This window comes from Pecten maximus, chromosome 12 (genome assembly GCF_902652985.1).
Source record: "Pecten maximus chromosome 12, xPecMax1.1, whole genome shotgun sequence".
In the NCBI taxonomy this organism is placed as follows: Eukaryota; Metazoa; Mollusca; class Bivalvia; order Pectinida; family Pectinidae; genus Pecten; species Pecten maximus.
In genome coordinates, this window is record NC_047026.1 from 13,021,878 (window position 1) to 13,565,495 (window position 543,618).

Genomic DNA, 543,618 nt, shown 5'->3' on the forward strand with positions numbered 1-543,618 from the left:
ATTTCTGCCTAGGCGATTGGGTGCCTAGATCGTGAGTTCGAGGCCCGGTCAGGGCACGAGTCAAAAAGTTGTCTAGCTTCCTTCGTCATTTGTGTTTCTAAGCTATATATATATATATATAAGGGTCAAAGAAGTAATATGAACAGTATAATCCAGATAACACTCTTTGAACTCTTTGATATACTTTCATGTGCGGGGGAATTCAAAATATCTCTGCCGTTGGTCGCATAGCGTTCTAGTGTTGAACATGATGCAGTCACGCTAGTATCCGCCTTCGGCCCACGTTTGCCGAAGGGTTCATTGTGGTTTCTCCAGTTACTAAAACATTATTCTTATTGTATTTTATTGTATTTCCAGTACTTCTTATATAGATTATGTGATTGTATTTGTAATTTTTTGTGTTTTGATAAAGGGGCGGATTGCCTCGAAAATTTAACAAGCCTTATTGTTTACACTGTTTGAATTACTTCTTTGCCCCATATATATATATATATGATGTAACTTTAGGAATGATTTCATTGATTTTGAACACAGAAGATTTTTTTCATTTTTGAAGATTTTTCAACAGCACATATACATTTACAATTTAATTTTATTCATACATCATGCATACATTCCTTCCATTCTTCATAAATTCAACACATAACATAGAAGTTGGCCCTTTCAGTTTCTGCAGATCAACAAGTTTATAAGTCTGGATTGAAGAAAGTACAAAACTTTATTGTAAATAACTGGCTGATGATACTCAATCGTATAAAATAGTAAAAGTAGTATTGTATATATATGCTAAAGGAAATGACCATATCTATCTTGCAAAATGCCCATGCCCAATAATAATCCCAGCCACGTCAATTGTAGTTTAATGAAAATGCTTACAAATACAAATACATGTACCTTAAGATTGCCCTGTCATAAACTTACTGTGGCTATACTTTATGTTAATGTTTTTTATTGGTCAGCAAGGCTTATTACAAGATAATATTTTTACATGGTATAAAATTACCATAATCAGAAAAGTATATATAATATTGGGTCAATTGGTTTAATTTGAGTCAACGATAACTATATATAGTAAGCCAGAGGTCCTGTGTTTGATCCCTAGCTCTCAGTTATGGTGCTGCAAGTATGGACTCGTGAATAATGAATTGCATTACATTTAAAAACATCTCTATAACTTATGGAAAATCAAGGAAACATTTTAACTTGAGAAGGAGTATATAATGAGCATGCATACAGTGTTTTTCCTGTCTGTATAACTGTGTGCGCAAAAGACTCCATTCCCCATCTGTTTTAGCCTTATTTTCCCCAAAAAGGCATTATAAATACCCAGTTGTGTCCATTGATTAAAACTTCCAAAAAACACAAAAAAAATAAAATGGCAATTTACAGAAAACTACTGATCAGAGAAGAGGACAGTTAATGGTAAAAATTGGTGTGTGTGCCATGATATATACATCTAGAATTTAAACTGCATTATAAAACTTGTAAGCATGATATACCAGGGACGTATAATAAGATGTCCCTGGATATACTAATGAAAGAAGGCCATGTTTTTTAACATAATTTGGTCAATTGAAATTTTCCAAAAACACTGTCACAAAACTTGTTAGTCATGCAGAGGTCCCTATCGTTTGCTACATGTACCTTAATTGTAAAAGCATTGAAATAATTATACATGTAATTTATCATGGGAATATTATCTGCAGCATGGCCGTATATTTACCTGGTAACATATTTAAGATATAACTTATAAAATACACAAACTATATAATTTCAGATGGACGGTTGCTCATTGAATAGTATGTTTTAGGTTAGCTTCTTGTTGTTTCTATCTTTAAATTGCCTATGTCAATAATGTTGGGAAATGATCTTTTACTTGTACACGTGCTAAGCACCTATGCTCATCCAAGGAATAAGGAAATAATAAAATAAAGCAGTAAATTCCACAGTACATTTCTGCTATACTTACCTTTAATTTTGGTACACCTGCTTTCCCAACCGTTATATTTTTTTCTGCGTTGAATCTTTGTTTACATCTTGTATGCAAACGAGGTGTAACATACGCCGCTCACAGACAACGTTTTACAGATGCTAGCGTAGTATTCGCGGGTTTCCCGACACACTTAATATAATTATGTGATTCCAAGATCTTCACTGTGGTGTTTTCGAATGTTGACACATTTGATTATCATCATTAACAGTGAAATACTTGTATTATGATCTGAAAACTTGTAACTCTCACGGCGGAAATGACAATTTTCATTGCACATGCGCGCTTGCAATTCTCACGGTACTTGCAAAGTACACGCTACATGGGGCACTCGCTACAATGTCCGAGTTTTGAATAGTTTAGTATAAGTGGGCCGTTGAGAACATCACAAAACAACACCGTCTCCCGGTTTCAGACTCTTGTATTCAGTATCAGCAACGTGTACAACAGTTACACAGATTGAGGTAAATCCCTCTCAAACAGATCCAGCACAATCCGACATAGCAACACCTAGGCACCTCGAATTCTAAACATACACGTAAACATTTAGATGGTAATTAAGGATGAGTATATGATGACCATAGGTAATATAGACAGAGGACCTATAAAGAACCCCCAGAGTGATCTCCCGAAACCATGGGCCAATAAATCCCAAACAGTGTTAAACGTAGACCAGTAGCCAAGGATCAAGGTAATTAAACGTTATCAGTGAATGACCGGTGCATTACGATGCCTAAAATCTCACGGTCATCATGTACATAATTAAGTCGGGCAATGTAGGGCAAATAGGGCACCCCATCTAATTACTCATGGTCAACATAAACCTGAACTACTAAAACTACTAACACTAACATTTCTAACTAAATACAATAGAATAACGAAATATACTACAATTGATTAATTAAATGAAGTATCGCCAACCAAATACGTCATTATATAAGATATCTTACTTAGATATAGAATATATTTTATATCATATAAGATATCTTATACTGTAGATCTATCTGCAGTACTGCGATATAGATATTTTGCATATCAATGAGTTTTCTTGATAAGATATCTTAATTTTATAAGAGATGTCTTATGTAATATGCAAGACATCTTATATTCTTTTACACATACAACCAGAGACATATATGTCTCTGATACAGCTTATGGATATCTTTCTGTCCGGATCAGAAAATTGAATTGGGTCTGGTGCCGAGATACAAGCTTTCACCGCCATCTGCAATTTCTAAAGCGTCTGCTGCACCTAGGATTGAATGTGACCGCAAGGAGGAAACAGCACGCCACCGGGGACGATACGCTAAAAACTGGACACGTTTGCGAAGGACTCGACTCCATATTTACACAGTAAGATAATTTATTTCAATTTCGGACAAGATGTATTTATTGTCCGAGTCACATCGGAAATAGTCCGAATTCAAAACACTGCTGACAGGACACGAGACAAACGTCATGAAGTTGCAAAGCTTAGAAACCGTTACAAAAAATAATGACAATTAAATTGATTACGTTATGTAACTTTTAGTTTCTTTTTATTGATGCATATATCGCGGAAACATAACTACAGAATTTCATTGGTTGGTGTATTACTTCATAAAACATAAATGTCGTTAATCTTACAGAATTATCTCCCTTTATTATTTTAGGTCTCCCACAACTAATTATTTCACTAATGTTATATCTTATTACCAATTATGGCATTATACCACAATTAATCTACCATAGAAAAATCAAAATTAAAATATTTCAAAATTTTACAAAAAATCTGGTTTTCATATATCACATTGTAGAACTATTCAAGCTGAACCTACAGTTAACTAGGAAGTGCCTTATTTATGACCAGCATTTAAGAAAGATCCAATACAATGTTGTAATTGGAAGGTAAAGCTCCTGCCAATGCTCGCGTTCGAACTAGTGACCCCGAGATCGCTAAGCAGACATCGTACAACTAGATAAAAAGAGTTCTGGCACTCCAGAACTTACTGCTTTATCCACTGTTACAATATTAGTCAAATGAATGAATTGTTATTTTTTCATTTCACTATGATTTATAAGATTCAGAACAAACCCTTACATGTTTTTTTCATCTTTTATTTTTCTAGCAACGCTCTGTAACTTCATAGCATGGCACATCTGTTAAATTATCCTTGTGAAAAGATTAATCTTGAAGGATGAGAATTCAAATTTAAAAAAGAATTATGTTTTTACAGGTAATATAGAACCCTTCCAGATGCAGCTATGAAGTACTACACAGGAAGCTATTTATTTCCTTTTCAATGGGACCAAGTTGCTACTGCATACTGGCAGAAATATTCCTTACACAAAAGGTATATTACACAAATCACATTTTTTTAATATGTATAATTTTCACTTTTTATATGGTGTCCTTGTTGTGTAATTGTGAATTTTTTCTATCCTGATAATGTATTCACATGACGGGTCTTTTTATTAGTCTAGTAAATATTTCAGCATATTTCTCTATTTATTAAAAAAAATCATCAGTTCATAAAAGAAGATATAATGAAAAAATGACTGGGGATGCAACTACATGTATTACCCTTGGACATTGATCCAAAGTGGTGTCAGGGTGTGTATTTGGTGTATTCAGTAGTATACTGGATATACACCGGTGGATCGCGATCACTTTCACTACGATACCAATATCGATCCCAAGGCAATTTTACGATACCTATATTGATCCTGTGTCTTGCTCTTATTGTTTATTTGTTTAATACATAAATGCATAAATGCATTTTCTTCGGAAAGACTTGAATTCAAATTAAATGACAATTGTCGAAAACGAAAGTGTTATCGATTTCCGGGAAACCGGAGCGCTACTCTGAAAGTGAAAGCAGTTAAATGATTGGTTGAGGCCAGCTGCAGTAGGCCAATCAGAAAGCGTTTGACAAATACTCGTTCACAACAAACCAAACATCATGGCGAACAACTGGATAACTATGGTTTCTCTATGTATTGCGATATGTATCGGATCATAGCACTAGTATCATGATACGTATCTGATCGGGGCATCACTGTATTGTCCCAGCCCTACTAACCAGGCTATTGGTGATTTTTTTTTTTTGCCGTTTCTATAGGCTATGATAGGTGGGTCTGGGGAAAATGTCAGGTAGGATAGTAGCAATAATTTGCTGATAAGTTTTGATCTGTTTCGCAAGCCTGGGGGCACGGTGGTCAGTTGTGAGTACGAGTAGTAAGCCCTTGGTAGGTAGTCTAGGTTTAGGTCTTAGAAGGCCGAGGCTCTCTCTGACATGTGCTAGGTGGAAGGCCTGACTAAGTACCGTGGATGGGTATTCCTGATGGTGGTGAGCTTTGACAAGTGGGATCGAATGTCTGAGGAAATCTGATTCAAGTGTGCATAATCTGCGTAGCCTGAGAAATTGGCCACATGGTCCTGCTCGTTTGCAGTGGGATGGGTGATGGGAAGAGTAATGCAGGTAGTTGTGTTTATCAGTGGTGTTGAGGCCTTACTGAATGGAGTATTCCATTGTGAATTTAATGCTGTGATAGAATTCAAAGTTGTTGCAGTGATTGTAGAATGCTTCAAGTTGGGCGAGGGTTCCCGTCCAAATCATATATTGGTGTGGTGCTGTTTTCAGCATTTTATCATATGTTCAAGATCACCCATAAAGATATTGGCAAATGAGAAGGCCACTTTGGTACCCATACTAGTTCCTCCTGTTTGTAAATTTTTTGTTGTTAAACTTAAAGTTGTTACAGTATAAGACGAGTTTTAGTAGTTCTAGTATGCTGATTAGAGAGGGTGTATATAGGTTTATGCATGGTGACATTGGTGAGCGCTTGTACTACAGCTTGGAGACCTTCATGGTTAGGTATATTGGTGTACAATGATGTCACGTCATTGGTGACCATGATGAAGCCCCTAGGTTAGGGGTGAACTTTTTCAATTTTCACACTTTCCTTACTCTCAGTCATTTTTCATAAAAGAAGATATCTTTTACATTTAAAGTTTTGATTGACATAAAAGATACCTCTATTTCTGCTAACATGACCAGCCCTTATGTTTTCATACTCACCCAGAATTTTGTTTGCAAAAGATATTTTACTGTTAATAAGTCAACTATTCTTTCTATATGTCTATAACTGTAATAGCGAAATCTTTAAAGCTAGTTTTATATGGTGTTTTTTTTTCTCTTGAGTTAGTTATTTTTGAAAAGTTACAAAAATTACAAGTTTGTGTGACCTGTTTCTACCACAATAGATGTTTTGAGAATGGATTGACCTGTATATCAAATGAGGTTTAAGGATATTGCCTAAAGTGAAATGCCGCTCATGAATATGCAAAAGTAACAATTCCGGAAATATGTGGGAATTTTACCATTTGTTGCAAATCAGAACAAACAATTTTTGCCAGAATATGAATTGTATAAATTATCGTTTCAGTAAACACATAATTTCGGAGGATGTGCTGTCCCGCCAGATTATTGAAGGGAAACTTTTCACAAAGAGACTGATCAATAAGTCAGTTAACTACGCAGAGAAGGTTGTGAACAGACTGACACGTAACAGAGACAAGAAGACATGGGTTATAGAGGAATCCATTGTGGACCCAGTAACGAAAACTATGATCACCTACACACGAAACATTGGTCACAGGGATTTAGCTGTAAGTATAGCACAGTACAGTCTACCCTCTTTATATCGCCACATTTCGTCCACGACAGTTATGGCGGTATAACGAGGGTGGCGATAGTATCGAATTATGGAAATTACAACCATGGAATGGATAAGGAGTTTTCATTTTCAACGTTAACCAGATAATCTCGCCGTAACAACATTAACACGATTTACAGTATACTGTACATGTACATAATGTAGATTCGTTAGTCAATTATTCTAAGTCACAAATTTCTGGAAATAGTCATTGATCTGCTTTTGCCGCATGCCATCCTTTATTATCTGTCGAAATTTATGCGAAAGTATTCGGCAGTGGCTTTTCCACCTAGACTGATGAAGCCAAACGTTCATACCATACACTATAGGAAAACAAAGTAAGTATAAATCAGCCATGCTATTATTCCAAACCAAACCATAAGTTTCGGTGGATGTGACATGATAAAAACAACATCCTAATATCGATCTACCTCAGCGATAGAAAATCGTAAAAGCGTAGAGCTGTGTCACTTGTACAATTTGCAAGTGAAAACAGGAAATGTCCTATGTCTATAAATAGAACACTAAAGAGTTCCTCGATCACCAAAAACAGAATAAAATTGCGATATCCTTGAGGGAAATATGTAGCAATTTGGGACGTTTGTATTGTAACAAACATGGCGTATGGTGGTATGCGAGGGTGGCGAACTTAAAAGGGAATTATATAGGGGAAATTCGTTCCAGAGCTTTAGGTAGAGGTATGCGAGGCTGTCGGTAGATTCGGGTGGCGACAGTTTGAGGGTAGACTGTAAGATATATTATACATAAAAGATTAGCTTCCAGGATTTAGTCTTGAGGTGAAAAACATTTCTAAAACGCTATTTCCATTTATGTACATAGCTTTTCTGGTTCTCTCCTGTTACTGTACAATAAAACTTAAGTTATGCATTATTTTTAGCCCACCATCATCAGATGGTAGACTATTCAAATCGCCCTGTGTCCATGGTCTGTGTCCGTCAGTTGTCCATCATCCATCCGTAAACAAACCTTGCTATCACTGTTCGTGGAAGGTACTGGAGGAATATTCCTCAAAATTCATGTGTAGGTTCCCGTTGGTCCCTTATTGTGTCATTTGAATTTAGATTTTTGATCAGAAAAACAAAATGGCTGACAGGCAGGCTTCTTTGATTTTGACAATTGAAGTTTGTTATCGCTATTTCTTGAAAAGTACTGGAGGGATGTTCGTCAAACTTCATGTGTAGGTTCCCCTTGATCCCAAATCAATTCAGATTTTTGACCGGAAAAAGAAGATGGCCGTCAGATGCACGTGGCTGTCTTTAATTTTTACATTTGAAATTTGTTAAAGCTATCTCTTGAAAAGTATACTTTGTGGATGTTTCTCAAAACTAAGGTTCCCCTTCGTCTGTAGTTGTGCCAAATCATCTTTAATTGACTGTTAAAAATTCTATGTTTTATTCTTGCGAAGTTTGTTTATTACACCTCGAATGCAAGTTCAAATTATAAAAAAACGAGGGGGGGGAAAAGAACAAAAATTAGCCATATATATAAACAATACACATAATATTTATTTCTCTCGGTACAACTACGACAGGAAATTCAAATCTATATCTTCGGATCACCAAGACATAGTGTATATGATACATTGTGCTAATAAATAGATATATAACTTGGCAACACAAATGACGAAGGAAGAAAACTTTTTGACCAATACACATAATATATATGTATATATATATAAAGGTGGGCACTAGAATCCCTCTGGGATCAGATCTCTTGTCAAAAAAGAAAATGATCTGGAAATTATATTATGTGTTTTTTAGACATTTTTGATAAATTTTCAGAAGAGATTAGCTTTCTTTAAAGAGATTTCATTTGGGTGATTTTTTTTTAAGCATTTTATTCCCAAAATGTACATGTAATCTGGAAGATTATCTCCCCTATTCCATACAGACTACATACACACTTTGAAATACCAAAATCTCAAAGTCTTAAAAATAAAGTGCATATATGTACACAAAGCTGTTCAGATTCAAGAATGTCAAATATCTGTTTATCTCGATTTTACTTTTCAATTCCAATTTAGTGATCTATTGTGTATAATAGCTGGTATATAATGTATTTCACAAATGTTTCATGTTATGCTAAATAAAATTGATTACTTTGTTCTCAGGCCAATTTTTCTAAAAGAGATAAGGGAGGGAGTTAAGTGTATTATATCATTTTATTGGTGAATAAACACATGAGGGCATGTTTTTTTTACCCTACTTTTCAAACCAGTCATTTTCAGAGACATGTACTTCAAAAAGATTCTCAGCCTTTCTCAGCCTTTCTCAGCCCAACAGATGAAGGTATAAATCAGAAGTACTGAACATGAGTGATGTTGCGCAAACAGTTTGCCCAAAACTTGAAACTTCATTCAAAATTTGTCAACAAAAATCTTTTAGGATGATATTGTGGTGTCGACAGCTCAGTCCACTAAAATAACCAAGAATGTTTATACATCTTAACTGTTCAATGATGTTTTCTACATTTTCAGGTGGTTGAAGAAAAATGTGTTTACAAAGCGAACCCAGAGAAAATTGATGAAGTTGTACAGGATAAAAGTGCTTGGATATATTCAGATCAGCTCTTCTTTGGCAAAATCATACAAAATATAGTTTATCAAAACTTCAAACGCCGCGCTGGAAAATCAAGTGGAGAACTTCATAGTGTCTTAACTAAACTGTTTAAAGTGGAACCGATGGACCCTACAAGTAATCCCGGTATCGTGCCATTGCTGAAGGAACATGACATAAAGGGAAAGGCAATTCGTGCAACGAAAAGCGTCGCTCAAAAGACACCTAAACTTTAATACTGCTGTAAATTGATGTGTGGATGATTTGGATAGATATGTTAATGGGACGTGGCTGGTGATGAATATTTGGAAGCTGAAATAGTTTTTAAACTTAAATCATTTTCATTGTTTTTATAAACTTGAGAGATTTATTTGTGTTATTAAAGCCAAAGAGCTAGGCCAAGCAGTGATATTTTCTAAACATGATTGCAGATGAAATTTGTTAAATTGAAGACAAATTATTATCTGAAATTTATCCAAAAAAGATATTTCGGAAGAATTTTTTTTTCAAGAATATTAATTTTTATGATTTATACATCAGAGATCAGAAAAGCTCTGTTTACTTAAAATAAGTAAAATAGGCTGTCTTTCTTTTCTAGAAGACTTCAAAATAATCTGTTCTGTTTTGTTTTAATCTTGTGAAGAGTTTTTGTTTGACTTTTTTACCTAATCAACTTATATAGGGGTTACCTAACTAAATCTTTCAGTTACGATTTGATAGTGCTGTTAATGCTAATGCTAATTGTTGTCATTTTGTTTTTTTACATGAAAGCTGTTCGCTGGTTCAGTGCTAGGTTTGCTGAAAGGTCTTAGGAATAATCCATATTCCATGACCATGTCGTAACAGTGTATGCAACCAATGTGCATGTATCTGATACTGTCCTGTATGGTTCTTGGGTTTGGACTAAATGCTAAGTCCTGTGAAACTTATATGAATATACATGTGTAACCTCATGAAACATTTATTAGATGGGAGTGACATTTTTGCTTATTTTTGAAATTCTTTGTGATGACGTGCATGTGTGAGAGAGAGTGATTTAATAAAAAAAAATGTTAAATCTGTATAGTTGTTAGGATGATTTCTTTAATAGTCTAGGGATTATACAGGAAATAATTTTCTGCATTGTTATATATATGTATTTATATGTCTACCTCACAAAAGGCATGGAACCTTGACAATAAATTCAGGACAATGCAAGTGAAGAAACATAGTTTTAAATGTAATTCATAGCTTTGAATGTAATTCACGTAAGTTTAACTTTCATTTTCCAGTAATGAAGCATTGTCAGTTCGTATGCTGGCTTCAGGGTGTAGATGTGCTACATGTACTCTCAATCTCTAAATGGAAGAGAGACTAAATGTTACATTATGGTTGTTTTTTTGAGAGACCACTTCATATTATTGTCAGTTTGACCGAGGTTCTCATTCTACTGATATGCTTAGTTTGTCACAATGAATGATAATACAGATAAAAAACTTCATTATATTTGAAAATCTTCCTTGTACATCATATACATGTATATCTAATTTCAGGTCTATTAAGTTTGGTTTGTCATATAATGTTACACAACTTCAAAATTCAAGGGTTTGATAAGGTGCAGAGATCATAAGTAAACGCAACCCTGGGAATTTCAAAGATGTGTTCAACAGGGCTTTATTGAGCCAAAGTATATAATTTCATCCAAATAAAATCTTCTAATATATACATATGTACCTACCATATCAAACCTGATTTATGCTAATTTCCATTTATATGGCCATCTGTTTTTTGGGTTTTTTTTTTTTTGCATTCCATATACATGTACATGTATTTATATTCTTTGCAAAAATGCCACCATTATTGCACATTAATGAGATTTTGTGAACAGTTTTGATTTCTGATTTCCCTCAAGTTGTTGACCACCTATGCTTGTTATGTTAAATCTGGTATTGTAGTTCTATATTATATAACTCATTAATGATAGATAACTTATAAGTTTGTCACAAAATGTCATCTTCATTTGAAATGTATCCTTTAAGAGGTTGAGGGCCAACATTAGGACAATCCGGTAAGATTCTAACCCAACATAATCGTTAAGTATCGCGATGCATGAACAGTGTATAGGGAACACATGGTTTTGATAGTGGCTACATTACACATAACAGCTGTCTTCAGCAGATTTTTGGAAACTCAACAAGCCGAACCTGTACATTCCTACACTACTGAAAAATATAAAAGCAAATCTCCAGTTCTTGGGTTTCAGAGTAGTGAAATAGCACACTGCCAATGAAGATTTTTTGTGTTCTATCAAAGGAAAAGAATAAGAATGTGTATATCCTCAGAACCAAAGCCCCTGTTTTAGTGTGAATCAGAGAGAGATTGATTGTGATTGTTTTGATAACTGACCTTATTGTCACTATTAGATTAGTACATGTATGAGATTTGCCCCTAGGGATTGCTTTATGTTATTTGAGTTATGAGTTATGTTTTCTGTAAATAATCTTCAGAGAATTGTATGATTTGTATTAGATTATTACATGAACACTTAGGAATAACAAATTACAGAGGTCGACCCAGGAATTTTCCAAGGATTCGACAACTGTAACTTTAGGATTTGTGGCATGTATTCAACATGTGTATAGTGTCAAAATACATATAAAGCAATGTTACTACTTTAAGTTAAGAAGGAAGATAGGGATGGGGAAACCTCTGCACGCTCCTCCTGGATTTTTCATTGAGCTTACTGCAGTAGGCACCACAGTATTTCTTGCTAGGTACCTGGTAGCCTTTTTTTCCATTTCATTAAGAATCTACGTAGATCATGAATTAGGATTTATCGACCGTTATTGCAGCTTCATTTCACATCCTATGGAAATAATGAACACTTGTTAATGTAAGAAAATTGCCAGGTAATCGACAATGAGAAGAAAACATTGATAGCATTTTACCTATTCAAGTTGTAAACATGTGAGTGTATGATATACTTTATATGTGTGAGAAGATGTTTTAGTGCTTGTAGTTGACTGATGTCATTGTCAAACTTGACTGTTATAAACATGGATTTATAAATAAAAAATATTTACAAAGAAACAATTGTGCAGTTTGTACTCATAAGTCCCCTACCTACACACAATGATAGAGGACCATGATATCTCCGACAAGTTACAGTTTCAGTGTTTTGGGGTGAAGTTCAAGGTCACTGTTACTATTTTTATCGTGGGGCTGGTAGAGGGCATGTATTGCTTTATCAATACTCTGTATGTTTGTTTTGACAGAAAGTATGACATGGTTTCATACAGATATAAAAAATCCTTGCATTTCAACATTTTCATGAGAGAGTCTTAGAATGTCAATGTACATGTTCCAAGTAATGCCATGAAAATCTTAGGATTCAATGTACATGTACCCGGTAATGCCTTGAAAATCTTAGGATTCAATATACATGTTCAAGGTAACGCCTTGAAAATCTTAGGATTCAATGTACATGTTCAAGGTAACGCCTTGAAAATCTTAGAATTCAATGTACATGTACCTGGTAATGCCTTGAAAATCTTAGAATTCAATGTACATATACCTGGTAACGCCTTGAAAATCATAGAATTCAATGTACATGTACCCGGTAATGCCTTGAAAATCTTAGAATTCAGTGTACATGTTCCGGTAATGCCTTGAAAATCTTAGAATTCAATGTACATATACCAGGTAATGCCTTGAAAATCTTAGAATTCAATGTACATGTACCCGGTAATGCCTTGAAAATCTTAGGATTCAGTGTCATGCCGGGAAAGTCTCCAAATCAAGTGTCATTCTTTGAAAAGTCTAAAAAGTTGGCACAGAGGCTTTGAAACTTTCTTGAATTTCTGTCTTAGATTATCATGGTAAAATAAAACTCTTTGACTTTGAGATGCCATGGTAAATTACATTTCTCTACATTCTGCAAGATTTATCATTAAAAAAAAACTGTTGATGTGACTTGTGATCAAGTTTCTAACATGATACAAAACAATCTCGCCTAAAGTCAATCACTCTTGCTGAAAAATCTTGGGAATTTGACAATTCCGTATAAAGTATGAACCCATAGGCTGCTATAAACTTTTTGATTGAATTGGAATATTGTAATGATATCGCTCGTTTGTTGGCTGAGCTGTATCATCATTACTGAACAATAACTAATATTAAGTTCAAACTCAAACTTGCTTGCTTGGACTTCCTTTCAGGGTCAAAAGGTTAAGGTCACTGTCATTGAATAGAAAATTAATTTCTGCATAACTCAAATTTAATTGACCAATCAAGCTCAAATTTAACAAACTGCTTCCTTCTTGGGAGTGTTTGCTTCACAGGTACTTGTGGACATGATTATGGTGTTTTTAATTTAAATGTTACATTTAAATTAAAAACACCATAATCATGTCCACAAGTACCTGTGGTTTGCTTGGGATTTAGACTTTCTTCCCGAGCAGACTCCAGGCAATCTTCCATTTTCAATTCAAAATTTCTAAAATTAAACAAAATATTTCTTGCGTCATAATTCAATTATGTCTGCCTCCGGAGGAAGTTCAAATATAGAACGAATATTCATACCCTGCCTACACTGCTCTGTCAGAAATTGTCCCAGTCGTGCAGAGCTACGTTATCGCAGCTAGTTCAAATACTGTAGTCACATTTGTTGATTTGTCAGTACAAAGGTTAAACTTTTGAAGACAGAAATCCTGCGGCTACCATACGGCCTTTGAATTGATGCCACATGGTGAGCTATATAGGGCGGCCGTAAGGCAGTCGAAAGGAAACCGCAAGGCGTCCACAGGGAAGGGAGAGGCAAATATGGCGTCGGACCATGTGACCAGTCTGACTGGTATACACAACGTAACGCCACCGTAAGGTTACCGTGGAACCGCTCTTCGACTACGGTGTGCCAATTGCTACGACAACCGTAGAAATGATAACTCTATGTTGTAGTTCTATAGCGACCCTGTAGGGCATGCAAAACCCCCGTAAGGTGACCCTGCGCCTGCCGCAAGTTTCTCTCGATTTTAGCTAGAGCTTCTGCCTCTGTATTCCAGCCGTAGAGCATGCTGGAAAAGTTTTGCCAATTTAAACAATATATAAACCGTACTCAACTAGGAGTCACTTGTCTTAAATAAAATTATGCCTGGTAAGACCACGGAATGATAAAAAAAATACTGCATTTGTCTTTTTGTGTTTTATCTGGACTACAATTTCCTTTTCTTATAATACAAATGTACATTGTATTATACCATTACAGCTTGTTCAAGAATGATGCCACTTTCCTCAATTATATTGTAAACAAGTAATCTATATTTTTGATTATGTTTTTATCTGCTGCAGTGCCATAACGATGAATCAGTACAATCTCCTAGGCACACAGTAGTATTTTGTTTTCCCAAGATTACATATGGATACATAAAAAAAAACAATTGTAACCTATAGTTAAGCTGATTAGTAGTATGTCTTGTTCCTCCTTATCAGGAATTCGTTATCGATTTCATTTGTCCAGAGTTTTACAATGTGGTGTTTGGAACCTTGTGATATGGTTTGTGGTGACCTTGCAGAGATAACACCAAGATCGACACGTGTTTCCAGTAGATCTGACATTCTAGATATCGGTCAACAAAAAACATACTAAAGATGTTAAAGAAACCAGACATGGGACTGAAGAGGCAATTGTCACGTAGAGTCTCTGTTATTTCTGGGACCCGCCCTTTCCGGGTACTGGGACGATTTGCGGGCGTGGTCACAGTCGCGGCGATCGGATTTCTATGTGGTCATTTGATATATCACCTTTTCGTCACGCCCAATCACGTGGTTACAGATTCTGGTGAGTTTGTCAAACGAGGCTCCAGTAAACGCGGGTTTCATGACGGAAGGCATGAAGACATATCATTTAAAGGTGTACCGGAAGCGGAAGTGACTTCCTCTACACAAAAGGTGCCACATGTAAAGACTAATGTCCACATGCCACCTCGGGAGAGGGACGGGGTAGAAATAAAAAAGGACATGAGTGTTCAATTTCGTGACTATATTCCCAGAAAGGTGTTTGTGAATTGTGGAGGAACATTTCCTATGACTTTGGACTTATTCCTCAACACATATCCCGACGCCTACAAGTTCGACCTGTACACGTTTTTACCGGACGAGTCATATGCTCTCTTTTATCAGATATACAAGAGACATACTCTATACACACCGACCATAGTCTCTACACAAAACTTGTCCATCGAATCTACCAACAATGGCTTTGCTAGCATGGTCGAGCAAAGGGACACCATGGACACCGTAGATCTGCCCAGCTGGCTTCTTGCAAACCTTCACCAAGATGATTACGTCATACTCAAGCTAGACAGCAAATTCGAAAAGGACATTGTGAAAAGTATTGGTTTAAAAAACGCCATTGAGTGGATTGACAAATTTTACACAACTTCAATTGATAACGCCACCATTGCCGTTTATCGCGATGAACTTGGAAAATTCAACAAAAATGTGTCGATTTGGGATAATGCAGCGCAGACCTATTCCGACTTTGATATCGTCAATTCGCCTGGTATTCCACAGGGTCTAGGCGCCGTGATGTCACAGTGTGTAGAACCTGCGGATTCCGAAAAGTTTGGATTGTTTCTTTTCTCAGAGTATTTCACAAAAACTGTCAATCAAACTCTTAACATGTTGATCATGTACGCTGGTGAACGGAAGGTGGGCGTGTCCTTATTTCTACCACGTGATTTCTATCGCTCAATATCTAGTCGAACATTGCGAGAACTATCCGAGATTGTTACACTTGGACTGTTTATTGGCAACGAAAATCAGGCTCACACGGGAACAAACAGAAGTGAAGACATCTCTGAATTTAATAGATATAGAAATATATATGCTGAAGCTGCTAGCCAAGTTCAACATCATACGGACTCTATTCTTCAACACGTCATGGTTTCAACGACGATAGACCCGGGTATTTGTCAAAAAATTACCCAGTCTCGACACGTGACAGTTTTTAATGAAACCAAACATATTACTCACCATACACAAACTATCTTACATACTGGCATTCTAACGATGGATATGATTGGACGAAATCGTGGAGAAATCCTCGCCGTTGATTTGACGAGAGACAATACAGATATATTGACTCTCTACATGACTAAACGATTTGAACCATGGTTAATTCCAGCTTCTAAATGTCAGTCTTTGACTAATGCGAATTAAAGCTATAGCTGTAGTCTACACAGCGGTATTGTTGGGTACTTGAACCATTGTTGGCACCGTCTCCTAAATGTCAAAACTAAACATTTGTATGTAACTCGGACATTATTCGAGGCACGGAATAACAAGTCCATGAGTTTCCAGTCTGTTTGATGATGCTCGCCGTTAACTAACCAGTTGTTTTAGCGGAAAAGCATTTGACACTTTTTAATTTTAACCTGCATGCCAATTTGAATAGTTGTACTAGTTTAGAATATGTCTACTTTTTATATGCTTTTAATTTTCAATAATATAATAAGCGTGCATTGGTAATTGGAAAATCACTGTACATAAACACATCACGGTTAAAAAAAATAAAAGATTTTCTATTAATTTTACAGATGAATCACTGTACATAAAAATTATAATAAATGAAAAAAAATGTTCATTTTAAATAAGACATTAAATACAAATGTAAAGCATTTTCTTGTTAGTAATCATAAGTTTGCATATCAATTACAGTTAGTTAAAAAAATCCCTCTAATGACAACTTAACATATACTTATAATCACTTTACTTTAAAATACACAAAAGAATATAGTTAACTATTTCATTGAACAGGCTTATGTCGGTATTGATGATCTCACACAATTGTACATAATAAAAATAATATTCAGTCATATGCTTACTGCTAACACTATATCATTAGTAGACTGGCCACCAGCCCTGAAGTTCCCTGCTAAGAATTACTCAGCTTAATTATAAAACTAGATTATCTCCCTCTAGTTTGAAACTAAGAATCAGACGCAGCTAGAGACAAAAATCATAAAGCTCAATCTTATTTATAGTTTTAATATTCTAGAGACAGGGGGCCAACCTACATTAGAGATACATCCCTACTAGCATGGCTCTTCATGTGTGATGTAGTTATATGCATATTACCTGTTTTAAAGTCACTAAGATCATGTAGTATGAATTGCTTGTTTTTACTATAGTTAATATCAAACATACTCATGAATATATTCACGTTTGCACCTCAAATAATTCCATTTGTTAACAGTTTGTTCCTAATCATTACTTTAAACTTTAAACATATTTTATTGCCAAAATAGAGACAAAGGATTAGGCACAAGTTTTGTCAACTTATTGACGCCCTCTCCCATCACACAAATACATTACATGAACAAATTTAGATACTTAGCAGGCATAAACATATATAATATTTAACATAGACACAGGCTCGTAAGAATACACATTATTAAATGCTGGATTTGATGTAGTTTTGCACATGTCGGAACACAAGAGAGTTTAGGTCTACAGAGAGATCTGAATTTCCAAACAGGAGAAGTTTTAAATCCAAAACCAAACATAAGGCATTTAAAGTTTGAAATATATATAATCTTTCCAATTCAAATTGCAATTTGCAGTCAAAGAAAAAGTGAAAGGCATTTTCGCAACGATGTCCACAGGTGCAAAACGGATCATTAATAAGATTTACTTGATACAGATTATATTTGAGAACACTATATTTGTGCCTCAATCTAGTATGTAAAATGTTTAACTTTCTTTCACCATAACTGTAGTAGGTAGGTGGTGATTGTTGTACATTTGAGATTATAGAGGTTTTGAACAAATTCAGGGAAGGCAACGATCATACAGATAGATCCTACAAGTTCCAGCTTCGAATAGTGGAAGGTATAAACCAGAGATTTGTTAGAGAAAGCCCGAAAGGAGGAACTCGATAATCACTGTTATTTCTAAGAGCATATCGGTTATTTTCTGCAAAAGTAGGTGGAAGGAGATCAGTTAAATAGTCCGGAGATAGCTTATTATGCATTTTATATAAAAGTTGGAGGTTTTTACGTTTTCGACGATTTGAAAGAGTATCTAAACCAGTTTCAAAAAGTAGATCCGTGCATACGAAGGAAGGCCTGTTATGATACGGGCAGTTTCTCTTGAGCTTTCTCTAACAATTCAGTTTCAATTTAGTACAACCATCCCATACTTCACACGCATATTCTAAAACTGGCAAAATAAATGATTTATATATTTTTAAAAGACTATTTCAATTTAGCAAAAAATTCAATCTTCTTAGTACATTTATATTCTTCAAAACAGAACCGTATATGGCATTTATATGTAAATCAAAAACAAAAGTGGACCAAGAATGGAACCTTGAGGAACCCCTGCTAAATTCAAACCTAAATGTGAATAAGAATTGTTTAAAAATACTTTTTGGCGCCTGTCAATTAAATAGTTTTCTAGCCAGGTATACACTTCACCACAAATTCAAAAAGATTTTAGCTTTATCATTAAACCTTTATGTAACAAACGAACAAAGGCCTTTGAAATATGACAGAAAACCATACATATAATTATGTTTTCCAGGGAAATACAAATGTTGTGATAAATTTCTACCAGCTGATATACAGTGGAATGGGCATGCATAAAACCAAATTGGTATTTGTAAAGCAATAAGTTTTTGACAAAATAATTACACAAATGTTTGTAAATACACGTTCAAAAACTTTGCCAACAGTAGATAAAATAGAAATCGGTCTATAATTTGAAGGCGAATGCATGACTTTAGCTACTTTCCGAGTGGTTGGGAAAATACCTGTTGCCAATGACATATCAAACATAATTTCAAGTGGAAAACAAAGAGTTTGTGATGTATTTCTTAACATATGGTGACTGATTCCATCCTCACAGAGGCATTATCGAGCTTCAGTATCTGTAATCATTAAAAGAGGTTGTAGTTCTAGCCGCGTTCCAAACGGTGATTGCTAAACAATTACATTTCTTCTGCGTGGTGTCCTCAGCATATTGCCTATATCAGAACGTGTAAGCAGACTGTTGTAATAAAATCTTACGTTATTTTAATGTTTGAACGGAACACTGTATGGAATCATAATACATTCGACAGTCCTGTTGATAAATGTGACGCCAAATAGAAAATGCACTAAAGTAGTTTACTCAGTAATACTATCACGGCCAAATGTAGGGCGTGTCAATTAATCTTGTGCGGTAACGAAGCGCCCGCGGATGGCTACCACTATACATATATATATTTCAAGCAGGTCAGCAATTTGTTATTGAATTATATCGTTTTCCAAATCCCATTAAGACTTAATGTCTTCATTTTCAATGCAGTTTTATGATTCAATTAACTTGAATGCCGATTCTTTTCGTGTTATAATATATGTAATATAAACGAATTAGAGTGTTATGAGAAAATTGCCTCTTAAGAGGTTTGAAAACTGTCCAATCGTTATTTGTGATATCGTTTTAAACCAAATAACTTTAATCAAGAGTATTAAATTATGTAATCTTAGTATTTTCTTTTATTAAAGAAATTATGGTAAGTGATCACATTCATCGGTTTCGGCGGATTGGAAAATATCAATTTTGTCATGATTTAACTGATCACAGTACAGTACTTTCTGAAATTATATAACGATATTTCAATTTTATAGATGCGTTATTTAATAAAAAAAAAAGTCATTATTTATTAATTGTATTAATCCTTAATATTAATTATATAATACATATTTCGTACACATAGTGTAACCTAGATATGAATTGTATATTATTATCTATGTATGTACATTTTGTACATGATTATCTAAAGCCTTACTTCCTTACAAGACACCTACACGTTTCATAGGACAGTATATTAGGTAGTAACGTTGAAAACACATGCAGAAAAATAGTTTGTCTCACCTGTTGACAGGTGAAAAGGTCATGTTGTCTATTAGACGTGTAGTAATTGATTAAACAAGTACGTGCATTGTTTTCTTGACATGACTTTTGGCAGACGTAGTGATGCGTACTTCTGGTAGCCCGGAGCTATTGGTAAAGACTAACTCAGTCCACGATATACAGTCTTTACAGTTAGACCACCATTTATCCAGAGCAGGTGTTTAAACTTTCAAAAACCACCTTCATCATCTTTTCTCCTTTTTCACTTTTTCAGACGTTTGAGAAATAACGACACATGTGATGCTACAACTTCTTCGTGTTTAATTGGAATTGATCACTTCTAGTTTTGCTGATTAACGATATTGTGTGGATTCTCTGGTTTCCTGGATATCATATGATAAATTACTGTGTAATATACTTGACTTATATAGAGTGACATATTATGCTGAGGGAGATGTAAGAGAGAAATTAATCTTAACACTACAGGTACGTCATAATTAACTTATTCGATATTTGATATTTGTGACACTACAAATGTATATGTTAATGAAAATGTAAGGACGACATATAGATTTTGACAGTGACGTCTGAATTAACATAGTCGATATATGCTGATGAAGATGTCACGGAAGATATCTAGATTTTAACAATTACATCAGAATTAACGTAGCCGATATTTGATTTTTGTGATGTTACTGTATGTTGATGAAGATATTAGGAAGACATCTAGATTTTAACAGGTACGTATGAATTAACATGGCCGATATATGTTGATGCAGTTCTTTATGAAGACATCATCTAGATTTAAACAGTTTCTAGATTGATTAGAATAAGCAATGTCGATATTCAATTTTTGTGACACTATATGATGATGAAGATGTTAAGGAAGACAAAGATAGCTACATATTTTTTTTTTTCTGACACTATATGTTGATGAAGATATCAAGCGCATCTAGATTTAAACAGTTACGTCAGAATGAACATAGTCAATATATGATTTTTGTGATATCATTATATGTTGATGAAGATGTTAGGAAGGCATCTAGATTTCAACAGGTACGTCAGAATAAGCTAAGTCGATATTTGTTTTTGTGATGTCACTATATGCTTTCAATTTGATCGGTTTGTCAAATCTGACGAAAGCTTTTACCTGAAAAATGATAGACAGTTCTTGCTCACATTTATTTAAGACATTTTCTTCAGTTATCAACATGAACAAGTCTTCCTCGTGTTAATTATAAATTGATAATGCATTGTAACAATCATACAAGTTTTTTTTTTTGGGGGGGGGGGGGGGGGGGGGGGGGGCTGTTATCCCATCTGATGATAAATTTTATTAATATATTGGTACCACTACACAATATATAAATACGTTTCACGTTTTTGAAAAAATGAACCAATATCCAAAACGTGTCATACTGCTTAGATTAAGTAGTAAGTGAACTTGTCTTTTATATCCCAACATTAGTTTAATATCACAAGGTGTCAAGAGTTGAAGGTCGATAAAGACCATGGGAAAGTTGTATGGTTGGCACTATGATCTCATTGGGGAATATTCTATTTCCTTGTCCGATATAAGTCAGGACTTGTTTCATGTTTGGTTATATGCCTTGTGGTTACACTGCCATTGCCCTAGTTCTCATTTTGTTAATGTGACTTAACCCGGATTTGACCTAGATTTGCATGACGTGTGTCGTCGAGGAACCAAAAGACACTTACGAAATACCTGGTCTTATTCTACATTGTACCTTTTCAGAAGTCTCCATGAAAATAGGTATTTTTTGTTCGTATTTTCACTCGTTTTATCTATTTTTAGTTAAGTTACTCTTAAGTTGCTTTTTTTTTTGCTTTTTTGTTTGTTTTTGATTTTTGTTTTGTTTTTTGTTTTAAATCTAAATCCACTTTCATCTTCCCAAGAGATTAATATTTTCTATACTATTCGCTCTTATCATCACTTTCAATTTCTAAAAACTAAAAGGCTGTATGATACAGTTTTTACTCATTATTCAGTATATATACATGATATTATTATAATTGTTTTACACGTGTATTAGATGGGACGGCAATCATATGATGCCACTTAAATAAAGAGTAAAACACACAAGCTTAACGACATCGAACACAATGAACACTCACAAGTGGACAGTTCAACGACATGTGCCAGAGTGTCTGTTTATGACCAATATCGTCTTTAAAAACTGTTGGTCACTTCCGAGTTGATACGATATATTTCTTCCGAGGAATGGTCGTTATGACAATAAATCTGTCTAAGACTAGATGGAATATGATCGTTATAAATGTATTAGGCGCGTCCTGTTTCCGGGAATGTTCATCACGGGAAATGGCAGACGCAGTTAGTAAATATTCCTAAAACAAACAATCATCAATCATTGTTAAGAGAAATAATATTTTCATTTCAGATCTTACACTGCACTATATACAATGGACGATTGTCTGTTGATTGTTTCCTCGATCCTACTGGTGGTCGGCGTTAATGCTCACTCGTTATTCATGCTCTCCAGTGACCCGGGACAAATACGTCAACAGGTCCGAACCATCTACCACACACACAAACAGGAAATGTCGAGACTTCCAGTACAGACTCAAGGTATATATCTGAGGTGTACCGAATGTCACAAAACGCCAAGGACATCATTAACACATATAGTTCAGCTGTTATTATGGTAATGATGTTGAAACATCTTCAGTATGTCAACTGCATCATTCATGCATGATAAACTATCCTTAGAAGTAAATCCATGTTTATATAATTCAACAAAAGAGAGAATATGTAAGGAAAATGATATCAATGTATAAAAAGAGGGCATAAAATACATTCATACCAGACATCTAGCAAAAGAGTTTCTCTAAGATTTTTTGTTTTTTGTTTATTTATTTTTTTGTTTTTTGTTTTTTTGTGTGTGTTTTTGTGTTTGAGTTTTGTTTGTTTGTTTGTTTTTTGTCATAATTCAACTCGTAAATGAAATACAAACTGTTATAGATGTTCGGCCGTCACACATCCGTCCAAATTTCCACGAGCAGTTCGTGTTACCAAGCCGAGAGAGGATGATCAGGAAACAGACCCGTCTAGCCGATCTGTCGCTTGGAGCCATCAAGCAGATCTGTACCAGGTACAATATGGAACAGATTATACTGAAATTTTCTGGAACAGACTATTTATGAAGCAGACGATATCTGTTGTTTAACGAATGAACGATTCTTAGTGTCGTCGGTTGATATTTGGGAGACATATCATTAAGTTTTTTTCCATTATAAGATAACGTTTATGCTTTTACTAAAATATGGTGATCTCATCTTACATAAGGATATTCTTAAATTTCGTAATATTCGTAAAAAACTTGAGTAATTCTAACTTTTATTAGATTTCTACTTGAATTTATTCATGCGTGTGCGGAAAACTAAATACCATGTCCTGATTTTAGTTCTGGTTACAATGCACATATAGCCACCAGCATTGTCTTGCTCCTCACTCATACATCAGACATATTTCTCTGACGGCTATTCAATTGTATTCATTTTTTCACTAGTACTGGTAGCACAGTTTACGAGTTGCTGGAAAAACCGAGTTGGCAGGAAGCAATCAGAACTGAGTTTGGCCATGACTGTCAGGACCTATCGGCTAATCTCACCTGTAATCCACTAAGTCGGTTCCGCACTATAGATGGCTCGTGTAACAATCCGTTTAACCCTACTTGGGGCATGGCGGCAACACAACAAAAACGCTACCTCCGGCCCGTGTACCATGATGGTAAGTGTGCTAATACAAAAGAAAGCAGAAAATGCAAAAAGACATTTGGGAGCCCGTTTTTTTTTTTTTAAATGATATAGACTCCTTATTTGAACTATGTTTCATAATGTAGTCGTTATGTTTTGCATTGAAAACTAAGATTTCGGGAATGAAAATTCAGAACTCAATTTTGAGCAACCCCTTCCAAATAATATCCCCACAATTTGTCCTCTTTTGAAAAATAAGCTCAGCTTTTGAAGCCCATGGGATTAGATTGAATGGAAGTGGAGATTTTGATGTTTTTGAACTACATGACACGGCGGTCAGTTATACAGTATAATTGACATTTGATACCTATTTGTTTTTGAAAGGTATAAACTCACCACGCCTTATGGGTAGGGATGGACTACCTCTCCCAAGTGCCCGCCTTGTCAGTAACGTTGTCCACAGTTCCGGAGGGTTCGTTCGTCAGGACTGTCATCTATCGGCTATGGTGATGCAATGGGGGCAATTTCTTGACCATGACCTCGTCGGTACGCCTGTCCTCAAAAGTAAGTGTAAAAGCTGGAATAGATCTACATAAAGGAAGGTGGGATCACCAAGAGTTTCCATCTTATGTCGCTGTAGTTTTATTTGCTGATCTCGCTTATAGTCAATATATTTCACCACGTTTTCAATATTTTCATATAATTTCTTTTCGTTAACAGTTGTTAATTGGCCTTACTATTTTGTTTACAGAAGATAATGGATCGTCCTACGAATGTTGCGGTGCTGATTCATCATTGTGAGTGTGTTTCCGTGTACTGATATTACAACATCGCCTTATATGATTACTGGGTAAATGAATTTTTGATAAAGAAAGTTGAATGTTAAGTTTTAAATATTTATTTTGCCAAATCAGGTACTTCGTCTGAATTTAGTATTATGAATATGATTAACGATCATTTACAGTGATGGCTGCTTCCCAGTAGATATTCCTCCCAACGACGACCATTTTGAAGGGACGTGTATGAACATGGTAAGGTCCGCACCAGCAGTTGGACCGGAATGCACTATAGGTAAGTATGGGGTGTCTAGGAACATGGTAACGATTTCGCCAGCAATTCTACATGTAATACAAATAAATTGCACAATAAGTCTTAAAGTAACATTGACACGACAGAACAATATGCATAATAACAATATGTATAATAACAATATGCATAAAGACGAAATATCTTCTTGTTTATCATCACAGGTGTACGAGAACAAATGAACAAAGTGACGTCATATATAGATGCTTCGGCAGTTTACGGCTCTTCTCGGGAGGAAGAGGACTTCCTGAGGATAAAGACAAGAGGTAATGGTACTATTGCAATAAAACAAAACCATTACAACATAGTCAGCTATTTTACGATGACTATGAGAGCTAGGGAAGCAGTTGAACTTCCGTATGCAGTTTTTGTTGATGTGAATTTATGTGTGAAGTTTTAAGGTTATAATATACGTAATCCACGCAACATGAACATCTAAGATTCAGTTAATTAAATTATATTAAAACCTTGGTAACAATGTCGTATACTTGGGAGAACAAAAACGAAATAACCTTGGAAATATAAACCGTCTTCACACTCTTTTCAAAGTAAATGTTAAATGAGATTCAATTGCATGGATTTACTATTTCTCTTTAGATTCAGTCGTTGATTACCAAGAAATGTTTCTCGATTTGACATGAGGAATTATTGGGTTACCATATACAGTTTATGGTGATGTAGGAAACTCTTCCACTTTTGGAACATCTCTTGTCTCCCCTTTTTTGGCGTTCATTTCACATCTTTTTTCGGCATAGCCGTTTAATTTTCTTTTGGCCCCGGATATGACGCGACAGGTGGCGTTACTGGTCAAGATGAAGTATGTGATTGGTCAATGTAGCGGTAACTGCAAAATGCAGATATCCAGTTAAAAACGAAACAAAGCTAAGATTGAATGTAAGCTGAATAAGTAGATTATCTTTTTAAATGACACATTAATAAAATCATATTCCTGATTCAAATGCAGCCTTGTTATTACCAAAAATGATTCAAACTGATAAGATACAATTTTGTTATTCGTGCTAAACCATCAGTTTTACAATATAACCACCAGCATTAAAACTATGCCGTTCATCTTTTTTAAAGATATTTCTTGTTCTTGTTATATCTATTAATATTTCTATTGTTATCATTGTTATTGTTGTTTTTGTTTCTTTGTATTGCCTTTAAGATTCCATATGAATTGACAGTTTGATCGACGTCTTTAATCTTTTTCGACAATTATCCGTTTTTCTGTTTTATCAAGGTCTGTTAAAAGAGGGAGAAAATCGAATGCTGCCACCTAGCGGCAAAGACAACTGTATACAGAGGACTTCAGATGACGTGTGTATGACAGCAGGTAAACTGTCGACCATAAACGTGACGTACAATGACGTGCACAGTATGCTACATATACTAAATCCCCCCCGTTTCGGGCCCCAACTTTCTGAAAATTCCTTCCAAATACTGTCGAGATATGCCGTTGATGTAGCATGCAATGAAAAATCACTCATGGGGCCACGAAACATGTTCGTTTTAGACATGTTATACAGTATAGATAACTTGAGGGGATTGACAATACATCTATTTATATATATATAAATTTTTACGAAAAGAGCAGAGTCCCGCGGGTTTCCGACTAAGACCAAAATTGTCACACTTTCAATGTCATATCAAACATTTTCTTCCAAATGTATAATTGATATTTCTACGGTTACACTTTGTTTTCTAATTTCTGCTGTAGCAATTTAGTAGTCTTTAAGCAGTTTTAAAAAGTATGATCGATTGAAACAAGAAGTCAAACTTCATAATTTACACTATTACCACTCTCTGAGATTTTTATCTTCAAAATTTGAAATTAGGTGTAATCCACCTCTCTATTTGGTAACTTCCGGTCTTATAATAAATTATTTTAGGAAGCTGTTGTATTAAACATTTATCTGTGTTGATTAAATATTTTCTTTGCTGTCTTTACAGGTGATGACCGTCCTAATGTTGTACCTTCGTTAGGAGCCATACACACTTTATTCATGAGGGAACACAATAGGATAGCCGCCATGCTCGGCGTCCTGAATCGTTTCTGGGACGACGAGAGGATTTACCAAGAAACACGCCGAATTATGTCTGCACTGATACAACATATCACATACTTCGAATACTTACCTTTAATTCTAGGTAAGCGGATTATGGAGTACTATGACATTCTACCAAACATTGAATCCTTGGAGGCAAGCGTCTATAATACGTCAACCAATGCCGGAATAGCTAATGTCTTTGCCGTGGCAGCGTTTAGATTTGGTCATTCGCAGATTCCTTCTATTCAAACGTTTATTGGACCAAGAGAATCCTACCGGCGTGACTTTCGGATTGAGAGTACGTATCACAGACCATACTTTGCACAATTCAATAACGGACAAGGTGCAGAGGATGTGTTGAGATGGCTAGTCAAAGACTCACAGCCGGAAACAAACAGGTACCTATTGTTTCTGAAAATGTCTTCGCACTAGATTCATTGTCTGAAAATTCCTAGTTTTGAAAAATACAATATTCATAATAGATTAACGTACGTGTATTCAATCCTATTATCTCGCTAACGTCCCCTTTGTTAAATTTCCTTAACGATATCACATTGACGTTTTATGTCATTTTTATGAATAAGTATATTTTTTAGTTTGGTTATATTTTCATTACCCTAATCTCACTTTGAGAGCTCACATTGCGGTGTTTTCGAAGTGATGAGAGGAACTTTCGGAACACCTGTTCAAACAAGTGTTTAATTGTTAACTTTATCAATTTTTGAAGTTTTGTTCCTATATTTTGAATTGAAATAACGGTTTTTGTTTACATTTGCAGTCAGTAGTGAAATTATCCGTACTATCAATATTTTCATCATTTTACTTGAATGACGTTCATAGATTGTGCAAATCCGATAAACAATTACCTTTGTGACATCGACATCACACTTGAAGTTCAGCGCAATACATGGATTGCTACCTCTATATGACTGGATAACAAACTTATTTTTCTCACAGAGTTTTTGTTCGAGGCGTACGGGATCAGTTATTCCTAAGGAACAACGTCAGCCTCGATCTGGCAGCTATCAATATTCAGAGGAGTCGTGACCATGGCGTGGCGCCATACAATTCGTGGCGAAAGTGGTGTGGCCTGGATAGCGTCCGGCATTTCGGGGTTGGACAGGATGGGCTGGTTCACCATGACCCAGATACAGCCAGACTACTTCAACGGGCTTACCGGTACATATCTACTACATACAGAAAGCATAATTGTTTCTCTGATGGCGGGTTGTTTGTTTGTTTGGTATATCACCCTGTGAACAGCAAGGGTCATTTTGAGGCTGGGTCTCCTTATAGTAGTTGGTGACTACCTCACTGAACAACATACGGGATGCCCATCGGGTACCAATCAAAGTAGTTAGGATTAAGTGTCTTGCCCAAGGACACAACCACGGCAGTACAGACTGGTCCGTTTCTCAGCTTCCCGAGAAAAACAAAAACCGACACAGGTAGTAAGCGTCGAACCACGTACCTCGGATCTTCACCTGAGGTTATGTGGCTGGTCCTCTAACCGACTGAGCTCTTTCTGCTTCTTCTCTGATGGATGTTTTGATAAACAACATTTTCCCGTATAAACGTATAAAACATGAACTATATAATTTGCGTTTCGTTGTATTTGTTGATGATTTCGAAATTTACAATAGGTGATATTTCTTCATACTTAATTTTTTCCAATGGTCCGGAACATACTCTTTTTTAGTGTTAGTTAGAATGAGCTTTTTCAAAACAGTCCATATGTAGTCTGACACAGTTATATGGTGTCTTGTTGTTAAGGCTACATTCCACAATGTTTTTTCCGAGGTAGTTGGTATGTCTTTGGCTATACATCTCCTCACACAGCCTTCAGCACTCTATTGCATTCTTTTACAGTGATCCAGACGACATAGATGTCCTAACAGGGGCCATATCGGAACGTCGCATCAAAGGGGCCAGTGTCGGCCCAACATTTGCCTGCATTATAGGATACCAATTCAAGGAGCTCAAGATGGGGGATAGGTTCTGGTATGAAAGGGCGCATCCCATCACAGGCTTTACAGATAGTAAGTCATATCCAGGACAGTCGATAAAATAGTGTACTACCAAAAAAACATCTTCGATCTTTCATATTTTGACACAGTCATATTTTAGCGCAAAAATTGAATAGATTAGCCATTTGATGGATAACCCCCCATTGTATAAACAATAGGGAAAATCATAATTTAGCCCAATGATTTAAGATAAAAAATAAGAAATAACTTACATTTGTGCACAAAAAACACTGTGTTCACATTATTTCGATTCAGCTGGCTTTTACATTGTCTTTTTTAATTTATGTATATTTATATCTTGATCTAATGTATTTTATGAATGCTCCATTATCATCAAAGAGAAAACATATGAGCAAGTAGTTTGTCAGCACATGAAAGTTAAATTAACGGAAAATGGTGCCAAGTTATGACTTGTCATATGAAAACTACTTTAAATTGACATTGTTTTGTTTTCATTAACAGGACAATTGAGGTCGATTCGAAGAATGCGATTATCAAAGATTCTTTGTGAAAATTTCAACATTACACCATTACAGAAAAATGTATTTCTTCTTCCGGATAGCAGGTAAGATGATGAATGTCGTTTACGATTAATTTCTGTCTGATTGAATACTATCTCAAGGTCGCATTTTGCTACTATAATCCTTAAGAAAAGACACAACCAGCGTATTGTAAACGCTGCAACATATACGGTGACAATAAAGTATGGTAGAAATGAGAATGACATATAATTATGGAATTATTTCAGGGGTAAATCCAAATCCACTCACCCAGTGCCTTGTCACTCACTTCCGGATCTAGACATCCGCGCATGGCAGGACTACAGATACGGAGACTCAAAGTAGACAACTGCTTGTCAAATGTGTCGTCTGATTATGGATTTGAAGTTCCTATTCCGATGAAATCTTGGGCCAGTTGAGACGTGTGCTATATGAAAAATTGATTGGCATGTATCTGCCACGAGGAGGACAAGAGTTGGTTTAAAGTGTTTGGCAGTTGTGTAGACACATTTGGTAATTCTGTATACTGACTTCAGAATCAATACTTCTATATGTACCAACCGAAAGGTTTTTAATGCTTCATATTGACTGATCGATGTAAATCCATAACAAATCTATCGAAATGTTATATTCGAGGAATACTTGACACCATCATTGTCCTTCGTGGCGCAAACTGTTTATTCCGGAACACAACAAGACAAACCTAATTTTCGGAACTAACAGAACATAACGACATGATGGTATTATCCGGAATTAAGGCATTTGGTGGTCAGATGAAAATATATATTTTACATAATATTATATGTAATAGAAATGCCAGCAACAAGGATAGGTAACAGTGATTTCGGCATTGCTGGTATTGGCATTGTCCAGCCTTCGATGTGCAAGGATGTAATTTCTGTTGAGATTGCCGTCGCGACATTGTACTGCAGGCAAAAAAGTTCATTAGCTGGATATAACTGTTAAAAGACATGTTCATAGCTGTGACAAGAACGTTTCTATTTGTGTTCGCCCGCAGCTAGTGACATTGTTTAGCAATGCCTCGTGTAGTGCCAACGCTTTTTAAGATCATTAATACAATAACTCCAGCTACTCAATATATTTTTGATACTAGAGGTGTATAAATTTGGAGCAATATAATCCAGGTTTTATAAATTTAATAATTCTTTCAGCAATGATTCACGTGTGTTTGTTGTCCGAATTATTCTGACTTTTTTTATCGGTATGGTGTAAAATTCCGGCCCTTTAAAACATGCGGAAATAAGTGACCCTTGCCTAGATATCTCTTCAAATGGTTATTGTAGATAAAAATCGTCATTTTCACACTCACGCCACACAGATCCAGGCGAGGGCCGTTCCTTTCCCACACGTTTTTGATTTCTTCGACGACACACTGATATGAAAAATGTCGATAAAACGTCAGAATATTTCGAATTAGTTTGTTAGATATCGGCTCTCATAGTACGAAAATGAGAGAAGGCATGCTACATATTTCACTTACAATCATGTTACATAATGTAGGTTTTATATAACCACAGATTTGACCACTTAGAGCGCAGGAGCCGCGATAGTTTAGTCGGTTAGAGCGCCGGCTACGTAATCTTAGGTGAAGATCCAAGGTGTGCGATTTGATGATCCATGACCTTGTTGGTTTGTTTCTCGGGAAGCTAAACGGGCCGGTCTGTGTTGTCGTGGTTGTGCCCTTTGGTAAGACACTTTACCCTAATCGCTCTGGATGGCATGCGATAGGCCTGTCGTATGTTGTTCAGTATCACCAATTACTTCAAGGATAACCCTCCTCAAAATGATCCTGGCTGTTCATACGGCAATGAACCCAGAAAACAAACTTCTGTTTCTGTACACGTATAACGGTACTTCAGGAATCCCGTGCTGTAGTTGGTCGTTCAGCGAAAATCAACACTGCATAACAAACAAACACATCCATACGTTAAGAAAAGAAACATTCATAAGAGGATGGCGCAAAAGACACACAAGAATTTAGCACTTTTCAATAAAAGTTTAGAGAAAGATACAGTAAGCTAAAAATGCATAAGTCCTGCATCATACAGCTGTTTCGTCCTTCTCAGGCTCGTCAGTGATGCTAATTAGGGCCTAGGGCGGATATAACATCTGGATGGGTAGGGACAATAACCCCATAATTTAGTAAATTTCAGAGTTTCCTATATTGAATTTCAAACGAACGTGAAGCACAGTTGTATATACTGTAAGCGTACTTTATTTGGTGTACTCAAATTTTAGCTCATTTCCTCATTAAAACAGATTAGCGTATTGATGAAACTGATATAGAAACAGTTTATAAAAAGTGCAATAAGCACATCTTGTGCAAAAAGCGCTTAAATAAGCTTGCCGCTGAAATATGTACGTTTGCAGTATCCTGATCCATGCCACTAATATGAATTAAATCGTGAAACGCGGGGTTTATCTCTGACATGTATTTGTCATTACATAATAGATATACATAATGTTCACTGATTAAATGTTTACACCGTTTATATTTCACATAGATATCTTGTATATTTCGCACTATGAACTTCACACGTAAGTTTTCTCTACAACAGTAATAAACACACAATGGTCGCATGCATCTACATACGTTATCGGAAGTCGCGAAAAACGACGTCTCTATCCACTGAACATTGACCCGCCCAGACCTTATCTGAGTGGTATCGCCCTTGTTATAGATAGCGACAGCCATACAGTTAACCTGATCAGGTTACTGTCACCATGTTTATGGACGATTTATGTGCCAGCTTACGATAGGGCAATATATTATACTACAAAATGTCTACCGTTTCCTATAAAGATGAAACATTGTATTTTGGTGTTTTTTCTAAAAACAATGTGTCATTATTGACATAATATTGAAAAACAACAAAAAAGAATCACCGGCTATAATGCGAATGGGGTCTCTTTGTATTCCAGTTTTTTCCTGAAGTAAGCAGCTTTTTTTGGCTACACTGTTTTCATTTCTAATTACAGAACTTTCGACAATAATCCGTGTTATTTTTGTACTTTTGATGGACATCACCGAACAAAGATTACAAATAAAGGAAGTGACGTATACAGTACTCCTCGAGTGATGACCAGTTAGCCAATCGGAACACCTTTCTTGTTTCATAGAAAATGACAGGTAGCTTTGCTCGATTATGATACACCATGTACCAATGTTGCACGCGCAACATACTTAAATTAAACAGCTTTATTATGCTTTTTCGGTAGCCACGTTTCTACTGAACATGGCTATTTCAAGTGTAATATATAACCATAAAAAGCAGACACACCTTATTATAATGATCGATGACCTTTTGAAGCTTGTTTTATTAATGGAAATTCGATATATCAGAAACGTGTTAAAGATTCTGATGACTTGACTTGGAAAGAAAATGTCACTTTGATGTAAATATATTGAATATTTGATTAATTTCACGAGACTAATATTTTGAGGTTATTCCAGTCGGAACTGGTTGACAGGTATCGAACTTTGCGCAATCCTGTCTTATAATACAGTAAACATTTATATACCTATACATTTAAGTCATAGATATTCGCTGAATATATCTATTTTCACGCTGTATTTAATGACGACGCGAACATAGCGAAATTAAATCACTCGCGAGTTATCAACTATACCTGAATTAGCTTTAAATGTTTAGCAGTAAACTTATTCAGGGTAATGTAATCAAGTTTAATGTTTACTAGTTAACAGAATATGGTTAAATGTTTACTGGTAGTTTAATGTTTACTAGTTAACAGAATCAGGTTTCATGTTTACTAGTAGTTAAATGTTTACTAGTTGACAGAATCAGGTTTAAAGTTTGCTGGTAGTTTAATGTTTACTAGTTAACAGAATCAGGTTAAATATTTACTAGTAGTTTCGTGTAACCTCACGTTAGATTGTCTTGATAAATAATAAACATATCATGTTTGTACTGTTTGAATCACATGAAATCGGTTGCCCCCATGTAATTCTGTCGGTGATAACGTATCTTAAATAGGAAATCACGTGATACAAAAACACGTCATACTGATATTACAATCAATCATCCAATATTCTCGGTCAATCTCTCCCAGAGTGCATTGCGACACACTATGATATTTGGTTTTTATGTAAATCTGTCGGTGATAACGTATCTTAAATCGGATTTCACGTGATAAAAAGACACGTCATACTGATATTAGAATCAAACATCAAATATTCTTTGTCAATCTCTCCCAGAGTGCATTGCGACACACTATGATATTTGTTTTTTTACGCTTGCCGATATCAAACCAACATACTTGAATATACATTTGATACCTTGGTTTGGTTTATTTTGTTTACCGTCCTATTAACAGCCATGCAGGGTCTTTAAAAGGACGTGTCAGGTTTTGGAGGTGGGGGAATGCCAGGAGTACCCGGAGAAAAAATCCACCGGCCTACGGTCAGTACCAGGCAACTGCCCCTCGTGGGTTTCGAACTCGCGACCCAGATGGTCTGTTAGTTATAATGTTAGGTTTTTAGTGCATACCGGTTCTTTTTATTGATATATTAGGTTCAATTTTTTAACACTATCAAAACCGTACTTATGTTTAAGTCTATGTATTTCCAATGGACATGGAGCTCTGGCCAAATTTGCGACGGCCGATATGGCCCGGTTAAAACGTTTCATCACAAATACAAAAATGCCAGGCATATTTTCAAATGTGTCTGGCAGAATTCACCAACTACTACTAGAAGACCCTGCCTCAAAATGTCTCTGGCAGTTCACGGGGTAATAAACCCAGCAAACAAACAATCACATTTCATGACGTCATGGCATTGTCACATATTATGACTACACTAGTGACATATATAGAGATTACACAACGAGTGGTTGTCGTATATTGTATTACTATCACTCGAGTTAGGTATTTTCATAAGTTACAAAACACACGAGCTTTAGCGTTTTTAGTAAGTTTGGAAAAATAACTAACGGGAGTGACAGGGATACCATCTACAAGAACCACAAATTTGTTTGACTTGTTTCTACCACAATAGAAAAGCTATTCTGAGGATAATTTGACCTGATTTGTGTCAATGTGTATTCTTTTCATATTATCAGTTGGTGTGTAAGAATATTACCTAAAGTGAAATGCCACTAATTAATATGCAAACTGACAATTTCAGAAATGTGTGGAAATATTAAAAGTTATTACAAATTATAACAAATAATAAGCATCTTTTTTTTTAATTTTCAAAGCAATAAATTGATAGAAATCTGTATATGTATTTTCAAAATGTGACAAAAAACAACTGCGACCTACTTCTTGAACCATTGAACCACGTGATTAGTAATAGTTCCGGTCAAAGGTCACAGTGTACACCAATCAAAACACATATCGAGTTTATTCCACGTGTAGTGTGAACTGAAAGTTATTCAACAGATTACTGATTATTTCATGCCTTGGTAGTTGAATAACATCCACCCATTGTGGTAGAAACAAAAATATTACATGCGAGTATTCACAGAATAACAGGACGATGGCATAATAAAACCCTTTCTACAATAATCGATCATGATATATTAAACAAACAAAAACATCGCATTCGTCGATTATACCTCTAATATAACATGTAATGACATACGATGTGATAGTCATCCAAACAGTTCAAATGATATCGACTTAAAAGTGAAATTCATTCGAAATTGTTTAGTTTCATTCCATGATACACTCTGTATTTTTTTTCATTTCAAATGAGCTGTGCGCTCGATGAACTTATACTATTGCAAACGTGATCAAGTTACAGAGAAGTTTGGTTTATTTTGTTTAACGTCCTATTAACAGCCAGGGTCATTTAAGGACGTGCCAGGTTTATTTTGTTTAACGCCCTATTAACAGCCAGGGTCATTTAAGGACGTGCCAGGTTTTGGAGGTGGAGGAAAGCCGGAGTACCCGGAGAAAAACCACCGGTCTACGGTCAGTACATGGCAACTGCCCCACGTAGGTGTCCAACTCGCAACCCAGAGGTGGAGGGCTGGTGATAAAGTGTCGGGACACCTTAACCACTCGGCCACCGCGGCCCCTTGCAGAGAAGTTAAGATATGCTTTAACACAAACATGTAAAGGCGAATGACGAATCTGATTAGCACTTTAGCAGGAGATCGAAGTAAAGACGTCTGTTTAGCACTTTAGGAGGAGAAATAAACTCGAATCTGTTTAGTACTTTCGGAGGAGAAGTAGAGTTGAATTTGCTTCAACAGGCATATTATCGTACAATATCTTTTAATCTCGTTGCAGGACATGATCAATGGGATATATATTGCCGACATGAATGTTTAAGAGTATATCATATTACAACTATATAGTTCAATACAAACTTAATTTCCCTTTGGAACAATGTCTAGGCAGACATTTCGCTTATCCTATCAGTTATACATGAATAAATACTCGTTTCTTGGACAACATTTACTCAGGAATCGTCTAATAGCATAGTATTCACAAAGCACAATTGGAAGTGGTTTGGCTTAGGAAGTGGCATATGACCGCCAGTTTTGAACAAAAGGTAGTTTACGTGTGGCACGAGACGTTATACCAACACAATAGCTGTTCCACAACTTTACGATACTCGCCATAAAGAAGAATTTCTAAGATATTTCCATGGTGTCTCTTATTTTTTCATGTAACTCCTGATATATAGACTACGATTAAGATATCCATTTTGGACTCATTGTAACGTTTTTTTTAACCACAATTTTTAAGATAAATTTGAAAAATATATTTTGTTGTCATTGCCGTCGTTATTGTTATTGAGCACTGTCTGAACGACTCCCTAGCGGTAATTTGCTGTCCTTTAAAGTTTTATCTTTGAACCAATTGTCTAATCATGTCCAACGCTGTAGTACTGGAGACGTTTCACGACGTCACCAAACACCGCCCAAAGGACCAGGTTTTTGTCCAGGCAGATGGCCTGTGTACTCCGCTCGTCTGTAAATAAGGTCTTCATGAACTCTCCGTTAGGGTTGATGAGAAGCACGCTGTGGTTGTTACAGTCGGCAATGAGAAGATTTCCAACACTGTCGAAGGTCACATCCCATGGGTCAAATGCGGCGTTTACCGCCTGTTGAACTGCTTTCGTATCACTTTTGTATCTGAACATCTCTTCAAACTTTTTGTCCATGACAATAACTTGCTTTTTACTATTCTCGTCATAGCTCTGCCTTTCAACAACAGCCACGTTCTTTGTCAACCGACACTCTGTTATCTTCTGTGGTAAACGGACCAAGGCTTGTCCAGACGTCGGCGTTTTCGTGCTGAGGAGCACTTTCCCCTGTTCGGTGAATCTGGTCACTTTTTGTGACATTCCCACCAAGATTTCGTTCCCTGTAGTAACACACAGACAGATGGGTTTGTTTTTGCAGTGGAATCGCAGATTAGGAGTTCCTTGTATACATTCCATGACAGTGGAATCGGCGTCAGAGCACACCCAAACATTCTTTGTTATGGGTGATATGCTAATATCTGTTATTCTTACGTTGAACTGGATCTCCGTCCGTACCTTGCCTTTCTTGTTAAGGAGTTGTAGGATATCCGAGTATGAAATCCAAACTTCCTCGCTGCCAGTTGGACTTATCCTGTTGCCAATCCTTTCGGTATGGAATTTGCCCATGATGCTGGTTTGGGGTAGGAGGGTGAACTTCACGGGGAGTCTATTGGTTGGCATCGCTCCTGAGGTTGAACTCCCAGAAGCCGATTCCACCATCGGTGATGGAAGCTCCGTTGTAGATCTTGATTGGCTCTCCGACAGGTCATTAGTCGTCAACATCCCTAACGCTTGCTCTAGGTAACAACGGTATTGTGAAGGTGCTTCAAAGATGGCTGTATGTAGTCCAGGGGTGGCGGGTAAGTTCAAAGCTAGGCTACGGAATGCATGCCCGACGTCACAAAGCTCAATAACAGACGCCTCTTGAAGTCGTGTTTTGCATTCGTGTAGCTGTTTAGCGAGTCCTTCCTGGCTGTCTTTCAGACATTTTTTGTAGTCAGTAAGGCGCTGGACGTTTTCAGCTTTCATTTTTTGACACAATGAGGTCGATCTTTTTATCGATTCATCGATTTCGTTCTTTAATTTCACTCCTCGTTCTTGAACTGTTGTCTCCATTTTATCAAAGTAGTCTGAGGTTTCCGCGATTTCCTTGTCAATTGAGTCTTTGTTTTCATTTATATGTGGAAGCTTGATATTTTCAATTTCTTTTATGAATGTGATCATTTCTGATTTCTTTTGCTCAGCTATTTCACTCAATTCGGTCAACTCGTGTCCCCTGTGGCGGGAACCTACACATTTCTTACAGGCGAGTTCGTTGCATTTTTCACAAATGAATTCCACAGCTTTTCCAACATGGTGAATACACGTGCCCTGTCCCTTCTTACGAACAGCTGTCTGCACTGCGGCGGCCATGGCTAACAGTCTGAATTTCCTTTGTTTTTTTTTCCAATTAATTCAGATCGTGTTTTGCATTCTGAAAAAAGAAAGAAAAATAGTTACAAATGTTAATGTATCACAACAAAGAGTCCAAGCAATGATTTTTTTTTTTTTTTGCATTAGAAGTTGGTTAAAATCTTTCCTCAAAATAATCCAAGATGACCGCCATTACAGAAAAGCCAATATTCAAATGGACATATAAAGATATATAAGGGGACTAGAAATACATTCTAGGTGTCATTTCCAACTAGATTTGAGTTGGTTATTAGTTTCACTTCTGAAATGATTTAAGATCAAATTTTTTTTTCAGGATTAAGGTCAATGTGAAATTAGATCAAATTTTGACTCAAATTTTGGCGAAAATTGTGTTTATTGATTACGTAATATTGTTTGTTTCATTTTCAGGTGCTGATCATGATCCAGTCCTTATAATTCTATTAGGATAGGTTGAGTATATTGTAATGCATGGATAAATCTTATTCATCTGGAATTTTCTATTTTTGTTTCAGAAATAAAGGTGTCATGGCATCATCAACCGGTAATCTGAAATTTTCATCAATTCTCTTCCGAGGAAACATAATTTTATGACAACTAAGGAATTTATAAAGTGATTTAAATATTGATAGATTCCAAGATCACCTGGTTGATAACGCTTCTTGTGCGTGTGGTGCACCTAGAGAGGATACTGTGCATTTTTTATTTCAATGTCCCCTTTATGCCAACTTTAGACACCATATTACATCCATTTATAATTTATTAGGTTATGTAAATCTTCATTGTTTATTATACGGTATCCTCAATGCATTTGATCATGTTAACTTATATATTAAATCTTCTAAACGTTTCTCTATGTAACATGATGTTGGTAGCAAACATACTATATATACAGATATACATGTATAATTATTTCTATCTCTAGCAAGTTTTGTTTTTGAATATTGTAACAACATTCTAATATGAATGTGTGAATGAATGTGCGAGTGAATCCTTATTGATTTTTTTTTATTACATTCAAGTAATCGTTTATAGGCCTGCCAGAAAGATGCTGTGCTTTCACTTCACTAAAGATCAATGCTACTTTTATGAATCTTAGCAATGCCATTAGTCTACCTAATAAATTATACGTTATATTTATGTATTGGAAGGACTATGTGGTTGCTTTCACCTTACTCTTGTACAAATACATTTAACTCTCATACTTTACTATTATATTTTAGGATCAAAAGAGGGAGCGTAACATCTTTCTGTCAGGTCTAACCTGAAGTTTTTTTCTGGAAGAAGACTTATATAGGCTTAGCCTGTTGTCTGATTCTTTTAACAATGCTGTATTTGCATGCACAAATATTTGTATGTATTATATATTTATTGTTAATAAAATATTTTGAAATAAAATCAACCGGTAATGCTATTTGCTTACGATGTGGGGAGGAGACAGTATTGAATCAAAAAGGTTATCAGTGTGTTGGACGTAAAGGACTTAGACAATTAATGATTTCAGTCGTAAACTCAACGACCTAAATCCTGAGAACATCATTCCTTGACGACAACAAAAAGAAATTTGTGCACAAGGAATGTCGTAAAATGCACACAAGTCACAGACGATATGAACAAATGTGCAAACGTAAAGATGAATTTGAGTCTGTGTCAGTTAAGAAACTTCGATCTGAAGTCAAACAGTTTTCTTTCCGCACTGACTGTTATCTATGCGGAAAACTTTTTGACCAAGACAAGGTCAAAAGATTTCCCAACAATATTGAATATGAATTTCGTCGTGTAATGGTACTTAACGGGAAAAGAATTATTATGGAAAGATGGACCGAACGACGTGCAAATCAAGTCGACAAGTGGGCTGATTCTGTGGCACATAGACTTGCATGCACTAATGATCTTCCAGCAGAAGAGGCAATTTATCATCGTCGATGCTTCCAATATTTCATGTCACCAAATAATCTCGAAGGACGTCCTTTGGAGGGAGCTCCACTCATTAAGAGCGGGCGATGGAGTGGGTCAGTTGATGCTGCAAAGACAAGCTTTGTTGCTTTGGACAAGAAGCACGAAATCAAGAAATCCTCAAGTAGTGGCGAAGTATATTCCAAAAATCCCTTGAGCGTCAACTTTATGCTCACTACGGGGGCAGAGTATCCATCACATCTTTGAAGCAGCAACTCTAGATGGTAAGAATGTTATACATATGATGGGCCAGATGGGTGCTATCCCACCTAGGGAATAAGGAAATCCCAAGAGGTAATGTATCATTGGAAGACATTCAGAAAATAGGACAGCATAAAATTATATTCTAAAAGGATCCAAAAGCAGTTCTTGTGAATAATAAGTACACCAATGTTTGTAAATTCACTACAGATATTCATAACAGCAAGCTTGATATCATGTTGCAAATTTCGATGCACTTGTCTCGGCCTCGACCTTTATTATCTGGGTATATACAATCACTACATGTAGACAAGATTCTTAAGTGAATACTCTAGCCTCAGTTGTCAATTTAAAAGCAGCGTCCGGTGAGAGAATTGAAAAGGATCAACGACATTCCACTTTCTGAACTCTTCAAATATGAGTTCTTTTCATACCGTCCATCACTCTTTGATGACCATTTGTGTATGCGAACAGGGAACAAAGCTGAAATCATACACCATCTCCTGAAGCTTGCTCCTTTAAGCATCACCCGAGACGTGATTGACATGCGATTGCCGTTTGTTATTGATGGGGGGAGATTGCTCCACAAGTTTCCGTGGCCTAAACATGCCAACTTCGCCGATATATGTGAAATGTATACCCGCCATGTCCATGAAAGATTCGGCCACGCATCGGTGGTATTTGACGGGTACCATCACTCCAGCACCAAGGATGAAGCCCATCGGCGTCGGGAAAAGACACGATATGGCTGCTTTAGTGTCAGTGTCTTCGAGAATGCGTTTAACAATGACCAAAAAAGCTTTCCTTGTTAATGCATCAAATAAGCAGAGCTTCATATACCTCGCTTGCAGAATACCTGGTCAAAGTCAGCATCAGTGTTTAACATGCAGAAGGCGACGCTGACAACAAAATAAGCAAAATTGCATGTCTTAGTGCGGCTACACCTGTACATGGTGACATCAAGGCAGACGGTTTCCATCACTACCTTGAAGAAGACTCTTGATCCTTGATTTGCTGAAGCTTTACTTTTCCTGCACGCATTTAGTGGATGCGATACCACGTCAGGGCCTAATGGAATCGGAAAAGTAATCATCCTAACCAAGTACAGAGCACTACATCGGTCTTCATCCGCTTTCATGTCTCCATCTTCATCAAAAGATGACATCAAAAGAGCAGGAGAAGACGCCATGTTGGAAATATAAGGGACCACAGCAACACCAAACCTTAACGCGGCACGAGTGACAAAGTTTTAGCTAAAAGTGGCAACTTCTCCAGGATTCCTGTATACTGGGAAACTGCCTCCTACCAGCAATGCAACCGCTTATCACAGCCATCGGACATATCATCAGGTACGAGCTTGGCGCGGTAATAGCATCCCTCCTGGGGACTGGGGATGGCAAAAGTCCCCTACGGCTGGTCTTGTACCATTCCGGATGACCAAGCCAGCTGCACCAGAAAGACTAATTTCAATCATAAGGTGTAGCTGCAGTGGGAAATGTAACAAGAAAACATGCACTTGCTGTAAAAATGCATTGTTATGTACACAAGCGTGTGGTCAGTGCCGAGGCATCACATGTTTAAATAGATCACCCTCAGACAGCCAAGACGATGAAGGCGTGGAGGTAGACGGTGATATCACGGGATGTTAGTCAGGATGGGTGCTCGACTCATAAAGAACGCCGATGTTCAAATAGACGTTAATAATATGTATGCTATATCATTTTAATTATAAATAGATACAAGTAAGACAGTTGAAACAGTTTGCAATGACATCACATGTGTTGGTTTCTTTTTCATATCCATTTGATAAAATCTCTGTGATTGCATTTTACGTTATAAAGCATGGATTAAACAAAACTTCCTCTTACATTAATGATATTTAACAGTTAGATATCAAATGAATGGCTGTGAATGACAGTTAATGGCAAATAGTCTTTTCTGGAGACGACAAAGTGTTACAATACTTGAATTTTGACTTATTTCAAAAACTTGCAACTTCCATTACAATTATTTTCTTGACCTCTGATGACTTTGAAAGTATCACCAAACAATTTGTTACCCTATAATTAGCTGGAAATGACACCTTAAATGTATTTCTAAGTCACTTAGTTCCAATACTACGACCGTTTGAAAATTGAACCTTCTGTAATGGTGGCCATCTTGGATTTTGGACGAAAACGAGTGGATTATTTTCTGTGTTCTATTGTACAATCACTTAGCCCATTTCAGTTGAGAAACCTTTGTTAGAAATTTTGTCCAACCTTAGTCATTCATTGCCTGGAATATTATAGAGATATATTCTTCAAATATACTTTATCATTGCACGAAGCTTATACCTTCAGCGTATAGAATATCGACTAAGCGAAACAGACATAGCCATCTATAAAGTATTTATAACTCGGGATCAGTAGAGCAAATTAATAGCCATCATATTGCCTGGGCGCTTTCCTTTATCCATTCGGACCGATTTAACCAGGCTTGCCCACTTTACATCAAACCGGTTCTTTTGACAACTGTTACTATTAAAGCTTGTCATAGATTTTATGAAATCATTAAAACATTGGGATATCCACGAAGCTCCAAATCTTCACTTGAAAAGTTGCTAAATCAGTCTGTTCACATAAAAGAGAGCGCGCTGGTTTACAGGAACATTTAGTCAGTGTTCCCTGATTACGCCGTGTAAGTTTTATGTACACAAATAGTTTCAAGTGGGATGTAATAATATGATATATAATCCGGACCACTTTTATGTAAATCAAACATTAGATAAGTTAACAGATATACATTAATCTATGTGATGAAAATAGTCAGATTTTTTTTTTTTTTTTTTTTGTGACAGTGAAAACGAAAGTACGACATTTAACATTATGGCGCTTTGTCAAAACTCTAAATTTTATATTATCTACTTTCATTATGACAAGTATAATACGCATTACCTATACCGATACATTTGTCCGGAATAACCCCTAGGTCCATAATAAGGCCCATAATATAAGACTTCGAAGGTTCGTATCGTGATTTGAACGTTTAATTTATCGAACCTCGAACCTTCAAAGTCTTATATCATAGGACAGAAAATCCCCAGACGGTCGATCTCGTCCCAACACAGGAATGATAAGACATCGATAGATTAGGCTTGAATTCGAGCATAAATATTCATGTTATAATATATTATGTGTAAATATTCTAGAAAATATTTCATAAAGTGTCCTCTTCCATCTCAAGTCTCATTTACACTAAAACACGATGATTATTACACGCGTGTCATTATTTAGCACAAGTACATGCCGTGTGTATTAATCGATTTCCTGTGCTGGGGGTAATATGGTTATACTGATGACAACTTATCAGGTCGACCACGCTGAATTTTTAATAGAAAACTGTCTGATGAAGAAAGAACAGATAGAATGTGGTCATATAAATGTAGTACTAACGTTTATCTTGTGGTCAAAATAGTAATCAAACTAATGAGTAAAACTTACGTGTAGCATCCGGAGAAACAATATCATTGCACCACTTTCATTCAAAATGATGTCATTGATCTGTCTGGGAGATCGACAAGGTCCAATCGCCTTCTCCAATTAGACCAACAGCTGGAGGTGCGCTGGTGATCTGGTCTCTGCTACATTTGTACGTACGCTGTCGAAATGGATATGTTCCTTCTGTATTTAGATATGACATCACGTGGGAAAAACCCGGTGGATCAATATATTGATTCCGTTTCCTGTACCTGGATAATTTCAGTTTAGTTAATTCGTGGCAAATGTTACATTATTAATTAATACTTGATTGATTAATCAGTAATCTTTTTTCATTTCCATGATTAAGTATACATTTTAATGCATTTTATTTTAGTTCCGTGTATTTTAGATGTTAATGCAAGTAAAACAAGATGTAAATAAAAATCGATTCATTGTCGCTGAAACATATTCCACTAATAATTAACATATCATTACTAAGAGATGCCTACATTGCATAATTAGAATAAATAGAATTCGATACAATTTATTCTTCCATTACAATGACAATACTAAAAATACAGTTGTAATTCTATCAAGTCAATAAGTATATAATTTATTGATTAATCAACAGTACACATTTACATTAACGGTTATCTCTTGGATGTCCATTAATGCTTTGTCATGATTATATCATGACGTCACGGAATGTCATAATGCCCGATACAAAAGTGAAACTACAGCGAGGCAGAAGATCCGTACACGGGCCGTCGTATACGATAATAATGTGTAGATTGTGAAATTCTACATTTAATATGAAGATGGAGTCATTTTGCTTCGGTATAGATTTATTTCGCTTTGGCATGGTTTCATCTTTTTGCTTCAGGAGATGTGTGTAAGAGGCGACTGATGTGGAAATCCCATATGCTACACACAATGAATAATTTTGGCTTGATCTTTTCTCTCAACTTTCATACTTCCTACTTTTTTTATTCTCACTGTCGTATTGGTAAACCTTGTTTTTGGCATTAACCTCAGACCATCCGAACCCCCGTAACCGAAGCGAGGGAGCTTAATGTTTTGTAGCAATCTCTCAATTGAAACAAAGTCTTTAAAAATGTGTTTAATGCTTAATCTGTGTGCCTATCTGTGTGTGTCTAATTATTTATTTATTTATTTATTTATTGTATTTCATTTCCTTTCATTTCATTTTATTCTATTTTATTTTATTTATTGTGTTTGTGTGTAAAATCGAAACTTTCCCAGAGATCGTAGAAAATATGATATTCACTCATAAGTTTCATTATAATTTAAACATAAGAGTCATGGCAGTATACCTCTAGGCTATATGTAACGTTACCGTGAACATTCAGCACACACAATTTCATTCGGTAAGGCATTCTAGTTATTGACAACTACAATATGTTATTTACTATTTTGTTGTCATATTGATCTAAGAGCACCATAAATAATTTTGGATCAATCCTTTTGGCGTGTAAGGTGGAAAAATAAACAAATAAATTGTCTGTTGCATTTTTGTTTGGAAAATATCCGGATTCCGGAAAAAGCACAGGTGCGACTTGGCTTGGCATTTAGTATTTCCTACGCGGCTGTAGCAACGCAAAATGGCGGTTGCGGTTGATCTGTCGAGGAACACCGACAGTGTCGAATTTTCCGGTTCTTCTTCTGAAGATATCAACTATGCCAAGACATTTTGGCAATCTGTACAGTTAGAGCCACCAGCAGAATCCCGTCTCGTATCCAGTGACATAAAGCAACGTCTCAAAGTAGCTCCATCTGGAACTCACGGTAAAATTTCAGTTTGAAAACTATTTTGGCTTCAATAGATACTGACAGTACAGTAGGCCCACTGTACTCTACCTAGTACTCACTACTGTACTGTGCAGGTAGCCGAGATCTATCTTTCTCAAGATGTAATAATGGGTAAATTTATATAGTTGATTAATTAATTGAATACTGATATTTTCCTATATACAGTAGGCCTACTGTATCATATGAGTGTATGCCACGTGTAGATGAATTCAAGTCAAACAACTGTCAAATTAAATGCTATGCCTAATCACTGACAAGGCCTCATTTGTACTTACATAGTAGTATATATACTAATAAGATGCAGACCCCAAGTAATCTGGGAAATATATCTCTCTGTTATAGATTCTTTTTCTTATTACAGGTTTGTCGTATGCACACAATATACCAGAAGAAAAACCAGGTATGGAAATGAGTTTCTAATTGTTAATTATATGCTAATAGTATGATACTGTAATTTAAGTTCCCAAGTATATGCATAGTGAAATATTTGAACTTTTAAGTGTACATGTTTACACAAATTTTCTTAGTAAAGTTTAAATACAGAATTATCAATCATTGTACATAATTGTATTTCAGAATTACACGATTTCTTTGTGAGAGTGAGGACTCTTGAACAGTTGGAACACTTTTCGAGAGTCCAGAAATTTGCAGAGGCAAGAGAAGAAGATCGAACTATGATCGAGAAACGCAGAGCAGAACGGATAAAGGTACAGTATCTACTGAATACACGGTCTCCCTTCATATTTCAAGATAACAATTTGAGTATGCCGATTGCTCAGAAGTGTTGACATCGGTATTAGTTGCTATATTACATTATGTATATAATAGAACGACTGACTGTAAATTTTTTATTATAATTAATTTGTGATGGTATACAGGAAAGATTAATTAACACCAAGACAAAGATTCAAACCTGGAACCTTCAAATTTTCAGATTTGCATTTAACCACTACACACTGTTTTCTAGCCAGAGTTTTCTCTGGCCCTGTCACCATGTCTGGTGTAGGCCGAGTTTTCTCTGGCCCTGTCACCATGTCTGGTTCTCTGGCCCTGTCACCATGTCTGGTGTAGCCCGAGTTTTCTCTGGCCCTGTCACCATGTCTGGTGTAGCCCGAGTTTTCTCTTGCCCTGTCACCATGTCTGGTGTAGCCCGAGTTTTCTCTGGCCCTGTCACCATGTCTGGTGTAGCCCGAGTTTTCTCTGGCCCTGTCACCATGTCTGGTGTAGGCCAGACATGGTGACAGGGCCAGAGAAAACTCGGGCTAACTGTTTTCACGACAAAATTGATCAGTCTTTTACACATCCATCTTAATCCTATGTTCAATAAGTACAGAAGACCAAACAACACCCGTAGGTAGATCTTCAACAGGTTTAATTGTTAATCCTATTTTTGTTGTTTTATTTGCAGAGAGAAAGTATTTCACGAGATTTCATTGGCCGTAAACGAAGGGTACATGAGGCATATGATGGCAAGTCTGAGGAAGCAGACAGTGGTGTGATCGAGGAAGATCCTTCAGACGTGCTACAACAACTAGACACTTTTGAAAAGTCAAAGTTTGGGGAACAGGATCCTGATTCAGACTGATTTGTTTAATTTGTACAAAAACTCCATTAAAGATGTTTAAAGTTCATGATTCGATGAACATCACTTAAGTATGCAAGGATAGATGTGTGAAAAAGATGAGCGAGAAAGAAAAAGATGAAAAATAAAATGTAATATATTAAAATCATGAATCAAATTTAGTTTTTCTTATATTTATGAAGTTGAGTGTATGCATACATTGTATAACCCACAACATACAGGAGATGTCAGGTTAGAAACTAAAACATGTTTCTCCTTATTAGCTTACCACTGATGAAACAAAGAGGGGTTAAAGCTTTCCTCTGTCCATCTTCTATGTACGTACCAACACCAAAGTTTGTCGGCACTAGTGGTTTCATTCCTCAAGGTATTGTGATCAACATTCACAATAATATAGGACCATAATATCTTAATTACACAAGTCAAATGTTTCAGGATTGTTGGGTCAAGGTCACAGTTGTTATTTTTAGAAAATCGTTTGTCAGCGCTATGATGTCTTCATTCCTTGAGATATTTTGATCAACCTTTACACAATTATCAAGTTCAATCATATCTCCAACAAGTTCAGGGTTTTTGTGTACAGGTCACTGTTACTATTTTTAGAAGTTAGAGATTCATGTCATGGTCAAATCACACCAACTCAATAAATCATTACCGTGTAATAGCTAGCAAGGGCTGGTGGGGGACATGGATTGTTTTAGTGGTACTCAGTATATTTGTGATCCTGCGACTAATTTTATTACAAAATATTTTTCTTTTAAGAGATAAACCACATGTTATCTAAAACAGCGACCTTGACCTTTGATCATATTCTAACCAAATAGCCCATTCGTTTTGCAGGACTTTTTCTCACTGGTTTGGGATGGGGCCTTTTTGTCTCATTTTGGGAAGAAAATTGGTGAATTGGGAAAGATTTTTCTGGAGTAAACTTCAGATTGTGGGAATTTGGCTTTAAAATGAAATAGTTTCAATTAGGAATGGGGCCAACTAATGGCCCCAAAAAGCCCGCAGAAAAGGTCGTTTTGATAAAGAAAATATTCAATATCCGAACTAACTTTGAATCCAGTGAGTAACAGGACATATTATCTGGCAATTTTTGAATTATTGGATTCTGGTCAATTTTTGGTTTCGTGCTGCATATTTTCAAACCAGACCAAGTTATCATCAGGCAACATAATATTTGATTTGTGTCAACTTTCCTCCTTATATAAATCATTATCAATTCTTTCTAAACATTTCCTTCATGTTGGAAAGTATGGTTTATGTATTTCATTACACAACTAATTAATTTTGATAAACTTTCAATAACTTGTACAGTATGTACAGTCACCTTCATTAGACAATTGATCAGAACAGCATGTGTACACAAAGGTGTAAAACGTGTACAAGTTGTCTTTAAAACTCGTAAATCAATGTTGATTTTGACCATGCTGTTGTTACAATACTATGCTGTAGTATTGTAATTGGACTGAAATGACTTGATTCTGCTACTCTTTGCCTAATTCCTGGTCAAGATTATTAGAAAAAGAACCTGCACTAGTACATTTACTATGTTGACCTTGGTTTTAAGGGAGGACATGAAAATAAGAGCTCCCTATGAAGGATAACTTGTTGTATGCACTTCAGATACTGGTAACTATGTACTGATATGTTTTCTGAAGACAAAGTGGAAATTAAACAATTTAAAATTCATCTCCAATGTGCATAGTACTGTTCCTTAATGGTTTCCATTAGTAATATTTTCAGCGATTTGACGGTCAAATCAAAATCTGCATTTGAAAACACTTCATTATGATTCCTATATAGCTAGGCCATATACAGTGGCCTTATAATTTTGAGAAAGTTCAAATTAAAATAAATGTCAAATGTGATGAAATAATTGGTAAATATCATTTGTATTAATTTCTCTAATTCCAAAGTTCGGACAGTCAGAGAGAACACACACCAGTAGTCATTTGTCAGACTTGTATTTCTTCAACAACAAACCACAGAAAAACAATCTTATCTTTTTTATTAAGTAACAATTTCTTACATTTATCCTTGCAGAAAAATGCATATATATATATAACAGACAATATCAGTTTTAATGACAAAGACATTATATAAGAAATTTGCTGGTATCAAATAAATTTGCCTTAGTTTCAACTGTCTGATATTTAGTAACTGAGGAAGTCAATACTTGGGTAAACTAAAAAAAAAGAAAAGAAAAGATGATGTACAAGTTTTTCTACAACTGTCTGATATTTAGTAACTGAGGAAGTCAATACTTGGGTAAACTAAAAAAAAAGAAAAGAAAAGATGATGTACAAGTTTTTCTAAAACATCATTTTCTAACAGAATTTGAAACATTTAAATAACAGGATTATGATAATGGATCTGTTGCAATGATGAACGACTTGCTGTAAAGAACTGGTTCAAAAAGGTGAATTATCTCGTTTTTTGTGTGTGTTCCAGCTGATATTTTTTATCTACCAGTTGTGAGCCACAAACAAATGGCACTTTATTCCTTTTTATAGATATATTGTGACTTCAAAAAAATAACGTTAGTTTTTAGTTTTTGAAATACTCATATTAGTACAGCTATGATACAGCTATATTTTTAACCCGATCAATGTGAGAACACATGTAATTATCAATAGGAAAGATTTGAAACTAAAAAGAATTGTTGCCATGCAGCTATCATTTGAAGCACTGTGTAATTCCCAATTCGAAATTGGCACAAGCACAATATGATGCAAACATATCTATACAACACTTTTCACGATGACTTAAAAGACAGACACAGAAAACAAATGGACTTAGCTGTCATCATTGGTATGCCTTGAAAAGTCATATACGGAATCAAATATCAGATAAATTTAAAGAAGTCTGAAGTATCACCAGCTAGAAACTTTTAGGTTTTGTTAAATTAAATTGTTTTCATTTTTTAAACACTTACAGATTCAAACTAACCCAAATCTATCGTGCATGTAACTCTTCATTCTTTTAAAAAATTTCAATCATATACTTCACAAATGCAATGTAGTTTGAAATATTAAAAAAAAAGAGTATATTTAAGAGACTTATATCTTGCTGGTAATGGATGTCTACATAACAATGCAAGACATCCTAAATACTTTAATTAATACACAATGACCAAAGTGATCGCCATTACTGGTAACTCAATTTGAATGGATTTGAATTATTTTGTATTTGTAAAAGAGCATGTACATTGGACTGGAATTATCTTACGATGTGTAAAATGTATAAACATAAACTTGTACCGGGGCCAAACGTTGACCAACAGTATGACCTAAATACAATTTAGGTACTATTTTACGTATCAAGTCTGAAGTTATACAAGAGGAAAATACTAGACTTCAGATCAATGTCACTGATTGTGTTATACAAAATATTAAGAAATGTCTCAATGAAATATGGCTTAGTGGCCATTTGTACTGGTCCAAGAATTGTCTTGCACCATAACATCTATACACATTTATGCCTCATCCACACACACATGATCATGATACGTGAAATGAGTAAAGTGATTATCTTGGGAAGTAATTATCTTCTTTGAAAAGTACCTTTTCAGACCAACTTATTTGTTTGTTTTTTGTTTTTGTTTTTGTGGATAAAAATACCTATGAAATTAATCTACCAACTGCATTGTTCTTTAATAAGCATATTTTATTGTTATTTACTGGTATTAAAATGATAATAAGGCAGTTGGACTCAGATTTCAAAATCCTATGCCAGAAATGATGAAGTCTTAGGAATCATCATCTAAAAAATTATTTAAAATACATGTATATATAATATACCAGTTTGATTTTTAAAAAGCCCTATCATGGGGTAATTAATCTAATAAGAAAAGAAGCATCAGTCTTTAAACATTGAGAAAAACTCCCTCAAGACTCAATTTCTGAGATTCATTTTGGTGTTTGATTGTAGCAATTTGTAGGTCTACAGCATTCAGATAAAAAAGATTTTATTCCAGCAAGACATAAAATGATTTGTTAGAGAAAAGTTGTCTCCCTTCTTGCTTCATCATGCACACTCTCTTTCTTGAACAAACGACACACATCACACTATTCTCACTTCTAGATTTCAACCTAGATCACGTATACTTACAAATACTGTAAATTAAATTATATTTCTAGTGATGAATCAAATGTGTACTGTATATATTCATTTTAAGAATCAAACGTGAATTCAAGTATATGAAACAAATATATAAATGAATGATTCATCAAATTCAATGAAACAAACATTTTTTTAATATTATGTGAATCACTTAATTTTCATATCACTTTTCAAACCCCCTTATTACAAAGCTCTTAAAATGTGAATTTGTGAAAATGTGTAACTTTATAAAATGTTTTCATGCGGTGGTTGCAATTGATTACCACAAAAGCAGTCTGTTGACAAGTGTTACTCTATAAATAAGTCAAAGTTCTTAATAAAAAGGCAACTTTTAAGCTTTTATGGAAAACTAATTACATCCTTGTACTGTATTTCAATTCACGACTGATTTTTAATAATTCATACACAAAGATTTATCTTCGGAAATCTAAATGATGTACAGTAGATGTATTTCATTTAAGTCCATTTAGAAATCACATCAACACACCGGAGTTCCACCAGTCATTACAATAGCCACTGTGGTTATCTGAATGACTTCGGTAGAGACACACATCATTGTCCCTCCAAGCACTTGAAGCAGTTCGAGTTGCTTATCACAATCTAGAACCATCTTCCTTGATTCACCCTAAACACAGCCTGTCACTACCACTAAGTGCCATGTTAAGTAAGGCAAATTCTCACACATCAAATCTACCTGCTACCCTGAAGGTGATGTTAAACCGACTGGATGGAGTCGACATGTGTAGAAGACAAGTCTACAGGTAACATGCTTGTATGTCGGTTTTATTTGTACTTCTGCAATGTAACGGTCAGGAATCCATGTTGTTTACAGATGACACCGACATGTTTGCTTGTACAACTTGGCAGCATCACCACACCTGGAATCTGTGGACCTGTGTGAGATAGGGCTGTATACATATTGGAGGTACACAGCTTCACACAAGTTCTCACTTCTCATCCTTTGGACTTGTAAACCTTTTCCGTCTCGCTGTCACAGATTTTCACAAATCATGGCAGACTGGCTTTTACTTGATTCTTATAAAAAGAGTTTCTTATAAAAACAATATTATGCGCTCATCCCGAGAGATCATTTGCATTAAACATGTCTGGATCGTATTTCTCTGCTATTACTATTCTTCCACCAAAAAATCGTCCATTTAATGCTTGACACGCCTTTTCCACTTCTGAAATACAGAAACAGTAAATTCTTACTATAAGTAAAATTACAGATATAAACTAAGACATAATATTTTGTAATCACAACGCATTAGATCTATTTTGAGATGTCTATAAGAAATAGGGTAATCCCTTACTAACTGTAATAGTTGAATCTATATAATATCCATCACAAATCGCAACAGATATTTTTATTTGGATTTCCCGTCAATTACCACATGTACCAACATTTTACTGAAAATTATGGCAATTATGTCTATGATGAATGCCGTTATTCAACGCTACCTGTAATGTGTTATCCTAATGAACCAAAAAGATCATTGAACTGAAAGCTGAGTGTAAGAGAATTTTGTAAAGGCAGAAGCTCACATTCTGGGTATAAACAATATGAAAACTTTAAACTTAAGTCAAAATACTGTTATTGTTATTTCTTGCATAGTTCGAAATTACTGCAACTGCAAAATATCTTTATGATACTCACCACTTTGATTTGAAAATTCCACAAATATCTTAACAATTATTTCAGCATCCTCTGCTTCACTCTGTTTTTCTTGATAAATAATGACACGATTCACAACACCATATTTCCCACACTCGTCCGTAACTTCATTTTCCAGTTCGTCATCCAAATCTTCTGGTCCAACCATGTTGCGCAAAGCCATAACTCGATACTGTAAAAGAAATTCAAACTTGTTTATAGGTAGGACTAAAAATGAAACGTACGATATCACAAAAACACTGACACACTCTGCCTTATAAGTAAATGGGGGCAATTGAGAGTTATCCATGTTTGTTCTGGCTTTACATACACACGTTTTTTATTATTTAATTTGGCCTTGTTCACACACGCTATTGCTTATTTTGGCCTTACTTACAAACATTATTGCTTATTTTGGTCTTAATTACAAACACACTACTGCTTATTTTGGCATAACTTACACACGCTATTGCTTATTTTGATCTTACTTAACACACTTTGCTTACTTTGGCCTTACTAACACGTTATTGCTTATTTTGGCCTTACACACACTATTGCTTATTTTTGCCTTACAAACACATTATTGCTTATTTTGACCTTACGAAAACATTTTATCGTTTATTTCGGCTTGTTCACACACATATTAGTGCTTATTTTGGCCTTACTAGCACATTTTATTGCTTGTCTTGGTCTTACTAACACATTATTGTTGGCCTTGTTCACACACACACACACACACACACACACACACACACACACATGCTTATTTTGGCCTTTCTAACACGCTATTGCTTGTTGTGGCCTTACTCACATCTGATTTCCGCATCAGTTTCTGCATGACCATATGTCTGGCATTGCTGCCACTGATCTTCATGTTTTCCTGTTGGTCGAGAGTCTGAGCCACATCTTCCTCTGATGGCTTTTTCTTTTTCTCCTCCTCCTTGGCTGCCTGGGCAGGGAACTGACTGAGAGCTCCAGGAGGCAGTGGGATCTGTAATGGTGGGCCAGACATCTGTGGTATTTGGATATTACCACCTCCTGAAAAATCAATGGTCTCATTTCCATTACATATGTAATAAGTTGCTTGATGTGTTAACATAGAGACAAAAACTAAATTTTTTTGTCCAGAAAATTCAAATGAATAATAAATCATTATTTTAATGCAGAAATTCAAAATTTATCACGTATACCGGATAAATTATTGCAAATAACAACTTGGTAATGCATATGGATTTTTTTTAAAAATGACTACAGAAAAAGGTCATAAGACATTGTTATTTTACATGTATTGAGATGAAGAGTTGATTGACTTATTAATGTTATGACTAGACCGTTCAGAGACATACCAGGTACTGGATTGACGATGCCAGGAGGTGGAATTGCAGGAGGAGCTACTCCCATTGGCAGTCCAGACCCGAGACTGCTTGGGTCAACAACACCAGGTTCTGGCACTACCCTCTCTGGTGTCTTTGTACCAAGGCCAGTTGGTGTTGCCACTCCAGGAGGTGCCTGTTAATGGTTTCAAAGTTAAATTAACAGTTGTATAGAGGATCTTGCATGAATATCTTTGTCGCATGGAGTTCAATAAATTCAATATGATGTAATCAAGAGTTTAAGATTCTGTTTATCACTTATCTCAAATTCATAGAATATCACTGCAACTCGTATTAATTTCTATAAAGGACAGGCAAATTTTGATGCATTTTCTGCACAGACATTGTGCGACATCATATTTTAATTGTGTCATCAATTATGCAGAGTTATTTTACAGGTGTGTTTCAATATCTAATACATAGCTGTACTACAAAGTAGAACAGGCAAGTTATGTTATATGGTTTTGGCATAGAACAGATTGTGTTTTGTCGAGTTTATCGCCCAATTAAGGGTCATTTTGAGGTGTGGTCTCCTTGTAGTAGTTGATGACTACCTCACTGAAAAACAGAGAGGCCCATCACATGCCATCTATAGCAGTTAGGGTAAAGTGTCTTGCCTAAGGACACAACCACGACAACACAGATCAGCCTGTTTTTCAGCTTCCTGAGAAACACAAACCGACATGGATTGCGAGCATTGCACCACGCACCTCGTATCTTCACTTAGGATTACATGGCTGGCACTCAAACCAACTGAGCTATCGCAGCCCCTTACACTGTTAACAGACTTACAAAGCAAAGACTTTGCATCATTCATTCAATGTTATATCTCTTTGGTATCACAATATCTCCTGATGACTTTTGTAAATGCTATCTAACATCTGAATCAAAGAAGCAAGGCTATACTTACAAGAACTTGGCTAATTTGTTGTTGAGCATCCATAGCTGTAATTTTGGCTGTCACAGCAGCAGCAGCCACAGCAGCGGCTGTAGGAAGACTGCCTGGTCCTGAGGCCGGCTGAAGGGCGTCCGGAGGGGTGATAGCCTACAAATAAAACCAAAGCTTAAACTCAATTCTTGTAACAATACCAGGTGCCAAATCTTAAACAGGAGTTTTTGGTCAATGTTTTGATAGCTGTCATCCATTCAAGGGGGGAAATTGTTAGAAATATTCAATGAACTTGATTTCTAAAAAGAAAATATTCCAGCTTTACAACAAATTAATTGAAATTGGCTTTAAAAGCAGTGATGTCTTGAAATCTCACCTTCCCTACACGGAGATATTGACCTCCAAGGTCAAACAAGTTCATAGAGGTGACTCCATCCAAGGCTGCCTGAGATGTTTCATATTCTATAAATCCATAGCCCCTGAAACAGTCACATATTCAGATGTTTAATACAAATGTACAGAAAATGAATTGTTAATATACAAATCTCTATAATAACACTCAAGTCAGTCAAAGGTCCAATCTATACACATATTTGAAATTTACTTAGTTTTAGCTTTGCAAGTTCATTTCATGTATGTCATAACTCTTTACCCATTTTAGTGGTTCTCAATTTAAAATAACCTTCCTACAAATGCCTTGAAAGCAATACAAATTGAAAAAAAAAATTGTGGTCTATGATTTCAATGTCAAAATGTCAACTGTATAGTTTTGAAAGTCTTAATATGAATTTTGCTTCCCAACAGCTTTCATAGAAGTTCTGTTCTTAGTTTTATCTCTCAGGAATCATGTAAGTGAAGAACCAACACACGGATGGATGGACTGAAATGAGATATGCCATAAAAAGGCAGAAAGGAAAAAAATTATATAGTACATGTATAGCAGGGTTAAACGCTTCTCAAATTTTGGTTGGCACTCCAAAGGACAAGTTTTTAAAACAGTTATTTGCTAGACCTATGTTTGTGTACTTGAATTCATAAAGTGAAACGCCCACTGCAGGAAAACAGAAATACATGACACTACGGGACTCAGAAACCTCACATAACACTAGAAATATGGTGAGTACCAGGGAAGTCTGACAATTTACATAAAAAGTTCTGTATTTCTAGCCTTTTTTAGAAGAACTTGTAGTTGATTTTGTAATATATTGGTCAAATGACCTTGCGAAAACACAACAGACTGTATCTGTAGGTTCCTATGTAGCACATGCTAGACGAAACACAACATATGTTAAGGTTTTAATGAATAAACAGGCTGACAGCATCAATGAGACTATGGTCACACTGACTGATCCAGTATTTTTATTACAAATACCCTCACAAGTCCAGGCTCCATACTAGGTTGAACCGTAGCAAGTTAATAATTGGTCAGTGAAACAGCAATCTGAAAGTATTTCCTTGGAAATATCTAATATGTTCAACAAGATCCATAGCATTTAAGACAATGATGTGTTTAATGTTTAAAAATAAGAATTTGTTCCCTTCGAGAGACATTCATTCAAACAATAAGAAGCTACCATGAAAACTGGTGACTATTTTAAATATATTTGCTTTAAAATCATGTTTATATTGATTCCATTTACTATCTGAATTGCAATAAAGACACAAAACATTCACAAACATAATGTTTGAATGTACAACCATATTTTTTTTAATTTTGGAAGCCCACCCTACTCTTTCTATACACACTAATCTATAGTCATTGGAAAACGTTAGACGTGTGTTTAGCCATGGATCCTAGCATAAATACTTTATCATATTGAAATGTGGCTGTTAATATACGTAATATTTATTTATATGTGTCAATTCTTTCAGGGATTTCTCTTTCAACAAATCCCTCCCACCAATATGAAAAGCCCCTGTTCTGGTTAAATTTGCCTTTTTTTATTAACTGGACGGTCATTATAATCAATACATATGTATGTAATTTACAGTGTTATTTGCAATGAAAAGTTGGAGACTTCAATTTCTCGGAAAGCCCTATTGCCATAAAGTTGACAACAAGCATTCCCAAAGAATGTCCTAAATCAAAAGCATAAGTATTTCCTACAAACCTACAAAGAAAAAAGAAAAGCATTAAGCAACATGTATGTATAAAATTCTCCATAATAATGTACATGTGGGAAATACATTAATCGTAAACATATGTACAATCATTTTCCTATCTCACCAAGAATGTCATAAATGGTAACATAACAGTTTGGTCAGTTTCCCTCGACAATCAAACACTACAATAAATCTATCATAATACAACAACAACAAAGTCCTTTATCAAACCAAACTTACTTGTGTTTTCCTCCTTTAGGATTGTCTGAGATGATTTTACACGTCACAATTTTGCCAAACGCTTCAAACACACTGAAATCAAACCAAACAAATTTGTTTTATTAATGGCAGGTAAAAATGTACAATCTTTTCTTGGTAACGTTTTAATGTGGAACAAATAGTCAGATATTGCATAAATTGATGGTAATATGGAATAAATAAGATCATAACCTACCTATTTAGTAAACATAAATAACTTGGCAGATATTTATTTAAGGCTAATAAATACATTTTGTTTCTTGTCAAAAAAATGACTGGTAGGCAAGACTTTTTGAATGATGTATAAAAGCATGAATGCAGACCCGAGTCAGCCAGCCAAAACAAAATCTGTTATCTGAAGAAAAAAAAACCCAGGAAACAAGGAAGTAATGCACACAATTATTTTCAGAATTTGATTTAATATCCTGTCCTGCAGTTTCTGGAATAATACCCACCTTTTGATATCAGTCTCTGTGAGGTCGGTATGGATGGATGCTATGTAAATACGGTTATAATTTTTCGCCTCCTCGGCCAGCTGCTCAATAATAGGTTGAGCTTGTGGCATATTACTGGGACGTCCAACCTGAAAAGAGATTTCATGTCAGGACCTTTTGTTTGCGAGATCACCCACTGAAGAAACAGGTCAAAGGAACTTTTATATTGACTTCACTTAGTGCTACATTTACATGTTAATATTCCAGGACAATAACAAACCATTGCTATCATTACTTATGTTAAATTTTCAAAAAAAAAAAAACAAAAAAAAATCATGTGAAAGGAAACCAGTTGAATTCCTGTAATATGGAAATTCTTTTAAAGTCAAACAGAAATTAAGTCCACGTTCCATATTAAATTATCCATTTACGTTCAATCTATTATTTAAAACTGAAATCAAGCCTACAGTTGGACATTTAAGGTAATGTTCAGTAGTATTTAACCTCTTTAGACAAAGTCAACTTGAGTAACATCTAAATTAAACAGGGCACTGAAATTCTTCAGCCCACTTGCTGTACAATCCATCTTATGATTCTTTAAAGTCGATAATAATCAATTTATTGCTTTTATTATAATAACAGCTGAATAAGTTTATCATATTAAAATATCAAAGAATCCCATTGACCTGTTTCTTCTTTACATAAACACAAGTATCAACATATATTGTCATCATAACCAACTTGTCTTCTTCAACCTGGTTTTTAAAACACAACATCCATTTCTTCTGTGGCAACTTTCCATAATAGTCCATTTCCACAGCAAGCGATACCTGTAGTATCCAGCACAAGCCTATATCGCTGCACCTGCTAATTATAGTATAAAAGAGAAATTGAATGCCATCACTATCCTAGAGGGTGATGGCCACACATTTCCAAACAGCAGGGAGGAGAACTGTAGAATTGAATGTTAACACAACCCTACAATCATATTCTTCTCAATACAATTGGAAAAAAAATGTCCATCATTATTGAGCAGGGGCTGTTGGGACTACAGACTTACCTCTTTCACTCCCGGTTTGGACTTGTACAAATAAAACAGGTTTATTTGTGCACGTATTAATACATGTGTGTATTAAAGTAGGGGGAAATGATAAAATAATTCTTACTGTAATAAGAATAGAAATAAGCTGAACTTACTACCTTGATATTCCTCCCTCCTATCATGACCCCATTCATCTGTTCCAGTGCCAGCTGCGCTGCCTCTGGAATCTCATACTCAATGAAGGCAAAGCCCTTGTGTTTGTTGGTGACCGGATCCCAGGAGAGGTTGACGCTCTTGATGGGGCCAAATGGGAGGAATGCCTGCTTTATGGTGTCCTCTTTGATCTCAAAGTTAATACTGCCAACATAGATTCTATCAAAAATGGAAGAATTAGAAAGTGGGTTTAATAAAAGGTATAAATACAAATAACTAAGGTGATATTAGTATCAAACGTTTCATACAGGTAAATCTGAAAAGGAATGAACAAGTCTGAACCAGAGATTTCTGAAAGTAGATATTCTGGGCCTGGTCCTGTTCCAGATGGTATTCCATATTACGATGGAAATTGTTTTCAACAGCAGATCCGGTATCTAAACAAAAATCTCTGTCATATACTTGAAGGCATTTTTTACAGAAATTATTGCTGATCAAACAATACACATATAATATGGCTTAAATTTATTACATTTACATACAATTTGTTTTATCTTGTCCGATAGTGGTTTTCAGCTCAAGATAATATAGTTAAAATGAAAGTTAGATAAATTTTCTTTAAAATGAAACAGAACCAAATTTAACATTCTCTATTCAGATTATTCTTTACAATATTTTCATCAATAAAAGAATTGAAATATTTTTCTAAATTTTTTCGAATATAATTTCTGAAAAGATCATGAAAAAATAAGTCATCTCGTTGTTGGTTTCTTACCTGCACATCAACGCCAAGGCCTGCTGCCGCTGGACCGTGTTCTGGAAATTCTGCATTTGCTTTAAAATGATCAATGAAAATAATGTTATCAAAACTATTCTTATAATAGTAATCTTATGGATTCATTGTGGAAATGCTATCTTTTATGATTGTATACAGTACTTTTAAGAGACTAATTTTCTGACATTTTGAATTCATTCGAATTGAATTAAAGGTATCTGTTGAAAGGATAAATAGGGTTGTTGCTACAAGGATACAGCAATTTCAACAGTGGTTAACACTTAGTAGGACTTAAGATAACCAGAATTTCTGTCAGAGTTATTATGTTATTAAAACAATATTTCAGTTAATATAGTTTACCTGCTGCTGATGGGCTATTGTCTGCTTCACCAGGACGCTTTTTATACTCTGTTCCATCGCATACTTCTTTGCTCGTTGTATCAGTTCATTCTGGGAGGATGATAGCTTGGGTAATGTGAATGGTTTCTGGTCCCTCTTTGCACCCGGCCCCTCCACGATGGGTCCGATCTGGTCTGCCTGGGGCAGCACATCCCCATAAGATTCTGAAATTGTCAATATAGTAAGTAAGCACCTGTGTATTAAAATGGTGTCATAGGAAAGCCTTGAATAAGCGACCAGGAAAGTATTTTACTAAAACTTCCGAAAATATGAGGACTTGTACATGTTGCATATTTAGAGTAACACTACATACATCTATTTCATTTTTATCTTTTTGGTATCAAAATAAAATGCTTTGAAGTAGTTTTCTATGAACAACCCTTGCTGTACGCATTAAAATCAACCAAATTTATTTCATTATTACATTTTGGGTAGTGTGTTATATAAAAAAAAAAAGAAGAAAAATAGTCCATGTTGTGATATTTTCAACATACCAAAACTCAATTTTCTAACAAGAACAATAACCAGTACAAAGCTTTGTGAATTTTTGAAAAACAATTACATAAAACATAGCATTTACTATTCCAACAACACCAGGAGATTAAAGGGACTTTAACACACATACTCTTTCTGCTGTAAACATTTTGTTTCTTCAAAAAGCATGGGAAATATTTTCTTTAAGAAACATTTGTCCTAACATGATTTTAAAACTCTACTGTTTTCAGCCAGTTTACTGTAGTGATTTACCATTTCTGATCCGCAAGCAATTACTGATCAAAATTTTTTGAGGATGCACTCAAACTATCGGCTACCTGAATAAAGTTATAAAGTTTATTGTGCACCACAGTATCCACCAAAACTACCTTTACATCCTTGAAATGAGAGAAAATATGAAGAAATTTCAATTGCATATTGGATATATTTCATACACTTTGTCTTAAAATCCCTTTCAAGATCAACATGTCCTACTACCAAATAATGAAATATCAGTAATAAAACCAGTATCCAGTTTATGGCGACACAAGAGGCATATCAACACAGATGTCATCTATGATAAACAGTTTTGTAACGATGTTTACCGCTAGCATCCCCATGTTTGACTGAGAGCAGGAGCTCATGGCCACAAGCCCTCGACTTATATCAGACATTCGGTCGGCGCATGTACATAAGCTAGGGTACCACAATTTTTGGCTTCATACTTTTTACATGAAAAACACAGAAAGAAACAGAAAGAAAACCATGGATGAGTGACAAGACTGTAACATCATGAAACAGTTGTAATTAATTTGTTATTTTTGACGACTGGATCGGGTTTCTTCTCAGCAAATGATTGTAAACTTACCAAAGCAAGGATACTTATTTTCTCACAGTACAAATTTACTCAAAATACTATAGCATTTAATCATTTAGATCATAATGCACGGGCTAAGTGTCTGATTCTTGAAATACTTGACAGCTGGCTTTATCAATAATTAACTTACATAAGAGGAGGAAAATATTTTCCAAAATAGTAAATTCAGTATTAAAACTAAAAATGTTCCACCCATGATGTACCTTGAGAAAACAAGACAATCAGCATTAGTAAGTTTACTAGGAAAATAACCTGGAAAGTAAATGTTTAATTTAACATCATCTCTCACACCACATCCTATTCCTCCAACCATCTCTTCTACATGGTGCTTCAAGTTTATATCCAAGACCAACTAACAGATTTTTCAAAATTCAAATCAATCAATGAAGAAAATTTACACAAATTTTGGTTTGTTTCTGACTATTTGAGATGTTTTGATTTTTAAAGATTGTATTTCAGGAAGACCTTTTCAATACGTATCAATAGCTTTATAAGGAATGTGTTTGCTTTTCTTCTTTCACTGATTCATAAACATTTTTTTATCATAAATCTAAAGATGATGATTTCAAAGAATTCAGGCTACAATACAGCATACCAATGCCAAACACACCGAGGTCAAACAATGGTTTTACACACAAACTCAGATTTCATGGAATATCAAAGGTGACCTATTTTTCGGAAAAAAAATCCCCAGACATTTATCACTAATATGCCTTCTGGTAGCTCTCCTGTCAGCTCTATGATAAATGTAACCAAGCAAAGCACAAACTTGTCTCTAAAAACTCTAGGTTCAAACAAATGACTTTCAGGAGGAGGAAAGAAATAAGTTGACAATAAATCCATCATCATTAATACTTCCTCTAACATATTACGATCCTATCCATAAGTGTGATTTCTAAAACAATGGTTGCAAAATTTATGCATTAAAGTATAGTTCCAATATTATTAGGAAGTGGCTTAAGTTTCGTTTCTGATGGTTATATGACTTGTCCAATTTAATAATGTATCTTGTGCCACCATGTTTCAGAAATCACATTCGATAAAATTTCTAACCATGTTCACAAAAATTAGCATGCATCTTAGTTTAAAAATTTATGCTGATTTAGTCATTTGATCAGTCACATGGGATTTGATCAACCAATCATAAGTGTCTTCCGAACTTCTGTCTGCCAGTCTTCCTGGAATGGAAATCAGACCATTTTTTGTAATACCAATATACCGTAGCAGTATGAAGGAGGACAGGAAAAAGTGGCAAGATAGGGTTTAATAATCACTATTGGTTATTGGTAAAGATTGTAAACAAAATATTTAGAGAATGAATGTTTCGTTTTCACAATGAAGAATATTCTTCACAATTCAGTTCTGTTGACTAGATTTTGAAAAGGTTTTAAAAAAAATCACAATGATAGACAGGATTTGGTAAAAAAAAAAAAGGCATGCACAGAAAGTAACAAGTAATGCATATGTTGTTTATCAAAACTTTCTTTTCAAGCAAACTTTCATTTTGAAATTTGTAGGAAAACTTAAATTTTCAGTTTTTGAATGTTTGAATGTCCAAATAACTTATTTAAAAGAAAAAAAATGCAAATGATATGAAGATGAATTTGATTTGGAAGATTTCGATCTCGGAGCATGAAAAGTGTGGAGGATGACTCTGCACCAGCTCTGTATTATGGGCCTTTAGTAGACAGTCGCTTGCTTTGTGGTTTGTTGATGACTGAAAATACATAGAGAGGAAAAACACCTTCTGTCATTCTCGGGTTTTGTAGTTTGTACATAAACAACACCACAAAAATCTTACGATAGTACACTTCTGAACCGTATGCTCTAATATGAAGGCAAAATTTACAATCGGGGTTTAAAACTTTTCATTTATAAATTTATATCAAATACACAGAGAGATCCTACATGGTGGACAAATGTATTTTCAATTCCTTTCATTGACCGTAACAGAAAAGAACTCAATTACACTCTACACAATTTTCTGATTGATTACAAATAACCTTGATAATGTTTTTTTTTTAAATCTAAACACTGAAAGTGAACAGGGAAAACTAATTATGCCTTATCATCCAATATCTATGACATTATATCAAACGCGATTCTGATATACGATGCATGTGAATATATCATGATCTAATTTTAAAATCCCAATAATGAGATTTTTTCTGGTAAACTTCCATGCAACATCAACAGGAGCTGCTGGGTTGAAAACCCTGTCAATGAGGTGTGGTCTTGAGTACTGATAAACTAATGATTTATTTCCAACACTGCTGAAAAGATACAAAAGAGGCAGAGAAAATAATAAGTATGTGCTGCATCATATTTTATTTTCATAGCTTTCCAATATTTATAAAATGTACAAAATTGAACATAACACAAGATTATCACATATTCTCCTCAAGTGTAAAGAACAATAATCTGACATGCCTTCAGAAAAATTACCAGGAAATGACAATAATAATGCAATTCTGGTCCAGGACAACTCACATACAACTTTCATTCGCAAGGATAAAGGTACAGTTCTTGTCAAAAAAATAACAATTTTTTAAACTTTGTTACAGTGTTTATACAATTATTCTAAATATAAATCTACAGACTACTAATTTGATATTCACCATCAAACAATTCATGTCTTTCCCACTATTTTATCAATATTTGTCGGATGTACCATTTAAACAAAAACTATTCCATAATCCTGATTTCACTCTGTAATTATAACAAATCCATTCATTCCAATTCTAGTGTTAGTGCCAATGCCGTAGGTCCATAACCATACCAAATATCACAAAAAAAGAGAGCAAACCTTAACAAAAATGTAAAGGATATATCACCAAAAATAAAATCTGACATACCGTTATATATATACATTTAAAATCAATAATTTAATTTAATAACTGGCTTGTGTTTTAAACACTACATACCTCACTTTCTTGAATGTCATGATGTGTCAAATGATAAACAAAAATAACAGTTGTAAACTTTAGAAATTAAATCCCATTCAATGAATGACAGGAAATCAATACCAAATTATGATAAACATAGTTTTCAAAAAAAAATATATCAAAATTTAATTAGATAGCAAAACATGCCATATCTTTTATTTACATTTTTTTTATTCTACTACTGATATCTTTAACCCAGGTCTTGAACTTCTGCAATTTTCTGGGTTTTTTTTTTTTTAAATCTGGGAAACCATCAGAAGTTCCATCTTCAAACAAATCACTACCTTAACAAATTTTTCAGAAATGATGGACCCACCATAATGTTCAATCTTCCAATCACCATCCAGAAACAATCAGCATCTGATGATTACCAAGCAATGTAAAAACATACATTTACGATTAGTTTACACAGCATACAGTAGTCTGGTGTACAAGAACTTTGTACAAAAGCCAGAAAATTCCTGATTTGAATTTGAAAAAAAAATTAAAAAAATAAATAAAAAAATAAAAAATTGAACATTGCAAGAGTGACAAATTTAGATACATCATACCTTAGATATTAACAATTTTGCCTTTAAAAATACTTCTTCAATTCAAGATATTTTTTAATATGTCTAAAAAAGTTGAACAGATTAGCATATAAGATCAAGTATGAAAGGTATATAAAACTGCATGACGTCGTCAAGGCTACTAGATCATTCAATGACGTCATACTACCAATGGTAGCTTGTCCTTTCAATTTGATATGCAGGAGCAAGATCTATTGAAATGTTATTTACAAAATAATATCAAAACAATACCATGGTTCTGACCACCATTGCTGAACATGCAAATCCTGCATCAACATAAACTAGAAAATTGTCCTAAGAACTAATTTTCTTTTTTATGTAGCAGGGAAGAGTCAAATAGTGTAACCTACCTGAACCATCATCCATCTTCATCTTCTTTATTGCAAAATGATCTGACTAGAAAAAGAAAAAGAAAATTAAATACTGCTTACAAAAGACCAGGTTTTACAAATAAAATAGCCTTTCTATTGATAAAATAAACAGCCATGTCTCCCATCTTGTTTTACAACTGTCAAAAAGCAAGCTAGATTTTATCAAAAATGTTTTTACGTTCAAAACTTAGTACTGTTTATAAAAGATATTTCAATTTTCAGGATGACAGCATTTGATATTTACCTCTTGCTTCAGCCCATTTTCTGTTGGCCACGCAGGTGCATCGGGCTAAAAAATATATAATAATTAAATGCAGAAAGACAATCTTAACTGTTGTATCATTTTCATTATGATTTTCAATTATGCCGGACGAAATCTTTTACGAGAGGTAATGGGAGGATGTGGTATCGAAAAAATGCTCAAACGTTGATGAACTGTATATGATAATTAAATGAATAGAATAATTAATCTGTATTTTCACATTACAATTTTCTATTTTGCCAAACAAAATCCTTAATGATCTAGTCATGAGAGGAAATAGCATTTCACTTCAAAAGATTGAAATATTTTGGTGGTGTCATATAGGGTGCAAACATGGACCTTATAATGAGACATCTATGATTCTCACTAACTTTAAAGTGTACTGCCTACTGGAAACTCAAAAATAATTGGGGCGAAATGTCTTGCTAAGACATCCGCTCTTTTTTATTCACATTCTTCATTGACCATTCTTTCACAGTGACACTTCATCATTGCTTTCACGACAGACGGAATTTGTTTAATATATATTCTAAAACGTAGTCCATGTTGTGGCCAATTTATGTATCGAATCATAATAAGGCATCAACGTCCTTGCAACGTTTCTTTACGCGAATTCGAACGAGTCGACCCAAAAAGATACACATCAAAACTCATTAATTGGATGAATGTAACTATGGTTCCCTGTTTATCGGACTAAGCAACACGGGGAATAAATGTGATATTGAAAATCTAGCGAGATAACACTGTTATGTAGCGTTAATATTGGTAAGGTATTATGCTACAGTACAGATAGGAATCAAAATCGATCGTTTGCACCGACCACGCCGGTCGTACGTTAGGCCTACACAATGAAATCCTGTATTTCAAAGTGGTCCATATACACATAAATGTTTTCAGTATCTTTTTCAAATGTTCAGCTTATGAAAAAACGCCATGCATTGCAGTGAATGCGAAATCTATATTGCTTACCGATGAATAATTTGAGTTCTGATTTGCCATGGCGCCCACGTCCATCGACGCCATTTTCCTTCGTGTCACGTGCTCACAAATAATGTCCCTGAAGTATACAGTTGCAATCATTAGTAGAGACTAGTGTTAAGCTATTCCAAGTGCGCGAATTTAATTGCAGTTAAACGTTGATCTGGCCCAAAAGCACATGTTTGAGAATAATAATGGGAAAAGACAAGAAGAGGAAGTCTGAAGGAGGAGATGAAGAGGGTGGCGATAGCAAAGAATCATGGAATTCTAAAATTGAACATTTAAATGCTATTTCAAAACCGCTGGCTCCACGCAAATTAAGCAAACGACTATATAAAGCAATTAAGAAAGGTATACACGGGGACTGCCCATGTGATATATTGTACCACGTTGTTATTTTATGGAAACTTACAGAAAGTGTATGCAAATCTATAACTTTATATCAAATGTTAACGTCTGTATTTAGACGGATATTTGATGTTAAAAGCTTTATGCGACATGCAAATGCGTATAAGAAAGGTATTTTAAGTGATATCAAAGCTGAATCTTGGATCTGGAGATAAACATAAATCAAATGTTTTACTCAATCACAATATTGTAATTTGTAAATATTATATAACCTAATAATTATATAACCCGTATTGACATATTATACTATATATAAAGTACAATGTATACATTCATCTATGTATCAATACGTTATAACAGGTCGGGTCTGTTTCTTCGGCTCAGTTGTTAGTGCCCTGGATAGATGCACAGGGGCATGTCCAGTCTTTACTCCAACAATGTTAGAGGATAACATAGCAAGAAACTTATGACAGGCGCCATGTAACTTTTGTGGTGTCTGAACCAAAAACTAGCCAGAGACCTTTAGCTAGTTAAAGAGACCTTAAGCTAGCTGAAGTACTAAACAAAGTGGCCAGAAATACCTCTATGTATGGCAATATTATTAAATATATAAGACTAGAAATGCCTCTGTGGGTCAAGGGCACTGGACAAGATACTTTTTTTCACAGATTTTGGATTTTAATTCATGTTTTTAACTTTTTACCAGATGCTGATTTCCTGCTCTACATAAAATTGAAAAATTAATAGCACTTTTGAAGTTTCTTAATATTGACATTTATCTTTCAGCTGCAAAGCAAAAACAGCTGAGAAAGGGGGTAAGAGAAGTACAGAAGTTTGTGAGAAAAGGAGAAAAAGGGTAGGTTTTCATTCCTCTGAACATTGATCTGTCAATTTTCCACACTCAATTGGGATTCTGTATCATTATTTAACATCTGAATGGTAAAAAGTGTTTTGATTATATCACCTCTATTCATGAATACTTGAGGAAAATATCATTTATTAAGCTTGGGACTATATTCTGCTACATCGTCGTCAGATACCCATATTGCACTACGCTATACTCCATGCTTATCAAATGTAACATAGCGTAGTGCAATCAATCATGGGCATCTCACGATGTAGCTTCATCTATATTTCAGAAATCTGCTACAGTCTGTTCAAAGTTTATGTTGGCAAATGTATGAAGTATCACAAATGTCTTCAATAGCAATAGACTATATAGTCAGTATCTTATTGATGAATAATATTAGAGATTACAAGTGATTAATATTACATATATATATTATTTTCTTGTGTTAATAGTGTGATTGTTTTGGCTGGGGATGTAAGTCCTGTTGATGTCATCTGTCATATGCCATTGCTATGCGAGGAAGGTGGAATACCATACTGCTACACACCTTCCAAAGATGTAAGTGTGATACCTTGTCCTCTCCATCTCTTCTGACAGATTGACACACACTCAGTGTCGAGAGCTCCCCATCACACATAACTTCTGATAGATTGACACCCTCAGAGTCGAGACCCCATGACACATACCTTCTGACAGATTGACAAACCTCAGAGTCGAGACCTCCCCATTACACATACCTTCTGACAGGTTGACAAACCTCAGAGTTGAGACCTCCCCATTACACATATCTTCTGACAGATTGACACACCCTCAGAGTCGAGACCTCCCCATTACACATATCTTCCTGACAGATTGACACACCCTCAAAGTCGAGACCTCCCCATTACACATATCTTCTGACAGATTGACACACCCTCAGAGTCGAGACCTCCCCATCACACATAACTTCTGACAGATTGACACACCCTCAGAGTCGAGACCTCCCCATTACACTTATCTCCCGACAGATTGACACACCCTCAGAGTCGAGACCTCCCCATTACACTTATCTCCCGACAGATTGACACACCCTCAAAGTCGAGACCCTATTACACTTATCTCCTGACAGATTGACACACCCTCAGAGTCGAGACCCCATTACATATATCTTCTGACAGATTGACACACCCTCAGAGTCGAGACACTATTACACTTATCTCCTGACAGATTGACACACCCTCAGAGTCGGGACCCCATTACACATATCTTCTGACAGATTGACACACCCTCAGAGTTGAGACCTCCCAATTACACTTATCTCCTGACAGATTGACACACCCTCAGAGTCGGGACCTCCCCATTACACATATCTTCTGACAGATTGACACACCCTCAGAGTTGGGACCTCCCCATTACACATATCTTCTGACAGATTGACACACCCTCAGAGTGGAGACCTCCCCATTACACATACCTTCTGACAGATTGACACACCCTCATAGTCGAGACCCCATTACACATATCTTCTGACAGATTGACACACCCTCAGAGTCTGGACCTCCCCATTACACATACCTTCTGACAGATTGACACACCCTCATAGTCGAGACCCCATTACACATATCTTCTGACAGATTGACACACCCTCAGAGTCTGGACCTCCCCATTACACATATCTTCTGACAGATTGACATACCCTCATAGTCGAGACCCCATTACACATATCTTCTGACAGATTGACACACCCTCAGAGTTGAGACCTCCCCATTACACATATCTTCTGACAGATTGACACACCCTCAGAGTCGGGACCTCCCCATTACACATATCTTCTGACAGATTGACACACCCTCATAGTCGAGACCTCCCCATTACATGTACCTTCTGACAGATTGACACACCCTCAGTCGGGACCTCCCCATTACATGTACCTTCTGACAGATTGACACACCCTCAGAGTCGAGACCTCCCCATTACACATACCTTCTGACATATTGACACACCCTCAGAGTAGGGACCTCCCCATTACATGTACCTTCTGTCTGTCTGTCAATCCAAAAGGTTTGACTCCAGTGGTTTTTCTGTCATTGTATTTGGGTTCAAATTTAGCTCCCATTCAGTTGTTTATGAAGTACCCATTGGAGTCATCAGTTGAGTATTGTACATTAACTAGTATGTACAGTGTTTTGGAAGTGTTTGCTTAAGTGAATGATAGTAAACTGAATTGGTCATTGTATTGATGTAAAATGTATGGTTCATGTAATTAAATAATGTATATAAAAGATGATTAATCTATGCTCTCCATTTCTTTATAATTGTATGAGATACAGGTAATGTATTAAAGATATCATTAACCTCGGACAGATGGAACTGGGGGACTAAAGGTTTCATTCTTGTTGATCTTATACATGCATATGTAACACCGAAGATTGTTAGCACTGTAGCAGCTCCGTTCCTTGACAGATTTTGATGCAACGTCACACAATAATAAAGAACCATAATATCTCCCAACAGTTAAAAGTTTCAGGTCACTTACGATTTTTAGCGGGGGCTGGTAGGGGATTTGTTTTGCTGTAGCAGTACCCAGTATCGCTTGTTTTATATTAATCTAAGAATCTTTTAAAGGCCTGAGATGTATACAGTTCGTAATGTTAACTTTCTTGATTTTCTTCACAGGACTTGGGCTCTGCATGTGGCTCCAAAAGGCCAACGTGTATGGTAATGATCAAGCCACACGATGACTATCGGGAACTCTATGATGAATGTTTCGGTGAAGTCAAGGATCTTCCTCTTCCCATCTAATCTGACTGGAATCTCGCGATACAGAATTGTTTGAATAAGGTCTTTGTTATTGTACTTAAAGACCTTCCATTGACATTTAGATAATGTAAAATAAAGACCTAGATCTTCTATCCACTGTTACCATCTAAAAGTTAACAAGTGTTTATATTGCCAACTAAAATTATTCATTAAAATTCCTGACACTTAGGGTTTTCAATATTAAATTAAATATGTAGCTTAGAAAATACGTAGAAAATTTTGTTTCATGTTCTATTTAGCTTTCAGGGCTTTGAACAACCAGGTCCAAAATATGTTGTCATATATTATGCTGTTAACTGTCAGTAAGTCAATAATTTTCTGATATGTTTTGTTTTGTTTAACTGGCATTTATTGTGTATTTTATTGGAAAGACCAATATGTGTTCAGACAGTGAACTTTTAATTGTTTGATGTATACAATGCAGCTTTCATCTTTGTGGAAAACAAGATTTTACAAAACTTCTTGACCTGAAAGTTATGGTGTTGTGCAAAATTTAAACCCAACATAGGATGAAAGTGTAGTGTTAACCAGAGAAAGTACAGTGCCGTACGTATGGGAGAGGAAAGAGTGAATGTGAGTATGAAAGATAACAGAAATGATGGAGAGAAAACTTAATTTCATGAAGAAAAATGTTAATATGAATTTAATACCATATTTTAGATAAAAAGTTGTCATGTAAAAAAAATGTTTTGAGTTTTTTATTTCATATGTGGGAAGTACCCAGGTATATTGACATCTGTACAAATGCCAGCATTATACTATTTGTTTCATTTAAACCTTAAATACCTTCCCCACTAACAGCCAGGTTCATAGTCGGGAGATCCACTTTGACCTTGACCTTTGGACCCAAATGCCCTGGTCTTTTGACCATAACTATGACCTTTGGACACTTGGAAAATTTGACCTTGATATTTGACCCAGTGACCATGACCTCTTAGTTGACTCCATGTATAATTCTGAACAACTTTGCTTCATAAAATCACAGCAATGATCACAAGTTAACACACACAAATTTGACCTCGACTTTGAGGCCTAATGAATATGACATTTGACTGATTTTTTACCTCAGTTTGTATTCTTCTGAACTGAACATTTAGACCAAATTTCATGCAAATCATTCAAGAAATACTAAAGTTATCATCTAGGAACAACATTTGTGGACAGTGATTTCTATAAGGCACCAGCACAGGGCCCTTGGAACTATGCTACTGTATACTCTACTAAAATGTTAATATTAAGACAATGAATGGTTTAGCTAACTGCTGACAAACTTATCATAAACCTGGCCAGGCTGTATTAGAATGTAAGCTTAGCAATGTGTATGATATGTACACTATTTGCTACAACATTCATTAAAATAGCATCTCGAAACAAGAGGTCCAGTGGACCTGCATCTCTCACTTGACATTCATTACTTACTCCCTACATATTGGTACATTTAAAGACGTTGAGTTAGCTCACCTGGTTCGAAGGACCAAGTCGAGTGAGCTTATGCCATATCATAGCATCCGTTGTCTGTCCGTCAACAATTTACTTCTTCATAACCGCTAATCAGAACTTGACCAAATTTGGTCAAAAGTTTTCTTACGGGCTGTGGACTCAAAATTGTACAAATGATGGGACTGACCCCTATTGGCCTGAAGGATGGGGCCAAAAGGTGTCAATTTTGCTGTATTGATTCTTCTTTGAAACTGAGCAATGGATATTGCTCAAATTTACCTGTTAACATAACTATGGGGTGGGGATTCAAAATTGAACAAATGGTGGGGCCGGGCCAAAATGGGTTTATTTGGCTATATTGATATCAATGACTTCTCTAAAACAAAGCAATGGATATTGCTCATATATTTTACTTGCCTGGTAGCATCACTATTGGGTAGGGATTCAAAACTGTACAAATGGTGGAGGCCTGACCAGACCTGGGGGGTAGGGCCAAAATGGGTTTGTTTGGCTACATAAACAACTTCCCTGAAACCAAGCAATGTATAACGCTCATACTTGCCTGATAGCATCACTATTGGGTGGGGATTCAAAATTGTACAAATGGTGGGGCTGACCCTCCAGGGACCTAGGGGGAGGGACCAAAATGGGTTTATTTAGCTATATTGATGCAAACGACTTCTTCTCTGAAACCGAGCAATGGATGTCACTCATATTTGCCTGGTAATATCACTATGGGTTGGGATTCAAAATTGTACAAATTAGATCCTTAACTGAGAAAGTGGTTATAATTTGTAGGGTGTTGTCCAAGTATACCACATGCCAAATATTGTGATTCAATTCCTTTGGTTAATTCGAAGATCTGCAAACATTTTCACTTCCTGATACTTTGAATATGGGTAGAGTTTTACCTTGTCACAATTTTTTTAGGGTGTAATCCTGGGAACATACCAACAAAATGTCATCATTCAATATCTTTTGCATACTGATCTATCAGAGTTACTTCCCCTTGCCAGCAATAGAATGGGTCTTTTCGCTAATAAGAAGTCATTTGAGTGTTTTAACTGTAACCCATAAACCTTGAATATGGGTCAAGTTTATCTCTTCACTAACTTTGTAGGGTGTAATCTTGGGAACCTACTAGCCAAATATGATTCTAGGCTTTTTGGTTTTAACAAATTTGACCCAATACCTTGTATAAAGTCAAGGTCGTTTCTTTTTGCAAACTTTGTTGTGCTCCATCCCAGAAACCTACTAGCCAAATATCATGATTCTAGACCTTTTTGAAAAGATATGAAGCTCTTTCTTTAAAGGAAAACGTTGCCAGACAGTTGGATAAGTTCTGAAGGACGAGTGAGCTAAAACATTCCTTTTTGGACATGGAATTGGAATGCTTTATGTTTAATAGTAAACAATTCATGAATTCCAGATTGATGGATGATCATTTTATTCATTTCATTCACCTTGTAACAAATAATAATTCATTATAATACACAATCTTTTAATAAGTTTAATTTTGCATCAATAAATTATTACGTCAAATGCATTAAGAATACATGCATACTAAACATACCATACATCATCCTTTCCAACTCGTGTACAAATAATTCTCTCATTCACGGCACAAATGTATTACGAAATCAGTGATGGGCTTGAAAAGAAACTATGAATTTATGTACCGTATGTAAACTCCATGAATTAAATGAAATTAAGAAGTCTTTCAATAACATGTAATTTAAATTTGATGAGATTGTTAATTCAAAAGACCTTATTTCGACTGGCAGAATAGCAATAAATTTGTATTTTGATATCGTAATTTTTTCTGTCTATGAACACAAACAAATAATTTTTAGGTAGTACACCAATGACATCGCATGGTGTTTATGGTTTGATGAATGTTACAGTATTTGCCAAGTGTTGCTGTATCATTTTTACAAATAATGTAGTGCAAATGTACCAGGGAAAATACTCATTGCATCCTGATTTTACTGTCGGTTATCAAATGTTAATTTCTGCCATGATCATAAATTGTGCCACCAACTGAACCATGATTTATGTGTACATACTGACCAAACCGTATTTAATTCTCACATAAACTCTATCTGATCCAGCAAAACCAAAGTGAGCGGAGGGTCAAATAATTGTATTTCCTTTATCAATCGTTTAAAGTTTACATTGTTGACATGTGGAATATACAATTACCAATCTGATAAAAATCATATCTTGATCTGCAACCCCATTCCTCAAACTACACCCAGCTATGCCAAGTAACGATATGGCGGGTTTATGGAACGGGAATGCAAATCAAGATATGATTTTAATCAGATTAATATAATTACCTGCAGTATTTTTTCTTATGTGGTTTTAGTGCGACCTTTGACCCTTTAATCTCGACTGATAACCATCAAAATCTAACCATGTGTAGAACATGATAGTATGTTATGGTGTGAATATGAACTATATCTGTAGAGTGATTCACGAGAAAACTTACACACAAGATTGGGTAATGGACAGAACTCACTACTATAACACACTCGCATACAGAGGCACAGACAAAGTGATTACTTTTTACCAATCTTTACAAAGTGCTGGTATAATAATACAGAAAAAACACAGGTAGAAGTTTATACCAGCACCAATCTAATTGAAACCTAGATGGTCATTCTCACTATGTTACATGAACATCAAACAATATTGCATAAGGGGTCACGTTCTGATGACCTTTGAGATATGTGTATTTCACTCTCTGGGCGAATTGTCAATTTGTCGATGTCATCAAAGCAATACACGCATCTGAAGCAAACCATTTCGGCACAGCATGTATATACATGTAGCTATATGCTTTCTGTGACGAAATGACTTGAAACAAATTGACAGATTATGCAAGCTATGCACTATAGTCATGCTAATTCGGACACATAAAATTCACTTCCAATATTCTGGAAGTAGTCATTTGATTGGCTAATCCAAAAGGTCACCCCGACGTGACCACTTATGGGATGTTGTTAGAGGTTCATAGAACGTAGTGAAAATGACCATCTAGATTTTAATTAGATTGTACCAGAACATATCTATATCTAGGTTGATTTTGTGCAGTCCAACTCGACTCTGGCGCCAAAATGTTTCCAAGATGACCAATTGCAATATTTTTTTCTGTTAGAAAGTACAGATCTATGAATAGCCTAATACTATGAATTATATTCATGTTCCATATTTAATAGTTCCCCATCCTTATCTTCATACTTTTATCCAGGGGCCTGTTCGTTTATGCAGACAAACAGGTTTGTCAGTTTTTAAATGTTATATTTCAAACATATATCTTGACAGACCTGCAAAAGTTAATACAGACCTTGGAAGTGACAAGTCTTTGTCAAGACTCGTGTGAAAACAATATAAAATCACCAGGTCCGTCTTAATTTCATAAACGAACTACACCTATCTAACTGGTCCAACCGTTTGGACAGCAAAAACGAAAACGGCCCAGGTGTACAATCTGAATGTTTATCACTGATCTAGCTTGTTATGTATAAACATAAATGGCGTTGACAAGTAAACCCACTGTGAAGTACATAACGGCCAATTTATAATGTTGCTTTTTTAAAAGAACTTTTTTCATGGTTAATAGCTTCTGGCTCTAATATCAAATTTGACAGCAACTAAGCATTACTCCAATCATGGTTTTAAAATGCAAAGAAAAGTTGATAAGAAATTTAATTATAATCTTTACCAGAACCGTTTAGCAATATCATATCACAACAATCGTTTTACACAATTGAAAATCTGCAAAACCATTACAGAATATCACGCTGACACTTCCGCGGCCTGAGAGCTGGATAGGGAGGTGGTGTCGGGGTTGAGATTGATCAGTCTGTTACTGGACTCAGCCAGTTCTACAATAGATACACGGCCATGCTGTTTGATGTGTTTAGCTATTGTCTGTAGTTCCTCTACTGTGATGTAAATAAATTTTCCTCTATCATCGATGACCCCGGTAAGACGTCCCTCAGCCACAAGATCATGAACCCGGTCAATGGCATCCTTGATTAAAATAGTAAGATTGAATCAAATCATGCTGTACATAGAAATCCTTATGGAGTTATCATTCTTATCAATAATGTTTGATTTTACCTAGTGGAAAATTGATTATGGATTTTCCTGTCTAGGAAATTAATGTGATATATGAGGTGTATATCGGGACAACAAGCCAAGTAATATGATTGGTTAATACTTACAATTACAAAGGATCAATTTACATGTTTCAAATACACCTTTCACTTGTCAAAAAAAAACTCACTTGTGTTCTGATTTTGAAGTGTGAAGCCAAATCCTCAAGCATAACCACTTTTGATGTCTGGAAAATTAAAAAGAATGATTAGTTTTATAAGCAATTTTGCTACTTCAAAGTAAATTTTAAAGAAATGAAAAAAAAAAAAAAAAAGTCCCTTTCCATCATATCGAAACTACAGGTAATTTTAAAATTTCATTACATCACCGTAACATTCACCCAACAGATGAAATCAGGTTCTTTTCAAGTTTATAACTCTAATATGATTATATCAATTATAGATTAAAAAGTTTGCTTTTTTCATTTCTTTATCTCCTTCATCAAACAGAATATCTTACCTTGATGTGATCTATGAACTCCTGTAGCAGTGACTGGGACTAAAGTGTGAAGAAGAATGTCATTAGTTGTGTGTAAAATTGTATCTGGAGAGGTTCAGAGGATTAGAGAAACAACAAGAGGCCCATGGGCCTTAACGGTAACCTGAGTTCTGGTATATTTTAGCATATTTGGCCCCTGTGACCTTGAATGAAGGTCAAGGTCATCCATTTGAACAAACTTTAAAGGTGCCCCAACATTTAAGTACAATAAATTTTTAACAATATTTATATACTGTTGTATATTTTTTATACATATTTGGCACTATTATGACCTCTAAAAGTCTAAGCTTATCTATTCATCATTTGACTTTAAAGTGAATTAAAACTTACTTTCCTTCAAAAGAAATTCAATCATGCTCTAAATGCATTTTGTACATAGATTTCAGTCTTATAAGCAATCATTAAAGGACACTGTTATTTTATTTTTTCATTTGTTTCTGTTTATTACTAAAAGATATTTCTATATCATAGGTGCCATTTTATGCATTTTTATAAAAAGTCGGCAGTGTAGCATCTTTTAAAATAATGATAGAAGTCCAAGCAAAGAAATGACTTGATTAAATATACAAGAACATTGAATACTACTTACATTGAGGTCAGCCTCAAGGTCAGCCTCTCCTTCATCTTCAACAATAAAACTCTCCTTCAACTTAAGGTATTCCTCATTCTCTCGTTTTTCTTCTTCTTCCTTCCTTATCTTCTCCTCTTCTTCCTTTTTATATGTGAAAGGTAAGTAAATATATCACATGAGGTCATTACAAAGGTTACATTTTGGGGTTTGTGGAACATTGTTAATATCAAAGCAGTGGAGTACATAATACATAACAGCAAAGGATACCGCATATGTGTGTACATATCAAGTTTATAATATAAGCAGTTTTATAAGAATCAGCTAAGTGATAGTGTATCCTACCACGATTTCTCCAATTAATCAATGACATATTTCACAATAAATGGACTTCATAATTTCAGTATCGCGTTAAAATATGATTACACTAATAACAACTTTTATTGTATACTATTTCTACAGCGGTCAGCATAGTAGTTCACCACTGTGATAATCTGTGAAGCTTTGGTAATACACTATGAGTATGACCATGTGATAAATTATTGATTAACTAAGATTTTCTTAATTAATCAATTGCATTTGTTTTAATTTTCTTTTCCATACATTTTTATCTACTGAGGCAATACATGGTGTTGTATGTACATGTATATAATGTGCTACCTCTCCTACTATAGTAATTATGATGAGTATGCTGCTGTATCTGTTTATGTGATACAGAAAGTTAAATACTTTACGTCATTGCAACCCTCCATAACTTTAAGTTTCTCTTTTTATCTTTGAAATTCTGAGTGTATAAATGATCAATTGCATCTTATAGGAATTCCGTTGTACCCTATATTTAGTAAATAACATTCAGTCTTATAAATGACTGATAATTAATGCTGTTGCTCGTTCACTGAAAGGCTGAAAAGACAAAATAGCGGATGCTAAACCCATTTATAATAAAAAAAATTCTGTTCTCACATTTTTTATTTGTGTTATATTTACATTTATTTTTATTATGAAGGTGCCGTTTTATGCAATTTTGTAACAAGCAGTTTATTCATTAATGATCATTTGGTTGTGGCCTCATGAAAATTCTTAACATTTTTGGGATACCTTTATTTTGTTTTCTGCCTTTTCTCTTTCCTCTTCCTCCTTTCTCTGTTTTTCAAGAAGCTGTTCCCTTTTCTTCTTTTCTTCTCTCTCTTCTTCCATCATCTGCAAATAAAGAGAATGTTGTTCAAAACTGAAATAAATCTAGGGGTTGTCTTTTAACAAGCATTTCGGTGATCAAGCTTAAGTTGTTTACCACCAGTGGCATTCCATTGAAATAACAATACTGCAACATTATATCAGTGCTATGTTTATTGGTTTATTTTGTTTGACGTCCTATTAATGGCCAGGATCATTTAAGGATGCGCCAGGTTCTGGAGGTGGAGGAAAGAGTACCTGGAGAAAAACCACCCAACTAGGGTCAGTACCTGGCAACTGCCCCATGTGTAAAGTAAATTTCCTCACCAGTCTCTGTTCTTTCTTCTCTGCCTTGGCTTGTTGTTTTGCTTCCCACTTCTTGCCCTTTCCAGATGGTCTAACATCTTCAAATTTAAATGTGCCATCTTCTCCCTCTACATCCAAATCAGATGAATCACTCCCAGCATCTGTAATAAAATATGTTCACTTTTCAATACTTTGTGAAGATATAGCATTTGGTGGGCTTGTAACACAGTCAGGGCTCAAAGTGGCGCCTATTTTAGTGGCCATGGCGCCTTAAATTCACCATTGGCATCCAGTTATTGACCTATAAGGTGCCTGCATGGCCACTAAAAAAGTTTTGTAAATTTGCAATTTGGTTAATCTTTCAAAGGTTTCAGTCTATGCTAAAATGACATTCACAATTGAAAAAGTTACAGAGAGATGTTATAATGATCTAAAGAATTAAAAGATCCTATTTAATGTAAGGCAACTTGGCCGGGCGACTAACTTTTCCAATTGGCGCCAAGATTTTATGACTTGGTAGCCAAATAGGCCATCTGGTTAAAATATCCACTTTGAGCCCTGCACAACATATGATATAGAGGATATCTAACAGTGTCTTCAGTAATACCAAATATATTTCACGAGTGGGGCTGATATTTTGATATTTTTCACGAGTGCGCAGCACGAGTGAAAAGTATCAAAATATTAGCCACACGAGTGAAATATATTTGGTATTTCTGAAGACGCTGTTAGATATTCTGTTTATTACATTTTTTATCAACGAAAAACAACCTCGTATGCTAACTAGGCCTACAGTTCCCTAAAAAAAGTAGTTCCCCCTGTCCAGGTGCTGACATATATGTCGGGCTTTCTGATTGGTCAATTATTTTGGTATTTTCTAATCATTAATTTGATTGGTCAAATCAGCAAAAGTGATATTTTTCACTAGTGAAAAATATCACTTTTATAGAATGAATAATTTTTGATATTTCACTGGTAAAAATGTAATAAAAACATGTCTTAACCTATATTTAACACATTTCTAAGTGTTATAAATTACAGACATAAGACTCCAGACTTTCAGCAATCCAAAAATAAGCTTTGAATCCTGATTGAAGGAACATGTTAACTTGATAAGGGGTATATTGAGGAAAGTCATTTATACTTTTCCTAAGAAAAACTTCTAAAATTCTTAAATGTCAAGGGTAAACTGGAATCTCTATTAGACTGAATTAAATCATGAAATAGGAAACTATTTGGGCAGGTAACGTGTGTTGGTTACCAGAGTCATTGTTTCGCTGCTGCATCCTCCCTCGTCTTGGAGCTCGTCGACGCACCCCTCCAGGTGGAACATTTTCACCTCCACGCCGACCAGCAACTGGCCGTTGATCTTGTTGTTCATTTTTTTTGTCTGTAAAATTTAGAATGTTGATCTGTTATCACAATCTACAGATATTATTCATGCTATTGTATTTATCCTCAAATAAACCCCTAAATGCATAAGCTTAGTATGAAAGTTTGGGGAGGGCTTATTTGTGAATCACTTACTATTTTGAAAGTAATGATTTTTGTAAAAAATTAAAAGGGGCTTATTTGTGGAAAATTATGGTGATAAATATTCCTTGAACTATAAAGGTTGTTTCTGTTTGGGATTTAAAGAAATCTTTGAAGTTCTTGTATCAATAACAATTAATGATTAATTATAAAGATACACAAGTTCTTGAGATAATTCTAAGTCAATTACTATAATGATTATCTACATGTCCAAATCATCGATGATTTTGCACCCATCAGGAGAATATCCTTGGTGCGCGATTCACATTTGTCAAAAGTGTCAAATTCTTTCCTGCAAGAACAATAGCTACTATAGAAAGGCCTTGAAGTAGCAGAAAAGTACTATAATCAAAAGTGTCAAATTTTTTTTTGTCGCTCATAAGTTATAGCTATAGCAGAACTGGACTGGGCTAAATGGTGGAGGTGGCTCAGGCCTGTGGGTAGCTCGAATGATTAAAGGGTTCATCTGGAGTTTGAAGGTCCTTGGTGATGTCTAGATTTCTGGTGTCAGGGCCAGAGGAAACTTGTTTAAAACCAGAGGTAAAACAGGTAAAATTGTTCTAGCTACATACACGGTATGTAGGATGAGCTAAATATGCAAAGACAATGCCTGGGTTAAAACCAACAAATAAATCACCAAAACACTAAAGCATTTGATTAGTAAATATATCAAATAGCTAAAAGAATATAATGACTAGTTGGACCATAGGCACATGTATCTGGTAATTAATTTAGCTCTGGTGTTAATTACCAGATACAAGTGCCTATTGTTGGACTTGCATTTTGTTGTTTTCTTTCACAACTTAAACTTCTAATTTTTCGATTTAATTTTTGTATCTGCCATTTATACTTTTAATTTCTATGAAACATTTGATGGAGGGCACCACACCGACTATGGTAAATAGGAATTAGGACTAGTGCGCAGCCACGTGTCTGTTTGTTGGATAACTTAAGTTCTGTTAATTGCGATAATGTATATATCATATTTATATATATGGACGATAGGTGATCTACTTCTGACGGACGGTCGAGCCGGAAAGTAGTGTAACAATACAGTATGAATATATTCGTTCTGCATATTCCGTCACACATATCAAAATAATGAGGCTCAAATAATGACAGTTTACCTTTTTTCCTTGTCTTCAAAAATACGGATATGATGACAAGTGCTACAGCTATAACAGCAACTACAGCAATGTAGGCAGTAAATGGATCCACTGGAGCCATACTTGTCTTTTTGTTGACGTATAATGATTATTGCAACATATGGTTGTTTTTTACCGGAAATCAACAGTGACTCAGTAATTTTCGAATGTAAACGGAATCCGGAAAAATAACCAACCCATAGTTGTGTCCCTTCGTCCACATTGAAATGCAAATAGTCAGCGCTGAGTCAGATAAACCATAAAATAATCTTTGTATGGTATTTTGTTAATTTTCAATGATGATCCCGGTGTTAAAAATAATGTAGCTGTTTCTGAATTAAAAGAATTTAGCATAAGACACCCATTTTAAGATAAAAACTACTGGCGTGATGAGGTAGTTGAAATTTACAACTGAATATATCTTTCCTGGTCCTTTGACAATTTCAGTACGAAATAAAAAAAAAAGTGTAAGAACATGTTTAACGTGTTGATATAATTTAAAACAATATAAAGAGGATATTGAATGGTTTCCCATTGAATATAACATATTTCACGAGCATGCATGACAGAATATCCATATTTTCAGGAGTGCGAGTGCGACCTTGTCCAGTACGAAAGCCTATAAGTGCAAATAAGCAAAAATATAGTTAATTGATACACGTAATAACGCAAAAAAAAAATCACGAAATAACGCAAATCGAAACACGTAATAACGCGGGAAAAAAACACGTAATAACGCGAAAAAATCACGAAATAAACGCAAATCGAAACACGTAATAACGCGAAAAAAACACGCAAAAAATCACGTAATAACGCGAAAAAAAACCCCACGTAATAACGCGAAAAAAAAACACGTAATAACGCGCAAAAAAATTACGAAATAACGCAAATCGACTTTGAAGCACTAAGAAAGAAAAAAGATTTCTTAATTAACCATATCTAACGCTTGTCATTTGTTTGATACATAGCCCATTGACACCCAGAATATTTCAAAATGATTTATGATGATCAACAAGTCTTTTTTTTTCTTTTTTTTTCTTTTGAATTCAGAAAATAACTTAATAGTGCTTTAGTTGTTGAGGTTTTGATATATCAAATATTATCAACTTTTTCGATTATGAATAACATTAAAACAAACTTTCATGTGTGTTTGCTATTGCAAAATAGTCACATGCTGATGTATAGAAAATGATAAACACATGCATAATTATTTGTTATAGACATCCATCGACAGAATGTCTAAATATGTATTATACATGGGTTTATATAGGCTTAGAATACGTTATAATGTTCGCGTTATTACGCGTTTCGATTCGCGTTATTACGTATTGTTTTTCGCGTTATAAGCAGTTTCGATTTTCCTTATTTTGTGATTTTTTTATTAACACTAATAGACTCTCGAAGTCCTGGTCCTAATGTTGGTCTGACGTTCCTTGTAAATCATATCACCATCCAACATGTGAGAACGTTTAGTAACATTGTGGGGACTCCCTATATACCATATCACTGTCCAATCTGTGAGAACGTTTAGTAACATCGTGAGGACTCCCTATATAGCATATCACTGTCCAATCTGTGAGAACGTTTAGTAACATCGTGGGGACTCCCTGTATACCATATCACTGTCCAATCTGTGAGAACGTTTAGTAACATCGCGAGGACTCCCTATATAGCATATCACTGTCCAATCTGTGAGAACGTTTAGTAACATTGTGGGGACTCCCTGTATACCATATCACTGTCCAATCTGTGAGAACGTTTAGTAACATTGTGGGGACTCCCTGTATACCATACCACTGTTCAATCTGTGAGAACGTTTAGTAACATCATGAGGACTCCCTGTATACCATATCACTGTCCAATCTGTGAGAACGTTTAGTAACATTGTGGGGACTCCCTGTATACCATATCACTGTCCAATCTGTGAGAACCTTTTGTAACATCGTGGGGACTCCCTGTATACCATATCACTGTCCAATCTGTGAGAACGTTTAGTAACATTGTGGGGACTTCCTGTATACCATATCACTGTCCAATCTGTGAGAACGTTTAGTAACAATGTGGGGACTCCCTGTATACCATATCACTGTCCAATCTGTGAGAACGTTTAGTAACATTGTGGGGACGCCCTGTATACCATATCACTGTCCAATCTGTGAGAACGTTTAGTAACATTATGGGGACTCCCTATATACCATATCACCATCCAATCTGTGAGAACGTTTAGTAACATTGTGGGGAATCCCTGTATACCATATCACTGTCCAATCTGTGAGAACGTTTAGTAACATCCTGGGGACTCCCTATATACCATATCACTGTCCAATCTGTGATAACGTTTAGTAACATTGTGGGGAATCCCTGTATACCATATCACTGTCCAATCTGTGAGAACGTTTAGTAACATCCTGGGGACTCCCTGTATACCATATCACTGTCCAATCTGTGAGAACGTTTAGTAACATTGTGGGGACTCCCTGTATACCATATCACTGTCCAATCTGTGAGAACGTTTAGTAACATCGTGGGGACTCCCTGTATACCATATCACTGTCCAATCTGTGAGAACGTTTAGTAACATCGTGAGGACTCCCTGTATACCATATCACTGTCCAATCTGTGAGAACGTTTAGTAACATTATGGGGACTCCCTGTATACCATATCACTGTCCAATCTGTGAGAACGTTTAGTAACATCATGGGGACTCCCTATATACCATATCACTGTCCAATCTGTGAGAACGTTTAGTAACATTGTGGGGACTCCCTATATACCATATCACTGTCTAATCTGTGAGAACGTTTAGTAACATCGTGGGGACTCCCTGTATACCATATCACTGTCCAATCTGTGAAAACGTTTAGTAACATCATGGGGACTCCCTGTATACCATATCACTGTCGAATCTGTGAGAACGTTTAGTAACATTGTGGGGAATCCCTGTATACCATATCACTGTCCAATCTGTGAGAACGTTTAGTAACATTATGGGGACTCCCTATATACCATATCACTGTCCAATCTGTGAGAACGTTTAGTAACATTGTGGGGACTCCCTGTATACCATATCACTGTCCAATCTGTGAGAACGTTTAGTAACATTGTGGGGACTCCCTGTATACCATATCACTGTCCAATCTGTGAGAACATTTAGTAACATCGTGAGGACTCCCTGTATACCATATCACTGTCCAATCTGTGAGAACGTTTAGTAACATTATGGGGACTCCCTGTATACCATATCACTGTCCAATCTGTGAGAACGTTTAGTAACATTATTGGGACTCCCTGTATACCATATCACTGTCCAATCTGTGAGAACATTTAGTAACATCGTGGGGACTCCCTGTATACCATATCACTGTCCAATCTGTGAGAACGTTTAGTAACATCGTGGGGACTCCCTGTATACCATATCACTGTCCAATCTGTGAGAACGTTTAGTAACATCGTGGGGACTCCCTGTATACCATATCACTGTCCAATCTGTGAGAACGTTTAGTAACATTGTGGGGAATCCCTGTATACCATATCACTGTCCAATCTGTGAGAACGTTTAGTAATATTGTGGGGACTTCCTGTATACCATATCACTGTCCAATCTGTGAGAACGTTTAGTAACATTGTGGGGACTCCCTGTATGCCATACCACTGTCCAATCTGTGAGAACGTTTAGTAACATTATTGGGACTCCCTGTATACCATATCACTGTCCAATCTGTGAGAACGTTTAGTAACATTGTGGGGACGCCCTGTATACCATATCACTGTCCAATCTGTGAGAACGTTTAGTAACATCGTGGGGACTCCCTGTATACCATATCACTGTCCAATCTGTGAGAACGTTTAGTAACATTGTGGGGAATCCCTGTATACCATATCACTGTCCAATCTGTGAGAACGTTTAGTAATATTGTGGGGACTTCCTGTATACCATATCACTGTCCAATCTGTGAGAACGTTAAGTAACATTGTGGGGACTCCCTGTATACCATACCACTGTCCAATCTGTGAGAACGTTTAGTAACATTGTGGGGACTCCCTGTATACCATATCACTGTCCAATCTGTGAGAACGTTTAGTAACATTGTGGGGACTCCCTGTATACCATACCACTGTCCAATCTGTGAGAACGTTTAGTAACATTGTTGGGACTCCCTGTATACCATACCACTGTCCAATCTGTGAGAACGTTTAGTAACATTGTGGGGACTCCCTGTATACCATATCACTGTCCAATCTGTGAGAACGTTTAGTAACATTGTGGGGACTCCCTGTATACCATATCACTGTCCAATCTGTGAGAATGTTTAGTAACATTGTGGGGACTCCCTGTATACCATATCACTGTCCAATCTGTGAGAACGTTTAGTAATATTGTGGGGACTCCCTGTATACCATATCACTGTCCAATCTGTGAGAACGTTTAGTAACATTGTGGGGACTTCCTGTATACCATACCACTGTCCAATCTGTGAGAACGTTTAGTAACATTGTTGGGATTCCCTGTATACCATATCACTGTCCAATCTGTGAGAACGTTTAGTAACATTGTGGGGAATCCCTGTATACCATATCACTGTCCAATCTGTGAGAACGTTTAGTAACATTGTGGGGAATCCCTGTATACCATATCACTGTCCAATCTGTGAGAACGTTTAGTAACATTGTGGGGACTCCCTGTATACCATATCACTGTCCAATCTGTGAGAAATGTTGAGCAATATTATGGGGGTTCCCTGTTTACCATTTCACTAGCTAATCTTTGAGAACAGTTAAATTTGGGGATACCCTGTATAAATTTAGCAATATCATGGAAATTCCATGTATACGTTAATCAATATTATGGGGATTCTCTGTATAATAAGTGAAATAATGTCATATGCCGTAAGAAACGAAGGCAACTTCATGATAGCAAATTTCAGACTTTCCCCTTATAAATTATGTACATCTATCTTTAAAACTGTCCGATATACATACACATAACAATTTTAGACACCAGACTTGTGGCAATCTTCCTGCCATATATATTATCGATTTCACTCTACAATTGTATATATTTACGTTATTTCAAGCATTGCCTATTAAATTATATTTATCAAGAAAGTGTTAACATATTCTTATCAATCCATTTCATGTTATTTCAATAATTTATATGATAAGCAGTGACATCATTTTTACCTGATTATAAGTTCTTGATTATATCTCGAGTGTAAAGATCGTTATTGGGCGCAGCCTTTCTCTGGAATCTCGAGCATGGTGGTTAGAGGGACCAATATGGCTTTTCGCTATAAAGATTTTTTTACGTTAGAATACTCGAAAAGTAAAAATGCAGGTAAAGTCGACTCCTAGACGTTTTCTGGGTGTCTCTAGATTTCTTAATACTGCTGACTTTTTATCGAATAAATCAAAGGTATTCGACGTTCAGATAGGATTTTTTTAAATTTCTTTTTTATTTTCTTCACTGTATTTTGCTTAATAGCAAATTGTTAATAAGTTAATAGATATCGAGCTTACTTTTTAAAAGCGTCATCCCGATATGAATTATCATACCGTGGTCGGGTTGAAACAATTTATGGAAATAAAAAAAAAGTTTTTGCGTTGATTAGGAATAAACGTCTGGTATGCAACTTGGCATTAAAACAATTTTGAATTAAAGAATATCACAACCAACGAATCCGGTCCTTGTGAAATGTCAAACCCCGAAAAACGTCAATTTCCAGTCCTCGTGACTCCTGTGTTCAAGAACAATGTGCAACAAAGAAAACAAGCAAAATGATAAAATTCAATAATTTATTATAACAATATAAGTTCGGATCGACAGGTTAGGAAGAAACAGTTCGGAAGTAATAAAATAAATAAATAATTTATATCTACATTTATGTGAAACATTCGGGCTGTTTCTGTAGGCTTCTTCACCTCGCGCTCTCATTCTTCCTTTTCTCTTTGTCACATCTTCTTTCACTCATACCCTTTATTGTGTATATATATCACTCAAGTCACAGTAATACACTGTTTTTATCCATTTTCCCTTTCCATCGTTCCCTATTATCTCCCTCATTCGATATTTCATTCTGGGCCTTTCTCTCCTTCGCTCCTATCATTCTCATTCTATCTGTATTTATCATCCACGTTTCTCTCACTATTTTCTCTCCTTCGCTTTTTCTCTTACTTCAATCAGACCTTGTGTTACGGATATTTACATCTTAATGTATCATCTAGTACATGCAAACACAATATAGTATATATATATATATATATATATATACACACACACAATGTATCATACATACAACTTATACATATAGTAGGCATATCTACATTATTCAAACATTAGACTCTGTACTCAAACCTCTACATTACAATATCGATAACAAATGCTTGATATTACGAATATAGGACTATCTTAGGAAAAAACCAAATTATCCAAATAAATAGCATGCTGTGATTCCAGTAATTTCCCAAACGAAACAGACTTAAAAGCAAATTTTGATATAAATCAAGTTTTGTTATATATGTTTGCTCATTTATTGCATAAACCAACGACGGATATCATACTTTGTAAAGCAAATAAAAACAAAAGGTCGGAAACATTTTTGTAATTTTATATCAAAAAGGCAAGAAAATTAAAATATATGATTTGTATTTTGCGGTGTGCAATGAGTTAGAGTCTGATATATCCGCTAAAGGATGAATTAACAAATAAAAAAATATTTGCAATGAACATTAAAAAAGGTGTAGGATAGTCTGTTCACACGCATGTGTACATCACCTTCATATTTCCATAAATTAAGAATAAATACAACGTCAGACAGTATTTACACGACACACAGACATAAATAGCACTTTTAAAAGTTCAAATGGAAATATCATGATCCATAACGTAAAGTGTTGATCCATCATGCGAACTTGTGTAACTTGTGTCCGGTAAAGTTTTACAAATCGCTGATCAATCAGAGAATGGAAATTGTATGAACTGATACTCCAACTCGGCATCAATTTTTCAAAACGGAAGTTCGTTTTTCTAAAACATCAAGCGACTGGACCTCTTCTTCTGCCCTGCGCACCACGACTTGGACTTGGAGCGGAAGTGACGTAGATCATCGGTGTGGTTTCTATCCAGCATAGGCTTGTAGGTCATGGGCTCACAGAGGTCCTACAAATCAAGAGGAAAAACATTAATAAATTTTGCATTATCTTTTTATGTTTTTGTTCTAATAATATGTATGTGTTTTCCAATAGCACTCCCGGTTTATAGATTTTTTTTTTCATTTTTGTCTTTAGAAATTGCAATGTGATATACCACTACTTTATTGAAGCTTTTCATTAGTATTATTTCTATTTTCAAAGGGTTTAGTTCTCCAATTAAAAGACACGTGTGCTGAATTTAACAAATTCTATATTATGAATCTTTATTTTTATCAGATATATAATCAGATATACAAAACAATATTATTATTCATGCGATATGATTTGCACATTATCAAAAGCTTGTCCGACATTTACCTCTTTAGTTTCGTAGAAAGCTTTGTACCCATCATGCAATAGGTAGACTTCCGGGTAGTTGAGAAGTGGGTAGTTGTCGGTGTTCATCTCTCTATCTTTGTTCCTGAGGAATCGGCACCTGTAAAAACAACGGGGCGTTAGAGTCCAGTGATTTTTTGTTTTTGTTGACAGTGCCATAAAAATGGCACATATCGTGTACTCTATTGAAACCTTTTACAATTGAAGAACTACAGTATATTGTTAACCATTTTTGAAATTACAAAAAATGAGACAAGAATTTGCCAAAAAAGATATATAGTACATGAGTTAAGATTGGAAATTCGAAACTAAAAATCAGCTTTGTTTAGACAATGTACTACATCCGGTTAAGAGAGAACACTTCAAATCTCAGATTCGTTTTCATCGTGAAACTGAAATATTTTCTTTTGTTTCATTTTAACTCGGCACTAGACATGAATACTCCATAGGAAACCTGTATTTCCCAGAATTTTGTGTGACTTTTATTTACATGTCTCGAAAGCGAGGTTACTTACATTTTCGGACCTCTCTCGGACGAAAACTCGCAGTGGAAGATGAGAATATCATTGCGGTCACCTCGGGCAGGTTCCCTTCCCTTCAGGACCTCCATCATCTGGTCACGTGTGTATCTGTTCTCGGCATTCTAAAATTGTCAAAAAAAAAGATAGGGATAGACACGTGATCATGACGTCATGATGACGATGTTGTAGCAATTTGTCATTCAGAGTTATCGTTACCAACAAAGGCCATATGAATTAAATTTTCTTATTTTCATCCCTCTTTCGGAACCAGCGGGCAGGCAAAGGTTGTCGCTTTACAAAAGTTTACTGTTTTTATTGCGATCGGATTTCAGGCCTTCGTCACAAACAGTAGATATGTTATTTGCAGGCACAAGACTAAGAGAAGGTAAACACTTAATTGGAGAAATATTTGAGTGTCGAAGAAATTTATTTCTACCGACAGTAAAACGATTTTCGTTTTTTAATACATAGATACAATCTTCGATCCTCTTACCTTGATGTGGCCACCGTCATACTCGTAAGGGTAGCGACAGTCAATCACCCGGTAACTGTTGATGGAGTCGTCGTACTTTCCCGCCAAAACGTCGGCCATCTGAAAATATTTACAGATATTTGAATATAAAGTACAAGTACATGTGTGATATTTTTACAATACCTACCAGAATTAATTTGGAGGGAGTGTATCACGATCGATGCAAGAATGTCTGACTCTCAAATTTATCTGTACAATGATTTAACGCCATCTATAAATTACAGTTTAAGTTTAAGATACCATACTACTAAAACACACAAGTTTGGCGAAAATAAATATTCCAAATTTTAATAATATTTTTGAAGGACACAAGGCCCTTGGAGACATACAATGTATCTTAATCATGTCACTTGCTTTGGTGCATTGCTTTCCGGGGATAAATTACTATGGGAGGGTACTTGATTTATTCCATCATTCCCTTCTTTTTGACAATAAAGTAAGCTCTTTGTGTGATCATAAACGTACGGTTTAAGTGCATTTTTATTGCATATTGTGGAGAACTCTTACCGTTTCCGGTGTGATGCTCTTAAGATCGGAATGCTTGCCAGGGATTGTGGGTAGACAGAAGTTCTGAGTTCCGTTTCCGATCAAGTCATCCTCCTCCACCAATCGCTCAACAGCGGATATGACGTCACATCGTGTAATAGGTTGGGCCTGGAAGAAAACAAAATAATGATGTACATTTTATAACAAATTCTAAAAATATTTTAAAACATATATAAATATTTTAGCTTTTCATTTTGAGATTATTACCTAATAATTAATGGAGTCTCGAACAAAACGCTGATGTGACAGATATTCATAGTTAATATTTGATCACGTGATGTAATTTAAAAAGTGAAGTTAGTATAAAGTTTAAAATTATCGCTGTTTTTCCACTGTCAGACAGGGATGTCATCGCTGTTTTTCCACTGTCAGACAGGGATGTCAACTACCACTACCTTCTAATAATATCCATATATATAACGATACACAATATTAAGATATCCATTAACATCCAGATCTGATTTCGATTTATCTAAATCATTGAAATGACATACCCCAAACGATAATGACTTCATCAGAGATTTCTTTGGCTTGTTCTCGTCACGTGGTTCGTCTAATCTCGGTCGCTTGGAGATGGAGCCGTCGTCAAGGAGACACCTTGACTTTTGGAACAGGGTTCGTCGGATACAGAAGGACTGCGACACCTGGCGGGGGAATCAGACAATAGTTATAGATCATTGAATTATCATTTTAATATCGTCAATGCTCACGTTATGTTCACTCTCATTTGACAAAGAAACAGACGTTTTCGAAATTAGTTTTTATTCGCTGTTTGCACTAAACATTAATGTCTATCGAGACGTCACCGAAAATGTGAATGTATACTCGTATACAATGTTACACCAAATTGTCCCAAAATAACCGAAATATATTATCAACCATGTTTTATGTTCATATGATTCCAAATGATTTAGACCCCCCAACTCAAAAAATGGAAAATGTCGCTATGTACTTACCTCCCTGGTCTTTGGTGTGTGGGTGATGTCTTTAACTGGCTTGTTGTCGGTCTCGGTGACTGCGTCCTATAAAAATCAACAGTAAATAGTTAAATCGTCATTATCATCGCTATCTTCACAATCATCGAAGTCGCTGTCATCGTCAATCGTTATTTCATTTTCATTTTTTCCTGTTTAATTCCGTCTGTGTTCGTATAATTCATCAAATGAAATAAGTTCATGAAAGTTTTTATATGCAATGTTAACTATAAAATGAGTTTAAAATAACATCCTAATGTGTAATTAAGACTTTTTAGCAAGACAAACATAAATGTATTGATTAAGAAACAAAAGTTGGTTTAGAATGATTAGGACCATGATTTGTAGATGTAACAAATTTGTTTCTCTCTTTTCTTTTTTGTTTGTTTGCTTTCATGATTATTAACGTTGTTACTTACAAACTCCATGCCTAGTCCCGAGTCCTCATCTTGTACGGGAGGGGGGTGGATGGCCTTCGCTGGGGGTGTCATGACGTCACACAGATCCATAGGCTCGTCATCGTCAAACTTCAACAGGCCTAGGGGGCTGAACTGATGAGGAAAACAACATTAATAATTAAATAAAGCACAGAAACAGCAAATAGATAGCAGTAGGTGTATGTGATGTATATCATAGTACAGGTAATATAATGTAGTAATGATATCATATTGAACTATTAAACTTTCACTTGATATATTTGTCAAGTATTAATGAATTTTGATATTTTAATAAAAATGGCAGATATAAGTGCTGCTTCATATTAATTTTGAAATAAAAATTTCAATGAATCCGATCGATCTTATCAAACCAACTTACCTCAAAACTCGTCTCTCCATACTCCATCTTGCTCAGTGCAGAAAAATCCATCTTTCTGTGGACAAAAATAAAATAGGTTCATATTGCATTCGATGCAAAAGAGATTTAAGACACAAACAGTTTAACAATGCTTTATGTACAATTGATAATGTACGAATTTTGATATATTTATACCAAAACGCACCTGTTATCAACAGGTGCAGTGGTCATCGGTTGGATGTGTCCGGACTTAATGCACCCAGCGGTCAGTTGAAGTCCTTTATACCCGGCTTTACCCAATATTGTGCCCGTTAGTGACCACATGGTTTTCAATACTGATCATAACCTGTTTCTATGACATGATGTGTAATAGGGTGGACAATGACTTGACCCCAGAGGGTCAACGTGTCCGGAGTTGTCCAAGTAGTTGTATCTACCAGTGTTACACTGGTCAGCGGTGATACTAAAGATCCTAGATTAATGACTGACCAGACATGGACATGACAGGTCAGAGACCAAATTAGGTCACAAAGATATATTTATGGACTTCGAGGAAATTGTTTTACAAGACATTTACAAAGATGACCATCCAATAGGAAACAGTCTGGGAACTGTCTGGCATAATCTTAAATCATGCATATTGATAAGAAATGATGACGAGAAATAAATATTCAATTAAACTAATGAATATTCAAATTATAAATATTAATGATGAATATGTTAATTAGATAAATAAATGAATATTTTCATCAGGAATATTGATACATGCTTGCTCAATAAGTGTTAGAATTACCACCTTCAAACGATATATCCGAACGCTGTAATATTTCTGCATATTATTACTCGCATCAATTTGAAATTTTTACTATTATGAACACTGTCATATACAAAAAAACATGTAGTTATAATTTTTGGCAGATCTGATTGAAAACTAACTTACTTGACTTTCACGATTAAATTGTTACTGAACTAAATGTTCACAATTGCTTCGTATAAAGATAGATTTAAGAAACATTTGTAGATGTCACATTTAAAGACTTATTTTATCAATATTTTCACCAGACAAATTACTAGATTAGATGCCAAGAATCCATAGCTATTTAGATTTGCGAACTACAGTATCTTTTTTAAGATTAATTTTATGTTTATATAAATGCATTATCCGACTTTTTTTTATATATATTTTAAATCTAAATATTTAAAATTTCCAAAATTGTTACAAATTAAGATCATGATAATCTAGAAATTCAAAAAAAAAAAAAAATTAACAAAACAAAAAAATCAGCAGGTACTTAAAAGTAGCTATTGTAACATGCAATCTTAGAACTTGGTGTTTCAGATAAGAAATTGTCATTATATATAGCGCTCACCTTGGTAAAACAATATCTTTGTTTTTCATATGCTGCAGTAGTATAAATTTCCAATGTGTTGACTCTGAGAAAGCTCAATGTAGAATGATAATGTTCTAGCATCCCCACCACCTTATATATACTTAATAAGACAGCCCCAAGAGTATCTCTCCTTAATTTCAATTAAATGTTAAAATCACATTTAATTATTAATTTGACATATCGAGGGTCTACTCCTCTAACCAAACATTTACCTGTGTAATTCTCACCTGGACGGGGTATGTATCACCTCTACCTATTGTTTCCCGAGGAAGATACAAGTGTAGATAGCGGAAAGGCTATTGTTTTAGGCGCTAATTTCGCAGCTCCCTGATATAAGTCTCACGTTACGTGAGAACTGTCGCATGGCCGAACGGGGGGCCTCCCACGGGGTATTTACACTCGTTCTCTACCAATCATTGATAATTTCCCCCAGAGCACCTCGGTGCTATATAATTGATTTAATTAATTGGGATTTATCATTGATTAAATTTAGTAATAACTGATCGCCTATTCGCGTCTATCACAATAGCCATTATACGTGTTTGTTTTACCTACGAGCACATTTATGTTTGAATCATATCACATTAATGTATGTAATAAGTGTAAAAATCACATTATCAATATATAATTTGACACTAATGGTTGCTGGTGTTACCAACAACCGAATATAGATAGAAAAAATCAAATTAGTTTGGGGGACAAGTATAACAGGTACCCAGCAAATATTAGTGTCAAACTAATTAAAGCAGACTTCAATTCGCTTTCCTATAATGATATCTACATGTAAATGAAAGGCCTTTCCTAACTTCTGAAATACATGTACATTGTACATGTAGTATATCGTCATCAATCAAAAAAGGTAAGTCAAAAACTTCAAATAAAAAATAGATGAAAAATATCTAATAAGTCACGAAAAAAATTACCAATACATGGATATGCTTGAATATAAACATGGAATTATTGAATAATACAACGTTTAACGACATAACTTTCATTTTTCATTTCATTTCATTTAATTTCTTTGCATTGAATTGCATTGCATTGTATTGTATTGTATTGTATTGTATTGTATTGTATTGTACAGAGTACAGTGACTGGCTGTCTTATACATGTACATGTACCTCATTTTATCTAAAATGCTAACGATCGGTTTTTATATCTTTCATCTTATATTCATAAGCTTGAAACATCTCTGTTGATAAAAAATGCTCTTACAATGTAGTAATTAACACACAACACTAGTATCTATCTCTTAAGAGTCTTTGTAAGTTATAGCCAGTACAATCGTTTGGTATTTTTGTACGACTTGAAGAGTTACGTCCTGGATTTATTCAAAAACTCACTATTGTGTGCAAGAAGAGGTTACATACAGTATCCTAGAAATCGGGATAATGGAACATTTCTGAACGGTGAATATCTCGAAATTTGTTCATATTATTTTCAAGATGCAATAATCAGAACAACATAGATAAACATAGAAACAAGAGATCGAACAGGGACAATGCAGATTATCTTTGTTAGATACCTTTAGTTATGTCTTAAAAACCAGACGTGGAATGTTGAGGGGACACATCATTAGCCTCATACGACCCTGAGGGAGGAGTATGGGCGTGGGAGGTGGGTGGGTGGGTGGGGGGGGGGGGGTGGGTGGGGGGGGGGGGGGGGGGGGGTAATTTTATAACCATTCCAGAATAATTGATTTTAACTAATATTAATCATTAGTTGACCTTTGCGGGAAACACGCTAAGATTTGTTACTTTTGGAGGAAGCCCAGTATACCCGCAGATAAATCACGTGCTTGGGCAGGTGAAATCAATAACTTTTCACGTGCGATTGTGGAATCGAACCCCTGTCGCCTTCGCGAGAGGTGGGTTGTGCGCTACCAATGCGCCACACGGGGAAACCTAGCTATAGTGGCCTCTTACAATCATGCAGCATAATGTAGGGGGCATAACACGCGTGTATACTAACGACAATAAAGTTCTCAATAAATCTTTGTTTATGTTAGATACTTCATTCTATGTATGTTTTCCCTTTAGCTTCACAATAACCCGATAAGTGTATTAAGCTGTTAATTAGTAATTATGTTGAGTTAGTATTGTTCTACCTCTTTAAAGCCGCCTTAATATTTTGGGGTCAGTAATCGTATGTTGAATATATACTCAAGACTTAGACACCAATGCAGCTCCTTTTATGACCTTTTTAGGGTAAACCTGATATTCTTATCCAAACTCTTTAAATGTTGAATTAAATTTGGAAACGGAATTCCCCATCTCACCATGGACCTGACTTTAGTTATGTGCAAACTAACTATCATCAAATCTAGTCACAGATTTTGTTTTTTTAAGTCATTATAGAAATATGTAGTCATTTAAATTAAATTTAATTCTTTGGATAATTTGTCAATTTCTCTGATTAATTCGTTAACACAAAAATAAAACCTTGTACAAAAATATTGATTCTGGAATTTCTCTTAAATTTCCGATCGATAATGTAAATGAATATGAAACGGAGAAGTAAAAATAGAATGATATTTTTATTCAATTTGTGGTACGAAGCAAACAGGGTTGCTGAAGGCTGTGTGCTATCAAACTTATGAGGTAGATTGACATCTCTCAACCCATGTCAAAACTGAAAAAGGATTTGAGCAAAGATTCGAACAACTATCATTCTCTAGTCTGATATCGACATGGGTAATTCGATTCAAGCCTGCATGTCAACCTGAGCAAGTGGTCCAACGGGTTGGAACCACAAGCCGGAGCCTGCAGTCACTTGTAGATATGTTTCAGATAAAACATGTAAGAGTCACATGTAATGTTTTAATCGGGCCTATGGGGCACTGAACGTTTCGTTAGAGTCATGTGCAATGTTCTATGCACCCCTATGGGGCACAGGCGTCCCGTTTAGCAAGTTTTGAGCGTTTTATGCCCGGGGAACTTGTGCACTACATTGATATAGCAAGATGATTCAGATATTTGATCAGTTACACACCTAAGGATATGATAATCTCTCTTATTTATTTATTTTAACTACATATTTGTATATTTTCAACTTATAAAAGAAAACATGAAACAATGAAGGGGGGGGGGGGGGGGGGGGGAGGGGGGGGGGGGGGGTTAGCTGTTCTTTAGTAAGTATGGGTCCCTAAGCCCCTAAGCGTAAAATGTTTATATATACATGTGCTTATTAATCGTTTCATAGCATTTTGCATCAAGTTGATGTGTTCTTAAAGGCTGTTAATCTTAATATCACAGCGACAATGTACGGATCCCTAACACCTCATCAGGCTGTACAATGGACCATGATCTGCCCGTTCAGGGTCCCCCTGCTTCAATATTCAAACAGTCGGCTTTATCTTATAGATATTTATCAACAAAACCCTACTTAAAACATAAGGACGGGTCATGTGTATGAATGAAATTAAAAAGAAATCGAGATTTTGAAAAAATATTATTCACCAAGAATTTCGGGAAGTGCATGTCTCTCTAAAATGCCTAAAGAAACAAACTGGAAATTCTGAAAATTATTTGATTTAAGCATATTTAATTGTCCAAAATGACAAATGGATGAGAGAGAATTTTTAGAACTTACGATCTCTGCTCCAAAAATATAACATACTTAAACAATTAAAATTACGTCACGTTGAATATATACATAATTAATTTCACTAAGAAAAATAACAGATGTATTCAATATTTGAATATGGTTTAATGAGAAAATAGGCGAGATAAGTGAGGTAGAGAGGGGAAGAGAGAGTGGAAACTCGATACCGATTGTAAACGGTTCACTCCGGTAATAATAGAATGCTTTGTTACATGTCAAAAAAGTTTCGTATGTATAACTGTCACCATTTCACCACTGGAATCACTTGATGACATCGATATAAGTCTTATTTGACTTCTTTGATGTATCGTGGCGTTTTCCCATAGCTGGAATATATCTTTCGCGACTTACAAAATAACTTTTAAATTGAAGTATACATTTAAATACATGTAAGGCATTAAACTGAACTCTGATTTGATATAAAAATAAGATAGTGGTATGTATCAATAGGAGTCTGACAAATTCCTACTCTAAATAAATCTGACTGTAGACCACTACAACGGTGATAATGATAATGGATGCGTGAGTCTATTACATGTGGGTAGCTTTACAGATCTTTCAGGAACGTACCGCAGTACCTAGGTTTGAAGGACTTCTCGCAAGTTCTTAAAAATCAACATTTCATAATGTTTTCAGAATAGATAAGATCTATATTTTTATTCTTATCTTAGTAGAATACCTTCTGATCTCTATTTTAAAATAGGTTTCTATAACTGTTTTTCGAGAAACTGACATAAACGCAACGCTGATGACGGTGCTCAGACGTTGACAAAAAAACAACACCGCAGCATCCTTAGCATACGTCGCATGAAACCTACAGTTTAAGTTTTTGTACTCATGATATAGTTGAATCTCGGCTATAACACAGGAACCTGAGCAGTTGTTACAGTCGAGGTGGATTTGGATTTCAATACTAATACTAATGTATATCGGTAGCACATTTAAGACATTTTCGGGTTGAGGACTAGATTAAAATTTGTTAAAAATGACACCCCTCGGTGCAATTTCATTCTGGTCAAATGAACACCGAGTGGTGTTATTTTTACCAAATTTTAATCTTCACCACACAAAACGCCCCTTTGGTGAGTAATAAGTCTAACAAAGTCTTTAGAGTTATGTCCCTTCCATCATACTCTATCAAAGTTATCTCCCTTTTCCTCTAAAGAGACCCGTTTTCATAGGGGTGGTCAAACAAAAGTTCAAATTATATTGTAGGAAAGGAACTATAATTTTTTTATCGGTTTCATAATTGATGTATCTGACCATACATTAGAATACCTATATTGTCAAATATGTAATTGGATAAAAGAGCATTTTTACAATATATTTTTATAGTAACGGAATTGTTCCTGAATCAATGAATTAAATAAAGAAATCAACAATTATGCATCTTAAAACTTGTTGCACTTCACCACAGATATAAAGAACGTAAACCCTTTAAGATGCTGTATTATGATTCATAGTTTTATCGTCCCTTGAACAGCCAGGGTCATTTTGAGACGCGCCACATTGCAGTATTTGGTGACAACGTTACGACGCGAGGCCTGTCGCAACCCATCCAGAACAATAAAGATAAAGGACAAAACCGCGACAGCACAGAGGATGAGAGTTCGTGAAGGGACCTTGAGAGCACACCAGCGCCCCACGTGATCGGGCACGTGACGCCATACCTTTTCAGGTCCGATGGGGAATCGAACCACTACCGTCTAGTCAAAAGGCAAGTGTGTTACCATTGTGCAAACCGACAACACAATGAAATTAATATGTTTAAATCAAATGTTTTATAGATATGTGCTTAATCTTTCATTCAATTAACCTCTCGACAACAGAATCGTTTAGAAGGTATAATAAGGTTTTAAAACATCTTCCACATCTTTTATAAACTGCAGTTTTATTATACAAAAACAATGCGGATCGGCGAACAAGCTGAAAATTTATATTAAAATTACCTTAGTGGTTAAAGATAAAATATCTGTGAACATCTCATAATAGAACATCTAACGTTATCCTGTATATTGTATTTTAATGTTATATCAAATAAAAACTGCTGTCTGTTGCGAGTATTGCTAAAAAATATGAAAGTCAGCCTCTCTACAAAAGCCATACACAAGTAAAGCCAGGCGGATCAGTATTTTTTTTTATATACATATATATTTTATTTTATTATTTTATTTTTCGTTTTTTTTTTTTTAAATAAATGTTGAGTCAGTAAGCTGCATTTAACCGGAGTCTACAATGGAATATTTGACCTTCATGATAACTAGTATTAAAATATTGTGAAATGTGTCTGAATGAGTTTGTTTTTTAAGAAACAAATTTAATCCAGTAATCCAGTTCTCTTCGTTTGCTTTTCTCATACTGAAATCCCATTGAATGTATCATAGCTTTTAAGTTTTTTTCCAGAATTTTAAAAGTCACATGAAAGAAATAAGAGGTCAAGATCTTGTACCAGAAATTTATCATTAAATATCATTAAACAGTATGTTAGGATAATTTTCAAATGGAAGCAATTTCCACTATCTTTTGCGATGCCCACTATACGTTAATCTCCGCACGCCATACTTCAATCAGATCAATCGGTATCACTTAACTGAAAGGTTGTTACTATTTGGAGATGAAAACCTCTCATTCGAAGAAAATAAGGAATTGTTTACATGTATCCAAAAGTTTATAATTGATTTCTTACATAATATGTTCGTTACTTTCATCACTTTGGAAATTACTACCTCAGTTAACGAATCATTTGATACCTTGTATTCTTTCTTCTCTAAATGGAGAAAATTATAATCATGAAAGATTTGATGTACATGTAGTTTTTTGTTTGTTTGTTTTTTTTTCTCCCTCTTTCTCAGATTTCGTTTATTGCTGTCCATCTCAATAATGTAAATTCCAATTGAAAGAAGTTGACTAGTATAAGCTTTCAAGCTTGTTTCAATATCCTGTTTCTGCTTGTTGTTACAAAAATGTTGACATATACTCTATCAAAAGAAATGAAATAAAGTTTACATCAAATGGAAGCAACTCTAAGTTCATACAGGGGTGATAAGCGAACAATGGATCGAAGTCCTGTGATTTTTCTTTTAATTTCATTAATCTATTTCTGTAAAAAAAACAACTTCAATGACATCGCTACGATCTCAACATATCAGATTGGACACGTTTTTGTCATTTAATTAATCTCTGCTGATATTCAGATATATCAGAGTTAATTCCCTTCCCAGCTGGTATTCTGATCTAGCAGAGTTACGTCCCTTCCCTGATATTCTGATCTATCAGAGTTACTTCCCTTTCCTGATATTCTGATCTATCAGAGTTAATTCCCTTCCCTGATAATCTGATCTACCAGAGTTACGTCCCTTCCCTGATATTCTGATCTATCAGAGTTACTTCCCTTCCCTGTTGATATTCTGATCTACCAGAGTTACGTCCCTTCCCTGTTGATATTCTGATCTATCAGAGTTACGTCCCTTCCCTGATCTTCTGATCTATCAGAGTTACTTCCCTTCCCTATTGATATTCTGATCTATCAGAGTTACTTCCCTTCCCTGTTGATATTCTGATCTATCAGAGTTACTTCCCTTCCCTGATATTCTGATCTATCAGAGTTACTTCCCTTCCCTGATATTCTGATCTATCAGAGTTACTTCCCTTCCCTGATATTCTGATCTATCAGAATTACTTCCCTTCCCTGATATTCTGATCTATCAGAATTACTTCCCTTCCCTGATATTCTGATCTCTCAGAGGTACTTCCCCTCCCTGTTGATATTCTGATCTATCAGAGTTACTTTCCCTTCCCTGTTGATATTCTGATCTATCAGAGTTACGTCCCTTCCCTGATATTCTGATCTATCAGAGTTACGTCCCTCCCCTGATATTCTGATCTTCCAGAGTTACTTCCCTTCCCTGATATTCTGATATACCAGAATTAATTCCCTTCCCTGATATTCTGATCTATCAGAGTTACGTCCCTTCCCTGATATTCTGATCTACAAGAGTTACTTCCCTTCCCTGATATTCTGATATACCAGAGTTAATTCCCTTCCCTGTTGATATTCTGATCTATCAGAGTTACTTCCCTTCCCTGATATTCTGATCTTTCAGAGTCACTTCCCTTCCCTGATATTCTGATATACCAGAGTTAATTCCCTTCCCTGATAGTCTGATCTACCAGAGTTACTTCCCTTCCCTGATATTCTGATCTATCAGAGTTACTTCCCTTCCCTGATATTCTGATCTACCAGAGTTACTTCCCTTCCCTGATATTCTGATCTATCAGAGTTACGTCCCTTCCCTGCTGATATTCTGAGCTATCAGAGTTATTTCCCTTCGCTTCACTCTATGGTGGAGCGACAGCCAATCCAAGTTTTCTCTGGCCCAGACACCATGTCAGACCACAGAGACATAAATATAGAAATGAATCTCGGGCTAAGCGATAGCTTGACAATCGATTGTGGGCCGAGAATGGGATGGAAGTGCGCGATGGGACTTACTGTGCGAGGAAACTGGAATACACAGAGAAACCCCATGTTATCTGACAGGTTACCCCCATACCGTTTCACATCCGATCGAACCCCGACGGTCTAGGTGGAAGGCAAGTGTGTTACCACTGTGGCATGCGATCACCTTGTACTTACAAGATGAAAGCTGGTATTTTATATTGAATATTAAAAAATGTGAAATAAAATCAAATTGAATACTGTTTACAGTTTTGGATGTAGTTAAATTGATCATGTCACTGAGATTTGCTGTGTTTCGTTTTTCTGTCAAGGTCGACGTCGCCAAAGTCATATTGACTTGCGTGTATAAGAATGCACTACATTTATTTCATTTTAATGATTCCGAGGACGGAAATGTAGACTTACATGATTTAATATGAACATATACTACAAAAATATCTAAGTCACTAAATATGATTTTATCTAAATGTCTATTGATTCGATATTATTTTAATCTTTGTATATGGAGCGGACATTGATAAGTTGCAATAATTTGTATCCGATCCTTTTATTCCTTTTAATATTAACGCAATAAAATTGATTTAAATCTACATAAAATGTACCACGATTTACAATACAGCGGCTTACCACTACATGAGTATATGTTAGATATTTCTGAGCACCCTTCAATATTTTCTCGCTAAAATTAAAAATTCCCTTATTTAATTTTTTTTCATATATCGCCTGACCAACAAAAGTTGTCCGCTCATAGACGCACTTTACCAAGCTATAATCACATAACTACATGAGATTCAAGATACCCTACGCAAGATTTTAGGTACCCATCTATTTCAAAATGTTCTATAACTGCTTACTAATGGATATTTTAAAAGCTAATACTTGTTATTCTGTGGAATAAATTTCGCGTCAATCAATTTACAAACTCACAACCCGTTGTCTATGAGTTAGGAGTTACATACGCTCTCATACTAGCAAATAAATTCTTGCACTTACCGCATAAACCTCTGTCCTTCCAATGTAAAGCACTAACTACGAAATGCATGGGTCCTAACCCTGTCAGAAAGGTACGTGTTTCCGACCTAACGCGAGCTTTGGGTATTCCGGTGTGTACACACCTTTGGTTTCGGATAAACAAGCTGTCGGAAATGTGACGAAGTTTATCCAAACACCTCGTCTCCTCCTGTCCCCTCCCGTTTGTCGGTTAAAACTACAAAAGGGGAATAGCCCGGTAGTTACAACACGGACACCGGTGGGCAGCCATTGAAGCCAGTATGTGGCCCCGCCACCTCCAAGCGCTCCCCCTCCACCGGGAGATAATCTGTGAGCGCGTGGGGGATGATTAGTCTGTGATTACAAACACCTCGGGTATAAACACCGTTGAACGGGTGAGAGGAGAGGCGGGGCTTACGAAATCGATCGTCGGTGCCAGGGACGGCAGGTTGTCGGCTTGGACCAGATTGGACAAAAAAGACTGACACAGGGTATTACTGTCGTCACAGGAAATAATGCTTTAAAAATCTGACGTAAAGTACGATTATAATTATTACAGGACATACTGTTCATATTAATAACGTATTCATGGCCATTAAAATCTGCAAATGTCGCGCCAGTCAGACGGGGGATCAGATTCTTAATGTCAACGCGGAATATTATGATGACAGCGATTTAAAGTGCTTTTAGAATAATATTTTGTCAGTACTTTGATTGGGTTCCTCTCGTTTATACAACCTTGCTTTAGATATAACGAAGGATCAAGCGGTGATAGCTTTTACAAAGTTAACTTTTTTTTTTTTTTTTTTTTAAATTTTTAATGCATCTGTTAGAAATGTAAACCCCTTATATCTCTTCAAAAATGGCTTTGAAAAAAATAAATAAAAGGAATCGCATATTTAAACCAGTCAATAATAAGTTATCTAGGAAGTCGGACCTTGGGGTTTATTTTTTATTCTGGGTCAAATGATATCTAAGGGACATAACTCCCATAGAATTATCCCGTTCTGATTTATCAGAGTTACTTCCCCTCGTCTCAATAAAACAAACAACGTTTCAGAAAAAAATATCAATGCAGTTATAAATATTTCTCTTACATGAGAAATCTACCATAAGCCTTATAATGTCATCCTCTTCATATACATGTGTATACCTAGTTGTTAGTAGAGAATTTACAAAATTGATATTAGATAATTAGATTTTTACCGACCCATAGCTGGGTTTCGTTTCACCGATCGACTATATAAAATTAAAACCAAATTCTCCCTACCAAACGTATGGTATCTTCATGGAACATAAGATGGCTTTAATAAAATATTCACAGGAATTCGGAAGAACATTACTATTGATGAGAAAAATTACATTATATAACATCTGCAATGAATATATCTTCAGTGCCGAGAAAAAATATTTTCACTCCCTTGAATATCTCCGGTTTAAATGAAATTAAAAACTCAGCGTAAATAACAAAATAAATTCATAGCATGTGTAACCACTGTTAGTGTTTGTTTTAATCATGCCTGGAAGAATAAGAAACCTGTTTTACCTCATACTAAGTTACACCAAAAACAAATATACCTGTGTATTCAGACCTGATTTAATGAAATGGAAAACTCGCCCAGGGAACGTGTATTATAATTGTACTGTTTTTAAAAATGACTGTTAATAGTTAATAAGATTATTGGGTTCGGTTGGAAAAACAACACAGAAATTATAATCTAAACTCCCAGTCGATGTAGGATGATGGAGAGAAATGCAGCATCAGGACCCAGTATGGCCACTATGTGATGATAGATGAGATCTATTATTTATTCGTGTGTTATAATGATAATAAAACTGCTGAGATTGAAAAATATTATTTATTATTTTATCATTTATTTAAAAATGCGATGAAACAGTGAGGTTTAAAATTACAATTCACGTTGTGTATATCATCATTTACTACCGATATTTGTGAATAGCATTGTCTGGCATACACTTTAAGTGCGTAACATGCATGACCTTTTGTCAAACATAGAGTTTCTAGGTGTTTTCGAAATCTACTTAACTCGATGTTTATCTTTAAGTTGCTATGATACAAATCGTCGTTTGATATAGTTAACAGAATTTCTAAGGATTGATTTTGATTTAAACATATTTTATTTGTCATTTACAATTTGTTACAAAGGGATTGGGCACAAGTTTTCCAACTTATATTAAGCCCTCTCCCGATACAATTTTACATTGAGAAAAAATTCACATGATGGTAGTTTTATTTACATATTTACAATCTAATTTTATAAGAAATAAAGAGAAAGAGAGAGAGAGACAGAAGGGGAGGGAGACGGAGAGAAAGGGGAAGAGAGGGGGAGTTGGAGGGGGGAAGGAAGAGAGAGACAGAAAGAGATTTTATAAGATATTGATACAAATAATCTTATATATATGGGATATACATGTATATCTAAATACTTCAAAAAGACAAATAGTTTTGTGGTAGACCTAAGCGGACTCGGGCAACAATCACTTTGGTACACAATTCGACTTTCCTTTCGTTCAAACTTGTCTAATGTCTATGATAATCCATGCCAGTGGTGTCTTCCTCCTTTTCTTTTCTGGTCCTTCATTTATAACATTTCACACACACCCGAATGTCACCCGAGTCCGCAAAGACAAAAATACAATGTACATTAATTTCCAATTAAGATATTTTTAAAATCTATTTGTATTTTTAATAAATAGTTGGGTTGATTGGCATATAGTTACATTTTCTTGATGAGAAAGTTCATTTTTTCCGAATAGCAGAAGTTGCAGGTCTAGTGGGATGAAATAATTTAGATCACGAAACAGTTGCAAACGCTGAACAGAGTAATTATTACATTCAAAAAAGAAATGATATGCATCTTCAACAGGGTGTCCACATTGGCAGTGTTTAAAATTAATCAAATTTGCATGAAATAAATCGTTGTTAAGAGTACTAGATCTGTTTCTTAATCTTGCATGCATAATGTTATGTTTTCTGTCACCAATTTGATAGTAGAAGGGAACTTTTGTGTCTGTAAAATTTTGAAGAGAATGTTTAAAGGCCGAGTACGTAACACTTTGTCGGATTTCGTTATCTAAATGATTCCATAGTTGGATAGTAGAGGGAAAGAAAGATGAATTAGTAAGATGTAAACGGTAATTTGGTAACGAGTAATTATTGGCATTTCTAAGGTTATATTGAGAATTTTCTGATACTAATGGTGGAAGAAGTGATGTTAGGTAATTTGGAGATAATTTATGTTTAATTTTATAAAAAAGCTGCAATTTTCGCCTAGAGCGTCTAATAGCAAGAGGTTCTAAACCACTTTCAGAATATAATGACTGTATACTAGTGTAAGATGGTAATCCCGTAATCACACGTGCAGCTTCTAGTTGAAGTTTTTCTAGTTTATCTGAGTCACCGAGACTACACCCATCCCATACCTCACAACAATATTCTAATAATGGTATAATATACGAAGTATATATTCTATATAAAGTGTGGCGATTTAATATATATTTAAGCTTACGCAAAACACTTATCTGTTTCGATACCTTTTTACAAATACCATCAATATGACTGGTCCATTTACAATTTCCGTCCAATATAACTCCCAAGTGCCTATGATTTTCTACGAAGTTCACACTAACATTATCAAATTTAATATCAATTTCTAAGGACGCACTGGTTTCAACAAATTTTGTTGAGTTAAGGATGTATATCTTTTAGCTTTTAATTTTAGGTATCAGATGAAAATCCACGTAATAGGTTTTAGAAATATCATTAATGTGACATATCAATTTGAAATAAGATAACAGGATCTTGACATGGATCCATTTAATAATATATTTTATATGTCAAGCCCCTTTGAATTAGATCCTAGTGTCTGTCATACACTTAAATATATTTCTATTAAATAATCTGTCTAATTATTGTGATATTCACAAATCACGCCGTAGCTGTTTCTATATCAGAGTAAGAAAAGTAAAGTCAGTTTAGAGGCCACGAAAACAAGATTACCAGTTATATTATAGAAAAATAGGAGTCAAAAGACTGAGCCTTGTGGTATACCAGCATCAGTAGAGTTAATTTGAGTGAGTTTTTAGTGAAAGTAAATTTCCTATTTTGTCACTGGTGTAGATGAATGCACTGGTTGCATTTATACATACAATGTATTCCACAATAAGACAAAATATGCTAAAAATATAAACTTCAATCTACAGGTGACACTGAAATATAAGAAATACCAGTCCCGGGGAAATATTTAATTAAAATGTAATAAATTCTCAGGCCAACCATCATTTAGCGTGGGAATCGAAGATTCTCACAAAGCAGGTGTTTTTCCTACTAATTCCATGTGTAAATTTGAGGGAGTTTTTAGTGAAAGTAAACGTCCTATTTTGTTACTGGTGATAAGGTGTTACGGATATTGCACGAACATATATCTTTATTAGGGGTCAGTACCGGGTGTCGGATATCGGGGGCCAGGTGAGAGAAACACCTTTCAGGACCCATTAGGGGCTGAGTACTCATGACAACATTGTCAGGTAAACTCGGATATGGGCAGGTATATCTCTCAGTATGACCACTAATTAACACGGATTTTTACCTGTAATCAACCTCTACACCTCTGATGGGGCACTCATGGTGGAAACATATAGGGCAAGTCAACGTTAGTGTTTATCATCGACACTCAATATCATAGCTGTATCAATGGTTGAAATATTTGGTGACAATAACGAACCGATAATTTACTAAAATTTATTTATTTTCTTCTTTCAAACCTTTTAGACTTTCCATTGCGAAAACTCAGAAAAAATTTTTTTATAGACTTCAGTTTGACAAACTTAGTAACTAAGAGTTTTGCTTCCCTGGATTAATTTTCAGCAATGAAAAACATGTAACTTATGCATACATTTCGAGTACAAAAATCAGAGTCCCACTGCGAAAGAAGGATTAAGCTAATTGGCTGAGTTACAATAATGCTAATGAGTTACTCATAACGAGATTATCGAGCACTCTTTGACGTCTTAATCTCCCCACAATCAGTGTCTTCAATATCTACAGAGTTGTCGTTCCTGTCAATTGGTAAAATTTGATTTTCGACCGTTTTTCTGCACTAAATTTGATATAATCTTTCAACATTATTTTCTGTATTTATCTTGGATAAATCTTATATTAAAAGTCTTCAATTTTGAAGAACCTCGTGTGTTTTATAAGCCGCAATTAAATGTTAATTTCTCGTGAATTTATTTATTTTTAATGGGGAGCATTTGGCATGTAATAATGACAGACTTATCCTAAAAAAACAACAACAACAACAAATAAAATAAATTTAAAAAAAAATTAAAAGCACACACAAATAGATTTACCCACAAATTAAAATCTAACTCACCAAGTCTCTAGTCTCTGTTAGTTTCGCACTGTTCGAAAGCAAATCCCAACTGGCCAGTTCTACCAAAAACACGGGACTACCAAACCCAGCCACGTGTTGTTACTGTGTATATACAACCTGTCGGAATATTGACGAAATGGTCCAAACCTTCACCTCTGTCGGATAAACTACAAAGTTTAAACACAGGTGGGCATTCCTTGAAGTCAGTATGTGGCCCCGCCCCCTCCACGCACTCCTCCTCCGTGGAAAGATAATCTGTGAGCGCGTGGGGGGTGATTAGTTTGTGATTACAACACCCCAGGGAGATATACACTGTCGGACAGGTGAGAGATAGGGGCGGGGTTTACGGGATGGCGTCATAGACGGATATTGCGCCAGATTTGATAGAAAGACTTACACAGGGTTGTAAGGACGACACAGGGGATGGTACGATTATATCAAGGGATTATATCCATTTTAATATCATATTTGCATAAGTCAACAGAATATATGGCCATTAGGATTGGCAAGTGTCGCACCAGTAAAACAGGGGATCAAATTCCCAATTTCAACGAAAACTTTCAGATATTTCTTCCATACTATAATTAAGATTGACTCAAATTCAAGAGTTCCATCATTTACCTTCCCTTTGTGTTACCGTTATATATAACGTAGCTTTATCTACATGTTAACCAAAGGAGTTGGGTGCTGTCAGTCACAAACTTTCAAAAATCAGATATTCTTTGATTTTCTATTGATATCTAATATTTAACCAGCCAGAAAACCCTATCTCAAACCAATGTTTAGAATTCAAAAAATGGTAAGGATCAGATAAATCGCTTTCCCGTAAGAACGAGATCAAATTGGAAAAATGAGCTTGATTTAACATAAATTCAATATTTCTAAAAAAAAAATAGAAAAAAAATCAATAAAAAAAATCTTAATTAAACTTAATTCAAAGGGACATAACTCCTATAGCAATGAAAGTGCAAGGAAATACATAAATGGACAGAGGACTGGAAACTCATGCCAAGTCCATGCGTACTAGACAAAATAATGTTTGTTTTATAATAACGGGCATTCAAAGTCAAAAGTTATCAAGCTAACTTTACGGATGACATGAATGAGAATGCCATCAATGGATACATGAGAAGGACACATTCGGTTGAGCTTGTAAAATTTACTCGCAAGGATTTGGCTTTAAAAGAAAGACAACTTCTGTCGAAATCTAATTGGCTTTTGATTAATTAACTATGCATTTCTTACTCATTTTTTCTATTTTTTTTTTTCATTGTTTCGTTTGAATTTATTCTTTATCATTAAGCTATCAGAAATTGACGTTTCCAAATTTGTAGAGGCGAATCGAATATCACACTCTCCAAACAGTTTCACAGTTAATTTTCTTGCATCTGATGGCATTCCGTTGACTTTATTAGAAAACTCATCTCATCATATCAAAAGTTCTGCGGTTAGTGCCGTTTGAGAAATATATAATCAGTGTAAAGAATCAATAAGAAAAACGCGCCTAGAGTTAAACTCGAATCAATATTCGAAACTCAATAAATTTGTAATAATGTGTTGCATCCAATTGCACGAGAAAACTACATGTAATTATAAGTACATCCGGAATAAGTCACGCTCCAGTTTCGTCCGATTTTCCTAATTTAAGGAAATTATTTGACTACTTCTGATTGTAATTCTACATCGGACTCAGACAATTAAGATAACTAAGTGTCGTAAAAAGGTGAGAGAAAAACATACGCTCAATACCAATGTGTTATCTTAGAAAAGTTAGGGTCAGAATACTGATCCTTGGGTTATACCACCATGAGTATGAATTAATTTTAGAGGGTTCACATTGAATATAACTTGCTGACTGCGATCCTTCAAATCCATTGAAAATGTACAGTTTGGTTTGTTTGGTTTGTTTTTGTTTAACGTCCTATTAACAGCCAGGGTCACTTAAGGACGTGTCAGGTTTTGGAGGTGGAGGAAAGCCGGAGTACCCGGAGAAAAACCACCGGCCTACGGTCAGTACCTGGCAACTGCCCCACGTAGGTTTCGAACTCGCAACCTAGTGGTGGAGGGCTAGTGTTAAAGTGTCGGGACACCTTAACCAAGGTACAGGTACAGAAAGAAACACTACTTTATTTATAATGTAAAAAAGAGTATTTCTATTTCCATAGATACATATTCTGTTTAAAATCTACAGTCATCTATCTTCAGGCTCAACAGAAACCTGAGAATTACTTAAATGTAACTATATATATATAATACTGTATCTATGACCCCTTCAGAAACCTAGCGTGGGAAACCAAGATTCTTACAAACCAGATGTTTTCCTACTAATTCCCTATGTAAAGGCAGATCAGGCGTTGGGACGGATATTGCACGTACATATACATTGTATCTTTATTAGGGGTCAGTACCGGGTGTCGGATTTCAGGGGCCAGGTGAGAGAAACACCTTTCAGGACCCATTAGGGGCTGAGTACTCATGACAACATTGTCAGGTAAACTCGGATATAGACAGGTATATCTCTCAGTATGACCACTAATTAACACTGAATTATACCCATAATTAATCTCTGTACATAGGATTATATTCCAAGATCGGTTTGGTCAAGTTCAACTTTTTCATTTTCACTCAGCCACACTTTGTGTGGAACAAGAGGTCACATTTATATTTATAAAATGCAGTGATTCACATATTCTTAAACTTTATCTTTGTACATATATGGTAAATACAGGATCCAAGTTATCCTATTTAACATGTTCAGATTCTTTATTTCCTTGTGTTTTTCAACACATCAGAGAGACATTACAAAACAATACAATGTAATATATTATGACACAATTCACATTTACAAAAGTACATGTCCATTACACTTAATATACACATACATGTATAACATACAATGTACATGTAATATATTATGACACAATTCACATTTACAAAAGTACATGTCCATTACGCTTAATATACACATACATGTATATGTATACGTACACTTTAGTATTACCATATATTATAGAAATGAACATAACGTCATCATGGCAGTACACAATAGTTCATGAACGTTAAAAAAATAGACTGGCATATAGTAAATTAAACAATTAAGTGATGTTATTACGTGGTTTTGTCGCTAAATAAAGGAATTTTCCTAGCTTACTCAATACAGAAACATATTGAACACTTAATAATTGTATCAACTTATAAACACTTGGTCTTCTATAATATTATGGCTTAATGTATGTAATTCGAATATTGTTATAAAAATTACATTTGAGAATAAAATGGTATTCATCCTCAATATCATTACCTTGACATAATGTACATATTCTTTGCTCTCTGCTGATTTCTGTATCTTGCTTGTTCTATATTGAGATTGTGAGAGCTTAATCTAGATCTAGCTATTTGTTTTTTTATACTGGTCATCTATAGGCTTACACAAGTAGAACTGTAAAGAGAATTTATCAATAACATGTTGATATATTTTACCTTTAGAAATATTACTAATATTTGATAGAAGCTCCTCTTGATAAACATCGTAAAATCTTTGTTTAATCACATTAAAAGCTATTTTCTCGCTACATTCAGAATTCCATCAATAATTTATGTTAACACGGATATATGGCCCGATCAGTAAATCACCTGAGTTATACTAATGATAATGAGTTTCTCAGACAAGATTACAGAGTACACCTTGACGTTTTAATCTCCACATCAATTAATATTCATGATACATAACTATCTATCTGAGTTGTCGTTCCTGTCAATCGGCAAAACTTACTTGTTAAACACCTATACTTATGTTTATCTTAAATACACCTAAACTTTAAAGTATTAAAGAACCCGTATTAATTTGAAAGATCAGGCCGAAATCGTAAATAAATCTTAATTAAAACGTTTTGCATGAATATAATTTTTTAGTTTTACCATTTCTCTATATAGATTTAAAAATATAAACAAAATTTAAGAAGTGTTAAAATCTAACTCACCACGTTTGTAAAGATGTCTCTTCAAAATCGAATATCAGAATGATCAGGTTCCACCGAGCACGCGCGACTTCAAAACAAAGTCACGTGTTATTCCGGTGTTTATAGAGATACACGTGAATATACAACCTGTCGAAATTTTGACGAAATTGTCCAAACCCTCCCGTTTGTCGGTCAAATCTACAAAGGGGCACTGGTCCGGTAGATACAACACGGGTACAGGTGGACACAGGTGGGCAGTCATTGAAGCCAGCAGGAGACCCCGCCCCCTCCACGCGCGGGAGATAATCTGTGAGCGCGTGGGGGATGATTAGTTTGTGATTACAAACACCTCAGGTATATACACCGTTAAACAGGTGAGAGAGAGGGGCGGGGCTTACGAAATCGTCCATCGGTGCCAGCGACGACGTGTTGTCGGCGTGGACCGAATTGGACGAAAAGACGCACAGGAAATGATTCTTTTAAATTCTTGCGTAAATAAACTTTCTAATGTAAATGATAAGGGTTTATTAACGAGAGACTTATCCTGGCCCTTAAATCTAGGATAGTCGCGCCTGTCAGATTTGGGATCAGATTCCCAATGTCAACAAGCAATTGTCTTTACTGTGATAATAGTGATTTCAGGCGCTTTAAGCATGAATGTCAATTCTAGGACGAAAATACTATTCTTTATCTAATAGCTTGGTTCCAATCTCTTAGCAGTGATTTATTCTATATGTTACAGCTTATTTGCCCCTCATATTTGTCAAAGTGACTCTCGATTGCTTTACTTTAAAAGGAAACTTTCAGGAAGAATAGTTTTTTTTCTTTTCTTTACCCAATGATATCATCACGGACTTATTATATATATATCGGTGACATCATTAACCAAAATTGCAAAATTTAATGAAGCAATAAATCTGATTGAAACATTTACTAACTTGTCAATCATATGCAAATAACTTAACGCACTATCAAAAAATGAAATAGGTTCAGTTTTCATTGGATATACATATATATATATAAACATCTTTAAAAAAGCTGAACAAGAAATCTCATCGTAATCAGATCGTGTCATACCGTATTGTATGACATTTGCTTCGACATTTTATTTACTTTTCTCGTCTTTCTTTTTATTTCTGTCTTACAATCATGTGTCGTTTGACAAACAATTAACAGTACGTTTTAATAGTCAGAATATAACACATTTACACAAAACAGAAACCTTCAAATGGGAAAAGCTCCATCGAGTCCTTTCTTCGAAATAGCTGTATCAATACTTCGATTGTCAAAACGCCAATAGTCATTGTAGTTTACGATCGATATCAAAATTATAAACAAACAGCTAAGGACAAAAAGAAGTCTACATACGGATTAAAAGGATGAAATTAAACACGAGGAGCTTTATGAGAAAAGTCAAATTCTAGATTACACCCTGTCGCTATTTGGCATAGGCACAAGACGAGCCTGCGCATTCATGGAGTTTGAGAAAGATCAATACAGTAATTTTGTGAGATGAAGGGTGATTTTAACACTCCACTCTTCGGCTTGTGGTAAGTTCATCAGTATTTTCTAACACAGGGATTTGGCATGGTTCCCAGCCCTGTCATACATATACTAATAACGAAAGGGACATAACTCAAGCGAACTCAGTACATCTACTCATAGTAATAAGTATTGTCAATTTAACTGCATCAGTGGAGTCCCGAAAATTTCGATTAAGAATTATAGAATTTTCAAGACATAGAAGAGGGGTTGATGATTTATACACAGTGATTTTTATATTGCGTCTTCCCTTTCCGATTCAGATTTTGTAATAGTGACAGATTTTTATACAAATAACTGAATAAAAAGTATGCGCAGATATCACAGGTACTCCACACAACTTCCCAATCCATTGACTGCCCCTATTTGTACAATGATTTATTTGATTCATACACTGTATAGATAAATACATGGATGGTGAGTGGGAAATTTGTTCCAAGTCCCTGTGGTGTAGATGCACAGTGCAGAGTTTGGTATATTTCACATAAGTCTGAAGAATTTTCAGATCGGTTTAATTCACAAATCTTTGGAACATTTTCGCACAGTTGGGTTGCAGAAACAAATTTATTAAAAAGAAAATTAACAAATGTGGTATAGGACGTGCATATTTACTTTCTAATTGTAATTATCTAGTATAAATATATTCATTTCAAATATTGGACATTAATGCATTTGGATCACGGTTACATCGACGCTTTTCTTCACACCTCGAATGACACAGCATTATGATAAGGAGCAAACATTTAGATGCATGATTCCATGAGGCTACCATAAACAGCACAGAACTCGCGTCTTACTCACATAAGATTATGAGCATCATTTCACACGAGGGGTCTATCGTTAAGATAAACTTTATAGCTTTCATGTCCATATGCATAAAAAATCTGAGAACATTTTAAAATGTATCAATATCATTGTGTGTTGTGATTAGCCTATTGGTGTTTGTTACCGCCAATTTGTTGAGGGTCATAAGAGAAAATATATCAATATAATTCATTGTTGCTACGAGCAAGAAACCGTGATTTGTGAAAACTCTTGAGACCTTTAGTTCTACAGCGTGGGAATCTAAAGTTTTCACAAAGCAGATGTTTTTCTTACTAATTCCCACTGTAAAGTGACAGATATGGTGTTTGTACGGATATTGTAAGTTTATATCAATCTTTATTAGGGTCCAGTGCCGGGTGTCGGATATCAGGGGCCAGGTGAGAGAAACACCTTTCAGGACCCATTAGGGGCTGAGTACTCATGACAACATTGTCAGGTAAACTCGGATATAGACATATATACCTCTCTCTCATTATGACCGCTAATTAACATTGATTTACACCTGTAATTAACCTTTACACCTGTAGTCTGAGTTTTCACGATGAGTTGAGACGATGTCAATATTCTATATCTCTCTTCCCAAGTTGTGACAGTTTTGTTAATTGAGGAATCAGACCGTGGAAACACCTACTGCTGTATATGAACATCTTAGTTTATTATATTTTTAGTTACCTAGCAAGTTACCGATTTTACCGCCTACATGGTTCCGGCCAGTGTATTGTTTCGTTTTTGACCGACTGTCTCCTTATAAAACATTATCATTTTTATATAGGGATGAACTGCGTTCACGTTAATATGAACACAGTACGTTGGATACAGACGGATTCTTTCCAAGATTTAGGGTTGATGACGATGATCAAATACGTTGATAAACAGCTCCTCTATTAGCATCAAGCGTGTAACCTTGTAACTTATTCATTGTTATTTAATCTACGTTAATTTACATCTTTAAAAATATAATTAAAAAGTCATCGAACATCATGTTATATCTATGAACAAATTTGAAAAAAAAACCGAAACACACAAAAAACTTTTTAAAACTTCTAATAATTGAAAATACACGAAAGAAATGCTGTTAAGACCCATATAGCTTGACGGTTATGTTATCTAAAATGAATTTTGTGGCATTTATAGAAGAAAAAATGATAACAAAAGACATCTAGAGAAAGCCTAACATTTTCTCTTTGATTGTAGTAATTATATAGACCAGGGAATTTAAAGTTGTACCGTAATCTGAATGATTTACACCACTATACCTGTAGGTATTACTATACATAGAAGTAATGACTTATATAATATAGAAGATAACGTAACAATTCACTAATTGACTCAGCAATCCATTATGGACTCAAACAGATTTTGACCCAACCCCCTCCTCTCTCCCGCTGTCTCAAAAATCACTTAATTATGCCATCTTGTTAATATATAAACATGTATGTTGTAAAATTATATAGGGCTTAGTATAAGTTGGCTGACTTGTACCCAGTTTTCTTGTATATACAAAGATGAAAAGTAAAATATGTTTAAATCAAACGGAAAAGTCAACTGTAAACAAAAGTTAAATCAAATGATGACGCATATATTTTTGGTGAAATCGTAAATCTAAATTGGAATTTATCATCAAATGTTTATTCTCACATTAATGTTTAACAGTACACAGCCAGCCATAAGTCCCTAGTATCTTTACGGAAAATATTTTGAAATGCAGAAAATCTTATTTAATAGTTGAATATCGTAATTTATGTGTGATAAAAGAAATATTGTTTATGCCTTTTTGAATATCTTGGGAAAATATGTCCCTCCTATGTCTACCCTGGAAGCTCAAGAAGATTGGTAACTTCGTCTACTTCTACCATTTAGCGACCTCCTTCAACATCGCGAAGATTATGCCGTGTATGTGTGTGGCATGGAATGAAAGGAATGGTGTTTAATATTGGTGAGATGCATTAGCTGATTTAAATGAAGAAATAGAGTCTTAAGAATTTGCAATTATCACTGACGAAATAATAAACTTAAAGCAAATTCAAATTTGATTTGTTATGCGCTTACAATATACCAACAAATTCATAAGTATGTTTATTTTTATAGCAGTACGAATGGTCTGGAATGGAGACATATGTAGATATGGATACATAGCCTTACAACTTAATCACCTGAGTTATACTAATGATAATGAGTTACTCAGACAAGATTACAGAGTACACCTTAACGTCTTATGATATCACCGGACAATCAGTGTGTTATATCTGTACAGAGTTATCGGTCCTGTCAAACGACGGCATATAAGACTTTAACGAACTGTGACTGGACGTTTGGGGTTTCGCACAACTGTCGTTTTAAGGCATCAAACACAATACAAACTTCAGTTTAACAAACGTAGACCAACTTTTAAAGAACGCGTAGATCTAGTTGAATATTTACCGCGGCTTTTTTTTCCGTAACAGGATATATAATTTGCATATCAAATTCTTATTTATGTTGAAAATGGCAATGTAGACAATTTAAAATATTTTCAGGGATGCAAGATGTCCATTTGAAAATATTAACACAGAACTGAAATTTAACTCAGACTCACCACGTCTAAATGATCCGCAGTTTCGTTCCTTCCTCTTCAAAATCAAATACCATCTGATCGCAAGCTAACAAACACACGTGACTATCAAATACAGTCACGTGTTATTCTGGTGTTTATAGAGGTACACGTGAATATACAACCTGTCGAGATGTTGACGAAATTGTCCAAACCCTCCCGTTTGTCGGTCAAAATCTACAAAGGGGCACTGGTCCGGTAGATACAACACGGGTACAGGTGGACACAGGTGGGCAGTCATTGAAGCCAGCAGGAGACCCCGCCCCCTCCACGCTCTCCTCTTCCGCGGGGAGATTAATCCGTGAGCGCGTGGGGGATGATTAGTCTGTGATTACAACCATAGGCACTGTGATTACAACACCACAGGTAGATACACACCGCTAAACAGGTGACGGAGAGGGGCGGGGCTAAGGGATTGGTCATCAAATGACGGACGGCAGGTTGACGGCTTGGACGAACAGACTGACAACTTTCTTTTCAACTTTCTTTATTCAGGGTGTTAATGTTAAATGTCGACACAGGATACTGATATATATGCCGACCTGAATATCGGTTATTAATATTATCCTTTATAAAAACATAAATAGTTAAAATCCACAATATATCGTAACTTACGAACGACAAGAGTCGCGACAATATGAATAAGCGAGAATATGAATAAGAACAGAATTCCGGTTAGTTGTACAGCCATTAGAAATGGGTTCAGGCTAGTTTTAGTACTTTAACACATCAAATGCATTTGTAACGAGATTTCAACAAAGTTGGAAGCAATTCCATTATTGCTTAGACCGGACAGTAATTAACAGCAAATTGGTTATGTTATATTTAGGTTGAATCTACGCCAAAATGCAAGAAGTGTCAGATTTTACCTTTCATGAATGTACAAAAAATGTATATAAATCACCAAACTGAGTGTGAAATTATTGATTATAATATGCAAGTAAGTAGGTTTCACTAGTGGCGTTGAATGATTAGTAAATCAAAAACACAAGAGATCCCAGAGGGCTGTTGGTATCCACGATGATAACTTCAACTGTTACAATCTCAGAGACCAATCCCCCTCCAGTCTCAATGTTTAACGTTCACGACTAGGGACTTCAGCTATACCGAGGTGGCCACCAGTCGGCCTTTTTATTTTCCTGGCCAGTATCAATGTTGAATGAGTACAATTAGGTACCAAGGGAACCTTTGAGAAATATCCTTTCAGCACTTCCTAAGATAGCGATAACAATCTTCAAGTATCAAAATCCAAGATGGCCGTCATTCGGCCATGTTGTTTTCCTGATCAGTCTAAAAATTGAAGAGGCAAAATCTAGGGACTAAGGGTAACCAACACATTTGGCTTCAGAAATATGCTGTTAACATTTCTCAAGAAACTTCCAACACCTAAAACACAATAAAGCCGCCAACATGTCAGATGTTTTAATGAATTCAAGTTCAGACCGATAGGAAACTTCACATAATGTTGAGAAATATAATTTCAGTGTTTTTCAGAGAAACAGCCTTAACAAACACTAAGGGTCAATGTCCATGATGACCGCCTGTCAGCATTTTGTTTTGTTTTTGTTTGTTTTTTGTTTGTTTTTTTCGATCAGTCGCAAAACTTAAAGGGCCACAATTAGGGATCAAATGGGAGAAGGAATTTAGAATTTAAGATACATCCGTTCGGTACTTCTCAAGGCAAAGTAATATACACCAGGTACTGTTTAGGAGCGAGCTTCAGACCACGGACAATGGCTGTTGTGAAAGATGTGATGAAGGGGAAATGTACTTACAAATATATATATACATTATGTATATGTCATGTTTTTAGTGGTAGGAAAAAAGATACGTCTGAAGAAATTTTATTTATTGTCAATATGAAGCATCTTTCAGCCTAGTACATTCAGAATATAAGCGTGGGAATGCAACGTTCTTACAAAGCAGATGTTTTTCCTATTAATTCCTAGTGTAAACGGAAGATACTGGGTGTTTGTACGGATATTGTACATATATCTTTATTAGGGGTCTGTACCGGGTGTCGGATATCAGGGGCCAGGTGAGAGAAACACCTTTCAGGACCCATTAGGGGCTGAGTACTCATGACAACATTGTCAGGTAAACTCGGATATATATATAGACAGGTATATCTCTCAGTATGACCACTAATTAACACTGATTCTCGCCTCTAATTAACACTGGTTTACACCTGTAATTAACCTTTACACCTCTGATTGGGGCACTCATTGTGGAAACATACAGGGTCAAGTCAATGTTTGCGTTTATCATCGACGCTCAATAATATCTTTATCGATAGTTGAGACTTTACCAAATTCAATTATGTCCTTCTAGCAAACTTTATAGACTTTCAATTGCGCAAATTCATTTTTAAGCCTCAGAAAAGGTTTATTTATAGACATCAGTTTGACAAACTTACTTGAGTAACTACATAAGAAGAGGGTTTTTTCCCTGGATTACTCGGTAACCTCGGATATAGACAGGTTTATCTCCTACTCTCGGTATGATCACTAATTAACACTAGAAACTTACACCCATAATTAATCTCTAATCTAGTAAGTGGTCATTCGCAAGGGATTGGTTAAGTGAAAATATTTTATTTCCTTTCCCACTTTTGACATTTTTTTGTTAACACATGATCCTCATGGGGAAAGACTTGCGACTAGTAGGCTACCGGAATCATATCTATAACATCAGTACTATTCATATTGAGATTCTACTGCGTTTACGATGGTATGAACGCTATGGGCTATATACGTTTTATGTAGTATATTAGCGTTCATGACGTTATCAAATATATTTGCAATGATTTACGGCCATTTTAAGGAATCTATAGCTACCAGGACCATTATTTTTGTCACATTCCCGTTCTGTCAAAAGGTTTGCACGCACACTGATGCACAGACGATAACAAAATCTAAAGGTTAAGCCCTATCCTATGCTTGAAATTAAAAAATACTGGAAAGTGTTAATTTACTGCAAATTCTTCTTTAAATAATGACCTCTCTCTTTATCTCTCTCTTTATGGAGGTAATGTTAACAAGGCGACGAAAATGACGAGTGCCCGCAGATAAACACTGTTATTAGTAAATATACTTGGTGGAGTTGTATTAAGTTTTCATTGAATTATGATAAAATGAAATTTTCCCTAAATATTTGCAAATGCACATCCCAATCAACAACTGGTATTACGTCATATGAGTCAGATTTTGTTTTCAAACGAACTTAATCGTAAGTGCTATACTTAAAATGTCAAATGTACGACGAAACTCCGCGACTCACCATATATATATTTTTTTTAAATGCGTTTCAGCACGGATAATAAAATTATATAAGTTTGAATAATTTTTGGTGATAATAAGACTGCATTTGAATCAGGAATATAATTTTATTGGTGTGTCATTTTAATAGATACGTTTTGTACATCCACTTATTCAGCTTGCATTCAATCTTAATTTAGTTTCGTCTTAAGACCAATCACATACTTCATCTTGACCAGTAACGCCACCTTCTGCGTCATATCCGGGGCAAAAAAAAAAATTATACGGCTATGCCGAAAAATGCATGTTTCAGGTGAACACATTCAGCTCATTTATGTCACAGATATTGCACAAAATAATCATGGCATGTCCGCCTTCATACAAGCACGATGGACCAACAGGGAGACTCGTCTCTGAGGCCGATTTGAGTGTAGGGACATATCCTCGACGGAACTATGTACTGCGCCTGTACAGCAGCTGTCTATAGAGAATGGACATTGTGGCAGTTTGTATGTTATGATTAAAACACGCATCAAAAATTCATGAAGTTGTTGGAACAATATGAAATGATATTTATTAGTTTCATTTCAAAAGCCGCTATTGCGGTGCCGTTTTACTATTTATTCCCATTTAGTGATATCACTTAGTCGTTTAGTTATCGCTAAATGGGAATACAAAGGGAAACGTAGAAAGTTTCTCTCCTCGCAGTGATTTTATCAATTAGTGTTACATAGATATGATTGTGCATTTTCGTTAATTAATCTATTTTTCATTACTTGTACTGTACGGTACGAAATCCTGACAACTTTCTTTTAGGGGATTTTCACTAAAAATGTGCGTTAAACTAGGAAGTTAATATAGTTATATTTTAAGTCGCCAATTAAATAATATAACTGTTAAAATTACTTAACTTTTTAGACAAAAAGAGATGATTGATTAAGCCATTAGGCCTATACACTATATATGTAGAGTTATATATGCTATAGCATCCTCAAAGGGAAATGAAATGTGAGAGTTATCCCCCCTAGGATGGTATTGAGCATTATGATATAAAAAGATAGGGAACGAGTTCGATCAACAGGAATTCATTTCATGAGGTCCTGCATGTTTAAAAGGATCTCTTACGAGTTCCCAAAAAGTTACCCATAGGATCGTCTGGGCGGTAAAATGGTTAATTCGGGACATCTGGGGACATTGGAGCGATCTGATATTGGGCGAAGAGAAGGTTCTCCCCAAATATATTGGGACATTGAGACTATTGTCTTGTTGAAATAAAAATATGTAACGTTATATGTAAAAATGGGACATTGTATGTTTGTAGTGTAATGTGGGACAATGTTGATATTGGGCCGAAACGTCTGTAATTAATTGTCAACTAACTCGCCACAAAACTGCAACCAATCAAAAACGTTCTCTTATGCGTGTTCGGAAAATTATTTGTTTACATCCGGTATGCCGGTGGACCCAGAACAAGAAAAGTTATGTCAGTTAGATTTTTAACCATATTTACTTCTGTATTTATCTATTCGAATTTTTAAAGTTATACATACATATTTTCATATACAATATATAAAATTCAGGGATGACCTCCTAAAAAACGAAAACTTCCTGAATCATTTCAGGTAGGGAGCAATAAATTCTTACTTGGATGTAAAATCTATATTTTGAAAGCAAGTATTGAAAAGATGAGGTTGCAGATATTTACCTCTCAGCTTCAAAAATATGGCGGCATTTGCCATGAGCAATTAGAATCTGATACAACTCATTTAATTGTCGACGATAAAATGGATGCCGAGAGAATGTGCAGAATACTGAAAATGGACAAACCTCCAGAAAATATTGAAATATTGAAAACAAGTTGGTTAAGTTCATGTTTCAAATCTAAGGATATGGTGCCAACTAAAGGATTTGAATTAGATTTGTCAATTGTTGAAAAGAGGGATGTATTGGAGGAGAGTGACACAAAAATACCCAAAGATAAAGATGCTGCTAATGATCCACCTACTGTAGATGGCGAAGTTAAGCCCGCAAAGGTTGGTGTCATGTTTCGTGCCTATAAGAAGCCAAAGGTTGAATCCGAAGGTCAATTTGATGACCCAGACAGTGACTATATGGCAAGTGATAATGAAGAGGAAGATCAGATAGCTGGAGTGGACAGTGATCATACTTCAGCAAGCACAACTCCACAGACATCTCCATGTAAAACCATACAGGTGAGTACAATGTCTCCACGAAAGCTTACGACTAAAGTTGGTTTACCTTGACCTGGGCGGCCAGAAGATGAATATGTAAAAGGAGAATAAGGGTGATCGCTTGATTGCATTGGCAGGAATTAAAGCCAAACACAGTCCATGAGCTATAGCCCGAATTATTCTGACATTTTATCAACTTTATTTATATCAGTCTGGCATCAGTCAATGCGAGATCAATATTAAATAGGTCAATAAAACATTGGTCTGGTATGAGGTACAGACACCTCACTTCAGTAAGGGGTTTAACTCCTACTAATGAGCAGATGTCTTATAGTTTGCTGTCCCCATACTTGTGGTTCCCCCTTGTGGCTTTCCTCTAGAGAGAATATTCATACTCTGCCTACACTGCTCTCAGGACGACCATCTGTCAGAAATAATCTGTCCTTCGTCCAGAGCTACGTTACCGCAGCTAGCTTTCCTCTAACTTGGACAGGTACAAATGTATCAATGTATTCTTGAGTGGATTATGCATTAATACCCCTGTAAGTTGTGTTCCATTGCATGTGCATGCTTATATATAGGTATACTAGTTATAGCTGACATGATAATTGTTTAATGTGATAGACAACGGACCCAGTAATCCCCTTGAGGAGTGTATGTGGTATTGTGGTACTGTCGAAACTTCATATGTGTGGCGTGTACATAACTATTAAATATACTGTCAATATCACTTGACTGATGGAGCATTCTTAGCTCATAGAGCCCTTGATTATCACGCTGGAGACCCAAGTTGTATTCTTGTTTAGGTCAGTAATGTTTGTGTCTTCTAAGCCAAGAACATCATTTGCAAAATTTTGATGAGTCCCATGAATGCTTAGAGATAAAGTTTGAGTGAGTCCATAGGAAAATCATGAGACCATGACTTATATACCAGGATGTGATAGGGGCTGGGGTAGTTATTTACAACTACCTAGTAGGGAGACTACCAAGCATTACTAAAAAAGGACCAGTATCACAATGGTATCACAATGAAATATTCATCACCAAATATAAATAATTGATTTGTTTACTTTTTTAATGGATGCATTATACTTCAGCTCTAAATTCATTTTGTTATTATTTATGTTTCAGACTTCTAGTTGGGTTTGTGCGCAGTCTTCCAAAAACACTCGTCCGAATTTAAACGAACATATCACAGACAAACTGGAGGTATGACAAACATGTAATTAAAAAAAAAAACCAAAAAACCTGGAAATAAATGATATGAAGTCATCTTAAGCATATATATATATAATTTTTTTTTTGTATAACTGACTTTTTTTTTTAAGTACATCACTTTATTTACCAAGTTGAGGTTTAAATTAAAATTTTCGTTCTTTAATATTTCAGGAAATGGTGAAGACCTATGAGAGCACCAGTGATAAGTGGAGAGCGTACGGCTACCAGAAAGCCATTCAAGCTCTACGCAGATTACCTAAACCGATATCCTCATGGCAGGTAACTACAAACATTTTTATATTTCCAGAATATTTCTGTTGCAACCAGTTTCTGATGTTTTGACCCAGTAATCGGTTTCTTATTAACAATTCAAAACTGAAGTTCAAAGATAGCTAGGACAGGAATAATTTTATGCAGTTATCTCCCTTACACTATACTGACCAACTTGAGAATTCAACAGATTTCAGACTGTTACCATGGTTTCTATGCCCTATTGATCAGTGTTACTGGTTTTAGATTATTGTTTGTTTCATTCACAATGCTCTATGAATAGAAATAAAAAAAAGTGTATATTAATTATGCATGCCACCTAAAAAAACACCACTTTTTACTAATATAATATAGACAAGCAGTCTTGATATAATAGTCCTTCCTTGAAAATTGTCAAGGGTTTAGCAAAAACACAGTTTTTTTTTGGGGGGGGGGGGGGGGGGGGGGGCTTATTGAAATTTCAAATGACCACCTGTTTGACAGTGTAATGATATGAGATTGTTGTAATTAGAATTCATGATAATGTTAAAGAGTAAAGAAATGGGGTGAAAATTTGCAGTGTCCTTCTCAAATAGAGATACATGGGAAATACAGCTGTATTTAATAAGGATTAAGATAAAATACAGGCATATTGTAATTACACACTCATTCAAAAGTTCAATTAATTACAGGAAGCTAAAGACCTCCCTGGGGTCGGAACTCGTCTAGCTGACAAAATCTGGGAAATTGCTGAAAGCGGTGAATTACGAAAACTCAATGAATTTCGATCAAGTGACGAAGTCCGAGTGATGGAGATGTTTGGAAATGTGTGGGGTGCGGGTGCACATACAAGTCGAACCTGGTATCAACAGGTATGCCATTTCACTGTGACGTAATGATGATAAGAAGCTTATTGTAATACAATCCTGTATTCACCCACATGTTTAAATGAATGTACCTTTTAACATCAAATGTTCTATGTATATTATAATATACATGTACACTAGATTCCATACTACATCATTAAATTGTTAGTTTGTATGTGTATCAATACATTTTTCATATTAAAACTTCTGTATTTGAACCCTCAGTTCTGTTGAGTTGAAATAAATTAAATAAAAATTATAGATATATTTAATTTATTTATAAGTCTGAAAACTACTTATCCTGTTTCCTGTTGTTACTAGTCAGAAATGACAATTTGTATCTTTTTTATCAAATTTGCTTTTGAAGTCCAAATGTCAAATGCCAACTGTACCTCAGTGATATGGGCAGATGGCCTCTTGATAATTGTTCGGGTGTTAGCTACAAGACGGAAACCTTGCTGACTCATCAGCATCTAGTTTGCTTTGAATTTTTTTTTTTGGAACCAGAATGCTAAATTTAGTCAAAGGAAAAAGTTGACAGAAATATGCGGTACTGAGAGGCAAATACCAAAAAGGGGAAAAGTATTTTTAATTCATCTAAAGAATGCTTTGCCATAATTATTGAAATATCCTGGTGAGCGATAAAGGCCCCAGATCACACTTCATTTATGAGTCAGGTATGAGAATACCTTGAATGTCATCTTCATTTATGAGTCAGGTATGAGAATACCTTGAATGAGGTTATCTTCATTTATGAGTCAGGTATGAGAATACTTGAATGAGGTCATCTTTCAGGCTGCCAAAGTCAAGTGCAAGGTCACTGTTACTATCAATAGAAAATCGTTGTCATTGCTCTTAGGTCACAGTTACTTTTTTATCCTGCAACTGCCACACACATTAACCAATAACTGCTGATGGGTAAACGTATGCTTTATTCGTAAATATGATTGCTTTATACGTCAATACAAGTCACATGAATTTTTTCCACACTTGACAGGGCTATGTTCAACTTGACCCTGAACTTTGATCTGAATGTGTAAGGTTAACATAATCTAAATAATTTTGTTGATAGTTGTTTTAAACATTTAATAAATTTAATTTTTGTTGCGAATAATTTGTATTTTTGTTATATTTCCATTCATGTTTAAGTGAAATTGAACTCTGATTTACATAAAAAAAAACCTGGAACTAATCATCTTGGCTTTCTGTGTCGAGCACCAAAATATTGTCTATATATATGGCTTATAGCAAGATATTTTGGCGTTAATTGTGTATGCTTGGCATGTGAGGGGTTTTCTATGGATTGTTATGCCTTATTGAAATGTCACAAATACTGCAATTATGAAAGTTTAATGGATATAGCATATTTGATTAGTGAAGAATTTATTTTGTTTTTAAAAATGTCAAATTTGAGACCAGAATTTTGCAGTATATGTAGTAGTTTTTCCCAGCCATAAAATCTGGGTTTCAACATTGTATGTACAACTGAAACAAATACTGGTAAAATTAATCTGTTAAATTTTCAACTTTTGCTCTGCTGCCTGGTGTAAATATATATTGGCGACTATCAAGGCCTATGGACCTATGTTTATCAAGAAAAACTGTTAAGGTCTGTGCTTTTTGATGAAGACAGACTATTAAGCCCTGCAGGCCTCTCGGGTCATGAAGACCAACTTCCAATCCGCATGGGCCTCTTGTTTTATCAAGACAGACTGTTAAGCCCCGTGGGTCTCTTGTTTTACCTAGACAGACTGTTAAGCCCCATGGGCCTCTTGTTTTATCAAGACAGACTGTTAAGCCCCATGGGCCTTTTGTTTTATCAAGACTGACTGTTAAGCCCCATGTGCCTCTTGATTTATAAAGACAGATTGTTAAGCCCCATGGGTCTCTTGATTGATAAAGACACACTGTGAAGCCCCATGTGCCTCTTGTTTTATCAAGACAGACTTTTAAGCCCCATGGGCCTCTTGTTTTATCAAGACAGACTGTTAAGCCAAATGGGCCTCTTGTTTTATCAAGACTGACTGTTAAGCCCCATGGGCTTCTTGTTTTATCAAGACAGACTGTTAGGCCCCATGGGCCTCTTGTTTTATCAAGACAAATTGTTAAGCCCCATGTGCCTCTTGATTTATAAAGACACACTGTTAAACCCATGGACCTCTTGATTGATAAAGACAGTCTGTTAAGCCCATTGGACCTCTTATTTATCAAGACAGACTGTTAAGCCCGACATGAGCCTCTTTTTTATTAGGACGAACTGTTAAGTCCCATGGGCCTCTTGATTTATAAAGACAGGCTCTGATTGTTAAGCCCCACACAGGCCTCTTGATTTATCAAGACAGACTGTTAAGCCCCATGGGCCTCTTTCTTGATAAAGACAGTCTGTTAAGCCCCATGGACCTCTTATTTATCAAGACAGACTGTTAAACCCGACAAGAGCCTCTTTTTTATTAGGTCGACTGTTAAGCACCATGGGCCTCTTGATTTATAAAGACAGACTTTGACTTTTTAATCCCCACATAGGCCTCTTTTTTATTAAGACAGACTGTTATGCCCCATATATGGGCCTCTTGATTTATAAAGACAGACTCTGATTGTTAAGCCCCACATGGGCCTCTAATTTATTAAGACAGTGTGTTAAGCCCCATGGACCTCTTATTTATCAAGACAGACTGTTAAGCTCGACACAAGCCTCTTTTTTATTAGGACAGACTGTTAAGCCCAATGGGCCTCTTGATTTATAAAGACAGACTTTGACTTTTTAATCCCCACATGGGCCTCTTGTTTATTAGGACAGACTGTTAAGCCCCATGGACCACTTGTTTATTAAGACAGACTGTTAAGCCCCCATGGGCCTCTTGTTTATTAAGACAGATGGCTAATTATAAGGCCCAATGGAACACTTGTGTTATGAAGACAGAGCATGTTCTGTTGTTCTGGTGGCTTACATTAGTGATGCTTTAATGAATACAGATGAATACACACTATTTATCAGACAGCAAGTCTATATCAAGTTATAAGCCCATTCTGTTATAGTTTCTTAAGATACCTAACACATGTCATTTCATTGACCTTCAATATGCCAACCCCTATAAGTGTAGCGTAGCATAGTGCAATCAACCATTGGTATCAGGCAATGGACAACCTCTAATTTTATTCAAAGTTAATGCGCCTTGCAATCAGCCTAATAAAAATATTTTCCGTACTTTTTTGTGACTTTCTTAAAGCGACTATTACCTTAGATTTCGCCTTCAGGAAATGGAGAGTTCGGCCTTTAAATGATTAAATATACCCATAATAAAGTGGTACATGAGCCTATGCCGTCAACTTTGCTGTTTTTGTACATATTTTCAGGGTTAAAACAGTGATCACTGCGACTGTATTCTGTTAACATGATGATGCTTGATTTATTACAAAGAAATCACTCATATGGTTTGTCACATAACGAGGTCATTTACTTCTGTTGAAAAGAAAACATGTTTTTTTTCAAAGATAGGACAGAAAGGCCTGAGTGGTGTTCTGATTGGATTATGATTGGTAATATTTGAATTAGATGAAGACCACTCTGTTTACGATTTCTGTCTTTTAGATATCAACCAAGAATTGTTGCAGTCACTTTTAATTTTAGTTATAATGCACCGAAAGTGTAAATTTTGTATTAAACTCTTGGAAAAAATATCATGTTTTATATTTTTTTTCTCCTATTGATTTTTAACATTAAAGTCGCTTTAATGATATTTATACATGTACTGGAAAACAACGTGGTGAAAAACAGAATCCATTGAAAACACCTGCCTTGACAGCTGACAGAGAAGATTGATATGTTTTTCATGTAGAATCATAACATTATGTTATTACAGGGTTTTCGAACTCTTGATGACCTCAGAACCAAGGCCAATCTGACTCACCAACAGAAAATTGGCTTGAAGCACTATGATGACATCCTTGATCGGATGCCATGGGTAGAAGCTGGGGAGATTGAGGCAGTTGTAAGTTTTCAATACTGTCAATGTTTATTGTTTCTACAAGGCCATGCATGATAAAGTTGCAGTTGGTTTTTATGCCTATACGGGGAGGATGCTATTTTTATTCCTTTACCAGTGAAACCAGTGGGACTCTAGATTTCTTTTCCATCCGCCAAGTATGTACGTATGTACGTAGCTCCAAAGATTGTCAGCGCTCTAGTGGCGTCACTCCTTGAGAGATTTTGATCAAACTTCACACAATAATCAAGGACCATAACATCTTTTATTTTTTTTTAGTTTCAATGTTTTTGGTAAAGGTCAAGGTTACTGTTACTATTTTTAGCAGAGGTCGGTAGGGGACATGCATTGATTAGGAAGATGTGATTTGGGAAGGTGGGGTATATACATGAACATATAACCCATGTCTGTCTCAAGATGTCCAGTCTCAATCCTCGACAGTGTTGTCATTCTATGGAATTAATGCTGTAGCAGTATGGTTAACTCTTTTACCAGAAAGATTCAAGGTCAAAGTCACCATTTTAGTTAAATTTATATTATTAATGAGCTTTTTACAAAATCCCATCTTTTCTTCAAACCAGCTTTTTTCATGAGCATGGAAATGAGCTGTCGCTGTGGCTTTTGATCTTTGATCCAATTCAAAATGAGATGTGACCTAACTGCCATCTTGATCCAATTCAAAAACAGATGTGACATAACTGCCATCTTGAAATCTGTGTTTTGAATATACATGTAAATGGGAGGGGGGGTCGGGTGGTGGAGTATATTGTGACCCACAAACTTGGATATAAATCTATATTTCTAATTCCATAAGTGATAACACTTTATGCACCCATCCATGCATGTCTGCATTCGTGCATGATAAGATTAAGTACCAGATAGGAATTCAAGGACTGATTCAATTCACATGCAAACAATAATATCAAACCAATTTCTACACCTGGATATATTTTGGTGATTATAGATGAAGGTTAAAGGTCAAAGGTCACACTTGATGAGGGGTATATATGAACCCCAATCTCATACAGTGTGTCTAGATAGTTATGATTTTAATTAAATTGTATGAACAAATAGCAAGCTTAGCAGTGCTGTGTGTATAATGTCAAAGATCAAGTTCCTTACCTGTATAATTTTTAAAGGAAATCATGTACAATGCTGAATTGGCAATTACCTAGAAAAAGTTTTGTTTTTTTTTTCTCCAAAATTTAATAAGTTTTTGTATATGTATGTTCAGATACTATAATAATATCTCAGTAATGTAAGGATTATTTGATGTGCATGACCAGGTACGTACAGCTGCTGAATCTTTGCTGCCAGGTGTGATAGCACAGGCGTGTGGGTCATACCGCCGGAAGAAGACAACGTGTGGTGACGTGGATGTGCTAGTCACACATCCTGATGGCAAGTCTCATCGTGGAATTTTCGGGAAACTGCTCACTAAACTTCGAGATCAAGGTAAGTGGTTGTGTCCTCACTCTTATGATGCAAGATTCTAATGTCTGATGTCTCCAAATATCTGATGTGAGACATCAGGGTAGAATGCACATGTTTAACATAACTTTGGACCAGTGTGACCTATGGTAAAGATGACCAGGGCTTTTTCTGAGGGCTTTCTGGGACTGTTAATGGGCCCCATTCCCAATTGGAATTATTTCATTTTAAACCTAAATTCCCGAAATTTGCAGTTTACTCCTGAACAAGTCTTTCCCAATTCACCAAATTTCTTCCCAAAATGTGACAAAAAGGACCCTTCCCAAACCAGTGGGAAAAAGCCCTGAGATTCCAGGTATTTGGTTTGATCACTATCAAGATGGGTTTTCAATGCTTAGGAAGATCATGAGCGTTCCTGTGCTGTCCTGGTTGTGTTCTTGAATAAATTGACAAAGTACCTTGCTAAGATTTATCACAAAGATGAATATTGTTTGATGTCCTAGGTATTTAATGCAGGGATATTAAGTTAGATACTCTGCAAGCTGCATTTTGTTCCCCTGCAGGTAGAGTTGTGCCTGCTACCCTCATTGCATGCTTGTAAGAGGTGACTTAATTTAGAAACCTGACCTCTTCTCTCTCATTCACCTTTTTAGCTCACTGGTTACAAGTAACTGTGAGCTAACTCTGCTGTCCTGGTGTCCATGTTGGTATTGGTGTCTCATCCCAACTTTAAAGTTTTAACAATACATTTTACAAGCTTGTAAGCCCATAGGTATACCATCTGCACCATCCAAATTTGGTATATACTTTCATTAGGGGTCTGGGAGTCAATTTTGTAATGTTACATCAAAATAACATTAAATATACTCTAGTGTTTTTTTTTTCTCTTTTAATTTTACCATCTTTTGGACATTTAGTTGTTGTTTTTTTCAAATCACACGTTAAAGTTTCTCATTGTCCATAAGTATGCATCACATAATCATTTTATCTGGTATATGATTGTAATCATTCTAGATATGATAGAATGACATATGAGAGTGAACAATATTTGTATTTTTCTCCCTTGAATTTTCACATATTTTTCATCTAATTCTTGGATATGAAATATGAAGATTTTGAAATTAATTTAGAATTTTACTTAATTACACATAAATATCTACTGTTTTAGTATCAATATATGTCATAATAAGTTAGTGAAATATTAGTATGATAATTTTACAATGGCTGCTGCCTATGAGCATAGCAATCATTGATTGCACTTCTTGATGTCTCCCTTGTTCCTAAATTTGAGTTGATCGTTGGTGTCAGTGAGGAAGCATTTTGTTGTTTCAAAGTGTTGATGCACCAAATCCATTCCAAGTGGTACTAAAGTTTCCTGCATGATTTTCGGCATTGGATCAAGACAAGGTCGATATCTCATGCCAATTTGCCTGCTATATGACATTTCGGTGAGATGTCACTATAAATTGGGCCTTAATTTGGATCCATTAATCTAGACAACACCATAAAATGGACTAATAACTGATCAGCTGTAACCAACAGCTTAAAACCTAAATAATGGTTATATACATTGTACAGTGCATGAACCCTGAGGTTCATCTTCAGTACAGACACTGAAAACCAAACCGTGAACAAACTGGTGTATGTACCATACAGACAAAACAGTGTATGTACGCCGAGGTGTATGTTCAGTACAGACAAAAACAGTGTATGTACCACGAGGTGTATGTTCAGTACAGACAAAACAGTGTATGTACTCCGAGGTGTATGTTCAGTACAGACGAAACAGTGTATGTACCCCAGGTGTATGTGCAGTACAGACAAAACAGTGTATGTACCCCGTGGTGTATGTGCAGTACAGACGAAACAGGGTATGTACCCCGAGGTGTATGTCCAGTACAGACAAAACAGTGTATGTACCCCGAGGTGTATGTTCAGTACTGACAAATCAGTGTTAGTACCCCGAGATGTATGTTCAGTACAGACAAAACAGTGTATGTACCCCGAGGTGTATGTTCAGTACAGACAAAACAGTGTATGTACCCCGAGGTGTATGTTCAGTACAGACAAAACAGTGTATATATCCCGAGGTGTATGTTCAGTACAGACAAAACAGTGTATATATCCCGAGGTGTATGTTCAGTACAGACAACTCAGTGTATGTACCCCGAGGTGTATGTTCAGTACAGACGAAACAGTGTATGTACCCCGAGGTGTATGTTCAGTACAGACAAAACAGTGAATGTACCCCGAGGTGTATGTTCAGTACAGACGAAACAGTGTATGTACCCCGAGGTGTATGTTCAGTACAGACAGTGTATGTACCCCGAGGTGTATGTTCAGTACAGACAAAACAGTGTATGTACCCCGAGGTGTATGTTCAGTACTGACAAGTCAGTGTTAGTACCCCGAGATGTATGTTCAGTACAGACAAAACAGTGTATATACCCCGAGATGTATGTTCAGTACAGACAAAACAGTGAATGTACCCCGAGGTGTATGTTCAGTACAGACGAAACAGTGTATGTACCCCGAGGTGTATGTTCAGTACAGACAAAACAGTGTATGTACCCCGAGGTGTATGTTCAGTACTGACAAATCAGTGTTAGTACCCCGAGATGTATGTTCAGTACAGACAAAACAGTGTATATATCCCTAGGTGTATATTCAGTAAACAATGCTTCAGTCCTTTGTGAATATAATTATTGATTTATTTATAGCGAATCTATTACTGACCTCGAGGTCACACTCCTCAGATGTGAGTGACAAAACATCTCATAACATCTCGCTACATTCCGAACATACTTTTGGTTAACAACTGATGTTTATGTAACCTACTGATGTATTGCATGCCGATATTCCTGATGATCAAAATATGTTGATAAATATGTGGTGTGATCTAGGTCTACTGGAAGCCTGCGAGCCTGTCAATCTCCTCAAACAGTTTATATGAGATGTTGATTTTTTTTTTACTTTGCATGAACATCAAAATCTCTCACTTTTGGCGGGTGATTTTGCTGTAAGAGTTTTGTGTAGGCGTTTTAAATTGATATGTCATGCACTGTAAAAACATAATGTTCTGACGGTACAGATTACTGTGCCTATACTTGTCTGAAATTTGAAACCCTACTTCGTTATATTTTGAGGTCATCAATGGATACGTCACACACTGTCTACTATTACTATCTTATACAGTGAAATCTTGAGTCGATTTCGTGCTGATGTATATGGGCATATATATCTATGTGTGTAGACTAAATACAAGCATTTTTAATTCTTATTTTTTCGCACATAAAACATCACCACATGCATATCCATATGAAATGAAAATACTTACCAATTTGATATCACGTTTCGTCACTCTGCTCTTGGAGTTGGCCCTATATGTAATACACTGTAGCACTGTATTTAAGTTATCCCGACAATTGTTCATTGTACGAGTTCCAGTTTATTTATTGGTCTAAAGCAATTTCCAGCTAAATTGTCAAAATTAAAAACAAACCAAAAATTACAACGGCTTGCAATTTCTATACAATGTTTGAAGTGAACAGCACACCCATAAAATGGTCTAAATACTGTTCCTACCGAAGACATCTTTTTCATCCAGGCATGCATAATGTGACTGGGTGCGCGGTGGAAAACACGTGTTAAATATCTTATACAGGATTCTCATCTCAAATTTGATAGCTACATCATTAAGTATTGACAGAATATGATTTCTGATTGCTCTTGTCATAGAAGGACGAAGCACGTGTACGAAGCAGTTTATTTCTGCCCCTGCGTTATTTCATTAAGATTCTAATACCCTGTGTGTCTTTTGTAAACTCCTTTGAGATTGCAGTTGGTAAACACAGCTGATGGACATTTAGTCCCCGAGGTTTGATATAACCTGCGTAATTCATTTGAATAGAGACACGGTTCAAAATGTATACACGTGCTTTAGATTCGTTTGAAATTCAATATTAGATATTGTAAAATTAATCTAATTATTGTACTATTAAACATCTTCCAATTAATATATTGGCCTTTTTTCCGAGCTGTTTTGCGCTTCTTCAGTTACCTTCTATATGCAAACATTTTATGTCTCATTGATTCATAAAGGACGAATCAGCTCTACTATATACATACATTTATTGTTTTGATTTTGAGACTATGTATCTGATCCTAGTTGAAAATGTTATTGAATGGTGCTAATATCTTGTACAATTGGTGTCTTCGGCAGTATGCTTCAGTGAGGTAGCACTATAAATCGGCAAAAGTTCCGGACAATCATAAGGAGACTTAACACAAACATACCACAGCCTCCCTAAAACAAACATCCATACTCGGCGAGCACGTGCGTGTCTAGCGCACGGGGGGGCCGTCCTTGGGTGACCTTAGCTGTTGATAAGACGTTAAGCAATGATAAACCAAACAGTTTGTATTATGTACAAACCTTTGTTTCTGGACAATGACTTGCGAAAACCCGACTGTGTTTGATGTCAGTGGCCACAATCCACTTCAACGTGATGTTTGATAAAAAAAAATTGCTAATGGAATATCACCAGTTTGTTCCATGTCAACATTTCTAAGAGATATTGAGTGACTTTTGACCTTTGTTTTTCGCCTTCTGTCATTAAAGTTTCGGCATCCCACATCGCAAATTTCCCGCGGACATGATGAACGACCAAAATGTTTTTCGCTTTATTGGTCAGACAGTGTATGACTTCTTATCAACTGTTAAATTAATTGTTGTCGTTAGTTCCATGTCTGTAACATAATACATATATATATGAAATTTTCCATTTTTTCCCCAAAGCGAGACTTTTGACTATATTGTTGGATTTGTATTGGAATTCATTCTAACTTGTATCAAATTATCAGCATGGGAAGACACTTTGATGGTATGTACATGTTGGCCCTAGTTGACCCCCAGGGGCTGGTGGGCGGGGCCAAAAAGGGTCAAATTGACAAAAATTCCAAAAATCTTCTTCTCTACTCTCAGATATGGTAGAATCAAATACTCTACATAGATGGAAGGGTCTTAAGGTGCTCTACCAAAATTGTGAATTTCATGACCCTGGGGTCTCACGTTTGCCCCTGGGGAGGGGGTAAACTTTACTATAGTTTATATAGGGAAATCACATTTTTGACTATTATTTGTTGGATTTGTATTGGAATTCATTCTAACTTGTATCAAATTATCAGCATGGGATGACAGTTTGATGGTATGTACATGTTGGCCCTAGTTGACCCCCAGGGGCTGGTGGGCGGGCCAAAAAGGGTCAAATTGACAAAAATTTCAAAAATCTTCTTCTCTACTCTCAGATATGGTAGAATCAAATAATCTACATAGATGGAAGGATCTTAGGGTGCTTTACCAAAATTGTGAATTTCATGACCCTGGGGTCTCACGTTTGCCCCTGGGGAGGGGGGTAAACTTTACTATAGTTTATATAGGGAAATCACATTTTTGACTATTATTTGTTGAATTTTTATTGGAATTCATTCTAACTTCGTTGACATTATCAGCTTGGGATGACAGTTTGATGGTATGTACATGTTGGCCCTGACTGACCACCAGGGGCTGATGGGAGGGGCCAAAAAGGGTCAAATTAACAGAAATTTTAAAAATCTTCTTCTTACAGCCCATTTAAGGTAGAATTAAATACTCTTCACAGATCGAAGGGTCTTAAGGTGCTTTACCATAATTGTGAATTTCCTAGCCCTGGGGTCTCGTGTTTGCCCCATTGGAGGGGATAAACTTTACTATAGTTATAGGGAAATCACATTTTTGACTATCATTTGTTTTATTTGTTTTTAAATTCATTCTTTCATTCAAATTTACCGAAATATTTCAAAAATCAGGTGACCGTTAAGGCCCATGGGCCTCTTGTTAATTCTTATTTTTTCGCACATAAAACATCACCACATGCATATCCATATGAAATGAAAATACTTACCAATTTGATATCACTTTTCGTCACTCTGCTCTTGGAGTTGGCCCTATATGTAATACACTGTAGCACTGTATTTAAGTTATCCCGACAATTGTTCATTGTACGAGTTCCAGTTTATTTATTGGTCTAAAGCAATTTCCAGCTAAATTGTCAAAATTAAAAACAAACCAAAAATTACAACGGCTTGCAATTTCTAGACAATGTTTGAAGTGAACAGCACACCCATAAAATGGTCTAAATACTGTTCCTACCGAAGACATCTTTTTCATCCAGGCATGCATAATGTGACTGGGTGCGCGGTGGAAAACACGTGTTAAATATCTTATACAGGATTCTCATCTCAAATTTGATAGCTACATCATTAAGTATTGACAGAATATGATTTCTGATTGCTCTTGTCATAGAAGGACGAAGCACGTGTACGAAGCAGTTTATTTCTGCCCCTGCGTTATTTCATTAAGATTCTAATACCCTGTGTGTCTTTTGTAAACTCATTTGAGATTGCAGTTGGTAAACACAGCTGATGGACATTTAGTCCCCGAGGTTTGATATAACCTGCGTAATTCATTTGAATAGAGACACGGTTCAAAATGTATACACGTGCTTTAGATTCGTTTGAAATTCAATATTAGATATTGTAAAATTAATCTAATTATTGTACTATTAAACATCTTCCAATTAATATATTGGCCTTTTTTCCGAGCTGTTTTGCGCTTCTTCAGTTACCTTCTATATGCAAACATTTTATGTCTCATTGATTCATAAAGGACGAATCAGCTCTACTATATACATACATTTATTGTTTTGATTTTGAGACTATGTATCTGATCCTAGTTGAAAATGTTATTGAATGGTGCTAATATCTTGTACAATTGGTGTCTTCGGCAGTATGCTTCAGTGAGGTAGCACTATAAATCGGCAAAAGTTCCGGACAATCATAAGGAGACTTAACACAAACATACCACAGCCTCCCTAAAACAAACATCCATACTCGGCGAGCACGTGCGTGTCTAGCGCACGGGGGGGCCGTCCTTGGGTGACCTTAGCTGTTGATAAGACGTTAAGCAATGATAAACCAAACAGTTTGTATTATGTACAAACCTTTGTTTCTGGACAATGACTTGCGAAAACCCGACTGTGTTTGATGTCAGTGGCCACAATCCACTTCAACGTGATGTTTGATAAAAAAAAATTGCTAATGGAATATCACCAGTTTGTTCCATGTCAACATTTCTAAGAGATATTGAGTGACTTTTGACCTTTGTTTTTCGCCTTCTGTCATTAAAGTTTCGGCATCCCACATCGCAAATTTCCCGCGGACATGATGAACGACCAAAATGTTTTTCGCTTTATTGGTCAGACAGTGTATGACTTCTTATCAACTGTTAAATTAATTGTTGTCGTTAGTTCCATGTCTGTAACATAATACATATATATATGAAATTTTCCATTTTTTCCCCAAAGCGAGACTGTGATGTTACTTGTCTGTCGACGTCAATATTTCACTAATTAGATCAAGTTTTTATTTCATTGGTATGATTTACAAGTTAGTTTATAACCGAATTGGAATGAATTCTTTGATCAATCACAATATTTTCTTTTACTTTCAGAAAGAGTGACTTTTACGATAAATTCAATATTTAGGTGAGCTTTGAGAATAAGTGATCTTACAAAATTGGATATTCTTTAAGTTGTTTTTGGGACAAAATACTTAAGATTTAATGAATTTTGGAGATTGCTTAAAGCTTACTACATTGACAAATCGATACAGGCAAGACATATTATTAAGTCTAATGCTTGTTATGCTACGGAAATGAAATGAAAATGATTTACCAGAAAATCATTGATTTTTTTGAAGGTTGTATTTGTGTTGATTTCGTGGCTACTTTCAATCCATAAATCGTTCATAACACAAAGTAGTAATCTTTTGAAATTACACATGTCATGGACTGTTTGAAATGATTATGTGGATGCGAGCAATCCTCAGAATCCAGCATTCTCAAATTATTAGTCAGAAAACCGCCAAATGTTAGACCCTCAGAAATGCATGACTTTACAGTAACCTGTCCACAAGGACTTTTTGTTGGAGTTTTGGTTCTGCTTCCTTTCTGATTTACATAATCAAAATTTGCCCTCGAATGTGTTTATCAGCGTTGCAAAATTATATAATGTATATGTAAATAAAATCACCTCGCAGTCAGTGTTTTGCGGTGTCGTTTTATCAGCGTTGTAAAATTATACATGTAATACAACCACCTCGCAGTCAGTGTTTTGCGGTGTCGTTACATCAGCGTTGTAAAATGATATATGTAATAAATTCACATTGAACTCAGTGTTTTGTTGTATCCTGCAGTAAGCTTAATAACTCTCGATAATGACAGTGTTTTGTTGTATCCTACAGTAAGCTTAATAACTCTCGATAATGACAGTGTTTTGTTGTATCCTACAGTAAGCTTAATAACTCTCGATAATGACAGTGTTTTGTTGTATCCTACAGTAAGCTTAATAACTCTCGATAATGCCAGTGTTTTGTTGTATCCTACAGTAAGCTTAATAACTCTCGATAATGACAGTTTTTATTGCAGTGCTTCATTTTCATTGCTTGATGACGTCAGTGCAGAACTTTATATCAATGCCAATACAATGAACCAGACATTGATAAGGTTTAAGTTGTAGTAATGTTTTATTGTTAACTTCTATTATGTCTAACACAAAGCTCTTCCATCTGAGTTGTAAAACCGGTCAAATTTTAATTGTAAAGTGGGTTATACCAGTGCCGCTTTTATGTTGATTCTGACCTACATTTGATACACCTATCATCTAAATAACAAACGATTCCGTGTAAACGAGATGCATTTAACAACTACCTTGTAAGTGTATCAAGCACACATAAATAATGACAAGGAATAAAAGCTAAACATTTTTTCCTAAACATTTTTACTTTATCGGGTGCACTGGCGAGTTCCGTTTTGTGGGAAAACCCGTTTCAAACCAGGAAGATATGTGATGATTTCTAAACATTTTTTTCACCTTAGCTATGCCCGAATGCACAAAGTCAAAAATTGTTTATTTTCAAATAAAATAGTTATGAAGTTATAGTTTTGGTATCTTATAAATCTGTATTAATGGAAAGTTTTCATCTTATGTGAATTTTTAATGTTATTATTCTAATCCTTTAATATTTCCCACCTGATTTATATATTGTACACTATACAATATGGTGATAACTCATTTTCATTTTAAAATGTTACTTGACAGATTTTTTGTCTACATGGAAGACATTTTTTATGTGGATTTGCCTACCACGATATTTTTAGCTCTACTGGTTTTACGAAAAGTTACTAGTCACATCATCACTTACAATGGTTCAGCTAATGTAGTAGCACATAGACTTGACCCAAATTCCCTGCCCTCGGTAAATATATATGTAATATGTATCGTGAGATTCCCTGTGCAAATGTGGAACATTTTCGTTTCCAAACAGTCACCCCGAAATGTGTTGATATTATGAATATCTCAAGATATATTAAAATTGAACAGCGCCTTTATTGAGCTTATGTATGTGTGTATGTTGTTACTGTTAAAAATGAATGTTAATTTCTCATCATCAGATTCCAGATATTTACTTCATCGGAAAATATAAAACATGTTTATAATCATACAACCTCGAGGGGATATATGGAACCACTCTGTTTGTCCGTGCGTCTGTCCGGATGAACGGCCAAGGTCGACTAGTGGGATGCAGTGTTTTGTCTGTCAACTTGTGGGGTGCACGGCACAAGTCGATCAGAATTTCAAAATCTGCTTTTATTTCCGTTCATTCCGTCGCTAAAAAGCACATGCGCAGTGAGATTTAATGTTGATTTATGGGTAAAGAACAAAAATACTTTAAAATTCGTCTCCTATAGTCGACGAGTAGGGTATAATATATTTTTTTTCTATTAATACTAACCAGAAGCAGACGACTATGGTTTGACTGTCTGAAGGAAATTTTCTTTGCTTTTGTATTTTATTGTATCAATGGATGAGCGAATTTCCAAATAGCAGTATTCGGGACGACATTACACGTATCAAATTGTTCACGTACTCATCCTTTTATTCTGTTGTAGATAATGTATCGTATACATTTGTTCACGAATACCTGTTTGACAAGTTAAAATCGGATTAATATTGCAACAAATCACATCATCGCATTAGCTTGGTAACTACTGTTACTTACTGAGAATATCATATGAAATGTCAGACCAATCCTTTATTATTTATCCTTTTCAGGTTGCTAGATTACTTACTGACGGACACAATGGTTAGCCAACATTCGTGACTTGATAGATATTGTTTTCCTTTTGTACTGGATCCAAACAATGTCTCATAATTTAACATTGATTAAATTCAATGTTGAATTCATGAAAAGTGTCCTTGAAATAAGCAAGGATAAATGGAGTTGCTGCTACATTAGTTTTGTTTCCTTTCGTGTGTGTGTATATTTTGATGTAGAAGGGTTATTTAAGGGTTACTTTTCCAAAGTAAACCTTCAAACGAAGTAAAATCATTCAGCCTATGACAGCAACTAATAAATTAGAGAAATATCATTAAAACCCATGAACATTATTAAAACCCCTTGTTACGGCGTGTGCGTGTTGATGTTTTAAGAATTTTCACAATTTCATTCTGAAGTGACAGAAGTTATGTGAGGAAGCTCCATGCATATGTTTTTGTTTCCTCTTACCAGGAACTGTACTTCCTCCATTTCCGATCATTCTCAATCGGTCTTTAATAACCTCTTCTTGTATAACGACTTTCATTGACGAGGAACCATCCAGTTCCTTGTTTTTCTTCACATACAGTATAGACATTTCCTTATGCTGTGTTACTCAGTAATTACATCCAGACGATCCTTAAACGCGAAAGGCCGTGACAGAAAATTACCTATCATTTTTCCTTTTGCATGGATTTTCCATATAATTAGTTTCATAACATCAACTATTTCTTAGAAACTTCCTGGTTGATGTATTCGTTGGGAAAACCCCACTTTTTACAGGTATGTAACACATACAATACAATCAGGTCAGGTAAAGATAGCTATCACAAACGATATTCGCTTACCAAAACGTAGAAATACTAATAAATAAAAATAGATAAAATAGGGAATTTACGAAAGATAAATACCCAATCAACAATATAAATTAGAGTTAGATACAGTAGAATAAACATGAATTAAACTGCACTCGGATTCGTCAGTGAGTCTATGGGTCTAGTGCTGATACCGAGGAGGCGACTGAGCAAGCTAAAATAGGTCGAAAGAAAAGTCAAAATCTCCAGGAGAGAGGTGATATAGCGCATAATTCAATAAATTTCAAATTTACTTCAAAAAACCAGCACGTCAACTACAGTGTCGATGTACACTCTTTGAAAGATGCATATTGTTGCCTGGCAACGTAATTGTATAGTTAATATGACAAGAGCAAATTACGTTAACTAAAAAATAGCAAGAGCAAATTTCGTTAAACATACGACGAAAGCTCACAGAAAATACTCCGAAGACGAAATTTTGAGAATGCTAATTACCGATCGACAACATCTTTGTTGAGCATGGTGACCAGATTTTCTAACAAATTATTGCCATAACCATCTGAACAAACTGTGCCCCTCTGTTTTCCGACTTGTTTTTGAAGTTTCCATACGTATCTGATTTCAGAACAGGTGACGGAGTGCTTTTATTGACGGACAACATGTATTGACCATGTAGATCGGGATATACCCTAAATAAATCAATGGCACTACAGACTCTTCAATATCAGTCACTTACCTCGATCTTTACTTATAACGTAACCAACTTCTACAATTTACTACTAAGCTGTATTTATATACAGGAACATCCCTGTATCCCCTACCTAAGGTGTTACTGATTCGCTATCAAGGGATTGTTGGCATTATCATTATTGACGTTAAAGATATTATTTACGTTAAAATACCGATTAATGACGGAGAATTTACCACAAAAGGTTTTAAGAGACGCAGGTTAATGAAGAGCATGAGAACGTTTTTTGATCGACATCATGATATCATTTGGAAATGTTCTATTTCCTTTTGAGATATAAGATGTTGGTTCCCAGTAATTCTACTGTAATCTTTCTAACTCTTAATTGAGATTGTGACTTATCCTGGATTTGACCTAAATATATATGGGGATGATGCAGAAGACGCTTACTCCTTCGAAGACCCTGGTTTTATTGTTTTTCCACTTTTCTGGGGTCTGCATGTTAACCAGGTCACTATACACAGGTTTTGTGTAATATGATATAGCTCGCCAGTCCTTAGATCGATACAACCTAGGTCAAGTGGCGTAACTTATTAATGCCCATTATCTAAGCAATCAGGTTTTTCCAGAAGCGTTAATATGAAATTATAATCTAATTGGTAAAATCATTGAATCATCCGAAGGACCATGGTGAGCTTATGCTTTACCGCGGCGTCCGTGGTCCGTCCGTCCGTCAACAATTGATATCTTCTTCATAACCGCAGATCGGAATTTGACCTTTGGTCAGAAGCTTCCGTACGGGATGGGGATTCAAAATTGTTCAAATGATGGAGCTGACCCCATGGGGGCCTGAGGGGCGGGGCCAAAATTGGTCAATTAGGCAGACTTGATATAAATGACATCTTCTCTGAAACTAAACTATGGATATCGCTCATATTTGACTAGAAGCGTCTCAATGGGGTAGGGATTCAAAATTTTACAAATTTAGGGGCTGACCCTCCAGGGGCCTAAGGGGTGGGGCCAAAAGTGGTCTATTTGACTAAATTGATATAAACGACATCTTCTCTGAAACTAAACAATGGATATCGCTCATATTTGACTGGATATGCCTATCTGATAGGGATTCAAAACGGTAGGGCTGACCCCAAATTTGCATATATAAAGTGAGCAATTTATAAACACTTTTGTAGTGTTGAAACTGTTGAGATTCCCAACCCGTAACCATATACAGCATCGCTGGGTACAATGAGATAACCACAATCCTGTTGTAGAAATTGGCCCTTGGGTCTTTCCTCACCCCGAGGGGACTTAGTTACTTTCAAATTGTAGAAACAATCCTTGAGGTCTTTCCACTCCCCGAGGGAGACTTGACTGCGTTTCTGGGTTTTATCTCTGAAGCAGTTGAAGTCCCTTCCTCATAACTATATATAGCGTTATTAGACATTGACAAAGAAAGCTATTAACAAATTGAGCATGAACATATTTTGACGTTTGGTCAAATCCAACCAGGTGAGCGATACAGGCCCTCTGGGCCTCTTGTATCGAATGTGTAAAGTTTATACGTAAAGACGAACAGGAAGGAAGCCTGAATTAGGTCACCGAAATTGGAGTCATTCTTTTGCTGAAATAGAAGTCTGGCGTCGGTGAATTCTAATTTGTTGTAGGACGACAGGATACGATTTAACAAACAGGACGTGCATTTTCCGTTATAAGTTATATACTTAGTATCCCGTTTTAACAGCTAATCTGGATAATATCCGTCCTGATATATAATTCTGCTAAACGTTTTGAATTTGAAAGGAAATCATACACTCCCCCTCCGTGTAGAATTTCCATACAACTGTTCACCAACAAAGATGGCACACACACACACAGTGATGACTTCATATAGGCATACTGCCTAATTTGGAGTATTTCGTTATCGTAAAATGTCACAGTTTAAAGAAATGGGAAAACTAGAGGCACAATGTGGCCATTACGTCCGTTTAGGAATCTCCAGCTGTATTAAAATTGATGAAGAAAGTATTTGATATTCAATATGTTAATGCCAAAAATATGTAGAAATACACAGAGTGTATAAAGTGCCTTTGAAAGCATTGTACGAAAGACAAAGTAATGGTATAGAATATACACAGTCGAATAATAGATAGAAAAATGCATCGTACTGTTGATGCGAGGGATCAAAATAAGAAAATGCTTAACCCCTTTGTAAAATAAGAATGGGTGTTAGAAGTGTTGAAGACATATTTGGTTCTTGTTACCACTTATAGTAGTATAACAACAAGGTCTTTGCAAAGGAGCAGGATGTTCATGACTTCCAGACGATAAAAGTCGGTTGATCCATCAAAAATTAATTCCAACTACTAAGATACGATCAAAGATCTTACATGTATATAGAGTTCGGTTACTTGGAATTTACTCTGGATATAACTTCGGCTGATTAGTTGGATGGTAATTATCCATGCATAGGGTTCAAGTAATTTCCAGGAAACAACAAGAAATAAATTCTGTGTGGACGTCAGAGTGTAAGATATCTTATCTTAACCAGAATAATCAATCTCCAGACTGAATCATGAGGGATACTTAGATAGCTGTTTACTGCATCGTCTGCACGTGACTGTACCACGATGTTGGTTCGAAGAACAATTGAAAATAAACAAAGACTTACGTTTAACAACAGGAAGTGAAAAATTCGGCATTAATTTAATTTTAAAGACGTTTGTTTGTACTTCATTCTGTTGTATTGAAATTGAGTTTGCATGTTGGTGTTTTCTGTTCTTGTAAAAATCAGGTTTTTAATTTTTACTTTTCGTGAAAATTCTCATAATTACCTGCCATATGACGTTTTTATATGATAACGTTGGAGAAAGGGCGATTGAACATTTATTTTTAATGAAGACTAAGTCAGATTATAAACGGGGATTCAACACAGTAAGTGTCGATTCTATTTATCAATAGGGATGTGCACGAACGTTTGCAAAAGTATGGATATCAGTTTAAACTTAACCTAGTGGTTAGACTAAATGTTTGTATATTTGGTTGTATCGGGGAATTCAAGGCCATACACATGTAAAAATGAAGCGATTTCCGTGAAATATCATACAGTGTAGATTCTAGGCATTTTACGTCCGCTCTACCTAAAAACTTCAGTGTTTTCCCTCTAAATTTGATTCGTCATTAGAGCGAAAAACCATAGTTACACAACACCAGATATATATTTCATCAGTGATTTTCAAAGTGTGAAAGCATAACCCGTTCGAGTCATAGTTGAATGCAGCAGTAACTGGGGAATTTGATGACGTGACCTGTTTTACAACTAACTACGCAGTTAGTTACGTTGTAGCCTCTGTTTTCTTCGGGTGCACATAACCAGGTGAAGCATGTGGAAATATTTTAATATTTGTACAAGTATAATTGTTGCTAATATCCAATCGAATTTTGGCTATTGCTTTTATATTGGAAGTAACACACACACCCCCCTTGATATATATTCGAGTTGGTTCAAGATCCTTCCCTTCTGGTATATTTGATATGTTCAAACTTAGTTGATTAAAAATGAGACACATAAAAACACGTGCCTTTCATTATCACAGTGTTCTTATGTCTGCACCTTTGTTTTTGGAGATATCATCATAATTCAGAAGGGCAACAGCATATAATACATCCACATAAAACACATTAAAATGAGAAATAATCATACACTTCAAGATCTAACCAAGTTTTGTATCACATTATCAGTAGATTTATTTCTTCGATATTACGAAGCGAATAAAACAAAAGGTCAAAAGGCTAAGCTCATTTCATCAGAAGGGGGGAGAGGGGGACGCCGTCCTGTATTGCTATCTATAATCCAGCATTATCAAACATCAGCATTAAATCTTACGATTTAGTACTTGAGAACTAATCTTACCTACATAACTGCATAGATCCATAAATCAAAACTTATAACAGTCAACATGTTTCCCTTTCCTTACCATTTTTTATGTTTCACAATAAAAGAGAAATTACCCTATTGAACCATTGATAATCTTATGCCTTTTCAAAATGATAATCCTGAACAATTTAATAAAAAGACAATCAAAGTTCTCGCTTAATCTCAGGAACTTCGAGTACTTTAATTTATAAGTTGTGTTCACACGGAGCAATTACCGAAGTGAAATCCTTGCGAGCTGTTTTATTTAGTTAAATATGACATGTTCACTACAATAAAGTAGCTGATTCACTTTTATCGAAATGTTGTGTATTCGATCGCTGGCTAAGATGAAGTTCAGAGAACCCACCTTTACGACAAGATTGTCGAACGAAAAAGTTATATGCCTTTCTTACATATTTAACAAAAATATTCCTTTCTTTATCAGTGAGGAAATCCTTCCTTTTACTACGTAGACTGAAAGCTATACAGGGAATTGGTGTATTAGGGAATTCACACTCACATTAAGCTCCGCCTCTTTGACGTCACCGTATATGCTGACTCGCCTCTATATATAGATCCGGGATTTTATCTTACACCTATAGCATTGTTAGCTTACCCATATTAGAATAAGTGAAAATACTCTCTTTAATTGGTATACCAACATTTAAAATATATATTATGAATTAACTTACTTGAAGCCAAATGTTCAATGTTGCTTTCAACAAAGTATATCGTTAATTACCTGTATACAAATCAGTTAACCAGTAACCGTAATCACTGTTCGTTATATGGACCAGTACACCTCGGAGACTATAAAACCAAGCGCACTACATTCTGTCATCATACACAGCGGCGTACACTGTCACAGATACCTCGTGTAGACATAGACGTCTATACTAATACTTATTTAACTAGTAATCTCGTTCAGAAAATACACTCATCATGTGCTCTCCTCCATCACGTTTTCAAAGACGACGTGGCCTGGCGAACATATTTGAAGGAATTGAGGAAACAGTCGTGGAAAGGCTTATAAGTACAGATACCAACAATGAGGAATTAGAGGAAAACGTTTCATCGTCGTCTTCATCATTTGAGAACGTCATCGATCGTCTTACAGACAACGAAATGAACAACGAGACATCCGATAAAATTTATAGAAAATGCCAGCGATCAGTGTCCTATATGGTACTGTACGAAAATGATATTGACTCTAAAACAACAAAACGGCGAAATGGAATGCATAATGTGTTTGAAAATGTTTCACTTCCTGAACGAGCCCAACTTCAAGGTATTCATTCTATGAACGTCACAGCGAATCTCCAACTGGCTGGGTGCTGAGTCTTCCCCTATCTCCACTTGGGTATTATGACAATCAACAAAGAAGATGCAGCGGATCGTACCACTTTCCGGTCAACATTTCGTAGTTCAAGAAAATCCTATTCCAGAAATACTACGGACCAGTGTCGGACTGAATCTCGATAATGCTTATGTGAAATAACGTCAAAAGATACTCCTTTATGACTTTTCGTCGGCGTTCAATTTTGACTTTCAAGTGAATAGGCACGAAACTTAATGCTCATGATGTGAAGATTCCTGTGTTCGCCTTCCCGGGTTATTATTGTGTTAGTGAGATACACGTCAGGATACTCATCCCAAGAAATACTTTGACATTTTAAGTCACAACTAACATTACACAGGTTTCCATATACCTTCATATGATCATTGTGAATTTGAAAACTGTCTTGTGTTTATGTGATATAAATTGGATACTTGCTCAACGGATCTCGGTCTGCAGGGTTATCCGGTATGTGAAAAAATGTGATAGCTTGTGCCTCTGTGACATGTTTGAATGTGTTATATGTGCAATATTAATTTATTTATTCATGTTATAATTATGAATTTGATATTGATTTTGTAAAATAAATCCAGAAATCTGTGAAACATAAGCTATTGTCTTTGTGTTTATTGATACATGTACTCGTAATTTTCTGGCAAACGAGTTTACCTGTAGAAGCCATGTCTTTACCACCCAACGAAACCAACGTAATCTGATGAAAACCGAACAAATATAGTTTTATTTATATTTTATTATTATATTTTCACATTTTCCTCCAAAAAGTGTTAAATGTCTTTCATATTGTGCAGTTTCATTGTCTGCACTGCCGGTAATGTGTTTGTGCTTAAGAGTATTGACAGTACGATATCCGGTGAAATAATTATAGATATTAGGCAACATAATTCGTTGAGGTGAATTGAAGTTATAGTGTTTGGAATTGAGATACAATGCAAAATAAACTCGCAGAAAATCACTGATTTCTTAAGTTTTAAAATTGTTTTATTGTTTATATGCTATATTAGTGACTATAATTTGACGATCATACGGTGCATAAGATGTAGGGTATCTTCGTAATCTTTTATGGGAATTAGGTTAATTATTGTTTGAATATATAGTCCAGGTTCACACTGAATTCACAATATTATCACTTCAATGAGTCTGTGTTTTAAGTCGTACTTAATACCACATTACATTGTCCTGAAAATGCAACGAGGTCAGTGACGTATATCTCATTATCTGTCGACTAAGAAAGCTTTGTGTTTATAGTTATGTGTATCTAGTATCCATTGTAAAAGGAAGTACATGCCATGGACAGGAATTTTGTGACGTCAGCCGACTATTGTCTATCCTTATCTTGTGTAAGTTCTGAGACTTGAATTCGTAAGGATTAGACATGTCAAAGAAGAAAAGATACAATAATACAATGCCTGATTAGCTATGCATAGGAGTTCCTTAATCCTACCGTTATATGGAACCTAGATACAAACACGCAGGCTATATATATATATATCTATGACTGACAATACATAGAGACGCATATTTATGTGTATCTTGTTGCTATAGGGAATGGCCAATACAACGGTCAGTGTTTTAATTTGCAAAGTTTTTGAATATATATATATCAAATATTTATCATTAATTGAGACGTAAATGAATTAAAATTACACGAAATATAAGAAATGAATGAAGGTTTATTTGCATTACGAAGTATATTTTATGCGTGTATCATGTTGGAATTGGAACATTTATTCTGCTGTAAATAGATACGTCGTTTAATACTAGGTGAATTACTTGAGATTTTGTTCGCATATAAAAAAAATGTTGATACATGACTTACGTAAATATGTATTAGTAAATGAATCGAGAGGTTGATACATAAAGATATATCATAATATACATTTCAAAATTATATACATTTTACAATGAATTGCATTGAATTGTCATATGCAATTTAAAATATAACCATAATAATTAATATCGATGACGTATCATCGGGAATTGGTGACAAGGAGACACAAAAATCCATGTCATACGAGGATGCGGATGGGTGACAAGGAGACACCAACAGCCGAGGTTATAATAGGATGGATGGGAAGAAGAAACTAACAGTCAGGGTCATATGAACATAGATGACAAGGTTACACCAACAGCCAGGGTCATATGTGGATACCGATGGGTGGCGAGGAGAGTCCGACACCTATGGTCATATAAGGATGCCAATAATTTTCAATGAGACAAACAGCCAGGGCCATATCATGATGAATGGCAAGGAGACACAACAGTCAGGGTAATATAAAGATGGGTGGCAAGGAGACTCTAACAGCCAGGGTCCGATGAGGACGAGGTCAAGGCGACACTTACAACCAGGGTCATAATATGATAGATAACAAGGTGACACTAACATCCGTAGTCATAATAGGATGCCGATAGGTGGCGAGGAAACACCAATAGTCTGGGTAATATGAGGATGGGTGGATGGATGGCAAGGATACACTAACAGCCATGGTCATCTATTGTGGGTGGCAAGGAGACACTAACAGCCATGGTCATATGAGGATGGATGGCAAGGAGATACTAACAGTCAGAGTCATATGAGGACGGGTATCAGGGAGACACCAACAAGAGTAAGGCAGCACGAAAAGGAAGATCAGACTGGAAAGATAGGATAGATAAACTGAGTCATATGAGGACGGGTGGCAAGGAGACACTAACAGTCAGAGTCATATGAGGACGGGTATCAGGGAGACACCAACAAGAGTAAGGCAGCACGAAAAGGAAGATCAGACTGGAAAGATAGGATAGATAAACTGAGTCATATGAGGACGGGTATCAGGGAGACACCAACAAGAGTAAGGCAGTACGAAAAGGAAGGATAGGATAGATAAACTAGTTGTTTGTTTTACGTTATCGACAACATATTGAGATAGATCTTCGATAACGTTAGTTAACGTCAATTTCAAATCTCTTCATACAATGCGTCATTCAGGTGAGTATCAAGGTCTTTAGACACCTTGTTAGTTGTTACATTGTAATGCGATGACGGTACTGTATTCACACGCTATTTCCTTAGTGCCAAGACTAGCGATCGTGTTAGTGTGAATCCTAGTCAGTGGACGCATTGATGTTTTTCGTTGTAGTGGTATGAAATATTCATAATGATCTTGTTTTATTGGTAGAAGGGTAGAAGTGATACACACACAATCACGCCATTAGTTATCCAGGTACAATATGTGTGTTAATTTGTTCATTGACCTCAGACGTGCTGGCCTCGGACTACAAGCCATTGGCTGAATAAAATAAACTTAAGACAAAAAAGTACAAATTATTGTAACGGGGAAACAAACGCATTTTTCTTCTTTTTTCCCCCCAATCCTATTTCCAAAGCATTTCCCTGCAGTAGTTAATCATATCCCGCCGATAGGTTGATAGATATATGGCTTGAAAAGACGTCATATTTATGATATTAAATTGACAGTTATATGACAATTATTAGTATATGACACATATTGGTATACTAGTATAAAGTATCATTTTCTTTTCAACCGGTTGTATTGCATCGGCTGTAGATCATCCTTATAGATGATATCTAGCAGTATCTTCAGTAATACCAAATATATTTCAACAGTGGGGCTAATATTTGGATATCTTTCACGAGTGGCTAGCACAAGTGAACAACAACACAATGTTTACCGCACGAGTGAAAAACATGTATATTTGGTATTACTGAAGATACGGTTATTTATCCTCTATACATCATGATTCTGTTTATTATATCTTATAACAAAATCTATCGGGACGGCTTTAAAGTTTTCCCTTTGTCGTTTAAAAGCAGTGCTTTGATTGGTAACATCAGAAAAAAAGTGAAACTATCATTTTTGTAGAATGAAAATGTTCGTTAGAACAATGTATATATCACTGGTAAAAAATGTAATAACTATATTTATGTGTATGGTGTACAATGTATAAGCGCTCGTATTTAGTACTCGGTCGGTGTGTTATGGTTATATTTATTGTTTGATTATAGCATTCACATTTATATAATTTTAATCGCGAAGTAAACTAAAATTTACAGAATCGAGTGATAAGTACTGACAAAGAAACCCATTGTTATTTATTTATTTATTCAATCATGTACCAGACACCATGTGTATGCTCCTTCCATGTCATATATTTGTGCGATTATTTTGTAATGTACATTTTGTTAGGTGTTAAGTTCTATAATTTTTTTTAAAAATAACTACTGTCTTTAAACATTTTTCAATATATACATATATTTCACTTGGACTGGAGAAGTATAAGTGTATGGTAACATTCTGGGTTATCTATAGACCGATCCGGATTTTGACATCACTATAAAAAGTGTTGAATTACGTGTGTGTGTAGGCATGGACGGTGTAATAACATGATAGGCTTACACTGTATAATACGTCATTATATGTAAACTATGATAACGTAACTATTAACATGGAGACTGCCTTCATTGTTAGGGCGCCTTTTGTTTCATTGGTCACAGTATAACAATTTACGGAAATAGGTTGTTGTAATATTGAGATAGAAGTAAAAGCTTGTGTCTGGAAATATAGAAACTTACTAAATAGCTGTATATCTTATCCTGTTTGGTTTTCCGTAAACATAAGTTGTTCTCAAGTTTACAGAAACCGATGGTGATATTGTTGCCCCGGAAACAGGGAGTTTTATAACCCAATAGATCTGCATCTCATACATGATTTCATAAAGGTATCCGGCTCAAGTCTAGGTCACAAGGCAATTATATACACTTTTCTGAAAGCTTTTAATGGGGTAATTTAAGTAACATTTCTCAGTATGATTGCTGATGAAACGCAGATAGCAATACTTAAATATTTATAAGGCACAGTGACGTAGTTTTTAGAAAATATTTTAGTTATGAGAAAGACTCCAGAGCCAGTTGACAGCGGTTTTAAATTGAAATTGAAAAATTTAGAAAAAAAAAATCGTTTAACCTTATGAATAGCTAAATTAATATAGAGTACCATTTGATTAGCAAAACTATGTCTGTACGAAATAACGTCTATAGGAATCGTTTCATGATATAAAAAGCTGTTTAAAAATATAATTATCTATTCTTTCGACATCTACAGCAGTGTTGCGTCATTTGACTGCGTTCTTTGTGATATGCACACATGTGTTACATGTCCATTGTTACTGGTATACAGGCTTCTATAGGTTCCTGTGTTACCTCTAGACGCTAACTCTACATCTTCCCTCTACTAACCCATCCCAAATATAAAATATCTGACCTATTCAAATGTTTAACACCTAATCATTGATCCCTTAATGCTAACAGGTATCTGTTGAAGCTTATCTTCATGACACATCTAGGGAATGTCTGTGTGGTTTGAATTATGGATTTGTGACGTCACAACCAGACGGTTATTCAGGTATGACTAACTGCGTGCCTACGTATACTTACGGAGCTGAGGTGTGAATGTTTAGGTCGGTATACGTTCGCTACCGAGGTAGTTATAGAGATATATTATTTATACAGGTGCTTCCAATAAGGCTAGGGACAGATAGGTATATTAGTGGATAATAGCAATAAAAGACTTTGTATCAACAATCGCTTTTAGTAATTGTTGTGTTTGTTTACCTGTATCATATTATTGTTATCAATGCTGTTTGTCAATGTATTAAGTGTTTTGGTTATTTGAGGTTTAACGTCCCTGATACCCGTGTGTTATAGGGAAAGTACCTACGAGGAGAAAATATAGAGAACAACCAGGCTCAGAATAAAAAGAAAGAATGAAAAATATCAATCAAGCAGTTAGATAAATGTCCCACAGTGTGTAGAATGCGAAATCTCTTTATCTTTAAGATTAACCTTACAATTAAACAACTTCTTAAAATTGAACTAAATATTAAACATTGTTTAAATATATGTTAATGATCGCGGTAACGAAAGAACAACTTTGTTTACTTATGAGTACAATAACGTGTAAAATGTTTGACATGGGTTATGTACCTAAGCTGGTGACAGACTTGCCATCCAGCTTGGTTTTACTGTAGGAGATAGACTTGGGGGTGTATTATACATCGGTATGTAGACTAACTCTCATCATTCATTGTTAGTAATATTACTCAAAACAAACTAAACTACCGCCGGCAATGTTTGGGAGCGTAAAAAATGTGTATAAGAAATATGTATTATATTACTGGCCTATGGTTGACCTACTTTTATATAATACGTATGTCACGATTGATAAATGACTGTCTATATCACAAGTAGATATTCTTGTAATGCAGAACAAATGTAATGCAGGGCAAATACCCAATGTATATTTTATGTCCGGCATTAATTACTGTACTAGAAGGCATTGTTTGATTTATGTTTCTGGTAGCGTACGATTTTACCCAGGATGCACATTGCATCTGAATAGGTTTTGGAAGGTAAAACAATTAAGGCATTGTAATTAGTTTTTTCTGTATTGTTCTGATATATTGTAAAGTCAATCGTCGACGGTCTTTTTGTTGTCTGTTTGTTGTCTCGAAAAATAGAAGTTTCACGTTTGCCCCTGGGAAGGGGGTTAACTTTACTTAAGTTTATATAGGAAAATCACATATTTGACTATTATTTGTTTCATTTCTATTGGAATTCATTCTAACTTGGTTAACATTATCAGCATATGGGATGACAGTTTGATGGTATGCACACGTTGGCCCTGACTGACCCCTAGGGGCTTATGGGCGGGGCCAAAAAGGATCAAATTAACTGAAAATTCAGAAATATTCTTCTGAAGACCCAAATAAGATAGAATCAAATACTTTTTATAGGTGGAAGGGTCTTAAGGTGCTTTACCAAAATTGTGAATTTTATGCCCCTGGGGTTACATGTTTGCCCCTTTGGAGGAGGTACCCTTTACTGTTGTTTATATTCATAATAAGGAAATCACATTTTTGACTATCATTTGTGGCATTTCTTTTGGAAGGCAGTTTGCTGGTATGCAATTATTGGCCCCCAAGGGCTGGTCGGCAGGTTCAAAAAGGGTCAAATTTACAGAAATATTTCAACACTCAGGTGACCGTTAAGGCCCATGGGCCTCTTACTTCAATTTTTTTTCCATAGAAAAGTTTACCATGGTACAAAATGATGTGAAAAATTAAAATTATTTTGTACTTTAAATGCGTTACAGAAAGACTAAAAACAATTTAGGAAAAAACAGCTTACATGCACATGTGAATGTATGGTATCAGACAGGAAAAACACAGCTTACATTTACATGTTAATGATTTTAAAGTTTTTTTTACCGCGTTACACTTTTTTTCATTTAATTTGGTGACATCTTTGGTATATAAAGATGTGAAAAATGGTACAAGGAAAAAAACAATTTCAGTTTTTTTTATATATCTTTCTGTACCATCTTTGGTACAAAAAATGTTTAAAGTCGTTATCACAACAAGCCGCAAATTTAGTTAATCATTTCTGATGACACAAACAGAGACAAAACCATTATGGAAGTATTTGGGTGCACCTTGGGGTCCACGAATCCTCTATATATTGTCGTTTTCCATTTTCGAGATACACAACTGAATGATTGCTGTTATTAAAGTAACCTTTATGTCTTGCCGTTTCATATGTTTCTGTACCATGGCTGCTTCCGGCTGCTATTTTCGTACAGCAGGATACAAAAGCGACTCATTTTAACTCTGCTTTCACATCTTTTTGTACCATAATATGGTACAAAAAAAATGTTAAAAAGTGTACCTCAAACAGTTTTTAGCTCACCTGGACCGAAGGTCCGGTGAGCTTATGTCATGGCGCAGCGTCCGTCGTCCGTCCGTCAACATTTGCTTCAAATCGCTACAAGTCAAAAAGTTCTTATTAGATTTTGACCAAATTTGGCCAGAAACATCTTTGGCAGAAGGGTAACAGATTTTGCATAAATGGTGACTCTGACCCCAAAGGGGCCAAAGAGGCGGGGCCCAATAGGGGAATATTCCTTTAAATCGCTACTAGTCATAAAGTTATGAATGGATTTGAACCCAATTTGGTCAGAAACATCCTTGGGGAAAGGGGAACAGATTTTGCATAAATGGTGACTCTAAACCCCCAAGGGGCCAAAGGGGCGGGGCCCAATAGGGGAAATAGAGGTAATTCCTTTAAATCGCTACTAGTCATAAAGTTATGAATGGATTTGAACCCAATTTGGTCAGAAACATCCTTGGGGGAAGAGAAACAGATTTTGCATAAATGGTGACTCTGACCCCAAAGGGGTCAAAGAAGCGGGGCCCAATAGGGGAAATAGAGGTAATTCCTTTAAATCACTACTTGTCATAAAGTTATGAATGGATTTGAACCCAATTTGGTCAGAAACATCCTTTGGGGAAGGGGAACATATTTTGCATAAATGGTGGCTCTGACCCCGGAGGGGCCAAAGGGGCGGGGCCCAATAGGGGAAATAGAGGAAATTTCTTTAAATCGCTACTAGTCATAAAGTTATGAATGAATTTGAACCCAATTTGGTCAGAAACATCCTTGGGGGAAGAAAAACAGATTTTGCATAAATGGTGGCTCTGACCCCAAAGGGGCCAAAAGGGCGGGACCCAATAGGGGCAATAGAGGTAATTCCTTGAAATCGCTACTAGTCATAAAGTTATGAATGGGATTTGAACCCAATTTGGTCAGAAACATCCTTGGGGGAAGGGGAACAGATTTTGCATAAATGGTGACTCTAAACCCCCAAGGGGCCAAAGGAGCGGGGCCCAATAGGGGAAATAGAGGTAGTTCCTTTAAATCGCTACTAGTCATAAAGTTATGAATGGATTTGAACCCAATTTGGTCAGAAACATCCTTGGGGGAAGAGAAACAGATTTTGCATAAATGGTGACTCTGACCCCAAAGGGGCCAAAGAAGCGGGGCCCAATAGGGGAAATAGAGGTAATTCCTTTAAATCACTACTTGTCATAAAGTTATGAATGGATTTGAACCCAATTTGGTCAGAAACATCCTTGGGGGAAGGGGAACAGATTTTGCATAAATGGTGGCTCTGACCCCGGAGGGGCCAAAGGGGCGGGGCCCAATAGGGGAAATAGAGGAAATTCCTTTAAATCGCTACTAGTCATAAAGTTATGAATGGATTTGAACCCAATTTTGTCCGAAACATCCTTGGAGGAAGGAAAACAGATTTTGCATAAATGGTGGCTCTGACCCCAAACGGGCCAGAAGGGCGGGGCCCAATAGGGGGAATAGAGATAATTACTTTAAATCGCTACTTGTCATAAAGTAATGAATGGATTTGAACCCAATTTGGTCAGAAATATCTTTGGGTGAAGGGAAACAGATTTTGCATAAATGGTGGCTCTGACCCCAAAGGGGCCAAAGTAGCGGGGCCAAATAGGGGAAATCGAGGTAATTCCTTTAAATCACTACTTGTCTTAAAGTTATGAATGGATTTGAACCCAATTTGGTCAGAAACATCCTTGGGGGAAGGGGAACAGATTTTGCATAAATGGTGACTCTGACCCCAAAGGGGCGGGGCCCAAATGGGAAACAGAGGTAATTCCTTTAAATCGCTACTAGTCATAAAGTGATTAATGCATGTTCTAAAAATTCCTTGGATAATCTGGACTTCATTAATCTTTAAAGCAGTTCGGATTCCCACACTATAACCATATATAGCAATGTTTGAGATTTGCAAATAAAACAAATTGAATATGAACATTATTTTGACATTTGGTCTAATCCAACCAGGTGAGCGATACAAGCCCATGGGCCTCTTGTTTCATTTCGTTTTACCAGGCTCTTGTTGGCCATCGTACGTCTTAGTGTTTGTAAAATCGGAATAAAAAACATCCCATCTATTAAAGTATAAAGGCTGTTTTGATCTTAATTTATTCAAACTGTTGTACAGCAATCTAGTGAGAGAGAAACTTTTTCTAACATGTAGAATTACTGCAAATGCATTCATTATAAAAATCATTCCAGCTAAGTGTAAAGGCCGCTTTGATCATAAAGATTTATTCAGGTTGAGAAACAGCAATCTAATGAGCGAGACAACTTTTCTAGACAAACTTGCATGCTTTCAGTATATGAATTTATTATGGAGAAGACCGAAGCGTACATGAATAACTTGTTTTGTGATGACGTCATTGGTTTGAGTGGTGTGAAATTTCACCATTTCTAGGGCGTATTTATCTTTCTTTAAAGCGTCACAATTAGGTCAAATTCCTGTTATCAAGGAGATGACTACCTCATTCCTCTTTGTGTATAAGATTAAACTGTCTTGATATGGTATCTAAGGTCATTTGACAGAGATTTGTAAATTACGTTTATATAGAGTCTCTTTTCAAAACTGAAATTCTAGTTATGCTTTAAAATCCCCACCTTACCAGGAATAGAATTTGACCATTTCTAGGACGCATTTATCTTTCTTAAAAACGTCACAATTATCAGAAAAAGGTCACAAAATCGTCACAATTATCAGAACGAGGTCACAAATGCGTCACAATTATCAGAACGTGTTGAAATAAGTTGATATGAGGTCATCGATAACGAGGTTACTTTTAAATACATGTACATACCAAGTACATACAAAGACGAAACTAAGACTTTGTTTAATAACATAACAAAACAAACAACATCAAAATGATCCAGAGTGCCAATATCCCATACAACATTCAAAAATTTCATTATTGCTAGACAATAACTTTCATTTTTCGATTTTTAATATTTTAGTAACTTATATTAATTAGGTCAAATTCCTGTTTGTTAAGGATATAACTACCTCATTCCTCCAGTTAGGCATGCTTGTGTATAAGGTTAAACTGTCTTGATATGGTATTAAGGTCGATTTAAATGACAGAGCTTTGCAAATTACGTTTTCAGAGTCTCTTTTCAAAATATATGTAAATGAAATTCAAGTTATGCTTTAAAATCCCCACCTTTCCTGGAGCAGCCTGTAGTCGCGTGCATTGTGTAAACGAAATAGTGCATGGACATATTTAAGATAGACATATACGTTTTTTATCAAATAATATTTAATTAAAATCGTGTTATTTGCTTTCTTGTGTTTTATTAAGCAATATGATGATATTTTATTTTAAGTGGTTTTTTTTCACCCAGAACAAATTTTACGCATGGATCAATTCACTTTACACCGTGGAATCGCCATTTGCATGCGACCGCATCGGTTTTAGAAATTAATGTGCATCTGGAATTAACAAAGAAACATACTAGCGTGAGCGTTTCAATTTTACTGTTTAGATATTTTACGACAGTTGGCTGTTGTTACATCAGTTGTATTTTTAGACAAAATATCAGGAACGCAGTGCAATTGATCAGGGATATCGAGGTAGGCCTAAACGTTGCTAACGGGAGCTAAACACAGGGACACGTCTTTGTATTCGATGAATTTGTCTGCTTACTTTATCAGCCAAGTGTATGAAAAGCCAGAATAAAGTGAATGGTCCTGTGATACCGTCTTATTATACAAGAGAAGAGAGCATTAATTTTTCACGTTTAGATAAAACATCATTCAAACATTGAATGGCAGTGTTGCGCGAAAATAAGATATATTCATTCGAATGATGTCAAGATTTAGGTGTCAGTTACGTTCCCATAGACTGCAAATCTTTCAAATTAGTTTATATTCTGGCTTTGCCATCCAAATGTACATAGTACGGTATAAGACATAATGCATTCACGAGAAAGTTCACATTTTAAACCTTCCAATCAATGCCATGTTAAACATTCGGTATTAACAGTTTACATAAACCTTTGAATCAACAACATTTCAAACCTTCTGATCATCAATGAATTTAAACTTTATGATCAATACATTTTAAACCTCCTGATCAACAAGCATTTAAATGATCAGTATTTTTTTTTAAACCTTGTGATCATCATACATGTTTAACCTTTTAGATTGATAATTCCAACGTTTGGATCAACAACAATCTAAACCTTCGGCTCATTTACACTTTAATCGAGTTTAATCCTTCGGATCAACAATATTTCAACCCTTCGGATCAACAACATTTTAATCCTTCGGAACAGCAACGCTAAATATATTTGATGTGTTTGATAATGAGATACAGTATCTGACAGAAACACAAATAACATCCAAAGACAAGATAAGAAAGTTTTACCATGCTTTTGATTTTAAGTTGTTTAGTCATTTATTTAATGCATCCGAACTCCATAATATGCATATATATCTGCTGTTTGTGCATGGTATACATTCATTTTATTATTGATATTTCCAATCATTTAGGACGGATTTAATTATCATTATTTCTTTTTTAATCAACACATATCGAAATTCTTTCAAAACCGGTTGTGTTAACTAATATATATATATATATATATATATTAGTTTACGCAGCCAGTTTTTCAAAGAATTTCGATATGTGTTGATTAAAAAAGAAATAATGATAATTAAATCCGAAGAATATGACTTGTGGTAATGAAAAAAGAAATAATGAAAATCATTTTCAATGTGATCACCATTATAATATATATATTATAACGATATAATCACATTTTCCTAAAATAAATTGTTATACAAATTTCTTAAACTATTATGTAAGCATTTTACAATAGATGGCTGTCGTCAAAGAGCTTTGTAATCGTTTTTTTTTTAAATCCATTGAATACCGACATAATGTCGTAGCAATAATTTAATCCGAAAGTAAATTAATCGAGGGTAAACTATAAGCAGGAATTCAGATTGGTAAGGATACTCATGAGAATAAAACCAGGTGCTCCAGAAAGTAAGCGTTTTTTGCTTCATCGATAACACTCTCCAAAGGAATCTAGGTCAACTTTAGGTTAAGTCACAATCTCAAATTAGAGTTCGGATGGTGACAATTAGGATCAACAGGCATCAAACACAGTCACCTTACTTCATATCGCTGAAGGGAAATAGAATATTTCCAGTTGAGATCATGATGTCAACCTTCCCATGATTTTTACCGATCTGCATCTCACGAAACCCTGTGTTGCTGATTTATCCGTCGGTGGTTGACATATGTCACAGAAATAAATATGGCCGAGAATATTGCGTCATAAATCGATACAGACCAACTAGATAGAGTGTGAAGCTTTATGCGTCGGGCAACTGTGACGCTAGGTTCCAGTTTGATGTTATTCCTCTGTCTTATAATCATCATCGTCATCATTATCAAAAAAAATAATTAATTGCTGATGGAAGTCACGCAACTGACGTACTATAGCTAGTTACGTCAGAAATGACAGGTCTGCGTACAACTTACAGAGTCAATGCATACAGATGTAATTCTGCTTACGTATATGAAATAAAGGATGCTGTATTCCATGACTCATATGTATCTGGCAATCCCTGGTTTGATAGCTGATAATAGGGTGTGCTAACTATCGTATAACTCTTTGATGCTGCAGACCGTACAAGAGGAATTGCCTACTGCTCTTTTTTCCGGAATTGTTAGATGCAAGTGATGATTAGCTATGATTCTTTCTGCACAGTCAAACATAATGAACTCTTATCGCAATTAATATCTAATTGTTGAAACTAATTACAGTTAAATCATGCATACGTTGTTATAAGGTAGCGCTGAAATCTTTAATGATGCTAGGATGACGTTATCATATCGAGGGAACATTTGTTGCGGGTCTACGTAATGAACATTTTGTTAAAACCGGGAAGATGGTGTGGTTTTCATGAATTGAAACTTTGCAAGTCGTTTTAGGAACGTTTAGAATCGGAATTAAATTAATAGAAAAAAAGCATAGCTTGCCTTCACTAAGCGAGACTATGGTGTTACTTTTCCGTCGTCAAAAAGTCCAACGTTATCCATACTTAGTATATAATTCGCCCGGTGTCAGTGTAATGTGACCGGGTGGTGTTTCCTGTTGGGTGCCTTCGGAAGTATACTTCTATGAGGAAAACACACACATACTTAAAATAACCTTACCTGTAGATCGGACGTTAAACAATACTAAATCAAATAAACCTTTCATTTACGGAATATCATCTAGAATTGATAGTCCGGTGACTATGGATACTCGTAATCAGGACTTTAAAGTTTTGCGTTTAGCTCAGTCTCTCAAACCGTAGTATGGACATCTCAAAACACCACATAGAGATTACGTGATTTATTACAATTTTACCAGTGAAATATCAAAAATTATTCATTCTATAAAAGTGATATTTTTCACTAGTGAAAAATATCACTTTTGCTGATTTGACCAATCAAATTAATGATTAGAAAATACCAAAATAATTGACCAATCAGAAAGCCCGACATATATGTCAGCACCTGGACAGGGTGGAACTACTTTTTTGTTTACAAATTATCGCTGTAGGCCTAGTTAGCATACGGGGTAGGTTTTTCGTTGATAAAAAATGTAATACACAGAATATCTAACAGTGTCTTCAGTAATACCAAATATATTTCACTCGTGTGGCTAATATTTTGATATTTTTCACTCGTGCGCACTCGTATTAAAATATCAGCCACACGAGTGAAATATATTTGGTATTACTGAAGACACTGTTAGATATCCTCTATTTATTTTCTGCATTTTTAGCACACAAAAAAAATTATATTTTGTGATTGTTTTGTTATTGATTCTCCAATTAAATTAGTTCATTGTCGAATTGGAATAAATTCTATGTTATATAAGCTATATTTTGTTTTACATTTGACGGTTTGGTTAAGTTGAAATTGTATCCCGATTATAAAGATAGTACATTCTAAAGTAACATAGAATTTATTAAGGCGCCAATACTGATGTTTTCTTCAGGATAAGATGGTTAATCAGTGGCGTTTACAAAGACATCTGTGAAAAGCACATTCAAACATAACTTTTAATAGAGCGTATGCTGACGATCTTACTATTAACCTACATCTTACATCATGTCGTCCTTGTAGGACTCGTCAGTGATGCTAGGGACATCATACAGATGTTTCGCCCTTTTATGACTCTTCAGTGATGCTAGGGACATCATACAGCTGTTTCGTCCTTGCTTAAGGAAAAAATCCTGAACGGGGTGGGGGCAAAAGACTCCATAAGTCAATAAATTTCATAATTTACAATGTTCGATTTGCATAATTGAACGCTTCAAACTGAACAAAATATCTTATGAATCTCTCAGTATAGTGTGTTAATTGTGAAAAGGTCAAAGATTATATTCCTTGGGCGACCTTTTTATGTGTAAGCTCCCGCATCATACAGCTGTATAGTCCTTCCAGGACTCGTCAGTGATGCTAGGTACATCATAAACCTGTATCGTCCTTCTAGGACACGTCAGTGATGCTAGGTACATCATAAACCTGTATCGTCCTTCCAGGACTCGTCAGTGAAGCTAGGTACATCATAAACCTGTATCGTCCTTCTAGGACACATCAGTGATGCTAGGTACATCATAAACCTGTATCGTCCTTCTAGGACACGTCAGTGAAGCTAGGTACATCATAAACCTGTATCGTCCTTCTAGGACACATCAGTGATGCTAGGTACATCATAAACCTGTATCGTCCTTCCAGGACACATCAGTGATGCTAGGTACATCATAAACCTGTATCGTCCTTCCAGGACACATCAGTGATGCTAGGTACATCATAAAGCTGTATCGTCCTTCTAGGACACATCAGTGATGCTAGGTACATCATAAACCTGTATCGTCCTTCCAGGACACATCAGTGATGCTAGGTACATCATAAACCTGTATCGTCCTTCCAGGACACATCAGTGATGCTAGGTACATCATAAAGCTGTATCGTCCTTCCAGGACACATCAGTGATGCTAGGTACATCATAAAGCTGTATCGTCCTTCTAGGACACGTCAGTGAAGCTAGGTACATAACATGTGGATATTAAAAATTAATCCAAAATCAAAATTATCAGTCATCACGTAATTCACGTATTTGTCCGAAGATTTCTCCAATTAGCAACGTCTCACAATTTATATGGTGTTGTTTTGATAACCATGTTTTCATCGCTGTGTATCTCGTCTAAGCGTGATTGACTCCCGATGATAAACATTGACAATCGACTTTTATATCTTGATTTCTTTGGCTTGTTATTCTGTGTGAAATCAACATGATTGTGTCCATCAAACAAACGGCTTGAGTCTTGTTAGTTTGGCCGAGATCAAACTGCTACATTCCATATTTATTGATAGCAGTTGAAGTTCGGTACATGTTGATGTACACTCTGAATGTTAGAACTAAAACCGCTGCTTTAATTTAGACAAAGAAAATATTTTTGAAGGATAGCAAATTTGGCAAATGGAATCATTAAATTGATGCTGCTAAAGTTGCTGTGAATGACATGTTGATCGATCATCCTCATCCACATCGAGACAAATGGGAATTCTTGTAACTAGATTATCAACGTACTTTGTGTAGTGTTGATTATTTCTGTAGCGTTGGACAATAACAACTCATTTAGCTTGCTCCAGTGTGATTGTATTGTGGTGCAGGTCTAATTTGAAGCCCAGTCTTACGCATGACCAAGTAGTAAATATAGCTCTTGCCTTATCGGTAATAGTGTTTACGGAACAAATACCATCTGTCTGGGGATCTGTCCATAGGCGGTCCCTATTTGCTACGTTACTCCAAATCATCAAATGCACACTGCTTTCGTCCTCGCAGTCATGACGGTTACAGTGTTGGTAATCTTGTACTATTTAATGTCCTGCAGTGCTATAAACTGTGGTTTGTTTGTGTAACGATCACTAGTAGTTTAAGCAATATTTATTTATATTCAATACAAGTGTACATATACATTGCAAATTGTACATTGTGAGGGATCTAGAAACAAGCTTAAAGCTTATATTAATCCATTTGCCTCTAAGGTTCGGCATATTGGTGATAAGTATGGTCACTAGTACGTAGTCATCTCCTATTCCAATCGTTCATGTACATCCGCACTCGGTAAAACGTATCTATACCATGTTTTTAGGCTATAAATGTTAATTTTTATGGTTTCGAAGAAAGTGGGTGGACTTTTTTTCATATATTATTTCATGAAATAAGATGTTCAGTATAAAATATGGGTAATATGGGCATTATCACTGATAAATTTCCTCAATTGTATTACTATTTTCTTCTATCGAGTACAGTTGTCCTGTATTCTGATAAAACACCATATTTTTACAATATTCCTATTCTATTATATTTCTCGCGTTTATTATACAGTATATGGATTTATATCATGGAATAACTTGGTTTCCTTTCAGGTCATTCTATATCCTCGGAATCATATTCTTTTTGTAATACAGAATGATCTTTAATTAAACTTTATTTATTTTGCAACAATTGCGAAACAAGTTCTGAATCCCTTTTGTTGGACTTGATAGAAGCGCGCGAGAGGTCTTACTGTGGGAGGAGCACCAGGGGAAAACCCACCTGGTCGGGCAGACAACCCCATAGCTTTTCACATCCGATCGAGGAATCGAACCCCGGCTGCCTAGATGGAAGGCAAGTCTGTTACCGCTGTGCCAGCCGACCTACTAAGTTATCTTATCATGTTAGAGTTATAGTATTGTGTTCGTAAGTATTGATTGTTACGTCATTAGTTTGCGTGAAAAAAAATTACTTCGTTTTCACACAAATATGTGACGTTAATTCACAAACAAATGACGTAACAATAAATGTCTTTTCAAAAGAGCAGATATGCGGGATAGGCAGAGGTATGTTTAATTAGGGTCCAGTATCAGATACACGGGTGCCATTTCTGCCTAGTGTCTGTCGGTCCGCAAATTTTGTACCCAGCTGATAACTTAATGAGGATTTATTGACTGGTTTACATGAAATTAGATCAAGATGTTCATTTCACAAAAATACACACTGTGGTCAAAAATCACGGTCTAAGGTCAAGGCCATTAGGTACAAGTGTAAAGTTCATTTTTTGTATATTTTCACCGATGACATGAAGCAAAGTTAGTCCGAATTAAAAATGGACCCAACTGACCAGATGTCAAGGTTATATGGCAGTGGTCAATGTTACTAGTTCAAAGGTCAAGGTCAAAACTTTTATCTTTTACTAATGAGTGTTTTGTTAGGACATGCTGGTGATAAGCTGGTCGGAATTAAACAAGGAGTCAACTGATGTAAGGTCTTAGTCAGAGATCAGGTTCAAATTATGAATCTTCACTGATGATCATTTTATAATGACATTGTGGAGTTAAGTTGGTCAGAGTTAAAGAAGGAATCAGCTGACCTAAGGTCAAGGTTACTGGATCAAAACTCTGTCATTTACGCCCAATTGGTAAGGACAACGTGGACGACCCTGGTTCTTTGTGGGAGGCGGAGGGGGTATTTAAGTTTAAATAACGAACTAAAGTAACAAATGAGCTTCATACCTGGATTTTCATTTTCGTTTTCCCTAAAAATATTGAGGTGGTTGGAAACAGGAGTTACATCATAGTACATGTAAAGTGTTTATTTTGCTTACTTGCATTTTTTTCTAATTCCAAGAATCAAACGTCAACCTCAGCGATATGGGATTCTTTCTGATTATGGGGATATATATTGCCCCATGACCTGACCCTTGAAATTGAATTTGGATTGGTCAGCTTGTATAGATATCATTAACGTCACTCCTAATGATACGTAATCCAGTTTTGGTTAAAGTTCTCTGCATCACTGACGACATCAAGGAGGACAAAATTCTGTATGATGAAGTTCAAAGTCATAGGGTCTACGATATTCACGTGAAAAATGGGTCCAGTTTTCAATAATAATGATAATTTGTTGTCCGAACATTTGAAGATGCTGATGAAACTTGGATGATATTTGCAATGTCTAAAGCCATTGTGCATTACACTGCCATTAGGTCACGGTGAATTTGACCTTCATGTCAAAGGTCAATCAAGGGCTAATGTTTCCAATCATTCTTGCTCAGGTGATATTTTTTTTAACTATAAAAGATGTATACATATATCTTGATGAAAAGTGTTTTATACCTTAATCATCAACTGACAAAGTGCAGTGCTATGTCATTAATTAATTCTAACCTTTACCTGAAGGTCAAAGGTCAAATATTATTACTTTTGTTTGGACCATACTTTCGAAATCGTTTCAGATCGCTTGAAGAAATTTGCTGTATATTTGACTTTATTCTCCAACGTCGAAGTCCATTTTTTCTAATGATCTCCTATTGGCAATAACCTTTTATGAAGCCCCTTATGATATATTCGATGAAAATTGCTGAATATCTTTTCAACCCCAATGGCGAAATGTAGTGCTCTGTCATTGGAGCATTGCCTTCATGACCTCAAGGTATATAAGGTCAATTAAGTGCGAAAAAGTCAATCCTACTAAGGAAAAGTGAATAAACATGTTTTTGTTCGCAAAATCAGTCGCTAGCTTAAAGTTGGTAATTGCATTAAAGCTGTAGCGGTTAAGGAAAGCAGAGAGGAATACGAAATATTGAAACGGTATAGACATGATCGAGAATTAGACAAAGCGTGATGAATTGATGTATCGGTATTGATGAGGAAACACCGAATTCGTATTTTTTCACCTGTACTTCAACTAATTGAAAGCTTAATGACAATCACATCAACTCTTTACGTATGACCTAGTGGAACAAATTAAAATGATTATCTGACATGTGGCGCTCAGCTCCATCATAAAACGTGCTGTAGTTGACATATGTTACATTATAATTTACATACGTGTGCTGCACTGAGTTTAGTGTCTTTTCATAGCTATACTGCAAGATTAAAACTCTATTGTGTTAGCTGTACGTAGCTGTGGGATAGGTACAGTGTATTGGTTGTATACTCAGACAAGATTTATAGTTGTAGAAACCTGCACATGATAAATTATGTAATAAAATAATTGTACTTTCTTTTTTGCCTGATACTAATTGGGGTTTTTTTTCGGGATGATTAAAACCTTGCGTGTATGACAGTACATTTGTAAAATCTGTGTGAAATCGTTTTTCAATCAAAAATTCTACTTTGACGCTGTTACGTAATAAATGTGTATCGTTAGTTACATGTGTTTTGACTAGGCAATGCGTGAGAATGTTTATTCTGCTTGTTTACGCTAGAATTCTTAGTCCTAAAGCCTCTTACATACCTGTGGTAACCCATTAGGGCTCCCACGCGTAGTCCGCTGTAAAACAATGCAACTTGTTTAGAAAATATTTTTTTAAATGTAAACTCAACATTTCATTGTGTGAAAACTTTCCAATGTTTTGCAATGATCTTAAACCAATATTATTTGCAGCCTTTGAAGTAATATCTTAAATTTTGCCTATGTCGGCTATTAATGTTAGAATGTTGTTTACAAACAAAATTATTTTTATTCTCAAGGAACATTTTAGAGATGCCTGGGTTTGGAACCCTGGATTATGACATTTTAATGTATTGGCTATACGTGCATATGAAGACTTCCGGAATATGAGTAATTGTTTTTGACATTAGTGTTAATGAAAGGAGTAACTGTGAATCAGGTCAGGTATCCCACACTGTAATAGTAAGGATATTGATGTTGACGATAACAAGACCTTACAGAATGAAATGGCTTCACTTGTATGGGAAGAGGATGTAATTAGTCCCCCAACGTCAGACAACACGTCGATGGAAGGAGTGACCATGGTGCATCCTATACTTATTGTTAAATTGTTAAGTGTTGAAACTAAGAGGACGACTGACACTTGAAGTAGAAACTTGATACATTAAGGACTGAAGGCATTGTTTATTTCATTTGCATGTATGCAATTGAGATCAGACACCAGTTTGAATATGCTACAGCGCCGACAACCGATACACTGCCTGTCACAAAAAAATGCTTCAAATTGTTCCAACGATAATTAACAACAAAAAATTAAATAAGATAATAGTGTCATAATAATGTTTGTAATAATCCCACTAGAGTGACATATCGTGTCGTCATTTGATTGACAGACGAGTCGATATTCATGGATTGAAAATAGGTATGCACTTTTTGTTTGTGGGTATTTGTTGTATCTGTGCTTCTTCCTTGTTTGTTTTTCAGTTTTTCATTGTTTTTTTCCTCAAATTTTACATCCATTATTGCCGTCATCCTTGCTAGCAACTTGACTTACTCGAGTATTGACGCAGACAGCGTGCAACGATATACTCCAACGACTAAGGACATTTTACTTTTTTTTTAAAGAGATTCTAATAAGTGAAAAATATGTCAATGCGGTATGTAACTTTAGCTTAATAATGTTATTTAACCTATACAAATAAATGTTCATACTTGGTTTTTTTCAACAACTGGATCAGTTATTTTGTTTTCATTATACCTGTTTGTAAAGACACACTGAGTGTGTAACACAGGGAGCATAATCTTATTGTATAATGCAGAATTAATTCATTAAGATTTAAGACCCGTCACTGTTCCGATGTCGCTTGCATGTTATATCACAGCCAGTTACTCCACAACGTGTTGCTCAATGTACTTAGTACACCGAAACATACATATACGTACGTAAAATGGGATCGCCTACTTGGCGCTTACATCGAAAACGTCAACGTGACAAGTTGATAGAGGCGTAGACTGCCCCCCCCCCCCCCCCCCCTGTCTCTCGAATATTATAATTATAAATAAAATTGGAATTAGATTAGATTAGAATTTAGCTTGGCAATTCTTTAAAAAACAACTTAGGGTCCGATGGCCAGTCTAGTAGAGGCGGAGCGCGATCAGATTTATTCGGGATGCTATTAATTATTTTTCAAATTCAAATATAAATTAGAAGTTCAAACTTTTTGAAGGGTGGTACATGTATTAACTTTTTAACTTTAAGTAAAGTATAAAAATATACAACAGCCTGTTCTTCGATTGTAATCACACTTTGTCGGCGTTGTAGCATCTTATAATCCGCCTTCTCCCGTATTTTGTAATTTGAAACACTTTTTATTGCAAATTTTTCCATAAGTACACAATAAATATTCACTGAACAGTTACTATGCTTATTCTGATGTCACTGTTCTGGCCTTTGTTACAAGTCGTCGTACCAGGAAGGGGACCTGTATATGTGTTATTTCTGTGCACTGTTCGTTCATTAATTATTTGCACTTGACGGTCTACTTAACACCTAATTAATGCATCCATTAGGTTCAATTGATCTACCTGTTTTGCTCCACACGCTTACTTGCTTACTCGTGCGACCTGAATCATAGGGTCACGAGACAAGGAGACTTTTGTGCCTTGGTATTGTCATAAATGTCATCTCCTATAGGAGGGTGCGATGTCATCTTCTAAGTCAAGATAGTGGTTGTCTCTAATAATATAAAAAAAATATTCGCGATAATATTCGGACGGCGGTAGTCTGGACTAGCTGTTAGGTTTAGATAAATACAAGTGTGTATGTAAGGATGAGGATGTGAGGATATTCACCCATTTGAATCAAAGCTACATTAAGTATTGCAAGTTACGTTGATCCATAGGGTTTTTAATCCGGTAGCACATATTTGTGTTACGTCAAAAATACACACGATACAGTGACGTCAGATAAAATGACGTAATTTTGGAGCGGCGTTACGAACACTGTTCTTAATATAAATACACCAATGGGAGTTCTGGGAGACTTTCCTTTTTGTTTTGTAAGGTTGTCAATGACAATGTTTAGCAGAGGGAATATTCCCTCAATAACCCCGTTATTTTATGCCGTTTTCCACATTAACCGCGATATTTTATGCCGTTTCCCACAATAACCCCGATATTTTATGCCGTTTTCAACAATAACCCCGATATTTTATGCCGTTTCCCACAATAACCCCGATATTTTGTGCCGTTTCCCACAATAACCCCGATATTTTGTGCCGTTCCCCACAATAACCCCGATGTTTTGTGCCGTTTCCCACAATAACCCCGATATTTTGTGCCGTTTCCCACAATAACCCCTATATTTTGTGCCGTTTTCCACAATAACCCCGATATTTTATGCCGTTTTCCACAATAACCCCGATATTTTGTTCCGTTTTCCACAATAACCCCGATATTTTGTTCCGTTTTCCACAATAACCCCAATATTTTGTTCCGTTTTCCACAATAACCCCAATATTATTTTGCCGTTTCCCACAATAACCAAGATTTTTTGTGCTGTAATAACCCCGATAGTTTGTGCCGCTACGTGGGATTTTTCTTGTGTTCAAACATCTGATCGCACATGCGTATAAATGTATTTACTGTATTTTGACATTCTAATTTTCTCACATACTTCTAAGAGTTACTCCTTGGTTTGCTGAGGATGTGATAATTATCTCACACAGGGTAGGGAAAGACATATGGCACGCGCTTTGATGCTTTTCACGATACGGTCACGTCATCATTTTTTAAGAATGTGAGAAAAATAATCAAACATGGGTGGGTCTGTTCCATGGATAGGGACATCTCAGCTTGGTCTAGAAAAATCACTAGGGGAGGGCAATCATAATACTTATCATCGAGGCTTGTTTGACCCCTTTGGACAGAGGTCAGTGCCCTTAGGGGGTCTTGGCTGAAATATTGCGTAAAACACTACTCCTCATAAATGCAGGAGTGGATTACAACCAAATTTCGCCTGAAACATGATTGTTAGTTTTTACCCATGGGAATAGAGAGGTGTAGTCTCAAAGGGAAATACTTAATTAGCTGTTTCAACCAAATTTGGAATCAGCTCAAGTTTAGCCTTAAATGGTTTTGATTACTATACCGTCAAGTGGTTACCCACCTCTTACCAAGTCAACCACAGCGGGAAACAAATCCTTTGTGGGATTTTAGCAGTTATCATTCTCCCTACTGTAAGTCTTACGTTTGCTGTCAGATGACGTCCTCCGCGGGGGTTATTGCAGAATGAATATATATATGTATAAACTAAAGATATTTTCCTATATGATTTTTATGTGGTGATATGTCTGTCAATCAAAATGATTTACATTAGGTATTAGGTCTTCGGTGCGGCGGGATTCAAACTGTCTGCAATGCCCCTTTTCTCTATCCAGTTGTCCTGAAACATCTCATACATAATGTACATATCCACAAACATCATTCTTTATCTGCGATTTATTTTGAAATTCTGAGATCAAAACAATTGCGACATTACTGTAAAAAATACGTCTGTTACGATGTGTATTTCAACCTTGGACGGCTGTCTGTCTGTCTACTTTCCAATTGCATGATGCTGTCATGTGTACACAAAGTGGTTCTGGCCTTCGCTTAAGTTCAACATCATCCAAAGATGTTATTTTATTTTTCTGTGTTTATCACACATATATAGCAAAGAGCGTTGTAAAATCGAATAATTAAATTCAATATAAGGGCCTTATATTTCGACCCTGCCCCCACCAGCTGCCCGTTAATGATGACGATTAACACGTACGTTTTCTACAAACACAATCGATTTGAGGGATAGCTGTGATGTTAGTAGTACAAACACAGCGCTATATAGATACGTCAGAGATACGCTGTAGATTAGACAGCGTACCATGTAGTAACTGTTGGATTCGTGTTATCATATTTCGTCTTGTGACGTTATTATGTAATAGTCACATTTTCCACTGATATGTCCCCAAACTATTGATCTTTTAAGGCGTAGGGGGCCGAGATAGCTCACTCAGTTACAGCGCCGGCCACGTGACCTCAGGACAAGGTCCGAGATGCGTGGCTCGACGCTCCGTACCCGTTTTGAGTTGTGTTTCTCGGAAGCTGAGAAACGGGCCGGTCTTTGCTGTCATTGTTGTGTCCTTGGGCAAGACACTTTACCCTAACTGCTATGGATGGCATGCGATGGGCCTCCCGTATGTTGTTTATTGAGGTAGTCACTAACTACTACAAGGAGGCCCAGCCTCACTATGACACTTGCTGTTCTCGGGGCGATACACCCAGCAAACAAACAAACTTTAAGGCGTCATGGATCATACTTATCACCGGTATTATCATTTCCACTGTCCTATCGTCAGTCAGTCCGTCCGGCCGTCCGTCATCCGTCCGTCATTCCGTCCATCCTTCCGCACGTTCGCATCGCCATTTCTGGACAATAACCCAAGTTCAAATGGGCTGATCACAGTCAAATTCAACCACTGCTCTCTTATTAGAGTGCCTGCTAGGGATTTTTTTTCGGTCAAAATGTCAAAGGTCATTGTAAGAGCATGATTACACTTTTGAAAAGGTGTCAAGTCTTAAATACCAAGATAAAACACCAAGAGGTTTCGGGCTAGATTTAATTTGATATGTGTAAGTGATTTAGATATGATATGTGTTCTAATCGTGATCTACAAAATACTCAGGACTGGATGTATGGATGTATACTCGGAAACGTAGGTGCGTGGAATTCCTCCTCACTCGTTTAATGGAATCGTAACTTCATTAATGTATTCCAGGTAAAGGCTCCGCTGTAACTGTGAGTGGTATGGGAAGGGTGATGGTATCGTAATATGTCTACAAAGAAGCTGAGTATGGTAAAGGTGTGTCTCTTGTGATGGAGGAAGGGAGGGGGTCTGAGTATGGGAGAGATGGGATTGGTCTGAGAATGGGATATACAGGGATGGGTCTGGGAACGGGGGATATTAGGATGGATGGGGACAGGATATAAAGGGATGGGTCTGGGGACGGGAGAGATAGGGATGGGTCTGGGGACAGGAGAGACAGGGATGGGTCTGGGGACAGGAGAGACAGGGATGGGTCTGGGGTCGGGATAGATAGGGATGGGTCTAGGGACAGGAGAGATAGGGATGGGTCTGGGGACGGGATAGATAGGGATGGGTCTGGGGACGGGATAGATAGGGATGGTCTGGGGACGTGATAGACAGTGATGAGTCTGGGGACGGGATAAATAGGGATGGGTCTGGGGACGGGATAGATAGGGATGGGTCTGGGGACGGGATAGATAGGGATGGGTCTGGGGTCGGGATAGATAGGGATGGGTCTGGGGACGGGATATATAGAGATGGGTCTGGGGTCGGGATAGATAGGGATGGGTCTGGGGACGGGATAGATAGGGATGGGTCTGGGGTCGGGATAGATAGGGATGGGTCTGGGGTCGGGATAGATAGGGATGGGTCTGGGGACGGGATAGATAGGGATGGGTCTGGGGACGGGATAGATAGGGATGGGTCTGGGGACGGGATAGATAGGGATGGGTCTGGGGACGGGATAGATAGGGATGGGTCTGGGGTCGGGATAGATAGGGATGGGTCTGGGGACGGGATAGATAGGGATGGGTCTGGGGATGGAAAGAGATAGGGATGGGTCTGTGGACGGGATAGATAGGGATGGTCTTGGGACGTGATAGACAGGGATGGGTCTGGGGACGGGTAGACAGGGATGGATCTGGGATCGGGATAGATAGGGATGGGCCTGGGGACGGGATAGATAGGGATGGGTCTGAGGATGGGATGGGTCTGGGGACGGGATAGATAGGGATGGGTCTGGGGACGGGATAGATAGGGATGGGTCTGGGGACGGGATATATAGGGATGAGTCTGGGGACGGGATAGATAGGGATGGGTCTGAGGATGGGATGGGTCTGGGAACGGGATATATAGGGATGGGTCTGGGGACGGGATATATAGGGATGGGTCTGGGGACGCGATAGACAGTGATGGGTCTGGGGTCGGGATAGATAGGGATGAGTCTGGGGACGGGATAGATAGGGATGGGTCTGAGGATGGGATGGGTCTGGGAACGGGATTGATAGGGATGGGTCTGGGGACGGGAGATAAAAGATATAACAATTATTGATATCCATGAGAAGAGATTTATGTCGACAACATGATTTCACTTGATGAGATTTCATTTCTTCCTGTGATATGAAATCACATCCTTTTGGTAACCGATGAGATTTAAGGGTAACCGATGAGATTTAAGGGTAACCGATGAGATTTAAGGGTAACCGATGGGATTGAAGGGTAACCGATGAGATTGAAGGGTAACCGATGAGATTTAAGGGTAACCGATGAGATTTAAGGGTAACCGATGAGATTGAAGGGTAACCGATGAGATTTAAGGGTAACCGATGAGATTTAAGTGTAACCGATGAGATTGAAGGGTAACCGATGAGATTTAAGGGTAACCGATGAGATTGAAGGGAAACCGATGAGATTTAAGGGTAACCGATGAGATTTAAGGGTAACCGATGAGATTTAAGGGTAACCGGTGAGATTTAAGGGTAACCGATGAGATTTAAGGGTATTCGCTTATCATGACATTACATCAGCATAAATTATCAGTGATTCGATGGATATACAGAGAACCAAGGATTGATTTGACGACTTTTGACGGCCAGAATGAATATTGTATTGTTAAAGAATAAAAATGCACTTCATCAATCTATAACATGCAGCATGTGGAGTGAATTTATTATGGTTTATAGGCAATAAAATGCATGTTGATATGTATATAACCTGGTAACGCCTTTTTTTTTTATATCATGCAAGTTTTTTTTTTTTTTTTTTCCAGTCTGCATTTTTTTTTTTTTTTTTGCAGAAAGAACTACCATGTAGATGGATTGTTCTGAAATCAAACTTTAAAAAAAAAGAAAGAAAAAAGGTACATCATAGTCTTTCGTTGCGCACGTTTTAAAGTCATCTGCAAGTACTGAGTTTCGTTTTGTTCATTATTTCTACAAATTTTATGTCACCTTTTTACAGACTGAATCTCATTTTGAATCCATTTAGCTACACTGGAGATCAAAATGGCTGCTACCACAGCCACGGATGTCCCGGTCTCTTATTTCTCGTATGATCCACACTGAGGCGTGGGTGATAAAGTTTTACCGGTACGATGATCAAATGTTTATTCTGATGAAACGAGAGGTAGATTGTTTGTCATGATCTGCATATCGAATAGGAACAATCACATGAGTAATGTTACATTATGCATAAAGACATAGACTTTTCGGTTTATTTCGTTCTAAGGTATTTTTCATGATCTTCCTGTGATCTGACCCTCTTGTAGGTTTAAAATACTAAAATATTGCTCAAATTATCGTTATAGTTAGAAGTGATGATCACATAATTCTTGCTTGAAAATACGATTGAGGTGTATTTGCTGTTGTAATATAAATGAATAATTGAACAAACGTGTATATTATTATACTTCTTTATCAAACGCACGATACAACCTATTGACATATCAAGCTCACCTCGTTTCCACTTAACTCAAATGAAGTATTTACTTGTTCTTTTTATTTTATTGTGTTCCCCAGTTTCAAATGCTCTCCAATCGCGTTAATATTTGGTGAAAAAGTAAACTTTATTTAGTTCACAACGATTGCGAAACAAATCATATCACTTTATATTAATCACTCTTGCCCGAATGGAAGCGCGCATGGGTTCTTACTGAGAAAGGAAACCGGAGTACCCTGGGAAAACTCACGTGTTGGCAGTTGAACCCGGTGTACCTTTTCATTTCCGATCAGGGAATCGAACCCTGGCCGCCTGCGTTACCACTGTGCCGCTCGACCACCTAAATATTTAATATGCATGGGTATACGATACCGCGAACGCTTCTACGATTTCAATTACATGTAGTATCAGTTGTATCAGTATTGGTTGTGTCGAGGACATGTGTAACGATAATCCTTTCCCTTGTATTTGTATTGGTCACCACGTATTACCTCCAGTTATAGAGTAATCGTGTAGTACGTCAGTACGACCATGCAAAGCTCTTGTACAAATATACCATGTTAACGTCATGACATCACTGCATCAGGTTTCAATTTGCTGAAAGATGTGGTTTCTAATTAGTCCATCTTTTCGGCTTTACGAACATTAACAAGAATTAGCTGTTGAAAAACAAACCAAGAGATTTAGGGCTTAGTAAGAAATATGGAGTTGATGGAAGTGTTCTTAATTTTGAGTTACTGGAAATGAGGGAAAACGTTTTCTTTTACTGCCTCTGTATAAAAACTGAAAGGTTGTTTTTCTAAGTACTTGCCGAGTAGTCGTGCAGAAAACTTTATTTTGTTGACGTCAATCCTGGCTTCTTATAATCTGCAGCTTATACTGGACTTATTTATCAAATATTCTCTGAAACTGAGGAGAGTGGATTAAGGAAAGCATAGACTGTCTGCCTTGATAATACTGGTGATGTACTAACAGAATTCCAGTTTAATGTTGTTGTATTGATATGAAACATTCATGTTGTTTGTTATGTTAATTTGCCTTCAAATTATACTTTGTTGTTACAAATGTGCAAATATAGTAAAGAATTGAGTATTAGCTTCATTAGCGACTAAGGTGGGGGGGTGGGGGGGGTAGTCTAGGGGACTTAGGAGTCCTGGGGGGGGGGGGGGGGGGGTAGTCTAGGGGACTTAGGAGTCCTCATAACATCTGGCTGTTGATGTTTTGATGCAATTCTAGCAACCTGCTGTAAACTGTTACAAATAAATAAAGCAGCTGGAAGAAAAAAAAAGGTTTAATTAACTAAGAAATAAACAAACTGATGAAGTGTCTTCAAGTCATACTGCAAGTCAAAGTCTCGGCATTCTTGTTATTCAATAAAAACAGCATGATTGGTATGTACTAGACAACAAAGCAAAGTTGTTATTTTGCACTAGAAACAAACATACATGTAGTTGTTATTATGTACTAGAATACAAATCGACAGATGGTAACCATTAACAAACAAAGCAAAATGAAAATAACAAAAAGACAAAAAAACAACAAACAATAACAACAAAGCAAAACAGCAGAGATATTGCACGTTTCATGTGGCATTTTAAAATTTGTTGAGACCAATTTTCAGTTCCTTAACTTTACCTCTGTCTTTTTAGATAATGATATCACTTTAGAAACCTTACAGGGTGCAACAGAAACAGTAATTTGTATCTATTATCAATAACTTGGCTTGGATGACTTTTTATACCTTATCCGTTCGTAAAAAAAATATCTCACAAAAATGTCAATAAAAATGTCATTATCGCAGCATTGAATATAGGTATTACATCCCCAGCTAATCATACTGGATCACTCTCCGAACAAGCTTGTGTGCAGGATATAGTACTGGCTGTTGCCAGTCAAATGTTTATACATATGTTTATTATATAGGTTTTAGTTCCTTTCAAAACTGTTCGTTAGTTAGATACAGTAAACCCAAAATGAATTACCATACGGCTGTTTCGTCCTTGTAGGACTCGTCAATGATGTAAGGAACATAATACAGTTGTTTCGTCCTTCTAGGACTCGTCAATGATGCTATGGGGGAGACCTAAAAACGCGAAAAAGGCCGGAAGAAATGCCAAAATCCTGAAGGGGGTGATTGAAGACACCATAATTCAATAAATTTTATAATTTACAATACATGTATTTGATTTGCATACTTAAGAACTGAACAGGATATCTTATGAAACTCTCAGTACATTGTTATAATGGTAAAAAAGTCAAAGGTTATACTTTTAAGGCGACCTTTATACATGTATATGTAAGCTCCCGCTTATTTTGGTTCCATGTTTATTTGATGACGCTGTTGTTACTTGTTTTCATTTTTGTGTGTTATTTCATGCCTTGTATGAGGACAACAGATAGTATTGTTTTAATGAATTAAAGATTTGTGTTCAAAATGTGATTCATACTGAACTATTATTCATCTTCACAAGTATGGTGTAGGGGAGACAACGCTTTCATTCAAGTTACCTTTCACAGACATTCACAGGAGTTCTTGTAAGAAGTCATATCTTATGTCAAAAAAGAATACAAATTAAACAATTATTGATAATGAACTTTATTCATTTCATTTTAGGGTTTCTCACGGATGACCTCGTAACCTCTGAGGATGACGGTAACCAGAAAAAGTACCTCGGAGTATGTAAACTACCAGGGGAGAATAGACGGGTAAATATTGATAATCGGATATAGGATGCATGTATTTATCCTGCAACTGGCATTCGCATTGTCGGAATACACCTACATCATATATTTATGTTGTAGACCTATTCGGCAGTGACGGAAAACAGTTGTATTTTAGAATCTTGGCACGTGCGTCAATTCGACTGACCTACTTCGAAGTGAAACAACGTTTAAAAGGCGAACAAATTTGGAACGTTGTTACACCGTTTCACTTTAAAATGCTTATTTTCTATGACTGTAGCAGGATAAATAGAATACACGGTCAGTGTGGTAAGATATAAGCTCGCCACTTTGTCTTTCTTTACCCTCGCCAAAATACAGCTAATAATATACTCTGACCATGTATTCTCATTGAACATGATAATCCGGATTGTCGGGGAAATATGGACAGGTCGGAAAATTTGCTGGTTATGTAAGGGAAGAGGGCACATCATCAGCCGATTGGCTGTTTATAGCCATTTTAACTCTTTAAATGGCGAATTCTATATATAGTTAACACAAAAGACGTAAATTTTAACCTTTGATAAGGTTTTCCATTTTGAATCCTGAATGTGTATTGTCAGGTGAACATAGAAATGATGCGTTGGTTAAACTGTTGGTGGCGAATATGTGTGAATTGTAATTCTAGGTGTCGGCGTGTGGACAGATATTACTGTAATGATGTGGATTGCGTGCGTAATTGAGTTTAGTTGTAAATTATGAGGGGGCGAATGGACGGTCATATATGGTAAGATGAAACTGAGGGGGATTAAGATGGCCCCTGTGGTTTCTCGAAATGTTTAAAACCAAGAGATTAAAGTCCGTAGGATGGGTTTAGTAATTTGACGAATATCTGATAGTATATATATCTATTAGTTGATTGAAATAAATGATGTAATCAGTTTTGTAAATTCTGTACACTAGATAATTCTACGACGATATCAAATTCTTGTGAATATTCTGAACGATTTCAACGATTCATAATAATTCAATTGTGAAGGGGCAAGGTTTCTGCAACCAACTTTGAGAACTATAAATGTCTAAGCCTGCCACTCAGAAATCTCAAGGATATGTACGAAAATAATACAGAATACTGGCATAATAACGAAACCTCATTTCTAACTCAAAATCGATAAATTAAGGGTAAAATATACAAAAATACAGATTTACATGAAGACCCTTGAAAAATTACAAGGAGAATAAGACCAAGTGTTCAGAGAGTGTAAGCTTCCTCTGCTTCATCGACGACACCCGTCATACAAATCTAGGTCATGACGACACCCGTCATACAAATCTAGGTCACGACGACACCCGTCATACAAATCTAGGTCACGACGACACCCGTCATACAAATCTAGGTCACGACGACACCCGTCATACAAATCTAGGTCACGACGACACCCGTCACACAAATCTAGGTCACGGCGACACCCGTCATACAAATCTAGGTCAAATCTCGGTTAAGTCATATTCTCAAAAAGAGAACTAAGGTGGCGACAACGGAACCACTAGGCATATCAACAAGCATGGACAATATCTGACTCATATCACACAAGGAAATAGAATATTTCCAAATGAGAGCATGGTGTCGACCACAACACTTTCCCAGGGACTTCATCAACCTGCACCTCTCGAAACTTTGTATTGTTAATTTAATGTTAATTAACAAAAATCGTGATAATAGAAGCAATGTCTTGCATATCGAATCAGCTTTGGTATGTAAACACCGAACGTATGAGAAGCAGGGATGATACTTTATTATATATAAATGGGAAATTAACAATTGGGATAATATATAATTTATCAGTATGGTGTTGTACAATGGGAATATTAAGTGGAAATGTCAACGATTTAAGTTTCATATCATTTTGATAAAATGCTTTGTTCATGAATATTTGCAAGATATCTACATATTCTTATATTCCTTTACATTTCATATGCAATTTAGGAATTTCGTCACTATTTTTTCAGCAAGAAGCTCTGTAACATTGAATTTTAAAAATTCAAGGACTCGTTTAGTTTTGAACTGTTTTTAGCTCGTCTCCTCGAATAAGAGTGAGAGCTTATGTCGTCACTCCGGCGTCGGCGTTGGTTTTTCAAATGTTAAATTGTTGGTGCAAGTGTTGAAAGGCATAGTAATTTATGGTAATATATTTACATTCTGTGTTGCATTTGCCTATATGTCGTTAGTAAACCAAATTGTATTCATCAGAGTGTATACTACAATTTACAGTGATTCGGTCAGAGTAGGGATACAGCCCCAGGTGTTGCTGGTCAAAACAATGGTCCCCAGTTACATTCGGCCAGGAGAGATTTCGAATGCTAGCATTTATCTACGTAAACCACAACAAAAAAAAGCAACGCAAGTTATGAGAGTAAAATTTAAAAATAGAAAATATGAAGTCGACCGACTCGACACAAAATTATTATAAGCTCTATTCCTGATCTATAGGAAGTAATCAAATTGTCACTGTCGTCACACAGGGGCTCGTTGTCGAATTGTCAGAAATGCTACACACGACAACATTTAAAGTCCAGCCTTTAAAAAAAAAAATCTTGCGAAAAATCGGCAGTATCGACATGGTTTCTGGTTGTGTATGCATACTGAATTATAGTTATGTGGTTATTCACTGATGTCAAAGGCCTACCTTACTCCAAAATCGAGCCCCTGTGAAGTTGAACATCGTCTGCTAATTTAGCGACACTGATGTGACCGGTTAGACTGGATTCTGTTTCTAATGAAATATCCTTGAAATCGTTTTCACCTACTGTCAAGACGACGTTCATTTAGAATTTAAGAGATGATATTCCTCTGAAAATAACGTAAATCCAGTCGATAGAAACATAAGTGTTTCCGAGGAATCGAGTCTGTCCTGTGCAGTACCCATTCAACGCCGCATAATCACTTCTAAATGTTAACCGTATATCATGCGCCGAAAAACGGCTTTATTTTTAAACAATCAGAAATTATGCAATTGTGAACAATTTGAAGATATCTACAAACGTTTATAAATATAATATAAAGCCAAATTGTGCAAAAAAAATTTCATGTGATTGCTATTGTTAACGACATGAGGGACTATATTATTCCTTCTGGAAATTTCGGCTGTTCCGGTATTTGAACTTGATGACGTCAGTGATAGGAGAAGCGGCAAATTTAAACGCGTCTTAAGCTACAGTAAATAAAATAAAATTATGAATGTAAATATAAGCATTGAACTGTTACCAAATGGTAGTATACAGTCGATATGAATACAATTTGGGTGACAGATAAATATTTCATGTCGCCCTAACGGGCGACATTCTATTTATCTGTCACCCAAATTGTATTCATATCGACTGTATACTACCATTTGGTAACAGTTCAATGCTTAAATGGTCCCTGTGGGGGTCAAACTATCCCCTGCCGGAGTTAAACTAAAAGATTTTTGAAAAAAAACAACAGATTTTTGAAAATTTTTGGACTGAAGTTTTTGGTGCTAGTGTTAAAAGGTATTAATACATCACTTTATAATTGTACTAGGGTGCTGATAATTGGTAATAGAGTCCCTCTGGAGTTAAACTATGCCCTGCCAGAGTTAAACTAAAAGATTTTTTGGGGGAAAAAACCAGAATTTTCAAATTTTTGGACTTAGAAAATTTCTACGTTAAGTTTTTGGTGCAAGTGTTGAAAGGTATTAATACATCACTTAATAATTGTACTAGGGTGCTGATATTTGGCAATAGAGTCCCTCTCGGGTTAAACTATCCCCTGCCAGAGTTAAACTAAAAGATTTTTTTGGGAAAAAACCAGAATATTCAAATTTTTTGACTTAGTATATTTCTGCGTTAAGTGTTTGGTGCAAGTGTTTAAGAGGTTTTAATACATCACTTTATAATTGTACTAGGGTGCTGATATTTGGCAATATAGTCCCTATGGAGTAAGACAATCCCTTCCTGGAGTAAAACTGAAAAAAAAATTGAATTTTTTCTTTTTAAATCTGTGTTTTTTTGTTTTTGTTTTTAAATCTTTGGACTTTGTGTTAAGTTTATGTTGTGAGTGTTGAAAGCCATAGTAATACATGGTATTAGGTTCCCTGTGGGGGTTAAACTTTCTCTTGCCGGAGTTAAACTGAAAGATTTTTTTTGGGAAAAAAACACATTTTTTAAAATTTTTGTGCAAATGTTGAAAGCTATTAACACATCACTTTATGATTGTACTAGGGTGCTGATATTTGGTAAAAGAGTCCCTATGGAGTTACACTATCCCTTCTTGGGGTGAAACTGAAAATAAAACAATGTCGAAATGATCACAATAGACAATTTATACCAGTCCACATTTTTCAAGGGAGACAACTCTCATTAGGATAATATTTTGTCAAAAAATTAAAGAAATATGTTCAAAAGCAATTACATTTGTATTTAATATATTCATTTAATCTACAACAGCATAGCTTGTCTCCCGAATGTTTGTCAATAAATAATTTATATATATATAAATTGGTATTGTTTTGAAAATTGCATAAATTCACAAAACATAATCTGATCAAGTAAACAATATAAAAATTATTAATGCAATTTGCGAAACCGTTCCAATTAATATATTTTAATTATTTATTGACAAACATTTGCGAGACGAGCTATGCTGTTCTCCAACAGCTCTTGTTTACTTGATAATTTCCAATTAATGATAGATATATATATAACATGAATTATACAAAAAGAAACAGGAATAAGTGTCAAGACACTTATATAAATCTGACACCTATATATATATACATATATTGAAGTTACATAGCAGCATAGATATGATAAAACAAAACATCGTATCATAATGGCAATAGAGTATAATGTGAAAACATCAGTTGGAATTCGATCAAATAATTGAATACATAGTTAATAAAAAGGGAGAGAAAAGTGAATGAGGGATTTGCTGCTTCCATCTGACATCTGACTGTATATGTATATCTAAAAGTGGTATTAATCGAAAATGATAAAAGTACAAAACATATACATGCTAAGTCAGGTTTTGTAAATCATATGGAGTGGAAACTACAGAAAAAAGATCTTACGTAAGAAAGATATACGTCTTTCATTCCTGAAAACTGAAAACTGAGGTTTTTAGGAATGAAAACATATTTTTCCCAAGAACGCGTAGAGATTCAGCATCGCCTGCAGCGTATGCACTACTTTTCTCAAAAATGATTAAAATGACAAGTAGAGTATTTTATAGAAATGATTAAAAAGTGAAAACAATTTATAACAACGGTCTTAATACCGGTATAATCGCCTTCAGACCTAAAGTAACTTTAAAATATTGAGATGGAACACGGGAGAATGTTTTTGGAATACAATAAATTATTTCTTCAATTGATGAAAATTTTGAAGGGCGGTAATAGCCTAATATATATGTATATATATATATAAACTACACAACAGTGTTGTTTTCAGTTGATCATAATAACTCGGCGACGAAACATCTTTGATACAGAATAACTGGATTAACAGGGTACCATTTTGTATTCTTCATAAATATAACACTATTTGTTGGTTCTAGCATCGCCGACTTGATATCATCGTTGTTCCCTATGACGAGTACGCATGCGCATTGGTGTATTTCACTGGATCCGCCCACTTTAACCGTTCATTGCGACATTTAGCAAAGAAAAAAGGCATGTCATTGTCGGAACATTCCCTCAACGCTGGAGTGGTTAGAAATGTAAGCCTGAAAAAAACATCATAGTAAAACTGTCATTTGGTTAGAGAAATTTCTAAGTAAAAAGTATGTTTCTATTGTTGTTTTTAATGGCAATTTATAGAAATGTCTAAATAAAAAGAACGTTTCTATTGTTGATTTAATGACGATTTATAATTGTAATAAATTAGAAACTGTATGTATATAATTGTATATATATATATATCTATTATAATCAAATATACTGTTGATGGACATCGCGTTTGAAGTACGTGTAGACCTTTTGATGTAGATTATGATACAGCTGTTAATGATATTTTTCAGGGATCCGAGAAGGTATTTGAGGGCACACCAGTACCTACACCAACTGAGGCGTCCGTTTTGGAGAAATTAGGTGTACCATATAGACCCCCAGAGGAAAGGGACCACTAAATACATGGCCACTCTTATACCCAGACAACTTTTGACGAAGATATGCCGAGAATAATGGGAAAGAAACCCAAAACATTCTCATATTATAGTATCAAGTTCGTTAATGCTCAAAGTACACTCATATGAAGAAATGAACACTCCGTCAATGCAGATGAACCCAAAAAACAGTGGAGGGAGGGGAGTGTTGTCATGCCGCCATGCTGTCATACCGGTCATTTTGATACCAGTACAAAGTACAAAGTCCAAAGTACAAATGGCCAAAAACTGACTCAGGAACTACTGTAACGGGTACAGTTGACCTCTGTTACACCTACTCCTTCTCGATATAGTGGAATTCGGTCACTTGGAAGCGTTAGAAAACATTAAAGTATTTTATCATACACAGTCGGTTTGTGAAATTTCAAAGAAGAAAATTGTATCACGCCAATATTTACGATCACAAGTATGTCGTTTGGTCATAAAACCTGATCGATAAAAAAAACAAAAACAAAAACCTGATCGATAATTGTTTTAATCAATTCAACAAGTACAGAGGTCAGAGTCCTACCGGGTTACACCATGCTGTCAACAGGTGATGAAAGTCCAACAAAACAATTCAGAACAAGGTCATTGCCACGTTTATACCTGAGGCATTAGGTACGTTTGAGATAAATTGTCTACTAAATCCATTGCCTAATCCACGCGACCAGACAACTTGGTCAAAATGTCGTACACGTCCAGCTAATGATATTTGTTGTAAAGCCTCCATACTCATTTTATTTATTCCTTATCAGCTTCAACTTCGTTTCCACTTATTGTTTTACATTGACGAATCATATTTAGTGTGTTTCATATGCTTATTTATATGTTTACCTGTTCTGTTATTTATATGTTTACCTGCTCTGTTATTTATTCAATCGTATCATTTGTACCATCTTAAATGTTTAAAAAAGAAGCGGTTTTCGTTTCGTCATCATTGTGTATTGAAATTAGGATGAATTTAATTTATTGAATTATGTGTGAAATTTAAATTTATTCAATTAGTTGTTGATTTTTTAAGATTGGATATAAGTAATTCGGTATATACACGTACGTACTATATTGTTTAGTTTTCAGATTAGTTTCATTAATATTTTGAATGAAGTTTTAGATCGTATAGTAACTTACTGTACAGCTTGTTATATTCGCGGGGGGTTATTTTCGGTATATTCGTGGTCATTAAATATAGCGCACAAATAAATACACACCGAATATTATATATGAATTGTAAGCTTGATAAGAGAAATTGTAATTAATATTTCAATTAAAGCCATACCAGGTGAAATGTACTGCTTTTCAAATAAAGTATTGATATGTTCATTCTTTAAACCAAGGTAAATAGCACACGATATATTTATAACGAAAGCTGTTTGTCATGATAACCAAGTATATTAAGCTATGTAGGTTTATATTCATTTTGTTTGGAACGAAGACTTTTAAATTTAAGATATATATGAACAAACACGTTTATTGAGCCCGCGGTCTTTCGGTTTGTTTAAACACTCATTACTCAGCACCATGTACTCGTTGCTAGGTTCACACAGTTCACTGGCTAGTAATGTGTTATCGCTGATGTCCCGTGTTTGTTACAACTTCAATACAGATGTATGGAACATCAAGATTGGAAACAAAACAAATCATCAATTGATTTTATAGTGGTTATAACATTGAAATTAAGATTGGCCAAGGCTGATTTAGGTTGATATTTTACTGTTTAAAAGTCAGAATAATACCATTTCAAGCACTAACTTCTATATATAGAAATTGAATTGATCATAAAAGGGAAACAATATCCAAATTATTCTACAACGTTTTACATTGAGTATAAGATTGAATTGTTTCGAGGAAACGACTGAAATGCATTTTCTAAATGATAACTGTCTATCAATGGAAATGAAAATAATATAGTATTGTTAATGTTTTCTGATGATACGGTGATTATAGCGGAACTCTCAAGGTCTACAAAACACGGTAGATTCTTTTCTGGGGTATACTTCCAAATGGGATTTTAATTGATTACGTTGAGAAGCTAAAGATATATTTTTAGCCCACCATCATCAGATGGTGGGCTATTCAAATCGCCCTGCGTCCGTGGTCCGTGGTCCGTCCGTCCCTCCGTCCGTCCCTCCGTCCGTCCGTAAACAATTCTTGTTATCGCTATTTCTCAGAAAGTACTGAAGGGATCTTTCTCAAATTTCATATGTAGGTTCCCCTTGGTGCCTAGTTATGCATATTGCATTTTGAGACCAATTGGAAAACAACATGGCCGACAGGCAGCCATCTTGGATTTTGACAATTGAAGTTTGTTATCGCTATTTCTCAGAAAGTACTAAAGAGATCTTTCTCAAATTTCATATGAAGTTTCCCCTCGGTGCCTAGTTATGCATATTGCATTTTGAGACCAATCAGAAAACAACATGGCCGACAGGCAGCCATCTTGGATTTTGACAATTGAAGTTTGTTATCGCTATTTCTCAGAAAGTACTGAAGGGATCTTTCTCAAATTTCATATGTAGGTTTCCCTTGGTGCCTAGTTATGCATATTGCATTTTGAGACCAATCGGAAAACAACATGGCCGACAGACAGCCATCTTGGATTTTGACAATTGATGTTTGTTATAGCTATTTCTCAGAAAGGAATGAAGGGATCTTTCTGAAATTTCATACGCAGGTTCCCCGCGGTGCCTAGTTATGCATATTGCATTTTGAGACTAATCAGAAAACAACATGGCCGACAGGCAGCCATCTTAGATTTTGAAAATTGAAGTTTGTTATCGCTATTTTTCAGAAAGGAATGAAGGGATCTTTCTCAAATTTCATACGCAGGTTCCCCTCGGTGCCTAGTTATGCATATTGCATTTTGAGACTAATCAGAAAACAACATGGCCGACAGGCAGCCATCTTAGATTTTGAAAATTGAAGTTTGTTATCGCTATTTTTCAGAAAGGAATGAAGGGATCTTTCTGAAATTTCATACGCAGGTTCCCCTCGGTGCCTAGTTATGCATATTGCATTTTGAGATTAATCAGAAAACAACATGGCCGACAGGCAGCCATCTTAGATTTTGACAATTGAAGTTTGTTATCGCTATTTTTCAGAAATTGATGAAGGGATCTTTCTGAAATTTCATACGCAGGTTCCCCTCGGTGCCTAGTTATGCATATTGCATTTTGAGACTAATCGGAAAACAACATGGCCGACAGGCAGCCATCTTGGATTTTGACAATTGAAGATTGTTTTCGCTATTTTTCAGAAAGTCATTAAGGGATCTTTCTCAAATTTCATATGTACATAATAATGTAGGTTTCCATCGGTGTTTAGTTATGCATATTGCATTTTGAGACCAATCGGAAAACAACATGGCCAACGGGCAGCCATCTTGGATTTTGACAATTGAAGTTTGTTATCGCTATTTCTCAGAAAGTACTGAAGGGATCTTTCTCAAATTTCATATGTAGGTTCCCCTCAGTGCCTAGCTATATATAGTTTTGCATATTGGGACCAATCGGAAAACAACATGGCCGACAGACAGCCATTATTGCTAAATCTTAAATTTTGTATATAGGTTCCCCTTGTTGGAAAAGTACTAGCTATAGAGGGCTGTTTCTGAATTTACACAGATTAGTAAGACTTAAAGGAAGGGAAAAGTAGAGAAAAGATCAATCTGACATGGAACCTATGAAGATCATTCAATGGTGGGCGCCAAGATCCCTCTGGGATCTCTTGTTCGTAATTGTGGGATAATAAAGGATACTGAAAGTTGGACTTTTGATAGATGCCTATTGGTTATTGTAGATAAATCTGACTACCTAGGGGTGTTATTGAGTTGTTGAAGATACATTTCGTTCTTCAAATGTCCGTATTACGAAACATTGCGCAAAACTCTTATCAAAATATTATACAAGGATGGTTGTATATTAAAAATAGTAGAGCTGCTCGCACCAACTAATAGAAAAGCATAATTCTGATGTAGAGAAATATGTATATATATTGCTATGGCAAAAAGAGCAAGTGCTTTAGATAATGTGTAGGTGTATTGTCTACACTACGGAATATCTAGAGTAGGATGATTTATTTTTAAATGGTTATTGTATTAGTAAGGTTTTTGCGTTTGTATATACATTGTACATACACTATGAACCAAGTTATAAGTTATAAGGCTAAACGTAATAAAGAACTTGAATATTTGACTCAAGCCAAATAAATAGACCAATGATTTTACATTGATCTCGTTCATAAGATAGAAGTTACATATTCAACATTTTGATATAATGGGAGACAAAAGGTCGTATTTATTTTAGAAGCCACCCACTGAAACTCATAATCATGGAGTTGACATTTGGATTCATACAGGAAATTAAATATCACGATATACGTATGTAAAGCCAGTGAATATGTATAACTTTAAAAATATACTTGAAATATGTGTTTCATGTTATGAATTCAGATTCCTGACTTCTTTTTTTCATTTTTATGATTGAATTTACTTGACTATATATTTCCCTATAACGTTTATGTATAACTAATATCATAGGTGTCATCAGGATTTTTTCTGTGTTGATAATAAACATTAAGTGTGTAGTCTGTTCTTATAAAGAGAGGATCTTACAATCGTGCCTGATATTCATATTGAATTTATTAATGAGATCAATAATTTGTATGCTACGAAACTTTAGGCGAGTGGTATACATATCAATTCACATATCAACGAGTTTAATAAATTCCATATGACATAGCCACGAGTGTAAGATTCTATTTATCACATTAAATACATTTTATGAGAATGAAAGCAAAAAACTTTCAAGTTTCGTTTCTATATAAGACAGACGAAATAAGGCTCGGATGGTACGTTTCCGTCTACCTAGACAATCATGCGACATCACATATTTATTATGACGTCAAAATGGTGTTAATAAACATACGAAAAATTACATATTGCTAGTTTCTTTTACGTGAAAGTCAAATAATTTGTTGGGGATTTTTTCGTGATTTTGTGTCCCATATTTCATATTGAATTTGAATGCTTTCTCAGATGAAGTATTCATTTACGGAATAAAATGATGAAATAGTTTCCATACAGTTGTGTTTTTATTTGTTCCAAAATGTTGACACGGCCGAGAAAGTGAGAACTATAACCATATACTTAAACTTTACACACATACGTGAATGATAAACTGTGTCAATCAAATCACAACTAACCACTTCGTCCACTAGCCAGTCGACCTTGATACAGACAATACAGGTCAAAAAAGGGGGTTGTTTCCGGTCCGATGGATAATTTGCTCAAATCGGATTTTGAAAACAGGACAATACTAAACTTGCTACTTGAATATTGCAGAAATGTTCATGAAATTTAATGTTGATAACAAAAATCACGTGATCAAAGGTTAAGAGTACTGATGTCGAAACATGTGTTTCTACATTGTTAGATCTTTTGAGCTCAATGTGCTTTAGATCTGAAAAAGTCACTGAATAACAAAGATTAGGTTTAAGTGATGGGATGGTAACCTTACCGTCTTCACATCCTCGTTTTGAATTAAATGTCGTCAGAGGATTATATTTTGCTGAGAATTCGTTAATGCTCAAAGTACACTCATATGAAGAAGTGAACACTCGGTCAATGCAGATGAACCCAAAAACCAGTGGAGGGAGGGGAGTGTTGTCATGCCGCCATGCTGTCATACCTGTCATTTTGATACGAGTACAAAGTACAAAGTCCAAAGTACAAATGGCCAAAAACTGACAGAAATTACTGTAACGGGTACAGTTGACCTCTGATACACCTACTCCTTCTCGATATAGTGGAATTCGGTCACTTGGAGGCTCAATGTGCTTTAGATCTGAAAAAAGTCACTGAATAACAAAGATAAGGTTTAAGTGATAGGATGGTAACCTTGCCGTCTTCACATCCTCGTTTTGAATTAAATGTCGTCAGAGGATTATATTTTGCTGATAATTCTTAATGTCTCATGTAAGTTTACCTTTCATTAATGAAAATGACTTATCAATGAAATCAGAAGAGAAAGTTAATTCCAAATAATCATTCGGTATTATCCTCCGTTAATATGTACACTGTAGTATCTGATAGTAATGTTTACTTTAATAACTTGATAAAACTCTTCATAAACTACACAGTTTCAGCCTGTATGTCTCTACCTACCGCCAGTGCCGTTGCCTATGATTAATGTTTAACATGGCATCGTCTTTATCAAATTACTTCATCTTGCTTAGGTATATAGAGAGTTCGCCCTTGTGAGAAAGACTTTAGGTTCTGTCCCCTGGCCGAGACGTACCGGAGAATGGTAGTTGCTAATCCTACTAAGCGCTCAGTATTTCGGGAGTGGGACGACTGGTTTACCCGTTGTCAGTAAAATGTGGCCATGGGACATTTCCTAAGGGATGTCTTCGGTTCGGCAATGTGCTTCTGTCAGGTAGCACTAAAACGTCGACATCAGTTTCTCGCTAATAGACATTTCCATCAAACTGTCTGATGTGAGAATGAGCTGTGAATGTGTGGTTAATAGGTATCATCTTAAAAACTAATCAATGTCATTACAACCGATTTCTATTCTTAGGATTCTTATATTCTTAGGCTTTATTCAGAGACTGGCTTATATTCAACGATCCAAATTGAGGATGGCTCCTCCAATGTGAATAAGATTTATGTATGGGGTATAAATATATATATACATGTGTATATATATTAGAAACACAGTATAATGCTGCAATATTCATGTTTGTCGTCAATAGAAAATATACAGTTATAGCCTTTTTATAAGGTAGATTCATGGTTTTATTAACCCGAGAAATATTAACCAAGGCGAAGTCCCAGTTCTATAAATAAAACCATGTGTTGACCGAAATCAAAAGCCTGTGATACTTTCATTATATAATGGCTGTTTGATTTTAATAATCATATGCGATGAATGCAAGTAACATGTGTTATTTGCATTTGCATTTGCTGATAGTTAATTATATGTTTTAATCACAACACAATTAAAAGTAAACTAAAGCATTAAAATGCATTCAATCCACTGATTCTGAGATAATTTAATATTCTAACAATCAAAGTTATTGTTTGTCGTGTTTCTGCTTACAAGATATTTGACGCTGTTAGACAATACCAAGGGGAAGATTTTACTAATTAAGCAATTTTTAGAAACACCAAAATACCAGCAATTTTTTACCACTTTTCCTTTCACCGCCGGTGAATATTACCTTTTACCAGGAATCACGTGTCACTATTTAAGCCAATTAGAATGAATGAAAAAATGTTTACAGTAACATTAAATATCAATATGCAAGTTTGAATAAATAATCGTTCTCACAAGCTGGTATGCATTTGTATTATATTAACTCTAGCAAGTCTAGTATGAACTGATCAAACAGCGAGATACGAAATCGTCCGTCAGATCGGTAGGAAATGGATGCGAAATATACAAAAAATGCATGATACAATTTATCTTGCTCTTTAAGTCAATGAAAAAATATATAATTGCTAAACCACCGATTATAGACCAGATATTGAAATCATTTTATAATTATATAAATTATCATAAATGCTTTTTCAAAAATTAAACGCATTCATTGCGTCGTTATTGAATGAATCTGACTGAACAATTTATTGCATAATTTTGCAGTTTGGGGATTAAATCATGCATATGAAGCTAATATCCTATTTTGTATCATTATAATAACTAAAATCAAGTCGAAATGCATTGATAACTTAACAGGATCCTGGTGGAAAAGTCCAACAGTTGCAGTGTTTACATAATATTGTAACGTAGAAACTGGTTCAGCAATATAGGGATGAATGTTCCATAACCTAAAAACGGAGTAATGCTTTCTGAATTTGAGATGCTTTTATTCTCTCGAAACTATCCTAATTTCAATAATATTTCTGTTGACATAATATTCAGCGTTCCAGGTTGAAGAGCAACATACTTTAACAGGTCTTCAGTAATACAGCTCACATTCACAGTTCACTCTCATATCCGACAGTTTACAGAAATGTCTATCACAAGAAGCCAAACTCGCCACAAGCATACTGCAGCCTCCCTTAACGCACACATACCAACTACGCACATGCATTTTACACACAGGGACGAAGGGACGTTATTAAATGACTAAAGCTGTTAATAGGACGTTATACAATACAAAACCAAACTGCTTGCTTAAAAGTGTCGAGTTTTTAACTCGCCTGGTCCGAAGGATCCGTGCCATACAATATTCTCCTTCTTAACCACTGATTAGAATTTCATCTACTTTGACAGATAGCATCGTTTGGTCGTGGGGTTCTTAATCATATTATTACATAATGCGTTAGATTTTCCTTATCTATACACATAAAATGTATTTTGAACTATTGCATGGCTAAAATGACAACACAAAAATTAATCCAGCGTTTTAAGATTTTATCTCTTCTACTTTCTGATCCTATCCTTGCACTATCATCTACCTGAGGCATTGCTGTACAATGATAGAAATACTGCAGTACTTTATCCAGGTTTTTGGATTTCAAATGTGTGTGTATGCTTATATCAGACGACGGGGGTGTTAATGTTCCGGTTATTTCCCAGTCAGAATGCCAGCACGTGCTATCTGTTATACCAAAGGGAGAACTCGGAACTACCCGCCACATGACCTCGAACGTGATAAGCAAAATTCCGTTTTATAACTAGGGAACAATTTTTCAGAACAAAATTGCGTTTTCCATAGTCAGTGGTAAAACTGAGAACCATTCCTCTCATCAGTAAATATAAATGTTTGAAATGTTTTTGTTTTTGAAAATCATAATTACTACTTATAAACTACACCAAAAACACTCATCAACGCCATTCGTGAATGAATGGTTATCCGGCGAACAAAATGCATGTTTCCGATCGCCCTACAGGGGTGATAGAGAAAGACTACCCTAGGGCGTGACAAATAATTCAAGAACAGTTCAAATGAAAGACAATTCTATGAATCTGTGAAAATTGTGTAGTTTGGGGACTTCTGTAAAGAGCCTCCAAAATTTGATTTCAATCATTTTCAATAATTGGTTTCAAAAGAACAATAAGTACAGCTGTATATTCTACTGTCGCGACATTATTCAAATAGTTTGTTTAGTCCTTCTACGACTTGCTAATTATGCTAAGGGATAAAAACGAGATGCAGAAGCCAGCGTATCTTACTTGATAATATTACAGTGTGCTGATATTGCCAATATACATAGTCACCGTGTCAAATATTACTTGTAGACTTGACTGTACAGAATTTGGAGGCAAACCCTTTTAATGTATGAAATTTAACAATTTTCCAATTTAATCAAGTGATCGATAATCATATTTAATGTTTTATCCTAGAACATTCCAACATTTTAACCCTTACAAGAAAGCTACATATAATACTGTAAAAGTGGTAATATTCGCGGTGTGGACATTTTCGCTTATTTCGCTATCAGTAAATCTCCGCGAAAATTTCCACACGCGAATATATTAACACATAAAAATACTAAATATAAAAGATACATGTTAGCGCAAAAAATATCTTGACGGCGCGAAAATATCCACACCGTGAACACTTTGGAAGCTGGCTAAGCGAAAATTTCCACGCGCGAAAATATCCACTTTTACAGTATACTGGAAATGTACATATTTTATCGCTCATCTCTCTTGGAGCATTGCGCTTAATTGTAATTGTGCAAGTTACATTTCTTATGTGCTTTTCCTACAGAAAATATGAGAATGCGCTAATTTGTTATGATTTGAAACTGCGTGAAAATTTGGGTGCACCAAAATTAATACATTTAGAGTACATAATAATCTCGTAAAAACTTTCGTAAGAGATTAAAGAATTTCAAATACGTACATCACCATACGACAATATCTTTCATGCTAGTCTAAAGGTCAACTGTTGAAACAAATCGTGCGATACAGATATTCACCCTGGAATAATGAGGGTCAGATAACTACCATATAAAGGCCCACTGTAACGTGGGGTAAATCAGAGTACACTGTCACTACTGCAGAAAAATGTTATCCCTGGGTGTATTCCTCGCGATCGGCCTGGTTGCCACTGGCAATGCCTTTTTATTTGGAGGTAAGTAGATAATACTAAGGTACGCAATGTATAGAGCATTCTTCTTCTAATCACAGAAGATGTTTAAGAGTAGGGAGGTTATCAAAAAACGGCATGTTCTGAGCTTTAAAACCTTATGGCATTTACGGCAGCATATTTTATTTATCAAGCAAGTAGGTTATTGAGGGTAGCCTATTGAGAAACAAACAACACATTTTGAGTCAGAAACTATTAAGAAACATGTCTATTCTGAGGTAGTTATACATGGACAAAGAACAATGGATTCTTTTGAAACATATTTACATGTTTAGAGATCTGTATAAGAAGGACCGTTGAAAATAAGCACAGAGCTTAGGCTAAATAGTTTAATATATATTAATACGGGTTAATATCAATATTACTATAGCTAGTATCTCCAAATAAGTTAGTGATACACGCATATCATTTGTAAGTATGGACTTCTTGAATTAAGACATTTGTTTATTTCAGCATGGTTTACTAATTACAGTCAGTGTCTTTTTCAGTGTTTTATTAATTCATTGTACTCCCCATGTCTTGGTACCCTTGATTTTATAAAGAGAGATATACTTACATAGACTGGTGGGTAACTGGATGATGTTGTTATATCCTTATCTTTGTGTCCAGTATGTTATGTACCGCCATGTTTGAATCACCAAGGCGGGCGACATAATGTCATCTCACTAACAACTCATTATATTTCTAAACAACTAGAGCCGAAATTCTTTCAGTATATTATCTAGAAGCTTTTAAAATCCCATTATAGCAAATTGGATTTGGTTTGGTTTAACTTATCATTGTTTGACGTCCTATCAACAGCCAAGGTCATTTACATAATGTAAGGACTGCCTCCCGTAAGTGCGATATGCTTGCGTGTGGTAAGTGCATATGTATGTCCTGGAAGGATGCGGTATGTGTATGTTAAGCCTCCTTGTGATAGTCTGAAACTTTTACCGATTTATAGTGCTATCTTACTGAAGCATACTGCCGATGACACACAGCAAGTCACCCGGTCACATTATACTGACAACGGGCAAACGAGCCCCATTCCCAAAATGCTCAGCGCTAAGCAGGAGTAGCAACTACCATTTTTTAAGATTCTGGTATGTCTAGGCCTGGGAACCCAAAGCATTCCTCATAGGAGCGAACGTTCAACTGAAGGCCAAAGTGAGACGTTATGAAGAAGAAAGTTGTTAAGAAAGAAGAGAAAAGATAATATCCCAAATTTAGTCGCCTCTTACAAACCTGCAATGGGAGCAACAGGTTCATTTCTTACACTCTACCTGCAGGGCAGTAGCAAGTTGGATAAGAAACAATACAAATATTATAACATGCGGACAGATTATTACAATGCCTGACTTCAGTCTATCAGCCATCGCCTCATTTATATTTAAAAGTGGTCGGGGGAGGGGGGAGGATTGAAGTATACCGACATTGTATAGTAATTGACATCAACATACATGCATATACTATGCAGTAAGGAAAACACATTCAAAATCGATGGTACTGTTAAGTTGAGTATCTTATATCATATAAAGTGTGAAATTCTGGAGTACAATCGATTACACTCGAGAAAAAAAATCTGTTCTTAGATTACAAAGTATCCGAAGACAATTAGCGAAACAATGTTTCTTTTTTTATTAACGTTATTTATGAAATATCGAAATCAATTAGACGTTCCCGCGGTCTCAATTTTCACACTTTTCTTATTCTCGAATGGAAAGAGAAAATTACACTATAAATATTAGTGTACGTATCCTATTGAAAAATACACGTAATTTACCAACAACGAAAGTTGTGAAAACAATCGTTTGACTTGATTGTTTCTCTATCTGTTTTTAATATAACAACGTATATTTCAGATCCAGAATGGAACAATCTCAGAGGTGAGTATCGTAATTTTGCCTAAATGCTTATCTTTTGTTGAACGTTTGACGTCATGTTAACGTTCAACTTCATTTGAATGTTTGACTGTATGTGAATGTGTTGTTTATGTGAACTTTTGACTTCATATGAACGTTTGACTTCATGTGAATGTTTGACTTCATGTGAATGTTTGACGTCATGTTAACGCCTGTTTTCATGTGAACGTTTGACTTCATGTGGATGTTTGACTTCATGTGAATGTTTGACTTCATGTGAATGTTTGACTTCATGTGAACGTATTTCATGTTAATGGTTAATGTTATGTTAAATGTTAACTTAAGTGAGCATTGTCATGCATTTGTGTTTTGTAGAACTCTTAACTTCCTGTTTAAACATAAGTGTTGTTTTCTGTGAAAATAACAACAAATTATTTTCGATTTAGTTAAAGCTGTGGTTTTCTTACCTTCCTTTGTATCACTTGTTGTACAAAACAAAACTATTATGTCATTATGAATAATTCTCTGTAAAACCCATGACTTTCTTTGCTTCAATCCTTGTCGGTTTCTCTCTCGCATGACAGTGACATGGTCTCCGAATCCATTCGGTACCTATGGGTTTAATGCAATGCCAAGAACGGTTGATGAGGCAAAGGCTCAAGGATTCGTAATGGAATCAGATTGTGGAGGTAAGAACGTCAACATAAATATACTAAGTAAGTCTGGGTACACGTGTACCAGTGTATCTTATTGTGGAGGTAAGAACGTCAACATAAATATAAGTCTGGGTACACGTGTACCAGTTTATCTTATTGTGGAGGTATGGGGATGTACTCTATGAGAACTACTCTTTATCTGTTGGATTACCTGGTCCCATTCAGGTATCTTTTCGTAGTTAACCTTCCGTTTGTATATACTGAACCGTCGTACTGTTTAATTTGAATTACAGGCACTATCTCGATTTTGAACAGTAGTTCTGTTGATCTTGAATTATAGATTTTCTCTCGATTTTGAATTAAGGACATTCTCTGGATTTTTAAATGTACGGCCAGTCTCCCGATTCTGAATTATATATTTCTTTGGAGTTGTAATAACATCCATTATCTCGATTGTGAATTGCAATTGTTCTCTCAATTTCGACTTATTGGTTTCATAACCCTCTTTGTGATTTTCCCCGTCATTATATTCCTGTCTATAGGAGCTGCGGGAATACAAGGAAAGCGATTCGTGAAGGGAAGGGACTACGCCCTAGTCCTTCTTTATGATACGAATGGATACATTGCTGGAATTCAAATAGGAGTAAGTATACTTAATTAAAGTCACGTGACATGTAATGTAGTATAAATATCATTTGAGCTTCAATTAGAATCATTTGACTTTTGATATTTTCCTAAATGATGTTCTTTATGTTTTCAGTTATAGCCAAATGAAATTCATGCATATTTAACTGTCCAGTGTATTTTTTGCTGTCAATGCGCGACATTTGGCAGAAAGAGACATAGTTAGATCTTAGGACGAAGATGTGGAATTCTATGATTCGGTTGTCGGTAGAAATCATTGAAACAATGTTTTAGTGAAGTTTGGCCTGAAATTGTATACAATTCTTTAATAACAATGTATCTGTATAAGAAGACTTTAGGTATGTGTACTTTTTTTTATCGTGTATTATCTTTATCAAACTTTTACCAGACCTTAATTTTTTCTTTCTTTTCTTTTTTATTATTTGTATTCTACATCACCAAATATTAAAATTAAATGTTCACAGACAAATTCATTTATTTTGGAGTAACTTTCGGAGTAATGACCCTTTTATAAAATTCTTATATGAATACCAACTTAAAAAATATACTTACACAATCATGATTTCAGTACACGTCACCCTTTACACATGTATTTAGAAATGACCGATTCTAGACAGTTTCTTACTATGTATATTCAACTGTGACATTTTCGTCTATGGGAAATTTGTACAATCCAATGGATAATGTGGGTTATTGCAGTTGACAATAGCAATTTACAGGTCGTTAGCAATTAGCAGCAGTATTTAATAATGGAATATCGCCTTTCCATGACAGGTACCTAAGAACGACAGCGCTGGCTTCCCTCCTGTTAAACAGATCAACCATCCATTTATCCGTGTGGCTAACATGTACTTCGTTACAGCTTACTTCACTGACCCAGGTAAGCACAGAAATAACGCAATTAAGTTCATACAGACTGTTTAAGTGAAAGGTATGATCTGTTTCGCCACTAACCCAATTCTCGATCGATTTAAAGATGGGAAATCGCTGTCGATGGACAGAGAATTACAGATTACATGCGATGACCTGTTCAACCGGAAGTGAATGATGAGCCAATACCATCCGGAACTCCTCTGTATTTTTCGTCAAATATATGTATTTTTTGGGGGGAAAACCCAATGAGCTCCGAATGTATCCAATACGTACATGACGCGATCCCAAACACTTCATATACCATAGAAATAATGATATACAGTAATGCTCTAAAGTTCTACAACAGCGACGAATACTTAATGTTTTGCAACGCTGAAAATAGTGGTCGCATGAGCAATATAAAATTGGAAAGTAGCGTATTCGATAAAAAAGAAGTTCTTTTAGCACTACATTATCTTGTGTAATACTATCGCTATTCTTACGCTACGTCAACATTTGCATTTATTTGCTAACAGACAGAAATACCAGTGGCAATTGCGTTGGACATTAATTGTCAACCTTAACGATGTAACAAATAAAGGAGTCTCAATGGAAGCGATAAAAATCTTTAATATCCATTCCATGATGCTGCATCTGGATGGGTAATCCATAAACTCAACTCTCGTATTGACATTTCTTTGTCAAAGTAAAGGATATATTATTAGGTTACAACGCAGTCTAAATACTCTTTATAAGTGTCTGTGCTGATTTGTCAGTCAAATCAACACAGCTGAATAGTGAACAGTTGTGAGAAGTGTCTACTGTAATCTGTAAAATCAACACGTTCAGTTGAAGTCGTTTTATTATTATTTCATGATGGTGAGAAAAAACACACGCAGCACGTGTGGATGTGTGAAAGTCGTTCATGAAAATGCATGCCTTGTCCTAAATGTATTTGTATTGTGCTGAAAAAACCCTATGAAAATAAAATAAATATAAAAAAAGTTTGAAGTCGTACGGAATAAGAACGTTGTGACTGATACAAGGTTTACAATATATAATATCACATGAAATGGAGGTGTATAAGCAGGATTTTGTCATTTGTTTTAAAGCCACAATCTGTAGTACCGGAAGGACAGGAGCCAAGTTCGCCGCGGACGGTACTGGGGACTCGCTCTATATCCAGAACGGAACTAACGCTGTAACCGACTCCATCAAAATCCCCATGACTCAGGCGGACGTTGCCGGGACCAGGTGGACCAAGGGACACTGCTTTGTCACCATGGGTATGTTCTTACTTATCTTAACAAATATTGCAGTGAGAGTCTCGAAGTTAAATATATAGATATAAAAAATATATAGTGGATGTGGCATGTGGAATTTGAGTTGAATTAATTTCAAAGACAGAGAATGCAAGTTAAAAGACGTTTCTACTACATTTGATCGACTTACTTTGACCTAGATTTGTATGGCGGGTGTCGTTGTGACCTAGATTTTTATGGCGGGTTGGGTCGACTGACTTTGACTTAGATTTGTATAACGGGTGTCGTGGTGATCTAGATTTGTATGGCGGGTGTCGTTGTTACCTAGATTTGTATGGCGGGTGTCGTTGTGACCTAGATTTTTATGGCGGGTTGGGTCGACTGACTTTGACTTAGATTTGTATAACGGGTGTCGTGGTGACCTAGATTTGTATGCCGGGTGTCGTTGTTACCTAGATTTGTATGGCGGGTGTCGTTGTGACCTAGATTTGTATGGCGGGGGTCGTTGTGACCTAGATTTGTATGGCGGGGTCGTTGTGACCTAGATTTGTATGGTGGGTGTCGTTGTGACCTAGATTTGTATGGCTGATGTCGTTGTTACCTTGAATTGTATGGCGGGTTTGGTCGATGAAGTAGAAGACGCTTACTCTCTCGGAACACCCGATCTTAGTCTCTTTGTGTGTTTTAACAGCATCCATGCAAATATATATCTCCTTTGTTCATTTTTCCCTCTTACCTATTATGTTGGTATTCTTGTTGTTTTTATGTGGTATCATCTAATAATATAACCACTATATCTATATAACAACTATATCTATATAACCACTATATCTATATAACCGCTATATCTATATAATCACTATATCTATATTATCACTATATATATATTATCACTATATATATAACAACTATATCTATATAACAACTATATCTATATAACAACTACATTTATATAACAACTATATTTATATAACCACTATATCTATATAATCACTATATCTATATTATCACTATATATATAATAACTATATCTATATAACCACTATATCTATATAATAACTATATCTATATAACCACTATATCTATATAATAACTATATCTATATAACCGCTATATCTATATAATAACTATATCTATATAACCACTATATCTATATAACCGCTATATCTATATAACAACTATATCTATATAATAACTATATCTATATAACCACTATATCTTTATAATCACTATGTCTATATAACAACTATATCTTTATAATCACTATGTCTATATAACAAATATATCTATATAACCACTATATCTATATAACCACTACAGTATATCTATATAACCACTATATCTATATAACCACTATATCTATATGATCACTATATCTTTATAATCACTATATCTATATAACAACTATATCTTTATAACAACTATATCTTTATAATCACTATGTCTATATAACAAATATATCTATATAACCACTATATCTATATAACCACTATATCTATATAACCACTATATCTATATGATCACTATATCTATATAACCACTATATCTATATGATCACTATATCTATATAATCACTATATCTATATAACCACTATATCTATATAACAACTATATCTATATCACTGTATCTATATAACCACTATATCTATATAACAACTATATCTATATAACCACTATATCTATATAACAACTATATCTATATTATCACTATATATATAATAACTATATCTATATAACCACTATATCTATATAACCACTATATCTATATAACAACTATATCTATATTATCACTATATCTATATAACAACTATATCTATATAACAACTATATCTTTATAACAACTATGTCTGTCTTAGGATTGCATTACTGGTATGACGTATCAACCGACATGTCATGTGACGATTTCTTCCCTGTCTTCCTGTTGTACAATCATGGCAAGCTGAATGCGTTCGGATGGGCTATTGGTACTGCTATGTCGTCACCTCATTTAGAACATCCTACCAGCAGTGTTATTCAGGTAACTCAATCACAACCTCGTTTACTTCCTTGGGCCATATGCCTATCAGATGAACACCGATACTTAACAATTTTATATGTTCAAAAATACAATTAATTATTATATACGATAGATACCAATGACTCCAGTTAAACTTATTAAGTTAAAATAGGGATTACTACCAACTTCCTATTCAAGTCATTTTTGTTGTTGAATAGCTGTTTCTTTGTAAGTATTGCTTTGATATATATGTTATCTTCGTACGTATCGGTTGAATAGATGTCGTCTTTGTAAGTATTGGTTAAGAAATATGGTCCTTCTCAGTATTGGTTGAATATATCTCGTCTTTGTGAGTATCGGTCGAATATATTTATCCTTTTGAGTATCGGCTCAATAAATGTCCTCCTCAAGTACTGAATGAATATAAGTAGTCTTTTTCAGAATTAGTCAAATAGATGTTTTCCTTGGAAATGTCGTCTTTGTGAGTATTGGTTAAATGGATGGTGTCATTGTATTGGTTGAATAGATGTTTTTGTAATTATTAGTTAAAATAAGGTTTTACTCCTCAGCATTGCTTGAATAGATGTTGTCTTTGTGAGCATTGGTTGAATATATTTTGTCTTTGTACACATGCAATGAAATTTCAAGTGAATTTCACGTGAAGGAATTTTACCGGTGTAGGTATTTGTTTAATGATATTTTCCTTCTAATTATTGGTTGAATAAATGTCGTCTTTGTGAAAATCGGTTGAATGGTTTTCGTCTTTGTAAGTATTGGATGGATAGGTATAGTCCTTTTCAGTATCGGTGTAATAGATTTGTCTTGTGAGTATCGTTTGAATAGATGTATGTATCAGTTGAATATTTGTTGGTTTTGTAAGTGTTGGTTGAATAAATGTTTTCATTCTCAGTATCAGTTGAATAGATGTTGTCTTTGTCAATATTGGTCGAATACATGATGTCTTCGTCAGTATTGGTTGAATAAATAGTGTTTTTTATGAGTATTCGCTGCTAAAACACTAATTCATGTTTTCAGAGCTTCATCGATCCCGTGCCTACGTGTTTGGTACAGAAACCACATCTGTCCACCATGCACATCTACATGACAAACGTCCCACTGGCAGATACCTGTTAATCGACTCTGTCACAGGTATTCTAACACACGTGAACACAGGATGACTTGCCACGTGAAATCATGAGGCACATACCATCTGTCACGCATGAGCATCACCAGTATCTCGCGTTCAATATGACGTCACTTTAACATCTTAGTATTCTCTTCATACGACGCGTTATTCTGATTAAAAGGGTGAAAGAATGTGGAGTTGTTGAATGTTTATGTAAATGTAGCGTCAATAAAATTGTAAAACAATTTCAGTTTCCGTATTTTTATATTTCAACGACCTCTAAGATCATCAGACTAATAAGTTTAGTAAAACGATTACTGGAGACAGTATTATTAACTCAAAACTGGGCAAACAGTTTACAGAGATTTATCTAAAAAAATTAACAAAGTTCAAATGCATTGGGAGTTTTACGCCATGTTCTTAGGAAGTTTTGTTTGACCGCAAACATGGCGTTTTATACACAGATTTAGATAAGTTTAATAACAATCACTTAGATGGTTATGATTTCCAGTAAGCTTGGTTGTAAATAAATATAATAAAAAACGTATATAAATCAGATTAACGCGAGGATGCTGTACAAATGTATCTTAACTTTTCATTTTTGTGTCGCCTGCAAAAAGCTGGCGCAATATAGGTATCATGATGTCGGTGTCCATGCAAAATCTCCAGTTCTCTTGGGCCGATATCAAGCTCAGACTTCTTGAGGTTCTCATAAAGATCCTGTTCTGTAATGCTAAATTCCGAGCATTTTTGAGTGATACTGGTCTTGCTTACTCTAAATATTATTTCTTGGTGTTAAACAATTATCTTTTGCTTCGTAATCACCAAAATCACTGCGCAGACGACTCATACATTTCCATGAAATTCTTGTTAAGAGTTGTTTAAAACTCTTATATTTCAATGTGTGTTCATGCAGATCGTGTTGTTTCTGTTTTGATGACTTCTCAGTTCTTGTTGTTCTTTATGTCTCCTCAGTCCATGTTGTCTCTGTTTTGATGTCTCCTCAGTCCATGTTGTCTCTGTTTTGATGGCTGTGCAGTCTGTATTGTCTATTTTAATGTCTCCTCAGTCCATGATTTTTTATGTTTTTATTTCTCCTAACTCCTCAGTCTGCGTTGTCTCTGTTTTGATGTCTCCTCAGTTCGTGTTATCTTTTGTTTTTATAAAGATAACAAAATTATCTATTGTTCTGATAATAACACTTTATTTAATTGTCTGTTAGATTACAGAATATAATTAAGTTCAGTTTTATTACGTAAGTTTTACAATTAAACGATACTAATAGTACAGGTAAAATGATATAAATAAAAAATAAACTTATAAAAGCATCAGCATGGTGATATCAAAGTACTGAATTTAAATGCATGTTGTATGCTTTGAAACTGGAAAATATTATTTCTAAATTCATATAAAACAAATACAGATTGTTGATCATACAAAAGTTAATACGAAAATGCTATTTTTGGATGTACATAGCTAAAATCTATAGATTGAAATGTAACACAGTCACATAAATCGTTAGAAATAAATATATATTTATAGAGATATCAATAATGAGATCTATCACATTTTTTAGCAGTAAAATATCGAAAATTATTCATTCTATAAAAATGATATTTTTCACTAATAAAAAATATCACCTTTACCTGATATTTTTCACTAGTGAAAATATCACTTTTGTCTGATTTGACCAATTAAAAACCTGCTTACAAAAGACTAAGACCTGCCGGTTAGAATGGTTCTGACCGCGATTGACTTTTGTTTTCTGTCGCGGTTAAGATTTCCCATCATTATGCGGAGTAGAATCAGAGAAAACTTGGATTACTGTGAAATTCGACTCGATTTACACAATATGTTATCACAAATCAATAGTTGATTTCTACATACATGTACTTTGTCTGACTATGACAGTCTTCGTGTCTTCTAGTTAGAGTGTTTTTGCTTCAATCTTCTAGGTATATATAAAGTTTTGTCGCATTGTTACGTTGAACACGCCTTTAACGCATTGATCAACTCGAAGCAGCCAGGATTGTAACTGGGGCTACTAAATTAACTAGTCACGAGAGATTGTATTTAGAAACTGGTTGGGACCCTCTTATTGAAAGAAGACGAAAACATAAAATAACACAACTTCATAAGATTGTTCATGGTCAGTGTCCCTCCTATTTAACTAACATACTCCCCGCTCGTCATTCTGACATTCACTCTCACGATACTAGAAACGCAAATAAATTCTGTCAAATAAGATGTCGTACTAAACTCTATAAAGAATCTTTTCTACCTTCCTCTGTTGACTTATGGAACGCTCTTCCGGACGACGTTAAGCATAACCCATCACTTACTAACCTTAAGAAGTCTGTGTATGACAACAATAATCACAGTAATCTTGTTCCATCCTATTACTATTACTGCAAAAGTAGATTTGGCCAAATTCACCACGCTCGGCTGAGGATGAACTGTAGTTCCCTTAATAGCCACTTATTTTTACGTAACTTAGCAGAAAGTCCCATGTGTTCTTGTAACCGTTCTGATGAAACTACTGAACACTTTCTCCTCTTTTGTCCTAACTTCGAACAATTAAGACTACAATGTTTTACTAATCTTCCACCTGGGAATAATTTAAATCTGCTGCTGTATGGAAATCCTGATATGCCAGATCAATATAACTTAAATATTATTGACTCTGTCCAACAATTTATCTGTAAGTCGAAACGATTTTAGGGCAAGATTTATTTACTTTATTTTATTATTATGTAATTATTGCGTTTGTTTAAACAATGTACATTAACTTTGAAACCTATGTTGTTCGATAACACTTGTGACATTTAGACTTAATGAGTCTTGTTTATACTGAAATTAATATAGACTTCAACACTCTTGCATTTTACAGGATATCAGTATACTTTTTGATTGGAATCAACATAAGGTAATTTAGAGATTTCCAATGTATTTAATGCATCCTTATATAGAGCTTATTAGGGTTACCTTTTCATGAATCACATTCCAACCAGATTCAATCAAGTAATGCAGTTCTTCTTGTTATTCTCTTCGTAACCACTTTCTTTCGTTTCCTGATGCACCCCTTCTGCCCTCCCCTCCCTGATTTCTTCTTCTTCTTTTTTGTCTATTATACTATCAAAATATATGTAACAGTGCCGTCCTACTGCCAGATTTATTAATAAGGAGAAGGAGACGAATTGATATAAGTACTTATGTACTTGTTTTCGAATCCTTTTTGTTGATTTTTGTATTATTTTGTCACTGCCATATTGTGAATAAAATACTGTTTAAACTAACGCATTGATTTGGCAAAACAAACAAAAACAAAAAACAAAAACAAGCAAACAAGCAAAAAAAAAAAATTAAAAAAAAAAAATTTTGAGGGTATAAAATTCACGTTTGCCTATCGATAAATAACATGACCATTCTTAATCGTAACTTACATTAGTTTTTGAAGTGACAAGGTTATAGAAAAAGAACCAATAATGGTACACTTCCGATTTCCAAGTTTTAAAGTTTCAAAAATCTAAGTTAAGGAAGTGTTAAAAAATACTAAGATTAAATAGAAAAGATAATGTAGAAAAAGGCAAAGATCTGCCCGCAATCAAAACCCAGATGAATTTAGATGAATAGAATCATTTCAGGTTACAGTATCGAGACCGGTCTAACTTACCGACATTCACCATGGTGTCCAATGATTCTGCTGCTTTATCCAAAATAACTTGTGTTTCTCTCCATTTCTCTGAAACCTGATCCATGCTGAAGAAAAGAAGAACGTATTTGGGGTTATTGAGGAATGCCAGACGCCTGAGCGAGAAGGACTTTTCTGTAACGGAGCGCGGAGTTTGCTTCCCCCTATGAAACCCAGTTGTTTGAGACAAATGTAGGCGTACCGAGAGACGAACGCTGGGAATATGAAATGGATAAATGGTAAACCGATACTTTCTATGTGACTGAGTGAAATAGACTATCTCTGAAGAGAAGGCTTAATGACGTCAGTATGGGCAGTAGAGGTGGTAATAAAACATAAACAAGTGTCAACCACCAGAGTAACCATGATGGACAGTGGTCACTGAAGGTTTTCAGTAAGCATTGAAAAAGAAACTTTTGAGTCGCAAGTTAATTGTAATCCAATTATGTTGTAATTAAATGATTCTATACTTACCTTGTGAATTAAATTTTGTTTATTCTGATGTACTATAGAAACTTGAGTGTAACATAGAATTTCTACATGCAGACACAACTACAGAAAGTGGTTGTGAGGCAGATCTACGATGACGTCACAATACCAAAGAACACGTGACGCGATAATCGCTATGACGTCATAATACAGTATATTTAGGTAGCAGTCGAAACTTGTCGATTGTGACCCGGATGACTGGTTTGAATATACTGTATCTATTAAATCGCTATCATTTTCATCGGAGTACATGTACTGTCGAGGTATTTAGTGAGAAATCATTAAATTAATATTTTTAAGCCAAATGTTATGATATTTCATAACAATTTAAGGCAGACTCCAAATGTCTCTTTTAATTATGTAGGAATCACAGTGACACTTACAGAAAACCGTCCATTTCTTAAAGCATTGAAAACAACATATGCATCCAGCTAGTCCTTTTTGTTTAAAGATTTTTATTTTCTCCAAAAAGTAACCGTCATACTCTAGGTGCTGACGGAGATATCTCTCACGTCTAAAACTGGAGATAGATCGGTGAACTGTGGGAGAATACATTATCAATGCCTTTTCCTCCTATACATATCGCAAATTTACAAAATAGCATATTTGAGTATAAGTAACGTACTTGTAACATTATAACGACAGACAAATGACAACAAAAACAAAAAAATAAAAACAGTGAACAGTCTCACAACGTAATAGATAATATTATTTTCCCTCGTTTCGGAGAACAGCGGGTTATATTTGTCCTGCATACACGGAGTTTACGTTGGCAAATGGCTGTATCGCATAAGGGGTTTTGGCAAATCAGATTGAAGCACGTGGAATTGTCGTTGGAACATGGGACTTAAGTTCGGTAGAAAACTTCACCTAACTGTAAAGTTAGTTAGTTACATGTTTGATCGCCTACATGATTTCGCCCGTTGTTGTTTTGTCTCACCGACTATAGACAGACTCTACCATTTACTATTCAGTATGAGAACACCGCCCGGTACCATTCGGCTAACCTCGACTGATTCCGGTACCCTTCATCGATGTAGGGAGCCGAGTGGTTAAGGTGTCCCGACACTTTATCACTAACCCTCCACCTCTTGGTCGCGATTTCGAAACCTACGTGGGGCAGTTACCAGGGACTGGCCATAGGCCGGTGGTTTTTCTCCTGGTACCACCTCCAAAACCTGGCACGTCCTTAAATATCATTGGTTGTTAATAGAACGTTAAACAAAATAAACCAATCATCGATGTAGACATAGTCCGACAAAAATTTTCGTGGAATGTCAACCTGTTAATTGATGTTTCGGTGCATTGAGTACATAACGCACGTGTACGCGTTGTGGAGTAACTTGGCTGTCAAATGATCTCTACAATGAGATATTCAAATTATTAACAAATTAACATACAAGCGATTTGGGGGCGACCCTCAGCGAACGGCGGAAGGACTTAAAATATGCAATATACAGTGGATATTTTTTTTTATATCTGTGGATATTTTGATATCCATGTCCACATGGGCGGATGTCGCTACATCTCAGGAAATCAGTACTATCATGAGTTCCTGATTGAAGATTGAAGTTTCCATGACTGATGATTGGAAACAATTATTTGATTGAAGTTTCCTTGATTGATGATAGGAAACTTATTGGTTTGAACTTATTGAGATCAGAGGATGTCTGTACCCAGGATCCTCTTGATTGCATTGAACTGTTTTCCTTGATTGATGATAGGAAACATTGCATTGATCTTATTGAGATCAGAGGATGTCTGTACCCAGGATCCTCTCGATGCCTTTATATTGTATTTTGTGGTACGCCAATTGCGGTGTACATTTGCATTATTGTTTAATAATTAATTTTTCTTTGGTTTCATGGTAAATACTCAAATGTGATTGGTCGAAAAATTCTTTTCATTCTTCTATGAAAGAAAAATAAATAATGGCGCGAAAAACGTGACGTCACAATACGGCAATTGACGTTGCGTATTGATTTGAGAAAAAGAATCCCATATAAAATCAGTATCAGTGTTTTAAATTAGAAAATCATTTTCAAAAATTAATTATAAGCGTTGATGTCAATTATTTTTTAGTTTCATCGGGGTATGAAACAAATTTTGTTTGCAAACTTCTGTAAGAATCCGCTACGCGGATTCATGTATATATACAGTTTGCAAACAAAATTTGTTTCATACCCCGATGAAACTAAAAAAAAATGACATCAATGCTTAATTAAACTGTGGCCAAGATCATATGCCTTTGTTGAATGATTTTTTTTAATATTGTTAATGTCATCAGTGGCGTAGGAAGCGGGGGGGGGGGGGGGGGGGGGGGGGGGGGGGGGGGGGGGGGGGGGGGGGGGGGGGGGGGCAGGGGGGGCAATTGCCCCCCCCCCCCCCCCCCCCCCCCCCCCCCCCCCCCCCCCCCACTTTTTTCAGTTGGGGGGGGGGGCAAACATATCTTTTTGCCCCCCCCACTTTTTGACATCCAAAATCTAAAAAAGGGTATAAAACGCGAATTTATATATTCATTTCGATAAATATCTGTATCCGAACCGATAATGTTTTCTTGAAGGCAACGATAAAAACTTTATCTTGTACATCCGGAACATTCCGACTTTTATACTAGTATATCAATCCTCAGACCTGTGTGTCGGTCGTCTGCAATAGCCTGGTAAGTCAATATTTATATCTTAATACGCAATTTTGCTTAACTTCGTCACATAGATTCAATAAGTTGATGATAATTTGTGAAGTTAATTGAGTTCATAATGAGAAAAAGACAGAAACACAACATGAAGAAGAATGCGCGGTTTTAACGTGAATAGAGTGATACTAATTACCGACAGGTACGAGAAAATACAAAAAAAATCGGCTCGCGCCTATGGCGCTAGCTTTATCACTAAATTACTGCCCCCCCCCCCCCCCCCCCCCCCCCTTTCGATTGCAGATCTACAGGGGGGCTTCGCCACCCTGGGACCCGCTGGGCGGCCCCCAGACCTCTCGCAAAAAGGGAAAACAATCGACTCGCGCCTACGGCGCTCGCTTGATCACTTAATTACTGGACCCCCCTTTCGAAAACTCCTGGATCCGCGCCTGATCCCGAATTATTGGAAATGTGCTATATTCATTTTCCGCGGAGGCTTAGACCCCCTTGAACCCCATATCAGGGCGCTGCCCTGGACCCGCTGGGCGGCCCCTCGGACCCCCCAAAAAAAAACGGCTCGCGCCTACGGCGCTCGCATTATTACTAATTACTGCCCCCGCCCTTTCGAAAATCCTGGCCGGGCCTGGTGATTCATGTTTTGCTATATTTAATATATATATTCTGATTTGCGTAAATAACTTATTTTGTACTACATAAATTATCAAAATTATCATGGGATGTTGAAATGATAATTATTGGCTAATTTTGCGGAGATGGCATACGATTTGTTTAGTGCGTAAAATTTAAGGTTAAAAAAAATTGTGCTCCCCCACTTTTTGACGACTTCCTACGCCACTGGTCATTGATCTATGATAATTAGATTTATGTACTATGCATAAATCACATTATCAGAGGCATATGGCATTCAGGTGGTGTGCAATTTGTCCGGGTGTTCAAAGAGTTACCTCCCTTGTGCTGTCCGGAAATGTTTGACTTTTGAGTTGTCTCCCTTGTTGAGAACCTCCCTTGCGGAGATTCTGCAGTTACGATTGGCAATAGGCCTAACAGACAGCAGTCGGGGATTCTAGAGCATCCATATGAATTAATGTTGAAATAATCATGCACCCGGCCGCCACACCCTATTTATTATATTATTATGTACATTGTGTTTTTGTATTGCGCTGTTGTTTGCTGCCGGTTTTCTTTTGTATTTGCAGCATTATGATCGGTCACAGTTCCCTTTATTGGGCAACGGACAAGGGTGTCTGATGTGGAAGTCAATCACCTAGCATAGGACGTTGAAAGGAAATTTTGTGAAATGGAACTTAGGATGAAGAGTGGATATTTTCGAGATTCAGGTCTACATGGGCACATGTCGCTACATCTCAGGAAATCAGTACTATTATTGATGAAGTTTCCATGACTGATGATTGGAAACAATTATTTTATCGAAGTTTCCTTGATTGATGATAGGAAACTTATTGCATTGAACTTATTGAGATCAGAGATGTCTGTACCCAGGATCATCTTGATTGCATTGAACTGTTTTCAAACTTATTGACTGTACATCACAGGATGTCTGTTCCCAGGATCCTCTTGATGCCTTTATATTGTATTTTGTGGTACACCAATTGCGGTGTACATTTGCATTATTGTTTATTAAACTGTGATCAAGATAATCCAATTATGCCTTTGTTGAATTATTTCTTTTAATATTGTTAATGTCATTGATCTTTGATAATTAAGATTACTGAGCCTGGTATCTCGGTCACGCTCAATGTGCCAATATACACAGGTAAAATGGGAGGGAAAAAAAGATGCGGTCGTTGATCAGTATATATTAAATAACATTGGATAGTTAAGGTTAACAAACGTATATATATTTTGAATATCAAAATTTGTAAATCGGAATGTTCTCGGTCGTTAGGGTATCTCGTTGAACGTTGTTTGATATGTCAATAGTTTAGTCGAATAGTCAAGTTCCTAGATGTATGACATTAAATGAAGTAGAATTGAAAAAAAATGCACTGTAAAATATAAAAAATACAAACAAACTGTGTACTGGCATATGTTAAACAACACACAAACAGTACTTTGGTAACGTACCACTTAGCCCACACGACAGATTCGCCAACGCGGACAGTCTTGTACATCATTTAAAACTATTGCATATACACACATGCAATGCACGCATTTCCCTATATGATTAACGACTCGTCTTCAATCATTGTGTTAGTCAAAGGTCAACACGACAGATCATTCTGGACAGACTTTACGGAATCTGCCGAGATGTGACGAGTGCACCAGGTACCTCTAGGTAACTGGACCTAGACGACCCTACTCTACTTAACTTTATGTTATGGAAATGACCGTAGCGGAATCTGCACTGAAACTTGCTTCAGATTTTAACCAAACGCTCTAGGGCATGTGACGTTAGGTACAGTAAAAGGACAAGATGGAATCACCGCTACTAAATACATTTAACATAAAAGCATTTTAAATACACAAAGGAATTGATCGGTGTTGTGAGCTATTTATCATCCCGCCCCTGTATTATTTTCTATAAATGTTATAGTGTCTGATTAAAACTACCAAGTGAGGGGAAATCAGAGCAACGTAAAATGAAATTAATATACATGTTTATATATGATTATAATGAATGAATGAATGATGAATGAATGAATGAATGAATGAATGAATGAATGAATGAATGAAAATATAATAAGATAATTAAATGAAAAAGAATGATAAAACACACAATAAGAATATGACTTTAATATTTTGACATCTATATGTATTGTTTGCAGCAGAAGGTCACAATCAGAAAAAAACAAAAAGTTACCAACATTGTTTTTCTAGTATTTAATTTTCATCCCATCAGGTAAATTCAAGCCAAAGAAAATACGATGACCTTCCATTAGGACTGATACCATGGTAATTTATCAGCAGAATCAGCGAAGGGCATGTTTACTAACAGAATCAACAATCACGAGACGTGTTAACCAACAGAATCAACAATCACGAGACGTAATTACCAACAGAATCAACAATCGAGTGACGTGTTTACTAACAGAATCAACAATCACGAGACGTGTTAACCAACAGAATCAGCAATCGTGGGACATGTTAACCAACGTCTGACGTAATTACCAACAGAATCAACAATCGCGTGACGTAATTACCAACAGAATCAACAATCGTCTGACGTGTTTACCAACAGAATCAACAATCGTGGGACGTAATTACCAACAGAATCAACAATCGTGTGACGTGTTTACCAACAGAATCAACAATCGCGTGACGTGTTTACCAACAGAATCAACAATCGCGTGACGTGTTAACCAACAAAATCAACAATCGTCTGACATGTTAACCAACAGAATCAACAATCGTCTGACGTAATTACCAACAGAATCAACAATCACGAGACGTAATTACAAACAGAATCAACAATCGTGTGACATGTTTACCAACAGAATCAACAATCGTCTGACATGTTAACCAACAGAATCAACAATCGCGTGACGTAATTACCAACAGAATCAACAATCGAGTGACGTGTTAACCAACAGAATCGACAATCGAGTAACGTGTTAACTAACATAATCAACAATCGCGTGACGTAATTACCAACATAATCAACAATCGCGTGACGTAATTACCAACATAATCAACAATCACGAGACGTAATTACAAACAGAATGAACAATCGTGGGACATGTTTAACAACAGAATCAACAATGAATTCAGTTAAAAATTTAAGCACCAAAAATATGGAATAATTTTAACTGGATTAAAAATAAAAGTAAACAATAGCATTTTTTTAAAATCCCTACTAAGCTATGTGTCTATCAGTAAGAAATTCTTTACCGCGAGCCGATAATAATTAATATCAACTATCATGCTGACGTATTCGAGCTAGCGTTGACCTCTCAAGGAAAAGCCCGTGATCACGTGATAGACTGTACATGTATATCCGCATGCGCCGTGATGTGCATTAACCAGATATTAAACTGTGCGAGGCAATTCTGATCTAGCTGGTTATATTGATGGTTGACTAAGGAAATAGTCCTAGAAACATGGAAGCCATCTACTTACTAGTACTGTTTTCTGCTATATCAATGAGCCATGGAATTCTTTTTAAAAGTAAGTACGCCATTAAAAATATGACAACAACAAAAATAACACGTTTTTCCTGATTTAATGAAGTTTGATTAGAATGTGATGTGTATCATGTGTATGATTCTAAAAAGATTGGTTTCTTTTTTCAGGTCCTAATTGGTACACTCTCCAAGGTCAGTGATTTCTCGCCTTGTTTATTCACTTTGTGATATATACCGATAGGTTTCAGTACCGCTTTATAAACACTACTGGGACCGTAATAACTCAATCGGTTATTTTTTTCAAATTCATTTTATTCTCTTTTCACATACTGGCATTATATATAGAGAAAAGCATATTTAAAATATAATATATACAATTATAGTAGGGTTCATAGTTGATACACGGCACTGTTATCAAGGAGGACAGATCATGTTATTGATTAATCTGATAAAAATACACATTTTCATTATTTTTTTAACATTAGTTATATTCATTAGTTCGTTAAACTTAATAATATTTGGTCTTGGTCAATGGTATTTGTCTATATAAGTTAATAATGATATTCATCACCAATTTCTTGACTATTACAATATGCCAGTTTCAACAATAATTTTATGATTAGTAGTGCGAAATTTACAAAAAAAAATGACTCTATCTTTATCAGGTAGAGCGCCGACCACGTAACCTCAGGTGAAGATCCCGGGTGCGTGACTCGACGCTATCTACCCGTGTCGGTTAGTGTTTCTCGAGAAGCTGAGGAACGGACCGATCGATGTGGTCGTGGCGTGTCCTTGGGCAAGACATGTACACAATTTCAATTTCAATTATTTTTATTCCGTATGCAAATAGCATATAGGATCACAATATACATACATATGACAACATTTTACATTTGTGCAAGACGGCGGAGAACACAGCCAATGTAACACAAAGTATTATACATTTCAATAAAGCATGTGTTAATATTTTTTGCCATCACAAAAAGTGTATATCATACAATTACAATATTACAATTGCAATTTTTTAACTACACGAATTTTTAAGACATAAAAAGACAATCACATACTTGAAATTATATTCCTAGACATATTTTCTCTAGAAGGCTCTGATAAAGAAAATATTGTTGTGCAATTACTAATTAATTAACTATTAATCAAATATATAAATACTTATTAACTAAGTAACAGTGACTTCCTTTTGGCCGTTGCCTGAATTAAATATTTTCCAAAGTTTTTACATTGGTACTACAGAACAATTCATTCATTTTGAAAACAGATGGACGGCGATAAAAATATGGTTTTAAATACTTCACCCTTAAATCCAAATACTTTGGACATAACAAGATAAAATGGACTTCATCCTCAACTTCATGATTATCACACAAAGTACAAAGCCTTTGGGGTCTAGGGATACCACTGTACACTTTACCCTTATTGCTCGGGACGCAAAATGACCCTGACTGTTCACGGGATGAAGCAACAACCAAACGATATAAATACTACCAGATTCAATTGGCGTTCATAAAAACTCTATTAACGCCATCGCTATTGCGAACATTTTTCAAATTTTATTTGAATGTTAGTTAGCATAATGTAAATAATGGCACATTTCAACAACATATATTTGTTTCTATCTTATTTGCGAGTATATCATTTTTATACAGTCGATCTCAACATTGAATTGCTTTAAGCTGGAATTGATAGTTAATATATCATGCCTTGGTACACTTCAAAATAACGTGAAACTATCTATAAAGGAAATGGTTGTGGATCTTGATTATAATAGGATACAATTGTTAAAGGACTGTCTCGGTTTTTATGCTATTGTTATATTGACTTTAAAGTACGCATGTTGCCAAAGGCTGTGATATATCAGCTAGAAGAACATTGACCATAAGGAGTCCGATCTCTTCATGTGTAATAGGTAGGAATAATGAAATACAACAATGTACACTACCAGCGCTGGGCCTCGAACTCGGCGACCTCTCGCTCCCCGAGCGGATGTCCATTCTATCACTTGGCTGGAGGGAAATTCCCGCTGGCCTGAGCTAGTAAAGTGACCTTATAGGACTCACACAACTAAATCAGCCAATCAGCTGATGTTTGTCCTGAACCAACGCCTCTAACGAAAATAAGTTCCTGAGGCTTGTAGCTATTTGCTTTAGTAATTAACATATGGAATGGATATACTTCTTACATACGAGAATAAAGAGTAATGTCTACAGACTTTAAAAACAAAAATATACACTTTTACTGAAAATATAATGACGTAGGACTACAAGTGAAAAAAGGCGGGAATTCCCGATGTGGGGGTTCCCCTCGTCCACTGTAAATGTTAGGGTTACTGTCTTTAGAGTACCCGTGTGCTGTTATTTACCATTAAATATATACATTAACATCATTTATCAGGTAGCGAACACTTCAAACTTTAATTTGATATAAATTCTACATCATTTGCACTTCAAACGAGCGAATCAAGAAATGGAGTCAGCAGTAATAAAGTAAAATATCTAGTTGTGTGAGTCCTTACACTATACTCTCTAAGCTCCCTCTTTCACATTTTGGCGCTATGTTGGTCATCTTCACCGCAAGGCTTTCCATAGAGTGTTAGATTGGTTGCAATTCAATCACAGAAAGGAAGTTGATTAAAAATGCTATTCTTTTTAATGAACATACAAGGAAATGGATGGAAATAAAGAACATATTTATTTAAGAAATGCAGATTTTAACGTAAATGAATGTAGATATAACAATTAAACGCTTGTTAGATTGTATTTATTTCTATAAATATTCAATCTGGGTGACAGATAAATATTCCTGACGCCCTAACGCCATTTTAGTCAAGTATTCCCATTGAACCTCTATCTGACCAGAGAAACGAAATGTGGTCTGTGTGTTACTGCAGGGTAATTTCCTTGTAAAAATATATTCATCAACTTTTATACGATCTAAACTTTTAAAAATATCCTTGTAAAAATATATTCATCAACTTTTATACGATCTAAACTTTTATTGTCTCTATTTCATGGACAGTGAGATGGTCCCCAAACCTGATTGGTTCAAACACATTCATTTCAATGCCAAGGACAAGAGCAATGGCGCTATCTCAAGGATACAGCAAGGTGTCGGATTGTGGAGGTAAGGACTCAAATACCGCTACAAGGTGTCGGATTGTGGAGGTAAGGACTCAAATACCGCTACAAGGTGTCGGATTGTGGAGGTAAGGACTCAAATACCGCTACAAGGTGTCGGATTGTGGAGGTAAGGACTCAAATACCGCTACAAGTAGTCGGATTGTGGAGGTAAGGACTCCAATACCGCTACAAGGTGTCGGATTGTGGAAGTAAGGACTCCAATACCGCTACAAGGTGTCGGATTGTGGAGGTAAGGACTCCAATACCGCTACAAGGTGTCGGATTGTGGAGGTAAGGACTCAAATACCGCTACAAGGTGTCGGATTGTGGAGGTAAGGACTCAAATACCGCTACAAGGTGTCGGATTGTGGAGGTAAGGACTCCAATACCGCTACAAGGTGTCGGATTGTGGAGGTAAGGACTCCAATACCGCTACAAGGTGTCGGTTTTTGGAGGTAAGGACTCCAATACCGCTACAAGTAGACGGATTGTGGAGGTAAGGACTCCAATACCGCTACAATGTGTCGGATTGTGGAGGTAAGGACTCCAATACCGCTACAAGGTGTCGGATTGTGGAGGTAAGGACTCCAATACCGCTACAAGGTGTCGGTTTTTGGAGGTAAGGACTCCAATACCGCTACAAGTAGACGGATTGTGGAGGTAAGGACTCCAATACCGCTACAATGTGTCGGATTGTGGAGGTAAGGACTCCAATACCGCTACAAGGTGTCGGATTGTGGAGGTAAGGACTCCAATACCGCTACAAGGTGTCGGTTTTTGGAGGTAAGGACTCCAATACCGCTACAAGTAGACGGATTGTGGAGGTAAGGACTCCAATACCGCTACAAGGTGTCGGTTTTTGGAGGTAAGGACTCCAATACCGCTACAAGGTGTCGGTTTTTGGAGGTAAGGACTCCAATACCGCTACAAGGTGTCGGTTTTTGGAGGTAAGGACTCAAATACCGCTATAACAATGGGTCGGATTGTGGAGGTAATGCTTAAAATACCTCTATCATGATATCTTATTGTGTTGGTACTACTAAAATAATGTCAGGTTGTGGAGGATTGGGCTAAAATACCACCATATTGGTGTAGGATTGTGTAGGTTAGATCTCAGATATCACTATAATATTGTCGGATTGTGGAGGTTAGGGCTCAAATTGTGAAGGTAGGAATTGTAACAGAGGTCAATTTCTCTGCAAGGGATCGAACCCGGGACCTTTGATTTACTAGTTTAATCAATCGAACTAAAGATAATTTCTAGTCGAGCTAGATATTGCGTCTAGTATTTACCAGTGTTACAGAATGAGAAGAGTTTTTCATATATTAAATATATGATTAATGCATTACAACGAAAGTTTATTCGAGCGAGTTTTTAGAAGGAAAACTTATAATTAATTAATACTAATGACACAAAAGAGTCAACGTGCTAAAAAAAATCGTATGAACGAGATAATTATAAAATTCCAGATCCTCTCCTCATTTGACGTTTATTGCTTATCACTATCAACCATTTCATCTCTTGATTGAATTAGTAAATCAGAGATCCCGGGTTCGATCCCTGGCGGAGGAATTAAACTTAATAATGACCTGTTACTGCGTTCGAACGACGTTTTTACTCCACCATCATTACTGAATCATGGTGTTAGCTTCTAAAACAGTTTGTTTTGTCCTTTTACATTGTATACTAGTCTCCTAGTGTAGTATTGTCGTCGTCCCTCGACAAATACTTCTTGTGTGCGTTGGTGGAATCCTAGTCAAATCTGAAGAAATCGTTTACAAGTTCTTCATGATCCACTAATCTCTAAACTGAGGAAACAAAGTACCGATTTATGACAAATGACAATGTTTTGTTTTACCTCAAAGCACCATAGGTAATATGGTGAACCTACTAATTACTTTAAAGCCCTTGCTTGTTATTGCAGATATTCCCGGCATCAACGGTGAGAGATTTGTGAAGGAAGGAGATTATAGCGTTGTCTTACTGTACGATATCAATGGATACATCGCAGGGATACAGATAGGCGTGAGTACCAAACCTCTACTGTATTGGTAAGGATATTTATCTCTTAATCAAGGTTATTTGTTTAACAGATGTTGTATTCGTTTACAGTTCCCTCATAACGACAGTGCCCAGTTTCCCCCTGATAACCAGATCAACCATCCATTTTTACGTGTAGGCGACATGTACCTTCTGACCGCCTACTTCACTGACCCGGGTAAGTATCTTAAAATATCTAAATTAATTATGATTTACTTTAGATCAATACAGCGACAGGCAGAAAACGAACAAAGGATATCAACATGCCAACGAACCGTAAGTCCAACTCTATCAAAAGAAGGCAAGACAGGAAGATATAGATTTGTATAGAGACTCTTTAAAAGGTACAATGGGAATAAGACCAGGTGTTTCGGAATGGTAAACGTCTTCTGCTTCATCCGTGACACCCATTATACAAATATTTATGTCAAGTCCGCTAAACCCAAATCTTCAAATGAAACTAGATTGATGACAGTGGAAACACAAGGAAAAATTTTTTCATGGTATACAATGTATCTAATATTTCATTGCAATTATTGAATCATATTTTTGGATCCAAATTAGTAATGATATATCGATAAAACCAGTTTTAATAAAGGGATTTATAATTGGATAATTCTTTAGATACCAATATGATTTTAATGTGTTTTATAGCTGCCATTTGTACCCGAGGGAGGAGGCTAGGCCAGTTCCTTGTTGAGGGCACCGGTGACGCACTCTATATCCAAAACGGCACCGACCCCGTCGCCAACTCTATGAAAATACCAATGACTGAGACAGAGTTAGAATCAACCAAGTGGACAAAGGGACCCTGCTTCCGAACGATGGGTTTGTTATTTCTGTCTCTCACATACAGTACTTCATCGGATAATCCCTTATATGGTAAACTCGTTCATAATAACTTGTGCCTAATGCTTTGTTCATTGCGGATTGACAATAAATATTATCTGAATCAACTCTTTCAAATGAAAAAAAAAAATTGTTTGCTTTTAATTAATAAGGAATTTTATACCACAGGAAACTGTTAGTATCACTTAATGCTGTCATTTTCGCTGCAGCCAAATTCAACGTCAACAAAAATAAAAGAGTCTCTTTTCTTAGCAATATTACGGCCGCAATCTTAATCTGAAGTTGGTATAATGGGGAAAAGCTAGACTTTGCTAAATGCCACATTTTCTATATTCAGAGAAGACTTTTTTCTTTACATAACACCAGATTTATCAGTATAGTACCATATTGTCCACACGTTCCTACAGCTGTGGAATACTGACACTCCAACAAACAAGCAGTCCACGTGAAATCAAATCACGTTTTCCCTACAAATCAAACTTTGAACAAACGTTGCGCTGTTTTGTTTTATATTTTGATGACATTTAAGTCAAACATGTATTTTTCATGGGATACAGTTTTGAAAATGGCGCTGCATCATATATCATTTTCAAAGAGCTCTAGTGCAAAAACAAGCACAGTGACATACTGTTTTCTTTCCAGAATTGAATCCGCCATCAACTCTTCTTTCAAAATAACTATGGTAGAAGAAAAGTTAAATTTTCAAAAATTTTGACCTCAGACTTTCAAACATCCTTAATACATATCTTAATCTTCCTGTTGGGTTTGATGCAGTCGGAATATATAGGATCATTAATCATTTCTTGAGATTTTATGAAACGAATCTTACAAGTTTTTACTCATGTGAAATGAAAGAAAAATTCAAACTCAACAAAATAATAGAGCCTCTTTTCTTGTTATGTACCAACCTATCTTAATCTGAAGATGATATAATGTTGAAAAATACGAGGCTTTGTTATGTGCCATATTTTCTATACTAAGAGAAGACTTTTTTTTTTCTTTTTACATAACAAAAGGTTAATCAGAATAGTACTATATTTTCCACACTTTCCTACAGCCGTGAAATACAAACTCTACAAAAAAGAACCCAGCAAAGCCCACGTGAAAGCAAATCACGTTTTCCCTACAACACTTAATTGGTTTTTGTTCTTTTAATACATATTTTACCTTTCCTGGTGGGGTTTCTGTTCCTTTAAAACATATTTTACCTTTCCTGGTGGGGTTTCTGCAGTCGGAAGTGTTTTCATTTCACAAGATTTTATGAATTGAGTCCTACAAGTTTTTATTTTTAAAATAAAAACAAAATTTCGAGACGAGTATCATTAGATCTTGTATGAAATGAAAACAAAGGTGAGGGTTCCAGCAATGTCAATTTCCCATAGGGGTCGGCCTTGAAATGTGTTTACACTTAGAAACCACTCACCAATACATTGCTTTGTGCCATCAAAGTTGATCCCCTGGCTATACAATTAATCCAAATTAATCGATAATGTATTTCCTTAATGAACTAATTACGTAGCTTAATTTCTAAACTAACTGTGCAAAGTGCTAATATTTGGATTTTATGTGTGTCGACCCAATTGATTGTTGCATAATAGTGGGAATACCAAACCACCCTGTTACACTCCACTAAACAAATCTTGCAACATTATACCCCTTTAAACCCAATCTCACTGTTTTGACATTACTTTTTACATTTTCTTTATGATAAAAATAGCTTCTATTTCCATGATTTGAAATGTTGTAATATTAAAGCGCTTCTATCCGATTTATAAAATGGCGTTTGATGGAGTCTTTAAATACCTACTACAGCACCGTTCTAATAATGAGGGATAGGAGTGTAGGGTTGTAAAGTTGTCTTAAGGCGAGTCATTAAAACCAAGAAATCTGCTAGAAACGTAAGAAAGAGTCTTCCTTTCGTCTACGTTTCTCCTTTATGGATTATGCAGATTGTAAAGCTAGGACAGTTTGAACAAGAACACAGTTTCTATAGATTATTTCACACTGTTCATCCTCTATTGACACTAGTATTTACACTCCAAACCACGAGAATTTACCAATGGTGTTCCGGGTAAAAGTGAGATAAGACATGCCACGGAAACAGTTTTCAATGTTTGTTACAAGTCAGTTTCCAGTAGATAGACAACATTTCATTCCATATCAAAAGCATTACACGTAACTATCGTTCATTGTTCCTTGCACGTAAACATCACAGTGTTGTCCGAAGCATTTTTTTTGGCGCTCGGCGATGTCATACTTGACGATACACATATCTTTATTCCTAAGTGTTCCGATAAAATGCTCTATAGAATCTCCTACTGCGGCCAGAAGAAGAGGAATATTTGAAGTTCATGAGCATAGCCCTGTCTGATGGTTTCCTTCTGGACATCTTTTTCATTGATGTCATTGATACACTCGTTAGAATAGTAACAGATTGTCTCAATGTTATCCGAGGTCCCATATATAACAGAACACCAGGGCAAGGCGCAAAGGATAGAGCGCTGGCTAACAAAATGAAGGCACCTTAGTGTTCACAACACCTTAGCTCAGAGTGTGAAAGATGAGCCAGATCTTACCAGAAAGGCAAAGTCACTATTTGCCAGACTAGATGCAACTGCGGATAATTTTGATTTTCCAAAGTTAAACTATCTTCGGACAATCTCCTGTGGTACATACCAAATATTACTGGCAGCTGGCTACATCGGTCAGCACCCCAGTGGTGATGGTGACTCTGGATCTATCGGCACTCACGTGACGTTAAACGATGTCAGATCCACTCGAGGCATAAGACAATGAAAAGTACAATGTTGGATCCAGCATGACAACTCCGACATCATTAATCTTAAAAGAAAATATAAGATATTAAAATAAAGATTATCATTGCTAGTGTCCTACTGGACAGAGAACTATTTCATTTCATTTCATTTCAACCAATTTTATTGACAAAGATGATAAAAATCAGTAGGACTGAATAACATGCAAGGCCTATGTAAAATAATTCTCTGCGCCGGTGGCTAGAATAATAGATGGACATTTTGTAGATTTACATTTACTTAATTTTACAATACAACAGTTAAAGGGAGATTACTCATTCACCAATTATTGGTTATTATGAACATATCATATAAACTACATGCCACTCAGACAGAACTATGATGATATATGTTAACGTAGTCAGTATCATATACTATATAGGATACTACATGCCTTTCCAAACCAGTAAGCCTTTGCATCCAAAAGTCAAAAGGTTTGAGACAAACCTCAAGTAATGTAGATTTCGCTACAAACCGTCATCTTCCGGGTAATAGGTATGGTCGACTGGGACAATTAGAACTACGGCGTAGACCAACATTAACATGCCAAATCAGATTTTAGGACGAGGAAACCATAGTTGATTCCAGATTAGGTGGTATAATGTGTTAACCAATATTAATCTATCATGTAACGTTCTTGTCAGAAACTTGATTTAGCAATTGTAAGAACATTTGGTATTTGTGGTATCAGGGAATATGGCGGCCATTTTGAAAGTGGAAATTTCACTTTAGTTGGTTATTATTGTAGATGCCAGTCCCTGTGTACTATTGATACAAAGCATGAACATTTTACTTCAGTTCACTTTTCAATATTTCAATGCAAAACAGTATGCACAAAACTCCTTATTACTGTTTTTGGCCAATGTATTTTAAATTGTTAATATATGTTTTTAGCTCATAAATACGAACGAATTGCAATAGGAAGTTGTATTTTTGACCTTCAGAAACTTATTATAAAAAGAGCATTTTTAATCTCTTATTCCTAATATATTCAAAATTGTAACTTCTTGCTTTGTATATATGATATCTGACATGTTATTCACAACATGTTCGTAGTTAGTTTTCAAAAAAAAAAAAAAAAAATGAGGAATTGATAATATAGCATTTTTGCAAAAGAAACCATATTTTTTTTTCATTTTTGGCACAAAAATGGAGCTATATTCTTGCGTATGTACATGTTTGGACTTAAATGCCTATTTGTAAACCTAGGACTACAGAGGCGACCAATAGCACATACAAACTATCGTATTCGCTTCCTTGGCCATTTTGAAACCCCATCGTTATTTACCAATATATTGAGCCCAAATTTGCAGAGATTCTGAGGGAAAGCTTAGAAAATTAAAGAGATCCTGATCCCTTTTACCCATAATTCAATTAATTTGTATTTTATGGATGTCGAATTATTTGTTTTTAATTTTTTTAAAAAAAGGTTAAGAGATGCATGAATATATTCTCAACAGGTGACCCTTTATAATACAAATTTCAACATTGGATATAGGTTGATGGCAAACCTTGGGGCTTTGAAAAGAAGTTTTTTAATTCATTCCCATCTTCATTCTCTGTTTTTTAATTTTAAGCGGTATATCGTGATTAAATTACACTAATTGAGTTTTACTGACCACGCGCAATATAAATATCTTACTGTAGAAACATATATAACAAAGTACGACGATGTGTCCGGTTTGGTTGAAGAGAAGTTGCAATAATAATAATGAAATGATACTCATAAACCCCTGATTTTCTATGCGTTTTATTAATCATGAAGTTTCTTATTCAAATTAAAATACAAAGACATTTTGAGAATACCCGTATGTTGTAAGGTTTAAATGTATGGAATAGGATTGCAGTAATAGTTTGCTTCTTCTGGAACAAAGTTGTTGTGTGTTTTTTTTTTTTTTACTTTACTGTTGGTCCATGGCCACCTACATGAAAATGACCGAGAGTAATTCTCTTATATATTAGGTGTTTGTTTAAGGTAAACTGATAATTCAAACTAAATAATGATAATTTGGGAGTTTGCCATTGCGACTTCCCTTCCAGATTTGGATATTTCTTTGTACCTGTTTTGAGCTAAAGTTTTCTTTGTACCTGTTTTGAGCTAAAGTTCTCCATACGGGTTCTTGAAGGACGAACATGCTGTATGATACAGTTTTATTAACTTTTTGGCTCCACTGTAGCTAGTTCTTGATTTGTATTGATAATTTGCTGATATTTTTGTCTTTTGTTCAATTCTGTGAACAGAGCAGACTGTTGCTGAAATGTTCCGTACATATGATAGGGCTGTTTTTTGTTTACAGGTGTACATTACTGGTATGACTTAACAACCGACATGTCATGTGACGATTACTTCCCTGTATTCCTGTTGTACAACCGTGGCAGACTGAATGCCTTTGGCTGGGCTATCGGTATGAACATATATACTGAGTCGGGGAAAGTTGAACATCCCAGTAAGGAAACCTACAAGGTAAGCCAGGTCTCTCTATCAAAATAAAATCCTCAAACGAAATAGCAGGAAGGTATTTGTTTGGGAATATATTTATTAAATTTCAAAACTTCAACACTAAATGGATGTATCACTTGGAGATTTTTTGGACGCCTGCATTATATTAATGGCATATTGTAAATGATAAATGGCTGTGACTGCTTTGCAGTTTTCTGGGTGGTCGACAATTCTGCTCTGACATGCTTCGGGCCTTTTCAGGGTAACAATTCTTGTATTAACAAAGTCAATAATTACTTGATGTCATCTCGGAATCAACAAATATCTGAATTAAATATTTCATAACTTAATTTCAGTATTTCATTGACCCAGTCCCAGACTGCCTGTATGAAGGGTCCCAGGTTATGACTCAGCACATCTACATGACGTTACCGCTTCTTAACATACTTTGTTAAAACACATCATGACGTTCACCAGTCACACCAATTTGAGAAAAGTACAGTGTATTCAATGTATGAGGACGTTCTAGTTGGGTATTGTTAGAACTGGTTCATTAAATGGACGAGGAGTTAATTCCTCACTTCGCTCCCAAATCAGTAGGAAAGTTTTCCGGAAAAGGCTCCGACGGTTTAGTTATGCAATCCAGAACACAACACTCCACTGCCGTCTTCTTCATTTACAAGTTTTCTTGACGAAAAATTACTAGGCCTTCATACTGGATCACATTTGGTACATTCTAATGATAAGTTCCTGACAAACCGGACCGTTTAACCAGAACGTCTTGGGATATCGGAACGACCGGTTCATTCCAGCCTATCTAGAATATTCTGCTGTATTGAATACGTTAAAAGAATGTGAAGTAAGCTGGACACGGCTACTGGTAATGCATGTTTTCAGTAATAAACGTATTGAATGATTTGTGTTTTATTTATTTATTTCAAAATAAATTATATTTCTGATATCAGGACCTTATATTAGTTAATTGCAATGGATAGAAAGTAACATTTGCATAAACTTTCCTTACCTTCAGATGTCTGCTTTTATCAATTGTGTCCGCTTTCTTCAGCAACAAAGTATCACTAAACCAAACTAATCTCCCCGGTCGATTGATAGAGTTAAAACTATTTTGTCATTTTCAGTGACGATGATAAAGACCTCAGACTTTTGACCTTTTGACTTAAAACAGTTAACAGTTACGAGCTCCCTAAAACTCGTGTTATTTTGCGGAAATGAAATAGAAAGGATATATCCAAAGGAATCAAACATGAGAAGGAAGCAGTGTGTAAAGTGTGTGCTTGATAAGTCTTGGTTGTTTAGGTTTTCCAGGTCAAATGTTCATTAGAAGATTGGTTTTCGGACTTTAACCATTCTGGCTACAGAAGCAGTGCGTGAAGTTTGAGTTTGACCGGTTCACTTTAACCAGGGTTATCATCTGGAAATAGTGATGCGGACGGACTGACAGACGCAATTTAATATCTCCTTCGGATATTCGATCGGGGATGATAATAAGTGTTGTTATACAAAAGAAACGCTTTTTATGTAAAAGAAATAAAATGATGATGTAAGACGGGTGCTTATTTCTAATCCTTTCTGACGACGGCCAATGGAATTTACTTTACAATGGTACAATTTTTGTACCCCTGTATAGTAAAATCCATCAGCCCTTTCATCCTTAAATTTGAATTTCAATCGAAATTCAAATTCCATTCTTTCTTGTCTTCTCATAGTGTCCCTTTCACCATCGTACTCGTGTGGCATTGGCGGGCACTGACCCATTTTTACGGTGGATGATTTGTGCATTTTCGTCTTAGGCGACAAAAAATAAATATTTTCATTCTCGTCCTTTCGTCTTTTCGCTCCGAAAATACAAAAATTAACAAACCTTAAATTTCGTCTTTTCGCCCTCAAAGGACAAAAATTAGTAAGCTTAATTTTCGTCTTTTCGCCGCGAAAAGTCGAAAAGACGAAATGACACAAATCGGGCACCGTACATTGCAAATGTGAAACTTTTGCTCTGAACCGCTCTGTTTGAATTTTTTTAAAGCCACATACTCCCAAAGAAATGTTTACATTTCGAGCTTTTTACAGTTTTCAGACCTAATATATACCTAATAAATTATCGCGAATCAAAAACTGGAGGAAAATGCGTATTTATGAAAGTATACGGGAAATTCCCAAAAATAATAACTGCGTCCGACAGACCTTTTTCTATGCGAAATAGTCCCATAATACAACGACTGGGTTATCAGTCTATACAAAATGGCGGAACGCCGAATGCTTGAGCCTGCTTCAATACAGACAGATTATGCCTGAAAGAAATGTAAAAGGGACAGGAATCGGCAAATCCCAAGTCTTTCCTTGTGAAAGGAAATGATTCATTGGAACTTAGCGAAAGAAGAAAACGGAATAGACTCGAATCACGATTTTACCGGACGTCTATTGGATTGCTGGTTAGCTTTTGAAAATTTTATCGAAGTTTTTGTTGTATGCATATTGCTAAATTTTAAAATTAAGTATTTAGATGTATGTTTGTTTATTTTGTTCAGTTATTACGCGAATATTCTGTTAATATTTAAATAAAAGCAGTATTAGGCAAAGTTCATGTATACTCGATATGTAAACAATGACAATGGGTGTAGTTTATGTGCAGTGCACGTTGTTATAGCCTCGTTCTCGGCTCTGTGACAAATCTCGCGATAAAAATTAATGCGGCGAGTTATTTTTATACACCGATGTCACTAGGACTCCCCCGGTCAAGCGTCCAGGCCAGTGGTCATTTCAATGTTAGGATAGCATGAATGAGCATACTTGATTGCCATTAATACACTTGTGCATCTAGAAGTTTAAGTTATTTGGGAGTAAGTGGCTTTAAACAAATTGTGATAGCCGTAACTAGAAGGACCATGAACACTACATCAGATGACAGTCAACTTAAGTTCCTACTTACATCTGTACATCTCTTACTTTTTAATAAAAACGTAGCATGCGATGCTATTCGCTCACGAGGGAACATATATATTTTAATTCCTGAATGATGTCGTCAGTCGTATACTCAACTTGAGCGGTGGAGTCAGTCAACAATGTTCGTGAACAACTTTGTCCACGAAATAAAGAGAACGTCGTCAACATCATCGAACTTTTCGATGTCTGTTCAAGGTGCTGTTTTAATGTCAGAAAGAAAAATATCTATTATCATGATGCACATGTGTTAACTGTGTAACCTTTTAGCAACAATGCATTGTTAAATTATAGAACGCCATTTTAGTACAATTGTTAATTTTCCATTTCTAGGCAGTAACATCCCTGCCTACGGTGTTAACATGCAACGTTGAATAGATATTTAAGGTCCTGGTCCCATTATCAAAACTCTCCGTGTCATATATAATTAGTGACGGAGAAATTAATCATACAAGGTTTTGAGAGGAGAAGGTTGGTGTCGACCATGGGGAAGTTTAATGGTCGATATCATGATCTCATTTGGAAATATTCTATTTCCTTGTGTGATATGAAGTAAATATACCTAGTGGTTCCGTTTTATACCATCCTGGTTCTCACTTTGAGAGTGTGGATTATCACTGATTTGACACAGAATGGCGTGTGTCGTGGATGAAACAGAAGACGCTAAATGTTCCGAGACACTTGGTTGATTCCCCTATCTACCTTTACAATGGTCTCCGCAGAAAACTGTATTTTTCCTCATTTGTTTCCCTTATTTTATCGATTTTTAGTTTATTTGTCTGCTTTCGTCATTTATTGATTTTAGCTGGTGTTTTAATAGATGCCCTTTTAGACGCATATGATAATTTACAATGGTGGATCCTATACGATTTCTATAACATACAGTGGTTTCTTTACCTATTCTGCAGATTATATATAGGTTAATATCTTTAACTATGAATATATTTAACCGACTTTTTATAAAATTTACCATCTGTCTGAAACCGAGCAAGATTATACTGTCTCGTCACGTCTTCTGTAATTATAAATTATAATAAAGCTCCAGGTCATCTGATAATTAGATTTATTGCTATTCATAAAAATGTGTCCACGAATAACATTGGTTATTGTACAAGTATGAAGGTATGATTTAATTAAAATTGCTAAACGTTAATGTATCACTAATTTATAAATATGCAGAGTGAAGCATAATAGAAGATAACAGTATATAAGAAAATATATAATTCTTGAAAATATAACACTGTCTAAACAGATATGTCGAAATAAGAACACATTGAATTAAACATACATTTTGATTAACTACACAATGGCCTAGGTGTAACAGTCTACTGTATACAAACCTTCATATAACGTTATATTTTCCGATTCGGATATTCAGCATCGAGAAATACACACTGCAAAACTATATGTGTTAAAACAGGCGCACGCTACCGAGCCTTACAACTTTAAATATGTTGACAGTTAACAAGAACTTTCGCGAAGACCGGAAGCACATATTCGAAATGAGTGATTAAACACAGCGCAGTACTTATGTTTGGCTTGGACTCACCCAGCTAGCCACACGCCAGTTCGACTTTGGGCACTCTTGCTAACTGATATCTGTTGAAATGCGTCTTCTTTTGTTGATTATGTCATGCTACGCTATCGCAGATAGTGACGGATATTTGTACCGGCGGGAGACATGTAAGTAATCTCATTAATTTTATATTCAGATGTGAATATGCTTTAGACGTTTTAAAAGTTTACTATTACTGCTTAGAATACTCTATGCATATTTACATAACTTAATATATTATGTGTGTGAATTCATATAATTCTGGGGGTTTTGGGGGCTTAATCAGCCATGGATTCAATTACGTGCTAATGTAATTAATCAAATTACACATTACAAAGTATCGAATTACCATTAACATGTAATTGAACCCACGACTGATTAATCTGTCAATACAAACAGAAAAAAAATGTAGTTAGAAATATTGGGAAAAATAACAATTGTACAAAAATGGCGTTCTATATTTTAGCAATGTTTTGTAAAGGTTACGCAGTGTAACAATTTATAATACACTTGTGCTTCATGAAAATGATAGATAAAGAGCATCCGAATACAATGTAGTTTATTGCGTAGCGCATATTTGTACAACAGAACAAATACTCTCAATGTAATTAATTGGCTATTGCTTTGACTATGTATTCAGGTAAATTATACATTTTCTCTTGAATATTTACCTGCTATAAATAACACGCCAGTGCAATGAAATGCAATGCATACAGATTTTGTCCAAAGCATACATCAACCTCACTGATTTTTTTGTTTTTTTATTTCAGATCCAGACTGGAACAATCTCAGAGGTTTGCATTTTTGTTCCGTTTTACAATGATGAGGAAACATGTTAATAGAGCATTGATACAATGATTGTACAAAAGGCTCAGTTTACAGTACAAAATATTATTCCAAAACGTGTATATCATAAACGAAATGGAGAGTTTAGATGGAATAATGTTAATTAAGTTAAGAGATACATTTACTTATGCTAACCTTTGCCAGTAAATAAAATATGTAAGTATCTGATGAATTTGTTCAGAAGTAAGTGTTTTATATGCATACTTTATCATATCATTATGTAATAGGGCGTAGGCATGATTTGTAGACATTTACTACACCTTGCCAATGGAAGGGTTGAAGACAGGAGGTTAAGAGCATGTATACGCCATCACAATATTAATTAAGGTTTCTTTTTCTTGTATATTTAATAAGTATCTTTATATTTGTTTTGCAAAATAGGTTAATTTCCATATGGTGTTTAATGGTTCCGTTGAATAAGGATGAATTGTTTAACGTATAGCATTATCTTAAATCCCTTGATTAAACAAGCCTTCTGTATATATCTTACCAAGAAACAGACTAAACCATGTTGTTATTTTCTGTATACTAAAAAGAGGTCCGTGGGCCTTAACGGTCCCCTGAGATTTGAAATATTTCAGTTAATTTAATTCACAATTTTTGGTCCCACAGATCAGTCTAATGGGTATTATCATTAAGCTGTCATTCCATGCTGATAATGTTGACCAAATCTAACAAATAATAGTAAAAAATGTGATATCGAAGGGGCAAACGTGAGACCCCGGGGTCATGAAATTCACAATTTTGGTAACGCACCTTAAGACCCTTCGTCTATGAAGAGTGATTGATACCACCATATCTCAGAGTAGAGAAGTAGATTTTGGAAATTTTAGTCAATTTGACCCATTTTGGCCCTGCCCCTCAGGTCCCTGGGGTGTGAGGGCCATATAATTCACAATATTGGTTGACCTTTAGCCATAGAAGCTTCCTGCCTAATTTTATTGAATTTGGTTGAGCGGTTTTGGAGAAGTCGAAAATGTAAATTGTTTAAGGACCTACGACGGACGACACACTACAACGGCAACTAGAATAGGTCTCAGGTGACCTAAAAAGAGCAGACAAAAGAATGGCAGGTTTTAAATATCCGAACGAGGTAGTATAATAAGCAGAAAATTCATTTTTCCATATATACTGTAATATGATTTTTCAAAACGTGGATGTGGTGCTGTATTTGTAAGCTATAAAGCTATATATATATATATAAATGTATTTCTGCCTGGGAAATTAGGCGCTGGAAATCGTGAGTACGAGGCCTGCGGTAAGGACATAAGTCATAAAATTGTCTTCCTGTGTCATTTGGTATATACTGTTATATATTCTTTTCAGACATACTTCCAGGAAAGCAGAAAATTAACCAAAATGACCTACTGATACTCCTACGCAAATATTATTAAGATTTTATGCCAGGTTTATTATTTCACAATTCATGGCTCAGAATTCATTGAATAAGTGTTACTTTAGACCATCGAAAAGAGACCCCAAACTAAATATACCAGTTGGCGATATTTTTCGTATCCTGAGAACAGGAATAATTTGCGCGCGAAAAGTGTACAGAATATTTCAATTGACGTTAATTGCTACATTTTCAGCATATGAGACAGAAGAGATATATTTCGTATGTTGATTTAAATAATGATGATATTTTAATCGTCCTTTAATATCATAAACTGCGCAATAGAGCAATATTATTTGTAATTTTAACGAGCTAATCAAAAATCGTCAGACAAAAGGGCGTCTAATACTAAAAGATTCTTCAGGAACAGGAAACATCGCTATAGCAATTAACAGTTAATTAAAATTGTCTTTTGTAACTTATCACGTATTGTATAGCAAACTACTAATTAGTATTGTCTGTTGTAACTTATCACATATTGTACAGCAAACTACTAATTAGTATTGTCTGTTGTAACTTATCACATATTGTACAGCAAACTACTAATTAGTATTGTCTGTTGTAACTTATCACATATTGTACAGCAAACTACTAATTAGTATTGTCTGTTGTAACTTATCACTTGTTAAACTGTAAACTACTAATTAGTATTGTCTGTTGTTACATATTACCTGCTATTGTTTTTTAACGTTGACAGTGACATGGTATCCTTTCCCGATTGGTACCTATGTATATACATCAATGCCAAGGACTGTTAATAAGGCAATCGCTGGAGGGTTCACTATGGTGTCGGACTGCGGGGGTAAGAAATGTTTTCATCTATATATAACAATCAATACTTAACACTACTTGTGCAGTTAGCTTTAATGTGCAGAAATCGACATCGTTATTCTGTCTTAAGTCCAAAGAATTCAGCTGACGGCTATAGTTTAATTTATACCAGATGGAATCTTATTCATCTACATTAGATAAGGTGAAGTGAGAAGGGAATATAGACGATACAAAATATGAAGGTATACTAAAGAACACTATAACTAATATGAAATATTGATACACTGTACAAATATCACTATAATTACACAATCTTAATATATACATATAACGAAATACTAATATAATACAAATATTACGTATAATGATACAAAAATAATAAGTAATACTAATAAAAATAGCAGACTACTAATATATGATAACACATATATGACAACATAATACTAATATATATTATACTAATATATAATACATGTAATACGAATATAAGAACAAAATACTTATATATAGTAATAATAATGCAATAACAATAATACGAATACATAATAACACTAATATAATTGCATAATACTAATATATGATTATATCAATATGTAATAATACGATGATAATAACATAATACTAATATATAACAATACTAATATTATAACAATGATACTAATATATACAAATATTACTATAGGAATAATATACGGAATGAAATAATACTATTTAACTAAAATCGGATCGGCTTGTAAAGGACAGAACGGACGTTTAACAGTATTGTGGGATATTTTGAAAGTGAAACATCAATTGATAGTAGATATATATATTATATTGATACAAATTTAATCGCTTACGTAATCAGCGTGAGATCTATAAAGAAAAGTATGTGTGAATTTATTTGTCTTTAGAGAAAATTGTGTAAAATATGTCACCTGTTCTCGGTTACAGAAAAGATAACCAAGTTGCATCGTGACAGGTGACAGGAAAGCGTTAAGAACTTCAATACTATGCAGTAGAAACTTTCATTTTATCCGGCATTGAGATACAGGTGGCTTATTGTCATACAGGTCCTTTGAATGCCTGTATCTATCTGGCCATGTATGTGTTCTGGAAACTATTTATGACCAGGCTGATCAAATTCCAAATGGCCGCGAAGTGCCTTCTTGGATTTCGATATTAAAATATTCGTTGTGACTCTTCCTGCAAATTTGTATGAATGATTCCTTTAAAATCCTCTGGTTTAGGTTTAGGTTTTGATTAAATATGATGAGTCAAGCAAGATTCTTTCACTCACACGTGACTTTTTATAGATATTCCCGGTATCAACGGGAAAAGATTTGTAAAGGAAGGAGACTTTGCTCTAGTCCTACTGTACGGGGTCAATGGGTTCATCGCCGGGATACAGATAGGCGTGAGTATTTAATCACGTGATCTCGAAGCACGTCCAAGTCACATGACGATCTCAAAATTATTAGCAATAAAAAGATGGTTAACATTGTAGCTGAAAGTTATTCTAAGTTTGACAACTAGAACATGATGCTTCATGTCACCATTTACAATAAAAGTCGAATAAATATTCATCTGACTTGTAAATTAAAAACAATCCGACAGCCTCTCTTTCATTCTTTGAATATAGAGTGGCATTATCCTAGTCTATTTGTAAGAGAATATGCAGATGTAAATACTAATATATTGTTTTCGTAGACTGATAATATTCTTTATATATTTTAGAAGTTCTAGCGCTTTACAAATTGCATCATAACATAAACTTTCACAGAGGTGTATCTAACACATAATCAGGCATTGGAATAATTGCTTTGCCAAAAATACCTTTCGGCCAGTTGAACGCCGAATGTATACTTAAATCAGCAAAACTCCTTAATATATACCTAAGTAAATATATTATTTAAAGGGCTATCGGGTCTTTGTGGCTAATTTGTATAATGTTATACTGTAAACATACATATTTTGAATTAATCTTATTTTAGTGATATTTGCGATAAATCATGCGCTAAAAGCACTTTGGGTAGCTATTTCTGTGGTATACAATATTGGCGCGCTTTTCTGCTATAAATTCAATATACACTAAAATTTGAGTACGCTAAATTCAGTACATTTACAGTACATCGTGTCATGGTTTGTTTGTTATAGGTCCCTTATAATGAGAGTGATGCGTTTCCTCCTCACAATCAGATAAACCAAACATTCATACGTATCGGAGATATGTATTTCCTGACTGCCTACTTCACAAACCCAGGTAAACTTAGAATGTACACAGCTTTGTCAACAATATATGTGGTTATCCTGTTCTCGTGATGGAAACATTGGTCGAATTGGTTTTGATGTAATCATTTCTGTACTAAATAATTTGGGTGTTCATATTCATCATTGTACAAAGACTATTGTTTTTAAATGATAACCTGATTAAATACATACATCGAATAATTACATTGTCAGTATGTTATGTTTTTGTTAAAAATTCAACGTACTGAATTTCGCAAAGACTAAGTTTTCAAAACAATATTGTTTTGATGAGAAATTCTTTACAATGTATATACTGTTAAGGGATTGAGACTATGTAAATAATTCGTTATTCTCATATGTGTTCTTCTACCTCAGAAAAACAGTTTTTATAGCTTATGTTGTATCTTGTGATTTTCATTATGAATCGATTATTTTGCAGCCATTACATGTAAATACGGCAGAACCAGACACCAGTTTGACTTTGAAGGTACTGGCAGCGCCCTCTATATCCAAAATGGTACTGATGCCGATACAAATTTTCTGGAAATCCCTATGCGCGAACCGGAACTAGCTTCGACTAAATGGACCAGGGGACACTGTTTCTTCAGTATGGGTATGTTTTCATCATAATTGCAGCATATCTATGATTAATATATATCTATATCAATAGAAGAAAGATAATTGGATAAAGACATGTATAGTAATAATTAATTAACGATTAATATATATCTTTTTTTTTTAAATATAATTATATGCAACACATGAAATATCTTCTTTGTAAAACTATTTTCTTTTTGCAGTAAACGTTAGTCAAAGCATACTTAAAAATATGTGCCGTTAATTCAATGATTTATGGATTCTCATTGCTATACAATGATCAATTCATTAATTCTTCCGCTATGTAGGTGTACATTACTGGTATAACATTAACGCCAACATGTCATGTGACGATTTCTTCCCCGTCTTCCTACTATATAATCGAGGATGGCTGAACGGCTTTGGATGGGCTATCGGTACAGACATATCATCGCCACGAATGGAACATTATGCGTATGATGACATTGTGGTAAGACAAACCATGTGCTATAGAGTCGCATTTGTCAGCATCTTCTGCTGGATTATTGGCGATTGCCTTCCATGTCAGCTATTTATCATGTCAAATACCAACAAAATAATATAATGCACATACTGACAAAGGAGGTATATATTCTGTTTAATATGTAGTTTTTCTGTTTGATATAATCAGCGTATGATTCGATGCTGTATTCCTTACATTATCAAACTAATGCAACCTAATGATTTTGAAGTTGTGGCCACTTCAGGAATGAACAGTCGACAAATGACCTTAGCTGTTGATAGCCCTAGTTTCCCTGGCCCCGACTACATGTCTGTAGACTGGCCAACATATCCTAAGTTTTTTTGTTTGTTTTTTTTAGAATTGCCAAGCTAAATTCTAATACTAGATTATCTGCCCCTAGTTTGGAATTTAGAATCAGACATATCTCAGGGACCAAAATCATAAAACTCAATTTCATTTTTATAATTTTAATACATATAATCTAGAGACAGGGGGTCAGTCTAACATGTCTGATGTAGGACAAGAACGTACTACTGTATGGAAATAGAAAACGGAATTATCCGACACCGTTTGGTGCCGCTAAGATGTTGGTGCAAACACAATAAAATCGAGCGCAACATAACACCTACCTTACATATATAGATAAATGAGATATTTATTTACCACAGAACACCCATTTAGTCCCGAATCGGTGTTCTATTCCGTCCGTATATATTCTGGTCTTAGCTGGTCAAAATCCCATACTAAGTTGTTGAATGATCTTATCATCCACCATCCTAATGTCGTATGACCTTATTTGTTAAAAGATCCTAGCATCCAACATCCCAATGTCGTATGACATTATTTCTTGAATGACTATATCGTCACCAGACGCAATATATAGATAAACATAAGACAACAGATTATTACCATTTTAATTCTCAAAGGTACTGACTATATTCATGTTACTTCTTCTATAGTGTTATATACTGAAGCTGTATTTCTAGTTATAAGTTAACGTTATTGTCCGTATAAACGATTTTGAAACTAGTTTATTTTGCCTTGTACATGAATGAGTTTTTTTTCAGAGCACCATGGACCCGATACCCAATTGTCTCCATGAAATCCAGCGGCTGTCGACCATGCACATCTACTTCACTAATCCGTTATTGAATTTCTGTTGAAAAAACTTTAATCAGAAGTGAAAAAGTTGAATACAAACATCAAATAACATTACATTAATCAGTATACAATTTCTTCCTGGATTTTCTCTCATTTTATCAGCTACTTACACACTGGATGTATGTTAAGACATTAATTCGAGTACTTTTCATGAATATGTATTTAGTATTAAAATTATTAAATAATGTTTTGTGTTTTATATAATTGTACGTTCATTATCAATTTTCCTTGTAATGTTGACAACATTTGTGCAAACATCAACGCTCTTTTTAGTCCCAAAAAATTACGTGAACATGTTTCTGTCTGAGAATTCCTCTGTTTATGCATACTGAATAGTTGGATATATTCGAGGAAGATTTGATTTCACAAGCTTAACTTTAGCTCGAAAATGAATACCTAGCGAATATTTATATAACAAATGTACAAGACACAGATGTGCGATATTATTAACCGCGAACTAGGTTTAATTAAAACAGCTGCAATGTATTAGCTTAAGAACTTTACACATATATAGTAAAAAGACGAGCCGGCGATTATAGCGAGTTTTAGCGAATCATCATATCTACACTGTGGAATATTTCACGGATATATAGCAGACATTAATTCAAGTCCACAGCATCTCTGGAATAAGCCAACTTATAAGAGCATCACCAAACTCGTATGTATCAAGGACAGAATCAAATGTTAAAAAATCATCAACCAATTATCATACAGAAGCTACGGTAAATGTACCAATTTTGGCGTACTACTATTTAAATACATAACGGACAAATATATTAGCGTGATGATGGTGACAATACTTGTCATGGAAAACAATGTTCAACATCTGCAATCATGATCATAAATTCAACCGATTTTAACACAAAAACCCCTAAAATGATATAACCACTAAAACACGTATGTTTAGCGTATGCACATTTTGTATATGTTCTTGAATACATTTGGACAAAGAACAGACAGGGAAAAAGAAACAAAAACGAAAAAAATGGTCTCAATTTTAATAGGATTAATGCATACTTTCAGTTTTGACAGTATAACAAGTTATAATCAACATCAATATATACTGTTATCGTACATATTTTAATCTTATTCTAGCGCTCTTCCCGCTTTAAGTATTACACTAAATTATGATTGCGCTGATTGCACTTTATATACTCTGTTTCCATATGAAATAGATTTAGCGCGCGAAACAAAGTACGTTTACAGTAAGCGTGTGTTGAGATAGCTCTACATCCATTTTAATAGTGATATGAATACATGCAAAATTGCTGAATAAATTCGTCAAATATTACTTCGTAAAATATTTATTCGTAAAATATGACTTACTTATCCAACTCATCTTCTTATCATGTGAATCAATGCTTCCCTGTGAAGAATAAGCAAATGTTATAATTAAAATTCCATTACATTTGACAAAAGAGAATCATGTTTTATTACCTGGTGTATTCAACCGCGACTAAGTATATACTGTACAATAGCAAATTGCATGGCCAAGACGTGTGTTGTTGCTGCTGTATAAGTGTTTTGCTATCTTAGTTTGTTGGTTGGTTACGACCTCTTAAAATATATCAAAAATGTCCATATATATGTGTATAGTATAAACGCTATTTGCATGTATTTGAATTTGCTTTTTCTAATCAGTAAGCAAACTAACCAAACAGATTCAAACCTCATAATTGCCTAGTGTTCGTAATTTTTAAACATTTAATTAATATCCATATATAGATGTAAAATGTGAATCAAAGGAATTTAGGGCTACAAAAAATATCATAACCAGTTAATTACATGTATCAGTGGAAACAGGTTAATTACATGTATCAGTGGAAACCAGTTAATTACATGTATCAGTGGAAACCAGTTAATTACATGTATCAGTGGAAACCAGTTAATTACATGTATCAGTGGAAACCAGTTAATTACATGTATCAGTGGAAACCAGTTAACTACATGTATCAGTGGAACGCCTTAAATAATTGTCTAGCACCAATACCAAACAGAGAACGATTCCCTACAATACTCATGTACGATGCACCTAAACTACTGATAATACGATATTGTTAGGTTAAGGCTTTGAATTTCTAACAATAGCACAATATAAACGTAACTGTAATAAAACAGGAATGCAAAATAGACCCTTCGAGGCATATCAACATTATTATATAAACAACAATCAAATTCAAAATAATTATTTTCAATAAAAATATTATTAAAACTAATTAAAAAGTAACATATATAATAAATATAATAAGTAGCTAATTAGCTGTACCTCTTATTTATTTTAATACTTAAAAAGATAAAACATGCAATTTTTAAACATATGATAGATTTTGACTTTTTTTATTCCAGTATAAATGCAGCATATCCTTCCTAAGGCACACTCACATTCCGTATCTTATTTGAAGTCGTTCTTACTGTAAAAAAACATTAACCTTGCGATAACCTTATTTCGCACTGAAAACATTCAAATAAATTATCATTGCACAGATTGCAACTTCTGCTAAATTGTTTCTACAACAATTATTATTGGTGCATCAATTCAACATTGAACTAAAATTTGAGCAACCAAAGCAGCAGTGCGTTTAAACTAATGCGACATTTAACATCAATGACATCTGTGTGATAAAAAGTACGTACTTATTACAGCACGCTGTTATGAGGATGTACTTATGGCCTTGACGTTTGATGCAGAGAAACAAAGCTTTTGCTGACATATACAAAATTGTATATCGAAGGTACTCTACAAAAGACAAACAATGTATGAGCTCCCTTGAATCCTTCCAATACAAATGGAGATACACTTCAGCCAAAAATAAAACTGCATCACACAATATTTTTCAGTGATGCAAAACAAACTATTTTTTTATGCCAAGGAGGTGACGTAAAAAACCTTACGATAGGTCAAAAGGCATTTCAAAACATCGGGTGACACCACCTAACGCTGACACAACTATTTATGAATTAACCTTGATTTGACCTAGATTTGTATGGCGGGTGTCGTTGATTTGACCTAGATTTGTATGGCGGGTGTCGCCGTGAGCAAGATTTGTATGGCGGGTGTAGTGATGAAGCAGAAGACGCTTACCCGTCGGAACACCTGGTTGTATTCTCATTGTGCTCCATGGGTCTCCATGAAAATATATATTTTTGTTATTCATATTGTGTTCTGGTTTATCGATTTTGAGTTAAAAAATGCTTTTTCGTTACTATATTGGTATTCTCTGTTGTTTTCATACGTGTCGATGCAAGTAATAGTTTGTGTTTCCTATGGGGTATAACGCCTCTGCAACAACCAGGGTTAATATGAGGGCGGATATTCATAAAAAAAAGCTTAGAAATAAACAGCAATTGGAAAGAAAATGCAATCAACGTACTAACAGGAATGAAGTATAATCGTTATTTTAAATTATCTTTGCACTACTTGAACTTTCGACGGGTAAATATAACAATAAGATATAATGTGAAAATAATACTAAGAACGACAGTACAATAAACTACTACAAATTAAAATTCAGAAATAAATTTCATGAAATAAATATTTACATAGCAATATATGCATGTATTTGATATGTAAATTATTACCCAAATGCAATAGAATTAAAATCATCAAAGGAGATTTGTGATAATATTGTAAAATTAAACAAAAGTGTAAATACCCCTAAATGCACACCACAAGCATATTGAACAAATTATGTTAAAAGTCTTCTCTTCAGGACCTAGACTGTTTTATGTTCACTGGACGGCTTGTGCTCGTATTCGTAATCCAAATGAACAAATGCTCTCTCTACGTCTGACAAACGCTCCAACTTCTTTTGAAGCGCTTCTCCGATGTCATGCGCTTCGACCAATTTCATTTCTTCCGGAAGCACGATGTCCACTTCAACTAGGAAATTGCTGCCGAAGTGGAAAGCCCTGACCGTGTCAACAAACAACACCTTGTGATGGTGGTTAACACAAATCCACGTCAACTTCTTCAGAAAATCTGGCTTGGCTGTGTGGCCTGTAAGATGCTTTATTTGAGCTGTAAATGAGTGGACAATAATGATTTTAATCTTGCCTGTAACAAGCATTTTCATTGGGTTAAAATTCAGCCCATAACGTAAAAAATGACGTCGCCGTTTGTAACGTCACTTTTGACTGGCCGATATAGCGGCGTGATAAGTTAACTAAATTCTAACAAAAAGAGCTCGTCCATAAAAATGGATTTCCATATAGATTAATAAGATCGTGTATTATTGTTGTTGATTAAATCATTAGGATTAGCTTCGCAATAAAGTTATAGTACAGACCGCTTTTATGTTAGATCTCCATAACATAAAAAGATATTATAATTAATCTTTAAATAACATGTTAAATACTTATTTGACCATATATTTTAGTTATTGTATCCTATATCTTGTGGTATGATATTGCCAGTATTAGAAAACTGAGTAACATTTCAACAATCTGAAAACGTTCATAAAAACTTAATTCAAAACTAAGTCATGAAAATGTCTTTGATAAAACTGGTAAATAAACAAGTTTAAATGGGAAATGACGTAGCATCAGTAATGTTTTATAGCAAGGGTTCTATCATGCTCTACCCAGTTGCCTTAAAAGTTAGAGTCAACATCAAAACAAAGAGTAAGTATGGTCGACTAAAGTACGAATAGGCTGTTTATATACTTTATACCATAACAAAAGTTACATGCTCTACGTCATATCCGCTGACTCTTCTACTTTTATGTTTTTAATTGAAAGTGAATAATCCATCGTCCTCCGCGTCTATGTTTTCTATTCAACTTCCGGTATTATAAACGATCCCTTTAAGACTGTGTTACCAGGTATAACTTATATTTTAGTGTTACCAGGATATAAAATACATTTCTATACCATGGCTACCCTTGAATGCTTTTTTTGTGGGAAACAATGTATAGGCTCTTATCAGAGTAGCATATCTAATATCTAAATGAAACTTACTGTATCCGGTTATGCACCAGCTAATTATGATGTATATAGAAATGACCATAGCTCCTATAGGGTCCATGTACACCAAGCCATATTCTCCAGTCTTGTTCAAAAGTTGAGTAGAACCTTAAATTAAGAATAAATTCCAAAATAATTGTTTTAAAAAAAACACGTTTATTTATTATCAAAACGTAAAATAGCAATGGCCAGTTTGTTCTATTAGAGTCCGTGATGTTGTAATGTATGACAATGGTAGTATATATCATATTATTAATATACAAAGAGGAGACAAAAAGGAACAACTAGAAGTCCTCTGAATCGGTGTAGGGTAAATAGTGTACAATGTACATACCTAGGTAGCCGAAGATTATAGCAAAGCTATTGGAGACAATGTCATTTCTGTGGTCCTGGGCCAAGGCCTGAACGCTAGGACTGCGAATACGGCGGCAAAGAAGGAACAATACCAGCTTCGATACTTAAAATAAGCAGTAGCAATAAGCAAAACGTTTCAATCAATCAACAAGTTTGTATCAATAACAAATTAATTGAACACATGGTTATCATGTTCTCAAGCTCATGCCGTACGGCCATGTAATCAATATTGTTTGACACATGTGTGATAACCCTATTTTGATGTCATCAATTCATAAATAAGTCTTTCCGTTTGTGTGGAAATAAGAGAGTCTTACAGGGAAATTTGAAACGCTTTATCTCATTTATATCAATTATGTGATACATAGAAGCTTATGCTCGTGTGAGGGGAATATGGAATATATACAATAATGACCTATGGAAAAACTTAATTTTATCTCAATAAAGTGTCACTAAACTAATCTCTGTACTTGAGTACGATGATGAATGTCCTACTGCAAGTTGCTCCTTATTTCTGGGTCAGAAAAGGCAGGATGGAACCTCAAGGACCGGAATATGGGAGGTGGAAGCGCATTACTAAACCTCTTCCATTTCTTTCTCCTGAGGCAATATGACAAAAAGCTTACCTACAGCTGACAATGTGATGACTATGGTAGGGATGTCAACCGTTGGTGGGTCGCTACCGTGATCATATAAAGCGAATATCTTTTCCACAGATTCACGGATTAATTGAACAGAAGCAAAACTCATAATCACGGAAAGAATGATGATGGAAATGGGCTCCAGTTTTGTCCGACCTACAACAGTAAGAAGTGGTATATTTGGAACATTTCTTTTAAAAAATGTCTTGGGGTCTCTGTATTGTCTGGTACTATCTCCAGTCCCGATAGATTGTCGTCATAGTGACGATCATATCCGAGGATAAAACCCATCATAGGATTTGTCGTGAACCTCAGAGAAAATAAGAGAAACTGATTTAACAAACTATTTTTTTTCCATTATTATGTCTATGACAAGACTTGAAGCATGCTTGACAAACATCAGTAACTTAATTAGTGTAAGAGGCTGCAATTTAACCAGGATAACAAAAACCTAACATGATTATATCTAATTAAATCGAAGCACTGGTATCTTTAATAGTTTCAATTTTATGATATAAGGTTCCGATGTATATATATGACGCGATGAGTCAAGTAGGTTTTCAGCTTTTAAGGCACATCGTATCACTTTCATACGTCTAGTTCACTAAAGAACCACATACATTCTTCCAGAAATTAAATCAACGACCTATTCCCAGCAAATTAATCTTAGACCTATTCCAGGAATTAAATCTAAGACATATTCGCGGAAATTAAATCGAAGACCTATTCCGGAAATATAATCTAAGACATATTCCAGGAAATTAAACTAAAACCTATTCCCGGAAATTACATCAAAGACCTATTCCCGATGAATTGAATCTAAGACCCTTTCCCGAAAATTAAATCTAAGACATATTCTCAGAAATTAAATCAAAGACATCTCAAAAATTAGGCCAAAGATCTATTCCAAGAAAGTGTATGATCTATCAATTTAGTTTTCTTCCCCTTCCAGACAATAAGTGGGATTTCTAATACGGCATAAAACAGTTAATTAGATAACTACAATTGCACAATGTATGATAATCCATTCTACCATGTTTGCTATGCAACGCCAGTTTTGATTGGTTTAAAACCATGTATTATTTTCCAATAACCCACGCTCGTGCCAATAATACACGATCGGAAGTCACGGCTGTAACAATTTTATATATCTAATATTCACCCATTTTATAAAAGGTTACCATAGCCGAGTGGGCTAATGGGTTTGTCTTTCAATAAATTTTTATCACGACGCGAGTTCGAATCCTACGGAGGCCCCCCTTTTTCTTCTTCTTTTTTCTTTCTTTTATTTATCCTTTTTTTTATTTTCAAAATCAATGCTATATGATAGATGCTCTTGATCGTAGTACTGTATTGCCTGTATATTTCATCAACAAATAATGCAATACTCAAGAAATAAATTACAAGGTTTTCTCGGGTTTTCTTTGCTGTTTTTCTATTAGAAAGAGGTCGATCTCAGAACTAAACGGTACATGGTAGAATAGAAATAATCAACTTTGACTCGTGTATTGTTGCAGGATATACAACTCGGACTCGGATATTTTGCAATTTTAATTAATAACTCAGGCCTGCGGCCTTCGTTATTAATTCAATTGCAAAATATCCTCGTCCTCGTTGTGTATCCTGCAATAATACACGAATCATCGTTAATTATTTCTTAAATAGTCACGATATTAAATTATAAACATATATACATGTATTATGATATAACGTTGATACATGTTCGCATGTGGTAAACATGTTAGTACCGTAATATATATTGTTTCATGTTCTTTGTCTCTATGTGATCGTTTGTAACTAACTTGTCTTGATAAAGGGGCGGATTGCTTCAAAAATTCGAATATTTTCTTGTCTGCACTCTCGTCATTTTATTTGTCACGAACTATAAAAATATTTACCTTGGGGGTAAACATATGGGTCTCTTCGTTGAACCATTCTAGCTGTGATCCAGATAACAAGCCCTGCAGCTAGGTCAACACTGCTGTCCACTAGACTGGAAATGATGGATATGGAGCCTGATAGGACAGACGCTATCGCCTTGGCCACAAACAAGAGCTGGTGTAAATGGAAGAGAGGCGTTAATCAACTTAAATGGATGCATTCACTGTTATTAAAGCAACTGAAATAAGCATCATCTACCGAAAACATTGATGAAACCGAACAAAAACGATTTACAAATCCATTACTCACTGGAAAAATTTCACGTATGTCTCTCTTTCAAAAAAGAGCGATTGTAAATATTTTATTGATAGTACAAGATTATCTGTAAATTCATTTAAATATTTAATAACGTCTCGCGTCTCAAGTCCATCAGACCATAATTTTATCAATTCTCCTTAATGTAAGGGAATTCCTAAAGGGAACTGAATTTTAATTTTCATGCTCAGTAAACGTTAAGTCAAATAGTTATCAGAATCAAGAAGGTGTTAAACTAATGAGGAAAACATAATGAACCGTCATCGGAACAATGGAGAAGATACATGCGGAAATGAGAACAGCAAGTGTTATCGCAATGAGTAGAATATGTTTGTCACATTTTGCAAGCGAAAAGGTGCAGCATTTATCAATAACATGTCACAGCAATAATCGATTTGGAATCCGACTTGTTAGAATTACAGGAAACCCAAATAGATAGAAACTCAGCAAATAGGAAAGGTGTAACACCGACAAAAGAATCCATCTGAATTTCGTATACTTTCGTGAGAATGCATTATATAACAATTATAATTTGTCTGATGAATGTCACAGGGTACACTCCGTACGTAGTGATGATGTATGAGCATGCACCTTCACATCCAAATATATACCTACAGTAGTAGGTAATGCTGGTGCATTGACTTGCACTGTTACTCCACGGAAGACTACAGACTGACAGAACATATTTGATTACGTTCAGGCCTTTTTAAAACGTCACCTAGTTGGCTAGGACGTGTTTATCTGGAGAAAGATAATGTGGTCAGGTTTAGCCACCTTAATGAACGGTGTTTGCAGTATCCTAAGTATAGTTATTTATAACTCCTTTGTCTCTGCTTACCACGTTGGTAAATAGACTTAGCTTGGCGTAGAACACTGCTTTACGGCGGAGTACTGTCACAGCTTCAGCATTAGCCATGTCATCATCTATTTCCAACTGGATCTCTTCGTACGCCTCGATCAACTCATCTTGAGCCTTGTAGTATGATCTGAAAGTATGTAGCTACCATGAACTCGTCATGTTTACGCAAAATCAACTCTCAAACATCCCTAAGGAACACTTGCTTGACAGACTACCTCAGAATGGTTAAGGAATAAATATGGGAACACTGTATATTGATACTGAGGAAATGGAATGAAATGGAAAAAGAATCGGAATGGTTTATTGTTTGTCATTTGCACTATAGATTAGATAGCATTAACATGCAAAAAAATCCCAAACTTGATCATTGATTCATTTCAATTAGGAGAGTTTTGGAATGAAATGCACAATACGAATTTGTACCTAGTGTAAATACACTGGATCACCGCATTCTCCAGATCCAAAATGAACACACTAATATAATATTCAGAGACATGTTCGTATTGATTAATATTCAGGAATATTGTCCACATTATAATATTGACATTCATAGTTGTGTTCCCACTTGACCCATCAGGAGGTCTATCTTGAACCTCTCATGAACACTTTAACCATATATCGCTAGAAGCTTGTTTAGCTTTACGCACAACGGTTCTAATAATTGTGTATATCGGGGACCCCTTCATAGATTACCATGCATCAACGTTAAATGATTAATTTATTCAAGAACATTGCTACTTGTTCTGTCTAAGCCAAAACTTAAGTTCAACCTAGATATAAATTCAGCCGTAAAATAAAGTCACAATTAATAGCTAACGGGAAACATTCAAATATGGAGATGTTATCGGCTGCTTACCGTATACGTTTCGAGCATGACTTATCAAGATTGTGACTTTGCTTTTTTGAGGTAAAAAGGCGAAGAGAGGGTTTCCAGGCGTCATGATTATTTCCTGTAGTGGGAGACGAAAAGAATATTATATACATGTAGTTCACGGAAGGCATATAACCTAAGGAATGCACAGTCTCTATCAAAGGGGTGTGATAGAGAGAGCATAGGGGAACGATATCAATATGCATGGTAAAGGGGGTGACATATATTGTACATACAGAGCAAGATTATAATAGAGGGGCAACTTTAAGTCTTTATAAGGACCAAAAACGTGAAATGGAGGTGTTACTGTATAACTATTATTATTCGGGGGATTTAATTTCGCTATGTTCGTGGTCAGTAAGTAAAACAAGCGAAAAAAAAAATACCCACCGAATATTAATATATACTGAAGATTGCTTACAAAACGTGTCTGAGCGAAATCAAATGCTCGCGAACTGGTTCGACTGGGATATTCGAGGATCGAGGGTATATTAGATATCTGAGGATCGAGGGTATATTAGATATCTGAGGATCAAGGGTACATTGTATATCTGAGGATCGAGGGTTTATAAGAAATTTGAGGCTCGAGAGTATATAAAATATCTAGGGATCGAGGGTATATTAGATATCTAAGTGATCGAGGGTTTATTAGATATATGAGGATCGAAGGTATATAAAATATCTTAGGATCAAGGGTATATAAGATATCTGAGTGATCTGATCAATGGTATATTAGATATCTGAGGATCGAGGATATATTAGATATCTGGGGATCAACGATACACAAGATATCTGAGGATCAAAGGTATACCAGGTATCTGATGACCGAGGATATATCAGATATTTGAAGATCGAGGGTATATAAGTTATCTAAGTGATCGAGGGTATATCAGATATCTGAGGATCGAGAGTATATAAGTTATCTAAGTGATCTAGGGCATATTAGATATCTGAGGATCGAGGGTTTATAAGATACCTGAGGATCGATTAAACAAGATATCTGAGGATCGAAGGTATACTAGGTATCTGATGATCGAGGGTATATCAGATATCCGAGGGTCGAAGGTATATTATATATCTGAGGATCGAGGGTATTTTAGATATCTGAGGATCGAGGGTATATTAGATATCTGAAGATCGAGGATATATTAGATATCTGGGGATCGACGATACACAAGATATCTGAGGATCAAAGGTATACTAGGTATCTGATGACCGAGGGTATATAAGATATCCGACGGTCGAAGGTATATTATATATCTGAGGATCGAGGGTATTTTAGATATCTGAGGATCGAGCATATACATGTATTAGATATCTGAGGATCGACAAAATATAAGATATCTGAGGATCGAGGGTATATTATATATCTGAGGATCGATGGTATATTATATATCTGAGGATCGACAAAATATATATATGAGGATCGAGAGTATATTAGACATCTGAGGATCGAGGGTATATTAGACATCTGAGGATCGAGAGTATATTAGATATCTTAGTATCTAGGTTATATAAGATATCTGAGGATCAAGGGTATATTAGATATCTTAGTATCTAGGTTATATAAGATATCTGAGGATCGAGAGTACATTAGATATCTGAGGATCGAGAGTATATTATATATCTGAGGATCAAGGGTATATTAGATATCTTAGTATCTAGGTTATATAAGATATCTGAGGATCGAGAGTATATTAGACATCTGAGGATCGAGGGTATATTAGACATCTGAGGATCGAGAGTATATTAGATATCTTAGTATCTAGGTTATATAAGATATCTGAGGGTCGAAAGTATATTATATATCTGAGGATCGAGAGTATATTAGACATCTGAGGATCGAGGGTATATTAGACATCTGAGGATCGAGAGTATATTAGATATCTTAGTATCTAGGTTATATAAGATATCTGAGGGTCGAAAGTATATTATATATCTGAGGTATCTGAGGATCGAGGGTATATTAGATATCTTAGTATCTAGGTTATATAAGATATCTGAGGATCGAGAGTATATTATATATCTGAGGATCGAGAGTATATTAGATATGTAAGGATCGAGGATATATTAGATATCTGAGGGTCGATGATACATAAAATGTCTGAAGATCGAAGGTATATATATCTTGGACGACAGTCAAGCAACTACATTTTATCCGGTTGCAGTATTTTCCTTCAATGTGATAGATGTGAGATAAAAATATACAAAAAATCACAAAAGACAGTATAAAAAACTCGTATAGATAAGTATTACTTTTAGAGACTAATTCGCTATTGTTACTTATTTAGTATTGTAAATGATAATTGAAATTTCATGAGAAGGCTGTTTCGTCTTTATGTGACTCGTCAGTTATGCTTCGAAAATAAATCGCCTTATCTCTATATGGAACAAACAAGTTGTAACTGGATATTTCAACTTTACCTAACAGAGGCGTTGTTTCAAATGCAGGATTATCCTGTCCTTGTAAATTATTCCAATGTGAGGATTTTTGGTGTTCCAAATTAAAACGACTCATATTTTTGCCTACTAAATAACTGTATGGTGATGACCAGTGTAACTATCTGGACTCCACAACTACTTTTGATACGCGACCTGAATTTTTTAACAGAATACAAATTATTTTCATGCTTTATCTTGGTTTTCAGCCGCATTAACATTTCTATTGTTAAGATATGACAGGTAACATTAAAACCTCTTCTTAACTTGCTGTTTTCCGATGACTTTGTGAAAGTGAACTTGCCTTCTGAATCCTAACATTAAAATATTGGTTTTTTTTCCAACATCCCTTCTGGATCTGCACACACTTGGTGCATCAATGACAAAGAACAGATGTTTGATGTCCCTTGCATCACTGAAGAGTTCTAGAAAGAAGTAATAGCTGTTTGATGTCCCTAGCATCACTGATGAGTTCTAGAAAGAAGTAATAGCTGTATGATGCCCCTAGCATCACTGATGAGTTCTAGAAAGAAGTAATAGCTGCACGATGCCCCTAGCATCACTGAAGAGTTCTTAAAGGCCAAACAGCTGTATTATGTCCCTAGCATCACTGTGATGTTCTAGAAAATTAGTGATAGCTGTATGATAGCCCTAATATCACCGACGAATTCTAGAGGGATACAACAGATGTATGATGTTCCTAACATCACTGACAAGTTCTAGAAAGAAGAAATAGCTGTATGATGTCCCTAAGAATCAGCTCTAATATGTATTTTTATATTCATTGATATTCATATCTAAGGTGACATTCTTAATGATCATTCCTTTGAGATAAAGATGCAATGAAAAACTTGTTTGTGGTTGACAAATATGGGCATGACCGCAGATGTCATATGTCTGGATATGTGTATACACATATGAAAGTGTGAATGGGATTTCAATCGCAATGATTTTGTGAAGTGTGTACCAAGATGGTCCTTCAAGGACTCGCCAGTGATACGAAGGGTCTATAGTATTGATACCCTAGAAAGTGACTAAGGAAGAATTATATTCAAAATATGATAAAATTTAGATTGTTAACAAATTGATAAAACACCGAGGTCAGTGCCATCTGCTTCTATAACTAAACATTAGTTTTGGCCATTTCATTCTGACTTTCTAACGTTTTTGTTAAATTGTCATGCTTTTGGTCTCTAGTATCACTGATATGTCCTGTAGCGACGAAACAGCTGTATGTTTTACTGTATCTATTCACTTGATTAATATTCATTTATGTTATTTATGTCTTTGTTATTACCTATGTTTCTGTGCTACATGACCTACATTTGTAACTGTGTCATAAAAATAATGCAATTAATCATACAAACGATATATATTCACTAGTATGTATTTTGTAAAATACATAATCCCTCTACCTCGCACACTGATCAAACCGACATATCCGCTTAAAGGTAAGAAATGCTTCAACGAAACAGATGTCTGGTGATGCACTGCTGTAAACCAGTCGGTCATTACAGATAACTGCATGTATATCAATAGGATAGTGTCCATATGTTTAATGTAAGGGAAAGACATGAAATGATCAGATAAGCTTCTTACAGTATTATTAGCTTTCCAGAATCAATAAAACTGATGCAGAAACTAGGTCAATTTGAAAACGAGACAATACTCCTTCGGTTTATAATTAGTGGAAAACACACATGTGATGTTGGACAGGACTGTGATTTTTCATCAGATATCGTAAGTAAGATGAGAATAAATCGTTATATGGCAATCAGATGAATGATTTTGAAAGTTTGTACAAAGCCGTCTGCAACTGGTTAGTATTCAAAAAATATATATATTAGCCCCTCCTCCCACTACATCAACAATTGAGTAGGGACCTCCTCCTACTACATCAACAATTGATTTATAACGAGTAGGGACCTCCTACATCAACAATTGATTTATAACGAGTAGAGACCTCCTCCCACTACATCAACAATTGAGTAGGGACCTCCTCCTACTACATCAACAATTGATTTATAACGAGTAGAGACCTCCTCCTCCTACATCAACAATTGATTTATTACGAGTAGGGACCTCCTACATCAACAATTGATTTATTACGAGTAGGGACCTCCTCCTCCTACATCAACAATTGATTTATAACGAGTAGAGACCTCCTCCTACTACATCAACAATTGAGTAGGGACCTCCTCCTACATCAACAATTGATTTATTACGAGTAGGGACCTCCTCCTACATCAACAATTGATTTATTACGAGTAGGGACCTCCTACATAAACAATTGATTTATTACGAGTAGGGACCTCCTCCTCCTACTACATCAACAATTGATTTATAACGAGTAGGGACCTCCTCCTCCTCCTTAATCAACAATTGATTTATTACGAGTAGGGACCTCCTCCTCCTACATCAACAATTGATTTATAACGAGTAGAGACCTCCTCCTACTACATCAACAATTGAGTAGGGACCTCCTCCTACATCAACAATTGATTTATTACGAGTAGGGACCTCCTACATAAACAATTGATTTATTACGAGTAGGGACCTCCTCCTCCTACTACATCAACAATTGATTTATTACGAGTAGGGACCTCCTCCTCCTCCTACATCAACAATTGATTTATTACGAGTAGGGACCTCCTCCTCCTACATCAACAATTGATTTATAACGAGTAGAGACCTCCTCCTACTACATCAACAATTGAGTAGGGACCTCCTCCTACATCAACAATTGATTTATTACGAGTAGGGACCTCCTACATAAACAATTGATTTATTACGAGTAGGGACCTCCTCCTCCTACTACATCAACAATTGATTTATTACGAGTAGGGACCTCCTCCTCCTCCTACATCAACAATTGATTTATTACGAGTAGGGACCTCCTCCCCTACATCAACAATTGATTTATAACGAGTAGAGACCTCCTCCTACTACATCAACAATTGAGTAGGGACCTCCTCCTACTACATCAACAATTGATTTATTACGAGTAGGGAACTTCTCCTAATACATCATCAATTGATTTATTACGAGTAGGGACCTCCTACATCAACAATTGATTTATTACGAGTAGGGACCTCCTCCTACATCAACAATTGATTTATTACGAGTAGGGACCTCCTCCTACATCAACAATTGATTTATTACGAGCAGGAACCTCCTCCTACTACATCACCAATTGATTTATTATGAGTAGGGACCTTCTCCTCCTACTACATCAATTGATTTATTACGAGTAGGGACCTCCTCCTACATCACCAATTGATTTATTACGAGTAGGGACCTCCTCCTACTACATCAATTGATTTATTACGAGTAGGGACCTCCTCCTACATCAACAATTGATTGATTACGAGTAGGGACCTCCTCCTACTACATCACCAATTGATGTATTACGAGTAGGGACCTCCTCCTACATCAATTGATTTATTACGAGTAGGGACCTCCTCCTCCTACATCAACAATTGATTTATTACGAGTAGGGACCTCCTCCTACATCAACAATTGATTGATTACGAGTAGGGACCTCCTCCTACTACATCACCAATTGATGTATTACGAGTAGGGACCTCCTCCTACATCACCAATTGATTTATTACGAGAAGGGACCTCCTCCTACATCAACAATTGATTTATTACGAGTAGGGACCTTCTCCTACATCACCAATTGATTTATTACGAGTAGGGACCTCCTCCTACATCAACAATTGATTTATTACGAGTAGGGACCTCCTACTATATCAACAATTGATTTATTACGAGTAGGGACCTTCTCCTCCTACATCAACAATTGATTTATTACGAGTAGGGACCTCCTACATCAACAATTGATTTATTACGAGTAGGGACCTCCTCCTACATCAACAATTGATTTATTACGAGTAGGGACCTCCTACATCAACAATTGATTTATTACGAGTAGGGACCTCCTACATCAACAATTAATTTATTACGAGTAGGGACCTTCTCCTCCTACATCACCAATTGATTTATTACGAGTAGGGACCTTCTCCTCCTACATCACCAATTGATTTATTACGAGTAGGGACCTCCTCCTACATCAACAATTGATTTATTACGAGTAGGGACCTCCTCCTACTACATCAACAATTGATTTATTACGAGTAGGGACCTCCTACATCAACAATTGATTTATTACGAGTAGGGACCTCCTACATCAACAATTGATTTATTACGAGTAGGGACCTTCTCCTCCTACATCACCAATTGATTTATTACGAGTAGGGACCTTCTCCTCCTACATCACCAATTGATTTATTACGAGTAGGGACCTCCTCCTCCTACATCAACAATTGATTTATTACGAGTAGGGACCTCCTCCTACATCAACAATTGATTTATTACGAGTAGAGACCGCCTCCTACATAAACAATTGATTTATTACGAGTAGGGACCTCCTCCTCCTACATCAACAATTGATTTATTACGAGTAGGGACCTCCTACATCACCAATTGATTTATTACGAGTAGGGACCTCCTCCTACATCAACAATTGATTTATTACGAGTAGGGACCTCCTCCTACATCAACAATTGATTTATTACGAGTAGGGACCTCCTACATCATCAATTGATTTATTACGAGTAGGGACCTCCTACATCACCAATTGATTTATTACGAGTAGGGACCTCCTCCTACATCAACAATCGATTTATTACGAGTAGGGACCTCCTCCTACATCAACAATTGATTTATTACGAGTAGGGACCTCCTACATCAACAATTGATTTATTACGAGTAGGGACCTCCTCCTACATCAACAATTGATTTATTACGAGTAGGGACCTCCTCCTCCTACATCAACAATTGATTTATTACGAGTAGGGACCTCCTACATCAACAATTGATTTATTACGAGTAGGGACCTCCTACATCAACAATTGATTTATTACGAGTAGGGACCTTCTCCTCCTACATCACCAATTGATTTATTACGAGTAGGGACCTTCTCCTCCTACATCACCAATTGATTTATTACGAGTAGGCACCTCCTCCTCCTACATCAACAATTGATTTATTACGAGTAGGGACCTCCTCCTACATCAACAATTGATTTATTACGAGTAGAGACCTCCTCCTACTACATCAACAATTGAGTAGGGACCTCCTCCTACATCAACAATTGATTTATTACGAGTAGGGACCTCCTACATAAACAATTGATTTATTACGAGTAGGGACCTCCTCCTCCTACTACATCAACAATTGATTTATTACGAGTAGGGACCTCCTCCTCCTCCTACATCAACAATTGATTTATTACGAGTAGGGACCTCCTCCTCCTACATCAACAATTGATTTATAACGAGTAGAGACCTCCTCCTACTACATCAACAATTGAGTAGGGACCTCCTCCTACATCAACAATTGATTTATTACGAGTAGGGACCTCCTACATCATCAATTGATTTATTACGAGTAGGGACCTCCTCCTCCTACTACATCAACAATTGATTTATTACGAGTAGGGACCTCCTCCTCCTCCTACATCAACAATTGATTTATTACGAGTAGGGACCTCCTCCCCTACATCAACAATTGATTTATAACGAGTAGAGACCTCCTCCTACTACATCAACAATTGAGTAGGGACCTCCTCCTACTACATCAACAATTGATTTATTACGAGTAGGGACCTTCTCCTAATACATCATCAATTGATTTATTACGAGTAGGGACCTCCTACATCAACAATTGATTTATTACGAGTAGGGACCTCCTCCTACATCAACAATTGATTTATTACGAGTAGGGACCTCCTCCTACATCAACAATTGATTTATTACGAGCAGGAACCTCCTCCTACTACATCACCAATTGATTTATTATGAGTAGGGACCTTCTCCTCCTACTACATCAATTGATTTATTACGAGTAGGGACCTCCTCCTACATCACCAATTGATTTATTACGAGTAGGGACCTCCTCCTACTACATCAATTGATTTATTACGAGTAGGGACCTCCTCCTACATCAACAATTGATTGATTACGAGTAGGGACCTCCTCCTACTACATCACCAATTGATGTATTACGAGTAGGGACCTCCTCCTACATCAACAATTGATTTATTACGAGTAGGGACCTCCTCCTCCTACATCAACAATTGATTTATTACGAGTAGGGACCTCCTCCTACATCAACAATTGATTTATTACGAGTAGGGACCTCCTCCTACTACATCACCAATTGATGTATTACGAGTAGGGACCTCCTCCTACATCACCAATTGATTTATTACGAGTAGGGACCTCCTCCTACATCAACAATTGATTTATTACGAGTAGGGACCTTCTCCTACATCACCAATTGATTTATTACGAGTAGGGACCTCCTCCTACATCAACAATTGATTTATTACGAGTAGGGACCTCCTACTATATCAACAATTGATTTATTACGAGTAGGGACCTCCTCCTCCTACATCAACAATTGATTTATTACGAGTAGGGACCTCCTACATCAACAATTGATTTATTACGAGTAGGGACCTCCTCCTACATCAACAATTGATTTATTACGAGTAGGGACCTCCTACATCAACAATTGATTTATTACGAGTAGGGACCTCCTACATCAACAATTAATTTATTACGAGTAGGGACCTTCTCCTCCTACATCACCAATTGATTTATTACGAGTAGGGACCTTCTCCTCCTACATCACCAATTGATTTATTACGAGTAGGGACCTCCTCCTACATCAACAATTGATTTATTACGAGTAGGGACCTCCTCCTACTACATCAACAATTGATTTATTACGAGTAGGGACCTCCTACATCAACAATTGATTTATTACGAGTAGGGACCTCCTACATCAACAATTGATTCATTACGAGTAGGGACCTTCTCCTCCTACATCACCAATTGATTTATTACGAGTAGGGACCTTCTCCTCCTACATCACCAATTGATTTATTACGAGTAGGGACCTCCTCCTCCTACATCAACAATTGATTTATTACGAGTAGGGACCTCCTCCTACATCAACAATTGATTTATTACGAGTAGAGACCTCCTCCTACATCAACAATTGATTTATTACGAGTAGGGACCTCCTCCTCCTACATCAACAATTGATTTATTACGAGTAGGGACCTCCTACATCACCAATTGATTTATTACGAGTAGGGACCTCCTCCTACATCAACAATTGATTTATTACGAGTAGGGACCTCCTCCTACATCAACAATTGATTTATTACGAGTAGGGACCTCCTACATCATCAATTGATTTATTACGAGTAGGGACCTCCTACATCACCAATTGATTTATTACGAGTAGGGACCTCCTCCTACATCAACAATCGATTTATTACGAGTAGGGACCTCCTCCTACATCAACAATTGATTTATTACGAGTAGGGACCTCCTACATCAACAATTGATTTATTACGAGTAGAGACCTCCTCCTACATCAACAATTGATTTATTACGAGTAGGGACCTCCTCCTCCTACATCAACAATTGATTTATTACGAGTAGGGACCTCCTACATCAACAATTGATTTATTACGAGTAGGGACCTCCTACATCAACAATTGATTTATTACGAGTAGGGACCTTCTCCTCCTACATCACCAATTGATTTATTACGAGTAGGGACCTTCTCCTCCTACATCACCAATTGATTTATTACGAGTAGGCACCTCCTCCTCCTACATCAACAATTGATTTATTACGAGTAGGGACCTCCTCCTACATCAACAATTGATTTATTACGAGTAGAGACCTCCTCCTACATAAACAATTGATTTATTACGAGTAGGGACCTCCTCCTCCTACATCAACAATTGATTTATTACGAGTAGGGACCTCCTACATCACCAATTGATTTATTACGAGTAGGGACCTCCTCCTACATCAACAATTGATTTATTACGAGTAGGGACCTCCTCCTACATCAACAATTGATTTATTACGAGTAGGGACCTCCTACATCAACAATTGATTTATTACGAGTAGGGACCTCCTACATCACCAATTGATTTATTACGAGTAGGGACCTCCTCCTACATCAACAATCGATTTATTACGAGTAGGGACCTCCTACATCAACAATTGATTTATTACGAGTAGGGACCTCCTCCTACATCAACAATTGATTTATTACGAGTAGGGACCTCCTACATCACCAATTGATTTATTACGAGTAGGGACCTCCTCCTACATCAACAATTGATTTATTACGAGTAGGGACCTCCTCCTACATCAACAATTGATTTATTACGAGTAGGGACCTCCTCCTACATCAACAATTGATTTATTACGAGTAGGGACCTCCTCCTACATCAACAATTGATTTATTACGAGTAGGGACCTTCTCCTCCTACATCACCAATTGATTTATTACGAGTAGGGACCTCCTCCTACATCAACAATTGATTTATTACGAGTAGGGACCTCCTCCTACATCAACAATTGATTTATTACGAGTAGGGACCTCCTCCTACATCAACAATTGATTTATTACGAGTAGGGACCTCCTCCTACATCAACAATTGATTTATTACGAGTAGGGACCTCCTCCTACATCAACAATTGATTTATTACGAGTAGGGACCTTCTCCTACATCAACAATTGATTTATTACGAGTAGGGACCTCCTACTACATCAACAATTGATTTATTACGAGTAGGGACCTCCTCCTACATCAACAATTGATTTATTACGAGTAGGGACCTCCTCCTACTACATCAACAATTGATTTATTACGAGTAGGGACTATTTTTTGCTATAAATACTAACCAGATGTTGACTCCTGTGGTTTATAATAATAATAACCCACGTAGTGATCCTAAAATAGTACGTGGACTGTTATTATCATCAACTTTTAAAATTAAGTATCTTATTGCTATATTATGATTTATTCTCGTCTTCCTCACCATATCAAAGAAAACCACATTCATTCCCACAAGCACCTGTGTCAAAATACCATAAAACACTATATGAAGCTGTATATGTACGACTGACGGGGAAAACTAAAATAAAATATCACCTCCAATTATACTGCTGTTTCGAGGGAGCTACCTCCGTCAACCTGATGTGGTGTCGACTTTCCGTCCCGTCATCCTTACAGACGGACGAGTGGGCTGAACAACTGACTCTTCCGATATAAAAACTTTCTTCTGGGGTCAGTAGATCATCAGGTGTCGGCTAAAACAAGTTGGATAAAGATTTACATTTGTTCAAATTTATTCATATCTAAAATTGACAATTAACATTCTGGAATAGGCCTGACGATTGTCTATATTTTGAAATAGGAATTGATTTATTGTAAAAGTATTAATTTTCATTGGCGATTTATTTTCTTTGATTCCCTTTGTACTTCTTGTAAACGAACTCAAATGTCCAAAAATTAGTAAAACGTTGAATTTGAACTGTTTTCTTTTAAATATTATTGGACTCCTTGGGTATAAGTTATCCACGAAATGAAAAGCTCGTGAAAGCGACAAAATAAGAGAGCCAATAAAAATAAATTCTTTTGCATGACACCAGAGAAAATACATGATTGGCATTTAATTGCAGACTTTATTAGAGCATTGGGATTTGACCTGATTTTACTTTTTATTTCGATTCAGTTACACAAGTATAAGTCTCGTCTGTCAATACACCTCTTATATAATGAGTGTTGTATTGACAGACAATGCTATGGTACCTGTGGCCCAGTATGTTTTGACTTGTCAACTGTCGATTGTTTCATAAGCATTGTTTATTGGACAAAGCGAGTAATTGATACAATATATAGACTACTATACCGAAAACTTACAACTAATGTTTTCAAAGGAATTTCATTCGCCCATCCAGGTAAAGTCATCAAAGGTAGGTCTCCTGATGACATCCGTCTGCGTAGTGGGACTTTAACATCCTGGTCACGGGCGTTAATATCACAATCATCTTTAAACTTAGACATTTTCTCAATATCACATGGTCGACCGGATACCCTTCAAGGCAAACAATTTAACATTGTTTTGTCAATACAGTTTGGCACTAACAGCGCAACATATGTAGTGTCTGAAATTACTTCATCTAAAGAACATTTTTCTTTCACTATAAAGTGTAATCAATTGGACAAAAATACATTGTATCATGTTTTTAAATTAACGGCATATATAGAATATTTGCTATTTTATAATAGAACGAAAACGTAAATTTTCAGCAATGCACATAAGCTAGCAAATCAACGCTTGCGACCTTTTTATGTAAACTGTAAGTCGACAGACCTAACGATATATCGTAACAGATATGTAGAGGTTTTAGTGCCTCGGTAAAATGTCCCCACGTGGTCGCAGCAAAGCTATGCTCTATACATAAAGCGACACCTCGAATACGTATGTTTGTCTACACAACACTGTAGGTCACAAGCTTTATCACTGTCCATATCCTAACATTTTAATCGCCATTAATGCAACAGAGCATACACACGTGACAATAACAAACATGATGACATCGTGTGTTTTAATATATACAGCATTGTCTTGGAATATATAATGTGGAGCTTACCTGTACCGTTACTACGAGAAGGTTCCTAGGACGTCCTGTTCTGATAAACAATATGAACTTGACCTTGTTAAATAAGCCTGCGAGCAGACACATTTATATCCTAGGATGCTTACCTCTGTATAGTCAGTTTCAGAATAAGAATTCAGTTCATGGTCTAAGGGAGATAAATGTTGTTAATTTGGTCCAACATGGTATCGATTTATGAAAAATAAATACATGATATACATGTATACTGTACAAGATATATACTTCTGCTTACTTGGTCATACAACGTGTAAATGATTTATATTGTCCTGATTTTCTCCTCCAAAAGAACCAAAAAATAAAAACAAGAACAAAAGCGATAAACTTTAATAAAATATCTTAATAAATTAATACATCAGTTATTTTCAACTATCGGAAGACGAACCGATAAATGATTGTACAAAAGACATAAGATATAAGCACCTCTAAATACAAATTGAGAGTTACAATGTAGTAGGGCCCAAATTAAATTGATTTGCATAAAAAAAACCCTGTTTTGTCCTTCTAGGACTCGTCAGTAATGCTAGGGACATCAAAAACCTGTTTTGTCTTTATAGGACTCGTGTGTGATGCTAGGGACATCATACAACTGTTTTGTCCTTCTAGGACTCGTCAGTGACGTTAGGAAGATCATACAACTGTTTTGTCCTTCTAGAACTCAAGTGTTGATAACTAGGAGACTGTGGAGTAAACTAAAACCGTTCGAAAGAAATGTCGATATAGTGGTTGGGAAGGTGAAACATCCCCATTATTCAACAATTTGTCTTAACAATTTTTCATTGTTGGATTTAAAAAGGAAAATTCGACCAACTACAGGGAAAGAACTTAAAAGATTTTTGAATTAAAATCGACAGGAGCTTATTGCCCAAATCCAGTTTTTGTACAATTTTGTATAATAGATAACTTTGAGAATACCATTATGCTATTTACCAATTATCGTGCTAGTTCCCTCTGTAAAATCATATAGTCAAACCATTCATAGTTCTGCTGATAGACAATTATAGGGGGTCTTCCCCGAACACCAACTCTGGTTAGGGTGGGGTGTGTACATAGGGGTTAAGGTGTGTTGATAGGGAGTTATAGTCTGTTACAGAAATGTCCTTAGTGTAAGAACACAGGTAAATCAGAACACAGGTAAATCAACTCACCTGTTAGATGATCAGAAAATCATTAACTGCTAATGGAATATTATTGTATTGTATAATGTATCAATAATTGCCAAACTATTTCAGAAATAGTGTATGAAACTGAATCACACTTTGGAAAATCATCATATTTGCTTTGATATTTGAATTATCAACATCTCGGCATACATACAATGTATGTACTTACTGAATCTTGAATTATAAAACAATTGTATCGTTGGATACTTTTGAATCATAATTTCTCTAAAAGGTTTGATCAAACTTTAACATTTTGTTTAATTTTGTGTCGTATTGATTATCATTTAACTACTTTAAAGATCAGTTCTTGTAGAAAAATATTCTTGTGTGTGTCTGTTTCAGGTTTAGTTAATAGAAATAGTTTTTGTTTATCATACATGGAATGGCGAATGCACAGGTCAGCGTTAACTTCATCAATAACAAATATTGTCATAATTAATAGTTAACATCTAAAATTAGTGCTTTGAATTTATAAAACAATTTCTTATTTAATTATTTCTTATTTGTATATTTAATCTGATATTGTCATTATCAATAGCAAAATATATAGTTAGGCATAGTGTTTTGAAAATTGGATTTATTTATCATAAGTTATTATATATATATATTGATATAATATTTTCATTTCATTACTACTTGTAAAATATTCTATATGATAGTGCTTTGAACTTAGAAAACTATATCTGATTCATATACCCTATTTTTTTTTACCTGAGTTGGTATTTCATATTGAAACAGACTATAACTACACTTCAAAGAATCCCTACATAAACACATTCCTTTGTCTTTACCAGAGTTGGTGTTCGGGGAATGAGCAGTATACAGTATTTACACTGGACAAATGCCGGTCTACTATAAATACACACGTCTTAATATAACAAACATGAACATTGCAAGAATATTCATATGTTGATATATCATACTTTAAAACAGCTGGAATATCGAAAATTATATTATCTTTGTAAACTAGTAAATGTAAAAATATCGATTATATTTATATAATTTAGAAAAAAATGTGTGTGTGTGTGTGTGTACATAATTTAGAAGCCCTAAATCGATAGATTGAATTTCAGGACATGGTGCTTTCACATCTGGATTTGTTAAGTCTATGTTTGAAAGAATTTATTTTTTTCTGCTTTGACAACGTATTGCGATATTTATAAATCATTTGTTGCTAATATGAATGATTAAACGCCAGAGGACAGAGAATAGATGCCTTTGGTACCCCAGCATTTATAATTTCTGAAGTGGATGTCGTGTTAGTTAAATTGAACTGACAGGTATTTGATTAATAAGTGTCGTCTGACAGGAGTGCTGAGATTGGAAACCACACTGAGAACTATGCAATAGCTGATTCTTGGTCAAATATTTAAAGAGGTATATTGGGTTTTTTCCCCCAAATAATTCAAAAGAGAAGGTAAAATCGGAATTGGTCTATAATTGTTTGGGGTTTTTTTCATTTTCTTTATGCGTTTTGATCACTTTTTTAAACATGTTAGTAAAATCAACCTCGTGCTAGTGATATTTAGTGTTTTTATAGTTTAAGAGCTGTACGTCCTATTCCATCATAGCCTCTGTATCATCAAATTTATATATTAGTGAACTGCATCCACCTTTTCTTAAAGTTTCTGTCATATTACTTTGATGCCTCCATCAACTGCTGCTTGGCTTATTTTCACAAATGCATTCCTAAATAGCTCTCTTTTAGATTTTGTTTTGTTTGGGTCTTCAACCTGGAAAGTGCAATTTATGTTAGAGGATAGCAAATCAATTAAGATCTTTTGTTAATTAACGTTTATAAAACATCTGTAGGAGATGGTATTGAGGAGGATTTTTGTTGTTGATGATGACTTGACAGAGTAACACACTGGAGTGTGATCACGTTATGCTGCTATACGTGGATTTCTTTGAATTGTTCTGGTTGATTAATGTATACCGTGGAACTTTCTTGGTTTTTCTTGGTGTTAATGTATTCTAGAATACCATCCGGTGTGACATTCTATTTAGAGAATTATCCAAGAGGCATTGAGTATTATTGATGCAACATTCTAATAAGGTTTTCCGCCATTTTGTTTTCAGTTAGAATCATAAACAGGTGTTACTAAACTTCATTGGAACAACCATTGTCTTCTTATCATAGCACTATTACATTTTAACAGTTGGGAAGGTGATGATGTAGGGTTTTGATGAGTGCTGACCGTGTGAACAGTGTTATGATACCAGAGACCTTAAACTGTCAGGCCTTTGGGGGGGGGGGGAGGTAGGATCGCATGATTGGCACCATCAAACTAAAAATAACTATAATTTGAGGATCTTGGTCAATTGATATTAGCAAACCTGTAAAAAAGGGGAAATCGGCTAGAGTATGCGGTCAATGACAGGAGTCCTCATCTAAAAAAGGACATTATCACTGTGGTAAGTCTAATTATATATAAATTAATCGGGAACATGTCGGAATTGCCTTATCCTGAAAGGCACCACTTCAGTATAGGATAAAGCTGTACGACAAGTATCCAGAGTTCTTATAACGGGCTTCACGTAATTCCTGCAGCAGAACCGGGGAACTTTATGATTAGGAGACATTCGTTTGTATTGAGTGTTATAGATGATAGGATCGAACAACCTGGAGACAGTGATCAACTCAGAAGTAACTCATCAAAACCGAATGGAAAAAATTATATCAAAGGAATAACACGAGATCTATAATACAAAAATAAACACAGGGTAAAATGTATATGACAAACACTTAACAGAGGGACAACTAATGTATCAGCCATGTTTGCAAAACAAAATAGGTTGACACCGAATCATATGGATCTTGAAGTTTTTAACGATAACTTCACTCGGGAACGTGTGATAAAACTTATAGTAGAACAAAATGGGGTCTTCCCCGAACACCAACTCTGGTGAGGGTGGGGTGTTTACATAGGAGTTAAGGTGTGTTGATAGGGAGTTATAGTCTGTTACAGAAATATCCTCAGTGTAAGAACACAGGTAAATCAGAACACATGTAAATCAGAACACAGGTAAATCAACTTAGCTGATCAGAAAAGCATTCACTGTTAATGATTGCCAAACTGTTTCAAAAAATAGTGTATAAAACTGAAGCACGCTTTGGAAAATCATCATATTTTGCTTCGATATTTGAATTATCAACATCTTGGCATACATATGTATTTACTGAATCTTGAATTGTAAATCAATTGTATCGTTGGATTTTAATTTTATTAAATTTAGCGTCTTATTGATTTAATTTGTGCTTGTTTTCAGATTTAATGTAAATATTTAGAAAAAAGGTACTTTAATGTGATTGTTTAATTTACATTCTTTTATATTATTTCAGCAAATTCAACCTTGTATCATTTTTCATTTATGATGCAAATATTATATATATCTGATTATCAACATTTAAATTAGCATTTAAATTGGCATAATTACGGAATCTTAAATTCATACTTTTTACTGGAAAGCAATATTAACCCTAACTATTATATAACACAATATAGATCAGTTAGGCCTACTGCAAAACTATTGTAATATTTTTGTAAAGTTGTATCTGTTCCAGGTTTGATCAGTACAAAAGTTTTCTTCAACTCGCTATAATGCCTTTTTCCAGATTTGATAAGATTACCATATACATGTAATTACATTATAGATCAGCTCTTGTAGAGCAATATTCATGTGTGTATCTGTTTCAGGTTTAGTTAGTAGAAATATTTTTTGTTCATCATACACAGAATAGCGAACGCACAAGTCAACGTTAATTTAATCATTAACAGATATTGTCATTATTAATAGTAGCATCTATAATTAGAGCTTTGAATTTAGAAAACAATTTTATTTATTTTCTATTTATATATCTTAATATGATATTGTCATTATCAATAGTAAAATATATAGTTAGGCATAGTGCTTTGAATTTTTTTTTATATATATTTTATATAGATATATTGAGATAATATTGTCATTTCATTTTTACGAGTAAAATAATCTAGATGAGAGTGCTTTGAATTTAGACAACTTTATCTGATTCATATACCTGAGCTGACCCTATTTTTATTTTTACCTGAGTATTTCATATTGAAACAGACTATAACTAAACTTCAAAGAACTTCCTACAATAACATCTTCCTTTGTCTTTACCAGAGTTGGTGTTCGGGGAATGAGCCAACAAAATAGATGGTCAATAAGCAAGCATGCATAAAAGAGGTCGAAGACAGCTATTGGTGATATAGATCGGTATTTAATCAGATTTGACACTGTTAGCGATAATCGTTTTTGGTCTGCTATATCAGAATCATATTGGATTTATTTGTTACAATATTTAAATGATGTTTCTTGCTCATCGGTATGTATATGTCTGTTCATCTTAGATTAATTTTGAAGTCTGAAATGCAAAATTTGAAATAGATGAACCTGTTAGCTTTCATAACAAGAGGCCAAGGGCCACGCAGTTCTCTGGGCATGGTATTATTATGGCTGTGTGAAGTTAGCTCAACATACGACATACGACATACGACATTCAAATATTGAATGTTCAGCCGCTGAACATACGACATACGACATTCAGATTTTGATTTTGAATGTTCAGCGGCTCGACATACGACCTACGACATTCAAATATTGAATGTTCAGCCGCTGAACATACGACATACGACATTCAAAACTTCATATCTTGTGTTTTTACCAGCCAACGAGGTAACTTTTGAATGTTCAGCGGCTCAACATACGACATACGACATTCAGATTTTGAATGTTCAGCCGCTGAACATACGACATACGACATTCAGATTTTGATTTTGAATGTTCAGCGGCTCGACATACGACATTCAAATTTTGAATGTTCAGCCGCTGAACATACGACATACGACATTCAAATTTTGAATGTTCAGCCGCTGAACATACGACATACGACATTCAGATTTTGAATGTTCAGCCGCTGAACATACGACATACGACATTCAAAACTTCATATCTTGTGTTTTTACCAGCCAACAAGGTAACTTTTGAATGTTCAGCGGCTCAACATACGACATACGACATTCAGATTGTAAATGTTCAGCCGCTGAACATACGACATACGACATTCAGATTTTGATTTTGAATGTTCAGCGGCTCGACATACGACATACGACATTCAAATTTTGAATGTTCAGCCGCTGAACATACGACATACGACATTCAGATTTTGAATGTTCAGACGCTGAACATACGACATACGACATTCAAAACTTCATATCTTGTGTTTTTACCAGCCAACGAGGTAACTTTTGAATGTTCAGCGGCTCAACATACGACATACGACATTCAAATATTGAATGTTCAGCCGCTGAACATACGACATAAGACATTCAAAACTTCATATCTTGTGTTTTTACCAGCCAACAAGGTAACTTTTGAATGTTCAGCGGCTCAACATACGACATACGACATTCAAATATTGAATGTTCAGCCGCTGAACATACGACATACGACATTCAGATTTTGATTTTGAATGTTCAGCGGCTCGACATACGACATACGACATTCAAATTTTGAATGTTCAGCCGCTGAACATACGACATACGACATTCAGATTTTGAATGTTCAGCCGCTGAACATACGACATACGACATTCAAAACTTCATATCTTGTGTTTTTACCAGCCAACGAGGTAACTTTTGAATGTTCAGCGGCTCAACATACGACATACGACATACGACATTCAAATATTGAATGTTCAGCCGCTGAACATACGACATACGACATTCAAAACTTCATATCTTGTGTTTTTACCAGCCAACAAGGTAACTTTTGAATGTTCAGCGGCTCAACATACGACATACGACATTCAGATTGTAAATGTTCAGCCGCTGAACATACGACATACGACATTCAGATTTTGATTTTGAATGTTCAGCGGCTCGACATACAACATACGACATTCAAATTTTGAATGTTCAGCCGCTGAAATCTGAATGTCGTATGTCGTATGTTGAGCCGCTGAACATTCAAAAGTTAACTTGTTGGCTGGTAAAAACACAAGATATGAAGTTTTGAATGTCGTATGTCGTAAGTTCAGCGGCTGAACATTCAATATTTGAATGTCGTATGTCGTATGTTGAGCCGCTGAACATTCAAAAGTTACCTCGTTGGCTGGTAAAAACACAAGATATGAAGGTTTGAATGTCGTATGTCCTATGTTCAGCGGCTGAACATTCAAAATCTGAATGTCGTATGTCGTATGTTCAGCGGCTGAACATTCAAAATCTGAATGTCGTATGTCGTATGTCGAGCCGCTGAACATTCAAAATCAAAATCTGAATGTCGTATGTCGTATGTTCAGCGGCTGAACATTCAAAATCTGAATGTCGTATGTCGTATGTTGAGCCGCTGAACATTCAAAATCAAAATATGAATGTCGTATGTCGTATGTTCAGCGGCTGAACATTCAAAATCTGAATGTCGTATGTCGTATGTTGAGCCGCTGAACATTCAAAAGTTACCTCGTTGGCTGGTAAAAACACAAGATATGAAGTTTTGAATGTCGTATGTCGTATGTTCAGCGGCTGAACATTCAATATTTGAATGTCGTATGTCGTATGTTGAGCCGCTGAACATTCAAAAGTTACCTCGTTGGCTGGTAAAAACACAAGATATGAAGTTTTGAATGTCGTATGTCGTATGTTCAGCGGCTGAACATTCAAAATCTGAATGTCGTATGTCGTATGTTCAGCGGCTGAACATTCAAAATTTGAATGTCGTATGTCGTATGTCGAGCCGCTGAACATTCAAAATCAAAATCTGAATGTCGTATGTTCAGCGGCTGAACATTCACAATCTGAATGTCGTATGTCGTATATTGAGCCGCTGAACATTCAAAAGTTACCTTGTTGGCTGGTAAAAACACAAGATATGAAGTTTTGAATGTCGTATGTCGTATGTTCAGCGGCTGAACATTCAATATTTGAATGTCGTATGTCGTATGTTGAGCCGCTGAACATTCAAACGTTACCTCGTTGGCTGGTAAAAACACAAGATATGAAGGTTTGAATGTCGTATGTCGTATGTGCAGCGGCTGAACATTCAAAATTTGAATGTCGTATGTCGAGCCGCTGAACATTCAAAATCAAAATCTGAATGTCGTATGTCGTATGTTCAGCGGCTGAACATTCAAAATCTGAATGTCGTATGTCGTATGTTGAGCCGCTGAACATTCAAAAGTTACCTCGTTGGCTGGTAAAAACACAAGATATGAAGTTTTGAATGTCGTATGTCGTATGTTGAGCTAACTTCACACAGCCTATTATTATTCTATTTATTGTTGTCAATTTTCTTGCATTTGGTCATTGTAATTTGTTTGTCAGAACCTATATCTCAACTGTAAATGATCTTTTACAGTGCAGCTCTTACGACTTTCTCAGCTAAAATTTCAAACTAACAACCAACCGACCATCAATCAATCTGTAACCGAATAACCGATTAAATTTTATCATCAATCAAAAATCGATAACTGAACAAAATCAATAATTGACCACCAGCGAATAATATGTTATTATGATGTATCACAGTATCATACATTACAATCTAAAATTAGTTTCCTATGACCGTTTATGATTATTTTTATTTCTATAGCTGTCGTCGTCTGAATGATGTTAATGTTGTCAATATTTGTACGTTATAAACTATAGTTATAGTGGACATTTTGAGTATCTGCATGTTTACATTTGAAGGAATTAAAATTATTCAAAATGCATATTCATATTTACCACTTTTATAAGTATTAGATAGCGAAGAATAACAGTCAAAACGACCCATATTTGAGCTGGCGCACTGCGTACGCTCCTAATTGTGGTTTATAAGGGAGAAATAGAAAGGCCGTGTATATAGAGAAAACATGGTCAGTGTCTTAAAAGATAAGCTGTGTTTTGGCGAGAGTAGAGAAAGACAAAAGTGGCGAGAAAAAAACAACATATTTTTCAAATGTTTTGACTTAGAATATTTCTGCGTTAAGTTTTTGGTGTAAGTGTTGAAAGGTTTTAATATAACACTTTATAATTGTACTAGGTGCTGATATTTGGCGATAGAGTCCCTCTGGAGTAACACTATCCCTTCCTGGAGTAAAACTAAAAAAAACTGTTAGTAAATCAGATGTGGGTCTATTTCCTGTTTTAGCAAGCTTTTTAATCACTGTACATGTTGAGCTCTTGATGTAACGATGAAACCTGCATTATGGAAATTAAAAAGCGGCGTGTTCTACAAGGGGCATTTTGTCCCTCGGTCAAGCGACTGTCTCTCGATTTCAAGTCATTCCCCAACAAGGAAACTTTAATCAGCCTATCTAAATCAATTATGATGAGCTGTCTCTCAACTTAGGAAGTAATCAATAAGCAGGAAATATCTTTAATATCTTTTAAAAAATAGTATATAGGTCTCTGCTTGTGGTTATAATGTAAAACTGCTGGTGAAATAAATGAACGAACTAATGCGTTTCAGCACGGATGAAAAAATTATCAGTTGAATCGGTTTTGGTGATAATAAGACTGCATTTTAATCAGAAATATAATTTTATTAATGTGTCATTTGAAAAGATACATCCACTTATTCAGCTTGCATTCAATCTCAACTTTGTTTCGTGTTTAACTGCATATCTGCATTTTGCATTTACCGCTACATTGACCAATCACATACTTCATCTTGACCAGTAATGCCACCTGTCGGCCAAAATATTAAATCCGGAAATCTTGTCCGGTACCGTTTTTAATTACAATTTCCAACATGTCTGCGCCTATGATAACGCTGTGATCTTGATGTCGACAAAACATGTGAAGTTGTGAAAGTGAATATCTGGTGGGAAATACTACGGATTTGTGTGTATGCCGAATTTAAAGTAGAAGACAACCCAAAACAACATGGGGAACGACAATCCGGCAAATAAACAAACAACATCCAAAGAAACTGCTCCTGAACCTGGTTCTGGGATTCGTTCGACAAAAACTACCTCGGTGTTCAGAGTTGTGAACTTCGAATTATATGCAAGACCTGTAAGATTTTACCTAAGTATCTTTTGCATAAAAATTATTTATGAGAATTTTCAATGATGTATCCACAAAGGAATGATAATACTTGAATTTATTAAAAAATGAATGTGTTTAGTGATAACGTTAACACTGACTTGGAATTAATTTACATATATCCGTGTCATTGTTCCATCATTACAATGAGGTAATTATTGACAGTGTCTTATTAAATGAGCCCAATCTAATACAATTAGGATCGCTTTGTAGTGCATGTTCACTGAAACAGTATGTTAAACCGCAAGTTCATTGCCATTGGCCGTCCGTATGCCACATGTCAACATTTTCTCAATGAATTAATGGCAAAACAACTTAATCTTTGGAGTAACCAAATAGTATAGAATCTTCATATTTGTTAAGTAGCCAGTTTAGTTGAAGAATTGGTATTCTAATTCAACTGAAATATATACCATGATTCGCTTTCAAGGTCACAAGGGTTGAAATTAAATGTTAAAATATTTTGAAGAACTTCTGAATAACCAATCAGTATCACACAGTTATTACCAGGCAGGAGCTGTATATTGCCGGGAAAATATGGTAAAAGTTTATGTGACTTTTACATTAAATGACTCAATTTTCTGCCTTTTTCTATCAGAACACCTTCACCATGGCTCTGGGTGCTACACTGTTCCTTAGCGCTGTTGGATACATCATATACATGAGAAATCGAGACACAAAAGACAATAATAAGCTGTACAATGCTATGGACGAAGACGGCAGTTTGGTTCGACGAGAACGAGTATCAAAGTGGGATTAATGGTACTGTTAAAAGTGATTGTGTTTGAACTGTTCTTGTAGATCTGTTAAATCTGATAGTCAGTTATGCTGTACATAAATTGAATGTGAATTGAGAATGTGAATATATATGGAGCAGAATTTTCCAGTTACGAGGTAGAATGTACATAGAGAATGTAGGCCTTACCGTAATAATATCAGTAAAGGTTAACAGCAAGTAGGCTACATCTTTCCTGGTTCCTTGTAGTTATGAACAGTTAAAGGTTGAAGCTAATCAACAGAGAGCACATACTAACATTTCTTATAAAAGGATGATACATTTGTTGTGAAAATATTTTCTAGTAAGATTAAAAAAAAAAAAGAAGAATATAAACATATATAATGAGACTTTGTGCAGTCTTAAAGTTACAATGTATCATTATTATTGTTTCATTAGTATGTAATGATTGATAAATTTCAAAGTAAATTGTAGATTGTATTGTTCATTTGTGTTCTGTTATATTTTTAAGGAGTTGATGTTCAAGAAGATTATATCATACATTAAAGTAAACGTGACATGCACAACATGTAGTATTCTTTAAAATCTCTCCTTCGCTTGTTTAATGTTACTGTATTCATCCTCTAAAAGCCCCCTCCCTGTGCCTAGCGAAAATGTTTAGTACATTTAATAAGTGAGGGGATGGTCCATCATGAACCACTTTTACCTTCCTATTTTAAAATGGATGATTCTGTAAAAATGAAGAAAGGGCCTTATTTGTGGGTAGGAGCTTATTTGTGGATGATTATGGTAAAAAGACCAGATCTCACAACAGAGAGTTTATGGATACATGAGGATGAATACCCTGAAAATATATGTATTCTTGTTACATTTCAAGTATATTTGATTGGTAAATGGTCAAAAAATGAAAAGTTCAATATATATGATAGTACATTGTATATTGTTTATTCAATACAGAAGTCACAATTTAACAAATGATGTATACATTTGTACATCAGTTTCAGAGTATCATATATTATTGTGTACATACACACTTCTCAATACATAAACAAATCTATTTTGAGATTCTTTAATATTTAATAATCACCAACTCTTTTTATCCACTCAATAGTTAAAAGCACAAAGCTATATATACATGCAATTGACAAAAGACTAGAAACAGAAGATAAAATGACAGACACTTAAATAAGATCTAGTTTTGTACAGAAAAAAAATTCACTTTGCTCTTAGCTTACAAAATATGTAGGTAATTAATTGCTGCTTTGAAACTTCTAAATCATGCTGTCATATTCCATATTACAAGTCATACTGATTAAATTTGTTGATGTTGACAATAAAAAGGCAAACTGTTTTCTTATCAAATATTAACCATTTTATACATCTGCTAGTAGTACTATAATATCTTAAAAAATACCAATAGCCATAGAAATGTGTTTGAACACCTATATAAATCACTTTTATGTCTGCAAAAACAGAATATTTCAAACTTCTATATAGAGAAAACCAGTAAAGTTAGTTTTTCACTGCAGGCTATATAAACCCAGAACCACTGGAAAAAAATCTCTGTAATCTTAACGTAACAAACTACCATATGTATAAAATGGCCACAGGCCAGCAGACCAAAACATGTCGGCTAAATTGTTCAATCCATCAATATTAGATTGGCCGACATTACATCTGCATCACTGCTGTTCTTTTCCAAACAGTCAAACCTAGTTTTAGTAGACTAATTAATAAATAAAAGCACAAAATAATGAAATATTTTTCTATCATGATCATGTGGTCAAAATATCACAGAAAAAGTACATACCAAACACCCAAACATAACAGTGAAAATATTGTGTTGTATATAATATTCCGGTCCTTCGAAATTCACCTGTTTGTTCAAGGGATCTGTGCACAGAAATCACAAGTCTGTGTAAGGGATCAATCAATCTACATGTACAGAGGTCACAAGATTCTCCATTCACGGAAACAGATTTTCAACACAAAAGAAAAATCCTGTCTGGTCTCCAAAAACTATTAGTGCTAACACATCACTCACTCACTACATGTATCTCAATGTGAAGACCATAGCACAGAGGTAAGAGATATCTGTTGAAAAGGAGGGGTTGCATGATGGGGCAATATTATTGTAGACAGATGTTATCACCTTTTGAAAAATTTGGTGTATAACTTTTTCCTTGTCGCCTTCATCTCAGTTTTTCCAATGATAATACATACATTAGGAAAATGTGCTTGTAGCTCTTCCAAATGTTGTAAACTTTTTCTCAATTCTTAATGTTTCCACAGATCATGTAAGAGTTGCTGATGATTAAGACTGATGTTCAGCTGTACAGAGGAGGCTAAATTCATGATTTGATGCCCTCTGCCTCTATACACTTAGCTATCGTGTTTAGTTGAATGTTGGATGTTCCTTCATAAATAGTTCCTACAACACAAAACAGAAAGACTATCAGACTTTGTAATACCATGCACAACATAAAACAGCTGTAGAATCCACAATTCAATACTGTGAATATACTTTATTTGGCAAACTCAAAATTTTAACAGATATTAGTGCACTGACAAATTGGTGAGCCAAAATTCTTTCATGCAGAAACAGTGTGTAGAAAGCAAAATTAGTGCAATAATAATTTAACGTAATGCTTCTTGCATGAAAATCGCTAAAATAAGCTTACCACTAAAATATGTATGCGTACAGTATGTCAGGTTAGGCTAGATACAGGTAGTGTCTATGGTTTACAATATACTCACTGTAACATATATTTTCATTATGTATAAACAGATCACATTTGCGGCATTCCACTATGTACAATTGTATTTGTATTTAAGGTTCCACTTGTTTTACCGTCATGCCTCTTACTGTGTTTGTTAAGGATAACACAAGACATCTCACCTATTTTACAGTCTCTGTAGTACTTCTCTATAGGGTAGTCCTTGGTGTAACCCACACCTCCCATCCATTCCAGACATTTTGTCGTCGTCAATGCCGCAACCTGTAGATTCAAATAAAACCCAAAAGTTATTGTCTGACAACACCTTATAGTCCGAGTCTCACACGCCTCTTGATGGAAAATCTGATAGTTTGATGGTGATGAAAATTTTCTATCAACAGAGAGTCACAGGCTATACTGTGAAGATGCTGTTTCGTGTATTTCATGGCTATAACAGGACGGCCAGACGGACGGACAGACACATGGGTAACACTACATGTGTTCCTTTATTGGATTTTTATCAGCCGTAATAATTAGGTGCTCTACCATATAATGAAATGCAAGTGAGTTCCCAAGATGACAGCTGTCTCTGCAAAGTATATGCTTTAAACATAAAAACTGATTATATTTCTTCTTTTAAAATCAACACCTGAATAGCTCCATCATATTGATATGCATAATTTACAGTTTCATCAGCGAATGAAGATTGTATGTCTTGAGAAATTTTGCAAGACGAATGAAGCATCACAGTTCGACCATCTTGGATCAATGTGGTACGTTTCAGAAAACAATCCACATGAACCATTTCGGTTCTGCTGCTATGCCACATTCCATTATGAGTACAGCAGATTTGTACTGGTACGAACACTTAATGCACAGCAAATCTCCTCCCATATCCGCCACAAATGGAGGAAGTATTATATAAATATTTACAAGTTTATTTGGATCTTTTACACAAATTGATCAGAAGAAGAAGCCATGGTGCCACAGGACTGACCTCTGATGCATAGTACTTGGCCATAGCTGCCTCCTTTATGAAAGGCTCACCAGCCTCTTTCTTCCGGGCAGCATTGTAAATGAGCAGACGACAAGCCTCAATCTGCGTGGCTACATACGCTATCTGATGCTGCATTGCCTGTGTGGACAACAAAACGTAACAAATATCTGTAATCACATAACTTCAATATGGACTTGTACCTCTTTCCCCACAGGGACTTGGTACACATTCCAACCTATAGTCTATTCATGTAATTTCCTGTCTCTGAGTTGAACTATGGTCTTACAAATTCGAAAAGTATTATTTTAAAAATTCCTCACACTAAAATGTACCTGGTATTTTCATATATCATATCTTATGCTATATGATAGAGAGATGTCAAGCCATGCAGTCTAGATTACTCCAGGCTTAACAATGAGTCTAGAGAATATTTTCTTACACTTTTTAATTTATTTTAATTTCATGTCCCAACAACTTCTGGTATTTCAGTCATTTTACATGTGATGCAACAACACAAACTTGTTTAAAGTTAGTACTGACAGACGGGGAGACCAAGAATTTCCAAACTATGTAAAGAATTACTTGTTAACATACAACATGTGATTTCAAAATACAGTTAATGGTATATACATGCAAATTAACCCCAGCATCAGTTATTGTATTATCTTTGATCTCATTATTCAAATTAATGCTAATCTAAGTATGCATCAGAAATTATTTTAACTTTACTTGAAGACTGATAAAGATTCATTTGGATAAATGTACCTGAAAATCCCAGATACGTTTTCCAAATTGCTTTCTCTCCTGTGTGTAGGGTACAGTTGCATTGAAACAGCCTTCAGCTAATCCTAACATCTGCAAATATATATTTTTGATATTTGACATCGTAATGTATTATGATATGTAGATGTGCAATAAAATTAAGTCTTTCTGCTCCAATCCAACATTCAAGGACAAGGTCAAGGACACACATAACTGGTTCACAATTTATGACATCATAAAAGAGGTTGATGAAGTAAAACAAAAAGTAGAAAAGTCATAAGAACAAAGGTCAAGGTCAAATTGTCAACATATTGTTATATGGCATTCAAAGTAAAATTTAACAAAATTAAACAAGAAGACCATACACTAATGGTCAAGGATGTCAGATCAAATATCTAGGTGGCAATATCTTCTATAACTCTGCTTGGCTTTGCTTCGTGATTATCAATCAGGCAGGCAGCAAAGCCCATGCTGACCTATGCCAAGCACAACTCCTTATTTTTCCTAAAAAAAAGTAGCTTTAAATATAAAAGACAAGAGAGCAGGACTTTAGGAAGTATTTAAGGACTGTTTGTGGACATTTATTAAGTTGTTACAGTAGGACAAACCTGTGACCCGATTCCTATGCGTCCTTCGTTGAGGATCTCTATGGCATACTTATACCCATGTCCTACTTCTCCCAACACACTGCTGGCAGGGACCTAAAGTAGAATGGAATTTTGGAACCATTTGTTTTGTAGAAAAAGACATAATAATACTAATCCTATAAACAAATTTTCACTATAAACTCCTATATAGTTGTTAAATTCCACATGGCTGTTGAAAAACAATTTTCATCACTTTTAACTACTGTCCATAACAATGAAAAGTTATTTAATGCTGAATTTTTCAAAAAGCAATTATCATGGCAGATTTGTCAAGATCTCAAAAACTAAGATGAGAAATGGTTTTAGCTCATATCACAGAAGAATACAAGAAGTCTATACAATTGGCTTTAATGAAATATTCCTTTTAAGAAATCATGCGATTCAGTGTAGCACTATTGTAAGCTTAGCTGTAATAAGCATAATAATAGAGATTGTGCTAAAATACTAAAATTACCTTGACATTATCAAAATGTACAGGACATGTACTAGAGGCGCGTATTCCCAACTTGTCCTCTTTCTTTCCGATACTAAGTCCCTCTGCGTCTCTGTCTACAAGGAAAGTTGTGATTCCCTTGTAACCCTGAAACATATTCACCGATCTATATATATAATCCCACAACATCCCATAATGTTACCATTGGGTTAAAGTATTCTGTAAACATAGTTATTTCTGGGGTTTAATTTTGCAATTTCGATGGGTAAATTATATATATGGAGGTTAACGCTATTTTAGCAAATTTTTCTTACCAACAAGAGGCCCATGGGGCCTGTATCGCTCACCTGGTTGGATTTGACCAAATGTCAAAATAATGTTCATGTTCAATTTGTTAATACATAATTATACTCTCTAAGGGACTGAAAGACCCTACATATTATTTTACGACATAATTGTGTTTAAAGAAACTAAGACTCTTAGGGTGGGGAAAGACCCTTGGGCCTATTTTTACATAAGAATTGTATTTATACCTTAATGTCCAGCGATGCTATACATGGTTATGGGTTGGAGGGTCACAGCAACCATTTATGCAAAATCTGTTCCCCTTTCCCCAAGGATGTTTCTGACCAAATTGGGTTCAAATCCATTCATAACTTTATGACAAGTAGAGATTTAAAGGAATTACCTCTATTTCCCAATTTGGGCCCTGTCCCTTTAGCACCTTGGAGATCAGAGTCACCCTTAATGCAAAATCTGTTCCCCTTCCCCCAGGATGTTTCTGACCAAATTGGGTTCAAATCCATTCATAACTTTATAACTAGTAGTGATTTAAAGAAATTTCCTCTATTTCCCCTGTTGGGCCCTGCCCCTTTGGCCCCTTGGGGTCAGAGTAAAAATTTATACAAACTCTTTCCCCCCTTCCACCAAGGATGTTCCTGACCAAATATAAAGGATTAACCCCTTTTTCCCCTATTTGACCATGTCCCTCAGGCCCCTGGGGGTTCAGAGTAAACATTTATAATAACTCTGTTCCCCTTCTCCCAAGGATGTTCCTGACCAAATTTGGTTAAAATCCATTTAAAACTTTATGACAAGTAGTGATTTAAAGACTTATCTCTATTTCCCCTATTTGGCCCTGCCCCTCAGTCTCCTGGGGGTTCAGAGTAAAAATTTATACAAACTCTGTTCCCCTTCCCCCAAGGATATTCCTGACCAAATTTGGTTAAAATCCATTCATAACTTTATGGCTAGTAGCTATTTAAAGGATTAACCCCTTTTTCCCCTATTTGGCATGCCCCTCAGGCCCCTGTGGGTTCAGAGTAAAAATTTATGATAGCTCTATTCCCCTTCCCCCAAGGATGTTCCTGACCAAATTTGGTTAAAATCCATTTTAAACTTGATGACTAGTAGCGATTTAAAGACTAATCTCTATTTCCCCTATTTGGCCCCGCTCCTCAGGCTCCTGGGGGTTCAGAGTAAAAATTTATACAAACTCTGTTCCCCTTCCCCCAAGGATGTTCCTGACCAAATTTGGATAAAATTCATTCATAACTTTATGACTAGTAGCAATTTAAAGGATTAACCCCTATTTCCCCTATCGGGCCCCGCACCTCAGGCCCCTAGGGGTTCAGAGTAAAAATTTATAAAAACTCTGTTCCCCTTCCCCCAAGGATGTTCCTGACCAAATTTGGTGAAAATCCATTCAATACTTTAGGACCAGTAGCAATTTAAAGAAAATGTTAACGGACGATGGACGCCGCGCCATGGCATAAGCTCACCGCCCCTTCGGGCCAGGTGAGCTAAAAATCACAAAATAATATGCACAGGGGAAATTTTTATAGTCGAATAGCCATTGTGTGTTTAGATTAAATTTCCAGATTTGCATTGAACAACGTAATTATGTAACCCGAAAAAACACCTATACATACTTTTCTCTACAGTAGAAATGCATAATGTCAGCCCTTAAATATCTTTATGACATAAACATTGTTTATCCGAAAACATTCAATAAATGACATTATGATACAGGTTGGCAACTTCACAAAAAAATTACAATGTACAGTTTCCCTCATACAGAGATACACTTACAGCTGTAGGGTTGGCATTCGCCATGACTAAAAACAGGCCAGCATGTTCCGCATTAGTGATCCAAATTTTCGTTCCATTCAGAAGATAGACATCACCTTGTTTTAGGGCTGACATCTTCATAGCAAATGCATCAGATCCAGATTCTGTCTCGGACAAGCAAAAACTCCCAATCTAATAGAAACAATTGTTAAAACAAAGTTAATTACTGTCAGTAAATCAAGAGAAAATCAATTAGTTGTCTCCCTTATAAAGAGAATACATGTATATGGCTGTACAGGTCCATCAAATTTTCATATTTTTTTTCAAGGAATTTCCCCAAAATTAAAAGGAAGGTCTGAAACTTCCCAGACAGCACCTAATGCTTTATAAATTACCAAGATGTATAAATATTCCTACAGATATGACCGAGTTAATGTAAGAAATTACTCAATGAATTTCAAAAATGTATCTTCAAAATAAGAACAACAAAACTGATTCTTCTTAAAGATTTATTCTGCAACCACCAGGAAAAAGAGGCCCAGAGGGCCTGTATTGCTCACCTGGTTAATTTGAGCAAACATCAAAATAATGTTCATGTTCCATTTGTTAATAGCTTTATTTGTTGATGTTTAATAATGCTATGTGTATGATTTTGGGAGGGGATCTCAACTGCTTCAAAAATGTAACCCAGAAATAAAGTCAAGACTCAACATGATTGTTTTTAAAGAAACCTAAATTCCTTTCAGGGTGGCGAAAGACCCCTGGGCCTAATTTTACATGGGTATGTGGTGGGGATCTGAACGGTTTCAAAGACATAACAAAGTTAGTCTTCAGGGGTGGAGAAAGACCCCAGAGCCTTTTCTATAACATGAACGTGTTTATCTTTTGATGCCCAGCAATGCTATATATGGTTAGCGGGTGGGGATCTCAATACTTTCAAAAATACAAGAAGTCCTTTATAGCAAAGTATAGTCAAATTGCTCCCCTTTGCCCCGCTCCTTAGGCCCCTGAGGGGTCAGCCCCATCATTCGTATTAATTTGAATTCCAACCACCAGGGATGTTACCACTGAAATATCAATGTCATAGAGTGCTCAGTTTGAGAGAGAGAAAAAAGTCGTTAACATTGCCAAATGGATCCCTTTTGGCCCTGCCCCTCAGGCCCTTGGAAAGACAAGCCCATCATTTCTTTAAATTTGAATCCCAGCCACCTGGGGATGTTACCGCTAAAATATCAATGTCATACACTGCTTAGTTTCAGAGAAAAAGTCGTTAATATCAATATTGCAAAATGGACCCCTTTTGGCCCGGCCTCTCAGGCCCCTGGGGGATCAGCCCAATCATTTCTATAAATCTGAATCCCAGTCACATAGGGATGCTTCCTACCAAATTTGGTTAAATTCTTATCAGCAGTTAAGAAGAAGTCAATTGTTGACAGACTGATCATGGCATAAGCTCACCTTGGTCCTTCAGACCAGGTGAGCTAAAAATCATACACACAAAGTAAACAAATTACAGCACTATTCCAGGATTTTCGGGGAAAATCATAATTGCCTGACTTTTCAAGCACTGCTCTGAAATTCAAACACAGTTCAAGGTGTGTAAAACAATGGAAATAACTGAATTTTATCACCAAGAATGAGCAGTGCCATACATATTCATCGTTTTTTGGGGAGAAATCTAATTGACCGAAATTGGAAAAAATTTACATGTATATATATTATGTTGAAAATTGTTTCATGAGTGTCATGCTAATTCTAGCTTTATACAATGACACGCACCAATTTCAACCCTTGATTTCATATTTGCCATTATATTTTTTTTGTGTTTGTAGACAAAATCGGGAATTGTTAAGTACTTTTTTGGGAAAAGTAAGGCTATAATGCATTGGGAAAGTGGTTGGTTTGCACACCTAGTTATATAAGCAAGAAAAACACTGTTATTGCAATATTTTTCCTACTCTAAGAAAATTTACTTAATATCTTCAGATGATAGTATACTGGCAACCATTTTGCAGTTACAATAACTTTTAAGACCTAATCATAAACAAAGGATATGTACCCATGGCCAGATACACAACAGCAAAATAATTATCACTGTTTCTTTGGGCATGTTAATGTTAAATATTGGCCAAGAATTTAAACAAAGGGGTCCAAACTGATTTAAATGAATTCATGTTGAAATGTCTTTCTTCTCGTCTGATTTCAAGAAAATGTATCTTGCTAAGAACTTAGCTACAACCCAGATATATACTTACTGTGTCTGTGGCGAGCCTGGGAAGGTACTTGTCCTTTTGTTCTTTGGTACCAAGTTTTAGAAGGAGAGAGTTGATGAGCGTGTTTTGTACATCGCACATGACACTGACCGATGCGTCCACTTTAGCCAGCTCCTCTATCACAAGATTGGCCATGAAGAAAGACCCATTGGTACCACCATACTCAGCAGGAATCTCTACACCCATCAACTGACCAATGAGAATATCGATCATCAGTAACCAATCAAATACATCACTATCAGTTACCAATCAAACGGATTTATCATCAGTATTCAATCAAAGTATTATATCAGTAACCAATGAAAAAACATTTACCATGATTCATGACCAATCAAAAAATTTGCAATCATATGACCAATCAAAAGGATTTATCATCAGTGACCAATCTAAAGGATTTATCACCAGTGACCATTCAAAAGGACTTATCATCAGTGACCAATCAAAAGGATTTATCATCAGTGACCAATCTAAAGGATTTATCATCAGTGACCAATCAAAAGGATTTATCATGATCAGTGACCAATCAAAAGGATTTATCATCAGTGACCAATCAAAAGGATTTATCATCAGTGACCAATCAAAAGGATTTATCATCAGTGACCAATCAAAAGGATTTATCATCAGTGACCAATCAAAAGGACTTATCATCAGTGACCCATCTAAAGGATTTATCACCAGTGACCAGTCAAAAGGGTTTATCATCAGTGACCAATCAAAAGGATTTATAGTCAGTGACCAATCAAAAGGATTTATCACCAGTGACCAGTCAAAAGGATTTATCACCAGTGACCAGTCAAAAGGGTTTATCATCAGTGACCAATCAAAAGGATTTATCGTCAGTGACCAATCAAAAGGATTTATCATCTGTGACCAATCTGAAGGATTTATCAAAAGTGACCAACCAAGAGAATTTATCTTCGGTAACCAACAAAAGAATTAATCAACAGTTACCAATTTCTGTACAGTTATTTTAATCAGTAATGAATCAAGAATCAACATAATCAAACAGATTTATTCCAATACCTAGTCAGGATGTATTGTAATTTATAAACTCTTCAGTCATATAAGTCATAAATTAGCCACAGGGAATCGGAACAAATCCCCAACCCACAATCCATATAAATATATATCATAAATGTGTGTTATTCGGGTATTCATATATGATAGTCATATCATCTATTAAAACAGACGATTTGTCACTATGATCATGTCAGGGTATCAGGCCATTGAAGCATTCTTTTTTAAAACGTGCATGTTGTGCAGTGGTAGAAGCTGTGGGTATTTCTGTCTAAGCAATAAGGTGCAGTAGATCGTGAGTTCGAGGCCCGGCCAGGGCATGAATAAAAAATTGTCTTGCTTTGTCAGTTGTGTTACAATGTTATATATCTAATTATCAACACGATGTATCATATGCACCATGTGTTGTTGATCCAAAGGTAAATATTTGGAATTCTTGTCATAGTTGTACTTAAATGAATACATGTATGTTATAGTGGTTTAGGAAATTGTGCCACCTTCTTCTGTAATTAACACATTTACAATAATTGCAACCAATTGGTGAATGAAAAATGGCCTCAACCTTTTCAAACAAAGATATGCATTGATATCAATTATCACAAACTGTCAATTTACAAACTTGAAGTCATAAATGTGCACACAAAAAATGGTTCCCATAACATGATCTGAAATCATATGTAAAACAATGTATTTACCCCATTTTGAAACAAAGCATCCATAACAGATTTGTCCATTTGACTTTCTGCATCCATCTTCCTTACCAGGGGTTGGATGACCTCTTTAGCTACTTTGGCAACTAGAAGATATAAAGTTATTGCTGTTATCAACCTCCATCATTCACATCTGTCAGTTTATTATCTATACAGAAAATACAGGATAGTTTGTGTGTTTCCTTAGTTAAAATAGGATAGGAACTTGGTACAAATTTCCCAACTCAATTTGATTTGTGTAGTATGATAAATATCTTTTACTATGCATACATTGTATATGGATTTTGAGATTGAGATAGTGAAAAAGAAGGTAGGGATTATCTTGGCATTAGACTTTCTTCTTTCCTCGAAGAGAGAAGTGTATATATGGGACATCTGCAGAATGCAGTGCTCAGACTCCATCACAAGTGTAGAAATGAGGTGGACACCATCGATATCAGACACAAGGAAGAAAGGAAGGCCAAAGGAAACATGGAGGCATTCACTCAAAAAGGAAATGAAGGAAGCAGGATGGACGTGGAGACAAGTACAATGGTCTCAAGAGAGACAGAACGTGAAGGTTCTTTCCTCTTAAATGAAATATAAACTACACATTCTCTTCTCATTCATATATCATATGTCAATATCAAAAGCCTAATATTTAATTTGAAATATCTTTATATAAAAAGTCTCACCTGATTCTTTCATCATTGTTTCCTCCGAAGACAGAAGATCTACCGGTGGACGGATTTCTCCAAAGTCTTGGCCACGTTCCAATGTTAATGATTTGCATGTAGTGTTGAATTCTCGAGAACGTAGACATCTTCTCACCCTCGGGGCAGACAGAATCTTTGGTACCCTCCTGAGGGTATGACAGAGACTCCTCCCCAGAGTCTGTACAAGTGTGAAATGACACATACATGTATGATTTATATTTGTATATAACTGTCATGGTAATGTATCGGGACATTTCTAATTGGATAACAAAGCTATTTGTCACTCTTCTATATAAAAGTAGTCTGCTAGGCCAAACGGATCAAAATATTTAGACCTGCAATGATTACCAGTTTAGATCTTTGTCGACCAATATCATTGTTACGAAAACACGGTCATAATGATAACGTTATGAAATGTGAAGGACACTCAGCTAAAATGTGAGACAAATACTGCAGCTTAACAATGACATATGTGGCATGTAAATGAATCATGACGAAATAAGACGGCGATATCAAGACATGCCAGTTGAATATGCAAACATGAAATAGAAGAGAGCCATCCAAGCAAAATTTGTTTACAAGAAACGTACCATGGAAGCAGACATCTTGGAATGTTTTCTAATTTTGGATTCGATACTGTAACTGTTCCGGAAATATTCATTACAAATGCATATATTAATTCATTTTATCAAACAAGAAAATATAATTAAAATTCTTTTGACAATAAATTTCTTGAACAAAAATTAAGAAGTCAACTTTTACTAATGTCGTTTGGAATCATAGACGTTTCGCCCAAACATTTTCGTCTCAGGTTTGATTCATTGCGTCCCAAAATTCCCATTTCGCCCCAAAACCTATTCGCCCCAGAACTGAATAAGGTCCGTTTCTCATTGAGCACCAAATAAACGTGTTTTATTGACTTTGGTTTCGGATTTCCACAATGGAAATAAAGTAAAGTTTTTTGTATTAATAAAGGAAACGTGAACTTCATAGTTATTTTTGTGTACGAACTACAGAATCCGGACTTTATCGGCCGCTGATTCGGTTCTGCTATTATATTTTTTGTAAGAACCTTTGTGATTCAGGCATAAATCCGCGTCTTAAAAATGTTTTAAAATGGCGTTAAATGTGTTTCCCTGTGGTGTAAGTATAAAATACAATATAACAAGATTTACCCATAATCTCATAGATGAATTTGTGATCAAATAGTATCATCAATATCTTGGCTATATAGGGGTCTTATTTAACACGGCTTATACCGAGTTTATGTAGGATATTCATGAGAATGATTCGCCTCATCGATGTAAACAAAAACACGTGGTCTCCTAGCTTGCTTATAGCTAACATTTATAAGGTTACCCGAAATTTTGGAAGTTGACCAAGCTGATCATGAAGTGCTCTTATCATTATCACCCATATTTTTTAAAAACTAAAAACGCAGTCTCTTATCTGTGTCTTAATACTGAATAATAGGGAATGTCAGAATGCGGGGGGGGGGGGGGTTGCAAATATATGGGCAGTTGGATCGATTTTCTAATCCATGTGACCATGACAACACTTGAATAGCCATACATATGTATATGGTATGGAATATTTTTCTTTTTTCCTGTTTTTTTTTTTTCTTTTTCTTGTTTACCTCAGCCCTCTGTTGATCTCCTTTTGATACCCCTCCTCATACGAGCCTGGCTGCATGTTTTTAGGATGTTTAACCCCATAAAATAATGCACCTTTGTCTCAAACCTCGTACACTGTAGCTTGACATCTTTTTTTCAAAAATACATATGCTCAACATTTTCAAAACTTCATGTTAATTATTTGCTATGACAGATATACTTTTTCATAAGTTACAACCGTCATGTTCACCCCATAGTGTCAGCTATTCCACTCAGCAATACCCCTAAACTTGCTATAGTGCACTTATAGATGTACTAAGGTACATGTTATTCCAAACCAACATTTGAACACTGTGCTATTTGCAGATTATGATTTGCCACTTTAAAAGTTTCATCTGTTGAAATATAATTCACCAACATACATGTACATGTAAGCCTGTACATGTACCATCCATGATTATTTTTTACACTGATATCAAATACATATATACAGTCAAACCTGCTCTAACGACCCCCTGTATATAACGACTGCCTGTCTAACGACCGGTTTTAAGATTCCCCGTGAGATTTTACTATGTAACGACCCTCTGTATAACGACTACCTGTCTAGTGTGGCTAACGACCGGTGATTTCGGAACGGCGGTCGCTAATTTGTTTTCTATAGCGACTGATTTCTGTCGGCCATCTTCTGATCTCGGCAGTCATCCCTCATAAAATCCCCGGAAAATTCAGACACATCGACCCTGGCTTGATTATACAAACAAAGGACCACCACAACCCTGGCCTGGGTATATAAACAAAAGACCTCTACCACATGTAAGCCTATAATTACTGTAGCTGCCCTGGCCTGGGGCTTGGTAAGAGAGGAGTCGGGTCACCATGCGTGTCGGTATTACATTACAACCGTGCACAGGTGGCTTCATTTGACACGGTCAGTTAATTTTGTGATTACAACTAGGATACATCACTTCAATAACAAACACTGGTCATATCTGTCAACAAGATTTACTCACATGAAAGCCAATAATGCCTTTCTTAATCGTAGCTGTCGGTACTAGCGTTTGTACTGCCGCCATCTTTAATTAGTCAAGACTAACAAAAAGTCGTAAACAGACACAAATATCCAGATTTCAATTTGGGTCAGAAAAAAAATATTTTGGTTTAAAGACTATAACACAAAATAATTAGTAGTAACACAAATATAATTTATTAATTAATTATTGTGTATTATTTTTCTTTATTTATGAAAGAAAGGGAGATAATTTGATAGATACATATAGCATTACTTCAGAACAAAATATTAAAAAAAAAAATTATCCATAAGACCATTTTGAGTTATATTTTGTGTTTGGGTCCACAAATCATTAAATATTAAACCCTTCAGATTTATAAAGTTTATGCATTTATTTAACTTCTGACTTGTCTTCTGAATGCCCTGTTCAATGACAATTTATTTATGACAGGTTTAAGTAAATTTGTTGGTGCAATAATTTTGACCTGTCTATAAAGGCAACCTGTCTATAGTGACCGTTTTTCTGCCTCCCCTTGGGCGGTCGCTATAGACAGGTTTGACTGTACATTGCTCCAGATAAGGGGCGTACAATGTACTACAAGCGTAATTTATGCCTTCGAATTAGAAAAACCTCCCTAGAAAAAATGGAGACATATATACAAAACTCACATGACTGTAGCTAGCATTAAACCTAAGACTTTGACGCAAGACGCACAAGCTACTGTCACAATTAACATAGCATAGGAACACGTTCATGTACTATTTATGAATGATGCGCAGGACATTTTTTACCGACTGACAATGCCCGGATGAGTCATCTCGGTTTACACTTCAAGGCTTGTTCAAGTGCTGTTTGTCGCTATTGTCTGATAGCAAGTGCTTCTAAGCACTTTATTAACTCAGAGCACTTATGATATAAGGCAAGCTGTTTGAATGGCAACAACCTTAAGATGGCTCAGAGTAAGCTTACAGTACTTTTTAAAACTAAATCATCTGCCAATGAAAGTACATGACGAAATGTATAGACAAAATTTTTACAACAATTTGTAAAGGTAAACATCATGTCAAGAAGCAAAAGGGTGGAACCATTCATTTTCGTATCTGGAATTTTTGAGCAACAGTGATGAACAGATTGTTTTAAGTATGCTTATATTAAAGCCACATACTCCCACCGAAAAAATGTTTTAATTATGCTTATATTAAAGCCACATACTCCCACCAAAGAAATGTTTACATTTCGAGCTCTTTACAGTTTTCAGACTTAATATATACCCAACAAATTATCGTGAATCAAAAACTGGAGGAAAATGTGTATTTATGAAAGTAATATTACGAGAAATTCCCAAAAAATAATAACTGGGTCTAGCAGACCAAGTTTCTATGCAAAATAGTCCCATAATGCAATGGGTGGGTTATCAGTCTATACAAAATGGCAGAACACAGAATGCGTGATCCTGCAAAAACAGGAAATGGTTTGTCGGAACTTATAACTTAGCAAGAGAAGAAAAGGGAATGGACTCAAAATCCGATTTTGCCGGACGTCTATTGGATTGCTGGTTAGCTTTTGAACATTGCCAACTTCACTGATCTTAAATATTTATCCATGTTTTGTTGTATGCATATTGCTACATTTTAAAATTATGTATCTAAATGTATGTTTGTTTATTTTGTTCTGTTATTACGCAAATATTCTGTTAATATGTTTAAATAAAAGTATTATTAGGCAATTTTTCATGTGTTTAAATATAAGCATTATTAGACAAAGTTCACTTATTCTTGATATGTAGATAACGGCCATGTGTGTAGTTTATGTGCAGTGTATGTTGTTATAGCCTCGTTCTCGGCTCCATGACAAATACTGCGATAAAAATAAATGCAGCAAGTTATTTTTATACACTGATGTCTCAAGGACTCCCCCAGTCAAGCGTCCATGCCATGCAGTGGTCATTTTAATGTTAGGAGAGCGTAAATGAGCATCTTGGATTGCCATTAATAGATTTGTGCAACTAGAATTTTAGGTAATTTTGGAGTATGTGGCTTTAAGATGAAACAATATGTTTCACATGACATCATAATGAATCTTGAGTTGAGGATATATGTACAGGTATATAGATATATAGCCTACATGTTTAGGCTGCAATGAAGGAATTCATATCGAACCGTCTTAGAAAAGTTGATATCTACAATGAATGTATATATAGCTACATGTACAGTCGAACCCGGTTATATTGAAATGCTCGGGGAATTGAAAAATACTTCAAATTAACCGGTTTTCAATATAACCTGGATCCAGCCTTTTGCGGACATATTTCAGTAAGCGCTACGTCAAACAACACACCATTGTTCCATATAATTAATCGACATTTTACTAAGTCAGTATTTACAATCAATTCCAAAATGATAGTAGTTTCATAGTTTATTAGAAATAATGTTAAATTCGATGGGAGAAGTATTCAACTGTTGCTTGTTTGTGTTTACGTTGAGTTCCTGGACACACGTTAGAACAGTTTCCGGTACATCCGGACTACTTTCCAAGAACTACTGTATGAAATCGGACCTGTGCGTCGGTGATAGATGGATTTTCACAAATTGTTTGAGGGTCGTTGTCAATATCACTGTTCGCGTTACGTTTTTATGATTGTCTGTGATCAAATCCCTATGAATGGCCTCATCATTTGTAATTGTCTCACGTGTAGTTAAATGAGAGTAAATTTCGATTGTATGAATGTATTGGCATTATATACAGAGATATTGAGAGTAATATATATTTTATACTAGGGAAATATGTAGACATTATTTTAATTGGCATTAAGTTCTAACTACTAACCATTGTTTATATGATTATTTTGATAATGAAATATTTTCTTTTCAGTAAAGTAAAGGAAACAAAATGGAAGAAAACTTCCCGAGAGGTGGTAGCTCAAAAAGAGTTAAAAAAGACTCTGCCCCTGTTAAAGTAGATGATGCAGACCTTTTCCATGTAGGTATCAATTTAAATTAAGTATGACATATTTTGGTATATTGTTACCAAACAATAAATATTACATATTGAATTTCCTGTAATTATGTCATTTGATATCTTCATTTATTGACTTTTAAGTGCATTTCAATTAAGTTACACTGTCAAAAAACCACTTGTGCTCTTTCTGATAATGATATGTATAATTGTGAAGCTCAATTTGTATGATTACTAAAGACACACTGATTTGAGAAATCTACAGCTGCAACATGTACCAATTTATACTGGACATCAAAGGAAATTCTTGAGTGGATGATTTGAAACTATGACGATCTAGTATCTACTATAAATTTAAGGGCAAACATAATCTATAAGCATTAGAATGGTTTAGTTTTACTGAGGAAGTTGTTGCTATTTCAGTCAGAAGAATCCGAAACACCAAAAAAGAAACGAAAGAAAGAATTTGGAAAAGAAAATGTTGCTAAGAAAGTGAAAGTGACCCCTAAGAATGATATATCTGAGAAAATTGTAGAAAGAACATGTGCCTTGAAGAAAAATGTAAGTACATGCATGTTTCCTGTTTTAACACCCAAAATTACGTAAATGTAAGTTTCTGGTTTTTTGATAAAATTTTGTCTGAAGCAGTCTTTTGTAACTTTTGTGAAGGGAAACTGAATATTGTATAGTGTTTATTTTGATTTGTCATGATTTGCCATGATGACTGAAACCAAATTGAGCTAAGCAGGCCCTTTGAATCTCTTGCTTAAAACGATATTTTGAAGTTTTGATAAATTAATCTACCTCTGGCAGGGGGGGAGGTTATCAAATCGGATGCAGTATCTTGAACAATGTACATAGTGATCCCAACTCTACTGTTTCAATGTACTGCGATGTTACATGGCTTATCTTACCCTTGTAGATGGTGAGCAATGGGATGCTGTTGATGGGGAGTGTAACAAAAGTAGAAGACTATTCCTTGTGTGTGGGACTTCCCAATGGCTTGTCGGGCTCTGTCCAAATCACTCACATCTCTGATGCTTACACACAGCTTCTCCAAAAACTGACAGAGGCCTCTTCTAGTGAATCTGCAAATGCTCTGGTGAGTTACTGAGAAAAATTTGGTATCAACTTCTTGCAAGAAAATTAACATTTATGTAGTTTCAATATATATATATATCCTGATTCCATTAAAATTCTACAGTGTCTTAAATTTGCTAAGTATGAATGGCTTGTTTTTCCAAGCAAGTGTAACATGTATGTGGTCAATCTTTTGTTCAGGATGTCCCCAGTCTTCACGAAATATTCCGTGTTGGTCAGTTACTGCCGTGCAGGGTGTTTGAGACGTCCGCTTTTAAGAAAAAGCATAATTTCAAACTGACCATCAATCCAAGGGAGATCAATGAGGGTATGGTGGCCAGTCACATCAAGAATGGTATGGTAAGTGAAATAATTTGTTGTCGTCCAGATGACAGACTGTTGGAACAGAGATATTCTTTTTTTGTTATCTTGACTATACTTATTTCTGAATCACTGAAAATGTCATACCTTCAGAAATATTGATAAATTAAAGTTATTAAAGGAAAAATTGACATTTATAGATTTCCAGAAGAAAAACATTGATAGAAAAAGCATCCTTCACAGGGAAAAATGTCTTTTTCCTACAGGTACTGCATGGCTGTATACAGAGTCTGGAGGATCATGGTTATGTGGTGGATATTGGTATCAGTGGAACCCGAGCCTTTCTTAACCACTCAGATGCTGAGAAGTTCAACAATGGTAAATCATTGATCAGTACTACTGTATGTCAATAAGCACATCTGCCCCTATAGGCACATCCCACTATTTTTCGGGAATAGAGGATGGGTGCACAAATTGAAACATATAAAAAGTTCTTTATACCTCACTGATCTGCCAATATAATCTCCAGTCTTTTAACCAAAGTCTCTGGATTGTTTTAGCTACATAAATGTTTTAAATGAAAGAAAAGAGTCATCTTTTCCTCCCAGATTTTGCATGGAAAATTTCCCCTGTATATGGTTTTATTAAGCACACCCCTTTTGTAAGTGCACAGTGTGCTTATCAAGTCAAATACGGTATTTAAAAATTGGTCCATAGCTGTGGCCTTGTCTTGAATTGTTGTGTTAATATAATTTTCTCACAAATCTGTAGGCTTTATAGAGTAGATATATTATATCTGGTATAATCTGGTATATTAGGTATGAGTTATGTTAGACTTGCTTGTGACTAAGATCAGGATCAGGATTTAGTATTAAAATCAACTATCTTGTATGATCTTTCCAAAACCATCTACTAAAAGATGATGCTTTTTAACCCACCTCATCAGAAGGTAGATTGTTCAAATCACCTTTCGTCAACAGTCAATCAGGCAGCCATTTTGAACTTTTGTTATTGAAAATTGTTTTCATTGTTTCTCAGAAAGTTCTTCATAGAGCTTTCTCAAATTTTATATGCAAGTTGCCCTTAGTCTCCAGTTATGCATATTGAAATTTGCATTGTTAATAATAAATGCTATTTTCAATGATCTGACATGAATTGCCCATGACACTATACACCAGGTGTGAAAAAAACCTAATGTCTACCAGCACCTCAAAGTTCAAATTCAAGCCACACTAATTTAAGATTATGAATTGTTTGTAGTTCAATTTTAGAAAGTAGGAAACTTTTGTAAATGATGGCTTTGAACTTCACAGGTGAATCTCTCCATGTTGGTGAAGCGGTTCGCTGCTTAGTGACCACTGAAGGTGATGGGTCGGAGGATGTTGGAGAGAGTCTACGAGTAGTCAAGGTCTCTATAGACCCCAAAAAAGTGTCCAAATCACAGGTGAGTCAATGAGTAATAAAGGTCTCCATAGATCCAAAAAAGTGTCCAAATAACAGGTGAGTCGATGAGTAATCAAGGTCTGTAGACTCCCAAAAAAGTGTCAAAATCACACGTGAGTCAATAAGTAATCAAGATCTTTGTAAACAAAAAAAAGTCGCCAAATCACATTTTTTATAAAATGATTTTCTACTTAAAGAAATGAAAAAAAAAGACAGAATTCATCATCAATATTTTGTAGAATACAATGTTTGAAACAGCTCCATTCTGTCCTGATCTAAGTTTGTGTGTAGTTCATAATAAGTTTGTGTTCAGTTTGTAATAAATTTGTGTGGCATTTGTCATTGATTTGTGTTGTGTTTTTCACATGTTTGTGTTGTGTTTGTAATTGATCAACATTTTGTTACAGCTGGGAAGCTCAGTGAGACTACCATTAACATGTATTGTGCCAGGAATGAAAGTCACAGCTAAAGTAACGAAGGTAAATATCTTAAATATGTTACAATGTGTTACAAAATATATGTGATTCAGTAGAAACAAAACTAAAGGTAATTATGTGATTCAGTAGAAACAAAACAAAAGGTAGTTGTAACTTCATCTTCAATTGTTACACTGTATTCAATTTGATTCTGATACTGCTGCAGCAGTAATTAAGTTGTAATATCAGAAAATCTTACTTAAGGTGACATTACAGACATAGATCGTATATGGAAGCTGTGTACTGAACAATTCATTATGAGATTCCATCTGTCATCAGCAGACAAATTTAAAAGAAACAATTTAGCCAATTGTTGAATTCATATTTGAGAATAGTTTTTAGTATTAAATTGGTGACTTATCCATGTTGTCTTTTGATATGTTAATAATCGGTTACAATTTTTGGGGCCGCGGTGGCCGAGTGATTAAGGTGTACCAACACTTTATCAATAGCAATCCACCTCTGGGTTGCAAGTTCGAAACCTACGTGGGGCAGTTGCCAGGTACTGACCGTAGGTTGGTGGTTTTTCTCCGGGTACTCTGGCTTTCCTCCACTTCCACCTGGCACCCTGGCTGTTAATAGGACCTCAAACAAAACAAACCAAATGGTTACAATTTACATTACATCCTTCTCACTCATGTGTTGAATTGTAGGCTGATGAGGATAGACTGCTGGTAAAATTTCTTCAGTTCCGTGGACACATCCACTGTTCTCACCTACCTAAGCCAGCCATGACTTACAAAACTCGACCTGAGGTATGTATGATTATTTGTTACTTTGTACATGTATAGAAATGTCGGTTTTTCTCACTTCAGTCCACCAAAGTGCTGTTACAGTACGTAGATACTACATGTTACTGTTATATACTCTTTAGTATGGCTAATGTTTCGCTTATGTCCTTGTCAGATCTAGTTCCTGGGTATTAAATTTTGTGCAACCATGGCTTGTAAATATTATAAATAAATATTATAATTGTAGTGAATAGTTATTGTAAATATTATATTACAATAAGTGTTTATTGGATATTTATGTCAAATTTGTACTAAAATCCCAGGCTGGTGAAAAAATCAAATGTGTCATACATTAAATATATTGTATGATGTGGAAATTTCTGTTACACTGCAAAAGTTTAAACAAAAACAGGTCAAATGTTGAAGTGATCTTAGTGTTAAACAAAACTTACACTACTTTTATATATCAGTTTCTGAAACGAATATAAATAAAAAAAAAAAAATATGAAATTTCTTCCTATTTTGACTACTGTATTACTTATTACTTTCTTTAACACATTTTAATGCAAAATGAGTATTACAAAAATGCAGGAAACATAATAGTCATCTTGTTTTTTCAGATTGAAGCTGTTGTTTTATATGTTAATGGAAGCACGAAGATTATCTCCCTTTCTGCTCTACCTCACCTGGTTGACTATTCCGGTGTTGCGACGGAGAATCAGTTTGGCTCACTCCAGCGTGGTGATATCCTTACGAATGCAACTGTGACCAATGTGGACAGTCATGTTGGAGTTTATTTTTCACTGGACGATGGCGTAAAAGCTTTCTGTGATGTAAGGAGATAAAATTCAGAAAATAACAATTTAATTTGAAAAAGACAAATTAAAATGTTTTAAAGTTTAATATTAAGAAGTATAATTTTTGGAAATTGCATGGTGGATAGTTTTGTACTGTTGTGCTAAATTTACTTTCTTGTTTGAATATGATATAGCATATAGCTGGTTACTTCCATACAAGGATAATAAGACACAAAAATCTAGACATGGATGCAATAGCTATTATCGATCTATATTGTTATAAATCTGGATCGCAAACTTTGAATCAGAGTAAATTTAACTTCCTTGATTTGTTTAAAACTGTTTGAAAATTTTGAAAATTAAAATCTGCTGCTGCAAGCAATGCTGACAATTAGAAGTTATTAATGAAAGTCAAACTGTTTAACAAAATGTTTATTTAACTTCACATAGTATGTAAATTACACAATCCTATTGTCTATTTGATGTTTTCACTCCCACATTGTAATTTTGTTCTGACAATTCTTTCAGATTCCAAATCTCAGTGACAGTTTGGTTGAAAATGTCAAAGACAACTTCAAAATCGATGACATTCACAAGTAAGAGCTTTTTCTTCTATATTTGATATAACCTTGGAAGAAAAAAATATAAGAAAGGTGTAGAATAGAAAACGTTTTTTTTATATGAAATATTTTCTTCATATTGACTATATATGACTAAATAAATCATGTTAGTAACACAACCAGCTGAATTGGATTTTTTGGGGACTTCACTCTGCAATCTTCATCAGACAAACATAAAAAAAATCACCTTGACCTCTATTTGATGACCTTGATGTTCATCAGGCTGTTAAATATGATTTTCATCATTCTAGGTGTCGTGTAATGGATTTCAACCCTGTGGACAATCTGGTGATAATCAGTCTGAAGAAGTAAGTGTCCTGTTCCAGATCCTGACCAGAGAATCTTTAGTTAAGACATGTATCGGTAGCTCAGAGTTATAACATCTTCCTTTTGCATTATTTTCATGCTGGTATTGGGTAAAAGCACCAGTAAATATTCCAACGTCGGGCTGTTGTTTACCAATTCCCAGGCTATAGTCAACAATGGTGACAGAGGGATAGGAAAGTGTCATCTATGTTGTATTTGTGTATTTCGGAATATATTGTAACATCATAAATAGCCACACAAAATGTTGGATATACTGACCTTTAACACTATTCATTGGTTGTATATAGGTGCCTGCAATTAAATTTGAATCCAGAATAAGTTGTTGCAAACTGGGGACAAAATGACCATTTAGCCTGTCTAGTAATGTTACTTGCCCTCATCACAACCACAGATTTTCTGCAAATACTATTCACACTTCTGCATCAGAAACATTTTGTGGTTCAAAATATCCCTGTATTAAGTACCATATACCATACACTTATTTCATGGGTCAAAATCTTTGCAAATTTTATTTAAGACAAAAGAATTCAAATTTAATGAAACGTGAATATTGCTCCCAACATCAAAGTACAACCTGTTTAACATGTGAATGTTGATATAATATATCACAACCGAAAAGAAAAGCATGCAAACACTAAATGTGAGTATGTTTCAATGAGATTGAATAACGATGTATGCTCATTAATGCAAAATATTATCCCTGCAAAAATAATCCTCTATATGGTATCTACGGTTACCATAGATTTCTGTCAAATTCTATTGTTGTTATGATGTCATAAAAATATTGAAATCAAGATGCTGTTATGCTTACCTGGTATACTGTTGGAACAAAGAGATATTAGTAACCCTGAAAATATGACTGAAAAATGTTGATATCCATCAGTGTCACAATACCTTAAATGTTCTTATAAAAAATATCCACCTTTTTATTGTAGGTCCATCTTTACAAAATTTTTACAGTTTCAAGATATATTACCAGGCACAACTTTAGAGGTGAGTATTAATTTAAAAGTAGCAGAGTAATTATAGCATGTGACCCTCTCTCTCTAGGTTCCAGCGATGCAATTTGACAGGAAGGAATTCATGACTTATTACTGATTTGTATAAGGATAATGTTTTATTTTATGAAGAGCAAACTTTTAAACTTTTGTCCATTTTGATTTTACCAATACGGGCTAAATATACCTTGACTGGAAATTTACAGGCATACAGTTTACAAAGGGTTAGCACGGGCCTTGAGAAAGCCTTGAATTTTGACTTGGGCCTTGAAAAACCTTGAATTTCATTCTGGGCCTTGAAAAGCCTTGAAAATTGGTTTACAGCCTTGAAAAATCCTTGAATATTAAGGTTTCATTAGAATAAGTGAAACCCTGGCCACTGACCATTTGGACTCAACTGTGTCTATGCCGCCTCCCCTGCAGACGTTAATAATTACCATGTCAAATTGTATTTTGATCAAGTGGATAGTTTTGTTCTCTTGTTCCCTCTCAAGCTGACTTAGATGACAGGAAAATATGGGCTTGGATATTTAATTAGGACATTGAAAAAGCCTTGAATTTGTTTTGACATAATCTGTATAAACCCTGTTAATACAAAACTGCTTGTAATCCATACAGCATGGGATGCTCTAAGATGGTACTGCATATTTACTACAACTTACAACTTAAAGAAATCTCTAGTTTTACCAGCAATAGTCCTATGTTTGTCCATCGCTATATCAATTTCTCCCCTAAGTGTATATGTACTCCATTCTGAGGTCTAGAGGCGTCCCTTAAACCTGTCGCCAATACACAACACATATGTATTTCTTTCTTCTTCAGTGTACTGTCCATCAGATCCATGAGAAAGGTGTGTCCGTGAATATCACCAATCGTCTGTCTGGCTTCATCCCAAATCTCCATCTTTCTGATTTCCCATTGAAATACCCGGGTAAAAAGTTTACTCCAGGCACTACAATCAAGTGTAGGGTAAGTACTGCTGCACTAAGTCAAGAGTATGTCTGGGTAACCAAGAGGCCCAAGGACTTGATATTGGGCCAGTAGCATGCTTCTAAGTTTGATCAAATGACTGACCTTGATCTACTTTCAAGGTCACAGGGGCCAAATGTGTTAAATGTTGGTTGAAAAGGAAAACATCATCTACCGGTGAACATTTCAGAACTAAGGCCCATGTGCCTCTTTGTTTAACAAGTGAACTCCTCAAAGTTTAATATTTTCATGATAAAATGTAAACTATCACTTATGGATATTAACTGCATTTTTTTTATAAATTTAAAAATTACATGATTAATTTGTATACAGATCTGATGAATTTGTGTGCAGGTTTTATTGGTGAACATCAAGAAGAAACAGGTGTTGCTGACTAGGAAGAAGTCCTTGGTGAATTCTAAACTACCCATTCTCACAAGCTGGAGCCAGTTAGAACGTGATCAGGTTCTGGATGGATTTATTTGTAGTATAACGGACAAAGGGGTGCTGGTCGCCTTTTACAATAACATAAAGGTAGGAACTCTCAATATACTCACTACTACCTGTTGATTCCATTAAAACACCAGTTAAACATTAAAGGTTTAGGCCATTAAATATGGGAGCTTTCATTGCAATAAACAAAACTAATGGTTTATTTTAAATAATTTTAGTTGGTTTTCAGCAATATATTAATGCATGGCTTGTTGATGACATCAACAGACTGATGGAACTGTTTTAAGTAGATAAACATATTTAACCTCTCCAGTCTAGGAAAGAAACTGGAGGTTTTACTTTTGTATGGATATATATGTAGATAATAACTAGAGGTTACTACTGTCCATATGATATTCCTATTAAATGTGATTACACTGTACACTTTTTCTGTATATTGTATTTTCATCACCGTGCCAATTCTGGTCAATCCTGTAATAAATCTGAGTATGCCAAAACGAGCATGTTTGTTAACTGAGTTCATTTTATGAAAATCCTAGAATTATTTTAATATGAATAAGGTCAACAAATTATTATAATGTGAAACATAGAACATGAGGTTGTTTACATGTTGACAGGGATGGGTTCCACGGAGGGAGCTTAGTGAAGAGAACATTCCCTTCCCAGAGAAAGTCTTCATCATGGGCCAGGTGGTTAAGTGTCGAGTTTTGAACTGGGATGAGGAATCCAGTAGACTAACTCTCTCCTTCAAGGTGAGTGTAAAATAGATTCACTTTTCTAAGAACTCGCCTTCATTTTTCATAATGAAGGTTTTCTCCTGTTTTCTTTCAGCTTGATATTTCCATCAGTTTATGGCTGGGCTAATCCATAAAATGCCAACCAGGAAAATTGCAGGTTTTTCAAACAAAAACCACCAACGGAAGTGATTTGATACAAAATATACCGTAAATATTCGGGTATAGTGCGCACTCGCGTATAGTGCGCAGGTACGTTTTTGAGGTTCATTTTCAAAAAAAAAAAAAAATGTTAATTTTTTTTTTTTTTCAATTTTCAACTGAGCGGTAGATGAATTCTAAAGCATAAGATGATAGGAATTTGTAACTTATGAAAGCTTATTTACAATGTACCACATTTAATGGAATCACCGGTCAGATTTGACACATTGGATTGACAGGTTGTTTACATTATACCGCCACAGGCCTAGTCAGCTTGCAAATTGTAGCGGTCCCATCTACGCTGTTGTACCAACAAAATAATTAATCCTACCCTCAATTACCTTGTGATTTTCACACAGGTATGGTCTCTTGTGGTATCTTTCCACGAACATACAAAGCTAATTAAGCTCAATTATAACAAGATTGACTAGTAAGCTGACTGCTACGTAATGTAACACAGGCCGCCATTTTGTATACAGTACAGTACGGAAACAAGTCTGCAGTCGTCGTGCTGGTCACAACTTTTATATCAATGAATTAACATGTGTAATGGATAAATCTAAAGTGCAGACGATAAATAAGAGTAACCCGGTAGTTTTCACAGTCATATTGTATTTTATATGGCCAGTTGGTCAGTGACTGCTGCACGAGATCAAGGCATTAGTGTTACCCGTGCCTAATTGCGCATGAGTTTGTTACAGCTTCCGTAAATAAACAAGTTGAACGTTATCAGTTTCTGGCAACATTCTGGATTTATAAGGTGATTAATTTAGAAGTATGAAATAACTAAGTACTGCTTTATCATTTCAAGTTTTGTTTGACGTTAATTGAGATGTTATACATCGTTTTGGACCTGAATACGGAGCATTATGGGAACATGCTCAAGTGAGATCGTATGTGTACGGAACTAGATAAATCCATGTAGTTGCTGATATATACACAATTTCAAGGAATTAAACATTAAAATAACTATTCATTTCTTTGATTATTTGTTAACATCTACTTTCTTAATGCTTTATATATGTTATATATATATATAAGTATTAAATCAATCCTGCTGTGAAAGGAAACGATCACAAATCTAAGTCAAATCACATTCATTCTGACTGGGAAAAGGCTTGTACTTGCGTATAGTGCACAGTGGTCTTTTTCACTTGTCAATTTTTGAAAAAAAGTGCGCACTATACGCGAATATTTACGGTAGGTAGTGTTGGGAATTGGTTTCACTTCCAGAATTGATAATCAGGAACTCGAAATCGATCAATTAGTGTTAATAAACAGTTTTCTAAATTTAGCACAGAATTGCCCTTTTGTAGAAAATGTATGTTTATTACATGTCTTGCCCTTTGTTATCAATATTTTTAATACCAAAGACAGCATTTAACAGTAACTGTTGTTAAATTCCCTTTATATATAATTAATTTTATGTAAACAACCGATAAATATATCAGTAAAATAAAAGATCAACTGCTTCTTGGAAAGTTAATATTACAAAAATGGGCGAAGTTTCAGGTTTACATACACCCCCAGAAATTTCCGATTAATTGCCTTCTCAAAATCGTTGTCAATGATCAATTTTATTATGTTTTTTATTCCCCTCAGATTTTTGATTATTTTCTATCATTGGCCCAGCAATACAAATAGGACCTTATATATCTTATAAGACACATTTTATCTTGCACTCGCCATGCATAGAATGTCTTCATGTCTTGAATTCTCTTTTTGGGTATATATTTTACACTGGAATAGCCCTCTCGTTAATTGGATTACATTTTTCCGACAGGGTACACAAATTAAGCTGACACCATTTGGCAAGAACAGAGTTGTGGAGGTTCCAGATGGCTTTGAGATTGGAATGGTAAGTTTCAAATTCTTATTTAAATCAAGATATTTCTACATTAGCTGTTCAATACCGAAGATGGAGGAAGGGGAAGGAAAAATGAAACATTTTTGATATTTCTGGTTTTCCACAGAACTCCAATGCAAACATTTTAAAGCATCTTATTATAAGCATTTCAAAACATCTCAAAATGAATGTTTCACTTATTGGTAATTCATCAATTTACTAAATAAATCTCTTTCATCTTGATGCTTAAACAGCTGGTGGATGGGAAGGTGCAGTCGGTGACAAAGACAGGTGTGAATGTTACACTAGAACCAACAGGTGTGGAGGCATTCCTGCCTCGTAATCACCTGTCTGACAATCTAGATTGCTGCGACCTGCTGATGACTCACTACAGAGAGGGCGTCGCCCTCAAAGAACTCATGTACCTCAGTAAAGAGAGTGTTCTGGTATCCTTGTCTCTGTAGACTGTATAGTGTCAAGTTTTTCTCCTCTCACTTAATCATGGAGGTTTTACCTGAATGATATTTATTCGGGAGTATAGTGCATCTTTTATGGATTCAACACTTAAGGAGGATTGGTTAATGAAGTAAGGATGATCAGGCCCCAGTTTCATCAATATTCTTAATAATTTAATAGTATTAAGTAATTTAAGAAAAGTTCCCTAAGATTTCAATATTTCTTTAAATGAAATAATGCTTCCCTAATCATAATGTGAAAGATTTTAAAAGTTAAGGAACTTTGTTAAGTTGAAGAATGTTGTTAAAATCAGGTCCTCTTTTGATAATGTATATAAGATATATTGCACTACAAAAGTAAAATGAGAAGTATTGCTTGCCTCAAATTATAGGAAGTCAGAACCAAGGAAAAGTTGATCCTGAAAATATATCATAATTTTACGAAGTTTTAATCTATAGCAAAACCCAGAACAGTTTCATTAATTGTCAGCTAGGACATTCTAAATATTATATATTGCTGGTAAAATGTAGATTACTAGACAGTGTTAAACTAAAATTACTGGGTATGGCACATGTTAAAGGACAACTGTATTCCTTAGCTAGTGAATAGACCGTCTCTCATCGTAAGTCAATGTGTGACAACACGGATCTGGTCGTGTCCGAGTTTGATAAGCTACAGGTGAGTAGTCATCAATTTATTGACACTTGATTAAAAATACATGGTATATTTTAATTACTTTAAAGTATTCCAGATTATTGATATCAATAGGTTTAAACATATTTTGAATCATCTTTTTTTTTTCATTGATCATGGAATGCAATTTGAGTATAGTGCTAAAATTGGCATGTTTTGAAAGTTATCCTATTCATCTTGAGTAAAATGTGTTATGAACATTACTCTTCACCTAATATCATCAGACATTTCTCTAAACTGGAGTATGATGATTTTCATGTTTTACATTTAACAGCCTGGCTTGCTCATTCCTGGAAGTATAACACGACTGATGGATTATGGTATATTTGTGGAGTTCCCAGGAGGGATGAGAGCATTGGTACCTAATAAGGTAAAGGAATACCAACCTATATTTAGATGTATATGGATTGATTGATATGGAGAATTGAATCTTCACTGTAATTATGATATGCTATAATTAAGAATGTTTCCTATACACACAATATTCATTAATTCAAGGTGTTGTTGCTGTTGACAAGATTTATTTACCGTGTTTTCCTTCATCAGGTTTTTACCGGTAGTACCAAATAGGTATATGATGTTGTATAATGGAATGTTATTGAATCTCAAGTGAGTTCCTAAGATGGTGGTTGTCGCTCCCTTCAAACATAAAAACCGATTATTTTTATGTTTTTACAACTGTAACAAATGTAAAATTAATACCTGAATGGTTTTGTCAATCATTGACAATATAATTTATAAGAATTTATCGCAAATGAAGAGTTCCCATCTCATTTTAACAGAAAGTACATTTACATACTATATGAAGAATCACAGTTCCGCCATCTTTGATCCAAGTGGTATGTTTGAAAAAACAATTCACAAGAACCAGATCGGTTCTGCTGGTACAGAATAGGGCGTTTCATTATGAGCACAGCAGATTTGTTCCAGTACCAGTGGTACAGATCCGATAAATGAATGCACGGTTAGTTTCTTTGGTTAGGACGTGCTGGGATTTTTTATGCCACTAAATTTTCACAGGTTGGAGTAATTATTTTATCTAATGGCATTTTCCTTTCATCTGTCTGTTGTAAACTTTTATTGGTTAGAAAGGAGTTTCTCACAGTTTGTCCAATCTCATTGAAACTAGATATTAGGCTTTATAATTATGTAATCAACTGTTCTCACCTCCAGGAAAGGACATATTGGATTTAGTCGTTTTTTAATGACTTCAGGTTTTTGTTCCTTACAGCAGTTTAATGATTTCAGTAAGACCCCTCACTCATCTCTGGAACTTGATAATTATGCTTTATCTTAATGACTTGCACGGTTCTTTTTAAACAAATTGAGATTTAAAAATTCATGTACATGTAATACTGCAATTTATGTAACATGCAGTGTAATACGAAAATGTAATATACAGTGGATCCCTGATTATTATAATATTCTATTTTCCAAAGAAAAATTTAAAGTAAGTTTGACATGAGACTTAACGATTTACCATAACATTAATTTCAGTATGCTGCGGACACTTCGGTTCGCAACACCTCAGTCCTGTATGCTGTGGGTCAAGCTGTGTGTGCCAAAATCCTGCAGGTGGACAGAGAAAAGTCTCGCATCCTAGCCTCTCTCCGAATGAATGACTGTTACCATGGTGATACAGATATCGGAATAAACCTCCTGAAAGATATGCTACGGGAGATGGATATGGTCCAAAAATTATCAAAAGAGACTGACGGTAAGTATGAATAATCAGATATCTGAATATTATAAATGTCACATTTTTATACATTCTTTAATGGAAAAAAAAAACAAGATTTGTTTATTGCTTTATTATTAGTTCCCTACCAGTAAAATTGGGGGTTTATATAAGTTTCATGTACATTCTGTGTACATATTATGTATCTAACCCCAAAGTTTGTCAGCACTCTAGCGGCTTCCTTAAGAAATGTTCATAAAACTTCATACAGTGATTAAGGATCATCATAGTTATCTCATGATAGGTTCGAGTTCCAGGGATTTTGGGTCAAGATCAATGTCACTATTACTATTTTTAGCTGGGGTCGGTTTGGGGCATGTATTGCTTTTAAATTAGCAATATCAAGTATGCTTGGTTATTTGTAAAGTTTCCAAAAGCAAGGTTGCTGGAGAGGTACAGTAGAGTTTCTGATGATATGATTGCCAGCATTGGAAACAGTTCTACCACAAATACAATGAATGATGTATTCCTTAATCCTAAGCTGCTAGAAACAGTTGTACTATAATTGCTAGTAGGAAAAATGTCACATAATTATTCTGAGATGTCTGAGGTGTTTCTGGCTAAATTTAGAACTATGACAGAAATATGTAAACTTTTCAAGGCATTACTATTGCATTACTTTGATTGACAGGAAAGAAGAAATTATGGAAGCACCATGTGGGGGAAGTCTGTACTGGCAAGGTCACAGAGGTCACAGAAATTGGCCTTCTGTGTGTGTTGGACAGTGGTTGTAAAGCCGTGATCACAAATCATAACGTCGATTCAAGTAAGTTCAAAGGTCAAGGTTATATATAGGGTCAGGGTCATGGAAGTCCCGAAAATAGGTGTGCTGTGTGTAATGGAAAATGGTTACTGTACTTGTAGATATTTTAGCGTACTCATATTTAAGCGCTCTAAGGGTGTGTAGACTTATTATAATAAGTACACTCTTTAATTCATGCAATTGTCACAAGAATATTTTAAGATTAGCAGTAATACACTTTTTGTGTCGCCTTTGAAAAAGGAGACATATAGGTATTACTTTTCGGCGTCGGCGTCGTCCGGAAAATGGTTTTCGTGCGATAACTTTAGTAGTTTAGAAAGGATTAATTCGAAACTTCATGGGAAGGTTCATTACCATGATAGCTCGGACAAGTTCGATAACCAAAATTATTCGCACCATTTTAAAAGAGTTATGGCCCTTTAATTTTTTGCGAAAATGGTTTCCACTCAATAACTTGAATAATTATTACTGGATTAATTTGAAACTGCATGGGAAGGTTCGTAACCATAATACTGTGGACAAGTTCGTTAACCAAATTTATTCGGACCTTTTTTTATTCAAGTCCTAATTTTAAAGAGTTATGACCCTTTAATTATTCGCATACACAGGCGACACCTCCACTTCCGTGGAATTCTTGTTTGAAACAAATTCATACCATCCAAACTTTGAAATCCCTTCAGACTGACATATAATGCAAAACGAAACCATTAGAGCAATGTCGGACTACATAGATCATGTGATCATTCCATACCTGGAAAACGTCCGAGATCAGCTGCTACTGAATGCATCTTCACAGCCTCTTTTATATATATTTGATGTATATAAACCTCATTGTGAGAAAGATCGTAGACCAATTTGTTGTGTATGCAAAATGACAGGTGGGAGAAATTTTAGCACTGCACTTGAACAAGTGCAATGACTTGAGTGTGAAAGGTGCTAATATTAGAACACCACCAAAAAAATAAGTACACGTACAGTATATTAAAGTCGTCTTGTAGATGATGTTCAAAAGTTAATTTAAAAATTGTATAATAAGGGTCATCGTCATAGAGGCTATTCTAGATTTTTGTTCAGATGGTAGTTACAGGCCATCATCACAACAGGTAACAGGATAGGTAAATATGGTATAAATTATTTGTATGATTAAAAATGTCAGTGTAGACGATCATCTTAATTCACAAACAGTGTAGAGGTTAACTTGTAGAGGTCAAGGTCATACCTGCTCTAACAACAATGGTATATTTGATTGAGTGCATGAATTGGAGCTTAAGAGCCACTGTCATATATCAGGTACTGAGACTGAGGCCACAAATACTGCTGTAGATTAGATATGATTTCAACTTCATAACTAGTTTATCTTCAATAATCACATATTTGACAATACAACACATTTAATATAGTTTCTGTACATTATAGAGTTGCCAGGTGTATGATAGAGAATAATGACAGATGTAAAATCAGTCTTTAAAATCACAATGACAGATGTAAAATCACAATGAAAGATGTAAAATCACAGTAATAGATGTAAAATCAGTCTCTGAAATCACAATGAAAGATGTAAAATCAGTCTCTAAAATCACAATGAAAGATGTGAAATCACAGTGAAAGATGTAAAATCACAGTAAAAGATTTAAAATCACAGTGAAAGATGAGAAATTCTTACGTCATTGTCAGTATCTTGAATTGTTGAATTAAAAATAGTTTCCTTTTACAGATGTAGATTTAGTCAAAGGAGACGAGGTGAAAGGACTGATCACTTATCTAGACATGGAGGATGAGTGTGTTGAGTTATGTACACTGAAGGATGTGGTCAAGGGATTTGTCAACTGGAAGGGTCCTCCAGCCGCCAAGGTGAAGGTCACTCTATCACGATACTGATACAGTACTTCAGCTTTTGGTCACTATCTGACAACACTAACACAGTACTTATCCTATTAGCCCCGTGAGCCAGAACATATTAAACCTAACTCAAGGGATTCGCTTATTGAAGGAAAATGAGATTTTGAAATTAAATTTATTGGCATTTAACTGGATTTGAGAATTACATTAGACTGCAATGAGTTTATTACCATGCATTAGGGTTATTGCTGGACAAATGCATCTCCTACCTTCAACACACACGCAACTTAAACTAACCTTGGCCGTAATTACCTTATAATATATTACATGAGTGACCAACAATTTTTTTTTACATGTTTGTTAAAATTTGTTTCATGTTTCATTTAACTCACTATTGATTAGCTGTAATGACCTTTTCTGTTTTGATGGGCTGTTAAGAACATGCCACTACTCTGATAAACTGTCGATCAGCAAACATTTCAGCTGATAAAACACTGATGTCTTTTGTGAGACATGGTAAACTGAGAGAGCTATGGTAGTTAAGATGTTGTTAAAAGTCTCTATTCTTTTCTGACAGATCACAGCTGACCAGAAACTCAACTGTAGAATTGTGTTGGTGAAGAAGAGTTTTGCGTTAGGGACACTTAAAGGGCCAGGGGCAGGAACTCTTGCTTACATTCCTGTCAAAAGAGTAAGTTTTGACAATTAAACTAATTTTCTGATGTGGTGTGGTACTAATCATTACAATTATTAACATTTCTTTATCACAGCAGAATGTTGAAACAAATGTCACCATGAGATATTTTTTGATATTTTTGAATATTGTTTTTCTACCACTGTAAGATGTTTGGATGAGATATTTTTCTCTCAAGGTAAGTCATTAGGAAGTTTGGATGAGAAATGTTTTGATATTTTGTTCTACCACTGCAGGTCATTAGATGTTTAGATGAGATATTTTGTATGTATTTCCACTAGCGGATCCAGGGGTGGGTGGGGCGTCCTGGGGGTCAGGACCCCCCTCTTTTGCGGATGAGTAAAATTTTTTGATAGCCTTTAAAAACGCCTATGCCAAACTTTGCTATAATCTTTTAATTTTCCTCGCCAAAAAAAAATTTGGCTCGCGCCTATGGCGCTCGCATTACCACTAAATTACTGGACCCCCCTGCTTTTCAAATTCCTGGATCCACGCCTGTATTTCTGTGTGATATATTTTTTTATATTTGTTTTACTACAGCTGTAAGTCATTAGATGTTTGTATGAGATATATTTGATATATTTTATGGGTTATTTTTGATGTGTTTTTCAACCACACTGTAAGTCATTAGAAAACTTAGTGTATGTTCATAGTTTGGATTGTCACAGAGTATTTGTTTATGTTACAGCATCTGAATGATGTACTGGAGGTGTATCAGTTCTACCCAGGCCAGGTCCACCCTGTCATTGTTAAACAGTAAGTCTGACTTGTACATTACAACCTTATGGTGTGGCAGTGCGTAGTCTCATTTCATGGCAGTAGATGGTCTATTATCCAAGCTCTTTTTATCACCCGAACTTGTTATCTAATTGCATAAATACAATGTAACTGATCATCTGAATGGCAGTTTAAACATCTAAATTACTAATGAGTATATTTATTTGATATTGAAATTTTGTATATAATACCGTATTTGACCTAATAAGGGCGCCCCTACCTTTTTTCAAGAAAATAAATCTTTGACTGAGTGTCAAAATGGTGTTCAAAAGTATTAATTCATGTGAAATGTTTTGCTACTTTATTTGTTCAATTTTCTTCAGCAAATTAAGTAACTGGAACACAAGTTTTCACCACATTTTGTCTATTCCTACAGATGACATGTCAGTGCAAAGAGCACCCGAAACTGAACACACATACAAATAATAACTTACCATCTTTATTTGAAGATAAAGTAAAAGACTTCATTCTTGTTAATAAATAACTTTTGTTCAGAACAGAAAGCTAGTAAAAGACATTATAAATCAATTATTAGGTCAAAGAAAACGATGTCTGATATGATCTGGGAAATCACCTGTGTCTATAAATAGAACACAAAAGAGTTCCATTTGAACATAAATGGTGGAACACACGTTCTCTGGTCTAAAGATCAGCTGGCATGGTTTAAAAGTTTACAGGAATATTCAAGTGATGTTTAAGCTTAATATATGATAATGAATAGATATCTTCATCTGGAATATTTTTATGACTTAATATTTTACCTTGGGTATTCTGCTATAAGGTATAGTCTGTTTCATAAAACTTCAGAATAACTAATCTTAATAAGGGCGCACCCACTGTCAATTACCCGCGCCCTTCGCCCTTATTAGGTCAAATACGGTATATATAATTTTAATAGAGGTAAATTATTAAGGTTTTGATTTACATGTTTTATTGTTTATCTCTGAAGGTTAGAGAAGACACATGTGCTGTGTTCACTTGAACTGCATGAGAAGAGGAAGTTGGAGATACAGGGAGTGGACAGTGAGATGTTAAGAAATGTGAAGACTCCCCATGATTACAAGGCCGGCGACATTGTCATGGCCAGGTAAGTTACAGCACGTTACTATGTGACCAGGCCAGGTAGGTTACAGCACGTTACTATGTGACCAGGCCAGGTAGGTTACAGGACGTTACTATGTGATGACCAGGCCAGGTAAGTTACAGGATGTTACTATGTGACCAGGCCAGGTAGGTTACAGGACGTTACTATATGACTAGGCCAGGTAGGTTACAGGACGTTACTATATGACTAGGCCAGGTAAGTTACAGGACGTTACTATGTGACCAGGCCAGGTAGGTTACAGGACGTTACTATATGACTAGGCCAGGTAGGTTACAGGACATTACTATATGACCAGGCCAGGTAAGTTACAGGACGTTACTATATGACCAGGCCAGGTAGGTTACAGGACATTACTATATGACCAGGCCAGGTAAGTTACAGGACATTACTATATGACTGGGACAGGTAGGTTACAGGACGTTACTATATGACCAGGCCAGTTAAGTTACAGGACGTTACTATATGACTAGGCCAGGTAGGTTACAGGACGTTACTATATGACCAGGCCAGGTAAGTTACAGCACGTTACTATATGACCAGGCCAGGTAGGTTACAGGACGTTACTATATGACCAGGCCAGGTAGGTTACAGGACATTACTATATGACTGGGCCAGGTAGGTTACAGGACGTTACTATATGACCAGGCCAGTTAAGTTACAGGACGTTACTATATGACTAGGCCAGGTAGGTTACAGGACGTTACTTTATGACCAGGCCAGGTAGGTTACAAGACGTTACTATATGACCAGGCCAGGTAGGTTACAGAACGTTACTATATGACCAGGTTAGGTAGGTTACAGGACGTTACTATATGACCAGGCCAGGTAGGTTACAAGACGTTACTATATGACTGGGCCAGGTAGGTTACAGGACGTTACTATATTACCAGGCCAGGTAGGTTACAGAACGTTACTATATGATGACCAGGCCAGGTAGGTTACAGGATGTTACTATATGATGACCAGGCCAGGTAGGTTACAGGACGTTACTATATGACCAGGCCAGGTAGGTTACAGGACGTTACTATATGACCAGGCCAGGTAAGTTACAGCACGTTACTATATGACCAGGCCAGGTAGGTTACAGGACATTGCTATATGACTAGGCCAGGTAGGTTACAGGACGTTACTATATGACCAGGCCAGGTAAGTTACAGCACGTTACTATATGACCAGGTTAGGTAGGTTACAGCACGTTACTATATGACCAGGCCAGGTAGGTTACAGCACGTTACTATATGACCAGGTTAGGTAGGTTACAGGACGTTACTATATGACCAGGCCAGGTAGGTTACAGGACATTACTATATGACCAGGCCAGGTAGGTTACAGGACGTTACTATATGACCAGGCCAGGTAGGTTACAGGACGTTACTATATGACCAGGCCAGGTAGGTTACAGGACGTTACTATATGACCAGGCCAGGTAGGTTACAGGACGTTACTATATGACCAGGCCAGGAAGGTTACAGGACGTTACGATATGACCAGGCCAGGTAGGTTACAGGACGTTACTATATGACCAGGCCAGGTAGGTTACAGGACGTTACTATATGACCAGGCCAGGTAGGTTACAAGACGTTACTATATGACTGGGCCAGGTAGGTTACAGGACGTTACTATATTACCAGGCCAGGTAGGTTACAGAACGTTACTATATGACCAGGCCAGGTAGGTTACAGGATGTTACTATATGATGACCAGGCCAGGTAGGTTACAGGACGTTACTATATAACCAGGTTAGGTAGGTTACAGGACGTTACTATATGACCAGGCCAGGTAGGTTACAAGACGTTACTATATGACCAGGCTAGGTAGGTTACAGGACGTTACTATATGACCAGGTTAGGTAGGTTACAGGACATTACTATATGACCAGGTTAGGTAGGTTACAGGACGTTACTATATGACTAGGCCAGGTAGGTTACAGGACGTTACTATATCACCAGGCCAGGTAGGTTACAGGACGTTACTATGTGACCAGTTATGGCTGAAGACACGATGAAGTCACAGACACCAGCATTTTCATTTAAAACAAAGTAACTAGATTATAGTGTAATCTGAAATCCACTGGCAGTGATACACTGTGATACACTGATTCAGAAATACATCACAATACCCTGTGATACACTGATTCAGAAACATTACAATACCCTGTGATACACTGATTCAGAAACATTACAATACCCTATTATAAACTCAACACTTTTTGAGTTCACAGTGGTCAAATGTGTTAAAAACTTTAAATGACATCTTCTCAATAACCCAGAAGTCTAGGGCAATATAAGGCCAGTAGCAGGCTAAGATGAAGGTTTACAAATTCTATTCAAATGAATAATCTTAACTTACTTTCAATGCCACAGGGGTCAAATTTAAATATATTAAAATCTTTAAAAAACTATTCAATAACTAAGAGGCCCAAGCTCATGATATTGGACCAATAGCATTCCGGGGATGAAAGGCTACAAATATCAGATGAAAGGCTACAAATTTCATTCAAATCAATGACCTTGACCTACTTTCAAGGTCTCATGGGTCAGATAAGGTAGAATCTTTAAAGAACTTCTTAATAATCAAGAGGCCCATAGCCACGGTATTGGACCTGTTCCATGCTGGTATGAAGGGATACCAAAGATGTTAAAATGAATTACTTTCATGTACTTTCAAGGTCACAGAGGTCAAATGTGTTAAAGTCTTTAAAACAACTTATTAATAACCAAGAGGCCCAGGATAATGATATGACAATGGCACGCTTTGATAACAGACTGAAAAGTTTGTTCAATTGAATGACCTTGACCTATCTTCAAGGTCACACTGGTCAGATGTGTTAAATTCTTAATTTAAAATCAAAACCATTAACTATCAGCATGGATTTCATGACTCAGGTGGTCTCTAAGCCCCATAGGCCTCTTCTATCATGTACAACAGTTCTGTAATTTGTATTCCAGTGTGAAAACAGTGTACCCACTACAGATAAACATTGTTGTGGGTGAAGCACATGGACGGGTACACATCTCTGAAGTCACAGACACCATCGACAATGTAAGTATTGTAAATGTTACTGAGTGGTAGCAGACATTCTGTTTAACAATTCTACTGGTATAACACTGGGTGATGATGTGGCACATTGATAATTAACACACTCACATTCAACTACAAGATGGGGGCCACCTACCCCAGCACCTGCGTTCAGGTTTCTACAAGTAGAGTACTTCCACAGTAAGACCTCTCGCATGCTTCCATTCATGCCAACAAGAGTGATTAATATAAGTTGAAGTAACTTGTTTTTCAATCATTATTAAATGAAATAAATTTCTTTACTTAAATATATTTTCCAATAACAAATTTAGAGAGGGCACAAACATCTGTCTGTGGACAGAATCTTGGCTGTAGATGTCAATATATGGATTTTATCAGAGTTTTATCATGAAACTTTAGATTGAAGTAAACTCTCTGTACTCAGTTACTCTCCACTTGCACTCCTTGCAAAATCCTCACCATGGTATCTTAATTAATTCTAATTCACATACATGTAGACATCATGTCAAGAGTAATTCTTCCAAACCATTCTATGTTTATAATAAGAAATTCTCATCACTCAATATGACTCTTCATAGTTACTGTAAACGATTTAAATTGTGGCAGCTTTTATTGGGGTACAGGGTATAGCTAGTTGCTCTATTTTGATTGGTGGGGAGGGATAGAGGCTTCAATTAGTGTAGTGGGAGGTACGTTTGAACCTCGTTATCTCGAAGTTGAAGGAGTCATGAACAAACTTTGAGAAATCTCCAGTATTCAAGGTAACAAAGTACATTCAATATATTTTTTTTTACTGTGACAGTCAGAACAGAATTTCAACTTGGAGATAAATAAGGTTGGCTGTATATTATTTTCAACCAAACGATTACAGTTCTAGGTTTAGTTATATTCTTCCACAGGAAATTGTTTAAACAATTCTTTTTGATTTTTTTCAGCATAAAATTTTGAATATTTTCTTGTGATTTGCACGGATTTCGTTTTGACAGGGGGAGATGCCATTGAATGACCTTCAGCCGGGAGAAGAAATCAGGGTCAAGGTCGTTGGATTCAGGGAAGGAAAAACTTATAGGTAACAGACTATTGTTATGGTCAGAAAGGTCAAGGTATTCATCTGACCTAGGATCTACCAATGTACAGGTAACAGACTATTGATACAGTCACAAAGGTCAAGGTTATCTGACCTAGGATCTGCCAATGTACAGGTAACAGACTATTGGTACAGTCAAAAAGGTCAAGGTTATCTGACCTAGGATCTGCCAATGTAATGGTAAATTTTTGTCAATTTGATTTTTTACAGTCTTATTTATGATAACTGTGCCATGTATCAGTCTCATGACCTCTGTCCACAGATCATGTTACCTCTGTCCACAGGTCATGTTACCTCTATCCACAGGTCATGTTACCTCTGTCCACAGGTCATGTTACCTCTGTCCACAGGTCATGTTACCTCTGTCCACTGGTCATGTTACCTCTGTCCACAGGTCATGTTACCTCTGTCCACTGGTCATGTTACCTCTGTCCACTGGTCATGTTACCTCTGTCCACAGGTCATGTTACCTCTGTCCACAGGTCATGTTACCTCTGTCCATAGGTCATGTTGTTTGCTAAGTCATGTATAAATTGACTTTGTAACCAATATGTCAGCATCAATAAAATTTTCATTTATTTAGTTCAGATAAAATGTTATTAAAACACACTGAGGCAAGGTCGTTCAGCATTTCTTGAAACAAACTGACTACCAACACTAAAAACAAGATAATATTGGACATGACCATATAAGCAAACATTCCAACAATTACCCAACATGCAACACCAGATTAACATAAGAACACATAACATATGTAAGACAGGTAACCTACAGGTAGACAAGTCCGCATGCACAGCATACATGTATATGGTAAAATTCATGGCATACTTACATCACTTAAACAGCAAATATGATAACATCAATATAAACTTATGATAATAATTTTACACACTGTTACAGTGTGAATGAAAAATGTTTAAAGATGTTTTTTTATATGTGGGTGTGGTTTGAGTTCAAGTTCACGTTTTGTATTTATTTTGTGACAGTTACCTGCCAATCAGTCATCCTAACCGTAAATATGCCCTGTTGGAGTGCTCAGTCAAACCCAGGTAAATACATGTACTATTGTCTGCATGTCATTGCATGAATTCAAAAGAAAAATCTTGTTCAATTGTAAGTCCTTGTTACTATTAATAGATGTCTTCTAAAAAATCATTTGCTTGTAGCATTCTGGAAAAAATACCTTTAAATGTAATATTATGGTTTTGATTTATCTTTAACTGGTTTGAAATGTTTTGTTGCTTAAAGTTTCCAAGCCAAGTTAATTTTGTAGGTCATGCATTAGGAATACAATGTACAATGTATATGTAACTATACAATCATGTAATTACTACTACTACTACAAGCTTATATAAAATCTACAACTTTCAGTAGGAAATGCCAAGCAACTTTTGATGACACTTCTCAGTATCATTCATTCCATCAAATTCTCAGACAGGGTCACATTTCAAGGTCATGAATGGTCACTTTTAAAAATATCTTTTCTGCCATTCAGTGATGAACATAATTTTTCATGAGAGATGAAATATTTCTATAAACATTATTCTTATCTTCTGTCCAATATGATTTCAAAATGTTTTAAAGTGATGTAGTACAATTCTTGTGTATTTACTCCAATTCAACACTTCACTGTGACAGTAAGCTGAAGAAGGAGGATGTTGACTCCACGGTTGAGAAGGAACATACCTATACTATAGGGGATCGTGTTCAGGCCTTTGTTCAGAATGTAAGTTGCATATTATTTACCTTCCAAAGGTACCCTTAGTCTGCTAAAACTGACCATAATCACAGGCTTTAAAAACCAATTCTGATTGGTTGTCAGGGATATTTGTTTCGACTAATATGGCTGCCCAAATTACAAGATGTGTCTGTAAATATTTTAATTCAAAAACTTGAAATTTTAAATTTTTAAGAATAAATAGTTATATATGTTTTATTTGCTGCTGAATGACATGTAAACTGATCAAGGACTTAACATTTCAAATTAAGTAAATTTATTAAATTTCAAATTTTTTCAAATTAGCAAATACACACAAAGTGCATTGAAGGTAATTCGATGGTATGACATCATTGTTTGTCTGTCCTACACCCATCGTTGGATGCCCATGGCTTATTACACTACTACTACGCTTAACTTATCACCTGTAGGTCAACTCAGTGAAAAATCCTCATTTCAATAAACGTTTCAATAAAAACCTGTTGACAGGTTGGAATCGCCAAGGCTCGCAAAATTGGAAACTTCTTGATAATTAGACTTGTTTCATAAAATCTATAATATGAAATGAAATCTCATTTAAGATAGGATATATACTGTATATTTAATGATTAAGTGAGTGTCAGTCTGTGTCTGTTTGATGCTTCAGTACCACAAAGGTATCCTGAATGTTAGCGTGAGCTCTACTGTCCAAGGCCAGGTCAGCCTAGTAAACCTGTCTGATGACCTCACAGTAAGTGATTTCATGATCTTCTCTTTCATCTCTTGTCCTATTCTTATCTTAACAGAATTCATTTCTGAAAAAAAGTTTGAAATGGAATTAACATTGAGAAAAGTAGACCATAAGAATTGTTGTTGTAATTGGAGATATTTCTGTGGAAATTCTATTTTATGCCTTTCTAACTTAAAATATTGAACTGAATGAGAATTGCACAATTTGAATTTTTTTGTATATTTTAAATTTTTGTATATATAAATCATACCCATATATGGCTAATGAATGTTCTTGTGACCTTTCTGTGACTACACAGTCACCGTTATCAAATGGTATAATGACAACAAAAAGAATGTACACTGCAGTTACAGAAACTCCAGGAATCAAAAATCCACAAGTGCTTGTGTTATATAGATATATATGTAACAGAGACCATTATTAATTTCAATGCCTCACTAGGTATCAAACTCAGGCCTCTTACTTCCTAGGCTTAAACTAAATTGATCAAGCTAAAACAAAGTTCTCTTTCACTGAGCAGTATATTGAAGCTAGTATTTACTGGCCTCTGGGTTACTTAATTAATATGCGAAAATCTATAATTCATATAATAACATACATGTACTTGTTAAATAATAACAACCCAATGAAAATCTTTCATCAAGTTTCCTGTTTTACAATATGTTTTTTCATTATCGTAAATTCACTAAATTTCAATACAATAATCTGATATTTGATTGAATTTAATCTGTGTGTGCTGATAAGGTAAACAATTTTACATTATCCAACTTTTCATGCAAATTTTATTTTGAAGAGATGACCTTATAATGATAAAAAAAGACAGGATTCCTTAGTAATTAAATCCTGTGATACCATTGAAGTGTTTGTTATGGTCTGACACATCTAGACACTACCATCCTATCCCTGTTCATTATGTGTGTGTTTTATGTTTATTTATTATTTATTTATTTATTTATTTTATGTTATTGTTTATTAGGTACTTGAAGACCCAGATAAACACTTCGTGCGTGGCCAGGGCTACAACGCCACTGTGATAGGGGTGGACAACTGTAAGAGACTTGATCTCTCCTTCACAGGTAGGTTACAGGTTGTTTCTCTCCATCACAGGTAGGTTACAGGTTGTCTGTCCATCACAGTTAGGTTACAGGTAGTCTCTCCATCACATGTAGGTTACAGGTTGTCTGTCCATCACAGGTAGGTTACAGGTTGTCTGTCCATCACAGGTAGGTTACAGGTTGTCTGTCCATCACAGGTAAGTTACAGGTTGTCTGTCCATCACAGGTAGGTTACAGGTTGTCTGTCCATCACAGGTAGGTTACAGGTTGTCTGTCCATCACAGGTAGGTTACAGGTTGTCTGTCCATCACAGTTAGGTTACAGGTTGTCTCTCCATCACAGGTAGGTTACAGGTTGTCTGTCCATCACAGGTAGGTTACAGGTAGTCTCTCCATCACATGTAGGTTACAGGTTGTCTGTCCATCACAGGTAGGTTACAGGTTGTCTGTCCATCACAGGTAGGTTACAGGTTGTCTGTCCATCACAGGTAGGTTACCGGTTGTCTGTCCATCACAGGTAGGTTACAGGTTGTCTCTCTATCACAGGTAGGTTACAGGTTGTCTCTCCATCACAGGTAGGTTACAGGTTGTCTGTCCATCACAGGTAGGTTACAGGTTGTTTGTCCATCACAGGTAGGTTACAGGTTGTCTGTCCATCACAGGTAGGTTACAGGTTGTCTGTCCATCACAGGTAGGTTACAGGTTGTTTCTCTCCATCACAGGTAGGTTACCGGTTGTCTGTCCATCACAGGTAGGTTACAGGTTGTCTGTCCATCACAGGTAGGTTACAGGTTGTCTGTCCATCACAGGTAGGTTACAGGTTGTCTGTCCATCACAGGTAGGTTACAGGTTGTCTGTCCATCACAGGTAGGTTACAGGTTGTCTGTCCATCTCAGGTAGGTTACAGGTTGTCTGTCCATCACAGGTAGGTTACAGGTTGTCTGTCCATCACAGGTAGGTTACAGGTTGTTTGTCCATCACAGGTAGGTTACAGGTTGTTTCTCTCCATCACAGGTAGGTTACAGGTTGTCTGTCCATCACAGGTAGGTTACAAGTTGTCTGTCCATCACAGGTAGGTTACAGGTTGTCTCTCCATCTCAGGTAGGTTACAGGTTGTCTGTCCATCTCAGGTAGGTTACAGGTTGTCTGTCCATCACAGGTAGGTTACAGGTTGTCTGTCCATCACAGGTAGGTTACAGGTTGTCTCTCCATCACAGGTAGGTTACAGGTCTGTCCATCACAGGTAGGTTACAGGTTGTCTGTCCATCACAGGTAGGTTACAGGTTGTCTGTCCATCACAGGTAGGTTACAGGTTGTCTGTCCATCACAGGTAGGTTACAGGTTGTCTGTCCATCACAGGTAGGTTACAGGTTGTCTGTCCATCACAGGTAGGTTACAGGTTGTTTCTCTCCATCACAGGTAGGTTACAGGTTGTCTGTCCATTTTACCTAAAAAACTACTTCACCAGAGCCAGATTTTAGCTAAACTTGGTAGGAAGTTAGTGAAGGTGGTCATATATAGTGGTAGGAAGCTGAATAGAAAAATCTGGATTTGTGGAAATGAAATATCAAAAATTGATAAACTTTTAACAATATCGTATATTGAAAGTACCATGGCCATTTCTGTGATTTAATGATATTAATTGGTATTCATAGCTATAACAATCTCAAAATAATTAAAAATGGAATCTTTTTAACGAGACTCAATTCAATGTCAAAAACAGTACAAATTATTTAAGTAAATATTAATTCATTTTATTTATCAGCCATTGAAAGGGATATAGGTTAGACTTTCATATACAATCTTGCAAAAATAACTTATAGATAAAGTGTATCACAGGAGAGCATTTCAATTGTCTGTGCCAAATTGTATGTAGGAATTTTAATTTAGATTAATAAATAAAGCTCAAAGATAACTTGATAACTGAAAGGATGCCATTTTTCAATGAAAGTTTGTTTTTAAAAAAATCATAATTATCTTTTTTTTTACAGACAAAGGAGAGATAGAAGTAGGCCAGATAGTACGAGGGTGTGTGCTTACTACTACTTTTGCCTTGGAGCTTCAGCTTGCCCTGTCAATGGGATACAAGGGCATGGCTTCCTGTACTGACCTGTCTGACACATACACAGACAACCCTCTCCGCAGTTTTAAACATGGCCAGATCATGGACTGTCGTATCTTGTCTGTAGATAAACAGATTAAACTGTGTGGGGTGTCACTCCGACAGTCAAGACTTAAGTAGGTGACATCTTTATTTATGATTGAGTACTGTCACTATATCAGAAGTTTATCAGTTTGTCCTAAGATTTTAGAATGTACATCTTTATGTATGATGGAGTACTGTCACTCTATGAGAAGTTTGTCCTAAGATTTTAGAATGTACATCGTTATGTATGATGGAGTACTATCACTGTATCAGAAGTTTATCCTAAGATTTTAGAATGTACATCGTTATGTATGATGGAGTACTATCACTGTATCAGAAGTCTATCCTAAGATTTTAAAGTGTACAAGCATCCCCATTTTGAGGAAAGTTTAAACAAAATATCTCCACTTTGACAGAGTTTTAAATCTGCTTGTTTTAATCACTTTCAATAGCCTTGAACGTAAACTACCTTGAACTGTATATTACATTTACAAGCTATTAGATATAAACTCTTGAATAAGTAGCTGCTGTAAAAAGTAATTTCAAACCGAACTTAATTTTATAATCATGGGTACTCTGTCAATGTAGCTATTGCCAAGTTTTTTTTAGCTGACCGGGACAAAGTCCAGGGGAATCTATCGACAAAGTCTGTAGACAGAGGTTAAAATTAGTATAAAACAGTATTGTATCAATATTAATGAGGATACAGCCTAGGTGTTTCAAAGTGTGTGTTCCTTCTGAAAGACCTTTCCATTGGTTCTACTTTTCTTGATCTGCTGACCTTGATCATGACCTTTGACCTACTTTTGATAAACTTTAACCTTATCCAAAGTATGTTAACTGTATGAGATGGGGCTTTTATATTTGACATGCATGTAACAAGACCTTTCTGTGAACTTTGACCTACTTTCTGAAAAATAATTCCAAATTCATCTCACTGGGCAAGCTATGTTGTTTTTTGATAAATCCTGACATTTTATAGTTAAATCTATAATTGCATTGTAACTGTTACTTACCTGTACATGGTATACAATAGTCTAATCTATTCCTGTACATACCTTCAGTACTTAATCTGAAGAAAATGTTTTACGATGATTTTACTGCTTATTGCATATTATTAATATCTTAAATTACTTCAAAATATAAATAGGGTTTTGTTGTTATATTACTTAGGAAAACGAAGAAGTCTAGCAAGATCCAGGACCCAGAAATAAACGGTGTTGATTCTGTCTCCAAAGATCAGGTTGTCCGTGGCTATATAATAGGCTTCAACAAAGGTCTCCTTACGGTGTGGTGAGTAGTTTGTTAGATTGTCCTCTCTATCAGACTGTCCATTCCCTTATTAGTCCCCTACTGATCAAACCAGAGGGAACTATAGGTTTCCACTCTGTACATCCTTCTGTCTGTCCGTCCTCACTCACTCAGATATACTTGTGGGGTGAAGTTAACGATTCATTCTGTACAAATATCTTTGTGCCTACAGGAGACAAAATTTAATGTAAATTTGTTGTTTTTTACCATAATGCATCATTAAACCTCTCTGCGCATGTGCTTTTTTAGCGACGGAATGAACGGAAATAAAATGTGAAATCATTTCAAATAAAAAATTGTGTGTTGCACCCCACAAAATCACATACAAAACACTACACCCTGCAAGTCACTCTTTAAATGTCAAGTGACAATACTTTACTATCCGTCCATATCTGTCCACTCAGTTTTCCACACTCAGTCATGCTTCAAGGTTGGTGGAAGATATGTAACTTCAGTATAAGTAACTTCAGATCAAGTTCAAGTTTCAGGGTTTCTGGGTCTAGGTCACTGTTACTAATTTTAGAGGGGGCCAGCATGGGACAGGTATTTCTTTAGCAGTACCCAGCATGCTTTTTGCCACGTAAATTCTGTAGTTCTTGATACATCATTACTAAGTTTGGTATTCATTTATTGGTATCTGATTAACTTGGTTCAGTGATCAATATTCTGATGTGTTATTTTCCCTGTTTCTTCAGCATAGGAAATGGAGTTCATGGAACAGTCAGTAGAGAAGAACTGTCCGACTACCAAGTAAAATCCCGTGGGGCAGTGTTCTACAAGGGACGGGTGGTCACTGCACGAGTCCTCAGGTATGTGTTTTATTTACTACCTACAGATAGAATTCCTGTAAAAAGGAATTTTACTCTGAAAAGTTCCTCTGTTTTTACTGAATAGTCAAATCTATTGTCCTTGAGTTTAAATGCTACACTCATGTCTTTCTGAGCCAGTTTTCACTTTCTCCAAGTGATTATATCTAGTATTTCTAGGATTTCTGAAAGGTCTAACCCATAACTGTAATCATTATCCTTGATTTATAGAAGCCAAGATATTTTTTTGAATTGAGTGATTGATTTGATCATTTCCGATATTAAGCTAATTGCCAATGTGTACTTTAGATATTTTTTTGAATTTCAATAATTATAAAGATATGGGTCAACGGGGATTTTAAATATTTCATTGAAAAAACCTTATATACAAAAATATTTCTACTTCTGAATCCATAATCTGTAATTCATTTGATATGTCATTAATGTCCCATGGCTAAGGTGTCTCACACGTATCCTGGCTATATATTGACCTGTGGTCAGTATTCCTTACATGTACTAGATTATGGGTGGTCTGGTGGCACAGTAGTAAAACACTTGCCTTTCACCAAGGCCAGCCGGGGTTCGATTCCCTGATCGGACTACATGGATTTTCTCTGGGTCGGTTTCCTCCCAAACTAAGACCTCTCATGTACTTTCATCTGGACTAACAAGAGTGATTAATAATAAGTTGATAGCTTATGGGTGGTCTGGTGGCACAGTGGTAACACACTTGCATTTCACCAAGATGGCCGGGGTTCGATTCCCTGATCAGACCGTGTGGGTTTTCTCCAGGTAATCAGTTTATCTCCCACAGTTAGTCCCCTCACAGGCTTCCATCTGGGCCAACAAGAGATATATAAATTCATGTAACTTGTTTAGCAATTGTTGTAAAATAAATAAAGTTTACATTTTTAAAACAAATTTAGTGTATGTTCCACTTTTCAAACTAACTTTGCTTTCTTATTTAATTCTTGACCTCCTTAAGACACTTCTATTTCTAATATTGATGGTGTAATGTGGATGGTGTAGAGAAACTTAATACATAGATTTGTTTTGATGTTCAGTGTGGAGGAAACAGTGTCGCTGACTCTGAGGGAAAGTCGTACTGGTGTAACAGACCTTGTCCCACCTGACATGAGGACAGGGTCTTCTGGTTCAAATAAAGAGTCAGCCAAAACAGATGTCAAAGCCCGCAAGCGAAAACTTTCTGAAACAGACACAAGCAGTGCAAAGGGAGGGAACTCATCACAGGACTCGGAGGAAGAAACAGAAGCAAAGAAAGTCAAGGGAAAGAAAGAGAAAAATGTTGCGAAGAAAAAAACAAAAGCTATCAACAATCCTACAGAAAATGAAGAGAAGGTATCCATGTTTTAACTTCTGCGATATTCACCCTCCTACCCCTAATTCAGGTGTGGTCAGTTCAATGTAAAGAATATGTATCATATTTACAGAACATTTAAAATAACTTGGGTATGATGGAGATATAAAACATTTCAATTAACTTTTAATCATTGCATCAGACCTGATATTAAATATTTTTTCACTGTTTACTTGAGAGTTGTATTTCTATGTGGGAGAATGATATGATTTATATGATTGACAGATCTTAGCCACTCCTCCTGCCTGTGAGATCAGTAAAATGCCACGCCTCTCCGTAGCAGCGGGGTTATCTTGGGATGCAGACCTTGCGAGGGATTCTCTCCCAACTCCGTCAGACAGCGATGAGGATGACAGCGATGAGGAAGATAGGGTAAAGTGTCTGTGTGTGTCCTATAAATGTTCCAAGTTCACAGACAATTTCCAAATGTCTGATTAGTGGTCAGTGACTGTTGATCCAGACTAGATATTGACCTATGGTCAGGTGTCACATGTGTCCTAGTTATTGACCTGTGTCCACTGGTACCACATTATAACCTTTACCAGTACTTATGTCCCTTTCTAGGATTTTAGACATCCATTCATGGTCAAATGCCTCAGATTATGACACAAATACATGATATTGATTCTAATACATCAGAAACATTCCTGATTGTTGAAAATTATTTGGTCATTTCAGAGATCAACAAAGAAAACAAAAGCTGAAATACGAGCCGAGAAGAAAGAAGAAGAAAAGAAACTAGATGAGGTAAATGAATTATGTAAATTTAACTAATTCTAGGATACTCAAAGTTTGACCAAAGTAAATGATTAATATTTGATTAATTGAAGCTTGTTCTAGGAAGATATTCTTGTTAAGGGACATTTTATCACTAGTTTTATTTTCAGGAAGCTATTGAAGTGAGTTATTAACTCTATGAGAAAAAAATGTATTGATCCTCAATATATAAATAACAATGTATAATATTTTATTAGGTCATCTGACCTGAAGGGCCCCAACTTGGCTGAAATTTTACTTTAAAATGCTATTCCTCCTTAAAGTCTTAACGGATTACATTCAATTTGGTCTGAAACATCAGAGGGAGGGCAATCATTATATGTATAAATAAGCTGGTTTGATCCCTTGGGAAGGCGGACATGTTCCTGCTGTAAGTCTTTGTCAGATGACCGTTAATACCCATGGGCCTCTTATCTCTCTAGGCTTTTCAATAAAGAAGCCATATATGTGCATCTCTTCAATTAAAACAAAACTTGTGTTTCAGTTTGAGAGGCGTCAGCTTGAGGGAGATAATCAGCCGGCAACAGTGGATGAATTTGACCGTCTAGTACTGACGTCCCCAGATAGTTCGCTGGTCTGGCTCCAGTATATGGCTTTCCACTTACAGACTGCAGAGATCGACAAGGCACGTGCTGTGGCTGAGCGTGCTCTCAAAACCATCTCCTTTAGGTAAGTACTCAACTAGCACAAATGAAAATTTTAAATGCTTGGTAGTATTAACATTCTCAGCTGAATCTGTACCAGCTTATTTGCTAGTGGTAGATGTATTTGTGAGGAGAGGCATATTTGCAATTAAAGTGTCATGGTATATGGCCACAGTTTCATTAATTATTCCTTAATTTATTATGTCCATCATAAGTTACTTTGCCTTTTCCCGGCACTTTATTATACCATTGTTTAATCACGTGACAATGTAACAATCTGATTGTTGAACCGTAATTTGCACCTTAGCTATCCTTTTACCAATGTAAAATTGTTCTGATGACGGTTGGCCTAGCCATCCGAAACATGTAAACACAATAAAACCTACAAGTTTACGGAATCCTTTGTGTTGATGCTCCATCCCTTATCTATTTAATTTATAAAAGAACCCCCAGAAATCTCTAAACTAATAAGCAACTCCCTTAATTATAAAGGAAATCCCCTGATTCCCTCAACAAATCATTTTTGGTTTTAGGGAAAAAACTCTTAGTAAAGGAGCTTTCCTTAGATTCTGTAATGGTCTCCTATGGAGAATCTTAAATCAAGGATTGTTGATGAAATTGGGGCATGGGTATTTCAGAACCTCAACAATTTTGTGCTAAACAAAGGTATTTTCATTTAACCATTTATGTTGTGATGAACACACATTATTTTAATTTTACATTCTAAATGTACTGTAAACAAGTATGTTTAATCCTCACTAAAAAGATTGTACTGTACACAGGGAGGAGCAGGAGAAGCAGAATGTTTGGGTAGCCTATCTGAACTTGGAGAACATGTATGGTAGCTCAGATTTGCTCCATAAGGTGCTGGAGAGAGCAATTGCTCAGAACGAGCCATCCAAGATCTACACTCAGATGATCAACATTTATGTCAAATCCGGCAAGATAGATGTAAGTGTGACACAACAATGAAATCAATGATTAAAGTTATAGACCATTCCTAATTAGTGAGTTATAAGAGACTATCTTCTCATCCCATCTAAGCATGAATGATTTATTTTATTTGTTGGACGACAGAAAGCTGAAAATCTTAACTGTATGGATGGTTTGGTTGACAGAGAGTTGAACATTTTAACTGTATTGATGATTTGGTTGACAGGAAGCTGAAAATCTTCACAACAAGTTGGTGCGTCGTTACAGCCAGGATAAAGAAATATGGATCAGTTTCATGATGTTCTACTATAAACACGAACGTGTAGACGATGCACGTAAACTTCTTCAGCGTTGCCTGAAAAGCCTCAACATCAAACACCGTAAGTAACCATACTCTGTACAGATATGTGCTGTAATACAGGTCTGTACAGATATATGCTGTAATACAGGTCAGGACAGATATGTGCTGTAATACAGGTCAGGACAGATATGTGCTGTAATACAGGTCTGTACAGATATGTGCTGTAATACAGGTCTGTACAGATATGTGCTGTAATACAGGTCTATACAGATATGTGCTGTAATACAGGTCTGTACAGATATGTGCTGTAATACAGGACTGTACAGATATATGCTGTAATACAGGTCTGTACTGATATGTGCTGTAATACAGGTCTGTACAGATATGTGCTGTAATACAGGACTGTACAGATATGTGCTGTAATACAGGTCTGTACAGATATGTGCTGTAACACAGGTCTGTACAGATATGTGCTGTAATACAGGACTGTACAGATATGTGCTGTAATACAGGTCTGTACAGATATGTGCTGTAACACAGGTCTGTACAGATATGTGCTGTAATACAGGTCTGTACAGATATGTGCTGTAACACAGGTCTGTACAGATATGTGCTGTAATACAGGTCTGTACAGATATATGCTGTAATACAGGTCTGTACAGATATGTGCTGTAATACAGGTCTGTACAGATATATGCTGTAATACAGGTCTGTACAGATATGTGCTGTAATACAGGTCTGTACTGATATGTGCTGTAATACAGGTCTGTACTGATATGTGCTGTAATACAGGTCTGTACTGATATGTGCTGTAACACAGGTGTACTTCAATACTTATAGGCTTATAATTATATAGATTACCGGGGTATGGATCTTAATTAATATCATGAGATTTTATGAAACAAGTCTTCAAAAGATTTTAGTTTTGCAACCCTTGGAAAGCAAAAATAAAAACTTTGAGATGTGCTTCATAAAATTTCATTATGACATGAAAAGTTAGCTTTAAGATGCTATCATAAAATCAGAAAACATTAAATCAAAAGGTAAAAATGTAAATGACAAAATAACACGGAGACAGCAATTTATACTTTTCATGATGTAACATCATTGTCCTTATCATAACCTTACAATTGATGTATTACTTGTGGAGCCAAGGAAAATCACTCCATAGTATATTACACTAGCTGTGACATGGTATATATACACTAGCTGTGACGTGGTATATTACACTAGCTGTGACGTGGTATATTACACTAGATGTGACGTATGTTACACTAGCTGTGACATGGTGTATTACACTAGCAGTGACGTGGTATATTACACTAGATGTGACATGGTATAATACACTAGCTGTGACGTGGTATATTACACTAGATGTGACATGGTATATTACACTAGCTGTGACACGGTATATTGCACTAGCTGTGACGTGGTATATTACACTAGCTGTGACGTGGTATATTACACTAGCTGTGACGTGGTATATTACACTAGCTGTGACATGGTATATCACACTAGCTGTGACGTGGTATATTACACTAGCTGTGACATGGTATATTACACTAGCTGTGACATGGTATATCACACTAGCTGTGACGTGGTATATTACACTAGATGTGACGTGGTATATTACACTAGCTGTGACGTGGTATATATTACACTAGCTGTGACACGGTATATAGACACTAGCTGTGATGTGATATATTACACTAGCTGTGACATGGTATATTACACTAGCTGTGATGTGGTATATATACACTAGCTGTGATGTGGTATATATACACTAGCTGTGACGTGGTATATTACACTAGCTGTGATGTGGTATATTACACTAGCTGTGATGTGGTATATTACACTAGTTGTGACGTGGTATATTACACTAGCTGTGACATGGTATATTACACTAGCTGTGACGTATATTACACTAGCTGTGACATGGTATATCACACTAGCTGTGACATGGTATATTACACTAGCTGTGACATGGTATATCACACTAGCTGTGACATGGTATATTACACTAGCTGTGACATGGTATATTACACTAGCTGTGACGTGGTATATTTCACTAGCTGTGACGTGGTATATTACACTAGCTGGGACATGGTATATTACACTAGCTGTGAGGTGGTATATTACACTAGCTGTGAGGTGGTATATTACACTAGCTGTGACATGGTATATTACACTAGATGTGACATGGTATATTACACTAGCTGTGACACGGTATATTACACTAGATGTGACATGGTATATTACACTAGCTGTGACATGGTATATTACACTAGATGTGACATGGTATATTACACTAGCTGTGATGTGGTATATTACACTAGCTGTGATGTGGTATATTACACTAGCTGTGACGTGGTATATATTACACTAGCTGTGAGGTGGTATATTACACTAGCTGTGACGTGGTATATTACACTAGATGTGACATGATATATTACACTAGCTGTGAGGTGGTATATTACACTAGCTGTGACGTGGTATATTACACTAGATGTGACGTGGTATATTACACTAGCTGTGACGTGGTATATTACACTAGCTGTGACGTGGTATATATACACTAGCTGTGACGTGGTATATTACACTAGCTGTGACGTGGTATATTACACTAGCTGTGACGTGGTATATTACACTAGCTGTGAAGTGGTATATTACACTAGCTGTGAAGTGGTATATTACAGTAGCTGTGACGTGGTATATTACACTAGCTGTGACGTGGTATATTACACTAGCTGTGACGTGGTATATTACACTAGCTGTGACATGGTATATTACACTAGATGTGACATGGTATATTACACTAGCTGTGAAGTGGTATATTACACTAGCTGTGACGTGGTATATTACACTAGCTGTGACGTGGTATATTACACTAGCTGTGATACGGTATATTACACTAGATGTGACATGGTATATTACACTAGATGTGACATGGTATATTACACTAGCTGTGACATGGTATATTACACTAGCTGTGACGTATGTTACACTAGCTGTGACATGGTGTATTACACTAGCTGTGACGTGGTATATTACACTAGATGTGACATGGTATATTACACTAGCTGTGACGTGGTATATTACACTAGCTGTGACGTGGTATATTACACTAGCTGTGACACGGTATATTGCACTAGCTGTGACACGGTATATTACACTAGCTGTGACACGGTATATTACACTAGCTGTGACACGGTATATTACACTAGCTGTGACATGGTATATTACATTAGCTGTGACATACATATATATGCAGAAAATCTTACTCGGTCAAATTCACTGAATAACAGGCCGATTATGGGGAAAATATATCTGTTAAATATCTCTTTATACAGCATTTCCCATTGTCTATCTATCAGTCCACAATGTGCATGTATGCCCAAATTTGGTTTACAATTATAATGAAATTTTATCAATAAGTATGCCTGACTTTTGTTACAGATGTGGAGATGATAGCTAAATGTGCCCAGCTGGAGTTCAAGTTTGGAGACACAGAACGTGGCCGTACTATGTTTGAGAGTGTCCTAGGTAACTACCCAAAAAGAACAGACTTGTGGTCAGTTTACCTGGACATGGTGGTCAAGACTGGTGAATGTCAGGAAGCAAGGTCAGTGTAAAATTATTAAGATCAGTTTCCATATAGGCCAATTTTTTTTTAAGCCTGCCAGCATCTATTTAAAATGTGCTACACTTGCAATTTTTTAGCAAAAATGAAGAAAGAATTTTTTTTTTAAATCCATCTTGGGTGTTAAATATTGTAAAATTTATTGATTTTTAACTTCACTGCCAGGAAACAAAACAAAGTTTGTTTTGGTCTTGCATCATTTTAGTAAGATAATATCACCAGTTTCATCAATATTCCTTTCATTTTAGCAACTTTTGTCGAATTTTCTTTTACAGACAACTGTTTGAGAGAGTGATTCATCTAAAGCAATCTGCTAAGAAGATGAAATTTTTCTACAAAAAGTATTTAGACTTTGAAAAGGAGCACGGAGATTCTGAGGCAGTGGAAAATGTTAAGAAGAAAGCATTAGAGTATGTGGAATCTCAGGGATACACAGATGAGTGAACAGATTCCTCGGTTATGTGAATCGGCTTGACAAAATTCAATATCCTTAACAGGAACAAGGAAGTGCAGCTAGTTTTGGTTGTAAAGTCTGTATAATAGAAAATATACAAGTGACAATTTATGCTGTAGAATGCGGCAGTGGTTCTCAATACTCTCGGAAACACATTACTTGAATTACACGTATACATGTACAACTCTAAATTAACAGTGGCATGCATAATGGCGCTTTGGTAGTAGAAATGGTGTTTTCCCAGACTGAAATATAGATATATTATTCCTGTTCGTTTGTCATTGGAATGGGAAAAAGGTTTCATTAAAAGATTTTCATGTCTTATACACACAGACCGTGAAAAATTCATTAAATGTCCATGCCCTTTCATTCAATAATTAAATTAAATTTTATGGAAAAAGTGTCTGTTTCTTATTTTTGACAAAATGAATTCCATCTTACATAGCCAAATGTTATTATCTTATTATTGACTACTGTTGAATTCAATTTTACAGTGGACAATGCTGATGGCAGTGTAATCATAAGATGAAATTGGACAGATGCAGACAGTAGCCTGCTTTTAAATAGATTTAGTACAATAGTTCACTCTGTAATACATTTACATTGTAGTATTACATAAACAATCGACATATTCAATTTCTTTGAAAAGGCAAATTCACAATTACTGCACGACAGGTACATGTAGTTCACAGTTCTACGGCACAAGACAGTAAAGATATATGCGATACATTTTATGTATAACATACACTTACTAAACCACCTTGAACCTCAGATTTAATTGTAAACATTCAGTATTCAACAACACACCCAGACCCTTAAGTATGGTCAACAGACCCAGTATTCCCACAGCGACTGTCCCACTCTTCAAAGCCCTACACAAACTTCACATTCAATCGCGAAGAAGTCAACGACTCTGCACTTTCCTGAGAGGCTGAATTAAAGATGAAATCATACCCATGGCCCTATATACTTCTATTCCACACACATCCGGTATTAAAGTGGCCAAAGCAGTATATACAATAGACAACAAGGAAAACTACCCACCCACTTGGATTAGTAATTATGAAAATTTGCTTTTGATTTGGCAACAAATACTATCTCCAGAAGCACTTCATGGCCATAGGAACTAAAACAGTACCAAACTACACGATATTATTAGTACCCTATCGGTGAAACCAGTGGGGACAATGTACATATATGTATGTATTTACGACGTAATGCCAAACGGCATTGGCTCTCTCTTTTCTAGTACATAAAAAAGAAACACGTTTGAATGTTTTGTCAGTGATTTATTTGAAAATAAACAATCTACAGTCAAGTAAGAATACTTTGACTAATTCGATGATCATCCTAGATACTACCGGGGTATGTACATGTACACTTTTGCTTTCTGCTCACCTGTCATGGCAAATTAAAATTGAAGGCTCATCAACCTTGTGGATAAAACAAGACTAGTTGATCTTTTGATGTAAACCAAAAGATTATCTCCGGGTGGCAATACCGTTAAATTGTCTGGCTTTGAGCTTGGCTGTCTATAATCTTCGCAGAAATGGATCGGTTTACTGATTAAATTATGATTGGTCAGATTCACACCAATCAAAAAGCTTGTTGATGCCTTTGAATTTGCAACAACATATCCCAGGGGTGCAGAGGGCAAAACTGAACATAATCTCAGAAGTATCAATTGTCAACAACATGATGTAGCATAGCAGTGTATATTGAACATCACAATAATATCTATTATAATACAGCACATACATACTCGCATTGATAAGATCTTTTCTGGAATTCATGGAATTGTCTATCTTGTTATACATTTCTCTGTCTGGCTATATCCACAAATATTAAGATTTTGTATTTTTGCCTAACAGAATGTACCATTTCTATCTCGTAATAAGCCCAGGGTGACAAAACATTGTTAAACTTTTACTCAAAGAAGCGGGTCAGCTTTTCACAGACTCATCATTTATTCACATTTTACTGTCTACAATTATAGAAGTGGGTGGCATTATTACCAGACACAGGCTTATTGTATAAGTGGGTGGCCTTATTACCAGACACAGGCTTATTGTATAAGTGGGTGGTCTTATTACCAGACACAGGCTTATTGTATAAGTGGGTGGCCTTATTACCAGACACAGGCTTATTATCAGACACAGGCTTATGGTATAAATGGATGGCCTTATTACCAGACACAGGCTTATTGTATAAGTGGGTGGTCTTATTACCAGACACAGGCTTATTGTATAAGTGGGTGGCCTTATTACCAGACACAGGCTTATTATCAGACACAGGCTTATGGTATAAGTGGATGGCCTTATTACCAGACACAGGCTTATTGTATAAGTGGGTGGGCTTATTACCAGACATGGCTTATCGGTCAATATATATGGTAATAAAGTGAGGAAATCCTGTAACAATACAGTGTGGTACAGTGTATTTAGGTGCTGCCATCTAGTGTCTCCCAGAAGCATGCACACACAAAAATTGCATAAATTAACAAAATGATTGATCCTCGACAACAAATATTATACACTCATCATAAAATGGCTAAAATTGTTTACACAATTAAAATATGTAGCAAAAATATGTTTTATTTACCTTTAATTTACATAACATTTAAGGAACTCACGAAGTAGGAATGTTTCATTATAAAAATAAAGACTGTATACAACATATACAAAATACATGTTTCTCATTCCAGTAACAAATTATAATGGACCCAAAGATGACCCGATCAGATTCCTATACATGAAAAGAAGATTTCAATATTTCATCATCAGAAATCATCTTTAAACCAGCAAAGTTCATTCATCCAAACAGAATATCGCATTGTGAATTGGTTTGTCTAAGATTTGAAGTAGTAATATTAAAACAGGATTAATTTAGACAATATTAGAATCAGAAGGTGTTATTTCGAATACATTATTTCCATTAGTGAGAAATTAATTCTATGTTTCTATTAATAGCTCTGTGTTCTAATAATAGAATCTTAAATTTCCATATGTGTTGATGATATGATCAGGCAAGGTCTGATTTCAGGATACATATGCATGATTATATGTATTTTACGTTTATTTTGTCTCAATATTTAATCCTCTTCACTGGATTAAAAAATATATACATATAATACTAAAAATGGAATAAACCTGAGATTTGTAATACAACTGGTTGATCAGGTATTTAACCGGTCTTTTTAAGGTGTTGATAGACAGCAATGACATTGATGTCACCTTTTCTAAAAGTCTATACTTGAGACTTAACTGATTAGAAGTAAAATGTAATAAAATTTTATTTAGGTCCATATCTATCTCATATATTACATGTACGTGTTAAAAAAATAAATTGATAATATTTGAGATTTTGATTTAGTGATGTCGTCCCAGTCAGAGAATCACGTAAGCTTTAAATCAATTAAGATTCCTATAGCTATATGGCTGGTGGCCTAAACTATTGACAATACAGTGTATAAACAAAACAGAATATAAACTTGTGGTATAGACTCTCAGCTAGAGAGTATGATAGTGTAAGTAAGTATAACGTATTACTTTGTATATATATTACATGATATATACCGGTAATTGATAGTCTGATCCACACACTAACACACATACAGTCATTCTAATAAACCTTAACTCACTGAGAACGCTAGAAACTGAAAGATCTTGTCATGGAAATAATTTACAGGAGCTAGCTTAGGACATTTAAACATTACAAATACAAACAGATATACCATGAGCACGGATGAAACCATTTTTACAGCTGAAATTGACACGAACAATCAAATGATGTATGTAATAGGTATAATTTAATGTATAGTTGGTGTAATATTTGTGAGGGGGTTTTGTTATATTTTCAGTAATTGAATATAGCGTGAACATACACACAAATTAATGGAATTGTTTACAGCAAAATGTTTACAAGTTGGTGTTGCACAAAATCTAACACCTGTAAACAAGTTCTGACTGGGACAACCATGAAATATTTGCCCCACAAAATTATACAACTATACATTACTGCCAAGCATAAATTTCCAAGTACATGTATAGTAGAGTACAGATGTTAAAAAATGATTTAATACAAAGGAAGCACTAGTTAATATTCTGTCATTAAAATACTGTCTTTTCCACTGGGATATCATTCTTGTTGTTAGATCATCAACTGATTGACCATATTATTATTTTATATGTCACTGTCCACTTTTCCTTAAAATGTCTAACACATGAGCATTTCCTACATGGTCCTTAAATCCCTTAGAGTGACAGATCCATAAGAGATGAGGTGTCTAATTGAACCCCACTTTTAAACCATGAGTGAATTAATATTAAATTCGTGTATACATTATTTTTGATATGGGCTATATGTGCATTAAGTAAAAATCAGAAGTTGAAGTTGAACCTGGACTTGGCAAAATCCTGTATCTGTTCTGTTTGACCACATCTAGGATGCTGTCAATTGTCCTAGACCATTGAATCATTTTGTCCTCAAAAATACTCCAGATTTGTGAAATTAAATTTCACCTGTTGTTGAAATATAACATGATTTTTCACTATGCTATTCGTTTTCAATGGGTCACTTTCATTCCTAGTCCACAGAATTGTTTCTTCACTTTCCATCTGAATTAATACAGATCTATGGCCTATGGCCCATCAGTTCCAAAGACCTCTATGGCCCATCAGTTCCAAAGACCTCTAAACTGTTTTTAATTGTAATTCACAAAACATTTTCACTAGGATGTACCACTGAACAGTTCTCTCATGTATGGTCCAATTGAACATCCTTTCAAGGACCAATGAACTGCAGGTTATACATGCATGGTCCAATAAGCATGTCTTTTAACATTGATTGAACTGCAGCTTTATGGTCCACTGAATTTCAAGGTCTACTGAATCCCATCATGACAGTATATGGAGAATTGGCCGTCCCTACTATGGTATTGGCATCTTAAGATGTGTCTGACCACTTCCAGCTAATACAATCATCCTTTTGGAGAAGAAAGCAACTAAGTCTGCCAGTTTTGGGAAGGCCTGGAACATTTAACATTACATATTTGTGAAAATGTGATTTTTTGAATATATAACAAAAAAAATCAGTTTGGGAAAAGGAGACTTTCTATCTTATCCCAGGTGACTGTATAATAAATTCAACTTACAGCAAAGACACTCATTAAAAAATATAATGTTCACTCATTTGCAAGGTCTGAACTAAAAAAATCTTTTATCTTGACCTTCATCAACACATTACTTAATCAATGCAAAAAAAGAAAAAAAAAAATTCAACAAGACTGATGCATGGATACATTAAAGGGTACCGGCCCTTGCATTACTTTTGTGAGTTGTGTGCTTTTCATGGAAGTTAGATACAAAGGAACTACCTGGTATATATATTACACTAGAGATTCTGGATAAAGTAGGAAAGTATACAATCACAAACATTGGGTCAATATGTCTGATGTACTTATGATCAAGGAAAACACTTCTCACTTTCAAATGAGTCAGTTGGGAAATTATCAAGTAGTATCTAGACAATATGAAGGACGTTTACATATTATAATACATCTGATATAGCTGTAGAGATATCATATTAAAACATTTAATGAAAAAATCTTTTGACCTTTGATTTTGATCTCCAGGATCAATTAACCTGAAACCATTTTATTTGTATAATTACCTAAATAGCGATTTCTTTATGAGAAACTGATTTACTATTTTGAACAGGTGACCTTGACACTTGACCTTCACCTTTGAACTAGTCATACAATTTTGAAGTACAGGATACATATTGTATGTAACACTTAAGAGATGAGAATAGTGCATTTTGTACGTACCTCTTCTTTAGGTTTAGGATTTCCCATGGCGTAATGGCCGTCCTTTCTACGTTTCCGTATAGGTAGGTTGTAGACTTTGTTATCATTAAATATCATGAGTGTGTAAGGTCGCGGGTCTCCATCTTCCTTCTTTTTACTGGAGTCTCTTATAGCAAACATACCATTCTGGTGGGAAGACATCACAATTATCAGATAAAACTTAATCAATTAATTAATTAAAAAATAAATTTAAAAAAAAGAGTAAAAATCAAAACAAAAAAACAATTATAACATAACATTCATGGCGTAAAAAGGACCAATTCAGAACATCAAAACCACAAGGGTTTGGCCTGGATTTCTAACCCCTGGTCCATTATTACATATATAAGACGTTAACAGTGGATTAGGAATTCATATCAAGGTTACAAATACTTTTATCTCCATTTCACTGATCAAGAATTAAATGTCCAGAAATATTGAAAAAATTCAATTTGGGAGGTCAATATTTCAGTTTATTCTGAAGTTTTTTAGGGTTGAATTGAGCCAGGTAGCTGTCTAGCCAATTTCATCATCTATGAATTGAAAACACTATGTCTTTATCGCCTTGTTATAGTTGTTAGCCTAATGTTTAAGTGCCACACAAAGTATATCATAATCAGTGTTAATCCCCCTCCATGACACATGATGTATGCCAGTGACTTACTTGGCAGTTCTGTTTAAGTTTCATGTCACCTTCCTGTCGGGTCATGGTCCCTCTGTACCAATCATATGAGTTTAGGTCCTCCTGAAATATCAATGATAAGTTCTTCATCAAGTCAAGTTGTGAGGTAACGACCGCATGCCTAGTAATAACCCCACACATTCTTATATACAAAGTATCACTGTTAAGTACCAGTTAATGTTATTTCAATTTGTCCTGTAATACTCCCACACTCCTACTAAAATGGACCACTATTATACATTGTATATTACGTAATAATCTTTAAAACAAGATTATTTTACCCTTAGACAATGTACTTTGAACAACCTATCAATTAAAATAAATGTTCCCCAACAAGTGACGGCTGTTTTTCATGGTTTTCTAGCTGTGGTCAATTAATTTTCAAATTTAGAATAAACCAAGAGCATTAAGTTTATATTAATGAATTCAGGTGGTGAGTATGCAGAACTTTCATGTTTTTCACTACGAGGGGTTGGAGGCACAACGTCCCTCAAGGTAAAAAAACTTAGAAATCCTGATGACCCTGCCGTGGATACGATGGTAGACAAGAGGTCCCACTAAAAATCTAGGTAATAAGCTATCTAAGGAGTGAGCCCAACATGGTGGTTTGTCTGTATATCAGTTGTTTATTCCAGTGCGTTGTTCTGATGACGGCCCCTCTGTAGCCGAAACATGTAAACAACACTCTGGAATAAACAATGGATATACGGATGAACTACTTGTTGGGCTCACTTCTTAGAGCTTATTTAACAATTTTTTGTATAAATATGTAGACTCCATCTACAGACATTGAATATGATTCTAAAGTTTAAACAAAGTGGTAGTGCTTGTAAAAAATATTATCATAACACTAGTTTGAGAATATAAAACTGTCCCAGGACAGACAAAACACATGTTAAGAAAATGCCATTGCAGTAAAACAGGAATTCCAAAAGAGAATTTCACTGTAGAAGCGAAAATAAGCATTCAAATGTACAGAAAAAACACAAGAATTCCAAACTTGATATTGTACAAAGACAAATGTCAATATGAACCCCCATACTGTATACATTTTTGCACAGACACACGTGTATGTTAAGTCACGCCTTCACAAAGTAGTCGGCAATGCATACAGACAGCATACTCATTCCATGTTAGACAATAATATAGAGATTTCACTACATGAAGACATAAAAAAATTCTCCTGGTAGACAAAACACAAAATATTTCCATGAAAGAAAAAAGAAAAAACAAATGAGCTTGCCAAAAAAGCAAATAATCTCCACTAGCTATGAACGTAGAGGACCACTTGAAAATGTTTGAAGATAATTTGTTGCAAAGAAATAGCATGTTTTCTGACAGGTAGGTATAGTCATGCAGTTCATGCAGAAAAATCAAATAATTTTTACTAGTCTTGTGCAAATTCAAACATGTTTGGTAAAATTCAAATACATACATATGTGTGTATATGACCACAAAATTTATATTTTTTTTGCACTGCTTTGATGACTATGCTGTTGTGATAAACAAGTACATATGTATATCAAAACTTCAAATTATAATTATCATCGTCAATTTCTTTCTATAACCTGGCAGTGTATCTATAGGTATATACCACACATAAATCAAATGTTTCTGACACAATTCTTTTCATGGAAGGTTTAAATATGTTCCGAGAGTGTAACAAAAACTCTGCCATTCACCGAGTAGACACTAATTGCACAGACATTTGCTGTACACACATTTTGAATGAAATTCCTCATAAATCTACAAATTGCATGATTATAACAAGATGCAAACATGAACCATCATCTTCCACTTCAAGCTTCAACATGCATTATGAAAAAAATGCCAGCGGTACAGAAGTTGTAATAGTATACAACTTAACAATTAGGCAATGTACCATTTTGTGATGGCGGATTTTCATGCAATGTTTCAATACAGTGATTATATATCATAATGCATTATGCAGAAGACAACAGATTGGACTCTGAACTCAATATTAATTAACTTGTTTTTACCTCTAAATCATCTTCATCCTCAGACTAACAAAAATAAAAATTATATGCATGTAAAAATTTTTGCACAAATTTTTTTTTTTTTTTTAAATGATAGTACATGTATGATGTATTTATCTGAAACCAATTTCTTTGATGTCCTGCTCAGATCTTGATGAAAGAAATGCAAATTGCTACATACAGGAGTTTCACTTGATAGTATTTAATGAATAGATACACAGGTACATTGCACTGAATATTGTTTTAACTCTATAAATTGAGCAGGTCTATTGTTTCCCCTAGTGTTCAGATTATCTCACACTTTGTCTGTGTATTAGATTTCAGAAATCATTTTAATCAGTGTTGTGTATGGAATCATATATTTTTCTTATCAAAATCATAATTATTTATCAGGAACAAATTAAGATTTCTCATGGCCTACTCAGTAACCACAGAGATAATTAAGTTATTGTTCTCTTTTTTTATAATAGGACACTTGTAAATTGGTATATAACAATTTAAAACAACAGGATGTGAAATATGAAATAATGAACCTAAGCCTAAGGATATGATTGTGTTTAACTGAAGATTTCTGTTTCTGTAAAATGGCATTTCAGAGGCAAAATGAAAAATATTAAAACATTAAACAGTTGAAATATGGACTCGCCGCAGTAGCTGTATAAAATAATCTACATACCAGCTACATCAGTTCTACTTGTTCTACTTAACACCAGATGTCACAGGTAAAAAAAAAAAGATTTGGTGATGTACAAAAGCCGCCATCCTACATGTACTAACTATTGCGACAGAGCTTATTGCATGGTTCATTTTTCAGATAGATCATCAACTGGCTTTGTACCTACCTGGTCGTTCACTGGAGGGACTGTGGGAAGGGGTCGAGCTCCACCTGTTACGTATATAAATTTTAATTATTTACTGAATTATATTCTCATTTAAACATCTTTCATTGTTTACACAATTGTACATATTTTACTTTGTATTGTGCTTCTTCCTTTTTCTTTCTCAAACTTGGAATAATTTTGTCAAATAATTTCAGCAAAAGTGTAATTAAGATATTGAGAATGATCAAAGCTCAATGATTGCTTGATTTCACATCATATTAAAACAAAATTAGATTTAAAGATTTAGGGAATTTTGATGACTAATATATTCGGAATATTAATATTACATTCACAATTATAGTGAAATACACTGGTATTTGGACAAACACATGTAGGCAGGAAAGCTTGTTCACTGACATGAATTATATCCTTAATTAAGCAACACAGAAGATGATAAATAAGTGTTGGGCTATTTTCTTTTTGTTCTGGAACCATAACAAGTAAGTGTTCTGAAACTACAATTATTGACATTTCTCCATAAACTCTTAACATTAATTTAATGAGCAACTTTGGAATCTCCAAAGCAATGTCAAAATTCATGTTGTCCATTGAAATCTGAATGCTTATATTTTCACTTTAGCAATAATTACTTTACCACAAAATCTAGTAAGGAGCTGAAAGGAGATTTATTCAGAAGGGCCATGGAAGTGGCTACACTACTAAATTTACAGGCACCACTTAATTATGAGATAAACTATGATTTAGTTTTAAAAGCCATCTGACCCCTAATCTACAGTAAATTGTTTAACTTTACCTTTAGGGGGTGGGGGAAGGCCCCTTGACGGGGTTTTTTCAACAGCAGGTTCCTTTTTATGCTCCTTTTTATTGGACTTTGGGACAGGTGGAGGTTCCTGTTGTCGTGCTGGTAGTCTGAACTGTGTTGCTGAGTTGGCTGCAACATTGAAATTATATTGTAGGTTATAGGTTAGGGGCCCCTACAGGTATATACTTACAGGTATGTTATTAGAGGTAGGTATGTAATTACAGGTATGAATGTTATTATGATTATGTAATTATAGATAGGTATGTTATTACAGGTAGGTATGTTATTACGATTATGTAATTACAGGTAGGTAAGTAATTACAGGTAAGTAGCAAAAATACAGGTTAGTATCTCATTGTATGTATGTAATTCCAAGTAGGTATGTAACTACAGATATGTATGTATAATTACAGTAAGTATGTGATAACAGATAGGTAGGCAATTACAGGAATGCATGCAATTACAGGTACAAATGTAGGTTACAAGGTAAGTAATTACAGGTATGTATGTAATAACTGGTAGGTATGCAATTACAGGTATGTAATTTACCCACTATTACAGTTATCTTGTATGTGTTAGAGGATTTTATATCAGAGCCAATGCAATAATTATGGAATTCATATTTATTTATAAAATGATACAAAGTTATCAATTAGTTTGATAATGTATGTGATAATCGATGAGCTAGGCTAGTGTCATATCAAGCTACTTGATTTATAAAGAGTTTAATAACTTCCATATTGCACTGACAAAAGTGTAAGATTCTATTTATCACATAACTCATATTTATGTGAACACTGAGTGAAAACTCTTAACTCATATTTGAGAAAATATTTAGCAAAAACTTTCAAATATATTTTCCCTATGATCATGAGACTGACTAATTTTGACACAAAAGCTTAACTAAGGTAACTATTAAATTTTCCATCTCTAAAACAATCTTGATGTCATAATGACATCATTTTACTAAAGTATAATTAATGTTAAAAATAATGCTTTTACACATGACATGAAAGTAGCTAGAAAAACTAGATAAAACTCTGTATAATAATATATATCACTATTTGATATATAAGAACATTCTGTACATGTAAATGTGAAATCCAATGTTGCAATTGCAGAGAATTTGTATCATTGCAAAACTTTCTTAAAAAAATTATAGATATACTGTAAGCTTAAATAGCATATTAAAGCATATTAAAATGTGGCATACCCGGTGTTTTGGGGAGACTGCGGTTCACAGGGGGAGGAGCTGAAAAATACAGGTTAAAGGTCACAGAGACGGGTATACATTACAAACAATGTACTGAACAGTAAGGGAAGGGAGGTAATAGCTTAAACTTAAAGTGATATCCAATCAATGTATACTACGGCGGCACATCAACCTGTCACTCAAGAAAGGGGAGGAGCCAAATGTAAAGGCATTAGTAGCATGGTGATGATAATCAATTGTTATTGTTTTATATTTGCTATTGTAAACATACATGTATTTGCATATTAAAAGATATCTTTTTTCAACTAACAAAACAATACATCAATTCTATTTTTCCTTTTCAATCTATGAAATTCTTACCTGCTGCTTTTGATGGTTTCTTTTTCTCGTTTTCTTCTGAAAATTTTAAAGTCTTATTAGAAAAATAAACATATAATATATGATACTTAAAATCAAAAGGTTAATTTTAAAAAGGTTCATTTTTGGTCCAAATTCTATGATATTTATTGAATCTTTTAGTCATTGCTTTGCTGGAGTTCATAACAAACAGAAAATTATAACTAAATTGTTTCAATAATATTTAACTTGGTTGTGGCAGGGGGCTGGGGTCGGTGGGGGTTGGCCTGGGAGACCTTCATTGTTGTGTATAGATATTCATTATATACATGTACATGTGATCAAGCTGGGTTTGCAGCAGTCATAGAGTTAATAATAATCCATCAAGTATCGGACATGTTAACTTACGTACCATCAGGTATTACATAGATATCGTCTTCAATGAGCCCCTGTAACATAGACATGTCAACTTTGTTAGAGAGAGAAAAAGAATATGGTACTATGTATGTTTCAGAACTATACTTGATGAGAGAACATTTTTAATTAATACCATCATAGGTTCAGACACCACAAAAGAATATATAATTGTAATCTAAATGCCTAAGTTGACTGAAGGTACATCATAATTAACAAATTCATTACATTGTACATTCAAATGAATCATTATTGTGGCCAAACACAAAAACATTTTGTTTAAACACAATGAATTAGTTTTGTTCTAAAAATAACTTATATAACATTTCGTTCAAACAATAATATTTCGTTCAATGCAATAAAGAATTTTCCAAAAACAATAATATATCACTTGCATGCGATATTATTTGGTTCGAACACAATAACTTTAAATTAAAGGCAATTGTATATAATATAAAGATACCTTGGATAATCAGTTTATAATTTATATAATTTTTACAATTTGTAAGCAAAGTGACGTTCTTACCTGGGAGTCATTGTTTTGCATGTCCATATATCCTAGAAAAAAAATTAGATACAGATACTCAGGTTACAATATATTTTTCTCTCATGGATTTGGTACAGGTTTTTAACCCCACAGTCCAAAGCATAAAGAATACATATATACATGGATCATGGAGGATTTGTGCCAAGCCCCTGTGATATTTCCTGGGAAAGGGAGGGGGGAGGGTTCCAAGCCCCTGTGATATTTCCTGGGAAAGGGAGGGGGGAGGGTTCCAAGCCCCTGTGATATTTCCTGGGAAAGGAGGGTGGAGGGTGGGGGGTAGGGTTCCAAGCCCCTGTGATATTTCCTGGGAAAGGAGGGTGGAGGGTGGGGGGGGGGGGAGGGTTCCAAGCCCCTGTGATATTTCCTGGGAAAGGAGGGTGGGGGGGGGAGGGGTGGGGGGGAGGGTTCCAAGCCCCTGTGATATTTCCTGGGAAAGGAGGGTGGGGGGAGGGTTCCAAGCCCCTGTGATGTTTCCTGGGAAAGGAGGGTGGGGGGAGGGGGGGAGGGTTCCAAGCCCCTGTGATATTTCCGGGGAAAGGGGGGTGGGGGGGGGGGGGGGGAGGGTTCCAAGCCCCTGTGATATTTCCTGGGAAAGGGAAGGGGGAGGGGAGGGTTCCAAGCCCCTGTGATATTTTCTGGGGGATGGGGGGGGGGGGGGGGGGGGGGGGGAAGGTTCCATAGTATTTAAAAATTAAGACAAAAATATAGTTAATACTGTAGACATATATCATATGAGAAAGGCAAAGAACAATAATTCACTTAAGCATGCTCTGTCTAAAATCAATTTCAAGGCATCATTAGCTGAATGAGTATACCATTGGTAGTCAATCACTTAGTTCATACTGTAAACAAAGCAAACAAAACCCTAAAATCGTATCACAGAATCTTGACAAATTTCACACGACATTCACACGACATTCACACGTTATTTACACGACATTCACATGACAAATATGTATACCTGGCTGGTCCTCTACAGGTGAAGATACACGGCCTGCTTTAGGTCGGGATTGAAATCGAGATGGAATTGGAGCTGTGGGCTGGTTAGGTTTTTCATAGTCTTCCTAGAAATAAACAAATAAACCCCAATAGGAACATGATAGGCATTCGTTTAGGAATTCACATGGCCACTTTAAAGTGGTATAATTACTTGATATTTAACATTTTATAGAACATGTACTCCATATAGACTGTAGATTACCTTATGCAGTTAATTGTTTGTTATTATAGAATTAGCAAATTTCACCTACAAGTTTTTGCAAATGCTTCAATTTTTGACTCACAGGCAGCAAAGTTCATTAAATTTCAGTAATCATTATCACACATATAAAATAATCTAGTATCTTTGATATTAAAATTCAGGAAATATACACAGCAAAATGAAATCCTCCTGGAATATTTCCATGTACAAAGCTATATGTATATATAGAAATCTCCTCACAAAGTAGCTAACTGACAGGAAAGAGTCTTATACTGACTGCAGTAATTATGCATCAGGTATATAGGCTGTCATCGCAAATGTCAAAGTTAATTTAAGGTTATGTGATCTATTGTCTGGAAACCATTGATGAATGTTTAATTTACAAACAAAACCACAAAAAGAGGCCCAATAGGCATGTATCACTCAACTGCCTCGAATACAACTTTCAAGCTGAGGTAGTTTATTTATATACTGGTGTTAAGCTGAATATCTCTTCATTCAAATATGAAAGTGAGTCAGTTTTATTCAACACATTTTACGACCATTTATCCCAGCAGAAGATATGTAAAGGAAAAAGTCATTTGAACAATTTTATCACATTTGACCTCAGTGACCTTTAAAGTAGATCAAGGTAAAGCACTGCATTCAATGATGCTACTGGCCTAAAAACATATAGTCATTTTGATATTTTGACACATTTGACCCTTGTGACCTTGGGAAAACAAAAAATGTCAATGCCATTTGTTTCACTTACGCCATCACTATCATCATCTGGAGTTGCTAAGCGACCCCTTGGCGGCAGAGCAACAGACTGAAAAATGAAAAAAAAGGTATCATCATAAAAACTTTTCCCATATTAAATGATTAAAGGAAAATAGTAAAAATCAATGATGATCAAGATATGCTGATTGTTTGTATGTTAACTGTCAGATAAAGGAAAAACAAACTCTCAAACAATCTACACAATTTCTGTCACTGAAAAACATAAAAAAAAAACAAGGACAAAATTGAAATAATTACTTGATTTTTCTTTATGTAATGCATAATTCAAGAAATGATTATTTATAATCAATTAATTCAAAAAAAGCACACCTGTGTGCAAAAGTAACTGAAAATCTTAATTATCAGAACATGTAACCAAATCACAGAATCATAGGATAATCAGATTAGTACGTGGTAACTAGGTAGTGGGATAATCAGATTAGTACGTGGTAACTAGGTAGTGGGATAATCAGATTAGTGGTGGCTAGGTAGTGGGATAATCAGATTAGTGGTGGCTAGGTAGTGGGATAATCAGATTAGTGGTGGCTAGGTAGTGGGATAATCAGATTAGTGGTGGCTAGGTAGTGGGATAATCAGATTAGTGGTGGCTAGGTAGTGGGATAATCAGATTAGTGATGGCTAGTTAGTGGGATAATCAGATTAGTGGTAACTATATGTAGTGGGATGATCAGATTAGTGGTGGCTAGGTAGTGGGATAATCAGATTAGTGGTGGCTAGGTAGTGGGATAATCAGATTAGTGATAGCTGGCTACTAGGATAATCAGATTAGTGGTGGCTAGATAGTGGGATAATCAGATTAGCGGTAACTAGGTAGTGGGATAATCAGATTAGTGGTGGCTAGGTAGTGGGATGATCAGATTAGTGGTGGCTAGATAGTGGGATAATCAGATTAGCGGTAACTAGGTAGTGGGATAATCAGATTAGTGGTAACTGGCTACTAGGATAATCAGATTAGTGGTGACTAGATAGTGGGATAATCAGATTAGTGGTGGCTAGGTAGTGGGATAATCAGATTAGTGGTAACTATAGGTAGTGGGATAATCAGATTAGTGTTGGCTAGTTAGTGGGATAATCAGATTAGTGGTAACTGGCTACTAGGATAATCAGATTAGTGGTGACTAGATAGTGGGATAATCAGATTAGTGGTGGCTAGGTAGTGGGATAATCAGATTAGTGGTAACTATAGGTAGTGGGATAATCAGATTAGTGGTGGCTAGGTAGTGGGATAATCAGATTAATGGTGGCTGGCTACTAGGATAATCAGATTAGTGGTGGCTAGGTAGTGGGATAATCAGATTAGTGGTAACTAGGTAGTGGGATAATCAGATTAGTGGTGGCTAGGTATTGGGATAATCAGATTAGTGGTAACTATAGGTAGTGGGATAATCAGATTAGTGGTGGCTAGGTATTGGGATAATCAGATTAGTGGTAACTATAGGTAGTGGGATAATCAGATTAGTGGTGGCTAGGTATAGGTAGTGGGATAATCAGATTAGTGGTAACTAGGTAGTGGAATAATCAGATGAGTGGTGGCTAGAGAGTGGGATAATCAGATTAGTGGTGGCTAGGTATTGGGATAATCAGATTAGTGGTAACTAGGTAGTGGGATAATCAGATTAGTGGTGGCTAGGTAGCGGGATGATCAGATTAGTGGTGTGTGTACGTCTCTAGCACGATAAATCTTGGATCTGTAGTTGGATAATCGGATTAGTAGTGGCTAGGTAGTGGGATAAATGGATTAATGGTAGTTCACAGGTAGTGGAACAATGAGATTAGTGGTGTCCAGATAGCAGAGTAACAAGGTTAGTAGTGTATGGATAGTGTAATAACCAGGTTAGTGCTGTGTGGATGGTGTAATAACCAGGTTAGTGCTGTATAGGTAGTGGAATAACCAAGTTGGCAGTGTGTGGATGGTGTAATAACCAGGTTAGTGGTGTATGGATAGTGGAATAACCTATGTTAGTCATGTGTGGATAGTGTAATAACAAGGTTAGATGTGTCTGGATAGTGTAATAACCCAGTTAGATGTGTCTTGACAGTGTAATAACCAGGGTAGTGGTGTGTCGATAGTTTAATAACCAGGTTAGTGGTGTGTCGATAGTTTAATAACCAGGTTAGTGGTGTGTGGATAGTGGAATAACCAGGTTAGTGGTGTGCGGAAAGTGTAATAACAAGGTTAGTGGTGTCTGGATAGTGTAATAACCAGGTTAGTGGTGTCTGGATAGTGTAATAACCAGGTAAGTGGTATGTGGATGATGTAATAACAATGTTAGTGGTGTCTGGATAGTGTAATAACCAGGTAAGTGGTATGTGGATGATGTAATAACAATGTTAGTGGTGTGTAGATAGTGTAATAACAAGGTTAGTGGTGTCTGGATAGTGTAATAACCAGGTTAATTAGTGGTGTCTAGATAGTGTAATAACCAGGTTAGTGGTGTGTAGATAGTTAACCAGGTTAGTGGTGTGTGGATAGTGTTATAACCAGGTTAGTGGTGTCTAGACAGTGTAATAACCAGGTTAGTGGTGTGTGGAGGTCTCTAGCGTGATAAATCTTGGATGTTAGTTTCTAGTGTACCTTGGTTTGTTTATTCTTTCCTTGAGGCCGAGCGGGCGGCGTTTTAGTTTTATGGCTAGATTTGTTTGTCTGCTCCTCTTCACCGAGCTCCTCATAGGTTGGCTAAACCACATAAAAGCATGGGTACTAATTTTTTAACTCCAGACAATTATTAATCAGTGTTTTAGAGAATCAGACAACCATATAGCAAAACCTTGACATCTTGTAATATCTTACATCTAGCCCAAAAAGTTTCTAAAAATCTTAATATAAACCCTGAATTTAGAGGCAGAAATGGATGTCTGTCACATCTTGACCAACAGCTGCCTTTCTAGGGTACATTGTAAGTTATTCAGCCTTGGTAAATTAGAGTTTCATTGTATGACTATATATATCCTAATAAAAACATGCTGTTTAAGACTTGCTCTTTTTGCTCAGAAAAATTGCAAGATTTCAAGGGTATTCAAGGGCTAGGTAGTTGATTAATATTTTGATAGAATATCCAATCAGAATATGTTTTACTTTCTATGTAGTCTATATAGCTGCCAATCATATTACACCTAAGTTATTGTATTTAAATTTACAGTAGTTGCCTGAAAACCATCATATTAGCAAAGAGCCAGAAACATTTCTTTTTTTACTTATTTTTTTCTGATTTACATAATTAGAATAATATTTGATGTTTACTTTGTGTGACCTGACTTTCAATTACAGTAAAAAAAAGTTGAAGTAAATTATTTGTTTTCATGACGATATAATACCTGGTCATCAATAGGAGGTTTAGGAGCCTCTGGTAGGTCACTTGGAACCTCGTAAAATTCCTACAAAAAATGTGCAATCCAGTCACATGCTCCAGATACAATGGAATATGAAATACCTGATGTACATACATTGTTGAATCCCTACCATCTCTGAGTCTCTGATCGTACTGAAGCTGATATAGACAGCTCTTATCTTTTTACCATAAACAATCCGTATAAATTGATTACCCTAATTCATTATCACCATTACCATACATTAGTGTTTCCTTATAACTGATTGTAGGAAGGATTCAAAGACTCAAAGACAGTTAAGATTTCCGTTAGAGTGGAACTTCATTATAATTATACAATATGTATTTGTCAATTACCTTCCCTATTTGGGAATTTTCTCCTTAGATTCATTGTTTTTCATAAAACAGTCTTTGCTTCTTAGTACAAAAGAAAAACAAAGCATGAACAATAGGTCCATGGGCCTTTGCAGTCACATGAGTTGTGATATGCTTTTTAACTAATATTTATTCCATCTCGCCCCTATGGCTATGAAAGTAGATAAAGGCTTATTAATTCAAACCAGAACACTGACTGATCAGCAAAAACCCTGTTGTTTGGCTATATGCATCCTGTATAATTGTCAAGATGCCATCTACCCCTTATGGCATGATACATATTTACATGTACTATGATGTGACGTACTCTTCCATCTATCCACCTGTAATTTTACAGGGTTAATACAAATGTAAATACCAGTATAATACTCATTTATTAGCTTCAAATTGTCCTATATGAACCTTAAAAACCTCCCCAACAACATACAGGGTTCCTCTCAGAGATCTAATTTGTCCTTGAACTTTGTAACCATATGACCTTGACATCTGACTCAGTGATCTGATCTTTTGCCAGTTGACTACTTGTTTAATTCCAAACAACTTGGCTTCAGTAATTCATAAAAAAAATCTTCAACAGTGAAAAGATACAAAGTTTGACTTTGATATCTGACCCAGTGAATTTGACCTATAATTAGTTTACTCCTTGTTTAATCTTGACTAACTTTGCTTCATCATGTCATAACAAAATTTTTATCAGTGAAAGAACACAAAATTTGACTTTTTGACCTTTTGACCTAATGACTTGACCTCTGACTTTGATTTTTTACCTTAGCAGGAATTTTTTGTGAACACTTTTAAAGATTTTAACTTATTTGACCCCCTTGATCTAGACAATAGGGCAAGGTCATTAATTTGAACAAACTTGTTAGCTCTCCTACCTAGCTTGCTAGTGACCCAATTGCATGACCCTCAGGACCTCTACGTTATTGAGAAGAAGTTGAAAATGTAAATTGTTTAAGGACAGATGATGACCAATAACAGACAAAAGGCGACTGCAATAAATAACTTGATACTTGGTCTCAGATGACCTAAAAACTTTAATAAAATGGTTTAAATGTAAAGTTGCATATTGACTTTTAATCATGAAGTTCCACTGTAAAGTAATCATGTGAAAAACTACAGTATACACATGTTAATATGATATCACCTAACAATTGACCTTTAACCTCTCACCTCAATTATTTTGGTTTTTGTTTTGTATAATATTAGCTGGTTGGGCCTTTGACATGGTATTGAGCATTTTGAAAATGATGATACATGTATTAGCATTAATCTCTGAAAGATTGACATGTCAATTAATTGCCAACAAAGAATCTGCTGATTTATTGATTTCAGGAGTGATAGAGGTCAATTGTTTGGTCTTTACATAACAGCATCATGTGACACCAGCATGCACCATAAAACAGTGGAATTAAGACACCAGTGACATGTAAACTATAACGGCTACCATAAGTAATGTCCCACACACTAAATTCCTCATCATTGGGTTTAAGAATACCATCGTGTGTAGGTTACACCTGATGACACCAAAACCAAAAATACCCACACAACAACTGTGATATTACATTACAGTATTTTACTAGTACTTTAACTCACTCGGCAGTTCCAGCCGTTTCATATAAAATAACAACACAAAACAGTTTTTATCAACCCAAGAGAAAATCAGATTAATGCCTAATTTGCCTACAGTATGTACATATCACATGTATACTTATATTTCAAATTACTTTTGACATATTTTCCCCATTAATTAATAACAACTGTATATAGCAAATTAAGTTAACTTTAGTTTAAATCTGACTCCTCCCCTTCCACTGCCTAACCCCCTCCCAATCAAAATCTCGAAGGAATTGACAAAAAGCATATAATCAAAAAGTAAAAAAGAATTTCAGAAAAGGTGAACTTTGTATATTAATTTTGTATAAAATTTTTAAAGTTCTCTGTAGTGTTACGGTGATTGGAGGAAAAAATTGAGGGTGAGGAATTACTTATGTCAACAAAGTGCCACCAGAATGCAATGTCCCAATAACATAACACAGCTGGTCATTACTACAATAACTTCCATGTATAGTGAGCATTCCATCTAGCTTTATACTAAATAGATATCTTATATCATATATTATGTTTATATAATTATAAATCCAACCATATCTTGATAATCCATTAGATTTAATATTAATAATTCTAGCTAATATACAAAATGTGTACACAGTGAATAATACAATATACATGTCATCATTTGAATGGTGTGAACAATCAACATCACAACATAAAAATGTTGGTGAGGTGCATATTTTTACAATGATTCGCATGAACCAGTTATTCATATTTGGTCTACAGAGGGACATTTTTTCATTTTTTTCTTCTGACTGCATGTAGATGCCTTTTTGATGATAAATTAATACAAATCATATTTTGTAAAAATCACAATATAATGATGCTATGAATATCTGATATTTACTTATACTGTTTTCAATACAGCAATACTGGTTTTCAATATGACTATTACAGTATATAGAGTATTTATAAAATATTATCTGGATTCCTACCTCTGGCTCATTGACGGGAGGTCTGCGAGTATTCTGTGATGGCGGAGGTGGCATGACACGTTTTCCGGCCCGTGGAGGGGGCGGAGGCTGTGATGTGGGATTGTCGGGATCCTCATATACATCCTGTTGTACAGATTAAAATCATTTATGGTGGAAGCACATAATAACAATTTGTATAATATTGTACCTAAAATAAAGGCTATCAGTCAATTGTACCTAAAATAAAGGCTATCAGTCAATCTAGAAGAACTTTAAATATTAATTATCTTAGTTACAGCTTATGATATTGGTGAAATCTCTCATATGGACTTTGTGTGATTTTTCAAGTGCATCCATGCCCATTGATATTTTTTGTTCATATTCTGCCGCTTTTGTCAATACTGAATGAAAATATTATCGCTTCATTTAAATGCTGGTATGCTCTTTTTTTCATTATTTTAAAATAAATCAAAGAAAATATTCTCACTGAGATAGATACTGAAAAAAACAGTTTCCAAAGGGAAATGCACACATGGGTATAGGTGGGGATCTCAGTAATATAGTTCTGTTTTATGATGTTCAGCTATTACAGTCTTGGCTGGAACTTGAGCCAATCATAACAATGTTTGGTTTGTTTATATCCCTTGACTTTAAGTTGTACCCCACTAGTATAAATTGTTATATGGTTTCATATTTAAAGATCCTCAACAAAGTCTCCACACACAGGAGAGGCCTCTCAGGTTCAATACTTGTAACATTACTGCATTATTTTCTTAATGTTCAGTAAGTATACATGGTGAAAAATGAAATGACTACTACTGGTTTAATACAAAGTTTGTAGACTGTCTAAATACTTAATGAAACTATAATAAAAGATAAAAACAATTCATGTTATATGGTATATCTTATTTTCATGTTGCAGCCAAGGGACTAAATCAAAATCACAAAACACAGACATTAATTTCCTCCATGCCCAGTTTACTGTATATGCAATAGAATGCCACAGTTTTCAAATTATCATCCATTGAATTTGGTCCCTTCAGATGCAACAATATTTTAGAAAACAATATTCCTACCATAATTATCGATCATATTTTATATAAACAATACAAAGAAAACGAGATCCAACGTCCGGTATATGTAGTTTTGTACGTAGTCTCCCTAGGATGGTTTCTAAAATACAAGAGTCTGGTATATAAAATGTATAAATAATAATTTCAGAAGACCAGACAACATCCGTAGGGAGATCTACTGATGGATGTTTTCTGTGCTTAATATATATATATTTAGATAATCTTTTAGTATATCATAGATACAATCAAAAGCTACATCTAATGACAATATGTACATGGATCAGTCAACCTTAGAAACTGGTTGTTTGATTAAAAACTAAGAGTGACATGTACAATGTAGGTGAATGTTTCATCCGACAATAGGTACCGTAGATTTCTGACCGATACAATAAGAAATATTAGTATTTTGTTTATATATTTGATCAATGGCCAGTGTTAGCTAGAGCTTAATAAGATAATTAATGCATGCATAATTTCTACAATAACAAAATATCTGTATATAAAACATAGCAAACATTTCTAATAAAATAGCCAAAGTATTAAAGTATCCATATCCAATGATTGGATATGGGTAAATTGTTAGTGGAATGTAACAAGAGGAATTTAAACATACCATTTTACATAAAAACACAAGATTATTATATAATGCACAGTATACAAATATTAATATATAGATATACTTGTCTTGCGATGTTCCATGCCAGGCCATAAACTATGAGGATGTTCTGTACTGTTAAGAATATCATTCAAATGATCATGGGATGGAATTTGCATGTTTACAAACCTATAACCAACATTTATTCTAATTATAGTTTTATATAAAGGCAGTATTTATATAATGCCATACAGCTTGGAACAAAAACTAATAATTACAAGTTGTATTTTAAAAAGCAAATGAAATCTATCTTACAAACTTAAGAAAAAACATGGTTTAGTTCATGAACATCCCTGCAATTTAGGTTTTCCGGTACAAGCATAATACTACATAGATTTAGAGGAAGCAGTGACATGTCTTCATATTCTAACACAAGCGTATCGGATAACTGATTGTCTCATCTGTTTATCAAAAATTCATTTTCTGATATTAAAAAGAATTATCTGATATTTAAGCATTTAATATAATTATCAAATATAGTTTTGATACTATAAAATCATTCATTTTCTATATTTACTAACAGAAATAAATGATTTATTTAGGGTATGATTTTGTATTTTTTTTTATACAAAAAACTAATATTCTTTACATATATATCTGAAAATAGAGGTTATCTTCTTTTTATGTATATGTTGAAAAATATATTTTGTATATCAAAGAAAAAAGATTATTGTATGAGACAATAAAATTGTTGAATTCATAGTATAGCAGATATATTTTTATATCAATATATTATTTCCTGATATCAAAAAAATATTATTTATTGACTATTCTATAATATAAATAGTGTATAGATACTAAAAAGCACACCGACTTGTCATCTAATAGCATGAATAGTGAGGAAACTTTTGGCTAGCCCATTCTCCCCCCCCCCCCCCCCCCCCCCTTCAGCTTTGGAAGATGGGGTAATATTTGGCTAGCCCATTCTTCCCCCCCCCCCCCCCCCTATCAGCTTTGAAGTTTCCCCATCTCCAAAGCTGATAGGGGGGAAAGAATGGGCTAGCCAAAAGTTTCCCAATCTCCAAAGCAGATAGGGGGGAAAGAATGGGCTAGCCAAAAGTTTCCCCATCTCCAAAGCTGATAGGGGGGAAAGAATGGGCTAGCCAAAAGTTTCCCCATCTCCAAAGCAGATAGGGGGGAAAGAATGGGCTAGCCAAAAGTTTCCCCATCTCCAAAGCTGATAGTGGGGAAAGAATGGGGTAGCCAAAAGTTTCCCCATCTCCAAAGCTGATAGGGGGAAAGAATGGGCTAGCCAAAAGTTTCCCCACCTCCAAAGCAGATAGGGGGGAAAGAATGGGCTAGCCAAAAGTTTCCCCACCTCCAAAGCAGATAGGGGGGAAAGAATGGGCTAGCCAAAAGTTTCCCCATCTCCAAAGCTGATAGGGGGGAAAGAATGGGCTAGCCAAAAATCTAGTCAAAAGTTTCCCCATCTCCAAAGCAGATAGGGGGAGAAAGAATGGGCTAGCCAAAAGTTTCCCCATCTCCAAAGCTGATAGGGGGGGGGGGGGGGGGGGGGGGGGAGAATTGGCTAGCTGATTTTTCACACCGGTAGTTGGATTGTTTGATTAAAAAAAAAGTGACATGTACAATGTAGGTGAATGTTTCATCCGACAATAGGTACTGTAGATTTCTGACCGATACAATAAGAAATATTAGTATTTTGTTTATATATTTGATCAATGGCCAGTGTTAGCTAGAGCTTAATAAGATAATTAATGCATGCATAATTTCTACAATAACAAAATATCTGTATATAAAACATAGCAAACATTTCTAATAAAATAGCCAGAGTATTAAAGTATCCATATCCAATGATTGGATATGGGTAAATTGTTAGTGGAATCTAACAAGAGGAATTTAAACATACCATTTTACATAAAAACACAAGATTATTATATAATGCACAGTATACAAATATTAATATATAGATATACTTGTCTTGCGATGTTCCATGCCAGGCCATAAACTATGAGGATGTTCTGTACTGTTAAGAATATCATTCAAATGATCATGGGATGGAATTTGCATGTTTACAAACCTATAACCAACATTTATTCTAATTATAGTTTTATATAAAGGCAGTATTAATGCCATACAGCTTGGAACAAAAACTAATAATTACAAGTTGTATTTTAAAAAGCAAATGAAATCTATCTTACAAACTTAAGAAAAAGCATGGTTTAATTCATGGACATCCCTGCAATTTAGGTTTAGAGGAAGCAGTGACATGTCTTCATATTCTAACACAAGCATATCGGATAACTGATTGTCTCATCTGTTTATCAAAAATTCATTTTCTGATATTAAAAAGAATTATCTGATATTTAAGCATTTAATATAATTATCAAATATAGTTTTGATACTATAAAATCATTCATTTTCTATATTTACTATCAGAAATAAATGATTTATTTAGGGTATGATTTTGTATTTTTTTTATACAAAAAACTAATATTCTTTACATATATATCTGAAAATAGAGGTTATCTTCTTTTTATGTATATGTTGAAAAATATGTTTTGTATATCAAATAAAAAAGATTATTGTATGAGACAATAAATTTGTTGAATTCATAGTATAGCAGATATATTTTTATATCAATATATTATTTCCTGATATCAAAAAAATATTATTTATTGACTATTCTATAATATAAATAGTGAATAGATACTAAAAAGCACACCAACTTGTCATCTAATAGCATGAATAGTGGGGAAACTTTTGGCTAGCCCATTCTCCTCCCCCCCTTTTAGCTATGGAGATGGGGAAACTTTTGGCTAGCCCATTCTCCCCCCATCTGAATATGATACTTTTCCCCTAAAAATCAATCTGAGGTCAAAGATCAAAAGGTCAGATGGGATCACAATGACTTTACTTTGAAATTCAAATTCTAAAGTACATGCATATGTCTTCTTATGATTAACAGACATACTACAAAAAGTCTGAAGTTTATATGCTATTGAAACCTGTATTGTATCAATAAAGACAAACACGGCCAGAAGAGGTTGGTATGATATCATTTAAGGTGCCCTAGATATGTGACTACTACGGTATATATGTATACTGTGAAGCTCACTCAGTTTGCCGTTAACCTATATAGACTAGATCGATTGTTAATGTTAACATGTGCCAGTCCACTCCAGAAATAAATCTGGTTGTGGATAGCCAGGATCAAACTAAACACTGTTTTTGTTTCCATTTTTAGTAATGAAAGCCTATGAAGGTCAATATGATCATTATCTGTAGTAATACGCATGCCTTGATTGTTAAGAAACAGTTGGGTCAAGATCGTATTGTATCAACGTATCAGCTTCATCCACAGATATATATATCAAGTTCTCACTCAACTAACTAGCAACACTTATACAGTCGTATAATAGGCAAAGATTTTCTAATAAAGGCATTAAATTTTGTTAAAAAAGTTCATATTTGGAAAAATGTGCAAAAGTGAAAAAACATTGGATGCTGTTAAAATCTACTTATGGTATCAAAGCTGAAGCAACCATCAGGATCTCACCTCGGGAGCTAAGTCATGTATATCTGTCTCCTCATAGCCGGGCTAATTAAAAATCAGCAAATATTATGATCATGATATCATATTTATCCAACAATAAGTCAATGCCAACCATGTCTACTGCAGTACTATTATTAAAATGATACCGAATGCCATTGTCCTGCTGTTTAAGTAAGCCATAAGTCTATATATCTGTATAGTGAATTGTTTCCCTTTCTTCTTACTATTATGAACATTTTCCTCAAACTGGTGTTTTAGATTATACCTTCAGTTGATTCACTCCTTACTAAATTTAATAACAGCAAAAACAATATGTCTGGTGCCAGGAAATTTTGGGTGAGGCTGGGCGCTTCACTTCATCATTATGGTATTTTGACCCTGGTTCATTTCACCATGCTTCAAAATACCATCTGTTCTCAGCTTTCTATGAAATTAAACTGACTGAGCTATCGGGGCCCCTGGATACTAAATGTAGGGGATAGACTTATTGTAGGACCAAGTTTTGTAGCAGTATTAATGAATAACAGTGGGTAGTAATTATTGCTGAGACCTGTATTTACTGTATCTGTAAGCCTATGGGATCCATATACAGGAGAACGGCCTGGTCTGTGCTGTCATGGTTGTATCCTTGGGTAAGATACTGTACCCTAATTACTCCGGATGGCATGTGACGGCCCTCCTGTATGTTGTTCAGTGAGGTTGTCACCAACTACTACAAGGAGACCCAGCCTTAAAATGACCCTGGCTGTTCACGGGGTAATGAACCCAACAAAAAAACAAACAGTATTCAGGGTTTATCCTTTACAAATATATTATATACAGTAATCAACAATCTAGCAAAAAGACAATAACTGGAAATAAACTCACTAATATACATTATCTATTGTAATCACTTACTAAATGCTATGTCATTGCCCTGTTATATACCTGGGGTATACCTGGTGATCATACGGTCTGTTGTGAAAAAGTCAAAGTTTTTTGTGACCGGGCTTATCACAGAATAAAGATGGTATTTGATAATACAATCTAACCTTCCCTTACACAAATGGAGCGGGACCTGGTATTTAATCAGTACATAAGTTGTTTGACTTGTATAATGTTTTGTCTGTTTCCTAAAGACTTGATCAAAAAACAATCTCATGGAAGCTAGGTCATTAATCCAATGGACCTTATTTCAATTTAATGACCACCAAACTGCAGGCCCCTGCACCCTATCATGCGATGTATACAACAGGTATAGTTCTGCTATATACATGTAACTAGCACTGGGAGACACGAATGTACTAGTTTTTTCATATTTTCTACTAATTCTGAAATTTTCACCAATTTTACCAAAAAAGATCTAATTTAACCCAACCCAGTCCATTTTTTCAGCATCGTATCTAATTATGAATTTTCATGGCTAATTTTCGACGGTCAAAGCTAGTTCTGTGAATCATATCCAATTTAACATGACCACCGTCTAATTCTATCGAGCTATCTAGAAATTATGAACTTTACACTATTTATTTCATGACTATCTAAAAGTTTCCCCGACAGTCTAGAAATGTCCGACAGGGTCTATTTTGTTCTCCACTGGCGCGAATTCTGCTCCTCGAATCTAATATTGACGGAGCAATCCAGTTTTCGTGAAAATCGCCTAATATTAAACATCATGACGAATATTGCGAGATTCGCCTCGGGCGGTTCTGTCGCGCGGCAATACCAGCACTGCCAGCCGTAGACTACTTTACCTGGACAGCAGCCATCCGTGACCATCGAGTCCCGCGGCTAGCCTCGACTTGGGAGCGCTCAGCCGTGAAGCGGTCCTACCATAATCACCTATACGGTGTCGGTACCAACTCGAATTAAGTGTTCAAGCTATAAATATGCGATACATACACGATAAGATACATACATTATGTATATCACATGATGTATATCTATATTTCTGATATCACATACGATACATTCACTTTTTTTGCAGATTGTTCCAGTTAAATTTTCATTAAATGTGCTGCATGTACATCATAAGACACCTGAAAAAATAAAAGTATTACATTCACAATACGACGATTACATATTTATTGTTATTCAATTGAGGCAAATTTTGTATCAATAAACGATTAAGTTGCGTATTTACCGTACGTTTAAATCTGTTTTTACCCCAGAATCATATATATGTACTGTTGTAAATTTTAAGCATAGGCAAACGTTAGCCAAGTTCCGTTGTGGTAATTTGAAATTGAAAATAGAGACAGGCCGGTATTCTCGTCCTCCCTTAGCATTACATGAGAGGAAATGTATTTTATGTCAGTCAGGATTAGTAGAAGACGAGCGCCATTTTTTAATTGACTGTGAGTTTTATTCAGATATTCGGCGAATTTTATTTAGTGAAGCAAGCAATTATTGTCCAAACTTTTTAGAATTAAACCCATATGAACAATTTCATTATCTTATGACAAGTGATGATCTTCAGCCTATTTTAGCTTCTTCACTCTATCTGATGTATCGCAGAAGATCCTGTTTTACCTATATTTAACAGAACTTTTTACTATATTGTGTCTCATAAGTCTGGATGTGAATATAATTTTAATGCAACTTGTAAAGTTTTTATGACTTCTACTGTATTTTATATATCTGTAATATTGACACGTGACACGTTAATAAAATATTTTGTATTGTATTGTATTAATAAAAGAAAGAATATTGTATCGAAAACCTCTTGTCATCCACTTCACAAGGACACCTGGACAGTTGTTGATTACAAGGCCTGGGGCATTTCTAAATTGAACCTGCTGGTTGGCTTCCTGCCTTAGGCGAGAGCACAGGTAAATCCCCGCCCCCTTTTTGGGATGAACTATAAGCTGGTTCTGTATTTAACATGACAAGTATATTAGTCCTACAATATAAGACTTCGAAGGTACAAACGTTATCTTTTACGTTTATTGTCGGGTATCAACATTTTTGTTATTTGCCGAACCTCTAAGTACATCTTCTTTGGAACAGATGCCTGCATCAGAGACCTATATATCCACTATATACGTCCCTGGTTAAATATAGAGGAATATTGTAATTAGCAATGGGTTACACTATCCGAGCTCTAATATATACAAGCTTACTAATAAGAAAATTTGAAACTGTATGTATCACATCGATGAGATTAGAGACTTGTGATATACAAGTCTCTGATGAGATATAGAAAAACAACTAAACTATAAATCCTATATAGTGTCTCCGATATTCTATAGATGTTTCTTACTGAATATTGAACTGTTTTTTATTATCCATACATTTATAATGACGCCGAGGGTATAATATGTATGCATTTCATGTAACATGTTGAAACCGACTTCTCTGTGCATATTTTGTTGTGTATAGTGTGACCAGTATAGTCATTATGAATCAAACATGAAATAGAAGATTTGTAAAAAAAAAAAAAAGATGTGTTGAACTATCATGTCTTACGTTTGACATAAAGAAAACAACTGTGTTATATAATAAAATCTTTCAATTCAATTCAATTCATTTATTACTTTAAACCTAACGGTTTATCAGTAGTATTATCAGCAAAGCGTCGTCGTTCCAAGCCGATGTTTTTAATTCAATTTGTGAAACACCTGATAATAATAATATGTTTATAATATGTACTTATGGGCCGTATGGCCTAAAGTCAATAAAGAATTTGAAATTTGATAAAACGTTTCGTGTTATTAAAGATATTCTTTCCTTATATATGATCAGTGATAATCCTATATAGCTTTATGGATTCGTACGTGCTAACTTCGGAATAACATATATTGATATCAGAGAATTTGAAATTGTGTTTTACAGCACGTTCTAGATATCGCCTGAATTAGCTGTTTTTGTTTTCACTCTTATCAGTTTCTATGTTTGCAATATGACTACACTGTTGTATACTCCACACACCACTCATTCATTCGATATTACCGCTCAGAAATGTCATAACATCTGTATCGTCATTACATTGTATATTGATGCTGTCTATCTTTCGTTAAATTGCATTTTAAAAATAGTGAAGATAAAGAATTGTATTCTGTCATTTTCAGCATGCTTATAAGTCGTAAGGATTGAATTGAATAAACATTTTAAACAAAAAAAGAGCGGTCTATAATCCTTTAATTGATTCGATCGCTGTATAGAAAACCAAGGTACCGTTACAAAAACTAAATTGTACGGGTTAATGCCGGGGGCTAAGATCTAGCAGCGGTTGCTATGACTACTCTGTGTGTCAAGCGACCGCGATCTACTACCTGTTCACCTGTCGACACGGGTGACCAACTCAGACTTTTTATCTATGTGATGAGAAAAACGTCCGGATTACTGCTGGAATTTTACTTAACTAACATTTCGTTTCCGATATGGAGCTCCGGATTCGGAATCAGAACTTCCGGACTTGTGAGTACAAATATAACGTTACGGAAATTCGTTCCCCGACATTTCCGTCGGGATTGTGAGTTTTACGGACTATCGGCGTCCAGATTTAGCGGGTCAGCTGTATTGGTATATATAACAGAAATACAAACACAAAGTGGAGTACGGGTTAGATATATACATATTATGTACAATTTGGATCTCATGGGATTCGAAAATAACCTACACATATTTATACATATGATCCCCCCCCCCCCCCCCCCCCCCCCCTACACAGAACAATAGAATATTTTCACTAAATACATATACACATACAAAAATGTACATGCACAATTATATTGATATTATCAAAAACACGTTCATCTTTATAATACCGTCAGATATGTCATATGTCTCCGATACCGTGAATCAAACGTTTGTATTTAAAATTGTGATGTACAGTGGACCCTCGATAATCCGAACACCTTCGTTCCCAGTCCAAACCGTCCGGATTACGAGTTTTCCGGACTGCCGAATTTCGTCTACCAGGTCAAAAAAATTGTCGTGTAAGAGTTATCTCCCTTGATTACATACAATCCGGGACGTTTCATAAACACGTCTAATTGTCAGACTTTTTAACAATAAATATACTTATGTTTCTGATATGATTTTTGATTTCTTTTGTAGAAAGTAAAAAATAAACTTTGTTTTTAAAAGAACATGTAAAGTGAAAGTTGTTTTATTTATAGCGGGCATATGTGTCCTACAAACACCACACATGTGTCACGTCCCGGAGGTTCACAAACAAGTAGAAATTACAAACGTTAAATACCTTAAATAAAAGACCCGGATTTTACAACTTACCATAAGTCCATGTTTTTTTTATGATTTTTACGTACCAGAAACCCCAAGCTATGTATCTAAAAGTACGCTACACCAGCGAGAACTACCGAAGAAGTCCGATAATTATTAAACCCGTATTAACTTAACAATGTGACGCTTAATTAAGTATCATACGACTATTGACTAATTTGTGTGTAATCAACCCAGTTCTTGTGATCACTGCTTAATACGTAAATGTGTATGTAATTAATAACGTGCATCTTTCAATGAGTCGTCGTTTCACGTAACGGTGTTACAAAGCCGATATCCGTGTTTACCCAATACAAGTGTTCATGATGTTAATTACCGATCATAAATTTATTACATGTATTTGAGATTGATTAATTATGGTATCACGTACTGTATGTTTGTGCGTAAATTCTTGCTAATTACGAAATAGCAATATGTGTTCCTATAAAAGTTGCCGTCTGTAAAATAACTATAATAGATATTGTACGTCAAGTTCATAAAAGCAAGACCAGGCTATACTATAAAATCCTTTAATACTGTAAAGTTTAAAAAGGTCGTAGAGAAAAAGTAATGTACCGTTATAAAAACAAAAGTTACACTTTGTAACACAGGTAAACACCCGGGGCTATGACCTGGCAGCAGTCGCTATGACTACGCACAGTGTCAAGCAATAGTCTGTGTACAGCTGTCGACACGTGTGACTTGCTCCGACATTTTTTCTCCTCGTGGTGAAAAAATCGTCCGGATTATTGCGGGAAATTTACTAATGAAAAGTACGTTCCGTTCCCAAAATGGGCTTCCAGAATAGGAATCCGAATTTCCTGACTGGTGAGTACAAATAACGTTACGGAAATCCGTTCCCGTGCATTTCCGTCCGGACTGCGAGTTTTCCGGACTATCGGCGTCCGGATTATCGCGGGTCCACTGTACACTGAATGGTCAACAAATGATAAACGTTCTGCCTGATGAGAGTCGCCGAGCGATGTGTGCGACATCATAGGGATTCCATTAGTTCTGTTTCTAAATAATAAGACAATTTAGGCAAACTTGCTATAGAAATGCAAGATATTTAAATATGTTTTCTTACATATTCCTTGTTGGAATCATGTATAAAGTAAAAATGTAATTTACCTAAATATACAAGCAAATATAGGTGTTTTTTTTTTAAAAACATATTTTTATTGCTTCAAATGTAGGCATGAGGATTGGGCAGAAGTTATACAACTTATTAAAGCCCCCTCCTCCAAACATTTTTACAACAATGTGACACAAACAATGGACATTTACATTAATTTTACGATTGACAAATTAGAAAGGAAGACTAAAGAGAGAAAGTGAAAGGAATACAGATAATTATACAAAAATGAATTTATGTCTAACAAAAATATTTGATTTACACACAATAACATAATATCTGCCTAGAACAAACTAACTACGTTTGCACGCTCCTTCATCTTATCATTGTCCTTTCATGCTCATTCCTTAATCGTTCTCCTTTTGATAATCAAGCTCCTGCTAGGTAATATAATATAGGTTTACAACAGGGACATAAACCCTCAGTAATTGCATGTATGACATATAGATATTAGACCTCTCATTTTATGAATACTTGGGTTAATACAGTAATACTGTGGGATGCATTTTGAACGAATAATTTTCATTTCAATATGTTAAAGTGTACCCTGAATGAAAAATTACATTTTAATATGTTATTGGTATTGATTAATAAACAAGAATGCAGAAAACCGCATCAAAATCGGCCGACCCATTTCCGAGTAATTGTGATTTTTCTCGAAAACACACCTGAAGCCCAAAGCCGAATACCTCGTTTTGGTGACCTCTGACCTGTGACGTCACAGGTTGAACACGATCGGAGCCGCCATATAGGAAATATATAGAAACAAACGTGAACACGTGCCTGTAATTAATGCGAATAAGACAAAAAAAAAGGAAAGTGCTGAATAAACTCTCTGAGTTATATTTGTGAATTAGTTAATAACAAGTGCTACCGAAACCAGGGACATATAACTTTCTTTTTAAACGGTGCCATATATAACATGTAGCATCTCACTAATTTTCTCTCATAACGAGCCATACACAACATGTAACATCTTACTAATTTTCTATTATAACGGGCCAAATACAGCGTGTATCATCTTACCTATTTTCTATTATAACAGGTCGTATATAACATTTATATTAAAATATTTTATTCATATTTTTTTTATTTTAACGGGTCGTTGTAACATGTATGACATTTGAATAACCGGCCGTTTATAATGACTTACATCACATAGCCTTTATTATGGGGGCATGACAGGTTTGTTACATACACATGTACCAGTATTGATTTCGGTTATAATACTTCTAGTAACACAAGTTTAAAATGCAATTCATTCAAGATGTGAAATAAATGCTGATCATTTTGGGGTTTTTTTATTAGCCAAAACAGAAATTATACCGTTATTTGTGATTTTTGGGTAATTGTCCGCAATTGATAAAACGTGTCCATGAAAGCTCAGTAACTCCCAGACAAGATTCATAGAGTAAATTTCAACATCATGGGTACATATATGAATGAGGTAATTTAGGTTAATTATTCTATAGACAAACGTTTGAGATATGATTTTTTATTCGTTTGTATAGAAAACGAAACTCACTGAATTCCAAAAATAATGTGTTTGATTTCAACAAAATGTATTCCCTATAGTATAAACGCAATTCTTAATAAAATTCAAGCTCAATTTATGTACAAACAACCTGTAAAACCATGTTTTCGGAACTCCTTTGAAGTGCACAGAAACCAAACGCGTGAACTCACGGCGTGTGCTGATTAGAACACCAGAAATCACGGACACCTGTGGTGCAGTGCCAGGTGTGATGAGCTTGTGGACCGTAATTTCACACCTGGTAATTGTTTAGCAGTATACTAACCAATTCAAACTTGAGAATTCGTAATTCTCCGAACATGTTTATACATCTTTTAAAAGTCCTTTTTTAAGTGAAGATATGACTTGCGACACGAATTGAAAGCAAAACCACCAGGGTCTCGATCACTTCATAATAATGTTTTTTAACAAACCCTTTTTTTTTAAAATATTTTTCTTAAAAGCAAAAAAGGGGCTTGCCTTTAACCAAAAAAAAAAGGGGAAAAAAACAAAAATTTTTGGGAGGGAAAAAAAAAATTTTTAACCCCAAACAACGGAAAAATTTATATTATTAATTTTTTAAAAAAATAATTTTTTTGTTTTCAAAAACCTAAAATAAGGTTTAATAGTACTTGTTTCCCCTTAAAAAGTATCCAAAATTTATTTGTTAATCCTTTTAATATTTAATTTTCATGAAAGGTATTTTAGTTTTTAAATTTTTTTGATTTTAAATTTTTTGTTGCTTTTTTTAAAGGTTAGACAAAAAAAAAAACTAATCTTCAAAAAAAAACCCCTTTTTAAAAAACCCCCTTTTTTCTTTTCCATTTTTTTAGGCTCCCCCTTAAATTTGGGGTTTACACCCCCCCCCTTTTTTTAAAAAAACCCCCCTCAAATCCCATCCGACTACCCCCCCAAGGAAGTTTGAACCCCCCACTGGCCCCCAACGGGAACCCCCGGGGGGAAAGGACGGAGGCCCGGGTGGCCATAAAATTTCCCGGCAGGGTGGTTTTGCAGCGCGCGGGCAAATTCGTTTTTGATTTTAAAATTGGCCTTTTTTCCCAAAAAAAGGGGGTTTCCGAATTTTTTTGGGGAAAAAAGGATAAAAAATTTGAACGGGTTTTTTTTTCAGGGGAAATTTTAAAACATAAAAAAAATGAAAAATTGGTGGAAAGTTTTCATCTTTTGAAAAATTTTTTTTAATAACCTTTTTAAAAATTTTTTTTTAACTTTTATTTTTGGTGATTTTTCGGAAATATTGAAAAAAAAAAAACTAATTCTTTAGTGTTTCGACATAAATTTTTTGATTTTGAAAACCGCCTCCGGTGGGGGAATCGGGCCCGGGGGCGGGACGGGGGGCCTTAAAGGGTAAAAAACCTTTGGGAGTCGATGGGGGAAAAACCCCACGAATCCCGAAATTTTATGTTTTTAATTTTTTGGGGTTTTTTTAAAAGAAAACCGATTGGTTTTTCATTATAAATTGAGGGGCAGAATTTAAAATTTTTGAAAAAAAAAACCCTTCCAAATTTCGAATTTTAAATTGAAAGTTATGAAAATTTAGTTAAAGTTGAATTTTTTTCCAAATATGTTAAAGTAAAAAGCCTGAAAAGAAAGTAATATTTTGTACCCCGGGGGGTTTTGGGAGGGGGGTTTTAAATTTTTATAAATTAGATTTTTTAAAAGGGGGCCCCCCCCCCCCCCCCCCCCCCCCCCCCCCCCCCTTTTTTTTTTTTTTTTTTTTTTTTTTTTTTTTTTTTTTTTTTTTTTTTTTTTTTTTTTTTTTTTTTTTTTTTTTTTTTTTTTTTTGGTTTTTTGGGGGAAAACCCCAAAAAAGGGAAAAAATTAAGTTTCCTAAAATTTTTTTTAATTTTCAATGAAAAAAAAAATTAAAATTTTTTAAATAGGGGTTTCCCGGGGGAAAAAAGATGGCTGCTGTCCAGGTAAAGTAGTCTACGGCTGGCAGTGCTGGTATTGCCGCGCGACAGAACCGCCCGAGGCGAATCTCGCAATATTTGTCATGATGTTTAATATTAGGCGATTTTCACGAAAACTGGATTGCTCCGTCAATACTAGATTCGAGGAGCAGAATTCGCGTCAGTGGAGAAAAAAATAGACCCTGTCGGACATTTCTAGACTGTCGGGGAAACTTTTAGATAGTCATGAAATAAATAGTGTAAAGTTCATGATTGGATATGATTCACAGAACTAGCTTTGACCGTCGAAAATTAGCCATGAAAATTCATAATTAGATACGTTGCTGAAAAAATGGACTGGGTTGGGTTAAATTAGATCTTTTATGGTAAAATTGGTGAAAATTTCAGAATTAGTAGAAAATATGAAAAAACTAGTACATTCGTGTCTCCCAGTGTAGCTGTCAGTACATTATATATATCAAATGTATTTGATAAATACCTGTTCGTCTTGTGGGGGTGGGACTGGCTGGGCTCGTCGGCCGGGACGGGACAGGGGAGGCTAAAGTAAACAAAACAACCATTAAATTAGCATTCGACTTGCACTTATTTAATATTGAAGAAACATGCATTATAACATGATAATCAGATATGAATGCTTATTTACTTAATATTGTCTGATTTTAAATGTTTCTACAATGATAACACAGAGTGTGATGGTGAAATTCTATTAGTGTGATAGGGAGTTTGACATGTAACCTAAATAAAGTGACCTTGACCTTGACCCAAAATCCCTGAATCTCAAACTTGTTCGAGATTTTATGGCCCTTTATCAATGTGTGAAGTTTGATAAAATCCCTCAAGGAATGAAGTTGCTAACGTACTGACAAACGTTATGTTTTATGTATGTATAGTATGTAACAGATGGATGAAGAGTAATATTAGTCACCCAATGTTTCATCAGTAGGGGAATATCACAAAGTGTGACATATAAAATAAGTCTAAATGTCTTCTTAAATAAGAGCTAATTTTGGTTCTTGAACAAAGGAATTAGTTCCTATAATTTCTAATTATTATTACAATTATGATAGTAGGAGATGATTGAATGAACTTGATTTCCATGAAAACATTAAGATAATATTTTATGAGGTACCTGTTCTACTGGTGGGGCAGGCTGTGCTCGTCGACCAGGACGGGATGGCAGTGGCGGCTAAAAAGACACACAACATAATTAATTTAGTATATAAAATGTATAGACATTACATTTCAGGACCAATACATGTATATTGCTAATTGTCCATCTCTTCGATGAACACCATCAGTAACATCATATAAAGGTCAATGAATGTTGACAGTTTTGTTAAGTGAATCTTTCCAAAACAAACTCCTTTTTATGTTATGTTTTGACTGATGAAAAAACTATTCACTATTTTGAAAAGATGTAAATACAGAGATAATATGGTCCATTGTCCTTAAGGATTCCATTTAAGTAGATGGAATAACAAGGTTTTTTAAAATTTTAATTAGGTCAAAGGTCATGGTGAAGGTCAGCAGGTACATCTAAAAATGTTGTATCAATGAAAGGTCTCGTAACAAGGAACATACATTAAAATTAAGAAAGCCTTATCTTGTATGGTTAACATAAAGTGGTTGAGGTTAAAAGTTTTTTTTGAGATTAGATCTAAGGTCGAAGTCAAGGTCAAAAGGTCTGCAAAGTAATAACCAATGGAAAGGCCTTGTAACTAGGATTACACATGTCAAATATAAAAGCCCTATCGTGTACGGTTAACATAAAGTGGCCATGGTTAAAGTTTTTTGAAATTAGGCCAAAAGGTCAGAGTCATGGTCAGCAGGTCTATAAAAGCAGTACACACAGGAACACACTCGTCAAATACCTAAGCTGCAACCTCATGACTATATATATTGACACAACACTGTTTTATAAAAACTTTAACCTAGCTGCCTACCGATGAACACTGATGAGGCAGACGCTGGGTTGAAGCAATAGCTCCCCTGTACTTTATTCCGGCGAGCTAAAAAGCTTACCAGGTTGGTTATGTCATTAAAAAGAGCCTCCAGAATAATTTCTCAATATCAGCTAAAGATTGCCAATGAAATTATTTATTACATACTAGGATACTAGCACAATGAAAAAGTTACAGATAAATACTTAATTAAGTTCACCATAATGTGAACCCTTCTGGTTGAGTATCACAACTAATGACAAAACATTGACCATGACCTTTATATAGTGAACTTGATAGTGAAGGTCATTATTTGGTATTTAGAAGTGGCATTATAAAAAATTGTGATGATATGTGTAGAATTACAGATGCTTTATTTTAACCCACCACACAATGTGTTACAGTATGTATAAAAAAAGATCAATTCATATTTTAAGATAAAATTTGTCAGAATTGGATATTTTAAAGGTTGAGCTTTTTTCTAGGACACACAAATCTTGTCACATATTGTAAATTAATTCATTGTAGGTGATTTTATTGAAAGTAAATCCAGACATTTGCTGAATTTACTATGTATCAGCAGATTACATATATTCTGTATAAAAAATTATGTAGTTTCACTGGTGGAAGATATATAGATGTCTTACACATAAGCGAATCCTATCAAATAATGAAAAGGCAGAACAAATTGTATGCAGACACGAACCAGGCAATATCTTTCATCAAGCACCGTAGTAGTTATAATAACTTAATAAAATGAACAAAATAACATTAATATAGTAGAGCTCTAAGCAATGCCATGGATTAAACATTGAAAAAACACAAAGATCGTAGCTCTTTTAAGCTTCTGTTCCCTGTACATGAGATTTATTACTAAAGCATACAAAGAGACAGAATTTGCAGTGACAAGGCTTTGGTTTAAATAATACCACAAAGTGGTCATGCTGCTTTAGATAATTCAGAGGTGATACAATCAAAGCTATAAAACATCTTCAATTCTAAACAGTCATGGAGGCTTAAAAAATTCATGCACCGAGAATTCATCATCATCAACAAAAATATTGGAAGAAAATATCATTTCCCACTGGTAAATGGCTATATTCACATTCTCTGTTGCATTTGTCTACATGTCGTTAGTAAACCAAATTGTATTCATGAGACTGTATACTACCATTTGGTAGCAGTTCAATGCTTTAGTAATCAATATATCACGGGAATGCTTTTCTTCCACCGAGGGAAATATTTCTTCATCGCAGAACATGATAAAGAAGATCCAGGATATAAATCACCTGAATATATCCATCAACTAGGTTTGGTGTTTCTTAAAGTTTCCAAACAGGTTACACATATACTGTTGACAAATTTATCAAAGGAAATATGTACACTGACAATATGTTATGGTCACAATATAATGACGTCACATAGACATTGTCTTGTATAGCAACATAATATTGTATGCTGGGAGAAAAATAACCATCCCCTACCTTGAGGACATGACAGAGAACTCTCCTACCCTCGGGGTGATATTCTTGATTTTTGAATCCTAGCCGAGGATTAGACAATCAAGTATTACCTCGAGGGTAGGAGAGTTCTCTGTCAAGCTCTCAGTAGGAGGAGATTCTATCATAATCAAACCCTAGTTGTCTTGGTGATAGAAGAATATATTATACAACATCCATCCACCAACAATTCCTGGTTAACTTAAAGTAAAAGCCTTAACAAAGAATGAGAGAACAATTATCATGATGGAAGGACAAACAAGGCATGAATCATCATCTGCAATAGAACCAGCAGCAAACAAGCAGTTTTTCATAGGAGACCAAGTTTCTTTTTTAACATACTCCATTAGGCAGAAATATATCTAAAGAGTTAGTAGTGATGAGATAGCTTAGTTTAATGTTTTCAGGCAGACCGCAGTAACACAGGTGACATTGGGCTGCAGCATCCCATAGACTCTCTTACCTCAGCATCATCAGTCTCCTCGTAAGTTGGCTGCATAAAAATTCATCACCAAATATGTTGTATAATACAATTATTAAGAAATAGGAAGAAGGTACAATGTTCCACAATATGACCATCAAGTCAAATCCTGTCTAATGTCAATGATATTCATAATAATACATGTGTACCAGGAAATTTTTTTATAATTATGATTCTCAACGTTCAGAATCATATCATATGTATATACTGTATACTACAATGTGTCATATATTCTTATGTACACCGTATACACAGTTGTTTACATTACAAAGATTTACAGTATTTCTATTTCTACAGAACAGAGAAATTTGGGGGGAGGGGCAATTATAGGTGTGAATAGACAAATGAAAATGCATTTTTGAGATGAAAAAGAATCAATATGACAAAATGTTCAATTTATAAATGTTTCATAAACAAATTGTATTCTATCCCCAACTAAAAAAAGCACTGATTTTATCATCATTTAATATCAATTTATCTTTTGTATATATTTGAATTATTGTTACCATTTTGTTCTATTTACATGATATTGAATTTTAAATTTTAAAAAGATGGGATCATGAATTTATGTAATCTTTCACAAAAAACTGGACAGCATCGGGTTGAATTTGACAGTGAAGTTAGTATTTTATATTTGTATGTCCTCAACATCCCCATTGTGAGAGAATACATTTATACAGATATTAAGATATGGAGAAGAAAAAACTTAGGAAAATATGATAAATACCTGTTCAATCTCTGGTGGTGGGGCTTGTGGACCTCTTCGTCCAGGACGGGATGGCAGGGTTGGCTGAGAAGACACTATCAGGCCAAAGAAAGAAATCTGCAGTTACAGTATTTTACACATATTTTTCTCTAAATTCACATACAGATTTGCATCCATGTTTTGCTATAAAGTTAAATTAGTTTATCTACCAATAAAGGAATCATATAGATCCACTTTTCCAGACTCAAAATCACAACAACAAAATATTAGACAATTATAGAAGTGATGTTACTAGGATGATTATCAGATCTATAATTATAAATGAATTCCTGATTATACCAATGCTTACAATTTTGTGCCAATACCAACAAAATTTAAATCTAAATGGTTTTATTTACATGGACGTCACAACAACAAATTCTGTATGGTTTTACCTACAAGTACAACAACAACAAAATCTAAATGGCTTTATCCACATGGACGCCACAACAACAAATTCTGTATGGTTTTACCTGTATGGACATGATAATGGCAACAAAATCCAAATGGATTTACCTACATGGACGTCACAACAACAAAATCTGAATGGTTTTACCTGCATAGACATCATAATGACAACAAAACATTAATATTGCTGAGAATGCAATTTTTACATGTGAAGCAAGGCAAAAGTAACAATAAAGATATTTAATATGAACAAATCCAGAAAAATACAACAAGATGTACAGTAAAGATTGTTTATTTATATACCTACCCTGGGGTGCAGTTCGTCCCGGGCGACTTGCAGGGGGCAGCTTTTTTACATCTGGTTGATCATAATCCTCATCAGGACCGTCTACAATTAGAGAAGTCATAATTGTCATTTTCAGGTCAGTCAGATTTTAAGGAATGATCTTACAGCCTGTAAACACTTTTTCAAGCATGAATATCATAAATATATTATTTTGAGTCAATCCAGTTTCATAGAACATCAGCCGTTTCATCAAATGTTCCACACTTCCAGCTTAATTTTTACTATACCTGAAAAATAAAGTGACTTAGTCTCATCTAAAATATGTTGCATGCATTTGATTTACACTAATGCATGACTAAATACAGAGAAACATCTCCAATCTGACCATCAGATTGCAAAATAGGAATGTACAAGTGTTCATCAGACTGAACACAAGTATCAACTGGAATACAGGGTTTGATATTAATGTCTGAGTATACAGGTACCATGACCTATAGTGTCTAGGAGTAATGTCGGACATGATGCCAACCTTGGTTATCTGGTCGTCCTTTCTGTCTGATAGAACTTTGTTTAAAGTCAATCAGTGCTGTTTTTAAGTTAGCAACGGAAAACTTTTCCTTGGCAGCTTCACGGCCGGGAACAGGTGGTGCTATTGGTTCCTTTGTGTTTTCATAGTCGTCGTCGGGACTCGAGTCCGAGTCTTCCTGAGTCTGACGTAAGGGTAAAAACTTGACAATAATTGACCTATCATCTATAGATATTTATCAAAAATAATATCCATAATTGTAATTTTCAACTTCATTAATTTATTTAAAACATAAATATTATTTTAGCAGTAATCTTATTTCCACACTTTTCAGTGTGGAAGTATTGCGCTGAAATATAATTATGTTAGATAAAGTTTCTCCACACCATTTCTATAGCAAATAATAGAAGCATAATTTCATTATTGCAATGATGTGTTAGAATTTAAAAATCAGATAATTTGAGCATGTTAAAGTACATTTACAATTTATCATAATTTAGATGTATACAAATTTCTTATAAAGTCAAACTTTGGAAGTTTAATAATGTTAAATACAGATACATGTATATGACAATGCAGAAATTTAGCTGAAATATTTTTGTATGACATTAATTTGTAATTAAAATACAACAAAATTGATATTAATATGAATTCATGCAGTGATTCTTTTAAGTTGCAAAAATGTTAAAATATATTTAATCATACATTTGAAATACCAAAATCTTATTAATTTCATATTTATCTATATATATCGCGATCAGGGCCCAGTTGTTCAAAGGTGATTAATTTAACCACTTGATTAGTGAAAATCTCATTTCTCCTTTACTTCAAATCGTGTGTGTATATCATTGATTCTTCGAAATAAGCAGTTATGAAGACTGATGAGTGTTATAGTTTCAGAAAATTTTGTCAAATAAGTTTTATCAGACATTATTTAATCTGGATTTTGATATTATTGTTAAACTGTGATTAGCCTCATCACCTTTTGAACAACTGGACCCTGGTAGCTGAGATCATGGTTAAATTGTGATATATAAGCATAGCAGTACAATCAACATGCAATTATGTATCATGATAATATTATACAGACAAAAGAGTAGTCATCAAAAGAACATCAAGTAACAACTGTCTTTATTGAAAGTGAAATGTATGTTTATCTTATATCAGCTGACATCAATATCTCATCTGTTTATGTTAAATAATTACTGGTGTTTGAAAAAAATAGGTATTTGATATCTGAAATGTACTTCTTTATTCCTGCTTTAACCCTAAAGACAATCTGGCAGTGAAGGAGAAAAATAAAATAGATGTAGATCGTCAGTGAAATTGTTGACATAATTTCAGGAAAGAAAAGGAGTATATTGAAGACAGTTATACCAACTCTCAACCTATAATACAGAGTTTACACTATGGGAATCAGGTGTATTTAGACAGTTACCAACTCTCAACCTATAATACAGAGTTTACACTATGGGAATCAGGTGTATTGAAGCCAGTTACCAACTCTCAACCTATAATACAGAGTTAACACTATGGGAATCAGGTGTATTGAAGACAGTTACCAACTCTCAACCTATAATACAGAGTTTACACTATGGGAATCAGGTGTATTGAAGACAGTTACCAACTCTCAACCTATAATACAGAGTTTACACTATGGGAATCAGGTGTATTGAAGCCAGTTACCAACTCTCAACCTATAATACAGAGTTTACACTATGGGAATCAGGTGTATTGAAGACAGTTACCAACTCTCAACCTATAATACAGAGTTTACACTATGGGAATCAGGAGTATTGAAGATATTTACCAACTCTCAACCTATAATACAGAGTTTACACTATGGGAATCAGGTGTATTGAAGACAGTTACCAACTCTCAACCTATAATACAGAGTTTACACTATGGGAATCAGGTGTATTGAAGCCAGTTACCAACTCTCAACCTATAATACAGAGTTAACACTATGGGAATCAGGTGTATTGAAGACAGTTACCAACTCTCAACCTATAATACAGAGTTTACACTATGGGAATCAGGTGTATTGAAGACAGTTACCAACTCTCAACCTATAATACAGAGTTTACACTATGGGAATCAGGTGTATTGAAGCCAGTTACCAACTCTCAACCTATAATACAGAGTTTACACTATGGGAATCAGGTGTATTGAAGACAGTTACCAACTCTCAACCTATAATACAGAGTTTACACTATGGGAATCAGGAGTATTGAAGACAGTTACCAACTCTCAACCTATAATACAGAGTTTACACTATGGGAATCAGGTGTATTGAAGACAGTTACCAACTCTCAACCTATAATACAGAGTTTACACTATGGGAATCAGGTGTATTGAAGACATTTACCAACTCTCAACCTATAATACAGAGTTTATACACTATGGGAATCAGGTGTATTGAAGACAGTTACCAACTCTCAACCTATAATACAGAGTTTACACTATGGGAATCAGGTGTATTGAAGACATTTACCAACTCTCAACCTATAATACAGAGTTTACACTATGGGAATCAGGAGTATTGAAGATTAAAGTACCTACTCTCACTATATACATTTACATATGGGAATCAGTGTATTTTAACAGCTACACAATCTCATCTTATGTAATAAAGTTACACTATGGGATCAGTGTATTGAACCATACAACTCACTATTAATACAAAGTTTACTTCTATGGGATCGTGTATAACATACAGAGTTTACACTATGGGAATCAGGTGTATTTTAGACAGTTACCAACTCTCAACCTATAATACAGAGTTTACACTATGGGAATCAGGTGTATTGAAGCCAGTTACCAACTCTCAACCTATAATACAGAGTTTACACTATGGGAATCAGGTGTATTGAAGACAGTTACCAACTCTCAACCTATAATACAGAGTTTACACTATGGGAATCAGGAGTATTGAAGATTATAAGTTACCAACTCTCAACCTATAATACAGAGTTTACACTATGGGAATCAGGTGTATTGAAGACAGTTACCAACTCTCAACCTATAATACAGAGTTTACACTATGGGAATCAGGTGTATTGAAGACAGTTACCAACTCTCAACCTATAATACAGAGTTTACACTATGGGAATCAGGAGTATTGAAGACAGTTACCAACTCTCAATCTATAATACAGAGTTTACACTATGGGAATCAGGTGTATTGAAGACATTTACCAACTCTCAACCTATAATACAGAGTTTACACTATGGGAATCAGGAGTATTGAAGATTATAAGTTACCAACTCTCAACCTATAATACAGAGTTTACACTATGGGAATCAGGAGTATTGAAGACCGTAATTAGCTACACAATACATATCTATTGAATGATCTGTATGTTTCAATTATCAAATATGACAAATTGGTTAAGTTGATACTGAATGAACAGTCGGGTGTTGCAATGCTGTTAACACTCTTGCTTTTAACCTTAGTACGTGACTGAGGTTTGATTCCTGATCAGACATTAAAAAGGGTAAGGGGGTCAGTCCAAATACCTGCCTGTGACCAAATGGGTTTTCTCTGGGTACCCTGGGTTTCCTCTCAAATTAAGACCCCTTGTATGCTTCGATCAGAGCCAACAAGAGTGGCTGATATCAGTGATATATTAACTTTTTTCACAAATGTTGTAATATGAATTAAGTGTATTAGTTTAAATTTGATGATGAAGAAACAAGCTGTTACATGTATATATACTAAATACCTGTAGTAGATGGATTCATTCTTATCCCCATGGCCAGTGGTCAAGAAAATGAGTAGCTTGACCCATATGTTTCAAGCTGGCCAGCCCAAAACCATATATGACTCATTTGCATATGACAAACAAGAAAACCTATGAATCAGATTTTTGTGGTTAATATTTCCACTATAAAATCATGAAGATTGATGAAGAATATAAAAGGCCTTAAAGATCCATTACCAGCTAAGATGGTGATAGATTTATCATTCCATCATCATGTTACTGTAAACAAACTACTGTACCTTTTCGTGAAATTTTATCCGGTTTTTTGTAAACCCGAGTTGGCTTTCGATCCATGTTATTCACATGACCAGATGAATTGTTTCGAAATATATGCCGACACGCAATGACGGCTGAACCTTCTTTAAACAGCGTTTTCAGTCTGTTTTCTGGAGGGAGACTAGAACTTCTTTTTCTAGTACGCTTTCCAAATCCCTTTTTCTCTAAAAATTTCCCAAGAGCACTCATGGTAGTGATATCAGAGGATGAAGAGGTAGGCCGTTGTGATGAAGTTTCACCTTTCATCATGTCCATCCCAAGATAACCAAAATGTGTCTTGGTAGGTCCAACTTTTTCAAAATTATCAGATTTTCTTTCAGTACATCACAGCTGTACGTTATAACCACAACCTGATGTGAATTAACTTTATATGCTTAATGATGCCTCAGATTGATGAAAATCTAGCAATTAGCACTGTTACCTGTGGTTAGTCCATCAATTCCAGATTTGATATGTAACCAGATGAAAGAAACATAAAGTTTAGAATATTTTATGCAATCTTTTAGTTCCAAAACCATGGCAACACATTCATTTCCACATCATAATTCCATTGTTATATCCAGAGAGAGTTGAGAAATATCCACAAAGTATTGTATTTTTTTTCCAATGTCAGTTATTATCTGAGAGACAGCCAGCTAAATAAACATTGTATACATTTATAAAGCTGTCATCACTCAGCTTCAAATGTTCATGTCAGTGTGGCTGCAGATTTCATCAACACGAACAATAACATATCACAATACAGTTCAAATCATTGTGATAACAATGAAGCACTTTAAATCCGTACATAAAATTGCTCCTGTTACAGAAATACATCAAAAAAAGGAATAACTCCAAAAATAGGGTACAAATCCGTCAAACATGGACAAAACTGACACAAATCTGTAACATATCACTGCATTTGTGTTGGTCAAGTTGTCAACATAACTGAAATAGATGTTTTTACACTGAAAAATCGTGTACATGGATATCTGACTTATGACCTGACTCACACTAGTATACTTCTACCTGCGGAGACTACTGTATGACCTGGGGCTGTTATGATATGCCAGTCTGGAGCTCCAGGGACGTATATCTCATGATTGAGTGGTGATGGATGGCTTCAGGTCATAGCTTGTTAGTCACTGGATTCTGTAAGTGGACACTGACTGTCCAGTAATCCCTAATATGACATCATTAATCTTATAAGTAGGGATTGCAGTATTGGTTAAAGGGACATAACCCTTGTGATGTGATGCTTGAGCTCATAGGAAGGCATAAAAATTGTTATAATTTATGAATTATTTGAAAAGAAAAAAAAATTAATTTAACTCTTCGTAAATGTTGACAATCAGGATAACTATAAATGCTTAACTTTTGAAAATATTATTATGCAAATTGAAAAAAAAAAATTAATTTTGAAACATAATCTAACTTCATTTAATAACAAACAACTTGGAACTTTAGCACAGCTGTAGTATAATATAAGGCTGTAGATTTATATAAATAACAATGTATTTGTAGGTAGCTCAGATATTTCCAAGTTATAGTCTTTGAGAGAACGATGTTTTATAACTCAAAATGATCAATTATTTTTTACAGAGAGTATATTTATATCACATACCATAGAACTCTAATTATACTCCTGATGACATCACACGTGTATAGTGACACTTGTCAATGTAAACATGTTGATGGTTAAATTACATAACCAAGTTTACATCACCCTGTACCAGTAATAGTAGCTCATCACAGCACTGGACTGTCAAACGATGATTCATTACTCCTACTGGTCGCTAAAGGGTTCAAACTCTTAGTAATATTATAACCGTGTACATGTACAATGTATATTACAATTCAATATTAACCCGTATACACATGTACATGTATATACATTTACTGCCTCATATGCTTTCACACTAGTTCAATCAAGACTTTTTTAGTTTACTTGATTATCAATTTTCGTATTTTGTTGCATCTGTTTGTGTCTGAAGAATTTTTCTGTTTTTAATTATTTTACTCTACAACAACAATATTCAGTATTTCTAAATTCAGAATTACACAATTTACAATAATTCAGAATTACACAATTTAGTCTCATCTAACAATAAAATGCTATTCAATTTCAAAGTACATTAAATTGAATTATGAAAACTAGAAAATGCCTATAAGACATAAATGCCCCCCACTTCCACTTGACACCCTGAAACATAGTTTGGTGAGGATCACATCAGCAGTTCCTGAGATTAGCTATAGTTAATATACATGTGATGTAAAAACAGACCAGGTTTACTCAACTGGATTCCTTTCATTACTTATTATCTAGTTATCTACACAAACTGGAGGGATTGCCCAAGGTAAATTACTCTGGTCCAAAATAGATTTTTTTTTATTTTAAAGAGTTAAAAACATAATTGTATAAAATACACCATCAAAGGTTTCTCATGGCCAAAAACATCTTTGATATCAATATCTAAATTTAAATACCTTGAAGAAATTATCAAAGTTAACCTACCCAAAACTGGGAGTTTTCTACTTTGTCTCCTCTTATGGAACTTCACAAACCGAAATCTCATGAATTTTGTATATAAACTTGGACAACATCCCATGGTATCAGAAAAGAACAGTCATGATCCAACTACACGAAATCAGACTCTGGGTATACAGAGTTCGGCGATTCTGAATGAATTTTAAGGATGGAAACATACTGGGTAACTACCTATAAGGTATATAAAGTTTCTCAGTGCAGCGTGACAAATCACTCTAACCTCAACTGTACCTGCGGTTTTTCTGGGTAGGTGTAATCACCTGTGGTCGTCTGTATTTTCCAAGTTATAGCCCTAACGTTTACAGAACTTCACAGCTTTGTAGAAAATATTATGAAACTGCAGAAGTTTCAATTCAAATGAACAGCTTGATCATAATTATTTAAATTATGCGTTTATAATTTCATAATGTGCTTCATCAACATTGATGCTTTACGCCCTTGGGAGTCCTGCGCAGAGGCATCAAGGAGAGGTTATATAACTACAGTGATTTTTTTTTTCAATTTTTGTGCAGGGTTTAGATAAAAAATTGAGGCTTATGTTTTAGCATGTGATGAGGGCTTCAAAGGCTATATCTCTAAGTCCTCTAGTGTTGTGCATTGTGCTGCTGCTGGTGGAAGGAGATTCAATTGTGTTTACTGTTTGTAGGAAAAATAAATATTTGAAATTGTCCTTTGTAGCAACTAAGTGTTTGAATGCAGGAGGGTGTGCCTGTCTCGTTTGGGGGTCTGCGGGAGTGACCACACAGTCAAACCTGCTTGAATGCATGGTCACCTTGAATAAGTGGCCACCTCAGTTATGCGGCCAGTTTGTGGTCCGACCGATGAAAAATATTATATAATGAACCTTAAGTGGTCAACTGTCTAAAGCAGCCAGTGGTCACTTAAATATGGCCCTAGTCATTATCTCATCCCGTATTGAGCGGCCATTGTGTCCGGAGGTAAACAGCCAAGGTGATCACATGACCAGATTTTATTATCAATCGTCACGTGATTTGTTTTGTTTATGATAACCTTCACACTCCGACCCTTCACACTTGTCGAGTCTTTGCAGGATAAATTAGCATTATCATGCAAACCAAGGCTGAACATGACAAACTTGATGTGAAATGTAGCGTATAAACTACAATTGGAGATTTTTTTCAGAAGTAATAAATTTATGAAAACTTTCTTTTTCTGTCGTGAGTTTCTGGTCAACCTGGTTTAAGCAGCCAACTTCAGTCAGTCCTTTGGGTGACCTCTTAATACAGGTTTGACTGTATATTTGTTACCATATGCTTGACACATGGAGGGGCAATTTAATAAAAAAAAAATCCTGACATTAGTGCAAAGCTAAGGTAGGGTCTACATGGAGGTGTCTTTGACGGGGATGTCTTTTGACGTGGCAGGGTTAAAGAAGAAAATGACCACTCACTGTCTGGTTCCTCCTCTGAAGAGTCCGATACCTGACCGTATTTTGTGATTGTGGGTCATCCACTAACAATAGATAGTCAGCCTCCTCCTCCCGAATATGTCCTGAGTAGACAGTTATGTTCATCGTACTTAGCGTTTTGTAAGTTATATTTTTTGTTTGGAGATTTACACCCTGACACCAGTTTTGGACATATGAAGACTGCACAGCAGATGAGATATGTTTTTATTAGTTTATTAAAAGGATTCTAGCTATTGCTTGGCTTTGTCTCACAGACTGGTGAGTGTTCTCTGTCAAAGTAAATGATGACATCACTCAAGGGAGCTTTTACAATAAGTACCATTACGATACCTCTCTGAAATGACCAACACACCAGGACAGGGTATCACTCATCCGGTCACATTATACTGACATCAGTTTGTAATCAATTCAATGTTGAAAATTCTAAAGAATCTATTTTGCAATTCTTGGGATCCATAAAAATATCTTCTTAATGTACACTGTTTACTACAAACAAGAGTAAGACAGGGCAGGACAATATAAGCCAATCCTCCAAGCCATAAGGAAATGCAATTTATCAAGTGAAGCCAAATATTGAAATGCAAGCTTACCATGTGTAAATATAATCTTCTAATCAATATATGATGAGAAAGTACAATTTCATATCATAGCAAAGTCTACAAAGACTTGTCCTTTAACCACAAACAAATTTCTTCTAAATATACGTCACAATGACCCAACAAATAATTTTTTTCCATCTATCGATGTTTGAATGTGTCCCTCTTGCTGAGTGTACAGGTAGAGAACATCATAATCCGATACATCATCAGTTTACGTGTAGATGACGTATCAGATTACATTATCTAGGGTCAATTGTGACTACTGATATCTTCCAAATGGTATGTATGTATGTCATTTGCTTGTTATCAGATAATGTATCTACCAAGGTAAATCTTCCTTATTTTCTTCCCTTTTTTTGCATTTTACATAACATTTCTCTATAAATGAATTTCTTCTTATCTCCTTAAAAGGAAGTTTGTGGATAAAACAAGAAAACAAAAACAAAACACTGAACTCAGAATAGTTTCTAAAACTAAATATGAATTATAATCTGTATGACCGGTCTTTAAAGGAAGGGTTGACATGTAGTAGCTGGTGCCTACCTCACTAGCTAGACAACATACAGATGTACAAATTAAAAAAAATCAACTGGGGTATGCAGTCAAGATCTAAAAAGCGGTGTAAAATATGTGACCCCATTGACCCGATTGATGGGACCCCATTAAGTTATAGTAAGTATGGCTGGTCTGGAGCGATTGATGGGACCCCATTAAGTTATAGTAAGTATGGCTGGTTTGGAGCGATTGATGGGACCCCATTAAGTTATAGTAAGTATGGCTGGTTTGGAGCGATTGATGGGACCCCATTAAGTTATAGCAAGTATGGCTGGTTTGGAGCGATTGATGGGACCCCATTAAGTTATAGTAAGTATAGATGGTTTGGAGCGATTGATGGGACCCCATTAAGTTATAGTAAGTATGGCTGGTCTGGAATGATTGATGGGACCCCATTAAGTTATAGTAAGTATAGCTGGTTTGGAGCGAGTGATGGGACCCCATTAAGTTATAGTAAGTATGGCTGGTTTGGAGTGATTGACAGGACCCCATTAAGTTACAGTAAGTATGGCTGGTCTGGAGCGATTGATGGGACCCCATTAAGTTACAGTAAGTATGGCTGGTTTGGAGCGATTAATGGGACCCCATTAAGTTATAGTAAGTATGGCTGGTTTGGAGCGATGGATGGGACCCCATTAAGTTATAGTAAGTATGGCTGGTTTGGAGCGATTGATGCGACCCCACTAGGTTACAGTAAGTATGGCTGGTTTGGAGCAATTGATGGGACCCCATTAAGTTATAGTAAGTATGGCTGGTTTGGAGCAATTGATGGAACCCCATTAAGTTATAGTAAGTATGGCTGGTTTGGAGCGATTGACAGGACCCCATTAAGTTATAGTAAGTATGGCTGGTTTGGAGCGATTAATGGGACCCCATTAAGTTATAGTAAGTATGGCTGGTTTGGAGCGATTGATGGGAACCCATTAAGTTATAGTAAGTATGGCTGGTTTGGAGCGATTAATGGGACCCCATTAAGTTATAGTAAGTATGGCTGGTTTGGAGCGATTAATGGGACCCCATTAAGTTATAGTAAGTATGGCTGGTTTGGAGCGATTAATGGGACCCCATTAAGTTATAGTAAGTATGGCTGGTCTGGAGCGATTGATGGGACCCCATTAAGTTATAGTAAGTATAGCTAGTTTGAATAAGGTTAACCTCAGTTACATTTCAGTGACAAAGTATTTTTGTCATGACATTTTTTTTTCTCCCTGTGACAAGGGACATTAAATATCAAATCTATGATTCATAGAGAGGAAGTTACCTCAGGGTAGATGATTAGGACATAGAAGATGGCATCTTTTGGCAAAAGCTTTATCTGGAAAACTTACTGGAATCAACAAAACTATGTTTTACATTCTCAGATTATTCTCAGTCCTTAAATGACCCTGGCTGTTAATAGGACGTTGAACAAAAACAAACAAACCAAACTCAGTGATGTGAAAGTATTGTAAACAAGTCAGTGTTAAAATGGATGTTCAGATCAAGATATCAGTATACAGGAGGAACTTGTTCTCATGCTGTTTAAAAAATGTAACAACCAAGAACAATAATTATTGTTTAGGATATTCAGCATCTAAGAACAATATTTAGAGTTTGAAATATTCAGCAACAAAAAAAAAATCAATTATTTTTTTAAACATTTTGTATCAAACAAAATAAAGATATTAATTTCATGCGTGATAATAATTAAAAGCCACTGGCACAAATATACTAACGTAAAGCTAAATATTACAAACTAAATGCTAAATATTACAAACTAAATGCTAAACATATCAACATTGTGCATACCTATCATAATCAGTAATTATATCATTTTTATCAATTGATCCTGGTCCATATATATTTGAAACAATAACATATTCCACTGTCAAACTTTATGTTATTAATTTTGAAATTCCATTTTCATTAAGTTTAAAAACATTTCAACCATTTTTAAAAATAAATTAGATATGGTCTGGTTGCTATGGAAAGTCAAAACTAAAACTTTCTTTTTAATTTCAGTGCAACTATGGAACTCATTTAATAAGTTTAGGGAGCCACAAGTGGGCTAATTACTAGATACAAGTTTATTGCTAAACACTTACTTTGTTCACATGCCGGTTATACTAATTTCTCACAGGCCAGGTTTAAGTTATATTGCACATGCCAGGTTTTACTTACAAATATATTACAATATTACATAGAAAAAGGTTTGTTAGTTTTAAGAAGAGTTAATGAAGTATAAAGTGTAGGATGCTACAGAGTTACCACATCAAGTGATTACTTATCTGTATGGCCATTTCTGTGGTGAGAACCGTGACCTGTTCAAAACATTTATCATTTTCGAATGAAGTTACAACAATCTGAGCCATTATGGAGAAATTCACTGCAGGCAATAGAATACTACTTCAATATGTTGTCAGGAAAATACATATAAAATCATGGTGATGGGGGCAGGGGAGGGGGGCATATATAATACTGAAAAGAGAAGAGGGAAATTCTACTTTTCCCTTTTTGTACACTTTGATGCGATTCTGTGCATTTTTGGGTATACATTGCTTATCATGGGGTACTGGCCCTTACGGTGTAGCAAATTGGTTACATCCTGAGGTCATTACACTCGAAAATCAACAAAACATCAATTTCATAACTTAAAAAAATATCAACTCAGATGGCAACAACAGGAAATAAAACAAGTGTAAATTAAGATGTCATGGACCCCTTTAAAGAGAAAGACATGAATCTAGTGCTTAGCACCAAACAATTCTCTGAACCACAATCTGTACAATGCAATACTGTGCTTAGCAAGTCATATTAACAAGAAGAGGCCCCATGGGCCTTTATCACTCACCTGCTACTAATGCAACTGTAAAGTTGACCGATGTCATTAATTTGGATTCTCAGTGGAATGCATCTTCATTTCAATATCACAGTAGACTAAATACATATTCATTTCAGCAAATTTGGCAGCCCTTTACCCCATGGCCAGAATGCCACAGGCCCAAACATCAGGTCTTATAAGGCCTCTTTTTTATTGATAACAAGATTTTTATGATTTTAGCATATCTTACCCCTATCACCTTGAATGTATGTCAAGGTCATTCAACTGAACAAAATTGGTAGTTCTTCACACCAGCATGCTACAGGCATAATAGCAGGTCTAAGGGTGTCTTTGTTATTGATAACATTTTTTTTCTATTTAAACATGTTTTAACCCTATGAGCTTGAATGTGTGTGAAGGATTAGAACAAACTTGGTGACCTGTAACAGTAGCGGGCTAAATGCCCAATATCAGGTCTCTGGGCATCTTGGTTATTGAGAAGAAGTTTTTTAAATGAAAATTTTGATGCCAGATGGATGGATATATGACTAGATGAACATTGGATGCTGCACTATGGCATCAGCTCACTTGACCTTCTAAAATTCAGATGAAGAACCTAGTACATGTAATTTATCTCATTCTCAAGGTCCTCGCAAATTAATGACTTAACTATCACTGTCTTGTCCTTAAATCACCTTATGGTCTCAAATCCTAAAGTAAGATGCAGATAAACCACTACATAACAATATTATATATATATTCTAAAATATTGTTGGTTTAATTTTCTGGAAAGTACAGATAGTTTGGTTTATTAGAAAAGCTTGACAGATTCATTCCAAAGCTAATATAATTGAATTAGCACTTGGTCAGTTTATATACACCCTAATTCCATATCATGCAACAAAAAAAGCAGTTAGATTTAATGTTGTTTATAACAACTACATTATGCAATTTCTTGCTTTTGACTAATGTACCATTAATTTGGAGGGGACAGTATAGATGAATTACAACACACAGGACCCAAATTGTTTGGAGAAAAATTAAGATTGAAAATAAATGAAAACTGAATAAGCAACCCAATGGGCCTGCATTGCTCACCTACTTACTTATCATGCAACTTTTGAAGTTGACTTAGGCCATTTATGCAGATGCTAAGCTGATTAACACTTTATTCAATATAAGTGTAGGCAATGTTTATTCATTTAAATATTTGAAGCCCTTCATTCCAGCATACAACTGGCCCTATATCAGGTCTCTTGGTTTTTGAGAGATTGTCATTTAATACTTTTAACACATTTAGATTAACCCCTGTGATTTGATAGACAAGAGGCCCAATGGGCCTGTATCACTCACCTGACACTACCGCAATGCTGAAGTTGATCTAGGTCATTTCAGTAGATACTATACTGATTACCACTTTATTCAAATATCAGATTAGGCTAGATTCATTCATGTCAACACATTTTCTAGATCTTAATTACAGCATATCAGATCTCTTTGCTATTGAGAAATAATTCTTTCAAAATTTAAACATATTTGCCCCTGTGACATTTAATGTAGGTCAAGGTCACTCATTTGAACAAACTTGGTAGCCATTCATCCCAGCATGCTACAGACCTAATATTGGGTCTCTTGGTCTTTTGGTTATCAAGAAGAAGTTGTTATAGATTTTAGCCTATAAGACTTATGTGACCTTGAATTTAGATCAAGGTCATTCATTTGAATGCACTTGGTAGCCCTTCAACCTAGCATGCTACAGGCCTAATATCAAGTCCCTGGGCCTCTTGGTTATTGAGAAGTTGTTGAAAGATTTAAGCCTATTTGACCCATGTGACCTTGAATGAAGGTCAAGGTTATTCATTTGAACAAACTTGGTACCCCTTCATCCCAGCATGCTACAGACTTAATATTGGGTGTCTGGGCCTTTGGTTATCAAGAAGAAGTCGTTAAAGATTTTTGCATATTTTACCCCTGTGACCTTGAATGAAGGTCAAGGTCATCCATTGAACCAACTTGGCAGCCCTTCACCCCAGCATGTAACATGCCCAATATCAGGTTGCTGGGCCTCTCAGGCATTGATAAGTTGTTTAAAGGGAAAAGTTGATGCCAGACCGATGGCCAGACACCCGGATGGACGATTGATGCAACACCAAGACCTAAGTTCATTTGCCCTTCAGACAGAGGAGCTAAACCTAAATAAATGAAAATAGACCTACCGCGTCCGCCATCATCATGTTCATCCTGAAATAAGAGAAGGAAGTGCTTGAGTGTCAACATATCTTCTTGAATAAAACAAGTGACGGGGAGTTTTCACAACTTACATCAGCATCAAATGTTCAGATGATCGATAGACTTCATAATATCTTCTTAAATAATGACAGGACATGTAATGAACATTTTACACAAGTATACTGAACATACTTGTATGAACACGAAGTATATTGGGTAGTATTACTCAAATGCTCACATATATATATATTTTTTTTTTTCCTCAAATTTGATATATAGAAATGTATATTGATATGACATATAACAGCTGAGTGTTATTATCAACTTCTCAATGGTCATATTCATATCTCATGTAGTCAAGATTTTGAGATAATGGATCAATTTAAACTTCAAGATATGTTCTAAATTCATCTATACTATATATGTATCCTCAAATTGACCCTTTAGTGTAAGAGTACTGTATTTATCCTCAAATAAGCTCCCTCCCCTGGTGTAAAAGTAAAGTACCATATTCTTCCTCAAATATGTCCCCTCACCTAGTGTAAAGTTTAGTACCATATTTATCCTCAAATAAACTCCCTCTCCTAGTGTAAAAGTTTAGCACTCTGTTTATCCTCAAATAAACTCCCTCTCCTAGTGTAAAAGTTTAGTACCATATTTATCCTCAAATACACGTAAGCTCCCTCCCCTAGTTTGAAATTTTAGTACTGTATTTATCCTAAAATAAGTTCCCTCTCCTAGTGTAAAAGTTTAGTACTGTGTTTATCCTCAAATAAACTCCCTCCCCTGGTGTAAAAGTTTAGTACCGTATTTATCCTTAAAGACACATAAGCTCCCTCCCCATGTGTCAAAGTTTAGTACTGTGATCATCCTCAAATAAACCCCTTTGTGCCAAAGTTAGGTACAATATGGAAGTTTGGGTACAAATGCAAGCCCCTAGGGTACAATTTTATCTCACTTTTTCAAAACTGATGATTCTGCAAAAATGAAGGAACTTTGATTTAACACCTCACTATGAGCCATCATTCAGACGGAATAGTTTATAGATTAGTCAATCCTACCTCAAAGTCACTGTCTGCCCATTCATAGTCGTCATCTGAGCCAGATCCAGAATCTGTCAAAATAGGAAAATAATCTGTGGAAATCCTGCTGTAACCAAAGCTCAGGACTATTTAAGGTCAGAAAACTAAATTTTCAAAATCATTCCTGCCAACTTTGTGAAATTTCAATTGCATGTATTCAACTTTTCAAGCCTTAATAATAAAATGTTTATGCAGAGACCATTTTTTGACAAAATAATATCTGAAAACTACCAGGTATATGTACATCCATGTATTTATATAAACTACTAGGTAGATATATTTGAAAATGATTTGTTTTGACCCAATTGGACTTCGATTGTCATCAATGATTACACGTAACGATTTTGTAGATATTTGGGATAAGACTCAATATGGGAAAGTTTCCAATACCACTGTCTATTGGTGGGGCAGTCTTCTGGTTATAATCCCTCATGGGGACATGTGGACTCACAGGTGGCCGGATGATATTCTGTACTCTGAAAATTAATATTGAAAAATAGTTTTATAAAAACATCACTTGTCATGTCTCAGGCAAAAACTCAAATAGACTTGTTTGAGTAAAATTTTACTTGATTTTCCTTCTTCTTCAGACATCTTAGTGAAGGAATCTTGTCATGTATTGGTGTTTTTTGTTTTTGTTTTTTATTTAAGATGACTTTTTCTGGAGAGGATGGGGAGGATAAGGAGAAATAATGAATGAATAGTGGTAGAACAATGTGTACAATACTGTATGCTACCTTTCATCAATCATATGTTACCTTGTGTTAAATGTAAAGTATCTTATGTCACATGTGAGATGTAAGTTATCTGGTGTGAGATGTAAGTTAGCTGGTGTGAACAGTAAGTTACCTGGTGTGAGATGTAAGTTACCTAGTGTGAGATGTAAGTTACCTGGTGTGAGATTGAAGTTACCTGGTGTGAGATGTAAGTTACCTGGTGTGAGATGTAAGTTACCTAGTGTGAGATGTAAGTTATCTGGTGTGAGATGTAAGTTATCCGGTGTGAGATGTAAGTTATCTGGTGTGAGATGTAAGTTACCTGGTGTGAGATGTAAGTTACCTGGTGTGAGATGTAAGTTATCTGGTGTGAGATGTAAGTTACCTGGTGTGAGATGTAAGTTACCTGGTGTGAGATGTAAGTTACCTGGTGTGAGATGTAAGTTACCTGGTGTGAGATGTAAGTTACCTGGTGTGAGATGTAAGTTATCTGGTATGAGATGTAAGTTAACTGGTGTGAGATGTAAGTTATCTGGTGTGAGATGTAAGTCACCTAGTGTGAGATGTAAGTTATCTGGTGTGAGATGTAAGTTATCTGGTGTGAGATGTAAGTTACCTGGTGTGAGATGTAAGTTACCTGGTGTAAGATGTAAGTTACCTAGTGTGAGATGTAAGTTATCTGGTGTGAGATGTAAGTTACCTGGTGTGAGAGGTAAGTTATCTGGTGTGATATGTAAGTTACCTAGTGTGAGATGTAAGTTATCTGGTGTGAGATGTAAGTTACCTAGTGTGAGATGTAAGTTACCTGGTGTGAGAGGTAAGTTACCTCGTGTGAGATGTAAGTTACCTCGTGTGAGATGTAAGTTACCTGGTGTGAGAAGTAAGTTATCTGGTGTGAGATTTAAGTTATCTGGTGTGAGATGTAAGTTATCTGGTGTGAGAGGTAAGTTATCTGGTGTGAGAGGTAAGTTATCTGGTGTGAGAGGTAAGTTATCTGGTGTGATATGTAAGTTACCTAGTGTGAGATGTAAGTTATCTGGTGTGAGATGTAAGTTACCTAGTGTGAGATGTAAGTTATCTGGTGTGAGATGTAAGTTACCTAGTGTGAGATGTAAGTTACCTGGTGTGAGATGTAAGTTACCTAGTGTGAGATGTAAGTTATCTGGTGTGAGATGTAGGTTACCTAGTGTGAGATGTAAGTTACCTGGTGTGAGATGTAAGTTACCTGGTGTGAGAAGTAAGTTATCTGGTGTGATATGTAAGTTATCTGGTGTGAGATGTAAGTTACCTAGTGTGAGATGTAAGTTACCTAGTGTGAGATGTAAGTTATCTGGTGTGAGATGTAAGTTACCTGGTGTGAGATGTAAGTTACCTGGTGTGAGATGTAAGTTACCTAGTGTGAGATGTAAGTTATCTGGTGTGAGATGTAAGTTACCTAGTGTGAGATGTTAGTTATCTGGTATGAGATGTAAGTTACCTAGTGTGAGATGTAAGTTATCTAGTGTGAGATGTAAGTTATCTGGTGTGAGATGTAAGTTACCTAGTGTGAGATGTAAGTTACCTGGTGTGAGATGTAAGTTACCTAGTGTGAGATGTAAGTTACCTGGTGTGAGATGTATGTTACCTGGTGTGAGATGTAAGTTACCTGGTGTGAGATGTAAGTTACCTGGTGTGAGATGTGCGTTATCTGGTGTGAGATGTAAGTTACCTGGTGTGAGATGTAAGTTACCTGGTATGAGAAGTAAGTTATCTGGTGTGAGATGTAAGTTACCTGGTGTGAGATGTAAGTTAGCTGGTGTGAGAGGTAAGTTACCTGGTGTGAGAGGTAAGTTACCTGGTGTGAGATGTAAGTTATCTGGTGTGAGATGTAAGTTACCTGGTGTGAGATGTAAGTTATCTGGTGTGAGATGTAAGTTATCTGGTGTGAGATGTAAGTTACCTAGTGTGAGATGTAAGTTACCTGGTGTGAGATGTAAGTTACCTGGTGTGAGATGTAAGTCACCTGGTGTGAGATGTAAGTCAACTGGTGTGAGATGTAAGTTATCTGGTGTGAGATGTAAGTTACCTAGTGTGAGATGTAAGTTACCTGGTGTGAGATGTAAGTTACCTGGTGTGAGATGTAAGTCACCTGGTGTGAGATGTAAGTCAACTGGTGTGAGATGTAAGTTATCTGGTGTGAGATGTAAGTTAACTGATGTGAATAGTAAGTTATCTGGTGTGAGATGTAAGTTAACTGGTGTGAGATGTAAGTTATCTGGTGTGAGAAATCTTTATCCCATGGTTACCCTGGCAACAAGCACATTTTGATATAAAAACAAATATTTTCTTCAATACATCTTAATTATATGTATAAAGGAACTAATAAAAACTACCACAGGTACCAGGTAATTCTATGACATGTCATATATATACCCCTGCATGATACTGAGGCGGACTAGTACTTAGATTGTCTTCTAAGGAAAAAGTCAAATATGCAATAAATTGTACAGCATCTTTTTGTGACATCAGTTATTTTAACAAAAGAGCTATCAAACAAATAAATTGTATTCATATGTTATTTCATTGATCATACAATGTATTTATAAATTAAACAAGAGGCCCTCAGGCCTTAGCGGTCACATGAGTTCTGACATGTACACTGAAAGATAATGTTTTGCTTTTCAACCAATATTTAACATATTTGACCCCTGTGACTTTGAAATTAGATCAAGGTCATTCATTTAAACAATCTTGGTTGCCCCCTTAATTCATGCCTGCATGCTATTGGCCCAATTTCATGAACTTTGGCCTCTTGGTTATTGAGAAGAAGTTAAAAATACAAATTGTTTACTGATGTACGACGGACGACATAAGACGACAATGGATCATGCACGACATACAACTTAAAGACAGTCAAAAGGCGATTGCAATAGGTCACTTCAAATCCTAAAAAAACAAGAGGCCTGTATCGCTCACCTGGTTCTACAGGAAATTTGCAGTTGATTGAGGTCATTCTACAGATAGTATGCTGATAACCTATTCATTCAATGCATATCATTGGCCTAATATAGGGTCTTGGTGACTTTTGGCTATCACAAGATTTAAAAATATTTCACCCCTGTGACCTTGAATGTAGATCAATGTCATTCATTTGAACACACTTGGTAGCCCTACACCCCAGCATGCTACAGGTCAAATATCAAGTTTCGTTTGAAGATATTAGCCGATTCGACCCATGTGACCTTGAATGAAGGTCAAGGTCATTCATTTTAACAAACTTGGTAGCCCTTCATCCCAGCATGCTACATGTCAAATATCAAGTTTCGGGCCTCTTGGTTATTGAGGAGAAGTCGTTTTAAGATTTAAGCCTATTTGACCCATGTGACCTTGAATGAAGGTCAAGGTGATTTCCTTGAAAAAACTTTGTAGCCCTTCAACCCCAGCATGCTACAGGCCCAATATCACATCCCTGGGCATCTTGGTTATTGAGAAGAAGTCGTTTGAAGATTATAGCCTATTTGACCCATGTGACCTTGAATGAAGGTCAAGGTCATTTATTTGAACAAACTTGATAGCCCTTCATGCAAGCATGCTACAGGCAAAATATCGAGTCCCCGCACCTCTTGGTTATTGAGAATAAGTCGTTTGAAGATTGTAGCCTATTTGACCCATGTGACCTTGAATGAAGGTCAAGGTCATTTATTTGAACAAACTTGTTGCCCTTCACCCCCGCATGCTACAGGCAAAATATCAAGTCCCTGGGCCTCTTGGTTATTGAGAAGAAGTTGTTTGAGGATTATAGTCTATTTGACCCATGTGACCTTGAATGAAGGTCAAGGTCATTTATTTTAACAAACTTGATAGCCCTTCACCCCAACATGCTACAGGCCCAACATAAAGTACCTGGACCACTTGGTTATTGAGAAGAAGTCGTTTGAAGATTATAGCCTATTTGACCCCTGTGACCTTGAATAAAGGTCAAGGTCATTTATTTGAACAAACTTGGTAGCCCTTCACCACAGCATGCTACAGGCCCAATATCACATCCCTGGGCCTCTAGGTTATTGAGAAGAAGTCGTTTGAAGATTATAGCCTATTTGACCCATGTGACCTTGAATGAAGGTCAAGGTCATTTATTTGAACAAACTTAGTAGCCCTTTACCCAAGCATGCTACAGGCCCAATATCAAGTCCCTGGGCCTCTTGGTTATTGAGTAGAAGTCGTTTGAAGATTATAGCCTATTTGACCCATGTGACCTTGAATGAAGGTCAAGGTAATTTCTTTGAACAAACTTGGTAGCCCTTTTGCCAAGCATGCTACAGGCCCAATATCAAGTCTCTGGGCCTCTTGGTTATTGAGAAGTAGTCGTTTGAAGATTATAGCCTATTTGACCCCTGTGACCTTGAATGAAGGTCAAGGTCATTGATTTGAACAAACTTGGTAGCCCTTTACCCCAGCATGCTACAGGCCCAATATCAAGTCCCTGGGCCTCTTGGTTATTGAGAAGAAGTCGTTTGAAGATTATAGCCTATTTGACCCCTGTGACCTTGAATGAAGGTCAAGGTCATTCATTTGAACAGACTTGGTAGCCCTTCACCCCAGCATACTACAGGCCCAATATCAAGTCCCTGGGCCTCTTGGTTATTGAGAAGAAGTTGTTTAAATGAAAAAGTTGACGCCGGACAGACGGATGGACGACGGACGCCGCACCACAGCGTAAGCTCACTTGCCCTTCGGGCAGGTGAGCTAAAAACAATGGAAACACCAAAATTAAAACCAAAAAAATGGAAAACAACAAAATTATGCACTATAGGGCCCATACAATGTACAATCAAATCCGTCTGCAATATCCCTCAAGGGAGAAATAAGAATTGATCTAATGGGGAGGTGGTCTTTATATAGAGGTAATATACAATGAATCTGGTTACATTGGAAACCAAAACAGGAGGCCTATATATACAGGGTGGTCTTTATATAGAGGTAATATACAATGAATCTGGTTACATTGGAAACCAAAACAGGAGGCCTATATATACAGGGTGGTCTTTATATAGAGGTAATATACAATGAATCTGGTTACATTGGAAACCAAAACAGGAGGCCTTAATATACAGGGTGGTTTTTATATAGAGGTAATATACAATGAATCTGGTTACATTGGAAACCAAAACAGGAGGCCTTAATATATACAGAGGTGGTCTTTATAAACACAGGATTTGTTTAATACAGATAGTGTTTATACAGAAGTTCATAGTTAAACTACCAAGAAAGTGAAATATGTTGGCTGTATAGACAGATTTTTGTTAAGTAGAGTTGACCTTTAGGGCAGGTTTGAAGGTAAATTAGAGTCTAGATAAATTAACATGTATCCACTTCATCATTGCAGAAACAAAAATAAATATGAAATAAAGGTAATTTGACAAAATTTATAATTTTTGTAATCTTGTGATTTCTTTAAATTTGGATATTGAGTGTCCAAAACTCCAGATTCCTGCAAGATTCCAGTGAAAACATGCTGCTAAGTTGCGTTATTACAATTACATGCAAACTCAACACCTTACTTTTTTTTAAATGAGATGATTTAAGAATGATTTAACCATCAAACCATCAAACCATCAAAATGTCATGCCATGCAGTAACCTTTGAACCTCAATTTTAGAACCACAATTATTAAACGAAATATTCATTGATGTCAAAATACAAAATATAACAAAAACCGCTCCATAAAAAAACCTAACCTGGGATCAAAACTACCTTGTAAACGACTCGGACACAAACCCGGTGATTTTTACTGATTTTTGTGACATAAAGTCTGCAACACGGACAGACTTGTGTCTGAGTAGCCGCCTTATCTTACCAGACCTGAAGCAAGGAAAAGCGTTAACCATTGTTAACTATAATACAGGGTTGAACAATACAAGCATTAAAAAAGATGCAATTTTGGACAGTGATAATCATGCATATACATAAAAATAAACAGTAAATAAAATATTTAACCTGCAGATTAAAAAAAAAATATTCTTGTCAATCAGCAATTTTTTTTTGTGAATGAAAATTATTCTTAGAACATATTCCCAATCAGTAACACAGTGTAAAAGTTCTACATTTGTACTTGTATATTAGACTCTAATATTTGAGGACATCTGCCATAGTTTCTGAAATATGTCAATGATATATTTTTAAAATCTGAATATAAAATAAATCTTTCTCTGAAGAATTTAAAGTATTCAAGTTCAAGTAATATAGTAAAAAAAATATTTATATCTATAAAAGAAAAATTCTTAACTATTAATATACCATGGTAAGAGGACAAAACTGAAATATAGAAAATTGTGAATTTTCCCCCAAAAGTAAAGGTATGACAACTGATATTTATACCTACAATTTGTTACCTTATACATTTGTATACATGTACATTATCATTAGTGCACATTCCTCGAGAGAGAGTTACTATTAAGAGGATCAATAATTTTGTATCCTGTTTAATGGCTAAGGGGGTGTATAATTTGTCTGATGTATGATTTAGTGATGTTGGTCACATGATTATATTGTTTACATCACACAATGTATACATGCATTAGATACACATGCAGGGCTTTTATGGGCCTCAATCCCATTGAAATGAAATTATGTATATCAAATTTCAGCCAAATACCCCAAATTTGCAGTTTCTACTCCTCAAAGTTTTCTACACTATTCACTGAATTTCTTTCCAAAATGAGGCACAGATGCCAAATCCATTGAAAAATAAAACTGAAAAGTGTTTGATGCTGTTAACTTAATTGTATAATAAGGGGAAGAATATTGCAACAACCAGACTGGCACTCAAACTCGGACCTCCGAATTCTAGACAGACACTTTAACCATTCGAGCTAACTCCAGCCCACCAGCATTCGGCCCAGTCCAGTTTCAGTACAATAGTCACTGTCAGTGTCACTAATAAGTCTATAAAATTAATCACATAAACTGCTAGTGTCACTAATAAGTATATAAATCACATATCCATATTTGCAGACTCACCAATATTATAAAATGCATTTGTTTGTTTGTTTGTTTGTTTTTGTTAACGTCCTATTACAGCCAAGGTCACTTAAAGACATGCCAGGTTTGGGAGGTGGAGGAAAGCCAGAGTACCTGGAGAAAAACCACCGGCCTAAGGTCAGTACCTGGCAACTGCCCCACGTAGGTTTCAAACTTGCAACCCAGAGGTGGAGGGCTAGTGATAAAGTGTCGGGACACCTTAACCACTCGGCCACCGCGGCCCTCATATAAAATGTACATTCAACAAACAAACATTTCATGAGTATAGTGCAATGTACATTATAATCAGGTAACATCTAAACTGTATTAGAGGCTGTAGAATAAATTAATGGCCACTTCTGGCATTAAATAATTTCAGCAGAAGTTATTTAAGCAATAAACAAGAGATCCCAGAGGGATCTTGGCGCCCACCATTGAATGATCTTCATAGGTTCCATGTCAGATTGATCTTTTCTCTACTTTTCCCTTCATTTTACTAATCTGTGCAAATTGAGACAACCCTCCAGTACTTTTCAAACAAGGGAATCCTAGCTATATAAGAAATTTGAGATTTAACGATAATGGCTGTTTGTTTGCCAGGTTGTTTTCAGGACAGACTTTTCCAAAAATGCAATACAAAGGACCAAGGGAAACCTACTTATGAAATTTGAGAAAGATCCATTCAGTACTTTGAGAAATAGAGATAACAAACTTCAATTGTCAAAATCCAAGATGGTGGTCTGTCAGCCATATTGTTTTCCAATTGATCTCAAAATGCAATAAGCATATCTAGGCACCACGGGAAACTTACATATGAAATTTGAGAAAGATCCCTTAAAAACTTTCTCAGAAATAGCGATAACAAACTTCAATTGTCAAAATCCAAGATGGCTGCCTGTCGGCCATGTTGTTTTCCGATTGGTCTCAAAATGCAATATGCATAACTAGGCACCAAGGGAAACCTACATATGAAATTTGAGAAAGATCCCTTCAGTACTTTCTCAGAAATAGCGATAACAAACTTCAAATGTCAAAATCCAAGATGGCTGCCTGTCGGCCATGTTGTTTTCAGATTGGTCTCAAAACGCATTATGCATAACTAGGCACCAAGGGAAACCTACATATGAAATTTCAGAAAGATCCATTCAGTACATTCTCAGAAATAGCGATAACAAACTTCAATTGTCAAAATCCAAGATGGCTGCCTGTCGGCCATGTTGTTTTCCGATTGGTCTCAAATTGCAATATGCATAACTAGGCACCAAGGGGAACCTACATATGAAATTTGAGAAAGATCCATTCAGTACTTTCTCAGAAATAGCGATAACAAATTTCAATTATCAAAATCCAAGATGGCTGCCTGTCGGCCATGTTGTTATTCGATTAGTCTCAAAATGCAATATGCATAACTAGGCACCAAGGGGAACCTTCATATGAAATTTGAGAAGGATCCCTTCAGTACTTTCTCAGAAATAGCGATAACAAACTTCAATTGTCAAAATCCAAGATGGCTGCCTGTCGGCCATGTTGTTTTCCGATTGCTCTCAAATTGCAATATGCATAACTAGGCACCAAGGGGAACCTACATATGAAATTTGAGAAAGATCCCTTCAGTACTTTCTCAGAAATAGCGATAACAAATTTCAATTATCAAAATCCAAGATGGCTGCCTGTCGGCCATGTTGTAATCCGATTAGTCTCAAAATGCAATATGCATAACTAGGCACCAAGGGGAACCTTCATATGAAATTTGAGAAGGATCCCTTCAGTACTTTCTCAGAAATAGCGATAACAAACTTCAATTGTCAAAATCCAAGATGGCTGCCTGTCGGCCATGTTGTTTTCCAATTGGTCTCAAAACGCAATATGCATAACTAGGCACCAAGGGGAACCTACATATGAAATTTGAGAAAGATCCCTTCAGTACTTTCTCAGAAATAGCGATAACAAATTTCAATTATCAAAATCCAAGATGGCTGCCTGTCGGCCATGTTGTTATCCGATTAGTCTCAAAATGCAATATGCATAACTAGGCACCAAGGGGAACCTTCATATGAAATTTGAGAAGGATCCCTTCAGTACTTTCTCAGAAATAGCGATAACAAACTTCAATTGTCAAAATCCAAGATGGCTGCCTGTCGGCCATGTTGTTTTCCAATTGGTCTCAAAACGCAATATGCATAACTAGGCACCAAGGGGAACCTACATATGAAATTTGAGAAAGATCCCTTCAGTACTTTCTCAGAAATAGCGATAACAAGAATTGTTTACGGACGGACGGACGGACCACGGACCACGGACGCAGGGCGATTTGAATAGCCCACCATCTGGTGATGGTGGGCTAAAAATCATAAAAATAAAGTCTCTTCCGAACAATTGTACAACTAACTTTGTTATATAATGCTGGTTATGTTTATCATGTGGTGCTCCGATGTTCAGTAACCAACTGAATTTTAAAAATCATTACTTAAATCCATGTATGGCAATATGGTGACTTTAATACATTTTGTATGTAAAATTGCATAATACTGTTTCAAATACATGCTAAAAATTGTATTTTTATTTGTGAAAGCTGAAATACAATTTCAAATAAATTCAGAGATATGTTTTAAAAATTTCAATTTATAACTCCATTTTTTTTTTCTTTTTATGTAACAGATTATAGTTTCACCTGTAATTAATTATATATAACATATAACAGCTCTTTGTAATCCCAACACCTACCTGTCTAACACTGCCCCCATGTTTATATCCTATAGGTGATGCAGCATCAGTGTGACAAACGATGTAGAGACAGGAAATACATTGTATCAGTTATCAATCATCTGGATGTCCGGGGATTACTTGCATTTATTTTGTAAAATTACACAAAAAAATGGAGTGCCGTAATCAGGAGGACGGAAGGAGAACCTGAACACTTTATTACCACTGACTGTAATGATATGTACAACCATGCCTATAGGTACTAAATGAACTTCAACTGCATGAATCTAAATGCAAAATTGTACAGTGTTCATATCTGTATGAATTGTCACGATTCATTTTACCTCATTGTGAGTACAATTGGTTAATGATTGAAGAATGAAGGATAATGGATGGACAGACAGATGAATAAACAAATGGATGAATATACATGTACAAAGATATGTTATTTATTTTTCTTCCATCCACCCCTCTGATTGTGCGGTACCACCAGCACTATGTAGCCACACTTTCATTACTGAGAATCCCTCTCATCCATCACATAGTGATAATACAATGGAGGAGGGGGAGCTTTCTAATGACACTCCACCTTCCATGATACTCAGGACAAAGCTGGTAGTAGGGATTACAGAGGATTACACAGAGGTTTAAATTTAATAAAAACAAAGAAACTCAAGTTAGGAAGTTACGGGTAAGTTATCATGCAGATTTCCCTTTGATAGTAACAATTAAAACTGTTTTATAAGGAAGAACAAAACTTTAATGCTGAGATAAAAGGTACAAACAAAGACACTTCAGACATCAACTTCCTATTGATATAAACAGTGACCTTGGCCTTTCTTCTGACCTGAAAAGACATCCCTATTAATTGAATCACTTATAGGATGCCATTTTTTCATTAACACTCTCTGTGTCCCAATGACTGCCGGGTATATTAGCATTCAGACATGAGAAGCTGATAATTAAAGTACTTTCAGTAAAGAGATCCTAGAGGGATTTCAGTGCCCATTTTGGCAATGAATGACTTTCATTGGATCTCTGTTAAAGATAAAAGCTTTCTTTACTTTTCTCTCTTCTTCCTCTTATCATTTGAAAAAAAACCTAAACCTACAAATCAAACCTGAGAAAAATCCAGCAAAGAATTCTCTGAGAAATAGCATTAACAAACTTCAACTAATACAAAACGAATCTGAATGAAATTCTAGAGAGATCCATGAAAACCTTTTTGACAAAAAGCTTTAACAAACTTCAACTGTCAGAATTCAAAATGGCCTTCTGTCAACCATTTTTGTTTACAAATTGTATTAAAACAGAACATGCACAACTATATAGGACAATTAGCAACTACAGGTGAAATTAAAGAAAGATCCACGAAGGACATTCTGAAAAATAGCAATAACAAACTTTAACTTTCAAAATTCAAAATGGCTCCCTGTCAACAATCTTATTTTCAGATATCAAAATTCCATATTCACAAGTAGAGACAATATCTAATTTGAGGAAGATTCATGCAGTACTTTCTGAGTACTTCAACCTGTCAAAATCATAAATGGCAGCTTGGCGGCAATTTTATTTTCCAGTTGATATCTAATTCAATATACACAACTATACCACAGGGAACTTACATCAGGGCAGAAAGAAAATTCAGCATCACTGGTCCTTCAGGCAAGTTGTGGTTCAAAAGATCATGATCCAAGTTAAGGTACGTGAAACATAGTGGTCCAATTAGTGGCAGTAACAAGAATTGTTTGCGAATGGATAGACAAAAGGAATTTGAATAGCCTACCCTCTAATGATAGTGGTTTAAAATGTGTCAGTATGAATTTTGAATCAAATCTGTAGTACACTTATAAAGGAGTCAACTGTTGATTTTCAACACTTTAACCAAAAACTTAAGATTTGCCATAAACAGTCTATTAAGTCGAAAATGGGTTTTTTTTTGTCAAATTATTCATTCTCACTCCAGAAAGTAATATTTAACCTCTACATGCAGCAACCCTGAAGCCAAATATTAAAACCATAGTATAATTACAAAGGAGTTTACAGATGCCTTTCAATATTTGCGTCAAAAACTTTACATTAGATTTGACTTAACAAGAGGGCCATGGGCCTTAAAGGCCAGCTGAGTTTTAAAATATTTTTGTAAATTTGACCCTTTTTGACCCGCCCATCAGCCCCTTGGGGCCAATGATTGCATACCAGCAAACTGCCTTCAAAAACTGCTAATTCCAATAGAAATGACACAAATGACAGACAAAAATTTGATTTCCCTATACAAACAACAGTAAAGGGTACCTCCTCCAAAGGGGCAAGCATATGAGACCCCAAGGTCATGATATTCACAATTTTGGTAAAGCACCTTAAGACCCTTTCATCTATAAAGAGTACTTGATTCTACCTTATTTGGGCGTTGTAAAGATGTTCTTTGAAATTTAAGCTTATTTGACCCTTGTTTGGCCCCGCCCATCAGCCCCTGGGGTCTGTCAGGGCCAACATGTGCATACCATCAAACTGTCATTCCATGCTGATAATGTTTACCAAGTTAGAATTAATGAATTCCAATAGAAAGGAAACAAATAACAGTCTAAAATCTTATTTTCCTATATAAACTTTGGTAAACAAGAGGCCCATGGGCCTTAACGGTCACCTGAGATTTGAAATATTTCAGTTAATTCAATTGACCCTTTTTGGCCCCACCCATCAGCCCCTGGGGGTCAGTCAGGGCCAACATGTGCATTCCATCAAACTGTCATCCCATGCTGATAATGTTTACCAAGTTAGAATGAATTCCAATCGAAATCAAGCAAATTATAGTCAAAAATGTGATTTCCCTATATAAACTATAGTAAAGTTTACCCCCTCCCCAGGGGCAAATGTGAGACCCCTGGGTCATGAAATTCACAATTTTGGTAAAGCACCTTGAGACCCTTCCATCTATGAAGAGTGTTTGATTCCACCATATCTGAGAGTAGAGAAGAAGATTTTTGAAATTTCAGTCAATTTGACACTTTTTTCTCCACCCCTCTGGCCCCTGGGGGGTGGGGACCATATAATTCCCAATTTTGGTTGACATTTAGCCATGGAAGCTTCCTGCCAAATTTAATTGAATTGGGATTAGCGGTTTCGGAGAAGAAGTCAAAAATGTAAATTGATTACGACGGACGACGCCAGACCAAAGGGGATCAAATTACGTCTTTTGAGACTTCCTCTCAGGTGACCTAAAAAGCCAAGTTCAAATTGTTTTCTTTCAAATACAAAAAAAGACTCTTTTCCCAAAATTATTCATCCTCACTCTTGGAAGTAATAATCAACCACCACAGCAACACTTGTACCAAAAACTTAACATTTGGAAACGAAAACATATTAGCTCCCCTTCTCTTCGAGAAGCCAGCTAAACAAAACATTCAGCCATTACCATGACAGACAATTCACATGCTGTATACTAATGACATGCCCAATTACATTTTAAACAATTGTGACCTTGATCTTAAGTTGTTGTCAGATGTCAAAAATAAAATCTTTTCTGAAATATTTTAGCCCTTTTTTTAATGTGAGCACATGGTTTCATAATATGTTAACATTAGGTCAGACCATGCAGGAAAAGCAAAGTGAGTCATAATAGAGGCTTATCAACAAAAATCTGTCCAGAAGGTCAGTTGATATCTTGTATGAATACGTTTTGATTTCAGAAGTATTCAAGTGTGACTTTGACCTTTAACCTGACCACAAAAAATTAATTACGTGTAGATCTTGATGGTGTGATACTATGGTGTGAACATGAATCAATCTCTTCAGGGACTAAGTCAGACATGAGATATCCTCATGTCACAAGCTTTTTATATCAAGAGTACAAGGTCAAGTGCAACCCTTGACCTTGCAAAGGTCACCAAATCTTAATCTGTTCAGATATTCATGGGATATTCTGTACACAAGGTAATGAATGTCTGAACACACCCAGACATGCATGCACAGACAATTGGAAGTGATTACTATAATATTATATTGCTGAGAAATAAAGCAGCATTAGGACAGCAACACATAAGCAGAAAAGCAGAACATCCTTATATTTAAGTATGTACTACAACAAATTACTGCTCACTTTAATGCAAGGCATTAAAACGTAAGTGCTATACCTCTTTTTAGTTAAATTTATATACATGTATATATATATACACATTGTTATAAATATATAAATGGTGTATTATTCTACAACAGCTACTTGAGTTTTAGTATGTTTCAATAGATATGCACTTGTGTATATTTCCACAGTATCTGGTTGAGGTATATAAAACACAACTTACCTAGGCCTAGTAAACAAAACCACGATAATTGTTTAAATGATTTTTATAAAATAATATATTATTTTCACTCATATTAGTATTATTTTCACATATAATAATGAAATATTTATCATCGTTTTTTTTTTAGTTTCAGTGACGATGACTGCAGACAAAAAAATCACAGCTTAAAAACAACCTAGCAGGCCTACACTGGCACTTTAAAATCTCTCTGGCCTACACCGGCACTTTAAAATCTCTTCAACAGTTTTTACTGATGTGACCTTGAATTAAGTTTTGATCAATTAACTTATGGAGCTTTAAGCGCTGTTATTATAATCATGGCCATCTTCATACTTAAAACAATATTCTGACCAACAAACAAAATACTCTCAATAAAGGCTGTACAATATCATGTACAGTGGTGCTATAATCAGACATTTTTACAAGGAATGTTTGGTTTGTGAAATCCTTTTTTTATAGTATACTTTCTCCTCCTTTAAGATAAATAAAGCAAAAATGACTATATAACAGATACTTACCCTGAAAGATCTGGTTTCTTTATGCTCTTGATAATGGTCATCAATTTGCTGTTGAAACAAAACAATATCTTCTTAAAAAAGTCATAGCAGGCCACAGGTAACTTAATATAAAGGTTGATGATTTGCTAACAGGTATATCAACAGCCAACATGAAATATATAATGAAATACAGTCAAACCTCGATGATTCAAACTTCGTTGATTCAACTTTCTCGTTGTATCAAACTTTTTGCTTGGTCCCAAATTTTCTCACTATATAACACTACTAACGAACCTATGTAGGATTCGAATTTTTATAAATCGAAGTTTTCGATGTATCAAACTTTTTTCATGCCCCGTTCGCTATGATATAATAGGTAATTGACATCTCATGATTCGAACAAAAAATTTACCTGTAGGCCTACTGACCACTGGACAGGTGTTTGTCGTGACCCCACGGCAAGATTTCACACCTCTCCCCCAAATGAACTGACTGACAATAGGGATAACGATAGCGTGTGTTGTCACCCCGATCATTGGGTTAATTAATAATCAGACCAAATTGATAGATAAAAGGTGTATTTAGAAGCCATGATATTTAATCACTCCGGTAAGTTCAAGTTCAAGTTCATTTATTACTTTAAGTCTTACGACTCATCAGTGTAAACATATGTATACAGGATATTTACATATATACAAAATGTTAAATTGGCCACAGGAGAATGAACAAAGCTATAATATAATATAATAGTAACATCAATCAATATTATTATTACAATATATATATACATATATATATCTCATGCTTGTGATTGGCACTTATTTGTCGCTAACAGATATTTCCCAAGATTACACAAGTCTTTAACATTATTTGTATTAAGTAATTGAGTAAGCTTATATACACTTGGATTATTTCTATAATAATATTTTAAATACTTCTGTCTTAAATCAGAATACCTAGTACAAACTAAAACAAAATGAAATTCGTCTTCTATATCATTAAGATTACATAGCGTACAAACTCTGTTACTTCTATCAATGCCAACATATCGCCCAGATTCAATATTCAACTTGTGAGCTGACAGTCTGAGCCGAGCAATTTCTTTCGTATAGCTGATATTAACTGATTTTGTTAGATACGATTGTAATAGAATTTTATCATTTAATTCCCTGTAAAGCAAACCTTTCGACATATCTATAATAGCGCTATATCCATTTTGATTAAAAATGTCAAATAATCTTTCCTTAATTATTGCAAAAGAAAAAATCGTTTCCATTCTTGGCGTCCCAAATATAACCTAAGCCTAAGCGATTCAAATCATCTTTGATTTCACAGACCCATTGGTCCTTAAATAGGAGCATATTTTCATAACACGATTTCAATATACAATTTTCAGTATTGAGCAATTTAAACCAATATCTAAAAATTCTAAGTTTCCTTGTTATGTACAATGGATAACGGCCTAATTACAAAACATTTCGGTAGTCGTCTCTGATAATCTCCGCCGCCATTGAAATCAGCGGTCGGTGAGTATTTTACGGAGCTGTAAAACAAGCAGACCAATTTTTAACACAAACAATTAGCAATGTCTTCACTCATATTCAAAGTGTCACGTTTCAAACTTATACATAAATATCCAAGTAAATCGATTATTTGTCATTCAATCATGCATTCTCCAACCGATCGGCATTCCGTATTTTTTATGCACATAACGTAAATGCATGTGTCTTTAGCAGCGACTTACGTAAGTGTGCATTGTACTTCTTATGCTTTATCTGCTAAACGCGATATAAGTGTTTTGTAACCGATACATAGTTTGTTTAATTAATAAAATGCTTAGGTATAATTAATGAAAAGTATTTTTATTTTGTTGTGTTTGAGGTATAAATTAACTAAACTTTTCGATGAGAGCCTGACAGGCGACGATCAACATGAAGACACTGAGGACATGTAATGTTAACATATATGGCCATTATCAAGAAAACATCGATCTATTGTCAACCATGAATAATTCGAAGTCCCGCTGTTTCAAAGTTTTTCTGTAAGTCCCTTGAACTTCGAAACATTGAAGTTTGACTGTACTATAATGCTTAAAAAGGATGACTAAATCTTAATTCAAGGTTGTTTTTTAAGAAATGCATGGAATTTATACGGTAATGATCTGTCATCGATCAGATAAATAGGTTCAGCCATCCTCGATGATATTCCGTAAATGAAAGCTGTGTATAATAATGACACATTGTATGTCTAATTGCCTGTCCCACTTTGGCTTTACCATCTGGAATGCTGAAGCAGTCCATCTGCGCTTATCCTTGCCTCTCAACGCAGTGATGCAGATGGTATCGTTACAGTTTGGGCGAGATTTTTCAAGCACAACCTCAAATTGCAGCACTTTTTCAGCATTACCTCAAATTCCAGGACTTTTCTAGCACTGACCCTAAATTCCAGCACTTTTCCAGCACTGACCCTAAATTACAGAATTTTTCCTGCACTGCATGGCCCTAAATTCCAACACTTTTCCAGCACTGACCTTGAAATTGCAGCTCTTTTCCAGCATTAACCCCAAATTCTAGCATTTTTCCCACACTGGCCTCAAATTCCAGCAATGATCCTGAATTTAAGAACTTTACCAGCACTAACCCCAAATTCCAGCATTTTTCCAGCACTGACCTCGAAATTCCAGCATTTTTCCAGCACAACCTCAAATTGCAGCACTTTTCAGCATTACCCCAAATTCAAGGACTTTTCCACCACTAACCCCCAATTCTAAGATTTTTCCAGCGCTGAGCCTAAATTTCAGCACTTTTCCAGCACTGACCCCGAATTCCAGCATTTTACCAGCACTGACCCTGAATTTCAGAACTTTTCCAACACTGACCCCAAATTCCAGCATTTTTCCAGCAATGACCCTGAAATCAAGCATTTTTCCAGCACTGATCCCGAATTCAAGCACTTTTTCAGCACTGACCCCAAATTCCAGCTCTTTCCAGCACTGAACCCAAATTCCAGCACTTTTCCAGCACTGACCCCAAATTCCAGCACTTTTCCAGCAATGACCCCGAATTACTTTTCATCATTTCATCATCTGTACGAACCATGTCGACACTAAGATTACATCCAAATTCTACTAACCTTCTTTTATTCATTGGTGTTCTCAACCGGTTCAACTCTGTTTCATCCAACTCCTGAAATGCAAAATCAAATTAAATTCATTTTGGCCTTTTTTCAACACACACTTTATTCTTTACTGTATTAATGGTTATGAATACATCTTATGTACATTCATTCACCAAAGTATCCAGGTTAACAACAGGCCCAATGTTCCTGTATTGCTCACCTGTTCTTAATCTCAAATATCTGTGACCTCTAATGTGGGTCAAAATAAAACACAGTCCCTTGTGGAATTTGAATCATGGTAAAGTTATTTTAAGCATGCATATAATGATCTAGATTGATCCTTCTGACAACATATATCATAACTGTCCTTTATAAAGCATACTGCTAGATAAAACATACTGAGTATTGCTAAAGTGATGCATGTCCCCTACTACATGGCCCCACAAGCTATTACACTCAAACAATTATTAAAGAAACTTGGATTTTCCAAAAACAGTAATGGTGATATTCTTCCACTCCATAATGCTACTGATAAAAACCTCTTGGTTTAATATTCGAAAGACAGAACTTTCATGTGCTAGTCTTCAACCTACAATGCATATGGTCACTGTGACCTAAAAACTAGGGAATATTTGTTTGTTCAAAGATAATTAACTGGGTTATACTGTATACCTGGTAATTTTCATCCCCGTTTAATTTTCGCTATTTTACGTAAGACGAATTTAAGATGAAGGCAAAAATTTCAAACTGAATTGAAGGGTTTATAAACCATATTACATGGGCCAAGTGTACTCAGATCACAAACATACCTTCTTACTTTTCAACTGTAAAATCATGTACTAGGCTTAGCATTTTCAATTAAAAAACCATACATACCAAGTTATTTTAAAAATTACGTCTTCTTTTAAATTATGAACTCCAGTCAAGACAAAAATGAAATACAGAGTGGCATATCAAATTCCTGTCATGGAAAAGACTAATTTTATGAGTTCACCATTGCTTGATTGTAGCTTCCATTCATGAACATGTATGTACATGTGAACAAGAGAAAACACTGGTCAGTCATTAGTCATGGTGCGGTGAACTTACAATTGATTGTGTTTGCGTAAAATTACCCATGCATACCCGATACTACTTGAATTAGTCGGGACTAAAAGGAAATCCGAGCACCAGTAAGCGATCTTTATTTCACACCTTGATTATATTTCACATCTCATGCTGGTAAGACAACTGGGAAACTCGATAAGTCCTGAGTGTTCCGCTTGCAACTGTATTGAAAATTCTGAACGAAATTTTTCGATTTTACAAACGAGGAAAAAGATATTTCTTGAAAATCATTTAGGGCGATTTTAAAACGGGCGAATATGTTTTGGCAAAAATAACCTGGGGCGAAAATAATCTGGGACAAAAATTACCAGGTTTACAGTATTTGTTCAAAGATAATTAATAAATGACTTTCATCGCAGCTGATAAATATTAAAATCTAAAATGATTGAGAGGTGGTTCAGAAGATTCTCAAAGAACAAGAGATCCCAGTGGGATCTTGGCGCCCACCATTGAATGATCTTTATAGGTTCCATGTCAGATTGATCTTTTCTCTATTTTTCCCTTTCTCTTACTAATCTGTGCAAATTGAGAAACATCCCTCAAGTACTTATCGAACAAGGGGAACCTATACTATGAAATTTGAGAAAGATCCCTTAAGTATTTTCTAAGAAATAGCAATAACAAACTTCAAATGTCAAAATCCAAGATGGCTGCCTGTCGGCCATGTTGTTTTCCGATTGGTCTCAAAATGCAATATGCATAACTAAGCACCACGGGGAACCTACATATGAAATTTCAGAAAGATCCCTTTAGTACTTTCTAAGAAATAGCGATAACAAACTTCAATTGTCAAAATCCAAGATGGCTGCTTCTCGGCCATGTTGTTTCCGATTGGTCTCAAAAAGCAATATGCATAAATAGGCACCAAGGGGAACATACATACAAAATTTGAGAAAGATCCCTGGAGTACTTTCTCAGAAATAGCGATAACAAACTTCAATTGTCAAAATCCAAGATGGCTGCCTGTTGGCCATGTTGTTTTCCGATTGGTCTCAAAATGCAATATGCATAACTAGGCACCAAGGGGAACCTACATATGAAATTTCAGAAAGATCCGTTGTACTTTCTGGGAAATAGCGATAACAAACTTCAATTGTCAAAATCCAAGATGGCTGCCTGTTGGCCATGTTGTTTTCCGATTGGTCTCAAAATGCAATATGCATAACTAGGCACCAAGGGGAACTTACATATGAAATTTCAGAAAGATCCCTTCTGTACTTTCTGAGAAATAGCGATAACAAACTTCAATTGTCAAAATCCAAGATGGCTGCCTGTCGGCCATGTTGTTTTCCGATTAGTCTTAAAATGCAATATGCATAACTTAACACCAAGGGGAAATTGCATATGAAATTTCAGAAAGATCCCTTCATTTCTTTCTGAGAAATAGTGATAACAAACTTCAATTTTTTAAATCCAAGATGGCTGCCTGTTGGCCATGTTGTTTTTCGATTGGTCTCAAAATGCAATATGCATAACTAGGCACCAAGGGGAACTTACATATGAAATTTCAGAAAGATCCATTCAGTACTTTCTGAGAAATAGTGATAACAAACTTCAATTGTCAAAATCCAAGATGGCTGCCTGTTGGCCATGTTGTTTTCCGATTGGTCTCAAAATGCAATATGCATAACTAGGCACCAAGGGGAACGTACATATGAAAATTGAGAAAGATCCCTTCAGTACTTTCTGAGGATTAGCGATAACAAGAATTGTTTACGGACGGACGGACGGAGGGACGGACGGACCACGGACCACGGACCACAGACGCAGGGCGATTTGAATAGCCCACCATCTGATGATGGTGGGCTTAAAATGTTGATGCTAGACAACAAATGAAACGGCATAGCTAAAAGTTCTGTAACAAAACTCACAAACAGGTACAAGAGTATTATTTGTATGATTGTATCAGATACAAGATTTTTGAAATAACAAAATGAACAGAAATACAAGAGGCCCAGAGGGCCTGTATCGCTCACCTGGTTTCATGAGATATGAAACAAGAGAACTATGCTTAAGTATATTTGTCACTGGTATTGCTATGTCAATATATCATAAGCATTTTATATGGACGTACATGAACATTGGTTTTATTGTAATTCTAAAAATATCAATTTAGCCAAATTGATCCCTTTTGGCCCGCCCCTCAGCCCCCCGGGGGGTCAGCCCCACCAATTGTACAATTTTGAATCTCTACCCCAAAGGGATGCTACCAGGCGAATATGAGCGATATCCATTGCTTAGTTTCAGAGAAGAAGTTGTTTATATCAATTTAGGCAAATTGACACCTTCTGGCCCGCCCCTCAGCCCCCAGGGGGGTCAGCCCCATCATTTGTACAATTTTGAATCCCTACCCCAAGGGGATGCTACCAGTCAATTATGAGAGATATTCATTGCTTAGTTTCAGAGGAGAAGTTGTTTATAACAATTTAGCCAAACTGGCCCCTTTTGGCCCTGCCCCTCAGCCCCAAGGTGGTCAGCCCCGTCATTTGTACAATTTTGAATCCTTACCCCAAGGGGGTGCTACCAGGCAAATATGAGCAATATCCATTGCTTGGTTTCAGAGGAGAAGTCGTTTATATCAATCAAGCCAAACGGGCCCTTTTTGGCCACGCCCCTAAGACCCCCAGGGGGTCAGCCCCACCATTTGTACAATTTTGAATTCCTACCTCAAGTAGGTGCTACCAGGCAAATATGAGAGATATCCATTGCTTAGTTTAAGAGGAGAAGTTGTTTATATCAATTTAGCCAAATTGACCCTGTTTGGCCCCGTCCCTCAGCCCCCCGGGGGGTCAGCCCCACCATTTGTACAATTTTGAATTTCTACCCCAAGTAGGTGCTAACAGGCAAATATGAGCGATATCCATTGCTCGGTTTCAGAGAAGAAGTCGTTTATATCAATATAGCCCAATTGACCCCATTTGGCCCCGCCCCTCAGCCCCCCGGGGGGGTCAGCCCAATTATTTGTACAATTTTGAATGCCCACCACATAGTGATGCTACCAGACAAATATGAGCGATATCCATTGCTCGGTTTCAGAGAAGAAGTCGCTAATATCAATATAGCCCAATTGACCACATTTGGCCCCGCCCCTCAGGCCCCTGGGGGGTCAGCTCCATCATTTGTACAATTTTGAATCCCAACCCTATAGTGATGCTACCAGGCAAATATGAGTGACAGGCATTGCTCGGTTTGAGAGAAGAAGTCGTTTATATCAATATAGCCAGATTGACCACATTCAGCCCCACCCCTCAGGCCCCTGGGGGGTCAGCCCCATCATTTGTACAATTTTGAATCCCCACCCCATAGTGATGCTACCAGGCAAATATGAGTGATAGCCATTGCTTGGTTTCAGAGAAGAAGTCGTTTATATCAATAGCGCAAAAATGACCCCTTTTGGCCCCGCCCCAGAGGCCCCCAGGGGGTCAGCCCCATCATTTGTACAATTTTGAGTCCCCTACCCATAGGGATGCTTCTGACCAAATTTGGTCAAATTCTGATGTGTGGTTATGAAGAAGAAGTCAATTGTTGACGGACGGACGGACGACGGACGACGGACGACAGACGGACGGACGGACGACGGACGCAACGGTATGGCATAAGCTCACCTTGGTCCTTCGGACCAGGTGAGCTAACAATGGTTTTTTTTCATTTTAAATTAATAAATTGACAAGAAAAGGTCAAATATACATACCACAAACTTCACACCATCTATCCCAGCCTCTCTGAAGCTTCGACAAAATTCGGGAAATGCGTTCTAAAAGAAACAACATTCAAACTTTTAAAACAAATATTCACTCCAAGGTTATCATTTTAGTAAAAAAATGTAAGGTATGAATATAGTTTGTATGAAACGCTTGAAGCAACAGATGATACATCAAGCCATGCATTTCTTATCTTATTCAGGAATCAATCCCACTATCTTACACTCCATTTCTTCAAACCAGGAAGTCTACACTGAAGTGAATTAAAACAAAAGGTCTGATTCGATCATAGTACGACTTCCTATTATACAACCAGACCATCTTAACTTTCCTTCTATCAATATATAATAGCCTTGTATACTTGAGAGGTGAAGTTGACTTACAGCTTATAAGTACAGTGTATAAGATTACATTGTGAGGATAACATATTTGTAAACTTATAAAGGGCCCAAAGTGCATGCAAATGTATATTTCATGTAGGTACAACAATTCAAGGAATTATTGCAAAATATTTTCATAGATGTATTTAATATAATATTACTATGGCTCCTATAGCATTGAATTAACAGAAATTAATGGCAAGGTAATTTATATTACAGAACACCATATGGAAGATTTAAGGTCACATAGCAGTCCAACCATGTGGGTTTTCTCTGACAGGTATTCTGCTTTCTCGCACCTCGGACAGGGAAATCTCACGTGATACCCGGTGCTAGATTTTTCTATCTCGTCCGATCTGTCTGGTACCTTTACGTGAGTTTTGGCGGAATTTTAACCCATTCATGTATTCATCCGCGCAAGTGACGTAATACTCTCGAATCGGTGAACAAGTGCACAAACCGCAATGCAGTATGTATACACACATAGATACATTGTATAATTGATTAAATTGTTGTCATATTTAATTTGCATACATATACATTGTATCAATAATGTTCCGTAATAGTAAATAAAGTCGCATTCCAGATCATCAGCTGATAACATCAACATATGGTTACAGTACAGTTTGCACAACATAAAAAACAAACGTCATCATTTATGCAGAATGCAGAAAACCAAACAAGAGAAGGACATAGGAGTAATCATTGACTCCGAGCTTTCGTTTGACGAACATATATCTGAAAAAGTTAAGAAAGCGAACTCTATGTTTGCACTCATCAGAAGGACTTTCCAGTTTATGGACACCAGGTCTTTTATCCCATTATATAAATGTCTGGTAAGATCCCAACTGGACTACGCTAGTCCTATGTGGGCAGCTCACTTACAAAAACACATTGACAAGATAGAAGGGGTTCAAAGAAGAGCAACCAAGTGTCTCCCGGGAATGAAGGAATTGGCCTACAGTGAGAGGCTGGAAAAACTCAAACTACCAACATTGGCATTCAGAAGAATTAGAGGAGATATGATAGAACTGTACAAAATGATAAGCGAAATATATGATAAAGCATGTTTTAATGGTATCATTTTATGGAAGGATGCTGCTGAACGCAACAGTACAAGAGGACATACCAAAAAAATATTCCCTAGACTATCCACAAATACGCTAAGAAAAAACTACTTTTCAAACAGAACAGTGTCAATCTGGAATGAATTGCCAGAACAGGTTAAATCAGTATTAAATGTAAACTCCTTCAAATACAAGCTAGACGATCACTGGAAAAACCAAGAACTTTTCTTTAATTACAAAGCATCAATTAAATCATAAACAATGTACAGTAGACCGGACAGAAGTAATATATCAATCTCATGAATTATTTGAGTCTGGTATAGAGGACTTTAAAAGTCCTGAACTAGAAATAAACTTATCTTATCTTATTTAATGACAACACATTTTTTATTACGTCACCATTTATCGATTATTCAGTTCGATAATCGTCTGCTCAATCGATCAAGAAAAGCATGAACTTCAAAGTTGGTGAAACTGTACGTGTTGGACAGAATGGAAAACGTGGTAAAATTGTGTCTATTGAAAAACCCTTAGGGACATATACATATTACGTTATTCACTCCTTTGACGGTGAGATGATCAGGTGTGCAAGGCACGAATTAATCAAAGGCCTTGATGACCATGTCGTATTTGATAAGGAACTGCTTCAGCTATTCAATCCTCAAAACTCTCCTCCTCAGCCAACAAGCGAGTCGTCCCCACCCCCGGGCCTATCTATTGCTACCCCACCCATGACCAACTAGCCACCGCTCCATCATCAAGCATAATCCCTCCACCACCCAGCGCAACTAGCCTGCCCCTTCGGGCAAACACTCCTAAGGTTACCCATGGTGGACCTGAGCCAAAGAATAAAACTCAGACATTCAACCCAAGATTTATAGCTACTACACCTGACGATGTAGACGATTTTATAACAGAAAATGAAAATGCGAGCACAAAAAGAAAGACATCTGGTCATGTAAAGCTCCTCCGAGATTTTTTATCAACACACGCAGAAACCCGTGAAATCTCAGATATACTCCATATATAGCGAGCTCGATCAACTTCTCGCTCAATTTTTCATGAGTGTCCGACAAAAAGATGGCTCGGAGTACGAGCCAACAAGTCTCAGAGGAATGTTAGGAAGCTTCGAAAGTGTACTTATAAACAAAGGAAATACGGGGAAAGTTTGATAACATCTGCCCTGTAGGTCAGAACAAATTGAAAAACCTGATGAAAACAATGACAATCAACGCAAATATAAAAGGTGAGAAACGACTTACAAACACTTCTGTCAGGAAACATCTATGTCAGAAACTCCTGGAAAACGACATCCCGGACACACAAGCCGTACAAATCACCGGACACAAAAATCCTAATTCACTAAACTATTACCGGGCAATGACGAGTGCACAAAAACGGAACAATTCCTCCATGCTTTGTAACACTAATCCCAATGATGGAGGTCAGATCCGTGTCCCAAGCGTGTACCAACAATCAAACACATGTGCACAACAGACATCGGAACGGTCTGTTTTTACAGGAAGTGTAATAAATGGTGGTGTTTTCAATATCACAATTAACAACAATCCAATCATAAATCCGCCAACAAATCGTGGAGCTAGACGTCCAGTTATCACCGACTCCGACGATGATTTGTAAATTCCGGATACAACAAGTTTCTGAGTGACGTCACACGCTCTAGTTAACCAATATTATTAGAAATATGTGCATTCAAACTGTTTTTGTCATGTATTTAATTACTATGTATTGTTTGGTTGGTTGTTGTTTATTATTTAAATAATATGTACCGATTGATCATTGTTTTTCTTCTTTGATATAACCGAACTATATTTTTACGCGAAAGGACTGAATTCGAAGCACAGATGAAGTGGTTAATCGGCTTTGAACCGGGAGGCCCCAGACGGGATACTCTTACACTTTAACGCATATATAGATGGGTTGTTATTATACAACTAGATATATGTAAATGGTGCGAGAAAAAAAATCTATTACCTGTAAGTGATCGAGTTCGGGTTATCTCAGTCTCGGGCTAAGATTCTGTAACATCCCAACCTCGGCTAACGTCTCGGTTGGGATTATGTTACAGAATCTTAACCCTCGACTGAGATAACCCGATCTCGATCACTTACAGGTAATAGATTTTATTATTCCCTCCACAGTAAGACCTATCACACACTTCCATCACAGCCAATAACAGTAACAATATAAGTTTATATATTAACTTGTTTCACAACTGTTGTAAAATAAATAAAATCATCATTTACATTTTTATAATCCTTAAAATACCTAGTTTCCAAATGTCATGGCACAGGATCTTCTAAGTATTTTATTTTTTTTAAATCCTTCAAATTTTACCAGTTTTAATTTCTGACCTACATTGTATAATGCTGGTGCTCAAAAGTTCTGCTCCCAAACCAGGACATAATGTCTTCCTGATCTGGAGTGGAAGATTCTTAATATAGCTCCTATGACCTTCATGCAAGTCAAGGTTATAAAAAAAAACCATCAAGTGCACTCTTTCATATGTTTCTCCTAGCCACATACATGTGTATCGGTCATCAGGGACTACAAACATATTTTACTAGAAATACAAAATGACCAGGAAAAAGACACTGATGTTCTGTCCATGCTGTGAAGGGAACCATGTTGTCCACTCAGTACAGCACCTTGTCCACTCAGTACAACACCTTGTCCACTCAGTACAACATCTTGTCCACTCAGTACAACACCTTGTCCACTCAGTACAACACCTTGTCCACTCAGTACAACACCTTGTCCACTCAGTACAACATCTTGTCCACTCAGTACAACACCTTGTCCACTCAGTACAACACCTGACCAGTTGTGTGACCATGAAGTCGTAATGCATCAGAGGTAAAATAGAGGAGTCTGCAGCTTTTTCTATAGTTACAATGGGTGGTGCAGATTGGTGTAGTGTGGTGCAGGGTGGATCAATGTGTGGCGTTGGGTGACACAAGGTGGTGTATAGAGTGGTAGAATGCTCTACTAGCTATAGGTGGTATTGTTATTGGCGACTCCACTGAGAGTAGATAAACCTCCAGGGAAAAATGAGACACAGTTTGAAGTTTATGTGTATTGTATTTAAAGAATTGGTTCATGCTACTGGGAGATGAACCGGCTAATGATGAAATACAAGTTGGAATAGTTCCGTTCATTGGCAAATGTGTATGCCTTGGTAGGTTCCATAATTGGATGTGCGATTATTGCATGGGACGATTGTTGCATATAATAATTGTTGCATGTGATGATTGTTCCATGCGACGATTTTTCCATGTGACAATTGTTGATGTGACGATTGTTCCATTTACCAGTCAGTATCAGATGGCTTTAGACTTTTAGTGGTATGGTCAATATACGTGATCATGGGTTCGCCCGATATAATGCCTTGACATCATGGAGTGGTGATTGGCGTGTTCAGAGATGACCTATGAGTATTGTGTCCGAGACAGAGTTGTAGTGGAACGGAGGAGTGATATGTTGGTGTATGATGAATACCTTTGTTGGTGTATTCTATTAGAGGTGGTTCTAGTGGCCCTGTTCACGTATATCTGTTGTCGTACACGATCTAAGTGGTAAATGTGCAAGAGATAGATAAAGAATAATATGTCATTTAGATGCCACAAGTGAAGACCAAGGGCCTGTTCGTTTATGCGAACAAACCGGTTCAATCAGTGTTTATCAGTTTTTTGGGGGATGATTTCTGTAACACCAATATTACAGGTTTATGTACATGTGTTTACAGGAATCATTGTGGCAGGTTTTGACCCCCATCTAAGACTTTTAAGGAAAGAATTGTTACCTATGATGTTATATTCTTTCACAACCATCGTTTAATATAATAAACGGCCATTTTCAATTCAACATTAATTGTCTTTGTTTTTATTAATTATTAATGCAAGCTGAATAAGTGGATGTATCTATTCAAATGACACATTAATAAAATCATATTCCTGATTCAAATGCAGTCTTATTACCACCAGAGACTTGTATATCAGGTATATATGGTATATACGTCTCTGTTATCACCAAAAATAGTCTGTTATCACCAAAAATAGTCTGTTATCACCAAAAATGATTCAAACTGATATAATTTTGTTATCCGTGCTGAAACTGCGCATTTATTAATTAGTTCGTTAATTTATTTCACCAGCAGTTTTACATTATAACCACCAGCATTAAAACTATGCCATTTATCTTTTTTAAAGATATTTCTTGTTAAATGTAATATTGCAAACATATATCCTGGACAGACAAGCAAATGTTAATACAGGCCTTGGAAGTCTTTGTCAAGACTCGTCTAAAAACAATATAAAATCATCATATTTTCATAAACGAACAACACCGGTCCAACTGGTCCAACCCTTTGGACCGCAAAAATGAAAATGGCCCAGATCCTGTGAGGCCTACATACTACTATAAGATCCTGTGCATGATCTGGAGGTAACTGAATTAATGTCCAGTTCATTTCTGGGTTTTTTTTTCAGATTGTGTTTAGTTTAACAAGAGTTTATTTAAACCAGTTTGCTTGGCATGCCTCTAATATAGTATTACAACAATGTGGAAGAAATGGGAGTGGATCCATGACTTGTAACCAAATAACTACCCATTCAATACAAGTTATAAATAGATTTGGGTCATCTATGGATAGAACAACTTATGTGATGACCGACATATTGTGTATTTTCTTGAGTAAAGTGGGTATATCTTATAATTATGAATAGCATGATGTTGTGAAAGTGTTTAGTGACCTAAGGAAACGTTTTAACGTTATTGAAGTGGGGATACATATTAGATTGGATGAATGGCTCTATTCCGGTATACTTACCTGCAGCTAAGTGCACAGTTCACCTACAGGTACAAACGTTCCTACGCTGATCAGGTCAGCTGTGCTCTTTATATCGAAAGAAATGTGATAAAGTCTCACTAAATTTGGACTAGGTAATAATCTTGACCCCGTATATCAACACGTCGAAGATAATAAACAAATATGGGATAGCCTACTTCAGACGATGATATAGTTATAAGTTAGCAGACGATAACAGCATATTATTACCGATGACAACCACTGTCCAACATCGTTGATCGTCCATCGGACTAGTCCGGAGTAATCGGGAAGGGTCCCGCTCATGGTCACTGTAGTTGTCCACTAGGTTACGGGTCCACCATTCAAACTGTCACTCGGGACGTATGTGTAAATATATTACTTCCTTGTTCAAGCTTCCGTGTTAAGTTTTAAATCCCCGGTACTTCTCTACACTTATACATACGGAACAATTCTGCGTTTATCGTTGATCGATTGGGGGTATAATACACATACAATACATGACTTGACCATGCTTATCACAGTGATATTTTTAAAGGTAACGATATGTACAATGTAGTTTTTCTTCAGTTATCTACATTTCAGATGCATGTTCTTACTTTTTCTACCTTTTCCCGCCTCTAGCCGCGTTTGTAATACACAACGTACTGTTAATCAGAGTTACTTAGTTTTCCTCCTCCTGTGGAATTATATAATCATCCATGTACTCTGTTCATGGGTATCCCATTTCCCTTCCAGCTCTCTCTCTCTCTCTCTCTCTCTCGCCCTTAATAAATAGTACAACATCATGTTTCTATTTAACAAGTTTTACGTCCGCTATAGACTGGCCACCAGACCTAAGCTTTTTTGTTAAGAAAATGGCAAGCTAAATTCTTATGCTAATCTGCCCCTAGTTTGAAACTTCAATCAGACATACAGTTGAGTGTAAGCTAACCTCTACCTTAGTGCACTACATTTACCAGAGGTGGAGGGTTAGTGATAAAGTGTCGGGACACCTTAACCACTTGGCCACCGCGGCCCCTTATCTCATAGGTAATGCGTTTAATAACTTTTTCTCGATTTGTAAAATATATTCTGAAATGAAAAGAAAACACAATCAGAAAGGCAGTTGGCAGTCACGCGCTATAATACGCTGCCCACAATAAAGTAACGTCATCATTTTACGTTGCGTAACCAAGTCGTAAATGACGGAGTCAACAATTTTGACGCACATTCCAAAGAATTCCAAGAATTGTAGTTGGCGCGATGGAAAACTTTTATAAAAACTTACATTTGCTTGCAAGTATGAGAGAAATATTATCAAACATGGGTCTGTTCCCCGAACAAGGATATCTCAACCCTTCTGTAAGAGTTTGCGCAGTTGGCCAGCACTCGACAAGCCTTGTGCTGACTGGCCAAACTCTTACACGAGGGTTGAGATATCCCTGTCCACGGAACAGACCCATGTTATATTCTATTTTTTTTTACTTGCAGGGTAACACTTGTACAGTGAAAATGTATTGACTGCACCTAGGAAGTATGGAGGGTTAAAAGGGACATAAGTCAAACATACTACTTTCAATCTTTTTTCTTACTTTTTTTTACTTTTCTAATTGCAACTTCTCATTATTTGTCATTACTGATTTATTTCTCACAATTGTAATGCTTCATTTTACGTTATTACTTTTTTGAATTCAAAACTCTTTATTTTAACATTTTATCTTCAATTGTGCATTTTGTTTTTTTGTTTTTGTTTTTTTACTGTTGTTAAGATTTTATATTTAAACTTTAAAGTTCTCCAATTTTACAACTTGTAAAATAACTATTTTTGCTAAAACATGTTACATGAAAGATGAAAACTAAAAATGAAGAGAGAAAGAAAGGGGAAAAAGTAAGAAATAGAAAGTAAGAATTATGTCCCAAAAAAACCTTATGCAATTTTTCATCTTCATTCTATCGCCAGAGGGTGCTCAAATCAATCGCTTCGGAAGTAAGGATTACTCCCTACAGCAGCCATGGCAACAGTGACTCTCAAATTCCTACCAATGTCCGACTGAAACACTTCATCATTGTTTGGATTAAGCTTTGGCCCTAAATTATACACTCACTGCTTTTTATCCTTAATATTCGAAATAATATCAATATTATATCCTCAGATGATAAAATCCTAGTTTAAAAAAAGTGTTTACGACATCTAGCCCGTTTTTTCGTGTCTGCTCCGGTTGAATAGGCACAGGCAGTAGGCCAAGAGCTCGAAGTAACCAACTAGACTGGTTTTCGTAGTTCCGCATATCATACAGCAATCTAATTAAAATCTAGACGGTCATTCTCACTACGTTACATGAGAAACGTGTAGTGATAATGACCATCTAGATTTTAATTAGATTGATCAAACAGCGCCCGTACTGCCAGTTCCAAGACTTCGATATAACGGTTAAGTTAGACTTCCATCAACCGATGATTTTGCCGAATATTGATACAATATATTAAATTGTAAATTTCATTTCGGGACTTTCCCCATAGTTCAAAGTCAGTATCAAGCGTCTTTGTCAGTGGTCCGTGTCAAGCAAATTGGGAGATTGTCTAATTTTTTTTATTCGAAAACTTCTTCAGCAGTGTTAGGAATCACTAATAAGTTCATTATCAATCATCATCATATCGATAATTGATCGATCATGAATATAACTTGAGGGAAATATCTTATTACCCATGTAATTTAATATCAAGAACAGGTGAGCGAGTTATCTCCCTTTTTCTATCACGGATGAAAATTAAGTAATTAGCAAGTTTTAAATTATTTATGTGAATTTGACCAATAATTCATGTAAAGGAAGCTTAATAATGCATAATAAATCATATTTTTATTTTTAAATAACTTTTTCAACCTTTTATCAGATAGCAGTGTACACCAGTTTGCCCTGGAGTTTCTGAAAATTAAGTGGCAAATTATCTCTTACTCTTATATATATTTGCTTTGTTATTTGTTAGCTTTGTTTATCACCCTTTCAATAGCCAGCTGAGTCAGTTTGAGGCAGGGTCTCCTTGTAGTAGTTAGTGACTACCTCTGAACAACATGCAGGAGACCTGTCTGTCCACAAGCCATCCAGGAAATGGAGCTTACCAAGCAAAATAAATAATATTTTCTTTTCAAATAAATGATTTAAACTTCTTGTAAGGTAGCAGTGTAGACCAGTTTGCCAAGATTCTAAAAAATAAGTAGCATCTTTAAGTCTGAGGCTGGGTCTCCTTGTAGTAGTTGGTGACTACCTGACTGAACAACATACAAGAGGCCCATTGCATGCCATCCAGAACAAAAAGGGTAAAGTGGTCTTGTCCAAAGACATAACCATGACAGCACATACCGGACTGATTGTCAGCTTCCATTTTCTTCTGCAGGATAACTGTTCAAACTATATTTCTTCTATATATATATAATACTAATATACTTGGTGTATTTAGTTTAACGTCCTATTAACTGCTAAGTTCAGGTTTAGAGGTGGAGGAAAGCCGGAGTACCAGGAGAAACACTACCGGCCTACGGTCAGTACCATGGCCAGTTAACTTCCAACGTAGGTTTCGAACTAGCAACCCAGAGGTGGATAGCTAGTGATATTAAGTGTCATGACACCTTAACCACTCGGCCACCGCGGCCCCTCAATAATAAATAATTAACTATCTTACAGTGGCAATAGTACCAAAGAAGTGAAAATTGTGGAAAATTTGTTTCTTAATATCTAAATGGCTTGAAATTGAGAAGAGTACTTCTACAAAATGAAATGAAAACCATATTTTATGCAGTCTCAAAAACATTTTAATGAATTTTTTTTTAAGTAGAACATAGAGGATAATTATGGGGCGCCGTTTTACTATTTATTCCCATTTATATTCGAATAGGTGATATCACTTTAAAAAGTTCTTAAGTGATATCACCTATTCGAATAGGTGATATCACTCATTCGAATAGGTGATATCACCTATTCGAATAGGTGATATCACCAATTCATTTTTCAAATACGTGATATCACCTATTCGAATAGGTGATATCACCAATTCGAATAGGTGATATCACCCATTCGAATAGGTGATATCACTTAATGAAACGAATAGGTGATATCACCAATTCGAATAGGTGATATCACTCATTCGAATAGGTGATATCACTTAAAGATATTCTTAAGTAATATCACCTATTCGAATTGGTGATATCACCTATTCGAATTGGTGATATCACCTATTCGTTTCATTAAGTGATATCACCTATTCGAATGAGTGATATCACCTATTCGAATAGGTGATATCACTTATGAAATTTTATAAGTGATATCACCTATTCGAATAAGTGATATCACCTATTCGTTTCATTAGGTGATATCACCTATTCGAATGGGTGATATCACCTATTCGAATGAGTGATATCACCTATTCGTTTCATTAAGTGATATCACCTATTCGAATGAGTGATATCACCTATTCGAATGGGTGATTCACTTATGAAACGAATAGGTGATATCACTTATCCGAAAAGGTGATATCACTCATTCGAATAGGTGATATCACCTATTCGAATAGGTGATATCACTTTAAAAAGTTCTTAAGTGATATCACCTATTCGAATAGGTGATATCACTCATTCGAATAGGTGATATCACCAAATGGGAATAAATAGTAAAACGGCGCCCCATAGATAATTACTTGCGGTCTAAGGCCTGCAATTTCAGTACCTGTTTAAAACTTTTTAATTTTTATTTGTTACAGTTGCAATTGTAAAAGATGTGAAAATAAAAGAAAATGGTGTTATCCCAATATCAAAATAGTTTGATATTGAGAAAATAGTTCTACAATATGAAATTAAAACCAGATTTTATGTAAAGTTTCAAAATCCTGAATTTGTTTCTTCAGTAGAATATAGAGGGAAATTAACTGCAGTCTTTGGCCAACAATTTGTAACACCCTTCCTAATGTAAATGTTTGCATATGGTGGTGTTGGCCTAAAAAAAAGAAACATATCAACTATTTACATGCACACTAGTCCTACTGTAGTGTTACTGTATTTCACCTGTGTGGAGATGACATTATGAAGAAGACTATCTTGTAGAATGGTTATCATTAAATCCTGGTCATTGTTTGAATTTGTCAAATAATTTTCTATAATACCTTCATATAAGTAAAGTTTAAATTCAAAAGATAAAAAAAAAAAAAACTACTTTGTTCCCCAACATTGAATTTAACATAGTGCAACACAGTAAATACATAATAGTTCCAAAAACTTAAGTATAAATTTGTCAGAATTGGTGTCTTGCACATTGTTTTCTTTGGTATATGTAAGCGAAAGGTTGAAATATGTCAGAATGATATTTAAAGCAAAGATATTTCAAAATCTACCACTTGCTACCTATGTGCAGATGAAATTTTGGAGAAAAACTATTTTGTAAAATAGTGATAACAAAATATTAGCAATTCTTTAATTTTGACAAGTAGTTTTCTATTATACCTTTTGTGATAAGTTGAAACTGATTACAAATTCAAAAGACAAAACTACAACATGGTTCCACACCCTAAATTAGTTAATTAACTTAATGTGATATAACAATCAACATAATTTTAGTAAAATTTTCTCAGAACAGGTTTCTCGCACATGGTTTTCTTTGGCACATGCAAGCAAAGGGTTGAAATATGTTGATATGGAATTGATAATAAAGCAACTTATAGATATTTGAAAATTTACTAATTCATGAAATTTCAAAGTAAACTATTTTGTAAAATTGTGATAGCTAAAACCTGGTAACTCTTTGATTTTGTCAAATAATTTTCTATCTGATAATTTTTTGTAATAAATTGAAATTGATTTAATTTTAAAAGATAAAAAAAAATGCATGACATCTTTCTATACACCCAAAGCAACAGAATTTTTCCTAATGCAACATAATAATTGACAATATTTTAGCTTAAAATTTGTCAGAACAGCTTTCTTGCATATTGCTTTCTTTGGTGCATAAAAGTGAAGGGTTTAAATATATTTGAAAACTTATTTCATTTATTAATCAATGCAACAGATGATATAATTTGACACTGTCAAAATTTAAAGCATTAATTAGAACCAGGGACATATCTTATACGTCCCTGTTAGAACATATCTATATTTCATTAAGAATTTGAGAAAAAAACTTCTATTACTGAAAAAGAATTATTTAATATACTGCTAGTGTGTACTGAAGTACATGTACAGTATACGTAGTTCCTTGAAAGTTCGTGTCATCGTACTTAGCTAATGTGTACGAGATATGATTCTCGAAATGTCGTTGCTCCACAACATAAACAAATATCAGCTGATCAAGAGATCAAAGCATAAACTAACGACACATCAATTTCATTAAACAAACAAATAATAAAGACATTTTCAAAATATTACATATTTAAACGTCGCCTGTCTCTAAAACGTGAATGAACACGTAACATTTGCACTAGACCTAGGAAAGCTACTGGAAACCTACGACTCCATAAGAGATTAGATTTATTAGCCTATCGAAAAGATGAACGTTGGTCTAGCTGATTGACCCACTTCCGTCACAAAAGTTGAGCGATGTCGTAAAACGACACGGAAAATCGTCAAAAAGAAACATTTTATGGGTACACAAACGGTGTCTCAATACTAATAATTACATATCTAATAAGCACAATGCCTAGGATTTAACCGTTTTGATATAATCATAATATGAAGTTACCAGTCGGTGGTTGTTGGGGAGCGCCCCGTGATTATATATCTATGTGTAGTGAACTAGGAAATAGACAAGTTTTATATATTATGTGTTCAAAGTTACCTAGAGTAGTTAAAGCTATACGCTATAGTCAGCCAAATCTATTCGAGTTGCTTCCCTTAGATCAGTAGTTAATTAACCCGTTTTAGGTTTACACCCTTCATTCTATATCAAGGTAAAATATAACCAAACGATAGAACCTGAAAGTCAGTCGTTATTAGGTAGCACACGGTCTGTGGGACCAGTGGTCAGTGCCTAGGGCTATATTTGGAAATGACGAGATAGGGGTTTAGATACGCCGCTATTTCGGGTTAAAGGTCAGGATTGGTCAATTGACCACATCCTCAATTCATACATATTAATTATTCCTTAGGGGATATAAAAGGACTTGCGCGTTTTGCATAAAGAGTTTTTTGTGTCCTAGGCTCGGTTATAACCGGAACAAGGACGTTAAGCCCCATCAATCAATCAATCAATCAAGCATAAAGAGTTCTCCAGCAGCTTTCAGTCTAAACGGACTTAGTGCCGTTTGCATGTACATATTTAGGATGTGAGGACTTAGTTTTGTTTAAATGTGTGTGAACTGTTAAGTGTGAATGCGCCGGCGATAGTGTGGAAGATGGATGAAACTTCATTGGATTGTATTGTACCTTCGGGATTTTCCTGTGGATTAATAAAAATAAGTAAACTTTATATCCAGTGTTGAATTATGTTTATCACACCACAACCATCCCAAAAAGAACTTTCACGTCCCGTGTTCAAGGAGAGCGGACGTTACAATTGGTGGCAGCGGTGGGATGGTTTTAAAATGTGGTTGTGATAAACTGGAACTAACACTATGGATGTAAGAATTCTACGAAAAACTGTGATGTCTTTCGTTCGACGGAGTTAGGTACGATTGGATTCATACAACTCGTCAAATCCTGTAGTGCTATCGAGAGCACGAAAACTGTGTGTTTTAAGTCCGTTACTTTTTATTTACAAAGGAACGGCATATATTCGGAAACTTTGTTCGGAAATGGATTTTAACCCTAGAAGTGCTTGCCTCGAGCTTGTGGATTTATCTCCGCTACCCACATCATATAGTTGTGTGTTTCACAAAGAAATGTTGAGTAATGGAACGTTTTGACTGTGTGTTTAGCAGTTGTGTTCTCTATTATCTTGAAGTTATATTGAGAAATCTATTTACGCGGATATGATGCAGGACATAAGTCAAGGAGTTTCGGAGCATATTTACCATCGGGAAGCTGAGGATTTTTCTAGTGGTTTCCGAGTTACTATGGAAGTTAACTCATTGTGTTTTCTCGCGTTAACAGTGCCTAACGGAGAAGTATTTAGGAAATTAAAAGTGAATATTTTCGCTACTTGGAAGTTAAAATCCGACAATTTTCCGGGATTATATACAGGATATATACAGGACATGTATAGGAAATTTTATCCAATGAACCGTGAGTACATTTAAAAATCATCGAAATATTGTCGAATAACGGATATAAAAGCTGTGACAGTGTCAAAGAACTTTCGGATTGCTAAATAAAATAATTAAGCATTTTAGACACATGTTTTTGACCTTTTAGGAAACTTTGATCGTTCATAGATTGTGACAACTCTCAGACTAAGTAGTAAAATGAGCAGGAACTTGATCAGTGTATCGTGTGTCAGTCCTAGATTCGGGAAGGCTCAAATCAGGGAATAACCAAGTCAAGTATCGCCAATTTCTGGACCTAAGACAGTAAGGTTGATGGGGTCGACCATACGGGGAAAGCGAACGGTGGTGCTAAAACAGACATTGGGAGAAAGTGGAAAAGTTTAAAATCTTCCGCGCAAAGTCGCAGACAGGAAGATGTGAAAGCTAAATTCGTGATGTTCGAAGCAACGCGAATAGGAAGTTGATAGCAAAATAGCCGTTAACTTAATTGGAAATTAGACTCTGGGGCCAGGAGTAATTCCATGATGGAAACATCTTTTGGCGTATCATCGAATACAATGTAACACCAGAAGAACGCCCTGTGTTAGTACCGTTTCGCACGCGATTTGAAACTACTTATGTCATGGAGAAACGTGCATTATTCAGAAATTGTGAAAATGTGGAATTGAAGAGACAAGTTTTAGCTCGTGGTTTTGGTATAGAAAATGAAGAATTCCTGGAGAATATGTGTTAACATAGCAGATGATGTGTATCCTACACGTATTTGGTCGTATAGATGATATTTGGTCGCATTCAGTGGAGCTGTGGTTTAATTCGCTGGTATTTGTTAATTTGACTCTTTTCATCGATGTCAGATTGAGCCAAGTCCGCGTTCGTTACGTCTCAGCTAGTGAGGATGATATTTGTACATGTAGATGATTTTGGACTTTGAATAGTGCCAATCATGTGTTCCAGGATGGAGTAGGCGCTAAGTGGAAGCTAGTGCATATAATACTATATATATAGTGCTTCATCTGGACAATACTTGTGTACGCGAAGGATTTTAAACAGTTTTGGTATAGTTTGACCGCTGTTTGGTAGCCTTGATATCGCGCGAAATTTAAGGCGAATAATGCAACTTCTTGTACAATGAAGTTTAGATCCTAGGACAGGTGGTTTCTCAGGATAGCATTGGAACTCCTTCGAAAATCGCGGCAGTTGAAGCGATGTTGCTCCAGTTTTGTATATCACCGAGTTACAGCTATAGAGCGTTAGATCTCGGAATTGCGTCAAATTATCGGAAATTCATGTTCGGTTTCGCACTAATAGCGAAATGTCTGCGTGACCTCGCCAGGAAAAGGTGTTTAAGTGGTCAAATTATGGACTAAGGAATGCTCAGTGTATGTTCGCATTCAACGAACTGGAATAACGACATATCTGCTCCGATTCTCGGATATCCAAGCTTGGGAAGTGGAATTTATATTCTTTACACGGATGCTAGTAACTTTGTCACATTTAATTGTAAACTCTGGATTTACATTAGGATAAGTGAAAATTAATGTTTTTCAAAGGACATATACTGGAAACAATATTCAATTCGAACTCTGCTAATAATTCGAATTAACTCGGTAAACGTGTTCACAAAGTTTACCAATCATTCAGTACGGCACGGAAAACGGTAGCTATATTCATGACCAAAATGTGTTATGATATTGGAGATAAAATACGCAGATTCCAACATTAAATAATAGTGGGAACTAAGGCTAAGTTAGCCCGTGATTGGACCGGACCGTAGACAGTAGTCGCACGGCTTAGTGATGTGTTATTTAGAATTCGTTACTCTGGAAGATCAGAGCCAGTTGTAATACACAGTGGCAATTTGAAGCCTTACGGAGGTACACGTACTGGGGACAGCGCGACCGACCCTAGCACAGCGGGAGCTTCCACCCCTACCAATAATTTACCTAAGCGTTTGGACTCGACCGGTCCAACGACTGACCAGTAGTGGACACCCCTCGTTGTCAGGACAACGCGAACTGGGCGAGCCATCGAAACTTAGATACCTCAGTTTTAAACTTCAAAGGACTTACGAAGATCATCGACTATTGCCCTTTATGGACGCATGCCCAGTGGGGATGAAGATTGGATTACGTAGTTAATCATCGACTATTGCTCTATATGGACGCAGGCCCCTGGGGGGGATGAAGAATGGATTTTGTTTTGAATCGGTAAAGATTTCAACTTTTTGAAGTGACTGAACTTATCTAATTCAAAAGTGATGTTCGTTGAACTCTTATTTTGGATCATTACCAGAGAAAGAATAAAGTTTTGTGAATCGCGAACATTCAGGACTTTTAAAGGATTATTAACTTTTTAATAGGAACTGTGCAAAATTATCAAGGGATTTAAACGTTGATACTTTGATCTGATGTTTGAACTGTGATATTAATTCAAACTTTCGACTTGGATTAGAACATTTAGTGAAATACGGAAATTCGTTACTTTTGGATTTGTAACTTTGAAATGGACTGAACTGTGCAGAATTACCAAAGGATTATTACGTGCGTGGATACTTTACAGTGACATTATATAACTGAACTTTGTGATATCAAAAAGTGACTTAATAATTTCCGATGGATATATTATTTAGGACAAACACACTAACTGTGATTATTAGTTATTGTTTCCGTGGATCACATTTATACATGTGAATTTTTTGGAATTTATTTCACTGTGTCAAAAGTAATGTACGAATAGCATGTTCATTAATATTATAGTTGTGAGTATTGCCTCCAATGTTAGATTTCTATCTTAGATGTAACTCAAATTAAGGGTTATGGGTGGATTTTATCTCAATATTGTAGTATATCGTATTAGTGGATACGTATACTTGGGGGTTTGGACGTTACAACTAAACCATACATATATTTGTTATTTCATATCAGAAATATACTTGAAAAATGATATTCGATTGTGTCCGTGTAGCCAAATAGGTAGGATATCGATGTAAAATGGAGAATCTATATACAGTCTGGTGACGTTTTATGTGTGCAGGAGTATAACGTGTGATAGAGATGTACGAAGAGTACGAGTTGTTGTATGTTTTTGTAGACTAGGTACATTTTTGAAAACATTACGGTAAACCAGTAAAATGTATGTTAATATTTTGGTAGACATTAATTTTACGATGTTTGTTTGAACTTTGCGGATATATAGCCGCCAGGAGCTCGTAAGCGATCGATGTTAGCTATAGGCTTGTAAACATTATTTTTATTCCGCAAAGGAGTACGTAATATTTGTTGCGTTTAATGTTTTAGTGCCAAAACGTTTTAAAATAGTGTAGAATGTCAGGAAATAATATTTGACATTGAAGTTTAGACTCTTACATGTCGTAAGAAAAGTTTTGTTAATGCAAACGCAAAATAGTATTTTAATATGTTTTATGTTTTCACGTTAGAATAGATAGATTGCTTTTGTTAAGAAAACTATTAACTATGTATGACGTTTGTGGGGACACAAACTCTTCGAAAGAAGGGGGTTGTGTAGTGAACTAGGAAATAGACAAGTTTTATATATTATGTGTTCAAAGTTACCTAGAGTAGTTAAAGCTATACGCTATAGTCAGCCAAATCTATTCGAGTTGCTTCCCTTAGATCAGTAGTTAATTAACCCGTTTTAGGTTTACACCCTTCATTCTATATCAAGGTAAAATATAACCAAACGATAGAACCTGAAAGTCAGTCGTTATTAGGTAGCACACGGTCTGTGGGACCAGTGGTCAGTGCCTAGGGCTATATTTGGAAATGACGAGATAGGGGTTTAGATACGCCCATATTTCGGGTTTAAGGTCAGGATTGGTCAATTGACCACATCCTCAATTCATACATATTAATTAACCCTTAGGGGATATAAAAGGACTTGCGCGTTTTGCATAAAGAGTTCTCCAGCAGCTTTCAGTCTAAACGGGCTTAGTGCCGTTTGCATGTACATATTTAGGATGTGAGGACTTAGTTTTGTTTAAATGTGTGTGAACTGTTAAGTGTGAATGCGCCGGCGATAGTGTGGAAGATGGATGAAACTTCATTGGATTGTATTGTACCTTCGGGATTTTCCTGTGGATTAATAAAAATAAGTAAACTTTATATCCAGTGTTGAATTATGTTTATCACACCACAACCATCCCAAAAAGAACTTTCACGTCCCGTGTTCAAGGAGAGCGGACGTTACATATGTTTAGATTTTACTGCCCCCTGGTGTTAGAATAGTTGGAAAAAATGCATCAAGGGTTTTTTGGGACATAATTCTGAAACACTTACATTGTTGTTGTGAAACAAAATATACTTAAATAACCAAATAGGAAAAGAAGAAAATGCGATATTAAACCACTAAATTTGAAAACCATAAAACTATCAAGCAGAAACTGAAAAAATGACATATTAAATCAAAGTTTTTGGTCACAAAATAGAAATAGCCGAATAATATCTAAAATTGTTAAACACAATTTTACTTAGTTTATAGCATCAGTCTTCAGCAATAGGAATATGAAACAAAGAAACACAAACTATCTACCGCTGAATAAAAGAAATTTAATATCAACACTTATCACGATGTAAAAATAAAGAAATGAAAAAATAAAAGATAAAGGAACAATAATCAAAACAATAAGTTAAATGGTTAAACAAACAAGAAAAGTTAAACATATAATTATGTCCCTTTTAACCCTCCATAAGGAAGCACCCAGTTTAAACACCCGTCCAGATTTAATAGCTTCTATCACAACTCAAGTGATTAAAACGTTATATACCCAGTAATCAAGTACAATTAAAAAACCAAACATCGTTACCTAGGAACACGGGGGCATTTCTTATTATAAGAAAATTCTTATCTTACATGTTCCTTGATTAATATTTCCCTCTTAAAATGAAGTTTAGGAAGGTTGATGAAACTGGGGTCTGTTGTTTGGGGAGTGAAAAGACCCAGCCTGTAACACAAGACCGCCGGAGAATCAGAACTTTCAGAAAAAAAAAATTTAAGTCTTAAGAGCAGCTATTTAGCACCGAGACTTCAAGAAATTTGAAAAAAAAATTCACACCATCTCGCTTTGCACTTCGACCGGTTGCGCCTATACATTCATTCAGAAATTGGGGGCCCCGGTGGCCAAGTGGTTAAGGTGTCCCGACACTTTATCACTAGCCCTCCACCTCTGGGTTGCGAGTTCGAAACCTACGTGGGGCAGTTGCCAGGTACTGACTGTAGGCCGGTGGTTTTTCTCCGGGTACTCCGGCTTTCCTCCACCTCTAAACCTGGCACGTCCTTAAAAGACCCTGGCTTTTAATAGGATGTTAAACAAAAATAAACCAAACATTCAGAAATTAGCCCAGATAACGTGGTTATCAAGAGAGAGAGTCCTAGATAGCGCGGTTATCAAGAGAGAGTCCCAGATAGCGCGGTTATCAAGAGGGAGTCCCATATAGTGCGGTTATCAAGAGGGAGTCCCATATATTGTGTTATCAAGAGGGAGTCCCAGATAGCGCGGTTATCAAGAGGGAGTCCCAGATAGCGCGGTTATCAAGAGGGAGTCCCAGATAGCGCGGTTATCAAGAGCGAGTCCCATATAGTGCGGTTATCAAGAGGGAGTCCCATATAGCGTGGTTATCAAGAGGGAGTCCCATATAGCGCGGTTATCAAGAGGGAGTCCCAGATAGCGCGGTTATCAAGAGGGAGTCCCAGATAGCGCGGTTATCAAGAGAGAGTCCCAGATAGCGTGGTTATCAAGAGCGAGTCCCAGATAGCGCGGTTATCAAGAGGGAGTCCCATATAGCGCGGTTATCAAGAGAGAGTCCCATATAGCGCGGTTATCAAGAGGGAGTCCCATATAGTGTGGTTATCAAGAGGGAGTCCCAGATAGCGCGGTTATCAAGAGGGAGTCCCAGATAGCGCGGTTATCAAGAGGGAGTCCCAGATAGCGTGGTTATAAAGAGGGAGTCCCAGATAGCGTGGTTATCAAGAGAGAGTCCCATATAGTGCGGTTATCAAGAGAGAGTCCCATATAGTGCGGTTATCAAGAGAGAGTCCCAGATAGCACAGTTATCAAGAGAGAGTCCCAGATAGCGCGGTTATAAAGAGGGAGTCCCAGATAGCGCGGTTATCAAGAGAGAGTCCCAGATAGCACAGTTATAAAGAGGGAGTCCCAGATAGCGTGGTTATCAAGAGAGAGTCCCAGATAGCGCGGTTATCAAGAGAGAGTCCCAGATAGCGCGGTTATCAAGAGGGAGTCCCAGATAGCACAGTTATCAAGAGAGAGTCCCAGATAGCGCGGTTATAAAGAGAGAGTCCCAGATAGCGCGGTTATCAAGAGAGAGAGAGTCCCAGATAGCGCGGTTATAAAGAGGGAGTCCCAGATAGCGTGGTTATCAAGAGGGAGTCCCAGATAGCGCGGTTATCAAGAGGGAGTCCCATATAGCGTGGTTATCAAGAGAGAGTCCCATATAGCGCGGTTATCAAGAGCGGGAGTCCCAGATAGCGCGGTTATCAAGAGCGATTCACAGATAGCGCGGTTATTGATAGAAAGTCTCAGAGAGCGGGGTTATCAAGGGATAATATGATCTACAAGAAAGGTTGCAGACGGAAAGACGGTAAGAGAGTGAGAAAGGTGATAGAGGAGGGGAGATTTGAGGATTTGAGAGGGAGAGGTAACTGAGAGAGACTTTCTTGTTTCTATTTTGTCTCTGGGATGGGAGGTTGCAGAGTATGGGGCGCCGTTTTACTATTTATTCCCATTTGGTGATATCACCTATTCGTTTCAATAAGTGCTATCACCTATTCGAATGAGTGATATCACCTATTCGAATGGGTGATATCACTTAATGAAACGAATAGGTGATATCACTTATTCGAATAGGTGATATCACTCATTCGAAAAGGTGACATCACCTATTCGAATAGGTGATATCACTCATTTGAATAGGTGATATCACTTATTGAAACGAATAGGTGATATCACTCATTTGAATAGGTGATATCACCAAATGGGAATAAATAGTAAAATGGCGCCCCATAGCAGAGAAGGTACAGTAACGGGGAAATACTGTATCTACACTTCACTATACCAAAAGACGGAAAGAATTTTTGTTTGTACCTATGTCATTTGTTTGTATTATTGATTTGTTACAACCATAAAATGTTGATGACAATTTTAGATCTAAATATGACGACAAGTTAAACAGTGACAGGTGATTCCGGCACCCGGTGACCTTGGCACTTGAGATTCGAGTCACCTCGACAATTTTTCGGCATTTATATATATTTTTCAAAGTACAATGAATGTAAGACATAAATCCCCCGCTGCCACTTGACACCCCGAAACCGCGACAGTACCACCCCCCCCCCCCCCCCCCCCCCCCCTCACTCCCCCATAAATATCGATCAGAGTTGCTGTCTTCCAAATGCTGATGTGCTCTTATATTCTATAAAACCCTATTCAATAACATCCTTCTTCAAGTAATGAAATCTTCAGCCTTTAATTCAATATAAATTTCGAATCTTTTGAACTTCAATTGAGCGATTGAGGGGATGGAGTCATTGGTAATTACATATAGTGAAATAATTAGTTGTGTGAGACCTGCTATCTTATTAAAGGGGAGTAACTAATATTCTTTTTCCGGTTTCTGTCATTCGTAACTTGTCACTTCCTGTTGACTCAGTTCTAAAATAACGTGTGATCATCGGTGTGTTTATGGTGATACCATCAGGGTATAGCAACAATATACTGCTTTTAACTCATACAATAAGTTATATGAGATATTGACTGGAAGATTCAAGGTAAGAAAAAAGGAATCTTTGGACTAAATGTTATCAACAATGATCCTTGTGTAAGACCATATGTACATGTACCTGGATGCATCTTTTACTTTCCTATTTTCGTTTTCATTCGTAAATTGACAGGTGTATGATCCTTTATATCACACCCATGGCTATCTTAAACTTAACGGTGCTAATTATTAGAAATTCCAACTCATTAATCTGCAATACTAGTTTAAAAAGAGGAAATAAAATCTTGTTTTCCGTTAAGATCTGAGAAAATGACGGAGACATTTTTAGGCATTAATAAGCTGCTAATTGAAGCAAATCCAACGTTTTATGACTACTCCCTAGACTGACTTAAAAGATGCGTGGATCCTCCTTCACTTACATTTAATGGGTCTGTTATTTGTAATTTTGATGGACCAATAAGTTATAACCCCACCATCATGGTCATTTTCTTATACTCTGTGTGTACATGTACTGAATGATGTACATGTCAGTGTTGTACTGACATACATAAATGTGATATGCTATTTTTTTTCCACACTAAAACATACGATAATTTCACTTTTTCATAGTGTGCTCTGGCCCATTACCAGAAGACGTCTGTCAGAAAAAATCTAATTTCTGGCATTGATGTTGCAATCAGAGGATATTCCCCTTTTAGATTAAGAGTCTTTTGTAATATTTATAATGCCACTAGATGGTTTAAGTGAGAGTAATGAGGTCATAGTTATCATTGAAACATTGATAAACTCCTGTGTCTGCCCCGGGGCCCGTCTGCATTAATTAAGATCAGTAGTCAAATTAATCTGAAGGTTTCTGATGTTTTTTTGGCCTTCTAAAAATGTGATATGGGTCGATTAATATAAGAACTAGCTAGCTGCCATCGTGAAAACGGGGGAAAAGCGGACCTGCCTTTGGGTCGACACTTCGCTTTTTTATTTTTAAGTTTTTAATACGGTTGTGTCGATAGAAAACACACCATAATTTTTGACATATCTGATCATGACCATTGCATACAAACATATACATGTCACCACACATAAAGAGATCAATCCACTTATCCGAGCTTCAAAACATTTTGTCATATCTGTAATGATTGAGTTCATGTGATCATGACCTGATGAGATCTAACACGACACAGGGTAATCCTCATGCTGAAAGTTGTTTCATGTGTGAAATTATTTTAATCACATGATTAATATTCACATTATAAATATTAAATAGCTACGAAATGTTTGGAAACTCTCAGTTGGATTATAAAATGAGTCGATTGATCTGTTTATGTATTAAATATTGTGACATGAAGGTCTGTAGGGTCAGCTACGTCAAAAAAACTATCAATGTTTCGATATATGTATGTTTTCTATCCACACAATGCTATGAGATAGTTAACGTTGAAAACATATATATGCACTGAGGTGCATGTGCTGACCAGGACCCAAATTTTAAAGGTGAGATGATTTTTCCCTCCAATTTCAAGCGGCTTCCACAGTTTCATGTTCTTGTGATTAATTGGATTGCCATCTTTTTTTAACTCAGATAGATATGTACCATGTACATGAATATTGGTGAAATTTAAACATAATTATATATAACCCACAAGTAGAATTCTACTTGCTCCACATGCACCTGATATATGAAAAAGGTATTTAATCGGTTTTATTCTGTAATCATGCACCCATAAATATGAATCTCATTCATGTATTTCATTATGCAGGGAATTCATTATCTGTACGTTTGGAAAGCAACTTCTACAGACCTCCAGCTATGAAACTATTTTGCTTACAACTTCTTTTTAAAAATGGTGATGGAAAAGTCAACCCACTCAGCGCTAGTCATGAACTCAGTTCCTTTGGGTATTTTCAAAGATCCAGGTATGACCTTTTAATATAAGGCAAATTGATTGTATCCATTTAATTTATTTCACGTCTAATTGTAAATATGTTTTAATTTGATGCTGGTATACAACAGTGTCTGTACCTCAAAACAGAAAATCAAGGATCTGTTTTCCTAAAACTTGTATGAAAGTACACATTAAACAGTATAAGAATAGTGTGAGAGTACTATTTCTGAGTACATTTACATTATACAGCAATTACTGTGAAAACTTCAATTGAAAAATTAACAACATTGAAAAAAGATACAATTGACTTTTAAAATTTGATTTCAAATAATTTAGTGATTTGTCTTGATGCACATGCATGTTTACACAGGTTTAATGGGTTGTTCCTGATCAGAAAATAGATTCAGATATAATTTAAATTTCCTATTCACATACAGTGATACACATACTTTGCAGTCTTAACTCTTTTTAAAACACATTCTAATTGTTATAGATTTCAAAAGAGAGTTTGACTTAATGCATGATCACTGAGGGCATCAAGTTTACCCTTGATTTATACCAATCCCAGAAGTGACAAGTCAAATCAATGTTTCTTAAAAACATGAAGCTTCAAAACATAGTCAAATAAAAAATTTCAATCCAATCCAAAGAGTCTGATCTCATTTTCGGGAGTCAAGAACATAATATACCCTCATTAATTAATATATACTGGAAGCTGATATCAAAAGTTACTAATTTATAATAAACACAATAAGCAGTCTACTTTTACAAGTTTATGTTTCATTGTATGCTTCTATTGTATAGTGTCAAAGAATTCATGGACTTTACCAGTAAAATTATCACAGAAAGAACTATGATTGCAACTCGGGCATCAGTGAAAGAACAAGGTAAGTCCAGTGAATATATGTATGTATTGTTTTCTGTTCAGGATTTTGATTATTGAATCTTGTAAACCATTTGATGTGTAGTTTTAATGTTAATTACAATCTAAATAGTAATTAGATTGGAGATCAGATTACTTAGAATAGTCAGAATCCTCTCCGTCTGTCTTGTATGTATACATGTACGTACGTATGTAATGTCTGTATGTAACACTGAACATTGTCAGCACTCTAGCAGCTTCATTCCATGAGGAATTTGATCAAATTTCACAGAACTACATGTACAAAGAACCATAATACCTCAGACAAGTTTGACTTGCAGTGTTGTAGGGTCAAGGTCATCATTACTATTTTTAGAAAATCCTTTGTCAGCACCCCAGTGGTTTCATTCTTTGAGAGATTTTGATCAAGCTTAACACAATTACAAAGGATCTTTTTATCTTAAGCAAGTTCGATTTCAGGGCTGTGTGTAGGGTCAAGGTCAAGTACATTTGGAAAATCCAAGTCTCTTTATAAATCATTACAGTGTAATAGCTGGCGGGGACAGATAGGGGATATGTATTGTTTTAACAACACTAGCAGTATGGATATGCTTGTTTACTCATACAAATTTGCCAACCTCTTTCAATTACTACAAGGAAGATGTGCATGTTTAACATGTCAAGTCAGATAAACTTACATTTAAACCTTTTGACAAAATAATACATTAAACTACATTTTGTGTTTTTGTTTTATTTAAATTCTGAGAATGGTGTGTACCTTTGTTGATATTGAATGTGACCATTATCTTTCCATCCGCAGACTACATATGCCATGTGTATGTACGATCAGATGGACTATCTGGAGTGGTGATTGGGGACCATGAGTATCCAAAGAGGGTAGCCCACACCCTACTTAATAAGGTATGTATATCTAAGATGGTAGCCCACACCCTACTCAATAAGGTAGGTATGTATATCTAAGATGGTAGCCCACACTCTACTCAATAAGGTAGGTATGTATATCTAAGATGGTAGCGCTAGCCCACACCCTACTCAATAAGGTAGGTATGTATATCTAAGATGGTAGCCCACACCCTACTCAATAAGGTATGCATAACTTAGAGGTTTGCCCAAATCCAACTCAATAGATAGGTATGCATAACTATAAGGGTAGCCCAAACCCTACTCAATAAGGTCAGTTCTCATAACTAAGAGGTTAGCCCACACCGGCCGGGATGCACCCTACTCAATAAGGTATCTCTATCTTAGATTGTGATCCACACTCATACTCATTAAGAATTGAATGAAATTAGGATTTGGTCCATATTTAGTCTGAAGCATCCTTGGGTGAAGGGGGACCAATTCTGCATAAACGGTGGGTCTGGTTCCCTGGGGACCTGAGGTGCAGGACCTAATATGGGAAATATAGCAATTATTTTAAAATCCTTTTTTTGTAGGAATGAAAGGATTTTGTCCATATTTGGCCTAAAGCATCCTTCGTTAAATGAGATAAATTTTGTATAAACTGTAGGTCCTGACCACACAGGTGCTAAGGGGTGGGGCCAAATACGGAAAATAAAGCAAAAAAATAAACAACTTCAAAATCCTTCTTCTTTAGAAAAGTAGAATGTTTTCCCATACCCACTGCAATATCCAGGTGAGAAATACAGGTCCTCTTGGCCTCTCGTTGAGCTTCAGACTGAGAATTGCTTTAGTCTAGCAGTTCCAGATTTAGATGAAATTAAAAAATTTTTATCCACACAATGAGTTAAATAATGGCATTAATGCATAGTTTTCAGGTTTGCCTGTTAAGATTTGGATAATTTATATATACATTATACATATATTTTAAAGGCTATATATGTTTCTATATACCCATTACTATGTATTTTTATTCATTTATGGGAAATATACTATTGTTTCAAAAAGGTAAATTTAAACAATAACTGCCATTAAATCAGCCAGGTATGAAAGCTATTTGTTCCTAATGTTTGTGTGGTAAACATATTTACTTTTTCAACAGATATTGGACACATTTGAGAGTCAAGTACCAAATAAGTCAGAATGGAGTAAGCCAAATCCAGGGTGAGTATGAAAAATGAATTATTATAACAAATCCAAATAAATTTCTTAAATAGCTGTTGCACAAAAAGTTCAAGTATAGATGTATGTCATCTCTCTTTGTGTTTGGTAAGTGTTTTGCAGGGAAATCAGCCAATAATCTATTCCAAAGTGATTTATATTTGCAGATTAAATCTACCTTACCTGAGTGAACATTTAGCCAAATATCAGGTATGTATACATGTATGTCCACAAATACTGTGAATACAAATGAAGTAGTTAACTTTAGGTTACATATATGATTGGTTCATGGTTGTTAATCACAAAATAAATGATAAATCAAGCTGCCTACAAAGGCCACTGAAGGGAGCAGAGAAAAGTGGTCTTAATAGACAGGCGACCTTTATATAAAGGTTCATTTACAATAAGTTGTATTACACTGGAAACTAAAACAGATGGTCTCTGTAGACAGGTTCTCATATACAGAGGTGGCCTCTATAGACCAGATTTGTTTTGTACAGATGGCCAGTATAGACAGGTTTCATTATTTAGTGGAGACCGATAAGCCTAGGCAAGTTTGAGTGTTGTTGATATAGACATTGCAAAATTGTGGTTTAAAGGTGAAGTGTTAAAATGATTTTCAATTGAAAGAGGCACATGAAGTGCTTCAAACAGAATGGTACAATGTATTTGACTAAATTTCACAATTATAGTAGATTGAAATTATCTTTTAGGATCCAAAACAAGCTGATGCCATGACAAAGATACAACACGAGTTGGATGAGACAAAAATTATTCTGGTAAGTATATTCACTGAATCTTTCTATCACTCCTCTACTTATTTCATATTGAACAAGTATATGGGCCTGATCATTTACTGTATTTTTCCTGCAACCCCACTCCACACCAGTGAAGAATAAATGCCCCAAAAAAGAGTGAGAGCTTACTTATGGGTGCCCTCTCTCTTGTTCATGTCTCCACCATCTTGTATAGTGTTTGTCATAAGATACCTGCTACTGTACAGTAGCTATATATAGGCTAGTCATATGCAGGTAAACCTGTTAATCTACTTGTAATACTTCTGCCCTAAATCCAGGCATCCTGTAGATGTTAAGGCACGACTTTAACTTTGAAAAGCAATGTAAAATTACTAATTTTGTGTTTTTACAGCATAATACGATAGAAGCACTGCTGGAGCGTGATGAGAAATTGGATGCTTTGGTGGACAGGTCGGCTGATCTTAGCGTCCAATCCAAAGCCTTTTATAAAACTGTAAGTACAAGTACAAAATAATTATATCAAACATCTGCTCATGTTTTGCCCAGGTATACAATGATGCTATGTGTTGACGAGTAAGTTTCAAATAATTATGTCAATCAAGTTATCAACTTCATGATGAAGTGTAGGTACAGCTGTACTGCCATTGTTTAATGCCCTATCCGAAAAGTGATTTCCCGTGGATAATCCTTCCATCCATGCGTCCATCCTGTTAAGAAATGTTGAATGACGAGGTCACAATTTTGTTATTAGTAACGAGATCAAACATTGTTTTAATGTTGTAAAATTAATTTTTGTCCAATGTTTTAGATGTTTTAGAAGTTATGTTAAATTTTGGATTATTTAGTTCCATTTCTATGAAATTACGAGTATTGGTCTCATGTGTCACAACTGTTTCACAAACATTCTCTTATTTGTATGTGTGAAGCTTTACCTTGTCCAAATTATTATTGAATTACTTATTATTAGATATTGTTTATGGAGAAAGGGATACTTTAAAAAAAAACAACAATCCGGAGTCACTGAGAATCTGACAACACAAGATTGTAAAAGTAACAAAAATGTGTTTATTTTCACAGGCCAGAAAAACTAATTCATGCTGTGTGATATTATGAAGACAAGTTACTGCCCCTAAAGAACAGCCCTGCTATTCCGATGGACCAAGTTGTGTGGAACACATGGTATCGCATGTGTATTACGTGATATGGCATGTGGGTCACATGACGCCATGTATACGCCATGTTGTGATAAGGAGAGACCAGATGACTGAGATTTCTGGCTGTGGATGATGTACACCTGACAATGTATATGTGATGTAAAGCTGTGAAGTCAGTCACTTGTGAACTTCCTGAGTGTATGTTACCCGATCACCTGTATCTTTAAACATTGTACCACTCCATTGTATCAGTGATCCGGATCCTGAACCCTAAACCTTCTACCCGTACTACCCTCATCACTCATTAATGATCCCGACTCATCAAAAAATATTATAATTAATCATCCCAAACCAAAATAAATTTCTATAATACTGCTCAACATTAAACAAGAGAACTGGACATAATGATGGCTTTCCCAGTATTAATCATACAGAAAGAATGAAAGTATTTTTGTGAGATTGAGAGGATGAAACATTTGGGCATGACAGACACGATCACAGAACTTTCTGAGTATACTACTGAGCACTGTATTTAAATTGCAAAGTAGGAAAGATGTGTTCAGTGTGTTAATGGTATGTAATCGTCACTTTTATATCTACTACATGTACCATGATTGACATACAAGTTGTATGATAATTATATTGTCACATGGAGGAAAATATATTGTTAAAGTGGGAGGTGGGCTTATTCTTGAATATGGGCCTATGTTAAGAAAATGCGAAAAATAGGCGAGGGGGGCTTACTCCCGAGCATGAGCTTACACCTGGTAAACTATGGTAGGCACAAAATGTATGATAACTGATTTGCAGACTTAGCTTAGTATGATAACTGATTTGCAGACTTTCAGTTGATGCGAGGGAGTATGCTTTTGACTCCCCAGAATTAATTTTGACTTATTTTTGTAAGGGCATGTTATTTGTTATATGTTCTGGCCTTTCAGATTTGTGATTTGACCTCTGAAAATGCTAAATGGTAAGGGTCAACTGAATGCAATGGGTGTGTGTAAATCATAACAAATGTTAACCTTTTTGATATTTTTATGTCAAAAGTTACCTATGCTTGGAAGACATTACTAGGTATATATTTTTCTTATATTTTTGCTTTAAAACTGTTTTGTAAGAACAATGGCTTAAATGGATGACAAATCTGCAGAAAGTAACATTTTACAGAAAACTCATCTATTTTTGTTAACTTTTCTTTTGGATAAAAAATGGAATTACACTTGAATGTCTAGTTTTCTAGTAATTTATATAATTAACATGCTTTTATGAATTTATTTTATACTAGACAGACCTTCATTGTTTTGTGGACGACATGCGTAATTGTTGATAAGGGAAAATTTAAAAATATTGTACCAGAAACAATATTACTGGCATATATTTGCAGATCAGGCCCTAGAAACAACAGTATGTTTTTGTCACTGAGATTTTAGTCCAGTCCAACTAGAGATTGGGGTTAGTTAATTTTAAGTGCAAGTTCCATCCTATACACTCTTAAAGTATGAAAAAATATAATTAAGGCAAATTTGAACGCTTGACAAAATCCTTAATCTAAGTTATTATACCAGTTTTGTTTATAAATGTGTTCTAAAATAATCTTTCCTGATTATTCTTGAAAATTATTAAGATTTTCTGACAAATGGTTTCATATTTGCATAACATCTCTGGTAAAACATGTATAAACATGTAAAAATCATGTACAGTATACGGATTGTACACTGGCTGAGGTAAAACTTTCAGAATACACAATCTGCACTGAGAGCATTTGTGAAGTATATACTCTTAGACTAGCACTTTGATATGAAATTTCAGGATTTAGTAAAGAGGATAAAAACAAGAAACAAAGCAAACTTGATAACAATTTTAAAAGAAAAATTTGTATCCGCCCGTCAAATTTGACAGGAGTATTATGGTATGGCATTGTGTGTCTGGCATAAACTTCTGTTCATCTGAAGATTTTCTCCCACATTTTTTTACCAATCTCTTTGACATTTTGTATGCATTATAATCACGATATGTAATTGTGTTTCCTGGAGAAGTAATTTTGATGATACTATTTTTGTAAAAGTTATTGCCCTTTGTTTATTTCTAGTACATGTACTAGAATCTTGTTTAGAGATAGCTTCTTACAGTTTTCTACCAATTTCTTGGAAACTTGATAGGCTTTATAATGATGATATTAACTTATGTTTAATGAGTTTGAGATTACCCTCTAATTATTTGTACTCCTCAAACTGTCATAAAATTTTAAAAATTTGGCTTGCAGCGAAAGATAATGGTTCTTGCATGCCATCTAACCACTCATAAAGATGATAAAAATCTTATTTCAATACATTATAACATATAACACTATATAGCATTTGACAGGTACTCCACAGTACTCTTGTTTTAAACTTATGAAATGAAGGATACAGAACTGTTTATTTGTCATCCTGTTAATTAGTATAGTTTCATTCAAACTTAAGTCTAAAGATTTTGAGAAAGAAAAGCCGTGAAATGTCATGTCATTTATTTATGAACAAGACTCAAACACAGGCTGAAGTTATACGACTATTTATTATACTAATACATTGGGCTAAGGGGCTATAACAGCTGTGGTGCTTAACTCTCTCTAGTAGATGACCTGGCCAACATAATTTATAAGAGATACACTAAAACCGAAATTAAGCTAGCGTGACTGTTATGGTAGCTAAGTGAAAAGCTGTTCCTGTTGGCCAGGCCATGTAAGTGAATCGAGTCAACTTATTAGTAGAGATAAACGAATTCTTGGGGGACTTACGAATTACAAATGATGTAAAATGCCCAAATTGAAGATGTACCACAGCTGAAATACAGTATTAAGATTTTGAGAAAGAAAAGCCGTGAAATGTCATGTCATTTATTAACTTTGGTTGTATCTTACCATCATATCAGGAAGTTCTCCTGTATTCATGGTAAGGCTTTCTTATCTAACAACAGATCTTGTTCATACAGTATGTATATGCTTCGTTATTAGTTTGATTTTAGTAGAATTCGTGTACAGACTGACATGATTGATTATGAAATAGATGATAAGTATTGAATCAAACAGGGAGACTTCATGCATGCATAGAATTTAACTATTTGTGGAGTCCTCCTGTAGGGTATATACATGTATTTTACACGAATGAAATAGCCATATTATGTCATAAATATATTTTAGCTTTTAAAAATATTTTGGTTGGTCAAACTGTAATGAAAAATCATTGAAATATCATGTGATTGCAGATTTCTATTTATTTAGATTATTTTGTATTGAAGATTTGAGCAGGGTAATTGGTGGACTAAGTCAAATATGTTATAGTTTCTTTTTTGTTGTTCTGGAAAAGTTCTGCAACTTCAAGAAAGTTACACCATCAAATATTATATTACATCTTATATAATTATGTTACATAATTATTTGATATTATCATGACAATCTCAATAAAATGTCTGTGAAACTGTCGAGAGATTTAATGTATAAGTTGCTTTCCGTAAATGTATATATCTCTAAGGTTGGATAGGAAAGGTATATGTAATATTTGGTGTATTTGCTTTTTCAACGATTCATCACAGTCATTAGGTATATTTATGATAGGACCAGTATTGAATTTCATGCTGATGACAGTATTGCCACTTCATACCGATATGTGAAAGAAAGCTCCATATGTATCAAGTGCAGAATTTTAATTTATCCACCAACATTTATAAGGCTCTTAGATCCAGTATAATGAATTTTACACAAAGAAATGAGCCCATAGGTTTTGGAAATATTCACATAAAGTTAGTGCTATGCTTGGAAGACAACCATACCCTTCATATTAGCATAGGTGATACATTTTTGGGAAATATTCTATAACTGCATTGAAAATCAAGTGATTATTGTGGATGTTTAGGTAGGTTGTGTCAAGGGTGCTACAAATGTGGAATGATTTACTGCAACTAGTGCTGAAATATAGGCTCAGGTATTTTGTTGTGGCCTAGTGGATGTGAACTTGTGTATCAGTTCATATTTCCTAAGTTTTTAAAAGTAGCTACTTTAAAAATGTTTTTGTGGTGCTCAAATTTTGTGGCTTTCCAAAAAATAAATGTATACTCTGTTGTGGACACTAGGCTTCATGGATAAATGTATACAATAGTACCTACAAAATTAACTAATAAAAAATCATGTTAAATTTCAATCGAATTATAGAATTGTGGACATTTCAGTTTAAGAGTGCTAATTATAATGATCTACAAAAATAAAGGCCCGCAATATGTTATTATTATTACAGTAAACTTTTCAGATTAGTTTTTTTAAGAATGTGCATTACGTAAAATATATGATTGCATAACACTTTATGGGGCACAGTTTTATAATTCTGTTATTGCAGTCATTTTCTTTATCAGTAAATTATTTAAGTTTCACACTTTCATGATGAATTTCACTACACATTTTTGAAGTTTTATGTAATAATTTATTCTGTGTTTAGTTATTTTCTGTTTTGTTACGTTATGACAATATTCTTCACTTTGTCAATCAGTAGTGTTTTATAAGGCACGATCAACATCCATTTGATGTGAATTTAATACACACAGGTCCTGTCTCAAACTGATCATGGATTCATCATTTCAGATATTGTATCATTATGTGAGTGTAATTTGTGTACATGAAAACAGAGTCTTTTATCAATTTGAATGCATATTATGTATTTATTTTGAAGCCAAAGAGTTGTCTTTGTTTCTCTTGCTTCGTACATATAATGTATGTAAATACATGTTGATATATACTGGATTATCATAATATTGTATTTTAAAATTGCTTCCTTTGGACGAGCCATGATGTAAGACTCTTTTGAAAAAAATAATTCACCAGTTCATCAAAACTTTTTTGTTTTGTTTTTGAAAACTATAGTAATTTCTTATGGATTTTTAACAGATACTGTGTTAGAGTAAATTGTTTACCATTTTCTAGCAATTAGATAATGAATTGTAAGGCTTAATGACCAAAACTTGTATGCTTTTCATTTTCTGAGAGTAAGAGTGATTAATTTAATAAGAATAAGATATTTTCCTGTCAAAATGGCTGATTTAGACTAAAGCTGTCTTTTTGACACTAATTTATTGGTACGTTATTTTTCTATATGAAACAGCCTCATTGTAAAGTAGGTACTATGAGATTATAGATAATTCAAAGTCATGGCTATGATGGTGCGTGTGTTTATTTAGTGGTGTATGGGGTCAGCTGTGTGAGTGAGAGAGGACAGAACATCTTTACCATGTTGTGTTGTAACAACCAGTAAAAAGAAAAATGAAAAGTGTTGTGTTTTTGTTTTATTTTGTTTTGCCATGATCATTTTGGCCATTTCTGTCTTGACACACAGCATTTGTATTAAAAATATTTGCTGTATTTTAAATATCTGAATTCATTGGTCATAGATATAGACTACACATACAGGTGTGAGCTGTGACAGGAGAGGCTGGAGGAACATATTAAACTATCCTCACTAGCTCAGGTGTCCGACGAGACGTTATCGCCCGATTCTACTGCTACTTTCTTGCTGTGATTACGATTTTATGTGTATTTGGCATGCTTTTATAGTGATAATAATGGACATTTTCGTGAAAAAGGTCCGTTGCGTGTTTAATCTGATTTCATCATTCCTAGGTATACACATACATAGGTTTAATTTTATGTCACTACGAAAAACAAGATGTAAAATAATATACGAGCGGTAATGAGAGAGGGGACATGTTACCCCCTCCATACTAGATTAGCTGCAGGTCACTAGCATTTATATATTAAACAGTTTTTCAATGAGTTTATTTGGCTTAGAAATACAAAATGTATTTTCCAAAAAAGTTTGTGTGCATTAAGTCGCAGGCTTTAGTATAACATTCTACGTGTTATAGTTTAGTTGTCACAAAATACTAGTTTTTATGGCCAGTTTGCTATAGGTCTTCGACTATGGACTTTGCCTGTAGACAAGACCCGAAAAATGAGTATTTAAGTATCATAGTTTTTAGGACCTCTCTGCTTCGTTTCATCACGGATCAGTAATTATTACAAACAACAACCTCAGTGTGTAAGCACATTCAACGCAGTCAGCATGAAGGTTGAGTATATAATGGCCAAAGAAAAACAATAATGAAGCCTGGAGAAGCTTAGATGCCATCCTATAAATACACTGCTGGGTAGGGTGAGGGGAGATCAGACCATTTCAATAGTTCAACTGCAGATATTAAGCAACACATAAAGGAAACACTTGGATATGAAGATACAGACATTCCACTAGGGAACTGTCCACGGATAGAAGCAGAGGAGAGTTTCAGATTGACACCCAGGAACCAATGTAGAAAGAGAACCAAAATGTTGTTCATAAAGCAAGAACTGTGTCGGCTCATAGCCTAAATAGAATTCCTTATAACGTTTATACGAAGTGCCTAACGGCTTTTGAGGATACTAGGGCAGTAATCGAAGAAAGTGTGGAAGAAGGGAAATGGATGTTTAGGTGCAATGGAGGACTCAAAAGACATCAAGAGTCAAGCAATTTTATTTAAAGTCGCATATTATACAAGACAACATTAGCACTGTGGTGCTATTCTTACGACAAACATAAGTAAAATCAACATGATCACAGTACATGCATAAATTGTAACAAATTTGAATATACAGTTGTATCACAATTTCATATTTATACTAAAAAATAATAGTTGAATGATGGACTCTTTTAACTCTCACAAGCGTTGATAAAGAATAAATTAAAACACTATCAAAGTGTAATGTACATATATTCTAGCATAGCACATAATAAAATTGACATAATATACACTAATATAGATATTCTAGTGTGTTTTAAAAGATACTATAGATCTGTCGGTCAGAAAAAATTAAAGCTGAAATTTTAAAGTTTATTACATAAAAGTATATTATCTAAAAATATTGCACTGTGATTTAATTAAGAAAGTTGACGAAGGACGCCAAAGGGGGAACGACTCGCACTGCACCGTGAGTACATGGCACATGAACAGACCTCGGTATCCCAGGTGTAGAGCAGCCTCCGAATAGACTTGTAATTCTCAACTAATCTTAGCTGATTCGGCAAGCTGTTCCACACCTGGGAGGCAGCAAACCGAAAAGATCTCTTCCCATAAGTGGAGGTGTTCACCTTTGGAATCCTTACCATATTATCCTGTCTAAGACTGTTAAAAAACTTCTTTCTTCTCAATAAGACCTTGTAAAATAGATGGTGATATACCATTTAAAATCTTAAAAACCGCAGAGGCCATATATTTGATACGCGTCACATATAAAAAATCAAGTTTGAATCTTCTTTAAATATCAGTAACTGAGGAAACATAGTCATTTTCAATAAAACGAAGAGCACGCTCCTGTACTATCTCCATTTTCCTAGTGTTTGTAAGAGTACAAAAGTGCCAGGTAAGCGGACAATAATTAAAATTTGATAATATGAAAGACTTAAATTTGCAATTTTCCCTTTCTTGGTAAGATTATTCCCGGTCTTTTTAAAACAGCAAGTTGTTTAGAAACATTCCTGCAAAGGCGAGAGAATGGGATGGAGACTTCACTAAGCCAGCTAATTAGAGAGGCCGAGTACGGCTGAGGGAATCTGACAGAATCAGGAATCTACCAAAAGTCGAATCGAGGTTTTATAGATGACCTGACCGTGACTACCACCACACATGACCAAGCAGCGTCCTCACCAGTCTGGCTTTTGTTACTCTGAACTCCTCTACTAATGATGGTTAAGTTATCTTAGGGATTTCAGAACTTTTTCACACACGATAAAAAGTGCAATATTTTACTCAAATGTTATGTTTTAATCTCTTATTCTAAATGTTTTTTTAATCCGTCCAGTTTGGCATACACAATCTCTAACGTGTTACTATCAACATGTTTACAATTGAAACTTGTTTTGAAGGATTAATATTCGAAATCTCCTCTCAAAACTAAAAAAAACTGCGTAAAAACTGGTACAGAGTCCAATACTTTCGAAACTGAGCGGAACTCCAAGCCACCTCCGCAGGCATCTTCGCTAACCAATGGTTACTCTACGATAAGCTCCATTCACAGTAACCCTCCGCAGGTAGCTCCTGGTATATCTTTCTAGTCCTTCCACTGTTGTCAAATAAACCTAGTATAACTAATCAAAATAGATGAAAATGAGAGCTTCACAGAGGAAGGGGGATGGCGTGCTTAATTGTTTCGTGTAGAGGATTCCATCACGCTCAGTCTGGAAAGACAATGTCTTGGGTGCGGTTGTGGTATGAAAGGCACTCTAGACGGCGGTGCGCAGACTTATCAGAAGTTGCCGAGACACAAGACTAGAAATACTGGAAACCATCCATTGACGGTCAGTGAGTTGATCGCCAATGTCGACCCACCATCACGAGGACTTTCCAGGACAAGGGTTAACACGTCTAGAGACTGTTGGACCTGGCTGATGTAGATAATTTGTAGTCTTCAGTCAACTCTGGTAATACATGTATCTGATCCTGAAATAAGTACCCAATAGAAATGTAAATACACATAAACAACATTTCCTTACTTTTGGAACACGTACATCCATCTCTTTACGGAGGCTGATTGATAAATTGTGAGCCTCATATTGAAGGATTTGAATACATAATCCCCTTCAGTATCTATACATTTTTGCCAACGGTGTTTAAGGGCCTCAATCCCACTATATACTGTACTCCTGTGTTCAGGTCCAATTTCATTTTTAAATATTCCCGGTCTACTGTACTCATGTGTTCAGTGTTCAGGTCCGATTGTATATTTAAATATTCCCGGTATACTGTACTCATGTGTTCAGTGTTCAGGTCCGATTGTATACTGTGTTCAGTGTTCAGGTCCGATTGTATACTGTGTTCAGTGTTCAGGTCCGATTGTATACTGTGTTCAGTGTTCAGGTCCGATTGTGTATTTAAATATTCCCGGTATACTGTATTTATGTGTTCAGTGTTCAGGTCCGATTGTATATTTAAATATTCCCGGTATACTGTATTTATGTGTTCAGTGTTCAGGTCCGATTGTATACTGTGTTCAGTGTTCAGGTCCGATTGTATATTTAAACATTCCCGGTATACTGTATTTATGTGTTCAGTGTTCAGGTCCGATTGTATATTAAAATATTCCCGGTATACTGTATTTATGTGTTCAGTGTTCAGGTCCGATTGTATACTGTGTTCAGTGTTCAGGTCCGATTGTATGCTGTGTTCAGTGTTCAGGTCCGATTGTATACTGTGTTCAGTGTTCAGGTCCGATTGTATACTGTGTTCAGTGTTCAGGTACGATTTCATATTTATATATTCCCGGTATACTGTATTTATGTGTTCAGTGTTCAGGTCCGATTGTATATTTAAATATTCCCGGTATACTGTATTTATGTGTTCAGTGTTCAGGTCCGATTGTATACTGTGTTCAGTGTTCAGGTCCGATTGTATATTTAAATATTCCCGGTATACTGTATTTATGTGTTCAGTGTTCAGGTCCGATTGTATACTGTGTTCAGTGTTCAGGTCCGATTGTATACTGTGTTCAGTGTTCAGGTCCGATTGTATACTGTGTTCAGTGTTCAGGTCCGATTGCATACTGTGTTCAGTGTTCAGGTCCGATTGTATATTTAGATATTCCCGGTATACTGTATTTATGTGTTCAGTGTTGAGGACTGATTGTGTATTTAAATATTCCCGGTATACTGAACTCCTGTTTTTTACAATTGAAAGTAAAAATTGATCCACAAAATCAGAAAGTAGCTAGCCGAGTGTTTGACATGAAGTAAGAATGCAAACCATTTTAATGAATCTATATAAAATATTTAATGAAATATGAAACCAACAGCAAATCATAATCAAGTCATGACTGAAGGAATTAGTCTAGTGATCCCATTCCTTGCTTAGATTTAAATTTGTTGAAAACTGTTGTTCTGGAAGAAAAAAATATGCCACATCTACGATACAAATAGATTTTACCCATGTATCTTAAGGACGGTCGGTTTGTAACATTTTTGTACCACTGTTTTTCCAATAGAAAGTGGAGGTAGCATCTTACGGCCTTCTCGTTATGTTACATATTCCATGTATTTCTTGGGTTCCACTCAACTTCTCTTCACACATTCCATGCATTTCTTAGTCTTTCCTCAACTCCCCTCTACACATTCCATGTATATCTGTGTTTTCCCTCCCCTATTGCGTCATACATTCCTTGCATATCTAGGTCATGGTCACCTCCCCACATTGAGGTGAGGTCATACCGTTATTTCACCCCCATACATATATGCTTTTTAGAATTTCATATACGTTGATCACGAATGTTCTAGTTGCACACATGTATTTATGGCAATCGAAGATGCTCATTCACGCTCTCCTACCATTATAATGACCACTGGCCTGGACGCTTGACCGGGGGATTCCTCGATACATCGGTGTATAGAAATAATTGGCCGCATTTAACGGGTAAACATTTCTTTGGGAGTATGTGACTTTAATTGTAACGGCTCAGAATATGTTGTTTTTAGACCCGGTACAAGCTTCCTGACTCTCCACGGTATATTTTCTATAAAATCAAAATCTTTCATTTGAAATGTCTTTATACACTTGAAGCATACTCTTCATATCAGTCCTAAAATATCATTTACTTTTTTAACTCCAGGTTGGATATGTGCCCTTTGTAAACACGACCAACGTGGGGATAAGACTGGACATTAAACGGCTATATCCTTAGTCGTCTTCTGATAATGCAGGGTTCTTCTGGATCGCGAGCTTCTAAGTGGTGATACAATATGGGAGCTTGGCCATGGGACAGTGTAAAGTATAACAACAGGAAAGCTGCCGTAATCGTCAGCTCCCTTCGCAACGGAAGGCTCTTAGTGTCTTATATAATTAGTACCGACTTCGGTGTTCGTTGTATAGCGACACATTGCTTTCTTTCCCGCCAAGCCAGCATCACTGGCGCTAACACCATGTGACCTTACTACCGCTGCTGTAAATACTTTCTGGGGTGCGTCGTAGCGTTTTTCCCCGATGAACAACTGGAGAAAAACTAGTTTGTAAATATGTTTAATTTACAAGAGATCAATTCGGTGTCAGTAAAAAAACATGTTCAATAATAACAAGCGAAAGTAATAAATAATAGAGTGCGTACCATACACAGGGAATGTAATCGGTGCAACAGAGCTCCTCTAGTACTTTGCAGTTCACCTGCTCGCTCGATGTCAGCGGGACTGCTGCATTCGTTGGCGCCGGAGTAGCGACGCTTTCTGTCATATATATACTTTGCGTTCATTATCCATGCGCTTATTCCACGCCCTGCACCCAACGCTGCAATCAAGCGACCACAATCACAATGATCCTAGCTACACCCTAGCACACGGCAAGCTGCAGTAGTTCCTCCGACATCAATCTGGTCACAAAATATGGTTAAATGCTGTACCTTTTCAAGCGGTTTTAGCAGCGGTTAGAAGAGACGGGTATCTATAATGCACGCGCTTATATTCTGATCACACTACCTGAATAACCAGTTATGATCTCATTCCCATGAGAACAACAAATACACACACGCACGCCTCGCTCACGTTACGGGTTACTGCACACACTAAGCTAACTAACCGACCAGATACACTTCACTGAACACGCCTCAGGTATTACATTACACAAGCTTGCGATACGAATAATTGCACACACTCATTCAGGCGAATACATATAATAATAAGTTACAAATAGATATAAGACAAACAACATTGTATTTATAAAACGAATAATTTCTTATACACATGTAGTCAAATTTACTTCAACCAGAAACTTTCAGATTATGAACGTCTGACGGGTATAGCTACAAGTATTCATTCCAATATACCTGTCTGTGCCTGGGCTTACTATGGAAACATTACGTTCTTGCTGACTTCACATAAACAGCTCAGAAATCGAAAGACTCAAATTTAAAATCAACTGGAGTATAATTGAGGAGTGTTTTTGATGCAAGGTTTTTGAGACGACCCCTGTATTTCGTCGAACTCGGAGCCGTATGAGGTGATGGTAGAAAGGAAAAGGCATAGTAACATAAAAAAGTAATGCGTATGTTACCTTTTTGGATTCTACATAAGAAAACGTTCATTGAATGAAGCGCAGTTTTTTTTAGTTTTGAGAGGAGATTTCGAATATTAATCCTTCAAAACAAGTTTCAATTGTAAACATGATGATAGTTACATGTTAGAGATTGTGTATGCCAAAATGGACGGACTAAAAAAACCCATTTAGAATAAGAGATTAAAACATAACATTTGAGTAAAATATTGCACTTTTTATCGTGTGTGAAAAAGTTCTGAAATCCCTAAGATAACTTCCCATTGTAGTCTATTAAGATATAAACATTCGCCACTGTGAAGAAGGCTTTGCGATCTGTCGACTGGCCGAGAAATGCTTTTCCTGCTTAAAGCCCAGCATTTGGGGAATGAGATTATAAATCCCAAGTAATTCGAAACAAATACATCAATACACCTCCTTTACTAGGGAGTTTCATAGATATTAAATAATTTGCATCGGTATTTCCTTTGATTCCTTCGGGGTTTTCCCGTTGACATGGTGATGCAGATTTATAACGGAAAGCAACAAGCATCCGCCCATATGAATAATGATAGGGATGGCGTCTGTACTCCGACTGCCCACGACGTAGTTATACAGGTGAAGGGCAGGTCTCAGCAATAGAAATATTATTCCGTATGCTTGAAGCATCACAACGATTTCCGTGTTAATCTTGGCACACACATCACAATATTTCCTGTCGCCTTCCAAGTCAGCACACGTGGATATAACTTTGATGTCTGACTTTTGAATGTCTGAAAATGAGAACAAAAATAATCAAAAGTAATTAACATATCGTCTTGCCACATATAGACTAATATTATGTACAGTATATTTCGTATATATTTATGCTTAACAGCAACTTGATCTTTCCGTATTCATCTAAAGTTAATTAAGATAAACAAACAAAAGTTTTAGATGATGTACAGGGAGTACAATAGCAAATAGTCATCCACCTGCTCAAAGTGTAATCTGATTAACATGCTCATAGCTTCGATGACTACATCCTGCACGAAACCATGGTAGATGACACAGCTAAGGAGATGTTATATCAAGAAAGCTATCTACACTTATGTAAGCATCTTTGTAAGAGCACGTCTGTTGTAAAAACATCTCCGTCAAGAAGCTTAACTCTTTAAATAAAGACAATTTTACTGCGTTAACGCTGATGTTGATTGCGCTAAGTTGTGTATATCGTTTTTTAAATACTAATATAAATATACATGTATATATAAACCTGTTTCAGGCTTTGATGCTTGTAGAACATTTAAAACGATTAGTTAGAATCTAATTATTTGATATGATGATATCATTTCTCCTACTTTTGACATATCAGTTAACATACTAATTTCTTTCGTCTCGTTTCATTAATGATCCTTAATGAGCGCCATACCAAGTCATCTCTGGCTTTTATGCACATGGAGAAACTTGTTTTCGTTTACTTACAGTACATGTGTATGCAGCATTGTTGCCGTTAATTTTATAATTTAAGCATTCATACAATGGAGACTACATGATGTTTTATGACTATGTCTCCCATTGTTCCCATAACGTTGGGATCTAACTGGCCCTGTTGGAATAACCGTTCCGATGACTCAATAAACATTGTGTTATGAAGAGGTGGCAAAGAAGCCTGTTGCAGAAAGATTAACAGTTCTGAAAATTTCAAATGATTTCTCATTATACTCGGTGCGAATCATTCCGTACTGTAATGGCGGACACATGACTGATATGGTTTTGATTTTACGACTTTACGTTGACTAATGCACAAGGACAAGTCATTGGAAAGGTGATTACAATTGAACTTCGTCATATCTTCTCATGACGAAGTTAAGAAAAATCGTAATGAAATGCAATACATGATTTTTTACCTAGAATATATATCAACATACAATTCTTATTAATTATATATTTACCCGGTTTCAGCTTCTTCAGTCTCCAGAAAATATAACGAAACAATCCAAAGACTGGAACATACAGACTGACGGTTTCTAGGAGAATGGGTAATATTATTTTCTTTGAATCATAATGGCAAAACGCAGAGGATATAAGCACACTTTCAAGCTGGATTTTCTGTTCCACTCCATCGCTGTCAGAGTTCAGATATATCAACGACGCCACTGTTATTATGACGTAGCAAAGTGCTGCTACTTTGCACCATAACGGTTTGGTTTCAATGTTATTATCTAGTAAATACCAAACGGTAGCTGCAAGCGCTCCATTGACAGTGATGAGCATTGCTGGGTAGAAGTCGACACAGCCATCGATGGCTCCTTTTGTTACGAAAAGAACACCAACGGAATAAACTAATAAGCAGAAACCAGAAAACAGAATGAGAGCGACCAGCGTTCCATTTTTGCAGCAGGAATTCCATGCCCAGACATCGGAAATATTTATGACACATAATGCGATAGAAAATACAACTATATGCCAAACATTCAACAGACTTTCGATATCCATATCTGCTGGATGTAGTTCAATTCAGGGATTTATATAAATGCCGCACGTCCAGATCAAATGCAACATTCAAATTGCATCATATAGTTTACAACAAATACTCAGTTATCACTGTCGCGTAAAGCATGTTTATATAATCATCCACACATCGCTTTTACGTCTCATTTTCATGCAATTGGTGAAGTTTCCGTGGTTGAGTGTGGGTGTCACTATTCCTTAACTCAACAATATCACTTTACATAACCGTAAGATTACCAATGTTATAAAAGAGTCCTGGGCATCTTTGTTCATACGTACTTATCCCGAACAAGCAGCTTCATTATCACAAATTCAATTTTACAGTTGAGATCTCTTTATTTCATAGCATCTATGTATGGATTACGTCACAATCTCACTGGTTGACCTCTCGCTGTATTGTGTGTTTCTGGAAAGAAAGTTTTATTGATGAAGATTATTAGCCGACATAACACTGAAATGCAACGAAGACACATTTATAACAGAATGGAAACAACAAAGAATACCGAGAGAACAAAATAATAATTCTTAATCAAAATTGATAGTCATACTGAAGGTCAAGGGTAATTATATTATACTGTGGGTCAAGATTACATACGTCATACTGTAGGTCAAGATTACATACGTCATAATGTGGGTCAAGGTTACATACGTCATAATGTGGGTCAAGGTTACATACGTCATATTGTTGGTCAATGCTACATACGTCATAATGTGGGTCAAGGTTACATTCCTCATACTGTAGGTCAAGATTGCATACGTCATAATGTGGGGCAATATTACATACGTCATGCTGTAGATCAAGACTGTATACGTCAAAGTTTGGATCAATATTACAAACATCATAGTGTAGGTCAAGGCTGCATACGTCATAATGGGGTCAGTGTTACATACATCTATTTTGAATCAAGGTTGCATATGTCATACAATTGGTCAATATTACATACGCCATGCTATAGGTCAAGGTTACATAGGTCATACTGTAGGTCAAGATTTCATGCATTGTACTGTAATTTACACGATACTGTCGACAAAGTAGTGCAATTGTACTATGTATCGAAACATTTATTGCAATTTTATTGTCATGGTAACTAATAAAAATCTTTTATTTAAAAACTCGGTAAATCAATTTTGTGGCCTTGCCTCTTTATTTTTACTTGATTTGCTTGGTAAAATAACGTCCCCTCATGTTAAATTACAGCTGCAATTAGATACTTGAAATACCGATCGTAATATAAATATCTCAACTTATAAGTTATAACTATTAATCTAGCTCTCCTATCGTTACTCTGCAGTTATAACAATGATATACGTATTGTGAAAATAAAGCTACTTAATAGTTATATTAGTAACTTAACATATATTCTACATGTTAAAATACTAACAAAGAGAAGCAAAAAAGAATGGTGTTGATATAGTTGTCTTTTATAGAATCTACCTTTTGTCTCATTTGTTAGACTTTGTAAAACAACTCTAAATACAAGAGCTGTGCAAGATATATTATCAAATAAACTTTTTAAACATCAACATGTCGTGAACAAATCCAGTTTAAACTTTCTACCTTGTGTTGGGAAATATTTTAACCAATGATGTTTATACATTTGGTTATGATATTTTAGTTTTCGTCCTTTTGATATCTGGTATTTCATGTCTAATTAGGAATTTAAGTGACTGAGTTATATCCCTTTAATTTTAGAGTAAGGGGTCTTATGAATGATTGCATATACTCACACAGATGTATAGATACTGAATTGCTATATTTATAAAAAAATATTTAAATCTGTCCCTTCTTCAGCTTTGTATGGAATGAAGTGCAGTAAGGAGGCGATAACGGAGTTATCGTTCCTTACGGAACGTAATGTATACACGGCTACTTCTGCCTATTTAGCAGCATATATCAGCGATTTGAGGGCAAAGAAAACTGTCCGTAACTTCTTGATGACACTTTCCACACTTGTAAAACTCGGTGTGATCTACGTCCTGACATATTCGGTATATCTGGGAAAAATCTAGTTATGGAGATATTTTGGGTCAAACACGCCAAAATCGTCATTTTGACTAAGAGGTTCTGTTAAAACCGCCCTCAAAATTCGAAAAAAAAATCCAGAAATATATACAATGCACATATAAGTAGATAAATGTTTCCTGAAGAAAATCGTCTGTTTAGTTTTTCGATATCTTTATCAGAACGGTCACAATATTGTTTTGAATATGGCCTATTTTTTCGACCTTCTCAGTATTTTTCCACTCGACAGGGGTATTTTGATAGCAGACGAGCGCATGTTTTGATGACGTAACGCCCAACCTGAACTCGTCACGAAAGTTTGTTGTGCTAGCCGCTACTGATTGAACTGCTCGATGAGCTGGGTCCAGTTGTATTTTACTGTCACTGCCAGTATATATTGTTATTTTTCAACATCAGAGGCAATGCTCCAGGATATAGATGCTTTGTCACGATCATTGTATGTCGCTTTTCACAAACATGCATGCGAAAAATCAACCCAGCGTTCAGAATGTCAAGCAAATTCCCGAAGCCTCGCGGTTTTAGCTGACGGTAAGTAAACTTGTTTGTTGACGTTGATGTAAACAAACGACGGTAAATATGCGCGAAGAATAGTTCCCGTTTATTTGACATTTACTGTACATTGTCTCCAATTTTCAGATTTAGATAGTCTCTGTATTTGTTTGTGACTAGCTTCGTCAGGGATTTTTTTCATCGTATTACGTCTAAAAATAACAACGGAAATCTCCAGATTGATGTGACAAATGTACACAGAACCGTGTGCTCTCGGACACTTTCTCGTGAACGAATACATTCCAGGTTACTCAGATTCAGCTTTGTAACTCCTGTGATATATGCATTACCTTTAGGGAAGAGAGATGGAATAAATTTTGATTTTTAGCGATCACACACTAAGATAGACTTACTAGAGTCTCCAACTCGGCTCGTCTTCCATGTTGCTGTACGTACAATGTACGCTTGTATTATCGGTGAACATTACAGCGGATGTGAGCGGTTACATAGAATCATAACAAGTTGATGCAGAACAGGCGACTGATAGATTCTACAGGACTGATATTTCAATTAATTTTGTAAAACTATCTAAATTGAACCTAACAGTTACAGTACAGGGAGCTGGACAGTTCCATGGGTTCTGTCACCTGACTACATCACATGAATTGATTAAAAATAAAAATCTTCAGAGTTGAAATAGGTTTCAGCATGAAATATTGAATGAGTACAGCTTGTGTGACATTTTACATTTTGAAAGGCCAATTTAAACTACATATGTAGATTCATTGTTTTCTTTACATCATATAATTTTTTTTATCAACAATGTGTTCAATAATTTTTCAGGCTTTTAATGAAATAGTCCATTATAAATTCAAATGTTTATAATTTTAAATAGAGATTGCTAATCTGCCCTTGATTAAGATTATGTCTCTGGACAGGGTCAAATTATTTCATCTTTTCTATTTGAATAATGTCTCTTGGACAGGGTCAAATTATTTCATCTTTTTATTTGAATAAACAACGTAATGTAAATTTTCAAATTCTTTGCCACAAATACCATACAACATATTAAACCTTTCGCTTACTTGTGCCAGAGAAAACAATGTATGAGAACCATGTTCTGACAAAATTATACTAAAATAATGTTATTTTGTGGAATTAAGTTAAATTAACATAAAAGATAGTTTTTCTTCAAAATGTTATCTCCACGCAGGTAGAAATTAGTAAATTTTCAAATATCTTTACCTAAAATACTATTTCAACATATTTTAACATTTGTTTACATACATGTGCCAAAGAAAATAATGTGCGAGAAACCTGTTCAAACAAAATTACAATAAAATAATGTCAGTTATAAATTTATTAACTTATTTGCAATTTATATGGGTTGGGAGAAACCTGTTATAACAAATTTATACTAAAACAACTTAAATTAATATGTCACATTAAGTTAAATTCAGGAATTTCAGGTTGTAAATCATGTTATCAATGTAACATAATTTGTTTTGATATTTTGATTTTAAAATAATTTTAGCTTCATACAAAAGGTATTTTAGAAAATAACCAAATTAAAAGATTAATAGAATTTATCTGATAATCATAAGTTTACGCAATATTCTCCTTGGAAATGTCATCTGTGCACAGGTAAAAGTCAGTAAATTTTGAAATATCTTTCCGTCAAATACCATATTTCCTGTTACATATTTTATTAAACCTTTCGTTTTCATACGACAAAGGAAAGAAGGTGCGAGAAACCAAATCTGACAAATTCAAACTTAGAAAAATGACATTGAACTAATTTGTACCATATTTAATATATTTCTTAAGTCAATTTATACTTAGATTTATTTTAATTGACTACAAAAGGTTTTATAGAGATTATTTGACAATATCAAGGAATTAAATACCGTATTTATTCTAATAAACGCCCCGGGGGCGCAGGGCTTTATCACCCATCTATTTGGGTCCGTTAAACGGACCCATTCCCAATAACAAAAAGTGTGATTTTTCCCAATTTTCTACTTGAAAATTCCCAATTCAAATGTATGAACAAATAAATTATGTTGAAACAAAAAATCTGATTACGGCCGGCGTTGAGCGTGTCGAGAAATTAAATATGACGAGTGGAACTACTGTAGTCTAATCCGAAGCGTGTGTCACTCGGAACCCCTCGTTCCAAATTCATAGTCATTTTGACGTTTTATGTAATGCGGTCTCGGCAACAGGTGTTTACAAGCGTTTGATGGATCGCGAGTTTCATCGCACCATGTGGCCTCAGACCACAATTATACTTCCGGGTCGTTGTACACGAATGTAGTACATATTGAAATTTCAGGACTGTTGCTTAATATTTTTTCCTGACTTAGCTGTTGCAGATATGGAGAAAATTTTAGCATAGATTTATAGTGCAATATTTAATCTAGTGGCAGAATTTTGTTTTGACACCATTTCCATGTTTGTTTGTGAGGCAGGACACGGGGAGTTATAAGGCTTGAGGAGTAATATTTTGTGATTTTCCGGATTTTCCTACAATATAGTAGGGTGGTAACACTTAAATATAAATATCTTGAATAGTTCTACACGTGATGTAAAAACCAGATTTTTTGCAAACTTCAGAAATATTTTAATTTTGATTTTAATCAACTTTTCCTCCAAGATTGAAATTGGGGTGAGCTAATTCCCATAAAATCATGAAGATTTACATGTGATTGAGTAAATCCCTATATTTCTAGGAAATTTGTCCTGATTCAGGTATCGTCTGATTTTGATGAAATTTGGTATGTAGGTAAATCATGGGACACCGTTCCCTCTCGTAGCCTCACTTTCATATTTAAACAAAATGACCGCAAATTCCTGGGTTCTGATTGGTCTCGATTCAGATATCGTCTGATTTTGATGAAATTTTGTATGTTAGGTACATATCATAGGACATCGGTCCCTCTCGTAGCCTCACTTTCACAATTAAACAAAATGACTGCCTATTCCTGGGTTCTGATTGGTCGAAATGTAGATATTGTTCGATTTCAATTCGATTTGATAAATTGGGGTATAATGGTAATGCAAATTCAACTTTATGGGTTTTGTTGCCTTAACGTCTTGTTATTGGTCGAAACTTAGATATTGATCGATTTTGACAAAACGTGCTCACACAAAGTTATCGCCCCTTACTGCACTTCATTCCATTTGTGACATCCTTCAGGTGTCACCCTCTAGTAAACGCTGACTGCGGAGTAATAAGCGCGGGAATCGGTAACATAATCATGACGTTGTTTCTTTGTGACGCTACCAGAACGTCGATGGACGGCGCCATTTTCAAAACACTGACCCACGCAATTTTAGCGTTTTCTCCTGTTATCCGATGATTTCTGTACAACAATCTAATGCCAAGTGAGTATTTTGTCAAAAACTAAACTGAATATTGCGAAAAAAACAAATGACTGAAGCGTACAGTTCGTATAGAACATTTGTTCACGTCACTACTAAATCTGTGTCAATACCCGCTGTGCTTGACAAACATAATGAATATATCAATTAATTGAAAACGTAAAATATATAAAAAAAAATATTGAGTTGTTTCTTTTAATTTTGTTAACAGGGAGTTGATAATTAGTTACAGTCTGTACACGTATTTGGACCTCCACTAGTGTTTATAGCACATTTCGAGACGTTTTTGGGGCTAGACTAAAATTCAGTAAAATGACACCCCTGGTGTTCGTATATATAACAAGAGATCCCAGAGGGATCTTGGCGCCCACCATTGAATGATCTTCATAGGTTCCATGTCAGATTGATCTTTTCTCTACTTTTCCCTTCATTTTACTAATCTGTGCAAATTGAGACATCCCTCCAGTACTTTTCAAACAAGGGAATCCTAGCTATATAAGAAATTTGAGATTTAACGATAATGGCTGTTTGTTTGCCAGGTTGTTTTCAGGACAGACTGGTCCAAAAATGCAATACAATGGACCAAGGGGAACCTACATATGAAATTTGAGAAAGATCCATTCAGTACTTTGAGAAATAGAGATAACAAACTTCAATTGTCAAAATCCAAGATGGCGGTCTGTTGGCCATATTGTTTTCCAATTGATCTCAAAATGCAATTAGCATAACGAGGCACCAAGGGGAACCTCGATATGAAATTTGAGAAAGATCCATTCAGTACTTTCTCAGAAATAGCGATAACAATCTTCAATTGTCAAAATCGAAGATGGCTGCCTGTCGGCCATGTTGTTTTCGGATTGGTCTCAAAACGCAATATGCATAACTAGGCACCAAGGGAAACCTACATATGAAATTTCAGAAAGATCCATTCAGTACTTTCTCAGAAATAGTGATAACAAACTTCAATTGTCAAAATCCAAGATGGCTGCCTGTCGGCCATGTTGTTTTCAGATTGGTCTCAAATCGCAATATGCATAACTAGGCACCAAGGGAAACTTACATATGCAATTTGAGAAAGATCCCTTCAGTACATTCTCAGAAATAGCGATAACAAACTTCAATTGTCAAAATCCAAGATGGCTGCCTGTCGGCCATGTTGTTTTTGGATTGGTCTCAAAACGCAATATGCATAACTAGGCACCAAGGGAAACCAACATATAAAATTTCAGAAAGATCGGCCATGTTGGTATCTGATTGGTCTCAAAACGCAATATGCATAACTAGGGACCAAGAGGAACCTCCATATGAAATTTGAGAAAGATCCCTTCAGTACTTTCTCAGAAATAGCCGCTAACAAACTTCAATTGTCAAAATCCAAGATGGCTGCCTGTCGGCCATGTTGTTTTCGGATTGGTCTCAAAACGCAATATGCATAACTAGGCACCAAGGGAAACTGACATATGAAATTTCAGAACGATCCATTCAGTACTTTCTCAGAAATAGTGATAACAAACTTCAATTGTCAAAATCCAAGATGGCTGCCTGTCAGCCATGTTGTTTTCGGATTGGTCTCAAAATGCAATATGCATAACTAGGCATCAAGGGAAACCTACTTATGAAATTTCAGAAAGATCCATTCAGTTCTTTCTCAGAAATAGCGATAACAAACTTCAATTGTCAAAATCCAAGATGGCTGCCTGTCGGCCATGTTGTTTTCGGATTGGTCTCAAAACGCAATATGCATAACTAGGCACCAAGGGAAACCTACATATGAAATTTCAGAAAGATCCATTCAGTTCTTTCTCAGAAATAGTGATAACAAACTTTAATTGTCAAAATCCAAGATGGCTGCCTGTCGGCCATGTTGTTTTCCGATTGGTCTCAAATCACAATATGCATAACTAGGCACCAAGGGGAACCTACATATGAAATTTGAGAAAGATCCCTTCAGTACTTTCTCAGAAATAGCGATAACAAACTTAAATTGTCAAAATCCAAGATGGCTGCCTGTCGGCCATGTTGTTTTCGGATTGGTCTCAAAACGCAATATGCATAACTAGGCACCAAGGGGAACTTTCATATGAAATTTGAGAAAGATCCCTTCAGTACTTTCTCAGAAATAGCGATAACAAACTTCATTTGTCAAAATCCAAGATGGCTGCCTGTCGGCCATTTTGTTTTCCGATTGGTCTCAAAATGCAATATGCATAACTAGGCACCAAGGGGAACCTACATATGAAATTTCAGAACGATCCATTCAGTACTTTCTCAGAAATAGTGATAACAAACTTCAATTGTCAAAATCCAAGATGGCTGCCTGTCGGCCATGTTGTTTTCAGATTGGTCTCAAAACACAATATGCATAACTAGGCACCAAGGGAAACTTACATATGCAATTTGAGAAAGATCCATTCAGTACATTCTCAGAAATAGCGATAACAAACTTCAATTGTCAAAATCCAAGATGGCTGCCTGTCAGCCATGTTGTTTTCGGATTGGTCTCAAAATGCAATATGCATAACTAGGCATCAAGGGAAACCTACTTATGAAATTTCAGAAAGATCCATTCAGTTCTTTCTCAGAAATAGCGATAACAAACTTCAATTGTCAAAATCCAAGATGGCTGCCTGTCGGCCATGTTGTTTTCGGATTGGTCTCAAAACGCAATATGCATAACTAAGCACCAAGGGAAACCTACATATGAAATTTCAGAAAGATCCATTCAGTACTTTCTCAGAAATAGTGATAACAAACTTCAATTGTCAAAATCCAAGATGGCTGCCTGTCGGCCATGTTGTTTTCCGATTGGTCTCAAATCGCAATATGCATAACTAGGCACCAAGGGGAACCTACATATGAAATTTGAAAAAGATCCCTTCAGTACTTTCTCAGAAATAGCGATAACAAACTTAAATTGTCAAAATCCAAGATGGCTGCCTGTCGGCCATTTTGTTTTCCGATTGGTCTCAAAATGCAATATGCATAACTAGGCACCAAGGGGAACCTACATATGAAATTTGATAAAGATCCCTTCAGTACTTTCAGAGAAATAGCGATAACAAGAATTGTTTACGGACGGAGGGACGGACGGACGGACGGACGGACGACGGACCACGGACGCAGGGCGATTTGAACAGCCCACCATCTGATGATGGTGGGCTAAAAATGTGCTATACACACTAGGGGAGGTCCAAATACATGTAGATTGTTACTAATTCTCAAGTCCCTGTGTCTTTACCATATTCACTGGAACTACATGCATGCTTGTGATAATTGACGTCCGTGAGAGTTATAGCAGGACACGAGGTCTTGGCCAATCAAAGAAAATTACGTATGAATTCATGATCAGTCAGCCAATCTACGGCTATACTGTATAAAACGTTCAAAATCCGTAGGAGCGTGTAAATGAATTATTACATGGTGAAATAATCAGAACAGGTAAAGGTGGAAGATTGCAAAACTCTGACCATGACCACGTCTCCAGCTGTGAGTCTTAATCCCTTACACTCGCCAGTGGTGGCCGGTGAAACCACCCGAGTTAAAACACGATCTTAATCCCTTACACTTGCCAGGCCCTGGTCAGTGGTGGCCGGTGGTGGCCGGTGGAAACACAGTGTTTTTATATTGCGTTTACGGTGGCATGAACGCAATGGGATACAGACATATTCGTACAAATTGAAATTAATAAATGTCCTGTTATATATACATTATTTTGTTAATCCCTTGTCTAATGGTATATTTGCCGTTGAAAATGTTTTTAAATACTTATCTCAAGTTATACCTGTTTTTTTTATCGATTCCCTAATTATTTTTACAAATTGTATATACACTGTATGCTGGTGAAATGACCTAACTATTGGCTTCCCTATTATATATACAGTATGTTGTTGAGATTGCGGTTTCTAAGTATATACTTATGAGCCGTTAATGATAAAAGTTGACAAAAATAATTTATACGTTCCGTATGCTGTTATCGTTAATCTTAATTCCATAGCTGCAATGTTGATCAATGATATATACAGTGTATTGTTATAGAACAGGCGGGTTTATATGCACGGGTAGATCGGGCTCGGCTACACTACTTATAATCACATACCTCCATATATGATGCTGAAATAAGCTGTAGTAAAATAAAAATGAAGTTATAAAAATATACAATTGTTATGCAGACTTATTTACATTTAGAACACGTGTGGATATATCAATAGAACAAAGTACAATGACATTGCTACCAAAAGATAATGATAAGTGTGATACCGTGCTATAGGTTTTAAAACAACACAAAGAAATATCTGTAGTAACCAACCTGTTAAGACCCGACTATTCCATCGCCTTGCCACGTTAAAGACTTCTCATGGTGCACGAAGTGACTATAAATACGTAATGCAGCTCGTCACATTGACATGGACAAAGGACCCTTAACTTTCTAGTACTAATAGTGACAAGTACATGTACTGCCGCAAGTCATTAACATTGGATCCATTAGCTTGTTCAACAGAACAGAACTGTTTCGCATGGTTCCTTTTTCTGGTTCGTATAGTCCTTAATTATGTATGGATAGTGCCAGACCTGTAAATCATTAATCAGTTTTTTCACTTTGAAACAAATATACAACAGCCTAAATTGATTTTCTCATTTTGTATTTATATATATAGAGTACATATACAACTAAATATAAGGATTGAAGGGTAAAGAGGCTATCACAAGGACAGTTTAAGATAACAATGTAAAGTGCTAAAACTGACTCTGTCTGCTTTCAATTTATTTTATCTAAGATAGTATTATAATTTAATAATTCAAGTGACCATTCGTAAAATACAGTAGGTTTTTTTACACGTTACAACTAGTATTTATATTATTTCACCTTTTAGATGAGTTTCGGATGTCAAGCTTTTATCACTATTTCTGTACATGTAGTTTGATTATTTATTGAATTAATACGTTCTCAGTTGGTTGTCCATAATGTAAGAGGACTATCATACTTTGTTTGATACAGTTAAGTGACACACGTCACTAAAATTTCAAAAAAAAATTACCTGTGTTTTAACATCGATATAGATGCATTGTAATCAGGTAGGTCCTTGACTTTACACGGAACACATCGGACTTTTTGTAGATTTTCCATAATAACCTGCCGTACAAGTCATCAAGTTATCGTACATCAAATTCCAAAGTTTAACTGAACAAGTTCTTACTTCTTCATTCCAACGAAACAAAACAATGGAAAATTCTTCGTTATGGCCATAGCTTTAAACCTTATGCAGTAAATATATTAAAAAATAGCAGGACTTATAATCTCCAGTCGTCGTTCATTCAGAATTATGTAATGCATATTTATAGTCTTTTAACAAAATACTTTTAAACAGTCCTATATTGCGATTTCTACTTAATCCATGTTTGAAACGACTCTTATCTGGTTGACGTAATCGAGTTCTGAAGTTATAAGTAATGAAGAAACTGTATTGATTACCATTGTAGATCTGTCACATACTACAACACTATTATGCATAAAATAAATCAATTACCAGTCCATTTAGTTTATGAATGTATATATATATATATTAGGGACGAGGACCAAATCAGTATACGATGTTTTCTAGTAAACTGATAAATCTACCGCCATATCTCAAAATATTGTCCCCTCAAAGCGGTTCATAAATTATTTTCCGTAGTTTATGGCCCTTTGAAACCAGCTAAATCGATATCTTTATTTACTCCCTTTTTATTTAAACATAGGGAATATGATGTTGTTAGAAGGCTTATAGTTTATTTCAGAGGAGCTTACCTGTATTTACTTGTGTTTTTCACCTTTTGTTACCTGTGTTACCAATGTCAGACTGGTGTTTTAAATTAAGGGATTGCATTTTAATGAAAATTCGTAGGTAATCAAATTCTTTATTTTTTTTTAATTTAAAAAAAAAATTGTTGTTCATATTTAAATAAATTGCTTACAAACTGGAAATAGTAATACTAATTATTATATTTTCATTCAATAAACTTTCCTTTATTTGCATTGAAGATCTCCTAACGCGATGTTGATATTTACAGTATATTTATTGATATTTTGCAATTTTATAATTATTATGAGACCAAAACATCGTTTCGGTAGTAAAATAATAACTCTTTACTGAAATGTCACTAATATAATCCTGACATTTTAAATTGTTTTCAGATGTGTTATAATGTCCATTAATTGCTTCCCTTCATTTTCTTATCTTCGTGGGGTGCATACAGTCGGAACCGATAATTTCGGTATTAACAGCTTACTGTTCAATTGGTAATATTCGTGGAGGATTTAATTTAATTATATTCGCGGTCATAAAGTATAGCGCGAAAATAAAAAAAAACCTAGCTAATCTTTAGCACAATACAAACAAATTTACAGAAGTGTTTAAAACAGAATGTTTACAATACGCATTAGCGCGAAATTTATTACCTGTAAACTTGGTCACCTAGGAAAACAAGGAAATATTGTAGTTTCAGCTGAATTAGTCATTATATACATTATACGGTTATTCAACTTATTCAAAGTCCTCTCCCTACAATATAACATTGGTATTTAAACACAAAACACAAGATGGGCATCAAATACATTATCTCAAACTCTCATACGGCACTTATAAATCGATCGATCGATCGAGGGATTGAAGAAGCATATTTTTACATAATATAGCTGATCTTTTCCCACACCGACGGCAGAAGTTAATACTGATCACTATTCTAAGCTCACTGCTTGTACAATTGTCCATCACAACCTGTGCTTTGATTGTCGTTCTCCTGGTCATTCCATATGTCCTTGAATATTCGTTTCTCTGGCGCCGTCAGCATACAACAATATTTAAATGTTTACACCAATATTTGACAGCACCATAGTTGAGAGAAGAGAGGGTGGGGGACTAAAATCTATTAGAATCTTGGATATATTGCTGAGTATGCATGAAAATGAATTCATTTTCCTGTTCTGATATATTAGAAGCTCCATAAAGAAGCAGGTTCTCAGTGAGAGGAATATATTTAAAAAGTCTCAATTTTAACAATTGGTCTCCTTATTATTCATGCTATTCATCAAACCATTGTGAAGTATTTTTCTACACAAATTATATGAACATGTATGTATAACAGTTAGTCATATGTATCTTAACAGTAAAATTGGTAAAATTCTATAGATTTTATATGTCAAAAGATTTAAATACGAACTAAGGAAGATATAACAAATTTATAATGTAAGGTATTAGTACAGTTAATCAGTAATATAGCAGAGATTTATATAAATATTCGTTAGATATATATAGATCTCTGTTGATGTAATTTTCTGTACCGGTAACATGGACCTTACGTTACCTGTTCTGGTACAGGTAACAGGTAGTACTTACTCAACTGTTTAAACATACATTCTACCTATAATGTTTACATAAGTTTTCGTGCAAATAGCAGGACACCTTTATTATAACAGAATTTTATTTGTTAGGGTATATATCAAAGTAATATAATTTATATATCCTCATATAAGCAAAAGGTTTTAAGTAGGGTTTAAAACATCCTCACTTAATGCATCATAACTTATATCCTTTTATGTTGTTATGTGTGATTTACTCCAAAACTCTCGTAAAATTTTCTTCTGCCATATTGATTTTTAAATACATGTGTATATGACATTATATTTCTTGTATCGAAGTACAATTTTAAGAATCAATTAATATATTTACATGTAATCGGAGATCTATATATAACTAATTACATTTGTGTATATGTATAAACGTAGTTATACAGAATTCTCTGATATAATATACTTGTTTATTTAAATCAGAAAAGATAATAGTATATACATGTTTAACATGTTTAAATGTACAGATTAATTAATTGATACTAAATTATCAACACTATAAGCTTTATTTAACCATATATATTATACATTGTATAGGCCTGAAGGCCACACCAGTGTGCTGGTCAAAATCTATAGTAACAGGTCATGATCTCACCTTTGCAGCTGATTATAATTAGCCCCCTGGCCCCATCATCAGCTGTGGGAATGACTCCCTATGTATTACCAGCAGGACTGACATGTATGAATTAAATAAAAGAGTTCAGATGATATAATAATGCTGTTAAGTTTGCTTTTATATTAACTGTTTCCTCTCACACAAGTTAGGGTGGATCAATATTTTATGGGGTAGGTCATTATTTTATAGGGGGGGGGGGATATTTTATATGACACCGGGAGAATAAAGGATCACGGTTTTACTGATGTGTTCTATATGATAGCCCCACTTACAATTTGAATCGATGTATACTCCTAGATGCTTATGGTCGTTTACAAATTCAATACTTACCTCATTAAAATTTTTGTCAATTACATGATCTAGTTCATTATTATTATTTAAAGCAATGCCTCAGGTTTTGAAGGATTAAGTGTAACCAACCATAAAACCAAACCAAAGCATAAAAGAGATGTATCGTCAGCAAAAAGTTTTGAGAAGCTAACTATATTATCAGTTATATTACTAATATATATGATGAATAAAAGTGGGCCTAGGACGGAGCCCTGAGGCACCCCGGCATTTGTATATTTTACAGCAGATTTACTATTACCAAAAAATACCTGCTGCTTTCTATCGGACACATACTCCATCAACCAGTCCAGCAACTTGCCAGATATACCATAACTCTTTAGTTTTACTTCAAACCTATGCCACACTCTGTCGAAAGCCTTGGAAATATCTCAGAAAACTAGACAGGTAGGTTGTTGTTTTCCCATATTTTCACATATTTTATGGTAATTTTCTATGAGCTGGTGAACAGTGAAATAGCCTGGTTGAAAACCTGACTGATATTTATATATAAGAGAATTATCTAACAAATAACAGTGTACATGTACAGTCAAATCTGTAATAGCGGACACCCTTATATAGCGGACACCTGTCCATAACGGACAGCACCAGGAATCTCGATATAAATATCATGTGTATAGTGGACACCTTCCTAATGCGGAGAGTGAACACTTATTTTTCTCCGTAAAGTTGTTAAAAATTCCGTATAACGGACACGTGAAACCATAGCCGTGTTGTAATTTGTGTGCAAAAAGTTTCTAAATAACCAGCAGAGCCTTAATTACTCAACTCACCTGGCAGCAATGCTAACTTATGAAGCCACCTCACAAGTCACTAATTGTCCTGTTACCTGTAAGTTGCTGTAACAATTAATGGGCAATAATTACAAGAGAGTGACCGATCGCCATCGGCAGAGGTGTTTGTTTACTCAACCCCACCGATGACAGCTAAGATTAGCCATTCAACCATGGCCAAGACAACAAGGAGTGTAGGACAAAAGCCCCCCCGGACATTAGCCCCCCCCGGACATTAGCCCCTAGGACAAAAGCCCCTCCGGACGAAAGCCCCCCCGGACATTAGCCCCCCCGGACAAAAGCCCCTTCATTATAAATTTAACTGGTATACTTTATATGAATCTGTTCTTTTGAAAAACAAAAACTGTATATATAAGCTTACTGCTGTTTTTATCTCTGAAATTTGGAGAATAATTGTGTGAAAAATGAAAGTCCTTGGTTCAATGTCAGAGCTGCATTATATGTCTGTGGTTAAACATCATAATTTATTTGTTCAAACTTTATATTATTAAGTAAGCTGAACATTTCAGGAAAGCTTATCATTTAAAACAAAATGTCTTGAAGTTTGAAAACCTACCAAACACCTGTGTAACAGCTTATTGTTTATGTAACAGTAAAATCAATGAAAAACCTACCAAACACCTGTGTCACAGCTTATTGTTTATGTAACAGTTCAAGTAGTTGTTTTTCGAACTGGTTGTTTACATTGCAGAAGCCACTGGTGACTGAAGTCACTTACATATATATGTAGCACTTAATATAACCACTGCTAAAACATATATTGTAATTTAAAAAAAAATGAATAAATAAAAACATAAAAAAAATAAAAAAAATAAATATACTTTTTTTTTATGAAGGGGCTTTTGTCCACTTTTTGATTAGTGTGAAGGGGCTAATGTCCGGGGGGGCTTTTGTCCTAGGGGCTAATGTCCGGGGGGGCTAATGTCCGGGGGGGCTTTTGTCCGTACCTCGACAACAAGAATGGTCAGGTGGTAATTAAATCATTATCAAGACCAACAAAAGGGACAAAGTAATAGTTATGTCTGTCGTAATTGTTTTACTTACAGAGAGAGAGAGAGAGAGAGAGATCTTTATTAGCACTCAGGCACACTATTGTGTGCGACAAGAGGTCAACAAAAATTACAACATCATAATACAATATATAATATTCTATACAGAGTAGTGAAACATACATTGAGACAAAGTTTGTAGTGTACACTGCATGAAACGTTCGTTCAATACAGGATGGTATACAGTGGACCCTCGATAATCCGAACACCTTCGTTCCCAGTCCAAACCGTCCGGATTACGAGTTTTCCGGACTGCCGAATTTCGTGTACCAGGTCAAAAAAATTGTCATGTAAGAGTTATCTCCCTTGATTATATACAATCCGTGACGTTTCATAAACACGTCTAATTGTCAGACTTTTTAACAATAAATATACTTATGTTTCTGATATGATTCTTGTTTTGTTTTGTAGAAAGTAAAAATTAAACTATGTTTTTTAAAGAACATGTAAAGTTGTTTTATTTATAGCGGGCATATGTGACCTACAAACAACACACATGTGTCACGTCCCGGAGGTTCACAAGCAAGTAGAAATTACAAACGTTAAATACCTTAAATAAAATACCCGGATTTTACAACTTACCGTCAGTCCATGTTTTTTTTATGATTTTTACGTACCAGAAACCCCAAGCTATCTATTTAAAAGTACGCAACACCAGCGAGAACTAGATCTACCCAAGATGTCCGATAATTATTAAACCCGTATTCACTTAACAATGTGACGCTTAGTTAAGTATCAGACGACTATTGACTAATTTGTGTGTAATCAACCCAGTTCTTGTGATCACTGCTTAATACATAAATGTGTATGTCATACATAACATGCATCTTTCAATGAGTCCTCGTTTCACGTAACGGTGTTACAAAGCCGATATCCGTGTTTACCCAATACAAGTGTTAATGATGTTAATTACCGACCATAAATTTATTACATGTATTTGAGATTGATTAATTATCGTATCACGTACTGTATGTTTGTGCATAAATTCTGTAACATTTAGGTCGTAGAGAAAAAGTAACGTTCCGTTATAAAAACAAAAGCTACACATTGTAACACAGGTAAACACCCGGGGCTATGACCTGGCAGCGGTCGCTATGACTACGCACAGTGTCAAGCGATAGTCTGTACTGCTGTCGACACGGGTGACTTGCCCCGACATTTTTTTCTCCTCGTGGTGAAAAAATCGTCCGGATTATTGAGGGAAATTTACTAATGAAAAGTACGTTCCGTTCCCAAAATGGGCTTCCGGAATCGGAATCCGAATTTCCGGACTGGTGAGTACAAATAACGTTACGGAAATCCGTTCCCGTGCATTTCCGTCCGGACTGTGAGTTTTCCGGACTATCGGCGTCCGGATTATCGCGGGTCCACTGTATTTAACCTTACAGTAGTACTTATTATATAACATTATGTTTTAAAACATATAATTTCAATATTTTTACAATACTGTATACACTATATAAATTTTAGAATTTGATGTTGGAAATTCACATATTATTTTTTAGATGTTTTTCTAGTAATTGGATGAACATAGATAGATTTGATAATACTCTAATATTGCATAATGATAATAATCCTTTCATTTTATGAATAGATGGGTTACATGTATAATAACTAGGTATATACTTTCTACGAATTTGATTTACATATATACTAGAACATAAAAATAAATAATGGTACTCGCATCCAACCCCAGTAAAACATAGCGGACAAATCCTATTTTGACGAGACGTTCCGGTCCATCGCCCTGTCTCTACCGGAAGAAATATATTACTAGTTCTGAATTTACATACTGTTATTCTATCTTTTTGTTTAAGCATGGTTAAATATTTTTCAATCTGGAACTGATTTTTAAATACTGCATATGTTTTACCACGGGAAGATTTGTCAATATCAGTATACCACTGTTGTATAAATTGATCGTGCAGGATAGTTTTTAACCGTAATTTGAGGTAATTTTTATTCATAGTGCAGCTATTTTGATGTAACCAAACGTAACTTAGCCCTGTACTATTAAGTATATCCTTTATATAAGAAATCCATTTGAAACCAGAAAAATCATTTACATGTAAATTCAGTATAAGCTTGTACATTAGACTTGATAATTTATTTTCACCTGTAATTAATTTATACCAGAACATTATCATTCTAGACTTAATTTCAACATTTAGGGGATATCTACCCGTTTCACCATATACCATTATATTTTCTGTGGAACTACGAACATTTAAAACTTTTTTACAGAATTGTACATGCAACTTCTCACACACCTTAGCATTTTCAAACCCCCAAATCTCAGACGAGTATAAAAGTATGGGGGAGATTAAAGCATCAAACAAAACAAACAACCGTATGCAAATCTGACAGGGCGCAACTGGCAAGCACATGGTTGTCAGCCGCTATTTTCTTACACTCGGAACTCCTCTGAATATGACGCAGCATATTAAGAACAGCTGAGGAGTTCCGAGTGTCTTTGTATACACTATAGTAATTGACTGAACCAGAAAACGGTATTTATTAAATTAAATCCCTATATGGATTTCAGAAAGTATGTCTCAAAATAAAGGGATTATAATTACCAGAGGAAAATGCACTTTCATTTATAAAGGGTTAATGTTGTAATGGAAAAGATATTTCAAACATATTTATTTTCCAAAATATTGATGATTAATTAAAATAGTTTTAATAAGAATTACCTTTACTTTTTTTACTATGTTGAGTATTTGTCTGAATAGATATTCAGTATAGTATGATATTGTGAAGATTTTTTTTAAAACTATAGGCTTAATATAAATTATTGAAAATATCAACTTCAAATTTTGAGTCAGATGACTGAAAATTAATTGCATTTATCTTTAATTATTTGTCTTTTATTAATTTGTTTTAGTGTTTAAATATAATAATCAGGAGATATATAGTTTACTATAATCAGACTTTGGTTATTAGGGACATAACTCATTGAACCTTTATATAAAGGACACCTCTCTATAAAGGACACTTTTGCCATGTCCCTTAGGTGTCCTTTATACACAGGTTCAACTGTACATATTTAGCTAATACTCTTTCGAACACTTTGCCTATAGTGCAACGTAAATCAATAGGTCTATAATTGAAAGGATTTTGTTTATCTCCTTTTTTAAAAATCGGCATTACCAGAGCATGTTTCCATTGTGCGGGGAAATAACCAGCTCCAGAGAAGTGCGAAAGATTAGCGACAAAGGATAAGCAACTGCATTTTTAAAAGTGTTTTTAAGCATAATGTGACTTATTGTATCAATACCTACCACTTTACCATGTTTTAATGTCTTGAGTATGTCAGTGATGTCATTTATATTGAAAGGTATGTCAGAAATTATAGAGTCAGTTCTTGTTTCAAGTATCAGTGTCGATAGTTGGTATAGAAACAAAGTAGTCATTAAGTATATTTGTCTTAATGTCGTCGTCCATTTCTATATTTCCGGTCGCACTCCTCAGTGGCGGAATAGAATTTGATGTGTCACATGGTTTTATTAATCTGTGAACAAGTTTCCAAAAGTTTCTAGGATTCGTTTCACTGTAATTATTTACAAGCCCATTGATGTTCGCATAAAAAACTCTTTCTTCAATTTTTTTTAGATTATTGACTATTTCGTTGCTTTCTAAAGTTGTTCAAATTTTGAGGAGTGGAACTGGATTTAAATTTGTGAAGCAGTCTGACCTTCTTTCTAATTTCCAAGTCAAACCAATGTTTATCGTTAGGTCTAATTTTTACTAATTCTGAGGGAAAACATTCTCTTGCTATTTCTAGAAATTTGATATATCAAGGCGAGTCTGGAAATGTCGTATACTTGTTAAACAAAATAAACCAAACCAAACCAATTATCTATAACGCTAGATAAAATCAGTTGTACAGTATAGATTAGTTTGGCAGTAGTATGCCCAATTAATAATTGGAGGAGATTCACATAAACAAGATCACTATGTGTGCACAGGTTAAACACATCTTATCGCCGCTCTATGAGACACTATATCATTACCCGTAATCATTAAAAACAAACAAGGAGCCGCAAAACTTGGTATTATCCCCGCGCCCCGCAGTTGGTATGAAAACCCAAATACATGTATATATCAAGCTCAAAGTAAGAGTTATTAAAGTACCGAAAAAGGAATGTCTGCAATAGCAAAGGTCACGACTAGAGTACTAGTCTGATCCATACAGAAAGTTTCAAGGAGCTGCGCTGAACGGCTTTTGAGTTATAGCCCGGAAAAAAGGAAACAGTAATTTGGTATTTTTGACTAAGTTTCCATGGTGACAGAAAAAATACCGAAAATGGAAGGTCTGCTAGCAAAAGGCACAACTAGGGTACTAGACGGATATATACATAAAGTTTCAAGGAGCTGTGTTATAGCCCGGAAAGGATCTCGGACGGACGGACGGACGGACGGACGGACGGAGCCCAATTTGGTATCCCCCGCAAACGCATTTCGCGGGGGATAACAATACTGTAGGGTGACGATCGGGTCTGTAACCACACATGTACACACTAATACGGATACACATGTATACTCAGCAGTCCGGGGGATAGAAAGGTCATAGAGGTCATTAGAGAACGAGAGCAGAACATCAGAAGGAGGGAGCATGCATGGAATCAGGTTTTAGCATTAGGGATTAAGATGACAGACAAGTTATGGAGTGTTAGACATTTGAGAGGGTCTGTTGTTTACATATAAAATTAATAACGAGGTTCTGATACACCAAGTCACTATATACAATTTTATATACATTCAATTAGCAATAATCGACATGGCTATGATCATTTTAAATATTTTAACACAGCATAAGATAATCATACACAAATGATTTCATGTACACTATTGGATACTGAATAAGTAGTATACAGTTGTACATTATGTGCTATGCATATCAAGAGTAGTTTTAAACCAACAAAATCAATAATACAGAATACTTAATATGTTTTGCGGGATAACTTGTTCATGTTCATGTGAGCTATAGGAAATGCATACATATGTACACATCTCTGAGTGTTAAAAAGTTTACAATGCAATACTGCCGTCTACCGTATATCAGAGATCATGCACAAAAATGGTAACATGACATATTTGCATACACGTTTTGCGCACATGGACCTCAAATTTTCATCATGTCAAGTTGTTTACTTATTACTATGAAAAAATCATTACATATACATAGGGCAAGTAAATTATTTCCATAGGGGACTAAAAAATTGTCCGCTAGGCTCAGAATGCTTGAACAAGAACAACGATAGTGTTTAAAATCATATAAATAAAGAATAAAGAAAAAATAATGAAATATAGCGCCTATCTATTTATATATAACTAGGTGGGGAATCATCTACTTTACATATTGTGACAACACGGGGTTTTGTCATACATGCGATATGAATCTATTTCTCTCAATATTGTATGTTTGCTTTAATCAGTTGGACACTTAATACTCCCGTTAATAATCTTACTTACGGAGTTTTTATCGTGTAAGTCGTCAGTTTAGGGTAGTTAGGCAAGAGTCTCCTACCCGTCCTTTATACTATTGTGGCGGTAGCCACGCTACCACAGGTTATTTTCAAGCTGAGTCAGGATACAGAGTCCTGACCACTTGACCGTCACACAGTATTTTTGGTGGCAGCGGTGACTGTTATTCTAGTTGGTTGTATTAGAATTATCAGTAGTGATGTGGATCCATTTCTTGGTATTTATTGTTTCAGTATGTTGATTATAGTAGATTATGGTGTTCTTAGTGCATTTAGAGGATTTGTGCATGAGGTCAATTTTTTTTATCGTTGGTGGTCCTTGCTACGGTTATTAGGCCTAGCATTTTGGAACACATTTTTTTTATTGTGCTTGAATAGGATTTTTTTGTGTGGGATGTATATTCCGGATGGATAGAGGGTAATCTTGTAAGATACCTGTCGTATATTGTAGACATATGGTTTTTGTTTGGGTTGGTGATGTCTTATTCCACCTTCCTGGGTGATGATTTTTTTTGTATACATTCACATGAGGTGAAGGTGAAAAGTACATGATTCTTTATGAATAGAGTTGGTTATTCTAGTAGATTTTTTTGTAGAGCATGGGGCCACAAAATTATTGCTATGAAATCCAACTACCTATTTTTTTTGTGATCAGTCTAATTGGGCTGTGGTGATGGTGTGAACAGAATTGTAGAAGTATACAATTATATTATTAGTTAAAACTTGTGAAGTAATGTAACTGATGGCCACAGTTATTACTTTTACTATGAGGATAAGCAGAGATTAGTAGACTGCTTGAGTAAATAGTGCAAGGGTTTAGACTATAATAGATTCTCTGTTACACCTGGTTTAGTAATAAGTTAATATTGAAGTTATGTACGAATCCGAAGAATACCTTGATGCTGCTGAAGAGGACAGTATTGAACTGTTTGTTTAATATTTGTATAGATACCAGACATTGATCAACTGTACCAGCCAATTGATGACAGAATTGTGACAACCAATAGTGAATTTGTCCTATAATTACATTGTTGATACATGGATCTGAAGTAATACCTACAAAATAGAAGTAGATTATTTATCGCAGACGGGATACACTAAAGGATGATATTTCCACAAACTGGTGTATTATACAGTTAAATGGTGTTGTTTTTCCTCAAATCAACATAAGCACGTGTTGTTTAAGAGGGGTAATATATTTGCACAAAACTAGTGTGTTTCACTAGTTAAGTGGGCTTTATCCTCAATTTAGTATTGGCACGTACTGTTAAAGAGGGGTATCATATTTCCATAACGCTGGTGTGTTTCACTAGTAAGTGAGGTAGGGATAAACTGTGTTTTCAGATATCCTTAAAAAATAAATAAATTCCACTGAATTGACAGTTGGCAACATATAACTGAAACAAATGTCATTCAAGATGCCTGGTGTAAAAACAAGACAATCCAATAGAGAACTTGATACAATTTACTCAGATGATGAAGATGTTGATGACGTCACTGTAGTAGCTGATGACCAACCAGGGACATCACATAATGCTTCTGCATGCAATCCAGTGCTGACCATGGGACATCACAGGGATGAACAGGGTCCGATGTTTGCTGATAATGCCTTAGACCGAACCATGAACAAGTTTGCAAGAGAACATGATGGCCATGCTGTCTACTTTTAGAAATAGTTTGACAACTATTAACACTGCAATATCCAGTATGCATGAAACCTTGAGTACTGTGGTGGATAAATTGGTACCACCACCAGTTCAGAATCCCAGGGTAGATAATAGAGAGACAAGTTCACAGAGGATTTCCATAGGTTCTAACCTTCATTCTGTTGATGAGCCTTCTTCATCTAGTTCAGAAAAAGAGGAGAGGGGAAATATATAGTCGTTCCAGGGTATCCACTGGCACTGATTCAGACAGTAACCTACACAGCGGAGATGTCTATGCCTCGAGACCACGCAGAAAGAACAACAGCACTAAATTACCACCGTTTACAGATAAGGAAACCTGGAAAACATGGTTTAGCAGGTTTGAGACGGTAGCTGACAGATGAAGATGGAGTAACGAAGAACGTCTAGATCAACTTTTACCTAGATTACAGGGGAAAGCCGGAGACTTTGTTTTTGATCAACTGACCAAGCGAGAGCGTAACAATTATAAGACACTCGTTCAAGAGCTGAACAACAGATATCGGGTTATTGAATCGTCTAAAACATTTGCAGCCCAGTTTAGTCGAAGAACTCAGAAACCAGGCGAGTCCGTGGAAGAATATGCGGCAGAGTTGAAGCGACTATATGACAAAGCACACAAGAGAAGAGATACACATACAAGGAATGCAGATCTGCTTAGAAAATTCTTTGATGGGGTATATCACGAGAAGGCAAGCTTTGAACTGGAATTCCATAAAGATCCAGCAAACATTGATGAAGCTGTTTTCCAGATTGTTAACTACATTGAAACAAAGAGGGCGCCTAACCGTGACATGGCTGATAATCAGAAGAATCCAAGAAAGACGAGGAAAGTTAAGACCATGTATTTCTCAGAGTCTTCTAGTGATGATGAGTGGGAAGATTTGGTTAAGATGAAGAATGGTAACTCTGTTAGAGCTGTGGACACTGCAAAGAATGGGAAGAATAAACCAAAGCAAGAAGTTAAAAAGGTTTCCAGTAAACCTCAGAGATCTGATAACCAGAAGAACAACACACAGAACCAGAAGAACCCTGAAGTGCAAGAGTTGACAGATCTTATAGAGAAAGCATGTGAAGAGTTTAAAAATAGAATAACCAAGAAGACAGCGGGTAGATGTTACTCATGTGGTGGACCCGGACATTTTGCCAGAGATTGCCCTATGCGAGAGTCAACCCAGTTTAACCAGTACGGTCAAGGACAAGGTGGTTATGGACAACCTTGGCACCCGAGGAGTAATGACAACCCTGGATCCTTTCACAGACAACCAAAAGATCCTAGGTATGGACAACATCCTGGTAGCAAACAGAACGCATCAGCTGAACTTGAAGATAGGAATAGGAACAGGCCAAGCCCAGCTCATTTAAACTACTAGCGGCTATTTCTAATGACCGGAGAGAGGCCGAAAACCACATGAACTATGGTCATAAAAATCATAATTTAACAGTAGATCAGAAAGAACCTGACAGATTCACCATACGCAGACGAGTTCCTCAGGCAGATGGCTTATATATCAAGGGGACAGTAGTGGGAGTCAAGACGGTATTTACCACCGATACCGGGGCAATAAAGACTTTGATATCAGATCGTATATATTACAGAATTCCTGAGGAGAAGCGACCAATATTGAAACCTGCCATAAAATTGAGGACAGCAAATGACTCACCGTTAGTGGAGCTCGGTATAGCAGAATTTGAAAGAGAATTGGACTCGTTGAAGTTGAAGAAAGAAGTCATTGTAGCTGAAATATCAGATGATTGTTTGTTGGGCATGGACGTCTTACAGAACAGTGCTATGGGTCCGGCAGACATACTTCTCACCAAGGGAGTTATTCATCTAGGTGGAGCTACCATCCAATGTTATCAAGTTGGAACATGTGAGGGAATCACAAAAGTACGATCAGCTGACCATTACCGGGTACCAGGACACTCTGAAGCAATCATAGATGTATCTGTTGGCCAAAGTGAAGATGAAGTAGCTGGTGGCTACCTCATAATAGAACCTTCAGAAAATTTTCTCTGAGGAGTACTCTCTGGCCATGGCTCCAAGTCTTGTTGATATTAGCGAAACAGCCACAGTCAAAAGTTAGGGTCATGAATCAGGCAATTAAGAGAATCCGTCAATGTACAGAAAATACTATGGACAATACTGAGACAGCCTTTGATGAAGTTGATGTTACAGATATTCCAGACCATTTAAAAGATTTGTACAAGCGAACCTGTCCAGACTTGACACCTACACAACGTGCAGCGGTATCATCGATGCTGGCCAAGTCTAGGGATATATTTTCGAAGAATGATACAAACCTATGACGAGCACGGATTGCAGAACATAGTATAAACACTGGGAATTCTAGGCCTATCAAACAGAGACCTCGTAAAGTACCTATAGCTTATGCAGTGGAAGAGAAGAAAGCAATTGAACAAATGGAGAAGCAGAAAGTTATCCGGAAGTCTTCATCTCCCTGGGCGTCGCCTGTTGTATTGGTAAAGAAGAAGAATGGGAAGATCCGTCCATGTGTAGACTACCGGAAGGTGAATGATGTAACGGAGAAAGATGCGTTTCCCTTACCAAGGATACAAGATTGCATAGATTCTGTTGCTGGGTCAAAATATTTTTCAACCTTCGACCTGACATCTGGCTATCATCAAATACCTGTAAAAGAAGAAGATATTCCTAAAACAGCATTTGTTACAAAGTATGGACTATATGAATTCCAAACTATGCCATTTGGCCTTTGTAATGCCCCGCCACATTTCAAAGATTGATGGCGTTAGCCTTGAGTGGACTTCAATGGCTGACTTGTTTAATGTATCTGGATGATATCATCGTATTTGGAACTACCTTCGAAGAGCACATGAACCGAGTGGAAGAAGTTTTACAGAGAATCAGAGAAGCCGGATTGAAATTGAAACCGGAGAAATGTCAACTACTGCAGACAGAAGTTACCTTTTTAGGACACGTAGTTGCTGCTGAAGGTGTGAAACCAAACCCTGACAATGTGATGAAGTTAAGTCTGTGGCCTGTACCTACCAGTATCAAACAAGTTCGACAGTTTTTGGGGATGGCAAGTTATTATAGAAGATTTATCCAGAAGTTTGCTGACATAGCTAAACCTATGGTGAATTTAACAAGGAATGATACAACTTTCACTTGGACAGATGAGTGCCAAAGAAGTTTTGAGACCGTGAAACAGAAGCTTACCAGTCCAGAAATTATGGCATATCCTAAAGACAAAGGAGAATATATACTTGATACAGATGCCAGTGATTACGGAATAGGAGCTGTTCTTAGTCAAGTTCAAGATGGAGTGTCAAGAGTCATAGCTTATGGTAGTAGAACCCTTAACAAAGCTGAGCGTAACTACTGTGTTAGCGACAAAGAACTCTTAGCTGTGAAATATTTTGTCAATTATTACAGACAATATCTTTTGGGAAGGAAATTTGTAGTCGGAACAGATCACCAAGCTTTAGTGTGGCTCTATAGCATGAAAGAACCCAAAGGGAGAATTGCTAGGTGGTTAGAAATATTGTCTTCCTTCGATTTCTCCATAGAATACAGGCCTGGGCCAAAGCATGGCAATGCTGATGCTATGTCAAGATGCTACAACCCATACGAGTGTGATTGTCCAGACACCGACACTTCTGAATACCTGAAATGTGGACCTTGTACAAAGTGTACCAAACGAGGTAAAGAAATAATGAGTTCATTTGTTAGTCAGGAAGTCCGAGCGGTTAAAACAAGATCTCAAACTACAAAAGTTGGTTCAGAAGAAGATTTTATGTGGACACCATGGAGGGATTCCTGTACTACCAAGAAAATAAAGAAGCTCCAGTTAGAAGACGCCACTATGAAAGACGTATATAGATGGGTCTAGGAAAAGTCCAGACCACCTCATTCTGAAGTAGCACAGTCCAGTTTAGCTGTTCGTCATTATTGGCACATTTTTAAGTCATTGTTGATAAAAGATGGTATCCTTTGCAGAACTTTCTATCGTTAAGATGGTACCGGAATCCATATTCAGTTGTTAGTACCAAAGACCCTTCGAAATGAAGTCTTGCACCAGATGCACAATAACCTACTTGGAGGTCACCTGGGAAAGAAGAAAACGCGTGAGAAAACCATACAGAGGTACTACTGGTATGAAGTGAGGAAGATGCATACTTGTGGATATTAAGATGTGCTACCTGTGCTCAAACCAAGCCACCAGTAAAGAAACCAAAAGTTGGATTAGGCAATATGCTAGTGGGTGCCCCATTAGACCGCCTTGCTACAGATGTATTAGGACCATTACCACTTACGCCAAGAGGGAACCGTTACATATTACTAATTACAGACTATTTTTCCAAGTGGGTGGATATATTGCCAGTTCCTGACCAAACGGCCAAAATATGTGCTGAAGCTATACTAAACGAAGTAATCAGTCGTTTCGGGTGTCCTCTATCCATAAATTCGGACCAAGGAAGAAACTATGAGAGCACTATCTTTAGAGAGCTTTGTAGCCTTTTGGAGATTAAAAAGACAAGAACGTCGCCTCGTCACCCCCAGTGTAATGGCCAGGTGGAGAGATTTAACCGTACACTTCTTCGCATGATTAAAGCCTATTTAAAAGGTCAGCAGACAGATTGGGACAGAAATTTAGGATGTTTAGCGGCAGCATACAGAGCTACCCCTCATGAGTCTACAGGACTGACGCATAATATGTTGATGGGCCGAGAGGTACGCCTGCCAGCTGAAATTATATTTGGAAGCCGAAACCCTGATTCAGACGAAATCAGCAGTTATACTTCGAGACCGTATGCAGAATGCACATGATGTTGCTCGGAAACACCTTACAGTTAGTGCTCGCAGAAGGAAAGAGCAGTATGATGTGAACCTGACCTACAACCAGTTCAATCCTGGAGATATAGTATGGTACCTTAATGAAGAAAGGAAAGTTGGAGTCGCTCCGAAGCTTCAACCTATATACCTCGGACCATGCATCATCACTGAGCAGCCGACAGATGTTAACTATGTTATCCAAATGGATGATCGAGGAAATACCCGACTACTACATCACGACAAGTTAAAACCATTTGAGGGGGATTGTACTGTACATTGGATATTACGAATAAAAAAGAAAATTAAACGAAAACTGTAAAGAATTACAGGCTTGCCATTTATAAACATCTGTAACAGTGTGAATGCGAGAGGAGACATGTGTATGGATACTCAAGATTCAAGCAGAATAGATCAGATATTAGTTATGGGAGCTCATCATAACAGAAACTTTTTTATTATTCTTTATAGAAATGGAGAAAGCAGAGAACAGCAGAGGTAGGGCCTACCGCTGTGGCAAGTGTAATTACGTGGACGAGAAACGTAGAGTGGTTTACCACGTTTACAAGTATCACGTTCCTCTGGAGGAGTCTCCGTTCTACTGCTCCCTGTGCCTTTTCGGATGTATGCGTGAGCATGAACTAAAAAGACACGTTGATCATTATCCTGACCACCATATAAAGTTATCTCAGAGAGAGGCCCAGGGCTTAGTGCTGTCTGATAACTTCTTAAAGAAGAATAGTCGCCCCAGAGAGTTGCAGGTGGGATCGGATTTTATACAACTTAGCAAAGAGGAATCTGATGGAATATGGAGAGCCAGAGCTTCGGTCAGGAAGGTGAAGGTGGAGGTTGCGCCACATCCAATTCCAGACGCCCTTAAGCCACAGACACCGGAATCTACCCAACCAGCTCCCTCCTTACCGGAGATTGTGTTGCCACCGCCTGTGTCCCCACCCCATGTGGATGTGCTGGAGGAGCTGGTGGAGTTGGATTTCGCCCTGGAGGGACTCTTGGACCAGGTTCCGGATGCCTCAACCAAGGAGGAAGTACAGGATCCCACTCCTGCTTGGATGGCCCCAATCGTGACGCTCCTGGAGCAGCAACAGAAGATAATGGCATCACAGGAGGAAGTAATCCTAGACTTGTCCAGACACGTCAGAGCTAATACAGCAGCTGTTAATAAGTTGAGAGATAGTCTGGAAAGTGAGAGGAAGGAAAAACGAGAGCTGGACAGGAAGTTGGAAGAGAAGGAGAATTGTGGATGTAAGGGTAAGAGGAGGAAGGTAGTTATGAAAGAGTTTTGATTTGGAAGACAGATGAATTTGATAGTGGTATGAAAGGAATGCGAGAAAGATGCAGTTGCACAGACTTGATAAAATTTTTATCAATATCTTCTAATGCTACTCCAGGAACAGTTCAGAATAATTTTATTAATACGCCAGGAATAGTTGATAAATTTATTAATACTCTAGTCATAGTAATGAATTTTTAGATTTAATATATTCCATTTACAAAGGTAGTTACCCTATCAAGTCCTTGGTCTGGAAAATACATAAACAGTGTAAAGTAATTTTATAAATAGTTAATAGGTCATTCAGGTTAATCTAAACATACCTGCAATTTGTGTGTGATATACCAATTCGGTAGTATTCTTCCTTTACGGCTATCTTGGTAGGATACCAGAACCCACTTGTAATTTTGTGTGTATCTTGTTTTAGATTTAACTGATAGTGCTCCAAGACACACTTGTAATTTTGTGTGCTAAAATAGTACTACAGTAAAATATTAAATAGCTGTGATTGTTGTAAATGATAGAACAGTTGTAGGGTACACTTGTGCATTTTTGTGGATCCCTATTAGTTTTTTTTTTTAAGTAATATCTATATAACACTTATATCTGACCAGCCATTTTATGTAGTTTTTCGTGTTCATGGGGACATTGAACACGTTAAGTCGGGGGTAATGTGACAACACGGGGTTTTGTCATACATGCGATATGAATCTATTTCTCTCAATATTGTAGGTTTGCTTTAATCAGTTGGACACTTAATACTCCCGTTAATAATCTTACTTACGGAGTTTTTATCGTGTAAGTCGTCAGGTAATTCGTGTATTGAAACACATGTTCCCGCTACAGAGCGCAGCCATGATGTTTATATGACAGCCGTAAAGCTAGCATGTATGTGAACTGTTTACGTGTGCTTAGTTTCGTATTTTTTACTGCCGTAATATTTACAAGTTGCAGACGATATTTCTTCTGTGCGTGGTAAAGGTATGTGAGTTAATAGAGTTATGTTGTTGAGTTATCGCAGGGTTTATAGAACTTAAATTATATTTATTATACCATTGTTTATATGTGTTCGAGATTATCAAGCGCATTCCAGCAGTTACCAGCGAATACCAGCAATCGCTTCACGCGACTTTATTCCTATTTTAGCGGGCGATTCAAAACAGTCAGTCTGCGTTCGTCTGCGTCTGTAGTCAGTCGTGTTTGTTTAGGTGGGTGTCTAAGCGATGGACAAAGAGGTGTTTCCTCAGTTCCAAAGCTTGTCATGTATTTATGTGTTAGGTTAGGTATAGTCTTTATGTGTGGGGATGGGTTTATGTATTTTAATGTGGGATTCTCTGGAATTTGTTCTTGTTAGTTGGGACGGACGGGGCATTTTTACAAATAAGTGAGTTACTGATAGGATCTGCTGCTGAGGTTTTTGGTGTACTATCTAATGTTAGATGTTTATTATTATTTAGACAAATAGCAGAATTTACGGGATTATCTAAGGAATATTTTAGAATAATTATTATTATTAAATATTAAGGGAAATTGTTGTATTTTCACAGATTTCTGGAAGCTTTGAAGTTCTTATGAACAAAGTTTAAGTACATGTAGTTTTATTAAGTAGGATTTATTCTGCTGATGTTGAGTATAGTTCCATACACATATGGTTAAAAATGAGTGAGAATTATTTATTAGTTTATTTCTACAAATACTAGTTGGAAGTGATATTACACATTAGTGCAGTAGTTTGATTCCTGTGGTAGATTATTTACCATATTAATGTTAGTGTTAAAGTACCCAAGTTAATAGAAAGTTTGTATTTGCCAGTTAAGAATATTTATTGTTGTTATCAGTCAGTAAGTGTTACAGTTTTAGAGAGTGATTCAGGATATTAGTGAATATATAATTCATTAGTGTGGAACAGATATATATAGTTAAGAATGTGAGTTAAGAAACAATGTCATGTAAGAGAGGATGAAATTATTGTCATAAATGGAATCTTTTATGTCTCATAAATAAATGCCTAATTGTACTGTAATTTGGTATCTTGGTTGTCTCTTAGAAGTTATAAGCTATTCAGGTGTTTAATTGGTGCAAACTGAGTCGTCAGTTTAGGGTAGTTAGGCAAGAGTCTCCTACCCGTCCTTTATACTATTGTGGCGGTAGTCACGCTACCACAGGTTATTTTCAAGCTGAGTCAGGATACAGAGTCCTGACAACTTGACCGTCACAATATATATAAAATGGTCATGAGTATTTTGTTTGCAGATTAATCCTAATGCATCCTTTCCAGAGTAAAAACGTTTTTTTATGGGTCACATATAAGCATTATTCTTTGAATAATTTTTTTGTAATTTTTGCAGTTTATCTATAGCAACAAAAATAGTGCATCATTCTGCACAACAAACATTTTACAAGATACTGTAATAGGATATTATATATCAATAAAAAAACAAACAAACATCTATTACTCAATCACATTTTATTCCAGACGATGCAAATGTTTTTTTACCACATTTTATTCTAAATAAGGCCAAGGTAGTTAATGCATGATAAACAAGAAATCAAATCCATTATGATTAACTTGTTCATTTCTTTATCAACAGAATACCATTCATGTGAATAGTTATTACAAAGCAAAAATAAATAAGAACTTGGTTTTCAGATTCTATCTCATCTGTAATGCATGATTTAATAAAACAAAATTGCATTACTTGAAATTTTCTATTCAATTTTATGACTCTTTTGCTTCAAGTTAAAAACATAAAGGGAATATCATTACTTATTAAACAAAGAAATATAACTTAATGCTACATGTGCTGAACAGGTATTCAATATAATAGAGAGGCAATACCATTTCTAATGAATTCTTTTTTCAGGTTTTTAAAAAAAAAAATGAAATTAGTACAATGCATTATTTTAAAGTAAATAAAAACAAGAGACCCATAGGCCTTACCAGTCACCGAGTTCTGATACATTGATAGATAGTTTTGTTTTTTTGTTAGTTTTTAAAACATGAACAACAACAACAACAAACAAGAGGCCCATGGGCCTTAACGGTCATCTGACAAACACTTACACTTACAGCAGGGACACCCCCCTCAATCCAGCATTATTACCATAAATTATTTATAGCAGCCAGTTATGTTTTAGATCAAATTTGGTTTTTATCCATTTAGCTTGTCCAGGAAGAGCAGCATCATAAAGCAAAATTTTAGCCAAGTTCCCATTTTTGGGGCATGCATGCCCCTCTGTCCCAATGGGTCAGACAAGACTCATTTATATTAATTAGGATTGCCTTTCCCCAATGATGTTTCATACTAAATATGGTTGTAATCAATTAAGGCATTAAGGAGGAATTGCATTTTTAAGAAATGTTTAACCTAAGCGCTCCTTTTGCCCCATCTTTTTTTCCCCAGGGGTCAGACCTGTCTCATTAAAAAATATGATTGCCGTCACCTTATGTTTCACATCAAATTAGGTTGTAATCCACCAAAAGGTTAGGGAGGATTAGGATTTAACAGCAAATATTCACCAAAGTTCCCCTTTTGGGGACCTGCCCCTCAGGCCCCAGGGGTCACACTAGCCTCGTTTATATAAAATATGAACACCCTTCCCAAAGGATGTTTCACACCATATTTCGTATTAATCCACCCAAGGGTTAGAGAGAAGTAGGATATATAGCAAAAATTCACCAAAGTTCCCCTTTTGGGGCCCCGCCCCTCTGGCCCTAGGGGTCACACCAGCCTCATTTATATAAAATATGATTATCCTCCTCCAATGATGTTTCACACCAAATTTGGTAATAATTCACTATGGGGGTTAGGAGGAGTAGTATTTTAAAGCAAAATTTCATCAAAGTTCCCCTTTTGGGGCCCCGCCCCTCTGGCCCCAGGGGCCACACTAGCCTCATTTATATAAAATATGATTGCCCTCGCCGAATGAATCCACCAAAGGGTTAAGGAGGAGTAGGATTTTATAGCAAAATTTCATCAAAGTTCCCCTCTTGGGGCCACGCCCTTCTGGCCCCAGAGGCCACACCAGCCTAATTTATATAAAATATGACCACCCTCCCCCAATGATGTTTCACACTATATCTTGTTGAAATCCACCAAAGTGATAAGGAGGAGTAGGATTTTATAGCAAAATTTCATCAAAGTTCCCCTTTTGGGGCCCCGCCTCTCTGGCCCCAGGGGCCACACCAGCCTCATTTATATAAAATATGACCACCTTCCCCCAATGATGTTTCACACAATATCTGGTTGAAATCCACCAAAGGGTTAAGGACGAGTAGGATTTTATAGCAAAATTTAATCAAAGTTCCCTTTCTTGGGCCCCGTCCCTCTGGCCACAGGGCTCACACCAGCCTCATTTATATAAAATATGACCACCCTTCCCCAATGATGTTTCACACCAAATTTAGTTGTAATCCACCAAAGGGTAAAGGAGGAGTAGGATTTTATAGCAAATATTCACCTAAGTTCCCTTTTTGGGGCCCCGCCCCTCTGGCCCCAGGGGTCAGAGTGAGACCAGCCTCATTTATATGAAATATGATTGCCCTCCCCCAATGATGTTTCACACAATATCTGGTTGAAATCCACCAAAGGGTTAAGGACGAGTAGGATTTTATAGCAAAATTTAATCAAAGTTCCCTTTCTTGGGCCCCGTCCCTCTGGCCACAGGGCTCACACAAGCCTCATTTATATAAAATATGACCACCCTTCCCCAATGATGTTTCACACCAAATTTAGTTGTAATCCACCAAAGGGTAAAGGAGGAGTAGGATTTTATAGCAAATATTCACCTAAGTTCCCTTTTTGGGGCCCCGCCCCTCTGGCCCCAGGGGTCAGAGTGAGACCAGCCTCATTTATATGAAATATGATTGCCCTCCCCCGATGATGCTTCAAACCAAATTTGGAAGTAATCCACCCAAGCGTTAAGGAGGAGTAGCGTTTTGAAAGAAAAAAGTTTACGACGGCGCACGACGGACGAAGCACGATGGCTATAGGTCATCCTGACCCTTTGGGTCAGATGACCTAAAAAGTATTTATTTGATTCTAGCGGCTCTGGGTCTTAACTAGGAAATTGTAAAAGTTTTATCTCCTCTTTGACTATGTTTGGCCCTGAACTATGGCCCCTTGTGGTAAATTTTAAGTCAGTGCTTACCATCAAAATGCCATTCCATGCTGAAAGGTTTAACAAAGTTTGAATTAATTTCTATGGGAACACCGACAGGTCAGCATGGGTTCCATCTTAGTGCCAATATACTGACCTGGACAATTGACCCAGTAACCTTGACCTTAACCAGTTGACTCCTTATTAAATTATGATCAACTTTGCTTTATAATGTCATAAAATATTCATCAGTGATTTTAACCTTCCGTCAGCCTTAAAAAGAACATCAGGCCAACTAGACCGCAACTATCCAACACAATGAAAATGGTAAGTGACATCAGCTATAAATGTACACAGTTCATTGTAGTTAAAATTATAGTTAAAATGTCAGACAGTGACCAGTACCAATATACTTCTTAAGCAAAAACCTTGGATTTGAGCATGCGGGAAACTTTTTTTTGATGGTTTCCCAGGACCTTTTCTGAAGTTGGCCACCATTTTCCTCACTAAAGGCAATGGCTGCCTTGCAATCATGTTGACTCGGGCAATTTTTATTCAACTCTCTGTGAAAGTATTTCTTAAAATACCGCATTATTTCTTCCTTGGACCACTTTACCCTGTTAACTGGTTTTGCATTTTTGTTGCATTTGCCCATACCACCATCGTCAATCTTTATGATTTCCTCAAAACTGACTGTGAGTGTATCTGATTCCTGGTCCCCGCCACTTGTCTCATCTACCAGGAGCTCTGAAACAAAAAGCATGATAAAGACAAGTCATACAGCCAGCTGTATTTTATGTAAAAATGGCTTCATAGAATGAATATCTCCACAAAACTGAATTCCATTTGCTCACACAATTTAGCAAAGAAAAACTATGGCATTAAGGAGAAGCACTTTTGACTATTTACCACCTGGTACCATGCGTACTCCAGTACCTAATGACTTAATATTTGACACCACCTGAATATATCCAATGATGACATATGATACTTTTATAAATTTCCCATCTTTTTCTACTTAAGCATTAAACTATATTTTTATGAAATCTATGGTCTATATAGATGCCAGAGCTTTGCAGACAATCTTCATACTGCGCGCTAGCGCATTATGAATATATTGTCTGCAAAACTCCGGTATCTATATAGACCATATATTTCATAAAAATATAGTTTAATACTTATACATAATGTATTTACATTATGTACTCATTTTGGGGTCTCTGCTTTAAAGTTGTTGAGGTTAGACCAAGAAAACCGTTTATCAACGATGATTTAATCCACAAGATGGAACAGCCATTTTGACGGTGATCAGTTGACGTATCCACGTCAACATTAGTGACGTCATAATGGTCACGGTTTGGATGTCAATTATATCACTATAGACTTCATTTCGGCTTGGTTAGTTTCTATAGTAATTGTGACAAGTGAATGTAAATATAACTATTTGTCTCTTTAATATTTGTCTGTGATGCTAAGAGCCAAAACTGCTAAAAACTAGGAGGCAGCTGAAAATGGTAAAAAAAAAGTCCAAATCCAGATAGTGAGGGGTGCAACAGCCAATGTTTCATAAATTTAAATATTGGATTCCAAAAGAGTGTCAAGTACTTGTTACTTACACTTTTTGAGCACAGGATCTAAATGCAAAACTTATAAGTAATGATGATAAAATAATGATGATGCCTCCATCACTGCTGGAACAATATAGTCTCAGTGACATTTTCATAGTTTCATCTGTTTATTTAATGGTCTAGAAATTTAAGACGCTACCTACTTAGTCAGCATTAATATATTATAAAGCAAAACTTTAGAGTTATACTCAGAATTGCCTTAGAAATGTAAAAATGTTGACATTGGTGATTTAAGTGAAAATCCTGTCCAGATATTGCTAACTTTATAGATATGATCTAAATTAAGTTATATCATCCATATTTAAGATGATTTCTTATGTGAGTATAACAGCAGTTGAAACTCGCTCCTCTATTTTGGAACTCTTCTGTGTTGTTGAATACAAAGTGAAAGTAAATCTGGTGGAAATGGACTTCTGGTTCGAAATTTAACATTTTTAGCAAAAATACATTCATTCCGGGCATCATTTAATGTTATTTTTTTTCATTATCTATTGTATGGATACAACAAATGTAACATAAACGTTGAAAACACAAAATATGGACTTTGTGTCAGGTTTGGTTTGGTTTGGTTTATTTTGTTTAACGTCCTATTAACAGCTAAGGTCATTTAAGGACGGCCTCCCGTGCCTGCGACATGCATGCGTGTGTTGAGTGCGTATGTGTGTTTTGCCGGTGCAGACTGTGATGTCAACTTCAGTTTGTTGTTTTAGTGGGACCCACCTAAATTATTTTACATTACTTTGGAATTTTCTGTTAAATGTTTTCTTATAGCTACCACCCATCTTTACTTTGTTTTTGTTTTATTTTTGCATGATTATCAACTGGATTTTTTTTTATAGATTTTTTCTGAATCATGAAAAAATCCTAGAGTTACGTATATTGGGGCTTTAACCAAAAATTTGAAAACAATGGTTGGATATAAATGTGTGTATTGTTTATGTATTTCAATTTGCAGTGGATTGGGAATATCATGACACCCACTGTTGTTTTGTCATTTTGAATTGTAACCAAAACTATTCTGTAATATGCTTACTCTTATTCGCGAACATGTAGGGATTTTCTCTAACTCCCCAGGACATCTGTTGGTTCAGTGATGTTCTCTGTGGGTTTAGCTGTAGGTTCAGTGGTGTCTGTTGTGAGTTCATCTGTTGGTTCAGTGACGTCCTCTGTGGGTTCATCTGTTGGTTCAGCGATGTCCTCTGTGGGTTCATCTGTAGGTTCAGTGGCGTCCTTTTTTGGTTCTGCTGTTGGTTCAGTGATGTCCTCTGTGGGTTCTGCTGTAGGTTAAGTGACGTCCTGTGTTGGTTCCGCTGTTGGTTCAGTGGCGTCCTTTACGGGTGCAGCTGTTGGTTCAGTGATGTCCTCTGTGGGTTCTGCTGTAGGTTCAATGATGTCCTCTGTGCGTTCATCTGTTGGTTCAGCCATGTCCACTGTGGGTTCATCGATGTTCTCTGTGGGTTCAACTGTAGGTACAGTGACGTCTTTTGTGGGTTCATCTGTAGGTTCAGTGACATCCTCTGTGGGTTCAGCTAAAGATACACCGCTAGCATGGTGGCAAAGGCACTTTCGGATATCATCTTTGTACTTTTTTAAAAGCTCTGTTCTTTTCTTCTTTGTTAATTTGCCTGAAAAAAAGTGATTAAAAAAAAAACTTGGAATAATCATCAAACAAGAGAAAAATGTGGCACCTGGGAATTATGTAATTTACAAGATATCTATTAAAAAACATCCTGGTTTCTTCTGAAGCTTTATGAATATTTCTAACATCATCTCTATCTGAAGATTTTTAGAAACTTTAACCAATGTTAAATGATGTTGCATCATATACATCTGTAGCTCATTATTTTACATGGACAAAACATTCTCATATTTAACACTTGTGAAATATAAATCCTACTGATTGCTTATTCTTGGGCATTCACAGCAAAACAAAAACATGTTAGTTTCAAGTAAAAAAAATCATAATACATTCCATGGCAAAGACTTCTTTCAGTTGAAATTTCTAGATATGTTGCGTACAAACTGATGTGATCTATCAAGATTGGTATTTTCTTTTTCTTTCAAATTAATTAATTGATAATACTTTACAGTTTCATGTGAATTTCTTAAAATCTGTGTGATGGTTCCTTTTACATGAAAATATTTGGTCAGTGTATAGATTATATCTGAACTTTACACAGTTTAATAATTTTAAACAATAACAAAATGGAAAAAAATGTTCTGAACAATCACAATACAATTTCCAAAAATATGACTATACTAACCATTAAACAACCCATACAATACTGACATTAGATAGCTGACCTTTTAAATCCATAAATATTGATTATTTTCCAACCTAAAATGTTAAAACATGTATGCAATGATCTGTAACCCGTTCATGTATATGACCAATAATATACAGTGTATTTTATATAGTGGAGTTGTTGCTATACATTATTTATTTCATGCCAGTACATTTGCAAATTAAAATGAGGCATCATGGTACAAAGGCTGACATAAGAATTTTTTAAATGCTTGAAAATTAATAGAGTAAAATAAGTAACTTTCCAACCATTTTACATGTTATCAGTTTCTACCACAATTGAATTGTTAATGTCTTCATATGCCCTGCATTTGACATTGTTTTTATTATTTTTTTACCACACACAAATTTTGGGTTCATAATAATATATTTTTGGAAGATTCTTCTATATTTTTTTTATTGAAATCCAGCTATATTAATTACAATATTAAAATATTAAGACAGATATATTTGTTTTGTCAAATTTCTGTGTATGACCAAACATAACAAAAACAAAAAACATTCGCCACACAGCATGCTCCGCCATTACACTGTTTCCTCGTGCGCTGCGCGTTTATCAACCTTTTTCGACTATTTATTTATCTATTTATACACATCTGAACAACACCTAAGATGTTTTAATAATATTTATAACTAATAGGTCTTCAGCGAACGATTGTCGACCGAAGGGATCATGAACACAAACACAACGATATCGCTCGTTGATTGTTTACACTGCATATGTTAATGTTTCATGCTGTATGTATGTGATCGTTTTGTTATTTATTTATTTGTGTCTTGAGAAAGGGGCAGATTGCCTGTGTCTGTACTGCCGATATTGTAAAATAGACTATTTATCTATTTTTTTTTTACAATACGCATCCAGCGAACTTCTGTTTGCTCGGATCCAGTACCCATGTTGGACCATACCGTCGCTATTACTTACTAGACCCTATATATATATAATATATACATACAGTGGTCTGAGATTGAGAGTATGCTGCACAGTAGGAAAAAAACTACTGTATTTTCAACATTTAAGGGATATTCTGCACAAGTTCAATAGATTTCTGGTTCTTCTGTACCTTTTACGAATCTGTTTTTTGTAAAAAAAAAAAAAAAATAATTAAAACTATCATCAGCATCAAAATATCTCTTCTTATTGCTGTATCAGAAATAAAATGAAGCTGTCTAAATATAGAGTATAGAAAAATCCAGAGCTAAAGGCTCACTGGATCATGTACTTTATGCAAGTGTTGGGTAAATACAAATGTTGATATAAGCTGTTCACTTAATTTCTGCTGGTTCTGCAATTCCTTTGCTTAGGCTTAAGCTTGATTCTTATCAAATTTTAAAATGTACACAATCATTTCACAAGGTTCAGATCTTAGTAAAAGGTATGACGCAATCTGGGTCACATTTTTAAATCAATCTATAGATATATAAAAACATTCCACAAATAAAATAGTATATGTTTCTTAATATATCGTAAATTGAGATGTATGATTTCCAGAAGAAAATTTGATGCTTTTAAACAATTTTCATAAAAGCATAAAATGGAATCCCAACTAGTGCAGAATATAATTTTAACAGGAAGGTTTATAACTCAAATGCAACATTAAAACAACAGAACAACAACTATTTAACAAATCAGTTTATTTATGCTGGATGATATCAGGGGAGAATTCATGTCGAAACTGATCTTGTAACTCTGTATTAAAGAATGGCAAAGTAATTATTGATTATTTTCTTATGTTAATCTCATGCAACCATACTAATTTATTTCATAAGTGTAACAATACCAACACTACATAGCATCCATTCATGCACGCATATATATATGATAAAGGGCCTGTTTCCAAAATGGCCCCTTCTCTGATTCAAATTTCCTGTTGGTGGTGCATTGCCCATGCCGTTGTGGTCACAAAGCTATAAAGTATAAAGATTTAGGTCACTTGGTTTGTTTTTTATGGCTCCTCAAAGTTGTACCTTTCAGAAGCTGTCTAAGTATTGATAAAATGTGCATGTTATGTAAAATATTAATGAAAATCTAATCAAATGATGGTCACCGTAAAGAATACATTCATGGCATGATTATGACAAAAAATCATGTTTCCATCGCGCCATTTGGCTGTTTTATGGAAGAAACAATCTCAAAAATGACATTTTCGATGATAACTTTTAGACACAAAAACTGTGTTTTTTAGAGAATACACCCTTTTATGGGCGTTGGATGCAAACCAATTTTTATCCTATTAAACAGTACGTAATATGCTATTGATGAGAAGAAAAATCATCAACATGTAAGTGTTGGAACATTTTCAAATCTTGGGTTGAATAAGCCTATGGTTGAATTGCCGATTTTCGACTTTCTTTAGATAATTAACAAAAACACGAGAGTATTTGCTCGGTATGTTGAGAATATGTCCACAAATATGAAAAAAAGTGAGAGAAACACTTTTTCATAAAAAAAATCCAAGATGGCTACTTCACAAGTCCCCGTGGTTGAAGACATTGGCTGACAAATAGACAGAACAACAAACAAAACGTGTTCCTTATGATTTTGGTTGGTTTTCGCATTTACGGGAGTGTTCATAGCTACGGGCGATTGTATAATACCTATATTTATGTCAAAGGGGTCGTATAACGCAAAACCCAAGACAAGTTTGGTTATTATTGGTTGATTTATTTCTTCCCAGAGAGAGAAAAAACCTAAAAGTAAAACGGACAATGATTAAACAATGAAACAGACCATAACACGACTGACACACACCAAATTGATTCACGCCTCTCACCCCGATAAACACACACACATACGACTTACCAGGCCTCCCAGACATACGACTTACCAGGCCTCCCACCGGCGGTATCCAGTTCCCGTTGCAGGGGTATAGGAAATCTGTGACTCTAGATCTATATATGTATGAATTATAGAGAGCTATATATGAACGTGCTCTCGCGAGCACGGTCCGATCTAGAGTGCTAGAACGAGCGGTGGCGGCGTTAATTGGGGTGGAAATTGGCGGGAGGGTCCGTGGGTCGCATGCAGGAGTGTGGTGGTCAGTGAGCCGTCAATGTCAGAGGTCATGTCACATATTTATATACATACATAACATGGACAGCACATATAACACGTGACGTAAATTAAAGACGACTACCACTCACGGGTACTATACCCGTCCTACTAACTACTCCACATGTGTATAGAACATGAACATGGGTTACATTTATAAGTTTGGTTAGTCACATGGTAACGGGGATCTTTCATATGGAGCCCCAAACATACTTTCGACATATGCACTCCGTTGCCGCATGGAAAACTATTTCAAGTTTTGTCGGAATTTCTTCACCTGTGGTTGTAATGGTCGAGGGTTTTCCAGCGCCCTGTAATACCCAAGGTAGTACAAGATACTGGAGATGTGCGCACACATTCCCACCGTTCTCTCTCCAACTAGGCACTGGCAGTAGTAGTCCTTTATTGGGGCCTCATCATCGGGTGAAACGGTGAACCGTATCCAAACGTTATATTTCGTTTGGCTTTTGTGTCGAGAATGTATTTGACATCGGAGGTCTGGGGAGTGCTGGTAAAGTCACACCTCATAGTCTCCGTCATCACTTAAATGTTCGGCGATGTAACCAGGAGCCAGAGATATCTGATACGTTCCACACGTAATGGTTCTCAAGTAATCGAGATCGAGACGGGGAAACAGTACGGAAGATGCATCCATCTTGACAAACTCGGACCTTGCCCGTCTAGATAGATCCGGATCTGTCTTGACTCTCTGAGCTAAACCATTCGGTGTTGTCAAACGGTCCTTTATACGTTAAGCCATTAGCCTATCTTTGACATCTTTCTCTGGAGATCTCTGGTAGATCGGTCCTCTAATACCATTCAGACAGGCTATGACGGTTTGAAGCAAAGCCTCGATGACATTGATAAAGCTGTTAGACACCAATTGCGTTCGGAAGAACGTCCAGTGTTTCAGACGACCATGATAGGATTCCACAATCCACCTCGATTTGGTGATAGTTCTGTCAAGATTTGCTTGGACGTCAGAATGTTGATAAAACAAGGAAAGTGAGACAGGAATAGCTAGCGTCGAGTCAATGATTCCGTAAACGTATAGACAAAGACAAGAAGATACGGATAAATGTACAAGGCCACACGATCAGAAAATTCAAAAGAGGACAACTTGAGATAGAACAGTATTCATGTATCAGGGTGTCCTCAGTGTAAATCTTTATATCGATACTGTTTATTTAGTCGTTAGATATCATAAAACTGTCATGAAAATATCCGCTCTGATATTCAATATAAAATTTTGTATATAATAAGCTATATAATAGGGTTTCAGACAAGGTTGTTACTCATTTCCTCTTTTCTTTCAATTTACAACCACATTCAGGCGGCGATATGAGAACGTTCCACCACATGGAATTAGCTGATTTTTGGTACACATATGAAACAAGGATGGATAGTATTGCAACAGCAATACAAAGTCCCCTACCTGACCCAGGAGTGCAACTATTTATTTCCCATTTTTTTAAACTACGTGTTATACTGATCACGTATACCAAGTTTCGTTAAAATCAGAGTAGTACTTTAGGATTGTCCGGACACACCTCAACCAATGAGAAGCCGGCGGCCATTTTGAAATTTTTTTTTCGAAAAGAAAAATTGGGATGCACAACTACATGTGATACTGATCATGTATACCAAGTTTCGTTAAAATCGGAGTAGTACTTTAGGAGTTGTCCCGACAAGTCTCAACCAATGAGAAGTTGGCGGCCATTTTGAAAATTGGTTTTTCGGAAAAAAAATGTAGGATGCACATCTACATGTTATACTAATCATGAATACCAAATTTCGTTAAAATCGGAGTAGTACTTTTGGAGAAGTTGTCCGGACAAGCCTCAACCAATGAGAAGCCGGCAGCCATTTTGAAAAATGAATTTTTGAAGAAAAAATATGTGGGATGCACAACTACATGTTATATTGATCATGTATACCAAGTTTCGTTAAAATCGGAGTAGTACTTGAGGAGTTGTCCGGACAAGTCTCAACCAATGAGAAGTCGGCGGCCATTTTGAAATTTGGTTTTTGGAAAAAAAAAAATGTGGGATGCACAACTATTTTATTTATCTATTTTGTTTTGTTTAACGTCTTATTAACAGCTAAGGTCATTTAAGGACGGCCTCCCGTGCGTGCGACATGCATGCGTGAGTGCGTATGTGTGTTTTGGGAGGCTGCGGTATGTTCGTGTTAAGTCTCCTTGTGATAGGCCGGAATTGTTGCCGATTTATAGTGCTACCTCACTGAAGCAAACTGCCGAAGACACCCAGCAGCACACCTCACCTGGTCACATTATACTGACAACGTGCGAACCAGTCGTCCCACTCCTAATATGCTGAGCGGTAAGCAAGGAGCAGCAACTACCATTTTTAAAGACTCTGGTATGTCTCGGCTAGGGGACAGGGCCCAAAGCCTTCCTCACAGGGGCGAACGCGCAACTAAAGGCCAAAAGTGAGGCATTATCAAGGGAGACATTAGGAAGAAGAAAGTTGTTCAGAAAGAAGAGAAAAGATAAGATCCCAAATTTAGTCGCCTCTTACGATCATGCAAAGGGGGCAGCAGGTACAATTCTTACGCCCTACCTGCAGGACTAGGATGCACAACTACATGCTATACTGATCATGTATACCAAGTTTCATTAAAATCGGAGTAGTACCTTAGGAGTAGTTGTCCGGACAAGCCTCAACCAATGAGAAGCCGGCAGCCATTTTGAAAAATGAATTTTTGAAAAAAAAGTGGGATGCACAACTTTCTGTTATACTGATCATGTATACCAAGTTTCATTAAAATCGGAGTGGTACTTTAGAAGGAGTTGTCCGGACAACTATTGCGTGACAGACGGACGGACGGACGGACGCTGCGCCATGGCCTAAGCTCACCAGACCTTCGGTCCAGGTGAGCTAAAAATGACACAAAACGCAAAGGCGAGTCATCAAACACAATCGACACCCCACAAACAAAAACAATACCAAATCAAACCCCACAAACAAAAACAATACCCAATCAAACCCCACAAACAAAAACAATACCAAATCAAACCCAAACTGCAACCAAAACTACATCTGGAACTGGAGCCTCTCCGTTGATCTCTCATTTCCTAACCATGTCCTCCAGAGGTAAGGGTAAGAAAACTTCAGAGTTATCGCCCATCCTGTTGAGGAAGGGCATTCAGGGAACAGCGGGCGAGGTAAAATCCGTCAAGCCAATGAGATCGGGTGTTCTTCTCATTGAGGTTTATCGCCGTCAACAGGCGGTGAACCTCATCGGTATTTCCAGGTTTGCCGGTCTCAATGTCGAGGTGAAGCCCCACGCCTCAATGAATTCTTCAAAGGGAGTAATCAGGTGCCCCGCATTGAAGAACGACTCCGAGGCCGACATACTGGAGTACTTCCAGAATGTTGAGAACATCCATGTCTCAGAAGTTAGGCGGATCCGTTCCAGATGCAATGGACAAACAATTAACACGAACACTTTCATTCTCACGTAAGGAGTGCCGTAGCTACCTCAGACGGTTACAATAGGTTACCAGAGGTACGGTGTCTCCGCCTACATCCCAAACTCTCTGCGATGCAATAACTGTCAAAAGTACGGACATCACGAGGACATGATATGTGGACGGTGTAATGTTATATTGAGTGTGTTGGACAAGATGGTCCGGATAAACTCGACAAACACGTGTGTTCAGCCATGACACTGTATTCTGTTTATTTTCACTTCCGGTTACATGTATATTACGGATTGTACATTGTGTAACATTATATATCTGAATTACAATCATACGGACCGATACTAAATTTCTTCCTTTTTTAGATTTATAAATTTATACTTAAAATAAATTTGAGATAACAAATGCAATTTACAATGTGATAATTGCGTGCTATAAAGTTTACTTAGGACTAGATGAATTGACTAGAACAATGTCTTTGATAAATGTCTGTATTATGCAATAACCAATAAATCAAAAGACTTTTCAACATTGTATCTGGCTGTTTTTTTTTCATAACATAGCGTGTTAACAATAACGAATGGATTTCAATTATCATAAACAAAGACTCTGGAGTCTTAATGACCAGCGGGAATTATTATGCCCCTAAGCACAGCATGGCCATTTAATACAACACATAAACTTTAAATCTGGAGTGGGGTTTCTTCCCCCTTGTGCTCCTTCTGTTCTGACCACGAACTTGACCTTGACCATTATCAGTTCGAGCTTTCGCAGCCTGTGGTGACATATTAGGCTTTTGACCTTGACTAGATCTAGACACATCAGATGATTTCCTTTCAGGTGACGCTTGTGATGACACAGACGGCCATGGAATCTCCTCCTCCACAAATTCTGTGACATCCGAATATACTTTTCCTTTAAGATCATCATTCACCCTTCTTTATTCGAGATGAGTTCCTGGTCACATTTCCTGTAACTGTTATCATTGGACCTTTTTTCAGCAATTACAGTCTCGGGTTTTGGCTTATATGTAGGTGAAAGTTTGTTTCCCTTTTCGTCATTCCTGACTAGTACTGTATCACCAACAGATATCTCTTTGCTATTGCTACAATTCCTGTCGTCAGCATAGGATTTCATACCGAACTTTCTTTCACTATCCCTTTCTCTCACATACAGATCCGTTGCTGATGTTCTTGCAAAGTTTGGTGTACTGGGCAGTTTTGTCTTTAGTTCTCGTTCGAAGATCAGACAGTAAATTGTTCTCCCTGTAGTAACATGTGGTGTGGCACGATGTTGACCTAGGAATTTATACATCTCCTGTTTCCAGTTCCTGTTTTCAAGTGAAGCAGCGCGTACAACTTTCGTGAGTGGCTTATTAAAAGCTTCAGCCTGGGCGTTGGCCCGAGGCCATCGTGGAAACTATCCTAGGTGTTCCGAATAGACTAATTACTTTGTCAAGTACTGGAATGGTCGCATTCGCTGACACAAAATGTGTTATTTCTTCTATTGGATAGCGAGAGTATTCATCTATAATGACCAATAGATACTCCCCTGTAGGCAAGGGCCCACAAAAAACCATACTTATATTTTCCCAGGGTCCTGTGGGAAGTTCAGACATTTTCAGTGATTCCATACTTTTCTTTTCGGGTGTTAGGATCTGACAGGCCATACAATCCCTAACCAATGTCCCATTGCCGGAGCTTGAGTATCGGACAGTTCCATCGCTCTACCTAGCTTGATTATGTCCTCTAATCCCTTCCCCGGTTCCCTCAGTGCTCTCCGCCTGAGTTGATTTGAACGACAATGCTGAATTAACTGTGACAGAATTTCCTTGTTTAAGTCCTTGAAATCACAGTCCCTTGCCAACGTACGTAATTCAGCTACATATTCATCTAAAGTTTGTCCCTCTTTTTGTTTACACGACGTAAACTTGTAGATTTCCATTTGCGTATCTTTTCTAGGACGGAAATCATCTTCAAGCACTTTTTTCGTATCAGCATAAGACGTACCTGTGGTAGGAGTTTTCTCCGCCAGATATATATCATATACTCTTTCTCCGACGTAATGTAGAAGCAATGCCCTTTTTCTATCATCATCTTCTGCGTCGTCGATTTCCATTGCCACGAACAGGTTTTCCAACCGACCTATCCATCGGTCTCATTTCGGGCCTGCATTACCTTTATCGCTGTCGATATCGAATACCGGAAATACTGGTAAACGTTCCATTATCCCGTAATCGTCGCCAATGTAACGTTATATTGAGTGTGTTGGACAAGATGGTCTGGATAAACTCGACAAACACGTCTGTTCAGCCATGACACTGTATTCTGTTTATTTCCACTTCCGGTTACATGTATATTACTACGGATTTTACATTGTGTAACATTATATATCGGAATTACAATCATACGGAACGATACTACAGACGGAACACGACTAACGACCAATGTAACATTGTTGGCAAACGAGGTATCAAACTGCCAGGGTGACCATGCAGCCTCATCTCGAAACTGTCCTGCCTGGAAGAAGGAAAGGGAGGTACTCCGGCTGAAATATACCGAGAATATTTCCTTTCCTGAAGCAAGGAGGATAGTCGAGAGCAAGGACAGCACAAGACCCACATTTGCCACAATTGTTAAAAAGTCGACAGCAGGTACCATCTCGATAAAGGACGCCTCTATCCAAGCATTTGAGGACCAGTCTGCTTGGGGCCCATATTCTCTCGAGATGGCAATCCAGCCAAAATACAAACAAATAATTGGGAGAGCCTCACGTTGGAGTGCCAACTCCAAACCTCCAGAGCCTGCAAAACCCATAAAACACACAACACCACCAATCGAACCATCACCATCGAATAAAAAAAAAACGGAAATCTAAGGCAGGTGCCGACCACCATAGACGACACCTCCCGGATTACCGTAAATGCAATAAAACGACCTGCCACCACACCACCTCAAGACCAAAGAACACCAAAATCTAGGGTACGGATCAATAGGCACCCCTCCCTTAACAATAAAACCGGCCAAGGGTTCAGATGACCCTATCCTTGGCTATAACAGGTATGGCGTTCTTATGGACGACAGTGAACAGCATATCACCAACGTTGCTGTTACTAGACAACCTACACTTGGTTTGGTTTGGTTCATTTTGTTTAATGTCCTATTAACAGCTAAGCTCATTTAAGGACGGCCTCCCGTGCGTGCGACATGCATGCGTGTGGTGAGTGCGTATGTGTGTTTTGGGAGGCTTCGGTATGTTCAAAATTGCCATCGGTGTCAAACTGAGAACAAATCGAACATGTCATATGTTTCTTTCCATGACAGTATAATATGCAATGGAACTGATTCTTCCATTAGCGACAGAAAGACCTTTCTCTTTTCCCTCTCTCGTAACTTATAGCGACCTGTCGCTTTTCCTCAGTAGTTTTCTTTTTTTCTCCGGTGGAGGGTTTATGCCTAGAAACTTATACTTTGGTTTGGTTTATTTTGTTTAACGTCCTATTAACAGCTAAGGTAATTTAAGGACGGCCTCCCGTGCGTGCGACATGAATGCGTGTGTGTGTTTTGGGAGGCTGCGGTATGTTCTTGTTAAGTCTCCTTGTGATAGGCCGGAACTTTTGCCGATTTATAGTGCTACCTCACTGAAGCATACCGCCGAAGACACCCAGCAGCACACCCCACCCGGTCACATTATACTGACAACGGGCGACAGTTTTTCCTGGATCATCTAAAAGGAAACCTGTTCCTCGCGCATCTCCCACTCTTCAAGAGATTACAGACCTAGCTAGGATCAACATATATCCGTACAAAGAACAGTTTGGTTTGGTTTATTTTGTTTAACGTCCTATTAACAGCTAAGGTCATTTAAGGACGGCCTCCCATGCGTGCGACATGTATGCGTGTAGCGAGTGCGTATGTGTGTTTTGGGAGGCTGCGGTATCTTCGTGTTAAGTCTCCTTGTGATAGGCCGGATCTTTTGCAGATTTAGAGTGCTACCTCACTGAAGCATACTGCCGAAGACACCCAACAGCACACCCCACCCTTTAAGGACGGCCTCCCATGCGTGCGACATATATGCGTGTAGCGAGTGCGTATGTGTGTTTTGGGAGGCTGCGGTATCTTCGTGTTAAGTCTCCTTGTGATAGGCCGGATCTTTTGCAGATTTAGAGTGCTACCTCACTGAAGCATACTGCCGAAGACACCCAACAGCACACCCCACCCGGTCACATTATACTGACAACGGGCGACAGTTTTTCCTGGATCATCTAAAAGGAAACCTGTTCCTCGCGCATCTCCCACTCTTCAAGAGATTACAGACCTAGCTGGGATCAACGTATATCCGTACAAAGAACAGTTTGGTTTGGTTTATTTTGTTTAACGTCCTATTAACAGCTAAGGTCATTTAAGGACGGCCTCCCATGCGTGCGACATGTATGCGTGTAGCGAGTGCGTATGTGTGTTTTGGGAGGCTGCGGTATGTTCGTGTTAAGTCTCCTTGTGATAGGCGAGATCTTTTGCAGATTTAGAGTGCTACCTCACTGAAGCATACTGCCGAAGACACCCAACAACACACCCCACCCGGCCACATTATACTGACAACGGGCGAACCAGTCGTCCCACTCCTTATTTGCTGAGCGCTAAGCAGGAGCAGCAACTACCATTTTTAAAGTTTGGTTTGGTTTATTTTGTTTAACGTCCTATTAACAGCTAAGGTCATTTAAGGACGGCCTCCCGTGCGTGCGACATGCATGCGTGTGGCGAGTGCGTATGTGTGTTTTGGGAGGCTGCGGTATGTTCGTGTTAAGTCTCCTTGTGATAGGCCGGAACCTTTGCCGATTTATAGTGCTACAGTACCTCACTGAACCATACTGTCGAAGACACCCAGCAGCACCCCTCACCCGGTCACATTATACTGACAACGGGCTAACCAGTCGTCCCACTCCAAGTATGCTGAGCGCTAAGCAAGAGTAGCAACTACCATTTTTAAAGACTCTGGTATGTCCCGGCCAGGGGGACAGAACCCAAAGCCTTCCTCACAGGGGCGAACGCTCAACTAAAGGCCAAAAGTGAGGCATTGTCAAGGGAGACATTAGGAAGAAGAAAGTTGTTCAGAGAGAAGAGAAAAGATAAGATCCCAAGTTTAGTCGCCTCTTACGATCATGCAATGAGGGCAGCAGGTACAATTCTTACGCCCTACCTGCAGGGCGGCATCATAACGCCTTGTGCACACTAAGTACGAAATCCTTGTTGATTTTTCTTGGAAAGACGATATATGGAAAATTGACCTCCTCTCTAGAAGTTCTTGGCCGCATGAAAACAAATACCATAGCTGGTCTGCTACGATGCACAAAGTACTTCAAGGCAATTTTCCTTGGAAATCGTCTGTTACCTTCCTGCCTCTCATAACCTTGAATCCTAGTGACATGACATGTATCAACTCAACCCTCCATTTTTTGTGTAAAGAAGCGATTAGAAATAATGTCAGCCCAATGCTTACCTTCGATCAGCCGTTGTATTGGAAAGCAAAGACCATAATACAGAACGAACCAGCTGGCAGTCGTCTCAAGTCAATCATAGTACGATTAGGTGGTTTTCATGCAGAAATTTGGTTTGGTTTGGTTTATTTTGTTTAACGTCCTATTAACAGCTAAGGTCATTTAAGGATGAGCTTCATTGGAGCCATTGGTCACCTGATGGCCGGATCTGGATTATCAGAACTCTTAGAAACAGTATATACCCCAACAGCAGTAGCACATATGATTACCGGAAAAGCAATTGCCAGAGCGGTACGAGGATATTTTCTCATAGACAATGCACTTATAGCTAACATCTTGTCAAAGATACACGGTATACACATTCCCGGAAATCTAGAAACAGGCCTGGACGAAGAAACAGAAATGAGACTAGAAAACTCGAAAAAGGATTTATCAGAGGCAATGGCTCTTTTCGATTCTCTTTTGAAAAATGAAGTGTTCATTGAGCAGGTATGTGCCAGTCCTACTATCAATGTAATCAGTTCAAAATTAGACGAGTTCAGGACATCACATAAAGGTTTCAGAACGTCAAGTCCATGGCTCCAGTTTATGGACATGGTTGAATATTCTTAGAAATTTCATCCGGGCTGAACGGACAGGTAACTGGAAGCTGCACGAACGATCACTGAAAGAGATGTTGCCATATCTTGCGGCTGCTGGCCACAACTTGTACGTTAAGTCAATCAGAATATATACACAAGATATGAACGCACTCCTAGAAACTCATCCGGAAGTTTACTCTTTCTTACAACGTGGATACCACGTCATTAGAAAATCGGTTTTGGTGCGGCCTGTCGTCAGATTTAGCGAAAGAACAGATCCTTATGAGAAGCATCAAAACATATGGTGGTTTAACAAGAGGCAGGGGCATGACAGTCAGAGGGCGGAGTGGATATTGGCGATGCCAGATTGCGCAGAAGTTAACCTCGCTATTCAGGAGTTAACATCGCTGAATTTTCGAACCAGTGATCAGCACAAGGAAGAGGGGAAGTACAGGAAAAAGCGTGACTGCACAGACATTAAAACATTAGCCAATTTCATAGCTATCCGTGACCCATTCATCGAGGAAGGCAGCCTTAGACATATTGAAACTGGTGTAACAGCTCACTCTTAGGCAAATGTTGATATCGCCAAAGAAGTTGGAATTTGAAATCTAGACTCAATGAACGATGTAGGGGTGGTTGACTTCACATTTAAAAGAAAGAATCAAGCCATCAGAATGAACGAAAAGGCCTCCTTTAAACTGAGAGACGAAAGTATACAAATAGATCCACAACTGTTGTTTCAAAGGTTTATAGCTGCTGCCGACAATATCGAAGATGAAATATCCGAAATATTTACCTCTGAACTGTGTAGCTTCCCAAGTTCCATATTTGAGTCCTCGGATATGATGATAATGGCACAAAAGTCGGCTCTGTTAGATGCAATACGTCATCGACGGAGGATCCATTCTTCATAGGATACAGTGGCAAAATGGATCAACGTTTGGACAGATCTGTCAAGTACTCAAGTGAGCTTCACTGAAAACACCATTTAGGACAAAGAAAGACATGTTCCTTGCAAACCATGCAAATAAGGAAAATTTCATCAAACTGTTGAGTAAAAAGATGTCCGAAAATGGATTTGAAACAAAAGACAACTTCTGATGCTGATGTCCTTATTGCAAGTACTGCTGTACCTTCAGCGTTGTCAAAGCTGGCCGTGTTGTTAGGATAAGACACCGACCTACTTGTTCTGCTTCTCTTTCATTTAGATTTGACATTATCCCAACCGCTGTACTTCAGATCAGATCATGTTTCTAGAGGGAAACCAAGGTGTGGGACTAAGAAAGACCAAAACTGTTCTTGGACCCGATATTTGTGAGGTTCTGCCAGTTATTCATGCAATAAGCGCTGTGATATCACTTCTAGGATGTTTGGAATCAGTAAAGCTGCAACGCTGAAGAAGATTCGAGATGATGAATTCTTGAAGTCACAATCACGTGCCTTTCTTACGAAAAACACTAAAGCACAGGTGATTATGGCTGGCGAACATTTGACTACTGCGTTATATGGCGGAGTCATTCATGAAGAACAAACAAACCGTGTGTTCAGATACATACGATACCGCCAACGTCGGCTGCTGCAAGTTTCCATAGCATGAGGACATATTTACAAGTGCAAACATGGGTAAATGATGTCAATATGAAACCTTGTGAGTGGGGATGGTCAATGGATGATGGAATGCTGCTACCTACAAAGACAAATAAACCAGCAGCTCTTGAAAGCTTACTTAAGATCATTAGCTGCCATTGCAAAACGAACTGTGACGCAAGGATGTGCACGTGTAGGAAACATGGACTAGAGTGTTCTGTAGTCTGCAAGGAATAGAAAGGAAATAGTTGTTCCGATTTATCTGGACTAATTGAGGATGAGGCATAGTTCAATCACTAATAAGAATAAATGGCCATGCATCAGTTTTTGTCTATATATGGTTAGTTTCGTAGTTCAAATAGCAACAGAAAATGTCTTTCAGACTGAATTAAAGTTTTATTTTTGTTTATGCTGATAAAATATGAAACTCGTGAGGACTATATGCAATATAGGACTAGATTTAGCCTTTAACACTACTTAAGGTGTATATTCATTGAGCTATCAAAACTAATTGCAAATGTACAAATTTCAAGCCGTATTTCGTTTTAAATACTGATATTTGAAGAAAAAAAAACGGAAACGCGTATTGCTGACGTCAGGGTGTTCAATAATTATCTCACGTGAGCCCCAGGTGCGAATTTTGATGGTAAAAACAACCATCTATATTCTTTATTGATACAATCATACATGAATAGAGTTTCTAATTTGATAAGTTTGAGATGAGGTATAAAATGATGGATTAATGATCAATTTAGGTATTGTCCAGATCGCTTGAAATTAACACGAGTCATCTCGTCCACACCAGATCTCGTCCATATCATATCATCTGGAAACTAGTGTAACTAAGAGATACAATTAACATGTTTTGAGTTTAAAATCACCACTTTATAGAATATTTGGTTAATAAAGAAATCTGAGATACAACAAATCTGATAAAATGTCGTAATCATCAGACATTTCGTCCTAAATATTGCTATCTAAGTATACATTTAAATGTTTTCATTGTTTATTTCGCCTGCCCTGCAGCACAGGCGTCTGAAGTTCTGACAGTAAACCGAGATATAATACCATATGAAAAATAAGAGTATCTACTATAAAAAAAGAACAGGTATGCAACGCCTCCGATGTCAACAATCACTTAAATCTCTGCAAACAGGAAAAATATACGATTTACAATATAATCATTGGTATACACAGATGCCGCTAACATTATTTAACACTCGGCAACCATAAACCATTACTCACCGCGTTTAATAAGTTCTATTTCAGCTAAAAACTTTCTGAGATGGTCTGTCACGCTAACCATGTCGTGAAAATGGCGGCCATTGCTGTGCAGGTCCGCAGTGAATATCAAGGTACTAAGTAAAACCCGGATCCGGAGTACGGACGTAAATACAGAATGTAAACAATCATGGCGGGAGCACATGATGAGGCGATTGCTATGATCACAGGAGGACACAGTGTCGTTCTTACCGGACAATGCGGCACGGGTAAAACATATTTGTTAAAGTAAGCATTGTTTATACTAATCTTAATTTAATACAGGGTTAAAATAAATGAAGTTAAGTTTATTTTTGCACTCCAGGGGCAAATGTCACTATATATTGCTACTGTCAACTGTCACTAAATCCTGATGGACCTTCTATTTTGTACTGCATCCTTATTTCTCCCTGGATTTAAAGGTCGTGGTGTTGTAGCAGAAAAATATGAGGCCGTTTTCCCTGAGTTGGCCTTGTTTGACACACTGCACTGTCCAAGAATAATGGCAGTATTTGACGGCCCATATTGTGCCAATGTTGGATTGGTATTGGATCCATTCCTAACGCCCCTTTGTTGACCAAACAGGTTCTCCACAAGACCTGAATTAATAAATCCGGGGTTAATGGTGTTTCCATTCCCCAGCATTAACTTACACATGGAAATGAATCCAATGAGGGATGAGTTTGTATCTTCCCTTGTTTCCCATGTGATCAGGTTTTTCTTGGCAATATACATAACAGATTTTTCCACGTATGATTCCCATTTCTTTAAAAAATTGACTGCCTGTTTAATATTTTGTATCCTTTCATCGGATATGGAGGAAAGTGGACGGTTTTGGTCACAAAATATACTGACAAGCACAGACGTGTGCTCCAAGAGTTCAATAGTTGAAGCAAGTCTTTCTGGGTCTCCCAGAGTTGCCTGATACTGCTTCATCAGGTAGAGCATGTTTTTATTCAGCACATCAGTGGCCAGTTTATTCCTCATTTTTGAGGCAGGGGTAAGATTTACATGTTCATCCGTTAACTCTTTCCGTACCGTAATTCCGGTCCGGGTTCCGTACCGGAAGTCGTTACTAGGCTCACCCTCGCACATATGTGCAAAATGGCGGATTACTTGTGTGTTTTTCAGATGAGGTGAATCTTCTGCAGTAAAATGCAGGTAATCGTTAACCATTGTGCATATCGGTTGGTCTATTGTTAAAATAGATATATATCTTCATTTTCGCAGCATTATATCTGACTGACAGCTTTCTAACGACTGAAAAATCGGCATGATTTCGTAAACAAACTACGATCTATTATCTTCACCAAACTTTTACATACGGCCGTTTTGTAGCATTTGGAGGAAAGTAGGATTCTTTATGGTTACGCAGCTGGTTGGTTTCCTTAATACATATATTTTTTACTGTGAACAACTTCTTTCAGTGTCTGTGTTAATTCTATATGATAGTTGTTGGTGGTCATGGCATATTAAATCTGGAAAATAATTACGTATGAGCGACTAGGTTTTGAATTGGACACATGTAGTCAGCACGTGTTTTAGTAACATTCGAAGCATTATACCACAATATCCCGTGTAGTTGTCAGCACATATCAGCATGTTGTATATGCATTTAATGATGAAACACTGTAAAATGTTATTTTAAGATTGTTTAAAAAAAACACACACTAATAATTTTGTAGTATTTAGTACTGTTCAGACAGGTCATTACATATAATAATGTGAAGAATGAAGCAGCACGACGTCAGATTCAATTTCAAGAAATTTAAAATGTTTCTATACTAAGCTGATGTTTACACGTAATTTCATGACTCGTGTGATCAGATTGTCAGTTATTGTGCTGTATATATATATATATATATACTGTACATGTATTGGTATACAAACTGTCACACAAACAAACAGTATATTTTAAGTTCAATTAAATGCATCGATACATTGAAAGGTCGCACTCAATAATTAGAAAGTTTGTCTGGAATTTTCAAATCCCAAGCTCGCCAGTCTCAAGTGGTCATTGTGTTTCCTCTTCTGTTACAGAAGTTATAGTAGAAGTGTTTTCGGTACACATGCATGAAAAGTACATGTAGGAATACAGTTTTCACTGATAAACCTACAATTTATTTTTTTATGTATCCTTTTCAATTTTATTAATTGTATTGCCGAATATAACGAGTCCCACAATGCCAAGTTTTAGTATTTCCATAAATTCTGCGAGGCCTAGCAAATATTTACGTGTACAAACTACACGACGTGGGACTCTTAGATCTGTCACTCACATTTTGATGTTATTGACTGTTGATAACCCTTTGTCATAATTTGCATTGAGATAGACACAGGTTCGATTCCTGTCAGGGCACGAGTGTCCCAGCAGGAATCGAGAGAAACAAGGATCATCAATTATTAGTCCTTCAACGAAACTTTTTAAATGACCCTATATACATTACCCAGTGAATTAATTCTTGTTTTTAATTTTAATGGATGTGAGGAAAACATCATATTATTGACGACAATAAAAATACCAAAGTATTTGTCAGATCTCGTTTATAATACTACATCATAGTAATGCCGACATCATCCATTCATGTTTATAATGAGAGTTTTCTCTGGTCCAAGCAACACACATAGTTATTTTGACAAAGAGATGTCAATTTAACATCAGACAAGTTATGAGTTTATCAAACCATCAAACATCTGGTATACAGCAGGTGTCAGAGGAAACTCGGATTACAGTCTACAGAATGAAATATACATGTGATTATTTTAATGTCTGGAACTACAATTTCTGGTTTATAGGAAGACATTACATTGAGAAAGTGAGATGTAATAGTGACTTTGGGGTAATACCCCAAGTTTCCTCTGACCCCAGCAATAGACATAAGACATTTTGACAAACAAATGTCTACATCAGACATTTTTAGCAGTTTCAAAGTTCCAGTAGTTTTATTTTGAAGTTTCACTTTGTCACTTATAGTTATATTTTATGTTTGCACTTATTGGTTAGTGCAATATCTTGGAAAATCATTTCAAAGTTCATTTTTGCAGAAAATTTGTATTCGCATGACACCCAAGACTGCGAGTTCAATTTCTACCAAGGTGTACGCCAATTTCTGAAAAGAAACCTGGTACAAATGTAAACTGGTCATATTACTAAGTATGGTAGCAACTCCTGGCATGCTTCAGAAGATTTTCCTCCAGAAAATTTAATTTTACTTTCTTCTTGGAACTCGAAACTGGAAGTCATAATTTATATCATCAAATCAAAGCTGTTGATATGATGTAAATCATTACAACATACACCAATATGTATGTTAACTAAGTCTATGATTACAAAAAAATGACAAAGCCATGGAATAACAAAACAAGCTTTTATATTCAACATGTTTTTGTTAGTATCATTTGATGAATACCACAAATAAACAATCCAAGAATAACATAACAAATAAACAATGCAAATATTCAAAAATGAACCGGATTATTGTGTGCACCTTATCACAGGAATGTAGCAATATGGCTTTAAATCTAATCTGCACAATTTTTCTAAATCAATTAAAATTTTAATTAAGAAAAATCTTGTCGCTCCGTTTAATTATTTTAATATGTTGCAAAAATCTATTTTAATATGATTTTTCGGAGAAAAAATTCTCTAAAAAATACTTAAATCTAGAGTTAACTTTATAAAATTGAAAATGACTCTGTATACATGTGATGATATAAATCCTTATACTTATTGACCTCAAAGTACATTTAACAATGAAAATTGGCCTAACTTCTGGTTCAAGTGGTATATAATTGCTTGCTCGGTTATTATAATATCCTGTTTATTATAATATTTTTCTTTGGAAAATAGAATATCATAATAAGCGGTCTCCACTGTAACATGAAAATATTCAACTACAGTACAGTTCAAATACTGTACAAGTTATAAATATTGGATATTGTCATTGATATTGAAAATCATGAATGTGACAAATTTCCAACATTTCAAAATAAATTTACAAACAATCTCAATTATATATGATATATATGTAAGTACAGGTCTTGGTGTCTACTCTTCCTGTGTGACAGGGACTAAATCCTTGTGAAATGGTTCAAAGCACAAAACGCACAGGTTTACCCCACATTGTCGGCATCCAAAACTCGATTCCTTCCTGATTTTCACCTTTCCACACTGGCGACACCTGTTCACCTTTACCTTAACTGGCATATGAGAATAGGAAAGACCTGCCACATCATGCTGTATCACACGTCGTCGTTTTCTGACAGAACGTGTATCACCAATTAACTGTTTACATAGCCTTTCTCTGAATTCCAGCTGGGTAAGATGCTTCACTCTGCCAGTTCTGGTTTTCCTCTGGTGACTTGGAGACTCCTTCATAAGAATGAAAGAATTCACAAGGGCTGTATCAAGCAAGAAGAAGAAAACATACTTCCACCATTTGTAGCACTTTCTGGCACAGGTGTACTGCATACGGAGTTGATCAGCTCTATTCACAGCATTCATATTGTCGCCGTACATTTTCACAACAGAAGGGGCCAGTTGAACTCTCTCACTACCATCTTTATTTTTGCGACGCACCTCATGTAGTGTAGTAGGGTCTGCATTTGTCGACAGAAATGTCACTGGCTTGTTGTCAAACCAGACACTGGCCACCAGGTTTCCTGTAAACACAACATACATCATGTAACTTATATAATAGAGGTATATTAGCTTCATCAGCAGATTATCAATAATTATTTTACTATGAAGTGATAAACCAATGTATTAGTTACAATTATAATGGACGCAGCCGACATAAATTGCCGCTACATTTATATAGCAGTACATATATTTGAATCAAGTTATTCAAGAATAATTTCAAATAGATTACAGTATGGTTTATGATATGAATGCAACTTGCACAATACAGTAACCTGAGGGATATTGTATTAAATAAAGTTATATTGATAATATATCCCAGTACTGTATAATGTATTTAAATTGTAGGTACTAATTTGCTACATTTTCACAAGTTACTTTACAGACATAATAGTATTTATTATCCGAGCAAACACAAATTGGATAAGCAATAAGTTGAAACCAATCTGAATATTCCTGGCACTTTATAATTACCTGATTGCAGCATTGTGAAGTCTCCCTTTTTTTTAACATTCTCCTTACTGATACCAGACGGGAACCCCTTTCTATTGATTCGACATGTTCCACATGCATAGAGACCATCCTTTAGCAAGTCAGAAAACAGCTGGGGACTGGAGAAGAAATTGTCAACATATACGTGGCGACTGCTACCAACAATGTCTCTGGTCAGGTCGGTCACAACTCGAGCAGCAAGTCCAACTTCTCTCTTGCCTTGTTCATTTCCTGAAAATGGTTGGTAAAATGCCTTTATTGGTACATGTATAATATAATATAAACTTTATTTATTTTACAACAATTGCGAAACAAGTTAATAACTGATATTAATCACTATTGTTGGCCCAGATGGAAGCGCGCGAGGGGTCTTACTGTGGGAGGAAACCGGAGTACCCGGGGAAAACCCACGTGGTCGGGCAGGTGACCCCATACCTTTTCACGTCTGATCTTGGAATCGAACCCCGGCCGCATAGGTGAAAGGCCAGTGTGTTACCACTGAGCCACCCGACCACCATGGTACTGTACAATGTATCTAGGTATTATGTTATAACTGACAATGTTCAGTGTTATATAATTTTGGTAAAATAATAAGACTATCAAATTAATTTGCATGATGATCTTGAGTCAATGTATAAGACAATATATGTCAATATGTTTTATTCCTGAATAATTAAGATTTAAGTCATTAAACAATTACAAAATATAGTGAAGTGGAGTTTTATTTATGATGGATGCAACAGAGGCATATCTATTGGACTGGAGCAACATGGAACATCATGCTGAATAAACATACCTGCTCTTCCGGTGTAAATCTGGAGTTTGTCGACATAGCCATTGGTGGAATCCGCCCGCTCCCACACCTTGATCCCAAACTTAACCGGCTTGGCTGGCATATATTGCTTAAAACTAAGCCTCCCCTTGTATGCAATCATAGCCTCATCTATAGCACAGTCCTGGTGTAACGTGTACTGGGATGCTATAGTGCCTTGGATGGTATCTAAGACTGGCCTGACATGATGGAGCTTGTCGTGACCGTCGCTGCCTTTGGGGGGATTTGTCGTGGAGTCATTCAGATGAAAATACTGTGCGAGTTTCTCAAATCTACAAGTCAAGACACCCGAAACTGTAGGACAAACCTTAGAAATTTATTGGTTTAAAAACAAAAGAATAAAAGAAACTACAAAATATATACTATAAATTGATAAATTCACCATTTGTCATCTTGTTTGAAAAAATTATTACAGCAAGTGTTAAATACTTGGTCATTTTCCACATTTAAATCTGTACCCAGCATATAGGCCTATAGATTTTACTTTTATAACTGATTAAATTCACAAAATTAAGTTAAAATTTGAATAAGAATTTGATAACTTTGCTTTAACATTTTAGATGTTTGTTTGTAAACATCCTAGTCAAGAAATAATTACAAGTTGTTTCCACTTCAAGTAGGATAGGCTATTTACCACATAAGTTACATAACTAAATGATTAACTTGAAAAGAAATATGGTCACAATTTCAACCATTAGGGCTCCAATGAAGTTTATATTGCTCATCACTAAAACAAAATACTGTCATACATGTAGAGTCTACATTTGTACTGTACATTTTGTAAATTAAATACAAGTAATTTGATTTACCTGAGTCTGGTCATTATGGTAGGCAAAGATGTTTGAAACATCCAATCAGATGACCAGTACATCTTTGCAGTTGGCAGGTCCAGCAGTGACATAAAAATCACAATCCCCAAGAAGGTCTTGATCTCGGTGGGCGAAGTTGCCTGCCACGAGCTGTCTGCCTTTTCCCGGATCCGCTTAGCAGCATAGGTGTTGGTCTGCTGGGCTAGCTTGTCGTACAAGGATTCAGGGAAAATCAGGTGAAAGAAATCCAGCTCTTTCTTCTCAGCATCCAGTGCGGTAGTAGGGCCAGCTATATCCTCGAAATCCTTCACACGTATAGGTTTCAGATCAGCTGTCCAGCGGCGATCGTTGTGGGCGTGTCCAGCATCTCCACCTCCGCGGTCTACGAGGCCCGCTAGCGGGATGATATCGGCGAGTGGAATGTCATCATCACTGTCAGAGTCCAGCTCAGACAATTCCAGATCGGATCCACCGATATTGTTGTCTAATTCTTGGGTCCCAGCCCCTTCGTCATCGTCTGATTCAGTATCAGCATTCACAGTCAATGCACTCGCCGCCATGTTGTTTACATTGGTGATGACATTCCATAACATTTCCCGGGAAATTCGAACAAATTGGGTCACATGACGAAAATTGTGTACTTTTCGCCTATCAAAATCTTTGTTATGAACCGAGGGATTCATTTTTTTGTGTAAATTTATTGGATAATTCATCTGTCGTCTGCTACAGCCAGCTAATCATAAATTAGATAACATAACATCCCTTGTCGTGTGTATACGACAACGGGGATGAGACGTCACATTTTCCTGTCGTCTGTATACGACAACGGGGACCAGGAAGCACGTTTTTCTGTCGTCTGTATACGACAACGGTACGGAAAGAGTTAAGCTGGGATGGATTGCAAATCCATTTTGGAAATTGTAGTTAAAGCATTCAATCCAGTGTTCCCCCACAATACATTTATCATTTAAAACAAGGTAACGTCCAGCTTTTGATTTGTTGTCCTGTTTGCTAGATTCTAGATTATTTCTATTTTGTTTTTGAAAACATGCATTATGTCTTGTATTGAAGCAATTTGATGGTCTCTGTAAAATACATCACAAAAAAGATACGAGGAATCGTATGGAGATCCACAGAATAGCATATTGGTAAATGATCTGTTGGTAGAAGCACCATCGGTCATAACGTAATCAACTGTAAACCCTTGATCATTCAATACATCAACACATTTCCAGAAGATAGTATATAACTGATGAGTGGTTGCAGGATCAGAGCCAAAGTAAACTACTGGCCATCTGAACCCGGTTAGGCCATGAAAGACGAATTGTAATGCATGGGTAGCAAGTTGAACTTTCTTTTCATTGTTGCAGATTATATTAATGTTGTTATTAGTTTTGCCCATATCAACCATACCCACAAGATTCCAGACATCACCACATTTAGAGATAACAAGATCATCCTGAATCGACATTTCATCTATTACGATTCCACCATGTTTGCCAAAGTCTGAGATTTTTTGCCTTTTCGCCTCTTCTTTCATCCAGTTAAGGTTATCAGCATTGAATCCTGGAGATTGTTTGACAGAATTTTTGTAGTATTGTAATAAACGCTTAGAGGGGAGAACCAAAAACCCTGATTTTTTCAAATCTGCATAAGCTTGCGGTGATCTTAAAAATAATCCAAGACAAACACTAATAATTTGAGGATCCCATCGTCTTTGATGTACATTAATTCCTTTCTTGCAATTTCGCATCTGGGATTCAAGAAGCAGTTTCAGATGATCTGGTGCAGCCATTGTGTCCGTCACCATTTCTAAAATCTTTTCCATGTCTTCATGATCGTCCTGTGACAGTTCTATGACAGTCGACTCTCTCAATTGGTCATTTTTATCCCTCCTTGATAATGGTTTTGGAGGTGTCAATCCTGAATTAGTAACATTGTCACATGTTTTCATTTTTTTAGCACAATTTTCCTCGATATTGGCGGCTATTCTTTTTCTTTTTATTGATACTGTTTTGGAATTTCTACACGTTTCACAACACATACTGCTAAAAGACTTCCATGTCCAAGGTAGTAGAATCTTGCAAGACTTTGATCTTTGTATTACCTTTGTACTGTTTTCATTTTGGATATAAGACAGTTGTTCTCTTATGAATGCATTGCTGGTAAAGTCATCGACTACACCTTCACAAAACTTCATGGCATGAATTAGATGAACAGCACCGTCTACAGATTTTTGATTCATGTCCATCGGGAAACCACATTTAAATGTCTTATTTCTAATTGTAAAATTTGTTGTGACCCTCCCAAAGTACACCACACAATAAATCTGTTCACCATTAATAACAGATGTCAGTGGACATTTTAGTTGAAATTCCTTCTGTCCGCTTATAGAAAGATGGCAGAATTTTGGTATTACAATTGATTCACTGCTGATACTCGATTGGCGCTCGGCTATGTTTTTATACACAATATGTCTGATACCTTTCTCATATTTGAAGGAAGGTGACACAGAGAATACTGTAGGTATAATCTTCGATAAACATTCCTTGGATGGTGCAAATCCACTCCCATTAAAAAACTCCACACAGTTGTCCAGTATTGTTTTGAATTTCACAAAGCTGTCTTCTTTATGTTCAAAATTGATAGCCAACCTGCAAAGACAAACAATTATCATTGTTACTAAAGTAAAAATCATATATGAATATAAAATAGAGATTGTAATGATTAAATATATATTTGTTAATTATGTTTTTTTATGATTTCATGTGTTTACTCTTCAGAAATACTTGTTCTATACATATTCTTTATTTTTGTAAATCTGTATATTACAGGAGAATCATTAAAGACCATATTTTTGATAAAAAATATGCTCTGACTGCTACCACGGGGATGGCCAGTTTGCAGTTAGGTACAAATGCATCAACTATCCACCACTGGTCTGGCATCATGGATGGGCGATACAGCCATGAAAAGCTGAAAGAACTATTCGAAAATGATGACAGATTTGCTGAGGCCAAGAAAAGAATTATCAACACAGAATGTTTGATCATCGATGAAATCAGTATGCTGTCAGCAAAAGTGTTCGAGATGATAGAGTTTGTGTGTCGGAATGTGAAGCAAACAGACGAAGTTTTCGGTGGAAAACAGGTAACTGTTTCAATTAATTTGAAGATAGATTCATGGATAGGGAGGTAGCTATAAACTCTTAAATAGGTCATGAATACAAATGAAACTAGCATGCATAGAGGGTATGAAGACAGACAGCTGGTATATAGAACATATATACACAGACAGGTAGATACAGAACATATACACACAGACAGGTAGATACAGAACATATATATATACACAGACAGGTAGATACAGAACATATATATATACACAGACAGGTAGATACAGAACATATACACACAGACAGGTAGATACAGAACATATATACACAGACAGGTAGATACAGAACATATATACACAGACAGGTAGATACAGAACATATATATATACACAGACAGGTAGATACAGAACATATACACACAGACAGGTAGATACAGAACATATATACACAGACAGGTAGATACAGAACATATATACACAGACAGGTAGATACAGAACCTATATATATACACAGACAGGTAGATACAGAACATATATACACAGACAGGTAGATACAGAACATATATATATACACAGACAGGTAGATACAGAACATATATACACAGACAGGTAGATACAGAACATATATATATACACAGACAGGTAGATACAGAACCTATATATATACACAGACAGGTAGATACAGAACATATATACACAGACAGGTAGATACAGAACATATACACAGACAGGTAGATATACAATTAGAAAGAAAAAATATCCATGAGGTCAAGAGTAATTATATGTGGCCAGTGGCATCATAGGGATAGAATATATATAACACTATGTATAAAGTTTTATTAAGTCTAGAACTTTTTTTAGACTAAGAGATAATATTTGCCAACTACATTGATTGAGAATATTTTTCCATTCTTTCACAGCTGCACAGGAGAGCAATACATGTACATGTTCTCTGGGCTTCTTGGTTAAAGTAAAATCTAGTGACAATATTGTATGAATAAAAACATGATTTATTCTAATATTTCATATTTTTGTTTTTAAAGATGATTGCTTCGGGAGATTTTAAGCAGCTGCCACCGGTTCCAAATTACAGACTGCAAGATGAGGGGAAATACTGCTTTCAAAGTCCATTATTTGCCAAGACATTCCCTCACCATGTGAATTTAACCAAAGTAAGTGCATATAGAATTCTTCACAGTTTTACTTTTGCTTTGATAGAGATAGCTAAGGCTGTAGTGGCTGAGTGGTTAAGGTGTACATGTATATATCATACCACCAGCCCTCCACCTCTTGGTGAAACCCATGTGGGGCAGTTGCCAGGTACTGACAGTAGATGAGTGTTTTATTCTCCGGATATTCAGGCTTTACTCCACCACCCAAAAACAAAAACTAAATCATTGATATAGATGGGTATAAATCTGCAGACAACATGCATGTTGAAAGCTTTTGGACAAATGAGATTATGCTGAAGCCTGTCTGGTAGGGACCAGTAGGGGAAATATACAGTAAATTCTATAAAGTCTTTTTGTAATGAATGACTATCACTATTTGTGACTATATTGTCCAAATATTTCCTTGATTGCTTAGATACAAGTGTATACTTATGAGTGATACATTACCCTGTAATGTGTCCCTCTTTGGAATTAAGAAGTGTACTTTTTTCTTTGTTTTACTTAGGTTATGAGACAACATGAGGATGACTTGATAGCAGCAGTAAATGAACTGTGTAATGGAGCACCTTCAGAGCAGACATTACAGTTAATGAAAAGTCTTGATAGGCCTATACACAACATAAATGAAGGTGATGAATTGATTCGGCTATATGGAACAAATTTTGATGCTAGCTATGTTAATCACGAGATGCTGGATCAGATGGAGGGAGAATCAGAGGTGTACAGGGCCCAAGATGAAGGTATGTATACAAAATAATTGATATCAGTTTTATCTTGCTGGGCAATAGTTTAAGCTGTGGTGAGGCATCCATCAGCATTCTGTCTGGTGTCAAAACTTTAATTTGAATGAGTTCTTCTCAATATCCCTGTGTACAGATATTTTGCCAGTAACATAATATAGAGTCTGCTCAATTTTATGTCCTTGTTCTAGTTTTCAAGTTTTTAATGAAATTTTGTTTGTAGTTATATATAAGTCCACTTGAGTGATTCAGGCACATAATGTAAGGCCTCTTATCTTATTCATGCAGCATTATATATATATTATGGTGACAAATGTAAAAGGAAATTATTGATTGGTGGTGCTAAATGTCATTATTCTGATTATAACTGATGCTAGGACAAGAATATCCATTAATATAATATTTTATATGCATAAAAAGAGGTCAATGAGGCCTGTATCAATTAATCATTATATAACGGTGGTTTCAGAAAAGTATTATTTAACTTGCAGGTACATTGAAGTTGTTAAGAGGAAATCCTGTGCCAAAAACTTTGATTTTGAAGCAAGGGGCACCAGTCACCCTCATGAAGAACATCGGAAATGGCCTATATAACGGCATGAGAGGAACGGTCCACAAACTCGCCAGGGGGCAGCTGCCAGTAGTGAACTTTAGTGGCAGACTGATTACGTTATCAGTGGTAAAATTTGAAATCTTTGATGCACAGCAGCAAAAAGTTTTAGCCACCAGATACCAAATACCACTGGCACTGGCATTTGCACTGACTGTTCACCGGGCTCAGGGCCAGACCATAAAGAATGTTGAAGTAGACTGCTATTCATTTTTTGCACCAGGGCAAATTGGAGTGGCGGTAGGCAGAGCAGAAAGTAAGGCAGGGCTATGTATCAGAAACTTCAACAGTCGTGCAGCATTCCTGAAACACCCAGAATGTGTTTATGATTTTTATTCCACACCCTTTGAAGATCCAATGGATGACTTATCTTGCTGCAGATCCAACCTTACTGCTTCAGTTCTACTAAAGAAAAAACCATTTCAGGAACCTCAGCCAGGTACATCCAAACCACCTGATGAAGACTTGGATCAACCAGTATATTTCACACCAGCTGATACTGAATTTTCAAACATTCAGATAGTAAATTGTCCATGGTCTATTCAGGAGTTCCTGAGCGATAGTGATTGTTCTGACTTTTTACCATTGTTGTCACCATTAGACACTGCCAATTCAGAGACACATTTACAATTTATGTACTCATTTATTGAATATATTATGAAAGGTCAACTGAGTACACCAAAAAACTGGACTACTGTATATGAGAATCTGAATAAGTTCCTGATCAGTGACTTGCACATTGTCAAGGTAAAAAACATGTTCAGCGTTGAAGCACTCACCAAGCAGCAGAACAAGTGCTCAACAAAATTGGCATTTTGGATAATGGATAAAGTAATCCAATGCAGGTCAAATCAAGTGATGGAAGGGCAAACAGAAAAAATCAGACATCAGGATGAAACACTGAATATAAGTTCTGCTGCAAAAGCAAAAATTAGATACATTGCAGGTGCATGTGTTCACAAAATTGCTAAACGTCTACAAGAATCTGTATCCAGAAAGCTAACTCAGAGTAGCAAACACAGTAAACTTGTGCGAAGACTCGACTACAAGAAGCAAGACATGCTTAAACGTTTTCGCATGAATGAAGATGAAATTCAGGACACTGCCGAAGAGAGTATGATAGAAATAAATTTCAAGCAGGGAACATCCAGGGGATTGCATATTGTTAATGAAGATGTTTTTGCAATTTTCTTAGATTTAAATCAGGTTGTGCAGGCACAGCTGACAAATAAGCATTTCCATTTGCACCACCACAACATCCACCTGATGTGTAGATCTGCAGTTGACGACAACAGCAAGCTTTTACAAAATTGGATTGACTTATTTGGTACTATCGATGATAGTGAAATTGAGGATGAAGTATTTTTAATATTAGTAATGGACCTTTACAAAGAAATTACGGAACAATTTCTGAGGGTTGCTATTTCACAGTCCCTTAAGCATTTTAAAAGAACAGTTCCAAGAAAAAAGAAGCAGGCACTACGAGCAAAGGTTACTGCTCTGGGAGAGAAACGTGGAAAGAAACCGAAAATTTCCAAAGGAATAGAACAGGATATTTGTAAAGTATGTGAAGGGAGATGTGAATGGGAAACAGACAGTATTGAGGAAGAAAGCATTGCATGTGACACATGCAATGGCTGGTTTCATTACAAGTGTGTGAACATTACAGGAAATGAATCTTTCATAAAAAAAGACAATGCCAAGTGGTACTGCCTAAAATTGCAGCAAGAAAGGAAAGGGGAAGGGGAAAGGAAAGGGAAAGGGAGAAAAACTGAAACTGATTTTTAATGCTACTGAAAATATTTTGATAACCAGTGACTCTGAACTTTTTGTGAGTAACTAAACATTGAATTTACTTCCAAAATTTGTTTTAATGACGCAAGATCTAAGGTTTTGTGTGACAATCTTTTGACAATATATTGGAACACACCATGCAGCAGCATGGAGATGTAAGTCATATAGACATTATTGTTGATTATGTTATAATGGCCTCCTCAAAATATCTAATTAATGCCTGTATTATCTCCAAAATGAAGAGCATGACATAATAATGTTCAAAATGCATATTATATGTCAAAGAAAATGCATGACAATTTTGAACATGATGATCATTGTACACACTTTATATGATATAGTGTATCAAGCTGAAATGATAGACCATAGGGCTTCCCAGTAAAATGTGAACTAATGTATATTCTGACCAAGAATGCAAATGTGAAATATATTCAATATCTGAAATAGATACGATTGTACACCAAAATTGGTCACAAATAGATTCTGTTAGTTAAAATTTTAAACTTACATGATTCAATATCTGTATAAAAATATTTTCAATAATGACATGTCATTAATCATGCGCTCTGTTACATTTGGCGCCCATGTAAGGCTTTTTAATCTACATTTCTAATGGAAACGATAATTTTGATAATATAACTTATATAATAGAGATAGTTTTGGTAATAAAGTGCTAGTTTCCATAAATATTGTAAAATGAGTACTAGTGCGGTATTGAAAATCTAGAGAGAAAAAAACAGCCTCATACATTCTGTGGGACCAAGCCACTTTTTCAATATGGTGATGTTTAGAAATAATGTTGTTGGTACTATTGAACAGTATATTGCAACATACCAAGTAGCAACATCGAAATGTCTCGGAATCATATCGTTGATGATGTGAAAATTTGAATTTCCCGCAATATTTCAGTTGGTAAACAATGTAAAAGATTAGAGTTATCTGCCCTTGATTTGCAATCGTTTTGTAAACAGAGAAACGTGTTAGACCAGCAGTATTTTAAAACATTTCAATGACACAGAATATAAATATAAATTGAAAGAAGACATATGCTATTAGAGTTTTTTTTAATTGTCAATATCACGAAATAAACCTTGATATTCACTGCGGACCTTCACAGCAATGGCCGCCATTTTTTACGACATGGTTGGCGTGACAGACCATCTCAGAAAGTTTTTAGCTTAAATAGAACTTATTAAACGCGGTGAGTAATGGTTTGTGGTTGCCGAGTGTTAAATAATGTTAGCGGCATTTGTGTATACCAATGATTATATTGTAAATCGTATATTTGTCCTGTTTGCAGAGATTTAAGTGATTGTTGACATCGGAGGCGTTGCATACCTGTTCTTTTTTTTATAGTAGATACTCTTATTTTTCATATGGTATTATATCTCGGTTTACTGTCAGAACTTCAGACGCCTGTGCCTGCAGGTAGGGCGTAAGAATTGTACCTGCTGCCCCCATTGCATGATCGTAAGAGGCGACTAAATTTGGGATCTTATCTTTTCTCTTCTTGCTTAACGACTTTCTTCTTCCTAACGTCTCCCTTGACACTGCCTCACTTTTGGCCTTTATTTGAGCGTTCGTCCCTGTGAGGAAGGCTTTAGGTTCTGTCCCCTGGCCGAGACATACCAGAGTCTTTAAAAATGAAATGGTAGTTGCTGCTCCTGCTTAGCGCTCAGCATACAAGGAGTGGGACGACTGGTTCGCCCGTTGTCAGTATAATGTGACCGGGTGGGGTGTGCTGCTTGGTGTCTTCGGCAGTATGCTTCAGTGAGGTAGCACTATAAATCGGCAAAATTTCCGGCCTATCACAAGGAGACTTAACACGACCATACTGCAGCCTCCCAAAACACACATACGCACGGGAGGCCGTCCTTAAATGACCTTAGCTGTTAATAGGACGTTAAACAAAATAAACCAAACCAAACCAAAGTTTATTTCGCTTTCATGTATGTATATTGAATCAAAAATAGTGAAAACATTCATGGTTTTGAATAAATTGAAACACAGAGTCAGTGAAGTATCTATTTCATCATATTGTCAATGAATGTGTGTATAGAATATAACCCAGCAGGCATTTGACGTCTTTTTTTACGTCAGATTTACGTCAAAAATTGACGTCAGGATTACGTCAAATAATGGTCAAAAGTGAAAGTCACATTGACGTCATTTTCTGACGTCATATTTACGTCAGACATTGACGTCAGATTTACGTCAGACTTAGGTCTGAAATTGACGTCGAGATATTCTTTATAGCTCGATCGGTTGAGCGAAAGTCAATAGCTAGTACAATGTAAGCCAGAGGTCCCTGGTCCGGTCCCTGGTCCGATACCTAGCGGAGGCAGTGCAGAGTTTTTTCTCACTTGTTTGGGAAGGGTCCCTTTTCTCACATTTTGGAAAGAAAATAGTGAATTGGGAATGTTTTTTAAAGGAGTAATTCCAACTGCAAATTTTGGGAATTTGGCTTTCAAATAAATTATTCCAATTAGGAATGGGGCCAAATAGCCCAAGAAAGCCCTGCAGTGATTTAAATTCAATTAACCATGCGATCTGTTACATTGGCGCCCATGTAGGGACCCGGGGAAAAATATTCAGCCTTGCTCCGAAAACATTGCTGTTACCCCTGGAAACTCGAGGACGAGTTCTTTTCTGGAGGGGGAGTATGTAACCCTAGTAAATACTAGCCGCAATATACCGCTCGTCTAGAGAGATATTTTCTATAGCTCGATCGGTTAGGCGTAAGACTAGTAAGTCAGAGGTCCCGGGCTGGATTCCTAGCAGAGGCAGTGATTTTTTAATTAATCATGCGCTCTTTTAAATGTACATGTATATATAACTAATAAACAAATGATATTGTCAGGAATCATAGAATCACAGATGGATGAGTAGTTCACATCCGTAATGAACTATTGTACTGTAAACAAGACAACTTATCAGCTATAGGTTCGTCTCATATTTATAAACATAACGTTAATATATTAGCCTATATTGGATAAATTACGTGTGCATTATTGTACACCCATGTCAGTTGGAAAATAAATAATGAATTGAAATATAAAATAGACGCGAAAGTGAAGTGATGGGTTAAATAATCAGAAGGTTGCGTTCCAGACATACTGTAGGTGTATATTTTGAATCGTGACCAATCAACCATTTCCTTTGTGTTCAATCTGTCAGTAGGCCTACCGTACCTTCGTACGTGCACGAGTCCGAATCGAACTGTAAATATGAACACAGAATACGTCCGTGATATGACCGGTAATCAAAACAAAGTAACAAAACTCACCTTACAGGTATCTTTTACTCTACACAGACAGAAGTCGACTTGATATGGTGAATTACTATAAATACAGCAGAATTTGCCTCTGCACCATTCGCTCCTTTTCAAATAGCCGCGGCCGGAAGTAGGAAACGACAACGTTTTTTTTAATACTTTTTTTTTATGAATGCAATATTCGTTAAATGTTTTTGACCAATGCGATAAGAACAGTTAAATATAATTAAAATAACATCAGTTATGTGGATAAAACATGAAACACTTTTAAGCGGCCTCTTACGGTGTACGATTCAAGGGAGGTAACCCGTGATTTCTGGTAAGCAAAATGGTAGAAGGTATCCGTAGATCAGCACCCCGTAAAGATAGTCGGCTACCCATTTCAGTCAATCTCTTACAGAAAATAGTGGACTCTCTCCCTATTATTTGTTCATCTACATATGAGGCAAATCTCTTCAGTTTTGCGTATGTCATAGCATTTTTTCGTTTACTTTGAGTTGGTGAATTGACTGCGACACAGAAAAAATCCACATAACACATACAATATGGTGACATCACCGTAGATACTTCTGTAAAAAATATCATGCTGTATCTTCGTTACTCTAAGACTGACCAGACTGGTAAGGAGGTAACAATAACCATTCCCAAAATAGGAGGCAGTATTTGTCCAGTAAAACATTTTACCGTTTTTCAAAGAATTTGAGGAACTCAACAGGGCCCTTTACTCTGTCATTTTGGGGGTGCTCTCTTAACCCGGTATCAGTTTGGGGCAGTGCTTCAGAAATCTCTTAAGTACATTGGTGTAGAAGGAAAGAATTACAAAGCCCACTCATTTAGAATTGGGTGTGCAACTGCTCTTTTCGAAGCTGGAGTCTCAGAGGATGAGTTAAGGGTTATGTGAAGATGGTCTTCACAAGCATATAAATCTTACATAAGAGTCCCCCAGGTTCATGTGTCTTAGTTATAAGATAAACCTGCAGTTGTATGGATTTTGGGATCATCCATAATCCGGAGAGCGCAGTTGGCTGCCTTTAATGACCGTCCAGTGGGCTGCAGCCTCAACATTGATAGAATTGAAATTTGGTGGCAGGGTTATGGAGGATTAAAAGTATCCCAAATGGTGAAAAAGGAAAGAACCCTAAAGAAAGTTGTCCACACCCACAAGCCATAATCTTCCATTGAAATGGTAATGATTTAGGGGAGGTTACTGCAGGAAGTTTATGTTTACTGGCCGTTGAGCAGATAAAGGCGTTGCAGAAGATGTTCACCTCTACCAAGTTGATTTTTTCGCAGGTACTTCCCAGAATAAAATGGCGCCATTCTAATAAATGTAGGGCTATGAATAGATGTAGAAGGAATTTGAACAGGATTTGTTCGAAAGCTGTTCTTGAGCTCAATGGTGGATACATTAAACACTTGGACATCAAAAAAGAAAACCAAAGTTTGTTTGAGCCAGATGGGGTCCATCTTTCATCAGTAGGCAATGCTATATTTTTGAATTCAATGCAGGGGGGTTTAGAATATATTCTTAATGGGGGGGGGGGGGGGGGGGGGGGGTCAGTTTTCCCGCCTAGCACTTCAGACTAAGGGTAGACAAGAGATTTAGCTAAGCTGATTTTTCTTTTGGGCACGGCTTACTTACATTGGGGGTGGGGGTGGTTGCCGCTTGGCAAGTTGACCAACAGCAGCATTCATTGATCTCACATAGACAAATTGCTTAATTCTAATGGAATTATTTTTCCCGTACGTCTGAATAATACTTGTTACCTCCCTTGAATCGTACACCGTAAGAGGCCGCTTAAAAGTGTTTCATGTTTTATCCACATAACTGATGTTCCTTCTACATCTATTCATAGCCCTACATTTATTAGAATGGCGCCATTTTATTCTGGGAAGTACCTGCGAAAAAATCAACTTGGTAGAGGTGAACATCTTCTGCAACGCCTTTATCTGCTCAACGGCCAGTAAACATAAACTTCCTGCAGTAACCTCCCCTAAATCATTACCATTTCAATGGAAGATTATGGCTTGTGGGTGTGGACAACTTTCTTTAGGATTCTTTCCTTTTTCACCATTTGGGATACTTTTAATCCTCCATAACCCTGCCACCAAATTTCAATTCTATCAATGTTGAGGCTGCAGCCCACTGGACGGTCATTAAAGGCAGCCAACTGCGCTCTCCGGATTATGGATGATCCCAAAATCCATACAACTGCAGGTTTATCTTATAACTAAGACACATGAACCTGGGGGACTCTTATGTAAGATTTATATGCTTGTGAAGACCATCTTCACATAACCCTTAACTCATCCTCTGAGACTCCAGCTTCGAAAAGAGCAGTTGCACACCCAATTCTAAATGAGTGGGCTTTGTAATTCTTTCCTTCTACACCAATGTACTTAAGAGATTTCTGAAGCACTGCCCCAAACTGATACCGGGTTAAGAGAGCACCCCCAAAATGACAGAGTAAAGGGCCCTGTTGAGTTCCTCAAATTCTTTGAAAAACGGTAAAATGTTTTACTGGACAAATACTGCCTCCTATTTTGGGAATGGTTATTGTTACCTCCTTACCAGTCTGGTCAGTCTTAGAGTAACGAAGATACAGCATGATATTTTTTACAGAAGTATCTACGGTGATGTCACCATATTGTATGTGTTATGTGGATTTTTTCTGTGTCGCAGTCAATTCACCAACTCAAAGTAAACGAAAAAATGCTATGACATACGCAAAACTGAAGAGATTTGCCTCATATGTAGATGAACAAATAATAGGGAGAGAGTCCACTATTTTCTGTAAGAGATTGACTGAAATGGGTAGCCGACTATCTTTACGGGGTGCTGATCTACGGATACCTTCTACCATTTTGCTTACCAGAAATCACTGGGTAGGGTCGTTCCCCCCCCCCCCCCCCCCCCCCCCCCCCCCTAGCAATTTACATTTAAAGCCGATAGGATTTAACTGTAGATGGTGCTTTATTTTGAAGAGAGAGGTAAGATACAAAGTGAACTACATGATCCATTGGAGGTGGTCAAATACTACCCATGTTGCTGAAAACCCTAAAGCGGTCAAGCTCCCTCACTCCAGTTTCATAAGTGGAGGTTGTATTCTGGGCTAAAGACATTTCTAGCAATCTGTCACGCTCAGCTTGGAGATCAAGAATTTAAATTCGGGGGTAATTGTCTCTGGATGCTCTGAAGCCCTTGGTGCCAGGTTTCGGAAGCGTTTCCACTGTTGACGAGAAATAGAATATATTTCATTGTCGACACCCCAAATGTGCTGAGCCTTAAACTGAATATTATGAGTCATGATAAGTGTAACAAAATATCTTGCCAAAACCATAATAGCTGGAGAGCGAGATGATTGAGTGTTGATAATCGATACCAAAGCTAAGTTATCAACCCTAAACTTCACCCTCTTATTTGCTACACGAGGCCCCCATAATAAGAGAGAAAGAACTATGAGAATAAATTACAAAATACTGAGGCTTCCTAAGATTGATTTCTCTTCCCACTCAGAGGGCCACTGGTAAAATGCCCAGTTTCCTGAAAAAATATAGCACCCTAATTCAATAGCACCAGAACTATCAGTAAATAGACTGATTGAAGTGTTATCCTCCCATAGTGTTGAGTGTGTGTATGCCCCACCATTGAAATCTGATAAAAATATAAGCCACATCCTAATATCCTCCTTTGTTGTTTGTGATATTCGGATACGATGAAACTTTGCTTTCAAGGAGGTAATCAGATCATAAAACCTCAAAAAAGCTCTGCCTGGCACAACGGCTTTCCAAAAGAAGCTAAGACGCCCCACTAAGGATTCTAAATAAGACCTTGTGGTTTTCTCAGAATGTAATAAAAAGGCTCAGTTTCAGCTCTGACACTTTTTCAGTTGGTATTTTTATCAACATTTCAACAGTATCAATTTCATACCAATAAAAAAAACTAGACTTGTTACTGGGCCAACTGTTTTCTCGTGTGCTATTGGAACCCCTAATTCTGAACATACACCCTGAAAACCAACCATTAACTGCAGGCATTTATCTGTTCCACTTTCCCCACAAAAGAGAAAATCATCTAAGTAATGGTCCAAACTAGAAAGACCTACCCTGTGTTCTACTAGCCAATGTAAAAAAAAAAAAATTCAAATAGGTTACATTATATATATCGGTATAGTAGTTATCCTCCAACTTGAAGCCCAGGAGATCAAAATCACCTGGATGTATGGGTAATAATCTGAATGCAGATTTGATGTCTATTTTACCTAGAAGTGTACCTTTACCAAGCTTGGCTATACTACTTTACTGTACTATAGTCTTCCTCAATTAAGTCATTAACACTGTTATTAAAAGGGAAAGACAGGTGTGTGATAAGCCTCCAGGTGTTATCAGATTTGGGAACAATACCAATAGGGGATACTTTGGTTTGGTTTGGTTTATTTTGTTTAACGTCCTGTTCTGTTCTCTCCTCTGACAGGTACTGGGGGTCTCATGAGATGCGTGCGCATGCGTACAGTCATATAGCGTGTTTGTTTACAGTCAGAAAGCACGTTGCTTTATTTACAGTTGATCTAACATCGTTTTTAGCATTATCAAAACCCTTTTCTTTGCGGTTTGATTACACCTACGTTTTGTAGTGTTACTACAGATTCATTTAGCGTAGTGTGTTATATGGATTGCGTGTTAGAATCCCCAGAAATTGACTTTTGAACTTGCTACTTAGGCGTGCCTGTATGGCCGCCAGCAGCCGTAGCACTATAACTTCGTCAGGCAAGATTGTTGGCGAATGTGACCTCGTTGGTCAGATATTCTCCACGATGGAGGGTAAGAAGGATAATAAGGCACCGAAAAGATCGGCGTATTCTGCAGGAAAGGGGGCCGAGGTCTCCAGTCATCCTAATGCTGATCATCCTGCAAACAAAGAAAACAAAATGGCGCCTACACAGACACAACGCTGCGAGACGATCACTCGCCCGCCTAGACAAAGATGTGACACTGAGACTATTTCTTCCCCTATTTCGCAGGTCATGGAATCGGCCAATGTGATAACACCAGACTTTATGTCACTATCACGTCTGGTGTCAGGATTTACCCTGTCTATACAGGACATTATGAAAAAACAGGCGGAAGAACAAACTAAGTTGATGCGGAGCCTGATAAATGAAAATAAACGTGATGGCGACAGCGCCGCTTCAACAGACTCGGAGAGCGATTCTCAGTCAGATAGCGAAGTAGATATCTGCACAAATAGATAAACTACTCGACACTCCGAAAGCCACAAATGATGAAGCAACTACGGACGATAAAGTGCCCGATTTTCTCACAGAAATGGAGCAGGATTTCTCCACTGATGATGTAACGGGACCCGCCATTCCCGACACTACTGTAGTAGGTCTGGTAAACAATGCACTGACGAAACGCATGGCGGAGGACAAATTAAAGCACAAACTGTCGCTGTATCCACGACCATTGAATATTGATGCATTGCAAAGCCCGAGAGTGAATCCTGAAGTATGGAGGAAGATTAAACTCCACACAAAAAGTCAAGACGTGAAATGTCAGAACATTCAGTCGAGAATTTCAAAGGGGTTAACTCCCCTTGTCCAGATGGCCAGTGACATGTGTGAGCTCCGTGAGTCGGACAAACCACTCGACAGGGATGTTGTCGACAACATACTAAAGGGCACACTCGACAGCATCACTATGATTGGGAGTGCTATGCAAGACTTAAGTCAGCGACGAAAAGAACTTATTCGTCCGGATCTCAATGCACAATACTCGCCATTGTGCTCATCATCGGTACCTGTTACAACATACCTGTTCGGAGACGATCTCCATAAATCCATGAGAGAAATGGACGAGACAAACAGAGTGGCACATAAGGTGTCAAGAGAGAAACGGTTTAATAATCGACATCGCCCCTACCAACATAAAAGATCCTATGCGGGGTCAGAGAGGGGAGGATACAGTGATAGAGGACACCACCGCGGTGGATACCACCACTATTATAATAGCACCTACCACCAACACAAAAAATCAAAAAACGGCAAGAAGGAGGCGGACAGAGAGCAGCAGAACGACCTACACTGCCATCTGTTGTCGGACCCCCAGATGAACAGGTAAGAATACCTCTCATTGACAAATGGCAATTATTTTTGTCGGATAATATGCTTTCATTACATATTCAAGTTGAAAATTTTCAAGCTGGGAATGTAAAAGAATGCATCAGTTATTGGGAAATCCTAACAACTGACCCAGTCATTTTAAGCACCATCGAAAATGGTTTAAAATATAATTTTTGGGCGATCACCCTATGTCTAACTCCTCGCTCTTTCATGAACATAGATGCAGTGAGAAGGAGCACAATATTAGAGCTGCGGAACTAGAAAAATTACTGAAGAAACAAGTTGTTATAAAAGTTGCAGCAACAAGGGGTGAAGTCTTATCAAATATTTTCACCAGACAAAAGAAAGATGGCACTTTTAGATTGATCATAAATTTAAAAGAGCTGAATGAATCAATCAAATACAGACATTTCAAAATGAAACATGCCTTAAATCTTATCTCAAAAGATTGTTACATGGCTTCAATTGATTGGAAAGATGCATACTATTCCATTCCCATTCATGAGAATTTTCAAAAATTTGTTCGCTTCAAATTTGCAGGACAAACATACCAATTTACTGCTCTCCCAAATGGTTCGGCATGTGCACCCCGTATGTTTACCAAAATTACCAAACCTTCCTTTGCTGAGCTTAGAAAACGTGGGTTTCTAAGCGCCTCGTACATTGATGATTCATTATTGTTTGGGGATAGCATACCAGAATGTAGAGATAATGTCATTGAAACAGTAGACTGTTCAAAACGAGCAGGTTTTGTGGTTCACCCCATTAAATCAGTGTTTGAACCAACCCAGATCATAGAGTATTTGGGATTTATCCTGAATTCAATTGATATGACAGTTTCCCTTACAACGGGAAAAAATGACAAGTTGGTAAGCCTATGTACACAGTTGGGTGAAATATCATCACCCACTATACAAATAGTAGCCCAGTGTATAGGTCATATTATTGCGGCTTTTCCCGGAGTACAATTTGGGCCACTTTACTATCGCCACCAGGAAAGTGATAAAATTACTCACTTAAGACAACAACAAGGTAATTGTGATGCCTGCATGACAATATCATCTGAAGCTAAATTAGAATTAGCTTGGTTGGTTCAAAATCTAAACCATGCGTCATGCAAGATAGTCCAGCCCTCTCCATCCATTGTCTTAACCACAGACGCATCTAAGATGGGTGATGGATACTGTGGGAAATAAGCATAGAACAGGTGGTAATTGGTCAGTTGTAGAAACAAAGGAACATATTAACTTCTTAGAGATTAAAGCTGCCTGGTTTACTTTAAGAGCATTCTGTTCCCACACCCGACATGTTCATGTTAGACTTAACATGGACAACACGACAGCAATTGCCTATATTAACAATATGGGGGGGGGGGGGGACTGCACAATGCAACAAGCTAGCCAAAATCATATGGGAATGGTGTATTGAACGGGACATCTGGCTATCATCTGCCCATATTCCAGGCAAACAAAACATTGATGCAGATGAATTGAGCCGTCTTGATCATGAAAATACAGAGTGGAAACTGAATACCCAGTTATTCAAGAATATCACAGACCTCTGGGGTACACCAGAGTTAGACTTGTTTGCATCTAGGCTGAATGCACAGCTTTCACACTATGTATCATGGAAACCAGATCCATTTGCGATTGCAGTTGATGCATTTTCTGTAACATGGGACAAATATATGTACATATTCCCACCATTTTCATTAATAAGCAAAGTTTTACAGAAGATAGAATGTGACCGTACACCAGATGTGATTTTAGTGGTACCATTTTGGACCACTCAGCCTCGGTTTGCTAAAATGATCAAATATTTGATTGATTGTGTTTTTGTTTTACCTAGGAATCCACAGACTCCGACACATCCGTCCAGAACCTTTTACCAGCTACCTCGAATGCGCCTTCTAGCCTATCGGCTTTCAGCCACTCCATCAAGACCCTCAACCTTTCGACAGAAGCTGAGGACATCATCCTGTCGTCATGGATTGGTTTGGTTTGGTTTATTTTGTTTAACGTCCTATTAACAGCTAAGGTCATTTAAGGACGGCCTCCTGTGCGTGCGACATGTATGCGTGTAGCGAGTGCGTAGGGCTACATTTCTTTAACCTGAACACATACCTTCAATTCATCCTTGTAGAAAGGTCGCCGTGCCCTCTGTCCAGCTGTATACCATAGCTCAATGACGTTGTTTGGATCAAAGTCTTCTACTGAGTCCACCTCCAACAAAATCAACATGAGATCCGAGAGGTTTTTGTCCCCAAGACGAGATCTCCAGTCATTCTTGACCATCTTCATTCTGAGTTTTACAAAAAGAAAATTGCAGATAAAGCGTTCATGGCCTGTGGATTATATTATTGAACATTTTTCAGCTTGAATTGAATCATTTTTGCCATCTTTATTCTCATTCATTTAATTTTTATTATGATGAAAATCATACAATAATGCACAGAATGCTTACAATGTCATAATGAATTTGAATCACATTTATTTTACCTGGAAAAGCCTCTCTCTGCATCTACAGATGAGCCAGGCAGGGTCAAGAGGTAGTTTACCAGACAGAACAGGTTTTTACATCTTTATCCCTCCATACCTTCGAGCATGGCCCATGTGGGTGTCTTGTCATTGCTGAAAAAAATCTTTGTTTAAGAATTCTGTAATGTGTTGAAGATTTTTGTTTGAATATTGTCAATTTTAACGGAGAAATGTTTACCTTTTTCTAACTGTTGTCTTTAGCATTGCCCACTCTCAATGTCTCAATGGCCATCAAATCCACAGATGGACAACAGGCTTGGAGAGCTGGCCCACACATATCTATCAGACCGGACACATTCTCATCTCCATATTCTGTAAAAGGAGGATTTTGATTACTAGTAACTGCAATAACTTCGTAGACACCAAACATGTAACAGTCTTATTATGCCAAAAATACATATACTTTGTTTTTCATATCCTCTATCATCTTATTAAGTATAAATATGTTACATAATGTTAAAAAATTAACTTCTGACATTCATAGAAAAAGCATTTTATTGTTAATGAAGGAAGGAATTAATTAGTTTCTGATAACTAAATACCTATATCATCAGACCACTTTTTCAAAGAGAGAATTCTGCTGGCATTGAATAGATTCACATCTCCAGAAAACCTTGATGTGATGGCATTAACTATTGAGTCAAGGACTTCTGACTTCCGGTTCATAATCTTTTCTTTGCCCTCTGTCACTTGTCTCAGGTAAGGTCCATCACTATACAAACATGTATGAATAAGCAAAGGCATGCAAGCAACGCAAAACAAACGCATGTTACATTTGAAACAAGAAAATGAATGTAAGCCCATTTCAATACAATTCAATAGAAAACTCAATTCAAGATATGCATACAAAAGCATATAAGCAAAGCGAAATATATATTTGGCAAGCAAAGAAAATATCTTATAGCATATTAGATTTAGCCATGTTTCAAAAGTCTAGTGCACTCTATTAAAAGGTACGTTTTCGCATATTTAATCAGACACTGCATGGCTGTTTCAAGAGCATCGGAAATATCGGCGAGTGTACTGCTTTGGTCCTGAATGGTATTAGTAACCAAACTCAGAGCAACAACCACATCCATCATGAAGTGGAACCAAGCTATAACAGATGGGTCACGAAGGAGCTTCAGGAAGTTCCTAGCCTTGGCACTGGACTCCTTCCTAGACTCTGATGGACTCGCCTGCATCTGCAAAATGAATTGAAATTTAAACCGAAATACAGTCAGTCTGTTAGTAATTCAATTCCAAGTGGATTAACTTAACTTTAATTGGAAATGGACAGCTGGTGCATTATTCTTTATATTCTATTGAAAACGAAAGAATATTACCTGCTCCAGATGCTGGACGATTGCGGGATATCCGGTCAGAAGGTGTTTCAATGTCCTTTCTGTATGTGGGAGCCACCTTGTCCCTACCACACGACAAGGAACCACCATCGTCTTACCCAGGGATGTGAAAGAGGCCTTCAGGTTGGCTGTTGAGGGGACTGTACCTACAAATGGGCGAAAAACAAGAAAGTGTCTAAAACTGTATACACCGATTTGAAAACATTTTTATCAAGATGAAAAGCAAATCACAAAAAGCATAAAGAAAAGAACGTGTTTCATTCTTTCATGACCAAATTAAACTATTCAATAAGTTTTGCTTACTTGTAAAAAAGGTAAAGGTTGAGAAGGAGGAGATCACACTTAGTATAGATCGGCACATTTTTAACAGCATCTTTGAATACCAGATCCAATCTGTAGGAAACAAAATAATCATATTACAAACTAAAAATAAAATTCACATTACATTACAGTATTGATGATAAATCCATACTAGCAGTATTATTGTAATGATTTGTTTGTCTGAGCAATACAGACCTTCAAATATGAATTTTAATTTCTACAAAAGATCCTGTTGCCAGTATAATCATGAATGATTTACCTATGCGCGGAGCAGTGTATCCCACGCAGGAACGGCCTTTGAACAAGATCCGATATCCGTTTGATGACACCAAAATTCTTTCCTGTCATCACTACTGCCCCATCTGTTCCCATGGCTATTATCTTTTGTGACCAAACTTCCCTTGTGAAGCGGTCATCTAACAGTGAAGATATTGCCTTGGTGATGTTTTCACCATCAGCCTTTGGGACAGTTTTCAGGCCCACAAAGAAATGAGGTACCTGTGTGAGATTAATAAAAAATATTTTTTTTAGAGTAGCGAAAGAATTATATTTTGATGCATTTGTATGTGATTTTTTTATCATTATTATCATTAATTAATCATTGCTCTTAAAAACATATTCAGAAGTCCATAAAAATAACATTGAAATTTCAAAAATAATATGTTCCTACTGGGGGTCGAACCTAAAACTTTGGTATGAGGCCTATGACCAATCTCTAACAGAGTTAGCGTTCCTTACATGCGTAAGTGAGTGCGTTATGACGTCGTCATTAATTTTCTTTTCTGTTTTATTTATTAATATTAACCAACACATTTTTCTACTTCAAACACAACAAAAATGAATAGTAGGTTTCATCATGGTTTTAATTTGTGCAGACGAAAGGTTAAGTTTAGTACAGACCCGTGTACGTTCGCTGTTCCGTCTTAAACGCAAACGCTACGGAAGTGCTACGGTAATGCTACGGAAGTGCTACGGAAATGGTACGGTAATGCTACGGAAATGGTACGGTAATGCTACGGAAGTGCTACGGAAGTGCTACGGTAATGCTACGGAAATGCTACGGTTGACGCTCACAAATAATCGACCGTTTCTGAATAAATTATCTGGTTCTTATAAAAAGCGGATCCTAGACGAAGCGAACTCGTAGAAACGACAGTGAAAGGTGTCTGATGGAGTGAATGTTGTATCGGAAGTGGAAGAACGTTTTATCAAACTGTACTACTATAGAAAACCTCAGTTTGCGAGAATTTGTACAACTTTTAGAAACCGGAAATATTAAGGTCATAATTGATTATTCTCGGCAACAAAAGACGATAGTATTTAATTTTAAAATAAAATCACTCTCTACACTAGCGCTGCGGTCGCGTATGTGTTGTCTTTGTGTGTCCGAACTTTATCGTTTTGTTTTTATGTATTTATCTATATTTTCACTGCATTTATTCACAGCATTTGTACTGATAAACCCTAAGGTTTCAGTAATAAACTAATTGAATTGTAAAACTTGTATCAAAGTGTTAATTTAGGTACAGGTAAACAGATCAAGAATTCTGAACAGATTGACCAGGCTATGAATAGACCCGCCTAGGGCTAATTGTAAAAAGGAGAAACTGACCAGGTGTGGTTATGACTTACACACCTGAGCCCGGTGACTCCTAATCAAGTGTATATCCATGGCCATCAGGTGAAGTTGATGGTGGTGGGGAGGGGGGATTAGTACCCATGGCAACAAGTTAGGGGGACAATTAAGTCAAGTACATGTACATGCCTGGCAAGTCTATATATAACAATCACTGGTACATATTAATGGTGTGTAAGCATTGGTGATTTGTTTAAAAGTCTGATGTCGGATCAGAGGAAATTCTGGCTGCATGGGGAGGGATAAAAACTAAAAACAAAACATCAATAATTATATACTTAAGACTATACAATGTACATGTGCAATCAGATACGTGTATATCACCAGAGACATATATATGTCTCTGATATCACACGTCTGCAATGGAGCAGACTATGTATGTTTACGTGATAATGGATAACACTCTGAAAATATTTATTAATGGACTACAACTACCGTTGAGTGACAATCAGTTAACCTTTGCACCCTAGGAGAAGTGAGGAGTGCACGAGATTTAAGGTACTGAAGTAAACGTATAATTAGTGCACAATAGTTTTTTTTAAACTTATTATCACAAAGGACATAACCCGGTAATACTTTGATTCAATATATAAAGACTTTAACAGTGTAGAGTGAAGAATCTACTTTTGAAATTAATTTTGATGCTGTTTGCGATCATTTTAATCATTTACATGCTTCTATTACAATACATCAGTTTGTGTCAGAGGTCTAATAATGGCTGACTCAGGTGTACATGTACTTCATGTAAATATTTTGTCAGACAAAATATTAATATTTTAAATTTTAATTGAATGTTAATTTACTAAAGTTTCTTTTACATTGTTATTCTTAACTTGAAAGGTTTTTTTTACAGTACATGTCATCTATATGATATTATACATTGTATGTTCTGTCGACAGATCTTGAGACATGTACATGTCCAGACCACATGTACATTACATTGAAGCCAAACATCTATTTAAGGCCTGTTGCCAATGGCCAACTGGGCGCAATATGCAACCCCACAGCCTTGAGGACATGCATCCTATCACACTTTACCTGTAAAATGCCGATCAGTCTAGCTCTTTTGTGTCTGGCACGTGGTATACCTGGCCAGGTGACCTGTCCCCAATTAACCCCCCGGGGTCCAATTATGGCTTATTCTCACTTAGCCAACATACAGAAATTTACCTGTATTACCTGGCCAACATGTCAAATTTTACACCTGAGTGAGTTTAAACTATAGCAGTAGCCTGTTCTTACTTTCATGAAAGAAAATATGAAAATGTCAAGTTGAATATGACTTATACAATAATGATTCAAATGAATTTATAGAGGCTACTTATGACAAATCTTAGATATTCACAGTTTACATATATCATGAAACCATCACCATCTCAAGAGTTTAAATTACAAATGTATGCTTTTTATAATAGAAGTATTAACAAGTGTCTTGTATGACTGTTATTTAAATCTGTGTATATGTGTGAGGGTGTGTGTTTATTTTTTTTTTATTTTTTTTTTTTTTACAAATTAACAATTTTAGAAAAGACATCAAAGGAAATATTTTTTGTGCATACCAATAATTATAAAATTCTATCAAACTAGCAGCGGATGTGTTTCTTAATGAAGTAAAGCAACGTTGCCACGAAGAAAAGTTTTTGCTATTCCAACTTTGACGATGATGTTAGTGTGATGATACAAAAAATATCTGTATAATATCAGTCCTTAAACTACGCGATTCAAATGATTTACCCTCTCTTTTACATCTTTTACGTGTTTTAAATCAAAATTAAATTATCATAGTCTTTATAACATGTTTTGTACACAATTCAACTTACCTAGTCTGGTATGTAGGCATTAATACATATATTTTTATTCAAATCTGTACATAGCCTGCTTGATCGAACTTTTACAGGGCAATTTAACTTTTTTAGTTCCACACCTTTTTTTGACTAGGTCGAGTAGCTCAACCCTGCTGTATCCCTGTAAATGCTGGATTATTGTAAGAAATTGTAATGTTCTTAAAAGAGTCCTAATTAATTAAAACTACGTTTGTCATATTCCTGACAGTTTTTTAACGTCTCACTTGAGAGATTTATGTCGGACGAAGATTTGTTTTCAGAATTAAGTCTCTTTTTTACTGTTCATAACAAGACTTACTTGATTATCTGGATGATTTCTATTTAGGACATCAGTTCTATTTCACATGTGTATGCACTTTACAAACCGTATTTGCTCTTACTTTGTAATTAATTTACTCTTGTTATACTTTATCAGAGACATACATATATATCACATATGATCCGAAGATATAGATTTGAATTTCCTGTCGTAGTTTTACCGAGAGAAATATATATCACATTTATACTCTGATTTTATCAATTTGTTATCAATTTTGTGATTAGACCTTTGGGTTTTAAAACTGAAATAAATAATGAATAACTCCGTAGATCACGATGACATTCTCATTAATGTTGGAAGCCAAGTTTTATGAAGCAGTCTATAGCCTTACATGTAGGTCATAATTATCTCTTATTGTTCTACCTTTCACACCTATTATCACTTGGTCCACAGAATACCGTACCTTTAGTTGACCAGTGTACAACATGCTGTGTTGTTTGTATCATCGCTGACAATTAAGTCTAACTACCCTAGTTTACCTGTGTGATACTGTCTGGACCATTTGTACCCTATACATGTAGCCTGACCAGTGCATATTACATGGAACTGTTTTAAAGGTTTGACTATAGCACAGTAAAGGAAATATTGTTTATTTGACACGATCTTCATCTTCGTTTCCATCGTAATGCGTCGACTACTATACTAGGATCCGCCATTTTGTATCACACTAAGATCGATGGACCATGTGACTTGACTTGTTTTTTGTGAGAGTGTTATTTTTTCTAAACAAAGATACAGAAAGATGTATAACCATATACATTTAATTCTCACCTCCTTATTAAATTATTTGCTGTCGCTACTATGCTTAAGTGACGTTCGGTAAGTATATTTAACTAAATTTCGTTTCGATAAAAAATACACTCCGCAAAATTTTCTAACGAACGGTTATGAGACGGTCAGCGAGTGAAAATAGGTAAACGCAAATGCTACGGTGAGTGGACGCAAACGCAACGGAAATGCTACGGAAATGGTACGGTAATGCTACGGTAGTGATACGGAAATGGTACGGAAGTGATACGGTAATGCTACGGAAGTGCTACGGAAACGCTACGCTTAAATCGGAACTGCGAACGTACACGGGTCTGTATTACTGGAGAAGTTAAAGGTCAGTCTTAAAATAGAACGTACATGGCATTTAGACGATGCCCGGATGTAAACCAGTTCGGCTTCCTTTGAAGCGGTGTCCGTTGACCCGTCCGATATGACAGAAATGAAGGGAGAGTTTTCTATCATATTTGATTGTTCATTTCGCCTATTCTCGGCAATGGCAGCAACAAACTTTTGGTAATATTTATCTGTAACATAAGTCTTCTCGATATCGCTACCTTTTGCAACATCAAGTTTGCATAATGCAACATAGTCGGTGAATGGTCGTCCTGACTTAGCTATATAATGCGCATTTCTAAACAGTGTGGTTAGCTTGCTATGGGCCGCTTTATTTATCAAGCTGATGGATTTGGCAGCTAGTGAAGGTTTTGTAGACGTTTTTGCATTATGTTTTAATACATTTGATTTATGGGCATCACAACCATCATGCTTGTTCAATGCTTCTATCTTGAAGTTTGAACAACCAGTGACAAAATTGCCATCGGTGTCAAACTGAGAACAAATCGAACATGTCATATGTTTCTTTCCATGACAGTATAATATGCAACGGAACTGATTCTTCCATTAGCGACAGAAAGACCTTTCTCTTTTCCCTCTCTCGTAACTTATAGCGACCTGTCGCTTTTCCTCAGTAGTTTTCTTTTTTTCTCCGGTGGAGGGTTTATGCCTAGAAACTTGTACTTTGGTTTGGTTTATTTTGTTTAACGTCCTATTAACAGCTAAGGTAATTTAAGGACGGCCTCCCGTGCGTGCGACATGAATGCGTGTGGTGAGTGCGTATGTGTGTTTTGGGAGGCTGCGGTATGTTCTTGTTAAGTCTCCTTGTGATAGGCCGGAACTTTTGCCGATTTATAGTGCTACCTCACTGAAGTATACTGCCGGAGACACTCAGCAGCACACCCCATCCGGTCACATTATACTGACAACGGGCGAACCAGTCGTCCCACTCCTTGTATGCTGAGCGCTAAGCAGGAGCAGCAACTACCATTTTTAGAGACTCTAGTATGTCTCGGCCAGGGGACAGAACCCAAAGCCTTCCTCACAGCGGCGAATGCTCAACTAAAGGTCAAAAGCGAGGCATTGTCAAGGGAGACATTAGGAAGAATAAAGTTGTTCAGAAAGAGAAAAGATAAGATCCCAAATTTAGTCGCCTCTTACGATCATGCAATGGGGGCAGCAGGTACAATTCTTACGCCCTACCCGCAGGGCAGGAAACTTGTACATCTTGACCTCAATTGTTATTAATAAGGAAAACAAAAACGTAGACTAATCAATAAAATAATTTATTTTTTCATTGATTACATGCATTCATTTCAAGCGCATATTCGATCTATAACACATGCTACACCAGTGGTTCACGCTATCGGTACCTACAATCAACTCTGTTTGTCGAAACGAGGCTACACATATATATGTATGTATGTGGTCCGAAAGGTACCGAATACTTCCGGTGGAGATCCGAGTGATTGGACGACATTTACAGCAGGACTAGTCAACTTGAAATAAATATAACAAACACGCAGGTATATCTATATATATATATGATTGAAGAAAACCTCAGTTAAAGACCATACACATGACTCAAATATCTAGCAGCCCACCGAGCTGCTGGCATTGGACATCTTGGCAGCGCGACGCCTTTTCAGGCAGCCCAGGGCTGCCGGGCTACCGTTAGTGTCGATCCCTGCGCACGCACGGGAGGCCGTCCTTAAATGACCTTAGCTGTTAATAGGACGTTAAACAAAATAAACCAAACCAAACCAAATCTTCCTAATGTCCCCCTTGACAATGCCTCAGTTTTGGCCTTTAGTTGAGCGTTCGCCCCTGTGAGGAAGGCTTTCGGTTCTGTCCCCTGGCCGAGACATACCAGAGTCGTTACAAATGGTAGTTTCTATTCCTGCTTAGCGCTCAGCATATTAGGAGTAGGACGACTGGTTCGCCCGTTGTCAGTATAATGTGACCGGGTGGGGTGTCCAGTTGGGTGTCTTCGGCAGTATGCTTCAGTGAGATAGCACTATAAATCGGCAAATGTTCCGGCCTATCAGAAGGAGACTTAACACGAACATACCGCAGCCTCCCAAAACACACATACGCACTCACCACACGCATGCATATCGCACGCACGGGAGGCCGTCCTTAAATGACATTAGCTGTTAATAGGACGTTAAACAAAATAAACCAAACCAAACCAGTTGACCCTCATTTTTACATATAAAGGTTTCAGTATTCAGAATATTTTATTTTGGGGGCTATCTCTATGATTAGAGTATGTGCCGGTCATCGTAGCTAAGGAAGATTAATACCCGGATCCGACTGTCAGTTTATGCGGGGAGCGATATATCTCCCACTACTGAAAATGGATGTAATCGCTCAAAATATGTTTACAATCTTGATTACATTCAAAAATGAAATAACTCACCGCACAAGAAAACTGGCGAGAGAAAAATGCTTTAGAGCAAATAACATCGCACGATATATTAGTATGTGCCATGATATACTTTGTCGCGTTAACTTAAGTATATAATGAGTAAAGAGACAACTCAAGCGAATACAAAGTCATTCGATAGTGACGGCCACTGTAGTAATATTACATTTTCAAGCGCTTCATTGACATTGCGAAGCCATAATAGCACGTAGGTGGAATACTATATCATTTTTTTTGGATATAAGCATTATTTCTCATTTATGTGTGGATTTCATTTTAAGAGGCATTTAAAGGTTAGCTGAGAAGTACAAACCATCGTTCACCACTCCATTGCAGCCTACTGTAGGTGCGTTGTTATTTACACCATCAATCAGGTCACGCATCGTAGAATACTTATTGGAGGGTGTTTGTCTGAACGATCATTGTTGCAGTGCATGCAAGTGTGACAATTTTATGAGAAATTTTAGGGGCCGGTTTGGTTGCATGTCTCTATGTAGAGCAAAAACTAAAACGTTGGTACTTCCTTAAAGACGATGACCGAAACATACCGTCACAATAGGAGGATACAAAAAAAATTCTGAATGCTAGAACTATGTTTGTTTAATTCTTAATTGGAAGCTTTTTGACTTGCACTGTCATCTTTAATTTAACGACACAAGTAGAGTATTTAACACTTGCCAATCTAAGGTAAAACAGAGGATTGTTAAAACCTAAGCCATTTTGGCACTTGGGGATGAATGATATTGTGTAGGCAGTTAATTTAGTGATGACATATCTTGACATGAATGAGGTAGATATACTTGATAACAGTTAATTGACAAACGCCCGATTACATCATCCTTGATGTTTACGTTAAATTTACATTATTTCTACCGTTCATAATCAGAAAGACGTTCCTGAAAGATATGGACATGGATTACGAACTAAACTCTTACTCTTTTACCAATTATTATTTCACAAAGAATCATATCACCATACTACGGCGTTGGGTTCTGTTCCCTAGCCGAGACATACCAGAGTCTTTAAAAATAGTAGTTGCTATTCCTGCTTAGCGCTCAGAATATTTGGAGCTGGCCGACTGGTTCGCCCGTTGTCAGTATAATGTGACCGGATGGTGTGTCCTGTTGGGTGTCTCAGGCAGTATGCTTCAGTGAGGTAGCACTATAAATCGGCAAAAGTTCCGGCCTATCACAAGGAGATTTAACACGAACATACCGCAGCCTGCCAAACACACATAAGCACTCAACACACGTATGCATGTCGCACGCACAGGAGGCCGTCCTGAAATGACCTTAGCTGTTAATAGGACGTTAAACAAAATAAAGAAACCAAACCAAAAACCATACTAAGACGTAATTCTGTGAACGAGAGGTTTAAAGAGACCTAGATAAATCAGACAGTCTCTGATAATGAATGTATTACAATTAGGCAAAAGCCTCGTGCACACATCTATTTTGAAATTAATGATGTAAATTACGTACTTTGAAAGGTTAACATTCATTTAGTTTCAAAATTGTAAATCACTTGATAGTTATTATTATTTCTTCTTCCCAACGCAGTCAAAACACGATTACGTTTAAAACCTTGTTCCTAAGTTCACAACTTACTCTCTGTCAAAACACCATTACATTAAAATGTTCAGTGCTTTGTGATAAACTGGTTCCTGAATTCACAATGACTCTCTGTCTGTCAAAACACCATTATATTTAAAACGTTCAGTGTTTTGTTTTAAACCTGGTTCCACAGCTCATTACGACATCCTTTCAGCAAAAAGAACATTGCACTTAAAATGTTCTGTGTTTTGTTTTAAAAATGGTTCCTAAGTTCATTACGACTAACTATGTGTCAGTGCAACATAGTTTTCTATCTATTCAATGTATCAATAAATTTAGCAAGTTTGGTGTGTTCATCAAGTCTCGTATTACATATTTGAGTACAGAACCAACTAAGAAAACACAAAACTAATTGTTCGTTAATAAGTGATAAAACATTCCAATATAGCTGTCTATTGCATTTCCTGTAATATTTGGCTACCCTACTGGTATATATAAGGACACCGACGGAACACTTATCAGCCTTGATTCTGTTGTTGTTTCTGTAAATGCACCATGGCCGTCCATCGTTGTGGTACTGATTTGTGCTCGGCCTCTGCTAACATCAATTGCCAATGACGTTTTTCGGACTTGTGTGATAGCACCTTGGACATTTCCCATTGTTGACATTGTCGTTACCCTTGTAAAGACGCCGCGAGGTCCCATCTCCAATGAAACTGTCTTGATTGATAAAACAACACCATACTCACTCATTTCCGTTGATGCAGTCGTAACAGCTATAACTATACTACACACACGTACCGCTATGGATACTGTACTAATTGTTGTTATAACCCTACGGACACTCATCACCTTGTATAGTTTCAAGACTTTAGGTCATGCACGTTCTCAACAATAGAACGTTAAATTTACGTTCAAAACCAATATTCTGGGTGAAACTTTGTCTACCAAATAGTCCTTAAAAACAGGGTTATCAGGTTGACAAGACGGCAAACCGGTTTGCCTTTGTGATCTACATTAGATTAGAGACCTCACGACTGACTTACTTTGTAAAAGTTTTTGAGGTAATCCATATAAATGATTTGAATGCATGGTTATCTTGAACAAAAATCCATCCTCGTTACTCTAGAATATATTTCGGTTGTCTTAAGACAATATACAATATCACGAGGAATCTTGTAAAAGCAGTACAATTACTGCAATTTGTCGTTTAATTTTTCAAATAGTGAAACTATAAAAGCATGGATTTTTCTTTTCTCATTTGTAATTTTCAGAGCAGGATTTACTTAATACGACGCGGAGACATCTCTGTTGTGTTTGACCCAGTATGCATAGCATATCATTTGTGTCGGGCTTTTATAGTCTGACCTAGATTTTATTTAAACATTTGTAATGAAAATGTCTAAGTCTTATCTGGTCACACGCATCGTTTAATCTGATTATGTATATTCAAGCCACTAATAGGACGCGATTGAGATTGGATGGTGCAAGGCTAATGCAATTGTATATGCTATTTTTGCATGATTTAGCGCTAACGAACTGTTTTCTGACGTTTATTAGTACAGTAAATACGAATGTCTTGTATATATCTAACAAACGTCAACAATTAGTCATACCACGTTGAGGAGCGCTCATAAGACTGAGAGTTTTAAACAAAATTAGGCAGAGTATAATAGTTTCATTTTATGCAATATTTTTTTTATAAATGTTCAAATGAGATGCTCAAAATTTTGGAGGGTAGT

General features: G+C 35.9%; 22 protein-coding genes and 1 long non-coding RNA gene across 35 annotated transcripts; 13 read left to right on the forward strand and 10 right to left on the reverse strand.

Annotated features, from left to right (window-relative positions):
• The first annotated feature begins 3,218 nt into the window (after positions 1–3,218).
• On the forward strand, positions 3,219–12,333 carry LOC117339482 (PRELI domain-containing protein 1, mitochondrial-like). Its single transcript, XM_033901092.1, has 4 exons — positions 3,219–3,343; positions 4,207–4,323; positions 6,419–6,641; positions 9,186–12,333. Exons 2-4 carry the CDS (start codon positions 4,235–4,237, stop codon positions 9,498–9,500), a joined length of 627 nt encoding a protein of 208 aa, XP_033756983.1. The 5' UTR covers positions 3,219–3,343; positions 4,207–4,234; the 3' UTR covers positions 9,501–12,333.
• Positions 12,334–14,889: 2,556 nt separating this feature from the next.
• On the forward strand, positions 14,890–16,837 carry LOC117338857. Its single transcript, XM_033900221.1, has one exon. It carries the CDS (start codon positions 14,890–14,892, stop codon positions 16,459–16,461), a length of 1,572 nt encoding a protein of 523 aa, XP_033756112.1. The 3' UTR covers positions 16,462–16,837.
• A 3,468-nt stretch (positions 16,838–20,305) lies between these two features.
• On the forward strand, positions 20,306–30,709 carry LOC117339483 (peroxidasin-like). Its single transcript, XM_033901093.1, has 14 exons — positions 20,306–20,625; positions 22,560–22,747; positions 23,141–23,270; positions 23,688–23,908; positions 24,259–24,438; positions 24,626–24,671; positions 24,839–24,945; positions 25,125–25,226; positions 26,204–26,296; positions 26,914–27,409; positions 27,969–28,190; positions 28,881–29,050; positions 29,501–29,603; positions 29,787–30,709. Exons 2-14 carry the CDS (start codon positions 22,582–22,584, stop codon positions 29,881–29,883), a joined length of 2,133 nt encoding a protein of 710 aa, XP_033756984.1. The 5' UTR covers positions 20,306–20,625; positions 22,560–22,581; the 3' UTR covers positions 29,884–30,709.
• Positions 30,710–35,967: 5,258 nt separating this feature from the next.
• On the reverse strand, positions 35,968–43,791 carry LOC117339484 (tripartite motif-containing protein 3-like). The gene is made up of 2 exons (XM_033901094.1): positions 43,630–43,791; positions 35,968–38,033 (listed from the first exon to the last, which is right to left on the reverse strand). Exon 2 carries the CDS (start codon positions 37,970–37,972, stop codon positions 36,398–36,400), a length of 1,575 nt encoding a protein of 524 aa, XP_033756985.1. The 5' UTR covers positions 37,973–38,033; positions 43,630–43,791; the 3' UTR covers positions 35,968–36,397.
• A 1,368-nt stretch (positions 43,792–45,159) lies between these two features.
• Positions 45,160–47,172, forward strand: LOC117339486 (UPF0722 protein-like). Its single transcript, XM_033901100.1, has 4 exons — positions 45,160–45,414; positions 45,800–45,838; positions 46,015–46,145; positions 46,847–47,172. Exons 1-4 carry the CDS (start codon positions 45,231–45,233, stop codon positions 47,021–47,023), a joined length of 531 nt encoding a protein of 176 aa, XP_033756991.1. The 5' UTR covers positions 45,160–45,230; the 3' UTR covers positions 47,024–47,172.
• A 1,842-nt stretch (positions 47,173–49,014) lies between these two features.
• On the reverse strand, positions 49,015–66,780 carry LOC117339485 (poly(U)-binding-splicing factor PUF60-like). Of its 4 annotated transcripts, XM_033901098.1 has the most exons (15): positions 66,693–66,773; positions 65,706–65,750; positions 65,441–65,486; positions 61,305–61,423; positions 60,187–60,389; positions 59,827–59,885; positions 59,054–59,270; positions 57,878–58,005; positions 57,405–57,476; positions 55,438–55,540; positions 55,083–55,217; positions 54,146–54,308; positions 53,611–53,837; positions 52,803–52,992; positions 49,015–52,329 (listed from the first exon to the last, which is right to left on the reverse strand). In XM_033901098.1, exons 5-15 carry the CDS (start codon positions 60,241–60,243, stop codon positions 52,220–52,222), a joined length of 1,461 nt encoding a protein of 486 aa, XP_033756989.1. In that variant the 5' UTR covers positions 60,244–60,389; positions 61,305–61,423; positions 65,441–65,486; positions 65,706–65,750; positions 66,693–66,773; the 3' UTR covers positions 49,015–52,219. The 4 variants fall into 4 exon arrangements, with proteins under 4 accessions (XP_033756989.1, XP_033756988.1, XP_033756987.1 ...); XM_033901097.1 differs by lacking the exon at positions 61,305–61,423 and having other exon boundaries at positions 59,057–59,270; positions 66,693–66,780; XM_033901096.1 differs by lacking the exon at positions 61,305–61,423 and having other exon boundaries at positions 66,693–66,780.
• A 47-nt stretch (positions 66,781–66,827) lies between these two features.
• On the forward strand, positions 66,828–70,689 carry LOC117339487 (H/ACA ribonucleoprotein complex subunit 2-like protein). The gene is made up of 4 exons (XM_033901101.1): positions 66,828–67,052; positions 67,836–67,905; positions 68,352–68,457; positions 70,555–70,689. The coding sequence occupies exons 1-4, from the start codon at positions 66,896–66,898 to the stop codon at positions 70,678–70,680; spliced, it is 459 nt and encodes a 152-aa protein (XP_033756992.1). The 5' UTR covers positions 66,828–66,895; the 3' UTR covers positions 70,681–70,689.
• Positions 70,690–75,832: 5,143 nt separating this feature from the next.
• On the reverse strand, positions 75,833–81,690 carry LOC117339488 (DDRGK domain-containing protein 1-like). Its single transcript, XM_033901102.1, has 8 exons — positions 81,508–81,690; positions 80,109–80,237; positions 78,869–79,008; positions 78,467–78,568; positions 77,390–77,512; positions 76,762–76,800; positions 76,433–76,489; positions 75,833–76,176 (listed from the first exon to the last, which is right to left on the reverse strand). Exons 1-8 carry the CDS (start codon positions 81,605–81,607, stop codon positions 75,940–75,942), a joined length of 927 nt encoding a protein of 308 aa, XP_033756993.1. The 5' UTR covers positions 81,608–81,690; the 3' UTR covers positions 75,833–75,939.
• Positions 81,691–87,305: 5,615 nt separating this feature from the next.
• LOC117339489 (M-phase inducer phosphatase-like) lies at positions 87,306–108,363 on the reverse strand. 3 transcript variants are annotated; one of them, XM_033901106.1, is made up of 10 exons: positions 108,258–108,363; positions 92,440–92,494; positions 92,043–92,174; positions 91,606–91,671; positions 91,144–91,293; positions 90,611–90,757; positions 90,065–90,163; positions 89,566–89,693; positions 89,033–89,150; positions 87,306–88,682 (listed from the first exon to the last, which is right to left on the reverse strand). In XM_033901106.1, exons 2-10 carry the CDS (start codon positions 92,488–92,490, stop codon positions 88,551–88,553), a joined length of 1,023 nt encoding a protein of 340 aa, XP_033756997.1. In that variant the 5' UTR covers positions 92,491–92,494; positions 108,258–108,363; the 3' UTR covers positions 87,306–88,550. The 3 variants fall into 3 exon arrangements, with proteins under 3 accessions (XP_033756997.1, XP_033756996.1, XP_033756995.1); XM_033901105.1 differs by lacking the exon at positions 108,258–108,363 and adding an exon at positions 93,789–93,862; XM_033901104.1 differs by lacking the exon at positions 108,258–108,363 and adding an exon at positions 92,624–92,795.
• A 13,527-nt stretch (positions 108,364–121,890) lies between these two features.
• Positions 121,891–186,318, forward strand: LOC117339490 (DNA polymerase lambda-like). Its single transcript, XM_033901107.1, has 9 exons — positions 121,891–122,643; positions 123,754–123,831; positions 124,012–124,119; positions 124,782–124,961; positions 128,816–128,944; positions 130,225–130,393; positions 177,977–178,068; positions 183,599–183,760; positions 184,061–186,318. Exons 1-9 carry the CDS (start codon positions 122,116–122,118, stop codon positions 184,166–184,168), a joined length of 1,554 nt encoding a protein of 517 aa, XP_033756998.1. The 5' UTR covers positions 121,891–122,115; the 3' UTR covers positions 184,169–186,318.
• A 7,842-nt stretch (positions 186,319–194,160) lies between these two features.
• On the forward strand, positions 194,161–202,910 carry LOC117339491. Of its 2 annotated transcripts, none has more exons than XM_033901108.1 (8): positions 194,161–194,269; positions 196,129–196,152; positions 196,713–196,817; positions 197,327–197,427; positions 198,204–198,309; positions 199,394–199,567; positions 201,400–201,560; positions 202,575–202,910. In XM_033901108.1, the coding sequence occupies exons 1-8, from the start codon at positions 194,203–194,205 to the stop codon at positions 202,671–202,673; spliced, it is 837 nt and encodes a 278-aa protein (XP_033756999.1). In that variant the 5' UTR covers positions 194,161–194,202; the 3' UTR covers positions 202,674–202,910. The 2 variants fall into 2 exon arrangements, with proteins under 2 accessions (XP_033756999.1, XP_033757000.1); XM_033901109.1 differs by having other exon boundaries at positions 194,164–194,269; positions 197,330–197,427.
• Positions 202,911–213,483: 10,573 nt separating this feature from the next.
• LOC117340081 lies at positions 213,484–225,776 on the forward strand. The gene is made up of 8 exons (XM_033901857.1): positions 213,484–213,626; positions 213,752–213,775; positions 216,617–216,721; positions 218,643–218,743; positions 218,831–218,936; positions 219,413–219,586; positions 224,718–224,884; positions 225,217–225,776. The coding sequence occupies exons 1-8, from the start codon at positions 213,560–213,562 to the stop codon at positions 225,313–225,315; spliced, it is 843 nt and encodes a 280-aa protein (XP_033757748.1). The 5' UTR covers positions 213,484–213,559; the 3' UTR covers positions 225,316–225,776.
• Positions 225,777–229,274: 3,498 nt separating this feature from the next.
• LOC117339372 lies at positions 229,275–237,033 on the forward strand. The gene is made up of 8 exons (XM_033900926.1): positions 229,275–229,501; positions 230,144–230,167; positions 232,310–232,414; positions 233,679–233,779; positions 234,520–234,625; positions 235,052–235,225; positions 235,518–235,678; positions 236,758–237,033. Exons 1-8 carry the CDS (start codon positions 229,426–229,428, stop codon positions 236,851–236,853), a joined length of 843 nt encoding a protein of 280 aa, XP_033756817.1. The 5' UTR covers positions 229,275–229,425; the 3' UTR covers positions 236,854–237,033.
• An 802-nt stretch (positions 237,034–237,835) lies between these two features.
• On the reverse strand, positions 237,836–259,823 carry LOC117339371 (metal tolerance protein 5-like). The gene is made up of 10 exons (XM_033900925.1): positions 259,716–259,823; positions 258,982–259,156; positions 258,211–258,368; positions 246,720–246,813; positions 245,843–245,990; positions 244,707–244,863; positions 242,794–242,964; positions 242,148–242,270; positions 241,808–241,921; positions 237,836–240,869 (listed from the first exon to the last, which is right to left on the reverse strand). Exons 5-10 carry the CDS (start codon positions 245,918–245,920, stop codon positions 240,565–240,567), a joined length of 948 nt encoding a protein of 315 aa, XP_033756816.1. The 5' UTR covers positions 245,921–245,990; positions 246,720–246,813; positions 258,211–258,368; positions 258,982–259,156; positions 259,716–259,823; the 3' UTR covers positions 237,836–240,564.
• A 9,815-nt stretch (positions 259,824–269,638) lies between these two features.
• Positions 269,639–271,066, forward strand: LOC117339391 (small integral membrane protein 8-like). The gene is made up of 2 exons (XM_033900953.1): positions 269,639–269,925; positions 270,554–271,066. The coding sequence occupies exons 1-2, from the start codon at positions 269,794–269,796 to the stop codon at positions 270,713–270,715; spliced, it is 294 nt and encodes a 97-aa protein (XP_033756844.1). The 5' UTR covers positions 269,639–269,793; the 3' UTR covers positions 270,716–271,066.
• Positions 271,067–271,612: 546 nt separating this feature from the next.
• LOC117339390 (short/branched chain specific acyl-CoA dehydrogenase, mitochondrial-like) lies at positions 271,613–283,641 on the reverse strand. Its single transcript, XM_033900952.1, has 11 exons — positions 283,603–283,641; positions 282,992–283,190; positions 282,303–282,403; positions 280,573–280,779; positions 278,339–278,509; positions 276,269–276,394; positions 275,776–275,868; positions 275,171–275,260; positions 274,406–274,543; positions 273,591–273,690; positions 271,613–273,122 (listed from the first exon to the last, which is right to left on the reverse strand). The coding sequence occupies exons 1-11, from the start codon at positions 283,615–283,617 to the stop codon at positions 273,043–273,045; spliced, it is 1,320 nt and encodes a 439-aa protein (XP_033756843.1). The 5' UTR covers positions 283,618–283,641; the 3' UTR covers positions 271,613–273,042.
• A 470-nt stretch (positions 283,642–284,111) lies between these two features.
• On the forward strand, positions 284,112–328,071 carry LOC117339502 (protein RRP5 homolog). The gene is made up of 43 exons (XM_033901139.1): positions 284,112–284,155; positions 288,510–288,617; positions 289,017–289,154; positions 289,516–289,695; positions 289,875–290,033; positions 290,261–290,372; positions 291,308–291,438; positions 291,845–291,916; positions 292,567–292,668; positions 293,265–293,477; positions 293,970–294,037; positions 294,313–294,369; positions 295,324–295,381; positions 296,209–296,355; positions 296,710–296,889; positions 297,426–297,560; positions 299,527–299,601; positions 299,844–300,035; positions 300,655–300,723; positions 301,013–301,108; positions 302,236–302,455; positions 303,108–303,242; positions 304,954–305,090; positions 305,656–305,769; positions 306,461–306,528; positions 307,499–307,636; positions 310,603–310,696; positions 311,680–311,762; positions 312,767–312,829; positions 313,419–313,506; positions 314,144–314,227; positions 315,204–315,303; positions 317,273–317,519; positions 318,601–318,720; positions 319,434–319,547; positions 320,609–320,903; positions 321,148–321,294; positions 321,601–321,669; positions 322,184–322,368; positions 323,126–323,294; positions 323,503–323,656; positions 327,034–327,199; positions 327,493–328,071. Exons 2-43 carry the CDS (start codon positions 288,528–288,530, stop codon positions 327,659–327,661), a joined length of 5,433 nt encoding a protein of 1,810 aa, XP_033757030.1. The 5' UTR covers positions 284,112–284,155; positions 288,510–288,527; the 3' UTR covers positions 327,662–328,071.
• An 872-nt stretch (positions 328,072–328,943) lies between these two features.
• Positions 328,944–414,549, reverse strand: LOC117339503 (lymphocyte cytosolic protein 2-like). Of its 5 annotated transcripts, none has more exons than XM_033901142.1 (31): positions 414,399–414,548; positions 407,865–407,927; positions 403,082–403,134; positions 399,971–400,018; positions 391,183–391,290; positions 385,124–385,209; positions 384,713–384,765; positions 383,639–383,663; positions 380,890–380,922; positions 369,477–369,662; positions 368,969–369,049; positions 368,236–368,309; positions 367,491–367,520; positions 364,718–364,774; positions 364,067–364,126; positions 353,808–353,849; positions 348,584–348,706; positions 345,649–345,708; positions 344,909–345,010; positions 342,305–342,361; positions 341,311–341,413; positions 340,329–340,360; positions 339,801–339,837; positions 339,413–339,448; positions 339,053–339,091; positions 337,831–337,968; positions 337,038–337,081; positions 336,199–336,222; positions 334,181–334,261; positions 333,499–333,663; positions 328,944–332,698 (listed from the first exon to the last, which is right to left on the reverse strand). In XM_033901142.1, the coding sequence occupies exons 1-31, from the start codon at positions 414,471–414,473 to the stop codon at positions 332,600–332,602; spliced, it is 2,214 nt and encodes a 737-aa protein (XP_033757033.1). In that variant the 5' UTR covers positions 414,474–414,548; the 3' UTR covers positions 328,944–332,599. The 5 variants fall into 5 exon arrangements, with proteins under 5 accessions (XP_033757033.1, XP_033757034.1, XP_033757032.1 ...); XM_033901143.1 differs by lacking the exons at positions 380,890–380,922; positions 391,183–391,290 and adding exons at positions 377,451–377,551; positions 399,453–399,458 and having other exon boundaries at positions 369,477–369,657; XM_033901141.1 differs by lacking the exons at positions 353,808–353,849; positions 380,890–380,922 and adding an exon at positions 377,451–377,551 and having other exon boundaries at positions 369,477–369,657; positions 414,399–414,549.
• On the forward strand, positions 342,671–343,741 carry LOC117339504. The gene is made up of 3 exons (XR_004535222.1): positions 342,671–342,831; positions 343,113–343,674; positions 343,708–343,741. It is a non-coding gene; the product is annotated as an uncharacterized LOC117339504 (long non-coding RNA).
• A 15,445-nt stretch (positions 414,550–429,994) lies between the features above and the next one.
• LOC117339192 (synaptobrevin homolog YKT6-like) lies at positions 429,995–442,114 on the forward strand. Its single transcript, XM_033900639.1, has 9 exons — positions 429,995–430,130; positions 431,836–431,992; positions 432,766–432,848; positions 433,644–433,744; positions 434,847–434,908; positions 435,073–435,115; positions 435,619–435,684; positions 436,055–436,156; positions 436,741–442,114. The coding sequence occupies exons 2-9, from the start codon at positions 431,886–431,888 to the stop codon at positions 436,774–436,776; spliced, it is 600 nt and encodes a 199-aa protein (XP_033756530.1). The 5' UTR covers positions 429,995–430,130; positions 431,836–431,885; the 3' UTR covers positions 436,777–442,114.
• Positions 442,115–443,331: 1,217 nt separating this feature from the next.
• Positions 443,332–461,836, reverse strand: LOC117339592. 2 transcript variants are annotated; one of them, XR_004535270.1, is made up of 4 exons: positions 461,573–461,836; positions 450,812–451,776; positions 447,961–449,650; positions 443,332–445,310 (listed from the first exon to the last, which is right to left on the reverse strand). XR_004535270.1 is itself a non-coding variant. In XM_033901280.1 (3 exons), exons 2-3 carry the CDS (start codon positions 451,353–451,355, stop codon positions 449,340–449,342), a joined length of 855 nt encoding a protein of 284 aa, XP_033757171.1. In that variant the 5' UTR covers positions 451,356–451,776; positions 461,573–461,836; the 3' UTR covers positions 447,860–449,339. The 2 variants fall into 2 exon arrangements, 1 of the variants encoding a protein (XP_033757171.1); XM_033901280.1 differs by lacking the exon at positions 443,332–445,310 and having other exon boundaries at positions 447,860–449,650.
• Positions 461,837–496,932: 35,096 nt separating this feature from the next.
• Positions 496,933–498,386, reverse strand: LOC117338858. The gene is made up of 2 exons (XM_033900222.1): positions 497,999–498,386; positions 496,933–497,159 (listed from the first exon to the last, which is right to left on the reverse strand). The coding sequence occupies exons 1-2, from the start codon at positions 498,384–498,386 to the stop codon at positions 496,933–496,935; spliced, it is 615 nt and encodes a 204-aa protein (XP_033756113.1).
• Positions 498,387–508,547: 10,161 nt separating this feature from the next.
• Positions 508,548–512,847, reverse strand: LOC117339616 (piggyBac transposable element-derived protein 4-like). Of its 2 annotated transcripts, XM_033901306.1 has the most exons (5): positions 511,966–512,847; positions 511,121–511,428; positions 510,307–510,555; positions 509,621–509,855; positions 508,548–509,590 (listed from the first exon to the last, which is right to left on the reverse strand). In XM_033901306.1, exons 1-5 carry the CDS (start codon positions 512,676–512,678, stop codon positions 509,242–509,244), a joined length of 1,854 nt encoding a protein of 617 aa, XP_033757197.1. In that variant the 5' UTR covers positions 512,679–512,847; the 3' UTR covers positions 508,548–509,241. The 2 variants fall into 2 exon arrangements, with proteins under 2 accessions (XP_033757197.1, XP_033757195.1); XM_033901304.1 differs by having other exon boundaries at positions 508,548–509,855.
• Between the last annotated feature and the right edge of the window lie 30,771 nt (positions 512,848–543,618).

Excerpts from the sequence above, each read along its gene's own strand:
- LOC117339482 (XM_033901092.1), top strand. The coding sequence starts at position 4,235 with ATGAAGTACTACACAGGAAGCTATTTATTTCCTTTTCAATGGGACCAA. Across the intron at positions 4,324-6,418 it reads AAATATTCCTTACACAAAAG|TAAACACATAATTTCGGAGG; the intron begins GTATATTACACA and ends TTATCGTTTCAG. Across the intron at positions 6,642-9,185 it reads TTGGTCACAGGGATTTAGCT|GTGGTTGAAGAAAAATGTGT; the intron begins GTAAGTATAGCA and ends CTACATTTTCAG.
- LOC117338857 (XM_033900221.1), top strand. The coding sequence starts at position 14,890 with ATGTTAAAGAAACCAGACATGGGACTGAAGAGGCAATTGTCACGTAGA.
- LOC117339483 (XM_033901093.1), top strand. The coding sequence starts at position 22,582 with ATGGACGATTGTCTGTTGATTGTTTCCTCGATCCTACTGGTGGTCGGC. Across the intron at positions 22,748-23,140 it reads ACTTCCAGTACAGACTCAAG|ATGTTCGGCCGTCACACATC; the intron begins GTATATATCTGA and ends AAACTGTTATAG. Across the intron at positions 23,909-24,258 it reads CCGGCCCGTGTACCATGATG|GTATAAACTCACCACGCCTT; the intron begins GTAAGTGTGCTA and ends TGTTTTTGAAAG.
- LOC117339484 (XM_033901094.1), bottom strand. The coding sequence starts at position 37,972 with ATGGCCGCCGCAGTGCAGACAGCTGTTCGTAAGAAGGGACAGGGCACG.
- LOC117339486 (XM_033901100.1), top strand. The coding sequence starts at position 45,231 with ATGGCGGTTGCGGTTGATCTGTCGAGGAACACCGACAGTGTCGAATTT. Across the intron at positions 45,839-46,014 it reads TATACCAGAAGAAAAACCAG|AATTACACGATTTCTTTGTG; the intron begins GTATGGAAATGA and ends ATTGTATTTCAG. Across the intron at positions 46,146-46,846 it reads GCAGAGCAGAACGGATAAAG|AGAGAAAGTATTTCACGAGA; the intron begins GTACAGTATCTA and ends TTTTATTTGCAG.
- LOC117339485 (XM_033901096.1), bottom strand. The coding sequence starts at position 66,746 with ATGGCGTCGATGGACGTGGGCGCCATGGCAAATCAGAACTCAAATTAT. Across the intron at positions 52,993-53,610 it reads AACTGATGCGGAAATCAGAT|TATCGAGTTATGGCTTTGCG; the intron begins GTGAGTAAGGCC and ends TTTCTTTTACAG. Across the intron at positions 52,330-52,802 it reads GGAATTTTCAAATCAAAGTG|AAGTGGAAAAGGCGTGTCAA; the intron begins GTGAGTATCATA and ends TCTGTATTTCAG.
- LOC117339487 (XM_033901101.1), top strand. The coding sequence starts at position 66,896 with ATGGGAAAAGACAAGAAGAGGAAGTCTGAAGGAGGAGATGAAGAGGGT. Across the intron at positions 67,906-68,351 it reads GTGAGAAAAGGAGAAAAAGG|TGTGATTGTTTTGGCTGGGG; the intron begins GTAGGTTTTCAT and ends TTGTGTTAATAG. Across the intron at positions 68,458-70,554 it reads GCTACACACCTTCCAAAGAT|GACTTGGGCTCTGCATGTGG; the intron begins GTAAGTGTGATA and ends TTTTCTTCACAG.
- LOC117339488 (XM_033901102.1), bottom strand. The coding sequence starts at position 81,607 with ATGGCTCCAGTGGATCCATTTACTGCCTACATTGCTGTAGTTGCTGTT. Across the intron at positions 77,513-78,466 it reads AGGCAGAAAACAAAATAAAG|GAAGAAGAGGAGAAGATAAG; the intron begins GTATCCCAAAAA and ends ACATATAAAAAG. Across the intron at positions 76,801-77,389 it reads ACCTTGAGGCTGACCTCAAT|TCCCAGTCACTGCTACAGGA; the intron begins GTAAGTAGTATT and ends TTCACACTTTAG.
- LOC117339489 (XM_033901104.1), bottom strand. The coding sequence starts at position 92,742 with ATGTGGTCACTAACGGGCACAATATTGGGTAAAGCCGGGTATAAAGGA. Across the intron at positions 90,758-91,143 it reads TGAAGTCATTATCGTTTGGG|GCCCAACCTATTACACGATG; the intron begins GTATGTCATTTC and ends GTTTTCTTCCAG. Across the intron at positions 88,683-89,032 it reads CTTTCTACGAAACTAAAGAG|GACCTCTGTGAGCCCATGAC; the intron begins GTAAATGTCGGA and ends CTTGATTTGTAG.
- LOC117339490 (XM_033901107.1), top strand. The coding sequence starts at position 122,116 with ATGAGGTTGCAGATATTTACCTCTCAGCTTCAAAAATATGGCGGCATT. Across the intron at positions 122,644-123,753 it reads CTCCATGTAAAACCATACAG|ACTTCTAGTTGGGTTTGTGC; the intron begins GTGAGTACAATG and ends TTTATGTTTCAG. Across the intron at positions 123,832-124,011 it reads ATATCACAGACAAACTGGAG|GAAATGGTGAAGACCTATGA; the intron begins GTATGACAAACA and ends TTAATATTTCAG.
- LOC117339491 (XM_033901108.1), top strand. The coding sequence starts at position 194,203 with ATGTTATCCCTGGGTGTATTCCTCGCGATCGGCCTGGTTGCCACTGGC. Across the intron at positions 198,310-199,393 it reads AGCTTACTTCACTGACCCAG|CCACAATCTGTAGTACCGGA; the intron begins GTAAGCACAGAA and ends TTTGTTTTAAAG. Across the intron at positions 199,568-201,399 it reads ACACTGCTTTGTCACCATGG|GATTGCATTACTGGTATGAC; the intron begins GTATGTTCTTAC and ends TGTCTGTCTTAG.
- LOC117340081 (XM_033901857.1), top strand. The coding sequence starts at position 213,560 with ATGGAAGCCATCTACTTACTAGTACTGTTTTCTGCTATATCAATGAGC. Across the intron at positions 218,744-218,830 it reads TCGCAGGGATACAGATAGGC|TTCCCTCATAACGACAGTGC; the intron begins GTGAGTACCAAA and ends ATTCGTTTACAG. Across the intron at positions 219,587-224,717 it reads ACCCTGCTTCCGAACGATGG|GTGTACATTACTGGTATGAC; the intron begins GTTTGTTATTTC and ends TTTTGTTTACAG.
- LOC117339372 (XM_033900926.1), top strand. The coding sequence starts at position 229,426 with ATGCGTCTTCTTTTGTTGATTATGTCATGCTACGCTATCGCAGATAGT. Across the intron at positions 230,168-232,309 it reads AGACTGGAACAATCTCAGAG|TGACATGGTATCCTTTCCCG; the intron begins GTTTGCATTTTT and ends TAACGTTGACAG. Across the intron at positions 234,626-235,051 it reads TGCCTACTTCACAAACCCAG|CCATTACATGTAAATACGGC; the intron begins GTAAACTTAGAA and ends ATTATTTTGCAG.
- LOC117339371 (XM_033900925.1), bottom strand. The coding sequence starts at position 245,920 with ATGGCTAATGCTGAAGCTGTGACAGTACTCCGCCGTAAAGCAGTGTTC. Across the intron at positions 244,864-245,842 it reads TAAGTCTATTTACCAACGTG|CTCTTGTTTGTGGCCAAGGC; the intron begins GTAAGCAGAGAC and ends CATTTACACCAG. Across the intron at positions 240,870-241,807 it reads CTGGTGCATAACCGGATACA|CTCAAATAAAGCATCTTACA; the intron begins GTAAGTTTCATT and ends ACTCATTTACAG.
- LOC117339391 (XM_033900953.1), top strand. The coding sequence starts at position 269,794 with ATGGGGAACGACAATCCGGCAAATAAACAAACAACATCCAAAGAAACT. Across the intron at positions 269,926-270,553 it reads TCGAATTATATGCAAGACCT|AACACCTTCACCATGGCTCT; the intron begins GTAAGATTTTAC and ends TTTTTCTATCAG.
- LOC117339390 (XM_033900952.1), bottom strand. Across the intron at positions 282,404-282,991 it reads AACAATGATGAAAGAATCAG|TTGCCAAAGTAGCTAAAGAG; the intron begins GTGAGACTTTTT and ends TATATCTTCTAG. Across the intron at positions 276,395-278,338 it reads CGAATGCCAACCCTACAGCT|GGTTACAAGGGAATCACAAC; the intron begins GTAAGTGTATCT and ends AATATGTTTCAG.
- LOC117339502 (XM_033901139.1), top strand. The coding sequence starts at position 288,528 with ATGGAAGAAAACTTCCCGAGAGGTGGTAGCTCAAAAAGAGTTAAAAAA. Across the intron at positions 300,724-301,012 it reads CCGAGTTTGATAAGCTACAG|CCTGGCTTGCTCATTCCTGG; the intron begins GTGAGTAGTCAT and ends TACATTTAACAG. Across the intron at positions 323,295-323,502 it reads TCAAATCCGGCAAGATAGAT|GAAGCTGAAAATCTTCACAA; the intron begins GTAAGTGTGACA and ends TTTGGTTGACAG.
- LOC117339503 (XM_033901141.1), bottom strand. The coding sequence starts at position 414,473 with ATGAGCGGGACCCTTCCCGATTACTCCGGACTAGTCCGATGGACGATC. Across the intron at positions 364,775-367,490 it reads AGGAGACTGATGATGCTGAG|CCGCCACTGCCATCCCGTCC; the intron begins GTAAGAGAGTCT and ends GTGTCTTTTTAG. Across the intron at positions 345,011-345,648 it reads AACCTCCTATTGATGACCAG|CCAACCTATGAGGAGCTCGG; the intron begins GTATTATATCGT and ends TATGTGGTTTAG.
- LOC117339192 (XM_033900639.1), top strand. The coding sequence starts at position 431,886 with ATGAAACTATTTTGCTTACAACTTCTTTTTAAAAATGGTGATGGAAAA. Across the intron at positions 431,993-432,765 it reads GGGTATTTTCAAAGATCCAG|TGTCAAAGAATTCATGGACT; the intron begins GTATGACCTTTT and ends TCTATTGTATAG. Across the intron at positions 436,157-436,740 it reads CCAAAGCCTTTTATAAAACT|GCCAGAAAAACTAATTCATG; the intron begins GTAAGTACAAGT and ends TTATTTTCACAG.
- LOC117339592 (XM_033901280.1), bottom strand. The coding sequence starts at position 451,355 with ATGGATATCGAAAGTCTGTTGAATGTTTGGCATATAGTTGTATTTTCT. Across the intron at positions 449,651-450,811 it reads ACTGAAGAAGCTGAAACCGG|ACATTCAAAAGTCAGACATC; the intron begins GTAAATATATAA and ends TCTCATTTTCAG.
- LOC117338858 (XM_033900222.1), bottom strand. The coding sequence starts at position 498,386 with ATGGAAATCGACGACGCAGAAGATGATGATAGAAAAAGGGCATTGCTT. Across the intron at positions 497,160-497,998 it reads AGAGGACATAATCAAGCTAG|AATTTGTGGAGGAGGAGATT; the intron begins GTAGAGCGATGG and ends CGGATGTCACAG.
- LOC117339616 (XM_033901304.1), bottom strand. The coding sequence starts at position 512,678 with ATGAATTATCCAATAAATTTACACAAAAAAATGAATCCCTCGGTTCAT. Across the intron at positions 511,429-511,965 it reads ACCATAATGACCAGACTCAG|ATTTGAGAAACTCGCACAGT; the intron begins GTAAATCAAATT and ends CTTGACTTGTAG. Across the intron at positions 509,856-510,306 it reads CTTCACAATGCTGCAATCAG|GAAACCTGGTGGCCAGTGTC; the intron begins GTAATTATAAAG and ends TTGTGTTTACAG.